At 55.1% G+C, this 570,289-nt stretch overlaps 10 protein-coding genes and 1 non-coding gene across 29 annotated transcripts in view; 4 read left to right on the forward strand and 7 right to left on the reverse strand.

The window, feature by feature from the left end:
• Positions 1 to 36,006: 36,006 nt before the first annotated feature.
• Positions 36,007 to 51,643, reverse strand: METRNL (meteorin like, glial cell differentiation regulator). The gene is made up of 4 exons (XM_021670102.2): positions 51,471 to 51,643; positions 44,768 to 45,153; positions 37,385 to 37,444; positions 36,007 to 36,378 (listed from the first exon to the last, which is right to left on the reverse strand). The coding sequence occupies exons 1-4, from the start codon at positions 51,641 to 51,643 to the stop codon at positions 36,059 to 36,061; spliced, it is 939 nt and encodes a 312-aa protein (XP_021525777.2). The 3' UTR covers positions 36,007 to 36,058.
• A 24,636-nt stretch (positions 51,644 to 76,279) lies between these two features.
• On the forward strand, positions 76,280 to 138,717 carry B3GNTL1 (UDP-GlcNAc:betaGal beta-1,3-N-acetylglucosaminyltransferase like 1). 8 transcript variants are annotated; one of them, XM_064369227.1, is made up of 12 exons: positions 76,280 to 76,391; positions 76,489 to 76,588; positions 92,170 to 92,234; positions 97,769 to 97,834; positions 109,810 to 109,905; positions 116,958 to 117,053; positions 122,274 to 122,398; positions 126,168 to 126,303; positions 126,580 to 126,648; positions 126,982 to 127,056; positions 133,472 to 133,576; positions 136,268 to 138,717. In XM_064369227.1, the coding sequence occupies exons 1-11, from the start codon at positions 76,359 to 76,361 to the stop codon at positions 133,550 to 133,552; spliced, it is 942 nt and encodes a 313-aa protein (XP_064225297.1). In that variant the 5' UTR covers positions 76,280 to 76,358; the 3' UTR covers positions 133,553 to 133,576; positions 136,268 to 138,717. The 8 variants fall into 8 exon arrangements, with proteins under 8 accessions (XP_064225297.1, XP_064225298.1, XP_064225299.1 ...); XM_064369228.1 differs by having other exon boundaries at positions 136,622 to 138,717; XM_064369229.1 differs by having other exon boundaries at positions 136,648 to 138,717.
• Positions 137,982 to 339,441, reverse strand: TBCD (tubulin folding cofactor D). Of its 7 annotated transcripts, none has more exons than XM_064369222.1 (39): positions 339,384 to 339,441; positions 336,120 to 336,170; positions 332,758 to 332,855; positions 331,103 to 331,204; positions 326,556 to 326,702; positions 323,498 to 323,553; positions 315,680 to 315,812; positions 298,739 to 298,784; positions 295,972 to 296,104; positions 290,816 to 290,958; positions 289,138 to 289,198; positions 287,563 to 287,637; positions 282,518 to 282,612; positions 227,912 to 228,068; positions 213,204 to 213,261; positions 207,914 to 207,943; positions 200,981 to 201,066; positions 190,358 to 190,438; positions 187,934 to 188,007; positions 186,258 to 186,375; positions 180,945 to 181,005; positions 179,362 to 179,384; positions 177,001 to 177,032; positions 159,510 to 159,572; positions 158,504 to 158,580; positions 156,223 to 156,304; positions 154,370 to 154,488; positions 152,659 to 152,750; positions 151,778 to 151,915; positions 151,123 to 151,206; positions 150,347 to 150,505; positions 150,117 to 150,255; positions 148,944 to 149,065; positions 146,953 to 147,030; positions 142,918 to 143,007; positions 142,171 to 142,258; positions 141,215 to 141,324; positions 139,221 to 139,305; positions 137,982 to 138,105 (listed from the first exon to the last, which is right to left on the reverse strand). In XM_064369222.1, the coding sequence occupies exons 2-39, from the start codon at positions 336,163 to 336,165 to the stop codon at positions 138,091 to 138,093; spliced, it is 3,396 nt and encodes a 1,131-aa protein (XP_064225292.1). In that variant the 5' UTR covers positions 336,166 to 336,170; positions 339,384 to 339,441; the 3' UTR covers positions 137,982 to 138,090. The 7 variants fall into 7 exon arrangements, with proteins under 7 accessions (XP_064225292.1, XP_064225288.1, XP_064225290.1 ...); XM_064369218.1 differs by having other exon boundaries at positions 339,362 to 339,421; XM_064369220.1 differs by lacking the exon at positions 339,384 to 339,441 and adding an exon at positions 339,027 to 339,100.
• LOC105711859 (uncharacterized) lies at positions 138,593 to 139,199 on the reverse strand. The gene is given in 4 exon segments (XM_064369234.1): positions 138,593 to 138,715; positions 138,853 to 138,897; positions 138,899 to 139,130; positions 139,133 to 139,199. Coding segments are annotated over 4 exon segments (450 nt in total). The 3' UTR covers positions 138,593 to 138,609.
• Positions 258,061 to 268,135, forward strand: ZNF750 (zinc finger protein 750). Its single transcript, XM_012452648.2, has 3 exons — positions 258,061 to 258,413; positions 265,003 to 266,613; positions 266,755 to 268,135. The coding sequence occupies exons 2-3, from the start codon at positions 265,178 to 265,180 to the stop codon at positions 267,485 to 267,487; spliced, it is 2,169 nt and encodes a 722-aa protein (XP_012308071.2). The 5' UTR covers positions 258,061 to 258,413; positions 265,003 to 265,177; the 3' UTR covers positions 267,488 to 268,135.
• A 1,059-nt stretch (positions 339,442 to 340,500) lies between the features above and the next one.
• FN3K (fructosamine 3 kinase) lies at positions 340,501 to 351,597 on the reverse strand. The gene is made up of 6 exons (XM_064369205.1): positions 351,435 to 351,597; positions 348,953 to 349,104; positions 347,831 to 347,922; positions 347,292 to 347,374; positions 342,356 to 342,478; positions 340,501 to 341,300 (listed from the first exon to the last, which is right to left on the reverse strand). The coding sequence occupies exons 1-6, from the start codon at positions 351,573 to 351,575 to the stop codon at positions 340,962 to 340,964; spliced, it is 930 nt and encodes a 309-aa protein (XP_064225275.1). The 5' UTR covers positions 351,576 to 351,597; the 3' UTR covers positions 340,501 to 340,961.
• Positions 351,598 to 358,994: 7,397 nt separating this feature from the next.
• On the reverse strand, positions 358,995 to 370,779 carry FN3KRP (fructosamine 3 kinase related protein). The gene is made up of 6 exons (XM_064369157.1): positions 370,633 to 370,779; positions 366,388 to 366,539; positions 364,613 to 364,704; positions 362,617 to 362,699; positions 360,554 to 360,676; positions 358,995 to 360,346 (listed from the first exon to the last, which is right to left on the reverse strand). Exons 1-6 carry the CDS (start codon positions 370,771 to 370,773, stop codon positions 360,008 to 360,010), a joined length of 930 nt encoding a protein of 309 aa, XP_064225227.1. The 5' UTR covers positions 370,774 to 370,779; the 3' UTR covers positions 358,995 to 360,007.
• Positions 370,780 to 387,896: 17,117 nt separating this feature from the next.
• On the forward strand, positions 387,897 to 450,243 carry RAB40B (RAB40B, member RAS oncogene family). Of its 2 annotated transcripts, none has more exons than XM_064369261.1 (6): positions 387,897 to 388,038; positions 413,904 to 413,964; positions 444,918 to 444,978; positions 448,357 to 448,434; positions 449,320 to 449,542; positions 449,891 to 450,243. In XM_064369261.1, the coding sequence occupies exons 1-6, from the start codon at positions 387,897 to 387,899 to the stop codon at positions 450,160 to 450,162; spliced, it is 837 nt and encodes a 278-aa protein (XP_064225331.1). In that variant the 3' UTR covers positions 450,163 to 450,243. The 2 variants fall into 2 exon arrangements, with proteins under 2 accessions (XP_064225331.1, XP_064225332.1); XM_064369262.1 differs by lacking the exon at positions 387,897 to 388,038 and adding an exon at positions 405,973 to 406,276.
• An 11,378-nt stretch (positions 450,244 to 461,621) lies between these two features.
• Positions 461,622 to 504,546, forward strand: WDR45B (WD repeat domain 45B). 4 transcript variants are annotated; one of them, XR_010339843.1, is made up of 13 exons: positions 461,622 to 461,736; positions 467,328 to 467,402; positions 479,313 to 479,414; positions 483,517 to 483,604; positions 484,337 to 484,431; positions 488,092 to 488,282; positions 490,399 to 490,484; positions 491,755 to 491,856; positions 493,040 to 493,161; positions 497,566 to 497,597; positions 497,739 to 497,892; positions 501,417 to 501,515; positions 501,900 to 504,546. XR_010339843.1 is itself a non-coding variant. In XM_021666332.2 (11 exons), the coding sequence occupies exons 1-11, from the start codon at positions 461,670 to 461,672 to the stop codon at positions 497,829 to 497,831; spliced, it is 1,053 nt and encodes a 350-aa protein (XP_021522007.2). In that variant the 5' UTR covers positions 461,622 to 461,669; the 3' UTR covers positions 497,832 to 500,200. The 4 variants fall into 4 exon arrangements, 2 of the variants coding, with proteins under 2 accessions (XP_021522007.2, XP_021522008.2); XR_010339842.1 differs by having other exon boundaries at positions 502,017 to 504,546; XM_021666332.2 differs by lacking the exons at positions 501,417 to 501,515; positions 501,900 to 504,546 and having other exon boundaries at positions 497,739 to 500,200.
• Positions 502,983 to 570,289, reverse strand: part of FOXK2 (forkhead box K2) — an 85,833-nt gene continuing 18,526 nt past the window's right edge. The window contains exons 2-9 of one of the 2 annotated variants that reach the window (XM_064369593.1): positions 546,059 to 546,253; positions 541,157 to 541,304; positions 538,831 to 538,977; positions 531,435 to 531,628; positions 530,157 to 530,332; positions 528,240 to 528,536; positions 527,829 to 528,038; positions 502,983 to 506,069 (exon numbers count right to left, since the gene is read on the reverse strand). In XM_064369593.1, coding sequence (XP_064225663.1) covers positions 505,873 to 506,069; positions 527,829 to 528,038; positions 528,240 to 528,536; positions 530,157 to 530,332; positions 531,435 to 531,628; positions 538,831 to 538,977; positions 541,157 to 541,304; positions 546,059 to 546,253 — 1,564 coding nt within the window. In that variant the 3' untranslated portion in view covers positions 502,983 to 505,872. The remainder of the gene's footprint in view (positions 506,070 to 527,828; positions 528,039 to 528,239; positions 528,537 to 530,156; positions 530,333 to 531,434; positions 531,629 to 538,830; positions 538,978 to 541,156; positions 541,305 to 546,058; positions 546,254 to 570,289) is intronic. The other variant, XM_064369594.1, reaches the window with a different exon arrangement.
• Positions 531,769 to 531,872, reverse strand: LOC135271739 (small nucleolar RNA U13). The gene has a single exon (XR_010339875.1). It is a non-coding gene; the product is annotated as a small nucleolar RNA U13 (small nucleolar RNA).

The following is a 570,289-nucleotide window of genomic DNA, read 5'->3' on the forward strand; positions in this document are numbered from 1 at the left end:
TAATAACAATTCATTAGATGTATGACAATAATAGCCAAAAGGACATGTGGGAGAAAACGGAAGCGTGCGATTGAAGAGTCTTACCTCACAGGTCAAGCCGTATGGTAGCGTTTAAAGGAAAACGGTTATTAAGTTACAGAGGCATGCCTTAAACCCTAGAGAAAGCACTGAAAGCATTAAAGAAAGAGGTACGGCCGATGAGCCAACAGAAGAGATAGAAAAATACTCAGTATACTCAAAAGGAAAAGTAAATGGAAAAGAATAGGAGAAGCAAAGAACAAATGAGACAAATAACAAGATGGAAGACCCAATCCCAAGTTTCAGTAATCATATTAAATGAAAATAGACCAAATACTCCCATTAAAAAGGCAGAGATTGGGCTGTACACAGTGGCTCATGCCTGTAATCCCAGCACTTTGGGAGGCCAATGCAGGGGGATCACCTGAGGTCAGGAGTTCAAGACCAGCCTGGCCAACATGGTGAAACCCTGTCTGTACTAAAAATACAAAAAATAATCTGGGCGTAGTTGTGGACACCTGTAATCCCAGCTACTTAGAAGCCTGAGGCAGGAGAATCACTTGAACCCTGGAGGCAACGGTTGCAGTGAGCTGAGATTGCATCACTGCACTCCAGCCTGGGAGACGAGTGAAACTCTCAAAAAAAAGGACAGAAATTGGTCTAGACACTGCAATAAACCAAGAAAAGAAATGAAAGTCATGCCGACTGGAAAAGAAGTAAACTGTCTTTATTCACAAGTAACATGATTCTATTCATACATGATCCTAAAATATATATCTAAGAAAACTACTAAAATGAACTTAACAAGGTCACAAAATGCAAAAACTATACAAAAATTAGCCGTACTTCTACATATCAGCACAATTGGAAAATGAAAATAAGTAACAAACAGACAAACAAAGATATTTACAAAAGTATCCAGAAGCATGGATTGATCCTTAGGGATCAATTTAACAAAATGCGTGAGCCCTGTATACCAAAAACTACAAAGCACTGCCGAGAGAAATTCAGAAGAACTAAATTAATGAAAAGACATACTATGTTTATGGCTCAGAAGACCCAATATCGTTAAGATGTCTTTTCTTTCAAATTTATCTTTAGATTAGACTCAATCCCTAACAAAATCCTTTTGTTTTTGTAAAAGATGATTCTAAAACTGATCCTAAAATTTTTATGGGAACGCAAAGGACCTAGCGTAGCCAAAACGATTTTGTAAAAGAACATATTTGGAAGGTTTACACTACTTAATTTCAATAATTAAAATAAGCAGCAAGAAGTAGGGTACTGGTGTTAGGATAAGCATGTGGATCGTGGAATAAATATATATATACACGGCCAATTTTATACAGTGACAAGGTAATTCAATGTGGAAAGGACAATCTCAACTCTTACCTCACACCATACATAAAAATTAAGTCAAAAGGGATCGTGTAGATAAAGTTAAAACTATGAAACTACTAAGACAACACAGGAGAAAACCTTTGCAACCTTGGTGGTCACGAAGATTTTTTAGGTATTCATGAAGTTTTTTTGGAGAACACAAATTACTAAGTGAAAAGAAAAAGTTAATAAATTATATTTCATCAAAATTAAAAGCCTTTGTTTTTTGAAAAGAACAATGAAGAAAATGTTTAAAAAGACAGAAGAAAATATTTGCAATACACGTATCAGAAAAAGGATCTGTAAACCAGAACACATGCAGAACACTGGCAATTCAAAATAATTTTTATTGCCTGTAGTCCCAGCTACTCGGGAGGCTGAGGCACAAGAATCTCCCGAACCCAAGAGGCGGAGGTTGCAGTGAGCCGAGATTGCACCACCTGACTCCAGCCTGGGCGACAGGGCGAGACTCCATCTCAATCAATCAATCAATCAATCTTTTTTATAAGCAGCTCAATTTAACAAATGAGCAAAATATAGAAATAGACCGTTTACAAAAAAAGGTGTACGAATGACTGACAAACACATGAAATAGTGATCAGCATCTTTAGTTATCAGGGAAATGCAAATCAGCCTCGGTGAGATACCACTCTGCATCCGCCAACGTGGCTACAGTTTAAATTGCTGATAAAATCAAGAATTGCCCGGGATGAGGAGTGCGAGCTCTCACCTCGGGTGCAGCTCAGAAAGGTCGTTTGGCATTACCGACTGAAGCTGAACACACACACGCTCTGACCCAGCAATCACAGCCCTGCGCACACACCCTGCAGAAATGCCTGCCTGTGTGCACCCAACCGTGGTAGCATGTCCAAAATGCCATAGACTGAGCGGCCCGAAGAGCCACCAGCAGCAGAACGGACGGGTACAGTGAGCCTGTCCACACAATGGGCTGTGGCCTGAAAACCAGGGATTCCACTCGCTAGGGTAAAACCCCACGCAAGACCTGCCACGGGAGGGGCCGTCCGACCTCTGGGGATGCTTCTGTCCGTGACCCTTTCTTGGCACACAGGAGGTGTTTGATAATTACTGGCGTGAGTGAAGGGCGAGGCAGGAGAGCTTCCCAGTGACACACTCAGAACCAAGCCGCAGGGATGGGCCGTGGGGGCCGTGGTGCAGGGACGGTCACACGGCCAGTGGAGCCCACCAGTGTGCCCAGAAACAGCCCCGCACTCCGAGAAGGCCCGGGCCCGACGGAGGTGACGTGTGGCCTGCGCACGGTGCCAGGGCAGGCCACGCACATTTTGAAAGGGAAATCGGAACCGTGTCTTCGACCAAACGTGAGGAAATTGCGTCCAGATGGAGAAGGACTTGTGACGAGGGGCACGGTGGAAGTAAAAGCTACAGGACAGTGTGTTCCGCGCTCGAGGCTGGGAAGGATTTGATCAGATACAAACAAGGAAAACGGTGAAAGAAAAGGCTGAGGCCTGTCCTACACCCACATCCATCACCAGGAGACAAAAGACAAGGCGAAGGCGAGGCATGACCCCGGAGAAACGTCTGCAGGTTCCTGCCGGGAGCCAGCGGGAGCTGTGCCTCAGAAGGCGAGAGGCGGGTCCCCCGGAGCGCACAGGCAGGCACTCGCAGGGATGGGTGAGGATGGTGAGCTCTCCTACAGCCAGGGCAATTCAGAGCAAACCCCAGGCAGGGCCATTCTATACCCACCAGATTCCCAGACAGAAAGAGCCGGGATGGGCCGAGGGCTGCTGTGAGCATGGGAGGAACCTCAGCCCTGAGGCCGGGGGCACCCGATGCACTGGCTCAGGTCTGAGCTGGGGCAGGGCCAGGTGGGAGAACAGCAGCAGGTTGGCTACGCTTCCATTCCACGTGGGCTTACACGCCCGGGGTCGGTGCGACCACGAGACGCCTTCCTGAGGAGGTCCAGGGTCTGTGGGGAGGTGAAGCTGGGGACCCCACTGTCACCCGGGGTCTGAGGGTCTGTGGGGAGGTGGAGCTGGGGACCCCACTGTCACCCCGGGTCTGAGGGTCTGTGGGGAGGTGGAGCTGGGGACCCCACTGTCACCCGGGGTCTGAGGGTCTGTGGGGAGGTGGAGCTGGGGACCCCACTGTCACCCGGGGCCTGAGGGTCTGTGGGGAGGTGGAGCTGGGGACCCCACTGTCACCCGGGGCCTGAGGGTCTGTGGGGAGGTGGAGCTGGGGACCCCACTGTCACCCGGGGCCTGAGGGTCTGTGGGGAGGTGGAGCTGGGGACCCCACTGTCACCCGGGGCCTGAGGGTCTGTGGGGAGGTGGAGCTGGGGACCCCACTGTCACCCGGGGCCTGAGGGTCTGTGGGGAGGTGGAGCTGGGGACCCCACTGTCACCCGGGGCCTGAGGGTCTGTGGGGAGGTGGAGCTGGGGACCCCACTGTCACCTGGTGTTGGAAACAGATGCTCGGTGCTGCAAAGAACAGTCAGCACTGAGACAAAGGATCTCTCAGCAAGGCAATGTTTACTTTCCGCAGAGAGGGTGCTCACGTTAGCAGACATGTTTATCTCCTATGCATTTGGGGGCGCCCTTAGTGCCGTGTCTGACCTCTGTTGGTTGGAGCCAGACCTCACAATCTGAAACGGAACCTGACTGACTAATAACTTTAAACTTTCTTGCATAGGTAACGGCAAAGAGGAAGTCTAAATAAGGAAGGGACAGGAAGCTGCTTGTGAAAGGACTTAGAAAAGTGATAACATAAGTATCTTGTTTAAAGTACAAGGACATACGATGCACTACGTGCCTGAGAGCATGTCTGGCCCAAATACCTCGGTTAAAGGACACAGAATATACTTGCTCCTGTATATCTAACAGCCACACAGGATAGGGCTTGACAAAGAGTTATTAGCAAAAAGCAAGAAGGCTTTGAAGAAGTTAGTCTTTACAAGAGATGGTTATTTCTAACATTTATTATTCTTATTATTCTCTAACAAGAAGGGAAGCTATGAAGAGGAACTTTCCCACCTCCCACGCCTGGGGCTGAGGGTGTGTGGGAGTGGAGCCGGGGACCCCCCCATCACCCAGGGTCTGAGGGTGTGTGGGAGTGGAGCCGGGGACCCCCCCATCACCCAGGGTCTGAGGGTGTGTGGGAGTGGAGCCGGGGACCCCCCCATCACCCAGGGTCTGAGGGTGTGTGGGAGTGGAGCCGGGGACCCCCTCATCACCCAGGGTCTGAGGGTGTGTGGGAGTGGAGCCGGGGACCCCCTCATCACCCAGGGTCTGAGGGTGTGTGGGAGTGGAGCCGGGGACCCCCTCATCACCCAGGGTCTGAGGGTGTGTGGGAGTGGAGCCAGGGACCCCCCCATCACCCAGGGTCTGAGTGTGTGTGGGAGTGGAGCCGGGGACCCCCTCATCACCCAGGGTCTGAGTGTGTGTGGGAGGTGGAGCCGGGGACCCTCCCATCACCCAGGGTCTGAGGGTGTGTGGGAGTGGAGCCGGGGACCCCCTCATCACCCAGGGTCTGAGGGTGTGTGGGAGTGGAGCCGGGGACCCCCTCATCACCCAGGGTCTGAGTGTGTGTGGGAGGTGGAGCCGGGGACCCTCCCATCACCCAGGGTCTGAGGGTGTGTGGGAGTGGAGCCGGGGACCCCCCCATCACCCAGGGTCTGAGTGTGTGTGGGAGTGGAGCCGGGGACCCCCCCATCACCCAGGGTCTGAGGGTGTGTGGGAGTGGAGCCGGGGACCCCCCCATCACCCAGGGTCTGAGGGTGTGTGGGAGTGGAGCCGGGGACCCCCCATCACCCAGGGTCTGAGGGTGTGTGGGAGTGGAGCCGGGGACCCCCCATCACCCAGGGTCTGAGGGTGTGTGGGAGGTGGAGCCGGGGACCCCCCCATCACCCAGGGTCTGAGGGTGTGTGGGAGTGGAGCCGGGGACCCCCCATCACCCAGGGTCTGAGGGTGTGTGGGAGGTGGAGCCGGGGACCCCCCATCACCCAGGGTCTGAGGGTGTGTGGGAGTGGAGCCGGGGACCTCCCATCACCCAGGGTCTGAGGGTGTGTGGGAGGTGAAGCCAGGGACCCCCCCATCACCCAGGGTCTGAGTGTGTGTGGGAGTGGAGCCGGGGACCCCCCATCACCCAGGGTCTGAGGGTGTGTGGGAGGTGAAGCCAGGGACCCTCCCATCACCCAGGGTCTGAGTGTGTGTGGGAGTGGAGCCGGGGACCCTCCCATCACCCAGGGTCTGAGGGTGTGTGGGAGGTGGAGCCGGGGACCCCCCATCACCCAGGGTCTGAGGGTGTGTGGGAGGTGGAGCCGGGGACCCCCCATCACCCAGGGTCTGAGGGTGTGTGGGAGTGGAGCCGGGGACCCTCCCATCACCCAGGGTCTGAGGGTGTGTGGGAGGTGGAGCCGGGGACCCCCCATCACCCAGGGTCTGAGGGTGTGTGGGAGTGGAGCCGGGGACCCCCCCATCACCCAGGGTCTGAGGGTGTGTGGGAGGTGAAGCCAGGGACCCTCCCATCACCCAGGGTCTGAGTGTGTGTGGGAGTGGAGCCGGGGACCCTCCCATCACCCAGGGTCTGAGGGTGTGTGGGAGGTGGAGCCGGGGACCCCCCATCACCCAGGGTCTGAGGGTGTGTGGGAGTGGAGCCAGGGACCCCTCCCCATCACCCAGGGTCTGAGGGTGTGTGGGAGGTGAAGCCAGGGACCCTCCCATCACCCAGGGTCTGAGTGTGTGTGGGAGTGGAGCCGGGGACCCTCCCATCACCCAGGGTCTGAGGGTGTGTGGGAGGTGGAGCCGGGGACCCCCCATCACCCAGGGTCTGAGGGTGTGTGGGAGTGGAGCCGGGGACCCCCCCATCACCCAGGGTCTGAGGGTGTGTGGGAGTGGAGCCGGGGACCCCCCCATCACCCAGGGTCTGAGGGTGTGTGGGAGTGGAGCCGGGGACCCCCCCATCACCCAGGGTCTGAGTGTGTGTGGGAGTGGAGCCGGGGACCCCCCCATCACCCAGGGTCTGAGGGTGTGTGGGAGTGGAGCCAGGGACCCCCCCATCACCCAGGGTCTGAGGGTGTGTGGGAGTGGAGCCGGGGACCCCTCCCCATCACCCAGGGTCTGAGGGTGTGTGGGAGGTGAAGCCGGGGACCCCCCATCACCCAGGGTCTGAGGGTGTGTGGGAGGTGAAGCCGGGGACCCCCCCATCACCCAGGGTCTGAGGGTGTGTGGGAGGTGGAGCCGGGGACCCCCCATCACCCGGGGTCTGAGGGTGTGTGGGAGTGGAGCCGGGGACCCCCCCATCACCCAGGGTCTGAGGGTGTGTGGGAGGTGAAGCCAGGGACCCCCCCATCACCCGGGGTCTGAGGGTGTGTGGGAGTGGAGCCGGGGACCCCCCATCACCCGGGGTCTGAGGGTGTGTGGGAGTAGAGTCGGGGACCCCCTGTCACCCAGGGTCTAAGGATCTAAGAATCTGTGGGAGGCAGAGCTGGGACGTCCCAGGCTTTCTAACCTGCTCTCCAACTGAAGAACTGAGCTGGGGCCCTGGGGCAGGTGCCTGGGAACTTGGGGAGCTCCTGGGGGCTGAGACTTTCTCGGCTGGGAGAGGTTTTTCTCACAAAGGAGGTCAGGGCTTGACTGGGAACATGCCGGAAGCCTCAGGGACAGACTTAGTGAGGCAGGGAGACAAGCATCGTCTTTTAAACAGAGCGGGGGTGAGATTTTCACAAACTGTCCCCACGTCCCCAGGGCAGGGGTGTACCAGGGCCCAGAACTGTCCCCTTCCTGGGTGGTCCCACCCTCCCAGGGCCAGGCTCCATGGCGGCAGTGGACTTGGAGGACTTGGTTGGTGACTCAGAACGAGTCCCTGCATTGGGTCCCAGAGGCCCTGGAAGGCGCCACTCCGCACACCTCATGGGGGTGCAGGGGACCACTTGGACCCCAGCCGGGGCCCTTCCTGATCCCCAGCCACCACTTTGCTTGGGGAGCAGCGAGGGCTGTGATGGAAGGCGTGGCCTGAGGCAGCTACCGGGGAGGTTCTTGGTGGGAGAGGTTTTTCTTGTGAAGGAGGTGGACCGTTTGATGGGGTTGTGGACTGGGGGAGAGTGGACGGGGGACGTGAGTGGGGTTACCGTGCTCCCAGCGAGGGAGGGACAGGCTGGGCATGCCGGGAGGACCCTTGAGAAGGGCAGACGCCAAGGCCAGATCCCACTTGAGCCCCCAAGGGCACTGGCAAAGGTCACCCCAGCCTCAACTCCTCACCCCATCTCAAGGGCACGGTCCCTTTGGCCTGCAGGATTCTGGGGGTCCCACATTCCTGAGAGACAGACCAGCCATGGTGGAGACAGCAATGTCTCCCTGACACCCCCTTGACACAGGAGGCCTCATGCCTGAGGAGGTGGTGGCCGCCACAGCCTCAAACCCTGACCAAATCAGACATCCGGAAAGGAGGCAGGACAAGGGGGTCCCGCCTGTCACCCCGAGAAGCCACCGGCACCCAGGGCTGGTCTCCGTGGCACAGCACCTGCAGCATTGGTGGGGGGCTCCGTCCCCCAGGAAGGAGGGCACGAGGCAGGCAGCACCCACGTCCCCCCACAGCTGAAACCCAGGCGCCAGGCCGGCAGCTCTCACACACACTCGAGGTATTCAACCATGTCAGGCATTTCATCACAAGCTCACAAAACTGCCCACAGGACGGGGCCCAGAATCCAGAGCATGAGTCGGGGCAAAAGGAAGCAGCAGCCCCAAAGTAACAAGAAGTGGTGAGAAAATAGGGAACAGAGAAGGTGAGGGTGGGGCCGGCACTGGTGCTCCCAGCCAGCCTTCCTCAGCGACGCTCTTGGAAAGTGACGGTGACGTGGCCGGGGGCGAAGCCAGCAGAGTGAGCGAGATGGCGTTCTCACAAAGACGGGGTCTGGCGTTGACATCTTGTAAATCCCTCGTTCTTGGTCACAGTGGAAAAAATCTCTTTTCAATAAAGTATCCCAGATACCAAAGCCCTGGGCCATGAGGTGCATGGAGCTCAGGGAGGCGATGGGTGAACAGGGGATGCAGCGCCCCCCGCCTGCCGTGGACAGGAAACACAGGCCTCCCCGCCTGCCGTGGACAGGAAACACAGGCCTCCCCGCCTGCCGTGGACAGGAAACACAGGCCTCCCCTACGTGGACAGGAAGCACAGGCCTCCCCCACGTGGACAGGCAACACAGGCCTCTCCCGCGTGGACAGGAAACACAGGCCTCCCTGCCTGCCATGGACAGAAAACACAGGCCTCCCCCACGTGGACAGAAAACACAGGCCTCCCCCGCCTGCCGTGGATGGGAAACACAGGCCTCCCCAGTGGCATCAGGTCCTCACTAGGCCTTGGTCCAAGCCTGAGACCCGAGACCAAGCTTGAACCCCATGCCTGCGGCCTTTGAGTGACGGGGCCTTGGGGCAGCCCCTCGCCCAGGTGAGCATTCTCCCAAGGGTGTGCACAGCCCCTGCCTGAGCTGAGGACAGACTTCTGTGCTGGCTTCTCGACCTGAACACCGTGGTGGGGGTGAAGCTGCCCGGCTGGGGCTTCCCTTTTCCAGACACGGTATCGCCAGCCCATGTGTTGCCGGGCCTGTGAGCTCCTCCTGGCCCCGAATCCCCTGCTGGGGACACCCTCGCCATTCTCAGCCCCATAAACACACAGTGGGAGCCACGGCGCATCCCCACAGCCAGGCTGGCTGCAGCAGGAGGGGCTTCTTGCTCTGACCCTGTGTCTCTCCCTGTGTGTGGCCCCCCCACACCCCTCAGCCCCCCTGCTGTCAGCTCTGCGCCCCAACCGACCCCTCTGCCACCGGCCCCACCTGCCTGCCATGCACGGGCAGGTCTCCTGACTGGTTCCAGCCTGACGCCCAGGGGCCTGGACCACCTCCCTCTCCTGCCCCCGGACGGTGTCTGCTGTCACCCGTGAGTTCACACCAGGTATCTTCTCCCGTCGCCCATCCCTTGCTCCGCCTCCTCCCCGTCCCTTCCGGCTGCTGCAACCTTGGTGCGTCCTCGGCCTCTGTTCCCAGCGAGGTGCCCTGACCGGCACTCCGGCCCAGCAGCACATCCACCTCCTTGAGCGCTTTCCCAGCAGGGCTGCCTGAGTCCAGGGGTGCTCAAAGTGGGCTGTGAGGGGTCACCAGGACCAGGACAGAGGCTCTGACGCTGGGCCCCCGGCCAGAAGACGCAGCCAGCCTCGCAGTCCCGTGCTTCCCACAGCAAGTTTCTCTGGAGTGCGGGGTGTGCTGACCATCCTCAGCCGTCTGTACAGAAAGGCTGCAGACGCGCCCTCCACTTGGGGCCAGACTCCCAGCCGCCCACAGGAGGGTGAGGTTCCACTTTCGTCAAGGGCACCCGTTTGTTCTGCCCGCTGTCACCCTGCCACCTGCAGTTCCTGCACAAAATCCCCAGCGGGTCCCAGCCACAGGGCTGGAGGCTGTGCAGACAGCAGGGGAGGGTCTGAGCTTGTGCCGGGCTCACTGCCTGGTTCCCGACAATCTGAGGAATGCTGGAGGTCTGGGGTCAGAATGTAAACACAGAACGGGCCCAGGTCAGTGACCCTCACGCTGAGCTGCAGGGAGCCCCCCCGACACTCGCCTCGCACCACGGATGTGTCCGCGGTCCTGAAAATACACAGCTCGGCTTTTACACGTGGGCGCCTGCGTCTGAAGCCTGCACGTGGCTGGTCCTGCGGCATCTTCCCGTCCTCACCCTGCAGGCGGGGTGAGCACCTCAGGGCTGCTGTCTCGGTGCACGAAGGTCAGCCGCGTGCTGTGACGACTTCCTCCGCCCGCCCAGACGGGCGCCGGGGCCCAGAGCGGCACACGCGTCGCGTCTGTCCCGGCGAAAAGAGCGGCTCAGCCTTGCGCGGAGGCCGGCAGACCGACAGCCTTGAAGGGGGCTGGGCTGAGGAATAGGCCTCACTGAAGTGTCACCTGAAGGTCCGTCCGGGGGAGGGAAAAGGAACGAGTTTGGTAGGAAGACATCACAGAAAGCACGGCTTATGTGGAGACGACGGTTCTGCTGTAAGAAACAGAGGCTGCAACAGAGAAGCATGCACACAGGTTGCTCACAGGGGCCGGGTGTGGGGGCTCATGGCTGTAATCCCAGGGGCTGCTGATGGCTGGCCAGGCTTGGGGGCTGACGCCTGTAACCCCAGCACTTTGGGAGGCGGAGGCAGGAGGATCGCTTGAGGCCGGCAGCTCAAGAACGGCCTGAGTAACACAGCAAGACCTTGTCTCCGCCAAAAACACAAATAAAAAATAAGCAAATGGAAGCAGGCCTGAGGGTGTGCACCTGCAGTCCCGCCTACTCGGGAAGCTCAGGTGGGAGGATCCCTCGAGCCCGGGAGGCCGAGGCCACCGTGGCTGCTCACTGCACCACTGCCCTCCAGCCTGCGTGGCAGACTGAGATCCTGTTTCAAAAAAAGAAAAAGAAAAAGAAGAAAGCTGGACCGAGGACGGGCGGACGTGATTATATGTTATTTACAGGAAAACTAACACAAGAGAAGTGAAATTGCATCAAGCCACGGCGGCTCACCGGCGGGCACAGGCGGCACGGGGCACGCTCCGAGCCACGGCGGCTCACCGGCGGGCACAGGAGGCACGGGGCACGCCTGCCGTTTGCACCACAGGTTCCTGTTCTGGTTGCAGCTCTACCTGGACTCCACTCCACAGGGCTCCTCTTCCTCTTTTCCTCCCCCACAGGCACCCCTCTCTTCCTCTCTTTCCCCTTTTCTTTTTCAAACAGCTTCATTGAGGAGAAAATACAGGCACCGTAAAAATCAGCCATTTGAAGTGTAGAATCCGGTGGCCTTTCATACATTCCCAGGTCGTGCAAGTCTCTAATTTTAGAGCGTTTTCACAGAACGGAAATCCCACCCGACAGCAGCAGTCACCCCAGCCCCGCCCGGGCCTCAGCAACCACGGGTCCACCTTCTGTCTCTGGATTTGCCTCTTCTTAATTCTTCATATAAACGAAATAACGTACTACGTGGCCTTTTGTGTCTGGCTTCTTGCACCGAGCGTGATACTTTGATGGTTCACCCGTGTTATAGTACATGCCAGGGCTTCACTCTTTTTTATTTTTGCATAATAGTGCATTACACAGATATACCACTTTTTTTTTTTGAGACGGAGTCTTGCTCTGTCACCCAGGCTGGAGTGCAGCGGTGCGATCTCTGTTCACTGCAACCTCCGCCTCCTGAGTTCAAGCGATTCTCCTGCCTCAGCCTCCAGAGTAGCTGGGGTTACAGGCGCCCTTCACCACACCCGGCTAATTTTTGTATTTTTACTAGAGACAGGGTTTCACCATGTTGGCCAGGCTGGTCTTGAACTCCTGACCTCATGACCTGCCCGCCTGGGCCTCCCAAAGTGCTGGGTGGATATACCACATTTTGTCTGTCTGTTGATGAATTTGGGGCTGTTTCCACTTTTTGGCTATTATGAGTAACACCACGTACAAGTGTCCCTGGGGACATGTGCTTTTGATGCTCTTTGGCTAACCCCCGGGGTGGACTGCTGGGCCACGTGGGACGTCCCTCTTGTTGTCTGCGTGACTGGCTGTTCTGCACAGTGGCTGCACCTGCTCACGTTCCCGCTGGGGGCGACAAGGCTCCAGTTCCTCCACCTCCTCACCGGCACTTGCCATCTGTCCGTGGGGAGGGTGGCCCTGCCGCTGAGGACCCTGGTTCACAGTCCACGCTTCCCGCTGCCTTCCCCACCCCCACACATCGTTGTTCTTTCGAGCCGGAGCTCGGGGTCAGCCGTCCGGAGCTTCCACCCGCAGGAGCCCAGCAGCTGCTTTTCTCTTCGGCTTTTCCAGGAACACCTCTGTGCTTCCCCCACCCGCCTCTTACAGAAGTGCCTCAGATGCAGTCCTTGCCGCTGCACAGAACAACCACCTTGTCAGGATTCTTTTTTTTTTTTTTTTGAGACGGAGTTTCGCTCTCGTTACCCAGGCTGGAGTGCAATGGCGCGATCTCGGCTCACCGCAACCTCCGCCTCCTGGGTTCAGGCAATTCTCCTGCCTCAGCCTCCTGAGTAGCTGGGATTACAGGCACGCGCCACCGTGCCCAGCTAATTTTTTTGTATTAGTACAGATGGGGTTTCACAATGTTGACCAGGATGGTCTCGATCTCTCAACCTCGTGATCCACCCGCCTCGGCCTCCCAAAGTGCTGGGATTACAGGCATGAGCCACCGCGCCCGGCCAGGATTCTTTATTAAAATAATTGAGCGTCAACATGAAGACACGCTATTATATCAAACGCGCTGCAACGGGTCACTGTGCAAGCACAGCGGGAGTGAATGTTTCGTCCTCAGGTAGCAGCACCACACTCCACCGACAGGCAGGCCGAGATGTCGCCCGTCTACGCGAGCGCAGCCAATCCCTCCTGGACCGAAGCTTCGTGCAGGGCCTGTCACAGCACGGCCTGGGCACACGAGTGAGGAGGAGACGTCCTGGGCGTGGAATGTTCTTCCCCAGAGCTCGCCCAGCCCATCCGTTCCCACCACCCTACCCCGTCTCCTCTGCAGCCCCTCGCACCCTGGCCACGGCGAGGGCGTCCCTGAGGCTTCCCTGGCTGTGGGTCACGTCCACCAGAACAGAACCAGCCTCTGTGCCAGGTTCATGAGTCCGCTATTGCCCAAAACAACACTTAGACGGAAAGCAGTCGTGCGCATCGATCGCCGTCCGTGTCTTTGGCTCAGGGATCTGGGTGCCGCTCGGCCGGGCCTCTCAGGGTCTGCTGTGACGCTGCAGTCAAGATGTCGGTCACCGGTAGCTCCCTCTCAAGGCTGGGGAGGCTTCCGTTCCCCACAGTGGGAGCGCACAGGCTGCTGGAGGCTCCTGCCACAGGGCAGCTGCTCCCCCAAAGCGAACGGCCAAGAGGGTGCGCCGGGCAGAAGCCAGCCTTTTCCGACCGGCCTCGGGAGTCACAGAGCGTCGCTCCGACCACATCCCGCTGACTAAGGCAGGTGCGGAGCCGCAGTCCACGTTCGGGGAGGAGCTCTGCCTTCTGGAAGGAGGAGCGTCAAAGGAGCGGACGGATTGTAGACCGTCACACCAGGTGTCCAAGACCCCACAGCCTGTCCCAGCCTGACATCCCTGTCACTTATGGGATGCACAAGGAACCTTTGCTCATTAAAGTTTCTGACCGTCCTGCAGGTAAGAAACCTGTGTGACTTTGCTCAGTTCCAGGCTCACACGCACAGAGAACTCGTACAGCGACGCGACAAGCCCACTGATGGGTGCACGGTGAGGAGGAAGCAGACGGCAGGCTCGCCACGGGCAGGGCAGGTGTGCCACACACACAGCCCCGACCACGGGGCGCACCCGGGAGGCTTCCACGCCTGCGGACCTGATAGTAACACCTGGATCATATATGCGCTCCCTTCGCACATCAAGTCAAATTCTGCGACGGAACACGTCTGTGTAACCTGCTACACGGGAGACGTTGACTCCAGTCAGGAAGCCCCCAGGTTTTCGTGGCCAACTCCGACCCCGATGGCAGACGGTCTCCACTGAAGGAAGGCACAGCTCTTCCGTGGATGCAGATGCCGTGTGAAGATGGCATCTCCTGGCGCCCTCAGGCAGGAGCCCCTCGACTCCTCTGCTGCTGTGCCCTTTTCGGTTCAGGTTGCTGGAAACGCACCCACACACACCGTGAGCTGCACGACTCACCCGCGGGGCCTACAGAATCGGACCGGGCACAGTGGTTCAGCACTTCGGGAGGCGAAGGTAGGAGAAGCCCTTGAGGCCAGGAGTTCAAGACCAGCCTGGCAAACATAGCAAGACCCCATCTCTATTTTTCAAAAAATTAAAATGAAACCGTCTCCTAGACCTTGGCACTAGGAAAAAACATGAGTCTTCAGTTTCTCTTTGCTGCCCCTTCAGCGTCACCCTGTGACCTTCAAATGCTTTAGATCTGACTCTCCAAGTCCAGGCCCTTGTGCCAGGGGACCCATTCCCCACCAGGCTCGGGCTTTCCAGGCTTTTCCAGACAGCACCTCATGTCTGTGCAGGCCTTGCCAGTGCCTTTATTATCTATCTCCAGCAATGTTCTCCCAGCCTGTCTCCTGCCTGTCTGGGACAAGCCCTCAATTCTGCCCAGGCTGACAACCATCAAATCTGGCACCTCCTAATTAAGCCCTGCGGTGGCCATGACACTCCAGCCACAGTGCCTGCTCCACGCCGCCCCACCTGAGCATGGTGGACAGTGGATGTGTGGCTAGGTAGACTGGGCATGACTCTGAGGACAACAGGGCTGGTGGCCACCCCCAGCTCAGGTGTGGACGAAGACTCCTCTCCAGGCGAGTGGGTGCTGCTTTCTGGACACCCCCCTCCCCTGTGTCAGCGGCGGACACCACAGGACTCCCGGCCACAGCGGGCATCGTGGTTGAGCTGGGCCAGCGCTCCCGCGGTTTGCCCCTCCGAGCCTTTTCTCAGGCTCGGCGCCTCCTTCCTGCACGCTGTGGTCAATCATCTCTATGCCCATCACAATTTCTCAGTGTTTGCCCACTGGGGCGCCTGTCAGCTGCAGGAGGTCAACAAAGCCGCCCGGCCCCACAAGGCCAGGATGTCCTGGGCTCCCGGCTGCCCCCCACAGCCCACGCTCATCCTTCACCGGACTTTAATTTACTTCTGACTCTGGGGTCTCAAGCCTCTGGCCTCAGCCGCCCTGCAGGTCTGAGCTCCACGGCAACCCCAGGCGGGTCCCTCAATACCGCAGGGACACAAGAGTCAGGAGTGGCGGCTGCTGTGGAGACAGCCTGTGCTCACCCTGTTGCCAGGGCACCGGCCACAGTCTGGGATCGGCCTCTGGGCTGACATCACCTTGGCATCCCGTGAGCTGCACTGCTGCCCTCAATCCACCAAAGCCCCGAGACGAAGCCCTTGCCAGGCTCTGCATCGCCCGAGCCACCAACGCTTTGCGGGCCCCTCCGAGCTCCGCCCAACCCCCAGGACCAGGCACCGTCCCCTGAGCACAGAACAGATGCACCTGCAGAGCTGCAAGGAGAGGAGGCTTGGGGCTGTGACTCCACCCACGGGAGGCTGTGCTGGAGGAAGGCGTGGGGCGGTGGTGGGCCACGTCCACGTCCGTGGGACCTGCCTCCCCTCCCCTCCCCCGCTGGTCCCACCCAACTCAAACCTGCCTCACCTCAGACCCAACCACAGAGACCCCTCAGCGACTCCTGCCAGCTGGCTGCCCAGAGCCAGGCCCTGATGGCCCCACTGCCAGCCCCCGTGAGGGCACCGCCCTCCCATATCATGGCTCCTGTGGCAACCCAGCCCCTCAGACAGAAGCCTTCAAACTGGAACCCGGAGAGGAAAGGTCAGAGGCTGCACAGCGAGGGGCCCACGAGGCCACGCAACTTGTCCAAGAAGGGGCAGCCTGAGGGTGCAGCCCCAGCGTGAACTGAAAGGCATCTGCGTGCCAGGGCCAAGCTTGTCCCCTCACTCTCCCCACCAAGGGCGTCGAAGCAGGCTGGGTGCCCATTCAGAAGAAGAATTGCAAGTCAGCCCCCCCGGGATGCAGCCTCCATCACACCTGCCAGGTGCCCCACCACCCCACGCCCTTACACAGGAGATGTGAGACCACGGAGACAGAGCTGATCCTCCGAGGGACACCGGACCCTGTGCCGCCAGCTCCAAGCGGCATGGCCACCTCCGCTCCACGCCTGGCTTTGGGCAAGTCAGCGGCCATACCTGGGAGCCACGAGGGCTGTTTTAACCCTTGAACTTCTAGCAAGTTCATAACACAGCTCCTGACAGCCCTCTCCACCATTGGGAAGAACAGAACTGACCGGCTTGGAAAGTCTTTCTCCACCACTTCCGTACGTTCTGTGATTTTTAATGACACCGTGGAAACACTGGACAGGAGTCCCAGCTCCAAGACAAGCCGGCCAGACCCTGCTCTGAAGGAGGGCGCCCCAGAGAAAGACCCCAGCCCGCCAAGGATCAGGGTCTGCAGACCCAGCCTCGGATCAGCTCGCAGACTGAAAGGGGCTACTTCCTTGTTTGTTGTCAGGGAAAAGAAATGTGGACACAGGACGGCCAGGCTGGAGAGACCTCGCAACCCCCCAAAGAGGAAAGACCCTGGGTGTGACACAGTGACCAGCTCCCCCAAACCCTAGCACTAGACCCTGGGTGTGACACAGTGACCGGCTCCCCCAAACCCTAGCACTCGAAGACCCTGCGTGTGACACAGTGACCGGTTCCCTCAAACCCTAGCACTCGAAGACCCTGCGTGTGACATAGTGACCGGCTCCCCCAAACCCTAGCACTCGAAGACCCTGCGTGTGACACAGTGACCGGCTCCCCCAAACCCTAGCACTAGACCCTGGGTGTGACACAGTGACCGACTCCCCCAAACCCTAGCACTAGACCCTGCGTGTGACACAGTGACCGGCTCCCCCAAACCCTAGCACTCGAAGACCCTGCGTGTGACACAGTGACCGGCTCCCCCAAACCCTAGCACACGAAGACCCTGCGTGTGACACAGTGACCGGCTCCCCCAAACCCTAGCACTCGAAGACCCTGCGTGTGACACAGTGACCGACTCCCCCAAACCCTAGCACACGAAGACCCTGCGTGTGACACAGTGACCGGCTCCCCCAAACCCTAGCACTCGAAGACCCTGCGTGTGACACAATGACCGACTCCCCCAAACCCTAGCACTAGACCCTGGGTGTGACACAGTGACCGGCTCCCCCAAACCCTAGCACTTGACCCTGCGTGTGACACAATGACCGACTCCCCCAAACCCTAGCACTAGACCCTGGGTGTGACACAGTGACCGGCTCCCTCAAACCCTAGCACTTGAAGACCCTGGGTGTGACACAGTGACCGGCTCCCCCAAACCCTAGCACTAGACCCTGGGTGTGACACAGTGACCGGCTCCCCCAAACCCTAGCACTTGAAGACCCTGGGTGTGACGCAGTGACCGGCTCCCCCAAACCCTAGCACTCGAAGACCCTGGGTGTGACACAGTGACCGACTCCCCCAAACCCTAGCACTAGACCCTGCGTGTGACACAGTGACCGGCTCCCCCAAACCCTAGCACTCGAAGACCCTGGGTGTGACACAGTGACCGGCTCCCTCAAACCCTAGCACTCGAAGACCCTGCGTGTGACACAGTGACCGGCTCCCCCAAACCCTAGCACTCGAAGACCCTGCGTGTGACACAGTGACCGACTCCCCCAAACCCTAGCACACGAAGACCCTGCGTGTGACACAGTGACCGGCTCCCCCAAACCCTAGCACTCGAAGACCCTGCGTGTGACACAGTGACCGACTCCCCCAAACCCTAGCACTCGAAGACCCTACGTGTGACACAGTGACCGACTCCCCCAAACCCTAGCACTCGAAGACCCTGCGTGTGACACAGTGACCGGCTCCCCCAAACCCTAGCACTCGAAGACCCTGCGTGTGACACAGTGACCGGCTCCCCCAAACCCTAGCACTCGAAGACCCTGCGTGTGACACAGTGACCGGCTCCCCCAAACCCTAGCACTCGAAGACCCTGCGTGTGACACAGTGACCGGCTCCCCCAAACCCTAGCACTCGAAGACCCTGCGTGTGACACAGTGACCGGCTCCCCCAAACCCTAGCACTCGAAGACCCTGCGTGTGACACAGTGACCGGCTCCCCCAAACCCTAGCACTCGAAGACCCTGCGTGTGACACAGTGACCGGCTCCCCCAAACCCTAGCACTCGAAGACCCTGCGTGTGACACAGTGACCGGCTCCCTCAAACCCTAGCACTTGAAGACCCTGGGTGTGACACAGTGACCGGCTCCCCCAAACCCTAGCACTAGACCCTGGGTGTGACACAGTGACCGGCTCCCCCAAACCCTAGCACTTGAAGACCCTGGGTGTGACGCAGTGACCGGCTCCCCCAAACCCTAGCACTCGAAGACCCTGCGTGTGACACAGTGACCGGCTCCCCCAAACCCTAGCACTAGACCCTGCGTGTGACACAGTGACCGGCTCCCCCAAACCCTAGCACTCGAAGACCCTGCGTGTGACACAGTGACCGGCTCCCCCAAACCCTAGCACTCGAAGACCCTGCGTGTGACACAGTGACCGGCTCCCCCAAACCCTAGCACTCGAAGACCCTGCGTGTGACACAGTGACCGGCTCCCCCAAACCCTAGCACTCGAAGACCCTGCGTGTGACACAGTGACCGGCTCCCCCAAACCCTAGCACTCGAAGACCCTGCGTGTGACACAGTGACCGGCTCCCCCAAACCCTAGCACTCGAAGACCCTGCGTGTGACACAGTGACCGGCTCCCCCAAACCCTAGCACTCGAAGACCCTGCGTGTGACACAGTGACCGGCTCCCCCAAACCCTAGCACTCGAAGACCCTGCGTGTGACACAGTGACCGGCTCCCCCAAACCCTAGCACTCGAAGACCCTGCGTGTGACACAGTGACCGGCTCCCCCAAACCCTAGCACTCGAAGACCCTGCGTGTGACACAGTGACCGGCTCCCCTAAACCCTAGCACTTGAAGACCCTGCATGTGACACAGTGACCGGCTCCCCCAAATCCTAGCACTAGACCCTGGGTGTGACGTAATGACCGACTCCCCCAAATCCTAGCACTAGACCCTGGGTGTGACGTAATGACGGGCTCCCCCAAATCCCGAGTCCAGGGCATTCAACAGGAAACATACAGACACTTTTGAAAGAAAGAAAACGTGTGTTTTCCTTTGTACGGAACAACACACAAACGTTCACGGCCACATTATCCACAACAGCCTAAAGGTAGAAGCGGCCCGCGAGATCACCGTCCGCTGAGTGAATGAAACGTGGTCTGTCCACGTGCAGGGCTAGTGCTCAGCCTTAACGGGCAAGGAAACCGGAGGCTTGCTCAACACGGATGAGCCCTGAGGACGCTGTGCCACGGGAAATGACCCACACACGCAGGCGCAAATCCTGCGCGATTCCACCAATGCTGGGTCCCGAGGTCGCCGGCTCCAGAGTCGGAAGCAGGACCACAGGTGCGGGGGGAGGGGAGGGAAGGCTGTGTTTAACGGGGACAGTTTCAGCCCGGAAGGTAAACAACTCTGGGAGCTGACCGTGGTGACGGTCACACACAATGTGAATGGCTTCGTGCCACTGAGCTGGGTACCTGAACGGTTAGGATGGCAGCATCTGTTACACAGGAAAGCGATTTCCACAACACACACAATTTAAAAGTGATTTTCACAACACACACATATACACACCACACAATTTACAAAGCGATTTCCACAACACACAAATTAAAAATCGATTTCCACACCACACACAATATTTACAAAGCGATTTCCACACCACACACAATTTACAAAGCGATTTCCACAACACACACAATTTAAAAGTGATTTTCACAACACACATATTTACACACCACACAATTTACAAAGCGATTTCCACAACACACAAATTAAAAAGCGATTTCCACACCACACACAATATTTACAAAGCGATTTCCACACCACACACAATTTACAAAGCGATTTCCACAACACACACAATTTAAAAGTGATTTTCACAACACACATATTTACACACCACACAATTTACAAAGCGATTTCCACAACACACAAATTAAAAAGCGATTTCCACACCACACACAATATTTACAAAGCGATTTCCACAACACACACAATTTAAAAGTGATTTCCACAACACACACAATTTAAAAAGCAATTTCCACAATGCACAATTTAAAAGTGATTTTCACAACACACACATTTACACACCACACAATTTACAAAGCGATTTCCACAACACACAAATTAAAAAGCGATTTCCACACCACACACAATATTTACAAAGCGATTTCCACACCACACACAATTTACAAAGCGATTTCCACAACACACACAATTTAAAAGTGATTTTCACAACACACATATTTACACACCACACAATTTACAAAGCGATTTCCACAACACACAAATTAAAAAGCGATTTCCACACCACACACAATATTTACAAAGCGATTTCCACACCACACACAATTTACAAAGCGATTTCCACAACACACACAATTTAAAAGTGATTTTCACAACACACATATCTACACACCACACAATTTACAAAGCGATTTCCACAACACACAAATTAAAAAGCGATTTCCACACCACACACAATTTAAAAGTGATTTCCACAACACACACAATTTACAAAGCGATTTCCACAGCACATACAAATGACCCCAGTTACGTGAGGACCCACACATAAGCACAGACGTGTTTGTTCGCACAGGTGGACACACGCATGTGGACACGTGACTTGCAGCTCTGGAAGAGACGCCGGAAGGCTAATGCTGTGGTCTTTAGTGGGGAGACGCCGCAGCCCGGAGATAAGACCCCCGCCCCGGGGCGCTGCTTTCCCTGCTGGAGACTTGCTGTGATTTCCAAGTTTTCTAAAAGGGGCAGGCGGCCCTTTCACAGAGGAACAGAAGCTATGAAATGCGCTTCTTCCCCCACCCCGCCCCGCCCGGCCTTTCCGCCTCCCTCCACACAATGGGGTCCTTCAGCCCCGCTGCCCCTCGGCTGTCAGCCGGGACAGCGCCTCCCACACCCTCGCCCCGCCTCCTTCCTCCTCCCTGGGAGGCCAGAGGCGCCCCAGGGCAGGGCCCCGACGGTGGCACCCACCCAGGCCCAGGCATCCCTCAGTCCCCTGCAGGACGGTGGGCGCCGGCCAGCACCCTCCTCCCGGCCGCCGCGCTCTGCCACCCTCTCAGCTCTCAGTAAAGTAAGTGGAATTGGGGGCACCCGCTGGGTTTGTTACGCGTATCCCCCCAATGCATAATTACGTCTATGAGGCACATTCCTGGTGCACAGCCATGCCTCCGTGCCAGAACCCCAGACGTCTTCCTGCATTCCTGGGCCGTGACACCACTGCAGCCTGCTGTGTGCTTGGCTAGATGTGTGCGTGGCGCTGCCCGCTGCAGCCTGGCTGGCCTTGGGGCGAGAGGGGCCCTGCCGGAGAGGACGTGGCTGCAGGGCTGAGGGGCTGCCTGTGTCTTGTGGCCAGAGGGAGGCCTGGCGGGGAGCCTCTGGCCCCCAAGCCCAGCCTTGACACATCCAGCACCCGTGGTGCTCGTGGCCGGTGGCCCGAGGGTGGCCATGCTGTTTTCCTGTGCTGCCAAGGGAGACCCTGCATGGTCTGAGGTCAAGGACCCACAGCGATCTCCGAGTGAGGGTGCCAGTGGGACTGAGGCCAGCCCAGGCTTGGGTTGAGGGTGACTGTGCTCTGGGGGCTCCGAAAGGCAAAGTGGAGGGTGGAGACGTGTTCCTCTCAAGCAGCGCCAGCCGGGCAGATCAGCGTCCTCCCGGCATCCGCAGAAGGCCGGCCAGACAGGACCCCACAGGCACACGGGGCACCTGCAGGCCAGGCCAGCACCCTCAAGTGATGCCATCCCAGGGGCAGCCACTCAGCTGAGAACCATCCGCCCATCCCTGGGCCTCTGAGCTCACCAGCCTGGATGAGAATTCCCGGCTCCCCGCTCGCCAGCCTGGATGAGAATTCCCGGCTCCCCGTCGCCAGCCTGGATGAGAATTCCTGGCTCCCCGTCGCCAGCCTGGATGAGAATTCCCGGTTCCCGTCGCCAGCCTGGATGAGAATTCCCGGCTCCCCGCTCGCCAGCCTGGATGAGAATTCCCGGCTCCCCGTCGCCAGCCTGGATGAGAATTCCCGGCTCCCCGTCGCCAGCCTGGATGAGAATTCCCGGTTTCGAATTCCCAGTTCCCCATCGCCAGCCTGGATGAGAATTCCCGGCTCCCCGTCGCCAGCCTGGATGAGAATTCCCGGCTCCCCGCTCACCAGCCTGGATGAGAATTCCCGGTTTCGAATTCCCAGTTCCCCATCGCCAGCCTGGATGAGAATTCCCGGTTCCCGTCGCCAGCCTGGATGAGAATTCCCGGCCCCCTGTCCTCAGCGGTGGGGCCTGGGCGAGTGGCTCGTCCTGTCTGTGCTGTGCCTTCCTGGCTCGTAGATGATTAAATGGTCGTGCAGACCTCACTGAGCAGCGGAGTCACAGACGCAACACAGGTCCCAGTGCCCCCGAACCAAGCGGGGCCTTCCAGCCACTCACAGCCGTAATCCCATTCGCCCAGAGGTCGAGGCTGAGGGACCTGCTCTGCCCTGCTGCTGAGGGGCCGGGCCTGCCTCTCACGCTGAGTCCCCCCTCCCCGCTTGTCCTCGCCCAGGGCCCCGTGCCCCCTGGCACCACAGCGCCCACACCGCCCTCATCCTCCCACAGCAGCAGCTTCGCCACCAAACTCCCCACTCGGAAAGCCAGAGAGCACCACGTCCACTCAGGACGCTCAGAGCCACCGTTTAACTCGGGTGCAATTTTAAAATGCCATCCGTGTTCATCTGTAGGTGACGGGATTTTCGCCAGCTTTTTAAAATGTTTCTGATCCTTCTCTCGTAGCACACTTCGTGTTGTCTGAAATGTACAAAGCCCTGTTTTTAAATCCTTCTGCCTCGTCCTCCCCTCTCTCTTCATAGACCTTCTCTGCTCTGGTCAGCGGGTCCAGTGGTCACCCCCCGTCCTGCGCCGGCCCTCACCCCACTTCCCGTCCAGTACCCGTTCAATGCCTCCTCCCGTCGGCCCCCCACCTCCTGAGGTGGTGTTTCCGGCACAGCTGAGTCCACCTGGAACCTTCCTCATTACCCATGGCGGCTCCTGGAGGGGCAACAGGTGACAGCAAAGGAAGAAAACTCGGGCTGGGGATGAGCCTCTTCCCAAGCTCCCCAGGCTCCCTGCTCTGAGCCCCGGACGTCCTACCTAACGGCCACCTCCAGCCCTGAGTCCATTCACTGCCCAAAGGTTCCTAGACCCTGCCCCCAGCAGGAACCCAAGGCTGGGATGGGGGCAGGATTTTACAAGCAGCTCTGTGTCCTGGGCAGCCCCATGACGGCCCTCTGTCCAGAAGGGGAAGGAGACAGAGGAACACCCATCCCAGCAAGGGGCACCTTCCACTCCTGTATTCACAACCCCCAGAGTCCCCACAGCCCCCATCCCAGCAGGGACACCTTCCACTCCCGCACCCACACCCCCGCAGCCCCCATCCCAGCAGGGACACCTTCCACTCCCGCACCCACACCCCCCACCCTGCAGACCCCATCCCAGCAGGGACGCCTTCCACTCCTGCACCCACCTCCCCCAGAGTCCCCACAGCCTCCATCCCAGCAGGGACGCCTTCCGTTCCTGCACCCACACCCCCCACCCTGCAGCCCTCACAGTCCCCTGGCCAACAGCCGACCCAGTTAGGCTCCCAAAGCCCTCAGTGCATGGATGTAACCCAATACAGCATTGAATGGGCCGTGGGTGACCGTCCTGGGGCTGCCGGCGCAAATGACCACAAAAAACAGAATTGCGTGGTGGTCACAGCTCTGGAGGCCAGAGTCTGAGAGCCACGAGTTGCAGGACCTCGGGGCATCTGCCTGAGGGGGCTCCCCATGATGGCTCTCGGGGGACCCTGCCTCTTCCAGCCTCTGGTGGTTCTGACACTCCTGCCTTTGGCCGCAGGGCTCCAATCCCTGCTCCGTCTTCCCTGGGCCTCGCCCTCTGGGTCTGTTTTCTTGTCGGAAGGACACCAGTCACACTGGACTAGGGCCTGCCCTGATGACGGATGACGTCATCCTAACTCCGTTATGTCTGCAGAGCCCGTGTTTCCAAATATGGTCACATCACCGGCCCCATGGGTCAGGCGTGAACCACCTTTCGGGGGACACAGTTGCCGCCATTTCATCCGTCCCCAGGGTGAAGAGAAGCCCCAGTGACTGGTAAGTGAATTTCAATGAAACGAAGCATCTGAAAATGAAAGGTACAGTTTGGGCGACTAGAAACTCCGACCACTGGTGCGGCACGCCCTTCTCTTGAGTCGGTCTTGAGTTTTAAACAATTAATTCTTAAGGGCTCCTAGACTGTTTTAAAGATCTTCAAAATCGGCTTCATAAATGAACTAAAATTTGCACTTGAAAATGAAGAATCAGGCTGGGCGTAGTGGCTCATGCCTGTAATCCCAGCACTCTGGGAGGCTGACGCGGGCAGACCACGAGGTCAAGAGATCAAGACCATCCTGGCCAACATCATGAAACCCCATCTCCACTAAAATACAGAAACCCATGAGGGTGGTGACCCCCCGAGAGGGGGCAGGCGCTCACTGACCTCCTCAGGGAGGTTCCTTGGTGGGCACAGAAGAGGAGACTGCAGGGAGGCAGTACAGGCCTTCTCCCAGTTTCTTTGCATGTTCTTTTGAGATGGAGTCTTGGTCTGTTGCCCAGGGGGGAGTGCAGTGGCACGATCTCAGCTCACTGCAGCCTCCACCTCCTGGCCTCAAGTGATCTGCCCTCCCCAGCCTCCCAAAGTGCTGGGATTACAGGCATGAGCCCCCGCGCCCGGCCCCCATGTTCTTTGCAGCAAGCATCCTCCCGGTGCCCTCAGCCCTGAGCTCGGAGGCTGGACCAGGAGCACGGGGACCTCTGGGCTCAAGGCAGAGAAGGACCACAGAGCTTGCAGGGAGGGCCAGGAGGGGAGGCCCTGGGCTGGGTGAACGAATTCCAGAACCCCACCAGGAACCAGGCTTTCTGAGAAAGGGGCCGGGGAGTGGACAGAAGTGAGCCTTGGTCTGCCTGGAGCCCGAGTGACCAGAACCGACCCCAGCTCCCTCTCATCAAGAATGGGGAAACTGAGGCATAGACAAGCCATCCATAGTGCCCCAGGCAGAGCCCATGTGGCTTTTCAGGCGAGGCCAGGGTGGGTGAAGGGGATACACACCCCACAGAGGTCGGAGCTGCCGCCCTGTGCCCCAGGCCCGAGGCAGCCAGCGCACGGTTTCCATCTTCATGCCAGAGGGAGGAAGGAGCAGGACCGGTAGAACCTGGGCTAGGGCGTTAAACTTAGCACCTGTCCCCGGGCCGCAGTCACAGACCCAGGTGGGTCAGAAGAATCACCCACCTGCTTCCCCGTCCACCGGCACAGGCCGTGCTGCAAGACGGACCCACAGAGGCCAAGTGTGGCGGCCCCTCGGCTCCGCATGGCTCTCGGTGCTTCCTGACCAGGCCGTCCCAGGGCGGTTTACCATCTGGGGACCCTGTCCTGGCGGCACAGGATGGGGCACCATCGCCACCTGGGAGCAAACGCTGAGCCACATGTGTGAGATGCCGCAAGGCCCCTGGAGCAAGTGACCTTCCCACAGCAACCGCTCGGACCCCTGGCACTTGGTTTGGGGAAGCAGGTGGCACATCTGTGACAAGGTCCAGCAGCCCCCACCCAGCCCATCTTCACACCTGGCGTCCCAGGCCCTGCCCCCACCCAGCCCATCTTCACACCTGGCGTCCCAGGCCCTGCCCCCACCCAGCCCATCTTCACACCTGGCGTCCCACCCCCTGCCCCCACCCAGGCCCATCTTCACACCTGGCGTCCCAGGCCCTGTCCCCACCCAGCCCATCTTCCCACCTGGGGTCCCAGCCCCTGTCCCCACCCAGCCCATCTTCCCACCTGGCGTCCCAGGCCCTGTCCCCACCCAGCCCATCTTCACACCTGGGGTCCCAGCCCCTGCCCCCACCCAGCCCATCTTCACACCTGGGGTCCCAGCCCCTGCCCCCACCCAGCCCATCTTCACACCTGGCGTCCCAGGCCCTGCCCCCACCCAGCCCATCTTCACACCTGGCGTCCCAGGCCCTGCCCCCACCCAGGCCCATCTTCACACCTGGCGTCCCACCCCCTGCCCCCACCCAGCCCATCTTCACACCTGGGGTCCCAGACCCTGCCCCCACCCAGCCCATCTTCACACCTGGCGTCCCAGCCCCTGCCCCCACCCAGCCCATCTTCACACCTGGCGTCCCAGGCCCTGCCCCCACCCAGGCCCATCTTCACACCTGGCGTCCCACCCCCTGCCCCCACCCAGGCCATCTTCACACCTGGGGTCCCAGCTCCTGCCCCCACCCAGCCCATCTTCACACCTGGCGTCCCAGGCCCTGCCCCCACCCAGGCCCATCTTCACACCTGGCGTCCCACCCCCTGCCCCCACCCAGCCCATCTTCACACCTGGCGTCCCAGGCCCTGCCCCCACCCAGGCCCATCTTCACACCTGGCGTCCCACCCCCTGCCCCCACCCAGCCCATCTTCACACCTGGCGTCCCAGGCCCTGCCCCCACCCAGGCCCATCTTCACACCTGGGGTCCCAGCTCCTGCCCCAGCGGCATGAGCGAACCACACTGCAGCCGTCCTGGGCCACGTAAGGAGCCACAGTTGCCAGGGGGCTGTGGCCGAGCTGGGGGCATTCACGCCTGGGGCCACATGCCACAGGGGCCCCCGGGAAGCACCCACCTGCTCGTTTCTAACCGTCAGTATCAGCTACAGCAGCGTTTGAAGGTGAATTCTACACTTTTATGGTTTCTCAGTAAAGCGACGCCTCCTGCTTGGGGCTGAGCCCCTGGGGCTTCAGAGCGTCTGTGTCGGGACTGGGCAGGCGGCTCATGCTGTCTTCATCTGAAGGGCTCTCACCAGTGGACGTCGGCCTGACCCCATATCCCTCTTGCCGCCAACGCTTCTTCCCTCTGCAGCTGGGGCCACATTCCCTTCCTACTGCCCCGAAGTTCTTCCTGCTGGGTGGGCGCCAGGCCATGGTGGGGGGTGTCCCTGGCCGAAGTTTCCCAGATGCACCCCAGTCATGGCCACATTCAGGCCCTCCCTGGAAGGTGCAGCCCCGTCTCTGTCCTCGGCATCCTCTGCCCCCAGCAAACACCACGGGCCTCTCCCAGACAGCAACCCACGGGCAGCAGCCACAACCCACGCTTCCCAGCACTGCCTGGAGTACACGCCTGGCCCACGGGGTTGGTCCATGGCGGGGAGCGAGCCCTGGAAGGCTCCAGCCTCAGGACATCAGACGAAGTCTGCTCCACCAGGAAAGCCACATGGAGCTCGGCTGGACTCAGGCTCAGCAGGGAGGCGGCTCAGGCAGGTGAACACTAGGACGGGGCAACTGGAGGCCGGAGAGGAGACGGGCAGGCCCTGATGGCATGCGAGGGTTGTGTGCACCCACCAGGCCGGTCTCCTCACCCGCTGAGGGCCTCTGTTCCCCACGTCCCGTGTGGGCCTCCAAGTCCTGCACCTGTCAGACTGGGTGGGTCCCTGGACAGACTGCAGGGAGAATGCCAGCCTTGGGGTTTTTCCTCCCCAGGTTCCAGGACTCCCGCAAACCCCCTCTGCTCAGTTCTGACAGGTGCAGGAAGAGCCATGCTCAGAGGCTCCACTAGAGACCCCTCTGAGGCACAGCAGACGCCAGCGACAGCAATCCCAGGGCCCCTGCCCAGAAGCAGAGCCAAGTGAGCGAGCCTGGGGGCTTTGGTGGTCCAGTCAAGACCCTCCGGGGCCAGAAAAGTCAGGCATCATAGACGAGGTCACACAGTGGATGGGACCAGGGCCCCCTCCGCACCCCGGGGCTCCCTGCAGGGCCAGACACCCTGGGAAGCGCAGCTGCCTGTGCAGAAGGCCAGACCCGGGCGGAGCTGGGCGCAGCCCCACTGCACGGGAGAGGCAGGAGCCCCGGCATCCCCGGCACGGCCCCACGGCTCCAGGTGAACCCAGGTGGAGGAGGAGCCTGGGAGCACTCAGGAGCAGCCAGGCAGGGAACACGGCCCCCGAAGCATCTCCTGGGCAGAAGCGGGCGGTCAGGACAAAGGAAGCACCTGGCAAGTGGTCCAGACAGCGTCACCTCCTCTCCACATCCGGAGCGACGCGAGTGGGCCGAACGGGGCTCTGGGGCCACCTCGTCCACCTTCCCACAGACCCGGCACACCCCCGTCAGGCACCTGTGGGTGGGCCCGCCGACCAGACACCCAACCGCGGCCAGAGACCAGTTATCTGCCATCAGGAATGTGCCCTTGACTATTTTTATGTCACTTGCGTTTTCTTTATTGCTGTAGTTTTTAGGAAAGTTCCTTTCTGGACGTTTTAGACCAGCTCAGCAGCGCTCAAAGAGGAAAGGAAGGGACGTCGGGCTCGCTCTGGGCGGACAGCGCTGGGCAGAGCGGCTCCCGGGCCCCACCCTCCCGCCCCCACTCCCCGCGAGCCCCTCCGCCTCACACGGGCCCTCAGGGTGTGTTTCGTTTCTCTGTGTTTTAGCATATTTTTCATCTTGCTCCTGATCACACTGATGGCTAGGAAAGCGTGTGGCTTGGTAAGCAAAATTCTTCTGCAGAGAAATTCCAGAGCCCCCAGCCGGGCAGCCGGCCGCCCGTGACCTCCCCGCCCCGTAGCAGCCAAGCCTCCGCCGCCGCACACAGTGGCCCAGTGTTGACTCTGGATTCCTCACGTTCCTCGGCGTCCCCCGTGGGTCTCCTGCACCGGCGGGGGGTCCCGGGCAGCCGCCCTCCCCGCAGGTCTGCGTCCCCACGTCCGCCCCTGGATTCTGCCCCTCCGAAGCCCTGCCACAGCTGCTACCCCACGACCTCCCGCCGTCAGTGGCTGCCCCCACTTCTGGAGCCCAACACACCCGGCTCCGAGGCTGCCTGGGCGGCCACCCACCTGTGACCGACACCAGCAGGGACAGACACCAGCAGGGCTGGGCTGACCAGGCCCCGGGAGACTCCGTGGCTGGCGGCACCAGCACCCACCACGTGCTGGCCAGGGCCTGCCCTGGGAACCAAGGCTCTGCCCCTCCCAGGACTCAGTCCTGGGGACAAAGACCTTCGGCCCAGCTGATGTCCTGGGGGAAGACCTGGGAGGCAGGGGCATTGGGGAGGGCAGGCATGGCGGGGGAAGGGATGGCGTGAGGGGAGGGGGTGTTGGGGGAACCCCACCGGAGAGGAAGGAGGAGGATGAGGTCACAGGCATAGAAAATCCCAGGAGAGCGGGGCCGAGGAGCACCCAGTCTCTCCCCGGAAGGCTCTCGGGCCTCTGGGGGCTGCTTCCCCGGGCCTGTGTTCACAGCCCCGTGCCCCTCCAGGAATGCAGTAACGCACAGCCGTCCTTCACCAGGCCTGGTTCCAGCCCTGCAGGCAGGGCCCCGGGGACGCGCTGGCTGAGTGAGTTGTGGGGGAGGAGAGGGCTCCAGGGTCTCACCAGCTCCTCCCAGGACACTCACCACTTCTGACCACACAGAGGGGCAAAGAAGGGTGCCGGGGGCGGCCAGAGAGGGGACCCCACCAACCCGCCTGACTGATGAACTCCTGGGCCGCTGCCTGGCTGGGCCAGTTCCCACCACGCCGGCCTGGTTTCTAAACAGTTTAATCAATTAGTGAGGTGGAAGGCCTCCGTGTCAGCTGCAGCGCTAATGAGCGGCCCCACCCCCACCCGTGGGACCTGCAGCGGAGCTCTGCCCCTCAGCAGGTCCTCCCAGCCCGGTGGGCGTGCGGGGCGGCCAAGGAGGGGGTCTGGAAACCCAGCTCTGCAGCCCCCCGCTAGAGGCTCAGCCATAAAGCGCCCAGTGCCTGGCCCTCCCTGCAGCCGGCTTTCCTTCCGGAACCTCCGACAGAGCCCTCCCCGCGGAGGAGGCTAAACTCACAGGGTTAGCCAGGAAGTGGGGTGGCTCCTTGTGTAGAGGGAGTCGAGGCTGAGGGAGGATGAGGCGGGAGCCAGGACTGTCCCCGACACCCCAGCGTCCCAGCTGACGCCTCTCACACACCCACACATGGAGACACCGGCGAACACGGACCACGTTCCTGTCCGACCGGACACTGCCAGCCCGTGACAAGCGGGAAACCGAGTCACAGCTCCCACGGGCCAGCGTTTGCAGATCGGGGACCAGCGTGGAAACCGAGTCACAGCTCCCACGGGCCAGCGTTTGCAGATCGGGGACCAGCGTGGAAACCGAGTCACAGCTCCCACGGGCCAGCGTTTGCAGATCGGGGACCAGCGTGGAAACCGAGTCACAGCTCCCACGGGCCAGCGTTTGCAGATCGGGGACCAGCGTGGAAACCGAGTCACAGCTCCCACGGGCCAGCGTTTGCAGATCGGGGACCAGCGTGGAAACCGAGTCACAGCTCCCACGGGCCAGCGTTTGCAGATCGGGGACCAGCGTGGAAACCGAGTCACAGCTCCCACGGGCCAGCGTTTGCAGATCGGGGACCAGCGTGGAAACCGAGTCACAGCTCCCACGGGCCAGCGTTTGCAGATCGGGGACCACGTGGACCTGTGGGCTCTGGTGGCTCTCAGCTTCTCTCTCACAGCCATCAGCTGACTGGACCCCAGGGTGAAAGCTGGAGGCATCTGGGCATTCAACAAGCAGGAGGCCCCCCTTCCACCCTGCCTGGCACAGGCTGTCCCTGACCTGGAGAGTTCTTGGAAAACCTCCAGGACTTCCTGGAGGGAAAAGGGCAGGTGGAGGGGCAAGTGGGGGCCGGAAAAAGGGGGGCTGATTCTCACTTTGGGAGCAAGGAGGAGCCTTGCCGACCCCCCTTCCCTTATGGGGGGTCTGACAGATACCAGGTTCCTGGGAGAAGCCACCACCCCCAGGAGCTCTGAAGCCTCTGACTTGTCTTGGAGCACATGGGGGCCGCTGGGGGCCGCCCTGGAGGGGAAGCAGGTGCCGGACTGGGCAGGACCAGGCAGGACCAGGCCTTCGGTGAGAACAGGCCAAGCCGCGCTGCGCTCCGACGGCTTTTCCAGTCGCTCTCGGGACGAACTGCACCCTGAGCCCGGCCTCCCGGCCTTCGTGTGGAGCTCCCCAACCTCTCCAGTGGCAAAGTCCGGTGAGCCAGGACCCCCTGCACCGGTGATGACCCAGACGATCCAGGCCCCAGCCAGGGCAGCGTCTCCGTGGCCACCCTGCACCTGCCGCACGGGACTCCCTCCTGCCCACCCTGGCCTGCCCGGGTCAGATGCCCCCAGCAGATGGGAACCCTCAGGGCTGGCTGCAGCACTCACCCTGGGGTGCCAGGCAGGGTCATGATTCCCCAGGAAGGAGCTAGGGCCGCAGATCTGCAGGCTGGGGTGTCTGCAGAGGAGAGAGCTCAGGGAGAGCCGGAAGCCACTTCCAGACGCGGAGTTCCAGGCCTGGCTCAAAGCCCACCTCCCCCGTGAAGCCCGCCTCTACCCTCAAAGTGAGAAGTGAGTTCTGCACACCCAGCACCCACACACTCAACCTGGACCCTCGCTTTTTCCTCAGAGGACCTGTAGGTCCGCCCTGTGCATGTTCACGGCCGTGGGTGCCTGAGGAGGGCAGGTCCCAGAGCTGAGCAGGCAGCCAGACCTCACAGCCCTGCCCTGGACCTCACAGCCCTGCCCTGACCCTCGCGGCCCTGCCCTGGCCCTCGCGGCCCTGCCCTGACCCTCGCGGCCCTGCCCTGGACCTCGCGGCCCTGCCCTGACCCTCGCGGCCCTGCCCTGGCCCTCGCGGCCCTGCCCTGGCCCTCGCGGCCCTGCCCTGGCCCTCGCGGCCCTGCCCTGGCCCTCGCGGCCCTGCCCTGGCCCTCGCGGCCCTGCCCTGGCCCTCGCGGCCCTGCCCTGGCCCTCGCGGCCCTGCCCTGGCCCTCGCGGCCCTGCCCTGGACCTCGCGGCCCTGCCCTGGACCTCGCGGCCCTGCCCTGGCCCTCGCGGCCCTGCCCTGGCCCTCGCGGCCCTGCCCTGGCCCTCGCGGCCCTGCCCTGGCCCTCGCGGCCCTGCCCTGACCCTCGCGGCCCTGCCCTGGACCTCGCGGCCCTGCCCTGGACCTCGCGGCCCTGCCCTGGCCCTCGCGGCCCTGCCCTGGCCCTCGCGGCCCTGCCCTGACCCTCGCGGCCCTGCCCTGGACCTCGCGGCCCTGCCCTGGACCTCGCGGCCCTGCCCTGGCCCTCGCGGCCCTGCCCTGGCCCTCGCGGCCCTGCCCTGGCCCTCGCGGCCCTGCCCTGGCCCTCGCGGCCCTGCCCTGGCCCTCGCGGCCCTGCCCTGGCCCTCGCGGCCCTGCCCTGGCCCTCGCGGCCCTGCCCTGGCCCTCGCGGCCCTGCCCTGGACCTCGCGGCCCTGCCCTGGCCCTCGCGGCCCTGCCCTGGCCCTCGCGGCCCTGCCCTGACCCTCGCGGCCCTGCCCTGGCCCTCGCGGCCCTGCCCTGGCCCTCGCGGCCCTGCCCTGGCCCTCGCGGCCCTGCCCTGGACCTCGCGGCCCTGCCCTGGCCCTCGCGGCCCTGCCCTGGCCCTCGCGGCCCTGCCCTGGCCCTCGCGGCCCTGCCCTGACCCTCGCGGCCCTGCCCTGGACCTCGCGGCCCTGCCCTGGCCCTCGCGGCCCTGCCCTGGCCCTCGCGGCCCTGCCCTGACCCTCGCGGCCCTGCCCTGGACCTCGCGGCCCTGTCCTGATCCGGCAAAGGGACGAGGTCCCAGGGCCATCGGAGCATCCTGCCTGGGCAGTGGGGTGTGGGGTGCCCACACTCATGGCTCTTGGATGGGACCCCAGGGGACCCTGTGCCACAGGCCTTGGCCTTGGTCGGGGATGGAAGAGAGGTGGACGCCCCTAAGCCTCCAGGGACTACGGGGGCCTTAGCCGCTCGGGGTGTCCCACGAGTGGCAGGATAAGGCTGGGTCCAGCACCCTCACGAGTCCCTGCATCCCCAGCTCTGACGTGGGGGCCCTGCCTGGCGGGGGAGTGGAGGAGAGGTGAGGCCGCCCCTCTGCAAACAGACCAAGGAGTGCAGTGACCACCAAACACAGCAAACCCACCAGGTGGGGGCTCCCAGCACCGTCTGAGGACGAGGTGACAGGAAAGGTGTCGGGGCCTCTGAAGGCCTCAGGGCTTGACCAGGGGCAGCCTCGGAGGAGCAGGACAGACAGAGCCGGCGCCGAGGGAGGGCGGGGAAGGGGAGCCCCTGAGTGCGTCATGGCCTGACACCCGAGAGGCTCTGGCACAGGTCAGAGGGAGGTCGGGCGCTGCAGGCGCTGAGAAAGGGGGATCTTCCAGCTGCCCCCCACAAGCAGCCCAGGCCGCTGGGGAGACTCCCTGGTGGTACTAAGCTCCCAGGCCACAGACAGGAGGCTCCTGACAGGACCTGACAGCCTCAGCTGCCTCACAACAGCCTCCAGGACCACTCCCACCTGAGCCCCGGGCCCCACCCCGGAGGGACTTCCTACTTGGCAAGCCTTGCCGCCTTCTAGACTCTGGACCAAAGGTCCCCAGTCCACAGGCACTTCTAAAAACAGAAGCCTCCCACGAAGCGTGACCTCTACTCCACCTGACACCAGGTTCTGGCCAAACCCAGGATCCCTGCAACTGAGGAGAGGCTGCCAGCCTGAAACCCCACCTCCCTCTTCTGCTGCCTCCTCCTGGCAGTCCACACCCCCTGGAGCCACCCCAGAAAACCCGGGTTCCAGAGGCAAGTTCCGTTCCTCCCTGCTGTGGGCTGGGCACCTGTGCCGTGACGTCCTGCTGGCAAAGATGTGCCAGGCACCAGCCACAGTGGGACCGGGCGTAGCCCCAGCCCTGCTGCTTCAGGTCCTCACCCACAAGCACCTGCTTCTTGTAGTAATGTGTGGGAGCCTGTAGAACTGTGCTGGCTCAGATCTGAGCTGCTGCACGCCTGAGGCGGTGCGCAGTCCTTACCCAGGGTCCCTGAGCTGGTGCACACGTGAGACGGTGCACAGTCCTTACCCAGGGTCCCTGAGCTGCTGCACGCCTGAGACGGTGCACGCCTGAGACGGTGCACAGTCCTTACCCAGGGTCCCTGAGCTGGTGTACACGTGAGACGGTGCACGCCTGAGACGGTGCACGCCTGAGATGATGCACACCTGAGACGGTGCACAGTCCTTACCCAGGGTCCCTGAGCTGGTGCACACGTGAGACGGTGCACGCCTGAGACGGTGCACGCCTGAGACGGTGCACACCTGAGACAGTGCACAGTCCTTACCCAGGGTCCCTGAGATGGTGCACACGTGAGACGGTGCACAGTCCTTACCCAGGGTCCCTGAGCTGGTGCACACGTGAGACGGTGCACAGTCCTTACCCAGGGTCCCTGAGATGGTGCACAACTGAACCAGAGCACACCTGAGACAGTGCACACCTGAGACAGTGCACAGTCCTTACCCAGGGTCCCTGAGCTGGTGCACACGTGAGACGGTGCACGCCTGAGATGGTGCACGCCTGAGACAGTGCACGCCTGAGACGGTGCACAGTCCTTACCCAGGGTCCCTGAGCTGGTGCACACGTGAGACGGTGCACGTCTGAGATGGTGCACGCCTGAGACAGTGCACGCCTGAGACGGTGCACAGTCCTTACCCAGGGTCCCTGAGCTGGTGCACACGTGAGACGGTGCACGCCTGAGATGGTGCACGCCTGAGACGGTGCACGCCTGAGACGGTGCACAGTCCTTACCCAGGGTCCCTGAGCTGGTGCACACGTGAGACAGTACACGCCTGAGCTGCTGCACGCCTGAGATGGTGCACGCCTGAGACAGTGCACAGTCCTTACCCAGGGTCCCTGAGCATTTGGTGAGGCCAGCATGGTACCCACTGACCACACCAGCCTCTGCCAGGTCCCCTCTGCTCTCGGCAGCCGCACAGGTGCAACCACCTGATTCACATGACAAATGGGAATGCAGGCTCGGGTCTGGTTAACCGACGCTCCCAGGGACCCTCTGTGCTGGGGCATGGCGTCCCCCCAAATTTCATGCCCACCAGGAAGCGCTGTGTGACCTTATTTGGAAATGGGGTCTTTGTGGATGTATTCTGGACTTGGGTGGGCCCCGATCCAGTGACCAATGTCCTAAAGATCTGGACGCAGACACAGGGAGAAGCCACGTGGCCACGGAGGCAGAGACTGGGGCAATGGGGTTACCATCAAGGAAGCGTGGATCCCCCGGAGGCTGAGGAGACGATGAAAGCTCTGCCCAGGAGCCTCTGGAGGGACAGGCTCTGCCCACACTGTGGATTGTGGCCTCAGGATTGAACTCAGAGCAGGAGGCTGTTTCAGCCCCACAGTGGGTGGTGATTTGTTCCGGTAGCCGCATCCTTTGGGGACACAAGGTCACCAGCCTGGGTTCAGACCAGCTCCTGGGCATCCAGAGACATTCTGTGGGCTCCTGCGCTTTGGGGAGGCTGGGGCCACAGGGCAGGCCCTGAGTTCATGAGGTAACAGGGGCAGGTGCTGAGGGACGGTGTCCAGGGGGAGCTGGGAGGAGCCGGCGGGAGCCCCAGGGTGTGTGAGCGAGGCCCCAATCCAGGCCGTGGGCGCCTGACCCAGTGAAAGGCAGCCTGGCTCATGGGTCGTGGGGTCCTGATCTTTATTCTCCCAAACGAAACAGCCAGCAGCCCGAAAAGGACCCCAGCCGGCCACGCTCATTCTCCAAAAATAAAATGAAAGTGAAGACGTAAGTATTTGGCTCCGTAAACTTCGGTCACGAGAATAACAGCTTTGAATGGTACCGAGGCGCTTCCCACAGCCCACGGCGCCAGCAGCCAGCCCTTCACCCAGCTCCCGGTATCGAATGGGGTCCCCAGGCATTTCACGACACAGGACTGTTTCCTATGCACATTTCTTTTTTACAAAAAACAATATAATAACTTAGTTTGGATTTTACAGCATTTCCAATCGGCCAGGGCGTCCATGGCTGGGCGCTCACGGGGCTGAGTGTGGCGAGAATCTCCAGCCTGGGCGCCAGGGTCAGGTCTGGGCCCCAGCCGCCCGGCCCCCGCCAGGACCCCAGCACCCACCGCAGCCTGTGGCTCATCAGGAGAGGGAGGCAGCGCCCCGAGGACCCCAGGTCAGTCCATGCCGACCTCACAAGGGTTCAGCCCCCTCTCCTGGGCGTCCCTGTACATCCTCTGGAAGTCCTTGAAGCGCGGGGCACAGCCCAGCCGTGCCTCCCCAAAGTGCATGTGGCCGGTGAAGAGGAAGTCACCGCGCCCCGGCCGCACGCCACACTCCAGCAGCGTCCGGACGCGTCCCTGCCAGTGGCCGTTGCCCTCGGGCACCGGCTCAAAGACCCTGCTCTTCTGCCGGTAGAGTCTGCTCACGCGCAGCTGGATGGCCGAGTCCTGCCGCTCCGGCTCATGGGTGACTTCCTGGATGGAGCCTCGAACGGCTGTGTAGGGAAGGAGGTGGAGACAGGGGGTGGGGGGTGAGTGAGGGGAAGGACGCGGGGCCGCCTCACGCACCCCCACCCCGCACACTCCCCGTCTTCCTCACACGCCCCCGTCATCCCCCCGCAGTGCCCCCCTCGACAGGCATTGGAACAGGGGGCTGACCGCAGACTCTGCCATCTAGCTTGAAAGTCCCGCTGAAAAGTACAATTTAACAGCGGGAAGCCACCCAGGGGCTCGTCCCAGCCATTTAGACTCCGTCAGCGAACAGGTGCTCTGTCTACCGAGGGCCAGACGCGTAAGTGGGAAACAGAACATAAAAACCGCGTTTTTCAAATCAGAACAGCTGACACACAGGGTGCCCCTGCAGTACTGCGCCCTGATCAGACAGACCCGGTCCAGCTCGGAGGAGAGGGTGACGTGAGGAGACAGAGGGAGGGTGGGCATGGGGACAGCCTCAGGGCGCTTGGAGACCCCGCCCAGGGCCCGGGAGAGCCGTGAGAAGGGGCCTGTCCGTGAGCTTGGCGGTGGGGTGCAGAGCCTCAGCCCTGCAGGACGTGGCTTCCCATGGCCAAAGCCTTCCCAGAGAGCGTCTGTGCCAACGCCCCAGGCAAAGGGGCTGCAGCCCTGGGACCCACAACACTCCCCCTGCAGAGCCGCAGGGCCACCGGGGCCTCAGGCACGGAACAGCATGGACTCGGGTGGGAGCAGGCAGTGTCCGGCGCCAAGGGCGCTCTGGGCTGCTGATAAAACGCTGTTTCCAAATGGACTTCCAGCATCCCCGCAAAGAGCAACGACCACATTTACACGCCGGGAAACGCTTGCCGGGCACCTAAAACCTCCCCAGCTCCCTCCAAGTGAGTCCAGTCCCCGGGGCGGGAGGAGGGCCTAGGCCTGGGCCTCTGCAGCGTCCCCTTCCGGGGGTCGGCAAAGCGCTCGAGCTGGAGGCCTGTCCTGGGCCCTGAAGACGGGGCCCCTGGGAGACGGAGCTGCCGGGCAGACACTCACCAAAGTCACTGGTGCACACGGCCAGGAGCACCTCGGTGTCGCTGCAGGGGCGGCAGGGGGCTGCGGAAGAAACGCAGAGTCAGCGGGCGGCCTGCACGGGGCAGGCTCTGGGCTGCCGCCCGCCACGTCACATGATCTCACACTCAGCAAAGCCCAGCTGGGGCGAGTGTCCACGTCGAGGCACCTCTGTGGCCAAGGTGAGTGGGCGGCACAGGCTGGGGGCCGCGGCAGAGCAGGAGACAGGAAACACAGCCCTAGGCCGCAGCGGGGTCTCGCCCCGGGGACCCCTCAGCTCCATCTAGACCAAAGGCACCTGCGCCGCAGCCACGATGGGCAGGGACCGGAGAGCAGACCCTCAGTCAGCCGTGTCCCGTCCCAGGGCCTTGATTGGGGGGGTCTTCATGCTCTTTGTCCGCTTACATCCTCGGTGAGGCTGAGCCGGACTCACTCCGAAATCACTCTGATGCCTGCTTCAAATGCAAAGCCCACCTGGGGCTGACCCGAAACCGTGCCCCCACCCCACCCCCACATCTACACCCCATGACACGGGGACCACCCCGACTTCCCAGCTCCCTCAAAAGGCAGACACTCCCCTCAGCTCTGCTGCCCACTTCCCTGGACCACAAGCAGCTGCAAGGGTCAGAAAGGCGGAGAGTCCAGGAAGGCAATCCCTGAGCAGGCAGACCCCATCTGATGCCCCCGAACCCTGGGGGCCTGGCCTCCCCCAGAGAATGCAGAAAGCGTGCAGTGAGGCTCCTGCACCGGCCAAACCGGCTTTCAGCCTCCTCCCGGCCCAGCCCTCGCCCTGCCCTTCGCCCCAGTTTCTCAGACGGGTGAGCCTCGTGAAACAGAAACCCCTGCACACCACGCGTCCCTACACTCGGGGCCGACTCGGGAAACACGGTTTTATTATTCACTCGTACTGCAGGTTTCAGGGCCTCACCTGACCTGTTCTGAGCCTCCGGGTTTTGGCCCCAAGTCTCCTAACTCAGTAGAAACTCCGAGATGTGAAATCTCAATGACACCCGTTTCCCCTGCGCCATTTCACATTCTGAAGGCTCTGGAAGGTCCCTGGCCGAGAGCTGGGACAACCTTGCCTGGGGGTTCGCTGGCCCTGGAGGGAGCTCACGTCTGCGCCCAGGCCGGCTGCTCCTGCTGGGCTGAGCTGGGCCGAGCTGTCACCTGCCTGATGAGTGCAGGCCCGAGCTGGCTGCTGGTGCCTGGGTTCAGAGCAGCGCACATATCTGGCACCTTGGCAAGGTTTGGGCAGCTGCTCAGAGAGGCCGTCTGGGTCAGGAACTTGCGTGGACCCTCAGGGCCTGCACAGGGGTCCATGAGACCTTGGAGTCTGCAGCGCTCTGGGCAAGCACGGGTCTGTGTGGACCCCCGGGGTGGAGGGGAGTGTCTGGGGTCCACCCCCTCAGGGATGAGCGCCCTGGGCAAGCACGGGTCTGTGTGGACCCCCGGGGTGGAGGGGAGTGTCTGGGGTCCTAACCCTCAGGGATGAGGCCAGGACTCCCCACCAGGCAGGGTGAGGGCACCTCCCAGCCTGACTCACCGGCCCACCCACCTCCTCCTGTGTTTCTTTCCATCAAGTTATCAGGAAAAAGAAGCCGTGGAGCCAGCACAACCTGCCGGGCACCTGGAGGCCAGCCGATCCAGCCTCGCCCTGGGGAGGGCCTCTGCCCCCCCGGCAGCCCTGCAGAACGGGATCTCCGGTCAAATCCCCTTCCTGCTGGTCTGTGCCCCTGCACTGGGGCCTCCTGACCCCCAGCCCAGAAGCAGTCCAGTGGTCTAGGCACTCTCCTATGGGTGCCCTGGGGTGTGGCCCACCCTGGACACTTAGTTCACCTATGTGGACCCCCATCCTGCTACCCGGCTGGGGACCTGCTGACGATGCTGGGCCTGACGCAGGTGGGGGCCAGATGGAGGCCAGCAGCACAGACTCCCACCCGAGCCCAGGAGAGACACCGAGAGCCCACGCAGCCCGAGGGGCTCACATTTCAGGCAGCACTTTTATTCCCCACAGGTGAGACTGCCCCCCGGGCCTGCAGCTGCCCAGCCCCACAGGGCCAGAGGTCCCAGCCCAGCACCCCTCACATGGGTGGGGGTCGGTCAGTGACAAGAACGGTGACCACAGCCCACCTGAGGGTCCCCGCACTGAGCATTTGCCCGGGCAGCCATGGCAGCTGGGGCTGGGCCAGGGGCCCTGGAGGGCAGGAGGCGGGAGGTGCCCGAAGCCCGTCCTCCCGGTCAGCAAATGCGGTCAGTGCGTGGTCTCCCACCCTGGGGCAGCGCAGCCCACAGCCCAGCCACACGCGTCCCACCCTGGGCCTGGGCGTGCGAGTGTATCCAAGCCCTGGCGCCTCACCCTCTGTGAGTCACGGCCCAGCGACCTCAGCGGACACCGAGGGGGAGGATGGAGACGCTCTCCTCACGCGCCCTGGGTACCCCGCCCTGGCTCGCCCGGCCGACGGCAGGGGTGTGGGGCCCGGGGGGGTCAGTGCCTGCAGCCTGGCCTGCTAGAAGCCTCCGGAGACCTCTCTTCGACAGCTGAGCTAATAAAGAGCACCCCGGAGACCTCCTTGTTCTGATCCTGAGCTTTACAAAGTGGAGTCGCCTTCACAAATGGCACAGGGTGGACTCCAGAGGACAATCTGGAGACAATTACTAACGGGAGCCAGGCTCATGACGGCTGCGGAGTGCGCTGGTCACGGACACTGGTGTCTAGTTTCCAGGGGGCGGGAGGGCCGGCAAAGGGCTGGAGTCCAGGTCCATCCTCCTGGAGGGGAGAGCTGGGGTGTGGACGTCTCGGGGAGATCGCTGGGTGGGAGGGACCAGCAGGGTGGGGCTGGGGGGCTGCTGTGGGGACCTGGGTTGGACAGCAGGTGTGGGTGGAGAGCCAGTGCCATGAGCAAAGCAGGACCGCCCAGGCAAGGACGGCCAGCAGGACTCAGGCACTTCAGGTGGTAAACCTCTGTGACCACGCAGCTGGTGACGGGGGACACGGCGAGCAGCAGGTGGGTGGAGACCGGGATCCAGTGGGCTGCAGGACCCAGGTCGAGCTCCCCAGGCTCCTCCCAAGGCCACCATCATCACCATCGCAGTGCGGCTGGACTCCAGGCGGCAGTCCGTCGCTGGGGCGCCCCGGGGCTGTGGGCCCCTGGCCCCTGCCCTTCCCCCTGCCTCCCTCCCTTTCTCCCTCCCTCTTCCTGGTGAGGAAGCTGGCGGGGTCACACCCTTCCTCTCCACAAGCCGGGAGATGGTTAAGATGAAAATTACAGTGGCCCGAGAGAAGCCACCAAGGCAGGAAGTGAAAGACGGGTGAGCGACGGGACGCCTTGGAAAGCCCGCCCTTCTCCGCTTCCAGAAGCCATGCGGATCATCTGCCCCACTTTTCCACCCACCCCTCCCACCCATCAAGGACCTCTCCAGGGGCTCTGCGCCCACCGAGCTGCTCACCTGCCTACGGGCTCAGCCAGGGGCAGCTCTTTAAAGGGAAGGGGCGTGGAGGCCCCTGAGGCGCTGTAGGACTTGGCCACCTGGAGAGCCTGAGACGGCACCGTGTGCTCGTGACCAGCATCAAGGCCGCATCCCCTCCCGCCGCTGTGTGCGTCCACAACGCTGCTGCCCGGCCCTGGCACCCGCTCACTGGGGCCCGCACCCCAAGCCCCGAGCACAGGTGTGGCCAAGCCAGGAGGACCTGACAGGAGGCCCTGGGAGAAGCCGAAGAACAGACTGGAATCCTGACCCGCCTGGACGGCCTCTGGTCTGTGTTCCCCAGAACCAGACGGAGCCCCCACCCACATCCCCAACCCACTGGGTGGGGCCCGTTTCCCAGATGCACTGGCCTGGGGACAGCGGCACCACACAGCCTCGCCAGGTCTGCCGAGCACAGACCTGGGCACCGCCTGGGGCTGCACCTGTCCACTCCCGCCCCTCCCGTCCTGCGGGGCCTCCTTACATCCAGGAAAGGCATCTGTGCCGCCTGAGGCCGGTGCAGAGCTGGGAGGCCCGGCCCACAGGCAGCCGAATCCCAAGGCCCCGGGGCTGGGTCCCCCTGCCCCCGACCTGGCCCAGTCTACACCCCCGGAGGAGCAGCCTGCCCGTGTTCTGGCCAGCTCTGGGTTACGGGTGTGTCTCATCTATTCAAGCCGATTATGCAGCACGAATGTGCCACGGTCACACCCAGGAGAACCGCCGGAGCAGCAGGTTTCGTGCTGGCCGGGCAGGGAATGGGCTCACACACCCTCTCTCGTCCAGGATTCCAGCCCGTGGGCCTCTGTCCTTCTAAGTCAGCACAAACTGGAACTTCTGATTCCCAGCGGGCGGCACACGCCAGGCCCAAGGTATCAGCACACCTCAGGCTCAGCGGGGCCTCCGTCGGCTGTCACGGCTGCCGGGAGTGCAGGAACGGGCGGGAGAGTGCCGGGGAGCCGGCCGTGCCCAGGGGATGGCGTCCCTGCTGCCAGATGGCCCCGACATTCCACATTATGTATCCATTCCTGCGGCATTAAGGGCTTAGGGGCCCCATCCCCTGATGAAAGGCGAATGCCCCGGGGAGAGGACACGCATCAGCTTCCCGGGTTCCTCCTGTCCCTCAACCCCATCAGGACAGGGGAGGCCTCTCGTGAGGGCCCTGCCCCTGTGGTCCAGGTGGGTCAGACACCTGTGCCCGTTCCCGTGGAGATGCCAGGCCTGGGTCTCAGCTCCGGGGGCCCCGGTGAACCTGAGAGTCTGGGCCTCTGTCCCCAGTTCTGAGGGTCCCTGAAGGTCTGCCTCCTCCGATGAGCAACCCACCACCCACAGGGCGCTAGAAATCATCTCAGCTCAGTTTAAGCAGATGCCACAGGGCCACAGGGCGTAAACAGGGGAACCCAAGCACCTGCCTCACGGGACACAGCAAAGTTCTGGGACCCCAAGCCAGCCTGGCGTGTGCTGGGCACGGTCCTGCGCAGGGCCCTACAGACCCAGGAGCACACGGAGGGCGGGGAGGGACCCATGGCCAGACGCCTGCTCCGGCCCCTGGTGGCTTAAGTAACTCCTCACGAGGGGCTGCTGCCTCCCTGTGACCCCACGGGAACCCAGGGCCACTCAGCCCCAACCCACCCACCGCCCCAGCCTGCACATCCCCAGAGGCAGGAGAGACAGTCTCTGTTCCCAAAGGTGAGCTCACGGGCTCCGCAGGGCCACCCCAGCTGACAGCCAGAACCACCGATTTTCCCCTGGAAATCTAGAAACGTGGGCTGTGCAAATGTGGACATCCAGGTGCGCCTGCTGGGACGGCGACTGCTGCAGCCTTTTAAGACTCTCACACAGAAGCAGAACAAAGCTCAGGCCACAGAACATGTGACCGCAGCCCAGCTCTTCAAGACCAACTAACACTTTAATCGGCAGAGAGAATGCTCTCAAGTTCCTAACATCTGGCCTGGCACCTTCTCCCTCTGTCAGGAAGACTGAACTTGGCGCCTGGATTTCTCCAGACTCGCTTTCACCGTCCAGAGAATAAAGGCCGTCGCCGTCAAAGGTTCATCCAGCGTGCCACCAACCAGGGCACAGCCGAGTTCACATCAGCGTCCAGCCCTGCAGGGGCCGAGGCCCATGGGGCAGCCAGAGCTCACGGGGCACTCAGTCGGGACTCGGGGGCTCCCGCGGCGGTGGGTCCGACGCTCGCTTGAGACGGATTTCAGAAAGAGACGGAAAACCGATCTGGCCAAGAACACAGAACACGAAAGTGTGGACTTCTGCTCAGGACGTGAGTCTGTGCGTTTCAGATCCTCGTGCGGCTGGTTTTCCCCAGCAGAATCTTGTAGTCACTAACCCTGGTGCTCCCTCTCACCTCAGGCACGCCCACCCCTCAGCCAGGTGTCTCCACCCGGGCCCGGCTGACATTTTGGGCAGGATCAATCTCTGGGTTGGGGCGTCCTATGGAATATGAAGCAGCCCCCCAGCCTCTGCCCACGTCATGCCAGTGGCCCCCGGCCATGCCTGAAAACAACGGGCCACAAGACAGTTTACCTCATCGGCTGCCGCTGGGACAGCCCCCCCGGAACAGCTCCCAAGCTGAGGTCTAGACAGTCCCAGCTCACACGGTCCCAAGACCCCGCACAGCCCTGGACGGTGACCACCCTGCCCATGGAGCTGGTGGCGCTCAAAGGGCCCCGCACCCCACATTCAGACCCCACCAGCAGCAGTGTGGAGCCCACACCTGGCCCTGGTGTCCCCAAAAGACAGCACCCTGGGCCTGCTCACAGCACAAGACGTGGGACCTGTCCCGTCCCACCTCCAGGGGCCCGAGGCTGAAACAACACAGACCATGAGGTCACACGGCCCACGTGTGCCTCCCGGGACCTCATGCTTCCTGGGGTCTGCCCACAGAATTTTCTAGAGACCAACAAAGCCCTCCACGAAGGACCTCTTCCCCAGGCACAGGCATCCACAGATACCCCATGACACCTCCACTCCCCGCCTGCCACACAGGGAATCTGTTGGCTGATTTTACCCACAAGACCCCTCTGGGACCGGGGCTGGCCCCACGTTCTGGACATCATAGCTCAGCACCGCTCCAGGCTGAGTCGGCCTCAGCTCCCACCCAAAAATTGATGTTTCGGGGTCTTCAGCTGACACCAGAAATACCCAGCCAATTCCCAGGGCCGTTTGAACGGGAAAAGCACTCGTTTCAAAGGAGCTACACCGTCCACAAGCACAGCGCATGTCCCTCACCACTGGACCTGCCACCACGGGAGGATGCTCGCCACGGCCCCCAGACACACTCCCGGCCACGCTCCCAGACACACTCCCCGCCACGCTCCCAGACACACTCCCGGCCACGCTCCCAGACACACTCCCGGCCACGCTTCCCAGACACACTCCCGGCCACGCTTCCCAGACACACTCCCGGCCACGCTCCCAGACACACTCCCCGCCACGCTCCCAGACACACTCCTGGCCACGCTCCCCACACTTCCTGCCACACTTCCACACTCCCCACCACAGTCCCCAGACACACTTCCCAGGAGGCAGGCTGCTCTTCCAAGGCCGTTCCACCCAGAACACTCACCCAGATGGGCCAGTCTTTTCACAGGTGGTTCTAGTTGGAAAGGCTGCATTTCCCAGGTGGTTTAATTTGAACCTCCCACACCCCCCTACACCATGTCACACTCCCAGGAGGGCCCCTCTGCCGGCGCCAGTGACCCCCAACCCCAGCCGCCTGTGGGGCTTTTTGGGCAAACCCGCCACATCTGAAACAAGAAGTGTTTTCACCAAGGCTGAGCAGACGAGGGGGCGAGGAGAAATCGGAGACACCTGCGGTGATGACACAGCCCGCCGCTCAGACAGGGAGCCCGCGCCGACCCCCGGCCCCGCCCGGGGCAGGCCACTCACCCGACAGCTCGTGCAGGTGTGACGCCCTGTGCCTCTCGATCAGCTCGTACTGGAAGCCCGTGGTCCTCCGGCCGATGTCCTGCCGCAGCGTGGCCTCCACGAACAGGCCGCCCTGCTCCAGGCCAAAGCACTGCACGCCGCCGGGCCCGCCGTCCCCGTCCCGCACAAGCAGTCTCAGCTCTCCAGTTTTTTCCAAATAAATATTGGCCCCCGAGGAGTCCCTGAAAGGCTTGATGCACACAGTCAGGTGCCGGGCGGGCGAGAAGGTGTTGGGCCGCAGGTTCACGATGAGCGCGCCCGTCGGGTACATCCACTCCACGGCGCCGGCCGCACAGCGCAGATACACCTGCTCCACCTCCTTCCTGTGAGCCTCGTGCGTCAGCCCGCTGCGGAGGGAGACAGGTCAGCCAGGCCCCCAGCCCGGGCTCCTGCCCCCAGCACACACCCGCCCACCACAGGGAGCACCCAGGCCCCCAGCCCGGGCTCCTGCCCCAGCACACACCCGCCCACCACAGGGAGCACCCAGGCCCCAGCCCAGGCTCCTGCCCCCAGCACACACCCGCCCACCACAGGGAGCACCCAGGCTCCTGCCCCCAGCACACACCCGCCCACTACAGGGAGCACCCAGGCCCCAACCCAGGCTCCTGCCCCCAGCACACACCCGCCCACCACAGGGAGCACCCAGGCCCCCAGCCCGGGCTCCTGCCCCCAGCACACACCTGCCCACCGCAGGGAGCACCCAGGCCCCAGCCCAGGCTCCTGCCCCCAGCACACACCCGCCCACCACAGGGAGCACCCAGGCCCCCAGCCCAGGCTCCTGCCCCCAGCACACACCCGCCCACCACAGGGAGCACCCAGGCCCCAGCCCGGGCTCCTGCCCCCAGCACACACCCGCCCACCACAGGGAGCACCCAGGCCCCCAGCCCAGGCTCCTGCCCCCAGCACACACCCGCCCACCACAGGGAGCACCCAGGCCCCAGCCCGGGCTCCTGCCCCCAGCACACACCCGCCCACCACAGGGAGCACCCAGGCCCCAGCCCGGGCTCCTGCCCCCAGCACACACCCGCCCACCACAGGGAGCACCCAGGCCCCCAGCCCAGGCTCCTGCCCCCAGCACACACCCGCCCACCACAGGGAGCACCCAGGCCCCCAGCCCGGGCTCCTGCCCCCAGCACACACCCGCCCACCACAGGGAGCACCCAGGCCCCCAGCCCAGGCTCCTGCCCCCAGCACACACCCGCCCACCACAGGGAGCACCCAGGCCCCAGCCCGGGCTCCTGCCCCCAGCACACACCCGCCCACCACAGGGAGCACCCAGGCCCCCAGCCCAGGCTCCTGCCCCCAGCACACACCCGCCCACCACAGGGAGCACCCAGGCCCCAGCCCAGGCTCCTGCCCCCAGCACACACCCGCCCACCACAGGGAGCACCCAGGCCCCCAGCCCAGGCTCCTGCCCCCAGCACACACCCGCCCACCACAGGGAGCACCCAGGCCCCAGCCCAGGCTCCTGCCCCCAGCACACACCCGCCCACCACAGGGAGCACCCAGGCCCCCAGCCCGGGCTCCTGCCCCCAGCACACACCCGCCCACCGCAGGGAGCACCCAGGCCCCAGCCCAGGCTCCTGCCCCCAGCACACACCCGCCCACCACAGGGAGCACCCAGGCCCCCAGCCCAGGCTCCTGCCCCCAGCACACACCCGCCCACCACAGGGAGCACCCAGGCCCCAGCCCAGGCTCCTGCCCCCAGCACACACCCGCCCACAGGGAGCACCCAGGCCCCAGCCCAGGCTCCTGCCCCCAGCACACACCCGCCCACCACAGGGAGCACCCAGGCCCCCAGCCCAGGCTCCTGCCCCCAGCACACACCCGCCCACAGGGAGCACCCAGGCCCCAGCCCAGGCTCCTGCCCCCAGCACACACCCGCCCACCACAGGGAGCACCCAGGCCCCAGCCCAGGCTCCTGCCCCCAGCACACACCCGCCCACAGGGAGCACCCAGGCCCCCAGCCCAGGCTCCTGCCCCCAGCACACACCCGCCCACCACAGGGAGCACCCAGGCCCCCAGCCCAGGCTCCTGCCCCAAGCACACACCCACCCACCACAGGGAGCACCCAGGCCCCAGCCCAGGCTCCTGCCCCAGCACACACCCGCCCACAGGGAGCCGGTGAGGAGGACATCTGCTCAGAATGATGCCAGCTCACGGACCCACCCACTGCTGGCCACAGGTGCCATGCGGACCCGGGCCCATGAGGCAGGCCAGCGCCATCTCCGCCCTTCGGCACTGGGCCCACTTCCAGGGTGGGGCCTGTGCAGGGGCCCCCACCCAGTTCCTTCCATGTACCTGTGCCAAGGGCCATGGCGTGGTGGGGCCGAGCTCCCCCGAGTGCAGGTGGTGCTCCCCAGGCTCCCCAGCCGCCCCCCGACACTTGGCATCTGCCCCTCTGCTGCCCCAGCGTCAAACACCAATCTCTGTAGCGTCCCTGAATCAGGGTGACTGGGGGCGCAGGGGCAGTGGGACGGAGCCCCAAGGAAGGGATGGATTCCTCGGGAATATTATGGGAATGCCAACGGCCCCTGGGTACAAACTCTAGTTCCAGATGACCACGTGAGGGCCAGGACGCTAGAGGTCAAATGAGAGAGGGGCCCCACCGAGTGTGGAGGCAGAACCCGGGAAGCAACCTCCCCAGAGAACAGCGTTTAAATTAATTAGGAGTGTTGGCAACTTGGGGCAATGGAGGTTCTTGATGAGTTTCGTCTTTTAGCACTCGATTAGCCAATGATTTGACCATTTTCTGGAAGCCGGAAGACCCTGCACTGATAGTATTTGCAAAAAATAAGCTCTCATTAAAGCAAGGTTCGCTGGAAAAGCGAGGTGAACTTCCTCCACAGGGTGAGGATTCAGGCGGGGCTGGCATGTGGGTAACAAGCTAATTTCACCCCTAATAAATGCTAAATAGAAAAAATGAAGTGCAGGACACTCCCAGAGAGGCGGGTCCTGGGTAGAAACAGTTACATTTTCAAGAAATTGAAACATCAAAAACCTTAAGCTGCTCCTCCTCGGCACCTCAATGTAAATGCCAGCTGTGGCTAACAGTCACGTCATAACCACCAGCGGGCCTGGAACTAACCCAGGGACTTGAACTAAGTGTTTTATTACATGAAAGTGGGTTCTCATCAGATCTCAGACAGGTTCACCCACATTCTTAGGATTTTTATGTGAAATAAGCAATGCTCTTTCCAGAGCCCTGGCCTGAGCCAGGCACCAGAAGCCTTTTCTGCAGCAGAGAAAATGCGTAACATGTGGTTCGCATTTACCGCTGGTGACTCACACTCCGGACCCCTAAACCTCACTTTTCATAGGCTGCGGCCACATCACAGGGCAGCCTCGTAGAGGGGTGCACCCCCTCACCCCCTCCCGCCCCCACAAAGCCCCAGGTCATGAGTGGCCGGGGCGGCTGCCAGGATCACACACTCAGAACAGACTCACAAATTACAGCCAATAAAGCTCACACAAGCTCGTCTAACACGCACGTGGGGAAAGGCTGACGAGGCTGCTGCGTGGCGATTAGACTCCATGGTGAGTGGCTGACAGGCTCGGCTGCAGTCAGCTCTTCCTAAGCAACCGAAACAGACTCCTCATCCCCTCCCCCCATCCCCGGCATCAAGGCCACTGTTCTCGTGCCCGTGCTCGGGAACTGAGCCTCAACCCTCTCCACGGAAACCACAGACCCCGTCCTGACCACCTTTATGACCACTGGCTGATAAAGACGGGGCGCTGGTCCTGCCTCCGTCTTGGGGGGGGCCTGAAGGTCGAGGGAGTGGGGAACTCTCACCCAGGGCTCTGGTCACCTCTGACAGCACTGCCTTCAGCAGGGCAGGGGAGAGGAACAGCCACAGCTCTGCAGGGGTGGAGGGAGGGCACCCTCCCGGGGACAGGCGGCCAAACCCCTCTGCCCAGCGGGGGGCTGACCCGAGCCTGAGCCGGGGCGTCCTGGCCCAGCACATGCTACCCGAATCTGGTGGGCACAGCTGGCTCCGCCCACTCAGAAGACACTGGGTAGGAGGACGAGGACAAAGCGCAGGTGGACACAGGAGAAGGAGGCACCCCGCTTCCTCGCCCTTCAGCTAACGTCCCTCAGCCCACTCAGAGGGGTCTGCTCCCCCTCTCCTCTCGTGTTCTTCAAAACAGCCAGACCAACAGGACCCCAGCGAGGCCCTTGACATGGAGATATTCACATTAAAATCAGTAGCATGTGATGTCCGAGACCTGTGTAGACAGAAAAACGTAAAACCATGCGCCCTTCAGCGTGGGACCCAGCAGACCTCTGCATGAAGTCGAAGCCTCGGAGTCTGTGCTGGTTCCTACCAGAAAATCTAGCCCGCGAACCACTCGGCACCACGGTAAACCCGAAAAAAATGTGTTTATGAAAAATCGCTGGAATTGCAAAAACGTGACTCTTTTTGTGATTTTCACGTGAGGTGCAGGTGACACAAGCTCGGCATAGACAAACTCCGTTTCGTTGTCGTGATAAGACTAACGCATGCAGACAAAACTGTGGTTCTTCCCAACTTTACGGAGCTGACAAGGCCGAGCTGACGTCAGATCCGCAGACCCAAGCGATGCGTTTTTAAGAGTCAGCAACGGTGACCACCAGGTCGACATGCTCGTGGGCGACTTTATGGAAAGGAGGGCAAATCCCAAGTGGCTAAAGGGACGGGCTGAAGGAAGCCGTGCAGGCGCTCTGGCACCAGCCCACACACCGCAACTCTGGGTCACCGGGACAAAACGCCAGGCTCCTGTATCAAAGCCAGAAAGGGCTGTGAACCCGCTGGCGAGTTCAGTCCCCACCTTGCAGGAGACGAACCAGGTGTGACCGCACCTGTGATGCCCACAGCAGTGGGGAAGTTCATGGTCCACCTTTATGGCCACCGGCTGATAAAGACGGGGCGCTGGCCCCGCCTCGCCCCACGGAGAGGGGTTTCCTAATCTCCTACTTAATGGCTTAGAAACACCTAGCAGCAGAGGCTGTTGCCGCCTGTCATGGGGATCAGAATCCACCCAGCACAGCAGCGCTCGCCCCACCCTGTGCTTGCTCAGGGCAGCTGGTGAAAAGTCACCAGCAGGCCAGCGCACTCCGGCTTCAACAGCGAGTCTGTGTCGCTGATGTGTGAAGTGTGTGCATCGGCCAGGCAGTGATACAAGACAGAGGGTCCCACTTACGCCCAGAAACACACCCCTGCAGCTCCAGCGGCCCCCACAGCTGCCCCGCGCGGGCTCTGCAGGTGCGGGACGTCCCTCGGGGGAGTCTGAAGCCAGGAGCACGCTGGCAACGATGGCGACGAGGGCCTGCAGGTGGGCCGGGGGCGCACAGGTCCTGGAGGGCGAAGCGCTGGCGTCCGCTGCGTCACCCACCCACCCCCGGCTCCCTACGGGTGCGGGAGGCGCCCCTCCCGCCAGGCACACGGTCCCCCGACACCCTGCAAACGGTGCCCGCTCCTTCTCCACACTCAGGCCCGGCGGCGGGCGCTGCTTCTGGTTTCGGGCTGCTGAAGCAGAACGCCCCAAGGCCTCGGTGTGGGGGTGCCCCGACCCACCAGGCGGGTCGGCACCGAGGCTCCCAGCCCACCCTCCCCCAGACCCGCCGCCGCCCGCGGCCAACCTCGCCTCGGTCCGCGCTCTGCCTCCGCCGGCCGCAGCGCCCGTTTCCCCCCAATCCCCCCGCACTGAGACTCCGCTGGGGGCGCTGGGGGGTCGTGGGTTCGCAGAGACGGAGACGGGCGGCTGCGCCTCCCCCGGGTGACCCGCCCCGCGTCCGCTCGGCCCCAGCCTCCTCGGAAAACAGCTTCGCTTGAAACCACCGCGCGACGCGGCCCCCCGCGGGGAGGGGGCGGGAGGCAGCGGGCGGGTCCCTCCAGCCGAGGGGACCGGGCGGAGAGGCGGGGGCGCCCTGCTGGGTCGGGGAAGCGGGACCCTGGGTCGGGGCTGCCCAGCCTTCCCGGGAGGCGCGTCCTTCCGGGCCCCGCGCGTCTGCGAACTCCAGAACCCGCGGTCCCGGGCGCCCTCGGCTTCGCGTCGGGGCAGCGGCGGTCCCCGGGGCGCGCTCGCGGCCGCACTCGAGTTAAAGAAAGTCCTCGGCGCGGCGGGGCGGGGGGTGGTCGCCCAGCGCAGCGCGCGCCGCAGCCAAGGGCGGCCTGACCTTCACGGGGCCGGGGCGGGGGGCCCGGCCGGAGCCGCACTCGGACCCCGCACAGAAGTGGGCCTCGCCGCGGTCCGCGCCGGTGACCGAAACCGCCGCTCCCTCCCGCGGCCGCCGCCTCCCGCTCTGCCCCGGCGCAGGCCCGGCTCCCCCCGGCCCGGGAGCGCCACTTCCCCAGCCCGCAAGGCCCCAAGGACCGACCCCTGCCTGCCCCCGGGGTGGGGTCGCGGGACCGGTGGCCCCGAGGCTCAGACACGAGCGGAGGGAGCGAGTGGGCGGCCGGGCCGGGACCGACCCCGCGCGCTGCAGCCGCGCCTCCCCCGGGCGACCTCCCGGCCACGGACCGGGACGCCGCGGGCTCTTTTGTTCTAGAACCGGGGGCGGGGGACGGCGGGCTCCGGACTTGGCCTGGAGAGCGGGTCCCCCGAGCCCCGGCCCCGCGCCCGCCCCCGCACGATCCGCCGCCCCGGAGCGCAGGGGCCGGGCCGGGTCGCGCCGCGCACTCACCTCCCCTTCCAGCTGCACAGGTCGCTGGAGTACTGCGCGCCCGCGCCGCCCAGGAGCACGGCCAGCAGCGCGGTCAGCAGCAGCAACGGCGGCGGCGGGGGCGGGCGCGGGGCGGGGGGCCGAGGCCACAGCTGCCCCGCGCGCCCCCAGGCCGCCCGCGCCGCGCCCCGCATGCTCTGGCTCCGACTCCGCCGCCGGCCCCGCGTCTGCGCCCCTGGAGCAGACCCTGGAGCCGGCGCGGCCGGGCGGGGCGGGGGGTGGGTTCGAGTCCCGGCGATCACCTCGCGCGCTCCCCGCGTCCCCCGCGCGGCCGCCCGCCCATCCTGGCCCGCCCGGGGCCGCCCGCGCCGCTGGAGCCGCTGGAGCCACGCGCAGAGCTCCGCGCCCGCCGCCGCCGCCGAGCCTCTGAAGTCGGCGAGTCCGAGAGCGCCGGGCCGCGCTCAGCTGGGGGGTGGGGCCCACGCGCGCCCCGCCCCACCCCGCCCCGCCCCGCCCCGCACCGGAAACTCCTCCCGGGGCGCACGGCCGGACGCGCAGACACCGAGTCGGCGGCGAATCGGGGGCGCGAGTGCCGGGGCGCGGGCGAGGGCGGGGCCGGGGCGCGAGCGGGTCCGGGGGAAACGGCCCGGCCTGGACAGCGGAGTCGGGGCGGGAGGCGGGGTGGAAACCCGAGACCCCCGAGAACTGGCCGACGCGAGCCCCGCCGGCCCCCTCGATCCCCGCGGCAGCCCCGGCCCCGCCGGTGCTGGGTCCCCGCGGGGTGGTCCGGGCGCCCGGCGCTGCCCGGAGTTCGAGCCTCGGCAGGTCCCGCCCCCCTCCTGCCGCGGCGGCGCGATCGGGAGGCCCAGCCGTGGGCCCGGCTCCCGGAGGACGTGCGGCTGCTGCGCCGGTGCCTCTGCCGAGCTCGGGCTGGGGACCCCCTGCGCGTGGCGGGAAGTCAGCGGCACCCTGGCCCTGCACTCGACATCGGTAGCGACCCCACCCCGGCTCCGACAACCCAAACTCTCCGCGGATTTTGCCAAATCCCCCCACCCGTGTCCGAGGGCAGATCAGCTGCGGAGCGTCCCGCTCGGTTCTCAGAGTCGGGCCTTTCCCAGGTGGCCGCCGCGGCCTCGGCGCTCCTGACCCAGCGGGGAGACAGCGGAGACCCCCGCCCGGCCTGGAGAGGCCAGAGAACCAAAGCCAGAGGGTGCCGCCGGGCAGTCCCCGCTGCGAGCGGGAGCGCGAAGCTGGCTTCTCGGAGCTGCGGGTCGGGGCCCTGCCCGAGACGCGCGGTTTCAGCTCCAGAGCCGAGCGCAGCATCCAGCGGTGGGAAAGCTTGGCCTTGTCCGCTCTTTCCCAGCCAAGGTGCCTTCCAGGAGGACTTGCAAACCGCTGTGGATGTCTGAACAACTGGGCTGGGACCACCGGAGCAGGTGGGGAGAGGATCTGAGAACTCTGAGTCTGCGGGGACCGAAGTCACCAGCAAAGGGTGTAGCCAAACCGCACCTCAGGAGAGCCGGGACGAGGTCGAGGGCCTGAAGAACTGGAAGATGGCGACGCTGACCGCTGGAGGTAGCTGCATTGTAAGGATCTGTTTGGAGTGGCCCTGGAAATGCGCACTTCAGCACCCACCCACCAAAAGCCTGGAGCGAGGACTGCCCAGCTCATAAGGTGACATCACCTGAGACTCAAGGTCGGTTGAGGTTTGAGGAACACTCCTGTGCATTTCAGAGCTTGAGGACTCCCCCCCCCACCTGCTCTAGGACTGTATCTTCCCCCCACCCCCATCACTGCAGGTACCAGGGTGCCCAGGCTGGTGTGGTCAGGGACCTGCGGCTTCACACCTGCACACAACAACCGCTTTCCTGCCCTCCAAGCATAAGAAAGCAGCCCCACCAGGCCCCGTCCACCCTTTCAGGGGCAGTGCTGGGACCTCCTGAGTTATAGATTTGGACGCTGGGAACACACAACCTGCCATGACCTCCTCAGGGGCTGGTTCCAGCCTAGGCTCAGGCAGAGACCGGCCCAGCTGGCGGGCTGCACGGCCTCCTGTGCCCAGCCTCCTGTGCCCAGCGGGCTGCCCTAAGACTGGGGCCGTGTGATGGTGAGTATGGGACCCAAGTGCACTTTTCAAAACCCATAGAAGATACAGCACAAGCGTGAATCCCGGGGGAGACTTCCGACGTTAGTAACGGCGCGTCAGTATCGGTTCTTTGACTGTCACACACCTACACCCTGATAAGAGAAGGTCGCTGCAGGAGAAACCGGGTGGGGAAGGGTTGTGGGGGGCCCTCTACCATCTGCTTGGTTTTCCTGTAAACCTAAAACATTACGTCTGAATTAAAGCAACAAAACAAACTCGGGTAAGAGTGCTTGCTGGGCAGTGCTCTCGGAAGAAACTCGTCTACGTTAGGAAAGGGGCCTGGCCCTCCCTCCCAGGGCGCTCTACCCTGAGCCTGGCCCTCCCTCCCAGGGCGCTCTACCCTGGGGCCGTGGTTCCCTCCCAGGGCGCTCTACCCTGAGCCTGGCCCTCCCTCCCAGGGCGCTCTACCCTGGGGCCGTGCCTCCCTCCCAGGGCGCTCTACCCTGGGGCCGTGCCTCCCTCCCAGGGCGCTCTACCCTGGGGCCGTGGTTCCCTCCCAGGGCGCTCTACCCTGGGGCCTGGCCCTCCCTCCCAGGGCGCTCTACCCTGGGGCCATGCCTCCCTCCCAGGGCGCTCTACCCTGGGGCCGTGGTTCCCTCCCAGGGCGCTCTACCCTGGGGCCGTGGTTCCCTCCCAGGGCGCTCTACCCTGGGGCCGTGGTTCCCTCCCAGGGCGCTCTACCCTGGGGCTGTGCTTCCCCAAGCCGTTCTCTTGAGGGGGTTTGTGCCCCAGAGACACTGGGTCCTCCTGGGCACCTCTGCTGACCCCTGTCCTGCCCAGCAAAGCCACCTACAGATGAGACATCCCCTGAGATGGGGTTCTCGGTGTTGGGAGGTATCAGGCTCCTAGAGGGTGCAGGCTGAGGTGGTCGAGCTATCTGGGGTGTCCTCCAACCACTGCCCCTTGCACCTCCAGGCCCTGAGGGGCTGACTGTGAACCAAAAGGGTCCCAGCCGGTTGTGGTGTGTAGCCCTCCACGTGGTCCTCTGGGAGGTTCTTTGAGGAAAGAGCCTTGGGTGTGTGTCCCTGGATGTCTGGGAGGGGCTGCTTCCCAGTGAACATTTCACAGGCTTAGACCCGGGAAGAGGGCATCGTCCTCCCACCCCGTCGTGGGAAGGAGCGTCACAGCTTTGTGTGAAGTCCCTGCCTCCGTTGGAACGCTGAGGCTGAGCCACGGAATCGGGGAGCTCCAGAACCCACCGGGATCGCGCCTGCCCATTCCCTATACAGGCCGGCCCTACGCCCTGGAAGATGGCGGCTAGAGGGTCTGGGCCGGGGGCGGCCTGTGGCCCGACCATGGGTCTGCATCAACTCTCTCTCCTTCCTCGTCCGTCCATTCCCTTGAGGAACAGCTATCAGGTGCCTCCTGGGCAGATTTCTGTGATAAAAAGTTCTGGGTGCAGCCCCTGGACGGCCCTTCTATGCCCCACCAGAGTCTGAGGCCTCAGAAAGCAGGACGTGGCCTTCCACGTCTGAGGACCACGCTCACTGTGAAGGTCGCATGACATCTGCAGGCTCACCTCTGGGTTTCTGACGCAGGTGGGGGCTGTGGGACTGGACCCCTTTCTCAGCCTTTCCAAATGTAGGTGCCCACAGGCCCTGAGGGGTGGTGGACGGACGTGGCTCGGATATCAGCCCCCTGGCTCTGGGTCACACACGCGGTGGGGCTGGAGTCTGTTTCTGAGCCTCAGTTACCTGCAAAGTGGGCCTGTTCCTGATTCTCAGGGTGTTGGAGAGCTTGTGATGTCAGGATTCAATGCCACATCTCCAGGAGGGAGCTGAGTAGCTGAGGGCCTTCATTCAAAGGCACCACCGGGCTATCATTGGGGCTTGGGGTCACATGGGGCTGTGGGGGGAACCCCCTCCCACCATCCTCGCCACAGCTGAGAGCTCTTTGAGCCACTGGCACAGCCCAGTGGACTGTTAGCACTTTTATTTTCTGCCCGGTCCTGAGGTTTTAGAAGTCTGTTGACCACCGACGTGCTGCAGACGACGACCAGTCTCCTGAATCCTCCGCTTGAGAAGAGTTCCTCCCGGAGAAGCTGGACTCCAGGAGAACATTACAACTTTTCCCCAAACTCGTCCAGGAAATGTTCTCTTTAAGCATTTGACAAGTACTTAAGAACAGCCAGTCACTGCCATTCGTGTGAGAACAGTCACCCCAGGGGCCTGCTCAGCGGGCACCTCCCCTCCCAGGCCATTGTCGGCCTTCTCAGGGGACGTAATTACCGTAATCGAGGTTGAATGATAGGTGGAGAGCCTCTGCTTGTAGCAAACCGGCAACGTGTAATTAGCACACGGAACAGCCTTGGATACCGGCCAGCCTCCACCTGCCAACCCGCGGTGTATAATTCTTCCCCAAACCCCTCCTTAACCTAATTTGCTGCCCTGTCTTGCTGTCTGTGTGTCAGAGAAGAGTGGGAGGGGGAGAGTTGTCCAGGCCGATCTGGCCGGCCGTGTGGCCCTGGGTGCCGCCCACCCAGGTTGGCCAGGGGAGAGAGGCCTCCGGCCGCCGGCCCAGCAGCGAGAGGCAGCACGTGGTGCGCTGACCTCACACTGTCCTGGCCGCTGTTTGCAGCAGTATCTCACCCTCTGCCCCTCCAGGGACCAACCCGGGTGGTGAGCTGTAGTGACTCTGCCATCTCAGGCACTGAGCCCACACAGGGAGGAGGGGTCCCCGGCCACCACAGAGGGGTGTCAGGAGGGGCCGTCTGCAGTGCAAGGTGGATTTCTGAGTGGACCCTGGACACGGCCAGTCAGATATGCTCAGAAGCAGGACTGTGAGCCCAGTGACCAAGTGCTAGGGTCTGGCCGGCCACACACAACAGGTCCGCGGTCACCAAGGACGTCAGCTGAGGGCTCCAGCCCACTCACTCTGGAAGCCACTCACGGCAGAGAAGGAATTGGCGTCCTCACTGCCTCGGGGAGAGGGAGTGTCCTACATGCTGACTACCTAAAGTCTGAACCTCAAAAACGTTGAGGGCGGGCCGGGTGCGGTGGCTCACGCCTGTAATCTCAGCACTTTGGGAAGCCAAGGAGGGCGGATCACCTGAGGTGTGTAGTTTGAGACCAGCCTGACCAACATGGTGAAACCCCGTCTCTACTAAAAACACAAAATTAGCCGGGCGTGGTGGTGCACACCTGTAATCCCAGCTACTCGGGAGGCTGAGGCAGGAGAACCGCTTGAACCCAGGAAGCAGAGGTTGCAGCAAGCCAAGATCTCACCACTGCACTCCAGCCTGGGCAACAAGAGTGAAACTGTCTTAAAAAAAACAGAAACAAAACACAAAAACCACGTTGAAGGTGCAGCGTGCAGGGCACCCACACGTGCTCCTGCTCCTGCCGAGGGCGGCCTCTCTGTTCTGTGCACACACATTTTCACTGAGCCATTTGGGAGTTGCAGAGGTTAGACCCTTTGGCCCTGATCGTGGGAGCTGGAGCCACCCATCAGCAAGGACGGCGGCGTTGGCACACCTGGCGAGCCGTGTGGAGACAGTGCCCCTCCATAGAGCAAATGCACGCTGCCTTGTTCCCCAAGGGCCCCACACCTGTCCACTCCTGACCAGGCTGGGCCCCCTCTGACAAGCTGGACGGGGCACGGGGTGGTCCCTCCCAGGGCTCACTGGTTGGCACCAGAGACCAGAGCCCCACACAGCGGCCCTCCTGGCAGTCCGCCCCTCCGGCGTCTGAATTCTGGAAGGCACTTCTCCTAGGGCCACCTCGGCCACCCTCGAGTAAACGGAGAGTGGGGCTCCGCAGCGCAGGGCTCCCGGTGAGCTCAGATCGGTCGGCACGTCTCAACAGTCGGGGCTCTTTCTTCCCTGCAAGTCTGTAACTGAAAGGAAGAGCTTGCTTTTCTCTGCTTCAGTGGCCTTTGGTTTCATGCTCAGGAAGGCAAATCCCAGACCCCAGTGGGGCCTGCCAGTCGGAGCTGTGTGGGGGCGGGCGAGGGGCCGTGCCCTCTGCCTCTGGCACCACTCCTGCAGGAGGCAAGGCCTTGTCAACATCTGTCAAGCCAGGAACCAAGGACCGCCCAGGGTCACATTGGCTGGAGTGGCCACGCCGCAGGAAGCTGAGGGCGGATGGCGCTCTCTCCTCCCACACCCCACCGGGCTGGGTGTCCTGGGGAGGGCGGACATCCAGATGCTGGGGCATCTCACCTGGGTGGTGGCTTAGGAGGGGGGAGGACAGGACGGTGGACGACGCAGTCACCACCTGGGACCTGCCCAGCCAGGCAGGGCTCAGCCTCCTCCTCCAGTCCACAGGGCAAGTCCCCACTGAGAGCCCCAGGGACAGGCCCTCCCCACATCCACGCTGTGCCCGGGTGACTCAGCCCAGGTAAGCGGGGGCGGTGGAGACACCGTCACCAGAAGCCTGTTGGGTGGGACCCTCTCCTGCAGGTAATTAGCCCAGCTGTCCTGCCCCTGAAGAGAGGCAGGGCAGCCCAGAGCTGCCCTCACTGCAGGCGCTGAGAGCCCTGGCTGTGCAGTGTGGGTGGGTGTGGGGATGTGGGGGGCTCAGCGCAGCCCTCTGGAGTGTTCTCCCTTTCTGCCCACGCTGTGGTAGTGGAGAAGGCCTCGACCGCCATCTGGATGGACGGCCCCTCCCAGAACGAGGAGAGGCCGCGGTGCCCAGCTCGGTGGACAGTGGCAGGCACACTGCCGGGTCAGGTGATCTGTCCCCCCAGTCGCCCATGTCTGAGATGCCCCACTGTGTCCCCAGGCTGCAGGGTTCGGGAAGGGTGTCGATGGGGCTGGCGTGCGGTGAGCGTCTGGGGGCTGGATCGCACGGGCTTGGCAGACTGTGGAGAGAGACCTGGACCCCGCAGTGTCTGGCAGTGAGGGGCCCAGCGGGGTGGGGAGGGGTGGGGTGGGGCCAGAAAGTGAAGGCTGGGGTGGGCAGGGCCTGGGCGTGGTCCTGGAACACTGAGCCGGGGTGAGCAGGATGATCCCGGGATGCTGGCTCTCGCTCTTCCTCCAGCCTTGCCTGCCTGGACCCAACAGAGGGAACGATCCCTCCGGAAACCCCTCCAGGCAGGCAGGAGCAAGGCCAGCTGGGGGGCGTCCTCCTCAGGCGTGGAGGGAAACTTCCCGTCCACATGGCAGGTGCTGAGCCCCCCAAACCCTGCCCTCTGCAACGTATGAGCCCAGCCTTGGCGCCAGCTGCCCCAGCAAGGACCTGAGGACACCAGGTGTCCTCCTGGGAGGTGACGGGGCCCGTGCCAGGCTCCACTCTGCTCTCCCCATGGTGCCAGGAGGTCCCTGCAGCCCCAGAGCCAGTGCTGTGCCTCTGCTGAAGCTTGCGGAAGGGAGACGGCCCAGAGGGACCCGCTATCCAGACCCCGGATGGTGGACTGTGCGTCCTGGGCCCCGGTTCAGGCTCATGAAAGATGATGGAGCCCCTCGGTCTCGCCCTACACCCTCTGGCCCCCGTACCCCGCCCTGCCCTGCATCGCACCAGCCCCCCAGAGAGGCTCGTCTTTGTCAGCCTGAGCCAGAGCCAGACAGGACCCACAGAGGCAGGGGCCCCACCCCAGATCCTAGCCGGCAGTCTGTCTCTCGACACTGTCTGGGGGGCTCGGTCAGTGTTGGTGGGGTGCACTCCTGTAGGGCTGCCTGGAAGAGGTGACTTACATGCAACTGTTGAAGCAAGGGTGAGGAGGAGGAGCAGCTGGCACTGTGCACTTTGCGGGGACTCGAGGGGACCCAACCCGGCAGGAGTAGGGACAGGAGGCTCGGGGCAACCCAACCCCACCTGGAGAAGCTTGGGGTCAGGAGGCTGTGGTCACCAGGCTCACAGGGGACTCCAGTGAGAGAGCAAAGCGACGAGGCCACGTCACGTTTCCATGTGCAGCGCAGTGACAGTGACAGGCAAGTCCCCCCTCAGCTCCGCAGTGGAATTGTGGGTGACGCCTGCAATTTTCCTACAGTGACTAAGTATTGCTATTATGAAGAAAAAACAAATTATTTAAAAGGGAAGAAAATAAGAAAGGAAGGAGGAAAGATGGAGGGAAGAAGAGAGGGAAGGAGACAGAGAGATTATGAATGATGGGGGGGGCACAGTTTACCCAGAAAACCACCTCCTGGGGCCAGGCCAGGGCATCACTGACAAGAAGATGCGCCTGGGAGCACTGGGAGCCCAGGATGGGCGCAGCGAGGAGGTCTGCACCCCGCGGTGGCTTGAGGCGCGCCCACCGTTAAATGCGCGTTGCCGGGTGGCGATCAGCCCTCCAGCTCCCCATCTGAGAGCCACTTCACGGTGCCACCCCCACAGCTCAGAGGGAGGGAGGCCCCAGCTTCCAGTGTGATTTGGAGCACGGAGCTCCCTCTCCTGCCTCTCCACCCCCTGCCTTGACCTCAGCAGCCCTGTCCCTGTCCCCACACGCAGTGGCTGCAGCCGCTAGGATCTGCCCCTTCCTCGCGCCCATTGGTTCTGTTCTGTGCCCGGGAGCATGAAGGGCGTGGGGTCCTCGGGTCTGCCGTCCTGTCTGGAACACGGCTGGGGGCGGTGCCTTCCAGCCCAGCCCTCCTGACCCTGAGCAGCCGCCTGCCGGCCGGCCTTCCACGTGTCATAGAGAAAACAAGGTGCAGAAGACGACTGTTTGAGTCTAGAGAGTTAATTAAAATATTTTAAAATGCACTTTTTAACCACAAAAGTGAATATGCTTTGAAAAAAAGCCTACTGTTCTGGCTCTAGCTAAGAGAGATTTCCCATTTGACCTCCTGGCGCTAGCCAAGGGTTGGTCAAAGGTCCAGCTCCCTGGTTTCCCTGGGTTTTGTGTGTGCACATATGTGTGCATGTGTGTGTATGTGCATGCATGCTCGTGTGCATTGTGTGTGCGTGTGCATATGTGCATTACTGGGTGTGCACTGTGTGTGCGCGCATGTGTGTGTATGCCCAGGCATGCTCGAGTGTGCATTGTGCGTCCGCATGTGCATATGTGTGTGCGTGTGTATATGTGTGCATGCTCAAATGTGCATTGTGTGTGCACATGTGTATGTGTGCATGTGTGTACATGCATGCTTGAGTATGCATTTAGAAAGTGTGTGCACATGTGTATGTGTGCAAGCCTGTGTGCACATGTGCATGTGTGTGCATGTATGTGTGTGCCCGAGTGTGCATTGTGTGTGCACGTGTGTGCATGTATGTGTGTGCCCGAGTGTGCATTGTGAATGTGTGCACATGTGTGCTCGAGTGTGCATTGTGTGTGCATATATGTGTGTGCATATATGTGTGTGCTCGAGTGTGTATTGTAAAAGTGTATGCACATGTGTGCATGTGTGTGTGCTCGAGTGTGTATTGTGTGTGCACGTGTGTGCATGTGTGTGCATGTGTGTATATGTGTGCATGTATGTGTGTGCTCCAGTGTGCATGTATGTGCACATGTGTGTGTGCTCGAGTGTGTATTGTAAAAGTATGTGCACACGTGTGTAGAGCTCTGATTGAGATTTGGCCCACAGTGGTTCCATTTTGACTCTAATTTCCAGCAGAAAATCCTCAGCGCTCTGGTCTCCAGTGTGACCCCGGTGCCAGTGCCTGCAGGACAGAATCTGGATTTCAAACTCAATTTCACAAAACAAACCGTGGCTGAGTCCACTGAAAGCCAACAGGAAAATGATGAGTGGCAGAGCGGGGGCTGGGTGGCATGGCTTTATTTTCTGTAGTCCAGTGGTCGCCCGGGGAGTGCCGGCCTTGGAGGGCGCGGAGGAGAAAGACCTAAGAGTGTGCTGATGTCAACAGGAAGCGCTTTTGTGGGCGTCTTTGGACATCATCTGTTCTCGCTGCTTTCAAGTCCAGTGAGGGGCAGGCAGAGAGGCTGCCAGCTCCCTGAGTGACCAGCATCTGAATGTCCCCAGCCTGCCTGGCCGCCTCCCAGCCCTGCCCACCCCGTGGTCCCCTCCTGATCCTTTCATGTCTCAGTCCCCCAGTGAGGGGGTCATCGTCGTAGCTCAGCAGGGAGCCTGAGACGCCAAAGGCCAAACCGACATGCTCAAAGTGGAGGTCAGGGCCGTACCGGCCGGCTGGGCTTCGTTGGAGGGGAGCCGTCCCCCTCCCGCCCACTCCTTGCACCCTGTCCCCTGGAAGCCTCCCCAGTGGGGCAATCCTGGCCTGTGCCACCTTTGTGCCCAGCATGCCCGCTCCCAGCCCTGCAGACGAGGGGGCTCTGGAAGCCTGTGCACCTGCAAAGGGTGTCGTGCAGCCGGGGTGACCGGAAGGGAGGTCCTGGCGACCGGGGCTGGAGCTGTCCACCCGGGAGGCATCCTGCGTGGCTCACCTCAGCGCTGGTGTCTGTTTCTCGGTCCTGTGGCTCACAGCGCACGGGCCCATCCACCTCAGGGCAGACCCTCGTGGCAGCTTCTGAGCATAGCCCAACAGCTACAGGGGCGACTACAGCCCCGACCCCTCCTTCCCTGGCTCAGAAGAGGGGTGAGAAGCCGCTGGACAGACGGGCGTCACGGCAGGCACGTGGGGGCGTGTGGGAGCCTGTAGGAGAGCCAGCAGGTTGGGGAAGGGCTGGCCCTTATCCCAGCCCCAGCTCACTGTCCGTCGGTGCCCCAGGGCTCCAGCACTTATGTTAACTTTTGGGGAAGGACACAGTTTCCAGCACCTTCTGAGAAAGGGCCTGGTTGAGAACAGTCAGCTCCTGCCAGCCCCTGCCTGGCCCTGCTTGGCTCTCAGAGAGGATGGGGTAGGACCCCACACCCAGCGCTGGCCACCATGGGGCTGCTTCAACGGCCTGGTGTGGTGGGCACCGAACCCTGCCTGTGGGCGTAGGCACCTGACCCCGTCACCCTCGTCACGGGGCTGATGATGGCACCCCTCCCGGGCACCCCCAGGAGTTCAGGGGTCAGGCAATTGGGGACCTGCCAGGCTCTCTGGGTTTCATTTCGTCCCGCCCCCGCACCCCGCAATTCTCTCTACGTGTGCACAGGTGATTTCCACAAAGGATAAGCGGCCTCAACCGTTTCCTGGAAAATCATGATTTGGGTGAACCTCGAGGATGTTCATCTGAAAAGGCGAAGGGAGGGAGACGCCGCCTCTAAGTCTGGAGGGGACTCTGGCGGGGCGGCCACCCGCCCTCCCTCTCGGGTCACTGCGGGAAGGTGCCAGTTTCCGCTGTCCCCACGTGCAGAGGCGACTTCCACCCCGACCAGCCCCACGGGCGCCACCCTGGGAGGACACCCGGATCGTCGCCCCTGCAGGTGGGATTCGGGGGTGTTCTTGGTCGTTCTCACTCCCCGTGGAGGCTCAGGCTTCATCTCCTCAGCAAAACCTCCTGTGTTTCCGTCACTTCCAAAATGTCCAAGCCGGAAGTCCTGAACTTCAGAAAGCGAAGATGACTGGGTTTCTCCCTCCACAGCCCATGGCTCTCCGGGCCAGGAAGCGTTCATGTCACCCAAATGCCTCGGTCCTGGGCTAACCTGCCGAGTCTTTCGGAATCTAAGCTGACCTGACTTAACCTAAATCGCTCATTCCCAACAGGACCAAACGGACCCTTTTCACGCCTGTAGTCCCAGCTACTCCGGAGGCTGAGGCAGGGGATTTGCTTGAACCCGGGAGGCGCAGGTTGCGGTGAGCAGAGATGACACCATTGCACTCCAGCCTGGGCGACAAGAACAAAACTTCATTTCAGAATAAATGAATAAATAACATAAATAAATGAATTCACTTTCACAACATAAAATGTGGTGAACACAGAGAACGATGTCAGAATATCCTGAAACCCACCTGCAGGAGGTAACGGCAGGGGTGGCATTTTGGAGCGTCCTTCCAGGGTGGGGACTTGAGAGGATGGCTGGGTCGGGCCTGGGGCAAAACCCCGGACTGTGGGGCCTGCCTGGGCGGAAGCTGCATCTGTGCGGGGGCCCCACGCGCTGCCTGCCACCCGGGCTCTTCAGGGAAGGCCGGCCTGGACGGTGACAGCAGTGACAAAGGGCCAAGGGTCCGAGCCTCGTTACCTCAGTCTCCCGAGACATTCTGGACCAGGACACTTCCCCAGTGCCAGCCAGCCTGAAAGTGGCCGGCCAGGGCCTCCAGACACCAGGTGGCAGAATAAGAAATACGTGTTTGGCCTCTGCCCTTGTTCCTGACATGGGCTCCTAAATCACTTGGGATTTCCTGGGGGCTGGGAGCATTTTGTGTCCAAGGAGGTGACTCTTGGGGGCCCCCCCAACAGCTTCAGGGTAGGGGTTGCTCACCAGGAAGGCCAAACGTCAATGAGAAGCTCAGACCTTTCAGGGCCCCCGCCTCCAGGGAGGGGAGAAGGGCTGCCTGCCTGTCTCCATAAAACCCTTTAAAAAACAGGGTCTGGCAGCCTGGTGCGGTGGCCCACACCTGTAAACCCAGCACCTTGGGAGACCGAGGCGGACGGATCACGAGGTCAAGAGATGGAGACCATCCTGGTCATCATGATGAAACCTCGTCTCTACTAAAAAAAACAATACAAAAACGAGCCAGGTGTGCTGGCAGACGCCTGTAGTCCCAGCTACTCGGGAGGGAGGCTGAGGCAGGAGAAACACATGAACCCGGGAGGCAGAGGTTGCTGTGAGCCGAGATGGCGCCACTGCACTCCAGCCTGGGCAACAGAGCCAGACTTCATCTCAAAAAAAAAAATTAGGGTCCAGGAGTTTCCGGGTTGCAGGTGGGAGGGCCGGGAGGTGGGACCCACACCCTGTGCACCTCCTTTTTTACGTCTTTTATGGTAAACCAGTGAATGTAAATACGTTTTTCTCTGAGTTCTGTGACACTTAGAGCAAATGGTCAAACCCGGGAAGAGTTGTGGCAACCGCCAACTTTGTAGCCACGTCGGGCGGAAGCGTGTGAACCCTGGGTGCCCGACGTTTGGGAGGGGCGCCTGCGGAGGGGGCAGCTCGTGGGACTGAGCCCCAGCCCCTGGGGTCTGAGCTACCTCCAGGCAGCATCAGAGCTGAACTGAATTGTGGGGCACCCAGTTGGTGTCCACTGAGAAGTGGAAAATTGCTTGGTGTGAGAAGCCCACACAGCCGGCATGAAGCGTTTAGCGTGTAGAGAAACGGATGTTTCCTTTTCAGCCTGGATGACCAGGCTGGGCCCCAGATGCTGGGGCTTGAGCGTCCTTGTGCCCACCTGCCGGCTGGTCGAGGGCTTGGTCTTGTCTGCCCAGGCCCCAGCCTGTCTTGTGGGGCTGGAATGGGCTGTTGGGCTGCTGATAACAGCAGCTGTGTCCAGGCCCAGGCTGCAGGCGGCAAGCTCTCCCTGGGGCTCGGGAACGGACGGCAGGGCGTGCTGGGGACTGAGCGCTTCTTGGGACTCAGAACCCTCCCTGCTAACCTCAGGAAGGTCCAGGCCAACTGGGGTGAGTTGATCAACGTCGTTCTGCTGAACCTGGAGGGAGCTCAGCTTCTGACCTCTGGGGTCACCAGGATGGCAGGAAGCTCAGCTGCTGCTCATCTCACGACAATCGGTCATTACTCAGCGGCTCCTGGCCGCCATCCGGGCCTCCGGGGGAGGGAGAGACCCAGGCCCACCCAGAGGGGTGTCCCAGGCTGGCACTGGGGCTCTGTTCCCGACAGCTGCACCCGTGTCCCATCCACCTCCCGGTGACTCAGGCAACCAGCCGACCTCTCTGACTTCAAACCAGTGCGAACCAGTTCAGCCAGGAATCCTGACTAACACACCCTCCAAATTCACATGTCAGGACGACGCGCCAGCCCCGAGTCTGATGGCCAGATTTGGCCCAGAACGTTCTGCGAGGCTCCCTCTGACCGAGTCCCACACGGACACTTTTGTTTGCCACCTGGGGGTCTGGCACCCACCTGCACCCCGCACCCCGAGTCATTCTGCTGACGTCAGCATTTGCAAGGTGAGCTAGTTGAATGCTAGTTAAAATCAGCATCCGGCCTGGGCGTGAGGCCTCCGCCGCCGGCTGACTTTTCTCTCTGGACGCCTGGACGACGCCCTCACGGAATCCTCGGTGTCCCACATCAGGGCAGGGCTGCAGCACTTGTGCCCCAAGCTGTCCCCAAACCCCCCCATGGATCTCCCAGCCTCCAGTCCCTCCCTCTGGGCATCTGCATTATTCAGGGGAGCAGATATTGCACAGAGGTGAACGCAGGCTCATCCCCCAAGCCCTAGATGACAAGCACGCTGGCACCTGCCCACCTGTGCTGACCCAGGAACCCCTCGCCTGCATCCGCTTGGTGCCTGCAGCTCCCCAGGCCTGGACCCGGCTGCAGAGGCAGCTGCCTGAGAAAAGACGGTGCAGGGGCTGCAGGGCTGGGTGCAGCGGGGGGGGTACCCCCCTCCACAGGCCGGCCCTCCCAGGGCGAACAGGGAGCCAGGTGCGAGGCAGGGCCTGGACGGACGGCAGCCAGGGGCCTCTCAAACGCACAGGACGCACGGCCAGTGCCCCCCTCAGCTCCGAGCTCACTTAAGCTCACAACCTTAATAGAATTCCACCCATTTGTCCAGGGGGACACCGGGACTCGGGAAGCAGGGAGAGCACAGCCCCCACTAGACAGTGTGAGCCCAGAGTTACAGATGCTCAGTTCCAGGAGGAACCTGAGATACAAACGTGGATCTGTGTGGAATTCCTGCCATTTAGGTCACTGTGCAGCCACCACAAGCACGTGAGGCCGGACGCAGCTGGGGGTGGGGAGAGGGTGCGGTTGGGTTGCAGCCCCGACCTGATCACAGAGCAGGACGATGAACAGCAGGGGAGGGCCTGATATTAGCTGACTTCTCCGATCAAAATGACCGGATAATCCAAACCAGCAGTGCACACCTGGTGTCTCCCTGTGAAATTCGCTTAAGCATCTGGGAAAGTTCGAGTTATTTCAGTAACAGAATCTGTATCTAGCTGGATGTGGTGGAAGCACAGCACAGGTGTTTGCTGCAGGCTCCGACTCACTGGCACTCACGCAGGTGCCCCTCCCTCGGTCCGTCGGCAGTTCCAGGAACCAACCTCTGCCGGCCGCCGCCCCACACCGTGCACAGCAAAGCCACGCAGCCACGGAGCTCCTTCCAGAACCAAGCAGATAAACAGCAGGATGTTAGGAGCCGGTGAGCGGGGAGAGCAGGGAGTGACCTCCCTGTGTGGGGTCTCCGAGCCGTGTGGCTGTGGGCCATGTGGCGACAGGGCTGGAACCGCCCGGACACGGAGCCTGCCCCGGAGTCCACGCCTGCTGTCCCTCTTGCCTGTGTGAAGAGGCCGAGGCCTTGCTTCTCCAGGAGCGTGGCCGGAGCCCCCCACACCCCGTCCTCAGGAACCTTCTCCCTCCTTAAGCTGCTGTCCTGCCGCCTCCTCCTGGCGCCGCTGCAACCGGCTCCCGTGGTCACTGGACTTACCAGCCACGGGGAGTTGGCAGCGGACAACAAGACCCTGTCCCGGCCCCAGCAGAGCAGTCAGTTTAGAGAGACAGTGCCGGGGACCACTTAGCAGAAGGACCTCCTGCAAAAGGGACGGGCAGGGTGCCGGGACGGCCCCCAGGCACAGAGAGTAAAGGGCGTCCACGCGGTGCTGGAGCTTCAGACGGGGGCTGCCCCGTTGCCTTTCCTAGCTTAGGACCACTCGGGCGAGATGGGCCCGGAGCCAGGTGCTGGGAGGTAGGAGTTGGTCGGGGTACCCGGGCCCTGGCAGCTGTGAGGGCAGGGCCCAGCGCCGACCATGTGCTGGATGCCATCTGAACTGTGCAAGGGCCTGAGATTTTACTCTTAGGCTAACAAGCTGACCCGCTTGTTTCGTGGGTGCTGGCAGGAGACACCAGACTGCTGGGGTCAGAGGCAGAGGATCTTAACACTCATGGCAAAAGCAGAGCCGGAGAGCCAGCACATTTGAGCGGGTTCCCAAGCCCCTTCCGCAGCGGCGACGTGCAGGGCTCGGATGGATGCTGCACACATGAGGGGCTGCCCGCAGGAGGGGCCCTCAGCTCTGGGAACCCACTGCTGACCAGCAGGCAGAAAGCGTGCCAGCTCCTTGTTCCAGAGAAGGCAGCGGTCACCGTGCACACATCCCTGAGAAGTGGCCTCCGGGAACAGCTGCTGAGCTTTGTATTCCTGGCCCAGCAAGGTGGGTGGGAGCAAGAGATCACGGAGGAGCATCGCCCAGGAAACTCTGGGGAAGCCTTGACACAGCCTCAGACCGTGGGATTCAGGGAAGCAGCTGGGGGCCGGGTCCTGGCCCTCCCCGGCACGGAATACCATACCCACCGTGGGGTTCCAGGTGGCTGCTGGTGCAGTTCCTGTAAGCGGGTGGGGGTCCTACCTACCTTTAGAGCCCCGGTGGCCTGGCCGTGGGCTGTGGGCTGATGGCTCCTCCCAGGGTGACCGCTGGGCTCCCCTCCCTGCCTTCCCCATGCTCTTGCTCCCTCCCTGCCCCAGAGCCCAGCCCTGGTGCCCCTGCCTTCCCCCAGCCCCACACACCCACCTCAGGTGGGGGCCATTCACCCCGGGCCTTCTGCCCAATGATGCTGAGAGTGTCTGTGCTGAGCCTTCATCAGGAAAATGGGTGAAAGACATTAAGAGGGGTCAGGAGGTTTCTGGGTGTCCTTCTGGTGGAGGGCCAGGTGAGCCCCCGGGTTCTCTGAGGCTGCAGTGGTCAGCCCTGTCCCCGTCTTTAACAGAGCGGTTAGCTCCCTGCACACCAGAAAGGTGATGGTGACACACAGGAGCCCCGTCCACAGAGGTGCAAAGATATTCGTGGGTGGAGACGCAGCTGATTCCCACCAGCGGAAGAGAGAATCCCAAGGGGACGTCAGGGGCACGACGGGGCCTCGCAGAGTGCCCCGGAACACCGGCTTCCAGCTTATCCTCAGCATTCTCAGGCACCGGCTGATCCCAGCGCTTCCTCCCACGTGTGAAAAATGCCGGGCGTGTCTCGCGGTTGTGAGTTCCGTAAATGTACGCTTGTGACCCACACGAGACGCCTTCCTGCTCCTGTTGAGGAGGCGCGTCTCTATCCGAACACGGAACGTCGTTCGGCACAGGCCTCTCCCGTCCGGGTCGGCCTGCTAAGGAGCACGAGGGCGCCCCGCCCCGCCCCCTTGCTGTCCGCGGGCACCTTCCATCCCCGGAGATTGTCTCAGGACTTGCAGAGCTGTGGGCTGAGGTCACCTCCGAATCCGCCTGGAGTGCTGGGTGTGCAGCCGGGCAGCTCCCGCGTGGGGGCCGCGCCCCAGAGGTGACGCCGCAGTTCCACTGCCCGTCTCCTCCCCCTGCCACCCGACAGCCGGCTCCCGAGTCGGCCCGTCCCACCCTCTGGGCCCCAACTCCGATTCCTGCAGGGCGGCCTCCGCAGTGAAAACAGCCTCAGGCTCGGGACACCTGTGGAATCCTGCGATCACCACCCCAGACGCAGGGGAGTAAACGCCCCAAGGGGCAGCCCCAGCTGACAAGCAGCAGAGACCCCTCAGGTGGAGGACTCTCCAGGCTCACGGAGGTGCAGGGTCCAGCCCTCGACGCGGACCCCTCAGCAGAGCTCGCTGGTCCCGGCCGCCTCCGGCCTCCTCTCCGGCCCCTGCCCCAGCCTCCGTGTGCAGCCCCTGACTCAGCCTCTGCGTTCTGGGCTGGGGCGGGCGGGGGACTGAAGGCAAATGTTCTCTGTGGTTCTTTACGCTCATCTAGAATCCACAGCAAACACCTGCCCCGCTGATCGTGTCTTGTCACAGGAACCTCATCCCCTCCTGCAGGCCCTGGTTCAGGTCAGTCGTGGAGCAGGGGCTTTAACGAGATGCCGTTTGCAGTGCTTGGAAGTTAGGAAGTGCTAGGCCACTCCTCCTCGCTGCGGAGTGCCCGATGGTGCGGATTGCTGGAGCCAACACTGCCTGTCTGCTGCCTTGTGCGAGGCGCTGGGTCGGGACTTGGTCCCTCCAAGGGGCCATAGGGGGCCGTCCCTTCCCTCTGACACGTAACAGGATTTCGGGGGGCAGCATGCCATCACCTCGGCTTCTCTGTCCAGGCTCTGCAGTTCACAGGCTTCACTTTCCTTCAGGACCAGCCCGTGGCCCATGAGCTCCAGTCCGGGACACCCACCCCGTGGCTCAGAATCATTCCCGAGTCTGCTACAGAGTTTCCCTGTCAATCAGAACCCCCAAAGGTCTGAACCAGGAACGTGTGCTGCTGAAAAACGGAACTCGTGAGACCACATCCGAGGTTGGCCTACTGTGCTAGAGACGACTTTCTCATTCATCTCTTTGTAGATTACTTTTTTAAAAAGCATGGGCGGAACTCCTTAATGAGTCATTAAATCCACAGGGTGAGTCATGGTCAGCCTTTAAAAACACCAGACGGGTAGAAGAGATGACCTCAGTGCGCCCTCCTGAGCAGCCGGGCTGCCCTCACCGGCAGCTGTATTAACGGGGTGCTGCGGCCGCCACGTGCAGAGGGGTCTCCTACAGTCCCCAGCGATCTGGACCCTCAGACAGCACCTGCTGCCTCTGGGAGGTCGACCGGTTCTGTGCCCTCGGGAGACTCGGAAAGGACACACGGAGGTCGTGGAGGGCAGGCTGTCGCAGGAACCCGTCTGGCTCTTGTCTAAAGCTCGAACTCAGCCGTCACTAACTGCACTGACGGCAGAGTCATTCTTACTGGGGACAGTGTCCCCCGAGGCTAACACGTTCGTGCGGACCACGGGGAACGTCTGCCTCCCACACCCGCAGTGAGAGCGGCTGCGGTGTTCCTCGATTCAGAAACCCGGTGTCTTGGTCCACGTGTGCCGCTATAACAAAATACCTTAGACCTTGTAATTTATAAACAAAAGAAATTTATAGCTCACAGTTCTGGAGGCTGAGCAGTCCAGCTTTGGTGTTTGGTGAGGGCCTGTTCCCCGAGATGGCACCTTCTATGCATCCTCACGTGGAGGAAGGGGCAAAAGGGCTCCCTCCAGTCTCTCAGGTGTCAACATATGGTTTGGGGGTCACACGTTGAGACCACCGCACCTACTCCAGGCCCCTGGCAGTTGGTACCGAGTCCTCTGAATATAGCCAGTATTCGCCGAAACCTTTTGCATAAGCAACAATCAAAAGTAAAGAAAACTGGCTCTGTGCAACGCCCTCACTTGTAATCCCAGCAGTCTGCGAGGCCAACAGCTCGAGACCAGTCTGGGCAGCAGCGAAACCCCATCTCTACAAAAATAAAACAAAATAAATAAATACAACTGCCCGCTCAGCGAACCCAGAGACGTGGAGGGCTTCGTCACCTGCTCTGCAGGCGCGCCTGCGACACCGTTCATCTGTCATCACCACCTCACCCCCCTGTGAATGAAGACCACACGAGCTCAGCTCAGCAAGCTCTGAGGCCTCAGGACCCCTTCCTGTCCCTCTCCAGGGTGGCTGTCAGTCCTTCGATCCAGACCTCTGCTGGCCTCTCCCCAAGGGCCTCCCTACTGTGGGGACAGTGACCTCAGGCCCACCTGCCCTTGGATTTCAGGATCCCACCCCTGCGACCTGCATTTCTGAAATGCACCTTGGCACTTTGCGTGTTTCCAAAAAGGAGATTCTAATCAAATGTGAATTAGGGGGAAGTGAGTGAAAAGTGAATTTCTGGCAGCAGGAAATGTACAGGAAGGAAGGTGGGAGGCACGCCCGGTTCTGGAGGCCACGTGCTGTATGCAGAGACTGTGTGTGACCCCTGACCTCTGGCCCTGACCACCTTCTCAGGAGCTACAGCGCATTCTGGCAGCTACCAAGTCCGTCACAATGACATGATTCCTAGGACCTCGACCTCTGGAGAACATGAGGCCCTTGGAAGCAAATTCTCAGACTGCTTTTGTTGAACTGTAAATCGGGCTGTATTTTTGCTCATCTGACTTAAGCATTTCCACTTGTGAAGCAGGCTTTGCAACTAATGAGGCAATTGATGAAAAAAATCCTACGTGAAGTGACGCTTAGCAGAAGTCTGGCTTTGTTGTAACGGTTGATAGAACGATTTGCATTTAATCTTAGTTTTGGACAGCGAAGGGTTTGTCCAGGAAGGGATGCTTACAGCCGTGCTCGTTAACTGTGAATCAGTCGTTACTTCAGATCAGCTGGAACAAATCCCGAGGGCTTCATCTCTGCGTGCAGGCAGCACGGGGCTAATTGCGGCAGTCCCTTTAATTGACCTCCACAGCGCCCCTGTCCCCAGTCAACCTCCTCCAAGCAGGGAGGCTCCAGAGGCCTCGCAGCCGCCTGGGAGACCCCCTCACGGCAGGCCGTTCCCCCAGCAAGTTCAGAACTGCTGGGGTCACAGGCCTCGCGTTCAGGACTCAAATCCAGAGATACCCGCTCTGCGTTCCTCAAGTACAAGGTTAGAGAGAGATGGGGCCTGGCCTGTGTTCCTGGCAGGGAACCACCTCCGAGTTCCCCCAGAGCCCAGCTGCCTTCTCCGGGTTACCAGCCCTGCAGTTCCCAAGGCTGCATGGGGAGGCGGAAATGAGGGTGAAGGTGGAGGGTACCCGGAGCCACTGGGGTCATGTTTTCACCCTGGGCACTGCTCGTGGGGAGCATCACAGTGGGGTCAGGGCCTCGCCCGGGCCCCCCTCCTCCCGGGGGACCTCACCGTGGGGTCAGGGCCTCGCCTGGGCCCCCCTCCTCCTGGGGGACCTCCTGGTGGGGTCAGGGCCTCACCCGGGCACCCCTCCTCCTGGGGGACCTCACAGTGGGGTCAGGGCCTCGTCCGGGCACCCCTCCTCCTGGGGGACCTCACAGTGGGGTCAGGGCCTCACTCGGGCACCCCTCCTCCTGGGGGAAATCCTGGTGGGGTCAGGGCCTCAACCGGGCACCCCTCCTCCTGGGGGACCTCACAGTGGGGTCAGGGCCTCAGCCGGGCACCCCTCCTCCTGGGGGACCTCCTGGTGGGGTCAGGGCCTCAGCCGGGCACCCCTCCTCCTGGGGGACCTCACAGTGGGGTCAGGGCCTCAGCCGGGCACCCCTCCTCCTGGGGGACCTCCTGGTGGGGTCAGGGCCTCGCCCGGGCACCCCTCCTCCTGGGGGACCTCACAGTGGGGTCAGGGCCTCAGCCGGGCACCCCTCCTCCTGGGGGACCTCACAGTGGGGTCAGGGCCTCGTCCGGGCACCCCTCCTCCTGGGGGACCTCACAGTGGGGTCAGGGCCTCACTCGGGCACCCCTCCTCCTGGGGGACCTCCTGGTGGGGTCAGGGCCTCAACCGGGCACCCCTCCTCCTGGGGGACCTCACAGTGGGGTCAGGGCCTCGCCCGGGCACCCCTCCTCCTGGGGGACCTCCTGGTGGGGTCAGGGCCTCAGCCGGGCACCCCTCCTCCTGGGGGACCTCACAGTGGGGTCAGGGCCTCACCCGGGCACCCCTCCTCCTGGGGGACCTCACAGTGGGGTCAGGGCCTCAGCCGGGGCACCCCTCCTCCTGGGGGACCTCACCGTGGGGTCAGGGCCTCGCCCGGGCACCCCTCCTCCTGGGGGACCTCACAGTGGGGTCAGGGCCTCAGCCGGGCACCCCTCCTCCTGGGGGACCTCACAGTGGGGTCAGGGCCTCGCCCGGGCACCCCTCCCCCTGGGGGATCTCACAGTAGAGTCGGGGCCTCACACCTGGCACCCCCACTCCCAGGAAAGTCCATCCTGGACACCCCTCCTCCTGGGGACACCCCGGCGGGGTCAGGACCTCACTCCCCGCTTCCTGGGGCGGTCGCGTGTCCTGCGCGCCCCGCCGTCCCCACATGGTGTGTCTGAACGGTCCCCCTGCGCTCCCCTCGTCCACCCCGGTGAGGTGGAACAGCCCGGGTGAAACGCGCCAGCCTGTCTGCGGCTTCACAGCAACCTCCGGGCCGCCCCCGCACAGCCCCGCCGTCCCCGCAGCGGCGTCTACAGGGGACCAGAGACAGTGACGCGCGCCCCAGGGGAAGGCGAGAGGCTTCCGCGGCGCGGCCGGGACGAGGCCCCCAGCGGCGACCCGGACGGGGGTGTGGCCCAGGGCGGAAGGCGGAGGCCGCGACCTCAAGGCCCCGCCCTCGCCACGCCCCCGGGCCGCCCACCCCGATGGACGTCGCTCTGCACCAATTGGAGGCTGCCTGGCCTGAGACCCGCCTCCTGGTGCCCCCTGCGCAGGCGCCGTAGGCCAAAGCGGCGCATGCGCGGAGCTGGCGTGGGCGGGGCGTCCAGGGAGCGCAGGCCATGCAGGCCCACGTGGTAGGTGCCGCGCTGGGAGGGGCCCCGCCGCTCGGGTGGGTCCTCGCCCTCCTCATCCCGCCCTCCCGTCCTCTCCGGCTCCGGGGTCTGCGGCCCCGCGCCGCCTCTCTGGCTCGCCTACGGGGTCTCCGCCCTGAGCAGCGCTTAGGCTCCGCGGGCAGCACGGCTGCGCGTGCGGGGGACGCTCGGGACCTGCAGCTCGGGCTGCGCTTCCTGCGCTCCGTCCCGCGGGCGCCGCCTCCTCACCGGCCTTCCGCGTTCTGGTTTTGAAACTTCCGGGCCCGCAGCTCAGGCGGTTGCCTGCTCGCCCTCACCTGGTCGGGGTCGGGTGGACGGCACACCTGCCCTGCACCCCACACACCTGCCCTGCGCACCTGCCCTGCACCCCACACACCTGCCCTGCGCACCTGCCCTGCACCCCACACACCTGCCCTGCGCACCTCACACACCTGCCCTGCGCACCTGCCCTGCACCCCACACACCTGCCCTGCGCACCTGCCCTGCACCCCACACACCTGCCCTGCACCCCACACACCGGCACACCTGCCCTGCCCCTGCGCCCCTGCCCCGCCCTCGCACACCTGTCCCGAGGCTGTACACCTGCCCCGCATCCTACACACGAGCGCCGGCGCACCTGCCCTGCGCCCCACACCCTGCACACTGTCCGCACCCGCACACCCTCCTGCACACCTCCCCATGCCCCGCACACCTGTCCGTGTACCCCACACAACCCCGCGCCCACACACCTGCCTTCACATTCCCGGCGCACTTGCCCGTGCCCCACACACCTGCCTGCACACCTGCCTGCACACCTGCTCCGTGCCCACACACCCCACACACCTGCCTCCACACGCCACACACCTGCCTGCACACCTGCTCCGTGCCCACACACCCCCACACACCTGCCTGCACACCTGCCTGTACACCTGCTCCGTGCCCACACACCCCACACACCTGCCTCCACACTGCACACACCTGCCTGTACACCTGCTCTGTGCCCACACACCCCACACACCTGCCTCCACACTCCACACACCTGCCTACACACCTGCTCTGTGCCCACACACCCCCACACACCTGCCTGCACACCCCACACACCTACCTGCACACCTGCCTGTACACCTGCTCCGTGCCCACACACCTGCCTGTGTGTCCAGTACACTTGCCCCAAACACCTGCCCTAAACTGCCCACAAGCCCAGAACACCTTCCCGTGCGCTGGCAGAGGCTGAGCCGAGGCCCTCCGGGTTCAGACCCAGCCAATAGGCCGGTTCGGTGAACAGCCACAGCGGCGTAGGGTTAGCAGTCGCCCGAAGGCTTAGCATGTTTTCTTTTATGTTCCAGTCTTTTTTCTTGTTTCTTAGCTTTCTTATTCCAGTCCTACCAAAATTGGGGACAGATTAATCAAGCTCTGTCTTTTACAGAAAGATTATATTTTGTAGATCTTGAGAAAAATTATTTCCTTTGAGTAAATCCGAAGTAATGTAAATTTGTGGGTAAGTTAGGAAACTTCTTTTATTCTTGTAAAAATAAGTCCAGGAAGGGAAAGAGTGAGGTTTCATGTGTAAAGAACTTGACTAAATTGTGTTTTCAACACAATTTCAGCTTTTTTGGATATAAATTAAGAGCGAGGACAGACTGTGGTCTCTGAGTGTCTCTCCATATCACTGAATATTGTCGTGTGTACAATGAAGACTCACCCCCTGCCGTCCCCTGTTCCGTTGGTGCTGGGTTTGTTTTACTCCACACCACTTTAGAAATTTTTGTTTTGACCAGCCTGGCCAACATGGTGAAACCCCGTCGCTACTAAAAATACAAAACTTAGCGCCGTGGCGCGTGGCTGTAATCCCAGCTACTCCGGAGCCTGAGGCAGGAGAACTGCTTGAACCGGGACCCGAGAGGTAGAGGTTGCAGTGAGCTGAGATTGTGCCACTGCACTGCAGCCTGGGCTACAGAGCGAGACTCCGTCTCAAAGAAAAAAAAAATTTTTTTCTTTTGGGCTTCATGAGAAAAAGACAGCGCTGGTGCCAAGCCAGCCATCTGACTAAGGGCGGGACACAGGGACAGAGAAATGAACCTCGGGCCTCCCGTTTGCCCGGCTCGCTTCTCTCAACGCCTCCTGCCAGATACTTTGTTACAGCGTTGTTTTTTGTGGGTAAGGGGTTACTTTGTTGCCGGGGCCCTAACTGGTTTGCTGAAATGCTTGTTTTACCCAGAAAATGACCAGCCAGTTATTTTCATGAGGACGTAGGAAGATATCCAGATACCTGTTTCAACCAAAATGATGTTTCCAATCAGTGATTGGAAAACTCATGATTTGCCATTGAATTGGGAAGAATTTTGATGCCTTTCAGTTTTTTCCCCCCTTTCAAAAGCGCATGGAAGGCCAGTTCAGGGAGAGCTAAGCTGTACTAAGCCTTACGCAGTGAAGCACGTTAGGAGCCTGGAGGGAAGGACGGGGCCCTTTTGTCACAGCTTATGTGCGGGTGGTGAAAGGGAAGTGAGTCAGAGCCATGGACAGGGAATTAAGTTCTCACCTTTCTATTAATCCATCTCTTTTGCATTCCAGTCTATTATCCTCCCAGTCCGCAACGCTGAACCATGGCTGGACGAATGTCTGAGGTCTGTTTTGCAGCAGGACTTTGAAGGCACCATGGAGCTCTCTGTTTTCAACGATGCCAGTAAGGTATCTGTGAACTTCCCGTCGGGTGACTTAGCCCAGGGTCAGTGACAGTTGACCGTTCTGAGGGAAGGTTCCTGACCTGCCGGTGTTCCGCTTTCAGGACAAGTCTGGGGCTATCATTGAAAAGTGGAGAGTGAAACTGGAAGATTCTGGGGTCCGCGTGATCGTTGGGGAGCACAATTCTCCTTCTCCCCGAGGCGGTAAGTACACATGCTTAGTTTATTAAACTGTAATTTCCGGTTTCTTATCAACTTACACACTGAAACAGTTTCATGTTGTTCAAATGCTAACAACAAGTATCCTGGTGGTAACCGGGTCTAACACTTATTAAGAAGCTGGTAGAGGCTGGGCGTGGTGGCTCACACCTGTAATCCCAGCACTTTGGGAGGCTAAAGTGGGTGGATCACGTGAGGTCAGGAGTTCAAAACCAACCTGGCCAACATGGTGAAACCCCGTCTCTACCAAAACACACAAAAATTAGCCAGGTGTAGTGGTGTGTGCCTGTAATCCCAGCTATTTGGGAGGCTGAGACACAAGAATTGCTTGAATCCAGGAGGCAGATGTTGCAGTGAGCTGAGGTGGTGCCACTGCACTCCAGCCTGGGTGACAGAGCAAGACTCTGTCCCAAAAATAAATAAATACATAAATAATCTAGTAGACCTAAATTTCTTATTCTTTGATAGAGATTTATTATAGACCTAAATTTCTTATTCTTTGGCAGGGATTTATTACCATGATCTGAATGTGTCCACCCCCACGTTCATACCTGAAACCCCCAAGGTGATGGTATTAGGATGGTATTAGGTGGGGATTTGGGAGGTGATCAGGACGTGAGGCTGGGGCCTCATGAATGGGATTACTGCAAAGAGGCCCCACAGAGCTCCCTCATCTCCCCCCCACCCCAGCTCTGTAAGAATTCGGGGAGAAGGCACCTCTGTGAACCAGAAAATGGCTCTCACCAGACACTGAATCTGCTGAAGTGCTGATCTTAGATTTCCCAGCCTCCAGAACTGTGAGAAGTGCCCGTCTGCCACCCAGTGCGTGGTGTTCTGTGGTGGCAGCCACTCGTCTGCTTCGTCTCTGTAGATCTGCCTCTTCTGGGCGTTTCGTGTCGATGGAGTCGCGTTCCATGTGCTCTTTTGTAACCGGCCGCTTTGCTTTAGCGAGGCGTTTGAGTGTTCCTCTGTGCCGTGGCACGCGTCGGCCCTTCATTCCTTCTCATGGGAGGACGATGCTCGCTTGTGCACACGTACCACGCTTGTGTATCCGCTTGTCAGGCGGGGGACATTGGGTTGTCCACTCTCTCCCACTGCGAATGGTGACAGCATGAACGCTGGTTTCCAAAGCCTTTGGGTACACGCCTTGCTGGAGAGTTTCGGGCTCGTGTTGCGATGCTGTGTTCAGCACACTGAGGAGCTGCAGACTGTTTCCCGTGGCGGATGCGTTTTATGCTCCTGCCAGCAACGTGTGAAAGTTACAATTTCTACATGTCCTCATCAACACTTGCTATTTTCTGGTGGTTGTTTTTTTTTAATTATAGCTATGCCAGTGGGCGTGAAGTGGTATCTCATTGTGGTTTTAATTTGAATTTCCTTGTTGACTAAAGATGTTGTGCCTCTTTTCATGTGCTTGTTGGCCATTTATATATCTTCCTTGGGCCAAGCATGGTGGCTCATGCCTGTAATCCCAGCACTTTGGGAAGCTGAGGTGGGCGGATCAGCTGAGGTCAGAAGTTCGAGACCGGCCTGGCCAGCATGGTGAAACCCTGTCTCTACTAAAAATACAAAAAAAAAAAAAAAAATTAGCTGGGCATTGGTGGCAAGTGCCTGTGATCTCAGCTACTTGAACGCTGAGGCAGGAGAATTGCTTGAACCTGGGAGGTGGAGGTTGCAGTGAGCTGAGATAGCGCCACTGCACTCCAGCCCGGGCAATAAGAGCGAAATGCCGTCTCAAAAAATAATAAATAAATAAATGTCTGTCTTCCTTGAAGAAATGTTTATTGAAGCATTTTGACTATTTTAACATTTGAGCTGCATGTGTTCCGTTGTTGAGCTGTAAGTGCTCCTTATATATTCTGGACACTGGAGCTTTGTTACATATAATTTGAAATTTTTCCCCATCCTTTGGGTTATCTTTTTACTCTCTTGAGAGTGTCTTTGATGCACAAAAGGCTTATGATTTTGATGAAGCCAAAATCTATTTCTTTTGTGGCATGGGCTTTCGGTGTCATTTCTAAGAAGCCATGGCTAAATGAAGGTCATGAAGATTTTACCCACACGTTTTCTTCGGAGTTAAACTTGTAGCTCTTAGGCCTTTGATCCATTTTAGCTTAGTTTTTATATATGGTGTGAGGCAGAGGTCCAGGTTCATTCTTTTTATGTAGATACTCAGTTTTTTCAACACCATTGAAAAGACTGTTCTTCCTTCATTGAATTGTCTTGGTATTCTTGTCAAAAGTCCATGGAAATTATACGAAGCACCTTCTCTTCATATATGGCATACGTACGTACATATACATATAAGTATCTGGAGTCGACTCCGTACCGTAAGCGTGTGGATTCGTTCCGCGGCTCCCGGTTCTGTTACATTGGTCTCTACGTCTGTCCTTACACCAGTACCACACTGTTCTGACCACTTTAGCTTTGTCATAAGTTTTGTGAGTTGTTTTCTTAATTTCCTTTAAGATTGCTCGTTTCTAGTGCGTGAACAACTGATTTTTCTTAGTGTTGACCTTGTACCCTGCAGTTGTAAGCTGTAATCCTTTATTAGCTCGAATGGTTTGCTCTTTGTGGATTTTTAGGATTCCCTGTATTTAAGATCATGTTATCTGTGAGTAGAGAGAGTTTTACTTCTTCTCTTACAATTTAGATCCATCCATCCTTTCTTTCTTCTTCCTTCCTTTTCTTTTTTCTTCTTTTTGACAGAATTTTGCTCTGTCAGGATCCAGGCTGGAGTGCAGTGGCGTGGTCTTGGCTCACTGCAACCTCTACCACCCCAGTTCAAGCGATTCTCCTGCCTCAGCCTCCCAAGTAGCTGGGACTACAGGTGCGCACCACCACACCTGGCTAATTTGTTTGTATTTCTAGTAGAGATGGGGTTTCACCATGTTGGCCAAGCTGGTCTCAAACTCCTGACCTCAGGTGATCCACGTGCCTCGGTCTCCCGAAGTGCTGGGATTACAGGGATGAGCCACTGCTCCCAGCCTTTTTCTTCCTTAGTTGCTCTGGCTGGCGCTTCCAGGACAGTGCTGAGTGGATCTGGCAAAAGTGGCATCCTCGCTTAGTAAGCAATTGTAGGGAAAAAGCTTTCAGTCTTTCACCGTTGAATATGATATTAACTAAGTTTTTATCAATGTCATTTGTTATGCTAAAGAGGTTCCCTTTTAATTCTAGTTTGTTGAATTTTTGAATCATGAAAGGGTGTCAGATTTTGTCAGATGCTTTTCTGCGCCAATTTGAGATGACCGTATAGTTTTTTCCCTTGGTTCTGTTGAGATGGTATATTGTGTTGATTGATATTCTGTGTGGAACCCCTCTTCCGTTCTTGTGATAAATCCCACTTGTTCATGGTGTGTAATGTTTCTTCTATATTTCTGGATGCAGTTTGCTAGTCTTTTGTTGAAGATTTTTGCATACATATTTGTAAGGGATATACTGGCATGTAGGTTCCTATTCATATAGTGTCTTTGTGTGGCTTTGGTATCAGAGCAATACTGGCCTCAGAAAAAGTGTTTCTTCCTCTTGTTTTTTGGAAGAGTTTGGGAGGAATTGATGTTAATAATTCTCTGTGTTTGGTAGAACTCATCAGTGAAGCAGTCGGACTCCGGGATTTTTTGTTAGGAGTTTTGTTTTATTACTTAGTCAATCTCTTTATTTGTTATAAATCTGTTCAGATTTTTTTTTGTCCTTGAGTCAATTTTGGTAGTTTGTTTCTAGGAATTTGTCCACTTCATGTAGGTTACACGGTCGTTCTTCATACCCTCATCATCCTTTCAGTGTCTGTCAAGTTTGCTGGTGACGTACCACTTTCGCTTCTGTTCCAGCGTTTTGAGTTGCCTTTTTTTCTTAATCTACCCGGGTTTGTCAATCGTGTGGACCCTCCTCAAAGGATCCGCTTTTGTCTTTTGTTGATTTTTTATTGTTTTGTTATTGCTTATTTTATTCATTTCCACTCTCATCGTTACCATTTCCTTCCTTCTGCTAGCTGTGTGTTTATCTTTGTTTCTCCGGCTTCTTAAGGTGTACTGTTAGGTTCTTGATTTTACCTCTCTTGTGTGTAGGTGTTTATAGCTGTGCATTCCTTTCTATGCCCTGAGTTTGCTACACCCTGAAAGTTTTGGTTTGCCGTGTTCTTGTTTTCGTTTGTCTCCGCATTTTCTAATTAGCCTTATGATTTTTTCTTTGACATATTTGTTGCTTAAGAGTATATTATTTAGCTTTCATTTATTTATGAATTTTCCAGTTTTGCTTCTGTTATTTATCTCTAGTTATTTCGCTGTGGTCAGAGAAGATACTTCATATAATTTCAATCTTTAAAAACATGTTTTAAGATACGGTTTATGGCCTGACACGTCAGCTGTCCTGGAGAACGTGTGTTCTGCTGCTGCTGCTGAGTGGAGCGTTCTGCACGTTTCCGTTAAGTATACTTGGTTTATAGGATTGTTCAAGTTCTCTGTTTCTTAATTATCGTCTGTCTAGATGTTCTATCCATTATTGAAAGTGGAATGTTGACTCTCCAACTGTTCCAGTAGAGCCGTTTCTCCCTCCAATTCAGTCGGTCTTTGCCGTACTTAACTTAACCCTCCCGTTAGATGTGTACGGTTTTATAATTGTCATATCTTCTGGATGAATTGGCCCTTTTATCGATATATAGTCTTTCTTTGTGTTTCTTAATAATTTTGACCTAAAATCTATTTTGTGTGATATTAATACAGCCACGCCAGCATTCTTCTCAAGGTTACTAGTTGCGTGGAATAGCTCTTTCCCTCGTTTCACTTTCAGCCTATTTGTGCCTTTGGATCTAAAGTGAATTCCTTGATAGACAGCATTTAGATGGATCATAATTTTTTTTTTTTTTTTTTGAGACGGAGTTTCGCTCTCGTTACCCAGGCTGGAGTGCAATGGCGCGATCTCGGCTCACCGCAACCTCCGCCTCCTGGGTTCAGGCAATTCTCCTGCCTCAGCCTCCTGAGTAGCTGGGATTACAGGCACGCGCCACCATGCCCAGCTAATTTTTTGTATTAGTAGACACGGGGTTTCACCATGTTGACCAGGATGGTCTTGATCTCTTGACCTCGTGATCCACCCGCCTCGGCCTCCCAAAGTGCTGGGATTACAGGCTTGAGCCACCGCGCCCGGCCGAATCATAATTTTTAAAATCCATTCTGCCAGTCTTTGCCTTTTAATTGGAGAATTTACTTCATTTACATTTAAAGTGATTACTGACAAGAAAGGACTTTTGCCATTTTGCTATTTGCCTTCTATATGTCTTAAGTCTTTCTTATTCCTCAATCTTGTATTACTGCCTTCTTTTCTGTTTAATTGCTTATTTCTAACGTGCCATTTTGATTCCCTTCTTATTTCTTTTTCTGTATATCGTCAAATTATTTTCTTAGTGGTTACTGTGGGGATTACAATAAACATCTTAAATTTATAACAGCGTAGTTTGAATTAATACTTAGCTTCAGTCATGTAACATTAACATAAATTTATAAATTATTTTCATGAATGTAGATTTATAATTGTTTTCTGGTGTGTGTGTGGTGGTGGTAGGGGGTAGGGTCTCACTCTGTCACCCAGGCTGGAGCACAGCGGTATAATTTTGGATCACTGCAACCTCCACCCACTGGGTTCAAGTGATTCTTGTGCCTCAGCCTCCCAAGTGGCTGGGACTACAGGTGCATGCCACCACCCCTGGGTAAATTTTGTATTTTGGGTAGAGATGGGGTTTTGCCCTGTTGCCCAGGCTGGTCTCGAATTCCTGTACTCAAGTGATCCACCCCCCCTCGGCCCCCCAAGGTGCTGGGATTATAGGGATGAGCCACCACACGCGGCTTCTTTTCTGTGTTTGATTTTAAAACCATATAGGAAAAAATATAAACCAAAAGTGATACTATCTTTCATATTTACCAGTGAGGTAAACTTTGTCGTCTGTGAGTTCCCGTTTAGTGTTCTTTCATTTCAGCCCTACAACGAACTTCCTCAGTTTTAGTTTATCTTAGAATGTCTTAATTGCTTCTTCATTTTTGAAAAATGACTTCGCTGCATTGGATGTAGGGTTCGTGATTGACAGTGTTTTTCTCTGAGCACTATGAATACAGATGGTCCCCAACTTACGATAGTCCAACTTTACCATTTTTCAACTTTATGATGGTGCAAAAGTAATAAAAATTCAGTAGAAACTGCTTCTACTGAGTTTTTAAAATCCATCCTGCCAGTCTTTACCTTTTGATTGGAGAACCTGCTCCCAGCCACCCACGCGTTTTTCACTTAACGCTGTAGACTTACAGTGGGCTTGCCTAGGCAAGAGCGTCTGTGTGTTATCCCGTTGCCTCTGGCCTTCGTTGTTTCTGATGAAAAGTCAGCTGTTAATCTTATGAGGGTCTCTTTTGAGCGACAAGTCATTTTCTCTCGTCCCTTTCCATGTTTTCTCCTCATCTTTGGCTCTCAGCATTTTTACTGTGATGTGTTTGGTTGTGAATCTTTTGTGTTTGTTTATCCCAGATGTTGAGTTTCCCGAATGTGCAGATGAATGTTCTTCAATAATTTGAGAATTTTTCAGCCATTAGTTTTTAGACTTTCTCCTCCGCCCCTTTCTCCTGCCTTTCCTTGCGCTTGCGTTATGCGTATGTTGGTACAATTCATGGTGCTCCACCTTCTCTGAGATGCTCTTCACGCTTCATTCTTCTTTCTCTCCGTTTTCAGATTCAGACGTATCCATCTATCTTTATGTTTGCTAATTTTTTTCTTCTGCATATTTAAATATACTCTTGAATTCTTCCAGTAAAATTTTAATAATTTGAGAATTTTTCAGCCATTATTTTTCCACACTTTTTTTTCCTGCTTATTTCTTTTGCTCAAGAATATTTTTATGCTCAGCTGACAGTTTGGCTAGGTATAGAAAATTCTAGGTGCAAAATAATCTTTCTTAGAATTTTAAAGGGATTGCCTCACTATGTTCTAGTGTCTGTGTCTCAAACAAGAAATCTTATGCCAGTCTGACTCTTGTTATTTTAAAGATATTGTTTCTGAAAGTAAGATTTTTCTTTTTGTGCTTTTGAGTTTTGAAATTTCATGATGCCGGGTCAAGGTGCGCCAAGGTTTCTTCCTCCATCCTCCGTCTTTGTCTTGAATGATGAGTTTGCATTCTTAGCTTTGATGTAATGCATCAGGGCCCTTTTAGTTTGATGTTAAAGTTTCCACATAAGACTTGAAAAAAATATGCCTGCATGTATTACATGGGGTTGAACAAGTGGCGGTCAGCAGATGATAATCTGTAGTTGGTGGGCAGGTTCCTACAGATTTTAGGAGTCATACTGTCTCTGAAATAATGCTTGTCAACTTCGTTGCTTGTTAGAATCATCAATGAGTTTTAAAAAACAAATGCCTGAGTCTCCCCCTAAGATATTCTCATGTAATTGATCTGGGGTGCAGTGTGGGCATTGGGATTTTAAAAGCTTTTCAGGAGATTCTGAGACATGTCCAGGATCAGGAGCCACTGCTTTAGAATGTGGTTGGGAAAGGGCAACTTCACCCCACTTCCTAGTGGACTTGGTCCTAAGGGAGTCATAGCTATGACGTGTGTCACGGGCAGGCAGCTGAGGGTTTCAGGTCCCTCTGGAACGTGTCTGTGGAACAGCCTGGGGAGCTAAGTCCTCTGCTGCGTCCTGTTGAGATCTCACAGGACATCACAGGCTCACAGCAACTCCGCCAGGGTTTTCGGGGTAGCTTGGATGGAGGGAGGCGTCAGAGACTTGGTGCATTCAGGTGGCTATTGGAGGAGGGAAATGAATGAGAGAAATGCTCTTCCTGACGCTTGGTTCCCTCAAGACTGCCTTGCGTTCATCCTCCTGCCTTCTGTTTTCCCTGTGTTGGGAGGCCGTGACTCCTCTGAGGTGTCTGGGTGGCAGAGGCACCTGGACTGGGTCTCCTGTTGATCCCGGGTTCGTGTGTCCCCTCCTGGGGCTCCCGCAGTCCTCTTAGCCGTCTGTGGGGCGGCCGTCGTCCTTACCTCCTGCATAACTCAGAGTGGACATGCCCATCGAGAGCAGAGCTGGGATCTGAACCCAGGACACCTTTCTCAAAGTTCCTGGGGGCCACTGGCAAGCGAGTGTAAACACTTGTGAACACGGACTCTCAGTAGCACAGTTTTGCTGCTTCATGGAAGTAGTTTGAGCCCTCCCGGTCAGCACCACAGCGGCAGCTGCCGGGCGCCCCGTCCGTGGGTCGGCTGCTTTGTCTCAGCGCTGGTGTCTGCGCCGTTGAAACGCCACCATCGCTGAGCTAGATGCTCTGGTGCCCCCGCCGGCGCCCGGCCGTCCTGCACTGGGGGATGTGACGGCCGTGGCCTTCCCGGTGCCGCAGGAGAGCGAGGCTGCAGGCGCTGAGAACGACGAGGCCTCCCCGTCCCGGCCGGTGGCACCCCAGGCCCCAGCTGCATGGCGAGCTGCCGGGGGTCCAGGTCCTGTGGGTGGAGCGATGAACGGCGAATACTGCCCGGAGAGGAATGGTCCCGCAGACGGTCATGCAGCCGTTTCTCAAGGGATGGATTGCAGTCAGAGCCTGGATGTGTGTGTGAATGGAGAGCTCAGAAGCCCTTGGTTCAAGAAGCAGTGGAGAAGGAGGAGGTGACAGAGGAGCCGGGAGTGTCCAGCGCCCGACGGACGGACGGGCGGCCGCGGGAAGCACAAGCAGCAGAAGCGGCCGCCGGGAGTGACACCAGCACAGCGCTGTCCCCGGGAGCAGAAGCGGCCGCCGGGAGTGACGCCAGCACAGCGCCGTCCCCGGGAGCAGAAGCGGCCGCCGGGAGTGACGCCAGCACAGCGCTGTCCCCGGGAGCAGAAGCGGCCGCCGGGAGTGACCAGCACAGCGCCGTCCCCAGGAGCAGAAGCAGCCGCCGGGAGTGACCAGCACAGCGCCGTCCCGGGAGCAGAAGCAGCTGCCGGGAGTGACCAGCACAGCGCCGTCCCCAGGAGCAGAAGCAGCCGCCGGGAGTGACCAGCACAGCGCCGTCCCGGGAGCAGAAGCAGCTGCCGGGAGTGACCAGCACAGCGCCGTCCCCGGGAGCAGAAGCGGCCGCCGGGAGTGACGCCAGCACAGCGCTGTCCCCGGGAGCAGAAGCGGCCGCCGGGAGTGACCAGCACAGCGCCGTCCCCAGGAGCAGAAGCAGCTGCCGGGAGTGACCAGCACAGCGCTGTCCCGGGAGCAGAAGCGGCCGCCGGGAGTGACCAGCACAGCGCCGTCCCCGGGAGCAGAAGCAGCTGCCGGGAGTGACCAGGACAGCGCTGTCCCCGGGAGCAGAAGCAGCTGCCGGGAGTGACCAGCACAGCGCTGTCCCGGGAGCAGAAGCGGCCGCCGGGAGTGACCAGCACAGCGCTGTCCCCGGGAGCAGAAGCAGCTGCCGGGAGTGACCAGGACAGCGCTGTCCCCGGGAGCAGAAGCAGCTGCCGGGAGTGACCAGCACAGCGCTGTCCCCAGGAGCAGAAGCAGCCACCAGGAGTGACCAGCACAGCGCTGTCCCCGGGAGCAGAAGCGGCCGCCGGGAGTGACACCAGCACAGCGCCGTCCCCGGGCCCTCAGAGGGTGGGGACCGAACCCCTAGTCCAGGCGGCTCCCGCACGCGCTCCGTCCTCACCTCCCTCCGGCAGGCCCCACGGGCGCGCTGACAAACCCCAGGGAATCGACGTCCGCACCGTCTGAATGCGGCCAGCGACGTTCCCCACGGCCGCCACGTCGGTCACGTTGAGCGCTTTTGGACCGAGCCCTTTTGTCGTTGGAGTTGGTCGCTGTGACAGTAAATTTCGCTCGGCTGTGCCCTCCCTGGCGCACGGAGACGGCGGGAGCAGGACGCGGAAGGGAGGAGCCCCCAGCAGCGGCTCAGCCCTCGCCTGGTGCGTTACTCTGAGGACACACATTTCTGCTTCAACCAAACGTACAAAAAAGAAGGTGGTTTAAAACACGCCCCCAGCCCAGGAGCGTCTGGCAGGGGAAGGCCTTTGCCTTTTGCAGCTTGTTGCCAAGATGTGACTCGTGTTGCGTTTGGTTTTTTGGGCGGAGTAGAGGGTGGCCGGATGTTGGTAGAGGTGAGTGGCAGCACAGCTCGGGGCTGAGGAGAGAAGGGAACTTTGTCTCCAAATGCACCCCCTTCCCTGCCCAACGCACAGTCCCAGCAGACAGCCCCAGTGTGCTCTGTTTAGGAAAGCAGAGACGTGCGTGAGATACTGAAGGAAGATTTTAAAAATAATTAGAAATAATTTTTAAAAGTTGGTCGTTTAAAAGAAAAAGCGTCTTTTGTGTTGTTGTTTTTCTGTTTGTTTTTGGGATAGAGTCTTGCTCTGTCACCCAGGCTGCAGTGCAGCGGCCTGATGGTAGCTCCCCGCACCCTCCTGCCTCAGCCTGCGGGGTAGCTGGGCTGTCGGCGTGCGCCACCACACTTGGCTAACGTTGAAAACGTGGTTTTAGTGGATCTTCCCACCTCAGCCTCCCAGAGTGCTGGGATTGCAGGCCCAGGAGCTGACCCCACCAGCCCAGCCCCACACCTGAGAGTCCGCTTCACTCCCGCGTCCTCCGAGCCTCAAAGCGCCACAGGAGGAGAGCCGGGCTGGGAGCTGCCCTGTCCGCTGAGACACCCCGAGGGGGAGGTGGCCACAGCAATGTCCAGGAAAGGGTCTTTCAATATGAACTTTGAAAAATAACAGATGTGACCTGGCATGGTGGCTCACACCTGCAATCCCAGCACTTTGGGAGGCTGAGATGGGAAGATTGCTTGAACCCAGGAGTTTGAGACCGGCCTGGGAAACATAGTGAGACCCCGTTGCTGAAACAATCTTTTTAATATTAGGCAGGTATGGTGGAATAGAAAACTCCTTACAAATTGGTTATTGTGGAACGTCCATTTCAACTTGCTTCTGAAATGTGTGTAAACAAATTGGCTTTTGAAACTACTGTAACATCCTTTAAAATCCTTTTACGTTAAAGACTATTAGAGGGTGTTTTGCTTCTTCTGTAGTTGAATGAAAACAGATCTGAAGTACTTTGGTGACTGTCGTGACACTCCTTGTCTAAAAACATTTGTCCGTTTTCAAAGCATTTTGCCTTCCATAAAATGCTTTTTGTAGAGTAGCTGTAACTTGAGCACATCCCATTTGCATGAATTCTGTCAATAATAAAACCATCTGTCATAAAGCTCTGAAGGACCAGGTGAAGGATGTGAAGGACACCTGAAGGACACGTGCCCCCTGCTGCCTGTCAGGTGTGCGCAGGGAGCCCTCGTGGGGACCCCGTTCTGCGCTTTAATACATTGGGGTCGGTTTGGTTCTATCTGAAAGGGACATATTTTCCTGTAAGAATATTTTTCTTAAATAGGGAGTCATGTTGACTGTTAAACAACGTAGATCCAGAGTGTCTGTTTTCAGAAGTGCTGGGTATTTGAAAGGGGTTGATTTGTTTACTGTGATTTCATGTAATAATGGAGCACCACATTTCTCAGTCACGTGGCCACTTGCTAAAACCAAAACCACGCGGGATCCCACCCCCTCCCCTCCAGGAGGAAGGAATGTTAGTGTCTCGCCGCCGTGTGAGTTTTCCTGCTGGGACCATGGCAACCGGGTCCCCTCACAAAGGACTGGCCTCCCGAACAGTAGCCCCACTCAAACATTTGACTTTCTTCAAGGCGATGATATTAAAACAAATGCCTCGTCTTTGTCAAACACAGGATTCATTGTGAGAAACCTCCAGCTTCCTGAGTGCGATAAGTCTTCCTTCATTACCCAAGTTCACGGATTCGATTCTCCCCTGAAACCTGACACTCACAAGCCCCGCTGTGAGCGCAGCCCCTGTGACCGCGGCGTGCCCATGGAAGGCCCTGTGGGAGGCCCCGTGGAGGGCCCCACGGAAGGCCCCTCGTGGCCCCTTGTTCTCACAGGTGTTCTCTGCCCATGTTTCTCATGAGGAGCTTCTGGGCGCTCGCCACACCCTGCGGGATGGTGGAGGCCGCCGTCTGGCCCACGGCGAAACAGGCGCTCACCTCCCGGGTGCGTTTCCTCCCTGCGCCTCTCACACCCCTGGCTTTGCAACATCTGGGATCTGAACTTCAGGGATTAACGCTAGAAATTAAACTGCAACCTCCTATGAAGCCCCCACCCCTGTAGAGGGCGCTGCTCCAGGTTGGAGAACGCAGAGAGGGTGGGAGACTGTGCTTCCGCTTCTGTGCGGCTGTGCAGTCCGGTGGTGCTGTGAGCTTGCCCGCGTGGTCCGGTGGTGCTGTGAGCTTGCCTGTGTGGTCCGGTGGTGCCGTGAGCTTGCCTGTGTGGTCCGGTGGTGCCGTGAGCTTGCCCGCGTGGTCCGGTGGTGCCGTGAGCTTGCCCGCGTGGTCCTGGTGGTGCCGTGAGCTTGCCCGTGTGGTCCGGTGGTGCCGTGAGCTTGCCCGCGTGGTCCGGTGGTGCCGTGAGCTTGCCCGTGTGGTCCGGTGGTGCCGTGAGCTTGTGGTCCCGGTGGTGCCGTGAGTTTGCCCGTGTGGTCCCGGTGGTGCCGTGAGCTTGCTCATGTGGTCCTGGTGGTGCCGTGAGTTTGCCCGCATGATCCGGTGGTGCCGTGAGCTTGCTCATGTGGTCCTGGTGGTGCCGTGAGCTTGTGGTCCCGGTGGTGCCGTGAGTTTGCCCGTGTGGTCCCGGTGGTGCCGTGAGCTTGCTCATGTGGTCCTGGTGGTGCCGTGAGTTTGCCCGCATGATCCGGTGGTGCCGTGAGCTTGCTCATGTGGTCCTGGTGGTGCCGTGAGCTTGTGGTCCCGGTGGTGCCGTGAGTTTGCCCGTGTGGTCCCGGTGGTGCCGTGAGCTTGCTCATGTGGTCCTGGTGGTGCCGTGAGCTTGTGGTCCCGGTGGTGCCGTGAGTTTGCCCGTGTGGTCCCGGTGGTGCCGTGAGCTTGCTCATGTGGTCCTGGTGGTGCCGTGAGCTTGTGGTCCCGGTGGTGCCGTGAGTTTGCCCGTGTGGTCCTGGTGGTGCCGTGAGCTTGTGGTCCCGGTGGTGCCGTGAGTTTGCCCGTGTGGTCCCGGTGGTGCCGTGAGCTTGCTCATGTGGTCCTGGTGGTGCCATGAGCTTGTGGTCCCGGTGGTGCCGTGAGTTTGCCCGTGTGGTCCCGGTGGTGCCGTGAGCTTGCCCACGTGGTCCGGTGGTGCCGTGAGCTTGCTCATGTGGTCCCGGTGGTGCCGTGAGTTTGCCCGCATGGTCCGGTGGTGCTGTGAGCTTGCCCATGTGGTCCTGGTGGTGCCGTGAGCTTGCTCATGTGGTCCTGGTGGTGCCATGAGCTTGGTGCCGTGAGCTTGCCCACGTGGTTCGGTGGTGCTGTGAGCTTGCCTGCGTGGTCTGGTGGTGCCATGAGCTTGCCTGCGTGGTCTGGTGGTGCCATGAGCTTGCCTGTGTGGTCCCAGTGGTGCCGTGAGCTTGCTGGGTGCCCCCAGAAACAGGACAGCCCCCACGGGGAGGGAGCCCTGCCCTCCCCTCCTTGGAGTGGAAACCAGGGAGTGCCATGGTGTGGCTGAACTGCACCCTCGGCCACGTCCCCTCAGACCAGCAACTTTCTGCAGCTCGTCTTGATTTGTATGCTGGAGAGATTTCTTGTTGAGCTCTGTGCACATCTGATTTGCTTTGTGTTTCTTTCGTGGGTGGCATCATCTCTGTAACTCTCTGGTTAACATGATACAGGTGTTGCCAGCCTCTTTTCCAGGGAAAGTGGGATCCTGCCCCTTGTAGCCTCCTCAGCACCCTCGTTGTGGGCTAAATGCCACCTCATCCATCCTGGCATCAGCATCCTAGCTGAGCTTGCCACGCCTCAGCTTCTGCTGTTCCTCCTCGTTCAGAACCTTCCTTGGCTACCCCCTTAGCCCAGCAGGCAGTTCTCATGAAGCTGGCCGGTGCCCGCTCCCCACGTGCCTCCCGCCTGCAGCACAGCACCGGGACAGGGGTCTGCCTGCCCTGCTCTGCTTCTGTCAGTTTGCATTCTCCACAGCCTCGGGTTCCTGCCGCGGCTCCCCAGCCCCATCTTCAATCCCGTTCATTCTTTTTTCATCATCGTTCAGCTCTTTTTCTGGCTCAGTTCTACTATCTTTGAAGATAAAGATTTTTTGAAACTCCTATTAAAATACAACATCCATGCAGAAGAGTATGCATGATAATCATACTGTAGAACCTGGGGGCATCACAGGCCCCGGAAGCCCCCTCGGGCCCCTCCCTCCCCAAGGGCGGCCGCTTTCCTCGTTTCTCACGGCACAGAAGAATTTCGGCCGCCCTTGTGCTCTGGGCCAGTGCCCCATCCAGCAGCCGCTCCCTCCTCTGCTCAGCAGCCCAGGAGAGGTGCCCTCGCTGGTGTACGGCCTGGTGTGTGTCTCTGTGGCTCGTGTTCCAGCTTTTCTGTTCTGCACATGGGCAGTTCCCGGTTTTGAGCCCTTACAGCAGTGCCGCTCTTGGCCGCGACGGTCACGCTCTGCCGGGTTTACGCTGCACGGCATCTGTTACGATCAGCACGCGGTCATGGGATGTGCGTCCACTCTGGTGTTGTAGATGGTGGCAGCGCATTCAGCTCATCATAGAGATGCACGCCAAGATCATCACCCACCAAGCCTCCATCTCAGAGACCTCCACCGGCCCATCACGCACGTGCAAACCACCCACCGAGCGTCCAGCTCAGTGACCCCCACCGGCCCATCACGCACGTGCAAACCACTTGCCAGGCGTCCATCTCAGTGACCTCCCCCAGCCCATCACGCACGTGCAAACCACCCACCGAGCGTCCAGCTCAGTGACCCCCACCGGCCCATCACGCACGTGCAAACAACTTGCCAGGCGTCCAGCTCAGTGACCCCCAGCAGCCCATCACGCACGTGCAATCCACTTGCCAGGCGTCCAGCTCAGTGACCTCCCCCAGCCCATCACGCACGTGCAAACCACTTGCCAGGCGTCCAGCTCGGTGACCTCCCCTAGCCCATCACGCACGTGCAAACCACTTGCCAGGCGTCCAGCTCAGTGACCCCCACCGGCCCATCACGCATGTGCAAACCACCCACCGAGCGTCCAGCTCAGTGACCCCCAGCAGCCCATCACACACGTGCAAACCACTTGCCAGGCATCCAGCTCAGTGACCCCCACCAGCCCATCGCACTCACACCAGCCCCCAGCTTCCCCTTGTGACTGGATCCTGACTTTCATCAGAGTAGACTTTACAGATTTCCTTCTGGAGGCATTTTAATTTTATTTTAAAAACATTCCCAGGGCTCAGCTCAGCGCTGTGCCCGGTAAAGGTCCACCTCCTGTTTTTCCTCCACTGAGCGTGATGGACTTTCGTGACGTGCCGGGCGGGCTCTGTTTTATCCTTGTTCTCATCACGCCGCCTACCACATGTGGAACGTTGTCTCTCTCTGACTTTCCTTTCGTTCCTTTGAAAGCTGACCCAGATTTTTGGTGGCGGTGCAAAGTGTTCTAGCTTTTTATGGGATATCGTATACTAAGCTCTGTGAAAGAGAATGCTGCTGGAAACTGAATTATAGAGGAGTTTTGCTCTTCTTTTTCCACAGTTGGATACTCTAAGAATCAAGCCGTTGCCCAGAGTTCAGGGTCTTACCTCTGCTTTTTGGATTCGGTAAGTAACTTTCTTTTGTTTGTGATGTATGTGTATAATCAGATGTTCTTACATTTTAGTGCGGTTCTGGAAAATCACTTTTCTAATGGTTATTAGGCTATAGTTTTCACGCTGCTGATGAGACATACCCAAGACTGGGTAATTTATAAAGAAAAAGAGGTTTGATGGACTCACCATTTCACGTGGCTGGGGACGCCTCACAGTCATGCCCGTCTTACGTGGCGGCAGAGGAGAGCGTCGGCTTGTGCAGGGAGACGCCCCCTTTCCATCCGTCGGCAGTCCTGGGACTTCTCACTATCGCCAGAGCAGCGCGGGGAAGACCCACACCCGTGACTCGGGTGCCTCCCACTGGGTCCCCCCCACGCCACGTGGGAATTGTGGGAGCTGCAATTCAAGATGAGATTTGGGTGGGGACACGGCCCAATCATATCACATAGTTACTGTGCAGCCTGAAAAACGAGGCTCTAGAGGTTCTTGCTGATCAGTCGCTGGAGCACTTAATGGGTTAATCTTGATAAATAAGATTATATACACGTGTAAGATTTCACAGAGAGCGGCGTAAACAACATGAAGATCAACTGGGATGAAATTGGAGAATATGGTACTTAAAAGATTAATAACCTTACTAATTTATAAAGGTTGGTAAGAAAACACTAAGAAAACTAAGTTGGCAGAGGGCAGGAGCAGACGTCCAGAAGCGGATGCACAAACGACTGATACACTTTCTAAGAATTTAAATCATTTGTATTCACACAGATTACTGAGATTGTCTTAAAAACTGAACTCATAACACTTTTAACACTGTAGATAACAGTCTAAATTGGTGCCATCTTGACAGTGTCACTTTGCATTTTATGTCGAGAGCCTGAAGAATGCCCTTCACCCCGCGGCTTTCCTCCTTCTCGCTGTCTCTGAGAAAGATTTGGATACGAAGAAGCTTCAGGATGTTGACTGTGATGGAAAATAGAAACCCATTAATATGGGACAGTAGAGTCAGGGTAAAGAAGTTCCCGGCGGCTCTCATGGGGGAGTCACTGTAATGTTTATTAAGACTTTTTTGAGGGCCGGGCGCGGTGGCTCACGCCTGTAATCCCAGCACTTTGGGAGGCCGAGGCGGGTGGATCACGAGGTCAAGAGATCGAGACCATCCTGGTCAACATGGTGAAACCCCGTCTCTACTAAAAATACAAAAAGAATTAGCTGGGCATGGTGGCGCGTGCCTGTATTCCCAGCTACTCAGGAGGCTGAGGCAGGAGAATTGCCTGGACCCAGGAGGCGGAGGTTGCGGTGAGCCGAGATCGCGCCACTGCACACTCCAGCCTGGGTAACAAGAGCGAAACTCGGTCTCAAAAAAAAAAAAAAAAAAAAAAAAAAGTACTTTGCCAGGTTTTAAAAAGTCACCTTTTTCATTCTGTGTTCAATAGTTTATCAAGTAATCAAGTAAACAAACATGCCTCCTCCACTGAAATAAACAATTGACAGAAAACTCCGTGTTCTGCAGAGAATTGCTTTAAAGGCGTTATCAGCTGCCTCGTCGAGTGCCCCTGCATGGGTTTGGTCTGTCTCCTGTGCTCCTGAAGGCGCTGGGACGTGTTTGACCGTATTTGCTTGGACGCTCCGTGGGACTCACTCAGGAGGGGCTCCTGCCCCGAGGCCGGTGGGCAGGACTGGTTAATAGTGAGTGCCAGCTTGATTGAAGGACGTGAAGTATTGTTCCTGGTGTGTCCGTGAGCATGCTGCCAGGAGATTCACGTTCGAGTCAGCGGACTGGAAGGGTTAGACCCACCCTCGCTGCAGGTGGGCACTGTAAGGGTTCTTAGGTTCTTGTCGAGTTTAAAAAGAAGAAACTGAGGCCAGCACAAGAAGATCCAATGCGAATTTATTCTGCTCCTGGGCGAGGTTCTGCGGTCTGACAGGAGGGGCCGGAGAAATCGCACAGACTCTTCTCAGACGTGGGGTTTTATAGGGAGCAGGGAAGTTTGCTATTCGCAGCTCGCCAGGGTTTGAATGCTATTGGGTTGGTTTCCAAGACTCGACTGCTATCGGGTAGGTTTCCGAGGCTCGACTGGTACCGGGTAGGTTTCCGAGGCTCGACCGCTATTGGGTAGGTTTACAAGACTCGACTGGTATCGGGTAGGTTTACAAGACTTCTTTTGCATTTTGGCGGGGTTCTGTAAGGGAGGGCTCGGCTGTGTGAGGGGGTGGGCATGTCCGAGCTCCCGGAGGGGCGGCCGGCCTGACAGGCACCGTCTCATCAGCCGCCAGGGTGGCCGGGATACAGGCAGGCTGAGGAACGTGAAGGACCGGGCTGGCTGGGTCCCCCATGTTTCTCCCGCGCTGGACGCCTCCTGCCCCCGAATGTCGGACTCCGGGTTCTTCAGCTTTCGGACTCTTGGACTCACACCGTGAGCCAGGGGCTCCCGGGCCTCGGGCCACACTGAAGGTGTGCAGTCCGCTTCTCTGCTTTTGAGATCTGGGGGCTCGGACCGGCTTCCTTGCTCCTTAGCTGACAGACGGCCATTGTGGGACTTCCCCGCGTGATTGTGCGAGTTAATTCTCCCAAAGAGCTCCCTCCATAGGCGCGTGTGTCCCGTGAGTCCCGTCCCTCCAGGCAACCCTGAGCGCCGCCCTGCTCTCCACACTCCACCCCTTCCTCTCCTTCTCATTCCTGAGGCAAAAATTACGGGCTTGTGTTTTAGACCAAGGCCTGGAGCGGTTTCAGCTGGTCGGGGCGGGACCGTGTAATTTCAGTGGTGACTGATCCCAAAAAGGCTGACTGGACCCACTGCAAAGCAGAGGACGCCCTTGATTTCTGAGGCAGGAGGCCCCTCGGAACTGGAAGCTGCAAATCGGTGAAGCTCTGCCTGTGTAGACGCGTCTCCCCGACTTCCCCCCTCTGTGCAGACGCCCCACCCCCACATCCCCCTCCCTGTGTAGACGCCTCACCCCTACTTCCCCCTCCCTGTGCAGACGCCTCACCCCTACTTCCTGCCTCTGTGTAGACGCCCCACCCCCGCTTACCCCTCCCTGTGTAGACGCCCCACCCCCACTTCCCCCCTCCATGTGCGGACGCCCCACACCCACTTCCCTGTCCCTGTGTACATGCCCCACCTCCACTTCCCCCTCCGTGTGTAGATGCCTCACCCCTATTTCTCCCTCCCTGTGTAGACGCCCCACCCCTACTTCCCCCTCCTTGTGTAGACGCCCCACCCCCACTTCCCCCTCCCTGTGTACACACCTAACCCCTACTTCCCCCTCCTTGTGTAGACGCCCCACCCCCACTTCCCCCTCCCTGTGTACACACCTAACCCCTACTTCCCCCTCCTTGTGTAGACGCCCCACCCCCACTTCCCCCCTCCATGTGTAGACGCCCCACACCCACTTCCCCCTCCTTGGGTAGACGCCCCACCCCCACTTCCCCCTCCCTGTGTAGACGCCCCACACCCACTTCCCCCTCCTTGGGTAGACGCCCCACCCCCACTTCCCCCTCCCTGTGTAGACGCCCCACCCCCACTTCCCCCTCCCTGTGTACACACCTAACCCCTACTTCCCCCTCCTTGTGTAGACGCCCCACACCCACTTCCCCCTCCTTGGGTAGACGCCCCACCCCCACTTCCCCCTCCCTGTGTAGACGCCTCACCCCCACTTCCCCCTCCCTGTGTAGACGCCTCACCCCCACTTCCCCCTCTCTGTGAAGACGCCCCACCCCCACTTCCCCCTCTCTGCGAAGACGCCCCACCCCCACTTCCCCCTCTCTGTGTAGACGCCCCACCCCCACTTACCCCCTGTGTAGACGCCCCACCACTTCCCCCTCTCTGTGTAGAGCCCCACTCCTAGTACCCGCCTCTGTGTAGATGCCCCACCCCCACTTCCCCCTCTCTGTGTAGACGCCCCACCCCCACTTCCCCCTCCCTGTGTAGACGACCCACCCCCACTTCCCCCTCCCTGTGTAGACGACCCACCCCCACTTCCCCCTCCCTGTGTGGATGCCCCACCCCCACTTCCCCCGTGTAGACGCCCCACCCTGACTTCCCCCTCTCTGTGTAGACGCCCCAAACCCACTACCCCCTCTCTGTGTGGACGCCCCACCCCCACTTCCCCCTCCCTGTGTAGACGCCCCACCCCCACTTCCCCCTGTGTAGACGCCCCACCCCCACTACCCCCTCTCTGTGTGGACGCCCCACCCCCACTTCCGCCTGTCTGTGTAGACGCCCCACCCCCACTTCCCCCTCTCTGTGTAGACGCCCCACCCCTACTTCTGCCCTCTGCAAGATGAGCTGTTTCTTTCTTCACCCTGATATTGGCAAACGGTTTTCGAATGAACGGAGGAGAAACGTAACAGAGCCCTGGAGAGGGAGGGCCTGAGTCCCGCAGCCTCCACGCTTTCCAGAGGCGCGCAGGGTCAGGACACGCACGCACCCGCTCGTTTCGCTCAGCACCATCACCGATGTTCTTGGCGGCGTGAGGCTCCCGAATGCCACGGGCCTCGGGGCTTCCTTAAGGCACTTACGCCCCAAAAGTAGGAGCTTTTCAGATGTTTTTGTTGAGGTGGAGCGTGTTCCTGTAAAGGCTGAGCAAAGGGGAGCGGCCTGGGTGTTTCTACGGTGGCTCCTCCGGAGAGCTGGTTCCGAAACCCGCTGACTAGGGAGGGAGCAGGAGCACGCAGGTTGCTGGGCCCACCGCAGAGACCCACTCACATCTCACAGACCCACCGCAGAGACCCACTCACATCTCACAGACCCACCGCAGAGACCCACTCACATCTCACGGACCCACCGCAGAGACGCTCACACCTCACAGATCCACCGCAGAGACGCTCACACCTCACAGACCCACCGCAGAGACCCACTCACATCTCACAGACCCACCGCAGAGACACACTCACATCTCACAGACCCCCCTCAGACACACACTCACATCTCACAGACCCACCGCAGAGACACTCACATCTCACAGACCCACCGCAGAGACACACTCACATCTCACAGACCCCCCTCAGACACACACTCACATCTCACAGACCCCCCTCAGACACACACTCACATCTCACAGACCCACCGCAGAGACACACTCACATCTCACAGACCCGCCGCAGAGACGCACTCACATCTCACGGGCCCGCCGCAGAGACACACTCACATCTCACAGACCCACCACAGAGACACACTCACATCTCATGGTCCCACCGCAGAGACACACTCACATCCCATGTTGCTACATTGGTGCCTCTTGGCTGAATGGCCTGTTTAAGGCTCCTGCCTGCCTTGCTGTTTTATTGTCTATCATTTTCTGACTTATTTGTAGGAATTGCTTTATATGAGTTTGAAATATGTTCCTGGGGCTGGGCACGGTAGCTCACACTTGTAATCCCAACTCTTTGGGGGCTGAGGTGAGCGGATCACATGAGGCCAGGAGTTTGAGGCTGCAGTGAGCTACCATCGCACGACTGGTCTCCAGCCTGGGCAGTAAAGCGGACCCTATTAGTCAGCCCATCAGTAGGAACAAGCAAACGAGAAGTGTGTTCTTCCCTGCAGGACGACGTGATGATGCCCCAGCGCGTGAGGCTGCAGCACGAGGCTTCCATCCAGCACCCGTCGAGCGTGAGTACCAGCCTGCTCTTCAGTACTGTTACCACCTTCAGTGAAATGCCACTGAGGCTCCTTAAATAAAGAGTTTCCTTGGGCAGAAAAGAGCCAGTTTATGGTAAGACTGCCGAATCACAGTGAGGGGTCTGCAGCTGGCACGTCTCTGAACACTTGAGGGAGTTTTTCTTTGAGGAAGAACATGCTCCTAATTTTGAATAGCACTTGCTCCTTTCAAATGAGTGCAAAGGTGTTTTTGTTGTTTTTAAACAGCATTTTAGAAGCTGAATACCTCAGACGTGAAAACACAGGTTGAGAGTAATACTGTGGTAGCAGGTAAACATTTTTATTTAGATGACCTTAGATTTTATATATATATATATATATATATATATTTTTTTTTTTTTTTTTTTTTTGAGACAGAGTCTCACTCTGTCACCAAGTGCCAGGCTGGAGTGCAGTGGTGTGACCTCGGCTGACTGCAACCTCCGCCTCCTGGGTTCAAGCAATTCTCCTGCCTCAGCCTCCTGAGTAGCAGGGATTACAGGCGCACACCTCCATGCCCAGCTAATTTTTTGTATTTTTTTTTTTTTTTTGAGACGAAGTTTCGCTCTTGTTACCCAGGCTGGAGTGCAATGGCGCGATCTCGGCTCACCGCAACCTCTGCCTCCTGGGTTCAAGCAATTCTCCTGCCACCCTCCCGAGTAGCTGGGATCACAGGCACGCACCGCCATGCCCAGCTAATTTTTTGTATTTTTAGTAGAGACGGGGTTTCACCATGTTGACCAGGATGGTCTCGATCTCTTGACCTCGTGATCCACCCGCCTCGTCCTCCCAAAGTGCTGGGATCACAAGCGTGAGCCACCGCGCCCGGCCACATTATGGTTTTTATATTTAGAGTGGCTTCCTGGTTGCCCCCTCCAAAGCCAGGCTTCCTCAGGCCCCTCCTGAGCTAAGCACAGCAGCGTCCGTGGGCTCCTCTGCCCGGCAGGTGGAAGCACTGTCCCCCACTGCAGGTCCCACACGGGCCAGTCACAGCGGGGTCTGTCCCACGTGGTGCTGGGAGCCCGGCTTCCCACAGAGCGGGTGCTAGTGACAGTTCACCCTATGGGTTTCCCAACGGAAATGGCTCATGAGATTCAGTCATGGGGTAAAGTTTCTCCGACAGTGTGAAGGATTTTGTTCGCCCAAGGTGAGTCATTTTCCTTCCATACAGCTTTACTTAGGGTGCTCTGAATTGAGCCACCTCCGTTCTGCTCTTAGGAAGTTCAGCACCGCGTACATCCTTCTCCGCTTCCCAGACCCCAGCCGCCAGAATCTCCTGGGACTCACCCCCCACACCCACCCATGCCTGCCTCCTCCTGAGGGGTCCTGCGGGGTCTTCCTTTCCGTGGGTGAGGTGCTGTTTCCCGGCTTGAGCTTGATACTGAGGATTCTTATTCCCTGAAATCTAATTGTTGGGTAGGGGAGCTTGGGGTGGGGGAAGGTTGTTGGTGGGGTGTCGGGGTGGGGACGAGGGCAGGACTGGGGGCGTGTGGGGGTGGGCGGTGCCTGGGGGCGTCTGAAGGGGAGGGCGTGGGTACTGGGGGAACTGGATTGGGAGGGGGCAAGGGATGTGGGGGCATGGGGGGCAGCATTGATGGGGAGGGGGTTGGGATGGGGGCAGGGCTGGCGGTAAGGGGTAGAGGGTGTGGGTGGTGCCTGGGGGGGCGGTGTGGGCGGTGCCGGGGGTGGGTGAGCGGTGCCTGGGGGATGGTGGGCGGTGCTGGGAGGGGTGGGCGGTGCCGTGGGGGTGGTGGGCGGTGCCGTGGGGGTGGTGGGCGGTGCCCGGGGGTGGGTGGGCGGTGCCGTGGTGGGGGTGGGCGGTGCCGTGGTGGGGGTGGGCGGTGCCGTGGTGGGGGTGGGCGGTGCCGTGGTGGGGGTGGGCGGTGCCCGGGGGTGGGTGGGCGGTGCCCGGGGGTGGTGGGCGGTGCCTGGGGGGTGGTGGGCGGTGCCCGGGGGGGTGGGCAGCGCCGGGGGGTGATGGGCAGCGCCTGGGGGGATGGTGGGTGGTGCTGGGAGGGGTGGGCGGTGCCGTGGGGGTGGTGGGCGATGCCAGGGGGTGGTGGGCGGTGCCGGGGTGGAGGTGGGTGGTGCCCGGGGGTGGGTGGGCGGTGCCAAGGGGGGGCGGTGCCCGGGAGGGGTGGGCGGTGCCGGGGGGTGGTGGGTGGTGCCGGGGGGTGGTGGGCGGTGCCCGGGGGTGGGTGGGCGGTGCCAAGGGGGTGGGCGGTGCCGGGGGGTGGTGGGCGGTGCCGTGGTGGGGGTGGGCGGTGCCGTGGTGGGGGTGGGCGGTGCCGTGGTGGGGGTGGGCGGTGCCGGGGGGTGGTGGGCGGTGCCGTGGGGGTGGTGGGCGGTGCCCGGGGGTGGGTGGGCGGTGCCAAGGGGGTGGGCGGTGCCGGGGGGTGGTGGGCGGTGCCGTGGTGGGGGTGGGCGGTGCCGTGGTGGGGGTGGGCGGTGCCGTGGTGGGGGTGGGCGGTGCCGTGGTGGGGGTGGGCGGTGCCCGGGGGTGGGTGGGCGGTGCCCGGGGGTGGTGGGCGGTGCCTGGGGGGTGGTGGGCGGTGCCCGGGGGGGTGGGCAGCGCCGGGGGGTGATGGGCAGCGCCTGGGGGGATGGTGGGTGGTGCTGGGAGGGGTGGGCGGTGCCGTGGGGGTGGTGGGCGGTGCCGGGGGGTGGTGGGTGGTGCCGGGGGGTGGTGGGCGGTGCCGTGGGGGTGGTGGGCGGTGCCAAGGGGGTGAGCGGTGCCGTGGGCTTGGTGGGCGGTGCCGGGGTGGGGGTGGGCGGTGCCGGGGGGTTGTGGGCGGTGCCGGAGTGGGGGTGGGCGGTGCCTGGGGGTGGTGGGCGGTGCCTGGGGGGTGGGTGGCGCCAGAGTTGCAGCTGGCTGCCCGGAGGTTTGTGTCTCTTGTGTGCAGAGGCAGGCAGGAGACAGACTGAGACACAGGCCACCTTCTCGGGAGCAGAGGGACCCACATGGTCTCCTCCTCTGGGGGTGTGTAGGGTCCCGGGGTCAGTGGCCCCAGCGTGGCGGCAGGACCTTCCGTGGGGGCACGTTTTCTGTGAGGGCGAGAGAGAGTTCTGTGGCTTCCACCAGATGCTTAAAAGGGTCACACGTTGGCCAAGCTTAGAAACCACAAATACGTCCGAATACGTTTCTCTGCAGCGACCACAGGTGTGCGTGTGTGTGTGAGACTTCGCGTATCCGTCGCACCCAGAAGTCGGTTTCTGGAAGTTTGCAGGCGCGGCTTCTTGGGAGACGTGTGCTCCGGGCACCGCCGCTCCTCCAGGGACCCCGGGATTCAGGGACATGGGCTGGTTTCCACCCCCACAGGTGCTGTGGGGCTCCCCGGTCCCGGGACGAGACAGAGGGATCAGACTGCTTTGTGGTCTGGTGTCTTTGCTGGGAAGAGGGAGACGCGGGGAGGCGTCCTCCGGGATGGACTCCTGTGGTCGCGCGTTTCCGGGCCTCGCGCTGGCGCCGAGAGGTGTGACGATGCCGCACGCGGCCCCCTCTGCTTCCCGCTCCTGCGACCGTGGGGTCCTGTGGGCCGAAAGCGGGGCGGCCCTGTGGGGGGCGACGGGGAAGCCGCCGTCCGTGTGCGAGGCGCCGCGCCTGCCGCTCGGAGCCGTTTTTACATAGCTAGAGATGAGAGTTGCCATGTACTTAGAACGGACTGTACAGAGTCTAGGGAATTCTGTGATGACTGTTGACGTCTAGTGGAGGAGACACTTTCAGATACGTTTCATTTCCATCCTGGGAAAAAACCCGGATTGGCTTCATTAATGAAATTCCTTTTGGCAATTCCTCATGGCGTGGGTTCACGTGAGCCGGGATACTTAGGGATACACAGGAATTTGGTGGAAATACACGTGGTCAGTTTGTTTCCATTGTAATAAGGCAACTTGATTTGCATTTTCATCAATGATGTTAGGCATTTTTCTTGCTGCTCTCCTCACTGCCGTGGCTGACGCTTAAGCTTCTGCCCCGATCAAGCCTCCTCTTCTCCCGATGGCGTGGTGAGGTGGAGCCTCCCCGCCGTTCCTCCACGCTGAAGCTCGTCGGCAGGAAACAGCAATGTCATCATGCTTTTGTTGCAATAAAACAAACTCAGCTTTAGAAAGGCTGTTACTGCGTGGCTGGATTTTTTAAAAAATCGTGACCTACAAAAATCTTAATTTGCAGTTGCTGCTTAGGGGTTTTGTTAGTTACGTTGTATAGTTTGTCCTGAGAGGATGAAATGAATGCTGAATGCATACTTGTACTTGGTGGTTGTTTCTTCAAGGTTCTTTACAAGAAACCATGTAATTAGGAAGCATCCTTGATGACAGTTTACGTAAATCGTACGTTTGCATGTAAATAACCACTGCAGAACTTTAGGAATCCTGCACGTGGGGGGTGTCGCAAGAAGAGGGAATGCCGTAATACACCGAAAACTCACTCCTGCTCCTGAGGGCCAGTCAGGCCCATCCTTCCTCCCGCTTCCATCCCAGCTAGCTACTGGATGCCTGAAGCTGTGTACCCGGTGGTTTCCCATCTCCGTGTCTGTGCTCAGGAGACCCCGGAGAGGAAAGCCTCCATTCTCGGTCACCTCTAGACCACCCCAGAACAAACACAGAGGCTGGCCTGGCTCCGCCCAGCTCCTCTCCAGAACTAATGTCTGTTCCAAATGTTCAAGACCAGCCTCAGCACAACCCCTGCACCCTCATCCTCTGGGGAGGGCAGGTGCTCCACCTTACGGTACGGCCTCACCCACCTTCGTCTGTGGGGATGGAGGTCACAGGAAGGTTGAGGGAAATGAAGTGAAGGAGCAAAGACAGGAGGGCTCCCAGGAAGTAGCCTAATCCCCAGCTTGCCTGTCGGGACGAGTGGAGCTGCCATGCCATGCCATGATCATCCTCCAGCACTGTCCTCCCCACCCTGTGCCACGCCATGATCATCCTCCAGGGTTGTCCCCCCACCCCCACCCTGTCCCTCATCATGATCATCCTCCAGCCGCAGTGTCAGGAGAGCACAGCCATGGTGTCAGGATAACACAGCCACAGCATCAGGAGAACACCGCCACGGCATAAGGAGAGTACAGCCACGGCATCAGGAGGGCACAGCCACGGCGTCAGGAGGGCACAGCCACGGCGTCAGGAGGGCACAGCCACGGCGTCAGGAGGGCACAGCCACGGCGTCAGGAGGGCACAGCCACGACGTCAGGAGGGCACAGCCACGGCGTCAGGAGGGCACAGCCACGGCGTCAGGAGGGCACAGCCACGGCGTCATGAGGGCACAGCCACGGCGTCAGGACGGCACAGCCACGGCGTCGGGAGGGCACAGCCACGGCGTCGGGAGGGCACAGCCACGGTGTTGGGAGAACACAGCCACGGTGTCGGGATAACACAGCCACGGTATCGGGAGAACACAGCCACAGTGTCGGGATAACACAGCCACGGTATCAGGAGAACACAGCCACAGTGTCGGGATAACATAGCCACAGTGTCAGGAGAACACAGCCATGGCATTTGGATTACATAGCCACGGTATAAGGAGAATACAGCCACAGCATTGGGATAACACAGCCACAGTGTCAGGAGACCACAGCCACGGTGTCGGGAGAATACAGCCACGGTGTTGGGAGAACACAGCCATGGTGTCAGGATAACACAGCCACGGTATCAGGAGAACACAGCTACAGTGTCTAGATAACACATCCATGGCATTGGGATAACAGGAGAACACAGCCACGGTGTCGGGATAACACAGCCACGGTGTCGGGATAACACAGCCACGGTATCAGGAGAACACAGCTACACTGTCTAGATAACACATCCGTGGCATTGGGATAACAGGAGAACACAGCCACGGTGTCGGGATAACATAGCCACGGTGTCGGGATAACACAGCCATGGTGTCGGGATAACGCAGCCACGGTGTCAGGAGAACACAGCTACAGTGTCTAGATAACACATCCGTGGCATTGGGATAACAGGAGAACACAGCCACGGTGTCGGGATAACACAGCCACGGTGTCGGGCTAACACAGCCACGGTGTCGGGATAACACAGCCACGGTGTCGGGAGAACACAGCTACAGTGTCTAGATAACACATCCATGGCATTGGGATAACAAGAGAACACAGCCACGGTGTCGGGATAACACAGCCACAGTGTTGGGATAACACAGCCACGGTGTCAGGAGAACACAGCTACAGTGTCTAGATAACACATCCATGGCATTGGGATAACAGGAGAACATAGCCACGGTGTCGGGATAACACAGCCACGGTGTCGGGATAACACAGCCACGGTGTCGGGATAACACAGCCACGGTGTCGGGATAACACAGCCATGGTGTCGGGATAACACAGCCACGGTGTCAGGAGAACACAGCTACAGTGTCTAGATAACACATCCATGGCATTGGGATAACAGGAGAACACAGCCACGGTGTCGGGATAACACAGCCACGGTGTCGGGATAACACAGCCATGGTGTCAGGAGAACACAGCTACAGTGTCTAGATAACACATCCGTGGCATTGGGATAACAGGAGAACATAGCCACGGTGTCGGGATAACACAGCCACGGTGTCGGGATAACACAGCCATGGTGTCGGGATAACACAGCCACGGTATCAGGAGAACACAGCTACAGTGTCTAGATAACACATCCATGGCATTGGGATAACAGGAGAACACAGCCACGGTGTCGGGATAACACAGCCACAGTGTCGGGATAACACAGCCACGGTATCAGGAGAACACAGCTACAGTGTCTAGATTACACATCCATGGCATTGGGATAACAAGAGAACACAGCCACGGTGTCGGGATAACACAGCCACGGTGTTGGCATAACACAGCCACGGTGTCAGGAGAACACAGCTACAGTGTCTAGATAACACATCCATGGCATTGGGATAACAGGAGAACATAGCCACGGTGTCGGGATAACACAGCCACGGTGTCGGGATAACAGCCACGGTGTCGGGATAACACAGCCACGGTGTCGGGATAACACAGCCACGGTGTTGGGATAACACAGCCACGGTGTCGGGAGAACACAGCTACAGTGTCTAGATAACACATCCGTGGCATTGGGATAACAGGAGAACACAGCCACGGTGTCGGGATAACATAGCCACGGTGTCGGGATAACACAGCCATGGTGTCGGGATAACGCAGCCACGGTGTCAGGAGAACACAGCTACAGTGTCTAGATAACACATCCGTGGCATTGGGATAACAGGAGAACACAGCCACGGTGTCGGGATAACACAGCCACGGTGTCGGGATAACACAGCCACGGTGTCAGGAGAACACAGCTACAGTGTCTAGATAACACATCCATGGCATTGGGATAACAAGAGAACACAGCCACGGTGTCGGGATAACACAGCCACAGTGTTGGGATAACACAGCCACGGTGTCAGGAGAACACAGCTACAGTGTCTAGATAACACATCCATGGCATTGGGATAACAGGAGAACACAGCCACGGTGTCGGGATAACACAGCCACGGTGTCGGGCTAACACAGCCACAGTGTCTAGATAACACATCCGTGACATTGGGATAACAGGAGAACACAGCCACGGTGTCGGGATAACACAGCCACGGTATCAGGAGAACACAGCTACAGTGTCTAGATAACACATCCATGGCATTGGGATAACAGGATAACACAGCCACGGTGTCGGGATAACAGCCACGGTGTTGGGATAACACAGCCACGGTATCAGGAGAACACAGCTACAGTGTCTAGATAACACATCCATGGCATTGGGATAACAGGAGAACACAGCCACGGTGTCGGGATAACACAGCCACGGTGTCGGGATAACACAGCCACGGTATCAGGAGAACACAGCTACAGTGTCTAGATAACACATCCATGGCATTGGGATAACAGGAGAACACAGCCACGGTGTCGGGATAACACAGCCACAGTGTTGGGATAACACAGCCACGGTGTCAGGAGAACACAGCTACAGTGTCTAGATAACACATCCATGGCATTGGGATAACAGGAGAACACAGCCACGGTGTCGGGATAACACAGCCACGGTGTTGGGATAACACAGCCACGGTGTCGGGATAACACAGCCACGGTGTCGGGATAACACAGCCACAGTGTCGGGATAACACAGCCACGGTGTCAGGAGAACACAGCTACAGTGTCTAGATAACACATCCATGGCATTGGGATAACAGGAGAACACAGCCACGGTGTCGGGATAACACAGCCACGGTGTCGGGATAACACAGCCACGGTGTCGGGAGAACACAGCTACAGTGTCTAGATAACACATCCATGGCATTGGGATAACAGGAGAACACAGCCACGGTGTCGGGATAACACAGCCACGGTGTCGGGATAACACAGCCACGGTGTCAGAAGAGCACAGCGGCTGCTGCCAAGGGGCTGCAAGTGGCTGTGAGGAGCACCTCAGGTCCTTGGGCCCTGGGACGTCTGGATCTTGACTCCATCCATGTCCCTTTCTTGGTGCAACGTTGACCTTTGTTCCTCGTGATGTCACCATGAGAGGAAATGTGAAGGTTACAGAGGGTCTCTCTACGATTGGTTTTTTTATTTTTATTTTTTTGAGACGGAATCTCACTCTGTCGTCAGGCTGGAGTGCAGGGGCGCAATCTCAGCTCACTGCAATCTCCACCTCCCAGGTTCAAGTGATTTTCCCACCTCAACCTCCCAAGTAGCTGGGATTACAGGCACGCGCCACCATGCCCAGTTAATTTTTGTATTTTTTTTTTTAGTAGAGACGGGGTTTCGCCTTCTTGGCCAGGATGGTCTCCTTCTTTTGCTCTTGAGATCTGCCCTCCTTGGCTTCCCAAAGTGCTGGGATTACAGGCGTGAGCCACCGCACCTGGCCTACAGTTGTTTCTTACAACTGCACTGTGAATTCACGATTTTCTCAAAATAAGTTTAATTAGAAAAAAACAACAACAAATCCAAGAAGCCGCCTCCCTAAACACTTCATTAACTGCATTGTTAGAAACAGATCACTCACTATATATCAAAGTCTGCAAGTTAGAGCCAGATACAGGGACCTCAGACACCTCAGTGTAACTAGATTATGACTGAGTTAGGAGACTGTCTGGCTCACGGATACACTGGATCACGTCTGAGTTAGAGACCGTCTGGCTCAGTGATATACTGGATCACATCGGAGTTAGGAGACCGTCTGGCTCAGTGATACACTGAATCACGTCTGACTTAGGAGACCATCTGGCTCAGTGATACACTGGATCACGTCTGAGTTAGAGACCGTCTGGTCAGTGATACACTGGATCACGTCTGAGTTAGAGACTGGCTCAGTGATACACTGGATCACGTCTGAGTTAGAGACCGTCTGGCTCAGTGATACACTGGATCACGTCTGAGTTAGGAGACCGTCTGGCTCAGTGATACACTTCACCACGTCTGAGTTAGAGACCGTCTGGCTCAGTGATACACTGGATCACGTCTGAGTTAGAGACCGTCTGGTCAGTGATACACTGGATCACGTCTGAGTTAGAGACCGTCTGGTCAGTGATACACTGGATCACGTCTGAGTTAGAGACTGGCTCAGTGATACACTGGATCACGTCTGAGTTAGAGACCGTCTGGCTCAGTGATACACTGGATCACGTCTGAGTTAGGAGACCGTCTGGCTCAGTGATACACTTCACCACGTCTGAGTTAGAGACCGTCTGGCTCAGTGATACACTGGATCACGTCTGAGTTAGAGACCGTCTGGCTCAGTGATACACTGGATCACGTCTGAGTTAGGAGACCGTCTGGCTCACGGATACACTGGATCACGTCTGACTTAGGAGACCGTCTGGCTCACTGATACACTGGATCACGTCTGAGTTAGGAGACCGTCTGGCTCAGTGATACACTGGATCACGTCTGAGTTAGAGACCATCTGGCTCAGTGATACACTGAATCACGTCTGAGTTAGAGACCGTCTGGCTCAGTGATACACTGGATCACGTCTGAGTTAGGAGACCGTCTGACTCACTGATACACTGGATCACGTCTGACTTAGGAGACCGTCTGGCTCACTGATACACTGGATCACGTCTGAGTTAGAGACCGTCTGGCTCAGTGATACACTGGATCACGTCTGAGTTAGAGACCGTCTGGCTCAGTGATACACTGGATCACGTCTGAGTTAGAGATCGTCTGGCTCAGTGATACACTGGATCACGTCTGAGTTAGAGATCGTCTGGCTCAGTGATACACTGGATCACGTCTGAGTTAGAGACCGTCTGGCTCAGTGATACACTGGATCACGTCTGAGTTAGAGACCGTCTGGCTCAGTGATACACTGGATCACGTCTGAGTTAGAGACCGTCTGGCTCACTGATACACTGGATCACGTCTGAGTTAGAGACCGTCTGGCTCACTGATACACTGGATCACGTCTGAGTTAGAGACCGTCTGGCTCACTGATACACTGGATCACGTCTGAGTTAGAGATCGTCTGGCTCAGTGATACACTGGATCACGTCTGAGTTAGAGACCGTCTGGCTCAGTGATACACTGGATCACGTCTGAGTTAGAGACCGTCTGGCTCACTGATACACTGGATCACGTCTGAGTTAGGAGACCGTCTGGCTCAGTGATACACTTCACCACGTCTGAGTTAGAGACCGTCTGGCTCAGTGATACACTGGATCACGTCTGAGTTAGAGACCGTCTGGCTCAGTGATACACTGGATCACGTCTGAGTTAGAGACCGTCTGGCTCAGTGATACACTGGATCACGTCTGAGTTAGAGACTGTCTGGCTTGCTGATACACTGGATCACGTCTGAGTTAGAGACCGTCTGGCTCACTGATACACTTGACCACGTCTGAGTTAGAGACCGTCTGGCTCACTGATACACTTGAACACGTCTGAGTTAGAGACCGTCTGGCTCGCTGATACGCTTGATCATGTCTGATTTGGGAGACCATCTGGCTCAGTGATACACTTGACCACGTCTGAGCTGGGAGAATCTCTCGCTCACTGATACGCTTGATCACATCTGATTTGGGAGACCGTCTGGTCACTGCTACTGCTCTTTGCACCACTGTTACATTTTCACTGTTGTCTCCTTGTTGGTCTTGGGTGAGGTGGAATCAGCCCCATCCTCTGGGACGTGTGGCCTGAGCCCTGTGCTGTGAGATCATCCCCTCAGGCTGCTCTGCTGGTCCTGGGTCCTCACTTGGGGTGGGCTCTGTTGCCTGTGGATACGCCCAGGCACCCTCTCTCCAGCCAGCTCCTCCCGCTGCAAGGTGTGTGTGAGCCCTGGAGGACCCGCCCCCCACCTCTGGGTCTCGGGAGCTGAGCAGAGCCAGGGCTGAGTGCTGGGTTCCCACTCTGGGGCAGAGATCAGGCAGGAGGGGGCTGGGCGGGGCAGGGGGGGGAGGGCTGAGGAAGGCTGAGGCAAGTGATGTTCAGAGGCTCTGCCGGGGACGGGGGAGGGGTGGTCAAGGGCACTGGCAGGACGTCTCCTGGGTTGGGGGAGCTGCCCTGGTGGCCCAGGGAGAGGGTGTCGGCCTGGGGGAAGCAGGGTGGGGGCAGGGCGCTTCTCCACTTAGGGATGCTGCTTTCCTGAGCTGAACGGAGCTGGCTCAGATGGGCTCCCTGCGGCCAGGACAGAGGTTCTCTCACATCCACTTTGGGTGCGATTCAAGACGTGAGTTCTTGGAAAGGACGGCATGCAGGCCATGTGATTTGAGCTCATTAAGGGGAAATGCCATCTGTGACAGGGCTGCAGTTCACGGCCGTAGCGCCCACCGTCGCTCTCCCATCCCCGGCAAGTCCTTGCCCTTGACTCCCAAGTTTGCCTGACCTGACCCAGATTCACCGCGTTTCAATTTCCTATCTGGACCTGTGTGCCTAAAACACTGAAGATGAGCACACAGGTGCACACGCTCCTGCGTTCAGGACTCTGTTTTCAGCTCTGTTTGTCGTTTTTCACAGATCGTCGGTTGCCAAGTGAGGAGAGATCCCCCTGACTCCACCGAACGATACACACGTTGGATCAACCAGCTGACGCCCGAGCAGCTCCTCACCCAGGTACTGCCCTCGGCCGCGCCCGGCCTGGCCCCTGTCAGGGGTCCCCTCTGGGCGCCATCTCCCATGTCCGGGGCAGGTGCCTGGGTCCCCTCTGGGCGCCGTCTTCTCTCTCTGGGACAGGTGCCCGGGTCCCCTCTGGGCACCATCTCCTGTGTCTGCAGCAGGTGCCCGGGTCCCCTCTGGGCGCCATCTTCTCTCTCTGGGGCAGATGCCCGGGTCCCCTCTGGGCACCATCTCCTGTGTCTGGGGCAGATGCCCCGGTCCCCTCTGGGCGCCATCTCCCGTGTCTGGGGCAGGTGCCCGGGTCCCCTCTGGGCGCCATCTCTGTGTGAATTTGGAAGAGCCACAGTATATCTGAGAAAGAATAAAATTAGAGGACCAGTGGTACCTGATTTCAAGACTAATCAGGACGATGATTGGCATAAGGTGGACAAACAGATCAAAGAACAGCGTAGAGTCCAGAAACAGACCCACGTGTACACAGATGACTTTTAAAATAGAAGATGAAGTGCTGTTCAATGGAGAAAGATGATAACCTTTTCCACAAACGGTGCTGGAACACGTGTGTACCCACACGCGATAAGTGGAAAAACATTACACGGTGTAGAGATGTGAATTCACAGTGGATCGTGGAACTAAATGGAAAACTGAAAACTATGAAAATTCTGGAAGAAACATAGGAAGAGTTCTCTGTGATGTTGGGTTAGCCAATAAGACACTAAAATCTAAATCTGTAAGAGAAAAAGTGGATAAATTGGACTTTATCAACATTACAAACTTCTCTTTGAAAGACATTGTTAAGAGAATGAACAGCCAAGCCAGGAGACGGGGAGAAAATATTTGCAAATTGTATCTAATAAAGGACCTGTGCCCAGAATATGCAAAGAATTCTCCAGAATCGGGCCGGGCGCAGTGGCTCACGCCTGTAATTCCAGCACTTTGGGAGGCCGAGGCAGGTGGATCACGAGGTCAAGAGATCGAGACCATCCTGGTCAACATGGTGAAACCCCATCTCTAGTAAAAATACAAAAAATTAACCGGGCATGGTGGTGAGTGCCCGTAGTCCCAGCTACTCAGGAGGCTGAGGCAGGAGAATTGCCTGAACCCAGGAGGCAGAGGTTGCAGTGAGCCGAGACTGCGCCATTGCACTCCAGCCTGGGTAACAAGCGAAACTCCGTTTCAAAAAAAAAATTCTCCAGAATCAACAATAAGAAAACAAGCATCCCATTTAAAAATGGACCAGTGATTTGAATAGACACTTCATTAGATAAGGTATGCAGATAGTAAATTAGCTCAGCATCATTAGTCACTAGAAAAACGTAGAAGCCACAAGATAGGACCACGTTTCTGCTGGCGTGTCTTAAATTAAAAAGACTGACCCTGTTACCTGCTGGTATACAAGTCCATTCTCATGCTGCCGATAAGGACATACCCAAGACTGGGTAATTTATAAAGAAAAAGAGGTTTAACAGACTTACAGTTCCACGTGGCTGGGGAGGCCTCACAGTCATGGCGGAGGCGAAAGGCACATCTCACGTGGTGGTGGGCAGGAGAGAATGGCAGCCAAGCAGACTGGGTTTCCCTGATGAAAACCCACGAGAACTCATCACTCAGAAGAACAGCATGGGGGAACCCGTCCCCAGGATTCAGGTATCTACCACCAGGCCCCTCCCACAACACGCGGGAATCATGGGAGCCACGGCTGAAGATGAGAGGTGGGTGGGGACACAGCCAAGCCCTGTCAGCGGGTGAGGTTGCAGAGCAGCTGGCTCTGGCACGCCGCTGGGGGTTTTTACAGAGACAGCCACTCTGGAAAACAGCTGAGTGGGACTTCAGAACTCACCATACAACTGCCCTTACCATCCAGCCTTCCATTTCTAGGATTCACCCGAGAGAAGTGAAAGCGTCCGTCCCTGAGAGACCCAGGCAGGTGTCCGTAGTAGCTTCACGTCTAGCCCCAGACTGGAAACAGCCTGAACATCCAGCAACAGGGGAAGGAAATGGATTTTGGTGTGAAGTGTGAGTGTGGCACTGAGAGGAACCAAAAAGAAGCGTGCATGCTGCCAGAAAATGCATCCTGATTTACCCCCGCGAATGGGTGATTGTCTGGGGCAGGGGGGTTGCCAAGGGCACAAGGCGGCTTTGGGATGCTGATACATGCTCATGACCTTGAACGTGGTGAGGTCCGGGCTGTGCACACGGCCCCATGTGTGTCATCCTAGCACTTGGGGAGGCTGACACAAGAGCAGGGCTTGAGTCTAGGAGTTCCAGACCAGCCTGGGCAACATAGTGAGACCCTGTCTCAAAAACCTTTGTGGACTGAAGCACTTTAAGTGCGTGCAGTCGTTGTGTGTCACTCATACCTTCATAAAGCTGTAAAACTTTGATTCATCCTGTGTGTATCTAAGGAGGGACGGCAGCTGGACTCGCGTCTGGAGCTTGGAGGGCAGTTAGTGCTGAGTGGTGCAGGGTGTGGTGCTGTAAGCTGTGGCCAGGTGTGAGCCTGGGAGCGTGGGCTCTGGAGCACAGCCTGGAGCACTCCCACCCGGGACCAGGGCGGGCAGGCTTGCTGCTGGTCTCTGGTGCCATCACGGTGCTGTTCATGGGAACCTGGGCTCAGATGACCCCTTGGCCTGGAGCCTTACATCTGTGCTTGGGGACAGGAGGGCTTCGCTGGCACCTGCGGCCTCCCTCTCAGGTACAGGACCCGGTCCCACAGGGGCGCCCGCCTGCCCAGCCTGCACGGCGTATTCACTGGGTGGGGAGCGTGGAAGGTGCCCCCGGCACGGGAGCTGAGAGAGGTGAGTCGTCACCCTGCAGACCAGCCTCTCAGATGCAGCCCGTGTCCCAGGGTCCTCCCTCTCTGGCACCTCCGGCTACTTCAGAAGTGAGCCTGACGTGAGACCTGGGTCTCCAGCGGCTCCAATTTCTGAGAGTTCACCTTCACCTCTCATCCAGGCGGGGCCCCTGCACTCAAGGCTGCCTGCCTGAGGCCGGTCAGAAGCAGCGTGTGTGTGTGTGTGTGTGTGTGTGTGTGTGTGTGTGTGTGTCTGCATGTGGGAGTGTGTGTCTGAATGCATATGTATGTGAGAAAGTGCATGTATGTGCAAGTGTTTGTGTGTGTACATGCATCTGTGACTGCATGTGTGCATGTGAGAATGTGTGAGTGCATTTGTGTGCATGTGAGTACATTTGAGTGTGAGTCCATATGTCTGAGTGCATGTCTGTGTTTAAGTGCATGTGTGTCTGTGAGTGCATGTGTCTGTGCATGTGAGTACATTTGAGTGTGTGTGCATGTGTCTGTGAGTGCATGTGTGTGTGCATGTGTCTGTGAGTGCATGTGTGTGTGCATGTCTGCATGTTGTCTGTGTCTGCATGTCTTGAGTGCATGTGTGTGTGCATGTGTGTGTCAGTGCATGTTGTCTGTGTGCGTGTGAGTGAATGTGTGTCTGAGTGCGTGTGTGTGTGCATGTGTGTCTCAGTGCATGTTGTCTGTGTGCGTGTGAGTGCATGTGTGTCTGTGAGTGCGTGTGTGTATCTGTATTACTCGGTTTTCTGCTCACAGGAGCATGCCATCTGCACATGGACAGTGTGACTGCTTCCTTTCCAAGCTGGATACCATTTGTTTTGTTTTCTTGCCAAGCTGCTCGGGCTAGAACCTCCAGCACGGCGTGGAGAAGGGGTGAGGGCGGGCGTTCTGACCCCAGGGGCAGCTTTCAGTATCGACCACTTGAGTACGACCATGGCTGTGGGGTTCTGGTAAATGCCCTTCGTCAGGTTAAGGAAAGTTCCCCTCTATTCCGAGGTTGAATCGTTTTATCCTGGTGGGGTTGGCTTTTGCCAAATGGTTTTTCCGAGTTTACTGAGATGATCGTGTGATTTGGGGCCTTTGTTCCCTTAGTGTGGCTGGTGCATTGTGGTGATTTTCGGACGTTGACCCATTTTCAAAACCCTGAGGTGGATACAGTCCTTTGTGGTGCAGGATCCTTTTTCTCGGACGGACTCATTGCTAGCATTTTTTGAGTTTGCAACGATGTTCGTAAAGGATATCAGCATGCTGTTTTCCGTGTTCGTTAAGGGTGTCCGCGTGCTGTGTTCTGTGAAAGGGCGTCCGCGTGCTGTTTTCCACGAAAGGGTGTCCGCGTGCTGTTTTCCACGAAAGGGTGTCCGCGTGCTGTGTTCCACGAAAGGGTGTCCGCGTGCTGTGTTCCACGAAAGGGTGCCCGCGTGCTGTTTTCCACGAAAGGGTGCCCGCGTGCTGTGTTCCACGAAAGGGTGCCCGCGTGCTGTGTTCCACGAAAGGGTGCCCGCGTGCTGTGTTCCACGAAAGGGTGCCCGCGTGCTGTCTTCCACGAAAGGGTGCCCGCGTGCTGTCTTCCACGAAAGGGTGCCCGCGTGCTGTCTTCCACGAAAGGGTGCCCGCGTGCTGTCTTCCACGAAAGGGTGCCCGCGTGCTGTGTTCCACGAAAGGGTGCCCGCGTGCTGTCTTCCACGAAAGGGTGCCCGCGTGCTGTGTTCCACGAAAGGGTGCCCGCGTGCTGTCTTCCACGAAAGGGTGCCCGCGTGCTGTGTTCCACGAAAGGGTGCCCGCGTGCTGTGTTCCACGAAAGGGTGCCCGCGTGCTGTGTTCCACGAAAGGGTGCCCGCGTGCTGTGTTCCACGAAAGGGTGCCCGCGTGCTGTCTTCCACGAAAGGGTGCCCGCGTGCTGTCTTCCACGAAAGGGTGCCCGCGTGCTGTCTTCCACGAAAGGGTGCCCGCGTGCTGTCTTCCACGAAAGGGTGCCCGCGTGCTGTGTTCCACGAAAGGGTGCCCGCGTGCTGTCTTCCACGAAAGGGTGCCCGCGTGCTGTGTTCCACGAAAGGGTGCCCGCGTGCTGTGTTCCACGAAAGGGTGCCCGCGTGCTGTCTTCCACGAAAGGGTGCCCGCGTGCTGTGTTCCACGAAAGGGTGCCCGCGTGCTGTCTTCCACGAAAGGGTGCCCGCGTGCTGTGTTCCACGAAAGGGTGCCCGCGTGCTGTGTTCCACGAAAGGGTGCCCGCGTGCTGTGTTCCACGAAAGGGTGCCCGCGTGCTGTCTTCCACGAAAGGGTGCCCGCGTGCTGTGTTCCACGAAAGGGTGCCCGCGTGCTGTCTTCCACGAAAGGGTGCCCGCGTGCTGTCTTCCACGAAAGGGTGCCCGCGTGCTGTCTTCCACGAAAGGGTGCCCGCGTGCTGTCTTCCACGAAAGGGTGCCCGCGTGCTGTCTTCCACGAAAGGGTGCCCGCGTGCTGTGTTCCACGAAAGGGTGCCCGCGTGCTGTGTTCCACGAAAGGGTGCCCGCGTGCTGTGTTCCACGAAAGGGTGCCCGCGTGCTGTCTTCCACGAAAGGGTGCCCGCGTGCTGTCTTCCACGAAAGGGTGCCCGCGTGCTGTGTTCCACGAAAGGGTGCCCGCGTGCTGTCTTCCACGAAAGGGTGCCCGCGTGCTGTCTTCCACGAAAGGGTGCCCGCGTGCTGTGTTCCACGAAAGGGTGCCCGCGTGCTGTGTTCCACGAAAGGGTGCCCGCGTGCTGTCTTCCACGAAAGGGTGCCCGCGTGCTGTGTTCCACGAAAGGGTGCCCGCGTGCTGTCTTCCACGAAAGGGTGCCCGCGTGCTGTCTTCCACGAAAGGGTGCCCGCGTGCTGTCGTCCACGAAAGGGTGCCCGCGTGCTGTCTTCCACGAAAGGGTGCCCGCGTGCTGTGTTCCACGAAAGGGTGCCCGCGTGCTGTGTTCCACGAAAGGGTGCCCGCGTGCTGTGTTCCACGAAAGGGTGCCCGCGTGCTGTCTTCCACGAAAGGGTGCCCGCGTGCTGTCTTCCACGAAAGGGTGCCCGCGTGCTGTGTTCCACGAAAGGGTGCCCGCGTGCTGTGTTCCACGAAAGGGTGCCCGCGTGCTGTCTTCCACGAAAGGGTGCCCGCGTGCTGTGTTCCACGAAAGGGTGCCCGCGTGCTGTGTTCCACGAAAGGGTGCCCGCGTGCTGTGTTCCACGAAAGGGTGCCCGCGTGCTGTGTTCCACGAAAGGGTGCCCGCGTGCTGTCTTCCACGAAAGGGTGCCCGCGTGCTGTCTTCCACGAAAGGGTGCCCGCGTGCTGTCTTCCACGAAAGGGTGCCCGCGTGCTGTCTTCCACGAAAGGGTGCCCGCGTGCTGTCTTCCACGAAAGGGTGTCCGCCTGTTGTGTTCTGTGAAAGCGTTTCCATGTGCTGTTTTCCGTGTTTGTTAAGGGTGTCCATGTGCTGTTTTCTATGAAAGGGTGTCCGCGTGCTGTTTTCTATGAAAGGGTGTCCACGTGCTGTGTTCTCTGAAAGGGTGTCCGCGTGCTGTGTTCTATGAAAGGGTGTCCGTGTGATGTGTTCTGTGAAAGGGTGTCCGCGTGCTGTTTTCTTGTAGTATTTTTGTCCGGCTTTGGTATCAGGGTGGTGATCGCCTCAGAATGGGCTGGGAAGTGTTCCCTCCTCTTGTACTTTTTGGAAGAGTTTGAAGGATTGGCATTAACTAATTCTTTGAACATTTGGGAGAATCACAGCCACGTGCGCTGGTGCTGGGCTTTTCTTTGTGTGGTCTTGTTACGTCCTGCTTGTTCGAGAGGAATTCGTATTTTGTTTCTTTCTGAGTCAGTTTTCTTGGTTTACATCCTTCCAGGACTCACGTGTTTCATCCAGGTCATCTCATCCTTCTCCGCGTCCTTTTACGCTATTTCATGTTTTTCTCCTGATTGAAAGTAGCATGTTTATTTTGGGTTTTCACAGAAAGCTTTACCACCTATCAGAAGCAGAGAGGAGTCCCTTTGTGAGGTGCAGCCAGTGAGCTCGGGAGGGGCTGCGTTCGGCCACTGGTCTTCCGCCGCCCCCTCCCCTCATCTTTCAGCCGTGGGCCCAGACACATCTGCCCCATTGTGAAGCCCCCTGGGCCCCCGTCCCTGTGGAGAAGGGACACGGATTCATCTGTCACCTTCTCGTGACACTTTGTGGAAATAAACTGTGGCTGTTTGTGGCACGCCGTTCCTTCTGCTGATTCTCAGTGTTAATTGCTTCTAGGTTTTCACCTCAAATGGCCCGACGGTGATCATGCCCACCTGGTTCTGCTCTCGTGCGTGGTTTTCCCATGTGGGCCCCTTTGACGAGGGAGGTCGGGTAAGTATCGAGACGCAGGACTCAGGTCCTCTTGCAGACCCTGGGTTTGGGGCCCGTCCGCTGTGGGTTCTGCACACTGGCCCTCGCTCTGCCGTGCCTCGGGGGCTCTGCAGACCTAGGAAATCCCTTCCCCGAGGGTCTTCCCGGGGCCCCTCCTGGCGCCCGCCAGCATCTCGATCATTTTGCCGGAAGCAGGGGTTTCTGCATGAAGGCTGTGGATGCCCCGGGCATCAGCCCCTGACCTACACCCGCCCCGGGTGAACTCATCCTGGTGTAAAAGCGGCGTGTGGGAAAGTGCAGGACACGGAAGCTGTTGGCCAGGCTGTCTCTGGGACAACAGAGGGAGAAGAGGAACCCATCTTCCCCGTCAGGGTGCACCCGCAGGCGTCTGTGTCCCGCCCTCCCCGTCGGGGTGCACCCGCAGGCGTCTGTGTCCCGCCCTCCCCGTCGGGGTGCACCCGCAGGCGTCTGTGCCGCGCCCTCCCCGTCGGGGTGCACCCGCAGGCGTCTGTGTCCCGCCCTCCCCGTCGGGGTGCACCCGCAGGCGTCTGTGTCCCGCCCTCCCCGTCGGGGTGCACCCGCAGGCGTCTGTGTCCCGCCCTCCCCGTCGGGGTGCATCTGCAAGTATCCGTGTCCACACCATGCCGGCTACAGCCTCTGCCTCCCTGTGGGGACTGAGGAGCCCAGGGCTGGGGCATCACCCACAGGGAGCCGGCCACGCTTGCCCACACCATTCTCTAGTAGCAGGGAGCCTGGACACACAGACCAGGGGAGGGTCTGACACAGGGTTCCTGGGGGTCCGGAGACCCCAGGCCGATGACTGGGGCTAAGGCCAGGGGCTCAGGGATTCGAGCTGTGATGAGGCCACAGCTGGAGCAGGTGAGGGCCTCGGGTGACAGGGATGACAGCAGTGTCTGCCACTAAGACGGGGACAGATAGTGTTTCCTTGGTTCCTGCCAACTTGTCCCCAAAGAAATGAGTCCAGCAGCAGTCACAAGGCGCCCTGCGAGCCAGAAGCTCGGTCTGGGGCTGATCCTCAGCCATCTCTCTGTGGGCCTCGGGGAGCAGCTGAAGGGCAGGGACCATCAAGGTGGGCGTGGGCAGCGCAGGGGACCCCAAGGCGGCCACACGCAGAGGCCGAGCCAGAGCCAAGGGGCCTGCAGGAACGATCACCACGAGCTGAAACGTGCAAGGTGGGGAGACGCTTTACTGGAAAGTGCACCGTTTCTGCGTTCACAGCGGCAGGGTGGGAGGGCTACAGGTGAGTCTGGGATTCGGAGGTGGGTGTGGCAGTGCCTGACAACACCCAGCTTTGTTAGGGGAGTCCCCTGTGGGCAACCGTCACAGGCCCTTAAATAAAGAGAAACGAACATGATGTTTTCTTGGTTCGAAACAGGGTTATAGCGGAATATAGCGGCTCACACCTGTAGTCCCACGAGCTCAAGAGGCAAAGGCAGAGGGTCCGTTGAGGCCAGGAGTTCGAGCCCAACCTGGGCAGCGCTGGGAAACCCCGTTTCTAACAACCAAACAAAGCAAAAGCAGGTTTCTGAGGGAGGTCTGCCCTGCAGGAAGGACTCAAATCACCAGCCAGCACGACAGCCACACCTCAGGTGTTTTCCCGTCTGTGAGGCACGTTCCTAGGTTGGACACGTGACGACAGGCGCCTGATGGGTTTTGTGAGCCAGGACTCCTGGGTGGCGCCTCGGGCCCCTCGACCCACCGTCTGCACAAGACGTTCCCGTTGCCCAGGCTGGAGTGCAGGGGCGCGATCTCTGCTCACTGCAGCCTCCGCCTCCCGGGTTCAAGCCATTCTCCTGCCTCAGCCTCCCGAGCAGCTGGGATAACAGGTGTGCGCCACCGTGACCGGTGTGCGTCGATCTTGGCTTTGTGAGCTGTGTGAGCTTCTTGCCTGGAAACTCTGATAATTGTTTTTTGTTGCTGGAGTCTAACAGTTTCACTAGGATTTGTCTTCCGCTTGCCTGATGGGGCTTCTCGGTGTGTAGAAGCAGATCTGCCTTTATTCCCGGAGACTCCAGCTCCACAACGCTTAGTCTCAGTCTCCGTCTCCACCACTTTCTCTCTGACCCTCCACGTCTTCCATCATCTCCTTCTTCAGTATCCCTGGGTACGTTTTTACTAAAATCTGTCTGCTCTTAAGGGCGTTGTGATTTAGTCTTCGCTCCTCCTAATTTTGTTCCTTTTTGGTTTCTTTCCTTGAGGCAGGGTCTCACTCCTGCTGAGGCTGGAGTGCAGTGGCTCAGTCTCGGCTGGCTACAACCTCTGCCCCTCAGCCTCCTGAGTAGCTGGGACTACAGTGCCCAGCACCACGCTGGCTACTTTTTTCCATATTTTTGGTAGCGACAGGGTTTTGACGTGTTGCCCAGGCTGGTCCCAAACTCCTGGGCTCAAGCAACCACCCTGCACCTCTGACCTCCTAAGTGCTGGGACTAAAGCCATGGGCCACCACACCCAACCAATTTTGTCTCTTCTTAAAATTTCTTTAGTCCAATGGACCCAATTATACACAAAAAGCTTTATTGAGGTATAATTCACACGCCATACAATTCTCCTATTAAAATGCGCAGTTCATGTTTGTTAGCTAATTTATAGGGCTGTACAGTCACCATCTACGGTCTCCCTACAATGTTTTCATCCCCCCAAAAAACACCTCCTGTTCCCAGGAGCACGGCGCATCTGCCCAGCACCCGCCAGCCCTGGCCGAGGCCCGCACCTTCCTGAGTATTTGCAGCCACCCCAGAGGGGCCACGTGGCCCTTAGTCTTGGAGTTTCTGATTCAAGCTGGGTCTCCACCAGCTCCCCGCACACCCCACCCCACAGCCTGAAACACACGTTTAGGTTGTGGAATTTATCCTGGCCGGTTATTTACAGCGTTTTTTCTGTTCCTGGTTTGCGGGTTCGTCGTTGTTGGAGGAGGAGAGGCTGAATTTTTATCCTCGGAGGTGTCTGCACTCTTTAGTTTGCTCTGCTGGTTTTGGTGCAGAAGAGACTTCATGTCCCTGAGTTCTGCGAGCTGCAGTCACTGGGCCCCGGCTCAAGCCCTCCCCCTTCTGTCCCCGAGTGGTGACTGCTTCTTCCTTCTGGAGGTTCGTGCTGGGGACAGGGCCCCGGAGGGGGGCGTGTGGTGCTGGGGACAGGGCCCGGAGGGGGGCGTGTGGTGCTGGGGACGGGCCCGGGAGCAGGACTCCCCTGCCTGATTCTGCTTCCTTTTGCCTCCTGGGATCCGAGCCTCCGGCCCCGCCTTGCTGGGAGTAGCTTCAGCTCACGCTCTCCTCCTCCTCCAGGCAGTTCTGGGCACTCCCCCCGCCAAAGGCTGCCCGAGGACCGCTTCCCCTGTGCACTGCCAGGGACCCCTCCTCCCCACCACAGCACATTCCAGGCACCTGCAGGCTGGTTGGGAAAGGCCTAGGGGAGCAGTGAGGCCATTTCAGGTCCCTCAGGTCCCAGCAGCAGCAGTCGTGGGACAGGAAAGAAAAGGGAAACAGGCCCTGTGCCCACAGTGCCCCCTCCTCCCGGGGCAGAGGCAGCGCAAGGAGCTGCTGTGGAATAAATTCTCACTTTATTGCCGGAAAATAGGAAAACCCCCAGGGTTGGGTTCCTCCTTGTGATAGGAAGAGAGAGACCTCTTTCCTCTTCATGAACTTACAACATGTGTAGTTTGGAGTTCCAATGCTCTTTAGAGTTGCCTTTGAAAACATAGAAAATTAGAGAAAATATCTCAATGACCCGTGAGGAACTGTGCCCACCAGCCCCATGGGACCCTTCACCCTAAATCACCCTGAGGGTCTCTGTCCAGCACCCACGGGAGCCTCTGCCCTAAATCACCCGAGTGAGGGTCCGTGTCCGCCAGCCCCACGGGAGCCTCCGCCCCACGTCACCCGGCAGCGGAGCGCCTGGGCTTCTGTGACTCCTTTGTCTTCCGGTGGATAAACTTTTAGCAGGGCTGTCAACATGATTTTGAGGTCTGCTCTTTACTTCAGCATCTTGTTACAAATCTTTCCACGTGGTCGTGGCTTCTGTAAAGGGGATTTCACATCCTTCGGGTGCCCGGAGGGCCCCGCAGAGGCGCGGGTTACATGGTGCGCGGTTAAAAGGCTGGACGCGGAACCACAGCCCTGTCTGCCCGTCCTGGGAGCAAACAGGCCAGCGTCTGGCCGCGATATTTTGGGGCTTTTACTGACCCGCACTTGAAGTTTAGCCGAGGAGAGAAGAGGCGGGACTGCTAGGCGCTCAGAAAACCCACCTTCTCCTGGGGCGAAGGCGTCTCCGCGCAGCTGACCCAGGTGCGCTGCAGCAGAGAGCCAGGAGGAGACCCGACTCCATGCCCTGCCCGCCCAGCTTTCATGCTGGAATTTAAGACAGCAGCAGGGGCCCCGCTCAGCACAAGGCCAGAGCCCGCGGACCCACGGCTTGGTCACAGTCCTGGGCTGAGGATCGGGGTCTGCCCAGCGGGGGAGCGGGCAGAGGGCAGAGCGCAGGGGCCGCCTCCCTCCCGGTCAGGCAGAGGCCTCTGGGATTATGGGCTGGGGGAGGGAGGGTCCAGGTTCTCAGGACAGAAAAGTCCAGTGGGAATGCCTGCAGAAGGTTCTGGAGCAGAATCCCCATTGACACGGAGGGCGTGTTCGTGGATCAGCCCCGTGGGCTGAGGTTCAAGTTTTTGAGCTTAGACAAGTGAGCAGGGCTGGCGCGGCCCGGGGCCGCCTCCCCCACACGCCCACCCGGCGCCACGGCCCCGGGGCCGCCTCCCCCACGGCTGAGCTTCCCTGCGCACAGCCCCAGAGCCCACCCAGCACCACCGTCCTCTGTCCACAGTCGGCACTTTGAGTCCCTTGAGCCTCGGCTGTGGCCACTGGCAGGGAAGGATAGGCTGAGCCGCCCAGGAGCCACGGGCCGCGAGACCCTGACCCACCCCAGCCCCTTTCCTCGGCCTGAGACCTTTGCTGCAGAAAATGGAATCTGGGGTGAGCGAAGAGCCAGCCCGCCGTCCGCCCCGCCTCGTGCCGGCCTCGTGAGGACTCAGTTTCCGTCGGTTGCTCACGCCTGTTGTCGCCGCCCCACGTCCCTGCTGAGCCTCTAAACTGGTTTCTTTGCAACAAAAGCTTTTCCACCGGTTCCTGGCTGGCCGGGTGAGCACAGGTGTGGCGCATCTGAGACAGCCCCGATGACGCCCCTGCTTCTCCCGCCGTTTCTCTCTCGCTGCAGGGCGTCCCCGAGGACCTGCTGTTCTTCTACGAGCACCTCCGGAAGGGCGGCGGCGTCATCCGCGTGGACCAGAGCCTCCTGCTTTACCGCTACCACCCGCAGGCGGCCACACACTCCGTCCTCGAGTGAGTCACCCCACCGGGCCCCGGGACGCCTGGGAGGCCCAGGAACGCAGGAGCCGTCCGGGGTCGGGGCTGGGGTTGGTGGGGCCGACGCCGGAGGCCATGGTCGGGGCTCTGCCGTGAGACGCAGGGTCTGGTGGGAAAACGGCACATCCCCAGGGTGCTGGGGGCTTGGCTCGCGCAGGGGCGGTTCCCAAAGGCACCAGGGAGCAGCAGGGTGAATGTCCTTCCCGCGTCTGTGAAGTTAAATGACCGCGCTGCTGCTGGCGCTGGGTCCTTTTGAAATCCTGCTCTCCCTTTAACCCGACAGGAGCCTCATGAGGTGGGTGATGCTGGCTGGGACGATAGGCCTAGGGGAGCGTGGCTGCCGTGGGGGTGGCGGAGGCACGGTCTGGGGATCACAGAGCCCGGTGAGGACGCGCCCAGGCTGCGGGGCCCAGCTTCCTCCCCCGCGTTGCCGTCAGGCGCAGCCACGTGGGCCTGGGGATGCCGCGTGGCTGCAGTGGAGCCGTGGCGCGGTGAGGTAGATCCGGTGAAACTACCACGTCTGGAATTCCTTCCTTAGAATGTGTGGCACACGCAGGCCTCGGCCACCCAAGCTGCTGCTGCCCAGCACTGAGTCGGAACGCAGGCTGCTGTCCGAGGCTTGCGTCGTGGCCACTGCGGGTACCCGGGGCCCCCAGACTCTCAAGACCCCGACTAGGGTGGTCCGTGTGTGGCAGCCGCGATGGCCCCAGCCTGCCGTGACAGGCTTGAGGCTCTCGGCAAGATCCTGGCTCCTCAGGTGGAAACGATCTTCCCAGGGGGTCTCGGGTCCGGGGTCACGGGGTGGGGCTGGGGGATTGCAGAGCCACGAGGTTCCCTGTTCGGGGCATCATCCTCCCTCCCGCGTCTACACTGCAGGGTGTGTAGATCTCTTGGTGTCGCCTGCTGTGAGCTTTAGCGTCGCTGCTGGTGCCCAGTGAGACTTCTCCCCCTCCTCTTCCTGCCCACGCCCACCAGCACCTTGGCGCCGCCTTGGACAGTGTGTGTCCATGGCACTTCCACGCCTTCAAAAATTCCCAGAAATGCTGATCGGTGCTTTTAGGAAAAACTGGGTCTCTGCCTTTCCCAGTCCTGAGCTGGGGCCACGGCTTCCTCTGAGGATGTAAAAAGAAAGGTGCAGGGGGCCTGTTCTCCCTAATTAAATAAGAACTTTTTAAAATGTGGAAAATGGAGGCAAGCATGAACAGATAACAGACGTTCCGTCATGGCTGTTTCTAAATTTTATTTTCCCATAATGGGCCAACATTTTCAGACTGGAGACCCCTGGGAAAGCCCAGGGGACAGGGGCATCAGAGGCTCCCCGACCTCACATCTACCCACGGCCACAGTCCTGGAGCCTGGACTGCCTTCCTCTCGCACGAACCCCATGGGGCCCCGAGCTGATGTGGGTCCATGTTTGTCCCCTCAGGAGACACCCGACAGACCCGGCCTGCTGATGACAAGATGGCAGAACTCGGCGAGGCCACATCAGCTGGTGGGCAGGTCCTCACACTTGTCTGTCCTCAGCCAGGTTCATGTACACTCAGACACGCACACAGACCACACATGCACACACGTGCGTGTGCGCAAATATTTGTGCACAGGTACTCAGCACTCATGCTCGCTGCACACATGCACTTACATGCACACACATTCACACAGTACATGCAGGCATACGCACTCACTGCATACATGCACACGAGCTCACTGCATACATGCACTCATGCTATACACAGACACTGCATATATGCACACACACGCTCACTGCATATATGCACATGCTCACTGCATGCACACATGCCATACACAAGCTCACTGCACACACAGGTACACATGCATGTACACACATCGGCACAGTATGGGCATGTACTCCCTGCACAAAGGCACACACTGTACACATGCCATACACACCCACACACAGTGCACACACACACGTGCACGCTTCAGTGCCCTCTAGTCACTGATGGGAACAGGATGTCCCTGTGTCCCAGGCTGCGTTGGGAGTTGAGGCAGCTGCAGAAGCTGGGGAGGAAAAGGCGGACTCTAGGCAGGACCTCCCTGACACCTCCTAAGCCTGCAGCTCCCCCCACCCCACTGCCTGTGGGGGCTCTGCTGCAAACGGGAAGCCACAGGGTTGCGGGGAGTCAAAAGTCAGCCGGGTGGCCACCAGGATCCCACAGGTTCCAAGCAGGTGTCAGCCCTGCTCAGGCAGCTCCTTCCCCACAGCCCCCTTCCTGTCAGGGGCCTAAGGGGCAGCACGCCCCACTTCCCCCCACCCTTCACCCCACTTCTCCCCCACCCTTTGACCCCCACCCTGGGATTGTCTGTCTAGGAAGGTCACATCCTGCATTCTCTACTTTAAATGGAAAAAGCATTAACTATTCCTTTCTGAGGCTCCTGGCCTCCTCTTCGCGCTAAGCATTTCATCCGTGTTTGTTTTAGACTTCACTGCGTGAAGTTCATTGCTCTCTGGTCCTTGGGAATGGCTCTCATTTTCTCGGATGGTGCCAGAGCGTGCATTGCCTGGCTGTGCCTGGGTGGCGTTTTGGGGGCTGAAGTACATCTGGCTTGTGCGTTTCTCTCAGAAATGTGCTAAACGGCCACACAACAGATTGTCCGAGGTCCAGGGTGAGGGAGTCATTCCCCTACAGGAGCCCAGAGCTCCTGGGGAGCCCCACTGACATCTCAGAAGCCCAGCACCACCCCGTGACTAAAACATCTGCGTGTACCCTGGGAGGCGGTAAATCACAGAACAGCGGAATCCTGCCCCAACCCCGAGGCTGAACCCACGAGGGCCCTGCTCGGGGGACCCATCACCAGCATCGTGTCTCCGAGACCCAGCGAGGCATGGCCCAGACCCCACCCCGGAGGAGGTTCCCATGGACACAGCTCCCTTGACAGAGCAGAGGGTACCCCGGACTTGGCCAGGTCGGGGTCTGCTGGGCACGGGTCAGCCTGGCTGCATGACAGCAGTTGGGGAGGGCAGCGTCGGGGACACATCCCAGGCCGATCTGGCTTCTGTGTCCCCTAGCCCCTCTAGCTTCTGGCCCCTCTAGCTCCTGGGGTTTCAAAATGGGGTCAGCCTGGGCAGCCTCAGAAGCAGGCCCGAGGGAGAGGCCCCCACAGGTGGCGGCCAACAGCGATAGGGGGCGCGTGGGGAGGGGCTGGGGCAGGAGGACAGAGGGTGGGGCGGGAAGGGCCTGGCCCAGCTGGGGGTCCGGGCAGTGATGGGGCTGGCCAGAGCAGCGGGTCATAGGAAGGAGCCTGTCCCCAGGACAGCGACCCAGGGTCTGCCTGTCACAGCAGATGCAGAAAGAACAGAGACCAGGGGCCCAGGGGAGTGGAAGCGTTCTGGGGGCAGCGACCCCGAGGCAGGTCGCGTCCACATGTGAATGCTGCGATTTTATGGGATGGGCGCGTGTGCCCTTATGGACAGAGGTTTCAATGGGAAACCGGAATTGGGTCAAGTCCAGTCCTCTGCGTCCCACAGAAATTCCGCCTTCCAGAACCTTCCAGATTCTTAAGCGACAGCTTCTCGTCTGTCCGCACCTGTTGGGGCTGATGGAAGGGGCGGGCCCCTGCCTAGGAGTGTGGCTGCCTCCAGCTGGGACAGGTGACTCTAGGGCAGCCAGAGTCTCTCAGACACCGGGCGGTGCCCGCCCCCCTCCGCCCTGGCAGCGTGAGCTGAGCGAGGGCATGAGGCGGCACGGGGGCCCCGCCCCGCCAGTCACCCTCCTCTCCACCGCAGGGCGACCATCTGGACCCACCGTGTCCGCTTCCTGGAAGAGCGGGCCCTGCCCCACTGGGCAGCCTTCACCATCTGGAACGCGGGCAAACAGGGGCGCCGGCTATACCGCAGCCTGACCGCCGCTAACCGGCGCAAGGTGGGAACCCGGTTCCTCCAACACCTCCTGCCCCGCCATAGACATCGCCTGCCCCGCCTCCACGACGCCCCCTGCCCGCCCCCACGCCACCACCTGCCCCGTCCCCATGACGCCCCTGCATCGCCTCGATGCCCCCTGCCCTGCCCCCACGACACCACCTGCCCCGTCCCCACGACGCCCCTGCCCGCCCCCACGACGCCCCCTGCCCCGCCCGTGCACTGTCCTGAGGCACAGATCCCGGCCAATCCAGAGCTGCCCTTCTGTGCCTGTCCCCAGGTGGTGGCATTCTGTGACGTGGACGAGAACAAGATCAGGAAAGGCTTCTACTGCCACGAGGAATCCCAGGTATGCGGGGCCGCGCGGCGTCACCCCCGGGGTCACCCGCCTGCTCCGGGCCTCCGGGCCGCCCAGCCCCCATCCCTTGAGGGAGAACCCCGCTCTTCCTCGTGGGTCTGCGACTCAGGCAGTCCACCCTGGTCAGCTCTGCAGCCGGCTGTCGCGGGGCCGGGCGGGGTGCTGGGGACCGGGGGTCCTGCCCTGAACAGCTGCCGCAGCCTGTGACCCTGGCTCGAATCTGCCGCCGGAGCCCCAGCTCCGTGGGAGCGGACTCAGTGGCTGCACACACCCCAAGGGCGTCTCTCCTGGGATGCCAGGACTGATGGCCACTCTTACTCTAAGGAAAGGCCCAAGCCCCGCATCCCCATCCTGCACTTCCGAGCCGCCCGGCCACCCTTCATCATCTGCGTGAAGCTGGTGAGTGTGAGGCCCTTGGCAGTGGGTGGCGGGGGGAGGCTTGCAGGTTTCGGGTTCTGCCACATGGACACCCAACTTGCCATGAAATGACTGTGTGGCCTGGGACAAGACTCCAGCCATGCCATGGTGGGTGTGGGGACAGGTGCTGCAGCCGTCCACAATGGCCCCACAGGCCGGCCCGAGGATAGCGGCCGACGCCCTGGGCAGCTGGAGGGTGGCCTGCACGGGCGTGGGGGGATGCCTGTCTCTTTTCTGTCTTTCCTGCGAAACCAACATTTGTTAGAAACTTGCAAAGCACAGGCCCACTGATGCCAGGTATGAGAGGCCAAGGCTGGGACCTTCAGCTCCTGTGGACTGAGGTGGCCATACCAGGGGTGTCCTAAGCCCCCGAGCGTGAACGAGCCTCACCTGGGGTGGGCATGTGACGGGCACCTTGGACTCCAAATGCAGCCTTTTTCCCCAAATGTGGGGAGTCCAGGCTGGTTGCGGGGAGGGCTGGGGTGAGTGGGGTTTTTTTGTTTTTTATTGAAGTTCTGGGATACATGTGCTGAACATGAATGTGCAGGTTCGTTACAGAGTTACATGTGTCACCGCGGTCTGCTGCACCTATCAACCTGTCATCTAGGTTTTAAGCCCTGCACACATTAGGTATTTGTTCTAATGCTCTCCCTTCCGTTGCCCCCACCCCCGACAGACCCTGGTATGTGATGCTCCCCTCCCTGTGTCCACGTGTTCTCATTGCTCAGCTCCCACTTTGAGAACATGCGGCATCTGGTTTTCTGTTCCTGTGTTAGTTTGCTAAGGATGGCTTCCAGCTACATCCATGTTCCTGCAAAGGACACGAACATGCTTTTTTATGGCTGCATAGTATTCCATGGTGTCTATGTGCCACATTTTCTTTATCCAGTTTATCATTGATGGGCATTGGGTTGGTTCCAAGTCTTTGCTATTGTGAACAGTGCTGCAATAAACATATGTGTGCATGTGTCTTTATCGAATAACTTATAATCCTTTGGGTATCTACCCAGTAATGGAACTGCTGGGTCAAACAGCATTTCTGGTTCTAGATCCTTGAGGAATTGCCACACTGTCTTCCACAATGAACTAATTTACACTCCCACCAAGAGTATAAAAGCGCTCCTATTTCTCCACATCACGCCAGCATCTGTTGCTTCCTTTTTAATGCTCGCCGTTCTAAGTGGCGTGAGATGGTATCTCACTGTGGTTTTGATTTGCATTTCTCTAATGACCAGTGATGATGAGCTTTTTTTCATGTTTGTTGGCCACATAAATGTCTTTTGAGAAGTGTGTTCCTATCCTTTGCCCACTTTAGATGGGGTTTTTTCCTTGTAGATTAGGTTCCTTGTAGATTCTAGATATTAGACCTTTGTCAGAAGGACAGATTGCAGAAATCTTCTCCCATTCCGTAGGCTGCCTGTTCACTCTGATGGTGGTTTCTTTTGCTGTGCAGAAGCTCTTTAATTAGGTCGCATCTGTCAGTTTGGGTTTTTGTTGCCAGTGCCTATGTCCCAAATGGTACTGCCTAGGTTTTCATTTAGGGTATTTATGGTTTAAGGTTTAATCCATCTTGAGTTAATTTTTGTGTAAGGTGTAAGGAAGGGGTCCAGTTTGTTTTCTGCATATGGCTAGCCAGTTTTCCCAGCACCATTTATTAAATGGGAATCGTTTCCCCATTGCTTGTGTCAGGTTTGTCAAAAATCAGATGGTTGTAGATGTGTGGTGTTATCTTTGAGGCCTCTGTTCTGTTCCATTGGTTTATCTATGTTTAGGTACCAGTTCCATACTGTTTTGGTTACTGTAGCCCTACAGTATAGTTTGAAGTCAGGTAGTTTGATGCCTTCAGCTCTGTTTCTTTTGCTTAGGATTGTCTTGGCTATAGAGGCTCTTTTTTGGTTCCCTATGAAATTTAAGGTTTCTTCTAGTTCTGTGAAGAAAGTCGGTAGTAGCTTGATGGGAAGAGTATTGAATCTATAAGTTACTTTATGGCCATTTTCATGATATTGATTCTTCCTATCCACAAGCATGTAATTTTTTTCCATTTGTGTCCTCTCTTATTTCCTTGAGAAGTGGTTTGTAGTTCTCCTTGAAGAGGTCCTTCATGTCCCTTGTAAGTTGTATTCCTAAATGTTTTATGTTCTTTGTAGCAATTGTGAATGGGAGTTTGCTCATGATTTGGCTTTCAGTTATTGGTGTATAGGAATGCTTGTGATTTTTGCACATTGATATTGTATCCTGAGACTTTGCTGAAGTTGCTTATCAGCTTAAGGAGTTTCTGGGCTGAGACGATGGAGTTTTCTGAATATACAATCATGTCATCTGCAAAACAGAGGCAATTTGACTTCCTCTCTTCCTATCTGAATACCCTTTATTTCTGTCTCTTGCCTGCTTGCCCCGGCCAGAACTTCCAATACTGTGTTGAGTAGGAGTGGTGAGAGAGGGCATCCTTGTCTTGTGCTAGTTTTCAAAGGGAAGGCTTCCAGCTTTTGCCCATTCGGTATGATATATTGGCTATGGGTTTGTCACAAATAGCTGTTATTATTTTATGTTACATCACTACCTAGTTTATTGGGAGTTTTCAGCACAAAGAAGTATTGAAGGCCTTTTCTCCATCTTTTCTCCATCTATTGAGGGAATCGTGTGGTTTTTGTCTGTGGTTCTGTTAATGTGATGTATTACATTTACTGATTTGCGTATGTTGAACCAACCTTGCATCCCAGGGATGAAGCTGACTTGATTATGGTGGATAAGCTTTTTGATGTGCTGCTGGATTCGATTTCCTAGTATTTTATTGAGGATTTTTGCATCAACATTCAACAGGGATATTGGCCTGAAATTTTCTTTTCTTGTGTCTCTGCCAGGTTCTGGAATCAGGATGATGCTGGCCTCATAAAATGAGTTAGGGAGGCATCCCTCCTTTTCTATTGTTTGGAATAGTTATTTTATCAGCTCCTCTTTTTACCTCTGGTAGAATTCAGCTGTGAATCCGTCTGGTCCTGGGCTTTTTTTTGGTTGGTGGGCTATTACTGCCTCAATTTCAGACCTTGTTATTGATCTTTTCAGGGATTCAACTTCTTCCTGGTTTAGTCTTTGGAGGGTGTGTATACCCAGGAGTTTATCCATTCCATCTAGATCTTCGAGTTTGCATAGAGGCGTTTCTAGTATTCTCTGATGGTAGTTTCTATTTCTGTGGGATCAGTGGTAGTATCCCCTTTATCATTTTTTACTGTGTCTGCTTGATTCTTCTTTTCTTTCTTAGTCTGGCTAGCAGTCTGTTTTGTCAATATTTTCAAAACACCAGCTCCTGGATTCATTGATTTTTTGAGGGTTTTTTTGTGCCTCTATCTCCTTCAATGCTGCTCTGATCTTAGTTATTTCTTGTCTTCTGCTAGTTTTTGAATTTACTTGTCCATGCTTCTCTAGTTCTTTCAATTGTGATGTTAGGGTGTCAATTTTAGATCTTTCCTGCTGTCTGACATGGGCACTTAGTACTATAAATTTCCCTCTCGACACCGCGTTAGCTATTCTGGTATGTTTTCTCTCTGTTCTCGCTGGTTTTGAAGAACTTCGTTATTTCTGTCTTAATTTCATTATTCACCCAGTAGTCATTCAGGAGCAGGTTGTAACTCAGTTTCCATGTAGTTGTGCGGTTTTGAGGGTTCTGTTTTGAGACAGTCTCGCTGTGTCCCCAGGCTGGAGTGCAGTGGCGTGATCTTGGCTCACTGCAGCCTCCACCTCCCGGGTTCAAGTGATTCTCCTGCCTCAGCCTCCTGAGTAGCTGGGACTGCAGGTGTGCACCACTATACCCGCTAATTTTTGTAATTTTAATAGAGATGGGGTTTCACCATGTTGGCCAGGATGGTGTCAACCTCTTGACCTCGTGATCTGCCCGCCTCAGCCTCCCAAAGTTCTGGGATTACAGGTGTGAGCCATGACACCCGGCCTTGAGTGAGTTTCTTAATCCTGAGTTCTAATTCAATTGCACTGTGGTCTGAGAGACCATTATAATTTCTGTTCTTTGCATTTGCTGAGCAGTGTTTTACTTCCAATTATGCGGTCGATCTTAGCATAAGTGCAGTGTGGTGCCGAGAAGAATGTATATTCTGTTGGTTTGGGGTGGAGAGTTCTATGGATGTCCATTAGGTCCACTTGGTCCAGAGCTGAGTTCAAGTCTTGAATATCCTTGTTAATTTTCTCTCACTGATCTAATATTGACAGTGGGGTTTTAAAAGTCTCCCATTATTATTGTGTGAGAGTCTAAGTCTCTTTGTAGGTCTCTAAGAACTTGTTTTACGAATCTCCTGTATTGGCTGCATGTACATTTAGGATAGTTAGCTCCTGTTCCATTGATCACTTTACCATTATGTAATGCCCTTTGTCTTCATCTTTGTTGGTTTAGTCTGTTTATCAGAAACTGGAATTGCAACCCCTGCTTTTTTTTTTTGCTTTCCATATCCTTGGTAAATAACTGAGTGGTTGATAGAGTGAGTCAGGCCCCGATCGGTATGCTGGGGGGTTGCGGGGGACACACAGACATGGACGCCAGGATGGCTGGACCACCACCACACCAGGGAGGGTCGTGGTTCCCACCCCACCAAAACTGTGAGGTCAGTGTGTGTTGGACTACACTGCCCAGCCCATGGTGACTTGTCACACACAACTAATCCAAGTCCAGGCAGCAGAAGGTGAGTCAAAATAGAACAGAGCCTCACAGGCACAGCTTTTTGGCAATGACCGACACATCTCATTTTACTGCCCTTCACTGTGCGTTTTACAAGTTAAAGGCATGTGGCCTCTCCACCAGGGCAGGAGTTACGGGCGTGAGGCCGCCCCGCCGGGGCAGGAGTTCCGGGCGTGAGGCCGCCCCGCCGGGGCAGGAGTTCCGGGCGTGAGGCCGCCCCGCCGGGGCAGGAGTTCCGGGCGTGAGGCCGCCCCGCCGGGGCAGGAGTTATGGGCAGGCGGCCGCCCCGCCGGGGCAGGAGTTACAGGCAGGAGGCCGCCCCACCGGGGCAGGAGTTACAGGCAGGCGGCAGCCCCACCAGGGCAGGAGTTACAGGCAGGAGGCCGCCCCACCAGGGCAGGAGTTACAGGCAGGCGGCCGCCCCGCTAGAACGAGCCCGTTGGTAGCGCCCCCAGCAGCACGCCTACTTCACGTCTCATTGTGGTGGTTCTCACAATACGTCAAACTGTTACTGTGTCTGTCATGGTGACCTGTGATATCACTGTTGTCATTATCTCGGGGCGCTCATATGAAACTGTGAACTTGATAAATGTGATGTTCTGATGGCTCCGCTGGTCGGCTGTCCCCTCCCCGCACCCCGTCCTTATTCCCTGAGGCACACATTATAGCCTACATCCTTCCACTGAGGTTTTGTATTTACATCTTCTGCCCCTTGTCTGGGAATACCACTGATCAGGACCAACTCAATCACATCTTCCACTTTGTGAGTTTCAGGGATCGTACAGGTAGTACTAATGAAGGCCACCTCAGGGGAGACTGAGGTAGGAGTCTTGCTGCTGTGTTTCCTTTGCAAATTCCAGAGCAGAGAGACAAGGGAGGAAGGATAGATGGCAGCAGAGTGTGTGGAAATGTTTTCCAGGAAGGAAGACATTTCCAGGAAGGAAAACATTTCATTTGAGTGACAGCAGTGGTAGGCATTGTAATGGATTCTCACGTGGCAGGGGTAGGGAGCGCAGCCAGGCTCATATCCTCCTGCTGGGCCCAAGGACAGAGGATTGTGACAGGAATGCATGGTGCTCCTGCATCCTCCCAGAGGCCAGAGACTTATGTCTACCACTGTGCTGGGCTCTGGCTTCAGGAACTTGTTCAGGAGGTGCTGGGGTGCAAGGCACATCTGAAAGGCGTTTCTGGACACCTGCTGTGGCCTCATACAGGAGGGCAGGTGACCTGGCCAAGGCCAGCACACAGCACAAGATGGAACAACTAGGGACCTGGCGTCATGGCCCTCACTCCACTGTAGCAGTCTGATGGTCCTGGGATGCAGTTTCTGTCTGAGGAGCCTCCTCCCACTCCTGGCTCCCGTAGAGAGGTGTGTGTGTGGAGGGAAGGCGGGTCTGCCCTGGCTGAACAGCAGAGGCATTGCCTGTCTCATTCTACTCCGATGGCCCCAGGGAGTCAGCCACCTTCTCCAGAGAGGGAAGGCCAGGAGGCAGGGGACCTCCCCTGTAGGGACCAACAGGGCCTGCGGTACAAGCAGTGCCAGCTGCTGCCCTCTCTGGCCCTTGTCTCCTTCCAGCCTCTCCACTATTAGCAGAAGAGGAGGAGTTCATAGTAGACCTCTTGACAGGTAGACGCAGGCCACCTCCAAACCCAGGCCCCTGGAGGAGGCTCCACCCAGGAGAGGCTGGACTGAGTGGAATCTGCTGCTTCCAACAGGACCTCACAGGGGGAGCCTTTGAGGACAACCTGAGGTCGCTGCACTTGCAGGAGGGCCAGGACTTCCTTCACTTCAGCTGACGGACCCACGGCAGCTGCTCCCAGGTAGGTCTTTTCACCGAAGCACCATTTGGGTTCTTTCAGTCTCTATTATGCTTCCTTTTCACACGTTCTGCTCTTAACGGTTATTCTATTTCCTTTACAGCTAGTCTAGCTGCTTGTATGTTCAGCTCACTAATTTCCAGCCTTTCTTCTCTAATGTATAATTCAAGACTTCACAATTGCTTAAGCACCACTTTAGGTGAATTCTACCTGTTTTGATTATTTCATTAGCTTTCACTATATATTTTATAGTTTTATTTCTTTTAAAGAAAGATTTTTAAAAACATCTTTTAAAAATTTGTGTGTACATACACACACTTGGGTTCTATAATTGTCTGTTAGGTCAAGCTTTCCTTCTTCAACTGTGCCTTATTGCACTTTATTGAAATGTATCAATTCGATAAAATACACTATGGTAGTAGATGATCAATTTCTTGAATGTTTGCTTTATTGAGACTGTGTTACAAGGTAGGAAAGTTCTGTCTTCCTGTTGAACTGAACCTTTAATCATCATATAGTAATCTTTTCCTAATAACCCTATTTGCATTCCCCTAACTGTAAAACTTTGTCATTGACATAGAGGTTTCAATACATTTACATTTATTGTGTCCTAATATATTTCTAGTGTGTGTGTGTGTTTTTTTTTTTAAAGCTTGGCACAGTGGCTCACGCCTGTTAATTCCAGCACTTTGGGAGGCTGAGGCGGGTGGATCACGAGGTTAGGAGATCAAGACCATCCTGGCCAACATGGTGAAACCCCGTGTCTACTAAAAATACAAAAAAATTAGCTGGGCGTGCATGTGCACGCTTATAGTAGGCTGAGGCAGGAGAATTGCTTGAACCCGGGAGGCGGAGGTTGCAGTGAGCCGAGGTCGTGCCACTGCACTCCAGACTGGCGCCTGGTGACAGAGTGAGACCAAAAAAAAAAAAAAGCTTGTTCCGCCTTTTCCTCTTGCCATTCTTGCGTATTTTGATAGTGTATTTTTTATTCTTGTTCCATTTCTCCCCTATTGGTATAGAAGTTTTCTTCCCTGTATATTAACTCTTTGTGTGCAACTCTCTAAATACTTCAACATGCACACTTAGCTGATAACTGAGTTATCTGCACTTTGTTCCAGGAGAACGTAGATTTGCTCTAAATTCAGCCACCAACTCTGCCGCTGATTTATATGTTGCTATTGTCCATTTTAAGCAATTCTATGTACTTTTAAAAAAGTCCACAAATGAGCCATCATCTTTCTATGTCTTTATGGTCACATTTTGTTGCTTTCCTTGGTCAACATTCCTCCAACTGTCCAACTCTGATCATTTTCCTTCCTGCCTAAAGTTTATCCACCAGAGCAGTGGTTCTCAGCCAGGGATGAATTCACCCCCTAGAAGATAACTGGCAATGTCTAGAGACATATTTTTCTTTCTGTCACAGCTGGGTAGGGGGATGGCTACTGCCATCCGGGATGCTGCTGAACACCCTGCAATACACAGGACGGCTCTCACAACAAATGACTCAACCCTAGATACTAAGCCAAGATTAAGAAACCAAACATGCATTAGAACAGCATATGTTTATCTGAATGACTTAGTTTTGTTCTCTTCTTTAATGTTATGCTGTGGGCACAATTCAAGCAAGTTAACAGCTACTTTCTCTCAGCATAATGAAGATCTTGGTCTACTTGTTCGTCAACTCCAGTGCTGCTGCTGCTGCTGGGAAATTGGTAGTTGTTTATATCACTCTGTCCCACTTACAGTTCTGCAGTTTCACTGTGACAAGTCTGAACGTTAGAGACTGTTCGGCTTCTGTATCTGGGGACTGCTGCATGTCAGTATGGAGTATCTGCATCATTTCATTTCATTCTGAAACCCCAATTACACAAAGGTTAGACATTCTTCAGTGTCTCTTGATGTTGCTTTCATATTTTCCAGTTCTCTGGATAACTTTTTCAGATCTTCCAGTTTTCTAATTCTCTCTTCAACTGTGTCTAAGCTGTCCATTGAGCTTTTAATTTCACTTCTTACATTTCTAGGGGCTCTCTTTTTTCCCCCCAATCTCTTCTTGATGATTTCTAGCCCTTTTCAAAAGTGTATTCATATTGCAGAGAGGTTTGTATTTGCATCTTCTGCCCCTTGTCTGGGAATACCACTGATCAGGGCCAGTTCAATCAAATTTTCCACTTTAGGAGTTTTGGGGATTATACAGGTAGTACTAATGAAGGCCACTTCAGCGGAGATTGAGATAGCAGTCTTGTTGCTGTTCCTTTGAGAAAGATTTATTTAGGGTCCCAGCTTTACATAGGGTCTCCTATTAGATCTGACCCTAGGCCTTACATTCTCTTTTCCCTCCTGCTCTATCATCAAAACGTCATGACTACACTTCAGGTCTCAGCAGAAACCCTCAGGATCTCCAAGGTCTCTGGTCTTACATGGAGGGTTTTGGTTTGTGCCTAGAACATGTTTTTGGGTGCACACATCCCGTACCAGCTCCCCAGTTCCAGGGATACTGGTTTCTTGCTGCTCTCTAAACTCACAAAGCTTGCTCCACTTCCGGGACCACATGCATTCTCATTTCTGTTGTTGTTGGGCATGTTTGTTTGTTTGGACTTCTGCCCAAATGCTGCCCCTTCAGAGAGGTTTTCTGAACATCTCTTCTAGGAGTCACACTCAGCACACCATTCCATTGCCCGCTTTATCTTTTCATAGCACTCAGTGTTGCCTGCCTGATGATGCTGCTGGTTTGTTCATTTGCTGTTGTTTGCCCCAGCTATCATGTGAGCGAAGGGTTCCCCAGGTGGGCTCCAAAAAACAGCCGCTGAATGAAGGAGGGCTTTCCAAGCCCCCAGGTGTCTGGTGAGCAAAGGGCCCCAGCAGCAGTGGTGGATGGGATCCAGCGGGACAGAGGCAGTGGCCGAGTCAGACCCACACTGAAAGAAGAATTGCTTTCCCACACAGTGTCACTGATGGGTCTGGGAGGGGAATCAACCTGGCTCCGTGCCTTAAAACGCCATTTCTCCTAATCTTTTGATTGCACTAAGAACAGTTCGTGTTTTTTTTCAGAAGCCACTTGTTCTCTCCATCCTCAGTGCATCCCAGGCCAGCAGGAGCTTCGTGAGCTGCAGGCACGGTGATGGTGCACCCATTCTGCACTTGGCAGGTGCAACCGCAGAGTCTCGTGTGTGCTGACCACAGGAGCCGAGCCTTTTCCACTGTGTGGACTTGTGGCCAAGGCTGGGCCTGGTCACCTAGGATGCTCAGACAATTAATTAAGGGGACAGAAAACAACTCCCCACTTAGTTTAAGGAGGAGGACTGTTTTAAGATTTGAATAAAATAAAATGTTGGGATAAAGATTATTGGCCAGCAGGTTGAGCACAGAGGCAGTAGTATGCTAACTAACTAATAAACTCACACTCCTGTGTGACCAAGTCACCACATACATCCTGCATGGACGGTCACAGTCCTGGCCTTGTCGTCATGATGGCCTACGGATGTGGGCAGCATCTCCCAGTTCTGGGTCTGCCCCCCTTCCTGTGCCCAGGCCCCATCCGCCACATGAGACAGCAGGCCGGGGAGCTAACCCAGACTACACCATGCACCCAGCACCCCTGGGCTCTTCACCCACACCCTGCCCTTGGGCCTCTGAGTGACCACACCTAGGGCTTCCTTGGTGCCTCTGGGGGGTAGTTCTGCACCTCAAGCCCTGTGAGCACAGCGCAGGACCTGGGTAGATGGCTGTGGGTAGCTACCACTGTGAAATCTGTACATACGTTCCCCTCACCAGCTTTGGGGTGGACCAGCACAAGCTCAGACACAGAGACGAAGGCCACCTCTGCACTGGCTCTAGTAAGACGGTGCCGTCTTTTTGAGAATGGTATTTCCCACGTTATTGTAGAGGTGCGCACACTGGATTCTGATGATTCCCCTTGCAGCAGACATTTGTGAAGTGACTGGTCTGCACACTGTCTATGAGTGACGCCTGCACCGTGTGCCCCATGCCCACGTGTGTCCAGATGGGAGGACTGCACCCCCACCAGGACTTGTCAGGCCTCTACCATTTGGACCCCTGACATATCAACATTAATCTCGCTCAGTGTAAAAATCTGCACCTCCACAGCAGAGACTGGGTGGAGCACCGTCTATGGCCAGCAGACCCCCCAGCGGGGGCCACACAGGCGAGAAGGGGGCCTGGTCTCCAGGCAGGAGTAGAGCCCATCTCCCGTCTGGCTGACGCTCAGGCAGTGAGCCTCTGCATCACCCTACAAGCATTGGGCTCAGAGACAAAGGCAGGAACTTCTTGGTACATGATTTTATAGGAAGCACATTTGTGTTCAAGTAAAGGCAGAAACAGTAACACCCCAAGTCACCAGAGTGCAGGTGCAGAGGAGGAAAAGCCATCACCTGGTGACAGCCTCCGAGGGCCAGCACTACCCTTCCACAGCTGGAGAGCTGGAGGCACCGCTGGGCCGGGCTCCCCCAGGAACGAGACATCCCCACCAGGCAGGGTGAGTGCGGGCTCCAGGACTGGCTTCAGCAGGCACCAGGCTGCAGAAGAGACAAGATGGGGTCACACTGGTCAGTTCCATCACCCATAGCTCCCAGCCAGGAGACCCTCGCCCCTCTGGACCCCACGCGGGGACTGACGCCGACACTGGGTTCCTGCTGGAAACTGCGTCTGTGCTGTTCCCCGCACACCCAGGAGCCCCAGCTGTGTGGCCGGCAAGTGCTCTTGACTGACGCGCTGCGGAAGGGCACCCCGTCTGGGGATGCGGCCTCTGAAGAGCGAGCAGAAGGGAGGTTTGCTGCACTGCTCCTAACCTGCACTCACACATGTTTGACATCTGTCCTAATACAAATGTAAAAAGCACACTGAATTCCAAAGTCTGCTGCTGAGTTTGGCCTTTACACGCAAAAACGGGGGAGGCTGTGTCCCGGTGCTCAGCCCGTCCCCACGGCCCCTGCATATCTGAACATGATTCTCCTCCCTCTCAGTCATGGCCTCCTGCTGTATGAAAGGAGGCTGAGAGGAAGCAGGATCCAGCCCTGGAACTAGAGAGACAGACGGCAATCCCGGGCCCCAGCGCCCATGAGAACTGCACTCGTTTCTGTTACTTTGGAAGAAGAGTAGCGGGCTGGCAGGGAGCATGGGGGGCTCCTGAGGGTCTCTGCACCCAGCCCTGGCCCCACGCACGGGAGGTGAGGGGGGTAAGGGGGAACTCCTGGCACTTGGGAGCACAAACAGACCCCAGGGCCAGTCCTAAGGGGCCTGGATCAAGCTGATGCCAGTCCCACCGAGTGGGTCTCTGCACCCAGCCCTGGCCCCACGCACGGCAGGTGAGGGGGGTAAGGGGGAACTCCTGGCACTTGGAGCACAAACAGACCCCAGGGCCAGTCCTAAGGGGCCTGGATCAAGCTGATGCCAGTCCCACCGAGTCCCCGACCCACCAAACACACCCCAAGCAAGTGGCCTGGGTGCCACGGGGGCTCAAGGCGTGGACAGTGGCCAGAGAAGGCAGCTCCACCAGTCCCGTACTCCCAGGGGTCCTGACGTGAGAAGAGGGGAGGGGCCGCTGTCGGAAGCTGAGCACAGCCGCTGGCTCCAGAACGTTCCGGAGCTCAGGGAAGCACAGTCACCTCATGCTGTGGAGGTGAAGGGTTACCTTGGGCACCAGCTGGGGCCTGGGCACACCCAGGAGGTCACACAGGCGGTTGCGCGGCTCTCTCACGACTGCGAGCTCTGCGTTCCTGTGAGGAGAGGGAGCCTGTGAGCACAGGGAGCCGAGGGGAGGAAGGGCCGCCTCACCCAGCCCTGCTGGAGGAGGCCTCGCCCGGCTCGGGGTACCTGACTTCACACGCCGGACTTGTGTGAGGCCAGTGCCCACCTTACACCCTCAGGTGTGCAGAGCCACGCATCAGCTTACATAGGGGAAAGCAGGGAAAGGACACCCACCCCAGAATCTGCAACCAGACCAGCCCTCAGGCACGAGGAAGAGTTGTCAGGTGAGCACATTCTCCAGCCGGCCTCAGGCCTGACCCCTTTCCAGTCTGACCCCTTTCCAGAAGGAAGGGCCGCCCTCCCAGCCTCATGGAGGAGGCCTCGCCCAGCTCCAGATACCTGGCTGCAGGGCGTTCACCTCTTCGCTGTCCCAAAGTCAATTATTTTAGAATCTGATCCAGAATGTGCCTTGTTTTTTAAAAACGTGTCTCCAGTGCAGTAGTTAAGACAGCCGACCTCTCAATGGGGGTTGAGAAGGCAGCCTGGCTGCTCCTGGCACTTCTCCTGGGACCACGTGTTTCTGTTTAGGACCAGAGACGCTCACTCCTCCCCAAACCAGAGAACTTCGCAGAAGGCCTGAAGCCAAGAGGTACCTTCTGTCCTCCGAGACCACAGCAGCTGCACAGTAAGTGAGCTCCATGGGAACCCAGCCCTGTCGGAAGGTCCCTGATCCAAGGAGACACCTCGGGAGCATCACCTATGTCCTCGCTGACTTAGACGGGGCACAGACCCCACAGACCTGACACCTAGGGAGCGTCACCTACATCCTCACTGGCTTAGACGAGACACAGACCCCACAGACCTGACACCTAGGGAGCGTCACCTACGTCCTCGCTGGCTTAGACGAGACACAGACCCCACAGACCTGCACCAACGCCCCTAGGGTCAGCACATAGGCCCTCACAGTCGGCGCTCCACACAGAGTAGCGTCCACAGGCAGGACACCTGGGACTCCACCAGGCTGGCTGCACCAAGTGGACACCCACACAGCCTCTGGGTGCTTCAGTCCTGACCTCCAACTCGGGGTGACAAGACTGCTCCCCTTTTAGAGAATTGCACGTCAGCATGTGTGTGTCAGCGTGTGTGTGTGAGCATGTTTGTGAGCCAGTGAGCAAGTGAGCGTGTGAACCAGCATGTGAGCATGCGTGCGTGTGTGAGCATTCCAGCCAGCCTGAGTGCGAGTGCGTGAGCCAGCGTGAGCATGAGTGTGCGTGGAAGCACACATGCCCATGTGCGTATGACACCACCGGTTGGCCGAGGGCACCCCCTGAGCCTGCACTTTCCCTACTCCACTTTCTTATTCAGACCCTCTCACCCCCCACGTAACACACGCATCTTTCAAACCTGCCACTCTAATCCACCTGCGGTAAGGAAGCCAGCCCCTGCTGCAGAAACTGCGCCTGTCTGAGTAAACATGCAGAGCGGCGCTGTGGCCTCCTGAGGGCCTCGTGGCCCTGGTAAGGAGGTGGGCATCAGAGCAGAGGCGTGGGGAGAGGTTTTCCTCCTGCTTACGCCCGTGCCTCTGGATTTCCACCAGGTGCTCACGCGACCTATTCCAACACAGCTAGAGAGGGGCCTCCCTGGGGGGTGTCTGGTGCACAGGCCACCAGACAGCCTTGTTGGGGGAAAGGGGGCTGGCCCCCTGGCGGGATGGATGCTCTGCTGCTTCTGACACTCGACAGTGTTCGGGGACAGGGCGGTTAAGACGCTTCAGCTTCAGCACAACTGCCGCCTTGTAAAACCCAAGCGGAGGCTGTCGAGGCCTCGGAATCCTCCTTCCTCATTTCAGAGGGTTTGAGAGAGACAGGTAGACACGGAGGGGACAGGAAGGGGGTGGTGCCGGGCCCAGGTGGCCGTGCAGAAAGGGGCTTCACTCACCATGCGGTGTCGCTGAGCACCGCCACCACCTCATCCAACACGTCCGCCGACACGACGTCACCATAGGTGAGCACCATCTCGTACACCTGGCTGGCCGTGGTCTTCCGGATCTGGGACAGCAACGCAGTGCGTTTACGGGGGGAAGACGCCATTGCCCCACCCCACAGAGACGACAGGAGCCAGGCCAGGGAGCCCCATCAGTGGAAGGTGTCAGGAGGAGGGCGCTGACCCCGCGTCCCTTCCCAGCCACGGCAGAGCTGCAACCAAGAGGAGGCGCTTTCCACGCCATGAACCACCTCCTCCCTCCGCAGACACACAGCAAGACTCCGGCAGTGCAGGTCACGTCCTTCTTGTTTAAATGATCCATTCACAAACCTGCTCCCTTATGGAGAAGCAATCTCACCTGTTATCATGTCTCAGTGAGCTGGTGTTCAGAGCCCCCGGCCCACCCTTGGAGGTCCTGAGTCAGCAGGACAGGGCCCAGGAACCTGCACTGCTGAAGCCCCAGAGGTGCTGAGGGTGCAGCCACCCCACTTCTAGAACCACCGTATAACGTGAAGTTACTTTCACGTTTTTGGAAAATGTCACCTTTGGATCAACAGGTTTTTTTACAGCCTGAAGAAAAGAAGCCCTAGAAATGTAAGGGCCAGGGAGAGCTGGGGGTGAAGTGCGCTGCCCCCAGGTGTGGCTGAACCACTTCAGCCTGGGTCCTCTGGGAGCTCCTGAGCCAGATCCCACTGCCCATGGAAATGCCAGCCAGCCAGTCATCCTTGAAGCCAGAACAGTGACGTCGGGAGCCCCTTGACGGCTGTGTGCCTGTGACACGTCACCCCAGGCATGCTAATGAGGGGCCTGGCGCGAAGGCAACACCCACGGGGCAGTGCCTTCCAAGCCCTTTTTGTCACCAGGGGCCCGAGTCCACACGGCAAGCACATGTGAACGGGGCAGGCACTCACCGGTGGGAAGCGGTGGCCGAGGAGCAGACACAGCTGCAGGAGGGCACTCTTCCTCACGCTGCCAGGGAACTGCACCATCCCGCAGAACCTGCCCAGAGCCGCACACGGGCGCCGCGTGAGCCCCGTCCCGCACAGCCCAACCCCGGGAAACCCAGGACCCGAGGCCCAGGCGAAGGCCCAGGGAGAGCAGATCTGTGAGCACAGTGCAGGCCTGGAGCCCCGAGCCAGAGGTGTGTATGTGAGCGCGTGTCGCACATGCGGGAAAGCCGGTAGTGGGAAGTGAGGATGCCTCAGAGAAGCTCCTGCAGGGCCCCCGCCCTGCCATGAGGACCCCCACCTCAGGGGGCACAGAGCATCCAGGGTCCCTGTCACTGCCCAGGGCCCAGCTGAGCGCTACCCCCGGGGCACATGGGACAACTGGGCAGCCACTGACAACGCCCGTTTCCGGGGCCTCTCCCCCTCCAGGGCACTGCACGCGGCGGAGGTGGGGACGGGCGGGGGGGGGGCCTTGCCTGTTCCCTCTGGACTCCCTCCACCAGCCCTCCCCCCAGGGCACTGCACGCGGCGGGGGGGGGGGTGGGGGGGGGCTTGCCTGTTCCCTCGGGCCTCCCTCCACCAGCACCTGGGCTGCCTTGCCTGGGTGAACACTAACTGCTCCTCTCCCGCCTGGAGCCACTGACTCCTGCCTCAGCCGAGGCAGGCTGCCCCCTGCAGTCCCCTCTAAGGCCAGCAGCACTTGAAACTCACACAGAGATGCCTGACAGCAGTTTATGGATGTCTTTTGAATTCTTGATTTCTTTCTTGCAAAGCGCAAGCAACTTCACAGCGAAGGGGTGGCTGGAAGAAGAACACTCTCTTTAGAGATGAGCTTTCACAGGCAGCCCCGGGACGCACACTTTTTCTATAAGGAAGGTCAACCCCGTCCTCCTGGTGGCTCAGTCCAAGAAGCCTGCAGCCCCTCTGCCAGCAAGTCCACCGGCCCCATCCCGGTGCCTCCACAGGCCGGCTGGGTCCCCAGCTGCTGTGCCACCACCTGGCCGGCCTCTGCTTCACTGTGGTGCAGCAGCCCCCACGGGGCCCACCTCCCTCCCCAGGCCCCAGGCTCCATCCCGACACAGGGGCAGCCGGGATGCCTGTGCTCCTCCACCGCCCTCTCCAGAGGCGGCCTGGCCTGAGCTGCTGCAGAACTGGGAGAATCTGCCGACTCACAGAAGACACACAGGCTGCGCGGTTTTGTTCTGAGCCTTCACTGGCCACAGGGACAAGAGCTGAAGCTGGGTGCCAACAAAAGCACAGCCCTGATGAGCAGCTCTGACGGTGCCACTCCAGGGAGAAGAGGGAAGACCCGCACCCGCCTCTCTTGGCGGGGAACACAGGCGCCCGACAGGCCGGGAAACCCTCACTGCTGACCGTAGGTCAAAGAGACCCCAGGCTGCTGCTACCCTCCCTCGGGTGTCCAGAAAAGGCAAACTAAACGAAGGTGCTGCCTGCCAAGGTGCAGGCTTAGCCTGGGCCTCGGCCTGCTCTGAGGTGGGACCCCTAAAACACGTCCAGAGAGCATGCAACAGCAGACAGGCAGCTCAGACACGCCCAGCGAAACAGGCAGGAGGAGGGCGTTGAAGGGAGTGAGCGCCGGGTGTGGGAGAACGGGCCGCGGGGAACAGCAAGGCGGAAAGCCAAGGCGCACGTGGAAACACCCGAGGCCAAGACCTGCACCTGAAACGACGCAGAACTCCAAACAAGAACTCCAGTCAGAAGTCCTTCAGAGACAGAGAATCGGCAGCTGGCAGACAGGCCAAGGTAATGAAGCAGAGAGAGAGGAAAATGTGAAATGCAGAGGGGGTGGCCGAGGGAAACACACGAGTGTGATAACAGAAAAACCAGGGAAGCAGGAAACCTGTCAGGGGCTGCGAAAGCCCAGGCCGTTTCGGGAGCACCGGCGGACTCAGAGGTGACACTCAAAAGCGACAAAGTCGGGGGAAGTGGGAAATACTTGTAATGAGCTGCCTGAATTCCGTGTGTCCTCTGAAAATAATCTGCACATAACATTAGAAAGCTTCACCACCAGCAGACCTCACCGGAGGAAAGACAAGGGAGTGTGAGCCCCGACTACAGGTGGGGGGGCTCCCAAAATCAGTAAGTGATGAGAAGCGAAGAAAGCAGTAAAAATGTGGGTCATTCAAAATGACGCACATTACACAATACCGCAGTGAACAGGAAACTACATGGAAGACAAGAGAGCGGACGACAGCAGCACAGAACTCAAGACGGAAGCCGGCGGGACCAGCCCCTTCCGATATCCATGCTACACGGACAGATGCTGAAACCTGGACTTCACGACGTCAAGAGTATGTGGTGTCACTTCTCACTTCTAGGGTTAGCGCTACAGAACGGAAGAAGAGTAAAATGCCCCAAACAAATATATGAAAATGATGGGATGAAAAAAGGATTCTAGTATTCCAACAGAAAGCTCGGGGGGCAGGGAGGGCGCTGGGAAACGCTGTGAGTGGCGGACTGGGACCTGAGGGGATCGCAGGTCATCAGGGATGCAGGCAGAAGCGACAGCCTGCATTTTCACAAAACCATACACTGTTCCGGAAGAGACGCACAAAAACATAAATACATGAAGATACTGAAAGTAAAAAAGCGAGTTCAAAGTCGAGTGATGCAGTCGAGTGTCCTAGAAATGAGGCGGGTCATAGGGCAAGATTCAGCCCCAGAAACACGCTTCAAAATCTGCACAGCAAAAACTGACAAAACTGTCTCGAGAAGTAAAAAGAGCTGTATTCATAGCAGGACGTGGCAGGAGGTGTTTCTTTTTGAAACAGCGTCTGTCTCCGCTGCACGGGCTGGAGTACAGTGTGGCTCAATCTCGGCTCACTGCAACCTCCGCCTCCTAGGCTCAAGCCATCCTCCCACTACAGCCTCCCAAGTAGCTGGGACTACAGGCACCACCATACCCGGCCAATGTTTTTGTATTTTTTGTACAGCACCATTGCACTCCAGCCTGGGCAACAAGACGGAAACTCCTTCTCAAAAAAAAATGTAAATGGAACATCTGGCATTATTTGAACCGAGCTGGGTGCACCTGTGAACGTGGAGGTTGTTCCAACAGCAGGTGTAAGAGCAGCGATGCCCGCTAACAAAACGGGAAACTCTTCGATGCCATTAGATTAAAAAAACATGTGCAGTGTCCAGTAAAGAGGAAGCCACAGAGCCCAGATCCACCTCCCGCCCGACGGTTAAGGCAAGCCAAGTCCAGCAGGCGGCAGGCTCAGTCCAGCAGGCAGCAGGCTCCAGCCCACAATGAGAAGTGGGGCCTCGCGAGTCCCAAGTCTGCAGAGCTGGCTCAGGTTCTCAGCACCAGAGGGGGCTTCCTGAGGGCCCTTGAGGACTAACCTGGGCCTCGGTCAGTCAGCGCATGAGTACAAGGATGCTGCCCAGGGCTGGGGAGGAACCACCCAAAAGATGACTGGAATCCCTGGCACTGCCCCAGCAGCAGTGGGGAGGAAGCGGCAGGGAGCACAGACCTTAACGGGGCAGGAAAACCCGGAGACCAGCGTGGCTCTGGGTCCACCTGACAGCTTAAGAGCAGTGCCCAAACTGGATGCGGTGGCTCACGCCTGTAATCCCAGCTCTTTGAGAGGCCAAGGTGGGTGGATTACTCGAGGTCAGGAGTCTGAGACCAGCCTGACCAATATGGTGAAACCCTATCTCTACTAAAAACACAAAAAATTAGCTGGGCGTGGTGGTGGGCACCTGTAGTCCCAGCTGATACAGGAGGCTGAGGCAGGAAAATTGCTTGAACCCGGGAGGCAGAGGTTGCCGTGAGCTGAGATCGAACCACTGCACTCCAGCCTGGGCAATAAAGCAAGACTCCATCTCAAAAAAAGAAAAAAAAAAAGCAGCGTCCCAAAAAAAAGACCATACTGTCTCCATGTGATCCAACACATCCCAGATACAAAAATATCCAGGCCAGGCGCAGTGGCTCACACCTGTAATCCCAGCTCTTTAGGAGACCAAGGGGGGCAGATCACTTGAGGCCAGGAGTTCAAGATCAACCTGGGCAACATAGTGAAACCCCATCTCTACTAAAAATACAAACATTAATCAGGCATGTTGGGGGCATGCCTGTCGTCCTGGATACTTGGGAGGCTGAGGTGGGAGGATCACTTGAGCCCAGCAGGTGGTGGCTACAGTGAGCTGTGATTGTGCCATTGCACTACAGCCTGGGTGACAGCTAGACACTGTCTTAAAAAAAAAAATACTGGCCCAACAAGGTAAAACTGAATGAAGCAAGAAAACATGGCAACAATGAAATGAACTCAGGGACACCCACCTGGCTGAGACCAGCCAGGGACATCCGCACAGCACAGGAGCAGGGAGCTCCGTCTCCTGGGGGAGTCCTCACTGGTCACCAGCCTCCACCCTCTCCTCTGCGACCAGTCTCATCCCCATACAGCCTAGGCCACTTCAGGTTCCCACAGGTGCCAGCACGACCCTGATGCCCACCCATGGCCCAGTGGGATACCCGGGTGTGAGTACACAGCAGGGCCCCCGCCTCTGCTGACCGCATTCACAGTCATAGTATGTCATTAGGTTACTATGTTCTTACTCTGTGTTACTTTGAGGGTCAGTTATGACGGCATGTATAGTCATCGTAAGTGACCCTGAATGCACTGGAAAATCACCTCCTGGAATTCTCATCTCTGATTACTTTTTCTTTAAAACGTGAGCTACTTAGGCTTAACCAGAAGGAAGTCATGAAAAGCAAAGCCTCACTCCTCCTCCGTGGTGAAGATGTCGAAGCAGCCGTGGGTGAGCAGGTGGTCCAGCGTCTTCAGCAGCGGCACGGACACCCTGAGGGGAGAAGGAGCGGTGAGACCCCGGACACCAGCCCCAACGAAGACGCCCGTCTCCCTGACGGGCTGAGTCGGCACAATCCCAGTGGAAATCCTGGCATTGCTGCAAACTGACAATCCCCTTTATAGTTTACGTGGAAACACAAAGCTTCCAGGAAGACAAAACAACTGTGGGAGGAATGAGCAAGGCTGGAGGCTGACGCTGAACCTGGAAGGCGACGGCGAGGCTGAAGGGATCCAGGCAGCACAGCCCTGGGGCGGAGTAAAGCAAACACGGCGGGCACAGCAGAGTCCAAAATAAACCCCGTCTCTTACAAAGCTGCAACAGCAACCCGGTGGGGGGGGGGAGCCCTCCCAGCGATCGGGGCGGGCACAGCTGGGCATCAAGATGCCATGCCCACGCTATACCACCTAGGAAACCTGACTCAAGACCCACCCAGGTCTAAATACACAACCCAAAACTATACAACTTCTAGGACTTAACAGAATCTCGGTGACCACGGATTAGGCAAGCTTTCTTAGACATACCAGAAACATCTGTGCCTCAGAGCAAAGGGGACTCGGGGACTCGAGAAAATGTGAAGCCCCCGCTTGGCACGTGAAGAGACAGGCAGGGAGAGACACCCCCAAGTCGTGTGTGTGATGAGGGAGGATCAGACGCAACAGTCGGGGAAGCGGGACAGAAAAAAATAAAGACCCTTCTCCAAAGAGGATATAAAACGGCCACGTGCCAGTGGGAGCGTGACCTCAGACATCGGTGGGAAGGCACGACACGCAGGCTCCGTAAACCCTCCGCAGCTTCCCGAAGCTACGCATTCGCCTCCGTGTGAGCTGGCCTGCAACGCCCAGCGTTCACCCCACGGAAAAGGAGCCTGGGGAGGTCCCCCTGGGACGCCGGGAGCATCCGGAGAGCTCCAGCACACGCCGACTGGCACACAGGAGAGCGGCTGTGCACACTGTCTGCCTGCAGCTCCACCAGTGACAGCCCCACGGCGGGAAAGGCCGACATGCCCACACACAGACGCACTGTCTGGCACTGACACCGCACACGCGACTCGTCAACAGGAGGGATGAGCGACCGGCACACGGCCCAGACGCCCGGAGCGACCACGTGCAGAGGCTATGGTGACGCAGGTCAGGGGCACGGACTAGAAGGGCCAGGAAGAAAGCTGGGGCTGAAGGATGTGCCCACCTCGTGACTGGGGAAGGGTGTGAGGGTGGACCTGTGTAAAATCGGTCAGACTGCCCCTTATGTGCAGCTGATTGTACTCATCATGAGAAAACCTAGCACGGCTGGGCTGAGTTCCTGTTTGCCGAGAGCGGCATCTGTGCTTCCTAGTGGAGAGGCTGCCAAGGCCCTGCCTGAGGGGACGCCAAGGCCCATGTCCTCATCCTCACACACGACAGGAACAACCCTTCCAGAGGGTGCTGGGGGAACATTCTCAATTCTGAGGTCAAGGCCCACAGGGCCTATACTCCGCCTCCATGTAAAAGCAGAAACTTCTAGAAAGGAGCTGTTTCTCACTTGACATTCCATCCTCAGGAATGCAGCGCTCTCACTCACTGGGTGGCTGATGCACCCGTAAGCACGTGCCCAGGAGCAGCAAGCCGGAGAAGCCCCCAGGAGCCTTCCTACACACAGTGACCACTTTCTCCTTTCTGTTACCTTTACTTCCAGTGTACACGAAATGGTCATTTCCCCACCCAGAGCGCAGGCTGGGAGAGGAGGCCCAGGGGCTGAGGCACATCCCCACTTGCTGAGCCGTGCTCCTTGCCACTAACTGGTAAAGCGTGTGTCTCACTTCTCCCTTCAGACCCAGAGAGACCTTGCAAGACCCTGAGGACCTGTGGAAACGGGGTGAAAGGTGCCAGCACCCCCCACACCTCCAGACCGCATGAGACACCATTCACCTGTCCTTCAGAAGGTTGTCCTCAAAGATCTGCAGAAGGGTCCCGCCGAAGCTGCCCAGGGCCTGCGGGTCGCTCTGAATTCCCCTCATGTACTCGAAGAGGCTCTGGGTGGAGTGTCGGATCTGCAAACACAGACACTTTATAAGGCAGAGGGACCCCCGAGCCCCCCACCCCTCAGTGCCGGATCTGCAACGGGAGACACCTCATAAGGCAGAGGGACCCCCGAGCCCCCCACCCCTCAGGCTTGGCCCCAGCCGGTCAAGCATCTGCTGAACAGCAGAACTGCTCCAAGCTGCAGAGGCGCAAAGGTCTGGCACACAGTGGCCAGTGTGGACGCCAGCATGGAGCCACCCACAGTACGGACACCCAGCGCAGACGCCTGGCTCTCAGCGGCGGCAGCACAGCCTGAGCCCTCACCCAGGACGCGGGGTGGCACACGTCCCTGACGAAAGGCTGCAGCCGCTCGCCTTAGTTTCTCTCACATCTCCCCTGAAGTGGGATCCGGTCACCCCCACTACTCCCCTGTGTGCGGAATGTCTCGGGGCCCCGCTCGCCCGTGACTTGGGTCTCCCTGTATGTCCACATGGCACAGAGGGCACCTGATGTGCTGTTACATGTTTCCTAGGACACAGCAGCTGCCACAGGGTTGCCACAATGAGCAGGTGCGGGGCCACAAGTGACAAGATGCAGAGGCCCTGGAGTGCCACAGCTCAGCCATGGACCCCTGAGGCTCCAGAGAACCTCCCCACAGACATGGGAGGCGGACCTGGCGCCCTGAAGTGGAGGCTGGAGGCAGATCTAGAACCCGATGGAACCCGGGTAACCGCATGTAGGCGTCAGACACAGGTGCTGGAGGGCCGAACCCCGAGGGGACGCTGGGGGATCCAGGGCTGCAGCCACAGAACAGAGCGGCGCCAGCCCACTTCAGAGTTTGTGGCTGAGCCCGACTCAACGTGCTGTTCCACCGTCATCAGACTCGACCACCCCGCAGGCCCTCAGCCTCCTGGGTCACGAGGAAGACACTGGGCCCCTGACCCCCCAGCAAATACGCCCCGGAGAGAGAGAAAGCAATGGCAGACAAGGCCCAGCCCCACACACGCTCCCAAGAGAGAAGGAAGCGCCAGGCACCCCTGGAGCCGCCACATCCCCACCAGCCAGCCGATGCCTCCTCACCGTCGACTCCGTCAAGCCGCCCACGGACACGACCAGCCCCAGCAGGACGTGGTAGCGGTAGGTAGGCAGCCCGAGGAGCTGGGTGATGCGCGGGAAGGCCTGGGAAGCTGCACTCCAGTTCACGGAGGCCACGCTGGACCTGCAAGAGAGCAAGTGGGATAAGGCCGGGCTGCCGATGATCTTGCCCCGGCTGCGGGTCCAGCGTGGGAGGGCCTGTGCCCCAGCAGTACCTGGGAAACAGCTTTTCCAGTTCTCCTCGGTGGGGCACGTGGGGGATGGGAGGGCTGTCAAAGTGCAGGAGTGTCAGGAACACGCTGGCGGCGTGAGCACGGAACCCGTCAATCTTCTCACTTGCCTGCTGGGCCACACAGCACATGATGCGCTCACAGCTGCAAACCAAGAGCGGGAGATAAACCGAGAGGGGGAGGTAAACCCAGGGCGGGAGGTAAACCCAGGGCGGGAGGTAAACCGAGGGCGGGAGGTAAACCCAGAGCAGCAGGTAAACCGAGGGTAGGCAGTAAACCAAGACCCACAGCGAGTGGGATCCCCACAACCCAGTGCTCCCAACAGAGCCCCACAGCAAGGGCAGGATCCAATGGCAGCCTCAGGTGCAGGGAACTGAACAATGGCTCAGCTGGTCCTGTCAGGAGCAGACCCTCAGGTTCAGGGCCCTAAGCTGAGAAGCCCCCACCTCCCACCCAGCCTCAGCCCCAGAAGCTGGCTGTCATCAAACTGGCCCGAACACTGTGGGAGACACCGGCTGGGGAGCAGAGCCTTATCCTGGGGGCACTGGGCAGAGGAGAAGGGGCCCCAGCTCAAGCCACAGCCATGGGGGCAGGAGGAGGGGCCTGCACAAACCTGGGGTCAGGGATACGAGAGGCTCTCTGGGAGGAGGGTGTGTGCTGGGCAGTGCAAGCCCCACTAAGCACCAGGACCGCCTGCCCCACCAGCCTCCCCAAGCTCGGGGCTGCCCTCCAGGGCGCAGAAGAGCTGCAGCGACACTCACATGTGGGCCTCAATCAGCTCAGGCTGGCTCCGAGCCAGGAGAAGCGTCAGATCCATCAGACTGGTCATGGCGGCCTTACGGACCCTGATAAGAGGAGGAGAGGCAGAGGCACCCAGCTGGAGAGGGGGTTCCTGACTCTGGTCCTGCCAACCACGCTGGCAGGCTGTGTGAATTCAATGCCCATGACTAACCCCCAGGCATGACTCTTCACTGCCAGAGAGAAAAGTCATGGGGCCTGCAGAGGTGCCCTCTGTGCTACAGAAACGTGAGACCCACAGCCACACACACCGGGCCCCAAAGTGTCCTACACACACGGGAGTTTCGGGCATTATCAATCCCACTTCAGCAGGAAATGTCGGCAAAACCCAGGGTAAGCAGCCAGCAGCCTTTCCCTGAAGACGCGTCTTCCCTCACACCCTGTCAACAAGGAGGACGTGGGCCCAACACCTGAGGACGGACTGGACCAGCCCCTGCAAAGCCCTGCCACGCAGGCTCACCCGGGAGCAGGGAACAGGTCATCTTCCCACCAGCCTTTAAAATGCCAAATATAGCACTCTATAAAGATTTCTCCCTGCAGAAGGCCCAGGGCCTTGAGTTTCCACGGAACCAACAGGCTCCTCAGAGGAACTGCTACTACCCACAGCTGCCCACGCACCAGCTGCCCACGTCCCCTCTGCTGTCCTTGGTGTAGTCGTCCATGCAGCCCAGCAGTGCAGAGTAAATCTGGGAAACGTTCTCTCTGCACACGGCTTCATCTGGGGCTCCTGCTTTCACACCGACAGTCTGGCAAATCCTGAAATCAAAAATGTGTGAGATAACAAACATCTGTGAACCTCATCTCCACATCACAGCGGTCTGATGTGTGTTCCTGAGATGACACGCTCAGAACAGTCCAGGACCCTCGGGGATAGATCTGAAATCCAGAGCTCCTTCCACACACCGGGCATGGGACATGCTTCCCGAGGTCACGCTCTGCCGTCTCTCCGGATGAAAGGTGGATGGAGACTCTCCTATGGCTGTTCCCTCCCACTTCCCCCCGCCCCTAGTTCAGGCTCTGCCATCTGGATAGGGACGCTCCTGTGGCTGGCCCTCCCACTTCTCCCCTGACTGGAGGGCACGGGTGCTGGCACAGGAGAGAAGAGGGCGTGCGCGGCCCCGTGGGGCTGGTCCTCTTGAGTGCCTGCAGGGCGAAGTGAGCATAAGGCACGGCCCCGGCTGTGTGTCTGTCAACAGGAGTGAAGACCATTCCAACCGCTGGCGGGCAGGGCCACCTCCTCTTTACCAACCTTGAGACAAGACACACTCTCCAATTCTCAAAGGGGACCACGGTTCCTAAAGAAGCTGAACAGCCACTATGACTATGACGGCCAGAGGCTGAGTGAGCCTCCAGGAGCTGGGACGGATGATCCGCTGGCAGAGAGGAAACTTAGCAAGTGAAGAATCATAAATTCTGCCTCTGAACAAACCATCCCCGTTAGCGTCCATCTGCTGGCCTTTGAGAGACTCAGGACCTAACGGAGGAACTGCCCGACTCACCCGGCAATGGCCTTCAAGCCATCTCTTCTGGATTCAGCGAAGCTCACATCCTCGGGGGAAGTGTGGGTAACTGCTCTTAAACCTGTGAGAACCTGGAAAGCAATAAAACATCACAGAAGAGCCAAACGCTGTAACAAAGTGCACTATTCAGTGAGGAGGGACGCTGGCCCAGGGCCGCAGACCCCGCACCGCACCACAGGCAGCGCCTGGCACCACCTTCCTCACAGTGCCTCCCATGTCCCACAGTGCAGCCCAGGAAGGACACCCAGGGAGGGGTCACCTCCAGCCTCTCCATGGCCCCCGGTACAGCCAAGGGAGGACCCCCAGGGAGGGGTCGGCTCCAGCCTCTCCATGGCCCCCAGTACAGCCAAGGGAGGACCCCCAGGGAGGGGTCACCTCCAGCCTCTCCATGGCCCCCGGTACAGCCAAGGGAGGACCCCCGGGAGGGGTCAGCTCCAGCCTCTCCATGGCCCCCAGTACAGCCAAGGGAGGACACCCAGGGAGGGGTCGGCTCCAGCCACTCCACAGCCCCTGCCCGAGGGCGTCACTGGGGTGTTCCGCACCCTGGCTGGGGTCCCCCTTTTGTTCTATGCTGAGACCTCAGGTATGGGATGAAGGAAGCTGCTGGCTCTCGGCAGCCTCATCTGTCACTTCTCTAAGTGATCATGTTTCACATTTATCAGAGTTTCAACCAGATAAACCCCCACTCGTGTTTTAAACGGCATGGTGGCTTCAAGGCCCAGTCTGACTGGAGCTGCAAATCCTGTGGTCGGGGGCTGGGTCCCATGAGGAAGGGAGGACTGGAGTGGGGGGCTGGGTCCCAAGGGGAGGGGAGGGCTGGAGTGGGGGGGGGGCTGGGTCCTGTGGGGAGGGAAGGGCTGGAGTGGGGGGGGCTGGAGTTGGGGGCTGGGTCACGTAGGGAGAGAAGGGCTGGAGTTGGGGACACTGGGTCCTGTGGGGAGGGTGGGCTGAAGTGGGGGCTGGGTCCTGTGGGGAGGGAAGGGCTGGAGTCAGGGGGGCTGGGTCCTGTCGGGAGAGAAGGGCTGGAGTTGGGGGGGCTGGGTCCTGTGGGGAGGGAAGGGCTGGAGTCGGGGGCTGGGTCCCGTGGGAAGAGGAGGGCTGGAGTTGGGGACACTGGGTCCTGTGGGGAGGGTGGGCTGAAGTGGGGGCTGGGTCCTGTGGGGAGGGAGGGGCCGAACCCCAAGAGGAGGGAAGGGCTCGGGGCACACAGTGGCCAGCTTCGGATGCCAGGTGGGAGATGACCAAGAGCCCCCAGCAGGTGGGTCAGTGGGACCAGCACCACAGGGAGGCGTGAGAGGGCAGGGCACTGAGGCCGGCGGGGGTGGGGGCGACCCGTGTGAGCCTCTGCCCCAGCCCGACGCTCAGCCACAGCCCATAGGGGACCCGGCTCCACAGGCACGCAAAGCCGCTGTGTTCTCCTCACTCTCAGCAGCTGCTTCTACAAACGCCACCTTCTCCTCCCTCCCAGAATTCAGCTTTTCAAAGTCTGTCCTCTGACAGGAAAGGGTTCGCCGGGGCCCTCGGGGCCCTCTGCCCCTTTCTACTGCCCACAGTTGCTGGTTTCTAGGAATCCCATCCCAGCTACAAACATCGAGTGGGTTTATTAATGGCTGGGCCAACCTCAGGCCCAACACGCGAGGCTCCCACACCCTCGGCCCAGGCCCCGCCCACTGCGTGTGGCCAGCCTCACCTGCTGGAGCCTGCCTTTCAGAAGGAAGCGTGGCAGGGCGCCTAAGGCCAAGGAGAAGCCACAGCGAGTCATTTCCTCAGGGTTCCGAAGCTCAGCCAGATACTGCGTGATGAGCGCCTCTGAAAGGAGTACAGAGCGTGGAGAGGGGCCCTCTGCTGCCCGTTCACAGTCACACTGGACGTGTGCCCCAAACAGCAGCAAAGCCACGGTCAACAAAGGAGCCGCCGCCTCAGGTTCCCACAGCAGGCAAGTTCCAAAGGGACCTCCCTCAAAATAGGAATCGAAAAGAGAAACTTGTTTTTTTTTTTGAGATTGAGTCTCATTTTGGGACCCAGGCTGGAGTGCAGTGATGTGACCTCAGCTCACTGCAGCCTCAAACTCACACCTAGCCTCCCAAGTAGCTGGGACTTCAGGTGTGTGCCACCACGCCCAGCGAATACATGATTTTTATGTACTTACAATAATTTTAAGTTGTGATTTATACACTTTCGATGTGATTAATAACGCATGTTCTATCTATGACATAAAGGAACACCGTGGGCCCACATACGCACATGTGACACTTTAAAAATAAAAAGTACGATTCAAGAAGCAGATCCCAGATCCCGCCAACAGGACGACACGATGTTTGAGAAATGAGCCCAAGCTTCAGCACGGGTGGGGCGGCGGGGAGGTGCAGGACGTGCCATGAGGCGGCACTGCAGCTATGCAGGGGACACAGCATGAAGCCAGCCTTACGCTACTTTTGTAAAGAAGGAAAAAAGAGCAAAATGTCTAACGAGTGAAGAACAGGCAGCAGCAGAGTGGGGCACACAACCACTCTAAAAACAATGGCCGGGGCAGCGCCTCACGCCTGTAATCCCAGCACGTGGGAAGCCGAGCTGGATGGATGACCTGAGGTCAGGAGTTCCATTCCAGCCTGGCCACAACATGATGAAACCCCATCTCTACTAAAAATACAAAAATTAGCCAGGTGTGGTGGCAGGCACCTGTAATCCCAGCTACTCGGGAGGCTGAGGCAGGAGAATCGCTTGAACTCGGGAGGCAGAGGTTGCAGTAAGTCGAGATTGGGCCACTGCACTCCAGCCTGGCGACAGAGCAAGACTTCTTTTCAAAAAATAAAATTAAATTTAAAATGTATCTATAGGCCGGGCACGGTGGCTCATGCCTGTAATCCCACCACTTTGAGTGGCCGAGGTGGGCATATCACAAGGTCAAGAGATCGAGACCATCCTGGCCAATATGGTGAAACCCTGCCTCTACTAAAAATACAAAAATTAGCCGGGTGTGGTGGCATGCACCTGTGGTCCCAGCTACTTGGGAGGCTGAGGTGGAAGAATCGCTTAAACCCGGGAGGCCAAGGTTGCAGTGAGCCAAGATTGCGCCACTGCACTCTAGCCTGGCGACAGAGCAAGATTCCATCTCAAAAAAACAAATGTATATATCTATCTATAATGTAAGAAAACACAGCTGAAACCAAGCGTAGCTTCTGCATTGGAAGAGTAACGCTGTGCTCCAGGACCAGCGGCCGCGTGCGGTCAACAGAGCCGAGTCCCTGCAGAGCCACCTGTTCAGAGCTGAGGCCACATCCTGGGCAGCTTCGGGACCTGCCCACACAGGTCCTCAGCTGGGAACTGAGACCCGAACGTGGAGAGAGCCTGCCTGAGCAGTGCCCCAGGAGGAAATGCATGAGCGCTCCTGTATGGCCTGGTCCCTTCCTGTCAGCCGCAATTCAGACTCAATCGCAGTGGCTCTGCTCCACTGCACGGTTCAGGCCTCCTCCGTGCCCAGACCCTCCCCAGCAGCTTCTCGCTGGACCCCAGGGGCCTTCAAGGGAAGGGCCCCCCACTCACCCTGAATTGCGGGATCAGCCTCTCCCGACTCCTTCACGTAATATTCACTGCAGAGAGCGGCCAAGGCCGAGACTGCTGTGTCCTAAAACAAAGGAAGCCCGATGAGTGCACAGCAGATCTGCTTGGAGAAGCCTCCGTCATGGACACAGTGGGTCGCCCTGAGGTGGGAGAAGCCCCGCCAGGGACACAGTGAGTGGCTCTGAGGTGGGAGAAGCCCCCGCCAGGGACACAGCGGGTCACCCTGAGGTGGTAGAAGCCCTCGGCCAGGGACACAGCGGGTCGCCCTCAGGTCTGGGCACAGTGATGACTTTAGAACCAAAAGCCTAAGAGCCCCAAGTCATGCCATTCCTTTCCAACGTCTGCTCGGTGTCATCTGTCAGATACACTCAGTGCTTCAATAATCCGCTACAACTAAGAAACTGAGTAACTTGATTATTTCTTCCACACTGCCTGTCTTCCAATACAAACAGTTAACGATAAAATGGAGCATTTCCTTTTCTTTCCCAGAAACGGTGATGAAGGAAAAGGCACACATCGTGCACCCAGAGTCACGGGCCAGAGCCTTCACCAAGACACGTCGGCCGTTTAGAGGACACAGGGCCGCAGAGTCACACTGGGACCAGGAGCTGGGGCTGGACAGCAGGAGGCCCTCGGGAACCCATCCAAGGCCGCCAGGAGCTGGCGTGGAAGGGACAGCCATGCTGCACGGAGCGGGAGCGGACTAGAGTCCCCAGTCCCGCCGCACAGGGCGCTCAGTGCCGTCGTCTCCTCAAATCCTCACCTCTGCCCCCTACGGAGGAGCCCTTCATGACCACACAGCCAGCAGGCGGCAAGCACCAAGCCCACGTGTTCTTCCCACTGCTCTTGCAAAGCCCGGGAGGCCCAGGCCAACAGAGCAGCCCTGGACAGGCACTGGAGGTGGGGCACGGCGGGCAGGGCAGGAGCACTGGAGGCGCGTCATCCACAGAGGGTTGCGTGCCGTGAGTGACCCCCCCCCCCAGACACGATCCCGGAAGCAAAGTCTACCAGCATCGTGGCCAGCGTGAATTAATCGTGGACTTTTTTTAGAAAGAAAATTTTGAGGCACTGATCGTGATGCATTCAAATTCAGTTAGTAGAACTGTATTGCATCCAACAGAATGATCAAGTTACTTAAGGCAAAGAAATAAAAGGAAACCGAAGATGTCAAGGAAAAAGAAACGCAGAGCATGGGGGAGTCAGAACAAGACGCCTGCACGTTCTTCCGTTCCTCACCCTCAATATTCAAACCTAATCAATGTTGGTAACCACAGGTTTTTCTTTTCTTCCTTTTTTTTTGAGACAGAGTCTTTCTTGCTCTGCAGCCCAGGCTGGAGTGCAGTGGCACGATCTTGGCTCACTGCAACCTCTGACTCCTGAGTTCAAGCCTCCCAAGCCTTCCCCTGCCTCAGCCTCCCAAGTAGCTGGGATTACAGGCACGTGCCACCACACCCGGCTAATTTTTGTATTTTTAGTAGAGATAGGGGTTTCATCATGCTGGCCGGGATGGTCTTGAACTCCTGACCTCAGGTGATCCGACGACCTTGGCCTCCCAAAGTGCTGGGATGACAGGTACAAGCCACCACGCCCCACCTGTTTTTTTATCTATGCAATGAGGTCAGTGCCACAGCTCTGCAAGTCCAAAGTTCACCTGGATCCCCAGGATGGGAGACGACAGGTGGCAGGGAGGAAACACACACACACCGGCACCCACACAGAATACCCACGTCAGTGTGTGCAGAGATCCTTCTCATCCACATGACACACACACACACACACCCTGGCACCCACACAGAATACCCACGTCAGTGTGTGCAGAGATCCTTCTCATCCACATGACACACACACACACACACCCTGGCACCCACACAGAATACCCAGGCCAGTGTGCGCAGGTGGAGATCTTGGGGTGCCATGTCTCATCTGCATATGAGCATCATAAAGGAAGTGTCCAAACCTCCGTCCTACAGGACATGGGACTGAACTGAGCAGTTACTATCAATGCACAGAAAAAGTGCTTCAAAGGTGAATGTAACTCATAGAGCCAGAAACAAAGAAACACTAAATATTCTGATTCCAATGGCTCCACTGGATTTTCTGATTGTAAGCCACGTAGACGCTACCGTCAGGAATTCCAAATAGAACACTGCATCCGTCAGTTATCAGGCGAGCGCAGGAACAGCCTCGTCACGCACAGTCCCCGACACCAACACCATCCATACCACGCCGCAGCGCAGCGCGGGAACGAGCGTGCTCACCACACCTTGATCTGCTGTCGGGAATGACTGGAGATGAGATGGAGGCTCCTCAACGTGTCATTGATCAGCCACTGCCAACCATCTGTCAGAGAAACCGTAACGTGCCCAGGTCAGAGTAGTGACTTGAGAGTAAAAGCAACAGCAAAGACGCTTCTAGTAACACTCATCTTAAAGCAGGTGGTAACCTCTGAGACGAATCTGTGGAAAGCCGAAAGTCAGCATGCTCCCTGTTGTGAAAAAGTCTAAGGCCCCTTCCATTTGAAGGGAAAATGTCCTCTGGGGGCTGCTAAAATGTTAAGCTCTTCCTGGGGGAAATACCAGCGTTCTGTAGACCTCACCATTTAAACGTCACATTTTGGGCAACTTTTATTCTTTTATTACCCCTAGTCTTTTCCTGTCTCCTCCCTTAGTCTGCCCCTGGCTCCCACCAGTGTAAACCCAAATCTGTAACTCAATTAGATCCTGTACAAGCAACAAATGTGAAGGCTATTCAATTAAAAAAAAAGAAAAGAAAGAAGTCCCAACTTCTGAGGCTACCGAGACAGCCCAGGGACACCACAGCCATGAGGGGCTCCCTTCACTGTGCTCTGGCAGGCTGGGGAGCGCTGAGGGGCTGGAGCTGCCTCTGCCCAGGGGCCCACAGGGTCCTTGGTGCCGGCGGCCGGCACTCTCCTGGTGCACGAAGGCCTGGGTCATTGGGGCTCCCAACCGTCTACCTGGGAGAAGACCAGACCCAGGGTGCCTGGCACTGGGCATGGCAGCAAGGAGCTGGGGATACTGAGGTGGCGGCGGGGGAGGGCCCTCCTGAGTGTCAGAGGAGAGTGTGGTAGGTGCCCATCAATTACAGCAGGTTCTTGTAGCAACTTCAAGGCAAGGTATCCTAAAGATTAATAATATCGGGAACCTTTAAGTATCATCCTTCAACACCCCCATCCTAACAGGTTCACTTTCACCTTTTAATTTGAAGTCATTCTGGAAGAAAATGCTATTCTTAAAAACAAAAGCACTTACCGATGACGGGGTCACCTTTAAAGGGCATTCTGGAAAGTGACAACTTTTCTATTAAAATGCACACTGGAAAAAAAAAAGGAAAGACGCTATGTTACTCTTTCAACGGCAACTGGCCCCGCGCTTGCCCTCGCCACATTCTGAGTGGTGTGCAGCCAGCTCCTGCCCCCGCCGCCCGCTGAACCTGCCCCGCTGCCAGGGCTGGAACCACCAGGACGCCTCCTTGCTGAGCAGCCTGAAGAATGTGCTGCAGATCCAGCCAGGTGGCCAGGCCCACGTGCACTTCAGAGAAGCCGCGTGGCCCGTGGAGAGCTGCACAGGAGGTTGCACGTGCCCCACAGGCTGTATGGGAGGCACCACGGCTTCTGCTCCTGGACCTCAACACGGATCCCTCACCGTCACTCAGGACCCAAGCGACAGACAGCCGTCACCCTCACTGCTCCAGACCGCAGGCCACGCCGGTCACTTCCCTGCACACCTCGTACCTCACACTCTCCACGACCAGAAACGTGACCCTGCCCGGCCACTCGGGGGCTGGCGCTCGAGACAGAGACGCCTCAACAGAACGAGCAGCGCCCACGCCCGCTTCTACCTAACCATCGAGCCCGCTTGCAGACTCTCCTGCCCACTTTCTCATGCTATTTGCTGTTTCTCCTGAGGGACTAAACTCCCCTTCCATTTTCCGTCACTGTGAACAGCCTGTGTGTGCTGCGGATGTGGAGGCTATCTGTCCACAGGACGAGGACCACACACTTCCCATCGTCACAGAACTGCCACCCGGGCAAACCCAACAGACCGGAGAACTCCTGTCCCACGAGACCCCGCTCTGCGTCTGTCGGCGCCAGGTTCCTCGCCCTCACGGCAGGAAGAGGAAAAGGCTCTGCTCGCGGTGAGTAACGGGCACTTCCCTGCCTGCCAGGTGAGGCTGGGCACGCTCCTGGCCCGCAGGCACGTGGGTCTGCTCCTCTCTCGTGAAATGCCAAGTCTGCTCTGCCCCACTTCCTACTGGACCCTTTACCTCGTTACTGGCAATTTCAGGAAGTCTTTGCACACTAATAGCTTTTTACCTTTCGTCTGTAGTACACATCTTCTCTAAATCTGCATTTTCCCCATCAACCATACACATAGTATATTCTTCAATATGCAGCCCAGCATAATTATCTCCTCTTGTTTCTACCTCGTGGAATTATTATTATAAAATCTGTTAGCTGGGAGTTACATGCCAACACGGGGAAACAAAAAGGAACAAAAAAACCAGGAAACCAGTTCTCACCACCAGTTAGAAAACCCAGCCGGGGCTGCTGGGACCCGACATTCGGGATCTGCTTTCAGCTCAAGGGCGGGGAGGAGTAAGGAAGCGCTGGGAAGACAGAACAGGTGTCGGTGCTCAGGGCGTGGGGGCGCAGCTCCTGCCCAGCCAACGATTTCTCTCTACTTCTGTGCAGATTTGAAAATTTCTCAATTAAGAAGTTTTCTTAAGAGACTGACATTTTCAAGGAGGGATCAAAGATGGCCGATTAGGAGCAGCTCAGGATTGCAGATTCCAGTGAAAGCGCAGAGGGTGAGTGGACGCCGCATTTCCAGACAGATTTTTATTGCCCACAGACCAGGAGATTCCCAGGTGGAGGAGCCCCACGAGTCGCCAGTGCGGCTGTTTTCACTGGCACGGCTGTTTTGCTGGCGCCCCAGTGCGGCGTTTCTCCGTACAAAATACACGGTTCTGGGCACCGTTTTAGCTGGTGATTGGAGCTCTGGGAAGGCAGAGTCGCCCATTCATCTGATTAAAAAGGGGACTGAAACAGGGAGCCAGGCCAGGAGATTCCCGAGCAAAAAAGCGCCACAAATCTCAGCGCCACACGGGAAATCACACAGATCCCGGCACCTTTTCAACAGGCGACTGGAACACCTGGGAGATAGTCGATCGTTCAACTAAAAAAAAAGGCTCTGAGGCAGGGAGCCAGGTGATCAGGCTCGGCTGGTCCCACCCCCACAAAAAAACAGCAACTGGAAACACTCTGGGTTGAGAGTTTCACAGCAAGCACAGCTGAACCCAGGAAGGTCCAGTTCTGTGGGGGACGGGTGTCTGCCATTACCGAGACACTCAACCACTACAGAGGTAGTCCACCATTGCTGAGGCAGCCCGCCATTGCCGAGGCAACCCGCCATTACAGAGAGAGTCCACCATTACAGAGCTGGGCCGCCATTGCCGAGGCAGTTCTAACTACACCCGTATAAACAGGACTGCAGGAAAGTGCACACGGCAGCTGGGCAGAGCCCACAGCAGCTCAGCAAAGCCTCTGCAGGCAGTCAGTGACTAGGCTGCCTCCTTGCTGGGCAGGGCAGCCCTGAAAAAAAGGCAGCAGCATAACGGAAACTCATAAATAAAGCCCTAACTACCCAGGACAGAGCACCTGGGAAAAAAAAAAGGGGGTTTATGAGTTCTGCTGCTGCAGACTTAAACGTACCTGCCCAGCAGCTCTGAATAAACAATGGAACTCACAGCTCAGCACTTGAGCTCCTATAAAGGACAGACTGTCTCCTTAAGCAGCTCCCTGACCCCCGTATATCCAAAGAGTCACCTCATAAAGGAGAGCTCAGACTGACATCAGGCAGGTATCCTTCTGGGACAAAGATAGCAGAAGAAACTGGAAGCAACCCTTACTGTTCTGCAGCCACTGCTGGTGAGCCCCAGGCAAGCAGGGCCTGGAGTGGACCTCAGCAGTCCTACAGCACAGGGGCCAGACTGTCAGAAGGAAAACTAAGAAACAGAAAGAAATACCTTCATCATCAACAAACTGGACATCCACTCAGAGACCCAATCTGAAAGTCAACAACTACAAAGACGACAGGTGGATAAATCCACAAAGATGGGAAGAAACCAGCGCAAAAAGGATGAAAACACCCGAAACCAGAACGCCTCTCCTCCTCCAAGGGATCACAGCTCCTCACCAGCAAGGGAACAAGGCTGGATGGAGAGAATGAGTGTGATGAAATGACAGAATCAGGCTTCAGAAGGTGGGTAATAAGAAACTTCCGGGAGCTAAAAGAACATGTTCTAACCCAATACAAAGAAACTAAGAACCTTGAAAAAAGATTTGACGAAATGCTAACGAGAATAGACAACATAGAGAGGAATATAAGTGAATTGATGGAGCTGAAAAACACAACACAAGAACTTCGCGAAGCATGCACAAGTTTCAACAGCCGAATTGACCAAGCAGAAGAAAGGATATCAGAGGTCGAAGATCAACTCAATGAAATAAAACGAGAAGGGAAGATTAGAGAAAACAAGGTAAAAAGGAATGAGCAAAGTCTCCAAGAAATATGGGACTATGTGAAAAGACCTAATTTACGTTTGATAGGTGTACTTGAATGTGATAGAGAGAATGAATCCAAGCTGGAAAATACTCTTCAGGATATTATCCAGGAAAACTTCCCCAACCTAGCAAGGCAGGCCAATATTCAAGTCCAGGAAATACAGAGAACACCACAAAGATATTCCTCAAGAAGAGCAAACCAAAGGCACATAATCGTCAGATTCACCAGGGTTGAAATGAAGGAGAAAATGCTAAACGCAGCCAGAGAGAAAGGTCAGGTTACCCGCAACGGGAAGCCCATCAGACTCACAACAGATCTCTCAGCAGAAACCCTACAAGCCAGAAGAGAGTGGGGGCCAATATTCAGCATCCTTAAAGAAAAGAACTTTCAACCCAGAATTTCATATCCAGCCAAACTAAGCTTCATAAGTGAAGGAGAAATAAAATCCTTTGCAAACAAGCAAGTACTCAGAGATTTCGTCACCACCAGGCCTGCTTTACAAGAGCTCCTGAAAGAAGCACTAAACATAGAAAGGAATAACCAGTACCAGCCACTCCAAAAACATACCAAATGGTAAAGAGCATCAACACAATGAAGAATCTGCATTAACTAATCTAGCATCAAAATGGCAGGATTAAATTCACACATAACAATATTAACCCTAAATGTAAATGGGCTAAATGCCCCAGTCAAAAGACACAGACTGGCAAATTGGATAAAAAGCCAAAACCCATCGGTGTGCTGTATCCAGGAAACCCATCTCACATGCAAGGATACACACAGGCTCAAAATAAAGGGATGGAGGAAGATTTACCAAGCAAATGGAGAGCAAAAAAAAGCAGGAGTTGCAATTCTCATCTCTGATAAAATAGACTTTAAAGCAACAAAGATCAAAAGAGACAAAGAAGGACATTACATAATGGTAAAAGGATCAATGCAACAAGAAGAGCTAACGATCCTAAATATACACGCACCCAATACAGGAGCACCCAGATGCATAAGGCAAGTTCTTAATGACTTACAAAGAGACTTAGACTCCCACACAATAATAGTGGGAGACTTTAACACCCCATTGCCAATATTAGACAGATCAATGACACAGAAAATTAACAAGGATATCCAGGACTTGAATTCAGACCTGGAACAAGCAAACCTAATAGACATTTACAGAACTCTCCACTCTAAATCTACAGAATATACATTCTTCTCAGCACCACATCACACCTACTCTAAAATTGACCACATAATTGGAAGTAAATCACTCCTCAGCAAATGCAAAAGAACAGAAATCATAACAAACAGTCTCTCAGACCACAATGCAATCAAGTTAGAACTCAGAATTCAGAAACTAACTCAGAACCACATAGCTTCATGGAAACTGAACAATTGGCTCTTGAATGTTGGCTAAACAATGAAATGAAGGCAGAAATAAAGATGTTCTTCGAAATCAACAAGAACGAAGACACAACATACCAGAATCTCTGGGACACATTTAAAGCAGTTTCTAGAGGAAAATATATAGCAGTAAGTGCCCACATGAGAAGAAAGGAGAGATCTAAAATTGACACCGTATCATCAAAATTGAAAGAGCTAGAGGAGCAAGATCAAAAAAACTCAAAACCTAGCAAAAGACAAGAAATAACTAAGATCAGAGCAGAAATGAAGGAGACAGACACACAAAAAAAACCCTTCAAAAAATCAATAAATCGAGGAGCTGGTTTTTCAAAAAGATCAACAAAATAGACCACTAGCCAGATTAATAAAAAAGAAAAGAGAGAATAACCAAATAGATGCAACAAAAAATGATAAAGGGGATATCACCACAGATTCCACAGAAATTCAAACCATCATCAGAGATTATTACAAACAACTCTATGCACATAAACTAGGAAACCTGGAAGAAATGGATCAATTCCTAGACATTTGCCTCCTCCCAACCCTAAACCAGGAAGAAGTCGAAACCCTGAATAGACAAGTAACAAGGTCTGAAGTTGGGCAGCAATTAAGAGCCTACCACCTAAAAAACGCCAGGTCCAGATGGGTTCACAGCCGAATTCTACCAGACATACAAAGAGGAACTGATACCATTCCTTCTGAAACTATTCCAAATAATCAAAAAAGAGGGAATCCTTCCCAAATCATTCTATGAGACCAACATCATCCTGATACCAAAACCCGGCAGAGACTCAGCAAGAAAAGAAAACTTCAGGCCAATATCCATGATGAACATAGATGCAAAAATCTTCAATAAAATACTGGCAAGACGATTGCAACAGCACATCAAAAAGCTTACCCACCATGATCAAGTAGGATTCATCCCGGGGATGCAAGGCTGGTTCAACATAGCAAGTCTATAAACGTAATTCACCGCATAAACAGAACCAAAGACAAAAACCACATGATTATCTCAATAGATACAGAGAAGGCTTTCGACAAAATTCAACAGCCCTTTATGCTAAAAACCCTCAATAAACTAGGTATTGACGGAACTTATCTCAAAATAATAAAAGCTATTTACGACAAACCAACAGCCATATCATACTGAATGGGCAAAAACTGGAAGCATTCCCTTTGAAATCTGGCACTAGACAAGGATGCCCTCTCTCACCACTCCTATTCAATATAGTACTGGAAGTTCTAGCCAGAGCAATCAGGCAAGAAAAAGAAATAAAGGGTATTCAAATAGGAAAGGAGGAAGTCAAATTGTCTCTATTTGCAGATGACATGATTGTATATCTAGAAGACCCCATCGTCTCAGCCCAAAATCTCCTGAAACTGATAAGCAACTTCAGCAAAGTCTCAGGATACAAAATCAATGTGCAAAAATCACAAGCATTCCTATACACCAATAACAGACTTAAAGAGAGCCAAATCAAGAACGAACTGCCATTCACAATTGCTACAAAGAGAATAAAATACCTGGGAATACAACTAACAAGGAACATAAAGGACCTCTTCAAGGACAACTACAAACCACTGCTCAACGAAATAAGAGAGGACACAAACAGATGGAGAAACAGTCCATGTTCATGGTTAGGAACAATCAGTATCATGAAAATGACCATACTGCCCAAAGTAATTTACAGATTCAACACTATCCCCATCAAGCTACCAATGACCTTCCTCACAGAACTGGAAAAAAACCACCTTAAACTTCATATGGAACCAAAGAGAGCCCGCATAGCCAAGTCAATTCTAAGCAAAAAGAACAAAGTGGGAGGCCTCACACTACCAGACATCAAACTATACTACAAGGCTACAGTAATCAAAACAGCATGGTACTGGTACCAAAACAGAGATATAGACCAATGGAACAGAACAGAGTCCCCGGAGGCAACATAACATATCTACAACCATCCGATCTTTGACAAACCTGACAAAAACAAACAATGGGGAAAGGATTCCCTGTTTAATAAATGGTGTTGGGAAAACTGGCTAGCCTTGTGCAGAAAGCAGAAACCGGACCCCTTCCTGACACCTTACACTAAAATTAACTCCAGATGGATTAAAGACTTAAACATAAGACCTAACACCATAAAAACCCTAGAAGAAAACCTAGGCAAAACCATTCAGGACATAGGTGTAGGCAAGGACTTTATGACCAAAACACCAAAAGCATTGGCAACAAAAGCCAAAATAGACAAATGGGACCTAATCAAACTCCACAGCTTCTACATGGCAAAAGAAACAATCATTAGAGTGAATCGGCAACCAACAGATTGGGAAAAAAATTTTGCAGTCTACCCATCTGACAGAGAGCTGATATCCAGAATTTACAAAGAACTAAAACAGATTTACAAGAAAAAGCAAGCCCATTCAAAAGTGGGCGAAGGATATGAACAGATACTTTACAAAAGAAGACATACATGAGGCCAACAAACATATGGAAAAATGCTCATCATTACTGGTCATTAGAGAAATGCAAATCAAAACTACATTGAGATACCATCTCACGCCAGTTAGAATGGCGACCATTAAAAAATCTGGAGACAACAGATGCTGGAGAGGATGTGGAGAAATAGGAACACTTTTACACTGTTGGTGGGAGTGTAAATTAGTTCAACCATTGTGGAAGACAGTGTGGCGATTCCTCAAGGACCTAGAAATAAAATTCCATTTGACCCAGCAATCCCATTACTGGGTATATATCCAAAGGATTATAAATCGTTCTACTATAAGGACACATGCACACGAATGTTCATTGCAGCACAGTTTACAAAAGCAAAGACCTGGAACCAACCCAAATGCCCATCAATGATAGACTGGACGGGGAAAATGTGGCACATATACACCATGGAATATTATGCAGCCACCAAAAACGATGAGTTCGTGTCCTTTGTAGGGACATGGATGAACCTGGAAACCATCATTCTCAGCCAACTGACACAAGAACAAAAAATCAAACACTGCATGTTCTCACTCATAGGCGGGTGTTGAACAATGAGAACACATGGACGCAGGGAGGGGAGCATCACACACTGGGGTCTGTTGGGGGGAAACGGGCGAGACAGCGGGGGTTGGGGAGTTGGGGAGAGAGAGCATGGGGAGAAATGCCAGATATAGGTGAAGGGGAGGAAGGCAGCAAATCACACTGCCATGTGTGTATGTATGCAACAACCTTGCATGTTCTTCACATGTACCCCAAAGCCTAAAATGCAATAAAAAAAAGAAAGAAAAAAAAAAGAATACAATGTATAATGCATATATAAAAACAAGAGAGAGAGAGAGACGGCCATTGTCCTACAATGTCTCCTAAAATTTCTCTGAGGAATTTTATGATTGAGGGTTTTTATACATAAGTTTTTAGGTAATCTCACACTTAGTTTTAGAGACGATGTTACTTTCTTCCACGTGGGCACCTGTACCACCACCACTCATTCAATGAGCTCTCTCCTTCTCACCAAAACCGGACATGCCTTTGTCATAGTGCGAATCCTTTCAGTTCTGAACAGAGCACCGCTCTGATGTGTTTTAAGAACGGGAAACAAAAGTCCTATTTTTAAAAATAATTTTCTTGGAGATGCACCCTGCACATGAACTTAAATGTATTTTATAATCAAGCTAAAAAATTTTTAGCAGGGCTTGGTGGCTCACGCCTGTAACTCCAGCACTTTGGGAGGCCGAGGCAGGTGGATCACCTGAGGTCAGGAGTTCCAGATCAAGCTGGCCAATATGGTGAAACCCGTCCTTACTAAAAATACAAAATTAGCCAAGCAGGGTGGCGCATGTCTGTAGTCCCAGCTACTCAGGAGGCTGAGGCAGGAGAATCGCTTGAACCTGGGAGGTGGAGGGTGCAGTGAGCTGAGATCGCACCATTGGACTCCAGCCTGGGAAGCAAGAGAGAAACTGTTTCAAAAAAGAAAAAAAAATTTTTTTTGAAACCAGCCCATGAAAAGATGGTCAGTACCACCAGTCACTAGAGAAATGCAAATTACACCCACAGTGAGAAGCCTTTAAATGGGAAGCTGATGGCTAAACTTAGAAATACGACATTACGAGATTCTGGCCAGGATGGAGACTGGAGAGTTCACGCGCCGCCTGCTGGAACGTGAAGTGGTGCGTCAGTCCCTCGCACGACGGCACACAGGACTCAGCAGCAGAAATGAAAAGGCTTGGACACACAAAATCTGGCACATGAATATTCCTGGAAACCCTGTTCACCACAGCAAAAGCTAGAAGTAGCCCCAGTGTACTTTACCAGGTGCATGGTTGAACATGCTCTGGTAAAACCAACAGTGGTCTAGGAAGGCATGAACCGTGAACACATGGACAGCTGGATGGGGTCTCAGGGCACCAACCACGCTCACCGTAACACCACCTCAAACTGCCATGGCCCATACCAGTCCAACGTGGCACACTCGAGAAGGGACAGACTGGCGGCAGGGGCTGGCTCTGAGAGGAGGACCCAGGTTGCTGATTGACTGTGGAGCTCGTTACACAAATCTACACAGGGCATAAATCTGCTCGGAACCAGACACACACACGAAGCCGCGAAACCCCACAGGCTTGCAGTCCACAGAGCAAGGCCTGCACGGCAGGGCACCGGCTCCAACACCGTGCTGTCCTGCACAGTCGCCGCGGGGGAGCATGTGAAGCGCACGGAGTGCTCTATTACTAATCTCGTCACTTCCTGCAGGTCAATAATTATTTGAAAATAAGGAATATTTTTAAAAAAACTAACAGACTAGATAACACAGACCAATCCTCCACTAAGACACTTCTAAAAGTTAAAAACAGACTGAAAACAGACACGAAGTGCCCGCAGTCACCAGAGAGCTCATGAGGACCCGCGGTGGACAGAGCCGGGGCTAGAGAGAAGGAAAACAGACACGAAGTGTCCGCAGTCACCAGAGAGCTCACGAGGACCAGCGGTGGACAGAGCCGGGGCTAGAGAGAAGGAAAACAGACACGAAGTGCCCGCAGTCACCAGAGAGCTCATGAGGACCCGCGGTGGACAGAGCCGGGGCTAGAGAGAAGGAAAACAGACACGAAGTGCCCGCAGTGACCAGAGAGCTCACGAGGACCCGCGGTGGACAGAGCGCCGGGCCAACTCTCTCCGGCTCACGGTGACTCCAGGAGGCGCCACAAGAACCGGAGACACCAACGGTGCGTCCAGGAGAGTCTCCAGCTAGCGGGAAACGCGCGTCAGGTGACCAAGGGAGAACCAGTAAAGCTCTCACCACAGGCTCTGAACCTGGGGGACCGTGCCTAGCAATAGGAATAAAACATGAAAGCCAGCACTGAACCCCTCGCGCCCCAAAACCTGACGGCAGTGACCCTGACGGCAAGCGCCCGCCTCCCATTAAGAGCGCATGTGCAGTCTCTCTGGGAGAGGAGAACATTCCAAGCCGCGCAGCATTTCTATAAGGCTTTGTTCCCGTGCCTTGGTGGAGCTGTTTTTCATCATACACCATCCTTCAGAAACAGAGCCACAGAGGTTCCAGAGGACGACACTCAACAAAGACTTTAAACCATGCTTAATATGTTCCAGGATGTGAAAAAAGTGAAAACTAAGACAAGAATATGAAACTACAAAAAATAAACAGAAGTTCTGAAAAATAAAAACAGAATTCAAGGATGGGTTTAACGGCAGACAGGCACAGCTGAAAAGAGAATTTATGACAGTGGAATTGAAGTCAAAGAAAATGTCCAAACTGAATCAGACAAAACAGAGAAGAGAGTCTAAGAGGCGTAAAGAATTAAGTGTGGTGATCTAGACGAGAGGGGGGTGACAGAGTCCCCAAAAGGAGAGGCCACTGAGCAATGTTCAAAGAGATCATGGCTAGCAATTTCTCTAAAGTGAACAAAAAACAGACAGAAAGTACAGATTATGAAACAAGTGTGAATCCTAGAACCCCAAGTAAAAGAAACACAAAGACAGTTTGTTCAGGAATATCACTGTAAAACTGTTAAAAACCAAATAAAGATAAAATCTCAAAAGCAGCCAGGGAAACTTAAAAGACTGTCTCCAGTACAGTAATGAGCAGGATGGCGGCTAACTTCTCCAGAAGACGACAGAATACCTTTAAAGTGCCAAAAAACAAATAAATGAATAAATGCCATACTAAAGTTTCAATCTCAGCAAAAATAACCTTTAAGAATCAAAATAATGGCCTGGCGCAGTGGCTCACGCCTGTAAACCCAGCACTTTGGAAAGCCCAGGTGAGCAGATCACCTGATGTTGGGAGTTCGAGACCAGCCTGACCAACATGGAGAAATCCCATCTCTACTAAAAATACAAAAATTAGCTGGGCATGGTGGCAGCCACCTGTAATCCCAGCTACTCGGAGACTAAGGCAGAAAAATCACTTGAACCGGGAAGGCGGAGGCTGCAGTGAGCCAAGATTATGCCATTGCACGCCAGAGCAAGACTCGTCTCAAATAAAAAATAAAAGAATCAAAGTGGAAAGAAAACCCCAGCACTTTGGGAGGTCGAGGGAGATGGATTATGAGGTCAGGAGTTCAAGACCAGCCTCGCCAACATGGTGAAAGCCCATCTCTACTCAAAATACAAAAATTAGCTGGGCGTCATGGCGGGGAGTTGGAGGCTGCAGTGAGCCAAGATCATGCCAGACCAAGACTCCATCTCCAAAAAAAAAAAAAAAAAAAAGTGGATAAAACATTTTGGGAAAAACCAAGGAGAGGGTGCCAGCAGCAGACGCACACTATGGAGAACACTAAGGAATGTCCTCCTGGCAAAGCGAAATTGGTTCCCTCGGAAGGTGAGAGATGCAGAACAGAACCAGAAACAGAAGAGCAGGTGTCTGCGTGGGTGAATCCGAGTGAATTCTCACAGAATGAGAGAGAGAACCAGGTGTCTGCGTGGGTGAATCCGAGTGAATTCTCACAGAACAAGAGAGAGAACAGGTGTCTGCGTGGGTGAATCCGAGTGAATTCTCACAGAACAAGAGAGAGAACCAGGTGTCTGCGTGGGTGAATCCGAGTGAATTCTCACAGAACAAGAGAGAGAACAGGTGTCTGCGTGGGTGAATCCGAGTGAATTCTCACAGAACAAGAGAGAGAACAGGTGTCTGCGTGGGTGAATCCGAGTGAATTCTCACAGAACAAGAGAGAGAACCAGGTGTCTGCGTGGGTGAATCCGAGTGAATTCTCACAGAACAAGAAGAGAGAACAGGTGTCTGCGTGGGTGAATCTGAGTGAATTCTCACAGAATGAGACAGAGAACAGGTGTCTGCGTGGGTGAATCCGAATGAACTCTGACTACTAAAGCAACGTAACGTCCTATGTGAATTAAGATATAAATCCATTTAAGATACAACCGAAACGCAGGACAGCAGCGGTGTCGGGGGGAGGTGGTGGGTGTGCTCAGGGCATCGGGACGGAGCACTGAGCCTTACCGCGTGGCAGGAAGTCCATCAACAGTGTGCGTGCCCGGCTTGCTCGGTCACGATCCTCCACACACCGTGGCCGCCTCGAGGCTCACCCGTGCCTCTGCTTTCCTCCCGTCTTCGGCAGGAGAGGGGAGAACCCCCGACTCCTGTGGCACCTCTGGTGCAAGGCCGTGAGCCACAGGACCGTCCTCCGCCCACTTCAAGACACTGAAACTTGGGGATTGTTTCAAGAGCAAAACGCAGCCCACCCTGACTGATGGACCCTCCGTCTCTGCCTTACTAAACAGAGTTCCTGTTTCTTTCCTTTGATTCTAAAGCATGAAATCCAAGAGCCATGGAGGGGACGCCCATCTTCCCGGCACCGGGGGGAGGCAGCAGGACGCCAATCTCCTCTCGTGTGAATATTCATGACAAAGGCCAACCTGCATGACATTTCCTTGATATGGGAACATAGGGAACTCGGACAACTCCCAAGGCTGAGCAACTATTCCTACAAAACATGCAAAAGACGTCTGAGAAAATCTGCGGTTCGACACCTCCAAGGTCCCTGTGGTCAGGGTGTCCGTGACGCTCCTGGGGGCTTGCCACCGACACACTGGCGTCCTCAGGGGTAAGGGCACCACCGCCTGGCCGGAGTCAGAAGGAGACCAGCAGCGCCTCCCGTCTCCCACGCGCAGCCTGCGAACCCACAGACTTCTCACCCAGACAAGCTTGCGGTCCCACTAGAAAGAACACATCTAAAACTAAGGCTATCAGAAACAGCTGAGTACACACAGAACTCAGAAATACAGAAGCAAGGGAAACGGAGCCAAACAACTAAAAGGGTCACCTCTGGAAAAATAAAACGTGGGACCAAGACCACAGACTACACAGAACAATTTCACTTTCCCAACTATTCACACCTGAGAACTGAAAAGAAAAATAACTTCCTATGAAGTGTAAAAATGAATGAGGAGGAGAAAAACCCCGAGCTGACACAAGGCTCAGTCAGGGTCACCAGGGACGCAGTTGGCTCCAGAGCCTGCAGGCTACAGAGTCTGCTGGGGCCAGCAAAGGCCCTGGAGGGAAGGAGCTGCAGGAGAAGGGCTGGCTGCCAGAGCTGTGGCCGTGGCTGAGGGGGTGCAGGCAGCGAGAGGGGCCCCCAGGGAGGGCGTGGGCACTGTGGGCCACTTTCCACGCAACACGCCCACCCGGGTGCAAGGCCACGTGTGCAGGAGTACTGTGTCTGCTCTTAACGGTGTGAGGGGTGCAAACGCAGCGCTCCAGCCAACACACCCACGGGGCAAACACAGCTGGAAGCCAGCAGGGGGCCCAGAGCAGGGATGCCTCCCACAAAGATGCCCTCCTCCGCGGTGCCCCCACCAGGAATACGTGTCCCAGCTGTGAACCCTGAGGGATGCACCCCAATGACACACGTACCCCAGAGCAGAGGGCGGGTTGGGGATGCTGGAGTGGGAGGTGGAGGGAGGCAGACAGAAACCACCCAGCACCCCCAACAAACCACAGCCCACCAGTCTTCAGAAAAGAGGGCAGGGTGGGGACGCTGGAGTTAGGGGGGAGAGAGGCAGACAGAAACCACTCTGCACCCAGCACCCCCAGCAACAGACCACAACCCACTGCCCTTCAGAGCAGAGCACCAAGAACCCAGATGGCGTAAGATGCCAAACGCCAAAGAGCAGTGAGGGTGCCTTTCCAAAAAACCTGGACGAAGCGCACCCGCGTTTATGTTCCACGGTCACTCTGGCGGCAGTGGGTGCGGTGGGTGAGGAAGGGGCAGGGTGGTTACTGTGTCTCACGTCTTTCCAAACAACATCAAGAAGCAACTAAAACCCACAACACTCCCCCTCTGCCCCCTAAGTGCAAATGCAGCATTCCTGCACAGGCAGCCTCATGCCCAGGGTGGGTGTGTCACAGGCAAAGCTGCCCTGGATGGGTGTAAATGCCAGGGGGGAAAGCTGCCCACAATGACCACACAGAGGCTCCAGGAGGTGCGGTTCTCCCATCATTTCTTCCCGAGCTCATGACAGTTCTGCCCATGGAGAGTACATGGCAGCAATGCACAGACTAACAGCGGCCAGGGCCCAGCAGGACCCCTAAGGTCGGTCACTCAGGGCCTGGAGGACACCCACACAGCTGCCCTAACCACACACTAAGAAGAGCAGCTTACAGAGCAGAACCTCCCCGATGGGCCTGGCTTCAGGGAGCAGGAGAGTAAAGGAAACACAGCCACAGCAGCGTGGCTGGCCACAGGGATTCGGGACACCGTTAACTGCCCCCTTTCACGGTGGGCATGGCTCCAGTGCAGATTTCCTGCTCAAACACCAAAAGCGACCCTAAAGGCAGCCTCTGCAGCACAGGGGGAAGACACCGGGAGTGTGTGAAAGTCACGTGAAGGGCGTGCGAAGGTTGTCAGACTGCATGTGAAGGGTGTGTGTGAAGGTTGTGTGAAGGGCGTGTGAAGGTTGTGTGAAGGGCATGTGAAGGTTGCTGGACTGCATGTGAAGTGTGTGTGAAGGTCATCTGACTGCATGTGAAAGTCGGACTGCATGTGAAGGGCGTATGAAGGTCATGTCAAGGTCGTTGGGTGGCGTCTGAAGCGTGTGTGAAGGGCATGTGAAGGTCATTGGACTGCATGTGAAGGGCTGTGAAGGTCATAGAAAGTCACGTGAAGGACTTGTGAAGGTAGTAGGCCTGCCTCCAACAGTCACCTCAGGGCATGGCACGTGCCGTGGGTGGGAAAGGGCAGAGAGTGAACCCCGTGAGAGCACCCAGCACTCCCACCATCCCAAGCCAAGCTCCTAGATCCAGAAAAGGCTTACAGGTCACCAGCTGTCCATGACACATGGGGGATGGTCTTGATCCCGAGAGACGAGGCAACGCCAGGCACCCATGGGCACGTCGGAAAGGTGACGTCCCTGCAGTGTGTGCTCTGGAGGCAACTGAGGGACAGTGATCAAGTCCATATCCAAAACACGACACATGATCTTGGCCATCAGGGACCTCCTGCAGACTGGCGGCCCCAAGCCTCCAAACGTCAGCCGACAGAAACTGGCTCACACTTCTAGGACCAACTTTCCCATGACATCCATCACACGCAGAACACTGAGCTGACACTAGCAGAAACGCAAGCTGGTTGCTCTCAGTAAAGAAGTCCCAGTGGCCTGGCCAGAGGAGGACGGCTGTAGGCCTCAGGCAGGTCCCCATCAGGTCAGGGCTGGGAGGTGTGGACAGAAAGCACGAAGGCTGATGCAGCCCTACATCCACCCGGCCATGGGCTCCCACAACCCAGCGCCTCTCCTCTGCTCGGAACACGTGGATCTCAGAAGTCCGCACACAACGGTGGTTTTTATGCCTTTGCACTCAGTCCCATGCAAGGGGCCGAGCACGGCATAGGATGGCCGTCTGTCCTCACCAGCTGCGCCTCCGCACTCAGTCCCACGAGAGGGGCTGGACGTAGCGTGGGATGGCCATCTGCACAGCAGGGCGCCGGGAGCTGTCAGGAGAAGCCCAGCTCTCTGGACCCTCGGGATTGGCTGCTGCCATCAGGAATGTCTTGGAAATGAAATCAGGCCTTTGCGTTAACACTTCGTGGGATTGTCTAAAATGTGTTCTATGTTTCTCTCCTCACATTCTAAAACAGAATTAGCCAACAAAACATGAGGCACTGCCCGGCTGTGCTAACCCCGGGGGGTTCGAGAGGCTTGGGAATGAGGCGCGGAAGTTCACCTGGATCGGCGTGTAAGGAGCTTTGCCTCTGCTCAGCTTTCCTCTTGCCCCACCTGAGCTCCCCGTCCTCACCCTGAACAGCTCTTGGTCCCTGAACTGCTGAGTCCCCCCAGGCCAGACCGGGGCTGCGCTCGGAGGGACCTGCAACACCCACTGAGTCCACAGGCGAGCACTGGCCCCATCAGCCCCACCACCCCAGCTGCCTCTGCTTCCTAAGAGAGTTCCAGAACCAGGGGCTCTTGGGTGCAGCCCCTCCTAGATCACACTTCCTCTGTCTCTCTCACAGGCACCACTGGGGGTTGACTCTGACACACACGTCCGACCTGTCAGGACTCGAGTACCTCTGAGCATCCCCCTCACCCCCGATCTGTTCTGAAACAGCCAGCGCCAGCCAGCTCCAGGTGACAAAGGGCACGCGTGCAGAGCAGCCCTCGGCCTGAGGGTGACGTGCCCTTCAGATGGGTGCCTGCCTGGGTCTAAGGGATTCAGAGCTGCGCTTGGCAGGTCATGGCCCTGCGCCCAGGAGCCCCTCAAACCTGGCAATGCCCGCTCACAGGCCTCATGGCCCTCGCCCTCCGCCCCAATGCCGAGTCCTCCGAGGCTGTGCTGTGCTCCAGCCACCACACCAGTACCCCAACACCTCCAGCCATTGCACGCTGCATAGGTCATGGCTGGAACTCATTGCCTTTGAAATGCAGCCCCACTCTCAGCACAGAAGCTAAACCCCTGTGCTTCCAGCCTCCTTGCCACCACCTCAGGCTGGGATCCAACTTCCTCCAGGCAGCATCAAGGCTGCCGGCCTGTGAGGGAGGAGAATGGTCCCTCAGCTGGGCAGGGCGGCCTGCAGACCAGCTCTGGGAGCAGCACTGGTGGTGCCAACTGGTCCCTACCACAGGTCAAGCCCTGGTACACCGGGCATGCCCACCACACCTACACCTGCTCACCACTCCCACCCGGGAGAGAGGCCCTCCACAAACCCAGGTGGCACTTGGTAAATATCCCAATAAGTGTTGCGTGCCCGGATTTTCTAGCAGGTTTAGCTGGACAGGCTTCAAGAAAACCAGATACTTGTTATGGTGGTATCATTCGCATTCTTTGCAAACGTTAAACATCTTAAAAAAAGCTAAAAAATTTATTCTCTGTTCTAGTTACATTTAAACACTGTACTGAAGAGAAGAAAGCATGTCCTTGGACGCCCCTAATGGAACGCCCCTGTGGGGAAGACTCAGGTGCCCCTGCTCAGTGCACCCACCCAAGAGCCAGCTGCCACAGCTGCTGGAGCAGGCCCTCCACAGGAGGGGGGACCACACCCAGAAAGACACAGGAGCAGAGGCAGGGCCACATCCACTGAGTCCACACAGGGGCAGAGGTGGGGGCCACATCCACTGAGTCCACAGGCAGGGGCCACATCCACCGAGTCCACACAGGGGCAGAGGCGGGGGTCATGCAAACCAGGCACACTGTGGCCGCCGCCTCCACAGAAGAAACACACCCAGCCCTGCACCCTGACGGGCTGAAGGACCACCCTGCACGCCATGAGCCGCCTCTCTCATCGATGGCCGCGGCAGAGGGCTACAGCCTTCAGCTTTCACACTCACCTGCTTGTCTCATGAGCTCTCCTCCCAGGCCCCTGAAAAGGAATGAAAACATCAGAATTAGGAGATTCTCTCAATATATAAAACACCATGAAATATCCTTGCCAATGTAACTTCAGGCTCCAAAAAGCATTAAAATGAGAATTCGTCCAATGTGTTACTGAGTATGAGCTGCCTTTCACCAAAGGAAAACACGACACAGCCGTCTTCCAGAGGCCCCATCCTGACTGGGTTATGCTGATTTTAATAGTCTTTGCTGGTATCCCACCACAGAACTAATTCCAAACAGCGCTCAGCTCTGACATTATAAAAGCTAATCTCAGATGTAGAAAGAGCCCTTTGTCCAGCCTAAAGAAGCAGCACACTGAGGTTCTACCACGAGCGAAGCCAGGCAGGGTTCCAGGCTGCTCTGCCGTCTGGGACGCCTGCCCCAGCCCTGGCACTGACAACGGGGCCCTGGTGCACGGGGGAATGGGCGCTGCCCAGGGAGGGCAAGAAATTTACTCCTGAGACCCTGGTTTCTGGCCCACACAGAGTGGCTGGGTCTGATGTCCCCTCCTGCAAGTAGAAAACTGGATGGAATATGACATGTGAAAAACCGGCTCTAACATCAGGAGGTAGGGAGTGCAGGACTGAAGCCCAAGGCAGGGGCCCCCAGCACCCCAGGGAACCCAGGAGCACCCAGAGGAGCCCTCCAGGCCCAACATGTGGGGAAAAGCCCAAATAGGGCCACCTGCCCTGCTGACTGAGGAGGCAGAGGTAGGGAGGCAGAGGCCACGCAGCCAGAGACTTGTGGGAGCAGCCAAGGGACAGTGCTGGGAGCAGCCTGGGAGGACCAGGAGGCAGGGAGGGAGGCTTCACCCCTTGAGGGTAAAGGAGAACAGCACAAGGTTCACTACCCCACAAGTGTCCCACCACTAACACACCGGGAGGTGTGGCTCACACCTGTAATCCCAGCACTTTTGGAGGCCAAGGCAGGTGGATGACTTCAGGTCGGGAGTTCGAGACCAGCTTGGCCAACATGGTGACACTCCACGTGGTAGGAGGCACCTGTAATCCCAGCTACTCGGGAGGCTGAGGCAGGAGAATCGCTTGAACCCGGGAGGCGGAGGTTGCAGTGAGCTGAGATGGCGCCACTGCACTCCAGCCTGGCCGACAGAGCGAGACTCCATCTCCAAAAAAGAGAAAACAAGAGAAAAACTAAGAGAAAACAAAAGCGAGTCACAGAGCTGGAGAATGCACTGGCAGACCTTGTCTGACAGAGTTGACATTGGAATATGTAAAGAGTTCTGACGGCTGAATAAGAAGACAGAGGATGAAATTTTTTAATGAGCAAAAAGTCTGAACAGTCACTTCACCAAAGACCCAGGAATGCTCAGTCAGCACAGGGAGAGAGGCTGGACACAGGGAGACAGGCTGGGTGCAGGGAGAGAGGCTGGGCACAGGTAGGCTGGGCGCAAGAAGACAGGCTGGGTGCAGGTAGGCTGGATGCAGGGAGAGAGGCTGGGCGCAGGGAGAGAGGCTGGGCGCAGGGAGAGAGGCTGGGCACCAGGAGCCTGAGAAGAGGCAGACTCCGGCAGCAGCAAGAGATCTCTACTTGCCCAGAGGGCCCACGTTCAGAGCCAACCACACCAAGGGGTCACGTGTGGAGGGGACGTGGAGCGGCAGCGTGGGGAAAGGGGCAGAGCAGCTGAGGAAGTCACAAGCACGTGTCCCATACCCTGTGATGCTGCTCCTGGTAGTCAGCAAGAGATGTGAAAGGCACCAAGACCTGTATGTCTAGATATGCACAGCAGCTTTCCTACAATAGCCAAACGCTGGAAACCCCAATGGCCCCGGCTGCTGAGTGGATCCCAAGCCGCTGTGCATGCGTACCACGGAACACGACTCAGCACTAGGAAGAAACACGACTCAGCAACGGGAAGGAATAAGCGGCAACACGGGCACATCTCAAAGACACCACGTCGGTGAAGAAACCAGACTCCGAGGCTTCCTACTGTGTGATGCGCCCCCGGCAGGAAAAGCAAAGTCATCTGTCAGAGCAGACAGGCTGCCTGAGCTGCAGGGGCACAGAGGGAAACTCTCAGGGAGGCGCTGGCCGGATCTCAGGGTTGGGGAGGCCACACCCGTGCCTATGACCAGCAAGCCTGGGACGAGGAAACACAATGACACCGGCAGAGCCGAAAACCCAGCGAGGTCAGACCCTCACGCACCTCCAGCGGCGAGCTGGGTGAGGGCTGGCTGCTCAACCCAACACGCACGGGCGGTGGCGGGGAGCGAACACTCCCCCACCCCCGCCTGCTCCCGATAGCACAGCTCTTCATTAGGACACAAACATGAGAACTTCGGTTTTGTAAAGCTCACCTGTATAACCGACGATCGTAGAGCTAGAAACAAAAAAGGGAAAGTTATTTAATAAATGTTAAATTAATATGTATATATTAACAAATGTCAAAACAAGAACAAAGAGAAAATGTCAGAAGGCACTGCACCAGCCAGGAGAGCCAGCTGGAGGGCCAGGGACAGAGGCTCACCTGCTGACGCAGATGGCCTCGTTTACCCTCCAGACGGCCCCAGAGATAACCTGGTGGGGAAACTGAGGCACGGAGAGGGCAGTCAGAGCAGGGAGCTGGAGCCACCTGCATTCTGGCCCCAGGTCCAACGCAGAACCCACCAGGCAGCCTCTTGGGCAAAAAGTAATTGTGCCAAACAGTGTTCTGATGTTGTCTTTTTTTTCCACAGGACAGCATCTCACTCTGTCGCCAGGCCGGAGGGCAGGGGCGCGATCTTGGCTCACTGCAATCTCCACCTCCCAGGTTCAAGTGATTCTCCTGCCTCAGCCTCCCAAGTAGCTGGGATTTCAGGCATGGGCCACCATGCCTGGCCCTGCTGTTTCTTTTTCTTTAAAAGGTCTTAAAAGCCACATTGTGATTACCACTACAACTAAAAGTTTGCCAAAAATTCTACGAAACTCTTTAAGATATATTCTTTACTTCTCACAACTCAAGGAAATAGGTTCTATTGTGGCCTGTATTTCACAGAGAAAGGGAGCCACGGCTCACAGCCTCCGTGGGGAGGCCACGCTCATGGCCACTGCCCACGCCACCTCCCCATCTGCACTCTGCAGCCATGCTTGTCTCAGTCAGAGGGGGAGGCCAGACGCCACTTTAAAAGTGAAAAACATAAACACACACAGCGGCTTTGTCAAAATCATAAAGCAAATTAATGGCAAAAATAGGACACGAATCCAAGAGGTGACTCTTAAAGAAGATAAAGCTATTTGGAACGGCAGACAGTAAACCATGCAATCCCTTGTGAGTAATTCTGATATTCTCCTGTAACACCAAGATCCAGAGTACATACCTTACCTGTGGGTCACAGAAGCCTTTGAGAGTCTCCAAAATCCCAGAAAAATGAACACACCATCTCCCCAGAGAAATACACAAAATTCTGGTTTACTCTCAGGTGACGCCAGACCCCAGCTGCAGATGCAAGGCCAGAAACCAGAGGCTTCTGTGCTCGTCCTGTGTGCCCCCAACTCCATGAAAGCCCGGGACCTGACGCCCCACCCAGTGTTGGCTACGCTCCATCCTGGGACTGCAGCCGGGCGCCCAGGAGGGAAACCGCACTCCAGCTGCAGCCAAAATCTCCACCAACTGCACTGGTTGAATAAGCCTTCCTCGGAGAACGAGGACGTGCTGGAGCGTGCACAGCAAGTCTGCACTCACTTCAAAGCCCAAGGCAACCCCTCAAGGTGGCTGGTCACAAGCCTGACGCCAGCGGAGACCCGGTTCTCAGCGCAATAACACCCCGGGTCCTCCAGTGGGCCCAGGACTGATGGAGCAGTGGCCACGAGGACTGCAGACTTCGCCTGGTGAGGGCAGGAGGCCCTGAAGGGAAGGCCCTGCAACCCTCCTAAGGGGCCCACCCAGAGGCTGCACACGAACCTGCTGGTGAATCTGCTTCAGGCCCTGCAACGCCTGCTCATCCAGATGGTCCGTGACAGGCCTGCAGAAGTTCAAACACAGTGCTATGGTCACAGCCCCCAAGACCCTAGCCCTGGGTACACTCGGAGGAGCTGAGGTCACACTCCCCAAGACCCGAACCCTTGGTGGGTACACTCGGAGGAGCTGAGGTCACACTCCCCAAGACCCTAACCCTTGGTGGGTACACTCGGAGGAGCTGAGGTCACACTCCCCAAGACCCGAACCCTTGGTGGGTACACTCGGAGGAGCTGAGGTCACACTCCCCAAGACCCTAACCCCTGGGTACACTCGGAGGAGCTGAGGTCACACTCCCCAAGACCCGAACCCTTGGTGGTACACTCGGAGGAGCTGAGGTCACACTCCCCAAGACCCTAACCCTTGGTGGGTACACTCGGAGGAGCTGAGGTCACACTCCCCAAGACCCTAACCCTTGGTGGGTACACTCGGAGGAGCTGAGGTCACACTCCCCAAGACCCTAACCCTTGGTGGGTACACTCAGAGGAGCTGAGGTCACACTCCCCAAGACCCGAACCCTTGGTGGGTACACTCGGAGGAGCTGAGGTCACACTCCCCAAGACCCTAACCCTTGGTGGGTACGCTCGGAGGAGCTGAGGTCACACTCCCCAAGACCCTAACCCCTGGGTACACTGAGAGGAGCTGAGGTCACACTCCCCAAGACCCTAACCCCTGGGTACACTCGGAGGAGCTGAGGTCACACTCCCCAAGACCCGAACCCTTGGTGGTACACTCAGAGGAGCTGAGGTCACACTCCCCAAGACCCTAACCCTTGGTGGGTACGCTCGGAGGAGCTGAGGTCACACTCCCCAAGACCCTAACCCCTGGGTACACTGAGAGGAGCTGAGGTCACACTCCCCAAGACCCGAACCCTTGGTGGGTACACTCGGAGGAGCTGAGGTCACACTCCCCAAGACCCTAACCCTTGGTGGGTACACTCGGAGGAGCTGAGGTCACACTCCCCAAGACCCTAACCCCTGGGTACACTGAGAGGAGCTGAGGTCACACTCCCCAAGACCCGAACCCTTGGTGGTACACTCGGAGGAGCTGAGGTCACACTCCCCAAGACCCGAACCCTTGGTGGGTACACTCGGAGGAGCTGAGGTCACACTCCCCAAGACCCTAACCCTTGGTGGGTACACTCGGAGGAGCTGAGGTCACACTCCCCAAGACCCTAACCCTTGGTGGGTACACTCAGAGGAGCTGAGGTCACACTCCCCAAGACCCGAACCCTTGGTGGGTACACTCGGAGGAGCTGAGGTCACACTCCCCAAGACCCTAACCCTTGGTGGGTACGCTCGGAGGAGCTGAGGTCACACTCCCCAAGACCCTAACCCCTGGGTACACTGAGAGGAGCTGAGGTCACACTCCCCAAGACCCGAACCCTTGGTGGGTACACTCAGAGGAGCTGAGGTCACACTCCCCAAGACCCTAACCCTTGGTGGGTACACTCGGAGGAGCTGAGGTCACACTCCCCAAGACCCGAACCCTTGGTGGGTACACTCGGAGGAGCTGAGGTCACACTCCCCAAGACCCGAACCCTTGGTGGTACACTCAGAGGAGCTGAGGTCACACTCCCCAAGACCCTAACCCTTGGTGGGTACGCTCGGAGGAGCTGAGGTCACACTCCCCAAGACCCTAACCCCTGGGTACACTGAGAGGAGCTGAGGTCACACTCCCCAAGACCCGAACCCTTGGTGGTACACTCGGAGGAGCTGAGGTCACACTCCCCAAGACCCGAACCCTTGGTGGTACACTCGGAGGAGCTGAGGTCACACTCCCCAAGACCCGAACCCTTGGTGGGTACACTCAGAGGAGCTGAGGTCACACTCCCCAAGACCCTAACCCCTGGGTACACTCGGAGGAGCTGAGGTCACACTCCCCAAGACCCTAACCCTTGGTGGGTACACTCGGAGGAGCTGAGGTCACACTCCCCAAGACCCGAACCCTTGGTGGGTACACTCGGAGGAGCTGAGGTCACACTCCCCAAGACCCGAACCCTTGGTGGGTACACTCGGAGGAGCTGAGGTCACACTCCCCAAGACCCTAACCCTTGGTGGGTACACTCGGAGGAGCTGAGGTCACACTCCCCAAGACCCTAACCCTTGGTGGGTACACTCAGAGGAGCTGAGGTCACACTCCCCAAGACCCGAACCCTTGGTGGGTACACTCGGAGGAGCTGAGGTCACACTCCCCAAGACCCTAACCCTTGGTGGGTACGCTCGGAGGAGCTGAGGTCACACTCCCCAAGACCCTAACCCCTGGGTACACTGAGAGGAGCTGAGGTCACACTCCCCAAGACCCGAACCCTTGGTGGGTACACTCAGAGGAGCTGAGGTCACACTCCCCAAGACCCTAACCCTTGGTGGGTACACTCGGAGGAGCTGAGGTCACACTCCCCAAGACCCGAACCCTTGGTGGGTACACTCGGAGGAGCTGAGGTCACACTCCCCAAGACCCTAACCCCTGGGTACACTGAGAGGAGCTGAGGTCACACTCCCCAAGACCCGAACCCTTGGTGGTACACTCGGAGGAGCTGAGGTCACACTCCCCAAGACCCGAACCCTTGGTGGTACACTCGGAGGAGCTGAGGTCACACTCCCCAAGACCCGAACCCTTGGTGGGTACACTCAGAGGAGCTGAGGTCACACTCCCCAAGACCCTAACCCCTGGGTACACTCGGAGGAGCTGAGGTCACACTCCCCAAGACCCTAACCCTTGGTGGGTACACTCAGATGAGCTGAGGTCACACTCCCCAAGACCCTAACCCTTGGTGGGTACACTCAGAGGAGCTGAGGTCACACTCCCCAAGACCCTAACCCCTGGGTACACTGAGAGGAGCTGAGGTCACACTCCCCAAGACCCGAACCCTTGGTGGTACACTCGGAGGAGCTGAGGTCACACTCCCCAAGACCCTAACCCTTGGTGGGTACGCTCGGAGGAGCTGAGGTCACACTCCCCAAGACCCTAACCCCTGGGTACACTCAGAGGAGCTGAGGTCACACTCCCCAAGACCCTAACCCCTGGGTACACTGAGAGGAGCTGAGGTCACACTCCCCAAGACCCTAACCCTTGGTGGGTACGCTCGGAGGAGCTGAGGTCACACTCCCCAAGACACTAACCCCTGGGTACACTGAGAGGAGCTGAGGTCACACTCCCCAAGACCCGAACCCTTGGTGGGTACACTCGGAGGAGCTGAGGTCACACTCCCCAAGACCCGAACCCTTGGTGGGTACACTCGGAGGAGCTGAGGTCACACTCCCCAAGACCCGAACCCTTGGTGGGTACACTCGGAGGAGCTGAGGTCACACTCCCCAAGACCCTAACCCCTGGGTACACTGAGAGGAGCTGAGGTCACACTCCCCAAGACCCGAACCCTTGGTGGTACACTCGGAGGAGCTGAGGTCACACTCCCCAAGACCCTAACCCTTGGGTACACTGAGAGGAGCTGAGGTCACACTCCCCAAGACCCGAACCCTTGGTGGGTACACTCAGAGGAGCTGAGGTCACACTCCCCAAGACCCTAACCCCTGGGTACACTCGGAGGAGCTGAGGTCACACTCCCCAAGACCTGAACCCTTGGTGGGTACACTCAGAGGAGCTGAGGTCACACTCCCCAAGACACTAACCCCTGGGTACACTCGGAGGAGCTGAGGTCACACTCCCCAAGACCCTAACCCCTGGGTACACTCGGAGGAGCTGAGGTCACACTCCCCAAGACCTGAACCCTTGGTGGGTACACTCAGAGGAGCTGAGGTCACACTCCCCAAGACCCTAACCCCTGGGTACACTCGGAGGAGCTGAGGTCACACTCCCCAAGACCTGAACCCTTGGTGGGTACACTCAGAGGAGCTGAGGTCACACTCCCCAAGACACTAACCCTTGGTACACTTGGAGGAACACACGGGCTTAGCAAGGTCTCATCGATTCAGGTCCCAGGGGATCCTGAAGACCTCTGCAGGGTGTATCTCCAAGTAGCACTGTATTGTGTTTGTAGCATTTTGTGTTTTGTGTATTTTATCTTACGTTTTATTTTAGAGATGGGGTCTCACTATGTTGCCCAGGCTGGTCTCAAACTACTGGGCTCAAACAATCTCCCACCTCCACCCCTCACAGAGCTGGGATTACAGGTGTGAGCTACTGTACCGGACCCATTTATGATTTCAGATGAAGCAGTGTCTGGTCAAAGGAAGAGGATATTAGGACATCCCCTTAAAGCTGTGACCCTGCCGATGTGACTACCTTGGAAAACAGACAACTCCAGGTGAGGCTGAGATGAGAGCTGATGTGGGCCCCACTGCCATCCAAGGAAAGGCCCCTGGCAAGGTCAGCCCTTGGCAGGCATCCAGGGGCCTGGACACCGGCAGGGTTCCCACCAAGCCCTGCCGGATGAGGGCCCCTCGCTGGCTCAATCTGCCTTGTTCACCCCAGGCCCATCCCATGCGCCTTCTTCCATGACCACGGAGCAGTGCCATCGAGGCCAGGTTGCCATGGGCAAGGGCTCCACACACACGAGTGACTGTCCCTGAAGGAGCTGCACTGTGCATCTGAGCTCAGGCCGACCAGAGCTCCCGCAGACTGGGGCGGGAGGCAGCCCACATGGCACCCTGCTCTCACTCTGCCCCCAGGGAACTGTCGCAATGCGCAGGGCATGACTTAAAATCGTTTCTCGGTTACCATCCCCTAGCATGTCCGGGAGTTGTTACTTTGGAGGAAGCATCAGCTGGAAGGAACGTGAAACAGTCAATACTTTACAGTCTCCTGCACAGAACTTCCCGTGACCCTGTCATGTTCCTGCTTTATCATTTGTGCAAACGTAACCAACTGAAAAAATTCAAAGAAACTTGCCTATTCTCTGGCATTTTAAACTATTAACGTGATGAGGAAAGGACACAGAGCACGTGAGTCGCTTGATGCCGTCTCTGAAGAAGGTCCTTTGCTGTTAGGACCTCACTAGTTACCCCCGAGACCGCGAGGTGCACGAGGAGGCAGCAGGCGCAGGGCGGGTGTGGGGAGACGTTCAACCACCCGGTGCCACGCCTGCCCCGCCGAAGGGAGGTGGGTGGTCCACCCGGCACGACTGTCAGGAGACAGGGCCACTTCCTCCATCAACACGAGCTGGGGCCTGGCGACTGTGACATCGGTGCCAATGAACAAATGAGAAGGGAGGAGACCCTCCCGAACTGGAGAGCACTGTAATCACATGGCGAGGGGATCAGGAACGGAGCCCCATGTCTCCTCGAGACGCGCTCCTCCTACCTGCTCTCTTGGGCTGCAAGTCTGTGCAAGGCGTAGGCAACTTCCGCGCAGGCGAGAATCGACCCGTGCCTCGTGTGTAGATCTGAACTCAGCGTCATGGACAGCAGCGTCGGGAAGACTGCAAGAGACAGGGCCCAGAGGGCAGGTGAGAGCGCGCACACACGGACAGCCTGTGGGACCCCCACATGCACCCACACGCACTCACACGGGGCTGAGAGGGCAGGTGAGAGCGTGCACACACGGACGGCCTGTGGGACCCCCACACGCACCCACACGCACTCACAAGGGGCCGAGAGGGCAGGTGATGGCGTGCAAACACACAGACGGCCTGTGGGAAGCCCACACACGCCCACCAACAGGGTTGTCCCTCAGTGTCACCACCCCAGTGTCCAGGACGGCGCCCCCGTGGTGATGCAGATGGCTTCCGAGACACCAAGGGCGACGGGACAGAGGCTGCAGTGTGGGGCACATGCCCTGGTCCCAAGTGCCCCAGACGGGGTGGGTAACTCAGACAGGAGAGGGAGCAGGGAAGATGCGGACAGGCTCTCCAGGCCTTCCCTGTCATGCAGGGCACTGTGGTCCCAGCAGGGGCTCCGCTGGCTGGGCGGGGGTGGGGGTGGGGGTGGACAGAGGCAGGGCTGCCCCCAGGGGCGGCGCGTCCACTCTGGGTTTGCTCAGAAAGCACAGACCCCTCAGAACGCTCGTGGCCGCAGAGGGAGGCAGCTCTACCACACCTGCATGGGGAGATCACACTTCCCGAGCCTCAGCCTCCCCACATGCCGCCAGGCTCGCTAAGGTCTGAGAATCAGGGAGGCTAAGATGTGGTGGCTGTGGGTGACTGGCTGTTGGAGAATCAGAGAAATCTGCAAAAGGTCACAGTGCTGTCCTGATGTCTGTGCTCATCAACTGGGAGGACAAAGCTGAGCCCCTCAGTGTCAGCAAGGGTTAATTATGCATGTAAAGGTGAGGCAGTGCCACACTAAACCCGTGACACTGACGCCTCGTGAAGCGATCACCAAGCAGAGAGGTCCCTTAGGAAGCAGCAAGCCCCCAGGATGTCCAACACAAAGGCGTCAGGTCAGGAACTCCGCTGAGGAGCCACAGTGGAGCCTCCAGTGGAGACCCTGTAATCCGCATCAGGGAAGTGAAGGTCATGTGGAGAAACGTGTGTGTTCTCCCCTACACGTACGTCGGATGATTCTTTATTCCAAGTAGAAAAAACAAGACAGGACAGACGGGATTTCTCTCTTTACTGGTGAAGTATGGGAAGTGCAGACTTAGCTGCTCCCATCCGAGGTGACTTTAGTCCCGGGGCAGACTTTGAGTCCCCCATTTAGGCCCTTTCTTTCTAGAGACGCTGACAAATGCCAAAGAGCATTCAGTGTGGCAGGTGCAAGCCACCAGGGAACCAAGGCAGCAGCCTGCATGCCAGGCGTCCGGCGGGGCCTCACCGGGCTGCAGCGTCCGTGACACAGTCCAGCGGCGCCCTGTCTGCAGACGGACGCACTCGCCACGTCTGTCTTCATACCCTGTCCCCCGATCAAGAGGAACAGCTAGTTCCTCAGATGCTTCTCACCAAGACAGAAGCAGAACCTTATTTCCAAAACCCCCTCAGCCCCGGGCCTTTCCACGGTGTGTGTGTGCGGTGCCTGCAGCCGGCCGGGACGCACACCCACCTCGCGTGGCGCAGTACACGGGTGCTTGCTGGGTCAGGTTGTGCAGCGCCTTCGCGGCCAGCTCACGGATGACCCTGAGAGCGGGGAGAGAATCTCGTTAGTGCCGTCATTTTGATGATTCTAGCTTTACTCAATTCATAAAAAGAAAATGAGGGGAGACGACAAATACGGGTCCTCAACTGGCCGCTTAGCCGAGACCACCACTCACTCACTCACCCACACGAACAATCACAAGAACCTCCGGCTCCAACAACGGACAAGGACCCACGACCACCACAGCAAAATCACAGGCGAACCACGGCTCCTCTCGGGACGCAGCTGCCACTCCTCGTTGCCAGATGACAACTGGGTCTCCGGCCTCCCCACCCCACGCTACTCTGAGGATGCGAGTCTGTGACAGAGCCACATAAAGCCGCCCCTCCACGGTTACAAGGGGTGAGCAGAAGGAATTTCCTAAGGCTCCGCCCGCCAAACCTGGGGCACGTATCCAACAACCGCCTCATGTGACACACTCTGAAAGCGCTGACGCTGAGCATGGGGACAACAGAAGGCTGACCGGGGCCAGCTCCTGAGCCCCGAGCCTCTCCTTCCAGAGCTCCACACAGAGGCAGAAGTCAAGCTGGGAGGGACCTGCAGAGCTCAGGCCCCTCCAGACCAGAGAGAGCAGCAAGTGGCCATTACTTAAAACCATCATGAGGGTGGCCACGTAACAACAAAGCAGCATGATGATGAGGGGAACCAGCAGAAGACGGTGTCCGGCGTCTGTATTCCAATTATTTAAAACCTCCAGACCCACAGCACCACCTGCCGCAGCCCTCCGGTGTCAGCGGAGGCTCCTTCACACCCCGGGCCCTGCGCACGGTCCGCTTCCAACAGTAAACAAAGCTCTTCAAGGCAGGTGGCATCTCAGGCACCGAGAAGCTCTGCACACTGTGTACCGTCCACAGGATCCTCGCCTGCGACTGAGGGAGCGGGAAGACGGGGCACCTGAGGAGCCGAGGCGCCCCCGGCGGTCTAGAGGTGTGGCCGGGCGGTCGGCAGGTGCAAGCCCGGATCCCGCCCTCAGCTAAGAACGGTTTTCACATTTTTCAAGGGTTGCATAAACCAAAAGAAAAAAACACAGTAAAACATACGGAACAGAGACCTACCATGTTTGTCTAGCCTTTGAAAGAAAAAGCTTGCCAACCCAGGTACTATCCCAGTAACTTGGCTAGAGTTACACTTTGAGGCAAGAACTCTAACACAAGACAACAAGGGCCACTCCATAACGATAAGGGTCAAATCGTCAGGAAGAAACAAACCGGAAGTGTGTCCACATCCAGTGAGTGACCCCACCCCAGACAGGGGAGGGAAGTGAGTGACCCCACCCACGACAGGGGAGGGAAAAGCCAGCAGAATGCAGCAGGAACAGACGCCGCTGCAACAGCTCTGACACCGTGGCTTGTGTATTTACAACTCTGGCTTTAAAGATGCTATTGACTAACCAGCTGACACAATGGACAAATTGACTTCCCCCAGGCTCGGCAGAGGGGCCCTTTTCCCCTAATGGAGAGAGTTTTGTGTAACACTTGCAGGGATGCCTGAAGCGTCAGCAACTCACACCCTTCTCCGTAATCAAATGATCACCACGAAGGGAGGGGTGTTCCCCCCAGCAGCCTGAGTGCTCCCCAGGAGTTCCTCTCCCAGAGGCTCCCATCCCTCAGAGCCCGGCCTGGACCGCGACAGGCAGCTGGGCCAGTCCCCCGCAGCAGCACATGCATCCACTGTAGGTCAGAAAGGACCTCGTCCACATCACAGCGACCCTGAAACTCCGATTCTGGACTTGTGCCCTACCAAAGCCACCTGCACCCACAGGCACCCCAGCACAGTGCTGTCCTAGGAGGGGACACGCTGACCTCCTCGGGGCGGCGGTCACGGCACTGACTCCAGACTGCACTTAGCTTTTCCTTTCTGAGGTACGTTTAACTGCCCATAAACGCTAGGAAACCCTGAAGCTGCTACTGTAATTATGAAAACGGCCACCCAAACCCGCTGGGCTCCCGGGAGACGGCACAGAAGCCACCTGTGCAGCCACAAGGAGCCGAGTCAGTGGGAGGCGCCGCCTGCTGAGGGAGGCGGGGACTCCGCATCCAAGTCACCCGGCCCCGCCCCCGCCCCGCCCTCAGGCAGCAGCGGCACTCCACGACACGCCCGCGTTCGCATGGGAACACTGACTGGACCAAGGTCTCCGGAAGTGGAACTGGAGACAGACCACGACCCAACACGTCCAGCATAAAGACTGGAATTCGTGTTACTTCTCAGAAGTTATTTTAAAATATGACACCCACAGTGAGAAAATACACTCAAGGCTTATAAGCTCAACCGAGTCTCTCTTTCGGAGGGCAACAAAAAAACCTCCTAGAGAAACAGAAACAGAAAACCCACCTGTCCCAGTGGTTGATCTTCATGGCGACCAGGTGGTCGATCATGGGCTGGGTGTACTCGGGAAAGCCGGCAATAAACACGCTGCGAAAGACACACAAAGAGGAGGTGAGACGTGGAAGAACCAGAGCTCGCGCCCTGCAGGGGAGAATTCAGCACAGTTACCTTCAAACCCAGTCTGCCCATTTCTTCACATCTACCCGTGATCCAGCCATCCCCTCCTGAGCAGTCACCCAAGAGAAAGAAGAGCATCTGTCTACAAACGGGCTTTACACAAAGTGCACACGGCTTCGTCTGTAACAGGCGCAAACTGGAGACCGCCCTGACGTCATCTACGGGAAAGACAAACGGTGGCCGATCCACACAATCCGACGCTCAGCAGCGACACACGCAACCTGAACCTCTAAATACTCACGCCAAGCAAAGAAGCCCGAGGAGATGAGTGCACACAGCTTTATTTCACTCACGTGAAATCCTAGAACAGGCAAACTCACCTACACCAGTGGCGGATCAATGGTGGCCTGAAGGTGGGGGAGGACAGAGGAGGGGATTATAGGGAGTGGACACGGGGAGGCTCCAGGGTGATGGGTGTGCTCAGGCCTCACAGGTGCCTGCCTACATCACACGCAGCAAGTCGTGTGCTCTGCATGCGCTTAGCGTGTGCCAGATGCACTGTGGTAAAGCCGTGCCCTCTGCGTGTGGTTAGCGTGTGCCGGATGCACTGTGGTAAAGCCGTGCCCTCTGTGTGTGGTTAGCGTGTGCCAGATGCACTCTGTTAAAGCCATGTCCTCTGCGTGTGGCTAGCGTGTGCCGGATGCACTGTGGTAAAGCCGTGCCCTCTGCGTGTGGCTAGCGTGTGCCGGATGCACTCTGGTAAAGCCGTGCCCTCTGCGTGTGGTTAGCGTGTGCTGGATGCACTCTGGTAAAGCCGTGCCCTCTCCGTGTGGTTAGCACGTGCCAGATGCACTGTGGTAAAGCCGTGCCCTCTGTGTGTGGTTAGCATGTGCCGGATGCACTCTGGGAAACCCATGCCCTCTGCGTGTGGTTAGCATGTGCCGGATGCACTGTGGTAAAGCCGTGCCCTCTCCGTGTGGTTAGCACGTGCCAGATGCACTGTGGTAAAGCCGTGCCCTCTGTGTGTGGTTAGCATGTGCCGGATGCACTCTGGGAAACCCGTGCCCTCTGCGTGTGGTTAGCGTGTGCCGGATGCACTCTGGGAAAGCCGTGCCCTCTGTGTGTGGTTAGCATGTGCCAGATGCACTGATAAAGCCATGCCCTCTGCGTGTGGTTAGCGTGTGCCAGATGCAGTTAAAGCCGTGCCCTCCCTGTGTGGTTAGCGTGTGCCAGATGCACTCTGGTAAAGCTGTGCCCTCTGCGTGTGGTTAGCGTGTGCCAGATGCACTCTGGTAAAGCCGTGTCCTCTGTGTGTGGTTAGCGTGTGCCGGATGCACTCTGGTAAAGCCGTGCCCTCTGTGTGTGGTTAGATGTGTCAGATGCACTCTGGTAAAGCCGTGTCCTCTGTGTGTGGTTAGTGTGTGCCGGATGCACTCTGGTAAAGCCGTGCCCTCTCTGTGTGGTTAGATGTGTCAGATGCACTCTGGTAAAGCCGTGTCCTCTGTGTGTGGTTAGCGTGTGCCGGATGCACTCTGGTAAAGCCGTGCGCTCCATATGCAGTTAATATGTACCAAATATAATTCAGCAAAGCTGTTAAAAACTTTTAAGAGGCCAGGAGTGGTGGTTCATGCCTGTAATCCCAGCACTTTGGGAGGCTGAGGCGGGCAGCCTGCCAGCCCCTGCACACTGTCAGACCCAGGTGCACACACTGCTAAACCCTGTCTCTACTAAAAACACAAAAAATTAGCTGGGCGTGGTGGAGCACGCCTGTAGTCCCAGCTACTCGGGAGGCTGAGGCAGGAGAATCGCTTGAACCCGGGAGGCAGAGGTTGCAGTGAGCCAAGATCGTGCTACTGCACTCCAGCCTGGGTGACAGAGCGAGATTCCATCTCACCAAAAAAAAAAAAAAAAGACACACCCACCACAGACCAGCCGCAGGTGCAGTACGCTGACCAAAGAACCCTGACACACAGGAGTGTGCTCCTTCGGATTCCATGGATACGACCTTCCACGAGGGGCAGCCCTGCTCCACATGGAGGGCAGGGCAGGGAGCACAGGCCGGGAGGAGGGACGGGTGGCCACGGAAGTGGGGAGAGCACTCCCAAGGAAGAAGCAGGTGCACATATTGTCAGCCCCCGCCGTGCTGTAAGCCCCTGTCACACGTCAGCCCCCACCACGTCAGCCCCCGTCACAGGTCAGCCCTCGCCACGTCAGCCCCCACCACGCTGTCAGTCCCTGTCACATGTCAGCCCCCGCCATGTCAGCCCCCGTCACACGTCAGCCCCCGCCATGTCAGCCCCCGTCACACGTCAGCCCCCGCCATGTCAGCCCCCGCCACGCTGTCAGCCCCCGTCACACGTCAGCCCCCACCATGTCAGCCCCCGTCACACGTCAGCCCCCGCCATGTCAGCCCCCGTCACACGTCAGCCCCCGCCATGTCAGCCCCCGCCACGCTGTCAGCCCCCGTCACACGTCAGCCCCCACCATGTCAGCCCCCGTCACACGTCAGCCCCCGCCATGTCAGCCCCCGTCACACGTCAGCCCCCGCCATGTCAGCCCCCGTCACACGTCAGCCCCCGCCATGTCAGCCCCCACCATGTCAGCCCCCGTCACACGTCAGCCCCCGCCATGTCAGCCCCCGTCACACGTCAGCCCCCGCCATGTCAGCCCCCGTCACACGTCAGCCCCCGCCACGCTGTCAGCCCCCGTCACACGTCAGCCCCCACCATGTCAGCCCCCGTCACACGTCAGCCCCCGCCATGTCAGCCCCCGTCACACGTCAGCCCCCGCCATGTCAGCCCCCGCCACGCTGTCAGCCCCCGTCACACGTCAGCCCCCTCCACGCTGTCAGCCCCCGTCACACGTCAGCCCCCGCCATGTCAGCCCCCGCCACGCTGTCAGCCCCCGTCACACGTCAGCCCCCGCCATGTCAGCCCCCGTCACACGTCAGTCCCCGCCATGTCAGCCCCCGCCACGCTGTCAGCCCCCGTCACACGTCAGCCCCCGCCACGCTGTCAGTCCCCGTCACACGTCAGCCCCGTCACACGTCAGCCCCCGCCATGTCAGCCCCCACCACGCTGTCAGCCCGTCACACGTCAGCCCCCTGCCATGCTGTCAGCCCCCGCCACGCTGTCAACCCCTGCCACGCTGTCAGCCCCCACCACACGTCAGCCCCCGTCACATGTCAGCCCCCACCACGCTGTCAGCCCCTGTCACGTCAGCCCCCGCCACACTGTCAGCCCGTCACACGTCAGCCCCCGCCACACTGTCAGCCCCCATCACACGTCAGCCCCCGCCATGTCAGCCCCCGTCACACGTCAGCCCCCGCCATGTCAGCCCCCGTCACACGTCAGCCCCGTCACACGTCAGCCCCCGTCACATGTCAGCCCCCACCACGCTGTCAGCCCCCGCCACACGTCAGCCCCCATCACATGTCAGCCCCCACCACGCTGTCAGCCCCTGTCACGTCAGCCCCCGCCACACTGTCAGACCCTGTCACACATCAGCCCCCGCCACACTGTCAGCCCCTGTCACGTCAGCCCCCCATCATCATGCTGTCGGCCCCCGCGTCACTGTCAGCCCCTGCACAGCCGTACACTTAATACGTGGCAGCTGAAAGGGTGCAAATATGTCTCAAAAATAAAAGTTACATCTTGTAAAGATAATACAGAAGACTTTTAAAAAGTAATTTCCAAGTGGGATATGCCTTTCTAATTATGACTCAAAACTCAGAGCCATAATTCGATCTCTACAAACACATATGCCGACAAAGTCCAGCAAGAAAAAACCGAAAACAAAGTCAAAAGTCAAACAACAAATCTGGAAAAACATCCGCAACTGATCTCACAAACAGGAGGCTTCCCCCAAATAAATGAGTTCTTCTGAATCAACAAAAATTCACGTAGTAGAAACATCATCAAAAAGTTTACAGAAAATACACAAACTGTTCCACACTTGAAGGGTGTTCCGCCTCCGTCACGAGGGAAAGAAGGCCTCCGCCCAGTTGTCCGACAGCCCGAGCAGGATGAGAAGGACATGGAGCCCCGCTGGGCAGCATGAGGACACAGCCCCAGTGGACAGCGGCCAGCCACACACGGGACACTGAGAAAGTACGGACCCTCGGGTCCAGCGCCTCCACCTTCCGTGACGCATTCAGACATAACCGCACAGGTGAGAAGTTACAGACACAGAAACACTCACTTCACGTTGTTTCTAACAGCACAGACTGGATGGACCCAGTGGCCACGAGGGGGACCCACACAGATCACACCCAACGTCAAACACAAAAGGCCCTCAAGGAAGCGTGGGAAAGGAAGAGACGCGGCTTCCCCTCCCCTTCCTTGCCGCGGTGGCCAGGAGCTGCACCCTGTCTCTAAGAGCCGGGAACAATCACGTCAGCCAGCCTCTGCTGATGAGCTCGGGAGGTCAGTCCTTCTACCCACACAGGACAGGTGCAGACTCTCGGACACGCAGATGCGATGGGGGCACCGGGAAGGGGTAAGAAACATATCTGGTTTTCCCTAATCACTCCTGGCCCGTCTCAATTTTATACCATGTGCTTTCTATAATTCATTTATCTACAACTCCAGCCGCCTGCAAAGTATAACTGAACCTGACGCCACCGCCACGGCACCCAGGAGCAGACAGAGGAGCGGGGCCCAGGAAGAACATGACTCTGCAGAGGACCCAGGCGCGAGTGTGAACACCGGGTAGGCACGGGCACCTACAGCAGGACACCCGCCTGGGAGAGCCAGCCAGGGAGGCAAGAGAAAGGAAGCGGATAGAGAGAGAGTCCCTCAGAAGGTGAGGAAGCAGCCTGTGAGAAACTCAGAAGCGCCAAAAAACCAGGCAGCAGACGAGCTGCAAGAAGCAGCGCCGTGACGCCAAGAACCACGTCACCCGGGACCCCAGCACAGAGGTGCTGCAGGGCACGGGGGCCGTACACCCATGGCCGACGCACCCGAGCCGTGTCCTGGAGCCCAGCAGCAGGGATCACAGAGAGCAAGGTTCCAGAGAAGCAGGCAGGCAGCAAGCGACCTCACGTAGAGCAGCAGACAGAGGCTAAGCCACCTGACGGCTCACGCAGCCAAGGGTACCACCTAGCAACTGCCCTTGAAGAAGACGCGCTCCTGAGTCCTCAGCCCAAGGCAGCAGGGGTGTGTGCTGGGCACGCAAGGCCCCAGAGGAGAAGCGTACAGGAACCGAGGTGAGTATCTACCAGAAGGTGGGAGGGGCAGAGGGGTTGGAGGGAGGTGGGGAGGCAGAGATGTGAAGGACACTGGAGTCTGGCCAGGGCAAAGCACGGATGCGAGACGTCAGGGCCTGAGGGTGCAGGGTCAGCTCGGAGGCTTCTGTGAGACAGAGGCAGCTGGAAGTGAGGTAAAGGCAGAGAGGGCCCCAGGACGGGGCACGTCTGGGGCCTATCGGGGTGTGGAAGAGACAGATCTAGGTCGCCAGCCAGCTGAGGGCAATGGGAGAAGGAAAAGCAGGAAGTGAGCTGAGTGTGTGGACGGGATGTCATTCACCAAGTCAGGAAATACAGAAGCAAACAGTTCACTTTTAGGCTTCCTTGGTTTGAGGAGTTTATAGGATACCAACATACAAAACTACTGAAAAGCCAAACAACAGAAGCAAAATACAACAAAAAGCGTTTTTAAAAGGACACTCAATGCTGAAGATACCAGAAATCAGAGAAGGAAACTTACAACAGCAGGAAGAGCAGAACACCCAAACTCCTGACGACTGCTCACTCCCAGAAAGACACCCAGGGAGAACAGACGCCCTGCCGTGTGCTCACACCAAACCCACGGGGCTCAGAGCTCTCAACTGCTGGGGCATCCATGCAGGGGAATCACTGATGAACCCCAAAATACAGGGAGCTGATAAGGCAGGGGGCGGATGAAGGAGGATTCTAAACTCATGCAGCTGCAGGACAGGGGTCAGGCAGGACGGGGCCTCCTGTGGTGAGGACCGAGCCCCACGTCGGGGGTCAGGCAGGACGGGGTCTCCTTCGGTGAGGCCGAGCCCCAGGTCGGGGTCAGGTAGGACGGGGCCTCCTGGAGCGAGGGGCGTATATGCCACACTGACCACGGTGGTGGCCACTCCACTGCTCTGATCTGCCAAACCTGCTGCCATACTTAAACCCATATTGAAAACTAACAATTTTACCATATGTAAACTATACGTAATAAAGTCAATGTACGAGGATAAAGCTGAATTTTTTTTAAATTTTGAGACGGAGTCTCGCTCTGTCACCAGGCTGGAGTACAGGGGTGCGATCTTGGCTCACTGCAACCTCCACCTCCCAAGTTCAAGCGATTCTCCTGCCTATCCTCCCGAGTAACTGGGACTACAGGTGCACACCACCATGCCTGGCTAATTTTTGTATTTTTAGTAGAGATCGGGTTTCACCACGTTGACCAGATGGTCTTGATCTCTTGACCTGGTGATCCACCCGCCTTGGTCTCCCAAAGTGCTGGGATTACAAGCATGAGCCACCCCAGCTCCAAGCTGATTCTTTTACAAAAGGCTTTGACTTAGGAATACACGGGATACTGACAGGAAAAGTCGCAGAGCAGGAAGAAACATCTGAAAAAGAAACTGTGTGCAGGATACATGAAGAATTCTCAAGAGGAAGAAAACGACTAAGCTGATAAATAAATGGGCAAAAGACTTGTTAAACATGCCCCTGAAAAGGATGAAGACTGAAACAGCATCATCAGTCACGAGAACACAGTTAATGAGCTGCTCCCACACCCCACTACAGTGGCCAAGCTTGAAAGACCAAACACCCCCCGTGCCAGCGAGGACCCTGGGCCCCAAGCTCTCATCCAGTGACAGGGGTGTGTGGCACCATCACGTTGAAATCTGTGTGGCATTTCTTATGAAGTTCCAGGCAGGGTGTGATGGCTCACGCCTGTATCGCCAGCCTTTTGGGAGCCCAAGGCAGGTGGATCATTAGAGACCAGGAATTCAAGACCATCCTGCGCAACATGACAAAATCTCATCTCTACAAAAACACAAAATTAGCACGGCATGGTGGCATGTGCCTGTGCTCCCAGCTACTCGGGAGGCAGAGGTGGGAGGATGGCTTGAACTCAAGAGTGTGCGCCACCACACTCCAGCTGGGTGACAGGGCAAGGCTCTGTCTCAAAAGAAAAAAAATACAGCATAGCCACTCAGCGCTGGGCATCTACACCACAGAACGAGAGCGCAGACCCAAAGACAGGCGCGTACACACAAGGTCATCGCAGCTGCACTCGGGACAGGCCAGAAGCCCCTCACCAGGGAAGTGGAGACAGACACTGTGTACCACAGATCAGGGGAGCAGAGACAGACACCACACACCACACACAGCACACCACACACACCACACGCCAGGGGAGCGGAGACACACTGCACACCACACAACTGGCACCTGGGTGCTTGCAGGGTGGTCCCCACAGGCGGGCGACCTGCAGGAAGCTCGGAGCAGAGGAAGCCAGTGTGAGTGAGAAGGGTGCCACTGTCCGCCCCATTCACACGGAGCTTAGGGAAAGACAGACACGGCTGCAGTGACTGCAATGGTCCAGGGCTGTCGGGAGAAGCGGTGTGGGAGGGAAGGGAAACCTGGGTCTTTCCTCGTCTTGACTGTGGTCACAGGTACGAATTCACAGATGTCAACGTTTACAAAGATGCACCTCTGAACCCGTGCGGCTCACTGCATGTCATTTACCCCTCAACGAGGCTGTGAGGATAAACGGGAGAGGGGGACCCCAGCTGGCACCCCCATCCTCCTCGTCTCACCTGCCAGTCTTCCCAGGGGGCCCTTCCATTAGTTCAATTACAGTCTCTGTGTCAGAAACTCCAACTTCCGGCCCGGCACAGTGGCTCACACCTGTAATCCCAGCACTCTGGGAGGCCAAGGCAGGCGGATCACAAAATCAAGAGATCAAGACCATCCCGGCCAATATGGTGAAACCCCATCTCTACTAAAACTACAAAAATTAGCTGGGCGTGGTGGGCGCCTGTAGTCCCAGCTACTCGGGAGGCTGTGGCAGGAGAATTACTTGAACCCGGGAGGCGGAGGCTGCAGTTAGCCGAGATCCCACCACTGCACTCCAGCCTGGCACCTGGCGACAGAGCGAGACTCTGTTTCCAAAAAAAAGTAAAAAAGAAAGAAACTCTAATTTCCTGAGGAAACATCTCGGCTTTGTCAGCATGGCTGATGCCTTCACTCAGGCCGGCACGTGCAAGCTGAGCCCCTGACCACCTTACCCGCAGCGACACCATCGCCCTCAGCTGTGCCCGCAACCTGCGGAGCGGTGCCAACCCTCTGTGACACCCTGACGATGCCCACCTTCCTCCTGTGGGCACACCTCAGACCCCCAACCCTCGCCCTCTCCCGAGAGCCCCCACGCCCTCTCCTTGTTTCCCATCACCAAATATGGCAACAGTGACATGCTCAAAACACAGACCTGACATCCAAGTGCCATGCCCTCAGGACCATCCACACTCTTCACTACGGCTCAGAGGCCCCCAACATCCCCCGCCAGGGCCCTCTCTCTCCTCCCTGCTGGGCTGTGCTCAGTCCCACCCTCTGCTGAACAGCACCACTGCCTGGTACCCCAAGGTCCAGGCTGACAACAGGATCCTGCCTCGGGAAGCCCCATGGTGCTGGGGTTCCTGGAGGCCGCGCTAAGGGCTGGAGGGGCCTGCCTGCTGGTGCATCCTCACAGGTGGCGCCTGGTCTGTACGCAGGGCCTGGTGTCGTCAGGAAGCCAAACACACTGGGAAAGGCACACCTGGGCCCAGGTCATGTGTTGGCAAACACTTTTATAAAATGCACACAGCGAATTACCTGCGAGTCTTAGGCTGGCTGAGAAGCCTCAGAAACAAGGGAAATGTGCCAAGGCTTCCGTCAGCTGCCAGGTATTTTACCCAATAAACTTGGCAAAAGGTAGTAGATTTGCTTTTTCTTTCAAGACAGAGTCTCACTCTTATTACCCAGGCTGGAGTGCAGTGGTACGATCTCGGCTCACCGCAACCTCCGCCTCCTGGGCTCAAGCAATTCTCCTGCCTCAGCCTCCTGAGTAGCTGGGATTACAGGCACCTGCCACCATGCCCAGCTAATTTTTGTATTTTTAGTAGAGATGGGGTTTCCCCAGGCTGGTCTCAAACTCCTGACCTCAGATGATCTGCCTGCCTAGGCCTCCCAGAGTGCTGGGATTACAGGCATGAGCTACCGCGCCCGGCCAGTAGATTTTCCACATAAAATATGTGACCAAGTATTAATGGGAAAGAACTGATAAGCCCAAAAAAGGACATTAAATGTTGAGGGAAACGGAAAGGGAATAAAAATACAGGTAAATGTGTTCAAAGATCCTCCTGAGAAACAGGCCAAACGCTACATTTTCAACATTCTGCCCAGGCTGGTGACAGAGAAACGTCTTTTCTGTGCAGTCAGCACAGAACCCCTGAGGGCTGTTGGGGATTCTATCTTTAGGGTATTTAATGGTTAATGATGTAAAAAATGCAGCCGCCATGCTGCCTGTCCTAATTCAAGGCAAATAAATCACTTCATCAAGCCACACCCTTTTGCTGCATTTCTGCTGCGCCGGATCAACTAAGTCTAGTGAAGTAACTTCCCCAGGACCTAATTACACAACTAAAATAATTTGATCCAATTCTGCAAACTGCAATTACAGGCGCTAAACATTTGCTTCTGACCTGATTTCTTAAATACCTCTTATTCATCTCCTAAACAATCTACAGATAACTTCAACTTCAAAACACTTTTTATTACTGAAGCGGAAAAAGAAACAGTCCCTTCTAATCCAAGATTTCGCGCTGGGAAAGCATCTAGGCCATCCGGCGGCGGGGAGGGTGCGTCACGGAGAAGGCGCGGCTGTGCTCCTGGCTGCTTCCTGCCAAACTCCGAGCCCTGCACGGAGCCAGCACTGGCAAAACCTCATACCCACTGACAGCACTCACAGCCCCTCTTTAAAACGTGAGCAGATGTCCCCTATCTAGCGTGGTAAAGTGCGAAGTGTGTCCAGTCAACGTGAAATACAAGTTTCAATAACTTCCCAATTCTTTTTTTTTTTTTTTTTGAGACGGAGTCTCCCTCTTTCACCAGGTTGGAGTGCAGTGGCACAATTTCGGCTCACTGCGACCTCTGTCTCCCGGGTCCCAGTTCAAGCGATCCTCCTGCTTCAGCCTCCCGAGTAACTGGGATTACAGGTGCTCACCACCACTCCCAGCTGATTTTTGTATTTGTAGTAGAGACTGAGTTTCACCATGTTGGCCAGGCTGGTCTTGAATTCCTGACCTCGTGATCCGCCCACCTTGGCCTCCCAAGGTGCTGGGATTACAGGTATGAACCACCGCGCCCGGCCCCATTCTTAATTTTTCACACAAAAACTACATTACATTTAGTGGACATTATAGGATGAAGAAAGAAAACAGTGGAAACTGATTTCTGACATCTGATTTTAGAATATTCTATTTTTGTGATACACATTTAAAACTTACCTTATAACCAGGAAACAGTTGCATCTGTTACCGACAGCAAAATAATCCGCCGTGGTCAGAATATCAATACCGTGCGGAAAAGTGCCCTAAGAAAACAGTGAAATGGGAAAAGGAAGAATCTGAATGAGCAAAGGCATTTCAGCAGGTTCAATCATCACGTCCATAGACACTTACATTCCTGGACCCCGAGGCCTGATGCAGACAGCTGAGCCACATGCTACAGAAGCTGCTCACCGAGGACTCTGAAGTCACAGCGACTTCCTGACCATCCACCCAGGCAACACTACGCTCAATTATTTAAAGCACGATCAAGTGTTTTTGATTTTCTTCAAACAACTCACACATTTCAACTTCCGTACGTTTTAAGAGACCTGCCCTTACACACACCGTAAAGGGATGTCAGGTTTCAACAGTGTTACAGCACTGACCGCAGCCAGTCCGAGCCCCATGTGGGCACAAAGCTGGCAGCTCGTACACACTGGAGAGAGCGGGCCTGGGTCAGGTCAGGGACGCAGGCGCCTGCCTGCTCTACGAAGCCTGGACCAGAGCCCAGGCCTCACTCAGCTGTCCCGGGCAGGCAAGACGCTGACCAGCTGGTGGATGGCAACAGCTGACCCCAGAGGCACCCAGGACCAGCAGCCCCCGAGGCTCTGACAGCGGCGAGGCGGCGCCTCCCCCCACCCCACAGCAGCCTCCCGGGAAGCCTCAGCTCCAGCCCCGAAGCCTGCATGGTGTAACTGATACCACTCTCGGGTTCCAGTATTAGAAATTCTGGAAACAACATAAATAGTTTTCTAAGAAAACATAAATGACAAACTTTAAACCAAACACAGCCTTACAGCTATAAACCACAGCAGGGTTTTTTAAAGATCTCCCGAGCCTGCCCACCTCCGAGGCCGGGATTCAGATCCTCCCTTGACACCCCGAACACATTCATCATCACACCCGCACCTGATCATTAACACCTCACACCTCCATGGAACAGCTTCACAAGTGAACGACACTGAACAGCCAGCTCTCCTGAGAACACCCGGGGCCACATCCCTCTTCCCGCCAGGAGACGCCAGGATGAGCAGACACCATGCGGCTTTCTTCCAGCAAATCCCTCCCAAGAATCACACTGGAGGCTTGGGCTGCTGGAGATGCCATGAACTTCTGCCTGAGGATGCTGGAATCGGTGACCACACAAGGGTCCTTCACTGCGTACAGGACAGCAACCTAAACCCGAGCAGAGGAGCCGCGGCTCACTCTGCAGAAGACAGCAGAGCCACAAGCCGGGATGTCACCCACTGATATCCCCACACCATGCAGGCGAGAGCCCAGGGAAACATCCGGGGGTGGCCCAGGACCAGGTCCCACCAAGAACAAGAACAAGGAGACTCTGTGCCCAGCATCCCCCATGGCAAGAACAAAGCAAGGCCAACACAGGTGCCTAGGCTCTGTCTGGCCAGGCTGGGCTGGGACGGCAGGCTCCAAGCAGAGAGGCGGGCTCAGCTGCCCTGAGCCTCAACTTCCTCACCTGTGGGGTAAGCAAGGGGCCTGACAGTGCCAGGGCCTGGGCGGCACTCGCCGAGGAGCAGGCTCATAGGGCTGGCATACCTGGCGGGCCCTGGACATGGGAGCTGCCCATGGGTTCGTCACAACCTGCTCAAGAGCCCCTGGGTTCAGTGGGGAGAGGGCAGAGACCACTCCGGACCGGAGCCTCCAACTCCAGCCAAGACGAGCCTGAACCGAGAAGCTGGTCCCTCGTCACTGCCCCCAGGACCCTCTGTGTCCACCAGGCCACTTCCCTGACCATCCCCCATCTCTGTTGCTGTCACTCCCCAGCAGCCTCTGCTGTAAATGCACTTCTTACAACTGCATTCCAAATGTGTGTATTAAAAACAGCCAGCTCCAAATCCGAGGGTGCGTCAGGCTGCTCCCTCAGTGCCACGGAGCCCGTGCACTCCTGCCTGCTTTGCCGCTGCCTGCCCTTCTTCTCCAGCCCACGTTTCCATCCAGCCTCGGCAGGACGTGGCCCTGCGGGGCGGGGGCACGCACCGCATCTGCGCGTCTCTAAACTTTTCCAAAGGTTGTCTCTTCAAAATCTGTGCGGCTTCTTCCATGAGGCTCCCGCTGCCGTCCGCACGCTGGTCACGGTGCAGGAGGCTCTGAGGCCCACAGGCTCAGGCTCAGGCTCAGGTGTGAGACTCCTGCACCCACGGGAATGTCCCGTCTTGTGGCTGCTTGCCTAAATTCAGACCAAGCGTAAAGGCCTTTCCCTGATGATCAATCCCCAACCTGAGCTGCCCCGACAAGGGTAACACAGCTCAAATCCAGCCACCCACACCCCCACACACACAGCCACACACACACACACACCACACACACACATCTCCACACCACACACCCACCACACACATCTCTACACCCCACACACAACATACACCTGCACACACACCTCCATACACACATATCTCCACACACACCCCCACACACACCTGCACACACACACCAGCACACACACACCACACACAAATCTCCACACCCCACACACACAACATACACCTGCACATACACCTCCACACACAATCTCCACACTCCACACACCCCCACACACCTGCAAACATCTCCACACCCCACACACACCTGCACACACCTCCACACAGCCCCCCCACACACACCACACACAATCTCCACACCCCACACCCACCCACACCTCCACACCCCACACACAACATACACCTGCACACACACCTCCACACACAATCTCCACACTCCACACACCCCCACACACCTGCACAAACATCTCCACACCCCACACACCTGCACACACCTCCACACAGCCTCCCACACATACACCACAATCTCCACACCCCACACACCCACCACACACATCTCCACACCCCACACACACAACATACCCCTGCACACACCTCCACACACATCTCCACACTCCACACACCCACACACACACCCGCACACACACCACACATCTCCACACCCCACACCTGCACACACACCTCCACACATATCACACCCCACACACACACACCTGCACACACCTCCACACACACGTATCTCCACTCCACACCCCCACACATACCTGCACACACACATCAGCACACACACCACACACATACACACATCTCCACACCCCACACCCACCCACACACACCACACATCTCCACACCCCACACACCCACTCCCACACAACATACACACCTCCACACACATCTCCACACTCCACACACCCCCACACACCTGCACAAACATCTCCACACCCCACACACACCTGCACGCACACACCTCCACACACACCCCACACACACTTGCACACACCTCCACACACACACCACACACATCTCCACACCCCACACCCACACACCACACACATACACCTACACACCTCCACACACATCACTCCACACCCCACACACCTGCACACACCCTGCACACACACCTGCACAAACATCACACCCCACACACCACACACTTCCACACCACACACCTCCACACACCCCACACACACCTGCAAACACACCACACCTGCACACACATCACACACCTGCACACACCCCATCTCCACACACACCTGCACATACACACCCCACACATACCTCCACACACACCCCACACACCCCCACACCTGCACACACACCTTGACACATATCTCCACACACCACACACCCCCACATACACACCTGCACACACCTGCACAAACATCACACCACACATACCTCCACACACAACCTCCACACACCCCCCACACACCTGCAAACACACCATACACCTGCACACACCCCATCTCCACACACAACCTGCACATACACACCCCACACATACCTCCACACACACACCGCACACCCCCACACACACCTGCACACACACATATACACCTGCCCACACACCTTGACACATCACACACCACACACCCCCACATACACACCTGCACAAACATCACCCCACACACCTGCACACACACCACACACCACACACACCTGCAACCACACCTGCACACACCACACAACCTGCAACCACACACACCTACACACACATCTCCACACACCCCACACCACAAACACACCTCCACACACACCCCAGACCCACACACCTCCACACCACACACAACCACCCCACACCCACCACCCACACACACCACACAACCTGCAACCACACCTACACACACATCTCCACACACCCATCTGCACACACCCCACCACACACACACCTCCACACACCCCAGACGCACACACACACACACCCCACACCTACACACACCACACCCCACACCCACCACCCACACACCTGCACACACACCACATACACCCATCCCACACCCACACAACCTCCACACTCCACACCCACACACACCTGCACACACCAGCACACACCAATCTCCACACCCACACACCTGCATACACACCTCCACACACCCACCACACAACATACACCTGCACACACACCTCCACACATCTCCACTCCACACACCCACACACACCTGCACACACACCACACACACCACACATCACACCCCACACACACCACACATCTCCACACTCCACACCTGCACAATCACACCCCACACCTGCACACACACCACACCCCACACACACTTGCACACACCACACAGCCCCCACACACACCACACACATCACACCCCACACCCCACACATACACCTGCACATACCTCCACACGCATCGCTCCACACCCCACACCTGCAGACACACCCTGCACACACGCCTGCACAAACATCTCCACACCCCACACACCTCCACACACCACACACCTCCACAAACCACACACCCCCACACACCACACACACCTGTAAACACACCACACACCTGCACACACCCCATCTCCACACACACCTGCACATACACCCCACACATACCTCCACACCCCACACCCCCCCACACACACCTGCACACACACATACACCTGCACACACACCTCGACACATCTCCACACCACACCCCCCCACATACCTGCACACACCACAAACCACACCCCACACACACCTGCACACACCTCGACACACACACCACACACCACACACACCTGCACATACACCCCACACATACCTCCACACCCCACACCCCCACACACACACCTGCACACACACACATACACCTGCACACACACCTCGACACATCACACCACACCCCCCACATACCTGCACACACCTGCACAAACCACACCCCACACACACCTGCACACACACCTCCACACACACACCACACACACCTGCAAACACACCTGCACAATCACACCTGCACACACACCCCATCTCCACACACCACACCCACCTGCACACACACCACACACCACACACACCTCCACACCCTAGACCCACACACACCTCCACACACACCCCACACCACCCACACCCACCACCCACACACCTGCACACACTCCACACAACATACAACCACACCCCACACCCACACCACCCACACACACCTGCACACACACACCCCACACACATCACACCCATCCCACACCCACACAACCTGCACACACCCCCCACACCTACAACCTCCACACACACCTACCACACACACCCCTCCACACACCCACACACAGACACACACACACAGGCGGCCGGCTCAGCTGCAGAGCCCCATGGCTGGTCCTCACAGGAAGCAGCATCCGGGAACCCAGAACAGAGCACGATGGTGGTGGAGCATGCCCCAGGGCCCACCCAGCATGGTCGCCCCCCGGGCTCTGGCCTTGGCACGACCCTCTCCAGTGGGTGCTCTGCCAAGGTTGGAAGCCCAGGGACAGGGAGACTTCTTCTCCTGGGCGATGACTTTCCAGGAAGCTGGAGAGTCCCTCAGCTCAGCTAAGTGGTTTCCAGCAAGCTCCTTCTTCCTCACAGCAGCCACGCTCTCCACTCAACAGTACAAATCTCGTTCCCATTCTCCTCGGCCTGGGCGGCTCTTGCTGTCTGCACACCCAGGCTCCCCTTCCAAGGCTGGCATCTCTTCCTAGTGAATACGCTCCTACCAGGACTTAGGGCTTCGAACACATGCAGACCCCCACAGCACTGGAAGGACGCTGGGTGGGCCTCAGCCACCTTGGGTCAACGAAGGAAGTCACGCCCCTTCCTGGGCCCGTCTACAAAAAGCTGCCACACCACTGATGCCAGGCTCCCCCAGAACCACTTCAGTAACACACACAAGACCCCGGCGCTCCTGGTCTTCGTCCGCCCACCTCTCCAGCTGACTCTGGCATCCAGCGTTTCCTTTAGACTCATTTGCAACACCGTGGCCTCGATGCTTCCACTCCAAGTCGGACGCCCCTGCCTGGAGGGTTCCCCGAAGGTCAGAAGGGTCCGCACGCCCACGTCCACCCCATGCCACCCCATGCCACGCGGCCACAGCCCAGACCCCGGCCGCTTTTGCTTCGCTGTCTGGGAGCTCCAGAGCCTTTCTTGGCATACTTCTCGTGGGAGCCCTGCTCCCCACCCAGGTCCAGCCCAGGCCTTGGTCCCACTCTGTGCAGGGTCTGACCACACGCCCAAGATGTGATGTCATCACACACAACATGAATAACTTGGGGCGCCCTTCACAGGCGAAGCTGACCCATGACCAGATGTCAGGGTCAGAGGGCAGCGGAAGCAGCCCAGCATAATAAGGGTCGTGGGTCCACCGCTTCTGGGAGCCGGCTTCCGGTCCCTGCTAGGGTCCGGATGAAGCAGGCGCTGATGCAAACAGAGCGCACATGGCGCGGCCCTCGGCCCGTGTGTAAACTGCCACACGTGCGGGTCTCCTCTCTCTCAGCACTCACTAACGCGTGCGTCCCAGAGTGAACTCACGACCCTGGCGTTGACACGGCCTCCGCGGCCCACTCCTCACAGAGCAAGCACACACAGGGGTTACGGCTTTCGGGATTCCTACCTGTAAACCTACAGAAGTTTTTGGAAGCAAGGTGTGTAAAAGCGGCCATACCTGTCTCCCCACATTCTCCTGGAAGGCGGCCTGCAGAGCAAAGAACAAACAGCAGGTGAGCGAGGGCAGCTTCCGCCAACACCAGAGGCAAGTTCAGAACACACGGTGCAACGTCAATGACCCACGGCTTTATTTTTTAAATAAAAGTCCTCGTTGTTGTCTGAACAGAGCCTCAGGGCGTGTCACTCTGTTTTTATGTCCTGGTGCTCTTTAAAACCACAATTTAAGAATTCAAGTTTATAAAATCAGACACATCCTGAAAAGTGGCCTTTACCACTGAGGCTCCCAGCAGCGCCCCCACGGAGGCCCCAACTATCAACCCGGCGAGACAGACAAGCTGGTTAAATCAGAGCCCGGAGCCTGATACTCTTCCTCAGTTGCTCTGTGAGGCAGCTCACAGGCACCACCAGGCACCGCGTGCCGCCCTCCAGGGAGGGCGCTCTGCCCACAACCACAGCACGGTATCAGCAGGCTCTCCGGGCCGGGTCCCCAGGCCAAGCACCGGCCCAGAGCAGGGACTGCTAAAACAGGAGGAGGCCTCTCATCTCCTGGGCAGCCCCTCCTCCCCCACACCCTGCCCCGCTTAGGCGCTGACCAGGCAGAGCAGGTTACTTGGGCAAGGCGACGGTCACACGTCCCTTCCTGTGTATCCCTAGCTGGTGCCCCACCCCTCCCAACAGTTCCCAGACTCAGGAGTTCTCAGACAGGACCGGAGACACAGGAGAGGTCAGGGAGCAGGCTCTGGAGAAGCAGGATCCCTGACAACACTAGCCTCGGGGCGTCCTGAGAGCAAGGCAGAGGTAGGGCTGCTGGGAGGAGGAGCACACACAAGCGGCACAAAGTGAAGGAACTGAAACACGGCCACCCAGGGTCTGTCCCTCAACCCCCAGTGGAAATGAACAGATGCACCCACCGCCTCCAGCCAATCACACAGAAACCAGGTGGGTGGCTCCCCGGCAGACCCCGGGTCGGGCTGGAGACTGGCTTTGCTGAGAGCTCCGGGCAGCTCTTACGGGGAGGGAGGCCTGCCTGCTGCTGTTTGCCATTTTGTAACTTCTGCAATAAATTCATTAGGAAAGAAACAAAACCCATCAAAAGGCAATGCAACAAAGATGCACCGTAATGTCAACTTAACATACACTATTTAGGAATACACGTACCACTCCAGTGATGTCTGAAGATGTTGTAAAAATTCAAGATTTATGTGGAAGAGCACATAATGAAAAGCCCTACAACAGGAAAAACAATCCCGAGAAAGAAATGGAGGCACCGCCCTACCGCGTGCGAAGGCTGACCACGCACAGCAGCCTGGCAGCACAGCCCGTCACACGGCGTGCGCTGGCAGGACAGACACGCAGATCGACCAGCGGAACAGAAAACACGGGGCAGCATCCCTGGGACCCAGATGAGGCAGAGTTCCTCGACCTTAACAAAGATTAACGTCTCAAAAAGCACTGAAAACACGATCCTCAAAAACAAGAAACTGATCAAGACCCCAGCAAAATTTAAAAACCCTTGCTCTGTGAAAGACCTTACGAAGAGGATGGAAAAATGAGCTACAGACTGGGAGGAAGCCAACCACAAATCCAATACAGGACTCTCACATATGTAAAGAGCGCTGAAAACTCAACAACATCAAAAACAATCCACTTAGAAAATGGGTAGAAGACCTGAGCAGACATTTCACTAAAGACGAGGTACAGATGGCAGTAAGCCCATGAAAGACGCTCAACATCACCAGGCATGACAGAAACGCAGGCATCGCCACACACCCGTCAGAAAGACCAACACGTCAACAGTGGCCGTGCCAGACGCAGGGGAGGACAGAGAGAAGCAGGGCTGCTGACAGACGGCAGTGTGGAATGAATGGTACAGCCACTCCAGAAAGCAGTTTCAATGTCCAACTACCAAGACCCAGAAATTATAGTCTTGGCATTTATCCCAGAGAAATGGAAGCTACACTCACACAAAACCTGAGCACAAATGTTGATAGCAGCTTAAAGACTGGAAGCCATCCTGACGCCCTAACACACACACGGTCACACAAACCACAGCACCACTCGGCAACAGAAGCAGCAAAGCCAGCACCGCCCACCACACTTGGGTGGGTCTCCAGAGAACTGTGCTGAGAGAAGAAAGCTACAGCATTAGAGGCCGCAGGGTCCATTTACACAGCATTCCCGAGATAACGGAATGAGCGGCGGAGAGCCGGCCATGGCCGCCAGGATCAGGAGAGGAAGAAAGCGGGGCTGTGGGCCACGAGGCAGCACGGGGCCTCTGGGGGAGACGGGGCTGCTGTGTGTCTTCATTGTGGTGATTTGCATGTGATCCAATCACACAGAACTAAATGCTTGAGCTTGCGTGGGCATACACACACACACACACACACACACACACACACACACACACACACACACGAGGACAGGTAAAACCAAGGAAGTATAACTAAGACTCGTGGGCCAGCTGGATGTTCGTGTGCAGGCTGTGACGCTCCACTGCGGTTCCGCCAGATTTTATCATGGAGCAATGGTGAACCACACATGAGCTCTCCCCGCTTTAGTCCTTAAAACGGCACGTAAACCTCCCCCAGCCTTGGTGCCTCATGCCTGTATCCCAGCATTTTGGGACACCAAGGTGGGAGGATCACCTGAGGTCAGGAGTTTGAGACCAGCCTGGCCAACATGGTGAAACCCTGTCTCTACTAAAAATACAAAAAGCAGCCCAGGTGTGGTGGCGAGCACCTGTAATCCCAGCTACTTGGGAGGCTGAGGCAGGAGAATTGCTTGAACCAGAGAGGTGGAGGCTGTAGTGAGCCAAGATCACACCATTGCACTCCAGCCTGGGCGACAAAGCAAGACAGTCTCAAAACAAACAAACAAACAAAAAAAAAACTGCATGTAAAGCCCAATTATCTCAAAATAAGTCACAAATTAACAGAGTTCAGACACTATCAAATGAAGTGCTGGATGAAAAAGATTTAAAATCTTTTCAGTTAAATAGAGGCTTTGAGCGCTTTACTTTACCTGTGAGCGCGGTGACCACACCCCAACTCCACTGCCCCTTCCTTCTCGGCCGGGGACAGGTCTTTTTGCAGCACTGGCAAGTTTGGAGCCTGCTAGATTCCTTCCAATATGCATAACAACCAGCGTTCAGCAACAAACACAGTTGGAACTGTTTTCACAAACTCACTAACACCCTGCCCACGTGAGTTGCCACGCTCCTGCCAACGCTGAGAACCAGCCACAGCACCTTCCTCACAGAGCTGCTTGGAGGGTCACAAATAGTGGATGGATGGCCGTGGCCTTTGCTACCGTGGCCTTCACGCCGTGGCCAATCTCGACATGGGAGCACCAAGGCACTGCGAAGCGTCTAGAGCTCAGGGGCCAGGGACAGTGTCTAGCCCCAAGGAGGGACGGGACTTCCGTGCCTTTCACTGCTGCCTCCCAGCAGGTGCTAAAGAAGCAGCCTTGGGACCCCGCAGGGGTGACCTCACACCGTGAGACAGTGTCGAACAGGAGTCGAAGCTGAGCCAGAAACAGCGAGACATCTTTATCTGAAGCAGCAGCTCCACAGTTGGAAAAAAACAATGATTCTCAATTATGAGGCACTCAATCCTCACATTTCCAAATAAGCTGCAAACAAGGTATCTGTTACCTTTGGCTGTTTTAACTTTGCAAGCTACTGGCTAAGCAACGTGCACTCAGGTCATATTTAACGAAAAGATTTGCTGCCAATTTAAAGGGATTTTAATGTGAAAAAAAATGATTTTTTTTTCACTTCACATTCAGGGTTCACAGACGCATAAGCACTTTAATTTTATTACTGCTTCTCACGAAATGTCTCAGGTTGCAGTAAAGAAAATCTAAAAGTTCATTTTTAGGCACAGATTTAACAAAATTTTATATTTCAAACAGTCTTACACTTACTGTCTTTGGGTAAATATCAGGGCAAAAATGTGATGACTTTCCCAATAAAATTACGAGGTTTTCTACTGATGCTGGAGACAAAATAAGACAGCTTCAGGGACAGAAAAAAGCTTCTGAGCTCTCCTGGTGAATTCTCCCTAGTTTTAAAGAACCTGAGGCAGAGAAAGACTTCTAACTACTTCAGGATACAGAGAGCAGGCCGGCCACCAGAGGCTACAGAAGATGACAGACATTTTGAGCTACAAAGACTTCCAGCTATTGTCTGAGCTCCTGCACTTGAGAGAGAAAACCAAGGCTGCACCTGCACCGTCCCACTCACCTGGAGCCACCCAGCACCCTTTCCACCGGCCCGTGGGACCCCGAGTCACCCACACTGCAGGCAGGGTGACAGGAAGTCCTCACCAGGCCCCAGCACCCCTTCCACCCGGCCCAACAGCCCCCGAGCCTGACAGCAGTAGGGAGTGTGAATGGCTCCCTCAACGGGTCCCCACTAATCCAACTGCACTGAGCCAGGACAGAGTTCCAGCAGCTCGAGACCAGGGGGAGCAGTGGGGCCCACCCCACCACTAAAAGCCAACCTCACCCCTCCACCTTTCGCAGAGTGCTGCCTCTCTGTTCTTCACCTCTTAAAACATGTTCAGCTTCTTATCCGTATCTAAAATAAAGACTCTCACTTAAGACTCGTCCACTGTCTCAGCTGCCAGCTCTCTGTAGTCCAAAAGACTCAGGCCTCACTCCAGCCCAGCTCTGGGCCAAATGAAGTAAGTCTGCTCAGCACAGCAGAGCCTGCTACGCTCCTCACATCCAAAACTCACCCCAAATGTCACAGGGCTCTTTCTGGAGGAAACCAGCCATCTGTGCTCAAAAGCTCCCACATCCCGCAAGGCCTGGGCGAGCATGGCCGGGAGAAGCAGAGCTGACTGCTGCTCGCAACAGCCCCTCCGGAGGCTCAAAGCCACCTGGTGAGCGATCGTCCCGCCGCCACATACAGGTCACCCATGCAGAACCCACTCTCTTCCCCGTCTTCAGCATGTGGCTGCCTGCACTGAGACCCGTCATCGGGCCCATCCACTCACCTGCATCACCCAGCACCCCCAGCAGTGATGGCTGCAGCTCTCAGGATGCCTGGGGTGGGGGACTTAACCCTGACTGCCCCTCACATGCTGAAGACCACAGCCCTCCCTGACACCCAGAGACAGTAGGAACCAGTGGTCGGCCCAGGGCGGGCACTCTCAGCAGCTCCCTCCCCCGAGGCTCCTGCTGTGGACGGGTGAGCTGGCCAGGCGCCCGTGCAGGGAGCAGCATCCGGGAGCCCAGGCCACCCCCACCTTCAGGAAAGGAAACATCCAAATGAGAAAACTTACAGAGGCTGCTCTTCTGCAGTTTACGTCTCGGTCGAACACCGTGGTGATCAGCAGCGCACTGTGAAAAAGAGAAACGATTAATCACAAAGAAACGTGCGAAACAGTACAGAGCACCCAGTATCCATGAGAAAGCCTTTCTCTCACGACTCAGCCCCACTTGAGGTTCCAACGTGCCCCGCAGGCAACACGTGGCTCGGGCACCAAGGGGCTGCAGACAGACGCATGTGATCCCCAAGATGCCGGACGTCTTGCGGGAGCTGGGGGTGGCTGACCCTGATTCTAACGAGAGCCACGAGACGGCGCATAGCCAGGGCGCAGAATCAAAGAGCCGTGAGGACGGGGCCTGGGGCAGGATGCACCTGGCCTTGCTGTGGTGGGGCAGCACGGGAGGTGGGGGAGGTCCACCAAACAAAAAGACAGAAACGCGGTACGCTGGAGGGCAAGAACTGGCAGCAACTGGACAGGGGGCAAACCAAGGCAGCTGATACAAATGCCCCAGGGCAGGGACTGCCGGGCCCTGCAGACCATGCTGCACACACAGCCCACATCTGCAGACACACACACACGCGCACCCACTGTGCCCAGAGGGGCCTGAGGCCCTGAAGGCAGGGCATCCAGCAGAGGCCCCACCCAGGTAGTCGAGAGGAAATAACCGCGCCACCCACAGACGCCAAGGCGCTGCCCCCACGAGAGCCACAGCCACACTCAGAGCAAGGTCTCTCCCGGCCCTCGCTACATCCTCTGGTGAGATCACCCAGCTTAGTTACTGTGAATGTCCTGATGCTCTCATCAGACACTGCACAGAACACAGGGGGTTTGGGGTGGTGGAGAACAATCATCCTTTCTAAGGAAGGCTTGAGAGACTGCGCCTCCTACCAGCCTAAAGCGAGAAGGTAGAAACCAGAGAGAGAATTTCAGACACGTGGAGATAAGCGGCCCCCAAGGCCACCTGCGCCTCCCGGGTTCCTGGATTCAAGGCCTCCTAGGGGCCAAGTGCTCTGCTGCATTCCAGGGAAGGCGACAGACAGATCTGAGCCGTGGGGCGGGGCCTGCCTCGACGGGAAGGACACCAGGGACACACGCACCGGGGACAACGTGATGCCAGGTGTGTGCCCTCTCGCCAGCTCTGCCTCCTCTCACCTGCTCTGCCCCCTCACCAGCTCTGCCCCCTCTCGCCGGCTCTGACCCCTCACCAGCTCTGCCCCCTCTCCCCAGCTCTGCCCCCTCTCGCCAGCTCTGCCCTCTCTTGCCTGCTCTGCCCCTCTTGCCGGCTCTGACCCCTTACCGGCTCTGCCCCCTCTCACCTGCTCTGACCCCTCACCGGCTCTGCCCCCTCTCGCCGGCTCTGACCCCTCACCAGCTCTGCCCCCTCTCGCCGGCTCTGCCCCCTCTCGCCGGCTCTGCCCCCTCACCAGCTCTGCCCCCTCACCAGCTCTGCCCCCTCTCACCAGCTCTGCCCCCTCTCGCCAGGTATACGCCCTCTAGCCAGCTCTGTGTTACACAAGCGAAATGGGAAAGATACTTTCAGCTGAGGAAAAGTGCGCGGGTCCCACTGCAGAGACAGCAGGGCCCACTCTGGCCTGGCAGCGCACACACCATCAGCACGAGCTCCCCTGACTTCCGGGGCATGTGTGCGAGGCGCTGGCCCCGCCAGGCGCAATGCACGCCACATCCCACCTGTTCTGCATCTCACACTGTCTGACGCCGCAGCCCCAGGCCCACTGGTCTCGCTCCGGGTTCACAGCACACCCCTCAGGCACTTTATATTCTCCACGCTCCTCTCCTCGGCCCCATGAGTCACCCGGGCGTGGGTTTGGGGCTGCTGAGCTAGGAGACCCACACTACAGCCACAGAGCTGAAACTCAGAGGGTTTATCAGAGAGAGCACTGTCCCCCAGCCTCCAGCGCTGGGCACAGGTGCCACTCCAGGCCCTGGACACAGCCCAGAGGATGCCACAGAGTTCCGCACTCCCGACTCAGGTTCTGGGGCCGCAGTCTCCTCAAACATGTCCAGCATCGGGGCTGGGGGCCCTGACACAGGGTGCTGGGACAGACTGAAGGTGGGAGGCATCCTGGGAGCAGGAGAAATGGGTGGGAAGGCCCACGGGCAGGAGTGGTCTCCGTGAGCAGCCCACAGAGGTGAGCCCGCAGCAAACACGGAGGGGCAGGACAGCTGTCCCCAGGGCCGGTTGAGAAAGTCCTCCCTGCAGCTGGACTCTGCACTTTTTCGGAGAAGCTGGGGCATGTGACTCGGGCCTTGTGACCAACTGCTCTGCTGCTAGGGCTTCGGGGAGAGGCTGGAGGTTGGGCGGAGCAGCAGCTGTAAGGCCGAGAGGGCCTGGGTTCTGGGGAAATGCCTGTGGGTCTCGCAGGCCCTGCCTGGGAGTGGAAGGACGTCCACAGTGAGAGAGAGACCAAGAGCAGGGACCCCTAGAGTGTGGTCACTGAGAGCCACGACAAATGTAGAAATTCCTGGACGGAAACGGCAGGAGGTTAAACTATCAACGCAGCAGAAACACAGGAAGCATCTTTTGAAATAAGAATGGCAAATGAAATTAAGTATATTTAAAACAAACCCCAAATACAATTAAAACAGAAACAATGCAATACAAACCACAGGTGCGTTTTCCATCCCAATCAGGCTCAGACGCGCCCAGGCCAGAGCAGGATCCACAACCACATCGACGCACCCAAAACGCGGCCACCACCCTGTGCAAAGCCAAGAGGGTGCACGGGCCCGGGGCACCCTGAGGCTCAAGCCAAGGAGCCCCTCTGGACCCCGCAGCAGGCCCGTGTCGGCTGGGAGCAAAAGGCTTCCATCAGAGTGGCCTGGCAGCTCTCCCCGCCGGGGGCTCCAGCAGCAGCACAGCCGGGACCCACGTTCCGGGACCTCCCAGGATGCTGTGGAAGCCCCACGCCCCTCATCAGCGGCCATCGGCCTGGCCGAACGAGCTACCGTGTACTTGGCTTAATTACTAACAACCACGGATCACCAGTGGATAAAGCATTTATCTCCCATTTCAGAGAAATGCTTCCTTATTGGGGACCCTCTGTGGTCTCAGTGTGGGAAGGCCCCTTCTACCACAGGGCCACGCCTCAGCTCTGGTACGCAGACGGCCGGGCAGGAGAGACCCGGCATCCAGGCCACAGCAGCAAGCCCATGTGGCTGCAGTGTCCAGCCGGCCTTGCAGACAGAAGCCAGGGCCCAGGGCCAGACACAACAATAGGCTGGAGCCCAAGGGGAAGAGGGTAGGTGGCTTCTGGGGGCTGGGGGTGGCCCTTCCCAAGAGCACTCGCCTCCCTGCCCTGAGGCCCTGCCCCGTGCAGCCACGGCCAGGTACAGAGCCCAGAGCTGCGGGAGAACACAGCTTACTTCCCCGAGCTCCGCCTCCTTGAACCGCCCGAAGTCTACCCCTGGGCCACTTGCTCACTCACGCTGCAGTGACGGCCACAAGCCACCACCCCCTGCACCTGGGGAGACGGCAACAACAAAGTCCCTCACGTATGGGTCACGTGTGGGTCACTGCCGTGCTCAGACGGACCCTGTGTCCTCCCCGCCCAGTCCCTCCTGCTGCAGCGGATGGACGCCGGCTGCATCATCTCACCTTGCGGGGAGCCTGCGGGGGCAGGTGGGGGAGGTGAGGGCTGCAGTTCCTGTGGACGCCTCCAGGCCCAGCTCCTCCCAAGACCACAAGGCCCACCCACTACCTGCCCTGAGGGCCAGGACGCCCACTCCTGTTCTCTGCCAGATCCCCGCGTACCCAGGTCTTCCAGTTCCTCCAGATAAACAAAGACAAAGTCCTAAGCCCAACCACTCAGGACAGCATACCCGTCCATACCCTTGTCTTCAGCAGAACAGTACCCCTCCCAAAGACGGGGGCACCGCCCTTCAGACATGTCAGATTATAACCCAACATTAATAACCATAGTGTTAGATCATAACCCCCAAAACAGAACGAGCACCCATGAGTCCACACTGGCAGGAGTGAATGATGAAATAAAGCGGGGAGAGGGACGAGGCTTCCTTAAGAACGAGCTGCAATCAGTGAACGTCAGAATGGGGAAAGAGGAACCGCCACCAGACCACACAACAAGGTCCTTGGACAGAGGTGAAGACGGAGGGAGAAGCAGTTCCCACAGGAACTTCCAAGTTACAGAGGAAAACGCAGTCCCCTCACAGTGGAGGCACCTGGCAGACCCAACTGAGACCAGGGATCAAAGTCCAGACCACGCAGGACCCGTCATGGGTGCCACGGGCCAGACACAGCACATGGAGGAGGGCAGGTCACCTGGCATTGCTCCTTCCAGTAATGCACAAGAAAACATCAGACAGAGGGGCGGCCTACAGAACACCTGGCCAGACCTCCTTCAAAGTGTCAGGGTCAAATCCACGGGAGCGGAGGGCAGGCTGGCAGTGCTGGGCTCAGAGCAGGTGACGGGCCCTGGTGCAAGTGGGCTTCTGTCTGGGGTGAGGTCTGCTCAAGTCTGAGAATGCACTAAAAACCACTCAACTGCACACCTGAAAGGGGTGAGTTTTACGGCAAGTGAACTAATCTCAAAACAACCTATTTTTTTAAGCACTCCACATCAGGAAAGATCAAGACTAAGGAGCTGTCACAGAGCGGAGGAGGCTAAGGGCACAGGACCACCAGATGCGGCATGGGGTCCGGGACAGACTAGCCTGTTCATGGCCTTCACCCCACACTGCACCTCCTGTCTTTCAAATGTATGCCACAGGGGGCCTAGGAGAACTCTACTGCAATTCTTCTTTAAGTCTAAAACTAGTTCAGAATTAAAAGTTATTTTGGAGGCTCACGCCTGTAATCCCAACACTTTGGGAGGCCGAGGCAAGCAAATCACTAGGTCAGGAGCTCGAGACCATCCTGGCCATGGTGAAACCCCATCTCTGCTAAAATACAAACTAGCTGTGCATTGTAGCAGGCACCTACAGTCCCAGCTACTCAGGAGGCAGAGGCAGGGGAATCACTTGAACCTGGGAGACAGAGGTTGCAGTGAGCAGAGATCGTGCCTGGCAACAGAGCAAGACTCTGTCCTCCCCGCCCCAAAAGAAAAAAAAGGTTATTTTGGAAAGCAACTAATTATCTAAAGATCTTAAAAGATCCAGTATTAGTATCTGGGAAGGTTTCTGTTAACACTACTTTCACTACTTCAAACTGTGAAAATTTGGAGCTTAATTTCAGAAAAACTCTATTAACAGAAAAGCACTCCCTCTTCCTCTCTTAACTCTTTATCATGTAACAAACTATAGCCTAAATGGGAAGAGAAAAACAGTGGTTTAAAATGAAAGGGAACTCCTGTTACATGAGCACGATTTTTTTTTTTTTTATTGCGTTTTAGGTTTTGGGGTACATGTGAAGAACATGTAAGATTGTTGCATAGGTGCACACATGGCAGTGTGATTTGCTGCCTTCCTCCCCTTTACCTGTATGTGGCATTTCTCCCCATGCTCTCTCTCCCCAACTCCCCACCCCCTGCTGTCCCTCCCCTATTTCCCCCAACAGACCCCAGTGTGTGATGCTCCCCTCCCTGTGTCCATGTGTTCCCATTGTTCAACACCTCCCTATGGGTGAGAAGAGCACGAACGTTTTAAGATCAACCCTATTTGAACACATCACGATGGCTTTTGTTAATGAAATCTTAGAAATCATTAAACCGACCAAGACAAATTATTACAGTTACAATAACTGCTATTTTTAACAACAAATGGTAGTTTATTCTAAATCTTTTCAGAATGAAAAGAAATTTGTGTCATATTTACATATGAACAAGAGCTTCATTTTTTTAAAACCCATAAAACCATGTGTTCCAGGAGAAAACCTTAATTGAGAATTTCTGGTTTAACACCTGCCACAGGAGGACAAAGGCTTCTATCTTTATGGACTCTGGCTCCAGCCAGTAAGACTGAAAGGTCACATTTTACACCGAATTCTTGAAATGTGCTATTTGTCTTAAATTACTGTACTTAAAGTATGGAACGCTGATTAATGAGGAAAGAATGGAAAAAGGGAAGACACTTAAAATCATCTGCCATCCTAACAAGCTCAGTGGACTCCACCAGCTCCCCCAGCGCAGCCAGGCCGGCTGCCACCAGGTGCTCCCGGCTCCCTCCCCCGGCAGTCTGGGCACAGCCAGCCACGACCCAGGCAGCTCACTGATCCAAGGGCGGTGCCGAGGCCAGCTCTCGGGGAGCCGTGCGGGCTTCAGCAGGCAAAGCTGACACGGCCTCACCCACTTCGCCTGAGCTAGCTCCTGCGGTCGCCAGTCAATGTCAAGATAGTTACTGCTGCAGGCGTATTTTACCGAATTCACAGAATGTCACGGGACAAATATAACCACACCTGAAAAAACACTGCTTGTAACTAACTAGCCTCCTAAGCTAATTTAACAAATCAACTATATATGGACCTATGAATGCAACAAGTTTAACATTGTCCTGACTTGGACATTTATTAAAATGACTCTATTTTCTCATTCTCAGAACGAAACTGGCTCATCGAGAAATACTAACTGCACTAATAATTTCAAATACGAACAGGTCTAATGATAGTGGATAAATAGAAAAGCTCCTCCTCAACTGCTGCTCCAGCAGGGCACCCGCCGTCCCACGTGGGTCTCAGCCTCCCTTCACAGGACCACCCTGCTGAGTCACCACATTCACCTCCCGCTGCAGGAACCTGGAGAGAGACACTGCAAGGACTCAGCAGGGCTGGGCTGTCTGCGCTGAAACGTGCCCTAGGCGTCCTGCCCGTTTGCTTTCGCTGGAAGAGTTTATATGATACTTCACTAGGATTTCCCAACAGACAGAAATGGTCTGTATCAAACAGAAAGGGATTTTCTTTCCCGTCCGAGTCGAGGGGAGGCGGCACGCCGCGACTTGCCCAAACTCCAGGCACCGCATTCTCAGCAGGGACAGCACAGTGCAGACCTCACCCCCACTCAGGTTTTCTTATCTGTATTTTATAGCAATAAAAAGCAAAATACACTGTTTTTACCTTAAGTAACAATAATCCTGTCATTTGAAAGTCAAACATTTAAAAATATCAGAGTAGTACTTTATTATCCATCCACATTTTTGGAAAGGTGCAAATCCTATCCTCCTTCACGTAAAATGTAGGACCTGACTATGGCTGAATTCTCCTGAGCCCTAAGAACCAAAGCTCACGCTAATTAACACTGTGATAAAACCCCAGAAATTTTCACAGTGCTTTCAAGTCGCACCTGAGCTAACGTGGAGGCGAGATTTGCCAGGTGCCACGGCGTTAGGACTCTGGCCGGTAACGGCCACTTTACTTTCCTTGAAAAACAAGAGTTCTCTTCCCCTGGAAGCTGTGCCATTGAGAAACACCAGTGAGAACAAGACGTAGCTTTGAGCAATGCCTGCCATTTCCTGATTTTCCAGGACGATCCTGCCCCGGAGGAAGAGATCTCGGGGCTGCAGGCCTCTGCCGATCCTGGCTGGGCTGAGCGGCTCAGCAGGTCCGTTCCTGGTGGAGGCTGAGAGTCAGAGGCTGCCCCCGGCAGGGGAGGGCCCGTGGCTGCCTGGGCCGAGCTGATGTCAACAGCGCTGCTTACAAAAGAGTTTCAGGTGAGGAAATCACAGGAAGGATCAAAGCACAATAGCAACAGCGCAGAGTTCAGCTTTGGCTCTTCTTTTCCTTCTTGCAATTAAGCTGTGATTACTGGCTAGGAGGGACTTTCTAGACAATACACAGCCACTCTGTCCCCCCTTACCTTCACACTGTCACTGCTCCTGAATCACACTTGGCTTTTCAGGGAACAGCATTCGCTATTCCACAAGCAACTCTCCCACCCTGTAAGCTACCTGTGCAACACTGAGGAAACAGGTTTTCAAAACAAGTGCTACCTTCAAAACACGGTAACACTTACCGAAAAAGCTCCTTTTTGATATTTACAAAACAGAGAGGGACAGTACAAATGCACACAGCGAGGCAGAAGAACAGCTAATCCAAGTTTCTTTGGCAAAAAGCTGGGGAACAATTAGAAAACGTGAGCCACTGAGCCCCCAGCTGACGCTCAGAAGAGCCGCGCACCTGAAGAGAGGAGCGGCTCCTGCCGCCGCCCAGCTCTGTCAGGCATTCCCATTCCACGGAGAAATTACTCTCCGATACCCTGATCTCAACTACCTACTGTTAAGGACCCACCGAGGAGCTAATGAAAGTTAGAGAAATCAAGATGGTATCAGGTTCCCAAACTGATGGGATGAAAAGCTGGTAATTAAAACACGGTCGTTTATGACAAACCCAGGGAGGCAGATCTGGAAGGACACACCCCAACCGATACCGGGGAGCACAGGGCTTCTGGGCAGGGAGGCTCGCACCCGAAGCATCCCACACGCTCACCTGGCGCACCCTGACTCACAGCCTGCCCGGCCGGATGCCTGGGGTCTGCACGGGCCAGGGAGGGATGGGGCAGAGGTTCTCCAAGAACCCGTTGGACAGGCCCAACGCCCAGGCCAGCGGGCATGGCTCCAAGTGCAACCTTGAGTCTGCAGCCGGGATGGCACAGGTAAAGGGGTGAGAGGGGCCCTGGAAGCAGAAACCCCACAACACCAGGTCCCAGACTACGGAGTCAGAAGCCCGTGAGCGGTGAGCCCCGAGGCCCCAGCAGCTGCTGGCCCAGTATGCATGGGGCGCAGAAGGGCACCGGGAGCCGTGGTGGAGGGGCACCCAGGATGTCCAAAAAACAAAGCCCCACGAGATCAAAGCTAAGCAGGACCCAGGCCAACACTGGCACTGCCACATGCCAAGGAGGTCCTGGCCATGCAGCCCAGGCTACTCTAGAAACTCGAGTCCTTCTTCAAGCCTGCAGCCCACAGTGTGTCCCACAGTCCTTCAGGCCTAACCCAGACACTCAGGAGTCCCAAGGCCCCCTGCACACCCCACCCAACGTGACCCCGACAGAAGTCACACTCACCGGACCACACCTCCCTCATGAGACCCCCACATAACCCACAGGGGGCGCACCCCCACCGCATGACGGGCTCAACCCCACACCCAGCTGGAGCCCCAGCCAGGATCCTCACACGGGGCCAAGAGGAGCCTGTGCAGGGGCGGCTCGAGGGGCTCCAAAGTGCTGCTCCTTTCCCAAGTGAAAAAGTGGACTCTGGAGCCAGAGGGTCCCCTGTGGAAACTGTGCAGGAAACAGGAGCCCAGCCCCGAAGGCAGGTGGGGGCACTGCTGTGGTTCCTGCCTGAGAACGAAGCAACAGGTCACCGAGCGCCCTCCGCTTCCGTGAAACAGGCCTAAGAACCGGCAAAGAGGTCACTGAGCAGCCCCCACCTCCACGAAGCACGGGGCCGCCTGTGCCAGGACATACCGACCGGCCGGCCACCAGCCCTCCAGTAGGATCCAAAGCTTTCCCCCAACAGAGAACCCTTGAGTTACAGCCTGCAGGCAGCCCTGCATTCTGTGCCCACCTGGATGCCCCCCGAGGTGAGCTGAGGCTTCACCTCACCCCCATCTCCTGTGCCAGCCCTCAGCCTCGGCCCAGCTCCTCCTGTAACACTGGACCAGAGTCCCTCCCCGGAGGAAAGGGAGGCCCAGGTTCCTGTGATGTTGACAGCTCTTAGATAAAATATGAGGCTGAAAAGGAACTCGTTTGAGGATTTTCACTGTGAAATGGGAACCACCATCTGAGGAGGCAGATTCAGCTGCAGCCGTCACACATCTGAATTAAGGGTCCTTCCACAGCCTCACAGCAGGTGATAAGGAGCACCTCAGCCACGAGGCAGCGCTGGGCCCTGGGCCTGACCTGAGCGCTGCTGCCCAGACGGGCCTGGCTCAGAAGCCGGACAAGCATCTCCAGTGCTCGGTCCTCACTTCCTCAGTAATACCGGAATGACGGTGGCACCTGCCCCATCTTGGGGCTGCTAAGGAAACTGAATGAGATATCGATGTCAAGTTTTCTCCTTCTGTGACTATTCATACAAACAATAAGAAAGATAAATTTTTTTGCTTTCCCTCACTAGTTGCAGGACCAACTTCCTAAAAGTGCAGGAGCAGGACAGGAAAGTAATAGGAAGGGCCTTTGCTGAGGCCAATCACACACCAGAGCTCCCGCACACAGAGCGGCGGGGCTGCGGGCCAGCATGCGCATGCAACAGGGCTCTGGAGCTCAGCAGAGGCCCTAAAGCCAGGCCTCTCCGTCTTCTCTGCTCCACTCTGTAAGGGGCTGCTCCCAAGACCACCAGCAGCCAAGACCCTGCCCAGTAGTGCCGCTGGAGTGGCCACTGGGGAAAGCAATGAGCAGAAGTCACACCTGCTCCCTGCCACCCCAGACTCCCTGACCTCAGGTAAGCCACACACTCCATAACACACTGGCCAGCACCAGCACCCCCAGCCACAAGGAGCTGGACAGGATGGACATGCGTGTCCACAGCCCCCTCAGGGGGCAGATAGGAGGGACACGCATGTCCACAGCTCCCTTATGAGGAGGAAAGGAGGGACATGAGTGCCCACAACTCCCTTGGGGAGCAAGACAGGAGGGACACACGTGTCCACAGTTCCCTCAGGGGGAGAATAGGAGGGACACACATGTCCACAGCTCCCTCGGGGAGCAAGACAGGAGGGACACACGTGTCCACAGCTCCCTCAGGGGGAGAACAGGAGGGACACACGTATCCACAGCTCCCTCAGGGGGAGAATAGGAGGGACACACGTGTACACAGCTCCCTCGGGGAGCAAGACAGGAGGGACACACGTGTCCACAGCTCCCTCAGGGGGAGAACAGGAGGGACACACGTATCCACAGCCCCCTCAGGGGGAGAACAGGAGGGACACGCGTGTCCACAGCTCCCTCAGGGGGAGGATAGGAGGGACACACGTGTCCACAGCCCCCTCAGGGGGAGAACAGGAGGGACACGCGTGTCCACAGCTCCCTCAGGGGGAGAACAGGAGGGACACGCGTGTCCACAGCTCCTCAGGGGGAGGATAGGAGGGACACACTTGTCCACAGCCCCCTCAGGGGGATAACAGGAGGGACACACATGTCCACAGCTCCCTCAGGGGGAGAACAGGAGGGACACACATATCCACAGCCCCCTCAGGGGGAGAACAGGAGGGACACGCGTGTCCACAGCTCCCTCAGGGGGAGGATAGGAGGGACAGACGTGTCCACAGCCCCCTCAGGGGGAGAACAGGAGGGACACGTGTGTCCACAGCTCCCTCAGGGGGAGAACAGGAGGGACACGTGTGTCTACAGCTCCCTCAGGGAGAGAACAGGAGGGACACACGTGTCCACAGCCCCCTCAGGGGGAGAACAGGAGGGACACAAGTGTCCACAGCTCCCTCAGGGGGAGGATAGGAGGGACACACGTGTCCACAGCCCCTCAGGGGGAGAACAGGAGGGACACACGTGTCCACAGGGGGAGAACAGGAGGGACACGTGTGTCCACAGCCCCCTCAGGGGGAGAACAGGAGGGACACACGTGTCCACAGCTCCCTCAGGGGGAGGATAGGAGGGACACACGTGTCCACAGCCCCCTCAGGGGGAGAACAGGAGGGAGACGTGTGTCCACAGCTCCCTCAGGGGGAGGACAGGAGGGACACGTGTGTCCACAGCCCCCTCAGGGGGAGAACAGGAGGGACACGTGTGTCCACAGCCCCCTCAGGGGGAGAACAGGAGGGACACGCGTGTCCACAGCTCCCTCAGGGAGAGGAAAGGAGGGACACGCGTGTCCACAGCTCCCTCAGGGGGAGGACAGGAGGGACACGTGTGTCCACAGCCCCCTCAGGGGGAGGACAGGAGGGACACGTGTGTCCACAGCCCCCTCAGGGGGAGAACAGGAGGGACACACGTGTCCACAGCCCCCTCAGGGGGAGAACAGGAGGGACACACGTGTCCACAGCTCCCTCAGGGGGAGAACAGGAGGGACACACGTGTCCACAACTCCCTCAGGGGGCGAACAGGAGGGACTCACGTGTCCACAGGGGGAGAACAGGAGGGACACGTGTGTCCACAGCCCCCTCAGGGGGAGAACAGGAGGGACACACGTGTCCACAGCCCCCTCAGGGGGAGAACAGGAGGGACACACGTGTCCACAGCTCCCTCACGGGGAGAACAGGAGGGACACGCGTGTCCACAGCCCCCTCAGGGGGAGGATAGGAGGGACACATGTGTCCACAGCCCCCTCAGGGGGAGGATAGGAGGGACACACGTGTCCACAGTCCCCTCAGGGGGAGAACAGGAGGGACACACGTGTCCACAGGGGGAGAACAGGAGGGACACGTGTGTCCACAGCCCCCTCAGGGGGAGAACAGGAGGGACACACGTGTCCACAGCCCCCTCAGGGGGAGAACAGGAGGGACACACGTGTCCACAGCTCCCTCACGGGGAGAACAGGAGGGACACGCGTGTCCACAGCCCCCTCAGGGGGAGGATAGGAGGGACACGTGTGTCCACAGCTCCCTCAGGGGGAGAACAGGAGGGACACACATGTCCACAGCCCCCTCAGGGGGAAGATAGGAGGGACACGTGTGTCCACAGCTCCCTCAGGGGGAGAACAGGAGGGACACACGTGCCCACAGCTTCTTCAGGGGGAGAACAGGAGGGACACACGTGTCCACAGCTCCCTCAGGGGGAGGACAGGAGGGACACACGTGTCCACAGCCCCCTCAGGGGGAGGACAGGAGGGACACACGTGTCCACAGCCCCCTCAGGGGGAGGATAGGAGGGACACGCGTGTCCACAGCCCCCTCGGGGGAGAACAGGAGGGACACACTTGTCCACAGCCCCCTCAGGGGGAGGATAGGAGGGACACACGTGTCCACAGCTCCCTCAGGGGGAGAACAGGAGGGACACACGTGTCCACAGCTCCCTCAGGGGGAGAACAGGAGGCACCGCTCCCTCAGGGGGAGAACAGGAGGGACATGCGTGTCCACAGCTCCCTCAGGGGGAGGATAGGAGGGACACACGTGTCCACAGCTCCCTCAGGGGGAGAACAGGAGGGACACGCGTGTCCACAGCTCCCTCAGGGGGAGAACAGGAGGGACACACGTGTCCACAGCTCCCTCAGAGGGAGGATAGGAGGGACACACGTGTCCACAGCTCCCTCAGTAACCACCACCCTGGACGAAAGGAAGCTCCTCTCAGGCTTTGCTCTGAGGCAAGAATCTAGACTTCGAGGTGCTGGCCACATGCTGCACGCCCGGGGAAGTACAGGGTTGAGGTCCCTCTCTGGCCCTACCGAGTATTTCGTAAGATGGAACAGGAGTCGGCAAGAACAAGAGAAAGCGCCAGTCACCAAGACCTTTCGGGCCTACAGCAGGTTGCGCCTCACAGTGAGCTGCCTGTTGGACAGAACCAGCGGTACTTACACCCGGGTGCTTCACTGCCGGTGCTCACGGGGTGTCCGGGGCTGAAGGGATCCAGCACAACCACCCGAGCCTGCCACCAGGTGCATATGCCACTGGCACCCCGCCCTGCCCAGACCTAAAGGCGCAGTCACTTCCAGGTGGAAGCACTCCCTCCACGCCAGCTTTAGACGCTGCGTCCCGGGTCCCCTTCACGCGTCTTGTAAAGAGCAGGGACGGGCTCCTGAACAGCTATAGGAGGAGCTTCTAGGAATTGGACATAACTCTGAAGTCAGTTTCCCTAGTTCATTTTCCTAGTAAAAGTTGTCAGGTGAAGTGCGGGTGTGAAACCTCGTGATGATTCAGCCGTGGGCTCACACACCTGTGACGGACAGTGACGCTGAGTGTCCTTCCTCAGTTTCCCACCTCCGGCTCCTTCACACACCACAAGAAAGGAAGCGCCTGCCTTCTTCAGAGCAAAAGAACTCATTTCAGTCCAAAAGCAGTGTACCAAGTTAAACTGAATCGAGTCAGTGTACAAACACTCACTGAATCTTTGCCTACACTGGGGGAACAACTGTTCCGCATTTTTCCTAAGCAAAAAATATCAGATCCTGAAAGTCCCTGGCAGCAAACACCACGATGGGGCTCAGCTGGACACACTGGACAAGCTGGACATGCTGGACACCGCCGCAGGAGCCCCGCCCGCCACAGGCGGCACAGCTTCCAGGGTTCTGTTGGCCACACCAAACCTGCTGGCTTCAATTCTTTCATCAGGAAGTCAGAGGGAAATCACGTCTTCCTACCTCCCAGAGTTGTTTCTGAAGCGTTCACTTACATCTCAGAGGAGCTGCAGTCAGGCATGCCAGAGAACGCTGTTGCTACTGAATATTTTCTCAAGCGCCGGTCCATAAAAATACAAAATTAAACTAGACAAAATCCAGCTCAACAAAAACAAACACCGTCTGAAGACTTCCAAGTCCAACATACCCACTGTATTCCAGAGCAACTGGAGATGACAGAGACAGAATTCACCTCTCAGTACGACCCACGACCGCAGGGGGCACGCACAGGCCATCACCCCGTGCCCCACTTGCTTCCTGCCACAGCACCCAGGATGCCAACCATCTGTCCCCAAGAATCCGCCACCTACAGGGTGGCCAAGACCTCCAGAATGTTCCTCCTAAACACTTCTGCTCCTGCTGCTCACCCACAGGACAGGAACTCTGCCCCTGAGCGGCAGCTTTGTCACAGACCCTCTGGTCAAGTGATTTCACCTGCCCACGAGCATCCGCTGTGTCACCTCTCCTGGGAGACCTGACACGCGGCACCATCAGAGGACACGGCGTGTCCAATGTGCCTCCACGAAGGGGCCTACCTCGAGATCGTGGTCACAAAGGGCTTCAGCTCCTGAGGCTCGTAGGCACGCGCGAAGGCCCAGCACACGTAGCAGGCTGCATCCCTGACGTTGGTGCCCACGCTACAGGCACCCCGCTTCTCATCGTAGGTCAGCGCCTTGAGGATCACGGGGACAACTGGGCAAGAACAAGAGAAAAGACAGTGAGGAGCGGACCACACGGGCAGCGCACGCAGTTTCAAAGAAGCAGGGCTCAGGGCCAGAGCACGGTCACGGCACCAGATGAGGCACGTAAACCACGTGGAACCCACCCGGAGGCTCGGGGCTCCCGTGAGAGCCGCGGCAGAAAACAGACCTCGGAAGGAAGACAGATGCCACCAGCTCAGGTCCAGTGAAAGGAATGTTTTCCAGTGACATGAAGGAGAAGACAGATGCCACCAGCTCAGATCCAGTGAAAGGAATGTTTTCAAGTGACATGAAGAAGACAGATGCCACCAACTCAGATCCAGTGAAAGGAATGTTTTCAAGTGACATGAAGGAGAAGACAGATGCCACCAGCTCAGATCCAGTGAAAGGAATGTTTTCAAGTGACATGAAGAAGACAGATGCCACCAACTCAGATCCAGTGAAAGGAATGTTTTCAAGTGACGTGAGGAGCAAAGGCTCCTTTGGACAGCACACGATGCCGCCTGGGGGTCTGCAGAGTCTTAGGAGAGTCAAGGAGACGCAGGTCCCGCCAGGCATGGAGGAAATGGAGCCCCCGGTTTAGAAGAGGAGAGGCGCAGGTGTCAGGCAGCATCTGGGGGAAATGGAGCCCCCGTTTAGGGAGGGAGGGACGCAGATGCCAGGCAGGGAGGAAACAGAGCCCCTGGTTTAGGGGAGGGAGGGGCACAGACACCAGGAGGCACCTGGAGTCGTGCTGTCATGTGCACGCCAACACGGAGCACCCCGGGTTGCCTGGCTCTGTCCAGAGAAGGTCTGGGTGAACCAGGATGAAATGACTTCAGGAATAATCCATGCAGGATTCCTACGCAAAACAGCTATGTGGGGAAATCAGAGGTATGTGTGGATTCTCCTTCCAGCTCCATTCAAAAGGGGGTAATGAGCAATTTGGTATCACCCACGTGTGTGATTTCTTTTTTTTTTCTTTTTAACTTTTTTGAGACAGGGTCTGGCTCTGTCTCTGAGGCTGGAGCGCAGAGCTCCAATTTTGGCTCACTGCAGCCTCCACCTCCCGGGCTCAAGCAATCCACCCTCCTCAGCCTCCTGAGTAGGTGAGGCTACAAGCACGCCACCATCACACCCAGCTAATTTTTAAATTGTTTGTAGAGATGAGATCTCGCTATGTTGCCCAGGCTACACATGACTTTTTATGTATTGACATGAGAGGATTTTAGGACATGTGGTGTACGTACACTGGGATGTTCCAAGGAGCTAAAATTTTGCATATTTATCTGTTCAATTTATTAGGTTCATGTATTTCAAGTGCTTTGCAATCAATGCTTGAGGAGGTCAACAGCTGAACAAAGAAAACAGAGAACAGCTACGAAGCCGGCAGTGCAGGCCCGAGCCAGGAGGAGCACCGAGCCTCCAGCCCTCCTCCGCCTCCCCAGGTGGCCCTCACGCCAAAGCGCACACACACCAGGGCCTCATTCAGGGTTTTGCACACACTGCACACCTGGCACGCGCCAATCTAGTTCACCACCACCCCACACAGTGTGAGGAAAGGCACTCCGGGCATGGATATATGAGGACCCACAGCCACGCGACTGTCATCAGATGCACTATCTTCCAGAAAAAGGCATCCAGAAATGGTCTTAGGCGGAACACCACAAGCAACAACTGTAGGACCAGGATCATTACAGGCAAATTTTCCCTCCGACTTTTTGCATCTAAGGATCTTTCATTCTCTATAAATAGCAATGAAAATGGATGTTTCTGCACAGTTTACATACATACGGCGATTTCTTTTAATAAGATTATCACGTTTATACACTTACTGAAACTACATAAAAATGAACTTTCTCCAAAATAGAAAATTCAAAGATACTGTGGTATCGATGATGTGAAATTCACCAGGAGTGAGGGGCTCCGGAAACAGCCTCCTCTCAGTCCTGGCCACGACGCAGGCACCGCACACAGAGGCCCAGGGAAGCAGCAGGACATTCTGGGGCCCCCATGGAACACCGAGGGTGCCCCAGCCTGCCAGGGCCTCCAAGCAGGGGCCCACCCCTCTCCAAGCTTCATTTCCTCAGGACACCCCACCGGGATGTGCCACAGGCTCCTCCAAGCCCAGTGTCCAGAGCAGAGCTGTCCTCCGGTGGGCTCCCCGGCCCATGGCCAGCCCTCCCCTTGGGCACAGCTCAGGGCCAGCTCCTCCTCACTCCTCCACATTCAGACACCGCGCCATTCCCAAAGCCCGCCCCAAATGCGCCAGTCATGCCTCTATGGGACCCAATGGCTCCCTCCCACCACGGTCAGACCACCACGGGCTCTCACCCCAGGGACCCCGTAACTCACTCTGCAAGGCCCTGCACGGCCACACAGGTGGCTCCTCATTCCCTCTCTTGGCCATGACTCCCTCCCACAAAGCACCTCCCAGAGCCTCCTCCACCTGGAGTGCTGCGCTCTCCAAGGCCCTCCCCACACAGGCCAGAGCCGGCGGCACCATCGTTGGCAGGAGGCGCTGCCATCAATCCACAAACCAGAAACTGTGCTAGATGATTTGCAAGAGTATCTCTCACTTCCTGTAAACGTCGAATGTTTACCTTCTGTGAAGTGAAACGGTGAGGATCACGGAACGTGTGTGAGATGCTAAACCAATCAAGAGGGTACCGGGCAGCGGTGAGAGAGGCAGTCACTGAATCTAGTAAGTGGGTTCAAGATGATTACCTCGATCTGAACTAAGGCAAATGTGTAACACCCAAAAGGCCCTCAGTTGTTTGAGCTGGGAAGTCCTGGCTTACGGAACCACTCTGAGCCGGCGGGTACTGCTCACGTTTACTCACGTGCACGTTCTGTGCTAACAGGGCAGCCTGTGTGCAGCTAACACGCGTCAAAACTAACAGGCTGTGGCACCTCCGGGAAGAAAGCGTGGCACAGATGCGGCATCCCCGCCAGGCTGGATCCCCAGGGACGGTCACTGCAACACCACTCCAGGCAACCCCAGACCCACCACCCAGCAACTCCATAGCCTTGGGCATCCGGGTGCAAACAGCTGAGTCCCAATTTATCTGTCCACGGGACAGAACCGATTTCCGACAGACAAGGCAAGTGATAGCGACCAGCACAGACATCGGCCTCAGGACAAATACGAGTGGCAGCGACCAGCACGGACAACGGGCTCAGGCCTCCTCCATGCCCGGAGCATGTACCTGGACACTGCTCAGCAGCCCTGTGAGAAGCCCCCAAGGGAGGACACAGATCTCCCATCCCAGGCCACTGAAAGATAGATCAGGGCTCTCTCCTACTGAGGTCAGGTCCCTCCCCACCACACCCCCAGGACATGACCTCAGCAGGGGAGAGCCCAGGTTTCCGTCCCCAAGTCCACGTGAGATAGTTCTCCTTAGCACCATCATAGTCAGCTGCTGGGATGAATCAGCCACCCAGAGACAGCTGTGCAGATACAGCGTCCACCAACAGGCATCTGGGCCAACACACACACGGACTTTCCTTCAGCCCGACCAGCACTTCCTGCCGGGAAAACTGACGGCCCACCTGGCCACTCCTCTGTCTTAAGGAGAAGAGGCCAGTTCCTGAGAGAGCTGTGGGTGGCCTGTGTGCACAGGACCACTGTCCCTGGCTGTGGACAGAGTCACGGAGGCACTGGGCTTCCCTCTGTCCTCCCTGTGCTCCCGCAGGGCTGAGTCCCAGGGGCAGAGAGCAAAGCCTGCCTCAGCCTCTGGGGCCTCTGCCCAAGTATCAGTGCTGCTACAGGCACCCAGCAGGACCCAGCCGGCCTCCTTCCAGGCCAGGCCACAGCACAGAGTCCTGGAGCCTTTCTCCTGCCCCTCTGCCACTCAGAAACCTCCAATCTCGCTCCATGACGCCTGTAACAGACATCAGGGCCCCACACGCCAGTGCAGGTGAAGTGGCAGCGGCCAAAGCCTCACTGCTGACAGCATCGCAAGGAGCCCTAGAAGCTCAGGATGTTCGCCTCGCAGGTCCCTGGAAAGGAATCTGACTTGCACAAAGTAAAACAGCTTGAGAGGGTATGAGAGGACCAACTTCCTTAACAAGAACAGGACAAGCAAGCTTCTTGGCTCTGATTCTTCCCGGGCAGCAGATGCTCTACCCTGGGGTGAAGAGTGGAGTCATTTGCTTCTACTGCTCGGGGTAAAGGGGAGGACTTGGGCTGACAGCCTCAGTAGCCAGGCACCTGGGCAACCACAGAGCTGGGGGAGGGGCAGGTGGAACAGAAACTCCTCTTTGTCGTCAACTTTTATATGAAATTATTATCAGAAAAAAATTTCACAAGCTAACAATACTTTCCAGATTCAACAGGTTTAAAAATAAGAAAACTATCCATCAGCTCTGAACAAAAACCTTTCTCATGGTTCCAGCTACACACAGCAAATGCGTGTCGAGTATAGGACTTACCCCAGGAGGCTTCCTTTTGGCAGCCCAGGACCAGCCATGTAATTTAAAAACCCTTCTCTCTAGACAGCTTGTCATTTGTTGGACACAATTGCCTGAGGAAACAGCAGCCTCCAGGTGACAGAAACAACTTAACCCTCAGCGCACCACCGTCCACACCGCAACAGCAGCCTCCAGGTGACAGAAACAGCTTAATCCTCAGAGCACCACCGTCCACACCGCAACAGCAGCCTCCAGGTGACAGAAACAGCTTAACCCTCAGAGCACCACCGTCCACACCGCAACAGCAGCCTCCAGGTGACAGAAACAGCTTAACCCTCAGAGCACCACCGTCCACACCGCAACAGCAGCCTCCAGGTGACAGAAACAGCTTAACCCTCAGAGCACCACCGTCCACACCGCAACAGCAGCCTCCAGGTGACAGAAACAGCTTAACCCTCAGAGCACCACCGTCCACACCGCAACAGCAGCCTCCAGGTGACAGAAACAGCTTAACCCTCAGAGCACCACCGTCCACACCGCAACAGCAGCCTCCAGGTGACAGAAACAGCTTAACCCTCAGAGCACCACCGTCCACACCGCAACAGCAGCCTCCAGGTGACAGAAACAGCTTAACCCTCAGAGCACCACCGTCCACACCGCAACAGCAGCCTCCAGGTGACAGAAACAGTTTAACCCTCAGAGCACCACTGTCCACACCGCAACAGCAGCCTCCAGGTGACAGAAACAGCTTAACCCTCAGAGCACCACTGTTCACACCACCACAGCAGCCTCCAGGTGACAGAAACAACTTCACCCTCGGAGCACCACCGTCCACATGGCAACATGCGACCCTGAGAGGCAGAAGGGACCCAGTGTTCTTTGCAGAGGCAGAAATGATCCCTCCACAAAATACTGTCATATAGTTATGCCCTCTGATAACTAAGGAGGTTTTACTCATTTTAAGAGCAAAGATCACTTCTGGGCCTTAACTGCATTGTGCTGGACTCCTGCAGACCAATCTGCTGCTGACCGCAACACCCCGTTGGGCCTTCCCATTTCAGCACTGGGCGGTGAGGGCCCTGCAGGGCAGCAAGCACCCCTGTGGCATAGAAGGCCCACCACATCCTCTGAGAGGAGGGTGTGGAAACGTGGGCGCCTCTCACGTAGCCCAGTGGGGTGGCTGTGGCAGGGGGTGTCTCCTGACTGCTCAGGCACTGCAGAGCACGAAGCCGCCCTCCCACGATGGGGTGGATGTGGAGGGACCCTTGGTCCGGAGCCGGTGGGTGCAGAGCCCAAGCGCAGGAAACACAGCTCCGAGAGCTGCATGGCCGTCCCCGCAGACTTTACCTGCAGCACCAGCATATGCGGCATTGGCCCTTGTCCCAAAAATGCAGTTCAACTTGCTCAGAAAAAAAATGCCCGTGTTGAATTTGCTCGGGGGCAAGGGGCAGTGATGGACAGAACACCTGATTCCACTGACATCTGGGTTTCCAGTTCTCACAGAATGTGGTAGAGAAGCCATCCCAGAGGCCCTCAGCTGCCTGCAGGGAGCAGCAGGTAGCCTCACATCTGCCGTACCTGCAATGCTGCACAGGGGGGCAAGCACAGACTTGGGGTCTAGCCTGCCCTTCGGGGGGGCAAGGAGCCCCACCCACCAACACAAGGAGACCGGCTGTCCCCACGGTGCCCAGGGCAGTGGCACTCCCAGTATCCTCCTGTGCTGCCAGGGGTGGGCACCCGGACGTGCATCAACTGCTCTGCTCTCCTCCCATGCCCAAGCACAACCCCAGCCTCAGTACGATCACGCACCAAGCCCCCAGCCCACTCTCTCCACAGGAAAGTCACCCGGCCATGCTGCCCAGGAACTCTCCTCACCTGTGCCTGTGAACCAAGACCCCACCTGCCACCACTCACTGTGCAGGGAGTAGGAGTCGAGGACCCTCTGTCAAGATGCTGGGGACAGTCACAGGTCCCCTCCACATGTGAGGCTCTAGCCAACAGGAAGACTCAAAGCCGGGTCACCCAACCGTCACCAAGCCCAGACTCTTAGAGTCGTTAAAACCAGAGCACAGAACGTCTGCACTGTGAAGGCCACGTCCTGGAAAGCACAGACAGCCGGCGCGCGATCCACCCGGACGGCGGCGACGAGGAGGTCCCACAGGCCGGGCGTCCACGGATCACACAGCGGCCCTCTGTTCTCTGCACTACATTTGTTTCTTAACAAAATCAAACAGTTAGATGCTTCAAAGAGCACTGGGAGCACAAGTGAAGCTGATAAATCACACAAGAGATGAGTCATCCTTTACCCACTCTTTAAGAAAATCCCAGGCCACAACAGAGACGGCAGCCATGCCGCACACCTCCTGGGGAGCGTCAACAGCAGGGGAGCATCAACAGCGGGCAGCCCCTTCACTCCTGGATGGCCCCTAGGAGCACTGGCTAGGAACCTCCAGCACCAGAACTGGAAATGCTGCAGCCGCTGAAGGTGCTTTTCCATTTAATGCTGAGGGTGTTCATTCACTTTGCCGTCACTGACTGCAAATCAGACTGCCACTGTGAGGCATTTAAAAGGCCTGAGAAACACAACTCTCTACGAGCCTCCGCGTGAAAAGCAGACAGGACTGAATCGGGCCCCTGCTGCCCTCCCTGCCCCATCACCCACCTCTGCTATCAGGCGGCACCTCCTACTCCTCTCCAGTCTCCTCACCAGTCCTGCTCTTCCAGCAGGACCTGAGGCTGGTGGCGGCAGGCGGGCCCAAGTGCTGCTTCCCAAGGAAGCTCATGCTCTGAGCCCAGGGAAGGTGCCCAGTCCCTCCAGCAGTCCATGCTGAGCTCAGAGGCACTGATGGGCAGACTTTCGGTGGGGGGACACTGGGTCACAAGGCTGTGTCCTGAGTGCTGACCCCACAACCAGCACCCTCCCAGCTCACACTAGACCTCTACTTACACACAGTAGGTGCAACATTATTGTGAGGGAGTGCTTCTGTCCCGTTCTTTCTCCGAGAACACAGATCACTTGCAAGTTTTAAGAACTGCTTAGGCCGTCGCTCTTGGAGAAATTTCCCTAGGACCTGACTGGAGCACGGCCACCCTCATCACTGAAGGGTCCCGCAGAGACACCACTTGGCCTCCACACCGCGTCCAGGGCTGCAAGGCTGCAGGGCCTCTAGGCCCCAGGCACACGGCGCAGTCCAAAGCCCTGGGAAGAAACGCTTCTCGCCCTCCTGGGGGCATCTGCCACCCAGCCTGCAGCAAACGTGGTGAAGCAACGGGTCTGAGGACAAAGCCTGGGCAGACACAGGCACCACGAGGAGGGCCGGGCCGGCACACAGCGGTCTGGTTCCCACAGCTTGGTCCCTGGGCCACTGGAAGGCAACACGAAGAAATTAAGATCCAGTCCTCGCATCTCCACTTTTGACATCAATAAGCCTCCCAAAAAAGAGGGCAGCACAAAAGGTGGACGGCTGCATTCCAGCCAGCAACCCTCTCCCCGGCCGCACGGCAAGAACAAGCAAGGGCAGCCGTCACCAGACGCCCCAGCCCGAGGCTCTCACGGACAAAATCACACCCGTGTGCCGCCGGCCACCTCAGACGCGTGACTGAATGAGGGCCCTGGCCTGGGGAGGCCACCTGGACTTCCCCAAAACTCCACAGGTGACTGATCTCTGCCACAGCATGACCCGGCGCCGGCCGACACACATGCGTAGGTACAGAGGTTAACGCGCTGCAGAAAAGTTCTTAAGCTAAAAGAGCTGGCGGAGATCACTCTCCTCTGCTAAAAATAAATCATTTGCTTAGAAATAACACTCAAGTAGAAAAATAACCTACCCATTGACTGAATTTTTAATTTTTTTCAATACTAACGCTAAGAGCCCCTCCTCTGAAGCATGTTTCTCTAAGACTGAGAGACCACTCTCTTTATAAATCTGCTCTCAGGCCTCACCACACTCTATTCACCCAACCCTCAAGGAGGAAGGAACCCGAGGCTGTGCACCCGCCTCCCTACCTTGCCAGTCTGGACCAAGGGCCCCCGAGGCGGGTCTCTGGGTGAGGGCTCCTCTGCTGGGTGGCTTCCTGGCCCGGCTCTTCCACAGAGGGCTCAGGCTCTCCAGGCAGACATTATGCAGCCCCCACTGCATAAAAATCTGACAACTATAAAATGATGGAAATTAATATAAACTCACACCACAATAAAAGACCTTTAGGTTTTTAAAAGAATTGTCTACTCTTTAATCATTTTAAGTATTCTCTATGAAAGCACCTTGCTTTCTAAAATAAGCTGTAATACTAACAGAACCATTTACTTGAAAATTCCGTATTAAAATTCCTGTACCTTAGCCATCCTATCCCCACTGACTCACTCCCTCAAAGACAGACGTAAAAAGCTGAGCGTGTGCCACACCAGCACAGCTTGATGAGGTGCAAAGACTCCTACATCTTTAGCGGAAACCTTGTCAAAATAAATCTGTGAGTCCAACGAGCCGCAGCTCCAGTGGGCAGGGCGGACGGCTGCCACCACGGCCACTCCAGACACACGGCAAGTGTACGGCAACACCGGGTCAGGACGCGGGTCTCTTGACGCCCCGGGTCTGAATTTAAGGGATGGCTATCGATATAAATATTGCTTTCACGCCCACACACCTTTATTTCTCCATCCATTGATCCAACCCCCAAGAAAGAAAAGCATCATGTGAACACTCAACACCAGCAGCTGACATGAGGTGAATTCAGGGTTCGCCAGGCACACAGCACAGGTGCATGGGGACCTGCGGCATGAATGTGCGTCACCAGCCGGCCGCCGGTCCCAAGTCCAACGCCTGGCAGGAGCAGGTGGGTCCCCAACCCCAAGGGCCTGCCCTACGCATGGCCTCTGGGACCGCTGCTGGTGCAAGGCCATGCATGCTTCCTGTGCAGCTGACCCCTACAAGCAGACAGGCTCGCCCCAACCTGCAGCACCCAGGGCAAAGCCGCCAACACCCACACTCTTCTTGTGATGGGCCGCGGCTTCATCACAATTTAAACAAAAGAATACCAAAGGCATAAGGCATTCACGTGCACGTGATGATCCTCAAGAGCTCCACCCCCGAGTCACTGACCACCCTGTGCAGGGACGGGTACAACAGCCATGTCCCAGTGCCGCCCGCCAGAACATCCAAACGAGAGCCTCCTGGCCTTCCTCAGCAGCGGAGCAGAGACCCTCCGCTCGGGACAGAAGTACGTGCTTCTCACACAGCCAGGACACGGGTGACGAGACAAGACCAGGATGCTGGGGTGGAACCAAGGCCCATCCAAGGAGACCCACAGTGCCTGCAAACACAGCACCCAAGGACCCCCCACAGATGGCAGAAGACGCCAGCACTCTCTCCGTCATCCATGAAAGCCAGTGGCAGCTGCTGGCTCTCCACTGTCACGGAGAGCACCGGCTTCCAGCGTGGACAGCCCTCCTCAGGTTCCTGTTCTAAGTTAGAGCTGTTTCTTTTCAAGTAATCCCAAGTAATTGCTGTTTGCAAATTAAACAGCCTCAGGATTTCCTGTCATTGTTTTGGATTTTCGTGAGACAAAGTCTCACCCTGTCGCCCAGGCTGGAGTGCAATGGCACGACCTCAGCTCACTGTAACCTCTGCCTCCTGCAATCAAACGATTCTCCTGTCTCAGCCTCCCGACTGGCTGGGATTACAGGCACCCGCCACCACGCCCAGTTAATTTTTGTATTTTTAGTAGAGACAGGGTTTCACCACATTGGCCAAGCTGGTCTCGAACTCCTGACCTCGTGATCCACCCGCCTCAGCCTCCCAAAGTGCTGGGATTACAGGTGTGAGCCACTGCGCCTGACCGAGCCACTTTCATTGTTAATGAAACCCCACAGTGGTTCCTTCCACCTGTGTCTGTCCCCCTCACTGTCCCCTCACTGCCACCCAAGCAGCCACCACGGGGAGAAGAGCCAGTCAGGCCCCCAGAGGGGACAGGACACTCAGTGCAGAGTGACCGCTGTGCAGGGGGGGTGGGGGAGGGGCCCTCCCTGAAGCCAGGGCGCTCCTCCTCGCTCTGCTCCACAGCAGGCACGGGCACACGGAACGCCCACAGCTAATGACAGAGTGGCTCAAGCACAACTTGAAAGAAGCAAAAACAGGCGTTCAGAATTAAAGGCTTAACCAGGAAGTCAAGGGCCAGTTCTGCCATGACTCATGGCCTAGGCCTCCCACCCCCAGTACTCAGACCTCCACTGGCCCAAGACAGTGTCCACGGCACCGGCACTTGAGAAGCAGCAGGCACCCAAGGACCTCAGTGTCGGAGCTGCCAGCCAAGGACACAGGAAGCCCACAAGCAAGGCCCTGAGACCCAGGCCCAGGTGACGGGGAGGCCAAGGCCACAGCACCAGTGCACAGTTTACTCAATTTTCAATTTTCTCAATACTAACACTAAGAACCCCTACTCTGAAGCATGCTTCTCTAAGACTGAGAGACCACTCTCTTTATAAATCTCCTCTCAGGCCTCACCACACTCTATTCACCCAACCGCAAGGAGGAAGGAACCCGAGGCCGCTGGCCAAGATAACTTCTGACTTACCCCAAGAGTTTTCTGCCCTAAACTTGTCGCCCATTTATGAATCTCTCTGAGTAACTGCCAAGAACGGGCAGGGCAGGTGGCTCTGAAGATGCTTCGTTCAGGTGAGTCTGGTAGCAGCCCCTGCCGTGGACTGGAATCTTCCCACAGCCACACTCCCAGCAGGCAAGTCCTGGCCTCCAGCTCCGCTGGTCCTCAGGAGCCTGTCCACAATTCTGAACTCCAACCTCCACTTTGTCCTCACTACAGGGCTCACACTTGGAGTCTACACTGCCAGAAACCACAGAGCAACCTCCATAGCTCTGAAGTCACAGTCTGTGTGTCTGCTACCCAACAGGACACGCGCAACCCACCAGACCCACTCTCCCTGAAAGCCAGTGCATCCATGCGGAAGGACACAGACCCAGCAGGCTCCTATGACCTCTCAGGGCCACAAGAAAATGCAATGAAGGTGGGACTCGGGGTGACGCCGAGGACCCCCAGATCCGCACGGGCACTGAGAGCCACACTCACACCCACTGCAGGAAGCCCCACCTCACAGCCGTTCTGTCATCAACACAGAGTCCCAGCACATCCACCCGGGGCAGCCCGGGCAATCACCCACAAGCCACTCCCTGCCACCAAGCAGGGACCCTAAGACACCCTAAGTGTGAGCATGGCCCGGTCACACCAACAGGCCCTTCACAGACTCAGCTGATTTTCCATCCACAGGAGGTTCAGAAAATATGACCATAAGTACAAGGAAAACACGGTAATCTCACCTCGGGCACATTAAAAAAACAACCCTAAACAGTGTCCTGTGTCTATGAGGCACACCCAGCGAGCCAGGCAGTGCACCCAGTGCACACAGCACTGTCATCACGAGAAGCCCTAACAAGCTACTTTCACAAGCAAACCTGAATTTCAAGTCCACTGGGATTCTCCAGCTGCAGTACCTGTGTAACTCCCAGCCAGACTGGCCAACCTGTGTTTTATTTTAAATGCCAAATGGGCCTGGAGCTAGCAAAAACATGGAAGACAACAAAATTAGGAAGGTGTGAAAATAAGTTTAGTAGGTAAAGGGTTTTTTCCAGGTAGAAAGATTTTTCATTAAAAGGTTGCTTTCTGCACACAGTATATAACCAAACACAACCGTATCATTTTATGTTCACATGTCACAACTTAGCGCCAACCCAAAAACATGAATTTCAACTTTTAAAAATAACAAAGGCTGACTGGGCACGGTGGCTCATGCCTGTAATCCCAGCACTTAGGGAGGCTGAGGCGGTAGGGTCACTTGAGCTCAGGAGTTCAAGACCAGCCTGGGCAACAGAGAGAGATCCCATCTCTACAAAAAAATACAGAAGTTAGCCAGGGGTGGTGGTGTGCACCTGCAGTCCCAGCTACTTAGGAGGCTGAGGCAAGAGGATCGCTTGTATCATCTGCATGGCTCCTGTGGACATGTCAAGTACAAATTCTAAAAGACGTAACGCTCTGACAAGCTTCATACTTTCCTTTCATTCAACAATAAGTTAGTCCATCTAGAATCTCAACTCAAATTTTAAAGTGTCAAATATTTAAAAGCAAAAAGAAGTACTTTTTAAAGACCCATATATGTGCATGTGTGTATGTACACATCACACACCCCCAAAAACTGCACGCATAGAGAAAAGAAAAAGAAAGAATTAAAACGATGCAGAAATGTTTACATAAAACACAACACAATACAAATATGTGATCCGGAGGGAAAAAAGACAACAGAATTGGAGAAGATACTTGCAAATAACATATCTGACAAGGGTTTAATATCCAGAATATACAAACAGCTTTTACAACTCAACAACAAAAAGACAAATAATCCAATTTTAAAATAGGCAAAGGACTTGACTAGACATTAATCCAAAGAAATACACAAACAGCCAACGCGCATGTGAAAAGATGCTCAATGTCAGTCATTAAGAAAAACTCATAAATGGGTGTGGTGGTGTGCACGAGCTACTCAGGGGCTGATGCAGGAGAATTCCTTGAGCCCGGCAGGCGGAGGTTGCAGTGAGCAGAGACTGCACTACGACACACCAGCCTAGGCGACAGAGCGAGACTCCGTCTCAAAACAAAACAAAACGAAAAATCAAAATCACAAGATACCCCCAACACCTACAAGGTTGACTATAATTTTTTAAAAGAGAAAACACAGGTGTTGGTGGGGACACGGAGAAACTAGGAGATCTGCGCCTCGCTGGGGGAATGCAGAGCAGCACAGCGCCCGTGGACACGGCGGGCAATGCCTCCGGAAGCACACTGAAGGGCCACACGCGGTCCGGCAGCCCCACCCTGGATGCACACCCAAAAGAGAGGAAGACAAGGATTCAGACAGACGCTGGTACACAAATGTTCACAGAAGCAAGATTCACAATTGTCAAAGGGTGGGAAAACCTGAGTGTCTATTAACTGACAGGTAACAGAAAGGGGTCTGTCTACCCACACAAAGAAATATGATTCAGCCATAAAAACAGACAAAGTCCTGACACGCTACAACACAGATGAACCAGCCCACAGGCCCACACATTGCAGACTCTGTGTATATGAAATTCTCGAGTATGTACACGTAGAGACAGAAAACAGAGCGGCAGTGGCCAGGGGCTGGGAAAACAGGCATCTGAATGACCATGTGAATGGACACCAGGGTCTTTTCTCGGTGATAAAAATGTCTCAAAACTAGACAGAAGTAATCACTGTGCAACACTGTGAATGTACTAAGCGCTCAGAATTGTTCACTTTAAAGTTAATGGTTATTTTTACGTAAAATTTTACCTCAAAACACACACACACACACACACACACACAGAGAGAGAGAGAGAGAGAGAGAAATGGCTTTTTACTGGCCAGGCACAGTGGCTCACACCTGTAATCTCAGCACTCAGGAAGCCAAGGTGAGTGGAATACATGAGCCCAGGTTTGTGACCAGCCTGGGCAACATAGTAAGATCCCATCTCTTCAAAAAATAAAAATATTAGCAGGTGCACACCCATAGTGCCACAGTGACTTGGGAGGCTGAGGTGGGAGGATCGCTATAGTCCAGGAAGCCAAGGCTGCAGTGAGCCGTGACCACACCCCTGCACTCACTCCAGACTGAGCAACAGAGTGACCCTGGCTCTAAGAAATTTAAAACAAAAAAAGCAAACGCCTTTCCCTGTCCCTCTTGAAAATTCAGTCCTGAAGCCATCGGGTGGTACTACATAGGGTCTGCACACCCAGTGAGGGGTGGTGGGGTGAAGAGGGGTTCAGGAGGTGGACAGCAGGGCAAGGGGCAGCTGGCATGGGGAGAAAGGCCATGGGGAGATGCTACGCCCCAATGCTTGTGTCCCCCCCAAACTCCTGCTGAAATCCTCACTCCGAAGGGCACGGTGTTAGGAGGTGTGGCCTTTCGTAGATGATGAGTCACAAAGAGCTTCATGGATCGGATTAGGGCCCTTACACAAAGGACCCCAGAGGACTCTCTTCCCTGCCAGATGAGGCCACAGTAAGAAGGTGCTGTCAGGGAACCAGGGAGCCGTCCTCACTAGACAATGACGATGGTGGCCCCTGGTCCGGGATTTCCAGCCTCCAGAACCATGAGAAACGAACATCTGCTGTGCAAGCCCCAGTCTCTGGTGTGTTTTTTTGTGTTTGTTTGTTTGGCTCACTCTGTCGCCCAAGCTGGAGTGCAGTGGTGCGATCTCAGCTCACTACAACCTCTGCCCCCCAGGTTCAATCAATCCTCCAACCTCAGCCTCCCAAGTAGCTGGGATTACAGGTGTGCACCACCACACCCAGCTAATTTTTGTATTTAATAGAGACAGGGTTTCACCATGTTGGCCAGGCTGGTCTCGAATGCCTGACCTCAAGTGATCCTCCTGCCTTGGCCTCCCAGAGTGCTGGGTTTCTGGTGTTTTGTTACAGCAACCGGAACCAACTAAGACAGGAGGGATCCCCAACAAGATGTCAGCACCCATACAGGTCAGGAGGACACCCACACGGAGGGGAGGCTTGGTGTGGGATGTCAGAGGCCATGCACAGGCAGAGGGTGCCAGGCCAGGGGTGTCAGAGGCGGCGGCACTCTAGGGACGGCTTCTTAAAGTGTTTCCTCCAGTGTCATCAGCCTCATTACAGCACCTCTCGTTGTTGTTACAGACTGCCACGATTTCTTATTCTGTGTGAATGTGCAATGCTGCAGCCCCTCTCTAAGCCCAGGGAACGGAAGGGATGCTTCCCACATTCCCCCCACGCCGTCCGCAGGTGCGCTTTCCGCAGGGATACCAGAACGGAAGGGCTGCTTCCCACATTCCCCCCACGCCGTCCGCAGGTGCGCTTTCCGCAGGGTTACCGGAATCGAAGGGCTGCTTCCCACATTCCCCCCACGCCGTCTGCAGGTGCGCTTTCCGCAGGGTTACCGGAATGGAAGGGCTGCTTCCCACATTCCCCCCACGCCGTCCGCAGGTGCGCTTTCCGCAGGGTTACCGGAATGGAAGGGCTGCTTCCCACATTCCCCCCACGCCGTCCGCAGGTGCGCTTTCCGCAGGGTTACCGGAATGGAAGGGCTGCTTCCCACATTCCCCCCACGCCGTCCGCAGGTGCGCTTTCCGCAGGGTTACCGGAATGGAAGGGCTGCTTCCCACATTCCCCCCACGCCGTCCGCAGGTGCGCTTTCCGCAGGGTTACCGGAATGGAAGGGCTGCTTCCCACATTCCCCCCACGCCGTCCGCAGGTGCGCTTTCCGCAGGGTTACCGGAATGGAAGGGCTGCTTCCCACATTCCCCCCACGCCGTCCGCAGGTGCGCTTTCCGCAGGGTTACCGGAATGGAAGGGCTGCTTCCCACATTCCCCCCACGCCGTCCGCAGGTGCGCTTTCCGCAGGGTTACCGGAATGGAAGGGCTGCTTCCCACATTCCCCCCACGCCGTCCGCAGGTGCGCTTTCCGCAGGGTTACCGGAATGGAAGGGCTGCTTCCCACATTCCCCCCACGCCGTCTGCAGGTGCGCTTTCCGCAGGGTTACCGGAATGGAAGGGCTGCTTCCCACATTCCCCCCACACCGTCCGCAGGTGCGCTTTCCGCAGGGTTACCGGAATGGAAGGGCTGCTTCCCACATTCCCCCCCACACCGTCCGCAGGTGCGCTTTCCGCAGGGATACCGGAACGGAAGGGCTGCTTCCCACATTCCCCCCACGCCGTCCGCAGGTGCGCTTTCCGCAGGGTTACCGGAATGGAAGGGCTGCTTCCCACAGTCTCACCACGCCGTCCGCAGGTGCGCTTTCCGCAGGGTTACCGGAACGGAAGGGCTGCTTCCCACATTCCCCCCACACCGTCCGCAGGTGCGCTTTCCGCAGGGATACCAGAACGGAAGGGCTGCTTCCCACAGTCTCACCACGCCGTCCGCAGGTGCGCTTTCCGCAGGGTTGACGGCACCATTCTCACCATCACCTTGATTTAGAACCATTTCAGCTTTCACCATCAGTCGGCGCACAGACACTAGGAGCCTTGCTATCTGTTAGGAAGATGACACCCACATCCACTTCTCCAGCTCACCAGACTCTGAAGGTATGTTTTTGCATATGGAAGGAGGTCAGACATCACTTTTCTCCCTTGCCATACAGAATCCTTGCTCATCATTATCACTGAACACCGGCGCAGGCCAGAGGCTGTGCCAGGTGCACAGGGGGCTGCGCCTTGAGTCGCGGTGTCCCAAACACTGGCAACAGCATGTACGGCGTCCCTCCTGCTGAACTCCCCTCGAGAGCCTTCCACACGCAGGCCTCTGTTCAGGGCCATTCCAGACGGCGTTCTTATATTGACTTTATTGATCCTAAGGACACCTGCATTAATGATGTCACAGTTGGGGGCAGGTACATGCCACAAACATGACTTTCAGGGAGAATTTCAGCTGGACACCTGTCAAGGAATCAAAGTCTCACAGTCGTCCTCTAGTCCAGCTTCCCTGCCGTGAGCACCAGCCACTGGTGCAGAATGTTTGTGAAACCAGTCAGAAAAGATGTCACCAGTGGGTGGTCCATGCCTTTTTGTTAGCATATAATGGACTGGTAAGAAATCCCCTCCTTGAAGCCGGGCGCAGGGCTCACGTCTATAATCCAAGCACTGTGGGAGGCCGAGGCGGGCAGATCACCTGAGGTCAGGAGTTAGAGACCAGCCTGACCAACATGGAGAAACCTCGTCTCTACTAAAAATTACAAAATTAGCCGGGCATGGTGGCACATGCCTGTAATCCCAGGAGGCCGAAGCAGGGGAATTGCTTGAACCTCGAAGCAGAGATTGCAGTGAGCCAAGATTGTGCCATTGCACTCCAGCCTGGGCAACAAGAGCAAGATTCCACCTCAAAAAAAAAAAAAAATCCCCTCCTTGAAAACAGTGAGGACACACTCACACCTGCACTGCCTGCTGCACTGGCACAGCCCAGCACGGTCATTTTGTCCTGGGTCCTTCATTCCTGCAGGGGCTGTCTCATCCACTGTCACCAATGAGTCGGAGGCAGTAACACCACAACAGTGATGTCTGATCACCACTGAAAGCTTGTTCTGGCTCAGGTGCGGTGGGTCACGCCTGGAATCCCAGCACTCTGGGAGGCCGAGGCAGGTGGATCACAAGGTCAGGAGTTCAAGACCAGCCCGGCCAAGATGGTAAAACCCTGTCTCTACTAAAAATACAAAAATTAGCCAGGCATGGTGGTGCGCGCCTGTCATCCCAGCTACTTGGGAGGCTGAGGCACGAGAGTTGCTTGAACGCAGGAGGCAGAGGTTGCAGTGAGCCGAGATCACGTCACTCTAGTCCAGCCTGGTCAACAGAGCAAAACTCAGTCTAAAAGAAGAAAGCTAATGTGTCTTTCTTAAATTTCTGCAACCAGCCTTCTGAATACTCAACAGTTCCCTTCAATTTTCAGTTCCTTGTGACTGAGCTTTGCTTGTCTCGTGATTGGCACAGGGTAGGTGGCTTGTCTCGTGCCCACTGCGATGCTGACAGATCCACTTTCAGTACGTGATAGAAAGTTCACGTGTAGCTTTGCCCAGTGTTTTCCTTCTCACTAACTTCTGGTCTTCGTCTTCAGCACAGAGCGTAGACTGTTCCTCCGTGTCTTCAGGTCCTATCTGGCGCTCACTCCAACCAACCCCATGCTCTGACGCTGCCGTCCAGTTCCCTCCAGCAGCCTGACTTTCTGTGCGACACGTGAACACGAACACTTGCACCTTATCTGGCCGCTGTTACCCATACAAGTAATCTGCAGGCCTTTCTGACATTTTCAACAGTATCTTTACACCACAGAGCAGAGAACGTGCAGACACACACGAGCGGAGCACAGAGGTCTCAGCCGTGTGGAGCCTCGTAAGGAACCCACCGTGGGTGCACCCGGCTGCACCCCTGCCATTTTATCACCCTCTGGGGGAGCGCTTGCATGGGGGAATCTGGGCTTATGTGGAAGGGATTTATCAAAGCTGCAGGGGGTGGGACGATCTTTTTCCCCTTGGGTACGCTGAATAAACTGTGTTGTTTACCTACGTTTTGAGTGCAACCCGTCACCTGCAGAGTGTCAAGTCAGCATTCAAAAAGTTCTGGGTTTTGTATTTTCAGATTCAGGGTGCTAAGCCTGCAATGTCTAATACTCAACAAGAAGAACTAAACACGACGTCAAGTGTGTCAGGTGGAAAGCAGGCGAGGTCAGGGTGTGCTGTGTGTTATCCGGAGAGCAGGCTAAGAAGCTAGCTGCCGGCTTTTCATATTCACAGTACAAGCTGAAGACGACCACTGAGGAAGAAACACAAGAAACAGAATATGTAATTTCCAAACCAACGAGGAAGAAGACATGGAATGGGACTGCACTGGGGGACACATCGGAAACCACAATTTCTAAAAACAAAAGAAAAATCTGAAAAGGCAAGTCACATAGCAAGACAAAGACATCCACACACATCAGAACTTAAAGTAAACGGACTGAACTCACCAGCTCAAAATCAAAGGAGGATTTTTACCCAACACACATCTAAAATGTAAGAATATAAAAAGATTTAAAGAAAAGAATATACTGAGAAAACACTAACCAAAACAAAACTGGGGCCAGGAGCAGGGGCTCATGCCTATAATCACAGTACTTTGGGAGGCCGAAATGAGAGGATCATTTGAGGCCAGGAATTCAAGACTAGCCTGGGCGACACAGTGAGACCCTGTCTACAAAAAAAATAGAAAAAATTAGCTGAGTGCGGTGGTGAACACCTGAGGTGGGAGGATCGATCCAGCCCGTGAGGTCGAAGCTACAGTGAGCCATGACTGTAGCACTGCAGTCCAGCCTGGGCAACAGAGCAAGACCCTGGCACAAAAAAAGAAAAAAAAGGTTGGGGGGAGGCGGGGAGCCGGATGCAGTGGCTCACTCCTGTAATCCCAGCACCCTGGGAGGCTGAGACAGGTGGAATGCTTGAGCCCAGGACTTGGAGACCAGCAACACAGCAAAAGCCTAACCCTACAAAAAGAAAAAAATACGGCGATGAGTCAGGCACGGTGGCACGTGCCTGTGGTTCCAGCTACGCAGGAGGCTGAGGTGGGAGGATCACTTGCACCCAGGAGGTCAAGGATGCAGTGAGCTATGATCGCACCACTGCACTCCAGCCTGGGCAACAGTGAGACACTATCTCAACAAAATTAATTAATTTTAAAAAAGTAAAAGAGAAAGCTGAGTAGCCACATTCACGTCGGACATAAAGAGGCGCGCTCCGTCACGAGCTCTCGTCCTCAGGAGCCCGCCTGCATCATCATCACTGTTGACCTCAAAACAGAAGGCATCGCACACCAGACACGGGATTTAGCTCTGGATATGTCAACTTCCTGAACCTTCAAAACAGCCCCGTGCTCCATGCCCAGGCCTACACCCAAGACAAAAACCACATCCACACAAAAACCCGCACGAGTGCCTTATTCACAGCAGCCTACAGTGGGAAACCACCCAAATGTCTACCAACTGACAAACGGATCAACACCGCGCAGCCTCCACATGTGTTGTGGGCTGAACTCTTCAAGTCTCAATCCCCAGTGCCTCCGAGCGTGCCTGGATCTGGAGGCATGGCCTTTACTGAGAGGCGTAAGGTAGAATGAGGTCATGGAGTGGGGTCTGAGCTGCCATGACCAGTGTGCTCCTAAGAGGAGGAAATGAGGCCTCGGACACCCAGACCGAGCGGCGACGCGAGCACGCGGCAGGAAGGCAGCGCCCACGGGCCCAGGAGGGGCTCACGAGAAGCCGAGCCTGCTGGTACCTTGACCTTGGACATCCGGCCTCCAGAGCAGACAGGGATACACTCTGTGCTGCTGAAGTCCCAATCTGTGGTGTCTTGTTTCGGCAGCCTGACTAAGGCGCCACACGATGGAACACGCCTCAGCAAGGAAAAGGGAGGGAGCCCTGCTGGGGGCCACACCGCCCACGGACCATGCCAATGCCACACTCAGGGCAAAGAGCCACCACAGAGGACCACGGGGGACACAGTCCCATTCACAGGAAATGTCCTGAATGGGCAGACAAAGAGACAGAAAATACATGCGTGGTGTCTAGGATGGGGAGGGTGGGGGTCTGGGGATGACAGCTAAGGAGCGTGGGGTAAATGGTTCTGCAGCCAACTGTGGTGATGGCTGCAAACTCTGCAAACGCACTACAAGCCACTCAGCTGTACACTTTAAATGACAGAACTGATAGCATGTGAATTACATCGCAACATAATCATTAAAAATCCTACGGGGTCAACAGTAACTGTTCAACTTAGAAGCACAGGCACTGAGGCAGCGAGGAGTCCCTTTTCTACCCCAACTCGGGTCAACCTGGATAAATTACGGTTCTCTAGAAGGTCTATATTGTTGGGCTATCACATTTCTAGTACGAGGTATTCCTAAACGCCCTCTTCCCTGTCCCCAGCGGCTGCGTGAGAGTGCCCTTCGGCGTGGAAGGCTGTTTGCTGGGGTTTCCTCCTGCTTGCTACCTGGCGGCCACACACTTATCTCTCCCATCAGCCCTTTCAAGAGCTACGCCTGGATCTGCGTGTCCTCTCTCTTCCTTGTCTCCCACCTCCTTCGTTTCTAGGGTCCGCTCACTGCCCTCCTCCCACCCACCCTGTGCAGAGTCAGCCTTTCTCCTTTTTGGTACCAGCGTCTGAGGCGGGGTCAGCACGTGAGTCCTGCCACAGCTAAATGCAGCCCACATCACAGACTCTTCTTGGTTGTGTTTACTCGTATTTATAACATTTTTAAAATGTGAAGATCATTCTTGGCTCCGAAGCTGTACAGAAACAGGCCAAGGTCCCATGGGGCCTGCAGCCACAGTTTCACCACACTTGTTTAAGGGCTTGCTTTTCCTTAGCCACATCCCAAGACTTTAGATAGAAGAATTTTGTTACTGTTTATTTTTATTTTTACATTTTTTTTACTTTAACTTCTACTGAGACTTCTGTGACTCATGATTTAGACATGTATGTTTTCTAACTAAAAATTAATACCTTTTACACTCTGTATCCAATTTTTAATTTCTTTGTGAGCATGCAATACAGTCTGTATGCCAGCGAGTCTCTGAAATGTCTCGAGACTTCTTTCGTGGCACAGATGATGGGTCATATGTGACTGTTCCTCATGTGTCTACAAATGTGGATTCTCCAACGGCCAGCTACAGGATTCTATATCACCTATGGAATCGCGCCAGTTACCGCTACTGTTGAAACAGGGCATACATCACATAATATGTAATGTGCACATTTACACATCTGTCTATCTCTACTACATATTTTGTTTTCTGGTTATCAATAACTGAGAAGTGTTCTGAGCTCTCAGGAGGATACCGGTGTGATCATTTATCTCTGTAGTCCCATTAACTTTTCCTTTTCAGCTTTTAGAAAGCTGAGTCAGTCCAGCCTCACCACAAACCCCGTAGGAATTTGACGCAGGGATTGATAAGGGCTGATGAGGCTATGCACACCCACACAACCATCAACAGCACAGCCCGACGGGGCTACGCACACCCACACAACCATCTACAGCACAGCCCGACAAGGCTATGCACACCCACACAACCATCTACAGCACGGCCCGACGAGGCTATGCACACCCACACAACCATCTACAGCACGGCCCGACGAGGCTATGCACACCCACACAACCATCTACAGCACAGCCCGACGAGGCTACGCACACCCACACAACCTTCAACAGCACAGCCCGACAAGGCTACGCACACCCACACAACCTTCAACAGCACAGCCCGACGAGGCTATATACACCCACACAACCTTCTACAGCACGGCCCGACGGGGCTATGCACACCCACACAACCATCTACAGCACAGCCCGACGAGGCTATATACACCCACACAACCTTCTACAGCACGGCCCGACGGGGCTATGCACACCCACACAACCATCTACAGCACAGCCCGACGAGGCTATATACACCCACACAACCTTCTACAGCACAGCCCGACGAGGCTATGCACACCCACACAACCATCTACAGCACAGCCCGACTAGGCTATGCACACCCACACAACCTTCTACAGCACGGCCCGACGAGGCTATGCACACCCACACAACCATCTACAGCACAGCCCGACGAGGCTATGCACACCCACACAACCATCTACAGCACAGCCCGACGGGGCTACGCACACCCACACAACCATCTACAGCACAGCCCGACGGGGCTATGCACACCCACACAACCTTCTACAGCACAGCCCGACGAGGCTATGCACACCCACACAACCATCTACAGCACGGCCCGACGAGGCTATGCACACCCACACAACCATCTACAGCACAGCCCGACGGGGCTACGCACACCCACACAACCATCTACAGCACGGCCCAACAAGGCTATGCACACCCACACAACCATCTACAGCACAGCCCGACGAGGCTATGCACACCCACACAACCATCTACAGCACAGCCCGACGGGGCTACGCACACCCACACAACCATCTACAGCACAGTCCGACGAGGCTATGCACACCCACACAACCATCTACAGCACAGCCCGACGGGGCTACGCACACCCACACAACCATCTACAGCACGGCCCGACGGGGCTATATACACCCACACAACCTTCTACAGCACGGCCCGACGGGGCTATGCACACCCACACAACCTTCTACAGCACAGCCCGACGAGGCTATATACACCCACACAACCATCTACAGCACGGCCCGACGGGGCTATGCACACCCACACAACCTTCTACAGCACAGCCCGACGAGGCTATGCACACCCACACAACCTTCTACAGCACAGCCCGACGGGGCTATGCACACCCACACAACCATCTACAGCACGGCCCGACGGGGCTATATACACCCACACAACCTTCTACAGCACAGCCCGACGAGGCTATGCACACCCACACAACCATCTACAGCACAGCCCGACGAGGCTACGCACACCCACACAACCATCTACAGCACGGCCCGACAAGGCTACGCACACCCACACAACCTTCTACAGCACGGCCCGACGAGGTTATGCACACCCACACAACCTTCTACAGCACAGCCCCGGGGGCTGCCACACAAGCACACAGGGGCTGCTGCTTTGCTTCTGCCTCCAAATCATGCACAGCTCTCTCCTGGAACCACCAGGGAAGGGAACCCACGGAAAGTCCTGCCTGGCTAAGCTGACGTGATGCAAAGCCACCATGGTAGCATGCTGTAAGGGGCAAGCCTCTGGACAGAGGCAGCCCCACGCCCGGGGCAAGCAACAGGGTTCTCAGTTGATCCAAGCCTTGGAACAATGTCCAGCAGTCACATGTTCAAGGCAGCGCAGTTGTTGCTTTAATTTTTACTTTCAGAGCTTGAAATGAACTTGAGATAACCTCAACAGACACTATGAAAAAACAGGCTAAGGAGATGAAAGGAGAAATGAAAACCACAGCGAGGAAACAAGGAAGATGTGAAAAGGAACCAAAATCAATGTCTGCAAATAATTGAAGTAAAAGATACTCATTGCAATGCATGGAAATGTGATGCATCAGGACACAGCTGAGGAGAAACAGTGGCCCTGAAGACCAAGCCTGGGGAGCAGCCCCAATGCAGCAGACAGAGAGGGCACAGAGGTGGACATGCCACCAGGAGAGGCAGGAGAGGGGGGAAGACAGAAGTGGAGACACCACCAGGAGATGCAGGAGAGAGGATGAGAGGGACCAAGCCGTTGGCCCTTTGTCTGTTCATGTCTATTTTCATTGTTAGGTTTTTCACTGTTATTGTAGCATGAAAAAAAAGATCATCTGAGTGTTAATTTTTTAGAATTTTACTTGTCCTTGTGCAATTTAACTAAATGACTTCTGTATCTGACTGCTGTGGCTATAAAGGCACCCTTTAAATAAACTCCCTATACGGGGGCCACATGAGCTGCTCCTGGAAAAATAACAAGTCTGAGTCAAGGTGAGCGAGAATTCTGAAACTCTGAAACGTCAGACACTTCGCTGTCAGGATGGGGGGAGGAGAGGAGGTGAAGAAAACTGTGGGAATTCTGAAACTTGGCCCAAGTTCACAAACCTGAACTGAGTTTCCCAATCAAGGACAAAACAAGCCATAGCTCAGGGTTTCAAGTTTCCCTCCAGACTCCGAAGCTGCAGCACCAGTTAGCACGAGGAGAGCAGGGAGTGACTGCACGCTGTTTAAACAGAAACCAAAAGCCACTCGCCCTCCCTCTGGCTCTGACGGTGCCTGCAGAGCTGCCAGGAGCCCCACTTCCAAGGCTGCTCAGGGCGAAGGTGCTGGGAGGGAGGCTCCCGGTACAAAAGCTACCCACAGGCCACACACCCAGAAACCGCCAGCCCCGCCACAGAGCACCGTGCCCCAGGCCTGTGCCCACCCAGCCCCTCACATTCGCCAGGCAAGAGACAGCCTGGAAGGGCCTTGGCAGGAAAAGGGGCAACACAGAGGGGCCATTTGCTCCCCTCCCGCCCATCCAAAAAAACCAGTTAGCTCCAGTTTCAAAAAATTCAAATCGTGGCATTATTTGAACAAACAAATTAAAATTTAAATACTGGCATGATACATCTCAGATGTCGAGTCACAAATAAAACCCTCCACTTACTCACTAAAGTCAACCAATGTCCAGAAGGAAAGCTTTCCCCAAATTCTCTCCTACGCCTGGCTGCATCTCACCACAATGGCAAAATCACTCCACTTTCGCTGTTCTGCGTCGCTGAGCTGACACAATCAATTAAAGCCCACTCACGTTCTCAGGGCTCTTTTTAATGAGAAACGAAATGTATCCTCGGCCACCTGCAGAAGACGGCTGAGCAGTGCCCACAGTGCCCACAGCAGGCTGGCCCAGACCTCGGCCACGAGCACAGGCCCATGGCGGTTGAGGGCCCCGGGGGCTGCTAGGCTTGCCCTTGTTAGCGTATGGCCCAGAGACCAGACACCCGAGGCCCTACTCCCGGACAGGCAGTCCCAAGCAATGAGGGTGGGTAGGGAGGGAGGCAGCTCCTACTCAGCTACGCTCTGTTCAGTTAAATCGACTTCCCAAATCACAGGGGCCCGCAGAGGCTCTCAGGCAGGTGACCACATAACACAGGGGAGGGGCCGGGACCTGCTCTCAGCTGCGGCTCCGAGGCCGCGGGGGCAGAGAGGTGTCCAGGCCTGGCCAGCGGCTTCCAGGCAACCCAAAGGCAGGGCCTGGGGCCCTAACCCAAGCCAGCGATGGTGTGCAGCACCATCCGAAAGTCTCCCCCCGGTCTCAGCCAGTCTCACTACCAACAGGACGGAGGGCGGAGGCCACGGCAGGGAGGCCCCCACACCAGGGAAGAAAACCAGGACAGGAAGAGGAAGGGGAAAACAACGGAAACCCCAAAGAGAACAGCAGGCAGCAGAGGGCTGGACACAACACATGGAGGGAGGCACGCTCAGCAGCACAGACGCCCGGCAGCCCCCAGCCGGTGCAAAACCAAGACGGTCTCTCGCCATGGGAATTCCAACCAGAATGAATGACAACCAAGAAACCCTAAAAAACATGTTCCAAAGGAAGGGGAGGGGCAAGCACTCAAAAACCCTGAAGAGCTGGAGCAGGCCAGGCCCGTGGGGGTTCCTCTGCCTTCGGTTCCCTCCTAACATGCGCTCATAGACAGACCCGGGGTGCCCTGGCCCCAGGATCAAGAATCCCACTGAGAAGGGAAGCTGGAGCCTGCCCCCACCCTCACCCCCTAAGTTCCCAGGTCCCATCCCACAGTCCTGCCCCAGGACAGAGAATCCCACTGGGAAAGGAAGCTGGAGCCTGCCCCCAACCCTCATCCACTAAGCTCCCGGGTCCCATCCCACAGTCCCACCCACTGGCCTGAGTCCCTTGAGGAGGGCAGAGCCCTGAGACACAGCCAGGTGTGGGTGCCCTCCGCCCTGAGCCGTCCCTGAAGCCGTGCCCCAGGGGACAGGATGTTGCTGCGTCTCCCCTGAAGCCTGGGAGGCTGAGGCCAGGCCTCTGGATTTTCTGCAGAGTCTTCATTTCCTTTCTCCGTTCCTCTGGATGCAGCACCCCACAAGGAACACAAAGGATTAAAACAAAAACAATCTTGTATTTCAAGAAGGTCAAAGATGTGACGCCCTTCCCTCATCACAGGTGTTCCGTGAAAGACACATTTCCCTCCCCCTGGAGAGACACCAGCACTCACGAGCCCCTTTCACAATCAGGAAGAGTGAAGCCCAGGGAGGTCGGTAATTGCTGCCCTAAGTCACAGAGGGCGAAGACGGCAGAGCCAAGACTGGAGTCCCAGCACACGGCACACTAAAGAGGACGATGCTGCGAGGGGCCGGGGAGGGATGGCCAGGACAGAGAGGAAGGGGCCAGGGTGGGATGGCCAGGACGGAGAGGAAGGGGCCAGGGTGGGATGGCCAGGACAGAGAGGAAGGGGCCAGGGTGGGATGGCCAGGACGGAGAGGAAGGGGCCAGGGTGGGATGGCCAGGACAGAGAGGAAGGGGCCAGGGTGGGATGGCCAGGACGGAGAGGAAGGGGCCAGGGAAGGATGGCCAGGACGGAGAGGAAGGGGCCAGGGAAGGATGGCCAGGACGGAGAGGAAGGGGCCAGGGAAGGATGGCCAGGACGGAGAGGAAGGGGCCGGGGCAGGATGGCCAGGACGGAGAGGAAGGGGCCAGGGAAGGATGGCCAGGACGGAGAGGAAGGGGCCAGGGTGGGATGGCCAGGACGGAGAGGAAGGGGCCAGGGTGGGATGGCCAGGACGGAGAGGAAGGGGCCGGGGCAGGATGGCCAGGATGGAGAGGAAGGGGCCGGAGCGGGATGGCCAGGACGGAGAGGAAGGGGCCAGGGCAGGATGGCCAGGATGGAGAGGAAGGGGCCGGGGCGGGATGGCCAGGATGGAGAGGAAGGGGCCAGGGAAGGATGGTCAGGACGGAGAGGAAGGGGCCAAGCTGACCACATCGTATGCCTCACCCTGCAACTAAAAAGTAGGAAAGCTCAACTGGGACTGGGCATCCAGGCCTGCACGCTCCTAGGGAGAGACGCACTGACACAGAGGCTGCAGCGCCGGCACGTGCCTGGGTCCCTGGCAACCCCCGCAACACACACTGGTACCAGCACTACACTCAAAGAGCAGCCATTGACCCAGGTGCCCTTCCCTCCCCACCCAGGGGCTGCCCCTACAGGGAGGCACCCCCCACATCTAGTGTAATTCTGCTCATCAGCCTCTGGGCTGGGTTGAGGGGAATCCAGAGGCCAGGTGCATGGTGTCGGGGGGGACTCCGCAGGCCAGGTGTGCGATGTTGGGGGGGAGACTCCGCAGGCCAGGTGCGTGGTGTGGGGTGGGGGACTCCGCAGGCCAGGTTCGTGGTGTGGGCGGGGGGACTCCGCAGGCCAGGTGAGTGGTGTTGGGGGGGGAACTCCGCAGGCCAGGTGCGTGGTGTTGGTGGGGGACTCCGTAGGCCAGATGCGTGGTGTGAGGGGGGGACTCCGCAGGCCAGGTTCGTGGTGTGGGCGGGGGGACTCCGCAGGCCAGATGCGTGGTGTGTGGGGGCACTCCATAGGCCAGGTTCGTGGTGTGGGCGGGGGGACTCCGCAGGCCAGGTGAGTGGTGTTGGGGGGGAACTCCGCAGCACCAGGACCACTGAGGAACCTGGAGGAGCAGGGACAGCAGAAAATGCCTCAGACCCAAGAAGCCCAGTGCCCTGCCAGAGAGAGGAAAGCCAGACTCTCCCTCATCCATGGGACAGGTCCCTAAAAAGCTCCAGGTCTGTGGCACCAGAGAACTCTGGGGGTGGGGCAGGGTGGGCCTAACCCAGTGAGCACTGGAGCAGGCCTCCCTCCTGTGCAGGAGACAGACTGACTGAGGTGCTCAGCAGGGGCCCTGGAGGCCAGGCAGCCACACTGAGGACACAGGGAGGGCACCAGGCATGGTGCTGCGCTCCTGCAGTCGCAGCCACCCAGGAGGCTGAGGCAGGAGAAGCGCTTGAGACCAGGAGTTCGAGTCCAGCCTGGGACCCCAGGTCTCAAAAAACAAACAAACAAACAAACACGGGGAGAACACCCACCCCCGTTCCTCCAGCCCCCACCAAAAGAAAGCTATCACTAAAACCCTCAGATGAGAAAAGCTACTGTAACTACCACATGAGAATGGGATGCTGTAAAAGGAACACTCGGAACAAAACAGAACTGACGGAAACCAAAATCAGAAAGGTGACCGAAGGGACCAGAAGGGACACTGACAATCTGCAGCCCGGCCTTCTGGAGGACTGGAACCTTCCACCTTGCTCTCTGACATCCTGAGCCCCCTCCTAGGAGGCCTCTGAAGTGCTAAGTGGAGGATGATCTCAGGCTTCCAGCTGCCCCGTCCGGGACACGAGGCAGGTGAGTGAAGCTGTCCTAGACCCTCCAGACCAGCCACCTGGCCGCTCTCTCCCACGAGGCCGGCCCCGTCGGTGTGCATGAACAGAAGCAGCACTCAGCTAAGCCCTGCCCAAACTCCTGACCAACATCCTGAGACACAGTAACATGGTGCTCGTTTTAAGCCACCCAGCAATAGGTAAGAGGGACGGGGACCTGCTGCTTCTTGTGATGAGACTTACACAACTCTTCATAAAGTATGTGGATGTCTCATTTGGACAAAAGTCACCAAAAAAAATCTTAGTGGATTAAACGATCCTGGGCAAAATGGCAAAACCCTGTCTCTACACGAAATTTGCCAGGCACAGTGACTGTGCCTGTAGTCCCAGCTACTGGGGAGGCTGAGGCAGGAGGATCGCTTGAGTCCAGTAGGCTGAGGCTGCTCTCCAGCTTGGGTGACAGAGACCCTGCTCAAAAAACAAAAAGCAATTAAATATGAAAGTCCAAGCAAAGCCATGTAAAATATTAAGTCTTAAGGAAAAAAATTAAAAACAAAAACAAAAAAACAGCACATCTGTCCTGGCCAGCTTGTCCCTACACCACAGCCCTGCAGCCTCTGCCCCGCAGCCTCAGGCTCCAGCACGAACCAGCCACCAGCTCATCCCATCTGCTTCCCCGGTCCCCAAACTAACACCACATTCCCATCTTCACTAAAGCCGGGGTGACAGCCTTGGATTAAATAAGCAAGCAAGCAGTTTCGGGGGATGGGAAGTAGAGATAAAAGCCGGCCTCCCCAGAAAAAAAAGCTGGCCCCAAAATTAAGCACCTCTGCAATTTAAAGTTGGGGGGTGGTTTGTGGGAGTACACAGCCGGCCCCCTCCCCTGCACGCGCACGCCCTGCGCCGCAGCCCTTGCCGCAGCTCTTGCGGTGCCTGGGGATGGGCAAGCTCCAGCAGGTCCCTGCAGCCGGGCGCTGGGGTAAGCTGCCTCCCTGCCGGCTCGGCTCCCAAGGAGGACCAGGGACAGAGGCTCTCAGGAGCAGGGTAGAGGGTGGAAGGCACACAGACCCTCCAGGCCTCACTGGACCCGTCATGGCAAGGACACCATGAATGCGGTACCTGCTGCGTACACATGCTCGAGTTCTAAAGAAAAGTCTCACACGTCTTTATCATGACGTCAAACATTCATTGGGTGTGATGAGTAGAGTCATCTGTATTCTCACTGTGGACACACGTAAAGCCCCCCGACCTGTGGCCATCCAGGCAGCACCGAAACCGCACTCAGAGACAGCAGCAGAGCCTGCGAGATACTTGTTCGCAGGGTCCGGGGCTGGGGAGGCTGCCCGCAGCAGCTCGGTGGGTGCAAACACATGAATCGTAGCTGCGGGCAGGAAGAATATCAGGTGCATCTCTACGCCCTGAGGGCTCAACTCCTACACTTAAATCCCTCCCACTGGAACAGCCGGCTCCAGTTTCACCGAGCAAGCGTGAGAACAAGTACTGCTTCCTGAGCACCTCCAGCCACCGGCACCCAGACCCGGCCACATCCCAGCACTGCCCACCTCTGGTAAGTACTTACTATTTCTTTTCAAAGTCAAGTTTTCTTTTAAAACTCTTCTCAGGTGTATCTAAAATACCTAGCTGAACGCAGCGTTTGCCCGTGTCTGCTCTGCCTTGCTCTGGGCTCTGAGAATTACTCAGGATCCAGCAGGTGCACGGCTGGGATGCAGACCACGATTACAAAACTTATAATGAGGCCGACACTTTATTCTAAGAACATGAACAAGCTTATCCAGAAATCAACTCCTTGTTCTGCCCTAAAATTCATAAAAGTTAAACCAACACAAATTCATATTATTGCTTAACTGTTCCTAACCTCAAAAACAAACTACAATAAATGCCAGCAAGAGGTAAGGGTCATATACATGTGTGTGTGGTGTATGTACATTACACAGAGCTGAATCTAAAGAGATACACACGTGTGGTGTATGTACATTAGACAGAGCTGAATTCAGGGTTCTATGTGTGTGGTGTATGTACATTAGGGTGAATTCAGGGTTCTATGTGTGTGGTGTATGTACATTGGGGGGAATTTAGGGTTCTATATGTGTGGTGTTTTACATTAGGGCAAATTTAGGGTTATATATGTGTGTGGTGTATGTACATTAGACAGGGCTGAATTTAGGGTTCTATGTGTGTGGTGTATGTAAATTAGGGTGAATTTAGGGTTCTATGTGTGTGGTGTATGTACATTAGGGTGAATTTAGGGTTCTATGTGTGTGGTGTACACTAAGGTGAATTTAGGCTTATATATGTGTGTGGTGTATGTACATTAGGGTTGAATTCAGGGTTCTATGTGTGTGGTGTACACTAAAGTGAATTCAGGCTTATATATGTGTGTGGTGTATGTACATCAGACAGGGCTGAATTTTATGTCCAGTTTAACTTTTAAAACTGTTAAAGTTTAAAATAAGGACTTTAGCTTACATAAATTTTAAAACTGGACATAAGCTTAAAAAAGAAAACCAAACAGAAGGGGCGAGTTTGTGTTTGGTTGTGAAGGTTCTTACGTACATATATACACAGACACAAAAAGGGCTGTTTCCTTATATGAAGTTTCTCATAAATCTGACTTGGAGGAGAACAACTCTTGACCAAGCACTATCCGTCCACATTTGCTACCCTAATTTTCACTGCGCAGTAGCAAAGGCCTTCCAGCGTTTCTGACCGGAGGCGGTGGCTGTGAAGTGGCGTGCATTCGTTTACAAGCTCAGGTCTGTGACTCGGGATCTCCTGCCGAAACTAGAACAAGAGCCCCTGCTTGTTTTTCTGGATCCATCCTTCCAAATTAGACTGTCTTTTCCCCAGGTCACGGTTGTCCTGAGGTCTACCCTTCATGTTAAAGAACCGAAAGGCAGGGAGGGAGTGGTGGCCAAACGCTGGAAAAGCTCAATTGGAGTAAAACTCACAAATCTCGTTCTTGCGACATCCCAGTGTGTAGGCGACAATGGCGTGTCCTTGAGTTATGCAACAACGCCACATCACAATATTGTAATTACAGCATGCCCTTCACAACACTCCAGCCGAGGAGGCTCCTTGCCAGACAGCTGGACACCAGCAGAAGGAGCATTACAGCACAGTCTCGGGGCACGGGTTAGGACACATGACAAGCATAGTTACCCAGCCGGCCACGGAAATGTCCTAGCGAGTTAAACTATAATTACCTCCACTGTGTCCTATCAAAGTTTTTTTTTTTTTTAAGAACTCTTTCTCTTATCTATTTTTCAAAGTTCAAACTCCTTAGAAACTAAGCACAGAAACCACTCACTATTACCCTGAAACTGGCAACTGCACTGATTGTCCACTCCTAGGAAGCTTTGGAGAGACAGCGCTTTAAAAACAAGACAGACACAACCCAGTGGCCAACCGAAACCACTCAGTCTTCAAAGCAGTGTCTGTGTGGGCAGCTACACCCCAACACCCAGCCCGGTGCACGCCGAGCAGGAAGAGAGGTAAACCCTCGGCTCAGCGCACTTCCCCGTGACATTTAGAACGCTTAGAAAGGCAGAGTGGCATCTGTAAATGTAGCAAGAAAATGCTGGTGAAAGCTCAGCTGGATCCTGAGCATGTTTTAAGCCAGCACACCGCACTGTTCTTACGGCCTCTAGGGCAGACACCGTCTACACCGGCTGCCTGGTCTGAAATAATTTGGAGAAAGGCTTTGCGCCAGGCCGGGCTCAGAGGAGGTGTGCTGGAGGCGAGCACACATTAGCCAGCAGCAGGCAGGGAAGACTCTATGCATGAGTATTTCAGCAACAGCCACCTTTGATCCAGATCTGGAAGCTCTGTGGAATGGAATGTCCACCCTGCTAATGCTTCCAGCCGATAGAGTGGGAAATAAGACAAGGATAAGCCCCTCCTTCAGGACCACACTGAGGTCTTGGCTGTAAACCACACTAGCTCTGCAGTTCTCAAATGAAAGCCAAATAATGAACGAGACTCTGCTTTTATTAATTAACTAAAATAGAAAAACGCCTCCCCGAGGAGAGGAAGATGTCCAGAGCTTCTCTATCACCTTTAGAGAAAAACCGTACCTCTAAACGCAAATACAAATGACCGTACACAGCTCAGGTTCTGGGTTACACTGTTTGGGCAACACTATACCCTTCCGGGAATGTTACACACCAGCAGCTGCCGAGCACCAGGTCGGGCTGGAGAAACCGACCGGACAGAGACTATGCCAACCTTTGTGCCCACGGGCAGATGTGACCACCGAGGTCCTAGCTGCGGGGTTTGGTTTCTTCATCCTTATAAGCCTCACTGAAGCAGGACGCAGAACTCCCAGGCTGACATCATCATCATTTGAAAGCTTACAAAAGCAACAATTTTACCCCACTTACCTCCCTGACACTATTGCAGTTTTATAGATCAGGTGAACTCCGCCCGGCTTACCTCTGAAACAGCTGTGCTCTCTGCTTTAATTAGCAAATTGTGCAAGCCTGAGAGGTCAGTTTATCCAAGGTTACTAAAACTACTGCCCAGACTCTGCTTTACACACATTCCCTTCGAGCCATGAAACTCTGAAACGCTCTCACCCACCAGAGGCTTCCTCCCCACCACGCCACATCTGCATACGTCAACTAATTGATCAAAGAACGAAAGGGCAAATCGTTCAAAATTTCAGATAATTACATCTGACCAAAAAAAGTACATATTAATTTAAAAGCAATTATTTTCCTAATTACTATTTGGAGCAACAGCATAACTTACAGGTAACTTGCCTTCTGTAACGTTTTTGAGAAAATCTAGCCAACACGGGTTTTTTTTTCCCTGGTTTTTTTTTTGTTTTGTTTTTTGTTTTTTTTGCCTGAATGTGAAGTAACACTGCTTCGGAAACTAAAGTCCTCATTTTCTTAAATCCTGAGGGGATCATCTGTTCCTCTGCGCGCTGGTTTCAGGCGCTGGAGGTGGCATTTCTATTGCCATACCCCCAGTATCGCGAGGACGCAGCTCTCACTTCGTGAACGTTTTGCAACTGTCATCGTTTTGATCATGATGCTTCCAGCTAGTGATGAAATCATCAGTTTTCAGATCCCTGCCATAACATATCCTATACAATCATGGGAACCTGACTTGCAGAGGTTCTCACGCCTTCAGAACCAGGGAGCTCGGCGAGACGTGCCCGCACAGGCCCCACTGATCTGCCAGGCCCAGTGCTTGGCTGGAACCAGGCACCGGCTTCTCTGCTTCCTCAAGGGAGGCAGGGAAGCCGCTTTTCACCCAGGGCAAGTCTGCCCCACAAGGTAGGGACTGAGCCCATAAAGAATTGTTTCACGTTCTTTCTCCTGACAGGGGAAATTAGAAAGAGAAAGCTATCGTGATCGGTTTAATTTCCTTGGCTTTCACCTGGGCCTGGTAGCTTCCCTGACAGCCCATGGGAGAGAGGGCTGAGCAGGGGTCTGAGCCCCAGGGTGTCACCCGACACCCTCCCTGGTTTGGTTACAGGGTAACAAACATCAAGTCCTCATCCAAACCCCTGCCTCACTGTCCCTGCTACACAGAAACTCTCATCACAGCGAAGGCCTGGCAGGTCAGCAGAGCCCCTTCTTAGTAAATCAGTGTCTTAAAGAACTTAAAGTATGTTAACAGAGGCAGTCTGTAGGGGGAAGGGTGTTTCTGTGTGTTTTTAAGAAATGTGAATAAATGAGTAGAGAAACCAGTTTGCTGAGAATAAAATCAGAGCACTTCCCTAGGGTTCGGGGTGGCCATATGGAATCCTAGCCTCCAGTCCTGCCCTGGCATGTGGGAGGAAGGACACAGGGGTGCAGGGAGGAGGGCGGGGGGGTCCCTCGCTTCAGGGACGGCTGACTCCTGGGCGCGTGCGCGCACACACACACACGCACACACGGCTCTATTCAAGGGGTGGCATTTCATCTGACTTTTAACCACCCTGACGTCTGTATACAAAACCTCACAGACTTAAGACTGGGCACATCTGCCCATTCGTTACAACAAACTTGCAGTTGAAACCGTTGATTAAATCATTTCCATCTAGCTGTTTTCTGAGGCAGGGTCTCACTGTGCCCACTGCTCCCTGCAGCCTCAACCTCCTGGGCTCAGGAGATCCTCCCAACTCGGCCTCCCAACGTGTGGGGTATCAGGCGTGAGCCCCCACACCCAGCCCTTCATTTAACTTTATTTTTATGTATTACTTTAATTATACTTTAAGTTCCAGAACACAAGTGCAAAACGTGCAGGTCTATTACATAGGCACACATGTGCCATGGTGTTCTGCTGCACCTATCAACCCATCATCTAGGTTTTAAGACTACATGCATTAGCTATTTGTCCTAATGCTCTTCCTCCCCCGACCCCCCGCCCCCAGACAGAGGGTTCCCTTCCCTGTGTCCATGTGTTGTCACTGTTCAGCTCCCACTTATGAGTGACTACATGCGTGTCTGGTTTTCTGTCCCTGCATTAGTTTGCTGAGGACAATGGCTTCCAGCTACATTCCTGGAAAGGACATGATCTCATTCTTTTTAATGGCTGCACAGTATTCCATGGTGTATATGCACCACATTTTCTTTATCCAGTCTATCACTGATAGGCATTTGGGTCATTTAACTTTAAGCTGTTTGAAAATATTTAGATACTAAAGACCTTTTTACATTTGTAATAGAAATTAAAGTGCTCAGCCCTGACCCACTGTACCTCCACCCCATGCCCCCATGCTGTCTCCCAGACACAGCTGCTGCTTGGGTGGCTCCAAGCCCTGCCCCCGCGTGGAGAGCCCCAGACTCTCAAAGCCTTTGTTCTCAACCTTGGCTTAGGAGGCGGAGTGAGGGCCCCAGCGATGTGCGGCGAAGCCTCTGACGGAAACCCGGTGGGGGAAGGGAGACACAGAGACTCTCTGGAAGAATCCAGAAGGGCAGGCCAGCCCTCATATCACAGACACGGCCCCGGTCTTGAGTCCCTCGGACCCACAGTCCCAGGACCTGACCGGGTGTGGCCAGAGGGCTGGACCCACTCCCTAAAGGTTAAAGGACAGGACAGCTTCCTCCCATGATCAACCAACTCTAAAGCAGACACTGTTCACTCCAGTCTCCTCTCAGGCACAAGCATGGCAAAGCTTTGGTTCTGCCATTTGGAGGTGCAGCTGGATGGGCAGGGGTTGCTGGCCATGCCTCCTGGCCAGCAGGAACGGGGTGACCGTGAAAGCACATCCCACAATGCTAGTGTCACTCACAGGATGTATAAATTCACCCCGACAGTATTTCAACCATTTAAGTCCACATAAATATAGCATTTATATTCACATCTGAGGCCTAAATGGTGCTTACTGACAAAGCCGAAGCAGTAGGGTGGAGTCCTGTGTTCGAATGTTCTTCATTTTTAAATAACCACACGTAGAATACACCAATAGCATGGCTGAAGAGGGCAGAACTGCTTAAGTGCTTAGGGATCAGCCCCAAGAGAGGTAAGGCGCGCCCCTGGTCTCGGGCTCCGCAGACCGACAGCAGGGCACTTAGGTGAGCTCCCGGCATGCTGCACTTGGGTGAGCTCCCGGCCGGCAGGCAGAGGCAGGCAAGTGGTGGCCGGCCCACGCCCTGTGCAAAAGTGAGGGAGGACTCTGCGACTACGGGGTGCATGTCAAGGAGAAATGGCCCCAAACCCCTCTGCATTTAACATGACAGTACGGCCGATCACATTGCCACTGTTTCAAGCGTGTGACCCCTGGAGCAGAGTCGGGCAGCACTGGGACAGGATGCTCTCCAGACCCTGGAAGGGGGCTCAGCATCCTCAGTCCCCACAGGGTGCCCTCAAGTAAAGGTCCAGGTCACAGGTTAAGAGTTCCCAAAATTCAAAGGCTTACAGGCATTCTCAGAATGGACACACACCACACTCCACCTCTAGGCCCCAAGGCGACTCTTTCAGGTCAGGCTAAGAAAACAGAAAACATGGTGGGGAGTTGGCAGCCAGGTTACCAAGGGCAGGGCTGCTTCTGTGACCGGCAGCCGCTCCCCTCAGGAGCAGGTGGTCTCAGCTCTTTGGAGGCTCTGCTTCAGGGATCCTGCGGCGCTGGGGCGAGCCGAGGCCGGCTTCTCGCCGACCCCTCACCTGCCACCCTGACACCAAGACTCTGTTCTTTGTTACAGCTCCTAGATGACGGAGGCTCTTGCTGGGCCCTCGGCACAGAGAGCTGGCTTCCGATAGACGTGCTCGGAAAAGAAAGGAAAGCGGGAGGTGTCTCTTCAAAAACCAGGAAGTCCACGAGGCGTCGGCAGTGACCACGCCACCGAGACGGTCAGAGTCTGAGGCATAAGGAGGAAAATGAGTCTCCTCAAAGAGCGGAAGCCAAAAAAGCCACATTACATCCCACGGCCTCCAGGAAAGCCCTTCAAGTATAAATGCTTCCAGTGTCCCTTCACTTGCAACGAGAAGTCACATCTTTTCAATCACATGAAGTATGGTCTCTGTAAAAACTCCATTACTTTAGTATCAGAGCAGGATCGAGTTCCCAAGTGCCCTAAATCTAACTCGCTAGACCCTAAGCAAACCAACCAGCCCGATGCCACAGCAAAGCCAGCCTCTTCCAAGTCTGTCGCAAACGGACTCTCCGTCTTCAACGTGAAGCTTCAGCACAGCCCTGCCAGGGAAGACATCAAGGAAAACCTGGAGCTGCAGGCCCGGGGGACCCACAGGTGCCCGGGACAGAAGCCAGCCCTCCACCGGGAATCGGCGTGTGGGAGCCCAGCTCCGGAAGCCGCCCTCGGCGCCCAGCCCGCTCTGGAAGGCGCAGCTCGGCCTTCTGCATTTGTTCCAGTCGGCGAGCACAGACTCAAAGGGCCAGACAACGCCGAAGTGCCCGAGACCCTGGCTTTACCCAACCCCACGACCAAGGCCACCCCCTTCCACACCAAGTCTGCCTTCCACGCTCCTGGCTACCCCTGGAAAGCTGGCTCACCTTTCCTCCCGCCAGAGTTTTCACATAAAATCTCATCTACAAAGGGGCTTGGGGCCATTTCTCCTTACATGCAGCCCACGATCCCAGAGTACCCACCCCACTTTTACACAGAGCATGGGCTGGCCACCATCTACTCACCTTACCTGCTGGCTGGGAGCTCGCCAGAGTGTGATGCACCCCTGCTGTCGGTCTACGGAGCCCAGGACCCGAGACACTTCCTGCCTCACCCAGGGCCAGTCCCCAAGCACCTCACTCCATCTCCACCAACATACGATCATTACAGGTTTCTCCAGCAGTATCACTCTAACCTGCCACTTCCTTACGGATTCTACAGGCCAGAGGCTGCGTTTTCCTCCTATGCTCTCAGACTCCCGCCCGTCACTGGCCTCACCCGAGATCACAGCTCTCACCTGCTTGAAGAAGCCACCCTGGTCTATCCAGCCTCGAGTCCTTTCAAGCTAAACCCTTCAGACCCCAACAGAAAACACGTCGAGTTTGAAAGTCCAATTCCTGAGGCGAAAGATTCCTCCAAGGCTGGGCAGAGGGACACAGAAGGGTCCAAAATGAGCCCCCGCGCGGGGAGCGCAGCCACAGGCTCGCCAGGGAGGCCAAGCCCCACCAACTTCACGCAGACGAGCCAGACCTGCGAAGGCCTGTGCGACCTCTCCAACAAGGCAGCCTCCGCTGCGCTGGGAAGACTCTGCCAGCCAGAGCAAAGCCTCACAGCCTTCAAGCCTGTCAAGAAAAGCACGGACTGCCTACATGCCGAGGCTCCTGAGACCAGAGCGGAGTCTCCAATAAGGTAAGAGACTGTCATGTTTAAAACCTCCAGGGGAATGTTTCTGGTTGGGTTCCGTGAGCCGGGTTTACACTTGCTCAAACCGCTTCACACAGCTGCTTTTCTAAGCAAGCTGCTACTAAGCTTTCTCTTGGCCTCTTCCAGCCTCAATGCCGTGAATGCAGAGCCTCCCGCTCAGACAGGAAGCACCTCTCTCGTCTTGGAGGCCGTGCCTTCCAGTCCAGAGGACAGTTCCAGGATGGGCCCCCTCAACCTCTCCAAGAAATCAGAGATGAAGCCGGCAGCCACCCACAAACTCATGTACCAAGGCAGCCCCCAGGCAGGACCCACCAGCTTCTCTGAGCTGCAGGACCTTCCTCTCAATCTCTCGGTGAAGGATCCCTGTAACGCCCAGGCCCCGAGGCCACCCTTCCCCAGTCGACCACGAGCTGCAGAACCTGCTGCTGCTCCACAAAAGACTGGGACAGAAGATTTCGAGGATGGGCCTGACCACCCTGAGACCAGGCCGGAAAGCCTCGAAGGTGACGAGGCCCCACTCACAGGCCCCAGCGAGGAGGCCACAGCCACATGCACGGTGGACAGCAGCGAGGAGCAGAAGCAGACAGCGGCCGTGGCCCTGTGCCAGCTGGCAGCCTACAGCCCTGGGAACGTCCGGGTGGGCGACGGGGACACTGAGGCCCCAGAGCCTGCCTGCCAGCAAGACACACCCACACTCAGCTCCATGGAGAGCCAAGCGGCCCAGTGTGACCTCAGACCCAAAGGACAAAAGAGGACAAGTCAAAGAGATGCTGGAAAATCCCAGCAAGGAGCTAAGAAGGCGAAGCTGCAGGACACGGCCAGAGTGTTCACGCTGCGGAGGAGGGCTCGGGTGTCCTAACACGTGCTCAGAGCCACGGCCACACCGAGCCTTCCACGGCGGCGTGTAGCGCCACATCTGAACTGGCACTTCCGCATTTTTACAAATGCAGCTTCCTCCTTCTTCTCAAAAAAAAACAAAAACAAAAACCCTCAATTAAGTTCAGTTTTAATAAATATTAAGCATGAACATGAAAAGGTGCTTCTACTTCTGGTTGTAAAAACATCTGAATGACTGTAACACTGGCAAGTACTCTGAAGTGTAAGCCATCTTACAGAAGATCTTTTATAAATGTTTCCTTATAAATATCTTAGTATTAGAACAAATGGTTTTAACTGTTTTTCTATTAGCTGTAGCTGCATATTTGAAGTAAATGACAATTACTGAAAAAAAGGTCAGAAAAAACATTTTCTGTGCTAGCATGAAAGTGCCGTATATTAAAAAAATGTGATTGTTATAAGTAAATAACACACAAATATCACAAGGCTATTTATACAAATAATTTATTTCCGCTAGGGAAAGCATATTACTGGTGACGGTATTATCAATTTATTCTACTTGCTTATAATGTTACAGTGAATGTTCTGGCTAACTCTGCCTCATTTTTCATGACCCAAATGATGTGTATGTTGCTAATTTTCAAATAAACTCATATGAACCTTAAGGACACATAAAATGAAGATAAACATAAATCTGTTACCCTTTAGAATATTTTGCCATAATACTGCATAAAAAAGAGTTGACCGCTAAGGCGGCAATTAGCCTGTGAGAAGGGCATGTCTGCGGGCGCGTGTGCGCATTCAATTGTGTGGGTGTGCGCATGTGCACATCTGCGGGTGAGTGTGCATGCATGCGATCGCGTGGGTGCATGCATGTGCAGATCTGCGGGCGCGTATGCGCATTCAATTGTGTGGGTGTGCGCATGTACACATCTGCAGGCACAGGTGTGCGTAATCTATCACGTGGGTGTGCATATCTGGGCGTGTGCCCGATCTATTGTGTGGGTGTGTGCATGTGCACATCTGCGGGTGTGCACGTGCTATCTGCAAGTGTGTGTGTGGGCTTATCTGTGGGTGTGTGCACATTCAATTTGTGTGGGCATGCGCATGTGCCTATCTGCGGGTGTTTGCACACTCAACTGTATGGGTGTATACGTGTCAGTGTGCATGTGTACACATGTGGGGGTATGCACTTCTGCATCTGTGCATGTGTGAGCATGCAAGTGTGCACACGGGTGTAAATTAGTGGTCAAGGACAGGCATGTGCAAGCACACCGGGGCTATTCAAAGGCCATCCGTAGGGTCCTCAGGCTTCAGAGTGCTTCAGGAGCGTACGCTAGGCTTCCGGAGCCTCAGCCCCTACAGCTCTGCTTGAGAAAGGGTTGCCTCCATCCCCCCGGTCCCTTCTCACAGGCGTCCTTTCTCTCACTTTTCGAGAGGCGACCTCTCACCCAACACACTGGAAACCACACTGCTGATGATGGGAACTGCTCCTGTGACTGGGAAATGCTTCCTCAATTCAGAGGGTTGTCAACATGTCACTTTCACGGGACTGAGGCCACCCCGCTGAAGCTGCTCAGTGACGGAGCACAGAGGTTGGTTGCAAGCTTGGAAAAAGTTGAAACGCCAGCATTGCTAAAGCAAAATTTCTGCCATTCCTAGCTACTTACTTGTAAGACTTCTTAGCACTTAAAACTAAAAGTAAAAATAGGGGCTGGGCATGGTGGCTCACACCTGTAATCCTTGCACACTGAGAGGCCAAAGAGGGTGGACTGCTTGAGGTCAGGAGTTTGGGACCAACCTGGGCAACATGGCAAAACCCCATCTCGACTACAAATAAAAAATTAGCCACGTGTAGGGGCACATGCCTGCGGTCCCAGCTACTGGGGAGGCTGAGGCTAGAGGGTAGCTTGAGCCGGGAGGCAGAGGTTGCAGTGAGCCATGACCACACCACTGCACTCCAGCCTGGGTGACAGAGCGAGACTCTTTCTCAAAAAAAATTAATAAAAAGTAAGAACGAAAATAGTACTGTTGCAGAACCTTGACTTACTCTGGTTAAAAGCATGGCTCTGGCCAGGCACAGTGGCACACACCTGTAATCCCAGCACTTTGGGAGGCTGAGGTGAGAGGATTGCTTGAGTCAAGGAGTTCAAGAACAGGCTGGGCAACATAGAGAAACCTCATCCCTACAAACAATACAAAAATTAGCTGAGCAGTGTGGTGTTTGCTTGTAGTCCCAGCAACTTGAGAGGCTGAGGTGGGAGGATCACTTGAGCCCAGGAGGTCAAGGCTGCAAGCAGCCAAGATCATACAACTTCACTCCAGTCTGGGCGGCAGAGCGAGAACCATCTCAAAAAAAAAAAGCTTGACTCACCAAAAGATAAACTAAACAGCTATCTTATTAAGAGCTAAATTTCAATAAAATGCCATTTTATGTTGTTTTGGCCAACTCTGTACTAATAATTATTTAAAACCCAATCTAGAAAACCTTTTAAATCACCAGCATCTTCAGTTTAAGCGAGCTCCGTTATACCACTGTCAGGCACCCCGTCACGTTTGGGAAAGAGGCAAGTGGGATTCACGCAGACTCACTTGTAAACGCTGCATTGGGGATTGGGGACTTGTGTGCCAAGTTTTCTCAAATAAAGGCTAGCAGAAACCATTTTAGGTGTAAAAGAAAACAATTAGCATCTTACGACCACACCAAATGTAAGAGCTGAAGTTTACATTCACGTTATTTTCTTTTGTAGCAGATAAATGATGGAGAGGTCAATAAAAATTCTTAGGCGCAGAAATACATTACGTTAGGGTAAAATGCTGGGAAAGAAGCACATGGAAATACGGGTTCAGGAAGTAAAAGAGTAAAATTTCTGTGAGAGAGAAACTTGCCTATGAATTGTTTCTTAGACATGGTCTCGCTCTGTGGCCTAGGCTGGAGTGCAGTGGCGCATTCACGGCTCACTGCAGCCTCGACCTTCCTGGGCTCAAGTGATCCTCCCACCTCAGCCTCCCAAACTACTGGGATTACAAGTGCGACACACGGCGCCCAGCCCTGTGAAATTTTTAAAGGAGAATGGTAGATTATTCTACCCAGAGGTCCTGGATTAATTTAGTGAAGCAATGGTTTTATTTTAAAATGACAATACTCAGCATGGCAAATAGTTATTTGCAATGGGTTAGATTTATATAAAACTTGTAAGAAGGATTCCAAAGGGGTATCTGAGGCCACTGCCTCGAGCTGTCCCTAACGCAGCAGCAAGGACACCAGCGAGCCCCAGCCCTGTCGGTCACCCGCCTCTAACAGCCACTACACCAACCCAAGAGGCGCACGGTCAGATGCAGAACCATAAACACAGGCACAGTGCTGACTAGCACGTGGGGACTTCTGTTTATATACACCAATATGCTTTGGCAAAGAACAAAAATATTATACCTCCAGCTTTCCAGAAACTAAACAGCCATGTGGGGAGCAGTGACAAGCCATCACATGCCGCGGTCCACAATGAGACCCAAAGCCTCACACCCTGCAGACAAGGAGCTCTCAAGTCACACCCCCAAGAACACAGCCCTTGGTGTCAAGGGCCCAAAATCCTGAGAACACCATTTGATCGCTCAGCAAAAAGCACCAGGAATCATTTTAAATGACAAACAGGAAGCAGCGGGGGTAGCTGAGCGCCTCCTGCCACAGTGCAGCGTGGGGAGCTATGCCTGGCTCAACGGCTGCGGCACAGGCTACGTGTGCCTGATGCACGGAGACCTGCACGCCCCCCAACACAATCTCTCCAAAGGCCATTTGCAATCACTCATCCATTGCAACCAGGATAAGCCCTTTGTGTCTATCTTTAAAAGGAAAACAGACTCCTAGAACTTTCAAGCAAAAAAAAAAAAAAGACCTATTTTTTAACTATACTACTTTTCTGCATTTATGCGTGACGCAACTTAAGAGCTAACACTTCTAATTTTTGCATACAAAGAGTTGAACACAGAATTACCACATTTCACAGTAATTCCACTTCTGGGTATATACCCAAAGGAACTAAAAAAAAGGGGTCTCAGGCAGGTACCTGTATCCATGTCCACAGCAGCATTACTCACCATACCCAGAAGCTGGAAACAACCCAAGCGTCCACTGATGAATGAATTAATCAAGAAAATATGGCCAGGTGCAGTGGTGCACGCCTGATATCACAGCTCTCAGGAGGCTGAGGCAAGAGGGTCAACAGAGCCCAGGAGTTCAAAGCTGTAGTGCACTATGACTGGGCCTGTGAATAGCCACTGCGCTTCAGCCTGGACAACATAGTGAGACCCCATCTTTAAAAAGATAAAGATATGGTATGTCCATACAATGAAATATTATTCAGGCTTTAAAAGAAAGAAAATTCTAGGCAGGGCACAGTGGCTCACGCCTGTAATCCCAGCACTTTGGGAGGCCGAGGCAGGGGAATCACAAGGTCAGGAGTTCAAGACCAGCCTGGCCAATATGGTGAAACCCTGTCTCTACTAAAAATACAAAAATTAGCCAGGCGTGGTGGTGGGCACCTATAGTCCCAGCTATTCGGGAGGCTGAGGCAGAACAATCACTTGAACCTGGGAGGTGGAGGTTGCAGTGAGCCAAGATCGTGCCACTGCACTCCAGCCTGGGGGCGACAGAGCGAGACTTCATCTCAAAATAAAAAAATTAAGAAAAAAAAAAAAGAAAATTCTGATACATGTTACAACATGGATTAACCTTGAAAACATGGTGCTAAATAAAATAAGCCAGACACAAAAGGCCAAATATTGTACACTTCCACTTATACAAGATCTCTAAAACATGCGGTCCTTTTTCAAGCAGAAAGTAGACTAGAGTTACCAAGAGTTCAACGGGAGAAGAACCGGTGGTGAGTTACTTCTTAATCTGGGGTGATGAGAAGTTTTGGAACCAGACAATGGTGATGGTCATACAAAAGTATGACTGTAATTAATGCCACTGGATTAATATGCTTAACAACAATTAAAATAGCAAATTTTTGTTAAATATATTTTACCACAATTTTCTAAGTAATAATGTCCTAAAAACCATGGAATTACATATATTTAAATGGGTAAATTATATGGTAGGCAAATTACATATCAATAAAGCTGAGAAAGAAACAAAAGATCCTTGAATTCACATGTGAGAGAAGACACTGACGACACCCTTTCTAAACAGTCTTAACAGGCCCACCACCGTCTGTCCCCACCAGTGTTCACATTCGGACAAAGAGCCACGTTCTGTAGGGAGGGAGGGAGAGCGGGGTGGAGTAAAACACGAAGCACACACGTTCACTCGAGGAAAAACCACTTTAATACCAAAAACCGAACAATCGGTCCACGTACGAAGTCAAAGATGCCTCACGCTTTTTGTTTTCCTGAAAACCTGAAAGCTTAAAAGTATACCAAGATTTAAAAAGCAGACAAAAACGTGGGGAACTGGACACCAGGGCTGTGTCAGGACGTGCTCGGAGCCGCCCTCTCCCAGGCCCCCTGCTCACCTGGGAACTGAGGTACACAGGCCGGCAGGGGACAGCAGGGTCAGGCCAGGCCACGGCGAGGGCTGGACGGATGGCAGGGCACCCCACAGGAGCCTGAGCCAGCCTCGGCACTGGGCCCCACGGCTCCACCAGGGAGGGAGCTCCCTGTCTCTAGACCTCAGCTGGAGCTGCTCTCCTGGATCACCCTCACCTCTGTGCTCCAGAGCCTGGGAGGAAACTCTGGTCCTCCACCCCTTCCTCCTCTCAGAATCGGACTCCTCCTATGAAGCATCCCTTCTGAAGGAGCCCCCCACCACCAGTTTCCTTCCTCCCATGTCAGCTGCTTCCTCTCCTCTTCGCCTCCCCATGCCAGTGAGCCTGGGAGCCCAGTTCAAGCGTCACCCACTCACCTGCCTTACCTCACTCCCTCCTGTGCAAACTCACCCAATCCCTAACCGTGTAGACCATTTCTGTGTGGAAGGCTCCAAAATGTCACTCACTGTCCTCCTTGCTATCTCACCCTGTTTCACTTAATAGAACAGCAAATTCGTTGAGTTCAGAGTCCTTCCTTTTCTCCTCCTTCATAGCTATGGTCTCAATCCGAACCACGCAATGCTGTGGTGGCTCCCAAACGGCCTCGCTGTTCCATGCCTTCCCACTGCGCTACAGCATCTTCTCCCGTCTCCGATTTTGTGTTGCGTAATTTCCAGACCCCCACTGTGTTCCTGAAGCCCCTCTGGGATCGGGTCCCAGGCGTTTTTCTGTGCCTGCTCTTCTGCTCTTCGGCCGTCACAGCCCGTGGCAACCTCTGCTCCTCTTTCTGAGATGCTGCGGCCAGGCGTCCATCCTGCTTGGCTCCTTCGAGGTAGCAGCTCTCGGTGTCAATGTCACCCCCAAGGTCTTCCCCAAGTCTTATTCAAGGCACTGGCTGGCCCATCACTGTGGATCGCACCGCCCTCTCTACTTTCTGAACGGCTTTATCTGTTCTCGGAAACTGCCCCTTCTTTGATTTGTTCCCTGTTTAACGCCTGTATCTCCCTCCAAACCCTGTCCTTCACCACCACAGACACACTGTGTTCTGACCTCCACTGCCAAGAGCGGCGGGCGCCAATCGCATTTGTTATAGGAAGGACTGGCAGCATTTTCGTTATCCACAGAGAAAAAAAAAAAGTTTCTTTCGGAAGCCAGAAAAGACAGTCCACAGGTGGGAATTAATCTACTGAATGACACTTTTAACAAGACCCCGATGCGGATGCAGCAACACCTTCACAAGACACTGCCTGCACATCCTCGATGAGTGCTGAGAGCACGTGCTCCAATGCCACTCCACACATTCTTCCACATTTATAACATTTACATACATTTATACAATTTGGTTTATTACAATTTTTTCAAAATTTATAAAAATGTATTAAAAATTTTTTCAAAATCTCACTTTAAGTAAGAGTTAGGCAGCCTCTATTTCCAACATATAGGGCTTACCACCTGGTGCAGGTTCACAGGGACCCAGCCTTCTAGCAGCAAAATAAACATGCTCTCCATCCTTCAGAAAGCTGCAGGAAGGTTAAGATGGTTTTCTCTACAGCTGTGGGACACTAGACAATTACACTTTGTAGGACATGGGAGTGACAGACTGCACCTGCTGGGGGAAGGGATCGGCCTCCTTGATCAAGGGCAGTGAAGGACCCCAGCCTGAGGACTGCAAGGGGAGCAGGCAGGAAAAAAAGCTTTGTAAATGCTAATTTAACAGAGGCCTGCTTCAGCCACACAGTGTGTATAAACAGACCTACGCCACCAACACAGCCCTCAAATCTGTTATTTGAGAAACACATATGCAAAGGTTTCTTCCTTTTCATGCTTTAAAGCAAAGGTTAAATGCTGGGAAGCAAGTGTGAGCCACCACGCTCAGCCTTAGACAAAGACTTTAAATTAACTGCCTTAAATATTCTCACAGATCTCAAGGAAACAGTGGACAAATTTGGAAGGCCAAGGCGGGCGGATCACGAGATCAGGAGTTCAAGACCAGCCTGATGAACGTGGTGAAATCCCATCTCTACTAAAAAAAAAAAATAACAAAAAAATTAGCCAGGCATGGTGGTGGGCGCATGTAATCCCTGCTGAGGCAGGAGAATTGCTTGAACCCAGGAGGCGGAAGTTTCAGTGAGCCAAGATCATGCCAGCCTGGGCAACAGAGTGATACCCCATATCAAAAAAAAAAAAAAGAAAAGAAAAGAAAACTGTGGACAAAGAACTAAAGGAGACCAAGAGAACGATAGCGAAACTAACGTGGAATGTTGATAAAGAAACAGAAATAAAAAGAGGCTGGGCACAGTGGCTCATGCCTATAATCCCAGCACTTTGGGAGGCCAAGGCAGGAAGATCACTCGAGTTCAAGAATTTGAAAGCAGCCTGGACAATAAGGTGAGATTCCATTTCTACAAATTTTATTTTTATTAGTCAGGTGCAGCAGAGCAGGCCTGTAGTCTCAGCTACTCAAGAGGCTGAGGCGGGAACTGCTTGGGACGGGGAGGTTGAGGATGCAGTAAGCCATGATCCTACCACTGCACTCCAGCCAAGGCGACAGAGCAAGACCCTGTCTCAAAAAGAAATTATTACAAGAGAAACTAAAGAAAATTTCTGGAACTGAGGACTCAAGCTAAAATGAGTGCAGAACCTAAGAAACTCACAGGGCACCATCAAGCATACCAACACGTGTATTAATCTAACAGGAGTCCCATAGCGAGAGGAGAGAAAGGAGCAGCAAAAATACTTGAAGAAATAATGACTGAAAACTTCCCAAGTTTGATAAAAGACATGAATCCACACATCCAAGAAGCTCAGAAAAACACCAAATGCTAGTTATTACCCAAGTCAGTATGTACAATTCTCAATCCAGTAAGGATAGCAAGGAAAATAGGATACATACAAAATGTCCAGAGAGATCAGAACACTTGACATTTTTCAAAAAGCAAAATACTAATAAAAACCACAAAATGCATAATTAGGAGCACATGTATACATTTTATCAAAATAGTACCGTTGGCTTGGTGTAGTAGCTCATGCCTGCAACCCAGCACTTTGGGACACCGAGACAGGCAGATCACTTGAGGTCAGGGGTTTAAGACCAGCCTGGCCAACATGGTGAAACCTTATCTCCACTAAGAATACAAAACTTAGCCAGGCATGGTGGCGCAAGCCTGTAATCCCAGCTACTCGGGAGGCTGATGCATGAGAATCGCTTGAACCCAGGAGACAAGTTGCAGTGAGCTGAGATGGCACCACCGCACTCCAGCCTGAGGGACAGAGCAAGACTGTAAACAAAATAAAAAGTACAGTTAAACCAAATACATCCTACCTGTGCTTGTTGTACGCAACAGAGGAAATCGTATGGCTCATAAACGTTACTGAGCTTACTCGTGGTCAGCAGTGCCCACCTCCTCCTGCCACAACAGCAGAGGGGTTCAAAGAGGAGACACAGAAAAGATGAAAGGACCTACACAGGACCCCTCCAGAGAAGTCCTGGAATTTGGATCACCTAAAATAAAGACCAAGTAGCCCTATAACAATGGTCCTCAAACAGAGGTGATGGCACAGAAAAGAACCTGGCCACCGTCCACAGACCTAGGCAGGAAGACCGCTTGAAAGCAGCGGTGCCACCGTGACTCACGGCAGCCTCAACCTCCCGGGCTCAGGCAATTCTCCCACCTGAGCCTCCTGAGTAGCTGGGACAACAGGCATGCTCCACTGCACCTGACTACTTTTTTAAAAAAAATTTTGCAGAAACAGGATCTCACTTTGTTGCCCTGACTGCTTTCAAATTCTTTAAAAAATTAGCTGAGTGTGATGCTGTGCACAGAGTCGGAGACCAAGAAACAGGTTTACAGCACAACAGATGGGGACTGTATGTCTGTGTGTGTGCACTGTATGTGTACAGAGGAGGCAGCAGGATTCCCTAAAAAGTAACCCAGAGAAAATGTGACGCTTCTTTCCTGAGTGCCCCATCCAGTGCGCAGAGCCCCCCATTCAGAGGACTAAGGACAAAAAGACCCGGGTGCCTTCAAGGCAAGCAGCACATCACTGCCTGCCCACCTGACTTCCCCAGTTCTGCCTCCTCCTCCGTTAGCACCACCAGCGAAGTTCTACGTTTTCTCCGAGTCAGACAGAAGTTTTCGTCATCAAACATGCTCATCTATATTGTCTCTCTGGAACATTTCTTTGCCAAGCATTTGTTTTCGCTTCTTTTTTTTTTTTTTTTTTGAGACAGGGTCTCGCTCTGTCACCCAGGCTGGAGTGCAGTGGTGAGATCTTGACTCACTGCAATCTCCACCTCTCAGGTTCAAGTGATTCTTCTGCCTCAGCCTCCCAAGTAGCTAGGACTACAGGCGTGCACCACCACACCCAGCTAATTTTCTGTTTTTAGTAGAGACAGGTGTTCACCATGTTAGCCAGGCTGGTCTCAAACTCCTGGCCTCAGGTGATCTCCCCACCTCAGCCTCCCCAAGTGCTGGGATTACAGGTGTGAGCCACCATGCCCAGCCTGTTTTCACTTTTGAAACTAAACTGACAGAGAACCAGAGTAACTCTCCAATGTGACAGGAGATGCAGGGACTGGTCAGCCATGCAACATGGAGGAGGCCAAAGGGCTGAGCCTGAGCTATGACTCCAAAAAGACCTCCTGGCTCCCACAGCTGCAGTGTTTATGTGTCTGTTTGTTTAGAGATGGGGTCTTACTACATTGTCCAGGCTGGTCTCAAACTCCTAGGCTCAAGTGATCCTCCTGCTGTCTTGGCCTCCCAAGAGACTAGGCCTACAGGCACCACCACTGCACCTGGCTCGCAGCTATAGCTTTAAACAAATGAAATGGCTCTCAGAGGAACAGTGTGAGGTCTAAACCAAAAACAGAAAGTATGCTGCAAACACTCAACAAATGTAAGCCCCGTCACCTCCCAAGTCAGCTCCAAGACAGGATCTTTCACTGTGCCTGAAATAAACCTTGCCATGCCCCGAGACAGCACAGCTGCTCCATGTCCCACCAGGTACAGAATGGAGGCTGCAAACAGGGTTCAGGTCACAGGGAGAGCCCCGCCAGGGAGGAGGGTTCGGCTCACATGGAGGGCACCCCCGGGGAGGAGGGTTCAGCTCACATGGAGGGCACCCCCGGGGAGGAGGGTTCGGCTCACATGGAGGGCACCCCCGGGGAGGAGGGTTCGGCTCACATGGAGGGCACCCCCGGGGAGGAGGGTTCAGCTCACACGGAGGGTACCCCCAGGGAGGAGGGGTCAGCTCACATGGAGGGCACCCCCAGGGAGGAGGGTTCAGCTCACATGGAGGCCCCGCCAGGGAGGAGGGTTCGGCTCACATGGAGGGCACTGCCAGGGAGGAGGGTTCGGCTCACATGGAGGGCACTGCCAGGGAGGAGGGTTCGGCTCACATGGAGGGCACCCCCGGGGAGGAGGGTTCGGCTCACATGGAGGGCACCCCCGGGGAGGAGGGTTCAGCTCACATGGAGGCCCCGCCAGGGAGGAGGGTTCGGCTCACATGGAGGGCACCCCCGGGGAGGAGGGTTCAGCTCACATGGAGGCCCCGCCAGGGAGGAGGGTTCGGCTCACATGGAGGGCACCCCCAGGGAGGAGGGTTCAGCTCACAGGGAGAGCCCCGCCAGGGAGAAGGGTTCGGCTCACATGGAGGCACCGCCAGGGAGGAGGGTTCGGCTCACATGGAGGGCACCGCCAGGGAGGAGTGTTCGGCTCACATGGAGGGCACCGCCAGGGAGGAGGGTTCGGCTCACATGGAGGGCACCCCCGGGGAGGAGGGTTCAGCTCACATGGAGGCCCCGCCAGGGAGGAGGGTTCGGCTCACATGGAGGGCACCGCCAGGGAGGAGGGTTCGGCTCACATGGAGGGCACCGCCAGGGAGGAGGGTTCGGCTCACATGGAGGGCACCCCCGGGGAGGAGGGTTCAGCTCACATGGAGGCCCCGCCAGGGAGGAGGCGGGGCCTGCCGACCATAGGAAGGTTACGGGCCAGCGTATCCACACCATTTATCAGTTTCTGAACAACAGCTTGACCCTTTCGTTTATGACAGCAGGCATCCTCTCTCTCCAGCTGCCTGGGGTCAGTAAATGCTGCCATAAGACACGACAGAAAACACACACACAGCGAGCCAGGAGTCTCTCGTCTCCTTCAAGTTAACCTGGAGCTGGCACCCCACAGCCATCCGGGCCACACAGTCTCACACGCCCACACACACATCCAGTGTGACAAACGCACATTACCAGTCACTTACTTGGGATGGAACAAAAGGTTAAAGAAAACCACAGGAGTACAACTTCATTACTTTGGGGGAGGCAGTGATTTCTTAGCTATGACACCAGAAACACAGAAATAAAAGACTGATGAGCTGGACTTAATTAAAATCTAAAACCTGGGTCAAATGTCACCATCAAAGAAACTGAAAACACACCAGGCACAGCCTGTAATCCCACCACTTTGGGAGGCTGAGACAGGAGGATCACTTGAGGCCAGGAGTTGAAGACCAGCCTGGGCAACACAGTAAGACCTCATCTCTACAAAAAAAAAAAAATTTAATTAGCTGGGAACGAAGGCCAGGCACCGTGGCTGACGCCTGTTATCCTAGCACTTTGGGAGGCTGAGGCAGATGGCACTTGAGCTCAAGAGTTCAAGACCAGCCTGGACAACATGGGAAAACCCCATCTCTACAAAAAATACAAAAACTAGCTGGGCACAGTGGCACGCACCTGTAGCCCCAGCTACTTGGGGGGCTGAGGTAGGCGGACCACTTGAGCCAGAGAGGTAGAGGCTGCAGTGAGCCGAGATCACGCCACTGCACTCCAGCCCGGGCGATGAGAGTGAGATCCTGTCTCAAAAAAAGGGAAAAAATTAGCCAGGTGTGGTGGTGAGTCCTGTAGTCCCAACACTTGGGAAGCTAAGGTGGGAATATGGCTTCAGCCCAGGAGTTTGAGGTGGCAGTAAGCTGTGATGGTGCCACTGCACACTAGCCTGGGCAACAAGCAAGACCCTGTCCATCAATCAATCAACAGAAAGTGAAAAGGCAACCACAGAATGCAAGAAAACATCTGCAAATCATATATCCAGTAAGAGACTCATATGCAGAATACATGAAAAACTCTTACTTACAACAATAAAAAAAGTCCACTTTTTAAATGAGTAAAAACTTGAATAGACATTTCTCCAAAGAAGATATACAAACAGGCAGCAAACACAGAAAATGCTCAGTGTTATTAGCCATCGGGGAGAAGCAACCCGAAAGCATGATGCGGTGGCACTGCACACTCACCGGGGTGGTTTTGGCTTTTTTGGTTTTTTTTTTTAAAGAAGCAGAGTTTCGACACTTCAGGAGGCCAAGGCAGGTGGGTCGCTTGAGCTGAGGAGTTCAAGACCAGCCTGAGCAATGTGGTGAAGCCTTGCCTCTAACAAAACGACAAAACATTACCCGGGCGTGGTGGTGAGCATCGGTGGCCCCAGCTGCTCAGGAGGCTGAGGTGGGAGATCGCCTGGGCCTGGGACGTGGAGACTGCAGTAAGCAGAGATTGCATCCCTGCACTCCAGCCGGGGCAACAAAGTGAAACCCATCAAAACATTTTTTTAAAGTTAAAAACAAGTGTTGGTGAGGATGCAGAGCAACAGAACCCTCATACACTGCAGGCAGGACTGTAAAATGGTGCAATCATTTTGGAAAAAGTTTGGCAGTTTCTTAAAAAGTTAAACATGGAGTTACTTCTAGGTCTATACCCAAAGGAAACGAAAACACACATCCATTCAAAAACGTGCACACAAATGTTCACGGCAGCATTATTACAAGAGTGAAAGGTGGAACAACCCAGGTTTCCCAGCAGCTGATGAAGAGGATAAAGCGTGGCGTGCAGCACATTCACAAATTTACACACAGGACGAGGCTCTGCCCCAGGAAGGAAGGAGGCACTCCACCAGCCACGACACAGAGGAACTAAAACCATTACATGCAGGGGAAGAATTCAGACACCAGAGATCACACGCTGCAGGTTCCACTTTCATGAAATGTCTACAAAAGACAAATTCACGGAGACGCTGGAGACCTGGTTGCCAGGGCGGGGTGCTGGGGAGAGTGGAGAGTGACAGCTCTTAAACACAGGATTTATATCGGAGGCAATGAAAATGTTCAGAAATTAAATTATGGCGATGGTTGCACACCTCTGTAAATACACAGAAACCACTTAACTGTAGACTTAAATAAATAAATTTTATAGCATGTAAATAAGATCTCAAAAAAGAGGTCTAAAAATTTTAAAACTCTAAAAAAAAAAAAAAGCGGTAACATTAAAAAAAGAACTGCAGGCTCTAAAAGCTCTCCCCATACATCACAATGCCAAGTGCAAAGCTATCACTTCAGATGCCACCACAGCTCTGCCCTGGGAAGGCGCAAGCCTGCCGCATCTCAGGTGTCTATTCTGGACAGACGTCTGGATAGGCCCAGACCCTCCCGAGGTGCGCAGTGTCTGTGGTGGGGCCTCTCAGGATGGGCCCCCTCTACTCCCGGGGTGCACAGTGTCTGTGGTGGGGCCTCTCAGGATGGGCCCCCTCTACTCCCGGGTGCGCAGTGTCTGTGGTGGGGCCTCTCAGGATGGGCCCCCTCTACTCCCGGGGTGCGCAGTGTCTGTGGTGGGGCCTCTCAGGATGGGCCCCCTCTACTCCCGGGGTGCGCAGTGTCTGTGGTGGGGCCTCTCAGGATGGGCCCCCTCTACTCCCGGGGTGCGCAGTGTCTGTGGTGGGGCCTCTCAGGATGGGCCCCCTCTACTCCCGGGGTGCACAGTGTCTGTGGTGGGGCCTCTTAGGATGGGCCCCCTCTACTCCCGGGGTGCGCAGTGTCTGTGGCGGTGCCCTCTCAGGATGGGCCCCCTCTCTCCTGTACAGACATCCATTCCTTCCTGCCCCCAGAGGGCACTACCAGCCACACCCAGGGACCCTCCTACCGAATACAGACAGGGCTGCGTGAGGCCCCAGCACAACAGCTGGTCTGGGCAGTGCCTCTGCGCCCGCCGTGCCATGCCCTCTGTTCCCACCCCACTGCAGGCCACCGCAGAGCTCCCCAGCCCTCCACCCCAGTTCCTGCCCTGACTCCATGCTGGCCTGAGCCTAATCTCCAGGGAGTACCGCATCACTCCGGGTGACCCAAGATGCTGCCGGGGTACCTGGTTCTACAACTCAAGCAGGTGCCACTGCATGTGTCCTTAAGGGGCAACAATGCCCATCAAGAATGAAAACCGGTTCTGAGGAGTAAGAAAATCAGATGTTACGATGATTCGTGGCCCTCCAAAACCAAGCACACAGGGTAACCTGTGGCATTAAAATTTCACACCAGAAAAACGAGGCAATCACGCAATGACGAAGGTCAACGTGAGAAAAAGGTGGACAGACCCCGTTCTCAAGCTCTTCTGTGCATGCTCGCGGCAGGACTACACTGTGGAGGTGGGTTCAGACAAGAAGCCACAGCCTGCCACGGACAGCCTTGGCGACGCAACAGACCGTGCTTCAGCTACTCACCATCCGCGAGTCGAGACGGCAGCAACAGGCCTCTCCTGCCCAGCTCCGCCAGCGCCAGACATCCCCCGTGCCAGGCCTTGTCGGTCTCCTGGAAACTAAGAACAACAAAGACCCTGAGACCAGAGCTCCCGTGTCAGCTTTTGGTTCAAAGCCCACAGTGTAGCAAGGATCACAGGCTGGCAAGTCCACGTCCTGCGCCTGTGAGGCACACTAAAACCTGTTAGTAAGTTTCTAAAGTATCAAGGCTGGGCGTGGCGGCTCACACCTGTCATCCCAGCTACTCGGGGGGCTGAGGCAGGAGAATCACTTGACCTTGGGAGGCAGAGGTTGCAGTGAGCAGAGATCACGCCACTGCACTCCAGCCTGGGCAACGATTGTGTCTCTAAAAAAATAAAATAAACAATCAGCTGGCTGAAGAAACAACACATTGTGACTGAGTACGAAGACAGCAGCTGTGCTCCCCAGTGCCTCTCTTCAGATCTCCCGAGAGTGAGGAAAAGTCACAGTCAGTCCCCAAACAAGGAGACCGGCCCGTCGCGCCTTCCCAGGTGGGGTTCCCACCACAGCAGTATCGCTCCAAGTATGGGCAACACCTGTGCTCCCAGGAAAAGCAGCAAGACACTTCAGAGAAGTGTGGCACTGAAAACAGCACGTGAAGCGTATGTCAGCAGAAACGGGAGCAGGGAGACCTCCTCTAAATGACACCCCACTGTTTAGGCGTCAAATTCAAAATTAATAACTAAAATAACGAACTAGCATTTCAAGATTTTTCACAGTATTTGAAATATGAACTTTTAACGAACTAATGCAATGCCAATCGATCAAGCCCTAAGTTATTTTATTTTATTTATTTATTTTTTTGAGACAGAGTTTCGCTCGTTGCCCAGGCTGGAGTGCAGTGGCGTGATCTCTGCTCACTGCAACCTCTGCCTCCCAGGTTTAAGCGATTCTTCTGCCTCAGCCTCCCAAGTAGTTAGGATTACAGGCGTGCACCACCACGCCCAGCTAATTTTGTATTTTCAGTAGCGACGGGGTTTCTCCATGTTGGTCAGGCTGGTCTCGAACTTCCGATGTCAGGTGATCCGCCCGCCCGGCTTCCCAAAGTGCTTGGATTACAGGCGTGAGCCACCGCGCCCGGTCATATTTAATATTTCATAATTTCGCTGGGGTGGTTCAGAAGCTCTACTGAGGCTATGGCAAAAAGCCAGCAAGCGGCAGGGCTTTCACTCAATCTAATTAAATTGATTTGAAAGTGAAGAAATGTTTAGGAAAACCAACTAAACTGACCAGCTGGAAATCGACAAACACAGGAACACTGAGGAAAGTCGGCGAGTGCCTGTCCCCGGGCGGCTGCCTCACCTCCTGTGTGCCCGGCTGCAGGAGCAGGGCTGAGATGGACACCAACTGCCCCTGGGAGCTCATCGTCACCGAGTGACTGGATCACAACTACACTCTTTCTGAGTTCCAGATGTTTCACTGAGTGTCTGCCCAGAGGCTCAGTGAACCCGTGCATATATTCACATCAGCACTTGTGTCCTCTAGGGTTTTAGTTGGAGAAAGATGCTTCACACTTTTCACAGAGTAACATCTGAATGAACTTGATAAAGTATCATTGTTACCGTGACTTAAATATACCAAAACAAATGCCTGTCAGGCCAACGTGTACTTCTAATCAGACGTGTGCCCACTGTGGCACAGTGGCGAGGGCGGCATGGTTCAAGGGGTGCTGTCCGCCCATGAGGCTGGCCCAAGGCACCCAGCACCACCACGGCACATGTCGAACCCGAGAGGGGGCCCTGTCCTTGGATGCCAGGGGTGCAGGGGGAAGCCAGGCAGCCGGGGGCACGTTCCTGCCCTCAGATCCAAGCCTGAGGCACTCCTAGTCTCAGGGGAGGAGAGAGAACTGAAAACCGTGGAAGCCATGAGTGGGCGCGGTGGGCAAGCTGGAGAGAGAGAGAAGGGGGCAAAGAGTGTCACGGGGACATGGGTATCAGATCAACAAGTGCGAGGGGAAAAGCACGAAACTAACGTAAAATGACCTCAAAGACGCGCTCGGCAGAACAGTGTGACAAGTAGTCGCTATCTCTGTAAAACGAAATGAACCATTTTAGCCAGGCACAGGGCTCACGCCTGTAGTCCCAGCACTTTGGGAGACCGAGGCAAGAGGAACATTTGAGACCAGGAGTTCAAGACCAGTCTGGGCAACATAGCAAGAACCCATCTCTACAAAAATAAAATAAAATAATTAGCCGGGCGTGGCTGCGCACACCTGGAGTCTTAGCCACTCAGAGGCTGAGGCAGGAAGATCACTTGAGCCCGGGAGGTAGAGGCCACAGTGAGCCATGATTGTCCCTGAGCACAGAGCAAGACCTCATCTCTAAAAACGAAACAAGACAAGAAAACCTTTGTATCCATCTGGTCACACTGAATCAGTCCCCAGAGGGATGAGGAACGGGTGCCTCCTGTCACCTGGGAGGGGACGGCAGGCTCCAGGGTCTGGGGAGGCTCTCTGTCTTCTTCCCTTTGGTTTGAATTTTGAATAAAAATATCGCCTAGTCAAAAACCTCAATGAAAGTGTAAAGCTGGAACAGAAAGGAGCACATGTGATTAGTCTCCTGCTGACACAGGCACAGCGTAATGCCACGCCTCCCAGACGTCCCACACCGAGTGTCCAGAAGATGCTCTAGGCAAATCAAGTCAGCAGGACCCACAGCCGGGCCCAAGGACAGGTTCAGTCGGTTTGCTCACAGGAGAACCCAATGGGGTTGACAAAGACACAGACACGCTCCTCTCCCAGGCACCCTGCTTCTGCCACAGCTGGGGTCTGGCGCTACTCCCTGGGTCCTGGGTAATGCTGTAGGGCTGGTGATGGGACTGGGGAGAAGCCCCAGGTCCTGCATGAGTTGTGCACACTTAGGGGACGGCCACACCAGCCACACAGGTCCTGGACCCCTGGGGATGGGTACAGCTCCATTCACTGCATAACCTAGCCCAGGAATGGAGCAGGGAGTAAGTTAACCCTCCTGGGTGCTGGGTGTTCTTACGGTTAATGTAATTAATGCCCTTTCTCCAGGCTGTTTCAGAAGAGGCTGGCAGCTCACCACATGTCCCAGGGAAGGACGAGACTGGAGCAACCACCACACAGGGATGCAGGCCGCCCCACACCCAGCAAGTCCTGGCTTCCCGGTTCTGCAGACATCCTGCTCCGAGGCTGTGCCTTTTCATGCACGGTTGACAACCACACACTGAGCACGCAGTGGAAGGGAAGACAGGTGCAGTCCAGAGCTGTATCCCGTGAGGACTCAGGGCCACGGCCCTACAGCTACTTTGGGATGAAGGCCCTGAGAAGTCAAGAGTAAAAAGGCCATCCCGTCCCAGAACCTAGCTCCGAAAACGGAATGAGCACAGTAAAATAACAAAACTAAAGGTAAAGAAACACCTGAAGATGCAACCGGCCAGGACAAATGAAACTAGACCAAGACGGTGAGCTGGAGTAAGGTACACATAGTCGGGAGGGGCTGCACGTGTGGGAGGAGGGGTGGGCAGTGAGCTGAGGGAGACACTACAGGCCTATGGAACAGGCAGCCCGGTGGCCAGAAGAGAGGCCAAGTCCAGACAGACGCAGGCAGGCCCAGGGCCCACCTCAGAGCCCACCACACTGCCATGAAGGCTGTAGGTGAGGACATTCACCCACCAAGCCCACCAGAACGGAGCTCCAGGGACACACCTGAAACAAGGCAGGAGGTCGCACACAGAGAAGCCGAGCACTCACCACCCCCCAACCCCTGCCTCCCATCAAGTGGTCACTGTTGAAACAGCTGCACAGCGTGTGTTCCCCTAGGAATGTCGCCACTGGAAGAATGTTTCTCATACAGGCGCACTGCTCTGAAAAAGATGACCCATATCTGACACACTGTTTCTTGTGCTCCCGAAATTGTTGCTGAGCAGGCTGGAGGCTAAATGCACGAGAAATCTGCTCCAGAAGGAAAACAAGACTTTGTGGGCTGCTGCGGAGCTGTCCCTGTGACTGACAGGCAGCAAGAGCCAGGGCCTCCGAAGTGCTGACACCACAGCTTTCTCCCCCCGCACCTGGGCTAATGAGGGACGATCGCACACCTGGGGTCCTGAGCGTGCAGACGCCTTTCTCAACCCTCTGCTTCTCAAACTGGGGGAGACATTCACACAAGCAGAAGGAAGACTCCCTGGGAGGTCACGTGTGAGCACACTGGGCCAGAAACCGCAGGCCCTGCCGCCTGCATACCGCAGACCACACCCCTACCACACACAAGCCACGCGGCCCCAAACCCCAGAACTCCCGGAAAGGCTGAAGAGGCAGACACAGCACAGCACTTGAGGCTTTGGAAACTCAACTTTTTTTTTGAGACCGGGTCTCACTCTGCTGCCCAGGATGGAGTGCAGCAGTGGCACCATCATGGCCTAATGAAGCCTCTAACTCCTGGCCTCAAGTGATCCTCCCACCTCAGCCTCCCGAGTAGCTGGGACCACATCCAGCTAATTTTTTAACTTTTTGGAGACAGGGCCTCACTTTGTTACCCAGGCTGGTCTCGAATTCACAGGCTCAAGCAGTCCTCCCACTTTGGCCTCCCAAAGCCTCCCATTTCATTCAAAGGAAATGCAATTTCAAACTCGGGCCTCAGTCACATCAGCCTCACTTTAAGGTCTGGGGGACACAGGTGGCTAACATGCAGGTGAGGGGCAGGCCAGGACATACGCAAACAGAAAGTTCTCGGAGCAGCTCCAACCCATTCGACAGAGAATCTCCTTTCAGAATAAACTCCTACATGGGTACATATTTAAACTGATGTCTCTTTATCCTTAAGCTTTTTAAATAGAATGGAGTTGATAAAAGCAACATACCAGAAGTAACGAGAGTTCTCACATTTAACTTCAAAACGGTGGAAAAAAAGAGCTTTTGGAGTTCTGACAAACAGCTCAACGAAAAGAAAGCGTGAAAGGATATAAGGAAAGCCAGGGCTTCCCAGCTCAGAGTCGGGCCCACACACCTCCCTGCTCTTCTCACATACCTGAAGCACTCCAGCACAGACCCGACCACGTCATCCGCCAGCGCTCGGGGAAGCCTGCCAGCCATCCTACCGATACTGAAAGAGAAACGCAGCAATCCGTGAGGGGAACCAGCCTGTCACCGAGGGCACGCGTGACATGTGTGAATGCCTGAGCAACCGTCCTTTCCTCCAGAGACCAGCAGAGAAGGGGCCAACTCCAGGCAAGCCTGCACCCTGCTCAGTGCCCTCTAGGTAAAATACGCTGGAGGATGAAGGAATGTGCACCCTGCTCGGAGCCCTGGTGGTAAAACATGCTGGAGCGTAAAGGAAGGAGCCTGCTCCTTGCTCGGAGCCCCTGTGGTAAAACACACTGCAGGGTAAAGGAGCCTGCACACGTCTGAAGCCAGGTAGATACAAAGGGGACGAGTGAGCACACATGGCACGGGGCAGGTCACCGTGTACAACCGTAACACAGACACTGCCGGCCACCAGTGGCGGCTGAGGGCACCGAGGCAGCTGGTGAACACTGAGGGTTTCACACTGACCCTCCCTACTGGAGCCGGGCTTCCTGTCTGCCACCCCAAATGCTGACTGTACAGGGTCCCATCAGGCCAAGTGACATGGGCTCATGGCCCCACATGGAGGCCGCCTGGGGCCAGCTCACAGGGTCCAAGTCCCTGGAGACGGCCCCATGGGGAAGGTCCCAGTCGGAGGCCTCCAGGAAGGACCCTAGGAAGGCCCGCCCAGCCTCTCACTGTGTGGGCCCATCACACCCAACCAGACAAGGTTCTAGGTTGAGAAGCCATCCCCGTGGAGAGCTACACAAAGGCCTGCTCGAGCCCCTGAAGCCTCGTGGAGCTCCGCCCAGAGCTCACGGTGTAGACGGACCCAGCACAGATGCACGGGACAGCAAGGGCAAAAAACAGCCTTCCTGCCCCGCCCAGAACCTGCCGGCCCCTGTACCTGCCTCGTCTCCTCCACAGCAGGGGCCCCCCTGACACCTCAGCATCACGTGTATTGCTGTCCCTGCACAGCCCCGAGCCCACAAAGCCACCAGCTCCTCCAAGCCAGGGCTCCACCAGTCGTGCTCAAGGCCTGGCCCCGCTGGATCTGCCCCACGACCTCCTCGGAGGCCCAGGCTGCACATCAGCTCCCGCAGGTACGACAGGTGCTAGTGAAGGGTGAATGAGGGGCTGGTACCTGCTCACCCCACACAAAAGGTCTCTTCCCTGAGCACCATCACTGTAGGAGCCGTGACCCCATCTGTGGGCAACGATAGGTGGGGGCACAGGGACGAGGATGTGAGAAAAACGGGAACATTTAGAGGATAAACAGGCAAAGCCAGCCTGCTTGTGACCTGGCAAGGCCAGCCAGGGCAGGAGGATGGAGGGGCCTGGAGCTCCGCCTCGGGAACCTTCTTCACACCAACGCGTAAAGTGACACGCATCAGTTAGAGGAAGCCACGCTGCGCTCCAAAGTGCTTGGGAATCTCTATCTGTTGAATCGCACATGAAGTTCTCCTGATTCAAAAGGCTCGGCACAGTGGCCGAGAGGCCGGCCCACTCCGCAGGGCGCTCCTGCGGCCGCGACACCTACCCCTTGGCTGCAGACCACCGCACGACAGTGTCCTTGTCCTTCAGCCCGGCCAGCAGCTGCTCTGTAGGAAGAGGAAGGCGATGCATGGTGGTCCACACAAAGCTCCTAGTCTTCCCGCTGTAAGGTGACCCAGCCCATACACTACTCAGTGCACACGCTGAAGGGAATTACGTTCAGAATAATATTAATAGGAAAAGAACATTTCCTTCTCTGTGTTTTCAGATAATCACATAAATCCATGTTCCTAAGTTCTCTGCTCCTACGAAGCAGCTCCGCCCATCAGAGCAGGCGACGGGAGCAGCTGCCTAACCCCAGGTGAAGGCCAACATCAAGTGCCCCACCCAGGCCAGGGGAAGGGCCCACAGCTCACATGGGACCAAGAAGGGCTGGGAAAAGCTTCCTAGAGAAAACCCCCAGCCAGCGGCTGCATGAAGACGTGCTCTCCCGGGGACCAGGCCTTGGTGACAGGCTGAACCTTAAGAAGAACCACACAGAAGCCTAGAGGATGCAAGGAGGGGGTCGGGTCACACGGTGAGGACCCTGCAAGCCTCAGCAGGGTGGAAACCTGGGCCCAAGGGCACCAAGCAGGCCGGGAAGACCTGACGGAGAAGCTCGCTGAATGACTACAGGAGAGGGTGGAGGGACAGTCTGGAGCCAGCACGGCAGCTGGAATGAGGGCAGAGGGGATTGCCTGCAGGGGATGGGAGACAGAGCGAGCCTGGGGCAGGCAGCAAACGCGGGGAAGGGGCAGACCCAGGGCCCCACCTGGGACTCGGAGCCGCCCAGCACAGATACTGGCACCCACCACGCAACCTGGGAGGGCTCTGAGAAGCAAAGGTCAAGGGAAGAGCCAGAGTGCATGCTGGCTCAGGGCGGGCAACAGCGCCGCGGGCGCCCTGAGGGTCACGGTCTAGGTGGGGTGTGGACAACTCCAGGCAGAAGCCTGCCCTGGAGGGAGCGGAGGGGATGTGAGCAGAGCGCGGCACAGTACAGGCCGCAAGGCCCTGCCGGCCCATCAGGAAGCTGGGACATACTGGGAGGATGAGGGCCTCACAAGGGAGGGGACACGAGGAGGCCCTGCCTGGGGCCGGGGAAGACCTCATCCAACCCACGGCAAGAGGGTGGGGCAGTGTGGGGACAGAAGCCGGTCCCAGGATGGCCGCCTCAAGGGGCTCACTTTGTTTCCCAGGCTGGTCTCCGTGCAGCGGAGGCCCCACAGGAGGGGACAGGGCAGGGGATGGAGACCCCTGCGAAGTGCAGCGTGGTTTAAGGGAGTTCAAAATGGCTCCTGCGTTTAGGAGCTAAGCAGGGTTTAGGGGTAAAGGAGCCAAAGACCTGAGCCCCAGGGACCCCACCTCAATTTCTTGGGGGAACTGTTTCCTGCAGACACACCCAGCCCCTGAGAGCAAGCAGGTCAGGAAGGTGGAGAGGCTCAGGAAGGTGGGGAGGCTGCGGGAAAAGGGGCTTCTACGGCACACAGGAAGAGACTGTCCACGGACAGGAACAGGTAGGGTTCCAGAGCCAGAGGACCAGCAGCAGCCATGCACTGGGCAAAGGGGACAGGGAAGGAGGAAGTGCAGTCCTGGAGCAGGTGGTGGGGAGCAGGTGGCGGGGGGCGGGGGAATGACACAGCCCGACAGTGCCCAAGACCTGAGGCCACAGCTTAGACCCCACACACCTATCACGCTCTCCACGCCCTCTGGGACGTCATCATCTTCGTCGTCATCTGAGGTCAGGAGGGGCGGCTTCTGCTTCTGCTCGCTCTGACCCTGAGTGAGGAGCTGCAGATTTGCAGCCAAAGATCGGCAGCCACGCTGATACCTGTGCAGATCAAAGCATTCTCAGATCAGTTCTGCAGCCCAAAACCTAACAGACACTGTGTTCTGATGACTGAAATCAATAATTTAATGTCACTCTGAATCTCAAAGGATGCCTGTAAAATTCCAGGCACTTTACGTTTACAGAGACTGGATGAGAAGGAAGAACCCCGAGGCACCACCATCAGCACGAAACGCCAGGAGGAGTCTGGTGTGAGCCGTGAAGCCGCCCGACTCCAGAAATCTCACCTGGTGTCCAGTTCTGATGATGGAGTCAGGAGAGAAAGCACAATGATAAGTCACGACCACAGGACCAGCACCTTCCCTGGGGGCGCGCTCAGCCTTCAGAACGTGCTCTGCCTCCTGACAGCCCCTTCCTGAACGGCCACCACTGCCACCACCCAGGCCACACGTGGCCCCTTCATCACCAGGTACTGCGTCTCACCCACCACCAGTTCCTACAGATCCTGCCTCCTGAACGCCCCTCAAAAGGCACCGATGTGTAGCCCTCTTCACACCCACTTGGGGCCTCTGCATCATCATCCCCCAGACACGCCCTGAAGGGGCCACAGCACAGGCCCTGGGACCTGGCTCACAGTCAGGCCTGCTCTACACCTACTTGCTGCATTACTCTGCGTGGCTCCTGAGCCGCTCCATGCCTCCATTTCCCCTGGGTAAAATGGGAATGCTGTGCTACGCAGAGTCCCCTCCGTAAAATGGGAAGGAACGCAGTGCTACGCAGAGTCCCCTCCGTAAAATGAGACTGCAGTGCTACACAGAGTCCCCTCCGTAAAATGGGAAGGAACGCAGTCCTATGCAGAGTCCCCTCCGTAAAATGAGACTACAGTGCTACGCAGAGTCCCCTCCATAAAATGGGAAGGAACGCAGTGCTACACAGAGTCCCCTCCGTAAAATGAGACTGCAGTGCTACGCAGAGTCCCCTCCGTAAAATGGGAAGGAACGCAGTGCTACACAGAGTCCCCTCCGTAAAATGAGACTGCAGTGCTACGCAGAGTCCCCTCCGTAAAATGGGAAGGAACACAGTGCTACACAGAGTCCCCTCCGTAAAATGAGAATTCAGTGCTACGCAGAGTCCCCTCCGTAAAATGGGAAGGAACGCAGTGCTACACAGAGTCCCCTCCGTAAAATGAGAATTCAGTGCTACGCAGAGTCCCCTCCGTAAAACGGGAAGGAACGCAGTGCTACACAGAGTCCCCTCCGTAAAATGAGACTACAGTGCTACGCAGAGTCCCCTCCGTAAAATGAGACTGCAGTGCTATGCAGAGTCCCCTCCGTAAAATGAGACTGCAGTGCTACGCAGAGTCCCCTCCGTAAAATGAGACTACAGTGCTGCGCAGAGTCCCCTCCGTAAAATGAGACTGCAGTGCTAAGCAGAGTCCCCTCCGTAAAATGAGACTACAGTGCTGCGCAGAGTCCCCTCCGTAAAATGAGACTGCAGTGCTAAGCAGAGTCCCCTCCGTAAAATGAGACTGCAGTGCTACGCAGAGTCCCCTCCGTAAAATGAGACTGCAGTGCTACGCAGAGTCCCCTCCGTAAAATGAGACTACAGTGCTGCGCAGAGTCCCCTCCGTAAAATGAGACTACAGTGCTGCGCAGAGTCCCCTCCGTAAAATGAGACTGCAGTGCTGCGCAGAGTCCCCTCCGTAAAATGAGACTGCAGTGCTACGCAGAGTCCCCTCCGTAAAATGAGACTGCAGTGCTACGCAGAGTCCCCTCCGTAAAATGAGACTGCAGTGCTACGAGAGTCCCCTCCGTAAAATGAGACTGCAGTGCTACGCAGAGTCCCCTCCGTAAAATGAGACTGCAGTGCTACGCAGAGTCCCCTCCATAAAATGAGACTGCAGTGCTACGCAGAGTCGCCTCCGTAAAATGGGAACACAGTGCTAAGCAGAGTCCCCTCCATAAAATGAGACTGCAGTGCTAAGCAGAGTCCCCTCCATAAAATGGGAAGGAATGCAGTGCTACACAGAGTCCCCTCCGTAAAATGGGAAGGAATGCAGTGCTATGCAGAGTCCCCTCCGTAAAATGGGAAGGAATGCAGTGCTATGCAGAATCCCCTCTGTAAAATGAGACTGCAGTGCTACACAAAGTCGCCTCCGTAAAATGGGAACGCAGTGCTACGCAGAGTCCTCTCCATAAAATGAGACTGCAGTGCTACGCAGAGTCGCCTCTGTAAAATGGGAACGCAGTGCTATGCAGAGTCCTCTCCATAAAATGAGACTGCGGTGCTACGCAGAGTCCCTCCGTAAAATGGGAAGGAATGCAGTGCTACGCAGAGTCCCCTCCGTAAAATGGGAAGGAATGCAGTGCTACGCAGAGTCCCTCCGTAAAATGGGAAGGAATGCAGTGCTACGCAGAATCCCCTCCGTAAAATGGGAACGCAGTCTTAGGCAGAGAGCTGCTGTGAGGAGCAGTGAGAGGATGTGCTCAAAGCATGCAGCCCAGCTCCGCACTGAGCAAGGCCCCTGTGACACGGCCACTCCTGCCAAGGGTGAGCGCAGGGCAGGCAGCCTGGCTGTGAGCCCTGCTTACTGGGCCTCATGCAGAAAAGGCATCTGGGGGAGTTTGGGGCAAACTCCCAGAGGATAAACAACCTGGGCTTCGGAGGCAGAACCAGAACTCACACCCTGGTGCTGACGCCATCAACCTGCCTTGAATGACCCAGCCTAGGTCTCTGGGACTCGGTTTCCAAGTATAGGAAACACGGAGAGTCAGGGCAGTTTCCCAGATGGCCCCATGCCCCCGCCTCCCGCATTCCTCTCCATGGGGTGTGGCCTGGGCCCAGAGATTCCCTCCCAGAGAACAGAACACGCAAAAAGCCAGAGCTGCCTCCATCCAAAAGGCCGTGGCTTCCACCCGCCTCTCAGCCTCCAATGAAGCCAGCTGCCACGCTGTGTGCTGCCCTGTGGAGGGGCCCACGTGGTAAGGACTTCAGAGGGGTCCCAGCCAACAGCCCACAAGGCACCAGGTCCCAACAACAACCCATGAGGAGCCTGGAAGCAGACCCTTCCCAACGCAGGCCTTGAGATGGCAGCAGCCCGGCCAGTGCCTTCATGAAGCCCCAGAAGAGACCCTGACCGGGGACCTGGCTGAGCCACGTCCAGATCCCAGACCCACCCAAACTGAGGAAAAAGCACACTATTTAAGCTGCTAAGTTTAGGGGTGCACTGTCATGCAGAATAACTGAAATGTATGAAGAGAGTGTCATCAGCCATCACAGGACCACGGCCGACACCATCAAGCACCCAGCACAGGTGCACCCAGCCCCCGCTCTCCCCTAACACCCACACGGGTGGAAGCACCCCAGCCCCCACTCTCCCCAACACCCCACAGGCAGGCACACCCCGGCCCCCACTTTCCCCTAACATCCCACAGGCGGGAGCACCCCAGCCCCCAGTCTCCCCTAACGTCCCACGGGCAGGCACACCCCAGCCCCATCTCCCCAATGCCCCACAGACAGGTGCGCCCCGGCCCCCAGCCTCCCCAACACCCCACAGGCAGGAGCACCCCAGCCCCTGCTCTCCCCTAACACCCCCACGGGTGGAAGCACCCCAGCCCCCCGTCTCCCCTAACATCCCACAGGTGGGCACACCCCAGCCCCCAGTCTCCCATAACACCCCATGCATGGGTGTACCCCAGCCCCCACTCCCCCCAACACCCCACGGGTGGGCACACCCCGGCTCCCACTCTCCCCAATACCCCTCAGGCGAGCACACCCCGGCCCCCACTCTACCCTAACACCCCACAGGTGGGAGCACCCCAGCCCCCAGTCTCCCCTAACACCCCACAGGTGAGTGTATCCTGGCCCCCACTCTCCCTTAAAACCTCAGGGCTGGGCGTCACCTCAGCTGCCACTGTTGTCACCGAGTGTAAAGCTCAGTTACCTCACAAAGACCAGAAAACACCATGAAGATGATGACTTCAGGCTGCTGCCACACATGCCCTCTTGCCCTCAATGAGGAGACTCGGACAGAAAGCATCAAGGCACCGCCGGCCCAAGGCAGGGCTACAACTCCCTGCTACACCACCTGACCTCCTCCCCGCAGGGGCGCTTTCTAAACTGCAGCAAGAAACAGCCCAGAGGACAGCAGTCTCGCTAGGTGGAAGGCTCCCATTTGGGGGAGAGGATGCTGAGGAGAAAGGAGCTGCTGAGAAAGAGACCCAAAACTCTGCTCGAAAATTCACTTGGATCCCTGGGCACCTCAAGATAAAGAAGCACAAGGTGCGACCCAGACACACCTGTCAGAGAATGGCAGGGAGGCCAAGTGTTATGGAGAACAAAGCCAAGCCATAAAACACGCATACACTGCCTCCGAGCGATACAACACACATACACTGCCTCCAAATGAAACAACACGCATCCACCGCCTCCTGACCACACAACACACATACGCTGCCTCTGAGACACACAACACGCATACGCCGCCTCCCAGCCACACAAAACACGTACACAGCCTCCGAGCCACACAACACACATATGCCGCCCACGCCAGGGAGCCGACACCACATCCAACCGACACGACATACACGTGCCGCCACACCAGGGAGGCCACATGACGCACACACGCTGCCCTCCTGTCACACCAGCTGCACTTCTGCCAACCGAAAGATGCAATCAGAAAATAACCAAAGAAAAACCTTCCTCTCAAAATCAGAAACACTTCTGGGATGAAATGAAACAATGAAAGCAAAAGACACTTGTTACTGACGTGTCTTCTCTGCCATCACCACTGGACACAAAAGCCACAGCACTGGCCATGCCCACAGATGTTCACCCATGGCTTGGCCCGCCCTCCAGACAGTGCCAACTGTGTCCAGAACCACAGCACGTGGCCCCCAACACATGGCGCCCACCCCCGCACAGTGACCACCCATCCCCCAACAGCAACCAACCACTCCACGGTGCCCGCCTCCCCACAGCACCCGCCCCAACAGCACCTGTCCCCAATGGCACACCCCCCACCCCACCCCACCCCACCGTCCTCACAGTGCCTACCTCCATGCCGCCACCTTCGGCTTCAGGAAGGTCAGTCCCAGTCGCTGCACGAGCTTCACCCCCAGCTTCCGCAGCAGGGTCTGGTTGCTCTCGGGGAGTCTGCAGCCATCGAGGCAGCTAAGGACGGTGGCAGCTGCAAACAAGAGCTGGACTCAGTGCAGGGAGGGCTGCAGGGACCTTCTGACTGCATCACCTGCATCCCCGAAACCACAGCCAGCTCCTCGGGGATCTCGAGGCAGGAGACATTACCAAGACCCACATCATCCCAAATCGTGAACCAAAAGCCGCTGGAGTTTAACCTACTCAACTTCCTTTCTGTGAAGCGACAGTGGTGGGTCAGGAGAGCAAGCGCCCAGAGGGCAGGGAGCCAACATGAAGGGAGGCAGCACACACCAAGGCCCGACAGGCCACAGGCACACCACGGCCAGGGAAACTATGCAGGCCACAGGGCACGCTGCAGCCAGGGAGACCACACAGGCCACGGGGCACACTGCAGTCGGGGAGACCCCACAAGTCATGGGCACGCTGCGGCCAGGGAACCACGCAGGCCACAGGGCACGCTGCAGCCGGGGAGAACACCCAGGCCACGGGGCACACTGCGGCCAGGGAAACAACCCAGGCCGATGGGGTTCCTGTGGCTTGCTCTTTTTTTCAGGGCGAATCACTCAGCATCATGCAGCAACGACACCAGCAGGACAGAAGACTGAGCCGAGGGGAGGCTCCCAGCAGCACTGGGCGCAGCATGAAAGGGAGAGCCTGTGAGCAGGAGGTGTGGGAGGTGGGGAGACACCGAGCTCAGCCCAGGAGGACGGCCTTCCCAAGACAGACAAGGGCTGGGGTGGAAGTGCACGGCGACTTCAGAGATGGGCTAGAGGTGAAATGGACAAGACTGCAACCAGCTGACCAGGGAGAGGAGAGAAGAAGAGAAGCTGAAGACAGAGCTGAGAGCTGGGTGAGGTGATGCAAGTCAAGGAGGAGGAGGAAGGGACAGCAGGGCGGGGACACAGCGGCGGCTGGGGGGGCATCAGGGCGGGGACAGAGCACGGGGGTGGGGGGCAGTGAGGGGGACACAGCAGGGGGATGGGGGCAGTGGGGTGGGGATAGAGCAGCGGGGGATGGGGGCAGAGCAGGGGGATGGGGGCATTGGGGTGGGGACGCAGCAGTGGGGTGGAAGGGCTGAATCTGCAGAGCCCTGGGGGAAGCTCTGCCTTGAGGCTGCAATCGATAGAAAGGGAAAATTCACCAGCTTTAGGTGTACCTGGCGCCATGTGTGGCCTCGGGCAGAGGTCCTCCCTGTTTAACTCATTCATGCTGGCCTGCAGACCAGGCCAGCTATAAAAGCATCTGAGTAACTTCTCGGAAGGTTCACACCGTGGGCAAGACCAGCCTGGGTGACGAGCACAACAGACCAAGAGGGAGCAGGTCTGCGTTCACACATCACCAAGGACGCTCCTCCCGCCAACAGGGCCTGGCAACCGCTGCTGGCGGTCTCAGGTGTGGTGAGGACGTGGTGGCCGTGTGTCTAAAGAACCCCATCTGCCAGAGACGCATGGAAGCACACACAGGTGAGACGCACCATGTCCCTGCATGAGGTGCAGGACGAAACAGGGGCCGCACACCAAAACTCGGACACTCCAGAGAGAGACACGGGGCCTGCACACCTTTCTCTCTACTTTATACATATTTCAAATTTTCCATAATGAAAACTTTTAAAAACAGAAAGTTATTTAAATCTGACATTTGGATAGCTTTTAAAACACAGAGGTTCTAAGAAGCTTCTCTTTTTACAGATGGTAAACCTCTGCAAGGAGAGAAGTAATGCCCTTACTTTCACAAACTGAGGCTCACTCTAAAATTAAGAGAATTGGGCCAGGCATGTGGCTAATGCCTTTAAACTCAGCACTTTGGGAGGCCAAGGCAGGGCAGATCGCTTGAGCCCAGGAGTTCAAGACCAGCCTGGGCAACACAGCAAAATCCCATTACTACAAAAAATACAAAATTAGCCGGGTATGGTAGTGCTCGCCTATAGTCCCAGCCCCTGGGGAGGCTGAGATGGGAGGATGGCTTGAGCCCAGAAGGTCGAGGCTTCAGTGAGCTGTATCACACCACTGTACTCCAGCCCGGGCAACAGAAGAAGAGCCTGCCTCAAAAACTATAAGAGAATTAGGAAGAAGGAAGAAGGCACAAGAGGCCGTGGCTATGGCTATCAGAGGAACATGGCTGCTACCGGGTCCCAAGAAGCCAGGTCCAACCTCAGATCATGACACAGGCCTTGCCCAGGCCTCCCATACCAGACCCCAAGCAGCAATCCCTCCTTATCAACTGACTAGGAGAGCAGACGAAAGCCCAGTTATTAAAACCCACAACAGGCCAGGTGCGGTGGCTCACGCCTGTAATCCCAACACTTCGGGAGGCTGAGGTGGGTGGATCATGAGGTCAGGAGATCAAGAACATCCTGGCTAACACGGTGAAACCCCACCTCTACTAAAAATACAAACAATTAGCTGGACGTGGTGGCTCAGGCAGGAGAATCACTTGAACCCAAGAGGTGGACGTTGCAGTGAGCCAAGATTGCGCCACTGCACTCCAGCCTGGTGACAGAGTGAGACTCCCCCTTAAAAAAAAAAACCCACAAAAAAAAAATTACAGTTTCCAAATATACCAACGTACAGTTCCCATAACTACGAACAAAATGTTAAGGAGACTCTTGATTATATATGGGCAAACCTGCACCACAAATATACCTTCTCTTAAAAATAAACCTTACCATAGGGCAAACAGTCTTCACGTTTTCCATGTTTAAATATTTGTGCCTAAAAAAAAAAAGTTTAATGTTAAAAATACACTTACAAGTTTAAAACATAAACACAAATTGTTAAAACAATTCATTTTATCTTTCGGAAGTTTTATTGTAAATAATCACAACCTAGTAACAAAAAACACAGTTTTTGTATACGATAAAGTAATTTTAAGAAACGAGCAAAGTCATCTCCCAAAAGTTCATCTGAAAATAGGGACGCAGTGCTGAGTCCAGTCCACCACGGAGGGCTGCGGCCGCTCCACCCCCCTCATCAGTGGAATCACTGCAGGGATGGAGTCCAGTCCACCACGGAGGGCTGCGGCCGCTCCAGCCCCCTCGTCAGTGGAATCACTGAAACATGTCCAGGTTTAAGTTCAGGGTGCTATTAGCCTGTAAAAAGGTTTCTTAAAATTATCAGGATGCGTACAAATAAAGAGACAAGGGATTAAAGTTACAGGTCAAACCACCTCACACAAGGGTCTCCATCTGCATTCGTGCTTCACCAACAAATGAGAAGGGTGACCAGCTCAGCCCGTGTCTCGCACACAGGCCTGGCACCCGGTCCCCAGGACACACACACACACAGATGTCATCACCTGGAATCCATCAGACCAAACAGGAATACCAGATTTTCTCTCAAACACTGGTTCTAGCCCTCCTGAATTCTCAACCTGAGGTTTTACCTTCTGCTGTAAAGTCTGGAGGATGGATGCAAAGATTCACATAAATATCCAAGCCCCATAACCAAAGCATCCTAGAGCTGAGCCCTTCTAAGAAAAAGCAAATCAATTTCCTTTCCTTCAGAAAACAGAATTTCACAGTCCAAACGAAAACTCTGTATTTCAGACCATCTGCACCGCACACTGCCACCACCCCTCCCTGGGCCCTTGCTGTCGCCCACAACACGTCAAAACGAAGCAGCAGGTGGGCCCGCTGGGAGCTGCTCGGCAGAGGTGAAGAGGCTTTCACTAAACACTGGCGTCTTTTATTTGCATCAGGAACTCTGTAAACTGCCTGATCTTTAACTTATGTGTAGAATAGGCCGGGCACAGTGGCTCACACCTGTAATCCCAGCCCTTTGGGAGGTCAAGGTGGGCGGATCACGAGGTCAGGAGTTCAAGACCAGCCTAGCCAACATGGTGAAACCCCATCTCCACTAAAAATACAAAAATTAGCCAGGCGTGATGGTGAGCCATGTAATCCCAGTTACTCGGAAGGCTGAGGCAGGAGAATCACTTCAGCCCGGGAGGTGGAGGTTGCAGGGAGCCAAGACATGCCATTGCACTCCAGCCTGGGCCACAGAGCAAGACTACATCTCAAAAGTAAAAAAGAAAAAGTGTAGAATAGAAATGTCTTCTTAAAAGAAGAGGGGGCCAGGCACTGTGGCTCATGCCTGTGATCCCAGCACTCTGGGAGGCCGAGGCGGGCAGATCACCTGACGTCCAGAGTCCAAGACCAGCCTGGCCAACACGGTGAAATCCTGTCTCTATTAAAAATTAAAAATTAAAAATTAGCCGGGTGTGGTGGCGTGCACCCGTAGTCCCAGCTACTCAGGAGGCTGAGACAGAAGAATCGCTTGAACCCAGGAGGCAGAAAGGTTGAAGTGAGCTGAAATCGCGCCACTGCACTCCAGCCTGGGCGACAGAGTGACACTGTCAAAAAAAAAGAAGGGGGAACTTGGACTCTCTCCACTGAGCCGGCTGAGGGGCTCTCCTAAGGGCTGATCAGAGAAGCAGTGAAGCCACACAGACCACCCGTCACCCCCGTGGAGCAGATCCCACACCTATGAGCAAAATGTGAAGGAGACATTGATTCTCCCCGTGAGGCAGAGCAGAGTCTCTGCGTCTGTAAAACGGGGCAGCGGCAGCACCCACCCCACTGAGCCACTCCGAGAATCACATGCAAGTGTTGATCAAACACATTCACCAAGAAGGTTGGAGACTTAGTCCCCTTTCTCTTTAGGGAGATGGATAGTACATGTCCCTACCAAGTGAATGGAGATGATCCTTGTTTGCCCAAAACCAGTTCTCATTTAACTTTAAGACTCTTCCCTAGATTTAGTTTGTGTGAAATTCAAAATGGAAAGTTAAATTACTTCACGCCAATCCAAACGTATCCAACTTAGTACGTGTTTTAACCCCAAGTCATCGGTTTACAGAGCAAACACTTGTGAACAGAAACCCCAGGGCACAGGCACGCGCCCCCGGTGGGACGCAGGGTTCGGGGCAGTCACAGGGCAGAGCACACACTGAAACTCCCTGGGGCTGGGCTAACGGCCTGAGGCCCACCCTACGTGCAAGGAGAAGCCTCACCAAGCCCGGGGGACAAGAAGACAAGAAACTTCACAGAGAAGCTGTCACTGCAGCCAGCTCACCAGCCCAGTGGGGAACAGTCACTGAGAAGCCGTCACTGCAGCCAGCTCACCAGCCCAGTGGGGAACAGTCACAGAGAAGCCGTCACTGCAGCCAGCTCGCCAGCCCAGTGGGGAACAGTCACAGAGAAGCTGTCACTGCAGCCAGCTCGCCAGCTCAGTGGGGAACAGTCACTGAGAAGCCGTCACTGCAGCCAGCTCACCAGCCCAGTGGGGAACAGTCACAGAGAAGCTGTCACTGGGGAACAGTCACTGAGAAGCTGTCACTGCAGCCAGCTCACCAGCCCAGTGGGGAACAGTCACAGAGAAGCTGTCACTGCAGCCAGCTCACCAGCCCAGTGGGGAACAGTCACAGAGAAGCTGTCACTGGGGAACAGTCACTGAGAAGCTGTCACTGCAGCCAGCTCACCAGCCCAGTGGGGAACAGTCACAGAGAAGCTGTCACTGCAGCCAGCTCACCAGCCCAGTGGGGAACAGTCACAGAGAAGCCGTCACTGCAGCCAGCTCACCAGCCCAGTGGGGAACAGTCACTGAGAAGCCGTCACTGCAGCCAGCTCGCCAGCTCAGTGGGGAACAGTCACTGAGAAGCCGTCACTGCAGTCAGCTCACCAGGCCAGTGGGGAACAGTCACTGAGAAGCCGTCACTGCAGCCAGCTCGCCAGCCCAGTGGGGAACAGTCACTGAGAAGCCGTCACTGCAGTCAGCTCACCAGGCCAGTGGGGAACAGTCACTGAGAAGCCGTCACTGCAGCCAGCTCGCCAGCCCAGTGGGGAACAGTCACTGAGAAGCCGTCACTGCAGCCAGCTCGCCAGCCCAGTGGGGAACAGTCACAGAGAAGCTGTCACTGCAGCCAGCTCACCAGCCCACTGGGGAACAGTCACAGAGAAGCTGTCACTGCAGCCAGCTCACCAGCCCAGTGGGGAACAGTCACAGAGAAGCTGTCACTGCAGCCAGCTCACCAGCTCAGTGGGGAACAGTTTGCCAGATGGACCATGGAGGGTCCCTCACCCCCACCCACAACCCCCACCTTGGTAGGCTTCCAACTGCCACAACAGAGGCAGGCAGGAGCAATGCCGGTGACTTCCAGTACCAGGTCAGAAGCCTGGCACCCGGTCAGGGTCTCTCTGGACACCACCCCTCAGGACATTCCCCCTGGGAAGCTGGCTGCCCGCAGGAAGAGCCAGCCTCAGCCGAGGGCCCGCCGCACCCAGCCCCTCGAGGCGCTGCCATGCGGTCTTCTCGGCAGAGGCCCAGGCATCAGGGGGTAGTAACAAGCCACCCCTGCACCCCGCCCTGCGAAGCCACAGAATCGATCCACGTAAGAGTGTGGCTGTCACTGATGTCACCAGCTGTGGAGTAAGTTGTTCCACAACAAATAAACCCGTGAGCGGCTGAAATCTCATCCTGTAGACAAGGGGCACCACCGTATCACCTACAGCTGCGGCCACGTGACCAGATTCCACTGGGAGTGGGATGGAGGACACGGGGATGAACAACGAAACCCATCACAGAGACTGATGGAAAAACCTGAAGAGCCGCTGGCAGGCGGGAGGGCGCAGGACCAAGATACGGGATACGCTAACTGCTCCTGGAAACAGGCCGGCGTGTCCCCTGCTCTCTCCTGGAGACAGGCTAGCATGTCCTGTGGTCTCTCCATCCCCAGGTCTCTCTCCGTCAACAGGCTGGCATGTCCCCCAGTCTCTCTTGGTGGGCTAGTGTGTCCCCTGGTCTCTATCCACAACAGGCTAACATGTCCCCTGATCTCTCTCCGTCAATGGGCTGGCATGTCCCCCAGTCTCTCTCAGCAACAGGCTAACGCATCCCCCAGTCTCTCTCAGTGACAGCCTAGTGTGTCCCCCGGTCTCTCCATCCCCCATCCTCCGTGTCCCCTGGTCTCACTTGGCAATGGGCTAACACATCGCCTGGTCTCTCTCATTAAATAAAAAGAATCCAAGAGTGCCCTCACACATGAACATTCTTTATTTACTAAACTCTGCAAAGTGTAGTACAACATTCTGAATAGGAGACTAAGATGAATGTGGTAAGCTGGGCGTGGTGGCTCACACCCGTAATCACAGAACTCTGGAAGGCCGCGGCAGGCGGATCAAGAGGTCAGGAGTTCGAGACCAGACTGGCCAACTTGGTGAAACCCCATCTCTACTAAAAACTACAAAAATTAGCTGGGCATGGTGGCTCATGCCTGTAATCCCAGCTACTTGGGAGGCTGAGGTAGGAGAATTGCTTGAACCAGGACCTGGGAGGTGGAGGCTGCGGTGAGCCGAGATCGCACCACTGCACTCCAGCCTGGGCTACGGAGCAAGACTCCAACTTAAAAAAAAAAAAAAAGATACAAGTGGTGATGAGCTCTCAGGAGAGCAAGCATCATCTCTTGTAACTGGCCTTGATGCCCCACACCTGGGAACGCCCAGCCCAGCTCCCGCTGTCCCCAGCCACACACAGGACACAGCACCAAGACCAGGACCGGCCACCATCTGCGGTAACCAGCACCCAGTGTGTTTACAGGTCAAGGATTCTTTCTCTCCCCACACGTCTCTACATTGGGCAGTTTCCAGCGGAATTACACAGGCGGCCTCCTGGGCATTTGGCACACACAGAGAAAAGCCCCAAAAGTTACCCACTTTCCAGGCATGGACTCAGGAGGGCAAAAAGGACGACAGGGATGGAAGAGTCAGTGAAGACAGGGTTTTGTTTGCCTCCACTGACTTCACCTAAAAGTAAGGCCGTCTTGGCCTGAGAAAGTGTGCAGTGGCCAGTGCTCAGTGTGGCAGCGGGACGGGGACCTGTCGGCAGAAGACGCAGCCAGAGACGGCGCTCTACTCATCCACGGTCTCGAGTGCTCACCAGCTAAGCCATGAAATGGGGCCACACCCCACTTTCATAGAAGCATAATGGGACCAACTTAAAACCACCTGCTGAAGAGCATACCCTAGACAGAGGCAATTACACCCGGATTAGAGAAAAACACCCCACACGGTGATGAGGAAACACTGCCAGGTCTGTTTTTGTTGTTCCAGAAACTAGCACAGCGCAAGGTGCAAACAGAAGGAGTTTCTTAGCAATCATCCTCACCCGCCACGCCTTTCAATTGCGACCCACCCAAGCTGGCTTTTCTGCGACGTGCAAGCCAGCTTCCCCTCCTGGGGGCATGTTCTCCAAGCCCAGTAAATCACAGGCTGCCGAGCTATTCAGGAGCAAGCTCAGCCGCTGCCAAGCAGGAGATGCTGGTTTGAAGCTCCCTGGAGGCACTGCCAAATCTAGGCCAAGAAAAGCAACTCCACCCCAGGCCCCAGGAGAAGGCCCCCACGCCACACCAGTTCAGGCTCGGCTCTTGCTGGTGACACGGGCTTCTGAGAAGTTGTGAGTGTCGGACAGCACTGAGGCAGACGGCTGAGACCACGCTAGCTGCGTCCCAGCGGGTCACCCCGGGGCCCCACGTAACTAGCCGTGCCAACTCCGCAGATGGGGAGGGGGAGACTCTTCCCCTTTCTGCCATCCTGAGTCCTGCTCCCACACCAAGACATGGCATCTTGGAGGGTTCAGGCTCAGCACACAGAGGGCAGCCATGTTCAAAGCCACTCTAGGGCACGACACTCAGAAGGGCCACAGGTCAGGCACAGAAGAGCATCTTTAACACCAAACAACCCATTCCAGGCTGGAGTCCCTTAAGAGCACAGCCCCAGGTCCTTCCTGTGCTGCAGCGAACCTACCAGGGCCAGGCCTTCCCTGGAAGGCAGTGACGGCCACACTGGGCTGCAGCGTGGGAGCGTGCAGGGGCTTCACAGAGGAACTCTGTGAGCAGCAGGGCAGGAAACAGCCTTCCCACCACACCACTACTGGAGCCCAGAAAAATCACAACTTCCAGTGCATGTGCTGGCCTGCAAAAACAAAAGCCAGGGACATCTTAAAGAGCCCCACTACCACCCCAAGAAAGAAAAGAAGTTGCGATGGGGCGGGAGAGCACTCAGAAGAGAGCTTGTCCAAAAGGTGGGGGCCCAGGTGGGCCAGGTGGGGCCAGATCAGACGCACTGCCTCCCCCAGGAATAAGCACGTGTGCACCCTCCTCAGGACCGCCATACATTCAGAGGAAAAAAGGAATTTACAGAAGTGAAAATTTTATTTGTTGAATTAGTAAGTGACTGATTAGAATCAGAACCCCAGAGTGAAAAAATATACTGTTTTTGACAAAATAAGCTTCTGACAAAGTATACAAAATTTTAAGTAAACAAAAAATTAATTTCAGGCTGGGTGTAGTGACTCATGCCTACAATCCCAGCACTTTGGGAGGCTGAGGTAGGAAGGTTGCTTGAGCCCAAGAGCTCAAGACCAGCCTGGACAACATGCCAAGACCTCATCTCTACTAAAAATACAAAAATTAGCCAGGTGTGGAGGCGTGCCCCTGTAATCCCAGCTACTCAGGAGGCTGAGGTAGGAGGATGACTTGAGCCCGGGAGGTGGAGGCTGCAGTGAGCTGAGATTGTGCCACTGACGCCAAAAAAAAAAAAAAGGTAATTTCACACAAAAATGCTCCAATGACAGAAATAACCACACGTAGCTCTTATCTTTCCAGAACGAGCTGCTGTTTATTCACCTAACCTTGGAATGTGAGGTAAATACCACCCTCCTTCACAGGCGGGGGCCACGCAAGACCCAGCTTCACACCCTGACAACCCTGACCTGGGTCCACACCTGCTTCATCCACAAACCAAGCAACACAGCACTCAGAGAGAGTTCAGAAACCACAAGAGGACGCGGCTTCCTACTGCTATCCCTCACGGGCACCTTCACCTCATGTGTCAACCTGCTCATGACAGTGTATTGCACTCAGTCCTGCATCGTAGAACCCAGGGGTCGATGGGGAACGACAGACTGACAGTGGGCCCGTAGGATGACACGTTTCTACCGCACCTCACCTATGCTCACATGCACCACCAGCACCGTGTCACAGTTCTCTGCAGTACTGCGTCTACAGTGGTGCGGTGCAGGCGTGCAGCCCGGGAGCGACAGGCCACGCCGCAGAGCCTGAGCGTGCAGCAGGCGACCCCACGTACATCTACGCGCCGACGACGATGTTCACACGACAGCACTGCCCAACGACACGTTTCTCAGGACCACCCCCTGTTAGAGGATGCATGACTATTTCGTGACTGACTCAGCCTTTTAAAATGTTCCCAGCAGCCCACGAAGTGACCTCACAGCATAAACAGCCAGTGGCATTACCATATTCCAGCTTAAACAACTCCCCATCACTGAGCCTTCTGGCTGCTGCTCCAAGCTCATTCTGAGCAGCCTGGCTTTGCAGGACGGGGACCACTGACTGCTCACATTCAGGTGTGTGCGACCACCTCTGGGTGTGCCCCTTGTCCAGAGGCAACAGAGTTCCCAAGGAGGAGAGAAGTGAGGAGCCCACGCACCTCCCAAGGTTGAGCAAAAGCTCAGGAAAGCCCTTTGCTCATCGTGAGCCACCACAAACAGGTAAGATGCTAGAAAAGGGTTGTCAATCATCCTGGCCAAGCACAGTGGCTCACATCTGTAATCCCAGAACTCTGGGAGGCTGAGGCGGGCAGATCACTTCGGTCAGGAATTTGAGACCAGCCTGACCAACATGGCAAAACTCCATCTCTACTAAAAACACAAAAATTAAGCCAGGCGTGGTAGTCAGCACCTGTGATCCCAGCTACTCAGGAGGCTGAGGCAGGAGAACCGCTCTGAGAGGGAGAGGTTGCAGGGAACTGCAATTGCGCCACTGTACTCCAGCCTGAGTGACAGAGCAAGACTCTGTCTCAAAAATAGTAATAATAATAATAATCCCTGTTAATATAAGAATTTCAAACACAGGAAACCTACAAGATCTAAAAGGATTAGAATCAATTTCTAGGGCCTGGCCTGACAGGTCACACCTGTAATCCCAGCACTTTGGGAGCCCAAGGTGGGTGGATCACCTGAGTTCAGGAGTTTGAGATCAGCCTGCCCAACACGGTAAAACCCAATCTCTACTAAAAATATAAAAGTTAGCCAGGCACGATGGCACGTACCTGTAGTCCCAGCTATTCAGGAGGCTGAGGCACGAAAATCGCCTGTACCCAGGAGGCGGAAGTTGCAGTGAGCCAAGATCGTGTCACTGCACTCCAGCCCGGGCGACAGAGTGAGACTCCATCTCAAAAAGAAAAAAAGGGAATCAATTTCTCACAGCAACAAAAATGCAGTCATACACAGCAATCTCCACAACATCAAAAGAAAACCTAAGACTAGGAAAAAAGGAGAAAAGGGAAAGGGAAGATCAGCCTTACAGACAGACCCCATTTTAGAAGTCTGGTCCCTCCCAAATATAACTGTTATTATCACTTATTTGCACTTTCACATAAAATTAACCATTTCTCTATCAATCAACCAAAAAACATCCATCATGCCTCTCCTATTTGCCCAACGTACTGACACATAAAAGATGCAAGAGACAATTCCTGCCACAGAAGCCTGAAGCCAAACCAGACAAATAAAATCGTACGTAGCTCCCAAGCCACCGAGCAGCCCGTGGGCTGAGGCCACGGGAGGGCATGACAGCGGCGGGGGAGACCCCGCAGAGCAGCGGCTTCGCTGGGACCTGAAGGGGCATCGGCCTGGGAGACAAGGGTCTCAGATTCCGGCGTCTGAGGTCAGAGAAGGGTCTGAGCTTCTCTGCAGTGCAGGTGGGAGTGGCGCAGCTCTGAGCCCAACAGGAGGGAGGATCCACTAACCAGGAGGCCAGTGGATGTGACTGTGCCCCATGTGGAAGCGAGAGAAGAAGACACACAGAGGCAAGGAAGGAAGAGCAGGCAAAGACCGGGATGAGGCAGGGCCTAGGCCACATCCCCCGACAGGGCTGCTGATACACTCTGGGAAAGGCAGGCTGCACAGGGGTCCGAGGGCCGGCGACATGAGCAGCTCTGCCAGGGCAAAAACAAGCATGAGGACGGAGGGCATCCATGGCTGAGAAAGGCCAGCGAGCCGAGCAAAGACACCAGGACACACGGGGAAAGCCGCGAGGGCCATAGCCTGAGCCCTACTGCTTCTGAGGCCAAGATGAAGCCACCCTCTACTCAGGCCATAGAACAGCAGGTGTGCCACCAGGATCAACGGCACAGAGGCAGCACGGGGCAGAGCCTGGCACTCCACGAACGGAAGCCTCACACCCTCCACCACCAACTTTACTGCAGCCAGCAGCAACAGGAGAGGCAAGAGGGTGGTCGGGGAGCCCAGCGCGTCCAGAAGGGACAACTCCCAGAGGGAAATGGCTCGCACTGGACCAGGCAGCAGAAAGGGGCAGACTCAGGATGACGTGAAGCAGAGAGCCACACGCTGGGACGAGGACCCCCAGGACAGGAGACACGTTAGAGCCACATCCACGAGGCAGGTGTGAACGGACAGCAGGCGGGAAGACGGGCCTCGACAAGAGCCCGGCTCCTGGTCGCAAACATGGCCAGCAGCACAGAACTTCCTGTTTGCTGCTGGGCTCCCGAGTACACAGGCCGGGAAGGGAAAGTGACAGCACAACAGGTATGACCTGGGACTTGAGGGTTCTGAAGCGTCACACGTGTATCCAACAGGTGCACAGAACGAGGGCTCAAGAACCAAGGACAGAAATCAGGAAATGAAGGTCAAGGGTGAATCAGAGCTGAGATATCAACAGCCGGGACCAAAGCCTGAGGGACATCAGCCTTAGTGGGAAGGTCAAGGCGAAATGTGGGCAATTGGGCATCGAGGGCCAGGGAGCCGGATGAGGGTGGGGCAGGTGAGGGGGCAGGGGTACCCCGTCCTGCACAGAGGCCACAGGCCAGGATGACCAGGATGACGGCCACCACGACCCAGCTCTAGCCCACTCAGCACCAGCCCAGCCTGGCACACAGTCCAGCTCTCTGCCCGTCTGTTCCTCATCCAAGTACTGAGGGGGGCGAGGCTGGTGACCCACCAAGCCTCCTCCCCGTCTAGCACATGACCCTGCACCGGGCTGCCTGTGAGCACACGCCTGCGAGCAGGACGCACCACTTCGGCAGGGACAGGCCGGGGCTGCCAGGAACTGGAAGGCATGCAGCTCACCACACAGGCTTCTCTGAGACTCACACCACTGTGCCCGCCCCACGTAAAATGCTGAGTGACGGGAAATTACCGTCAGGGCTGGCGGTCCAGGTCTTTACTCAACGCCACGAGGAAACGGAACCAGCGTGACTTGGGGCACCTCGTTTCCCCAGAATGCTATGGAAGCATGAGCTCTGGAAAGCACCCACATTCAAACTGCTCTTGCCATATTTTCTCCATCCCAAACCTTGCCCCAAGAGAGCACAGCAACTAATGAGCCCTAAATGGAACAGGAGGGCACTGTTCCCCAAATCCGAAAAGAAATCAAGGCCAAATGAGAAAAGTTATAGATAATCAACTGTCTTCTTTCATCTTCAAAGCGTGTGACTGAGCTAATTAGCCTCACACCAGCCTCTGTGGAGAGAGGTCTGCTGCTTCCCTCCCGGGTGGGGCCAGGCGCTAGTGTCACCCTGGCCTCAGGTCACAGGAGAGACGGAGTCAGCAAAGGGCCTGAGCAGAGTTCACAGCAGCTCAAGCCCTGGTTCCTGGCCCACGCAATCCGGCCACAACTTCTCCTACTCGGGGACCTGACTGCTTTTATTCAACTATAAAAAGCAGAGCGGCTTCCGCATCTCTCTTCACAAGCACCCAGCAGGAGCTGGGAGTGAGGCTGACGGTGCCAGCATTCTTTGGTTTTTAGTGCTGTTGTTTGTGACTATTTTATCCTTAACAAGAGTTGTGCTTTTGTCAATGATAAAATAAAAAGCCACACTGTGAAGGGGAAACTTGAGCCTCACAGCCAGTAAGGGGAGGAGCACCCTATTATCCCATCACCACTTCCACTGTCAGCAACCCCGTCTCAGTCCCAGTCCTCACCCACCTCCCAGCCACTGTGAGGACACACGGGGAGGAACCCATGCCACAGTCGAGTCTTCCAGTCAGAACTCTAGAAACCATCGACAAGCAAGCAGCATGTAACACATGCCAATGACAGCCATTTTCCCTTTTTTAATTTTTTTTTAATTGAGATGGAGACTCGCTCTGTCGCCCAGGCCGGAGTGCAATGGCACAACCTCGGCTCACTGCAACCTCCGCCTCCTGCATTCAGGCAATTCTCCTGCCTCAGCCTCTCGAGTACCCGGGATTATAGGCATGTGCCACCACACCTGGCTAACATTTGTATTTTCAGTAGAGACACGGTTCCACCACGTTGGCCGGGCTGGTATCAAACTCCTGGCCTCAAGTGATCCGCCTGCCTCGGCCTCCCAAAGTGCTGGGATTACAGGCGTGAGCCACCGTGACTGGCCCGGTTTCCATTTTTCATATGTTTTTTTCCTTCCTTGAAGTTCCTCAATTTGCATTCACCTTAATGCTTAAAGTGGGACTAAACCAGAGGGTGCTTTTAAAGCTGAGCACAGGGGCCTTCCAGGGAAATGACGTTGCCAAACACCTGCTTTCCTCCCATAGGAGCTAAAAACCCTCACGGCGAGAGAACTACGCTTCAAGGAAAATGAAAATCCAACCCTGGTTTCGAGGGTGCTTGTTGAGAGTTCACCTGTTTCGCCCACACTAATGAACAGGTGGATGACGATGGAGCCAAGTGCATCAAAGGAAACAGACGAAACCCTAAGCAGAATCCACCTGCAAGTTCCATCACGCACAGCAGGCACCCAGCCTCTGCCTGCAGCTCTGCCAACCCCATGGCGAAACCTCCCGCCCGCTCAGCACCCAACACTTCCTCCTGCTGAGGCAACCCTCATCAGGCCACATGGACCCTTCAAAAAGAAAAAGAGAAACCACAGGCATGGCTCTGGAAAGACTCGAGCTGCTCCGGCAGCAGCCCAGGGCTTCGGAAGGCTCTGGAAGGGGCATGCTGGCCCCGGGAGCTGCCAGAAGCCCGGCCCTGCCAGGCGTTGCTTCACAGCAGTTTCATTCATTCCCTTCCCAGGGATTTCGGCCGGCTGAGTCAGACAATTGCTCACTCTCGCTGCAGGCAACTCTCTGAATAGTTCTGAGGTGCTGTTGCCAATCTGCCTGGGTGCTCTGCCCCAAACGGCAGAGACAGCACACCTCACTCTTTGCCAGCACATGCCAGGGGGGTGGCACAAGGCTCAGCTTTCATAAGCCTTGGAGAAAACCTTTTTACACCTCAGGAGAAAGGGGAAAAATGAACTTCTCTCCACCTCAATGTGGAACTTGGAGATGTCAAAATGAAAAGCACTTCCCCACTCCCGGCTGGTTTGATTTTGCTGCAGGAATTCCCACCTGTTCCAGCAGCTGGCCGGGGAGGGGGCAGTGAGCCGGCGCATCCACCCTCTGGGTATTCCAAATGCAGACTGGGCACCGTATGCCTCCCACTTGGGATGGAGGAACAGAAAGCTTAGGAACTATCTAGAGAAAAGCAACAAGACTATCAAAGCACAGAAGTGAATCCGCAGGCAAAGACGCTGCAGAACCAGACAAACATGGCTGCCACGACCTTCCCAAGCTGAAGAAGGCTCGGAGGCCAGCGCCCAGGGGACACCTCCAGGATGCACCGTGGAACCCTCCGAGGCAGCCTGAACGCAGGAGCCCACAGCCTCTCCCCGGGAGGCTGCCTCTCCCACAGCCAGCCTGGCCAGGAGCCGGCACGCCTCACCTACAAGTCTCTGGACAGCCACAACTGGCTCCAGCCCCAAGGCCGGGGAATGCTGCTGACCCAACAGTGTGGGTGGGCAGGGGAGGGGAGCCTCCCAGACCGGGCTGCCGAGAGCTGCGGGAGACCCCTAGAAGCCTGCCAAGAGTGCAAATTCATGACTGAGCAAAGGTGGTCTCAGACGCTAACTAGACTGAGATCAAACGTGCCTACCCTCCCAAAGCAGCACCCACGCTCAGGGCAGGACTAACAGCCTACCCTGCAGAGCCACTGGAGACCAACAAGCTGTTGCATCCTGTGAGACCTCCCACGTGTTCTCCTGACCTGAGACTTCTCACCCACAGCACTGAGTTTTACTAGGGATTTCATGAAGGTTAAATTTCTAGGGATGAGGAAGCCCTAGTTAGAGGGCAGAGAAGCCCAGGAAGCCTCCTCAGATCTTGTGAGCCACAGGTTCTCTGATGGGGTCGCCACCTGGTTCCGGGTGCCAATTATTTTCAGGACACTGCTTTGGCCCCATGGGCTGGTCTGCTGGGTAATTATTCCCCACTCAGAACATGATCATGAAGGCTGTGAGGTTGAAGAGATGCTTACACAATATTCCAAGAAACAGGTGTGGGAGACGTATCCACATGATTCCTGACACACAGATAGGTGCCAGTGTATCAGTTCACCCCAGTCCAACCTCAGGCTGGGTGGCCCAGTCACAGCATGGAGCCCCTCCCACTGCGATGGGTGGGGTCCAGTGGTCACAGCATGGAGCCCCTCCCGCTGTGATGGGGTCAGGTCCACTGGTCCAGTCACAACATGGAGCCCCTCCCACTATGATGAGGTCAGGTCCAGTGGTCCCAGTCACAGCTTGGAGCCCCGCCCACTGTGATGGGTGGGGTCCAATGGTCACAGCACGGAGCCCCTCTCACTGTGATGGGTCCAGTCCAGTGGTCACAACATGGAGCCCCTCCCCCTGCGATGGGTCAGGTCTAGTGGTCACAGCATGGAGCCCTTCCCGCTGCGATGGGTCCAGTCCAGTGGTCACAGCATGGAGCCCCTCCCACTGCAATGGGTCGGGTCCAGTGGACCCAGTCACAGGATAGACACCCTCCCACTGTGATGGGTCAGGGAGCTTGGGCAGTTGCCATATGCCATACATCAGCCGGGTAAGGCGCATAGTCTTCCACACGCAAGTCATACTTCTTGGCAGTGGCAGCCCGTTCTTCTGGGGTCTGAGACAGGGCCCTGAGAGCATGTCCTTTGTCATGTGGGAGGCTGTCCGTGCAGCCAGCACCACAAACACGAAGAAGGTGAAGCCACCAGGATCCCAGGACCCCCACCCCACCCCGGCTGCCACTATCTTCCCCTTCTTCACATTTCCTCAACGAGACTCAAGGCAAAGAATGAAAAATCCAGTTACACCCAAACTTTCAAATTAACCACGTTTATCCACCACTCTTTACCAGAATTGCCTAAAACATAAACGCACAACATCTCCTGAGGATCCATGGACCAACGGCACAGTGGACACGCCTGAGACCTGCATCCTCCCTGCCCTACACCCCCACACCCCATGCCCTTCAAGGCCAGCCTCAGCCCGCACCGACCTCCACGATAGCAATGAATCCTCTTTAAGGACGACCCAGCACGGCTGGAGCAAGGGGTACCTGGGGACACAGACCGCGCACGTGTACCTGCAGCGCCCAAAAATGCCTGGTGTGAGCAGGTCCTCTATTTCACCAACACGACAGGAGCGCCACCAGAAAAATCTTTTTAAAAGACTTCAGAAACACAAAAACATTCCAAATTTTGTTTAAAATTTTATTAAAAACTAGTGTCATGTACCCAAGAGTACTGAAAGCATTAGGTTGGGTTTTATTTTTTGTGGCAGTCTTGCTCTGTCACCCAGGGTAGAGTGCAGTGGCACGACCTCGGCTCACTGCAGCCTCCGCTCACTGCAACCTCCACCTCCCAGGTTCAAGCAATTCTCCTGCCTCAGTCTCCCAAGTAGCTGGGACTATAGGCACCCACCACCAAGCCCAGCTAATTTTTCTATTTTTAGTAGAGATGGGGTTTCACCATGTGGGCCAGGCTGGTCTCTCAAACTCCTGACCTCAGGCGATCCACCAGCCTCCACTTCCCAAAGTGCTGGGTGAGCCACCACGCCCAGCTGGAAAGCATTAAGTTTAAACAAAAACTTGCACATGAAAGTTCTTAACAGCATCACTCATAACAGCAAAAATACCCAGACACTGGAACACGATTGAGACGTAACAGGAATGATGCACTAACAACACCGCAGCATGGATAAACCGTGGACACACCAGGCTCAGCAAAGGCCAGACACAAAAGGCCACGTAGCATACGACTCTGGTGAGGCAAGATGTCCACCAGCCAGTCCACACGGACAGAACGTGGATCCACGGTTGCAGGGGTGGGGAGGGCTGACGGAGGGACTGCTTAGTGGGGTCAAGGTTTCTTCCAGAGTAATGACAGTGTCCTGAAGTCAGATAATGGCGATGGCCGCACGTCCTTGTGAATGTACTAAAAACTACACAACTGTGTACCGTAGAAGGATGAATTACTTGTGGTACGTGAATTATTTCTTGAGTTTTGAAAACTGCTAAATCTGTCACATTTATGTGGAAGCTGAGGGAGGCCTGAAGAAAACAGACATCACCTGGGCAGAGCATAGGCTCCAGAAGCACTTCCGCAGCGTTCTTACACGTCTGAAACATTCTCCTCATCTGGAGGAAAGTCTTTCTGAAGACCACGGCGGCATGACAGGGAAGCGGCAGGCACTGAGGATGCTTCCTGACACCCCTCAAAAGTGCGCCTCCACCCCAAGCTCTCACACCCACAGCCCCCGTCCACTCAGCTGACGGCCTCCCGCTCCCTGGCAGAACCTGCCTCGGACAGCAAGACACCACGGTGAGGTGGCGCTCACCGTCTCCCCTAAAATGTACTCCAAAGTGTCCTTCCAGGCACAGCGGCTCACGCTCGTCATCCCAGCACTTTGGGAGGCCAAGGCAGAAGGCTCGCTTGAGGCTAGGAGTTCAAGACCAACCTGGCCTACATAGCAAGACCCTGTCTCTATAAAAAATGTATTTTAAACAAGAAAAACAAAGTGCTCTGCTCCTCAGAGGGACTGCAGGCTCCACAGCTTGAGACGAGGGTGAGAAGTTCTCTCAAAGCCTCACCCACTGTAATTTAAGAGCAAGCAGAGGAAGGCGCTAAACCCACTGCGCCAAGGGCCACAGAGGGCCGCCAGCTACCCCTCCAGAAGGCTGACCCGAAAGAGGCTTCATCCTTTTCTGAGACTTGCTCTTTCCTCCTCGTTAGCACAAGGGAAGGTAACACAAGGGATAGCCAGAGCAAAAGGGCAAGGAAAGGGCCAGCAAAGGGCTACAGCCAGGGCACCTCCAGGCAAGTGCCAAGGTCTGTGTCCAAACGAAGAAGTCAGGACCATCCAACCCGAGCCAAATGCAGAGGAACAGAATCAAGGTTCAGCTCACCTGCCTTGTTTTATCAGAGCTCGTTCAATCTCCGCACTTTACACAGGAGCTAAGCAGGAGCGCAGATGCGGAGAAACCTGCCCCAGAGGCCCGGCGCGCGGCACCACTGCCCTCTGCTGCCCTCTGCTGGCGACAGGCGGCTCCAGGCCCATCCACCAGCACCGGGGCATAAGCCAGCCCAGCCCAGCTCAGCCCCCAAGGCAGGACCCAAAGCAGTGGGAAGAGGAAACTGCTCACAAGACGGAATCACAGGCAACAGCGCTCCGTGGTCCCAGGTAAGGCGCCACGTCCCTGCTGTCTCCATGGCCCCTGTGGGCAGTGCTCACCAGGGCCTGCAGCATCCCATCCATGGTGATGACCCCCTCGACGTTCTGGAAGGAGGAACGGGCCAGGCTGCACAGGCTCCAGTCCAGGAACCCAGCCATCTTGCTGTGCTTGACATCAGGACGTGTAATAAACCTGCCAAAAGGAAATAAAAGCACAAGCTACAGCTCAACCAAGGCCTCAGCACTGAGACCCTGCCCGCGCCTCACCAGCCCACCCCACACACACCCCATCACGCCCTCCCACCTCACATGCCCCTCCCTATGCCAAGACACCAGCTCTGTGCTGAGTCCTGTCCCCTTCCAGCCAGCTCCTCCTCTCTCCAACCCTGGAAACCAAGTCGCTGCCCTGACCAGGGCCCTCCGCAGCAGGTTCCCCAACACGACCTCTCAGGTGCACCCAGGCCTACCACCCATCCCCTCCCGCCTGCCCCCCAACCCCCCACCTCTTTACCTGTCCCCATCACTGCCAGGGAACCCCTGCACACTTCTCGGCCCCTCCCTCCACCCTGGACACTGCATCCTCTAACCTCTGGACACGGTGCCACGTGCAAGGCCTGGACGCAGCCCCCCACCTCCCTTCCCTGCACCTGCCATGGGTTGTGTGCACAGGCCTGTTTCCAGAGCCAGCCACTCCTGCAGCCCCATGAGTCTTCCCTCATGTTCCAGGCAGTGCTCACACTCCCCACCCGTCTTGCATCCTGGCCTCAGCAGAGGGCACCCTGAGCACAGAGAGTTATTGGGTTTGTTTGGTTTCTTTTTTGAGACGGAGTCTCATGCTATCGCCCAGGCTGGAGTGCAGTGACATGATCTCGGCTCACTGCAACCTCTATCTCCCAGGTTCGAGCAATTCTTCTGACTCAGCCTCCCAAGTAGCTGGGATTACAGGTGAGAGCCACCATGCCCAGCTAATTAGCCAGATTCCTCCCTGTTTCTCTACCAACAGCTCACGGGCCAGGCCTCCAGCTCTGCCTCCCTGATGGAGACTGGCACTGCCACTCAGAGAAGAGACAAGGCCCTGCCCTGCCCTCCCACAGCCCACATTCTAGAGAGAAACAGCAAACAACTGGGGGACTTCCAAAGTGCAAAGAAATGTCACAAAGAAAATGGCGGGAGGGCACGGCCTCATCAGAGAGAGGACTAGAAGCCAGAGAGCCTAACAAGGGGGGCTGCAGAACCTGGAGGGAAAGTGCTGCTGCCCAGGGAAGCAAGAGCCAAGGCCCAGGGCAGACGGGAGCTGAGGGAACTCAAGAAATGCAAAGGTAATGCAGTCAGAAGCAGAGCAGCTGAACAGCACAGGTGCCGGGGGCAGGACCGGTAGTGGCCAGGCCTGACGCCCCCTCTCCAGTCCATGCCGGTTGGTCGGACTTGCATCCTGGCCACGTTTCTATGGGGAGATGTGAAGGAATGGCAGTGATGCCAGGAGGGAGGCATGGAGGAGCGCCGCATGCAGTGCCCACTAGACAGCTATGTGGAGACCCCAGGCAGCGAGGAGCACGAGGCCAGCGCTCAGGTGAGACGTGGAAGCTGGAGCTGCCAGGCTACGACGCCCACCCCCCTCCAGCCCCCGTGTCATCTCCACTGGAACCTCGACTCCGGCCTTGTCGTTCTCGGCATCCCACCTTCCCGGCCCTCGTTCCAGCCCATCCGGTCGGCCTGAATGAGGGCCGGTCCCACACTTCTGTCGGGACAAGCCCTCTCAGAGCACCACACATCACAACACTGACATGCAGGAGACAGCCATGCATGTGCCGGTCTACTCCGTCACGACCCTCACGAAACAGAAGCGCTGCCCAGCTGAGCGGGACACCTGGCACCTGCCAACTGCTCGTAACGCAAGGACCTCGCTTCCCTCGGCCACTGTCCCCATGCAACACGCTTAGGGAGGGGCTCAGCGTGAACACTGGGGAAAGAAGACCCAATTTCCAAACACTAAAGAATCATTTAGCCGGGCGTGGTAGCTCACACCTGTAATCCCAGCACTTTGCGAGGCCACAGCAGGCGACTCACTCAAGCTCAGGAGTTCAAGACCAGCCTGGGAAACATGAAGAGACCCCATCTCTACCAAAAAAAAAAAAAAAAAAAAAATACAAAAATTAGCCAGGTGTGGCCAGGCACAGTGGCTCACACTTGTAATCCCAGCACTTTGGTAGGTTAAGGTAGGTGGATCACCTGAGGTCAGGGGTTCGAAACCAGCCTGGCCAGCACAGTGAAACGCCATGTCTACTAAATATACAAAAATCAGCCAGGCATGGTGCTGTGTGCCTGTAAATCCCAGCTGAGGCAGGAGAATCAACTGAACCCGGGAGGCGGAAGTTGCAGTGAGCCAAGATCACACCATTGCACTCCTGCCTGGGTGACGAGTGAAGCTCCGTCTCAAAATAAATAAATAAATAAAAGAAAATTAGCCAGGTATGGTGGCATGCGCCTGTAGTCCCAGCTACTTGGGAGACTGCGGTGAGAGGACTGCTTGAGCCTGGGAGGTGGAGGTTGCAGTTAACTGTGATCACGCCACTGCACTCCAGCCTGGGCAACAGAGACCCTGTTTCAAAAAAAAAAAAAAAGGAAACTCGTGTGTCCTCCCCAGATTTAACTTCAGTACATCTGCAAAAGGAGCCCAGGGCAGTCACTTCATCACAGAAGGCAGCAGCATCGAGGTGGTGACAAACCCACACACACTGAGTTCCTACACAGCATTACAGATGAATGTAGAAGTGGGATACAAAACCCCAAATGAATCAATAATTCTATCTTAAACAATAAAAGGTAGAAGAAATATAAATACTTGTTAAATCTCTTAACAAGTTAAGACTTCAGGCTTATAAGTAAAATTAACTAAATAAAAGAGAAAACAAGGTTTGACATTAAAATTAAAAGTACAGTCCAAAAAAATAAAGGAAAAGCTAACAGCCACCGGGGCAATCCCCATGGTCCTTCGCACAGAGGAAACTCACACCACTGGAGAAGAAAAGGCCCCACAGAGCCCACAGACACCCAGACTCAGGTCACGAAGGGGAGGATGTACACCTAAGGCGAGAGCAATCAGAGCGATGCCAGTTAGACATCTGCAACAATTTGAGGGCGGGGCATTCCTGAGGCTGGCTGTGCTGAGCAGGCAGCTGAGAGCCTCCAGGTGTACAGACCCCACACCGCTCTCATGGCCTGGGCCCCAGAAGTCCACCTTGAAGGGCCCATCCTCAGGTAACAATCCTGACACGAGAACACATCTGTACCCAAACCCAGGCATCCGTCACTGCTCGCAAGAGGTAGGAAGTGACAGAGCTGACCGCAGCATCGAAACACAGCAGAACTGATGGAGTCACTCATCAGCAGTTACGTGGAATTAGGCAAAAAAGCACGATGCTCACTTGGTAAGATCATGCTGTGCAAATTCAATGCCATAACAGTACAAAAAAGATAAACACAGTATATGTACTGTGTATAAAAATTACATACGTAATTTTTTTCTGACTTCCATGTTTCAAGATTTCCAACTGTTTTTTGAGACAGGGTCTTGCTCTGTTGTCCAGGCTGGAGCACAGTGGTGCGATCACAGCCCACAGCAACCTCAACCTTCTGGGCTCAGGCAATCCTCCCACCCGAGTCTTGCCAACAGCTGAGACCGCAGGCGCATGCCACCATGCCAGGCCAAGATTTCCAACTTTTCTGCATATAGCATACCTCCTTCTTTTTTTGAGACTGAGTCTTGCTCTGTCGCCCAGGCTGGAGCGCAATGGTACAATCTCTACCCACTACAACCTCCACCTCCTGGGCTCAAGCAATTCTCCTGCCTCAGCTTCCCAAGTATCTGGGATCACAGGCACACACCACCAGGCACAGCTAATTTTTTTTTATTTTTTAGGGACGGGGTTTCATCATGTTTGCCAGGCTGGTCTAGAACTCCTGACCTCAGGTGATCCACCCGCCTCGGCCTCCCAAAGTGCTGGGATTTACAGCCACGGCGCCTGGCATACCTGCCTTTTATAATCTGAAAAACAGCTGTCTTAAAAAAATGTGCCAGGCACGGTGGCTCACACCTTTAATCACAGCACTTTAGGAGGCCGAGGCAGGTGGATTACCCGAGGTCAGGAGTTCGAGACCAGCCTGGCCAACATGGTGAAACCCCAGCTCTACTAAAAATACAAAAATGAGCTGGACATTGTAGCACACATCTGTAATCCCAGCTACTCTGGAGGCTGAGGCAGGAGAATCGCTTGAACCCAGGAAGCAAAGGTTACGGTTAGCCAAGATTGCAACACTGCACTCCAGTCTCATTGACAGAGTGAGACTTTGCTTTAAAAAAAAAAAAAAAGTAATCCGTAAGAATAGAGACTTATTTTTCTTTTTTTTCACTCTTGTTGCCTAGGCTGAAGTGCGGTGGTGTGACCTCGGCTCACTACAACCTGACGTGATCTTGGCTCACCACAACCTGCGCCTCCCGGGTTCAAGTGATTCTCCTGCCTCAGCCTCCCAAGTAGCTGGGATTACAGGCATGTGTCACCACACCAGCCTAATTTTGTATTTTTAGTAGAGACGGGGTTTCTCCATGTTGGCCAGGCTGGTCTCAAACTCCCGACCTCAGGTGATCCACCCGCCTCGGCCTCCTAAAGTGCTGGGTTACAGGCGTGAGCCACTGCACCTGGCCTTTTTTTTTCTTTTGAGATGGAGTCTCGCTCTTGTTGCCTAGGCTGGAGTGCAATGGTGCGATTTTGGCTCACCACAACCTTCATCTCCTGGGTCCAAGCAATTCTCCTGCCTCAGCCCCCCAAGTAGCTGGGATTACAGGCATGTGCCACCATGCCCAGCTAATTTTTTATTTTTAGTATAGACAGGGTTTCTCCATGTTGGTCAGGCTGGTCTCGAACTCCGGATCTCATGTGATCCTCCCGCCTCAGCCTCCCAAAGTGCTGGGATTACAGGCGTGCACCACCGTGCCTGGCCAAAGGCATATTTTCTATTAAACAGTTTCCAAGGCAGCACTCGATCTGCATGCCCTAGTAATAATATAACACCAAGCACCACCTACAACACTGTGGATGTTGGCAAGCTCGGTTAATCAAGGGAGATGGATACAGCTGTAGAGTGGCCAGCAATACAGGGGGAAGCAGTCAAACCTGAGAGCAGAGTGGGCTAGAGCTGGCAGATCCTCCCTGGAGAACAGAAAACGAACCTGCACTGCAGACAAATGCTGGCACAGGACACCTCACAGTCCTGGCCTTACTTGTAACAATCCCCCCCAAAAAGGCGTCTGAGAAGTACAGGGAACCCAGAACCTGCGGTGAGTCTGGGAGGTGACCAAGGAACTGGCCCAACTGTAAGTGTGCTCTTCCACTGACAGCATCCGCCATTCTCAAACAATCCAAGAATCAGCGTGCGAGACCAAGGGGGAGAATGGCCCCAGAGCACCGACACGCCCACCCATGCACCCGCACAGAGCACCCACGTGCCCAACAGGGCACCACCCCTCCCAGATCGCAGGCTCTGGTGCTCCTGCACGGAAACAGGCTCGACCGAGAGAAGCACCTGCTCTTCCCGGCACTAGGTGGCGCTGCAGCGTCTCACCAGGTTGTCTGCCCGGGATCTGGAGCCAGAGCTCTCACTTTTCCTGGAGGATCCCACGAGGAAATAAACACTCAGGTTCTGCCTCCCCAGCCAACAGGCAAGGCACTCCACAAGGCCAAGTCCAGCATAAATCTACCAAACCTCAGTAATGCTGCTAAGAAAAATAAGAACAGGCTGGGCACGGTGGTTCATGCCTATAATCTCAGCACTTTGGGAGGCCAAGGTGGATGGATCACCTGAGATCAGGAGTTCGAGACCAGCCCGGCCAACGTGGTGAAAACCCATCTCTACTAAAAATACAAAAATTCGCCAGGCATGGTGGTGCATGCACCTGTAATCCCAGCTACTTGGGAGGCTGAGGCAGGAGAATCACCTGAACTCAGGAGGTAGAGGTTGCAGTGAGCTGAGATCGCACCACTGCACTCCAGCCTGGGCAACAAGAGTGAGACGTCGTCTCAAAAATAAATAAATAAATAAGAAGAATAAAAGCAGATACTACTTTCCACTTAATGAAGCTGGCAAACATTTTTAAGGTCTGACCCAGCTGGTAAACACGGGGAAAGAAGAGCTTTCAACTTGTCCAAGCTCTCCAGTAACTGCATGAAACCCTGAAAATGGTAATTCCACTTGTAGAAACTCATCCCTAGAAGTCATTCACAATGGTACAAAGTTTTATGTGGACTGTTCACAGCCCTGAGTTTTAATACCAAATTGGGAGGGCAGCAGTCTAAATGTCCCACCACAAGGGACTGGTATAAAGGACATACTCGGGCCGGGCACAGTGACTCATGCCTGTAATCCCAACACTTTGGGAGGCCAAGGTGGGCAGATCATGAGGTCAGGAGACCAAGACCATTCTGGCTAACTAACATAGTGAAACCCCGTCTCTACTAAAAACACAAAAATTTAGCCGGGCGTGGTCCCAGCTACTCGGGAGGCTGAGGCAAGAGAATCACTTGAACCCAGGAGGCAGAGGTTGCGGTGGGCCGAGATCGCACCATAACACTCCAGCCTGGGCAACAGGGCAAGACTACATCTCAAAAAAAAAGAAAGGACACACTCACACCAGGTCATCTGGTTTTGGAAGAAGACACCGACGTGCGAGGCCCATCTCCTAGTCCGAGGTGCAAAGAAGCGAGCGCAGCAACTCAGCCACGGACACAGCTGGCATTGGCGCCGCCCCACGGGGAGGCAGGGAGACGGGGGCCATCACAGCCCCACAGGATGAAAGCACTCATGGTTTTCATTTTATTATACATCATACTCTATTATCTATACACACAGATTACTTTAATAATGAGGAAAAAACGATAACCTTTTCATGTCCTTATAAGACAGGAAGCAGCCCCCGCCCTCTCAGGTACAAGGGCCTCACCTGCTCCAGGGGACCCAGGAGTTCCTTCCTCAGCTCCAGGCTGTCACGAACACCTAATCCAATGCCTCCAACTGTCCCAGAAAGGAAGCTTCTCTCCTCCGACTTCTCTGAGAAAGAAGCCGTGCAAGTTGCAGCTACCCATCCAAGTGAAGGTGACACTGCATGAGGCACGGACCATCCTCCCCATCACAGCCACCGAAAGGTTTTACGACCAGCCTCTGCCTTTCACCATCGTATGGGGGAAAATGCCTCATTTTCTGACTTAGTAAACCACATACATACTTAATCACGTGCCAGGTAAAGTACTGATTTAGAAAAATTGCTTTCTTCCCTCTTGCCCCTCGTGAAACAGGTTCGCTCAGCCTATACACATACTCTCGGCACCCTTCCAACACTGCAGGCCCACTGCGCTCCCCAGAGAAAACCGCCTTCCCGTCTGCAGCACACGTGGGGTGCAGTTAACACAGGACGTTGGGGGATTTTGATCCCCAGTCACAGTGGCCCAGCCACCACCCATCACCTCCACGGGAGACGGCGCAAGCTGTTTCTCGTAACTGCCACCCCATCCCTGAGCCGAGGCTGTGCCCCAGGGAAGATAGCCACGCCTCTTCTAGACCTGCGCTCCCAACGACGGACCTGTCAGGTGACCCCCACCAGCACCCCAAACCAGCACTGAGGGTGGTCATTTCAGGGTCAGAGGTCTTCTGTGCCCAAACAGTGCTGCACGCTCCCTCAGAGAAAGCCAGAGTCTGAGGAGTCCAAAGACTACCCTAGGTCCTTTGTCTGAGGACTAAAGACACGCATAAAACACTGAACAGCACCCAAACAAACCCCTCAGAACCCACCAGCAGCCACACACCAAGAAATGCACCACAGAAACGTACCTGGACACGAGGACGGCCGCTCCGTCTCGGGCCTTGTCACCAACAACCAAGTAGGACTGCAAGAAAGGACAAGCACGGACACGGTCACACCTGCACATGCCAGCCTCAGGGACCCCACAGTCGCCAGTCCCACCCTCACCAGCTCCCCAAGGGCCCAGGCTCACAAACCTTACCAGCACAGGCCTAACTCCAAAGCTGCAAAAGAACCTCTTTTCAATTTGAGCCAAGGGCTCCAGCTGCCAACCAGGTAAGTGCCTGAGCTACACAGAGCATTTGATCACACCCCGTTGAAACACACGTTTGCAAGAATAGAGCAGGAAAATGTAAACAAACGAGTTACTCAATTGTAACAAAGAATCACGAGTATTCACTGAGCACCTGCTATGCCTTCCTGCACATGGGATCCATCAGTACTTGAGTATTCAGACTAGGTAGGAGGCCACATCCAAACTGAAGAGCACCTAGATTTACCACAAATGCATCAGTTTTTTTTAATTTTTGGCTTTTAATTTTGGGGGTACATAGTAAGTGTATACACTCATGGGATTTAAGGTGTGATCAAAGCTCACTGTACGCCGGGTGCTGTAGCTCATGCCTGCAATCCCAGAACTTTGGGAGGCCTAGGCAGGTGGATGACCTGAGTTCAGGAGTTTGAGACCAGCCTGGTCAACATGGTGAAACCCCGTCTCTACTAATAATACAAAAGTTGGCAGGGCATAGTGGCACATGCCTGTACTCCCAGCTACTCAGGAGGCTGAGGTGGGAGGACTGCTTGAGCCTGGGAGGCAGAGGTTGCAGTGAGCCACGGCTGGACCACGGCACTCCAGCCTGGGTGATAGGGCAAGAATGTATCTCAAAAAAAAATCACTCACAGCAGCATCAACCTCCCAGGCTCAAGTGGCCCTCCCACACTCAGCCTCTGGAACAGCTGGCACCAAAGGTGGGTACCACCACACCTGGCTAATTTTTTTTTTATTTTTGGGCAGAGACTGAGTCACATTATATTGCCCAGGCTGGTCTCAAACTCCTGGGGCTCAACCTATCCTCCCGCCCTGGCCTCACAAAGTGCTGGAATTACAGGCATGAAACCACAACACCCAGCTAGATTTATTTTTAGGAGGGCTGCCTTAAAAGGTTTGCAATGCTCGTCTCAGCTACTTTTCTTCCCCAAAATGATACACTTAGAAGATCTTTTTGTCCAAGGCAGGCTTTCTAAGGAGGATCACAGTCCATCAAGTCTTCACAAACCGTGCTCCCTCTGACCCGGAAGTCCCTCTCAGCAGACAGGTAAATGAGGGTGGGCAAAAGGTTCTTCATCACCACACTACTTCTAACATAACAAAGCTGGACAAACAAAATGTCCATCTATCAGAGAGAACTTTTAAGTCAGGTTACAACAGAGTACTTTTCCCATAGCAATGATGAGGGGGACACTTCTGACATCACAAGACACTCAGAACATGCTGCTGAGGGGAAAAAGGCCTCAGAACAGCAGGTCACAGGGCAGCATCGAGCCCTGACGAAGAGCACAGAGTCCAGAGACAAACCGCCTGGATTCTAACATGGGGCCACCACTTACGAGCAAAGCACACTAAGTTATTTATTTTTATGCCTGTTGCCTGCTCAGTTATATGAGGATAAGAATTGTCAACGGCCTCGTGAAGGAAAATTAAACGATTATTAACCACAGTTAATAAATTAATCACTGATGACCTATAAATCATCAATGTATAAGTTAATTTTTTTTTTTTGAGACAGAGTCTCGCTCTATTGCCCAGGCTGGAGTGCAGTGGCGCAATCTCGGCTCACTGCAATCTCCACCTCCCAAGCTCAAGCAATTCTCCTGCCTCAGCCTATTGAGTAGCTGGGATTACAGGTATGTGTCACCAGACCCAGCTAATTTTTGTATTTTTAGTAGACACAGGGTTTCACTACGTTGGCCAGGGTGGTCTCAAACTCCTGATCTCATGTTATCTGCCCGCCCCAGCCTCCCAAAGAGCAGAGATTACAGGCATGAAACACTGCGCCCAGCCCAATGTATAGGTTAAATTATTAATCCATAAGTGATTAAAGATTAATCTATGAGTGTCTGAATGGTGCCAAGCATACGGCAGGCACTCAGTGAATGCTGACCAGGGCTATCGCCGTCAGCATGGCAGGAAGACCATGGCGACCAAAATGGCTCATAGCCTGACGGGCTCCTAGTGCTCACTTGTCTGGGTTGGACTTGGTGACTTGCTGCTAACCACAGGATCTGGCAGAGGAATGGGACGTCACTTCCACATCAGGTAACATATTACCATGACTTCCAACTCATTAGCAGGGTCTCTCCCTTGCAGTCTTTGATGGAATAAGCCACTATGCTGGAGGGGCCCAGGTGGCAATGAACTGAGGGCGGCCTCGCTCCAATGGGCTTGGGGCAGAGGCTGCCACCTCAAGTTTTGACTGCAGCTGTGGGCAAGCTTGACACAGAGGACCCATCTCAGCCATGCTAGACTCCCAACTTACAGAAACTACCTGAGGATAAATGTGTGTCCAACATTCAAGTTTGGGTTATTTATGAAGCAATAGATAACTAATACAATAAGCTGCGTTTATATGCAGAATATTTACATCAGGAAAAGTTTAAAGAAAATAAACAACAATTATCTCTTGGCACCAGAATTTGATAGACTTAAATTCAGTATTTTTCTTGCCTATCTTTGTTTTCTAGTTTTCCTACAAGTAAATGTGTATTATTTACATAATGTTAAGGACTAAATGTAAAATGGGCCTTATTTTCTCTTACCATGGCCACTAAATCCCTTACCTGCCATGATTACCCTCAACAGAGTAGCTGCATTACCCACAAAGAAACAAGATTTACTAATTCAGCCCAACCCCTACATGAATTACCACAGTTTCAAAGTAAGTTACGACGTGGGAGTTCACCTCACTGAAAAAAACGACACCTGGATAAATATGTATCAAAAGCTTACTGAGTTAAACACTGATATCAAGACAGCATGAACATGACAGAGAATATAAACCAGCAGCTAATTATCTGCAGGATATTTACCTCTGCTATTTGGAGAATACGATCCATTATGGACATTCGTGTTTGCCCAGGCTGGGTGACGAGGTTCCCGTCAAGGCGAGAAAAATCAAAAGGAATCAGGCAGGTCACAGAGAGCCATAGCAAAAGAATGTAGCGGGTTTCCCAAGTCTAAAAATTAAATCACAGTAACAATGAGTTTTGTTTGAAAAGCAGAGGACAGTGGCCACAATCTATTTAAAGTCACTGCCCTCCATGGCCACCCAATGCTCACTCTAAAGCCATTCAAATGTTATGGCCCTCAGGGCCAGAAATGCAGGCCATTCACCAGCTCCTCCCCACATCCCTCCAGAATCCCCACCACACACCAATGGCCATAATGTGGCTACCTCAGCAGACAGACATCAAAATAAACAAAGTAAATCATAATACATCACAGCTTCTCTTCACTGGCACTTCTGAACATACAAACTGCCTTTTGAGAAAGTGAAAAAAAAAAAAGATAAAAAGAAAAAACACTGAAGAATGAAGAAAAAAGGACAGGCACAGTGGCTCTTGCCTGTAATCCCAGAACTTTGGGAGGCCGAGGCAGACAGATGACTTGAGGTCAGGAGTTCAAGACCAGCCTGACCAACGTGGAGAAAAGCACGTCTCTACTAAAAATATAAAATTAGCCGGGTGTGGTAGCGCATGCCTATAATCCCAGCTACTCAGGACGCAGAGGAAGGAGAATCACTTGAACCCAACGGGTGGAGGTTGTGGTGAGCCGAAATGGTGCCACTGCACTCCAGCCTGGGCAACAAGAGGGAAACTCTGTCTCAAAAATAGAAACACAGAAAGACAGTGGGAGGAAAGAGAGGGGAGGGGAGGGAGGGGAGGGGAGGGCAGGAGAGGGGAGGGAGGAGACGGACAGAAGGGAGGGGAGGAGAGGGGAGGGGAGGAGAGGGGAAGGAAGGGGGGAGGGAGGAGAGGAGACGGGAAGGTGGGGGGGAGGGAGGGGACGAGAGGGGAAGGCAGGGGGAGGGACAGGAGGGGGGAGGGAGAGCAGGTGGAACGAAGGATGAAAAAAATTCTCAACATACTAAAAAAAGAGTATGCTTTCTCGGCTTGTAATAAAAAGGGACACACTCACTCTTAGCTTGTAAGAAAACAGGAGCACCTTCACTCTCTCAGCTTGTAATAAAAAGGAGCACCCGCACTCTCTCAGCTTGTAATAAAAAGGAGCGCCCTCACTCTCTCAGCTTGTAATAAAAAGGAGCACCCGCACTCTCTCAGCTTGGAATAAAAAGGAACACCCGCACTCTCTCACCTTGTAATAAAAAAGAGCACCCTCACTCTCTCAGCTTGTAATAAAAAGGAGCGCCCTCACTCTCTCAGCTTGTAATAAAAAGGAGCACCCGCACTCTCTCAGCTTGGAATAAAAAGGAGCACCCTCACTCTCTCAGCTTGTAATAAAAAGGAGCACCCGCACTCTCTCAGCTTGTAATAAAAAGGAGCGCCCTCACGTTCTCAGCTTGTATAAAAAGGAGCACCCTCACTCTCAGCTTGTAATAAAAAGGAGCACCCTGACTCTCTCAGCTTGTAATAAAAAGGAGCACCCTCACTCTCTCAGCTTGTAATAAAAAGGAGCACCCTCACTCTCTCAGCTTGGAATAAAAAGGAGCACCCGCACTCTCTCAGCTTGTAATAAAAAGGAGCACCCTCACTCTCTCAGCTTGTAATAAAAAGGAGCACCCTCACTCTCTCAGCTTGTAATAAAAAGGAGCGCCCTCACGTTCTCAGCTTGTATAAAAAGGAGCACCCTCACTCTCAGCTTGTAATAAAAAGGAGCATCCGCACTCTCTCAGCTTGTAATAAAAAGGAGCACCCTCACTCTCTCAGCTTGGAATAAAAAGGAGCACCCTCACTCTCTCAGCTTGTAATAAAAAGGAGCATCCGCACTCTCTCAGCTTGTAATAAAAAGGAGCACCCTCACTCTCAGCTTGTAATAAAAAGGAGCATCCGCACTCTCTCAGCTTGTAATAAAAAGGAGCACCCTCACTCTCTCAGCTTGGAATAAAAAGGAGCACCCGCACTCTCTCAGCTTGTAATAAAAAGGAGCACCCTCACTCTCTCAGCTTGTAATAAAAAGGAGCACCCTCACTCTCTCAGCTTGTAATAAAAAGGAGCGCCCTCACGTTCTCAGCTTGTATAAAAAGGAGCACCCTCACTCTCAGCTTGTAATAAAAAGGAGCATCCGCACTCTCTCAGCTTGTAATAAAAAGGAGCACCCTCACTCTCTCAGCTTGGAATAAAAAGGAGCACCCTCACTCTCTCAGCTTGTAATAAAAAGGAGCATCCGCACTCTCTCAGCTTGTAATAAAAAGGAGCACCCTCACTCTCAGCTTGTAATAAAAAGGAGCATCCGCACTCTCTCAGCTTGTAATAAAAAGGAGCACCCTCACTCTCTCAGCTTGGAATAAAAAGGAGCACCCGCACTCTCTCAGCTTGTAATAAAAAGGAGCACCCTCACTCTCTCAGCTTGTAATAAAAAGGAGCACCCTCACTCTCTCAGCTTGTAATAAAAAGGAGCGCCCTCACGTTCTCAGCTTGTATAAAAAGGAGCACCCTCACTCTCAGCTTGTAATAAAAAGGAGCATCCGCACTCTCTCAGCTTGTAATAAACAGGAGCACCCTCACTCTCTCAGCTTGTAATAAAAAGGAGCACCCTCACTCTCAGCTTGTAATAAAAAGGAGCGCCCTCACTCTCTCAGCTTGTAATAAAAAGGAGCGCCCTCACTCTCTCAGCTTGTAATAAACAGGAGCACCCTCACTCTCAGCTTGTAATAAAAAGGAGCACCCTAAGTCTCAGCTTGTAATAAAAAGGAGCACCCTGACTCTCTCAGCTTGTAATAAAAAGGAGCACCCTAAGTCTCAGCTTGTAATAAAAAGGAGCACCCTCACTCTCTCAGCTTGTAATAAAAAGGAGCACCCTCACTCTCTCAGCTTGTAATAAAAAGGAGCACCCTCACTCTCTCAGCTTGTAATAAAAAGGAGCACCCTAAGTCTCAGCTTGTAATAAAAAGGAGCACCCTGACTCTCTCAGCTTGTAATAAAAAGGAGCACCCTCACTCTCTCAGCTTGTAATAAACAGGAGCACCCTCACTCTCTCAGCTTGTAATAAAAAGGAGCACCCTCACTCTCTCAGCTTGTAATAAAAAGGAGCACCCTAAGTCTCAGCTTGTAATAAAAAGGAGCACCCTGACTCTCTCAGCTTGTAATAAAAAGGAGCACCCTAAGTCTCAGCTTGTAATAAAAAGGAGCACCCTCACTCTCTCAGCTTGTAATAAAAAGGAGCACCCTAAGTCTCAGCTTGTAATAAAAAGGAGCACCCGCACTCTCTCAGCTTGTAATAAAAAGGAGCGCCCTCACTCTCAGCTTTTAATAAAAAGGAGCACCCTCACTCTCTCAGCTTGTAATAAAAAGGAGCACCCTGACTCTCTCAGCTTGTAATAAAAAGGAGCACCCTCACTCTCTCAGCTTGTAATAAAAAGGAGCACCAGCACTCTCTCAGCTTGTAATAAAAAGGAGCACCCTCACTTAGTAAAACATTCCAATTTGTCCCAGCAATCATTCCACTGGGGGGCGCTAGAAGAGCTGAGGAGACAAGGGCCCCAGTGCAGGACAGGAGGGAAATGCCCCATGGCTTTCATCGGGCATATTCACATGGAGACCAGTCCCTGCGCTGTAGGGTTATAAACCTAGTGCTCTTCCCAACACACACTGTGCAGGAGAGAGTGAGTACAGCATGCCCCACTGCCATCCACGGAAAGGCCACTGGAGAGGTCAGCCCTGGGCCGGCATCCGGGGCCTGGACACCAGCAGGGTTCCCACCAAGCCCTGTGGGATGTGGCCCCTCGCTGGCTCAATCTGCAGGAACCGTGCGCTTTACGTGGAGCACCTGCTTTCCTCCGGGGGGTCTGGAATTTTGTTTCATGCCCGGCAGAGGTGCCCACATGACCAGACCCCTGTGCAAGCTCTGGGCGCCGAGGCTTAAATGTGCTTCCCTGGTAGACACCTCACAGATGTGGTCACACATCACTGCCGGGGAAATGACACACGCCCTGTGGGACCCAACTAGGGGAGCCTGGGAGCTCCCACCTGGTTCTCCCCAGGCCCCATCCCATGTACCTTTTCCAGTGGCTTACTTTGCTGTGTATTAGTTTGCTGTATACAGCAAGTGACAGCCAAAAGGAGGAATCTATGCTGAGTCTGTGAGTCCTGCTCGGGACATATACCCAACACAGTTACACTTCCTCAAGTTAAAAAAAAATCAACAATGACAGATTTACTGTGAAACTATAACTAGACATAATTTTTCTTTATAAAGGGCCAATTTTAAAGAAAAATAATTTAAAGCAACTTGTATTAAAAGTAAAGGAAGAGTCAAAAGAAAAAAAAAAAAAGAGACACACAAAACCAAGTGAGATAAAAGTGAAAGAACCAGAAAGGGGAAGGGGCAGCGGGTAAGCAAGCAGGGAGGAGGGACAGGCATGGAAGGCTGAGACCAGGAAGGAGACGGACACACTCACTTCATGGTCCTTGGGATTCTGATTTGCAACCAAATCTAAAACAGGCTCCATATCAGCTACTTCATGAGGAAATAAACGAAGAAATATTTTATAGCCTCGGACCTATCAAATAGAGAGATACTGGATTATTATAAAATTTAAAAAGACTGCCTTTTCCCCCCTCATCAAAAATCACCACCTACGAGACCCATTGATCAAACAGAATTCTGTCACGTTACAGTGACACAATTTAGTAAGACTACAGTCACCACAAGAAATCTACCTGTGGCCAGGCACAACAGCTCACATCTGTAAGCCCAGCACTTTGGGAGGCCAAGGCAAAAGAACACCTTGAGACCAGGAGTTGGAGACCAGCCTGGGCAACATGAAAAATTAAAGATTAGACAGGCGTGGTGACGCATGCCTATAGTCTGAGGGGCTGATGCAGGAGGGAGAATCATTTGAGACCAGGAGTTCGAAGCTGCAGGGAGCTGACTGCACCACAGCACTCTAGCCTGAATGACAGAGCAAGACTCCATCACTTTAAAAAAAAAAAAAAAAAAAAAAAAAAAAGGCTATCCTTCCTTCCTTCCTAAATTGGTTAATGTTATTCATTACCACATTTAAGGAATCATTCATTCAGTATGTTCACTTAAATGACCATGCTCTGACATTTATGAGGAGTAAGTGTCCATAAACTTCAAAGGCCCAAAGTCATTAACACTTCCATGAAGCTGACTTCCATGAACCTTCCGGAGAAATCCTACATTCAAACATCAGAGTCACAGAGCCTGCGTGTCCCGGGCAGCCCACCCGCAGTGTCCTCTTACTGGCCAAGGACTCTCCCACCAGACAACAGAAATACTGCAATGCGTCGCCCCTGCGAACCCCAAGCCCCACCCTGATACGGCTATTGAGTACTCCCATGGCCAAAACTGCCAACGGGGAGCCTGTGGGCCAGCAGAGACGACACCCGCAAGCTTGTAAGAAACGCAGACTATGCGACCCCACCCCGGACCTACTTGCTCAAAATCTATAGCACAGCAAGATTCCCAGGAAATTCATCTGTACATTAAAGTGTAAGAAGCACCTCAATTTCCACAGTCTTGCTCTGTCACCCAGGCTGGAGTGCACTGGCACCATCTCAGCTCACTGCAACCTCCACATCTCAGGTTCAAGTGATTCTCCTGCCTTAGCCTCCCAAGCAGCTGGGATTACAGGCATGTGCCACCATGCCCAGGTAATTTTTGTATTTTTAGTAAAGATGGGGTTTCACCATGTAGGTCAGGCTGGTCTCGAACTCCTGAGCACAGGTGATCCACCTGCCTCGGCCTCCCAGAGTGTTGGGATTACAGGCGTGAGCCACCGCGCTCTGCCTGCTTTTTTCTTGAAAGAAGCTTTTCTGATTTCGTCTCATCTCCACCCCATTCCTTTCCTAGCTAGGTGGTGCTTCAATCTATTCAAATGCAAGAAGCTAAACACCTTGACACTATTTCAGCCAAAGGGCCCATATCAATAAATTCTGATACCGAACATACCGTAAAAAGGGACAGAATTAAACACACAACTTGTGTCTAAGAACTACCTTTCTTGAGAAATAACTTTTGGAGGGTAACCTCTGGACCATCCATGTTATGAAAGTAGCTGTCAACTCTGAAGTGCTATGGAAATGTTACCTTGGTGATGATGTAAAGAAATTTAAAAGCCAGATGTACAAGGGAAGCTGGAGATGTCTGATCTCGCACTATGTCCAACAACGAGTTCATCATCCATTCTAGGGAAAAACACACGAAACACGTGCTATGAAAGTGAACATCAACATGACACTGAGGCTGGCGGGGGTGGTGGCTCACACTTGTTTTCCCAGCACTTTGGGAGGCCAAGGTGGGAGGATCACTGGAGGCCAGAAGCTCAAGGCTGCAATGAGCTATCATCCTGCTACTGCACTGCAGCCTGGGCAACACAGCAAAATCCTGTCCCTTTTTTTTGAGACAGAGTCTTGCTTTGTCACCCAGGCTGGAGTGCAATGGTGTGATCTCGGCTCACTGCAACCTCCACCTCCTGGGTTCAAGCAATTCTCCTGCCTCAGCCTCCCAAGTAGCTAGGATTACAGGCATGTGCCACTACATCAGCTAATTTTTTTGCAGTTTTAGTGGAGATGGGGTTTTCACTATGTTGGCCAGGCTGGTCTCAAACTCCTGACCTCAGGTGATCCGCCTGCCTTGGTCTCCCAAAGTGCTGGGATTACAGGTGTGAGCCACTGCGTCTGGCCCAAAACCCTGTCCCTTAAAAAACAAAAACAAACAAAAAGACATAGCTAGGTTAAACGTAAGTGGAAGGAAAAGGGTATTCCAACCAATCGCTAATCATGAGAGAGCGGAGTGGCTCTGTGAATATCAAAGTCAACGTCAACACAAGTAATATTACCAGAGATAAAAAGGATAATTCAAAATAATACAGGATCCGTTCATCATAACGACTTAAAAATTCTGTAAGTACATACACCAATCTATAGAGCTTCAAAATAAGCAAAGAAAAAGCTGCGAGAAATGAGTGGAGAAATGGTTGAAAACTTCAACACTCCTGTCTCAGGAAGTGATAGAGCAAGCGAGCAGAAAACCACTAAAACCTAAACAGCACCATCAACCACCTTACTCACCTTACTTACGTGACATTTAGAGAACAACCTACCCAACAACAGAACAGACATTTTTCTCAAGTGCACATGGAACGTTCAACAAAACAGACCATATGCCGGGCTGCAAGTCTTCACACATGGAAAGGACCTGCAGATTGCATCTGGGAAATGCAGAGAACAGTGAGACGCACCCACTGAAATCAGAGCGAATGATAATACTAAGTGCTGAAGAGAACCCCAGGGCAGCCAGAGGATGGTCGACAGTACAATCTTCATGGCTCAGTATGGCAGGTGATTATGAGTCATACACTTTTTTTTTTTGGAGACAGTCTCGTGCCGTCACCTCGGCTCACTGCAACCCCTGTCTCCCGTGTTCAAGTAATTCTCGTACCCCAGCCTCACGGGTAGCTGGGACTAGAGGCGCATGCCACCACACCCAGCTAATTTTTTGTATTTCAGTAGAGATGGGGTTGCACCATGTTGCCCACGCTGGTCCGGAACTCCTGGGCTCAGGCAATCCACCTGCCTCAGTCTTTCAATGTGCTAGGATTACAGGTGTGAGCCACCATGCCTGGTCAAGTCATACACTTTCTATGAGTCATTGACTTTCTGCAACTCAGTAATTCCACTGTTGCATGTTTTCCCAAAAGAAAATAAAAGCTGTTACTCAAAGACTTGTACATAAACATCTTCACAGCAGCATTTTGAGACGGAGTCTCGCTCTGTCACCCAAGCTGCAGTGCAGTGGAGCAATCTAGGTTCAATGCAACCTCCATCTCCCGGGTTCAAGCGATTCTCCTGCCTCAGCCTCCAAAGTGCTGGGACTACAGGCGTGTGCCACCATGCTCAGCTAATTTTTTGTATTTTTAGTAGAAACAAGTTTTCACTGTGTTAGCCAGGATGGTCTCAATCTCCTGACCTCATGATTCGCCTGCCTCAACCTCCCAAAGAGTAGCATTACTAATAATAGCCAAAAACCAGAGACAACTCAAATGTCTGTCAAGATACAAAAATAAACAAATTGTGGCTTATCAGCACAAGAGAAAAGGAATAAACTACTGATACACACACCAACAATGGTAAGTCCCAGAGATGCTACTTTAACCACGGAAGCCAAAAAGTAAAGAACACATACTGAATGATTCTAGAACAGGCAAAACTAATCAACAGTAACATTAAGCCACAGTGATTGCCTAGGGCTGGGGTGAGGGGACTGACAGCAAAAGGACATAAAGTAACTCCTTGGGATGACGGAAATGTTCCATATCTTGATAGGGCAGGGTGTATACATTTATCGACACTCGAACATCTTACTAAAATGGGTGCACTTTATAAGAGACAAATTTTAAACTCAATGAAGTTAAAACTCAATAAAATTTTCTAAGAATAAAAATGTATAATGGTGGATAAAGAGTAGCATTATTTACAAACCCAAAAGAATCAACTGGCCAGGCACAATGGCTCACGCCTGTAATCCCAGGACTTTGGGAGGCTGAGGCAGGTGAATCACCTGAGGTTATGAATTCAAAACCAGACTGGCCAACATGGTGAAACCCCGTCTCTACTAAAAATACAAAAATTAGCTGGGTGTGGTGGTAGGCGCCTGTAATTCCAGCTACTTGGGAGGCTGAGGCAGGAGAACTGCTTGCACCCGCGAGGCAGAGGTTGCAGTGAGCCGAAATCACGCTATTGCACTCCAGCCTGGTGACAGAGGCAAAACTCCGTTTCTAAAAAAAAAAAAAAAAAAAACTGAAAAACTACTGAAGTAAACATTTCATCACACAGTGAACCTCACAGACATGATGCTAAGTGAAAGCCAGTCCCAAAAGACTTCACACTGTATGATTCCATCACATGAAATGCTGCCTACAGCCCACACAGCACGGTGGCGCACACCTGTCAGCCCAGCACTGTGGGAGGCAGAGGTGGGCAGATCATGAGGTCAAGAGATCAAGACCATCCTGGCCAACATGGTGAAACCTGGTCTCTATTAAAATGCAAAAAAATTAGCCAGGCATATGGCACGCACCTGTAGTCCCAGCTACTCGGATGGCTGAGAAGGCAGGGGAATCACTTGAACTCGGGAGGCGGAGGTTAAAGTGAGACAAGATCGCGCCACTACACTCCAGCCTAGGAGACAGAGCAAGACTCCATCTCAAAATAAAATAAAAATAAATAAATAGCAGAGGAGAAAGTAGCTCAGACACATCTCCCCACAGCCTCCAGCCTAGAGAGACATCTGGAACTCAAGCCACTATCCCAAGTCAGCTAAAACCAACCAGCTGGGACCTGCAAGCAAGACAGGGACACTTCTTGGCACTTTATGTGCTAGCACCATACACCGAGGCCTCTGTGGTCATCCATAATTGAATGATCAAAATCAGCAGCTTTTATTCTTACCTAGGTGTGGGTCCAACAGATGAGGCTGCTCCTGATATTTGTTCATTATTCCTAAAAACAAATATAACATGAAAATTAATTATCATCAGGCCAAACACGCCCATGAGCCTCAGAAACCCCATTTTCCCTTGCTAGCTTCCACAGAACAGCTCCGTCTCTTCCCTAGCCTATGCTGCTCTCAGGAGCACACCTCCCCTCTCACTAACAGAGGCCACACAGGTCACCTGGAGGGAATGCCCCAACTCCCTGTGGCCTTTCAAGGGCCACCGTGTCCCAGCCACGTGCAGTTTGTTTGCCTGGCACATCTATCTTTCGCGTCCTCTTCTCCCACCTCCTCTATCCTCTTCCTGTCTCCTCCTCGCCTCTCCCCTCCTTCACTCTCCCCTGCCTCTGCCGGCCATTAAGGGCCAAGCTTAATGCTGCCCTTGTGAGACACACATCCCTGGCACTCCTCTCACACTCCCCTGCCAACCACGCCTGTAAAAACAAAACACTCAGCCCCCCAGCCATGTAACGGACCCTTCCACTTGGCCAAGGGCACAACAAACTTAACCTGAAAAATTAGTTCAGGCCTCATGATGGGAAGGGAGTTGGGGAGGGGGGTCGGACAGGCTTCATTAAACCCTCCTCCCGTTGGAACTCAGGCACAGCTGATGAGTACTAGCAATAGAATACTTCAGTAACAGTAAGTCACCAAGTTCCAGCCTGACTCTAGTACAGCACCACATGCCAGACAGCACGCCCTGAAAGAAATCAAACAATTTTTCCCTAAAATATATTTCTTTGACATACTTCGAAATGGCCCTGCAAAGTTGTCTCCTGTAGGCAAAAGCTACATTCTGTAGAAAATCCCTTTCCTTTCTGGGTCTTTTCCCTAATCCAGGAGAGAATTAACTAAGTCTGGTACCTTTTTAGTCTGATAAAAAGCATTTATAATCTATTCTCTCTGAAACCAGCTAACTGGAAGCTTCATCTGCATAACAAGAACCTTGGTCTCCACAATTCATCGTAACCTAGACAATCCCTTCCTTGGATTCAACCAATTGCCAATCGTAAAATATTTTAATCCACCTATGACTTGGAAGCCCTCCCACCCAAGACGTCCCGCCTTTTCTGACTAGACCAATGTACATCTAACATGTACTGACTGATGTCTCATGTCTCCCTAAAACATGTAAAACTAAGCTGCAGCCTGACTTCCATGGGGACATGTGACCCCCTGAGAATGCCTCACGGGCAGTCCTTAACCTTGGCAAAAGCAGCTTCTAAACTTACTGAGACTTGTCTCAGATACTTTCTGGTTTACATATCCAGGCACTGCTCCCTTCCACAGCCCTGCCAACTCTTCCGACCCACGATTCCACAACCTCCCTGACCCTGCGCCACCTGCTCTCCACTCCTCAGCAGCTGACTGCTTCTGTCCAATCCAACAGCTCCCGCTTCCACATCTGAACACACTCACTGCTTCCTAGCAAAACTGCCCTTGCAAAAATTAGATCAGTGAGAAAATTATGGCAATGGGGGAGATCTGATCCAGCCAATCTCCTTATGCCTTTAGTCTTCAAGCTGCCGTTTAAATGGTAAGAGCCCTTCCCCAAAACTCAACTGCCTTTGTAAAGCTCATGAGAGGCCACCAGGCTAGGAGGAGAAGGAGCCTGAATTCCGCTAAGGTGTAACATAAACAATTGCCGCCATTATTCCTGGGGTCACAAGACATGCAAGTTCCCCAGGTACTCCTGCAGGCCACATCACTGTTGCAGAACCTGAGACTGACCTTTAGAGAGATGTTTTCAGATTGCTTACATGTCTGACACCTACACTAGCATCCACCAGGTTCCACCGACCCAAGAAGGCTCCACCTGGACCCGCCCACTGCTCTTGGAGCCCCACCCAGAAGCGATTCAGCACACAGGATCATTTCCGACTCCCTGTGATTGCACACCCCTAACCAATCAGCAGCCACCCCTGCCCTTTCCCCCAGATTACCTCTAAAAAATCCTGGCCCCCAAATTCTCAGGAAGACTGATCTCAGTATTAATAAGACTCCAGCCTCCCTTTCAAACAGCTCTGTGTGAATTAAACTCCCCACTGCAATTCCCCAGTCTTGACAAATGGACTCTATCAGGGCAGCCCGCAAGAAGAACCCATTGGGGCCGGGCGCGGTGGCTCACGCCTGTAACCCCAGCACTTTCGGAGGCTGAGGCGGGCGATCACTTCAGTCAGGAGTTAAGACCAGCCAGACCAACATGACAAAACCCCCCTACCAAAAATACAAAGTTAGCTGGTCGTGCTGGCGTGCGCCTGCAATCCCAACTATTCCAGAGGCTGAGACAGGAGAATTGCTTAAACCCGGGAGGCAGAGGTTGCAGTGAGCCGAGATCGCGCCACTGCACTCAAGCCTGGGCGATAGGGCGAGACTCCATCTCAAAAAAAAAAAGAAAAAAAAGTGAAAAAAGGAACCCATTGGGCTGTCACAGCAGGAAGGAGAACTCTGGCTTCCCTGGTCCCTGAATGAGGGTCCCTCACCCCCGAACAGTCCTGCGAGAGGTACCGTTATCGACCCCAGGCAAGTATCAGGTACTCAGGCAGGGGCACCCGACGCCCAAGCCCACACTCGCCCACAGGCCCCCACCCGCCTGACTCCTAAATCAGAGCCCTGTCACTCCGAACCGAGGAAGGACGCATTACGCAGAAGCTCCTCCTATCGAAGAACCCACAGAGGTGAGTTTACTGCATCACAAAACCCTGTGTCACTAACCACGAGACCCTAAGGACTTGCTTGGAAATAACCGTTACGGACGGCTAGAAAGCGGGTGTGAACCCGGAGAAGTGAGGCTCACGGAAGGACGAACACCCCGCACACCCCGCACCGTCGCACCCCCCGCACACCCCCGCACACGCACGGACCCGCCGGCGCGCTCCACGCGGCGTCCGCGGAGCCCGCAGCCTTTGTGTGCAGCAGGTTTGGTCCCCGAGTCCTCCTCTCACTCCTCCCGTCCACGCAACGCCCACAAGAAGCGGGCTCGGGGGAGCCGGCCTGGGAGGCCACCCTGCGGGGCTGACCCGCCGCCCGGCGCGCTACGGGCCCCAGAGAGAGGCGCGCCCGCCCCGTGCACCCGACGCCGCGCCGGGGAGGCCACGGCCCGCGAGACAGCGTACGGGCAGCCCTTAGAGCGGCCGGGGGTCCCCGCCCGGGAAACCGCCCCGGCGAGGCAGGAAGCGCGCACGCCCCGCCCACGCACCGCGGAACCGCTGCAGGGCCACCTCGTGCGCCTTCCCGCCGCCGTGCACCTCCCGCAGGCGGCCCAGCAGCGCCCGGGTCTCGGCGCTCTCGCCGAACGCTGCCAGCGCCGCGCCGCCGGCCAGGGCCTCGTCCTCCGCCTCCTCCTCGGGGCCGCCCGCGGCCGGCTCGTCGCTCAGGGCCGGCTCGTCGCTCAGGGCCATCTCGGCGGCCTACGGACCGCGCCCGCCGCCGCCTCACGGACTCGCAGTTCCGACTCCGCTGGAGCGTGAGCGCCGGGGCTGAGGGATGAGGAGAGAGGCGGAGGCGCCCGCCGAGGCGACGAGGGACGCGGCCCCGCCCCGCGACCTCCGACCCCGCTCGCCGGCCTCGCTACGGAACGCGCCGGCCGCCAAAATACCGCGCGCGGGACGGCGCCGTGCCCGGCTGGGCGCGAGCAGAGGCGGGGCTCGAAGGCTCTGGAAGAGCGAGCCGCAGCCCCCACTGGGCGCGAGTGGAGCCCGGACCGCTCGGCGGAGCCTGAGGCACGGAGGGGCCTGAGGCGCGGAGGGCGGGACGGGACAGGGGGTGGTGCCTGAGGCGCGGTGGGAGGGGCGGGATAGGGGGTGGAGCCTGAGGCGCGGCGGGCGGGGCGGGACGGGGGGTGGAGCCTGAGGTGCGGAGGGCGGGGCTGAGCAGGGGGTGGAGCCTGAGGTGCGACTGGAGGGGCGGGGCAGGGGGGTGTGTGGCCTGAGGCGCCGTGGGCGGGGCGGGGGGGTGGGGCCTGAGGCGTGGCCGGCGGGGCTGCTGGGTGGGGCCGGTGGAGGCCGGAGCTCGCGGGGCAGGGGCGGGGCTTGAGCACGCGTGGGCGGGAGGCGGGGGCTGGTTAAAGGGGGCGGGGCGGGCCGCCCCGGGACCTCCCGCTCAGTGCCGTCCGCCCTGACGCCCATTCCAGCCGCGCTGGGACTCGCGGACCCCGCGGACGCCGTGCCGAGCCGTGGCGCGCCCCAGAGCGGGAGCAGGGCCCGGAGGCCGCGTTGGGCGCTGCGCCGACTTTGGTCTCGGCGACCTGGTCCGCGTGCGTTTCTCCTGAATCGCCGCAAAAACGTCCGCGCCCGCTCGCCTGAAAGCAGCCCCACGCGCGGAGCACGGAGACGCGGGCTGCCAGCCGAGGCCCGCTGTGGACTTTATTGTCCCCCTGCATCTGCGAGGGGGCGGGGAGCAGAGGGAAGGGGGACCGGGACGCGGGCAGGGGAAGTGGGCAGGGGCGGGAGGTAGCGGACGGGGGAACACGGACAGGGGGCAGGGGAAGGGGGAAGGGGGGGGGCTGGGGCGGGGGAGGGGAAAGGGGGGCGGGGGCGGGGGGGGGAAAGGGGGGCGGGGGCGGGGGAGGGGGGCGGGGGCGGGAGGTAGCGGACGGGGGAACACGGACAGGGGGCAGGGGAAGGGGGAAGGGGGGGCTGGGGCGGGGGAGGGGGGGCAGGGGCTGGGGAAAGGGGGGCGGGGAGGGGGAAGGGGGGCGCGGGGGCTGGGGAAAGGGGGAGGGGGCGGGGGCGGGGGTGGGGGAAACGGGGGCGGGGGGAGGGGGGGCGGGGGGGAAGGGGGGCGGGGGCGGGGGTCCGCTACTTGAGCAGCCTCCGCATGGTGCCCAGCGAAGGGCTCCTGTACTCCCGCCCAAAGTGGTTCCAGTGGTTCAGGTAGTTGAAGAGCTGGTAGAGCAGAAGCCGCTGGTCGAAGCCGGGAGCCTTGGGGATCTTCCGGTGGTACGCGGTGAAGAAGGATTTGGGAAACCCCCCAAACATCAAGGCGATTGCCAGTTCGAACTCGGAATGGCCATAGAAGGAAGCCGGGTCGTAAATAACGGGCCCCGCGTCGTCCTCAGCCACGTTTCCCGACCAGAGATCCCCATGGAGCAAGGCAGGGACGATCTCCAGGCCACAAAACAGATCCGGGATCTTCACCTAGGAGAGCAACGGCCGCAGTTACCGCCGGCCTGGGCGAGCCGCGGCCTCATCGCCTCCTTGGCAATAAGGCTGAGGCCCCTGCGAGCTGGTTCCAGTCGGACCCAGCACTGCTTGCCAAGCCCGGACGTCGGGGCCACCTGACTCCAGGGAGTCCAGCTTTGTCTAACAGGATTTCCTCCTAACTTAGGTCTAGAAGCTCCACATGCTAACGACTGACTTCCACGCGGGAGCCCCTCCAAGGTCAGTCTGATCCATCCGCAGATAGGAACAGTGATGGCCACCTTAGTAAACTCCCTCCACTTGTGTTTCACTTCACATGTGTGTCTGCAGGCTTTGTTTGGCATGCATTGATTGATGTCAATCAATTGTGGAGACAGAGCCTCACTCTGTCACCAGGCTGGAGTGCAGTGGCGCCATCTTGGCTCTCTGCAACCTCCACCTCCTGGGTTCAAGCGATTCTCCTGCCTCAGCCTCCCGAGTAGCTGGCATTATAGGCACGCACCACCATGCCTGGTTCATTTTTGTATTTTTAGTAGAGACGGGGTTTCACCATATTGGCCAGGCCAGTCTCAAACTCGTGACCTCAAGTGAACCGCCTGCCTCAGTCTCTGAAAGTGCTGAAATTACAGGCGTGAGCCACTGCACCTGGCCGAGAGTCACGTGTTGAAATCAGTCGCTGGGGCATCTGGTACCCACATCTTCCCACGGGAGAGGAACGGGCTGGAGCGGACAAGTGTTACTATAGTTAGAAAAGCATCTCGGGCAGCGACACCGTTTACAAGCACCTGTGCTTCACGTGAGGAGAGCCTGAGGCTGAGTACCTGGTGGCCCAGCAGGGCAGAGGGGCAGGAGCCAAGCGTGTCTTCACTTCTCGCCCCTTCGGCTTCCCCGTCAGGCCACCGGTCAGGCACTCATGTGCCCCTGACTTGACCCTCTCTGCTCCGGGGCTCAGGGTTCCCTGCTCCAGCTCAGTTTCACAGAGGACCCCACACAAATGGGGTGGGCTCATGAGAGGACCAGCCCTTGCCCAGAGAAGTCACTGCCGTGCCCACCTGTAGCCGGGACCAGAGTTCTCGTGCCTCTCGGTCAGCATAGTCCTTCTCAATGAGGTCCAGCTGCGCCTGGAGCCGGTGCCGGGCAAAAAAGGTCGGCCAGTCATCCTGCCATTCATTCACCTGGCAACAAGGGAAAAGAGGCGAGTGCTGCAGGGGGGAGCCAAGTGCTGCCTCAACCGTAGAGGGACCGTTAAAAACACACCACGGATGGCCAGCAAGCCAGCAGAGGGGGCACACAGAAACACAGAACCACCCAGAAGAAGGCAGGGGAAGAGGGAACCGAGGGCAGATGAGACAAACCGCAAGATGACAGACTCAAACCTCGGCATCCGACCGAGCACATCAAACATGAATGTCAAAAGTAAGTACTCCAGGTAAATGACAGATCGGCAGGGGGAAAAAATAAAGCAAAAGCCAACAAGTCGTGCAAAAATACATCATCTATGACAAAAATAGCTTCAAACGATGGGAAAGATACACCGTGCCAACACCAGTCAGAATAACGCTGGAGCGGCTGCATTGATACAAGACAAAGGAGATTTCAGAGCAAAGAAACTCGCCAAGTGTGGTCATTTCACAAAGTCGACTGACGCGCATGATCATCCTAAATGCCTACACCTCTAACATCACAGCCTCCAAATACATAAAACTCAGCACTGCAGGAGAAGTAGGTAAAGCCCACATCCTGCTGTGGACTGAATGCTGCCCCAGCCCATTCCTGCGTGGACGCCCTCACCCTACTACAGCTGTATTGGAGGAAGGGCCTCTAGGAGGTAATGAGGTTAAATAAAATCATAAGGGTGAATTATTAACCCAGTAGGATTAGTGGCCTATGAGAAGAGAAATAGAGAAAGATTCTTCTCCCTGCACACAAATCTCAATAAACTGAATTTAAGCATGCAAAGTATAATGAAATTCAATCAGAAATCAATAGGAAAATCTCTGGGAATTCCTGAATATTTGAAAGCTAAATAACACACTTCTAAAATCTGTGTAAGGAAGGCTTCTAAAGGGAAATTAGAAAGCGTTTTCAATTGAATGACAGCAAAAACACAACTGATGATTTGTGAGGTGCCACTGAGGCAATACTTAAGGGGAATGTATAGCAGTGAAGGTCTGTGTGAGCAAAGACCTCAAACTAATGACCTCAGCTTCTACCTTCACCACAAAAAGAGCACATTGAACTTAACGTAAGCCGAAAAAATGAAATCATAAAGATCTTATCTAAAATCAGTGAAATACAAGTTAGAAAAGCGAGAAAACTAATGTGCAAAAAGTCGGTCCTTTGAGGCGATCAGTAAAATTGATAAACACCTAGCTGGGGTGACTCGGAAGAAAGAAGAAAGATACGTTCCCAGTGTCAGGAATGAGAGAGGTGACATCAACACAGATTTTACAGATATTAAAAGGGTAATAAGGGCCAGGCACACTGGCTCACACCTGTGAACCCAGCACTGTGGGAGGCCAAGGCAGGCAGATTGCCTGAGGTCAGGAGTTGCAGACCAGCCTGGCCAACATGATGAAACCCTGTCTCTATAAAAAATACAAAAAATTAGCCGAGCGTGGTGGCGGAAACCTGGAATCCCAGCTACTCAGGAGGCTGAGGCAGGAGAATCGCTTGAACCCGGGAGGCAGAGGCTGCAGTGAGCCGAGATTGTGCCACTGCACTCCAGCCTGTTCAACAGAGCGAAACTCCATTTCAAAAAAAAAAAAAAGATAACAAGGACTTTTTTTTTTTTTGAGATTGAGTTTTGTTCTTGTTGCCCAGACTCAGGCTGGAGTGCAGTGGTGCGGTCTCAGCTCACTGCAGCCTCCCCACCTCCCAGGTTCAAGTGTTTCTTCTGCCTCCGCCTCCAGAGTAGCTGGGACTACAGGCGCCTGCCACCCCACCTGACTAACTTTTTGTATCTTTAGTAGAGACGGGGTTTCACCTGCTGAATTACAGGCGTGAGCCACTGCACCAGGCCAAGTTTGGTAGTTTCTTAAGAGTTAAGTATGAATGCACCGTATGACACAGTCGTTCCCACCCTTATTCACCTAAGATAAGTGGAAGCATTTGTCCAAAGATTTGTACACAAAAGGTTCACAGCAGCTTTATTTTTGTATAACCAAAAGCTGGGAATGACCTGGAAGTCCATCCACACGTGGAGGGATAAATGGGCTGTGTAATATCCGTACAGTGGGATGGACTTTTGACACATGCACCAGGGATGTGTGTCAAGGATGAACGTCCAAGGATTTCAGACACGGATAAATGTCAGAATGATTATGCCGAGTGAAAGCAGCCAGACGGAGGCCACATGCTGTACGATTCTATTTATGTTAAATTCCACAAGATGCAGACTAACCACAGTGACGGGAGACGAGCGGTTGCCCAGGCGCGGGGTCATCAGTATACGCACCTTGACTGTGGCAAGAGGTTCACAGGTACAAACATGTCAAAATGCACCAAATTATGTTTTAAATGGGTGCAATTTACAGCAATTACACCTCCAAACAGAGAAAAATGCAAAGCTTATTTTGTACAGAGGGTTATTTTGTAAAACTCCTCAGAGGAGTTTTACAGGGAGGACCACCCTGGTCGAGGGCCCGCACCATCGAGGCTCTCCCTGCACGTAGGTGCTGTGGTGACTCGGCCTGGGGCTCACTCCCGGGTGCTGTGTGCACGTCAAGAGCGGGATGGAAAAGCCCCCTCCCCACAGCCTGGCTGTCAGACCCCAGCTCAGATGGGTACCCTGCCGCCTCCTGCCGTTTCCCATGTGTCTGCCCAAGCTCCCAGCATCTGAGCTCTGTCCTCTCTTGGGAAGACACCCAGGGCTAGTGCTGGGAGCAGGGGACCAGCATGGGGCAACCCAGTCCCGCTACCTGAACAGAGGGGCTGTGATACAGTGACCCAGGAAAGGTGCCACCAGGGTGCACAGCTGGTCCCAGTGGCCAGGCCTCCCCTTGACAGAGGGGCAGGCAGGAATGTGTTATGGTCAGGCCTGTGCTCTGAAGCCAGACGGAGAACCAAAGCCCAGCTGCCCCAGTGACAAGCTCCACAGTCTCGGGAGTGTCACCCTGCACATCAGTTTCCTCGTCTATAACACAGATCAATGACATCACCTGCCTGGTTACCTGCTAGGGCTAGTGGGTGAGTTGAGTCTGATGAAGCACTTAGAACGGTGCCGGGTATGTGGCAGTGTACGGAGCATGCGGCCATCATTGCAGCCGACCCAGCTGGTGGCCCCAGCGGGCCTCAGTGCCTCCGGTGTCTGAGGAGCCCACCGTTCAGCATTGCCCCCCCAAATGGAGGCAGCACACGTGCCCCAGGACCCATTCAGCCCTCCCAAGGAGTGGGAAGCCTCCGGAACCTGGTGCTGTCCGAGGCACGACATGCAGGAAGCAGGGCAGGTGCCCTCCCTAGCCCCTCACCCTTCCTAGCCAGGCGGCAGCTGATCTGAGGTGGCTCCTTGATCCTGGAGTCCAAAGGGGCGTTGAGGGGCTACCTGTGCTCCAAACAGCAGCCGCCTTCTCATCTGCCTCACGCACAGAGGCTCTGGGTAAGATTTCACTTCATTTCTTTGAAACACCACTCTGCTGGGCCAGCCAAGTCCCAGAGACCCCACACTTGCAGCCCTTGACCTCAGCATCCACAGCTCGCCTGACGATGAAGGCAGTGCTGCTCACTGACTCTAGGCAGCTGTGTGACCCCAGGGGAACCCACTGTGGCTGAGATCTCGGGGGTCTTGGTAAATCTGGTAGACTCCATGTGCAGTTCTAGTGAGCCCAGATATGAGGACTGCCTGTTGACTGGGAACCCTAAATCTGCTTGGGCGTCATGAGGATCTTGCCCCAAGTGGCCTCCAGCTGGGAGAATCTCCCTCCACCCACACCAGGGAGAGCTTGGTCATTATCCGCAGGGACCCAACTAGTCAGGACAGGCTTCGATGAGGACACAGATTTGAAAGCATCCTCTCTTCAGGAAGCAGTAACTTTAAACCGGACTAGGTCTTATGTAATGGGCACTGTGTCCCTAATGAAACCAAAATATGGTCCCATAATGGCTTCTTTGAGGGAAGCACAGGACAGGTGGGCTGTCCAAAGCCGCCTTTGGAATTTCACAGGTTTCAGAGATGATGGTTCAAGAGGCCTTGGTATTATTGAGCCATAAAAAGGAATACATAAGCAAAAATGTGGCCTAGCCATACAATGGATTATTCGGCCATAAGAGAATAGCATCCTAATACCTGCTACAACACGGAAGAACCTTGAAACGCGATGCTTAGTGAAAGAAGCCAGGCACAAAAGGTCACATATTATGTGATTCCAGTCATGTGAAATATCCAGAATAGGTCAATTCGAAGAGATAGAAGGGACGTTAGAGGTTGCCAGGGAAGGGGGATATAGGGGGTGACTGCTAATGGGTTCTGCTGTAGGATAATGAAGATGTTCTGGAATTAAACAGCGGTGATGGTTGCACACCCTTGCGAATGTACTAAAACCAATTAATTCTACCCTTTCAAATGGTGGCTTTTATGTGAATTATATCTCAATTGTGTCTAAATAAGTAATAATTTGTAAAGGCCACAGGAGAGGAGCTGAGTAATCAGGACTTAAGCCCTGACTCTGCACACGACCTGTCACTCACTGTCTCCAGTCCCTCACACTCATCAGGAGCCTTGTGCCACACAACCCTTGCACTCAGAGGTTCCAAGGCTGCCTCTGCTTGGAATGCCAATCTGCCTGCCTCAGCATGTCCCATGAGCCTGCCCAGCCCAGCTCAGTGACCCTCGGCATCTGCTCTCCCCATTCCAGGTATCACAGCTTGTACTCTGCTTTCAGAAATCAGGTAGTCAATCTTACTGGTGCCTAGGGGACTGCATTCTGTCACATATAAAGGGTGGGTGACCAGCATTAGAGCATCAGGGAACACTCTCACCCAGGCACTCACCTGTGGGATGAAGCCGCAGCATGTCACCGTGTGGAAGCCGAACTTGGTCACATACTGAGGCTCAGCACCCTCACTTCTTCGGCCTGTTGACAGAGATCCTTGCCTTGAAGGAGGCGTTTGTCTGTCTCTTAAATGCCAGACCTCAGCATAGCATCAGTAGAAGCCTGGGCTGCACATGCTACAATATGGGTGGTCTGAGGATGTACTACATACAACAGCAATTAGTCAACATATGGATCTGCCAGGACACTCCCACCTCAAGCCCACTGGACAGCAAGGCTGGGTATAAAAGGGGTGGTTATTACCTCAAGCACACCAGACAGGAGGGTTGGGTATAAAAGGGGTCATGTGCCAATTCTACTAGGTTATCAGCTCCATCAAAATTCTTATTTAATAATCTCATTTTCATACTGTAGTGTAAAGGGAGATGGTATACAACTCAGCCTATTATTAAAATGCCACCAAGAAGTACCATGAGCACCAATCTAGGATAGACAATGTGGCTGGGTCAAGGGTATCCAAAAGCAATCTGAACATACCCACTGTGTTCTCCTCCTTCTTCAACTTCTCCCTGAGCTTCTGGTTGTAAAGGTGCAAATCTGCCATCTGGTCTCCAAGTTTTGATGCTTGACTGAGGAAAGAAGAAATGCAGCTAATTAAAATAACAAATAAAAAATAACATCACCCAGTTTGTTCCCTTTTGAGAAATGTTTTAAATATATTAAAAACTACTCTCCACTCTTGGCCAGGCACAGTGGCTCACACCTATAATCCTAGCACTTTCGGAGGCCAAGGCAGTCAGATCACAAGGTCAGGAGATCAAGACCATCCTGGCCAACATGGTGAAACCCCATTTCTAGTAAAAATACAAAAATTAGCTGGGTGTGGTGGCATGCACCTGTAATCCCAGCTACTCACGAGGCTGAGGCAGGAGAATTGCTTGAACCCAGGAGGCGGAGGTTGTAGCAAGCCAAGATCATGCCATTTCACTCCAGCCTGGGGAACAGAGCAAGACTATGTCTCTGAAAAAACATAAGATAAAAATAAAGTACAAAGCAAGTGACAGGTTCAAATATACTTATTTTGACCAGGTGTGGTGGCTCATGCCTGTACCACCAGCACTTTGGGAGTCCAAGGTGCGTGGATCCCTTGAGGTCAGGAGTTTGAGACCAGCCTGGCCAACATGGTGAAATCCCATCTCTACTAAAAATATAAAAATTAGCCAGGTGTTGTGGCAGTCACCTGTAATCCCAGCTACTTAGGAAGCTGAGGTGGGAGAATCACTTGAACCCTGGAGGCAGAGGTTGCAGTGAGCTGAGATTGTGCCACTGCACTCTAACCTGGGCAACAGAGTGAGACTGTGTTTCAAAAGAAAAAAACAAAAAAACTTATTTTATGCAGCCTCATTACAGCCAAACTTATCTAAAAAAAACAGTCACATACCAGAAAGCAGCAACTTTTTATCTGCATTGAGAATGGCAGGGTGGAACTCTTGGCCCTGCCTCTGATAACTGGGCAGTTGTGTGGACCACTCAGCCAGAGGCTGCTCCCTGATTCTCTGTCTCCCTCCCTGTCTCTGTCCCTATCTCTGTCTCTCTCTGTGTCTCTCTGTCTCTCTGCTTGTACACATGTGTGCATATGGGTCTCTCACACACACTCACCTGCTCAAGCTCCTCATCTTCAAATGCTCCATCACAAAGGCGGCCCCACCTCCCGGCAAGTCGATGACCTTCACGGGCCTCGGCACCCGCACCAGGCCCGTGCTCCGGAGGGCCTCCAGGCTCGCCACCTCCCCCTCAAACATCTGCCGGGCCTGCATCCAGAACAGTCATGAGCCTCGTCAGCCTTGTTGACTCAGCCAGGGCCTCTGCTCACCGGGCCCTTGATGGAAGCCACCACATGGGAACCACAGGGACCTTCAGTCTCTGATACCAGCTGGGAGCTGGCATCCACCGCGGAGGGCAGAGTGCAGAGGGGCCCCCGTTGGAGAGGAGAGGCTGCAAGGCTGAGGCTGAGCCTGGGGCCTGAGGGGTGTGGGGTCTGCAGGCTGCTGTGAGAGGAGGAAGCACAGGCCATGGGGGGCTGCCACGGAGCGCTGGGGGCGTGGGAGGTGTGAGTTAACCGAGGGTCAGGAGCTGGACCCCGGGTTACCCAGCTTCCTTGCTGCCTCTTAGGGTGGAGCAGCCATAGCAGAGCTGTGGAGCTGACTTGGGCACACACTTTGGGCAGGGATGAAGAGGGCTGGGCCCATCCTACGAGCGACATGCACCCAGCAGGGGCTGGGAAGCTAAAAGGTGCCGCGCACCCCACCCACCCCCAGCACCTCCCATGAGACCCGGCCTTCCTGTTTCTGAAATGTCCCCTCTAACATCCCAATTTTGAGTTAGGTGAACTCCCAGCTTATGTACACTACACACTGGTTGAAATAACTGATCAGTGTGGTCTGTGAATACCTCGGCCTCTAGAATTGCATATTTGTTTGTTTTGAGACAGAGTCTCACTCTGTTACGCAGCTGCGGTGCAATGCCGTCATCTCGGCTCACTGCAGCCTCCACCTCCTGAGCTCGAATGATTCTCCTGCCTCGGGCCCCCCGAGTATCTGGAATTACAGGTGCCTGCCACCACATCCCGCTGTTTTTTTGTATTTTTACTAGAGATGGGGTTTCACCATGTTGGCCAGGCTGTCTAGAACTCCTGGCCCCATGTGATCTGCCTGCCTCGGCCTCCCAAAGTGTAGGATTGCACGTTTTAAAAAATCAAACCTCATGAATGAGACCAAAGCATCTACTGTCACACAGGAAAAGAACACCCTTGACTTCAAAGTACCCCAGGGGAAGCCAGGTACAGCCTCCCCAGCCTGGCAGCCCATGGGGCCAGCCTGAACCTCGGGTGGGTGTGAGCGTCCACAGCTGGGAGGGCAGCGGCACACCCCAGCCCTGCTCCCAGGGCAAGCCCCACGTGACCAGGCAGAGGACTCCTGGGTTTCCGGCTGCTAAGCCCCAGGGGCCCCAGCGTCACCTGCTCTGGTGCAAGGACTGAGCACCTACTGTGTGCAGGGCCTTCGAGGGGTGGGAGGAAAGGCGGGGTCTCACCCTGCAGAACTTTCAGGACCAGCTGAGGAAGTTTCCCAGGCCCCGTGGGAAGCCTGAACCAAAAACCGCCTCCCAGTGAGTGGGACTCCTCACTTTGAGGGATTCGGGTCCTGAGCCAGCAGAGCAGGCAATGCAGGAGGATCTGATCCTACGCCCACGCTGCATGGCTCTGGGTTCCTCCTGCCAGCACTCCCCACCAGAACCCCTGCAGCCCCTCAGAGCCTCCCCCACCAGAGCGGCAGAGCCTCCTGAGCCCACTCGGGCTGGGAGGGTGCCCAGGCCTGCTTTTCCCCGCCTGCCTGCCCTCAAGGCTTAAGCTAACTTTCTCCACTTGTGCTAACATTTTCCATACATTCTTTTTGTTTGTTTTTGAGACAACCTCCGCCTCCTGGGTTCAAGTAATTCTTCTGCCTCAGCCTCCGAGTAGCTGGGACTACAGGCTGGGACTACAGGCGCGTGCCACCACGCCCGGCTAATTTTTGTATTTTAAGTAGAGACAGGGTTTCACCATGTTGACTAGGCTGGTCTTGAACTCCAGACCTCGTGATCCGCCTGCCTCGGCCTCCCAAAGTGCTGGGATTACAGGTGTGAGCCACCACGCCTGGCCCATACATTCTTAAACAGAAATATTTTCAGCAGGAGATAGAAACCAGGCCTAAACACAGGCACAGCCTGTGGGAAGGAGAACGCTAGCCTGGCCCGTGGGGTCCCTCGCAGGGTCCAGCCATGTCTCTGCTTTGTCCCTACTGCCAGGAGGACCGTGGGCTGAGACGGGCGGCCCAGAGCTGAGCCCGGGACCCCAAGCCTCACCTCCCTGCATGCTTGACGGATAGAAAAATTAAAACCACCCCCAGAAGCCTGTGCATGGAGGCCGAAGGAAGGCAATGGTGGTGCCGAAACCTTCAGAGAACGCTGGAGCCGCGCTCCCAGCAGGTGCCAGCCCCCCAGCGCCAAAGCTGACCCCACCAGGCCCAGCCCTGGGAAATGCGCCTGCCCGACCCCTCCGCCTCCCCAGGCGGCGCGGAGCCCCGCGGAGCCCACGAGCCAGCACCTGCGTCCTGCGGTTGACTTTGACGAACACGGGGCCTGCGTCCGTGTCGTAGGCTCGGCCCTCGCTGATGAAGCCGCCGCCGGGGCTGCCGAAGGCCCGCAGGGTCGCGGTGCGGAGCTCGGCGCGCAGCAGCTGCTCCATTGGGGCGCGGGACCCGGGACTCGCCGCTGGGAAGCCCTGGCCCAGGCGCTCCGGGGCGGGGCGGGGACCGCGCGGCGCGTGACCCCCGGCGGCGGGAGGGAGGGGCGGCCTCGCACGGGCTCTCCGCGCGCTCCCCGCGTTGGTCCTGCTCCCGCTCGCGCCCGAGCCCGGCGCCCCCTCGGCCCTGCGCCCGGGATGCGGGGAAAGGAGCCGGGGGTCCGCGCACCTCCGCGGGCGCCGGGACTGAGCTCCCTGAAGGGACCCGGAGCGCCTCCCACGCAGCGGACGCAGGTCCGTCCCTCGGCCCGGGCGTGGCTCACAGGCCCGGGCGGCTTCCCACGGGCCCAGCGGCCGGTGAGGACGACGCGGGATTGGGGGCAGGTGCCAGTCGGAGGAACGGCTGGCGTGGGGGCTCTGACGGCGCGCGCTGACCCGGCTCCGGGTGGGGCCCCGGACGCCAGGACATCCTGGGAAAGGGACTTCGGACACAGGAAGGCCCATGCGCGCGCAGGCACACAGGGACACACGCGTGCACACGAACCGCGCGCACCTCAGCCCGGTCCATGATGCAGTCATTTGACATGAGGTTTTGTTTTGTTTTTAAGAGATGGAGTGTCGTCCTGTCGCCCAGGCCGGAGTGCAATGGCGCAATCTCAGCTCATTGCAATGTCCGCCTCCCAAGTTTAAGCAATTCTCCTGCCTCAGCCTACTGACTAGGTGGGATTACAGGCGTCCACCGTCAAACCCAGCTAATTTTCATATTTTTAGTAGAGATGGGGTTTTGCCATGTTGGCCAGGCTGGTCTTGAACTCCTGATCTCAGGTGATCCACCCGCCTCAGCCTCCCAAAGTGCTGGGATTACAGGCGTGAGCCACCGCGCCTGGCCACTTGAGGTGCACTTTCATTAAAAGGATACAAAGTAAAACCCTTTGGTTTTACTTTGACTTTGAAGGCTTGACTTCAGTTATCTGAAGACTTCCTTTTGTGGAAAAGCTGTCACCCTGACGGTGTTAGATTAGGTGTTTTCATATAATCCCGCTTACAGTAAGAAATAACAAGTGAAGCCACCTTGCCTCTGAGATCGCAGAGATGAGAGCTGAGGGTCCTGGACGCACGCACAGGACAACCACCATTTCCCTGGACTTCCTGCCCGGAGGCCTCCTAGCGAGGCTCACGGCTGCCCCAAAGAGAAGGAACCTCTTCCAGCTCTTCCCTTGACTGAGGCATCTCCGAGCCATGTCCAGAGCCCAGTCTCTCTGTGCTTTGAGATGTCAACACACCAGCCTGCGAGGGCACAGCACACAGCTGTCTCTTAAAACTTCGCCTCCAAACCCAAACCTATCCCCTCCCCCATCTCTTCCAGCGGAGCCAGCCCAGGAACAGCAGAGCTTTGTAAGAGAAGATCCTCCTCTGATGACATGTGTATGGTCTTTCATGGACAGAATGATCCAGAAAAATCAACTCTGGGCAGATGCAGGTGCCTTTGTGCCTGAAGCCTATAGGATTTGGTAGCCCTTTATAAATTTATGAAAAAATGTATTGTGTGTATATATATATTACATATTATAATAATAAATACAAAATTGGGTATAAAATTAGGTATTTTAGAATGAGTATTGCAACAACTTGCAAGTTTAAAAAGATGACATAGGCCGGTGTGGTGGCTCACGCCTGTAATCCCAGCACTTCAGGAGGCCGAGGTGGGGGGATCACCTGAGGTCAGGAATTTGAGACCAGCCTGGCCAACACGGTGAAATATAAAAATATAAACATTAGCCAGGCATGGTGGCCTGCACCTGTAATCCCAGCTACTGGGGAGCTGAGGCAGAAGAATCCCTCAAACCTGGGAGGCAGAGGTTGCAGTCAGCTGAGATCACATCACAGCACTCCAGCCCGGGTGACACAGTGAGACTGTCTCAAAAAAAATAAAATTTAGTAAGTGAATAAAAAATAAAAAGCTAACACGTACTGCAGCACTGCAAAATTGAAAACTGCCACACTGCTGTTTACCATTTTCACACACCCCACGACACCCCTCCCGATGGCTGTTTGGCTGTGTGCTCAGCGATGGCCTCTCACAAGGTGGACCCTGCAAAGTCATGGAGGAAGAGAAGGTCGCCACTTCTGGAGGACCCAACCATCCTTCCTTCAAACACTCGGGGAAGCTCTTGTCACTGGTGATGTGCTGATGCAGAATGATGTCCAGGGCCCTGGCACCCAGTGCTGACGGAGAACGGTGATGTCCAGGGCCCCGGGCACCCAGTGCTGATGGAGAACGGTGATGACCAGTGCCCCGGGAACCCGGTGCTGAGCTGATGGAGAACGGTGATATCCAGGGCCCAGGCACCCAGTGCTGATGGATAACGGTGATGTCCAGGGCCCCGGGCACCCGGTGCTGATGGAGAACGGTGATGTCCAGGGCCCCAGGCACCCAGTGCTGATGGAGAACGGTGATGACCAGTGCCCCGGGAACCCGGTGCTGAGCTGACGGAGAACGGTGATATCCAGGGCCCAGGCACCCAGTGCTGATGGATAACGGTGATGTCCAGGGCCCCGGGCACCCGGTGCTGATGGAGAACGGTGATGTCCAGGACCCAGGCACCCAGTGCTGATGGAGAACGGTGATGTCCAGGGCCCCGGGCACCCAGTGCTGATGGAGAACGGTGATGACCAGGGCCCTGGGCACCCGGTGCTGAGCTGATGGAGAACGGTGATGTCCAGGGCCCCGGGCACCCGGTGCTGATGGAGAACGGTGATGTCCAGGGCCCCGGGCACCCAGTGCTGATGGAGAACGGTGATGTCCAGGGCCCCGGGCACCCAGTGCTGACGGAGAACAGTGATGTCCAGGGCCCCGGGCACCCGGTGCTGAGCTGACGGAGAATGGTGATGTCCAGGGCCCCGGGCACCCAGTGCTGATGGAGAACGGTGATGACCAGGGCCCCGGGCACCCGGTGCTGACGGAGAACGGTGATATCCAGGGACCAGGTACCCAGTGCTGATGGAGAACGGTGATGTCCAGGGCCCCAGGCACCCGGTGCTGATGGAGAACGGTGATGTCCAGGGCCCCAGGCACCCAGTGCTGATGGAGAACGGTGATGTCCAGGGCCCCAGGCACCCGGTGCTGATGGAGAACGGTGATGTCCAGGGCCCCGGGCACCCGGTGCTGACGGAGAACGGTGATGTCCAGGGCCCCGGGCACCCGGTGCTGAGCTGACGGAGAATGGTGATGTCCAGGGCCCCGGGCACCCAGTGCTGATGGAGAACGGTGATGTCCAGGGCCCCAGGCACCCGGTGCTGATGGAGAACGGTGATGTCCAGGGCCCCAGGCACCCAGTGCTGATGGAGAACGGTGATGTCCAGGGCCCCGGGCACCCGGTGCTAAGCTGATGGAGAACAGTGATGTCCAGGGCCCCGGGCACCCGGTGCTGAGCTGATGGAGAATGGTGATGTCCAGGGCCCCGGGCACCCAGTGCTGATGGAGAACGGTGATGTCCAGGGCCCCAGGCACCCAGTGCTGATGGAGAACGGTGATGTCCAGGGCCCCAGGCACCCAGTGCTGATGGAGAACGGTGATGTCCAGGGCCCCGGGCACCCGGTGCTAAGCTGATGGAGAACAGTGATGTCCAGGGCCCCGGGCACCCGGTGCTGAGCTGACGGAGAATGGTGATGTCCAGGGCCCCGGGCACCCAGTGCTGATGGAGAACGGTGATGTCCAGGGCCCCAGGCACCCAGTGCTGATGGAGAACGGTGATGTCCAGGGCCCCAGGCACCCAGTGCTGATGGAGAACGGTGATGTCCAGGGCCCCGGGCACCCAGTGCTGAGCTGACGGAGAATGGTGATATCCAGGGCCCAGGCACCCAGTGCTGATGGAGAACGGTGATGACCAGGGCCCCGGGCACCCGGTGCTGAGCTGATGGAGAACGGTGATGTCCAGGGCCCCGGGCACCCAGTGCTGAGCTGACGGAGAACGGTGATATCCAGGGCCCAGGCACCCAGTGCTGATGGAGAACAGTGATGTCCAGGGCCCCGGGCACCCGGTGCTGATGGAGAACGGTGATGTCCAGGGCCCCAGGCACCCAGTGCTGATGGAGAACGGTGATGTCCAGGGCCCCGGGCACCTGGTGCTGAGCTGACGGAGAACGGTGATGTCCAGGGCACACTGACATTTATTGTATACAGGGTGTGGGGCAGGGCTGGAGAGTGACTCATCTGACAAGATTGGTAGAGGTCAAGCAAATCACATTCTTACAATACAGGGGGCCACGTGGGCACAGTTCAGGGGGTCACACGGGTAGAGCACAGAGGGCCCCTCCCTCTCAGGCAGCCGCTGCGAGGAGGGGAGGCGCACACGTCAGTATCTTTCTGTGCACTTATCAGAGAGAGCAAAGGCTTTTAGGATTCCTCTATTCTTACTTCTCACAGCCTCTAAGAATTTACAAGGGAGCATCGGGTGGGAAAGTGGAACACGAAGGTGGACAAGGATGGTGGCCATCGGAGCACAGCACCACGGAGAGGGTTTAAGCCCCTGGATGTCTGTGGGCCGGCCTGGCCAGTGTCAGACCTTCCTCGAGAGCCGGCAGAGCAGAGTTTTCTCTGAACTCCGCAGTGAGAGGGAAACTCCCCCTCACGGCCTGTTAAGCAATGGGCGCCTCCCCAGAAGCTGGCCTTACTGCAAGGCCTGCCTGCTGAGCAACGGGCACCTTCCCGGGCGCTGGCATTACCGCAAGGCCTGCCTGCTGAGCAACGGGCACCTTCCCGGGCGCTGGCGTTACTGCAAGGCCTGCCTGCTAAGCAACGGGCACCTTCCCGGGCGCTGGCGTTACTGCAAGGCCTGCCTGCTGAGCAACAGGCACCTTCCCGGGCGCTGGCGTTACTGCAAGCCCTGCCTGCTGAGCAACGGGCACCTTCCCGGGCGCTGGCATTATCGCAAGGCCTGCCTGCTAAGCAACGGGCACCTTCCCGGGCGCTGGCGTTACCGCAAGGCCTGCCTGCTAAGCAACGGGTGTCTCCCCAGCCACTGGTGTTACTGCAAGGCCTGCCTGCTGAGCAACGGGCACCTTCCCGGGCACTGGCGTTACCGCAAGGCATTTACTCTCGCCTCCTGATCACTTCTCACAATGTTCCTTCAGTTCCAAATTATATTTCACCCGATTATGTCTATACTATAAGACTCAAATGTTCCTACACTATAATACTAAAGACTAATGGAGAATAATGATGTAATAAGATTGATTATATAATTGAATATGTGATTGAATCTAATATCTATTTGGTGTCATGTCTATAAGTCATCAGTTATTTATGACTGTGGCTCAGTCTCCCGCCATGGCACCTGGGCAACCCTCTTCACACTTGACTAACCACAGGAGCCTGGGCTGTGCTTCCCAGATGGTGTCCATTGTAGACTCACTGTCTCTGTGGAAGGCCTCAGGCCTGGCAGCCGCCAAAACCAAAGCCCTCCTGGAAACTGAGTGCATCGCTCGGTAGGACCCACCCAGGAGGGAGCCAAGCAGCACACCTGCCGTCAGGATGGTGCCCAGCCAGGGCATCACTTTTCTTTTTTTTGAGACCGAGTCTCACTTTGTCACCAGGCTGGAGTGCAATGGCGCGATCTTAGCTCAACCTGTCTCCCGGGTTCAAGTGATTCTCCGGCATCAGCCTCCCAAGTAGCTGGGACTACAGACGTGCGCCACCACATCGGCTAATTTTTGTAGCTTAGTAGAGACGGAATTTCAGTACGTTGGCCAGGATGGTCTCGATCTCTTGAGTTTGCGATCCACCCGCCTCGGCCCCACAAAGTGCTGGGATTACAGGCGTGAGCCACCGCGCCCGGGTGAGGCATCGTTCTCCTTGGGAACAGTTATCAGTTTCCCAGGGTCAAAGTAAACAAGCTGAAACCCTGGCAAATGGTAGTCTAGGAACTGTCAGGCTGGAAACTGACCACCGCACTCAGGGTCCTTTCTCGCTCCACACAAAAACCAGCATTCTAAAGGACCTGCATTCTGTTCTGCATTCTGCTGAGGGGCCCTGGCTTACAACAGAACAAGCAAATGAGAGGTCTTCAGTCCATCCCCTTCAGCCCAGTCATGACAACGCTGGGTGACCCCTCAAACACGGGTATTTGCCAAGTTTCACCAAGTGGCTTCTTCCCCCAAGAGGTCATTCTACAGCTCCTTTCACTCTCCCTCCAACGTTTTCTGGACCTCACAGGGTGAATACGAATGGCAGTAAAATATCACTGCTAGTCAAACATCGCAGACAGTTCTTAGGCTATTCCTGCTCTTCCTTTGAAGCTCTGAGCTATCCTTTTATCCTAACAAAAAGACAAGACTACAGAGATTTTAAAGAAAGAATAGTTGGGCCAGGGATTGTGGCTCAGGCCTGTAATCCCAGCACTTTGGGAGGCCAAGGCAGGCGGATTCCTTGAGGCCAGGAGTTCAAGACCAGCCTGGCCAACATAGCAAAACCCCATCTCTACTAAAAATACAAAAATTAGCTAGGTATGGTGGTGCACACCTGTAATCCCAGCTATACTGAAAGGCTGAGGCAGGAGAATCACTTGAACCCACCAGGCAGAGGTTACAGGGAGCTGAGATCGCACCAGTACACTCCAGCCTGGGCGAGAGAGCGAGACTCCAACTAAAAAAGAAAGAACATTTGGGAGGCTGAGGCAGGCTGACTGCTTGAACTCAGGACTTCAAGACCAGCCTGGGCAACGTGGCGAAACTCCATCTCTACTAAAAACACAAAAATTAGCCAGCATGGTGGCATACCAGCTACTCTAGCTGCTCGGGAGGCTGAGACATGAGAATCACTTGTGCCCAGAAGGCAGAGGGCAGAAGTTGCAGTGAGGCGAGATCACACCACTGCACTCCAGCTTGGAAACAGTCTCAAAAAAAAAAAAAAAAAAAAAAAAAAAAAAAAAAAAAAGAGGCCAGTCACAATGACTCAAGCCTGTAATCCCAGCATTTTGGGAGGCCGAAGCGGGTGGATCACCCGAGGTCAGGAATTTGAGACCAGCTTGGCCAACAAGGTGAAAACTTGTCTTTAAAAAAAAAAAAAAAAGGTAAAAAAAAATTTAAAAAAGAAAAAAAAAATGAAAGAAGTAACAGTTGGGTCAGGCATGGTGGCTCAGGCCTGTAAGCCTAGCACTCGGGAAGCTGAGGAGGGAGGACTGCTTGAGCTCAGGAGTTTGAGACCAGCCTGGGTAACATGGCAAAACCTCGTCTCTACTAAAAATACAAAAATTAGCTAGGTGTGGTGGTTCACGCCTGTAGTTCCAGCTACTCAAGAGGCTGAGATGGGAAGATTGTTTGAACCTGGGAGTTTGAGGCTGCAGTGAGCTAGGATCACGCCACCGCACTCCAGCCTAGAAGACAGAGCAAGACCCTGTCTCTAAAAACAACAAAACAAAAACACTAGCTGTACCTGTTTATTGTCACAAAATATTACAAAAGTTTTTCAGCAAACAACTAAGATAAATATTGAATTACAATAAATAAAGGAAATATACAATCTTGTACATTATTGAAAGCACTGAAAGTTTATTCAAATTTTTATGCAAAGCGATTTATTAGCATCAATGTCATTCATGAAATATTTCTCATCACTACAATACTGAAGGAGGGAAAAATATTCGCTCAGTGTGTAAAGTCGCAAAGGAATGACAACTTAGCAAGCTTTAGAAAATGACAGAGAAGACGGGGTAATGATAGAAGCAAGTAAGCCTCCTGGATTTACCCAAGGACACCCTAAGGCCGGCAGCTTGGTCACTCCCAGAATCGGTTTACAGACCTGCTCAGCCTGCAGCAGCGTCCAGGGATCATGCAGGAAGAAGAGGAATGTGCCTGATTTTGGAACTGGTCATTTTAAGCAGCTTTTAGTAACATGGTTTCATGTCTAGACCCAAGTCTCGCCAACCAAGAAGCATCAACATGAACAGCTCCGAGATGTTCCTGCACAGGAGAGCTGGGAGGAGATGGCGGGAAGGCGCCCTCCGAGGAGCAGTCAGTGCCCGGGCGCGCTGACCACCTCGTTTCTACACAGGAGAGCAGGGAGGAGGTGGCAGAAAGGCGCCCTCTGAGCAGCAGTGCCCGGGCGCGCTGACCACCTCCCCACACACTGGATCCTCCCCGGCACCCACCTGAGATCACTTACGGTCTCTCCACCTCGGAGCGGCAGTGTGGCTCAGAGCCACCTTGCTTCATCCATTCCTCGGTTCATACCCTGCCTCTAGCATGGCTCCGTCTACCTATAAACCCCCACAAAGTTGTAATGACAAAACCTTTCTTCGGAGATATTCTACACTTTGCAAGGCTTGGAAATAAGCTACTGAGTTGGTCTTAAGCTACTCTGGCCATGTGAAGAAACAAGAGTTTCTCCTAAAGAGGACTGGAGAAACCTCCGAGGCCTCCTCCAGAGCAAAGCACACTCACTTGACGAGATTCCTCATGATGCTCAGGGAGGATCCTCTGTACCCCGATCCAAAATGATTCCAGTGGTTCAAGTAGTGAAAGAGCTGATACAACTGAAGGCGCTTCTCGAATCCTGGGGCCCTGGGGATTTTACCGTGGTAGGCGGAATAAAAGGAGTTGCTAAAGCCCCCAAACATGCCGGCGATGGCCAGCTCATATTCCGAGTGGCCATAGAAAGAAGCTGGGTCAAAAATGACCGGCCCGGAGTCATCCTCTGCTACATTTCCGCCCCAGAGGTCTCCGTGGAGTAAAGCTGGGGTGATCTCCAGGTCGCGGAACAGGTCAGGGATCTTTAACTGCAGGGAGGAAAATGGAGCTTCAGCCAACTGATCACGGCGTGCATGAGGGGTGCTGAGGCTTCCCTAGGCACCGCTCCACACACCCGCCCCCACCTCCCACCCAGAACCAGACTCCGAGGCAGCCTCACATGCCTTGGCGCCTCCCCACCTCAGGCGAGTGGGGCGTGTGGCAGGTGTTGGGGCGTGCGGTGGGGCCCCGCTCACCTGCAGAGCAGACCAAAGCTGGAGGGCCTCCCTGTCCCCAGACTCCTTCTCCACCATGTCCATCTGGGGTTGAATGCGCTGCCTGGCAAAGAACACAACCCAGTCCTCCTGCCAGTCATTCACCTGCACAGTAACAGCAAAGCTGAAAGCAGAGTTCACTGGGAAATGCCAGGACTCGGGGAGAGCTCGGCTACCCAGAAGCAACTAAGTGGAGGGCTCCAGGGGCAGCACGTGGAAGGGGTGGCAGTCACAGCAGGCTGGGGGGTAACCACATCCCAGGGGAGCCAGAGTCTCACAGACACACGAGGCTTGGGGGAAACACATCCCGGGGGAACCGGAGTCTCAGAGACACAGGAGGCTGGGGGGAACCACATCCCGGGGGAACCGGAGTCTCACGGACATGCTGAGACCTCAGATCCTATCCCAAGAGCAGTAGGAAGCATGCGGATGCTTCACGATCCACTCAGTAGCCTTCCAAGAACGAAGTCTTCTAGAACATTTCCTCCCTCCCTCCCTTTCTTCCTTTTTTTTCTTTCTCTCTCTCTCTTTTTGTGAGACAAGGTCTTGCTCTATCACCCAGGCTGGAATGCAGTGGCACGATCACAGCTCACTGTAGCCTTGAACTCCCAGGCTTAAGCATCTCCGCCTCCCAAGTAGCTGGAACTACAGGCACACAACTGCTTATTTTGTGTAGTTTTACTAGAGAGGGGGTCTCAAACTCCCAGGCTCAAGCAATCCTCCCACCTTAGCCTCCCAAAGTGCTGGGATTACAGGCATCAGCCACCAGGGCTTTTTAAGTTGTTTTTATTATATTTTATTATTATTTTTTGAAATGGAGTCTCACTCTGTCACCAGGTTGGAGTGCAGTGGCACAATCTCAGCTCACTGCAACCTCTGACTCCTGGGTTCAAGGGATTCTCCTGCCTCAGCCTCTTGAGTAGCTGGGACTACAGGCACGTGCCCCCATGCCTGGCTCATTTTTGTATTTTTAGTAGAGACGGGGTTTCGCCATGCTGGCCAGGATGGTCTGGATCTCTTATGATCTGCCCACCTTGGCCTCCCAAAGCGCTGGGATTACAGGTATGAGCCACCGTGCCCAGCCTCACTTTTTTATTTAAAATAAAAAATTGGGGTTTTTTTTGCTGCTAAAGCAAGTGGCTAACATTTCCTCTTAATTTGCACTCACAGTGAAGTACAAAGGCCAGAGCTGGCTGACCTGCCTGACCCCAGGACTCACTTCTGACATCTGCTCAGACAGCCCCTCCCCAGACAGTGATGATGGGAGGCCACATGGAACCCTGCTGAGAAGGACCCCGAGAGAGGACTCACCACCCGGGGGGAAGCGAGACACACACACAAGGCTGGAGTAGCACATGGCGCAGTCACGGTGCCAGCATCATGCATCGCACACAGTCATGCACCCAAGTGTGTGCACACACATGTATACATATGCACACACACAGTGTGAGGACAGCCACGACAGGAAGGGGCAGACCTGGCTACAAAACCCCCCGGAGCAGGCAGGACCAGAGCGTGCCACTCCTGGCCCCTCGGCAGGTTTCTGGACAACCTCCTACATTTCCAAGTCTTTCTACTGCCCCCGTGCCCGCCAGCAAACCCCAGAAAGTTTTCTAGGTCATCTGTATCCCCCTCCCGAGGAGCCACCCCCCTGTCCACTCCACACGTGCTGGGCATCAAGCAGAATTTCCCAGGCTGAAACGCGGAAGGAAGCAACCGTAAAATCATACAACCGAAAGTTACAAACCCTTGTCATTCCACTCTCCTTGACAGTTTAGTATATCTAAAGAAAACATTTGTTACAGTCCCTCATTTTTACCCACCTTGAAATTCCGCATCTAACTTGCTGGTCCTCCTTGGTGTCTTCATGCTTACCTAGCACATTAGGTGGGTCAACCTCATGTCAACCTCTTAAACATCAGCAAACAAAAAATGGTGCAAATACTTTTACTAAAGCTCACAAAAAAAGGAAGGGGGTGTGCCTCCCACCCTGTGTCTGAACAGCTGACCTGACTGTGAAATAGAAGCAAATGCCATACACTCACCTGGGGAAGATATCCACAGCACGTCACCACGTCAAATCCAAACCGGTCCACAAAGGGCCGTTCCTCCTGCCCACCTCCTCTCCCTTGCAGGCAAAAGAAAAAAAAGAAGGAAAATGAGTTAGTTCCAAGGGATCCCGGCCCCCACTCTCGAAACTGAGTCACCTTCAGACACAACCTCAGTGAGTTCCTACGAGCTTATGCCCCCGCCAGAGACAAACAGGGCCTGGGTCTCCACCAACCCACAGAACACCCCAAACAGGGCCTGCTCCAGCACATGTTGGCATCAAAGACACTAGCTGCTCTAGACACGGACAGGACAGGGAGCCCACAGGCACCTCTCGGGGGACCTGTCTCACATCCCAACAGGACACATGGGGGCGAGTGGGAGGACCACACACTGTCAGGAAAAAAAAAAAGAGGAAGACCCTCTTAAAGAGGAAAAAGATACTTTGGGAGACTGAGGTGGGCAGATCACCTGAGGTCAGGAGTTTGAGACCAATCTGGCCCAACATGGTGAAATCCCATCTCTACTGAACATATAAAAATTAGCTGGGTGTGGTGGCAGGCGCCTATAATCCCAGCTACTCGGGAGGCTAAGGCAGGAGAATCACTTGAACTCAGGAGGCAAAGGTTGCAGTGAGCCGAGATCACGCCATTGCACTCCAGCCTGGGCAACAAGAGTGAAACTCCGTCTCAAAAAATAAAAAATATAAAAAATAAAAAACAGGCTGGGCGCGGTGGCTCACACCTGCAATCCCAGCACTTTGGGAGGCCAAGGCAGGCGGAGGTTGCAGTGAGCCAAGATTACACCATTGCACTCTAGCCTAGGGGAAAAGAGCGAGACTTCCTCAAGAAAGAAAGAAAAGAAGAAAAGAGAAGATGAGAAGAGAAGAGAAAGAAAATAAAGAAGAAAAAGAATCTGCCCCCAATCCATCAGAAGGAATGGCTCTCAGTGGCAAATCTGCTGCCATATGTGCCAGATAGACTACTGTGCTTTGAAATAATCTCAGGCTGGGCACGGTGGTTCGTGCTTGAATCCCAGCACTTTGGGAGGCTGAGGTGGGTGGATCCCCTGAGGTCAGGAGTTCAAGACCAGCCTGGCCAACATAGTGAAACACCATCTCTACTTAGCTGGCCTGGTGGCGGGTACCTGTAATCCCAGCTACTCGGGAGGCCAAGGCAGGAAAATCGCTTAAAACCAAGAGGCGGAGGTGGCAGTGAGCCAAGATCACGCCCCTGCAATCCAGCCTGGCAGTAAGAGCAAAACTCCGTCTCAGAAAAAAAGAAATCATCTCACTCCTCTGCAGTCTCCCTAACTCAAGGGAAATCCCAATGGACTAAACTCCCTGAGATTAGAAGGGACAGGACGGGGAACCTGGGGGCCTCTCAGTGGATGTCACCAGACAGGTGGCCTGAGGGGTGCCCGTCATGGACCCTCACAGAACAGCCTGTCTAGTCGCATGCCTCATACAGTAGATCCTTAGTCATCTGCTCTGATTGGCAGCTCGTCTGCCTCACATTTCCACATGGGCTGCACAGATTCTGGATGTCAGCAGGTTAAAATATCGGAAAATTCCCCCAATCCTGACAGCACGTTACACTCTAGAAAGGTCAGACAGGACGGCTGTAATTCTGAGCCTGAAGTGTGACTGTTTTACAAGGAGAGACCCTGTGCTTAAAGGTCTTGCTCTTTAAACATAGCCAGAGGACCTCTGCTTAGACTCATCTGGGGAAGGAGAGGTAAAAGCAACTGTCACGCCAGGGGAGGTCTCATATCCAGCAAACGTTTTCTGTGTTTCGAATGCATTTAGGACACACACTCATCACATCCACAGTGTTCAGTGCACTGTGAGATGCGGCTCAGGGCTGACATTCCTTTGCTCTGGCATCATCACGTCTGACCCTCCCACGGCCGCTGCACGGCCCCACCTCTGAGCCCACACTGGCTCAACGTTCTCCTCTAAGCAGGAGCACCACAGCCTGCGCAGCACCATACCCACTGTGCCCGCCTCTTTCAGGAGCGTCTTTCCATGCTTCTTGTTCTCAAGGTGTAAATCGGCCAGCTGGGCTCCAAGCTTTGCAGCATGACTGTCAAATCAAAAGGCAGCAACTAAACGGATGACACGCAGAAAGGCGAGACACACCCACCACTCAGTCTCAGGGCACATCAAGAGGGGGCAAACTTTTAATTTATTTTTTTGAGACAGAGTTTCACTCTGTCGCTCAGGCTGGAGTGCAGTGGCACGATCTCAGCTCACTGCAACCTCTGCCTCCTGGGTTTAAGTGATTCTCCTGCCTCAGCCTCCCGAGTAGCTGGGACTACAGGTGTGCACCACCATGCCCGATTAATTTTTGTATTTTTTTTAGTAGAGACAGAGTTCCACAATATTGGACAGGCTGGTCTCGAACTCTTGACCTCATGATCCATCTGCCTCAGCCTCCCAAAGTGCTGGCATTACAGGCATGAGCCACCGCACCTAGCCTGTTTTTTTTGTTTGTTTTAGTGTGATGGAGTCTCGCTCCACAGGCCAGGCTAGAGTGCAGTGGTGCGATCTTGGCTCACTGTAACTTCCGCCTCCTGGGTTCAAGCCATTCTCCTGCCTAGGCCTCCCGAGTAGCTGAGACTATAGGTGTGCACCACCACGCCAAGCTAATTTTTGTATTTTTAGTAGACACAGGCTTTCACCATGTTTCTCAATCTCTTGAACTCATGATCCACCCACCTCAGCCTCCCAAAGTGTTGGGATTACAGGCATAAGCCACCATGCCCAGCCAAACATTCTGGTTTTCTTTGAGACAGAGTCTCGCTCTGTTGCCCAGGCTGGAGTGCAGTGGCATGATCTCAGCTCACTACAACCTCCACCTCCAGAGTTCAAATCATTCTCCTGCCTCAGCCTCCAGAGTAGCTGGGATTACAAGCACCCACCACCACGCCTGGATAATTTTTTGTATTTTTAGTAGAGGTGGGGTTTTACTGTGTTGCCCAGGCTGGTCTCAAACTGCTGACCTCAAGTGATCTGCCTGCCTCAGCCTCCCAAAGTGCTGGGATTACAGGGGTGAGCCACCGTGCCCAGCCAGTAGGTTGAACATTTTGAGGACAGAAAGTCAGCTCTGGTGAAGCATGAGGGGGATAAAGGTGCTGATTATTTGACAATCTTTCCCAGCCTCATTCAAGTTTGCAGCAGGGTTTTTTGTTTTTGAGTCTGAGTCTCACTCTATTACGCAGGCTAGGCTGCAGTGGCGTGATCTCAGCTCACTGCAACCTCTGCCTCCCGGGTTCAAGCGATTCTCACGCCTCAGCCTCCCGAGTAGCTGGGACTACAGGGGAGCACCACCATGCCCAGCTAATTTTTTATTTTTACTAGAGACAGGTTTCACAATGTTGCCCACGTTGGTCTCAAACTTCTGACCTCAAGTGATTCACCTGCTTCGGCCACCCAAAGTGCTGGGATTACAGGCATGAGCCACAGCACCTGGCCCACAGCAGGGTCTTTGGTCAGTATCTCACTTTGGGAGATTCCTATTGCTACTGCCCTTGGTTGCAGGAAGTGCCTGCTGTTCATTCTGCAGAACTCATGATATGTGGAGTCATGGGGTTCTTGGAGTCATGGGGTTCTTTGCGTCACATTCCTCAAAATGGTGCCCCCATTACAAGCTTAAGTTATCAGAGAACCACTTGGTGTAAAATAAAGCCAGCCGAGGATGGTGTGAAGACGCGCCAGCTCAGATAATAAAGCCAGCGGGGGTCGGAGGGGTGGTGTGAAGACCCACCTGCTCAGATGCCTCATGTCCACGTGCTCCATCACCAGCACGCTTCCGCCGCCTGGGGCATCCAGAACCTTGATGGGCTTGGGCACTCTTACTGTGTTTGTTTTCAGGATGGCAGTTAAACTTGCCATCTCACCTTCAAACATTCTTCTGGCCTGTCAGAAAAATAACAGAATCGGGGGAAATGGAGGGAGGCAAGGTTAGTCCTGGAAAGGTTCTGTAGAGATGTTTTCCTCTAGCATTACAACTTCACACCAAAGCTGTCCTGACTGAGGATTCCATATACACGGACAGTGTTTTCAAAGGCACTTCTCCACAGGATAGGCTGCAGGGTCAGACGCCATACCGGAAGAAGAGGGCTTGTGCTTTCTGGTATTGGACTATATTCCTATAGTGCTATGGCTGATTCGGAGGTTCTCCGGAGAGAGGAAAGTCGAAGGCACTAATCCACTAAGATCTGGCAAACAGCGGACTGTGAATGTGGGTTACCGGTCAGTATCCTCATACAACACCTCAACTCCAGTCCTGTTCCACCTATAGGACACATGCTCATCTGGCCTCTCAGGTGCAGGCAGCACCCTGACTGCGTATGCCGGTGACCTGGCGTCACTTTTTACCTGAACAGACCACCAAGTCCTATGCTACCTCCTGCCTAGCACTGAAAACCACCTCATCTTGAGACGTGCTTTCCATCTGACTCCCCAGGACTACAGCGAGCCCTCCCCAGGACTACAGGGGTCCCCTTGCTCACCACACGGCAGTGATCCCTAAAGAAGAGGTCAGGGCCAGCGGCCTTTCCTTTCCTCCTGCTCCACACACCACTGCCCTGCCAGCTTCCCCATCCTCACCTGGGGCTCCACCCTTACACACAGACACACACACATGACATACAGACACAGATACACCATACACACAGACACGCACAGACATAACATACACAACGTACATACAGACACACACACACGACATACAGACACGGATACACCATACACACAGACACGCACAGACATAACATGCACAACGTACAGACACACACACACGACATACAGACACAGATACACCATACACACAGACACAACATACACACACACACACACAACATACACACACACTCTCCTCGTGCTCCCGTCTTCCAGCTTTCTTCAGCCTCCTTTCAGTTCTTAGAGTCCCTACCTCCTCAGCCTCAGAGCCCCACCACTGCTGCCATGTCACCACTGCTTGGAACATTTTTTTGTTTTGTTTTGTTTTTTTGAGACAGAGTCTTACTCTGTCACCAGGCTGGAGTGCAGTGGTGCAATCTCAGCTCACTGCAACCTCCACCTCACCTCTGGAGTTCAAGTGATTCTCCTGCCTCAGCCTCTGGAGTAGCTAAGATTATAGGCGCGCGTCAGCACGCCTGGCTAATTTTTGTGTTTTTAGTAGACACGGCATTTAGCCATGTTGGCCAGACTGTTCTTGAACTCCTGAGCTCAGGTGATCTGCCCGCCTCAGCCTCCCAAAGTGCTGGGATTACAGGCGTCAGCCACCGTGCCTGGCTGGATCACTCTTCCTCCATCTTTCGCCACGTCAGTGCCTTCCAAGCCACCCTTCAGATTTCAACTTTGTATCTGTTTCCATGTCTCAAAGAAATCCTCCCTAACTTCCCATATTAGGTAATTCTTCCCCTTTAAAATACCTTCTTTCTTTTGAAGGAAAATTGCCACTGAAGAACACGTAGAAAAGTGCACAACTCCAAAGAGTCCAACTCAATACGTTCCTACGGTGTGAGCAGCGCCCAGATCAAGGCTCCGGATTCACTGCAATCCAAGACACCTCTTCTCTCCATCACCCACCATCCTGTTCCCCAAAGGCAACCTCTATCCTGACTTTCCACAGCATAGGTGTTTTTTGTTTGTTTGTTTGTTTTTTGTTTTTTTGAGATAGTGTCCTACTCTGTTGCCCAGGCTGGGGTGCAGTGGTGTGATCTCAGCTCACCACAACCTTCACCTCTCAGGTTCAAGCGATTCTCCTGCCTCGGCCTCCCGAGTAGCTGGGACTACAGGCGCACGCCACCACGCCCAGCTAATTTTCTTTATTTTTAGTAAAGATGGGGTTTCACCGTGTTAGCCAGGATGGTCTCGATCTCCTGACCTCGTGATTCATCTGCCTCACCCTCCAAAGTGCTGGGATTACAGGCATGAGCCACCGTGCCCGGCCCTCCACAACAGAGAGATATTTTGCCTACTTCGTCATTATTCTGCACCGAGTCCCGTGGTCTCTGGGGTGTGGCCGAGGTATGCTGCTCTATTCACTCACTCTACCGCTCACAGACACCCACAAGCAGAGCTGCCTCTGACATCCTCCTACTCATTCTCACGACCACTGACTCTATGGCCTGGGGCAGCAGCTTCAGCCCACTGTGCCTCAGCTTCATCTGCAAAACGGAGCCAGGAACGGTACCAGTTTCACAGGCTGGCGTCAGCTGAGTCAGCAACTAACTTCCACAGTCCCTTCTGGGTTGTTTTAGTTTGGTTTTTGGATTTTGTCTGGACAGGGTCTCACTCTTTCACCCAGGCTGGAGTGCAGTGGTGTGACCATAGCTCACCGCAGTCTCAAATTCCTGGGCTCAAGAGATCCTCTTGCCTTAGCCCCCTGAGTAGCTACAACTACAGGCACACAATGCCACCAGGCCTGGCTAATTATTTTTTCCCTTTTTTGAGACAGTCTCGGTCTGTTGCCCAGCCTGCAGTGCAAGGAACGATCTCTCTCAGCTCACTGCAACCTCCACCTCCCAGGTTCAAGCGATTCTCCTACCTCAGCCTCACAAGTAGCTGGGATTACAGGTGCCTGCCACCAACCCTGGCTAACTTTCGTATTTTTAGTAGAGACAAGGTTTCATCATGTTGGCCAGGCTGGTCTCGAACTCCTAACCTCAGGTGATCCGCCCGCCTCAGCCTCCCAAAGTGCTGGAATTACAGTGGCAGCATGAGCCACTGTGCCTGGCCTCCTCTGATTATTCTTATCTGTCCTTTGCATCCTGGGTAACTGGTTTCCTCTCATACTCCTCCCTTAAGTTAATCTTTTGTACCTCTACATCCCAACTTATGCTTAATTTTATTTTGGGGCTACTCTAGAGTATCAGTGTTCTTAGCTTTAGCTAGAAACTTAGGGCCACATACAAGTGGGTATTTCTGTGGAGGAGCTTAGCCGCTAGCTGGTTCACAGACCCTCCTTCCCCTCTCTCTGCATTTTGTTTGTCGTGTTCCTCCTTATTTTCTCCCCGACGAGTACTCTGGTAAAGTACAGCCAGGACCCAGCTTTCCCTTCCTTTTCTAAAGACGATGCTTCGAAAATTATGCTTACAAAGTGATTATCTTCCTTCTCACTAACTTGGTCTGTCTTAGGGAGTGATATTAATATTATAAAGTGTTCAGAATGGACTGTGGGCTGGATGAGGTGGCTCCACGCCTGTAATCCCAGCACTTTGGGAGGCTGAGGCAGATGGGATTGCTTGAGGCAAAAATTTGGGATCAGCCTGGGCAACACAGTGAGACCCTGTGTCTACGAAAAATGTAAAAATACCCAGGCATGGGCCGGGCGCGGTGTCTCACGCCCGTTATCCCGGCACTTCAGGAGGCTGAGGCGGGCGGATCACGTCAGGTCAGGAGTTCAAGACCAGCCTGGCCAACATGGTGAAACCGCGTCTCCACTAAATGTGTGAATCAGCTGAGCGTGGTGGCGCGCGCCTGCGATCCCAGCTACTCGGGAGGCTGCGGCAGAAGAATCGCTCGCACCCGGGAGGCGGAGGTGGACAGACCGCAGCACTGACTCGCCTGGGACACAGCGAGGCTCAAAACACACGCACGGCTGACGCATTCCCGGGAAAACCCCGCGCAGGGTGACACGCGACTGATCTCCCAGAACGAAGGTCCGAAGGGGAAGAACATCCGTGCTCCGGAGTCCAATGACCCCACATCACGGGGGCGGGGTTCGGTCCCGGCAAGAAAACGGGTCAGCAGGAGGAGGGTTCCGAGGAGGCAGAGCGTGCCAGGCCGCGGGGGCACCTGCAGCGCCGCCGGCCGGGACGACCCCAAGCGGCCAGCAGCGCGGGGCACGAACCCCGGGCGCGCGACTGCCGCAGCCAGACCCGCCCGGCGTCCCGCGGGACCCCGAGAGAACGTTCACGGGCGGCAGGAGTGGGGCGGCCGCGCCCCGCGCCCCTCCCCGGACGGAGCCGGGTCCCCAGGCCCGCCCGACGCGCGGCCTCACCTCCGCCTTGGAGTTCACTTTGACGAATATTCGTCCTCGGTCCGTGTCGTAGCTCCGGCCCTGGCTGATGCATCCGCCACCCGTGTGGCCCGTGGCCCTGACAGAGCCGCAGCCCAGCTCGCGCCTCAGCAGCTCCTCCATGTTCACGCCGCGGCCGCGGACCCGCCCCGGGCCTGGCAGAGGCGCGGGAGACGGCGGCGGAGCGGGCAGACGATAGTCCGCGCTGGGATTGGGCGACGGGCGGGCGGGGGCGGGGCCTGGCTGCAGAAACGAGCGCTGGGACTGGGTGAAAACCGGGCAGGAGCAGAGAGTAGCCGCAAAGACGAGCACAGGGATTGGGTGGCGCGAAGGGGCGGGGCCTGGCCTCAAGGATGAGCGCGGGATTGAGTGGCGGGAAGGGGTAGGGCCGGGAAGCAGGCAGGCGCAGGGAATTGGGTGGGGGGTGAGATGACGTTGGCGGGGCGGGGTCTCGCCGCGCACGGGGTCGCTCGGCGTGCACCAGCGCTCCGACCGCGGCGGTTTGGACTCAACTCTCCTGCAGAAAACAAGGGGAAATGCTGATGGAAGTAGTTAAAGTATGTTTTGTAAAGCGCTGACCCAGTAGCAAGGGACTTCAGCCCAAGGTCTGAGTAACCGGAGCCCGGAATGTGAAGACTCCGAGGAACGGAGCTCCTGCCGTGGGGCGTGGCGGGGCTGGGGCGCACGCGCAGTGGACGCGGCCGTGAACTTGGGCCCGGTAGTGGCGGGGCCGGGGCGCACGCGCGGTGGAGGCGCCCGTGAACCTGGGCCCGGCAGTGGCGGGGCCGGGGCGCACGCGCGGTGGAGGCGCCCGTGAGCCTGGGCGCGGCAGTGGCGGGGCCGGGGCGCACGCGCGGTGGAGGCGCCCGTGAACCTGGGCGCGGCAGTGGCGGGCTGGGGCGCACGCGCGGTGGAGGTCCCCGTGAGCCTGGGCGCGGCAGTGGCGGGCTGCGGCGCACGCGCGGTGGAGGTCCCCGTGAGCCTGGGCGCGGCAGTGGCGGGGCTGGGGCGCACGCGCGGTGGAGGTCCCCGTGAGCCTGGGCGCGGCAGTGGCGGAGCTGGGGCGCACGCGCAGTGGAGGCGCCCGTGAACCTGGGCGCGGCAGTGGCGGGGCCGGGGCGCACGCGCGGTGGAGGCGCCCGTGAACCTGGGCGCGGCAGTGGCGGGCTGGGGCGCACGCGCGGTGGAGGTCCCCGTGAGCCTGGGCGCGGCAGTGGCGGGCTGCGGCGCACGCGCGGTGGAGGTCCCCGTGAGCCTGGGCGCGGCAGTGGCGGGGCTGGGGCGCACGCGCGGTGGAGGTCCCCGTGAGCCTGGGCGCGGCAGTGGCGGGCTGGGGCGCACGCGCAGTGGAGGCGCCCGTGAACCTGGGCCCGGCAGCCCTGCTGTTACGGCTGACATCAGCTGCCAGTTCCTAGAAACCGGGCAAGGCGTGATTCTGGTGGGTCCTGCCGAGGGTCACAGCACTGGCTTCCCTGATGTAAGGCCTTCCGACCTGGGCCGAGCCAGGCTCCCGGAGTCCCGGGGTCTCCCGCTCAGACTTCGCAGCCTCCGTAACCGCGAACGTCGGTTCCCCGTCAGTCTACTGTTCCGCGCCGATGCGTGTACCCTGCTGCTTCTGTCTCTCTGCAGAACCCTGATACAGCTATGCTCTCAACACGGGATGAACTACAAAAAAGGAACTCTCCCAGGAGACCCTGAGGTTTCATCCCTCAGCAAAGGATGGCGCTGTTCATAGAAATCATTCCCATGGTCCGCCCTTGCGTGGATTTGCAACCCAACTTATTACCTACAGTGAACAAAAAATTCGAGTATTTATTTTAGTCTAAAGCAAATAGGAAATGTCGCTTCCCCGGACATGGAGAGAAGCGAACACAAATTCTCTCCTGAGGCTGGGCGGGCTGGCTCACGCCTGTGATCCCAGCACTTTGGGAGGCTGAGGCGGGTGAATCACCTGAGGTCAGGAGTTTGAGACCAGCCTGGCCAACATGGTGAAACCCCATCTCTACTAAAAATACAAAAATTAGCCGGGTGCAGTGGTGCACACCTGTAATCCCAGCTACTTGGGAGTCTGAGGTAGGAGAATCGTTTGAACCCAGTAGGCGGAGGTTGCAGTGAGCTGACATCAACCCACTGCACTCCAGCCTGAGAGACAGAGCAAGACTCCATCTCAAAAAAAAAAGAGAGAATGTTCAAAGCAGTGCGACTCATCATAGCCTCAAGAATGTAAATCAGGCCAGTCATGGTGGCTTACACCTGTAATCCTAGCACTTTGGGAGGCAGGTGCATCACCTGAAGTCTGGAGTTCAAGACCAACCTGGCCAACATGGAGAAACCCCATCTCTACTAAAAATACAAAAATTAGCTGGGCGCCTGTAATCCCAGCTACTTGGGAGGTTAAGGCAGGAGAATCGTTGAACCCAGGAGGCAGAAGTTTCAGTGAGCCAAGGTTATACCACTGTACTCCAGCCTGGGTGACAGAGCAAAACTCCATCTCAGAAAGTATATATAAACAAATCACCTGTGGTGAGCACACCCTATAGTCACCCCAAGGAGGGAACATCCAGCACGTGCTCCTCCAGTGCAGGCGGGGCTGTGCCTTGCGTCTGAAGATGGCAAAGGTCAACACGCCTGGAATGGTACTGTTGCATGAGACTCTGCATTAGCCGTCCAGATGAGAGGTTTTCCTGCTGCCTTTTTTTTTTTTTTTTTTTGAGATGGAGTTTCCTCTTCTTGCCCAGGTTGGAGTGCAGTGGTGCAACCTTGGCTGACTGCAACCTCTGCCTCCTGGGTTCAAGAGATTCTCCTGCCTCAGCCTCCCGAATAGCTGGGATTACAGCTGTTCACCACCACATCTGGCTAATTTTGTATTTTTAGTAGAGACAGGGTTTCTTCATGTTGGTTAGGCTGGTCTCGAACTCCCAACCTCAGGTGATCCGCCCACCTCAGCCTCCCAAAGTGCTGAGATAACAGGTGTGAGCCACCGCGCCCGGCTCCTGCTGCCTTTGAAGCGGGAAACAGCCATGCTATGAACTGGAGCCAGAGCAGCCTCTCAGCAGGGAATGGAGGCTTCCTCTGGGACTCGAGTGTGCACCCAGCCAACAGCCAATAGGATGCCGGGGCCCTCAAGCTCACAAACACAGGAAAATGAATTCAGCCAACAATCCGCATCACCTCAGAAGTAGATTCTTTCCTAGGGCTGCCAGATGAGAACACAGCCCAGCCAACACCTGGAGGGTAGCCAAGCCATGCCCAGCTCTGGGCAATGGAAACTGTGAGATGGTGACTGTTGCTATTTTAAGCTGCTAAGTTGTAGCAATTTGTTCTGCAACAGCAGAAAAACAATGTACAAAATATTCATCAACTATAGACTGGACCCTATTCATAAATGGATACAACCCAGCAGTGATAAAAACAAACTACAGTTATACTTAAAGACTTCTGTGTGCCACTGCCAGGCACGGTGGTCACGCCTGTGATCCCAGCACTTTGGGAGGCCGAGGCAGGTGGATCACGAGGTCAATAGATTGAAACCATCCTGGCCAACATGGTGAACCCCGTCTCCACTAAAAATACAAAAATAAGCTGGGCATGGTGGTGCGCACCTGTAGTCCCAGCTACTCAGGAGGCTGAGGCAGGACAATCGTTTGAATCTGAGAGCTGGAGGTTGCAGTGAGCCAAGATCACGCCACTGCACTCCAGCCTGGCAAGAGAGTGAGACTGGGCCTCAAAAAAAGAAGAGTTACATATGCCAATTACTGAAGAAAAACAACACATGCAGTGTAATTCCAAATTATGAAGTTAAAAACCTGACAAAATTCTAGTATTCAGGAGTCGTATTTGGCGGTAAATAAAGCAGAGCAAGCCCGTGGCTGTTGCAGGCTGCTGGGGCTGCCGTAGAAAGATACCGTCGACTGGGCGGCTTTCGAGACAGAAAGTTACTTCCCCAGTGCTGGAAGGAGGCTGAAAGTCCAAGGTCAAGGCGTTGTCAGGGCTGGATTCTGGGGAGGCCTCCCTTCCTGGCTTGCGGACAGCCCCCTTCTCACTGGGTCCTCACATGTCCTTTCCTCAGTGTGCAGGGGTTGAGGGAGAGACAGATATGGGGGCTCTTCCTCTTCTTATAGGTTAACACCAGTTCTACTGAATTAGAGCCCCGCGCTGCGCCCTCACATAACCTTCATTACCTCCCTAAAGGCCCTATCTCCAAATACAGTCGCAGTGGTGGTTCAGGCTTCAGCTTCAATTTTGCAGGACGTGGCTCAGGCCGTGACAGTGATTTCGCAAAAGGCAGGATGTGGTGGGCGTGGACGCTGTCGGCGCCTTGCCCACAGACCCTTGATTCCCAGGGCCAACCCAGGTGCCTCCAGGCTCTGGCTCCTGGGACTTGGAGAGGGTTTCCTCTGCTACTGGTGCCTGCGCGGTGCAGGGCAGGCGTGAAGTGCTGGCGCCGCCAGGAACAGCAGCCTCTGAGGCAAGTTCTGCCTCCAGAATCCCCCACGGGATTGAGGCCAAGGCAGCTACACAGCCTTCGTGGGCTTCCAGCCTCACTTCCGCGACCCCACGGGGCTCCCTGTGGTCACTCCCAGGTAAACTGCTCGCGCTTCTTCCTTATCTGCTGGTCGGAGGAAAGTGTTTGTCAGGGGCTGCAGGGAACGGCAGCCCTGGGGAGGCCCAGGGGAGGTCTCTGGAGCATCAGCCAGGTTGTATTTCTTGACCTGGGGAGGTGATTCAGGCCTCAAGTGTTCACTTTATAATTATTTATTAAATGGTACCTGTGTGTGTCTTCACACACTTTTCTGTGTGTACGCTGCATTTCACAATTTTAAAAAGCAAAAAAGAGGCCAGGTGCAGTGGCTCATGCCTGTCGCTCTGTCACCCAGGCTGGAGTGCAGTGGTGCAATCTCGGCTCACAGCAACCTCCGCCTCCTGGGTTCTGTGGGTAACCCACCTTCTGGGCACTGAGGAAGGAGAGCTAAGCAGACCCCTGGCACAATTAGTGCCTGAAGAATAACGTGCTGCTCGTTTATTTCCTTCTATATAATCCTTTTATATAATCATATCCTAGTTTGTAGTCGGAGGAGTGTTGAGAGTAGACGCAGTACAGAGCATGAACTACGGAAAAACAGCCATGCCAGGGCAAAAATCGATGGCCCAGGTGGTAGTGCCCCTGCCTGAAAGGGCATGCGCTACATGGCAGGTCAGCCCAGGCGGCAGCGTTCAGTATCGTAAAGATACCCGCTGTGTGGCAGGCTTGGAGCAAGGGTCACTCCTCCTGTAAGGGATTTGCAGTATTTTGCTTCCAATTCTCGTGGAAAGCTGGCCTCAGGCCGGCAATCCCACGAGAGTCCGAGGGCTTAAAACCCTTCCAGTATAATCGCGCCTCAGTGGCTGTGTCCCCTGTCAGCTCTCTGGCTACTGTGTGGACTCAAAGCATCCTCCTACAGAAAACCTTAGAAGCTGCCTGTCCCTAGGTAAGAGGTGTCGCACACTGCGCCCTCCTCGCTGCGCACGGCCCACCTCCTAGCCTAGGTGACCTAATGGGGGCGGGCCCCTTGTTCACTGCTCATGTGATTGTCGTGACCCCATCACTATCCTTGAGATGACCTCACTCACTACTTGCCCCCAACCTATACCTAATAAATACAGACGTGCCTGGACGCTCGGGGCCTCGCCTGTCTCCGTTCGTAAGTGGCGTTGCCCCCCCGCCCGCCTCGAGCCCAGCCGCACTTATCCAGTCCTTCGGTGTTTTGTCTCCTTATTTCTCGGATCCAGAGCCTCGGCACAGCGATAGGGGACACCCCACGACCCTAGTAGAGACGGGGTTTCACCATGTTGGCCAGTCTGGTCTTGAACCCCTGACCTCGTGATCTGCCCGCCTCAGTCTCCCAGTACTGGGATTACAGGAGTCAGCCACCACGCCCAGCCACAATATTCTGTCTCAAAAAAAAAAAAGCAGAAAAGAACAGATGAAAATCTACAAATCGTATTAGATAAACCAAAAGAATGGAGAGAATGAAAAGATACCCTAAAGACCGTGGGTGGGGGAGTCACTCCCTGCGCGTCCTCCACGTGGTCAGCCCTGTGGATGTGTGCATTTTTAGTCTGTGGTCTTAACCGTTCGGACATTTAACTGTGTCATGAACATGAACATTTTCATCAGAACTATATTATCACCATTAAGTTTTTGTTGAGAAAGTTTTTTTTTGGCTGGGCGCGGTGGCTCACGCCTGTAATCCCAGCACTTTGGGAGGCAGAGGCGGGTGGATCGCCTGAGGTCAGGAGTTCATGATTAGCCTGACCAACATAGTGAAACCCCGTCTCTAGTAAAAATATTTTTAAAAATTAGCCAGGCGTGGTAGCGGGCGCCTGTAATCCCAGCTACTCGGGAGGCTGAGGCAGGAGAATTGCTTGAACCTGGGAGGCAGAGGTTGCGATGAGCCGAGATTGTGCCATTGCACTCCAGCCTGGGCAAAAAGAGTGAGACTCCGTCTCAAAAAAAAAAAAAAGAGAAAAAAAAAGAAAGTTGTTTTTTTTTTCTGAGACAGTCTTGCTCTGTCACCCAGGCTGGAGTGCAGTGGTGCGATCTTGGCTCACTGCAACCTCTGCCTCTTGGGTTCAAGCAATTCTCCCACCTCAGCCGTCACTTCCGCGGAGTCCCACTTTCCTGACTCAAATGTAGAGCTGTCAGTTTCACCACGTGCTTTACACTAAAGATCATTTAAAAATCTGTGTTGAGGCCGGGTGCGGTGGCTCAAGCCTGTAATCCCAGCACTTTGGGAGGCCGAGGCGGGTGGATCACGAGGTCAAGAGATCGAGACCATCCTGGTCAACATGGTGAAACCCCGTCTCTACTAATACAAAAAATTAGCTGGGCACGGTGGCGCGTGCCTGTAATCCCAGCTACTCAGGAGGCTGAGGCAGGAGAATTGCCTGAACCCAGGAGGCGGAGATTGCGGTGAGCCGAGATCGCGCCATTGCGCTCCAGCCTGGGTATCAAGAGCGAAACTCCGTCTCAAAAAAAAAAAAAAAAAAAAAAATCTGTGTTGACTATTTGTAACTGGGATATGCGTTATTTATTAGAGAGACCAAGCGTTCGTGTGTTCACTATTTCATCCTGGAAGAGATATTCTGCGTGTTCTGCGTGTCTGAGCCTGTGGCCCCACACATCTGCGTGTTCTCAGCCTGTGGCCCCACACAGCTGCGTGTTCTGCATGTCTGAGCCTGTGGCCCCGTGTTCTGAGCCTGTGGCCCCTCACATCTGCGTGTTCTGCGTGTCTGAGCCTGTGGCCCCACACGTCTGCGTGTTCTCCGTGTTCTGCGTCTTGCATGTGCACCTGCACTGCAAACCTTCGCCCCAGCCTCCCGTTTTGCTGCAGCCTGCTCTGTCTTTCTTAGGCTTTCTGTTCCTGCAGCTTTTTCTTCTGCAAATGGGATTCTCTTCCTGGTGTCCTAAGGTCAACACCCCCAGTAATTCCCTCCACCTGAGGACGGCTCCATCTTGCTTCTCTGTCCACACCTGCCTTGTGCTTGGGTGCGTGTGCACACGTGGTGTCCGCGCCTCACCGTCCTCCTTGCTGCCAAGTCCCTGGGTCACTCTGCATAGGCCTGTGGCACCTACTGATGGCAGTGGCGGCCTGTCTGGAGCAGTCACTGTCAAGACACCAGCTGCAGTGGGGAGACATGGCTGGGGCTGTGTGCTCCACAGAGCTGGTGGGAGCCGGGAACAGGCCGAAGCTGCCCCACCTTCCAAGCCAGCAGGGAGAAAGCCTCATGCTCCCCAGGCTCAGTGGCAGCTGCCCGGCCATGGCTCCAGACCCAGGCATCCCTGTGCTCTTGGGGGTGGGAGCAGGCAGGAACCCCACCTTCCTGGGCACAGCTGCAGCCTCCTAGCTATGGGTGAGGAGGGGCTGAGGGCAGCCCCTTGGCACAATCAGCCTGGGCACCGTAGATGACGCAGAGGCAGAGAGGCTTCTGGGTGGAAAAGGATGGGTCCACAGTGAAGGCCCACTCTCAAGCCAGGGATGGCCTGACGCCTGGGGGCTGGGCTGATGGACCACAATGGGAACTTGGGGTGCTTTCTCCAGACCCACCCATGGCCGTTCATGAACCAGTGAGCACACACTTCCTCCCCTCTGAAGCCCAGAAAAACCCAGACTCAGCCAGGCTTGAGGAGATGACAGGGTGACCTGCCTGCAGAGAGCAGCTACCCGCCCCAGGTCCCCTCTGCTGAGAGCTGAGCATTGGGGCTACCAGCTGCAGAGAGGAGCTGCCCGCCCCAGGTCCTCTCTGCTGAGAGCTGAGCATTGGGGCTACCAGCTGCAGAGAGGAGCTACCCGCCCCAGGTCCCCTCTGCTGAGGGCTGAGCATTGGGGCTACCAGCTGCAGAGGGGAGCTACCCGCCCCAGGTCCCCTCTGCTGAGGGCTGAGCATTGGGGCTACCAGCTGCAGAGGGGAGCTACCCGCCCCAGGTCCCCTCTGCTGAGGGCTGAGCATTGGGGCTACCAGCTGCAGAGGGGAGCTACCCGCCACAGGTCCCCTCTGCTGAGGGCTGAGCATTGGGGCTACCAGCTGCAGAGGGGAGCTACCCGCCGCAGGTCCCCTCTGCTGAGGGCTGAGCATTGGGGCTACCAGCTGCAGAGGGGAGCTACCCGCCGCAGGTCCCCTCTGCTGAGGGCTGAGCATTGGGGCTACCAGCTGCAGAGGGGAGCTACCCGCCCCAGGTCCCCTCTGCTGAGGGCTGAGCATTGGGGCTACCAGCTGCAGAGGGGAGCTACCCGCCCCAGGTCCCCTCTGCTGAGGGCTGAGCATTGGGGCTACCAGCTGCAGAGGGGAGCTACCCGCCCCAGGTCCCCTCTGCTGAGGGCTGAGCATTGGGGCTACCAGCTGCAGAGGGGAGCTACCCGCCGCAGGTCCCCTCTGCTGAGGGCTGAGCATTGGGGCTACCAGCTGCAGAGGGGAGCTACCCGCCCCAGGTCCCCTCTGCTGAGGGCTGAGCATTGGGGCTACCAGCTGCAGAGGGGAGCTACCCGCCCCAGGTCCCCTCTGCTGAGGGCTGAGCATTGGGGCTACCAGCTGCAGAGGGGAGCTACCCGCCGCAGGTCCCCTCTGCTGAGGGCTGAGCATTGGGGCTACCAGCTGCAGAGGGGAGCTACCCGCCCCAGGTCCCCTCTGCTGAGGGCTGATCACTGGTTGGGCCGCGCTGCCTGTGGAGAGGAGCTACCCATTGTGGGTCTCCTCTGAGCTGCCTATTGCTCAATAAATCTCTTAGCCTTGCTCACCCTCCACTTGTCTGTATACCTGATTCTTCCTGGACGCAGAACGAGAACCTGTGACCCGCCAAATGACAGGGCTGAAAGAGCTGTCACACAAGCAGGGCTGAAGCATGCCCCTTGCTCACAATGTTCTGAGTGACAAGAAGGAGAGAAGAGCCGCAGTGCTTCGGGGACCCCAGATCTAGGGCCCTGAGCCAGGGCTGTGACACCCTCTCTGGGGCTCTGCCATTCCTGGCATCTCCAAGTTTCTGGGTGCCACCGCATTCTCCAGTGCCAGCCATGGACGCTGCTTGTGGCACGCCTGGTCCAGTTGCAGCCTGGCAAGGAGTCAGCACCCCCAGTGATGCCTGAAACGGCCGGCTCCAGCACAGTCAGCGTGCCCGGCTGTGTGCCCAGCCAGCGTGCCCAGCCAGTGTGTCTGGCTATGTGTGGTGGCCAGACCTCATGGCTTCTCGCTCACACACCCCTCGCCACTCCATGCTTGGCAGCTGTGAGATTCAGGCCAGTAGCATGAGCTGAGCCCAGCCTGCCAGGCCAAGTGACAGAATGAGCCCAGTGGGCCAGAGTAAAAACTTGGGCAAAGGCGCAACTGGCCACAGAGGTTTCCAGCTGGTGAAGGAACACCCCAAGGATCCCGTGACACTACCACAGAGCCTGGTGCACGGTGCACTCAGAAAGTGCTGCTGGCCAGGCGCGGCGGCTCACACCTGTAATCCCAGCATTTTGGGAGGCTGAGGCAGGAGGATCACTTGAGATCAGGAGTCTGAGACCCGCGTGGCCAACGTGGTGAAACCCCGTCTCTACTAAAAATACAAAAATTAGCTAGGTGTGGTGACGCATGGCTGTAATCCCAGCTACTCAAGCGGCTGAGGCAGGAGAATCACTTGAACCCGGGAGGCAGAGGCTGTAGTGAGCTGAGGTGGCGCCACTGCACTCCAGCCTGGGCGACAGAGTGAGACTCCATCTCAAAAAAAAAAAAAAAGATAGTGTCTGCCGTAGCCGGAAAGACCCAGGTGGCAGTGGGGCTCGTGGCACATTTTCATCCCGTGGCTCCCTGACGTTGTGGGATAAGCTAACGAGTAGGATGAGTTAGGCTGTAGTGCTACAATCACCAAAGATTAAACCAGACTCTGCTGGACTCAGGTAACGTGCAGCCCTGGGTGCCGGAGGGTAAAGGTGCAGAACTGAGGCTCCGCCCAACGGCCGACGTCACCTGATGTAACTGGGCAGCTCCTGTGTGAGGCAGCTCCTAAACATCTCAATGGATAAGGAGCCACTTCCACTCGAGACACGGGGAAACTGAGGCCCAGAGGGGGCAGTGCTGTGCAAACAACCTGGCAACCTGGCTGTGAGGCGGTGGGGCCAGGATTCCGCCCCAGCCAAATTTCTCACTCCCTCTGACCTCCAAGTTTGCAAAACGAAGCTCACAATACTCGCCAGGTGGGATGTGGATTAAAGACATGAGCAGACGGAAACAGATGTTCGTAACTGGGGCCCGTGGCTGAGCCTGCAGGAGCCCCTCCGTCTCCACATGGCTCCTGTAGGCCTATGTGGGGTCCAGCCGCCTCAGGGCTGCCCACAGCTGGTGGAGCCTCTGCCGGGCCTGGGGCCATCTCTTCCCACCGGCCTGGGGCATCACTTCCGTCTTAAGTGAAGGTGCCGTGGCGCCGGGAAGAGCAGATGGGTCCCCCCTCGTTCCCTGGGAAATGGCCGTGCCTGCTCTGGCTTTGAAAGGTGGCACATTTTGAAGGGTCCCCATCTGTCACACTTCCTTCCTGTCCTCCCCTCCAGCATCCTGCTCCCTCTGGTAGCCCCCGTCACCCTCAGGCGCAGCTACTGACCTCCCCAGGCAGGGGCCAGGGCTGAGACCAGGGAGCAATGCTCCCCCACCCTCCTTGAAGCTGGTCCTGCTTGACCCACTCAAAACCCAGGATTCTCCCCACAGCAGGCACCGGCACTGGGGAGGCTGCCCGTGCAGGCCACTGCAGGGGCTGTGACCAGCTTAGGAGCTGCCAGGGGGCTTAGAGCGGGTAGCCTCTGGCCACTCACAACGGCAGCACCAGCTCCCATGGAAGTTTGTATCGTGATAACCTGCTTTCTGCGGCTAAAACGAACTCTCTCTTTCTCAGACTAAAAGCTGTTCAGGCTTTATGTTAGCTTCCTGGGCCGGACAGACTCCATCTCAGCTACTTCAACTTAGTTATTTCCCCCCCATTAAGTATGTAACTGTAGTGTGTAGCCGGGGCGGGCTGACACTGGGCACCCAGGAAGGCATCTGTTGATAAGAGGCCGAGTTAAGTGAGCCTGGGAATGCAGGTGCCGTCCAGCACCCAGAGCCCGCGTTATCTATAAGTTGTATGACTTTTATGACAACTTCACCCCTTGCACCTGGCACGTTTTATTCCTCATGTACCAGTTTATCTTTTAAGTTTTTGCTTACTCTGCTTTTGTGAAAAATTGGCTTCAGCTAGATACCCCCTCCCTTTTAAAGCTAAGGTATGAAAGACTGCCTGACTTTTTCTTCAGAGCCGAGAGAATTTTGGGCGTTAGCCACTCTCGGTCGCCGGCTCAATGAAGGACTTGGTTCATTCCCAGCGTGTGGCGCATTCCTTGACTCACTCGGGTACCGCAGTACGTTTAGCCTGCGACCCTTCCCAGACAACTGAGGGGTTTCCCCGCTCCCCAGAGCCTCAGTGGGAACCCTGGCGGCTCTGAACTGAGAGCCTGGCGGGAACAGGGGGCGGGGGAGTCTGCTGGAACTTTCCAAAACAGAAACGATAGGGCACCCATGTGAGCCCAGACCCATCCCATCTTCTCTACTCGGGTCCGCCTGGTGTGAACCATCAGGGGCAGAAGCCTGGCAGGAGGTGGGCAAGAATGCGAGGACACAAGCCTTGGAGGCCGGAGAACACCCCGGCCTGCAGTGTGGACGCCGGAGGTCCAAGCCCTGGAGGCCGGAGAACACCCCAGCCTGCGGTGTGGACGCCGGGGGTCCGGGACAGACAGCAGCCACGTGGAGCTGGGCAGGCCTGCGCCACAGGCTGCTGGGAATCAGCGCTGCCCTCCCCAGGTGCAGGCCAAGGGGAGCTGTGCCCAGCCTTGTGTGAGCCCTGCCTGCCCCGGCCCCTACCATCAGCTCCTCTGGCCACGCAGGACTCACCTTCCTGGGCTGTGGGAGCCTCATCGCCCTGGGGTCTGTGAACAACAGACACCCCAGGGGTCTCCTTGCTCCCTCACACCTCCCATGGGCCCAGCCAGGTCCACCCAGACCTCCCCTACCTGTCCAGCAGCTGCAGCTCCAGGAGGGTGGGGATGAGCAGGTGCAGGCGGAGTGTGCAGAGAGGGACAGGGAGAGCATGGCAGGAGGGCAGGGTGGCGTGAGTGGAGCAGGGGGCGGGCACGGGGGCAGGGGACAGGAATGGGGGCAGGGGACAGGGTTGGAACACAGGGGCAAGGGTGGGCATGGGGGCAGTGGGCGGGGTGGGGGTACAGGGGGCAGGGCACGGGCAGGGTGGGTGGAGTACGGGCCGGGCATGGAGACAGGAGACAGGGGGTGGAACACCGAGAGAATGGGTGGAGTTGGAGGTGGAGCAGGGGGAGTGCGTAGGGGCAGGGTGGCACGGAGGCGGAACATAGGGGCAGTGGGTTGGGTGGGTGGTAAGGGGGCAGGGAACTGGGCAGTGGGCGGGGTGGGTGATAAGGGGGAGAGGGGCGTGGGCAGTGGGCTGGGTAAGGGGCGGGGCATGGGGGCGGTGGGCGGGGCAGTGGCAGGAACCCTGCGTGACAATGGATTTTGTCTTCAAGGCTCTGGTACGTTTGGGGCATCCATGGGGTCACAGTTAGATTTTTCTTTTTTGTTTCTTTGTTTTTTGGACAGAGTCTCACTCTGCCGCCCAGGCTGGAGCGCAGTGGCACGATCTCAGCTCACTGCAACCTCCGCCTCCCTGGGTTCAAGTGATTCTCCTGCCTCCCGCGTAGCTGGGACTACAGGTGCGTGCCACCACGCCCAGCTAAATTTTGTATTTTTAGTGGAGACAGGGTTTCACCATCTTGGACAGGCTGGTCTTGAACTGCTGACCCCGTGATACACCCACCTCGGTCTCCCACAGTGCTGGGATTACAGGCCTGAGCCGCCTGAGCCGCCGCACCCGGCCAAAATAGATTTTCTTTCTATAGCAGAACAACTGGCCCCCTGGCTGTGAATGCTTGGTGAGTCATCAGCAAACATACAACCAAACTGCTCAGCTGTTAGTTTCTATTTACTGCTTGACAGCAGAGGAGAGAAAAAAGAAAAGTTAATTGCGATGCTCCCGTGCCGGGCTTTGAGGGAAATGTGGTCCGCGTCTTTTCACAGCTCCTCAGTCTATGTCTATCTAGGCATCAGAGAATGAAACTTAGGAAAGAAGTGCCTTCCAATAGTCTGATGGCATAAAAATTTCACGTGACGTAAAGACAGTCCTCGTGTATTGACTGGAGGTGGCCGGCGTTCCTCCTCCTTCCCCCTTGGGGAAGCAACAGAAGTGTCCATCAGGAATGAATGGACGGACACAATGTGACACTTCCATACAATAATATCATTCAGCCACAAAAAAAGGAGGCAGGGCCGGGCGCACTGTGGCTCACGCCTGTCATCCCAGCATTCTAGGAGGCCAAGGTGGGTGGATCACCTGAGGTCAGGAGTTTGAGACCAGTCTGACCAACACGGTGAAACCCTGTCTGTACTAAAAGTAATTACAAAAAATTAGCCGGGCATGGTGGCCCGCGCCTGTAGGACCAGCTACTTGGGAGGCTGACGCAGGAGAATTGCTTGAACTCAAGAGGTGGAGGTTGCAGTGAGCCGAGATTGCACCATTGCACTCCAGCCTGGGCGACAGAGCGAGACTCCATCTCAAAAAAAAAAAGCATCAGTATGTGTTCCTGTGGTTCCTTCTGCCAGCTGAGGCCTAGTCTCCAGAGCAGCCGCAGGTCACGGGCAGGTGGACGTTCAAGGAGATTTCAGCCTGGCCACAGGGAGTCTGGTCACAGGGAGGAATGCCGCGATGATCCGAGACAGACAGGTCTGCAAGCCTGGCTCTGAGTCGGGCAGAAGGTGGGCGAGTGCTGTCCAGACACCTCCACCTTCTGCCTGGACTTTACACATGTGCTGAAACTGGGGCGGAGGGAGGTGTCCCTCCACAGGACTGTCCCTCGGGAAGCTGGGGGCCCTGGCGGGGGAGGGGGAAGCCTTTCTGTTTTGGCTTGAGAAGTGAACATCTCCGTTTGGTGAAAGCAATGTTTGGGGCAAGAAGATGGACACCCATATCTGAACACAGCCTGCTTCGGACGTGGTGACTTTACCTGGTTCTCCAGGTGGGAGTTGCCATGTTCCAGCTCCGCCAAGGCCAGCGTGGAGGTGAAAACCAGGAGGTGGGGAAGGAGACGAGCACGCAGGGGCTCCCCCGGCATCTGTCCTCCGCAGGAAGCGGTCTGGGTGCTCCTCTCTGTGCCCCACTGAGAACACTGCTGGACGGCTGGGTGTGACCCGAGGGTGGGCTGAGGGCTTCCTCTGCACGTGTGGTGGGGAAGCGGGCAGAAGAGGGTACCCTTTCCTCACGAGGTAACAGCCACGTGACCCACAGCTGATTGGAACATGGAGACTGAGGGTTAGGGATGGGAGGGAAACTCCCCGAATTCCTCCCGCTTTTGGCAGAGTGGCGGGGGTGGGACTAACTGACATCTCTCTCTTAGTTTTCTAGTGTCTCCCTTCCATCCTCTTTTCTTCCTCTGACCTTCCTTTCAAAAAAAAAAAAAAATAGTGCTGTAATCCTAGCACTTTGGGAGGCCGAGGTGGGCAGATTACCTGAGGTCAGGAGTTCAATACCAGCCTGGCCAATGTGGTGAAACCATATCTCTACTAAAAATAAAAAAATTAGCCGGGCATGGTGGCACGTGCCTGTAATCCCAGCTACTTGGGAGGCTGAGGCAGGATAATTGCTTGAACTTGGGAGGTGGAGGTTGCAGTGAGCCGAGATCGTGCCACTGCACTCTAGCCTGGGCAACAAGAGCAAAACTCTGTCTTTAAAAAAAAAAAATAGTGGCTGCATTAGTACCTAAAGCAACTAATCAATCAACGAACAACAGGTGTTGCAAACTCAATTGGCATTCCAAAGTAAACATGTTCTAGGCCCAAATGAACGTAAATGACAAATATAATCATCTTGACTTCAGTCTCTTTTTAATTCTTCTTCCACTCCCTCTTCTCTTCCTCCCCGCCAACAAACTTCCAATGGAGTCTAGAGCAGTTCCCTACACAACGCAGGGTGGAGGCGTGAAGCGGTGGGGGCACCATCCTCCTTTGTGGATGGAGCTCGCCTCTTGCCTGCTGCCTGCATCCTGCACCAAATAAACCAACGTGCACCTGGTGACACCCTCAGTGCACAGGACAGGCCTTGGCCTGGCACCCCTTGCTCTCTAGAGTAGAAGAGAAGCCGAGGCTGGAGGGTCCCACCCAGTCCTTTCCTCCAGCACCCACGCAAACACACGCATAAAAGGCACAAACAAGCAAGGGCATGCACACGTAGGAGCCCATACATAGACAGAAGCAGCATGCGCGGACACAGACGTGCAAAGAGGCCTGCAAAAGCACACATGCACACGCAGACACAGACACGTGCAGGCAGACACCCGCGGACACACGGACACACACAGACACGTGCAGACACCCGCAGACACACGTACACACAGACACCCGCAGACACACGGACATGCACAGACACGTGCAGACACCTGCAGAGACACAGACACACATACACATACACGTGCAGACACCCGCAGACACACGGACACACACAGACACGTGCAGACACACGTATACACACAGACACCTGCAGACACACGTACACACACACAGACCCGTGCAGACACCCGCAGACACACGTACACACAGACACGTGCAGACACCTGCAGAGACACACGTACACACACATACACGTGCAGATACCCGCAGACACACGTACACACACACGTGCAGACACCCGCAGACACACGTACACACACAGACACGTGCAGACACCTGCAGACACACGTACACACACACAGACACGTGCAGACACCCGCAGACACACGTACACACAGACACGTGCAGACACACGTACACACACAGACACGTGCAGACACCCGCAGACACACGGACACACACAGACACACGTGCAGACACCTGCAGAGACACCTGCACACAGAGACATGCACACACACGAACACAAGCACACGTGCACAGGCGCGTGTGCACACAGGCATTCAGGCACGCCGCGTAAATGGAGCAAGGACGAGGCTTGGATGAGCCGTGGGAAGAGATCGCGAGCCTGGACCCTAGGGCGGCCTGCGGGGGCCTTCGGGCCGCGTCCGCAAACTGGACCGACCCCTTGAGCCCCAGCGGCACGGCACCCGAGGGTTCTTCTCTCTGGGGGACACGTGGGGAGGCCCCAAAGCCAGAACCCTGCACCGCCCCCCCGCCCCGTCCCGCCTGGCTCGCAGCCAGCAGACCCGACGCCCGTGGGAGCGAGTTCGTGGAGCGGACGGGCGCACGCGAGAGTGTAAACACCCGGCCCCGCCCCCTGCTCGCCCCCGCCCCGCCATTGGCTGCGGGCGCAGAGTCCCCGCCTCCTGCTGGTTATGGCTCCACCCCTGCCCCGTCTCCGGGCCTCCATTGGCTGCGGCCACAGCGTCCTCTCCGAAGGGGCGGGTGGGCGTCAGCACGGAGGCGGTGACGAGGGTAAGATGGACGGACACGCTCGCCAATGAAAGCGCGCATCCGCCCTAGCAACTGCGGCCCACCAATGGCGGGGCCGGGCGGGGCCGCGCGCTGTCAGGGCGGGGCGGCGGGGCGGGGCCGGAGGCGAGCGAGGACTCGGGGCTCGCGCGGCGCCTCTCGGGGCCCGGCCGCCGCCTCTGCGCGCAGCCCCGCGGGCCGGGCATGGGCGGGGGCGCCGGACCGGCACGATGAGCGCCCTGGGCAGCCCGGTGCGGGCCTACGACTTCCTGCTCAAGTTCCTGCTGGTGGGCGACAGCGACGTGGGCAAGGGCGAGATCCTGGCGAGCCTGCAGGACGGCGCGGCCGAGTCCCCGTACGGCCACCCGGCGGGTGAGCGCGGGCGCGGGGCCGGGTAGGGGCGCGGGGCCGGGGAGGGGTGGGGGTCCGTGTCAGGCGCGGGGCCGGGGAGGGGTGGGGGTCCGTGTCAGGCGCGGGGCCGGGGCGGGGCGCGGGGCCGGGAGGGGTGGGGGTCCGTGTCAGGCGCGGGGCCGGGGACGGGTGGGGATCCGTGTCGGGGGCGCGGGTCGGGGCGGAGCGGGGTTCCCGGGTGGGCCTTTCTCCGCCCGGCCCTGGCCCTGGAGCGGCGGCACGGAACCCCACCCCTCGGCTCCTGGGCTCCTCCCGACCTGGGGCCGCCACCGCGGGGACTCGGGGAGGACTGGAGTCCGCACGTGCGCGCGTTCGTGGCGCGAGGCAGGAGGGGCGGGAGGGACGCCAGTTCCGGGCGCCCAGGTGCTGGTCTGAGCGCTGGTCGGAGGGGAGGACGGGGAAACCAGGGTCGGGTCCCGAACCCAGGGGTCCCGCGTGTCCGGGGCTTAGCCCGGGTGGACAGGCCCGGGAGGAAGGAGCGCAGGTGACTCGCGTGCGGAACAGGGGACCGCCCGCGACGGCGGCAGGAGCGGGGTCTCCAGGGCCAGGGGAGGCCGGAGCACCCAGAGCTCCCAGGCAGGGCCGCCGGGGATCCCTCAAGTTTGAGACTTGAAAGCCGGCTCCTGGCGAGGGGGGCAGGAACCGCGGAGAAGGCCGGAACGCGCCGAGGAGGAGCCCTCACCTCGGCCAGGCGGGGCCGTCACCCACCCGGCTCCCCGAACCGCCCAGATGCTGCCGACCCTGCGGCTGTGGAAGGAGCCCCGCCTGTGCCCACCCCTCTCTGGGTCCTGGGCGGGGGAGGGCAGCCAGGGCGTGGCGTTGGAGTCTGGGGGGAAGGACGCCCGGGAGGGGGGCGGGAAGCCCAGGGTCCAGGGTCCTACCAGAGACAAAGGAGAGGGTAGGAGAAGCGGGATCTGAGACTGCGAGGAGAGGGTGCAGGCCGCCCCCAAAGGGCAGCTCCAGGCAGGCTGCGTGGGGGCCAGGGGAGTGTGGCGTGGCCGGAGGGGTGGCCTGAGCTGTGGAGCGTGGGGTCGGACTCAGGTGCTCTGGCACACCCCAGCTTGGGGGAGGGGGTGGGGGTGAGGAGAGGGCATGGAGTTTGGGGGAGCAGCTGAGATGGGCTTAGGCTCACGACCAGTACCCAGAGGCCTCCTTAAACTACAGCACACCGGGGAATCTCTGGCGCCGGTGGGTGCAGAGTGTGCTCCGTGGGGTGGGAGGGAAGTCTGGTCTCTACTGCTGAACCGAGGCTCAGTGATGCGCTGCTGCTCCCGCCTGTCCTAACCCCCGGCTCAGTGGCAGGCCTCTAGGGCCGTGGTGTCGGTAGCGTGCCACGAGCCACGTGTGGCTGTGGAAGAGTAAAGTAATTAGAAGGAAACAAGACAAAAAGTTTCCATTAGCCGCATTCCTGGATAGCTCAGATATCGCTGTGGCAAAGTCCCAGGGCCAGCGCTGCCCTGGAGATGAAGCGCCTGGAGGACAGGGCTTTGTCCGCTTGGTGTCCTCGGGGTCTGGGCGCAGTGACGGATGAACCGTGCCACAGCGAGAGGAATTAAGCCCTCAACAGCGTGTTCGCCCAGAGGGGTGTGGCGCTTTAAGAGCTGTGTGGGTTTCGGGGGCGCCAACTGTGAACGGTGTTGAGTTTTGGCAGGTGAGTGCCGTGGGGCACGTGTGAGGAGGGCCACGCACGGAATGTTTGTGAAACCGCTGGCTGGTTTGAACCGAGGCTTAGGGATGCTTCTGCTGCGTGACTTTTTGGTTGTCGTGTGCTGAATCGAGGACGATCAAAAACAATGGATTGATGCTTAGAATCTTCTAAGACTTTCCCTTGACACAGAGTAAGGGTTCAGGCTAAAAAGACGCCTCCCACCAAGGGCTTTGTTGGCAACTGGGCCTGAGCTGCTGTAGAAAAAGCTGGTATCACAGGTGTACCCTCGCAGGGTTTTTATTTACCAAATATTTGTTTTAAAGTTGAGAAAAGATATTCTGGCTGGGCATGGTGGCTCATGCCTGTAATCCCAGCACTTTGGGAGGCTGAGGCAGGCGGATCACGAGGTCAGGAGTTCGAGACCAGCTTGGCCAACTTAGTGAAACCCCATCTCTACTAAAGATACAAAAAATTAGCCGGGTATGGTGGCGTGCACCTATAGTCCCAGCTACTCGGGAGACTGAGGCAGGAGAATTGCTTGAACCTGAGAGTTAGTGGTTGCAGTGAGCCGAGATCACACCATTGCATTCCAGCCTGGGCTACAGTGCGAGACTCTACCTCGAAAAGAAAAGAAAAGAAAAGAAAAGAAAAGAAAAGAAAAGAAAAAGATTCTGAAAAATAGTAAGAAGTTGCGATCATGATGTTTTATTTTTAATTTTTTCAGAGGCACGGCCTTCTCTGCCACCCAGGCTGCAGTGCAGTGGTGGGGTTGCAGGTCACTACAGCCTTGACCCACCTGGTTTCAAGCCATCCTCCTGTCTTGGCCTCCCCAAGTGCTGGGATTATAGGCCTGAGCCACAGCGCCTGGCCATGCTTTTTTTTTTTTATAATTTTTTATTTTTTAATGACATGTTACACTGAGAAACAGTATAGGTGCTTCTGTTATTGAAACGTGAGGGCGATTGGACATGGTGGCTCGCGTCTGTAATCCCGGCACTTTGGGAGGCCAAGGTGGGTGGATCATGAGGTCAAGAGATCGAGACCATCCTGGCCAACATGGTGAAACCCCGTCTCTACTAAAAATACAAAAATTAGCTGGGCGTGGTGGCGCGTGCTTGTAGTCCCAGCTACTCAGGAGGCTGAGGCAGGAGAATTGCCTGAACCCAGGAGGCGGAGGTTGCGGTGAGCCGAGATCGTGCGACTGCACTCCAGCGTAGGCAACAGAGCAAGACTATCTAAAAAAAAAGAAAAGAAAAGAGAGGGGAAGAGAAGAAGAGAAGAGAGAAGAGAAAAGAAAGAAGAGAAAACTGAGGGCCTTCAGAGCTGCACACTCCATTTCCCCACCACCCACCTCCTCCTGAGTTCTGTAGCCCAGGCTGTTATTTTTATATTGCCCAGGTTTATAGCCCTTGCTTCTGTATCGTGACTATAGTGCCCCCAAGAATTTAGTATCAATTTAACATTTAGATGTAGTCAGTGCTCACCAACGTCCTTTTACCATTTCTGTCCCTCTTAATTAGCTGGATTTCATTGTCAGTTGTATTTTCAGAAGGACTTGAGCATTTTCTGAGCGTTTTGTGTCCGAGAATGTCTCCCCGTGTTCATCTCTGGGCAATATGAAGATATCTTGGCTGGGTATAATACTCTTATATTTATTTTCTTTTCCAGCACTTTGTAACAATCATTCCACTGTCCCCGGCTTGCATATTGTTGTGGTGAAGGTTGGCTGATTTTTCCCCGTTTGGAGGATTGGCCTTCCCTTCATGAATTTATGAGGAATTCTTTCTTTTTGTCTCATAGTTTGTCTGCTTAACCAGACTATGTCTCAGAGTTGAATATTTTGTGTTAAACTTCTGGTATGCTGGGTACTCTTTGAGTTTCCAGGTGTGTGTGTGTGTGTGTGTGTGTGTGTGTGTGTGTGTGTATGTATGTGTGTATATATATATATATATATATTTTTTTTTTTTTCTTTTTTCTTTTTCTTAAACTGAGTCTTGTTTTGTTGCACAGGCCGGAGTGTAGTGGTATGATCTCAGCTCACTGCAGCCTCCGCCTCTCAGGTTCAAATGACTCTCCTGCCTCAACCTCCCAAGTAGCTTGGATTATAGGTGCCCACTATCATACCTGGCTAATTTGTTTTTGTATTTTTAGTAGAGACAGGGTTTCACCATGTTGGCCAGGCTGGTCTCAAACTCCTAACCTCAGGTGATCCACCCGCCTCAGCCTCGCAAAGTGCTGAGATTACAGTTGTGAGCCACAGTATGCGGCCTGAATTTTTGTGATTATCTCAAGCCTTTCCTATTTGTTGGTAATTTTGATTTCAGTAAACTGTTCTAGCTGTTTCTAACTTATTGATTAGTTCAGTAATGATGTTATTTTCTCCTAGTTTTTGAGTTTTCCATTTTTTTTCTTTTGAGATGGAGTCTCACTCTGTTGCCCAGGCTGGAGTGCAGTGGCACTATCTCGGCTCAGCACAACCTCCACCTCCCAGGTTCAGGCAGTTCTCCTGTCTCAGCCTCCGGAGTAGCTGAGACTACAGGTGCACACCACCACACCTGGCTAATTTTTGTATTTTTAGAAGAGATGAGGTTTCACCATATTGGTCAGGCTGGTCTTGAACTCCTGACCTCAGGTGATCCACCCACCTTGGCCTCCCAACGTGTTGGGATTACAGGTGTGAGCCACTGCGCCCAGCCCATTTTTTCAATTTAAAAAAATTTCTGGCAGGCGCATTGGCTCACACCTATAATCCCAGCACTTTGGAAGGCCAAGGTGGGCGGATCACTTGAGCCGAGGAGTATGAGACCAGCCTGGGCAACATTGTGAAACTCCATCTCTGCAAAAAATACAAAAGATTGGCCAGGTGTGGTGTGGCATGTGGCTGTAGTCCCAGATATCTGGGAGGCTGTGGTGGGAGGATCACTTGAGCCTGGGGAGGTCAAGGCTACAGTGAGCTATGATTGAGCCACTGCACTCCAGCCTGGGCACCAAAGTGAGATGCTGCTCTTAAGTCTTTTTTTTTTTTTTTTGAGACAGGATTTCGCTCTTGTTGCCCAGGCTGGAGTGCAATGGTGTGATCTCGGCCCAGTGCAACCTCCGCCTCCCGGGTTCAAGCAATTCTCCTGTCCCAGCCTCCCAAGTAGCTGGGATTACAGGTGCCTGCCACCACGCCTGGCTAATTTTTGTATGTTTTAGTAGAGACAGGGTTTCACCATGTTGGCCAGGGTGATCCTGAACTCCTGACCTCGTGATCCACCCGCCTTGGCCTCCCAGAGTGCTGGAATTACAAGCATGAGCCACCATGCCCGGCCAAAGAAAGACTTCTTTAAAAATACCTGTTCTATTTTTAAAAATCTTTTATTTAACTTGAACTTTTAACTTGAATTTTATCGTTTCTGTTTTTTATTAATTTGTCCTGTTATGTGAAGTGATCGGAGTGGACTTCCTTGGGTCGCGTTTCCTTTTTCTGTTCCTTCGAGGTTGGGTTCTTTGTCTGTTTCCCTTTTCCTTTTAAACTTTTTATTGAAGTTTGATATGTGCATAGGAAGGTGTACGTATTGTAATGGGGTGGTGTGAGGAATTTTCACAAACCTGACACACTCACATAACCAGCACCCAGATTGAGCACCACGGCACCAGCATCCTCCCGGAGTCCAGCGTCCTCTCCAGTCACCGCGTGCCCTTCCTTCAGGGTGGGCGTTCTCGTGGTTTGTAGCGGCACGCGTGAGGTTTGCCTGTTTTCATACTGTGAACGAGTGGGTCCTGTGTGCAGTTCTTTTTTGTTTGTTTGTTTTTGAGACAGAGTCTCCCTCTGTCGCCCAGGCTGGAGTGCTGTGGCGCGATCTCGGCTCACTGCAAGCTCCATCTCCCGGGTTCAAGTGATTCTCCTGCCTCAGCCTCCTGTGTAGCTGGGACCAGAGGTGTGCGCCACTGCACCTGGCGAATTTTTGTATTTTTAGTAGAGATGGGGTTTCACCATGTTGATCAGGCTGGTCTTGAACTCCTGACCTCAGGTGATTCACCCACCTCGGCTTCCCAAAGTGCTGGGATTACAGGCGTGAGCCACCGCACCTGGCCTGTGTGCTCTTCTGTCACTGGGTCTCGGGCTCCCCTTATTGAATGAGACCCCGTGTTGTGTGAGGTTGTGGGCTGTTAATTCTCATGGTGCGTGACACCCCTTCGTGACTATACCATGATTTATTTCTCCTGCGGGTGACGGGCATTTGGGTGGTTTTCGGCTTCTGGTCATTATGGCTTGTTCTGCTGTGAACGTTCCTGGCACACGTCCTTTGCATTTCTGTTGAAAGTCACTTTCGCGTGTGAATCGCGTGCAGATGTCTGCATAGGTTTCCCTGTACGAGATTCTCCCAAGCATTTTCCACCTTGCACTCCCCTTACCAAAGCCGGAGGCCCTGGCTGCGGCCACCTTCCGCCCAGCACGTGCTGTCCCTCAGTCTTTCTGGGTGGTGTGTAGTTCGCCTTTGCATTTCTCTGATTACTAATTGAGCGCCTTTTTATACATTTATGGGAATTTCTTCTTTTGAAAAATGCTCACATCGGCTGGGTGCAGTGACTCACGCCTGCAATCCCAGCGCTTTGAGAGGCCGAGGCGGGCAGATCATCAAAGGTCAGGAGTTCGAGACCAGCCTGGCCAACATGGTGAAACTCTGTCTCTACTAAAAATGCAAAAAAATTTAGCTGGGCATGTGCCTGTAGTCCCAGGTACTCGGGAGGCCAAGGCAGGAGAATTGCTTGAACCTGGGAGGCGGAGGTTGCCGTGAGCTGAGATCGCACCACAGCACTCCAGCCTGGGCTACAGAACAACTCTGTCTCCAAAAAAAAAAGAGAGAAAACTAAACGAAAGGAAAAATGCCCAGGTCTTGTGTCTGTTTTTTCATTTAGGTTGAATTTCTCTCCGTGGTTGGTAGGAGGGATTAAAACGCACGTTCTGGCTGTGAGTCCTTTGTCGGCTGCATGATCCTGGCTATCCACTCCTTTAATAGTATTTTTTTTTTGAGATGGAGTCTCGCTCCGTCACCCAGGCTGGAGTGCTGTGGTACAGTGTCTGCTCCCTGCAACCTCAGCCTCCCGGGTTCAAGCGGTTCTTCTGCCTCAGGCTCCCGTGTAGCTGAGACTACAGGCGTACGCCACCACGCCCGGCTAATTTTTACATTTTTTTGTAGAGATGGTGTTTCACCATGTTGGCCAGGATGGTCTCGATCTCTTGACCTCATGATCCGCCTGCCTCGGCCTCCCAAATTGCTGGGATGACAGGCGTGAGCCACCGCACCCAGCCAGAAGCTCTTAATTTTAACATAATCCAAATTATTGGTGTTTTGTGGTTAGGACTTTGCGTCCTGTTTAACAAACCCTTGCTGCTCCCAGATAACAAAAACGTTCTCTCCAAGCGTTGTGTTGCCTTTGCCACGAACGGCTGCCTCCAGCTGGGATGAGGCATGAGGCAGGGATCAAGATGCATTTTTTTCAGCTGGATGCCCCTCCCTCCCCTGCATTGCACAGGCTCCCAACCCGGGACAGCTTGTGGGTCTGGGTCTGCACCGTTGGCCTGCCCGTCTCTTCGAGCGTGTGCCCCGGCCGGACTCTGCCCTCTGCTGATGGATGCGCCCTGCGCTGGCCGGGGCTGTCAGACGCACCCCGTGCTGACCGGGGCGGTCAGATGCATCTTGTCCTTGCTCAGACAACTCTGTCTGCGAGGCCTGGATTCTCCTCCTGGGGGTTTTGTCTTCCTCTTGGTCCATAGTTGGAGGGCGGAGGTGTTGGATCCTGGAGCCTGAGTCCACAGACTGTGCCGACCCCCACTGCTCTGCCTGTGACCCAGGGAGGCGCCTTCCATTCTGCGGCCCCCTCACACACGCTGGTCCTCTTGGTTCCTGCTGGCCCCCTTGGTTCCTGCTGGCCCCGTTTCTGTCTGGCAGCTGGGTCCCTGGTTCAGGCTCTTTCCCTTTCTCTCCAGGCAGTGGCGGAAGGAAGAAGGCGCCCCGGGCTGGCCCAGGATGCGGTCGGGGCACAGCAGCGCCCTGGCTTTCCGTCCCCCCAGCCGGTGTTTCTAACACCAGGTCGTCACTCTTCTCCGAGGGCTGAGTTTTCTGCCTTTTGCACGTGTTTATTAGTGACGGGGAGGGGGGCAGATTGCGCCAGATGCCACCGCCTCCTGCCTCCTGCCCTTTCCCAGCACAGGGGCCTCGTCGTCTTCCCCAAGTCCTTTCTCCTGAGCGTCCTGTTCTCAGATGAAACTCCCATTCTCTCCTTGTTTCACTTTTGCTAAGAGCTAATGATAACAACCCTCACTCACTGAGAGTGGGGAGGCATCTCCCGAGACGGGTTGTACTGTGAGGCCCGGAGAGTCCCTCCCTCCAGGTCACACGGTGTGTGGACGTGCGGGGGTGCAGGTGCGCGGCCCGGCCCTCCGCTCTGTTTCCAATGTTCAGTGTTGAGAAAAGGCTCCAGAGAGGCAGCTTTTCTTCCCAGAGAGGAGCATCAAAGCTCCTTTACGGAAAGTGACCCAGTTGCTGGGGTTTTCTCCTTCCTCTTTGCCTTGGACAGATGTTCCCCCAGAAACACGTGCACACTCCGTGCTCCCCCGGGACACATGTGTGCACGCTCCCTGCTCCCCGGGACACGCCTGCACGCTCCCTGCTCCCCGGGACACGCCTGCACGCTCCCTGCTCGCCGGGACACGCCTGCACGCTCCCTGCTCGCCGGGACACGCGTGCACGCTCCCTGCTCCCCGGGACACGCCTGCACGCTCCCTGCTCCCCGGGACACGCGTGCACGCTCCCTGCTCGCCGGGACACGCCTCCACGCTCCCTGCTCCCCGGGACACGCCTGCACGCTCCCTGCTCGCCGGGACACGCCTCCACGCTCCCTGCTCCCCGGGACACGCGTGCACGCTCCCTGCTCCCGGGGTCACGCGTGCACGCTCCCTGCTCCCCGGGACACGCGTGCACGCTCCCTGCTCCCCGGGACACGCCTGCACGCTCCCTGCTCCCCGGGACACGCCTCCACGCTCCCTGCTCCCCGGGACACGCCTGCACGCTCCCTGCTCCCCGGGACACGCCTGCACGCTCCCTGCTCGCCGGGACACGCGTGCACGCTCCCTGCTCGCCGGGACACGCCTCCACGCTCCCTGCTCCCCGGGACACGCCTGCACGCTCCCTGCTCCCCGGGACACGCCTCCACGCTCCCTGCTCCCCGGGACACGCCTGCACGCTCCCTGCTCCCCGGGACACGCCTCCACGCTCCCTGCTCCCCGGGACACGCCTGCACGCTCCCTGCTCCCCGGGACACGCCTGCACGCTCCCTGCTCCCCGGGACACGCCTGCACGCTCCCTGCTCGCCGGGACACGCCTGCACGCTCCCTGCTCCCCGGGACACGCGTGCACGCTCCCTGCTCCCCGGGACACGCGTGCACGCTCCCTGCTCGCCGGGACACGCCTGCACGCTCCCTGCTCCCCGGGACACGCGTGCACGCTCCCTGCTCCCCGGGACACGCCTGCACGCTCCCTGCTCCCCGGGACACGCCTGCACGCTCCCTGCTCCCCGGGACACGCGTGCACGCTCCCTGCTCCCCGGGACACGCGTGCACGCTCCCTGCTCCCTCCTCCGATTCTGCAGCCAGAGGTGGGTGTGCCGCGCTCGACACAGCTCCTCTGCCGGTTTCCCTTGGCAACCAGCTTGAAATTTAAAACACGATTTACAAAGTCGTCGTTTTCAAGTTTGAACTGAAAGTCAAATCACATTTTATCCTGCTTCCTTATGGTGCAGTCTTTAAGGAGGAGACGGTTTTCTTTTTTCATTTTTTTTTTTTTTTACGAAGTTTCGCTTTGTTACCCAGGCTGGAGTGCAATGGCGTGATCTCACCTCACTGCAACCTCCGTCTCCCGGGTTCAAGCGATTCTCCTGCCTCAGCCTCCCGAGTAGCTGGGACTACAGGTGTGCACCACCATGCCCGGCTAATTTTTTGTATTTTTAGTAATGATGGGGTTTCACCATGTTGGTCAGGCTAGTCTCAAACTCCCAACCTTGTGATCCACCTGCCTCGGCCTCCCAGAGCGCTGGGATGACACGCGTGAGCGCCGCGCCCGGCTGAGGAGACGGTTTTCTACTCCTTTACCGCCTGCCACCACTGTGAGCACATTGATTTTTAAAATACATTGAGTTTTAAAAATGGCATCGTTAATGTTCCTGTGCATTTGAAAATAAAACCATTGCATCTTTGTCAGGTTTTCCCATCAGAAGCCCCCAGTTCCTCCCCAGCTCGCCGGTGTCCTGCAGGGTCCTCTCCCTACCTGATGACCATCCTTTAGCTTGACCGTTACCTCCGTAACCCCAGCCCCAGTGAACCTGGTTTCCAGTGACAGGCTCAAAACAAGCCAGCCAGCTGTCTCCCAGGCAGAGAGAGGGTCCGCTCTGGGGACTGGAGGTGCACCCATCACCCCTGAATCCCCGTCACCAGGCTGTCCTCCAGCCTGGCACCGGGCACTGCCGTGGTGCCGAGGGGACGCAGCTGAGCAGGCACAGACCCAAAGTCCTGCCCACTCCCCCTGCTGCCCCAGGACGCGGGCTGCTCTGCGCTGGGTGAGTTTGGAGTGAAGAGGGCAGCAAGGGGCGTCAGAGGCAACAGCAGCATCAGCCGGTGTGTGCTGGCTGTGGGCACTGGTCACATGGAGAGATGTTTTGTTTTTTGAGACTGAGTCTTGCTCTAGTCGCCCAGGCTGGAGTGCAATGGCGCAATCTCAGCTCACTGCAACCTCCGCCTCCCGGGTTCAAGCGATTCTCTGCCTCAGCCTCCCGAGTAGCTGGAATTACAGGCGCGTGCCACCACGCCTGGCTAACTTTTGTGTTTTTAGTAGAGACCGGGTTTCGCCATGTTGGCCAGGCTGGGCGCGAACTCCCAATCTCGTGATCCGCCCGTCTCAGCCTCCCAAAGTGCTGGGATTACAGGTGTGAGCCACTGCACCCGGCCAAGAGATTTTTTTAACCTTTATTTTAAACTTTATTCCCAAGATTCTTCAGCTTAATTAGCTCTATGCAAACAAAAACCTAAAAAGAGCTGTAGGAACCCTGCCCTGGGCTTCTCAGTCTCTCTGAGGATCCCAGCGCCTCTCACGGAGGCTGGCGGCCATATCCTGGAGAGAGAGCCGCAGAAAGCTGTCAGGGGAGAACAGGGAGGCCGTTGTAACAGATCTTGGGGTTTTCTCAGCTAGGAATGAGCCTCGGGCTGTGTGTATCCCAACCTCCTGCAGCTGATAGTTAATTACCCTCCCCCAAGTGCCAGTCAGCAAGTTTGCTCCTGAATTTGAATCAACTGGTGTGTTATTTATATTTGCGACTCGTGATAGGACTTGCATTTTGTTTGATTAAAAATAAAAGCAGGCTGGGCACAGTGGCTCATGCCTGTAATCCCAGCACATCGGGAGGCTGAGGCGGGCAGATCACGAGATCAGGAGTTCATGACCAGCCCGGCCAACATGGTGAAACCCTGTCTCTACTAAAAATACAAAAATTAGCTGGGTATGGTGGCGGGCACCTGTAATCCCAGCTACTTGTGGGGGCTGAGGCAGGAGAATCGTTTGAATCTAACAGGTGGAGGTTGCAGTGAGCTGAGATCGCACACTGCACTCCAGCCTGGGTGACAGGAGGAGACTCTGTCTCAAAAAGTAAAAAAATAAAGAAAAGACCCTGTTTCTAAATCGGGTCACATTCTGATGTTCTGGGTGAACCTGAACCTTCACTTCAGCCCAGTGTAGACGGTGAAGCCCGAGAGGACGTTTCCGTCTCAGGAGGAAGAGCGGGGCACCCAGGGACCCTCTCCGTGCAGCTGCAGCACTGGACCCCCGGCCCTGCCGGCTCCTCTTAGCTGGAGCTCTGGAGGCCTGCCCGGTGCCTGGGGCCGCCCCATCTGAGTGTTTCACGGCTGGGCTCTGTCTGTGGGACCTTACGGGCCACGCAGCTCATTTTGCCGGACATCGTGCTCGGGGTTGGGCATTGAAGCTTCGTCCCTGTGAGAGGCAGAGGACTTGGTGACTCTGAGGGGGTCCCAGGGGTCTGCATTTAAGTCACAGCCACATTTGAGAACCACTTTGTGAGCTGTCTCTTTCCACGGTGTTTCCCCTCCTCCCTCCCCTTCCCCTCTGTTTTTATTCAGACATAGTTTGCTTACAGAAAAATTTATCCCTTCTTGGGTTTTTGGGTTTTTTTTCCTTTTTTGAGACAGAGTTTCACTCTTGTCACCCAGGCTGGCACGAAATGGTGTGATCCCAGCTCACTGCAACCTCCGCCCGCTGGGTACAAGTGATTCTCCTGCCTCAGCCTCCCGAGTAGCTGGTATTACAGGTGTGCGCCACCACACCCAGCTAATTTTTTGTATTTTTAGTAGAGATGGGGTTTCACCACGTCGGCCAGGCTGGCCTCAAACTCCAGACCTCAAGTGATCCGTCTGCCTTGACCTCCCAAAGTTCTAGGATTACAGGCCTGAGCCACTGTGCCTGGTCCCATCTTGAGATTTGACCAAGACTTACAGTTGTGTGACTCCCATCGCTGTCAGGATGGAGGACAGCCCCACGGTAGCAGGAGTTTCCCGCGGCCGCTTGTAGGCGGCCCCTCCCCAACCCCGGCCCCTCAGTCCCTCGTGCGCTCCTGTCCCTGAGGCCTTAGAGCCTGGCTGCTGTCACCCTGAGCACTGAGGCCCGTCTGACCGGTCATGTGCACAGTAGCTCATTGCTTTTGACTGTGGACAGTAGAGATGAACTTCAGCCCACCGTCCGCTCACCCGTCGAGGACTGTGCAGGTGATCTCCAGGTTTTGCGGTCTCTGAGGAGAGCCACTAAACGTGTTTGTGAACTCGTTTTTGCTTCACTTGGGTAAATACCCAGGGGTGGAGTTGCTGGGTCATATGATAAGTGGGTGATTAACTTCACGGGAAAGTGCCAGCGTTTCCACGTGGGCCACACCATTTGCATCCCTGTCAGCCGCCTGTGTGTTTCAGCCGTCAGTATTCTCCGGCTTTGCTTTTTTTTCACGTTAGTCACTCATGGGTGTGCCGTGGTATCTCGCTGTAATTTTAATTTGCATTTCCTGTGCTCGTTACCATCCTCGTATTCTCTTTGCTGAAGTGTCTTTTCAGATCTTTTATCCAGTTTTCCTTTTTTTTTTAAACAACAACAAAAACGCAGGGTCTTACTGTCACCCAGGCTGGAGTGCAGTGGTGCAATCACAGCTCACTGCGGCCTCCGCCTCCTGGGCTTAAGTGATCCTCCCACCTCTGTTTCCCGAGTAGCTGGACTCCAAGTGCACACCCTCAGGCCAGGCTAATTTTAAAAAGTGTTTTTTTTTGTAGAGATGAGGGTTTCACTATATTGTCCAGACTGGTCTCGAACTCCTGGGATCAAGAGAACCTCCCACCTCGGCCTCCCAAAGTGGTGGGTTACAGCTGTAAGCCACCGTGTCTGGCCTCTTTTGCTTATTTTGAAAACCTGAATTGTTTATTTTGAGAATGTTTCGATATGTTCTGGATACAAGTCCTTTATCAGAAATGTGTTTTTCAAATATTTTCGCCCAGTCTGTGCCTTTTTCTCCATTTCATTCCGTTATCTCTTAAAGAGTAAGCGTTTCTGCTTTTGAAGAAGTCCAGTTGACCCACTTTTTTTCTTTTGTGGGCCATCCTTTTGATGTTATAGCTAAGAAAACTTTGACCCAAATTCACAAAGATTTTCTTCCATGTTTTCTTCTAGAAATTTTATAATTTTAGATTTTACATTTATGACTACGGTCCATTTTGGGTTCTTTTTTTAATATAGTGTGAGGTGTGGATTGAGATTCATTACTTTTGCATAGGGACGTCTAACTGTTCCAGCAGCATTTGTTGAAAAGACTGTTCTTTCTTGTACGACCTTTGCACTTTGGTCAAACATCAACTGGCCATTTTTGTGTGGGCCTATATCTAGGCTCTCAATTCTGTTCCATTTTTCTATTCATGTATTTTTTATATCTGTACCATACTGTGTTGATTAGATACATAGTAAGTCTTGAGATTGAGGAGCCTGAGTCTTCCCACTTTGCTCTTTTGTTCAAAATTACAATTCTGATTTCTTTGACTTTTCCTTTTAAATGTTGGCTTTGTTGATTTCTACCCAAAAAGTCCTGCTACGGGCCGGGCGCGGTGGCTCACGCCTGTAATCCCAGCACTTTGGGAGGCCGAGGCAGGCGGATCACGTGGTCAAGAGATCGAGACCATCCTGGCCAATATGGCGAAACCCCGTCTCTACTAAAAAATACAAAAATTAGCTGGGCGTGGTGGCGCGCACCTGTAGTCCCAGCTACTCAGGAGGCTGAGGCAGGAGAATTGCTTGAACCCGGGAGACGGAGGTTGCAGTGAGTCGAGCTGGTGCCACTGCGCTCCAGCCTGGTGCCTGGCGACGGAGCAAGACTCTGTCTCAAAAGGAAAAAAAAAAGTCCTGCTAGGATTTTTGATGGGACTAAATCTATACGTAATTTGGGGAGACTTGTCGTCTTAGCAATACCGAGTCTGTCAGTCATGAACGTGGTACGTCTCTCTGTTTATTTAGATCTTCTTTGATTCTTTTCATTAGTAGCTTGTAGCTTTCACCACGCAGATCTTGTGCTTTTTCTGTTTTAGGTTTATACTCAAGTGTTGCATGGTTTGAGGGCAGTTACACCTCGTGCTGCTTCTTCCACGTTGGAGGAAGAGCAGCGACCAGCGACCACATTCACTTCTTAGTTCTAAGAGCTTTCTTACTGATTTCTGGAGAGGCGTGTGTGGATGCATGTGTGCCTGTATGGTAATGTCATCTGGTGATTGAGACGGTTTTAACCTGGTTAGAGCTTCCAAAATGTTGGAATAGGAGTGGTAAGAGTGGATATTTTCATGGAGAAAATATTTTTTCATTTTCCTGGGGAAAGGATTCTGTGTTTACCATTAAGTAAAATGGTAGCTTTGGAGTTCTGTTTTTAGGATGTACTTTATCAGGAAGTTCCTTTCTATTCCTAGTTTGCTGAGAGCTTCTTCCATGAACAGGCACTGGATTCTGTCAAATGCTGCCTCACTGAGATCATATGGGTTTTTCTTTTTTGGTTTATTGACATGATGTACTGCACTGATAGATTTTCAAATATTGAACCAACCTTGCATTCCCGGGATAATAGCTTGATGAATTTGGTATATTTTTTACTGATGGATTCATCTCTTTTACTTTACACTTTTACTTTTAATTTATTGTGTAGTAAGTTCTCTTAATGATTGGAATCACAATACTAGAGAAATCCCCCATCTTAGCCAGTTCTGGTGGCTCCAAAGCCTCCACACAGAACCTTGAGATGCTTGTGTTCTGCCCAGGGCCTGGGTCACTGGGTGAGGCTCTGCTCGTCCAAGCAGAGGGGCTTTTTTCTCCACGCAGCGTCCAGCAGCATTGGTGGTTAACTGCTGCTTCCTGTATCAGGAGACTTCTCCCACATGGCTGCTTCTAACTGTTCAGAGGTATTACTTTTGCTTTTTTGTCTGGAAATGTAATATTTCCTACCTCAGGTGAGTTATGTTCCCTAGGAGAGCTAGCAGTCATGGAGTTATATAAATTGATTTTTAGCAAATCTTCACTAAGGAGTTGGGGGTTGGAGAGCTCGTTTATTGCTTACCTAGCAAAGACTCATGTTATTTGAGTGAATGTGTGACCACCTGAAGTGTTTTGGCAACTGTGTTCAATGTATATGAAGCAGATATGTTTGTCTTTATTTTTAGCTAATTTTTTCTTAAACATCATTTGTGAAATTTTACAGAAGAAAAGAAAATAAATAAGAAAGTAGTTTTTATCTACTATTTTTAATTGTTTTATTTCTAACAGTTAACATTATTACTTATTCAATGTCTTTCATTGATTTATAGAAAATCCAAATTATATGTAAGGATGCAATCACACACATATGCATATGTACACGCAGTACGTGTTTAGTACAATTTCATTTTTTTGTTTCCCTGAAAAATTGATGAACATTACCAAAAATTGAAAGAAATCTCATGTGTGTGTATATATATAGAGAGAAAGACACACACACACACACACACACACACACACACACACACACAGAGTCTTCCTCTGGTGCCCAGGCTAGAGTGCAATGCCACAATCTCCGCTCACCACAAACTTCGCCTCCTGGGTTCAAGCGATTCTCCTGCCTCAGCCTCCCGAGCAGCTGGGACTGCAGGTTAATGCCACCACATGGGCCTAGCGAATTGTTTTGTATTTTTAGTAGAGACTGTGGTTCACCGTGTTGGCCAGGCTGGTTTTGAAATCCTGACCCCATGATCCGCCCAAAGCCACGGTGCCCAGCCCAGAAATTATATTTTAGAATTAAAAGTTTGTGTCAATATTTCATATGAGAAATGTTAAACTTACATACCTCATGGTATTGCTACAATGTAGAAAGAAAACCGTATATACATAAACAGCGAAATGAATTCCCCCGAAATACTGACTAACTGAAATGCCAGTGGTTGTCTGTGGGCAGTGAGAGTGTGGTGGTGAATGTTCAGTGCCGACCATGAATGACTTGGTTTTATATAAACTTTTCATATGCAATATGTTTCAACTTCGGAAGCAGAGTGTCAGGCAGCCTTGGGTGGGTGGCCTCCTGGAAACCTCCCTCCCCAGCCTCCAGTCAGGCCTTTGAGCTGAGAAGCTTGCACATGGTGGGAACTGCCGTGCTGTCCCCTGAGCAGCCCGCCCAGAGCCCCCACCCGCTTGGGCAGGCGGTGGCCACGGAGGGTGGGGCTTCTGCGTGGGACCCATGGCCGGGGCAGGACTGGATCCCACGGCCGCTCCTGTAGGTGTGTGGGAACCTAGGAGAGACCCAGGCCCTAGTATGGGGTGCAGGGCCATACGAGACCTCTGAGAAGAGGGCACCCCACCCTGAGAGCCTGGCCCGCCTGAGCGGAGCCCACGAGTCCCACCAGGCCTCCTGTCTGAGCAGGACGGGCCACCTGAGGACAGCTGCCCCCTTCTCTCAGGCTCTGGGGGTTGTGGTCACAAGATGTCCAGCCCCCTGACCAGCCTCAGGGAATCCACCACTCCAAGGGGTGGTGAGGGGCAGGCTGAGCATAGCGGGGAGCTCTGGGCTCTCTGTCCCTCCCGGAGCCACCGTGACTGCCTCGATCCCTCTTTCCCAAGACAACGTCCCTTCACGGGCCTCCCACGGCTGTGTTCACCGCTAGCCTGCTTGGGCAGCAGCTGCCACACTCCAGGACACCGCTTCTGGGCTTGTTCCTTCGTGTTTGCAGGTGTCCTGTGGTGGTGACAGCTCTGTGGAGGCCACCCTTCCCCTGTGCTCGGTGGAGGCCGCCCCTGCCCTGTGCTCGGTGACCTGCAGGTGCTCAGTGACCAGGCGCTACAGCAGGTGGCCATGCAGGGTTGGCGTGGCCTCTGCAGCACTCTGTCCAGCCTGATGCTGGTCCCAGGCCTCGCCCTTTGGGAGTTTGGTGTCCTGAGACAAAGGGAATTTAACATAAAGTAGGGCTGTGGAGCCCTTCAGGCCACTGGAGAAGGTGGTCGCTGGTGGGCTCTGAGATGGGAGCCCCCTCGGGCCTCTGTGCCACAGCCACGGGCTCCCCGTGTGTTTGGTTCCAGGGAGGGCCTTTCCTTCCTCCCCAGACGCAGCTTCTGCTGTTCCAGAAAAGATAAAAATAAAGCTCGGTCCCAGCAAGGGCGCAGGGTTCCTGCTGAGACCCATGAGCCTCAGGGCGCTACTGACAGCAGGATTTCTGCCAAAAATAAAACGCAGCTTCCTGGCCGCTGGCCTGGGAGAGCCAAGAGCGTGAGCGACACGTCCTGGACCGAGGGTGGCGGAGAGCTGAGCGCAGGCCCCGAGACAGGCAGTCTGGCTGCAGGGCTCTGGACGCTGACCCGGGCCTGTGGCAGCAGCGAGCACGAGCTGCTCCCGACGGTGCAGAAAGGTGCGGCTTTCACGGAAACCACACACTTAAAGTCAGGCACAAGCGTATTACAGCGCAGGTGTGAAAGTGACGTTTAATCACACGCCACGCTGTGCGGTGTCACCACTGGCCACTTCCAGGAGCCCCGTGCCACCCAGCGGTCGCTTGCACACCCCTCTCCTGCCCACCCTTCAGCCCCGGGGACCACCAGTCTGCTTTCTGGCATTTTAGCTCAATGCAAGAAGGATTTCTTAAAAGCTGGGCTCAGAGATGAATGTGTCTGTAAATCGTATTGACTCACTATTTGCGCCATCAAGAGATCCTCTCCTGTGAAGGCAGTTACGTCACTCACTAAAATAGAATTAAGCAGGTGGCGAATGACTTAAAACAGATGCCGAAGATATTTACTCACGACGCAGCTGCAGTGTAGACAATGGCGTGGCGTGTGACTCCCCCTTCTGCTGCTTTTTTAAGAAGGTTAAAGTCACCTCTTTTTGTGCCCGTGTTCTGACTCACTCAGTGAACTCCTCATGGACCTTGTTCTAGAAGCTCTGTGTTTCTTTATCATGTTTTGATGGACAGAGGACGTGGTAAGTGGATCAGCTAAGTGCAGTGAGCTTGAATTGCATTATCCTGACGCTAACACTACTGATGTCAAAAACGTGAGCTTCTCGTGGACCCGAATGTAACACAGAGAAGGAGAAACACACAGATGGGAGGTCACGTAAAACCCCGCAGAGAATGAACTCGAGTGGCTCAGTCCGTGGTCTGTGGACAGGAGTGGCTTCTCACAAACGGAACTTGAACGTAGCTAGGAACGGTGTGAGCGGAGGATGTCTCTCGGCAGATGTGGCCGTGTTAGAGGCTTTGTCTTCGGGACAGCATCGATTTTAGAGAAAAAATAAAGACTTGCTATGAGACTGGCTGTTGCTCGCTGGGCCAGCGTCCAGGTGTTCTGGGCAGGATGGAGAAGCTGCAGCCAGCTGCAGAGGTGTGGCGGGTGCAGGTCCACACCATCGCAGAGTGCGCTCGTGTGCGGTCGGAGGGCCCAAGCCGGGGGTTCCAGCGGACTTCAGGTGTCCTAAGCAAAGAGGACGTAGGAGCTCCCTTGGGCCAGGCCACCTGTCCCTGGAAATCCCAGATGTTTGGGTGTTGGCCCTGGAGATGGCTGTTGGGTGAGGGATGGAAGGTGGACACGGGAAGGCAGGGTTCCCACTGGGAGAGGCTGAGTCCACAGGGACAGAGAAACGGCATCAGGCCTGATGAGCCACACGCAGCGCCTCTGGGCCTCGGACCTGTGGCAAGGCGGTGCATCAGGGTTGGGCCAGGGTGGGCTGAGCTGGCCGCTGCAGGATGGGTGGCAGCAGGCACTTCCCGGAAGCAACCTGGCTTGAATGCTTTCTGCCCTATGGGGACGGGAGGAACCATTCATTGGTTTCAGCTTTTTCTGTGGGGAATCTCATTGTAATTAGCTTTCACGATGGGCTGAGAACCTGGGACTTGGAAACTCAGCTTTTAGTTCAGGTATTAATTCAGAGATAGCTCAACACTAATTGTTTAAATTAGTAGGCTACCGGCCAGGTGCAGTAACTCACGCTTGTAATCCCAGCGTTTTGGGAGGTTGAGGTGGGTGGATCACGAGGTCAAGAGATCGAGACCATCCTGGCCAACACTGTGAAACCCCGTGTCTACTAAAAATACAAAACTTAGCCAGGCATGATGGCGCGTGCCCGTAATCCTAGCTACTCAGGAGGCCGAGGCACGAGAATTGCTTGAACCTGGGAGGTGGAGGTTGCGGTGAGCCAAGATCGCACCATTACACTCCAGTCTGGGTGACAGAGCAAGACTCCATCTCAAAAAAAAAAAAAAAAAGAATAAAAGAAACCTCCAAGCGCTCCCTCACCCATCCAGCTATGGGAGGGCATGGGGGCAAGAGTCTCCGTGACCTAGGACGTGGCCCTCATCAGACACCTGCTCTGCCTGGACCCCAGTCTAGAACGTCCGGCCTCCAGAGCTGTGGGAAGTTTCTGTTGTTTAGGAGCTGCCCGGCTTATGGTGTTTTGTTTCTTCCACTTGCTTGCTTGCTTTTCTTTCGTCCTGTCCTGTCCTCTCCTCTGTCCCTCTGTCCCTCTGTCCCTCCCTCCCTCTTTCCTCTCTCTCTTTCCCTCAGGTGATCCACCCGCCTCGGCCTCCCAAAGTGCTGGGATTACAGGCGTGAGCCACCTCGCCCGGCCAGTTTGTGGCGTTTTTATTGTGGCATCCCACTGGCTAAGGCACTACCCTACCCGCCCTGCCCCCGTTCTGAATTCTGGGGTAAAGAGAGTGCCATGTGTGGGAGCAGAAGCGATTTGGGAGAAAGGCCGGAGCACTGCTCTGAAGGAAGCCAGCACTTGGTGGAGACTGCGCCAGACAGGCGGCTGTCACTGTCCTTTCCAAGCTGGTCATTTGCCAGGCAGGTTGGGGGTGTGGGGTGTGCATCAGGGCTGCTGTAACGGGAACTGCCAGCTGAAGAAGTCACTGAGTTCAGCTTTGGTCATGATGGTGAATAATGAAATCATTCTCGTTGAGTCAGATTTTAAGTTCTTGTACTGTTAGTGAAGTTCCGGGGTTGGACGTCATCGTCCTTCGCTTTGGGAAGACGTGAAAATGCATCCTTTGTAGCTCTCCCCAGTTTGGGGGGGGTCAGTGTTTTCTCTGTCTCTCTCCAGTCATTGTGCTTTGTGGGTTTTCTATCAGACATTTTGGTGCAAACAGAAAAATGAAATAGCTTAAGCAAAGGAGAATGTATTGGCTCACATAGCTGGCGGGGGGAGGGTGGGTGTGGTTTCAGGCATGGCTGGATCCTGGTGTCTGAACGATGCCATCAGGATTCTCTCCGTGTCGTTCCTTCTCCCTGCACACACGCTGTCCCTGCTTTCTTCTGTGACAGGTTAATTCTCAGGTTCGTTCTTTCTGCCTGGTGAGGAAGCCGGCCGGCAGCGACCCCAGACTATACAAACATTGCGTGGCAGGCGACAAGGAGGCCCTCTCCCCGTTCAGTCAGTCCTTGCCCAAGTGTTTTTAGGTTGTTGCTTTTTCTTTTCTTTTCTTTTCTTTTCTTTTTTTTTTTTTTCGAGACAAAATTTCACTCTCTTTTGCCCAGGCTGGAGTATAATGGCAGGATCTCTGCTCACTGAAACCTCTGCCTCCCAAGTTCAAGCAACTCTCCTGCCTTAGCCTCCTGAGTAGCTGCGATTACAGGTGTGTGCCACCACGCCTGGCCTAACATATATATATATATATATTTTTTTTTTTTTTTTTTTTTTTTTTTGAGATGGAGTCTTGCTCTGTCACCCAGGCTGGAGTACGATGGTGTGAGCTCAGCTCACTGCAACCTCCGCCTCCTGTATTCAAGTGATTCTCCTTCCTCAGCGTGTGAATGGTGAGTAGCTGGGATTATAGGTGCCTGCCATCACACCAGGCTAATTTTCGTATTTTTAGTAGAGACGGGGTTTCACCCTGTTGGTCAGGCTGGTCTCGAACTCCTGACCTCGGGCGATCGTCTGCCTCGGCCTCCCACAGTGCTGGGATCACAGGCGTGAGCCCCGCGGCCAGCCAGGTGTTGCTTTTTCTAGTGTCTCCGGTGCTGATGGTTGTTATCTACAGGACTCCACGGCCATGACTTGAAACAGAACCTCACAATCACAAAATAAGGAAGATCTTGGACGTTGAAAACAATAATTTCAAAGAAGGGATAAAAAAATTGAGATGACTTCCCAGGATGCTGAGAGAAAGAGAGAAACAGAGAAAGAGAGAGGTAAAATTAGACAAGAAAGGCAGGAAGCAGTCTCGGGAGACCCAACATCTGATTCATCGTACCCCAGAAGCAGAGAACAAATTATCCAAGAAAGCTCCCAAAACTGAGATTGGTGTCTCCGTATGGAAAGGCTCGTGGAGTGGTCAGCCTGGCCACGAAGAGACCCTGCGGCAAGACCCACGAGGTGGACGGCTTCAGAGAAGCCCCTCCACGCCCACCAAGCGGGAGCTCCAGGCCGCGTTCAGAGGATCCAGAGTGAGCTCGGCGGCCGATCTCACAGGGAGCTCTGGAATGACCGGGACGTTTTTAAGGGAAGAGCATCTCCTCCCTGTCCAAACACCCTGCAGAGTGAGGGAGCCTAAAGATGTTTTCACACGTGCAAAGTCTCAGAAACTACCTCCTCCCGTGTACCTTCCTCAGGAATTGCAAACAGGAAGTAAGATAAGAGAGGGAAAGATGGCATCCAGCAGTAAGGGATGGGCCCAGGGCACCCGTCCTCCGAGGCCAGGAGGGAGCAGGATACAGGCTCTGGAAAGAGAAACTCCGGAATGCTGGCAAGTACTGAGAGTGGATTTAAATCATAGTGATGAATTAGTGCTCAATGCAGAGAAAACTCAGCAAATAAACATGAGGCAATTTTTTTTTTTTTTTTTTGAGACAGAGTCTCACTCTATCACCCAGGCTGGAGTGCAGTGGCGCGATCTCAGCTCACTGCAACCTCCGCCTCCTGGGTTCAAGCAATTCTCCTCGCTCAGCCTCCCGCGTAGCTGGGATTACAGGCACATGCACCACCACGTCCAGCTAATTCTTGTATTTTTAGTAGAGACGGGGTTTCACCATGTTGGCCAGGCCTGTCTCGAACTCCTGACCTCAGGTGATCCGCCAGCCTCGGCCTCCCAGAGTGCTGGGATCACAAGTGTGAGCCACGGCACCCGGCAAGATGAGGCAGTTTTTAACTTCAGTAAAAATAAAAATTTGTACGTGAAGGAAAAATAAACACTGTATACCATATGGCGGTTCAGCCGCGGATGGTGTCTACCTGGTGTCTTAGTTCGTTTTCTGTTGCTGTGATAGAATACCACAAACTGGGTAATTTATAAAGCATTATATTTCTCACAGTTCCGGAGGCTGGGAAGTCCAAGGTTGAGCAGCTGCATCTGGTGAGGGCCTCCTGCTGCGTCATAACCTGGCAGAGGACATGGCGCCAGCTCAGGCGTCTCTTCCTCTCCTTATAATGCCACCAGTGCCCCGCCCTGAAGACCCCGTCTAATCCTAATTACTTCCCGAAGGCCCAGCCTTCAATCGACATATCAACTGGGAGTTTATGTTTCAAACACGTGAAATTTAGGGGCCACATGCAAACCATAGCACGTGGTTATGATGATGGAGAACTGGATATCGATCTAGCTTACAAAGCAACAAAACTGTGCAGGGCGTGTGTGTGTTAGTTACCGGGGTGGGCGTGTGGGTGGCAGAGCCACATTTCCACCTTCTGTAGTGCAAAGTCAGCGGGTGCCTGTGAGTGTGTTAGAGTTACCGGTGTGCGGTGAGTCAGTGACAGCCGTGTTTTCACACCTTCTGTAGTGGACAGTCAATGCGTGCCTGAAACCGAAAGGCAGGGAGTAGGAATATAAGTATGTTGTTTATAAATTTGGAGATGGATAGCAAAAGGAATTATTTTAAAGGATTAAAGTGGGAGGGGCACAGTGGGAGTGGGCCAGGCCTGAGGTCTTGCAGCCTGACAGCACCGGAGACCACGAGCATCCTCGACTCTGTGAAAACAAAAGCCAAAGACGCTTTTCAAACTTACAGGGTGCTTCAGAAGACCTTCAGGATGCCGGGCGCAGCAGCTCACGCCTGTAATCCCAGCACTTTGGGAGGCCAAGGCTGGTGGATCACAAGGTCAGGAGTTCAAGACTAGCCCGGCCAATATGGTGAAACCCCATCTCTAATAAAGCTACAAAAATTAGCCAGGTGTGGTGGTGAGCACCTGTAGTCCCAGCTACTTGGGAGGCTGAGGCAGGAGAATCACTTAAACCCAGGAGGTGGAGGTTGCAGTGAGCTGAGATTACACCACTGCTCTCCAGCCTGGGTGACAGAGTGAGACTCCACCTCAAAAAAAACCAAAAAAATAAAAAACCATCAGGAATTGTCTTACATTTATGAACATGTTTTAAAGTTGTTTGACCCTCAGCTGGGCATGGTGGCTCACGCCTGTAATCCCAGCACTTTGGGAGGCTGAGGCAGGTGGATCATCTGAGGTCAGAAGTTCAAGACCAGCCTGACCAACATGGTGAAACCCCGTCTCTACTAAAAATACAGAAATTAGCTGGACATGGTCGTAGGTGCCTGTGCCTGAAATCCCAGCTACTCTGGAGGGTGAAGCATGAGAATTGCTTGAACCTGGGAGGTGGAGGTTGCAGTGAGCCAAGATCACATCACTGCACTCCAGCCTGGGTGACAGAGTAAGACTCCGTCTCAAAAAAAAAAAAAATCGTTTGGCCCTGAAGGACAAGAGGACACTTTCTAAGTCCGAGGAGCCAGCCAAGCTCAGGCAGTGGATTAATCTCCAGAAAGACAGAAATGAGCCTCTCAGCCTGTGGGGGCGAGCGTCCCTTCTGTCTGGAGACAGGCCTTCAAGGCGTTCAAAAATAGATTCCTGAGTGTATTCATTCATTGCCACATGCCTGCCAAGGGAAAATAAATATTTCTGAAATTAACTTTGAGGTTGCCGTTATAGAGCAAACACGTCTGTTCTTTTAATTTCCTGTGTGCGTTTGGTGCGCTCTCTGCTCAGTGCTGAGGGCTGCAGGACTTGGCAAGTGGCAGTGCTGTCCTGAGAGCTTCGTCGCATTTTAAAGGACTGAAGAGATTTTTGGTCGTCACTCAAAGCGTAATTTCAGGGGCCTGAAGCTACTGTGCTGGGAGTAGTAGAAGCATCTAGTTATAGGTTCAGAAAAGTGTTTTTGTCTCCTTCTATGGTTTTTTTAGAGACAGGGTCTCACCCTGTCACCCAGGCTGGAGTGCAGGGGCACGATCGTAGTTCACTGAGGTCTCCAACTCCCGGGTAGCTGGGACGACAGGCAGCACCACCACGAACGGCTAATTTTTAATTTAATTTAATTAATTAGTTTATTTATTTTTGAGATGGAGTCTTGCTCTGTCGCCCAGGCTGAAGTGCAATGTCTCCATCTCGGCTCACCCAACCTCCACCTCCCAAGTTCAAGCAATTCACCTGCCTCAGCCTCTCAAGTAGCTGGGATTACAGGTGCCAGCCACCATGCCCGGCTAATTTTTGAATTTTTAGTAGAGATGGGGTTTCACCATGTTGACCAGGCTGGTCTCAAACTTCTGACCTCAAGTGATCCACCTGCCTCAGCCTCCCAAAGTGCTGGGATTACGAGCGTGAGCCACTGTGCCTGGCCTTTATTATAGTTTTTTTATTTTAGAAGAAATGTTCCTGGCATGATGACTCATGCCTGCAATGCCGGCAGTGGGAGGCTAAGCTGGGCAGATCGTGTAAACTCAGGAGTTCGAGACCAGCCTGGGCAACATAGCAAAACCCTGTCTCTACAAAAAAATACAAAAATTATCTGGCCACAGTGGCACATGCCTGTAGTCGCAGCTAGTCAAGAGGCTGAGGTGGAAGGATCACCTGAGCCTGGGCTGTGGAGGCTGCAGTGAGCCTTGATCACGCCACCACACTCCAGCCTGGACAACAGAGAGAAACCCTGTCTCAGAAACATAAAAGAAGAAGAAGAAATGCATTCTCATTTTTTTAACTTGTCGACAGAAGGTTCCAGCCGGCTCATACTCTGCGCCCTGGGGGTCCCTGGACGGCCATGCAGGCCCCCTCCCTGAGCCTGCGCGTAGCGGCTGGCGCACTCACACAGCGAGAGCGGGCATCCCACGTGGTGTCGCGCCTGTGCTCACTGCTCTGTCCTACTGTGGCACCGCGGTCTCAGCGTTCCCAGACCTGCCGCCTTTGCCTCGTTCCCTTGGAAACAGAGCTGAGTCAGAGCTCTGGGGCCTGCAGGCTTGGGGAGAACGTGGGCGGCAGGGACCAGCCCAGACCGGGGCAGCAAACCCACAGGCCTCCAGGTCACGTGTGGGCTCTGCAGTGCCCTTCGGGGAGCCCCAGCACCAGGGCGATGGAGCCTGACCCCCACAGAGGCCGAGGCGGCTGAGGACAGGAGAGGCACGGGTGCAGAAGGCTGGGGGCTCCTCTGCAGGTGGGCACAGACGGGGCCCCGTCGAGCCTGGGGAGACGCAGGGAGGGGGTCCCATCCACCTGCCTTGTACACCTGGAAGCTGCGCTGGTGAGAAACCCATTTCTCCCCTGGAAATGAGCGTGTCCTGACTTCCAGAGCCCCGTTCATTAGCGGCAGCCTCGGGCTTACGCTGTCTCTGACCTTCCACAGGCGTTGACTACAAGACGACCACCATCCTGCTGGACGGGCGGCGGGTGAAACTGCAGCTCTGGTGAGTCTGGAAGGGGTGCAAGTGTCCCACACTCACAGGAGTAACTGCCCTGGTTGGCACAGCACCCCAGGGAGCAACCTCCCCCTACCACCATTGTCACAGCGTCCCAGGGAGCACCCCCAGCCAGCACAGCACCCCAGGGGCGCCTCCAGCCGGCACAGCACCCCGGGGGCACCTCCGGCCGGCACAGCACCCCGGGGGCACCTCCGGCCGGCACAGCACCCCGGGGGCACCTCTGGCCAGCACAGCACCCCAGGCGGCACCCCCGGCTGGCACAACACTCCAGGGGGCACCCCCAGCCAGGACAGCACCCCTGGGAGCACCCCCAGCTGGCACAGCACCCCGGGGGCACCTCCAGCCGGCACAGCACCCCGGGGGCACCTCCAGCTGGCACAGCACCCTGGGGGCACCTCCAGCTGGCACAGCACCCCAGGCAGCACCCCCAGCTAGCATAACACTCCAGGGGGCACCCCCAGCCAGTACAGCACCCCTGGGAGCACCCCCAGCTGGCACAGCACCCCGGGGGCACCTCCAGCTGGCACAACACCCCGGGGGCACCCCCAGCCGGTACAGGACCCCAGGGAGCACCCCTAGCCAGCACAGCACCCCGGGGGCACCCCCAGCCAGGACAGCACCCCAGCGGTCACCCCTAGCCAGCATAACACTCCAGGGGGCATCTCCAGCCAGCACAGCACCCCAGGGGTCACCCGCAGCCAGGACAGCACCCCAGGGGCACCCCCAGCCAAGACAGCACCCTGGGGGTCACCCCCAGCCTCACTGAAGCAGGGCTTCTCTGAAGGAGGTGGTGGTCTGGTTGTCTGGGCCCCCATCATCCAGAGTAGGGGACCCCACGATGGACATAGTGCTGTGGCCGGGAAAGGGCTTTTGGGGTCAGAACCTGTGGCCTGGTGGTTGTGGGAAGATGCCAGGCAGGGACCAGCGCAGTGTGCATGAAGCTGGTTGAGACCGCCTGGCATTCCTGGGTCCCCCATGCCTCACCCAGCGATGCTACTGCATGCCCAGTAGGTAGCTCAGAGCGTCCTGGTGCCAGGGGGGCTGTGATCTGGCCGCCAGGTGGAGGAGCCAGACGTGGGGAGGTGAGGACTTGCTGGCCAGCCGGGACAGTCGGCTCTGCTGTCGCAGATGTGAGAACCCAGCTCCCACCTGGGGGCAAGCCCAGGGCCTCTCCCTCCACAGCTCCTGGCTCTGGATGGGGGCTCCCGTGGCTTCTGCTCCGTGGGGCGGTGGGGATGGAGGGGCTCCCGTGGCTTCTGCTCCATGGGGCGGTGGGGATGGGGCTCCTGTGGCTTCTGCTCCGTGGGACGGTGGGGATGGAGGGGGTCCCGTGGCTTCTGCTCTGTGGGGCAGTGGGGATGGAGGGGCTCCCGTGGCTTCTGCTCCGTGGGGCGGTGGGGATGGGGGCTCCTGTGGCTTCTGCTCCGTGGGGCGGTGGGGATGGAGGGGCTCCCGTGGCTTCTGCTCCATGGGGCGGTGGGGATGGGGCTCCTGTGGCTTCTGCTCCGTGGGACGGTGGGGATGGAGGGGGTCCCGTGGCTTCTGCTCTGTGGGGCAGTGGGGATGGAGGGGCTCCCGTGGCTTCTGCTCCGTGGGGCGGTGGGGATGGGGGCTCCTGTGGCTTCTGCTCCGTGGGGCGGTGGGGATGGAGGGGCTCCCGTGGCTTCTGCTCCATGGGGCGGTGGGGATGGGGCTCCTGTGGCTTCTGCTCCGTGGGACGGTGGGGATGGAGGGGGTCCCGTGGCTTCTGCTCCGTGGGGCAGTGGGAATGGAGGGGGTCCTGTGGCTTCTGCTCCGTGGGGCGGTGGGGATGGGGGCTCCCGTGGCTTCTGCTCCGTGGGGCGGTGGGGATGGGGGCTCCCCTGGCTTCTGCTCCATGGGGTGGTAGGGATGGAGGGGCTCCCGTGGCTTCTGCTCCTTGGGGCAGTGGGGATTGGGGGCTCCTGTGGCTTCTGCTCCGTGGGGCGGTGGGGATGGGGGCTCCTGTGGCTTCTGCTCCGTGGATCGGTGGGGATGGGGGCTCCCGTGGCTTCTGCTCCGTGGGGCGGTGGGAATGGGGGGCTCCCGTGGCTTTTGCTCTGTGGATCGGTGGGGATGGGGGCTCCTGTGGCTTCTGCTCCGTGGGGCGGTGGGGATGGGGGCGCTCCTCTGGTCCTTCCTCCTGGGGCTGCCTCCCTCCCGGGCATCCCTCCCCCACAGCTGCCAGTCCTGTGTGACCCTCGCCCGGGCCTCCTGGCTCTTGCTCCCTGCTGGGCCCCTCCCAAGCCAAATATGCCTCCAGTTTCAGGACCTTCTCTGACCAGTACCCCCGCCCTGCCCCGTCCAGCGTGGCCAGTCCCAGGGAGCCTCTCTCCACAACCTCCCCAAGCACCTTAACCCTTCTGGCTGCAGAGCTTTGGGCCTCCTGCCCAGCCTGGCCTCCAGCCCCCACTCCTCCAGGGCCATGCCTGCTCTGGGCGGCCATTGGGGTCGCTGTCAGCCCCCGTCCTGCACCACCCACAGCGAGCTGGGAATCTGCTGTCCCCTCCCGGCCCTGAGGCCTGGAGTCCCCCGGCCATCAGAAGGCCCCACTCAGCCCCACGCCTGTCCCTAGCTCAGTGCTCTCCTGAGGACCTGCCTGGCATCAGGGCTGGCGCGCACCATCCCGAGCTCCATGCCAGCCCTGGCTGTTCACATTACCAAACGCCTCCATGAACCCCATGATCACAAGAGTCACCCTCAGCACTTTTCTCTCTGTGACCTCCGGGGTGAGATGCCAGGGAGCCCCTGCCAGCGAACAGTCACCCCAGGCCCAGAAGAACCCTGACTGCTCACATCTGGCACAGGCATCAGCTACATCCACACTGTCCCCTGACACTAACACTCCACCATCCAGCTCCGTCCACACTGTCCCTTGAGACACACTCCTCCTTCCAGCTCTGTCCAGGTTGTCCCCTGAGACAGTCACACTCCACCTTCCAGCTCCATCCACACTGTCCCCTGAGACACTCACACTCCACCTTCCAGCTCCGTCCACACTGTCCCCTGAGACACTCACACTTCACCTTCCAGCTCCGTCCACACTGTCCCCTGAGACACTCACACTCCACCTTCCAGCTCTGTTGACACTGTCCCTTGAGACACTCACACTCCACCTTCCAGCTCCATACACACTGTCCCCTGAGACACTCACACTCCACCTTCCAGGTCCGTCCACGCTGTCCCCTGAGACACTCACACTCCACCTTCCAGGTCCGTCCACGCTGTCCCCTGAGACACTCACACTTCACCTTCCAGCTCCGTCCACGCTGTCCCCTGAGACACTCACACTCCACCTTCCAGCTCCATACACACTGTCCCCTGAGACACTCACACTCCACCTTCCAGGTCCGTCCACGCTGTCCCCTGAGACACTCACACTCCACCTTCCAGGTCCGTCCACGCTGTCCCCTGAGACACTCACACTTCACCTTCCAGCTCCGTCCACGCTGTCCCCTGAGACACTCACACTCCACCTTCCAGCTCCGTCCACACTGTCCCCTGAGACACTCACACTCCACCTTCCAGCTCCGTCCACACTGTCCCCTGAGACACTCACACTCCACCTTCCAGCTCCGTCCACACTGTCCCCTGAGACACTCACACTCCACCTTCCAGGTCCATACACACTGTCCCCTGAGACACTCACACTCCACCTTCCAGGTCCATACACACTGTCCCCTGAGACACTCACACTCCACCTTCCAGCTCCGTCCACGCTGTCCCCTGAGACACTCACACTCTACCTTCCAGGTCCGTCCATACTGTCCCCTGAGACACTCACACTCCACCTTCCAGGTCCATACACACTGTCCCCTGAGACACTCACACTCCACCTTCCAGCTCCGTCCACGCTGTCCCCTGAGACACTCACACTCCACCTTCCAGCTCCGTCCACACTGTCCCCTGAGACACTCACACTCCACCTTCCAGGTCCATACACACTGTCCCCTGAGACACTCACACTCCACCTTCCAGGTCCATACACACTGTCCCCTGAGACACTCACACTCCACCTTCCAGCTCCGTCCACGCTGTCCCCTGAGACACTCACACTCCACCTTCCAGGTCCATACACACTGTCCCCTGAGACACTCACACTCCACCTTCCAGGTCCATACACACTGTCCCCTGAGACACTCACACTCCACCTTCCAGCTCCGTCCACACTGTCCCCTGAGACACTCACACTCCACCTTCCAGGTCCGTCCACACTGTCCCCTGAGACACTCACACTCCACCTTCCAGGTCCATACACACTGTCCCCTGAGACACTCACACTCCACCTTCCAGCTCCGTCCACACTGTCCCCTGAGACACTCACACTCCACCTTCCAGCTCCGTCCACACTGTCCCCTGAGACACTCACACTCCACCTACCCGCTCCGTCCACACTGTCCCCTGAGACACTCACACTCCACCTTCCAGGTCCATACATACTGTCCCCTGAGACACTCACACTCCACCTTCCAGCTCCGTCCATACTGTCCCCTGAGACACTCACACTCCACCTTCCAGGTCCGTCCACGCTGTCCCCTGAGACACTCACACTCCACCTTCCAGGTCCGTCCACGCTGTCCCCTGAGACACTCACACTCCACCTTCCAGGTCCATACACACTGTCCCCTGAGACACTCACACTCCACCTTCCAGCTCCGTCCACACTGTCCCCTGAGACACTCACACTCTACCTTCCAGGTCCGTCCACGCTGTCCCCTGAGACACTCACACTCCACCTTCCAGGTCCATACACACTGTCCCCTGAGACACTCACACTCCACCTTCCAGGTCCGTCCACACTGTCCCCTGAGACACTCACACTCCACCTTCCAGCTCCGTCCACACTGTCCCCTGAGACACTCACACTCCACCTTCCAGGTCCATACACACTGTCCCCTGAGACACTCACACTCCACCTTCCAGGTCTGTCCACACTGTCCCCTGAGACACTCACACTCCACCTTCCAGGTCCGTCCACACTGTCCCCTGAGACACTCACACTCCACCTTCCAGGTCCGTCCACGCTGTCCCCTGAGACACTCACACTCCACCTTCCCGCTCCGTCCACACTGTCCCCTGAGACACTCACACTCCACCTTCCAGGTCCATACACACTGTCCCCTGAGACACTCACACTCTACCTTCCAGGTCCGTCCACGCTGTCCCCTGAGACACTCACACTCCACCTTCCAGGTCCATACACACTGTCCCCTGAGACACTCACACTCCACCTTCCAGGTCCGTCCACACTGTCCCCTGAGACACTCACACTCCACCTTCCAGCTCCGTCCACACTGTCCCCTGAGACACTCACACTCCACCTTCCAGCTCCGTCCACACTGTCCCCTGAGACACTCACACTCCACCTTCCAGGTCTGTCCACACTGTCCCCTGAGACACTCACACTCCACCTTCCAGGTCTGTCCACACTGTCCCCTGAGACACTCACACTCCACCTTCCAGGTCCGTCCACGCTGTCCCCTGAGACACTCACACTCCACCTTCCAGGTCCGTCCACGCTGTCCCCTGAGACACTCACACTCCACCTTCCAGGTCCGTCCACACTGTCCCCTGAGACACTCACACTCCACCTTCCCGCTCCGTCCACACTGTCCCCTGAGACACTCACACTCCACCTTCCAGGTCCGTCCACACTGTCCCCTGAGACACTCACACTCCACCTTCCAGGTCCGTCCACACTGTCCCCTGAGACACTCACACTCCACCTTCCCGCTCCGTCCACACTGTCCCCTGAGACACTCACACTCCACCTTCCAGGTCCATACACACTGTCCCCTGAGACACTCACACTCTACCTTCCAGGTCCGTCCACGCTGTCCCCTGAGACACTCACACTCCACCTTCCAGGTCCATACACACTGTCCCCTGAGACACTCACACTCCACCTTCCAGGTCCGTCCACACTGTCCCCTGAGACACTCACACTCCACCTTCCAGCTCCGTCCACACTGTCCCCTGAGACACTCACACTCCACCTTCCAGGTCCATACACACTGTCCCCTGAGACACTCACACTCCACCTTCCAGGTCTGTCCACACTGTCCCCTGAGACACTCACACTCCACCTTCCAGGTTCGTCCACACTGTCCCCTGAGACACTCACACTCCACCTTCCAGGTCCGTCCACGCTGTCCCCTGAGACACTCACACTCCACCTTCCAGCTCCGTCCACGCTGTCCCCTGAGACACTCACACTCCACCTTCCAGCTCCGTCCACGCTGTCCCCTGAGACACTCACACTCCACCTTCCAGCTCCGTCCACGCTGTCCCCTGAGACACTCACACTCCACCTTCCAGCTCCGTCCACGCTGTCCCCTGAGACACTCACACTCCACCTTCCAGCTCCGTCCACGCTGTCCCCTGAGACACTCACACTCCACCTTCCAGCTCCGTCCACGCTGTCCCCTGAGACACTCACACTCTACCTTCCCGCTCCGTCCACGCTGTCCCCTGAGACACTCACACTCCACCTTCCCGCTCCGTCCACACTGTCCCCTGAGACACTCACACTCCACCTTCCAGCTCCGTCCACGCTGTCCCCTGAGACACTCACACTCTACCTTCCAGGTCCGTCCACGCTGTCCCCTGAGACACTCACACTCCACCTTCCAGGTCCATACACACTGTCCCCTGAGACACTCACACTCCACCTTCCAGGTCCGTCCACACTGTCCCCTGAGACACTCACACTCCACCTTCCAGCTCCGTCCACACTGTCCCCTGAGACACTCACACTCCACCTTCCAGGTCCATACACACTGTCCCCTGAGACACTCACACTCCACCTTCCAGGTCCGTCCACACTGTCCCCTGAGACACTCACACTCCACCTTCCAGGTCCATACACACTGTCCCCTGAGACACTCACACTCCACCTTCCAGCTCCGTCCACACTGTCCCCTGAGACACTCACACTCCACCTTCCAGCTCCGTCCACACTGTCCCCTGAGACACTCACACTCCACCTTCCCGCTCCGTCCACACTGTCCCCTGAGACACTCACACTCCACCTTCCAGGTCCATACATACTGTCCCCTGAGACACTCACACTCCACCTTCCAGCTCCGTCCATACTGTCCCCTGAGACACTCACACTCCACCTTCCAGGTCCGTCCACGCTGTCCCCTGAGACACTCACACTCCACCTTCCAGGTCCGTCCACGCTGTCCCCTGAGACACTCACACTCCACCTTCCAGGTCCATACACACTGTCCCCTGAGACACTCACACTCCACCTTCCAGCTCCGTCCACACTGTCCCCTGAGACACTCACACTCTACCTTCCAGGTCCGTCCACGCTGTCCCCTGAGACACTCACACTCCACCTTCCAGGTCCATACACACTGTCCCCTGAGACACTCACACTCCACCTTCCAGCTCCGTCCACACTGTCCCCTGAGACACTCACACTCCACCTTCCAGCTCCGTCCACACTGTCCCCTGAGACACTCACACTCTACCTTCCAGGTCCGTCCACACTGTCCCCTGAGACACTCACACTCCACCTTCCAGGTCCATACACACTGTCCCCTGAGACACTCACACTCCACCTTCCAGGTCCGTCCACACTGTCCCCTGAGACACTCACACTCCACCTTCCAGCTCCGTCCACACTGTCCCCTGAGACACTCACACTCCACCTTCCAGGTCCATACACACTGTCCCCTGAGACACTCACACTCCACCTTCCAGGTCTGTCCACGCTGTCCCCTGAGACACTCACACTCCACCTTCCAGGTCCGTCCACACTGTCCCCTGAGACACTCACACTCCACCTTCCAGGTCCGTCCACGCTGTCCCCTGAGACACTCACACTCCACCTTCCCGCTCCGTCCACACTGTCCCCTGAGACACTCACACTCCACCTTCCAGGTCCATACACACTGTCCCCTGAGACACTCACACTCTACCTTCCAGGTCCGTCCACGCTGTCCCCTGAGACACTCACACTCCACCTTCCAGGTCCGTCCACACTGTCCCCTGAGACACTCACACTCCACCTTCCAGCTCCGTCCACACTGTCCCCTGAGACACTCACACTCCACCTTCCAGGTCCGTCCACACTGTCCCCTGAGACACTCACACTCCACCTTCCAGGTCCATACACACTGTCCCCTGAGACACTCACACTCCACCTTCCAGGTCCGTCCACACTGTCCCCTGAGACACTCACACTCCACCTTCCAGCTCCGTCCACACTGTCCCCTGAGACACTCACACTCCACCTTCCAGGTCCATACACACTGTCCCCTGAGACACTCACACTCCACCTTCCAGGTCTGTCCACACTGTCCCCTGAGACACTCACACTCCACCTTCCAGGTCCGTCCACACTGTCCCCTGAGACACTCACACTCCACCTTCCAGGTCCGTCCACGCTGTCCCCTGAGACACTCACACTCCACCTTCCAGGTCCGTCCACACTGTCCCCTGAGACACTCACACTCCACCTTCCAGGTCCGTCCACACTGTCCCCTGAGACACTCACACTCCACCTTCCCGCTCCGTCCACACTGTCCCCTGAGACACTCACACTCCACCTTCCAGGTCCGTCCACACTGTCCCCTGAGACACTCACACTCCACCTTCCAGGTCCGTCCACACTGTCCCCTGAGACACTCACACTCCACCTTCCCGCTCCGTCCACACTGTCCCCTGAGACACTCACACTCCACCTTCCAGGTCCATACACACTGTCCCCTGAGACACTCACACTCTACCTTCCAGGTCCGTCCACGCTGTCCCCTGAGACACTCACACTCCACCTTCCAGGTCCATACACACTGTCCCCTGAGACACTCACACTCCACCTTCCAGGTCCGTCCACACTGTCCCCTGAGACACTCACACTCCACCTTCCAGCTCCGTCCACACTGTCCCCTGAGACACTCACACTCCACCTTCCAGGTCCATACACACTGTCCCCTGAGACACTCACACTCCACCTTCCAGGTCCGTCCACACTGTCCCCTGAGACACTCACACTCCACCTTCCAGGTCCGTCCACACTGTCCCCTGAGACACTCACACTCCACCTTCCAGGTCCGTCCACGCTGTCCCCTGAGACACTCACACTCCACCTTCCAGCTCCGTCCACGCTGTCCCCTGAGACACTCACACTCCACCTTCCAGCTCCGTCCACGCTGTCCCCTGAGACACTCACACTCCACCTTCCAGCTCCGTCCACGCTGTCCCCTGAGACACTCACACTCCACCTTCCAGCTCCGTCCACGCTGTCCCCTGAGACACTCACACTCCACCTTCCAGCTCCGTCCACGCTGTCCCCTGAGACACTCACACTCCACCTTCCAGCTCCGTCCACGCTGTCCCCTGAGACACTCACACTCTACCTTCCCGCTCCGTCCACGCTGTCCCCTGAGACACTCACACTCCACCTTCCCGCTCCGTCCACACTGTCCCCTGAGACACTCACACTTCACCTTCCAGCTCCGTCCACGCTGTCCCCTGAGACACTCACACTCCACCTTCCAGGTCCGTCCACACTGTCCCCTGAGACACTCACACTCCACCTTCCAGGTCCGTCCACGCTGTCCCCTGAGACACTCACACTCCACCTTCCAGGTCCGTCCACACTGTCCCCTGAGACACTCACACTCCACCTTCCAGGTCCGTCCACACTGTCCCCTGAGACACTCACACTCCACCTTCCCGCTCCGTCCACACTGTCCCCTGAGACACTCACACTCCACCTTCCAGGTCCATACACACTGTCCCCTGAGACACTCACACTCTACCTTCCAGGTCCGTCCACGCTGTCCCCTGAGACACTCACACTCCACCTTCCAGGTCCATACACACTGTCCCCTGAGACACTCACACTCCACCTTCCAGGTCCGTCCACACTGTCCCCTGAGACACTCACACTCCACCTTCCAGCTCCGTCCACACTGTCCCCTGAGACACTCACACTCCACCTTCCAGGTCCATACACACTGTCCCCTGAGACACTCACACTCCACCTTCCAGGTCCGTCCACGCTGTCCCCTGAGACACTCACACTCCACCTTCCAGGTCCGTCCACGCTGTCCCCTGAGACACTCACACTCCACCTTCCAGGTCCGTCCACGCTGTCCCCTGAGACACTCACACTCCACCTTCCAGCTCCGTCCACACTGTCCCCTGAGACACTCACACTCCACCTTCCAGGTCCATACACACTGTCCCCTGAGACACTCACACTCCACCTTCCAGGTCCGTCCACGCTGTCCCCTGAGACACTCACACTCCACCTTCCAGCTCCGTCCACGCTGTCCCCTGAGACACTCACACTCCACCTTCCAGCTCCGTCCACGCTGTCCCCTGAGACACTCACACTCCACCTTCCAGCTCCGTCCACGCTGTCCCCTGAGACACTCACACTCCACCTTCCAGCTCCGTCCACGCTGTCCCCTGAGACACTCACACTCCACCTTCCAGCTCCGTCCACGCTGTCCCCTGAGACACTCACACTCCACCTTCCAGCTCCGTCCACGCTGTCCCCTGAGACACTCACACTCTACCTTCCCGCTCCGTCCACGCTGTCCCCTGAGACACTCACACTCCACCTTCCCGCTCCGTCCACACTGTCCCCTGAGACACTCACACTTCACCTTCCAGCTCCGTCCACGCTGTCCCCTGAGACACTCACACTCCACCTTCCAGGTCCGTCCACACTGTCCCCTGAGACACTCACACTCCACCTTCCAGGTCCGTCCACGCTGTCCCCTGAGACACTCACACTCCACCTTCCAGGTCCGTCCACACTGTCCCCTGAGACACTCACACTCCACCTTCCAGGTCCGTCCACACTGTCCCCTGAGACACTCACACTCCACCTTCCAGGTCCATACACACTGTCCCCTGAGACACTCACACTCCACCTTCCAGGTCCATACACACTGTCCCCTGAGACACTCACACTCCACCTTCCAGGTCCGTCCACGCTGTCCCCTGAGACACTCACACTCCACCTTCCAGGTCCGTCCACGCTGTCCCCTGAGACACTCACACTCCACCTTCCAGCTCCGTCCACGCTGTCCCCTGAGACACTCACACTCCACCTTCCAGCTCCGTCCACGCTGTCCCCTGAGACACTCACACTCCACCTTCCAGCTCCGTCCACGCTGTCCCCTGAGACACTCACACTCCACCTTCCAGCTCCGTCCACGCTGTCCCCTGAGACACTCACACTCCACCTTCCAGCTCCGTCCACGCTGTCCCCTGAGACACTCACACTCCACCTTCCAGCTCCGTCCACGCTGTCCCCTGAGACACTCACACTCTACCTTCCCGCTCCGTCCACGCTGTCCCCTGAGACACTCACACTCCACCTTCCCGCTCCGTCCACACTGTCCCCTGAGACACTCACACTTCACCTTCCAGCTCCGTCCACGCTGTCCCCTGAGACACTCACACTCCACCTTCCAGGTCCGTCCACACTGTCCCCTGAGACACTCACACTCCACCTTCCAGGTCCGTCCACGCTGTCCCCTGAGACACTCACACTCCACCTTCCAGGTCCGTCCACACTGTCCCCTGAGACACTCACACTCCACCTTCCAGGTCCGTCCACACTGTCCCCTGAGACACTCACACTCCACCTTCCCGCTCCGTCCACACTGTCCCCTGAGACACTCACACTCCACCTTCCAGGTCCATACACACTGTCCCCTGAGACACTCACACTCTACCTTCCAGGTCCGTCCACGCTGTCCCCTGAGACACTCACACTCCACCTTCCAGGTCCATACACACTGTCCCCTGAGACACTCACACTCCACCTTCCAGGTCCGTCCACACTGTCCCCTGAGACACTCACACTCCACCTTCCAGCTCCGTCCACACTGTCCCCTGAGACACTCACACTCCACCTTCCAGGTCCATACACACTGTCCCCTGAGACACTCACACTCCACCTTCCAGGTCCGTCCACGCTGTCCCCTGAGACACTCACACTCCACCTTCCAGGTCCGTCCACGCTGTCCCCTGAGACACTCACACTCCACCTTCCAGCTCCGTCCACACTGTCCCCTGAGACACTCACACTCCACCTTCCAGGTCCATACACACTGTCCCCTGAGACACTCACACTCCACCTTCCAGGTCCGTCCACGCTGTCCCCTGAGACACTCACACTCCACCTTCCAGGTCCGTCCACGCTGTCCCCTGAGACACTCACACTTCACCTTCCAGCTCCGTCCACGCTGTCCCCTGAGACACTCACACTCCACCTTCCAGCTCCGTCCACACTGTCCCCTGAGACACTCACACTCCACCTTCCAGCTCCGTCCACACTGTCCCCTGAGACACTCACACTCCACCTTCCAGGTCCATACACACTGTCCCCTGAGACACTCACACTCCACCTTCCAGGTCCATACACACTGTCCCCTGAGACACTCACACTCCACCTTCCAGCTCCGTCCACGCTGTCCCCTGAGACACTCACACTCTACCTTCCAGGTCCGTCCATACTGTCCCCTGAGACACTCACACTCCACCTTCCAGGTCCATACACACTGTCCCCTGAGACACTCACACTCCACCTTCCAGCTCCGTCCACGCTGTCCCCTGAGACACTCACACTCCACCTTCCAGCTCCGTCCACACTGTCCCCTGAGACACTCACACTCCACCTTCCAGGTCCATACACACTGTCCCCTGAGACACTCACACTCCACCTTCCAGGTCCATACACACTGTCCCCTGAGACACTCACACTCCACCTTCCAGGTCCGTCCACACTGTCCCCTGAGACACTCACACTCCACCTTCCAGGTCCATACACACTGTCCCCTGAGACACTCACACTCCACCTTCCAGGTCCGTCCACACTGTCCCCTGAGACACTCACACTCCACCTTCCAGCTCCGTCCACGCTGTCCCCTGAGACACTCACACTCCACCTTCCAGGTCCATACACACTGTCCCCTGAGACACTCACACTCCACCTTCCAGCTCCGTCCACGCTGTCCCCTGAGACACTCACACTCCACCTTCCAGCTCCGTCCACGCTGTCCCCTGAGACACTCACACTCCACCTTCCAGGTCCGTCCACACTGTCCCCTGAGACACTCACACTCCACCTTCCAGCTCCGTCCACGCTGTCCCCTGAGACACTCACACTCCACCTTCCAGGTCCGTCCACACTGTCCCCTGAGACACTCACACTCCACCTTCCAGCTCCGTCCACGCTGTCCCCTGAGACACTCACACTCCACCTTCCAGCTCCGTCCACACTGTCCCCTGAGACACTCACACTCCACCTTCCAGGTCCATACACACTGTCCCCTGAGACACTCACACTCCACCTTCCAGGTCCATACACACTGTCCCCTGAGACACTCACACTCCACCTTCCAGCTCCGTCCACGCTGTCCCCTGAGACACTCACACTCCACCTTCCAGGTCCATACACACTGTCCCCTGAGACACTCACACTCCACCTTCCAGCTCCGTCCACGCTGTCCCCTGAGACACTCACACTCCACCTTCCAGCTCCGTCCACGCTGTCCCCTGAGACACTCACACTCCACCTTCCAGGTCCGTCCACACTGTCCCCTGAGACACTCACACTCCACCTTCCAGGTCCGTCCACGCTGTCCCCTGAGACACTCACACTCCACCTTCCAGGTCCGTCCACACTGTCCCCTGAGACACTCACACTCCACCTTCCAGGTCCATACACACTGTCCCCTGAGACACTCACACTCCACCTTCCAGGTCCATACACACTGTCCCCTGAGACACTCACACTCCACCTTCCAGGTCCGTCCACACTGTCCCCTGAGACACTCACACTCCACCTTCCAGCTCCGTCCACACTGTCCCCTGAGACACTCACACTCCACCTTCCAGGTCCATACACACTGTCCCCTGAGACACTCACACTCCACCTTCCAGGTCCGTCCACACTGTCCCCTGAGACACTCACACTCCACCTTCCAGGTCCGTCCACACTGTCCCCTGAGACACTCACACTCCACCTTCCCGCTCCGTCCACACTGTCCCCTGAGACACTCACACTCCACCTTCCAGGTCCATACACACTGTCCCCTGAGACACTCACACTCTACCTTCCAGGTCCGTCCACGCTGTCCCCTGAGACACTCACACTCCACCTTCCAGGTCCATACACACTGTCCCCTGAGACACTCACACTCCACCTTCCAGCTCCGTCCACGCTGTCCCCTGAGACACTCACACTCTACCTTCCCGCTCCGTCCACACTGTCCCCTGAGACACTCACACTCTACCTTCCCGCTCCGTCCACGCTGTCCCCTGAGACACTCACACTCCACCTTCCAGCTCCGTCCACACTGTCCCCTGAGACACTCACACTCCACCTTCCAGCTCCGTCCACACTGTCCCCTGAGACACTCACACTCCACCTTCCAGCTCCGTCCACGCTGTCCCCTGAGACACTCACACTGCACCTTCCAGCTCCATACACACTGTCCCCTGAGACACTCACACTCCACCTTCCAGCTCCGTCCACACTGTCCCCTGAGACACTCACACTCTACCTTCCAGCTCCGTCCACACTGTCCCCTGAGACACTCACACTCTACCTTCCAGCTCCGTCCACACTGTCCCCTGAGACACTCACACTCCACCTTCCCGCTCCGTCCACACTGTCCCCTGAGACACTCACACTCTACCTTCCCGCTCCGTCCACGCTGTCCCCTGAGACACTCACACTGCACCTTCCAGCTCCATACACACTGTCCCCTGAGACACTCACACTTCACCTTCCAGCTCCGTCCACACTGTCCCCTGAGACACTCACACTCCACCTTCCAGCTCCGTCCACGCTGTCCCCTGAGACACTCACACTCCACCTTCCAGCTCCGTCCACGCTGTCCCCTGAGACACTCACACTCTACCTTCCCGCTCCGTCCACGCTGTCCCCTGAGACACTCACACTCCACCTTCCAGCTCCGTCCACGCTGTCCCCTGAGACACTCACACTCCACCTTCCCGCTCCGTCCACGCTGTCCCCTGAGACACTCACACTCTACCTTCCCGCTCCGTCCACGCTGTCCCCTGAGACACTCACACTCCACCTTCCAGGTCCATACACACTGTCCCCTGAGACACTCACACTCCACCTTCCAGGTCCGTCCACGCTGTCCCCTGAGACACTCACACTCCACCTTCCAGGTCCGTCCACGCTGTCCCCTGAGACACTCACACTCCACCTTCCAGGTCCGTCCACGCTGTCCCCTGAGACACTCACACTCCACCTTCCAGCTCCGTCCACACTGTCCCCTGAGACACTCACACTCCACCTTCCAGGTCCATACACACTGTCCCCTGAGACACTCACACTCCACCTTCCAGGTCCGTCCACGCTGTCCCCTGAGACACTCACACTCCACCTTCCAGCTCCGTCCACGCTGTCCCCTGAGACACTCACACTCCACCTTCCAGCTCCGTCCACGCTGTCCCCTGAGACACTCACACTCCACCTTCCAGCTCCGTCCACGCTGTCCCCTGAGACACTCACACTCCACCTTCCAGCTCCGTCCACGCTGTCCCCTGAGACACTCACACTCCACCTTCCAGCTCCGTCCACGCTGTCCCCTGAGACACTCACACTCCACCTTCCAGCTCCGTCCACGCTGTCCCCTGAGACACTCACACTCTACCTTCCCGCTCCGTCCACGCTGTCCCCTGAGACACTCACACTCCACCTTCCCGCTCCGTCCACACTGTCCCCTGAGACACTCACACTTCACCTTCCAGCTCCGTCCACGCTGTCCCCTGAGACACTCACACTCCACCTTCCAGGTCCGTCCACACTGTCCCCTGAGACACTCACACTCCACCTTCCAGGTCCGTCCACGCTGTCCCCTGAGACACTCACACTCCACCTTCCAGGTCCGTCCACACTGTCCCCTGAGACACTCACACTCCACCTTCCAGGTCCGTCCACACTGTCCCCTGAGACACTCACACTCCACCTTCCAGGTCCATACACACTGTCCCCTGAGACACTCACACTCCACCTTCCAGGTCCATACACACTGTCCCCTGAGACACTCACACTCCACCTTCCAGGTCCGTCCACGCTGTCCCCTGAGACACTCACACTCCACCTTCCAGGTCCGTCCACGCTGTCCCCTGAGACACTCACACTCCACCTTCCAGCTCCGTCCACGCTGTCCCCTGAGACACTCACACTCCACCTTCCAGCTCCGTCCACGCTGTCCCCTGAGACACTCACACTCCACCTTCCAGCTCCGTCCACGCTGTCCCCTGAGACACTCACACTCCACCTTCCAGCTCCGTCCACGCTGTCCCCTGAGACACTCACACTCCACCTTCCAGCTCCGTCCACGCTGTCCCCTGAGACACTCACACTCCACCTTCCAGCTCCGTCCACGCTGTCCCCTGAGACACTCACACTCTACCTTCCCGCTCCGTCCACGCTGTCCCCTGAGACACTCACACTCCACCTTCCCGCTCCGTCCACACTGTCCCCTGAGACACTCACACTTCACCTTCCAGCTCCGTCCACGCTGTCCCCTGAGACACTCACACTCCACCTTCCAGGTCCGTCCACACTGTCCCCTGAGACACTCACACTCCACCTTCCAGGTCCGTCCACGCTGTCCCCTGAGACACTCACACTCCACCTTCCAGGTCCGTCCACACTGTCCCCTGAGACACTCACACTCCACCTTCCAGGTCCGTCCACACTGTCCCCTGAGACACTCACACTCCACCTTCCCGCTCCGTCCACACTGTCCCCTGAGACACTCACACTCCACCTTCCAGGTCCATACACACTGTCCCCTGAGACACTCACACTCTACCTTCCAGGTCCGTCCACGCTGTCCCCTGAGACACTCACACTCCACCTTCCAGGTCCATACACGCTGTCCCCTGAGACACTCACACTCCACCTTCCAGGTCCGTCCACACTGTCCCCTGAGACACTCACACTCCACCTTCCAGCTCCGTCCACACTGTCCCCTGAGACACTCACACTCCACCTTCCAGGTCCATACACACTGTCCCCTGAGACACTCACACTCCACCTTCCAGGTCCGTCCACGCTGTCCCCTGAGACACTCACACTCCACCTTCCAGGTCCGTCCACGCTGTCCCCTGAGACACTCACACTCCACCTTCCAGCTCCGTCCACACTGTCCCCTGAGACACTCACACTCCACCTTCCAGGTCCATACACACTGTCCCCTGAGACACTCACACTCCACCTTCCAGGTCCGTCCACGCTGTCCCCTGAGACACTCACACTCCACCTTCCAGGTCCGTCCACGCTGTCCCCTGAGACACTCACACTTCACCTTCCAGCTCCGTCCACGCTGTCCCCTGAGACACTCACACTCCACCTTCCAGCTCCGTCCACACTGTCCCCTGAGACACTCACACTCCACCTTCCAGCTCCGTCCACACTGTCCCCTGAGACACTCACACTCCACCTTCCAGGTCCATACACACTGTCCCCTGAGACACTCACACTCCACCTTCCAGGTCCATACACACTGTCCCCTGAGACACTCACACTCCACCTTCCAGCTCCGTCCACGCTGTCCCCTGAGACACTCACACTCTACCTTCCAGGTCCGTCCATACTGTCCCCTGAGACACTCACACTCCACCTTCCAGGTCCATACACACTGTCCCCTGAGACACTCACACTCCACCTTCCAGCTCCGTCCACGCTGTCCCCTGAGACACTCACACTCCACCTTCCAGCTCCGTCCACACTGTCCCCTGAGACACTCACACTCCACCTTCCAGGTCCATACACACTGTCCCCTGAGACACTCACACTCCACCTTCCAGGTCCATACACACTGTCCCCTGAGACACTCACACTCCACCTTCCAGGTCCGTCCACACTGTCCCCTGAGACACTCACACTCCACCTTCCAGGTCCATACACACTGTCCCCTGAGACACTCACACTCCACCTTCCAGGTCCGTCCACACTGTCCCCTGAGACACTCACACTCCACCTTCCAGCTCCGTCCACGCTGTCCCCTGAGACACTCACACTCCACCTTCCAGGTCCATACACACTGTCCCCTGAGACACTCACACTCCACCTTCCAGCTCCGTCCACGCTGTCCCCTGAGACACTCACACTCCACCTTCCAGCTCCGTCCACGCTGTCCCCTGAGACACTCACACTCCACCTTCCAGGTCCGTCCACACTGTCCCCTGAGACACTCACACTCCACCTTCCAGCTCCGTCCACGCTGTCCCCTGAGACACTCACACTCCACCTTCCAGGTCCGTCCACACTGTCCCCTGAGACACTCACACTCCACCTTCCAGCTCCGTCCACGCTGTCCCCTGAGACACTCACACTCCACCTTCCAGCTCCGTCCACACTGTCCCCTGAGACACTCACACTCCACCTTCCAGGTCCATACACACTGTCCCCTGAGACACTCACACTCCACCTTCCAGGTCCATACACACTGTCCCCTGAGACACTCACACTCCACCTTCCAGCTCCGTCCACGCTGTCCCCTGAGACACTCACACTCCACCTTCCAGGTCCATACACACTGTCCCCTGAGACACTCACACTCCACCTTCCAGCTCCGTCCACGCTGTCCCCTGAGACACTCACACTCCACCTTCCAGCTCCGTCCACGCTGTCCCCTGAGACACTCACACTCCACCTTCCAGGTCCGTCCACACTGTCCCCTGAGACACTCACACTCCACCTTCCAGGTCCGTCCACGCTGTCCCCTGAGACACTCACACTCCACCTTCCAGGTCCGTCCACACTGTCCCCTGAGACACTCACACTCCACCTTCCAGGTCCATACACACTGTCCCCTGAGACACTCACACTCCACCTTCCAGGTCCATACACACTGTCCCCTGAGACACTCACACTCCACCTTCCAGGTCCGTCCACACTGTCCCCTGAGACACTCACACTCCACCTTCCAGCTCCGTCCACACTGTCCCCTGAGACACTCACACTCCACCTTCCAGGTCCATACACACTGTCCCCTGAGACACTCACACTCCACCTTCCAGGTCCGTCCACACTGTCCCCTGAGACACTCACACTCCACCTTCCAGGTCCGTCCACACTGTCCCCTGAGACACTCACACTCCACCTTCCCGCTCCGTCCACACTGTCCCCTGAGACACTCACACTCCACCTTCCAGGTCCATACACACTGTCCCCTGAGACACTCACACTCTACCTTCCAGGTCCGTCCACGCTGTCCCCTGAGACACTCACACTCCACCTTCCAGGTCCATACACACTGTCCCCTGAGACACTCACACTCCACCTTCCAGCTCCGTCCATACTGTCCCCTGAGACACTCACACTCCACCTTCCAGGTCCATACACACTGTCCCCTGAGACACTCACACTCCACCTTCCAGCTCCGTCCACACTGTCCCCTGAGACACTCACACTCTACCTTCCAGGTCCGTCCACGCTGTCCCCTGAGACACTCACACTCCACCTTCCAGGTCCATACACACTGTCCCCTGAGACACTCACACTCCACCTTCCAGCTCCGTCCACACTGTCCCCTGAGACACTCACACTCCACCTTCCAGCTCCGTCCACACTGTCCCCTGAGACACTCACACTCTACCTTCCAGGTCCGTCCACACTGTCCCCTGAGACACTCACACTCCACCTTCCAGGTCCATACACACTGTCCCCTGAGACACTCACACTCCACCTTCCAGGTCCGTCCACACTGTCCCCTGAGACACTCACACTCCACCTTCCAGCTCCGTCCACACTGTCCCCTGAGACACTCACACTCCACCTTCCAGGTCCATACACACTGTCCCCTGAGACACTCACACTCCACCTTCCAGGTCTGTCCACACTGTCCCCTGAGACACTCACACTCCACCTTCCAGGTCCGTCCACACTGTCCCCTGAGACACTCACACTCCACCTTCCAGGTCCGTCCACGCTGTCCCCTGAGACACTCACACTCCACCTTCCCGCTCCGTCCACACTGTCCCCTGAGACACTCACACTCCACCTTCCAGGTCCATACACACTGTCCCCTGAGACACTCACACTCTACCTTCCAGGTCCGTCCACGCTGTCCCCTGAGACACTCACACTCCACCTTCCAGGTCCGTCCACACTGTCCCCTGAGACACTCACACTCCACCTTCCAGCTCCGTCCACACTGTCCCCTGAGACACTCACACTCCACCTTCCAGGTCCGTCCACACTGTCCCCTGAGACACTCACACTCCACCTTCCAGGTCCATACACACTGTCCCCTGAGACACTCACACTCCACCTTCCAGGTCCGTCCACACTGTCCCCTGAGACACTCACACTCCACCTTCCAGCTCCGTCCACACTGTCCCCTGAGACACTCACACTCCACCTTCCAGGTCCATACACACTGTCCCCTGAGACACTCACACTCCACCTTCCAGGTCTGTCCACACTGTCCCCTGAGACACTCACACTCCACCTTCCAGGTCCGTCCACACTGTCCCCTGAGACACTCACACTCCACCTTCCAGGTCCGTCCACGCTGTCCCCTGAGACACTCACACTCCACCTTCCAGGTCCGTCCACACTGTCCCCTGAGACACTCACACTCCACCTTCCAGGTCCGTCCACACTGTCCCCTGAGACACTCACACTCCACCTTCCCGCTCCGTCCACACTGTCCCCTGAGACACTCACACTCCACCTTCCAGGTCCGTCCACACTGTCCCCTGAGACACTCACACTCCACCTTCCAGGTCCGTCCACACTGTCCCCTGAGACACTCACACTCCACCTTCCCGCTCCGTCCACACTGTCCCCTGAGACACTCACACTCCACCTTCCAGGTCCATACACACTGTCCCCTGAGACACTCACACTCTACCTTCCAGGTCCGTCCACGCTGTCCCCTGAGACACTCACACTCCACCTTCCAGGTCCATACACACTGTCCCCTGAGACACTCACACTCCACCTTCCAGGTCCGTCCACACTGTCCCCTGAGACACTCACACTCCACCTTCCAGCTCCGTCCACACTGTCCCCTGAGACACTCACACTCCACCTTCCAGGTCCATACACACTGTCCCCTGAGACACTCACACTCCACCTTCCAGGTCCGTCCACACTGTCCCCTGAGACACTCACACTCCACCTTCCAGGTCCGTCCACACTGTCCCCTGAGACACTCACACTCCACCTTCCAGGTCCGTCCACGCTGTCCCCTGAGACACTCACACTCCACCTTCCAGCTCCGTCCACGCTGTCCCCTGAGACACTCACACTCCACCTTCCAGCTCCGTCCACGCTGTCCCCTGAGACACTCACACTCCACCTTCCAGCTCCGTCCACGCTGTCCCCTGAGACACTCACACTCCACCTTCCAGCTCCGTCCACGCTGTCCCCTGAGACACTCACACTCCACCTTCCAGCTCCGTCCACGCTGTCCCCTGAGACACTCACACTCCACCTTCCAGCTCCGTCCACGCTGTCCCCTGAGACACTCACACTCTACCTTCCCGCTCCGTCCACGCTGTCCCCTGAGACACTCACACTCCACCTTCCCGCTCCGTCCACACTGTCCCCTGAGACACTCACACTTCACCTTCCAGCTCCGTCCACGCTGTCCCCTGAGACACTCACACTCCACCTTCCAGGTCCGTCCACACTGTCCCCTGAGACACTCACACTCCACCTTCCAGGTCCGTCCACGCTGTCCCCTGAGACACTCACACTCCACCTTCCAGGTCCGTCCACACTGTCCCCTGAGACACTCACACTCCACCTTCCAGGTCCGTCCACACTGTCCCCTGAGACACTCACACTCCACCTTCCCGCTCCGTCCACACTGTCCCCTGAGACACTCACACTCCACCTTCCAGGTCCATACACACTGTCCCCTGAGACACTCACACTCTACCTTCCAGGTCCGTCCACGCTGTCCCCTGAGACACTCACACTCCACCTTCCAGGTCCATACACACTGTCCCCTGAGACACTCACACTCCACCTTCCAGGTCCGTCCACACTGTCCCCTGAGACACTCACACTCCACCTTCCAGCTCCGTCCACACTGTCCCCTGAGACACTCACACTCCACCTTCCAGGTCCATACACACTGTCCCCTGAGACACTCACACTCCACCTTCCAGGTCCGTCCACGCTGTCCCCTGAGACACTCACACTCCACCTTCCAGGTCCGTCCACGCTGTCCCCTGAGACACTCACACTCCACCTTCCAGGTCCGTCCACGCTGTCCCCTGAGACACTCACACTCCACCTTCCAGCTCCGTCCACACTGTCCCCTGAGACACTCACACTCCACCTTCCAGGTCCATACACACTGTCCCCTGAGACACTCACACTCCACCTTCCAGGTCCGTCCACGCTGTCCCCTGAGACACTCACACTCCACCTTCCAGCTCCGTCCACGCTGTCCCCTGAGACACTCACACTCCACCTTCCAGCTCCGTCCACGCTGTCCCCTGAGACACTCACACTCCACCTTCCAGCTCCGTCCACGCTGTCCCCTGAGACACTCACACTCCACCTTCCAGCTCCGTCCACGCTGTCCCCTGAGACACTCACACTCCACCTTCCAGCTCCGTCCACGCTGTCCCCTGAGACACTCACACTCCACCTTCCAGCTCCGTCCACGCTGTCCCCTGAGACACTCACACTCTACCTTCCCGCTCCGTCCACGCTGTCCCCTGAGACACTCACACTCCACCTTCCCGCTCCGTCCACACTGTCCCCTGAGACACTCACACTTCACCTTCCAGCTCCGTCCACGCTGTCCCCTGAGACACTCACACTCCACCTTCCAGGTCCGTCCACACTGTCCCCTGAGACACTCACACTCCACCTTCCAGGTCCGTCCACGCTGTCCCCTGAGACACTCACACTCCACCTTCCAGGTCCGTCCACACTGTCCCCTGAGACACTCACACTCCACCTTCCAGGTCCGTCCACACTGTCCCCTGAGACACTCACACTCCACCTTCCAGGTCCATACACACTGTCCCCTGAGACACTCACACTCCACCTTCCAGGTCCATACACACTGTCCCCTGAGACACTCACACTCCACCTTCCAGGTCCGTCCACGCTGTCCCCTGAGACACTCACACTCCACCTTCCAGGTCCGTCCACGCTGTCCCCTGAGACACTCACACTCCACCTTCCAGCTCCGTCCACGCTGTCCCCTGAGACACTCACACTCCACCTTCCAGCTCCGTCCACGCTGTCCCCTGAGACACTCACACTCCACCTTCCAGCTCCGTCCACGCTGTCCCCTGAGACACTCACACTCCACCTTCCAGCTCCGTCCACGCTGTCCCCTGAGACACTCACACTCCACCTTCCAGCTCCGTCCACGCTGTCCCCTGAGACACTCACACTCCACCTTCCAGCTCCGTCCACGCTGTCCCCTGAGACACTCACACTCTACCTTCCCGCTCCGTCCACGCTGTCCCCTGAGACACTCACACTCCACCTTCCCGCTCCGTCCACACTGTCCCCTGAGACACTCACACTTCACCTTCCAGCTCCGTCCACGCTGTCCCCTGAGACACTCACACTCCACCTTCCAGGTCCGTCCACACTGTCCCCTGAGACACTCACACTCCACCTTCCAGGTCCGTCCACGCTGTCCCCTGAGACACTCACACTCCACCTTCCAGGTCCGTCCACACTGTCCCCTGAGACACTCACACTCCACCTTCCAGGTCCGTCCACACTGTCCCCTGAGACACTCACACTCCACCTTCCCGCTCCGTCCACACTGTCCCCTGAGACACTCACACTCCACCTTCCAGGTCCATACACACTGTCCCCTGAGACACTCACACTCTACCTTCCAGGTCCGTCCACGCTGTCCCCTGAGACACTCACACTCCACCTTCCAGGTCCATACACACTGTCCCCTGAGACACTCACACTCCACCTTCCAGGTCCGTCCACACTGTCCCCTGAGACACTCACACTCCACCTTCCAGCTCCGTCCACACTGTCCCCTGAGACACTCACACTCCACCTTCCAGGTCCATACACACTGTCCCCTGAGACACTCACACTCCACCTTCCAGGTCCGTCCACGCTGTCCCCTGAGACACTCACACTCCACCTTCCAGGTCCGTCCACGCTGTCCCCTGAGACACTCACACTCCACCTTCCAGCTCCGTCCACACTGTCCCCTGAGACACTCACACTCCACCTTCCAGGTCCATACACACTGTCCCCTGAGACACTCACACTCCACCTTCCAGGTCCGTCCACGCTGTCCCCTGAGACACTCACACTCCACCTTCCAGGTCCGTCCACGCTGTCCCCTGAGACACTCACACTTCACCTTCCAGCTCCGTCCACGCTGTCCCCTGAGACACTCACACTCCACCTTCCAGCTCCGTCCACACTGTCCCCTGAGACACTCACACTCCACCTTCCAGCTCCGTCCACACTGTCCCCTGAGACACTCACACTCCACCTTCCAGGTCCATACACACTGTCCCCTGAGACACTCACACTCCACCTTCCAGGTCCATACACACTGTCCCCTGAGACACTCACACTCCACCTTCCAGCTCCGTCCACGCTGTCCCCTGAGACACTCACACTCTACCTTCCAGGTCCGTCCATACTGTCCCCTGAGACACTCACACTCCACCTTCCAGGTCCATACACACTGTCCCCTGAGACACTCACACTCCACCTTCCAGCTCCGTCCACGCTGTCCCCTGAGACACTCACACTCCACCTTCCAGCTCCGTCCACACTGTCCCCTGAGACACTCACACTCCACCTTCCAGGTCCATACACACTGTCCCCTGAGACACTCACACTCCACCTTCCAGGTCCATACACACTGTCCCCTGAGACACTCACACTCCACCTTCCAGGTCCGTCCACACTGTCCCCTGAGACACTCACACTCCACCTTCCAGGTCCATACACACTGTCCCCTGAGACACTCACACTCCACCTTCCAGGTCCGTCCACACTGTCCCCTGAGACACTCACACTCCACCTTCCAGCTCCGTCCACGCTGTCCCCTGAGACACTCACACTCCACCTTCCAGGTCCATACACACTGTCCCCTGAGACACTCACACTCCACCTTCCAGCTCCGTCCACGCTGTCCCCTGAGACACTCACACTCCACCTTCCAGCTCCGTCCACGCTGTCCCCTGAGACACTCACACTCCACCTTCCAGGTCCGTCCACACTGTCCCCTGAGACACTCACACTCCACCTTCCAGCTCCGTCCACGCTGTCCCCTGAGACACTCACACTCCACCTTCCAGGTCCGTCCACACTGTCCCCTGAGACACTCACACTCCACCTTCCAGCTCCGTCCACGCTGTCCCCTGAGACACTCACACTCCACCTTCCAGCTCCGTCCACACTGTCCCCTGAGACACTCACACTCCACCTTCCAGGTCCATACACACTGTCCCCTGAGACACTCACACTCCACCTTCCAGGTCCATACACACTGTCCCCTGAGACACTCACACTCCACCTTCCAGCTCCGTCCACGCTGTCCCCTGAGACACTCACACTCCACCTTCCAGGTCCATACACACTGTCCCCTGAGACACTCACACTCCACCTTCCAGCTCCGTCCACGCTGTCCCCTGAGACACTCACACTCCACCTTCCAGCTCCGTCCACGCTGTCCCCTGAGACACTCACACTCCACCTTCCAGGTCCGTCCACACTGTCCCCTGAGACACTCACACTCCACCTTCCAGGTCCGTCCACGCTGTCCCCTGAGACACTCACACTCCACCTTCCAGGTCCGTCCACACTGTCCCCTGAGACACTCACACTCCACCTTCCAGGTCCATACACACTGTCCCCTGAGACACTCACACTCCACCTTCCAGGTCCATACACACTGTCCCCTGAGACACTCACACTCCACCTTCCAGGTCCGTCCACACTGTCCCCTGAGACACTCACACTCCACCTTCCAGCTCCGTCCACACTGTCCCCTGAGACACTCACACTCCACCTTCCAGGTCCATACACACTGTCCCCTGAGACACTCACACTCCACCTTCCAGGTCCGTCCACACTGTCCCCTGAGACACTCACACTCCACCTTCCAGGTCCGTCCACACTGTCCCCTGAGACACTCACACTCCACCTTCCCGCTCCGTCCACACTGTCCCCTGAGACACTCACACTCCACCTTCCAGGTCCATACACACTGTCCCCTGAGACACTCACACTCTACCTTCCAGGTCCGTCCACGCTGTCCCCTGAGACACTCACACTCCACCTTCCAGGTCCATACACACTGTCCCCTGAGACACTCACACTCCACCTTCCAGCTCCGTCCACGCTGTCCCCTGAGACACTCACACTCTACCTTCCCGCTCCGTCCACACTGTCCCCTGAGACACTCACACTCTACCTTCCCGCTCCGTCCACGCTGTCCCCTGAGACACTCACACTCCACCTTCCAGCTCCGTCCACACTGTCCCCTGAGACACTCACACTCCACCTTCCAGCTCCGTCCACACTGTCCCCTGAGACACTCACACTCCACCTTCCAGCTCCGTCCACGCTGTCCCCTGAGACACTCACACTGCACCTTCCAGCTCCATACACACTGTCCCCTGAGACACTCACACTCCACCTTCCAGCTCCGTCCACACTGTCCCCTGAGACACTCACACTCTACCTTCCAGCTCCGTCCACACTGTCCCCTGAGACACTCACACTCTACCTTCCAGCTCCGTCCACACTGTCCCCTGAGACACTCACACTCCACCTTCCCGCTCCGTCCACACTGTCCCCTGAGACACTCACACTCTACCTTCCCGCTCCGTCCACGCTGTCCCCTGAGACACTCACACTGCACCTTCCAGCTCCATACACACTGTCCCCTGAGACACTCACACTTCACCTTCCAGCTCCGTCCACACTGTCCCCTGAGACACTCACACTCCACCTTCCAGCTCCGTCCACGCTGTCCCCTGAGACACTCACACTCCACCTTCCAGCTCCGTCCACGCTGTCCCCTGAGACACTCACACTCTACCTTCCCGCTCCGTCCACGCTGTCCCCTGAGACACTCACACTCCACCTTCCAGCTCCGTCCACGCTGTCCCCTGAGACACTCACACTCCACCTTCCCGCTCCGTCCACGCTGTCCCCTGAGACACTCACACTCTACCTTCCCGCTCCGTCCACGCTGTCCCCTGAGACACTCACACTCCACCTTCCAGCTCCGTCCACGCTGTCCCCTGAGACACTCACACTCTACCTTCCCGCTCCGTCCACGCTGTCCCCTGAGACACTCACACTCTACCTTCCAGCTCCGTCCACACTGTCCCCTGAGACACTCACACTCCACCTTCCAGCTCCATACATACTGTCCCCTGAGACACTCACACTCCACCTTCCAGCTCCGTCCACACTGTCCCCTGAGACACTCACACTCCACCTTCCCGCTCCGTCCACACTGTCCCCTGAGACACTCACACTCCACCTTCCAGCTCCGTCCACACTGTCCCCTGAGACACTCACACTCCACCTTCCAGCTCCGTCCACACTGTCCCCTGAGACACTCACACTCCACCTTCCCGCTCCGTCCACGCTGTCCCCTGAGACACTCACACTCCACCTTCCCGCTCCGTCCACGCTGTCCCCTGAGACACTCACACTCCACCTTCCAGCTCCGTCCACACTGTCCCCTGAGACACTCACACTCCACCTTCCAGCTCCGTCCACACTGTCCCCTGAGACACTCACACTCCACCTTCCAGCTCCGTCCACACTGTCCCCTGAGACACTCACACTCCACCTTCCAGCTCCGTCCACGCTGTCCCCTGAGACACTCACACTCCACCTTCCCGCTCCGTCCACACTGTCCCCTGAGACACTCACACTCCACCTTCCAGGTCCGTCCACGCTGTCCCCTGAGACACTCACACTCCACCTTCCAGGTCCGTCCACGCTGTCCCCTGAGACACTCACACTCCACCTTCCAGCTCCGTCCACGCTGTCCCCTGAGACACTCACACTCCACCTTCCAGCTCCGTCCACACTGTCCCCTGAGACACTCACACTCCACCTTCCAGGTCCGTCCACGCTGTCCCCTGAGACACTCACACTCCACCTTCCAGGTCCGTCCACGCTGTCCCCTGAGACACTCACACTCCACCTTCCCGCTCCGTCCACACTGTCCCCTGAGACACTCACACTCCACCTTCCAGGTCCGTCCACGCTGTCCCCTGAGACACTCACACTCCACCTTCCAGGTCCGTCCACGCTGTCCCCTGAGACACTCACACTCCACCTTCCAGCTCCGTCCACGCTGTCCCCTGAGACACTCACACTCCACCTTCCCGCTCCGTCCACACTGTCCCCTGAGACACTCACACTCCACCTTCCAGGTCCGTCCACGCTGTCCCCTGAGACACTCACACTCCACCTTCCAGGTCCGTCCACGCTGTCCCCTGAGACACTCACACTCCACCTTCCAGCTCCGTCCACACTGTCCCCTGAGACACTCACACTCCACCTTCCAGCTCCGTCCACACTGTCCCCTGAGACACTCACACTCCACCTTCCAGCTCCGTCCACACTGTCCCCTGAGACACTCACACTCCACCTTCCAGCTCCGTCCACACTGTCCCCTGAGACACTCACACTCCACCTTCCAGCTCCGTCCACGCTGTCCCCTGAGACACTCACACTCCACCTTCCCGCTCCGTCCACACTGTCCCCTGAGACACTCACACTCCACCTTCCAGGTCCGTCCACGCTGTCCCCTGAGACACTCACACTCCACCTTCCAGGTCCGTCCACGCTGTCCCCTGAGACACTCACACTCCACCTTCCAGCTCCGTCCACACTGTCCCCTGAGACACTCACACTCCACCTTCCAGCTCCGTCCACACTGTCCCCTGAGACACTCACACTCCACCTTCCAGCTCCGTCCACGCTGTCCCCTGAGACACTCACACTCCACCTTCCAGCTCCGTCCACACTGTCCCCTGAGACACTCACACTCCACCTTCCCGCTCCGTCCACGCTGTCCCCTGAGACACTCACACTCCACCTTCCAGGTCCATACACACTGTCCCCTGAGACACTCACACTCCACCTTCCAGCTCCGTCCACACTGTCCCCTGACAGTCACACTCCACCTTTGAGCTCCATCCCTGCTGTCCTCTGAGCGGTCACATCCGCACATGGATTCCAGACGGGACCCTTCCTGATGCCCACAGCTGGGTCTCCTGCCTATCCTCGCCTCTCTGTACCCACCCACCCCCGCTGAAGCTGCTGCCGTGCTCTGCCCCGCGCCTTCATGGCTGTGCAGGAGGCCAGCACGGTGTCCCAGGTGAGAGCGAGTGCTCCCACTTCACGGCAGGCTGTGGCGCACTCTGACTGCATGTGCTGGCCCTTTAGCCTCCCTGAGAAGCTGGCAGGTCACCCGACCTGCTGCGGCCTCCACCTTGAGCTTTTGGGCAGCTCCAACTGCGTTTGAAGCCTGAGCCCCTGAGGTCCTGCTGTGGCTTGAATTCTGTATCAATTTGCTTCCCACGAAAAGAGGCGCCCACTGCCAGGCTTCAGCAGTGGCCGGTGTCTCTGGGCCCTCTGGAGCCCCAGGCCCTTTGTCTGGTGCCGAGGGTGGCACTGCCCACGGGTGCTTGTAACAAAAACAGCAACACCATGCTGCGGTCCACTGCGCATCTTTGAGGCCGTGTCTTGAGTGCCTGTGGGGCCAGACCCCGGCCCACTGGGGAATCTCCCATCCATGTGGGTGTGTTGACTGCACCTGCAGACTCCGGGAAACAGAGCTGGCTGCTCCCGAGGCTGCCTCCTCTGGAGACTGATCCGCGGGGAGTGCGCTTTCCATGCTCATGTATTTCCCTTTTTTGAGCCAGAGTCTGGCTCTGTCACCCAGGCTGGAGTGCAGTGGCACGATCTCAGCTCACTGTGACTTCCACCTCCTGGGTTCAAGCCATTTTCCCGCCTCAGCCTCCTGAGTAGCTGAGACTACAGGAGCACACCACCCGGCATGGCTGAGTTTTCTATTTTTAGTAGACACGGGGTCTCACTATGTTGGCCAGGCTGGTCTCCAACTCCTGACTTTGGGTGATCCGCCCGCCTCGGCCTCCCAAAGCACTGGGGTTATGGGGGGAGCCACCACACCCAGTCTTTCATTTGTTTCCTGGAGCTCCGTTCCGGTGTCTCTGGGTCCCAGTGCCTGCTGTGTGTGCCATCACCTAAGAACTAAGCCCTGCCCTCAGTCCACGCCAGTCAGCTCCCTGTATTCCTTCCCACCCTTTAGGGCGCATCTGAAGGGCTGACTCGTGTGAGCTGTTACAGTCTAACCAGAAGAACAGGGATCCCACTGGCTTCTCTCCCCTGGTGTAGACCCACACTCATTTCTACAGAGCTTTATCTTCAAATCCAACTCATGTTTAAATCTCTATATTGAATGTATTTAAATGTCTGAGAATTCTGTTAAAACCATCACTGTTTTTTCTAGTTTGACTTTTTAAGTGACAGAGAAAAGCATGAGCCTGGAAGGACATCCCGACACCCAGATCACGTCAGGGATGTGGGACAGTTTTGTCGCCCGGACCACATCGGGGGCGGGGCACGGTTCTGTCGCCCGCACCGCGTCGGGGGCGGGGCACGGTTCTGTTACCCACACCGCGTGGGGGGCGGGGCATGGTTCTGTCACCCGCACCGCGTGGGGGGCGGGGCACGATTCTGTTACCCAGATCACGTTGGAGGCGTGGGACAGTTTTGTTGGGGGTCTGCATGGCAGTGTGGTGGCCACTGACCAGCGGCTGTGCGGGGCCTTTGCCGTGGCTCTGAAGTTCGAGAACCAGTTGTCAGGAAGAAGCACTGATGTATTCTTAATGGTCTCCAACATCTTTTCCAGGGATACTTCGGGACAGGGAAGATTTTGCACCATATTCCGCTCCTACTCTCGGGGTGCACAGGTAACGCAGCATCCCCTGAACTGGGAGATCAAACCGACTTTAAATAACATTTACAATGCTTGACTAACCATCCTTTAATGGGTAATTGGAGGATAAGACACTTAAGCTTACGTATAAATTGGTGCCAAGAGTCTGAAAACATGGGCTGGGCGCGGTGGCTCAGCCTGTAATCCCAGCACTGGCCGGGCACCGTGGCTCACGCCTATGATCCCAACACTGGCCGGGCGCGGTGGCTCACGCCTGTGATCCCAGCACTGACCGGGCACCGTGGCTCACGCCTGTGATCCCAACACTGGCCGGGCGCGGTGGCTCACGCCTATGATCCCAACACTGGCCGGGCGCGGTGGCTCACGCCTGTGATCCCAACACTGGCCGGGTGCCGTGGCTCACGCCTATGATCCCAACACTGGCCGGGCGCGGTGGCTCACGCCTGTGATACCAACACTGGCCGGGTGCCGTGGCTCACGCCTGTGATACCAACACTGGCCGGGCGCGGTGGCTCACGCCTGTGATCCCAACACTGGCCGGGCGCGGTGGCTCACGCCTGTGATCCCAACACTGGCCGGGCGCGGTGGCTCACGCCTGTGATACCAACACTGGCCGGGTGCCGTGGCTCACGCCTATGATCCCAACACTGGCCGGGCGCGGTGGCTCACGCCTGTGATCCCAACACTGGCCGGGCGCGGTGGCTCACGCCTGTGATCCCAGCACTGACCGGGCACCGTGGCTCACGCCTGTGATCCCAACACTGGCCGGGCGCGGTGGCTCACGCCTGTGATCCCAACACTGGCCGGGTGCCGTGGCTCACGCCTATGATCCCAACACTGGCCGGGCGCGGTGGCTCACGCCTGTGATACCAACACTGGCCGGGTGCCGTGGCTCACGCCTGTGATACCAACACTGGCCGGGCGCGGTGGCTCACGCCTGTGATCCCAACACTGGCCGGGCGCGGTGGCTCACGCCTGTGATCCCAACACTGGCCGGGCGCGGTGGCTCACGCCTGTGATACCAACACTGGCCGGGTGCCGTGGCTCACGCCTATGATCCCAACACTGGCCGGGCGCGGTGGCTCACGCCTGTGATCCCAACACTGGCCGGGCGCGGTGGCTCACGCCTGTGATACCAACACTGGCCGGGTGCCGTGGCTCACGCCTATGATCCCAACACTGACCGGGCGCGGTGGCTCACGCCTGTGATCCCAACACTGACCGGGCGCGGTGGCTCACGCCTGTGATCCCAGCACTGGCCGGGCACCGTGGCTCACGCCTATGATCCCAACACTGGCCGGGCGCGGTGGCTCACGCCTGTGATCCCAGCACTGGCCGGGCGCGGTGGCTCACGCCTGTGATCCCAACACTGACCGGGCGCGGTGGCTCACGCCTGTGATCCCAACACTGGCTGGGCACCGTGGCTCACGCCTGTGATCCCAACACTGGCCGGGCGCGGTGGCTCACGCCTATGATCCCAACACTGACCGGGCGCGGTGGCTCACGCCTGTAATCCCAGCACTGGCCGGGCACCGTGGCTCACGCCTATGATCCCAACACTGGCCGGGCGCGGTGGCTCACGCCTGTGATCCCAGCACTGGCCGGGCACCGTGGCTCACGCCTATGATCCCAACACTGGCCGGGCGCGGTGGCTCACGCCTGTGATCCCAGCACTGGCCGGGCGCGGTGGCTCACGCCTGTGATCCCAACACTGACCGGGCACCGTGGCTCACGCCTGTGATCCCAACACTGGCCGGGCGCGGTGGCTCACGCCTGTGATCCCAACACTGGCCGGGTGCCGTGGCTCACGCCTGTAATCCCAGCACTGTGGGAGGCCGAGGCGGGTGGATCACGAGGTCAGATCAAGACCATCTGGGCCAACAAGGTGAAACCCTGTCTACTAAAAATGCAAAAATTAGCTGGGCATGGTGGCACCCGCCTGTAGTCCCAGCTACTCGGGAGGCTGAGGCAGGAGAATCACTTGAACCCAGAAGGCTCAGATTGCAGTGAGCAGAGATCGCACCACTGCACTCCAGCCTGAGCAACAGTGGGAGACTCTGTCTCAAAACAAGCAGGTGCTGTAGAGTGGTTGGTTGCTTGAGAGGCTTCGTCAGCATGAGGGATGTAAGCCTTCATTTCCAGTGTGTGTGCAGGTATGTGCATGTGTCTGTGCATGAGTGCCTGCGTGTGTGAAATGTGTATGTGTCCCTGTATGTGTGTGTGAACACATGAGCTGTGTGTGCACTGTGCATGTGTGTCTGTGCATGAGTGCCTGTGTGTGTAATGTATATGTGTGTGCTTCCCTGTATATGTGCGTGAATGTGAACATATAAACTGTGTGTGTGTGCACTGTGCCTGCGTGCCTGTGCATGGGTGCCTGTGTGTGTACACGTGTGTGCAGATACGTGCACTGTGCCTGCGTGCCTCTGTGCATGAGTGCCTGTGTGTGTAATGTGTATGTGTGTGCTTCCCTGTATATGTGTGTGAATGTGAACATATAAACTGTGTGTGTGTGCACTGTGCCTGCGTGCCTCTGTGCATGAGTGCCTGTGTGTGTAACGTGTGCAGATACGTGCACTGTGCCTGCGTGCCTCTGCATGAGTGCCTGTGTGTGTACACGTGTGTGCAGATACGTGCACTGTGCCTGCGTGCCTCTGTGCATGAGTGCCTGTGTGTGTAATGTGTATGTGTGTGCTTCCCTGTATATGTGCGTGAATGTGAACATATAAACTGTGTGTGTGTGCACTGTGCCTGCGTGCCTCTGCATGGGTGCCTGTGTGTGTACACGTGTGTGCAGATACGTGCACTGTGCCTGCGTGCCTCTGTGCATGGGTGCCTGTGTGTGTACACGTGTGTGCAGATACGTGCACTGTGCCTGCGTGCCTCTGTGCATGAGTGCCTGTGTGTGTACACGTGTGTGCAGATACGTGCACTGTGCCTGCGTGCCTCTGTGCATGAGTGCCTGTGTGTGTAACGTGTGCAGATACATGCACTGTGTGTGCGTATGTGCATCAGTGCCTTCGTGTATGCAGATGTGTGCAGTGTGTGTGTGTGTGTGTGTGTGTGTGTGCAGGTGTATGCATGCGGGCCATCCAGGTGGCTGGGGCCACACTCCTCGAGAGGCGGTGATGACTGTGGTGCCTTTGCATCCTGTGTTCCTGGAGTGGCCCGTGGGTGTGAGTTCTAGTCCACAGCTCACCTTGACGGTTGAGGCTTTATCACCGAGCTTATGAAATATCACTGGAAATGATCGTAAAACTGCTACGTTGGGTTGATAAATCTCGTGTTAACGTAAGGAAAGTGGTTATTGAGCTAGTTGTGTATTTGCCTGCGTGGCCGCGGCTGTGCTGCGTCTGCGTTCTGCGTGCTGAGCCCGTGGTCTCTCCCCCAGGGTGTGATCCTGGTCTATGACATTGCGAACCGCTGGTCTTTCGATGGGATCGATCGATGGATCAAGGAGATCGATGAGGTATGTCATAGCAACGCCACTGTCCAAGGTCCCTGTGGGCTTGGGCGGATGTCGGGTGAGGAATCAGGGTCAGGCCCTGCAGGGCTCATGGGTCCCCATGGAGCACGGGCCAGGGCACTGGATGGGGCTGCAGCAGCGAGGAGGATGCCTCCCCTCCGCACAGCCCTGGATTCGACCGGGCTCGTGCGCGCAGCCACAGAGACTCACCGAGGCGCGGGAGGCTGGCCCAGATGAAACAAGCGCCCGTGACGTGGCTCCGCTGTGCGTGGGGTCGGGACCCACGGGCAGCCTGCTCCACTCCCTGCTGTGGTCGGGCTGGGTTGACAAGCAGTGAGCGGGGCTTGTGCCTGGGGGCACGCGGACCAGCCCACCTGGCAATGGCGACGTGGCGTGGTCAGCACCAAGCCCACTGTGTGTGTCTCGGGGCTGCTATAACTAACGACCGCAGGCCGGTGTCCTAAACAACAGAAACGTGTTCTCCCGCCGTTCTGGAGGCCAGAGCCCAAAACCAAGGTGTCGGCAGGACCGATTGCCCCAGCGGCCTCGCCCGGCCCTCGGAGGTGCCAGCAACCCTGGGCCCCCCCTGGCCTGTGCCACCCCGCTCCAGTCTCTGCCTTTGCGTCACATGGCCTCCTCCGTGTGTGCGCGTGCATGTGTGTGTGTGCGTGCGTGTGTGTGTGCCAGTCATTAGATGAGGGCCTGCCCTAATTCAGCGTGGCTGCACCGTAACTATTTACATCTGCAAAGACTGTCTTTCCACACAGGGTCCCATGCTGAGGTTCTGGGTGGAAGTGAACTTGTGGGGGTTCCTCAACCCAGGGCACCCACGTTGCAGTGACAGCAAAGTCTCACTCAGGTAACCCTTGCCTTTCTCCTGCCCGCTAGCACGCTCCCGGAGTCCCCAAGATCCTGGTCGGGAACCGCCTGCACCTGGCGTTTAAGCGGCAGGTACCCACGGAGCAGGCCCAGGCCTACGCCGAGCGCCTGGGCGTGACCTTCTTTGAGGTCAGCCCTCTGTGCAATTTCAACATCACGGAGTCGTTCACGGAGCTGGCCAGGATCGTGCTGCTGCGGCATGGGATGGACCGGCTCTGGCGGCCGAGCAAGGGTAGGCCCAGGGCGATTCCGGGTGCCCCTGCCCTCCAGATGCCGGGGTGGTTCTGCGGCCCCCTGGGCAAGTATCTGCCTCCTGGGACCCGTCCCAAGGCCACTGTGTCCTTTCTCAGAGCCAGGCGTTTGAGAGAAGTCATTCCTGCAGCTCTGTCAGAAAGCTTACGCAGGGACCGCTGGAATCTGCACGTGGGCAGAGGTGGCATCGAGGCAGGGTTTGCCGCATTTACAAGCCGGGGCCGTGGGGGTCCGAGTGTCTGGAAGGCGGGAGCACAGGTGTGGGAACCACCTCGTTCCAGCCCCAGCAGGCACGTGCACTGGGCACGGTTTTCTTTTCTCTCCCAAGTGCTGAGCTTGCAAGACCTCTGCTGCCGGGCGGTGGTGTCCTGCACGCCGGTGCACCTGGTGGATAAGCTGCCGCTGCCCGTCGCCCTGAGAAGCCGCCTCAAGTCCTTCTCCATGGCCAGCGGCCTGAACGCCAGGATGATGCACGGACGGTCTTACTCCCTCACCGCCAACTCCACCCACAAGAGGAGCGGCCTCCACAAGGCGAAGCTCGTCCGCCCGCCCCAGAGCCCACCCAAACACTGCGCCAGAAACAGCTGCAAAATTGCCTAAGGAAGGCTCTACACGGAGCGCGGCAGGTCCCTCCGGGAGACGCTCGTGCCCCGCAGGCAGCTGGCGGACGCATCTTGAATTCCGGTGGTTTCTCTCTGTGAATGTCGCGGCGCCTCCCGGGCGGTGGAGACACGCTACAGTCGGGCTTGGCATTTCCACGTGGCTGTGCCTGAAGCTTGTTTTACGTGTGTGTGTAAAGGGAAGGTTAGTGCTCTGCTCAGCTCTCGGGAACGTGAAATGTCGAATGTTACTTACACGACGGTTGTGCCGCAACTTTTTCCTTAAAATAACTGCTTTCGTAAGGGCGTAATAGTCAAGGGGTCCGAATCCGAGAGGCGATGGCGGTGAGAATTGAGAGCCAGCGATATTACGAGAGGGTCTTTTTGTAAAACTCCTTTTTAACGTCAAAGCACCAATTTATGAAACGCTGCAGAGTAGGGGTCACGTGCGGCCGAACCGTCCGGTCTGTGTGTCCGGATTTGATAACGTTTTTGCTAGTTATTCACCACATTTTGGGATTAATAAGTGATTTATATGCATATTTTTCTGCGAATCTACCTTTTTTTGTACGAGATGTCCTACAAGTTATGAAGCTAAGGGAAGAAGATGCCGAAGATACCTCTAGTTACCTTGAACATTTTAGCCAACACCATTTCAGCAGGCCAAGGAAAAGCTGCTTCAGTAAGGAACAAAGCGAAAACACTTATTTAAGAAAATGTTTCTCACCAATAAAATATATAGTTGTTTCTCTCTTGGTAGACTTGGTGGCTGGTTCTTTTGAATTTTGTGTATTTATTTATTTATTTATTTATTTTTTGAGACGGACTTTCGCTCTTGTTACCCAGGCTGGAGTGCAATGGCGCGATCTCGGCTCACCGCAACCTCCGCCTCCTGGGTTCAGGCAATTCTCCTGCCTCAGCCTCCCGTGTAGCTGGGATTACAGGCACGCGCCACCGTGCCCAGCTAATTTTTTGTATTTTTAGTAGAGACGGGGTTTCACCATGTTGACCGGGATGGTCTCAACCTCTTGACCTCGTGATCCACCCGCCTCGGCCTCCCAAAGTGCTGGGATTACAGGCGTGAGCCACCGCGCCCGGCTATTTATTTATTTTTGAGATGGAGTTTCGCTCTTGTCACCCAGGCTGGAGTGCGATGGAGCAATCTCAGCTCACCGCAACCTCTGCCTCCCAGATTCAAGGGATTCTCCTGCCTCTGCCTCCCAGTAGCTGGGACTACAAGTGCCTGCTACTATGCCCAGCTAATTTTTATATTTTTAGTACAGATGGGGTTTCACCATGTTGGCCAGGCTGGTCTTGACCTCCTGGCCTCGTGATCCACCCACCTCGGCCTCCCAAAGTGCTTGGATTACAGGCGTGAGCCACTGCACCCTGCCGAATTTTGTGTGTTTATCATAGGCCTTTGCTTCACTGCACCACTGCCTGGTGTAGACATCACACATTGCAGCCAGTAACAAGTGACTTTGGCAACAAGGCTGAATCCTCGAACTCTGTTGCCTGTTGAGAAAGGATTCCAGGCCGGGCACGGGGGCTCACGCCTGTAATGCCAGCACTTTGGGAGGCCGAGGCAGGTGAATCACAAAGTCAAGAGATCGAGACCATCCTGGCCAACATGGTGAAACCCCATCTCTACTAAAAATACAAAAATTAGCCAGGTGTGGTGGCGCGTGCCTGTAATCCCAGCTACTCTGGAGACTGAGGCAGGAGAATCGCTTGAACCTGGAAGGCGGAGGCTGCGGTGAGCAGAGATCGAATCACTGCACTCCAGCCTGGCTACAGAGCAAGACTCCGTCTCAAAAAAAAAAAATACAAAAATTAGCTGGGTGTGGTGGCGTGTGCCTGTAATCCGAGCTACCTGGGAGGCTGAGGCAGGAGAATTGTTTGAGCCTGGGAGGAGGAGGTTGCAGCGAACTGAGATTATGACACTGAACTGCAGCTTGGGCAACAGAGCAAGACCTTGTCAAAAAAAAAAAAAAAGAAAAGAAAGGATTCCTTTTCCAGAACAGAAGTACAGAGGAAGAGGAGAGGGAAGACTTAAAAGGCAGCACCCAGGCATGTGTCTGTCTGATAAAGTACCAGAGCCGTGCTCCTGAGCCTCGGCCGGGAGCTCCGAGGGGCTGTCGGGGATTCCCCACGGAGATGCAGCTCTGTCCCTGACTGCCTGCCTCAGAGCAGGGCTGACCGCAAGACCTCCGGGGCCAGTCCCCTCCCTGTCACGCTGTTCAACGCCTCTCTGTGGCTGGAGGTGACAAATGATTAAACAAACACAAAAAAACACGAAGCGAGAAAATGCCCAGATGTTCCTCGTTCTGCTGATGATCTGCAGAGTCTTAGGAACTTAAGGGGTCTGGCCAGGCGCGGTGGCACAGCCTGTCATCCCAGCACTTGGGAGGGCGAGGCGAGCAGATCACCAGAGGTCAGGAGCTCGAGAGGATCTGGCGGGGCGCGGTGGCGCAGCCTGTCATCCCAGCACTTTGGGAGGCCGAGGCGGGCGGATCACCTGAGGTTGGGAGTTCGAGACCAGCCTGGCCAAGATGGAGAAACCCCGTCTCTACTAAAAATACAAAATTAGCCGGGCGTGGTGGCGCAGGCCTGTAATCCCAGCTACTTGGGAGGCTGAGGCAGGAGAATCCCTTGAACCCCGGAGGTGGAGGTTTGTGGTGAGCCGAGATTGTGCCACTGCACTCCAGCCTGGGCAACGAGCAAAATTCAGTCTCAAAAAAATAAAAATGATAAAATAATAAAGTTTCCGAAGGCTTTGTGACCCAGAGCCCCGTGGAGGTGTTCACGGAATCCACAGGCCGCCCGGATCCCTTGACCCTCCAGGGAAACAGCACCAGAAGTCCACAGAGGCGGGGCGGCCGGAAGCAGCCTCCTGAGATGCCCCGAGGGACACGGCCCTGCCAGTGTATCGGTTCTGGACTTCCAGCTTCCCGAATAAAAGAAAATAAATATTTGTCATTTTAAGCCACCAAGATTGTCGTGATTTGTTACGGCAGGCTCAGGAACTCCTGCAACAAGGAGGTGAGTTACACTCGCGGCAGAAAGTCCTACAGCAAACCCAGGCGGAGCAAAGGCAGTCAGAGCCTCGTGCGGACCGTGAAGTGGAAGACTGTGCTCGCGCGGTGAGTATACGGAAAACGGAAATGTAAATGAAACCTTGGAGAAACTGTCATTTTCTTCCGTGGCCCTTACTGCTGGTTCAATCCATCACAAACCCCAGCGATCCTCCTTCCAAACATCGAGACTCAAAATGTATTCTGCACAGTTATGTCTTCAGTTGCCCTGTGAAAATTACTACAGTGAAGAATAATTTCTTAGCTTGCAATTTTGATGAGGAATTATTTAGGCAAAATATTGAAGCTAGAAAAAAATGTCAATCACAGGCTCGATGACATTTGTTTTGACAGAGACAGATGCTGGGTCTTCCCTTTGCTGGAGAACGGCTTCATCAGATGCGGATTTTAGAAGCAAAATGGAAGCTGCTTGTCTTAGGGGAAACGAACGAGGTGTTTCACCTGGGGAAGGCAGAGGACAGGAGAGACGCCACGGCTGACGCCGGGTGGGACGCACCTCTGTGGCCGCCCGGAGGGCGGGGCGGTGAGTGGACGTGGGAGTGGAGGCAGCGGGAGGTTCCGAGTCCGTGCTTGCTGCCGTAACAAAACACCTGAGACTGGGTGACGAACAAACAGCAGATGCTGATGTCGCACGGGTCTGCGGGCCGGAAGTCCGAGATAAAGGCACCAGCAGGTTTGTGTCTGGGGAGGCCCAGTCTCTGCTTCCAAGATGGCACTGTTGCTGCGTCCTCACGTGGCCGGAGGGGTGGTGGAAGGACCAAGGGAAGGGAGGCGGCTCCCTCACACCTCTTGTGAGGTCACGAAGCCCATTCTTCAGGCTCTGCCACTACCCAAAGGCCCGACCTCTTCATGCCGTCACATTGGCGATTAAGTTCCAACACGTGAATTTTGGAGGGACCGTTCAGACTGCAGCAGAGTCTGGTGCTCTTCCGTCCACTGCCTCCCATGTGTGCCTTGGGGACCTTCTCCCCGGCCCCACAGGGCCCCCTCTGCTAGGGGAGCCTTTCGTATCTCCTCAGCTGTTGGAGGGCATTGGATGAAACTGAGCAGTCTCTGCAGAGGACCGTGGCAGCTACGGGCCTGTGGGCAGGGCGTGGACAGCAGTGAGGGCTGGTGACGGGGAGGCCTTGGCAGCTCCACAAAGGCAGGGCGCCGTATGCTCCTCCCTGCCCTGGTGAAGGTCGGGCACTCCAGGGGCAGAGGCCGAGCCATCTCCTGTGCAAACCCTGCCCTCCGCCCCAACCCATCTCAGCTCAGGAGTGGGACTGGCTCCTGCTCCCTTCCTGCTTCCATGGAATGTTCAGAGGTACGGCCTGTTGCTTTAGATCTGTGCATTCTTACACACCTTTCTTTATCAAGAAAGGCTGCTGCCTTTTATGTATTTTTACTAGAGACAGGGTTTCACCATCTTGGCCAGGCTGGTCTTGAACTCCTGACCTCGTGATCCACCCGCCTCAGCCTCCTGAGGTGCTGGGATTACAGGCGTGAGCCACCATGTCCAGCTGTGCCTGCCTTTCAAACCCACTGTCCCGGCCAGGTTCAGTAGGTCAGGCCTGTAATCCTAACACTTCGGGAGGCCAAGGCGGGCGGACCGTCTGAACTTAGGAGTTCAAGACCAGCTTGGGCAATATGGCGAAACCCCGTCTCTACTAAGAATAGAAAAAATTAGCCGAGCACGATGGTGCGTGCCTATAGTCCCAGCTACTCAGGAGGCTGAAGCAGGAGAATGGCTTGGACCCGGGAAGTGGAGGTTACAGTGAACTGTGATCACACGACTGCACTCCAGCTTGGGTGACAGAGTGAGACTCTGTTTCAGAATAAATAAATAACTAAATAACTAAAAATAAGACCACTGTCCCTACCCTGAAGCAGTGTAGATCTCAAGCTGATAGCGTTTCTTTTCCTCTACGTTCCCATGACGACGATCAAACCCTGCCTGGGCACGGAGGCCCTGAGCCACGATGCAGAGGGACACGGACGCAGAAAGAGGGATTCCAAACTCCACCTGGTCTCAAAGCAGTTGCTGTTGCTCCAGCCTTCACCCTCTTCTAGGTGAGGTGACCGGCTGCTTCCCAGGAGCCCAGAGGTGCCGTCCAAGCTGTCAGCCAACACCCGTCGGTGGTCCAAGCCGCCGCGAACACCCTGACTTGCTGCGGCACGGAGACCCCAACATGGAGAGGGTGTCGGGAGGGTGCGTGGGATGGGACAACTTCATGGAGGCTTTGGGGGAGCGTTCAAGGCAACCATGCTTCACGCTGCTCGATGCTGTCAGGAAGCGTGGGTGACTCTGAGACCTACTGTCTTAATATTTCTTATCTAGAAGGTGAGAAAAACAGAGCAAGGTGCAAGGTGTCACCGGTAAAAAGTGACAGTCACATCCAGCAGGATGGGGGGGCGCTGCTCCCACCTGTGTGCAGAGGGGGCCCTGCTCTTGTCCTGGTCCTCAGCCACAGGGTGGCCTTGTCTGTGGGGCCGTCGAGTCCAGAGGAGCCGGTCAGAGCCCCGCTGTGTGTGCTCAGGGGCTGCCCTGCTCTTTCTCGGCGCCCTTTGAGGGGACAGGAAGCCGTGTAGCCGGGGGAGAGGCAGGCATACAGCCTCAATGCCTTTGGCCAGGCAGATGCTGACCTCGCAGCTCTGCTGGAGGAAGCTCCCGTGTTGCTCAAAGCCGATCACCGTCATCTGCTGGTTTCTGACTCCCTGCCTTGAATCTTCGTGTTTTCTTTTGGAGACTGGGTCTCGCTCTGCCGCTCAGGCTGGAGTGCAGAGGGGCAGTCACGGTTCACCGCAGCCTTGAACTCCTGGGCTCAGAGGTCCTTCCACCTCACCCTCCGCAGGAGCTGACTCCAGGTGTGCACCACACAACGCAGGGTCTTGATAAGTTGCCCAGGCTGCTCTCGAACTCCCGGGCTCAAGTGATCCTCCCGCCTCAGCCTCCCAAAGTGCCGGGATGGCAGGCATGAGCCGCGGCACCCAGGCTGAAATCTTACCATTGCTCCACGTTCCACTGCAGAAGTGGGGATGAGGGTGATGGCTTTCTTCAAAGGTTCTCTAACGGTTTTATTGGGAAATGGACCCTACACATAACAGGGCTCATGCATGGCTGTTTCAACGACCAACAGTGCTGTTATGAATGTAAACGCCTGAGTACCCAACACGCAGCAGTTGAAGTGAACGGAGAAGTGGAGCCGTGGGTTTTAAGGTCTGCTGCTGTTGCTGCAACCCGGGGGCCTGAAATCACAGACCTGTGTTCCGTCACCATCGGAGCCCACGTCCAAAGTCAGCATTGCTGGGCTGAGAGCAAGGTACTGCTCCCTCTGGAGGCTCCAGGAGGGCCCTTCCGGCCTCTTCTGCCTTCTGGGGGCTCCAGGCATTCCTTGGCTTGTGGCCACAGCACTGCAGTCTCTGTCTCCGTCCCCACGTGGTGTTTTTCCGTGTGTCAATCCTTCCTCTGCCTCAAGAAGCATGTGGCGGCACCTGGGGACATCCAGACAATTTGGGACAGTCTTCCCATCTCAGGGTCTCTCACTTTATCATATCGGCAGAGATCTTTTTTCAAAATAAGGGAATACCTTATTTCCATATTTATCTATTTAATTAACATTTTTTTTGAGAGGGAGTCTGTCTCTCGCCCAGGCTGGAGTGCAGTGGCCCAATCTCCACTCACTGCAACCTCTGCCTCCCAAATTCAAGCGATTCTCCTGCCTCAGCCTCCCGAGTAGCTGGGATTACAGGCGTGCACCACCACACCTGGCTAATTTTTGTAATTGTAGTAGACACAGGTTTTCGCCATGCTGGCCAGGCTGGTCTTGGACTCCGGACCTCAGGTGATCTGCCCACCTCAGCTCCCAAAGTGCCAGGATTACAGGCGTGAGCCACCGTGCCTGGCCGGGAATACCGTATTTAAAGGTTCCAGAGATGACAGCTTGCTGTCTTAGAGGGACATTCTTCAGTCTAACACAAACTATCACAAAGTAACACAAATTTAGAGATTTAAAGCAACACACATTTATTCCCTTACAATTCCGGAGGACGGGGCTAAAATACAGCTGTCCGTAGGGCTGGTTCCTTCTGGAGTCTCCAGGGAGAGTCGATCCCTGGCCTCCTGCACCTCTAGACAGCGGCGTTCCCAGGCCCCCGGCAGCATCCCTCCCACCTGGCTTTGTGGTCACACGACAGCCTTCTCTCTCAATGACCCTCTTCCCTCTTTCCCGTAAGGACCCCCGCGATTGCATGTGGGGACCCTCTGGATAATCCAGGTTGACAGCCGCATCTCAAGGTTAATAAGGCAGTCACATCTGCAAAGTCCCCTCTGCCATTTACGGCAACATGTGCGCAAGCTCTGGGCGCTGGGCCCGGCGCTTGCTGGGGGCTGTTGTTTGGGGTCAACCACACACACCCTCTCCCTGTTGCAGTTTTTTTTTTTTTGAGATAGAGTCTCACTCTGTCGCCCAAGCTCTGGAGTGCAATGGCGCGATCTCGGCTCACTGCAGCCTCCGCCTCCCGGGTTCAAGGGATTCTCCTGCCTCAGCCTCCTGAGTAGCTGGGACTACAGGTGTGCGCCACCATGCCCAGCTAATTTCTGTATTCTTAGTAGAGATGGAGTTTCACCCCATTAGCCAGGCTGCTCTCGAGCTCCTGACCTCAGGGAATCTGCCCGCCTCAGCCTCCCAAAGTGCCGGGGTTCAGGTGTGAGCCACCGCGCCCGGCCTATTGCAGATTCTTCTCTTGCCCCCCGCGGTAACCACCATCTCCAACTCTGTGCAAACCACACTCCTGGCTTTCTTTTTTGTTTTTGTTTGTCTTTTGAGATAGAATCTCACTCTTGTCACCCAGGCCAGAGTGCAGTGGTACCATCTCAGCCCATTGCAACTTCAGCCTCCCAGGTTCAAGCAATTCTCCTGCCTCAGCCTCCTGAGTATCTGGGATTACAGGTGTCCACTACCACACCCGGCTAATTTTTTGAATTTTTAGTAGAGACAGGGTCTCACCATGCTGGCCAGGCTGGTCTCGAACTCCTGACCTTGTGATCTCCCTGCCTCGGCCTCCCAAAGTGCTGGGGTGACAGGCGTGAGCCACCGCGCCCGGCCCTCCTGGTTTCTTATGTGTGTCCACATGTCGTACCTTAAACAACACATCGTTAGACCAGGCACAGTGGTTGGCACCTGTCATCCCAGCACTTTGGGAGACCAAGGTGGGCGGATCCCTTGAGCCCAGGAGTTCAAGACCAGCCTGGGCAACATGATGAAACCCTGTCTCTACTAAAAATACAAAAAATTAAGCTGGCATGGTGGTGTGTGCCTGTAGTTCCAGCTACTCAGGAGGCTGAGGTGGGAGGATCACCTGAGCCCAGGAGATATACAAAATAGTATGTAAGTCCCTTCTCTCCACCCCCAGAGCTGAGACTGCTTCCTGCCTGCCTTGGAGAAGGGTGGGCGAGATGAGCCTTGTCCCTCACTCCTAGTCCGGACCTCTGAGCTATCAGTGGACGGTGGGGTTCCTGGAGCTGCTGGAACGATGCCCCACAGGCTGGTGGCTTGGACGACAGCCTTCCTTTCCTCCCGGGCCCGGAGGCTCCGGGGAAGAACCTTCTGCCTCTCCGAGCTCCGGGTGGCTGCCTGGATTCCCGCACTTGCTGAGTTAGGGCCGAGTGCTCCAGTCCCACTGCCTCCGGCGGCCTTTTCCCTGGATCTCCCCTCCTCCCGTCTCTTCCAAGAGCGTGTGTCATCGGCTTTAGAGCCCAGCCCAAATCCAGGATGACCTCATCTCGGGATCCGTAATTACATCTGCAATGATTCTTTGTCTAAAGAACCCCCATTCTCAGGTTCTAGGTGGACCTATCTTTTTTTTTTTTTGAGACAGGGTCTCGCCGTGTTGCCCAGGCTGGAGTGCAGTGGCACGATCTCAGGTCACTGCAGCCTCAGCCTCAACCTCATGGGCTCAAGCCGTCCTTCCTCCTCAGCCCCCCAGGACACATCTTTTGAGAACCACCATTGAACCCACTGCGGTGGGCAGGGCCGCTTTGAGCCTCCAGGCTGGGATACACTGGCGCTACAGCCACTGGGACCGTACAATGTGAACTGAAGGAGGCCCCAAGGGTGGCATGCAGAGAAATTCCGGGAAATGCCCCTCACCCACGCCTCTCTCCTTCCCCACGTGACACGTTACAGCAGGTGCCTGCAGTGTGCACGGAGGAGAACCCAGCGCCCTCCAGGGAGGAGCGTTCTGAGCCCCTGGACCGCACTTAGGTCTCACTCTGTGATTTGGAGTCACAGCCTGGGTGGCCATCCCGAGGCTCCCGGTCACTGTCAGGGAGGAGTCCCTCTTGTATGGGAATCGAGGTATTCAATGCCCATAACACAGGAACCGCCTGGCCCTCTACTGAATGCAGAGCAGGGAGTGGGCCAGTGCTCCGAGCTTACAGCCCAGCTCCTTCCTCCTCATGGCTGAGAGGTCTGCATCAACTCAGGCAGGGCAGGTGGCTGCGAGGGGACAGGGCCAGGACCTCCTAGGAGATCAGGTGTGCTGCAGGGAAAAGGGAGAGCCCAGGAGGGGACAGGAGAGTGAGGAGGGGGAGTGGAGAGGACCCAGGAGGGGACAGGAGAGTGAGGAGGGTTGTGGAGAGGACCCAAGAGGGGACAGGAGAGTGAGGAGGGGAGTAGAGAGGACCCAGGAGGGGACAGGAGAGTGAGGGGGTGGAGAGGACCCAAGAGGGGACAGGAGAGTGAGGAGGGGAGTAGAGAGGACCCAGAGGGGACAGGAGAGTGAGGGGGTGGAGAGGACCCAGGAGGGGGCAGGAGAGTGAGGAGGGGGAGTGGAGAGGACCCAGGAGGGGACAGGAGAGTGAGGAGGGGGAGTGGAGAGGACCCAGGAGGGGGCAGGAGAGTGAGGGTGTGGAGAGGACCCAAGAGGGAACAGGAGAGTGAGGAGGGGAGTAGAGAGGACCCAGGAGGGGACAGGAGAGTGAGGGGGTGGAGAGGACCCAAGAGGGGACAGGAGAGTGAGGGGGAATGGAGAGGACCCAAGAGGGGGCAGGAGAGTGAGGAGGGGGAGTGGAGAGGACCCAGGAGGGGACAGGAGAGTGAGGGGGTGGAGAGGACCCAAGAGGGGACAGGAGAGTGAGGAGGGGTGGAGAGGACCCAGGAGGGGGCAGGAGAGTGAGGAGGGGGAGTGGAGAGGACCCAGGAGGGGGCAGGAGAGTGAGGAGGGGGAGTGGAGAGGACCCAGGAGGGGGCAGGAGAGTGAGGAGGGGTGGAGAGGACTCCCTGGCAGGAGACACAGGGGCCACTACTCAGGCCTCCACAGTCATCCACTGCATGAGCCAAGCCCAGGGACAAAGCTCTGTGACCAGGAGGCCCCCAGCAGCCTGACCCTAAGAGTGGAGAACTATGTCCTGTGGGCAATGTGACCTGAGGGGCCTGGAGTCCTGCAGGGGCTGTGCTGTGTGAGGATCACCTGTCCTTTAGGAGGGGTCCTAAGGGGCTGTGTCCCCTATGGGCTGTGTGTTCTGGGGGACTGTGCGTCTGTGGGGGGCCTGTGTCCTGGGGAGTCTCTGTGTCCTGGGGGGACTGTGTGTCTCTGTGCCCTGGGGGTACTGTGTCCTGGGGGTCCTGTATCCTGGGGCTCTCTGTGCTCTGGGGGCCTCTTGTGTCTCTGTGTCCTGGGGCAGCTGCGTGTCCTGGGGGGTCTCTGTGTTCTGGGGGGGTCTCTGTGTCCTGGAGGACCTCTGTGTCCTGGGGGGTCCTCTGTGTCCTGGGGGGGGTCTCTGTGTCCTGGGGCTCTGTGCCCCGGGGGGCCTCTGTGTCTCTGTGTCCTGGGGCAGCTGCATGTCCTGGGGGGGTCCTCTGTGTCCTGTGGGACCTCTGTGTCCTGGGGTGTCCTCTGTGCCCTGGGGGGGTCTGTGTCCTGGGGGTCCTCTGTATCCTGGGTCAATGTGTCCTGGGGGGTCCTCTGTATCCTGGGGGAGTCTGTGTGTCCTGGAGGGGGGCTGTAGTATTGCGGCGGTTCTGAGCATGCCTCTCCTGAGGGATGACGCACCGGGCCTGTTTTGGGTCCGCCTCCCTTCTCTCCCTCCTTCCTCTGACCGTCAGGTGTCGGTGCCAAGCCCTCAAGGCGCCATCCTCCCTCCCGCGGCGGCCCCGCGCCTGCCAAGGCCAGGCCCTCCCTCGAACGCGCTCGGCGCTCCCGCCCCGCCCCGCCCCGGTTAAACGCGCTCGGCGCTCCACACGCTGTCTGGCGGGGGGCGCGCGCTCACGCACGCGCACGCACGTACGTCCGACACGCACGCACGTCCGACACGCACGCACGTCCGACACTTCCGGCCGCGGCGGCCTGAGCGCCGGCCGGAGGGGACCAGACCACCGGCCCCCTGAGCGGGATGAGGCGCTGAGGAGCGGCGACCCAGCACGGCGGCGCCATGAACCTCCTGCCGTGTAACCCTCACGGCAACGGGCTGCTCTACGCCGGCTTCAACCAGGACCACGGTGAGGAGGCGCGCGGCGCGGCCCTGTCGCCCTGCCCGGCCGGGCCTTCCCGCAGCCCCGGGGTCCCCGACGCCCCGGCCTCTCCGGCTGCCCCTGTCCGGCCAGGCCTTTCCCCCCGGGACCCCAGCCCCGCCCAGGCTGCCCTCCGAAGCCCCTCCCGGCCCGAGCCGGGGTCCGGACCAGCCCGAACCGGCCCCCGCTCTCCCGGCTTTCGCCCCCTGGGTTGCGGCCGCCCCGCGCTGGCGGTCCCGGGCCGAGGTCGATGGTAGCGGGAGATGGCGCCGAAGCCGCCGTCCCCGCCGCGCCACGCCCACCGGGTGCCCGGCTCCCCGCGGGTCCGCGGCCGTCGGGGTTTACCCGCAGCGCGATTGACGCCTGCCAGGAGCCCCGTTTCGCCCGCACTCCGCTCCCGGCTCCAGCAGGGAGCCCGAGGCTGAGCTGAAAGTCGCGTGGGGTCCCTGGAGCGCGGGTCGGGTGCGGGTCTCAGCGTTCCCGTCGGCTTCGTCGGAAAACGTCGCCCTCCGCGCCCCCGCTCCCGTTCCCCATCCCCGCTCCCCGCCCTCCGCACCCCCGCTCCCGTTCCCCACCCCCCGCGCCCCCGCTCCCGTTCCCCATCCCCGCTCCCCGCCCTCCGCGCCCCCGCTCCCGTTCCCCGCCCTCCGCGCCCCCGCTCCCGTTCCCCGCCCTCCGCGCCCCCGCTCCCGTTCCCCGCCCTCAGCGCCCCCGCTCCCGTTCCCCATCCCCGCTCCCCGCCCTCCGCGCCCCCGCTCCCGTTCCCCGCTCTCCGCACCCCCGCTCCCGTTCCCTGGGATGTTTCCTCGTGTCTGGTGGAATGAAAGGGCCAAAGGAGACCTTTGAGGGGGATCTTGCTGCGTTGCGCACGGCGGAATCCAGGTGTAGGCGCTGGGCGATGTAAAGCCTCCGGGGAGGGCGACCTCCTTCCCCGCAGGTGCTTCGGAGCTGCCGGGGATGCGGCGGGGCGGTCGGATTCCCGCGGGGGACGGGCGAGACCTGGATTCGGATGGTCGCCTCCCCAAAGGCCATGATTGGGAAGGAAAGGAACGGCCGTTATTCCGGGACTGACTTTTGCGAGGTTTTACCTGGTGGCTTTGGAAGTTTTGTCTTGGAAGAGATCCAAGCAGGTGCTGTATGATCCCGTATTTGTGAAGAAAAAAATTTTTTTTTAAGTTACATATTTTGAGACGGAGTCTCACTCTGTCGCCCAGGCTGGAGTGCAGTGGCGCGATCTCAGCTCACTGCAGCCTTGACCTCCTGGGCTCCAGTGATTCTCCCCTTCAGCCTCCGGCTCTTTTTTTTTTTTTTCTGGTGGGGATGGGGTTTTGCCATGTTGCCCAGGCTGGTCTCAAACTCCTGATCTCCTGTGATCCGCCTCCTGGGCCTCTCAAATTGCTGGGATTACGGGCGTGAGCCACCAGGCATGCCCCAAAAATCATTTTTAAAAGAACTTTTGCCTATAATTTTAAGTTGTTCAGACTTTTGGCTTGTCTTCTCTTGAAGATAATGTGCGCGTCAGTCTTCACGACTCCGTGTGTTGGTGCACACTTTCCTACCATGTGTCAGCCTGCTTTCTCCGTTTCCATGGGAAACAAATGTTTGTGTATGTACACGTACTCTATGCTGGCGTGAGCTACTGAGTTCCTTGGGCTGCTTCTGTAGTTCCAAGTTTGAGAGTGGGGAGTATTTGTGGATCACACATATTTAAAAGCATTCCCTCTCACTGACTGTGATGCCCTGTGGCCAGTCAGGCTTCCTGGGTGCTGCCAGCTTCCCCAGGGTTGTGTGCTGGAGTTTCCCTGGGAAGAAAGTTTTGCTGAGATAGCAGAGTGATGCCTAGCCTCCTCAGAGGGTGGTTTCCAACAGTTTGGTGTTTGTGATGCCTTCTTTTTACTGAAATGTGGTATACCTGTAGAAGAGTGCATGCATCGTAAGTGTTCAGGTGATGAATTTTCCAAACTGAACACACCTGTCACCAGCAATTAAGAAATTGAATATACCTGGCCACCCTTTGATTCCAGTAAATGCCCCACCTGGCTTCTAACGCGATGGGTTCGTTTTGCCTGCTTCTGTACTTTGCTTCTGTACTTTCTTGCTCAACATCATGCTTGTGATTTTTGTTTCCATATTGAGTATAGTTGTAGATAAGTCTTTTTTTTTATTTTCCAAGACGGAGTCGCTCTGTCACCCAGGCTGGAGTGCTGTGGCATGATCTTTGCTCACAGCAACCTCCACCTCCTGGGTTCAAGCGATTCTCCTGCCTCAGCCTCCCAAGTAGCTTGATTACATGGCGCCCCCCCCACCACACCCAGCTCATTTTTGTTTTTAGTAGAGATGGGGTTTCACCATGTTGGCCAAGCTAGTCATGAACTCCTGACCTCATTATCCACCCACCTTGGCCTTCTAAAGTGCTGGGATTACAGGCGTGAGCCACCACGCCTGGCCAGATCATTCTTAATGATACACAAGGTTCCTTTGTCCAGATACAGAACAATGTATATATCCATTCTACCATTGTTGGGCATTTGGGTACATTCCAGTTTTTGGCTATCATAAGCATAGTAGTGCTACTATGATTATTCTAGAACATGTCTTTCAGTGACATGTGTTCACATTTTCACAAGGCATATACTCCTATATATGTGGGAGTAGAATTCACAGTATAGTAGATAGTACACATAGTTTTCCATAGTGGTTGCACCACTTCTCCCTCAACTAGCAGGTCTGAGAGTTCCCACGGCTCTACATCCAGCTCACATGTGGTGGTCATTTTGGTGGCTGTGTAAATCTCTCTGTTATTTGCATTTTTCTGATTTTTTATGTTTATTGACCATCTGGATATCCTCTTTTGTGAAATGTCCAAGTCTTTTGCCCATTTTTCTATTGAGTTGTTTGCCTTTTTATTGTGGAGTTTTAGGAGGTGGTTTGGGTATTTTTATTTTTATTTATTTATTTTTTGAGATGGAGTCTTGCTCTGTCACCCAGGCTGGAGTGCAGTGGCATGATCTCGACTCACTGCAGCCTCTGCCTCCTGGGTTCAAACAATTCTCCCGTCTTAGCCTCCCAAGTAGCTGGGATTACAGGCACCCACCACCACACCTGGCTATTTTTTTTGTATTTTTAGTATAGACAGGATTTCACCATGTTGGTCAGTCTAGTCTTGAACTCCCGACCTCAGGGGATCCTGCCTCAGCCTCCCAGAGTGTTGTGATTACAGGCGGGAACCACCATGCCCGGTGGGTATTTCTATACAAGCGTTTTGTCAGAAATATATGTGTTCTGATGAAGACAAGTATGGGGTTAAAGCTTGGGGAAGATGTAATGGTTGAGAGAGGAAGATTAAGCTCCTTTGTCATTTTCATGGTTTCCAGCAAGGGATTCCTCTATTCTGATTATATGAGTCCAACAACATAAAGAGGGAGTTATGACGCAGAATAACTTGCGATAATAGCATAGCACTTCCAAGTGAGTTTCAGATTCCAGGCCCAAGTGAATTATGTTTCACAGGGCAAGAGTTGATTGCAAAATGTGTGCTCAGTTAACTAGGGTAGTTGTCGGAGGTCCTTGGATCTGTTATGGTCTACAGTTTTATAAGTGACTTGTACAAAAACACAGGCATGCTTTTCACATTTGGAAGGGTAGCTGATAAGATAGAGTAGTATGGCTCCCAAACTGGAATGGCGGATTAAATTTAGTAGAATGGGAATGTATTTGTTTGTTTGTTTAATTTTTTTCTTTGAGATGGAGTCCTGTTCTGTTGCCCTGGAGTGCAGAGTGCAGCTGTGTGCGATCTCAGCTCACTGAAACCTTTACCTCCCAGGTTCAAGCAATTCTCCTGCCTCAACCTCCGGAGTCTCTGGGATTACAGGCGCCCACCACCATGCCTGGCTAATTTTTGTATTTTTAGTGGAGATGGGGTTTCACCATGTTGGCCAGGCTGGTCTTGAACTCCTGACCTCAAGTGATCTGCCTGTCTTGGCCTCTCAAAGTTCTGGGATTACAGGTATGAGCCACTGTGCCTGGCCTAGGATCGAAATTTTTAGAAGGCCTTTGCATTTGGCTTTCACACCACTTTTGCAGTCATTGTGAGGAAGCAGACTTTGTGACATTTCATGTGATAAATGAATGGAGGGTTTGTTTTTTTCTCCTTCCAGCCACAGCTTCATATAGCCAACAGCTGGACGTGGCATTTAAGGAGATTAATATAGTCCTTGGGTCATACACAGGTATTCACACACTGTCATCTTCACGCTTAAGTGCTTTCTTCAGTTCGTAACAGTGACGTTTATTTGGACCATTAACAGCGTGGTGTGTGACTTGGAGACAGTGACTAGGATGAGTGACCTGTGTAACTCTTTGAGACTAACAGGGTTTTAAGAAATTAGGATGATTCATAGGTGTGCGCAAAGTCACGGGAGACATCGAGAGCTGCCTTCTAAGAGACCATTCTGTAAATGGGAAAGGGCATCCTTCCCTCACCCTCCCAGTTCCTGGAGTCTGGGACTACCTCTTGTCTCCTTGGCACCCTGCCCTTCCCCTCGCCTGGTGTCCACAGTGGGCAGGGTTGCCTGCTTCATGGCCGTCCTCCTCTAGGTGTGTCCTTCGTGTGTGTCACTCATTGCCCCTCCAAGACCTGGTGTGATACCTGACACACAGCACTCAAATGTATTTGCAGAGGGTCGAGGAGGGAGAGCATCAGGAAGAGTAGCTGATGAGTGACCGGGCTTAGTTCCTGGGTGATGGGATGATCCGTGCAGCAAACCACCGTGGCACGTGTGTACCTCTGTAACGAGCCTGCACATCCTGCACATGTACCCCTGAACTTACCAAGTTGGAATTGAAAAATAATTTTTTTTTTTTTTTTTTTTTGAGACAGAGTCTTGCTCTGTCGCCAGGCGCCAGGCTGGAGTGCAGTGGCACAATCTCGGCTTACTGCAACCTCCGCCTCCTGGGTTCAAGCAATTCTCCTGCCTCAGCCTCCCGAGTAGCTGGGACTAGAGGCGTGCACTACCATGCCCAGCTAATTTTTGTATTTTTAGTAGAGACGGGGTTTCACCATGTTGGCCAGGATGATCTCAATTTCTTGACCTGGTGATCCGCCCGCCTCGGCCTCCCAAAGTGTTAGGATTACAGGCTTGAGCCACCGCGTCTGGCCTGAAAAATAATTTTAAAAAAGAAGTGTATTAGGAACAAGAGGCCGGTGGTGAACGTTAGTGAGAGGCAGGTGAAGGGAAACACTTAGTGGCAGAGTGGCTCCTCGAGGGAGCTGGTGAGGAATTAAGAGTTCAAGTGGTAGCCTGGGCCACAGAAATGCCACAGAAGGATCGTGCAGCAGGGAAGTCAGCGTGAGCAACTCCAAGACTCCTTGATGCGTGCTAAAGGACAAACAGAATGTCCCCTAGGGTGTGCTTGTCACTCAGTAACACTTGTACAAGGAAAGGAGTTGTGACTTAGCACGTCATGTCCGTGTGGTTTGAGCGTCTGCAAGAGTCCTTAGTAGTGGCTGGTTTCTCCAGACCCCCTGCTTTCCCCACTCCAGGCCAGGGATTAATGTCTCTTTTACACTCCTGCTGTAGGATGCTTTGCATGTGGGATGGAAAATGGATTCCGAGTCTATAACACCGATCCACTGAAAGAAAAGGAGAAACAAGGTAAGGATTGATGGACATTTCCTGGTTTCTCCCGTTTCCAACCCTCAGAGTCTAAATTTAACCTTGCAGGTGGAGCTGGGAGGCGATGGCTATTTTTGAAAAGTAAGTAGGGTTCATGGCCCCCCATACATTTCGAGGTAGTGGTCCTCTTTTTTTTGTTGAGCTTCTATGTGTGCTGAGGGGTACAGGAGTGTGGTGAGCAGGCTTGGGACCTTGCCTGATTTCTCTGGTTAAGTACTGATCAGCGTGAGCTTCTTGTGCCTTTTCCCTGTGGCAGCAGAAACCTCTTTTCAAGTAGTCTTACCTATAACCCTGGGATGTAAAACAGTAAGTGGTGCTTTATATCTGGGAGTTAAGTCAGGGCGCATTTCCTTAATTGATGGTAGGAAGACTGGCCTGGGAGCTTAGAGCTCAGGCTGAATCCACACTGTGTGCATTTGAGTCCTGGTTCTGCCCTTGACCAGGTTGCTATGTGACTGTGGGTAAGTGTCTCAACCTCTCTGGGCCTCATTTTCTTGATATGGGAAATAAGGTTGATAATAATGCCTGCCTCCTAGAGTTACTGTAAAAATGAGTCAGGCTGTGTAAGACACGTAGATTAATGCCTGTACACGTTAGGTGCTGGGAGTGTACAACACCACCGTCGTCATCAGCAGGAGCTGCCACCGCGTTACTCTCATAGGGAGTCGGTGGAACTGTCGAGTTCCAGGTGGCGGTGGTGGTTTTCATGCATCTAGCTTACCGTTACTTTGCTTTGCTTGTGATAGTAAATTAGGACAGTTCTGCTTTATGCACAGAGGCAGTTGCAACACTTTTTTTCGTTCTGAGACAGAGTCTCTCTCTGTCGTCCAGGCTGCAGTGCAGCGTTGCAGTTTCGTCTTGCTGCAACCTCCGCCTCCTGAGTTCAGGCAAATCTCCTGTCTCAGCTTTCTGAGTAGCTGGGATTACAGGCACGCACCACCATGCCCGGCTAATTGTTTTGTATTTTTGGTAGAGGTGGGGTTTCACCATGCTGGTTTTGATCTCCTGACCTCGTGATCTGCCCACCTCCGCCTCCTAAAGTGCTAGGATTACAGGTGTGACCCACTGCACCCAGCCTTTTTTTTTTTTTTTTTTTTTGGAGATGGAGTCTCGCTCTGTCACCCAGGCTGGAGTGCAGTGGCACAATCTCAGCCCACCACAACCTCCACCTCCCGGGTTCAAGCAGTTGTCCTGCCTCAGCTTCCTGAGTAGCTGGGATTACAGGCATGTGCCACCACTCCCAGCTAATTTTGTATTTTGTTTTTTTTAGTAGAGATGGGGCTACTCCATGTTGGTCAGACTGGTCTCTTAACTCCTGACCTCAGGTGATTTGCACCCCTCTGCCTCCCAAAGTGCTGGGATTACAGGTGTGAGCCACCACACCCGACTGTAAAACCTTTTAAAACAGCTTGACTTGCAAATCTCAGGATACTCTTTACTAAATTGACCCGGAAGCTTAAAGAAGAGTTGTAGACATTGGTATCAAAGTTGAATCGTTAACAGCTGTGTAGGGAAAAATTCTCCAACCATGTTTTTTCTCTGCTTTCACACTGCAGCAGTGCATCAGCATAGAAGAAGACTTCTGTGACGGAATCTAGGGTTTTTTTTCCCACATGCCAAACAGTGGACACCAGTTGGGTGTCCTTTGAGTTCTGACACCATACACCTAGAGATACAATCAGATCCCACAGGTTGAGGGCTCAGACCATAAGACTGCCCCGCTCACCACATTCATGAGTGTAGGCCTCCTAACATCAGACTGGCTTCAAGTTGAGATTCCCCCAACACCAACTGTGGATTGAATTAGTTTGCTGCAGCAGCTCACAGACCTTGGGGAAGCACATTTACTAGTTCAGCAGCGGTCCCCAGCCTTTCTGGCACCAGGGACTGGTTTTACGGAAGTCAGTTTGTTCAGGGGGCAGGAATGGCTTCAGGATGAAATATCTCCCCTCAGATCATCAGGCATTAGACTCTCATGAGACCGCATAATCTCCACCCTCAAATCATCAGGGGTTAGAGTCTCACGAGAGTGCGGCCTCCACCTCTCAGATCATCAGGGGTTAGAGTCTCACGAGAGCGCGGCCTCCACCTCTCAGATCATCAGGGGTTAGAGTCTCACGAGAGCGCGGCCTCCACCTCTCAGATCATCAGGGGTTAGAGTCTCACGAGAGCACGGCCTCCACCTCTCAGATCATCAGGGGTTAGAGTCTCACGAGAGCACAACCTTCATCTCAGATCATCAGGGGTTAGAGTCTCCCGAGAGCGCAGCCTCCATCTCAGATCATCAGGGGTTAGAGTCTCACGAGAGCGTGGCCTCCACCTCTCAGATCATCAGGGGTTAGAGTCTCACGAGAGCGTGGCCTCCACCTCTCAGATCATCAGGGGTTAGAGTCTCGTGAGAGCGCGGCCTCCACCTCTCAGATCATCAGGGGTTAGAGTCTCGTGAGAGCGCGGCCTCCACCTCTCAGATCATCAGGGGTTAGAGTCTCGTGAGAGCGCGGCCTCCACCTCTCAGATCATCAGCGGTTAGGGTCTCGTGAGAGCGCGGCCTCCACCCTCAGATCATCAGGGGTTAGAGTCTCGTGAGAGCGCGGCCTCCACCTCTCAGATCATCAGGGGTTAGAGTCTCCCGAGAGCGTGGCCTCCACCTCTCAGATCATCAGGCGTTAGATTCTCGTGAGAGCGCAGCCTCCATCTCAGATCATCAGGGGTTAGAGTCTCACGAGAGCGTGGCCTCCACCTCTCAGATCATCAGGGGTTAGAGTCTCACGAGAGCGTGGCCTCCACCTCTCAGATCATCAGGGGTTAGAGTCTCGTGAGAGCGCGGCCTCCACCTCTCAGATCATCAGGGGTTAGAGTCTCGTGAGAGCGCGGCCTCCACCTCTCAGATCATCAGGGGTTAGAGTCTCGTGAGAGCGCGGCCTCCACCTCTCAGATCATCAGGGGTTAGAGTCTCGTGAGAGCACGGCCTCCACCTCTCAGATCATCAGGGGTTAGAGTCTCGTGAGAGCGCGGCCTCCACCTCTCAGATCATCAGGGGTTAGAGTCTCACGAGAGCGCGGCCTCCACCTCTCAGATCATCAGGGGTTAGAGTCTCGTGAGAGCGCGGCCTCCACCTCTCAGATCATCAGGGGTTAGAGTCTCCCGAGAGCGCAGCCTCCATCTCAGATCATCAGGGGTTAGAGTCTCACGAGAGCGTGGCCTCCACCTCTCAGATCATCAGGGGTTAGAGTCTCGTGAGAGCGCGGCCTCCACCTCTCAGATCATCAGGGGTTAGAGTCTCGTGAGAGCGCGGCCTCCACCTCTCAGATCATCAGGGGTTAGAGTCTCGTGAGAGCGCGGCCTCCACCTCTCAGATCATCAGGGGTTAGAGTCTCGTGAGAGCGCGGCCTCCACCTCTCAGATCATCAGGGGTTAGAGTCTCGTGAGAGCACGGCCTCCACCTCTCAGATCATCAGGGGTTAGAGTCTCATGAGAGCGCGGCCTCCACCTCTCAGATCATCAGCGGTTAGAGTCTCGTGAGAGCGCGGCCTCCACCCTCAGATCATCAGGGGTTAGAGTCTCCCGAGAGCGCGGCCTCCGTCTCAGATCATCAGGGGTTAGAGTCTCACGAGAGCGGGGCCTCCACCTCTCAGATCATCAGGGGTTAGAGTCTCACGAGAGCGCGGCCTCCACCTCTCAGATCATCAGGGGTTAGAGTCTCGTGAGAGCGCGGCCTCCACCTCTCAGATCATCAGGGGTTAGAGTCTCGTGAGAGCGCGGCCTCCACCCTCAGATCATCAGGGGTTAGAGTCTCGTGAGAGCGCGGCCTCCACCTCTCAGATCATCAGGGGTTAGAGTCTCGTGAGAGCGCGGCCTCCACCCTCAGATCATCAGGGGTTAGAGTCTCGTGAGAGCGCGGCCTCCACCTCTCAGATCATCAGGGGTTAGAGTCTCGTGAGAGCGTGGCCTCCCCCTCTCAGATCATCAGGGGTTAGAGTCTCGTGAGAGCGCGGCCTCCACCTCTCAGATCATCAGGGGTTAGAGTCTCGTGAGAGCGCGGCCTCCACCCTCAGATCATCAGGGGTTAGAGTCTCCCGAGAGCGCGGCCTCCGTCTCAGATCATCAGGGGTTAGAGTCTCACGAGAGCGTGGCCTCCACCTCTCAGATCATCAGGGGTTAGAGTCTCGTGAGAGCGCGGCCTCCACCTCTCAGATCATCAGGGGTTAGAGTCTCGTGAGAGCGCGGCCTCCACCTCTCAGATCATCAGGGGTTAGAGTCTCCTGAGAGCGCGGCCTCCACCTCTCAGCTCATCAGGGGTTAGAGTCTCACGAGAGCGCGGCCTCCACCTCTCAGATCATCAGGGGTTAGAGTCTCGTGAGAGCGCAGCCTCTGCTTCTTCCATGTGCGTTCACAGCAGGGTCCTCGTTCCTGTGACAGTCTAACACTGCTGCTGATCTGATAGGGGGCAGCCTTCTGGCAGGAATGCTTGTTTGCCTGCAGGCCACGGAGCAGTACAGCCTCATGGTTGTGGACCCCTGTTATAAAGGACGTTGCCAAGGATAGAGATGAAGGCAAACGCAGGACAGGATCTGGGGACAGGCCGTAGAGCTCCCAAGCCCTCCATGGGCGGCTGTCCCCGCAGGACCTTCCAGGTGTTCTGTTAACCTCTTTAATTTGTATGCTTTGTTTTTTTTTACTTCATAATTCGTGTTTCTTTTTCCACGTGTGTTACAGAAAATACCTCTTGGATTTTTAAGGAAGTTTCATGGTATCTGCATTCCTTCTCCCAGTGTGTAGGGTGGGAGCCTCTCTGAGGAGGGTCTTCAGACCCACAATCAAGTGGAGAAGAATTTGAGTTATACCTTAGTAGGTGAGAGGACGGCAGGAGAGAGATTCTGGTTCCTGGGGCCTAACACACCCAACATTGTAACAAAAGACTATATCGAGGCCTGTGGGGGTTCTGAGCCAGGAGCCGTGAATAAACGCCTATATGTCTCTCTCTCTTTCTTTTTTTCCTGTTTTGAGACGGTGATTCGCTCCTGTCGCCCAGTCTGGAGTACAGTGGTGTGATCTTGGCTCACCACAACCTCCGCCTTCCAGGTTTAAGCAATTCTCCTGCCTTAGCCTCCCAAGTACTTGGGATTACAGGCCTACACCACTATGCCCAGCACATTTTTTGTATTTTTAGTAGAGACGGGGTTTGTCCATGTTGGTCAGGCTGGTCTCGAACGCCTGACCTCAGGTGATCTGCCTGCCTCAGCCTCCCAGAGTGCTGGGATGACAGGTGCGAGCCACCGCACCTGGCATGTCTCTCTCATAACATCACAGCAGCATATTAACAGCTGCTTCCTAATTGATGAAGTATTTACAGTAAATTCAACATTTCTTACAAAAATGAGTTAGACGGCCGGGTATGGTGACTCAGGCCTGTCATCCTCCACTTTGGGAGGCCAAGGCGGGCCGATTGCCTCAGCTCAGGAGTTTGAGACTAGCCTGGGCAACATGGAGAAAGCCCATCTCTACTACAAAGATAAAAAATTAGCTGGGTATTATGGTACGTACCTGTAATCCCAATTACTAGGAGGCTGAAGCACGAGAATTGCTTAAACCCGGGAGGTGGAGGTTGCAGTGAGCCAAGATCATGCCACTGCACTTCAGCCTGGGCGACAGAGCGAGACTCCTTCTCAAAAAAAAAGTTAGACAAGAAGCATCTAAAACTTCTCAATTCCAGAAAAGTATACCATTGGTATGGTTTAGTGCATCCCACACACACCGGTCCTGTGCGGCTGCCAGCCCTGCCCCGCTGCCCCTGAGCTTAGCATGCAGTGAGTTCTCATGTGCACATGTGGCGTGCTCCCGTTTCTAGCTTAAGTGAGTCGATAGACCCTAACGTTGAAATGGATACAGTAGGGCCACGCTGTCTTTTTGATGGCACATTTAAGCAGTTTGCCTCTGTGCACTTACAGACTTAACTGCTGTTCTGTGTCTGGCAGCCTACAGTTTAACCTGAAGAGCAGCAGCAGACTTGCCCTCGTTCCTTTTTAATTTCAGCGGTTTGCTTTCCCGAGTTGGGGGGATGGAAGCCTGCGTTGCCGTGTGTCCTGGATCTGGGCTTGTGGCATGTTCTCTCTAGAGCGACTGTGGCGTTGAGTAAGGAGACTGGGCTCTGAGCAGACTGCCTCTTCCGATGCGTTGTCTGCCACTTGACGGGAACAGGAAGCTGGTGGTTCAGGGAAGCCTTCTTGGGGATCCCTGCTCCTTCGGTCATGGGGCTAGTGTTCTCCCTCCCTGCCGCGTGGGTCCTGCATCCATTGCACGCTAAGCTTGTTGTTTCCAGAGACGGCTCCGCCATCAGGACAATGCTGTTGTCTCCTCTGGGAAGGCCCTGTCACGGTCCTCGTAGTGACGCTGTGAGATCACAGCGGAGGACTGGGATTTGACATAACGCACACAACCGAGAGGACACTGCAAAACAGTTCACTGGTCACGGCAACGAATGGAAGTGTTTCAGGAGTGACACTTGAGTACCCCATGGTTGTGGACATAGAAGAGAGTACATGAAAAGTCAGCTGCACTTGTCACTTAAAAACACAGCTCTCCCGCATCACAGAGCTGAGTAGAACTCTTGGAACTTAGGTTCAGCCCGGTGAGCTTGCTCAGTCTGCAGGCTGGGCAGAGGTGTTCTGAGGCGTTCTGCTGTCTTCAGTGCGGCCTGTGTTTCTCTGGGTGACCAGCACTCATGCATCGTGACGTTGGCAGCCACACAGGGAGAATTAAAGAGGACTCAGAGATCTAGAGGGGATGCCGCATGTCTGAGGTTGAGCTGCAGGTGAAGGCTGCTCATCCTGTGCCCGTAGACAGCAAGTGGGTTGTTGTCAGGCACCTGTCGGGCGTTGAGTGCTTCACTCGAGGCTGGAGATACAGTGAGGAGTGAGACTGGCAGGGGCCTTCATGGGACACACTGAGCGTCTGTACAGTTCCTGACGCCAGCAGCCCACAACCCGGCCGACCTGATGCACACAGCCCAGGGCCTCAGCACATCTAGTTCACAGCAGGTCCCGTGAGCCTCATGCTCAGTGTGCTCAGCCAGCATGCCAGGTGAAGGTGTCAGAGAAACGGGAGGCGGGCAGGGGGTGGGCTGGGGTTGGGGATCACTGCAGGTGGGAAGGATACAGAGGTGGTGTGTAGCTTTGGGAAGGAGCTAGAAAGGGGAAGTTTCATGACCTGGTGGTAGAAGGTTAAATTGGTAGAGCCTTGCTGTGGAGTCATTTGGCAAGATGCGTTCCTTTCAGATACGCTGTTTGACGCTACTGTACCGATATTACTTACAACACTTTCCCAGAGTGAGAAATGGGAGAAGCTGAGTGACTGCCGTGAAAGTATTGATTATGGTGGTTATGGCACGTCTTTAAAATGGTGCACTAATGCAGTGAGAATGCTGAGACCAGTCTGTGAATCCTGACATGGAGAGATGACCATGGCATCGTTAAAGGAAAAATAACTTAGAGCATGGCATAGGAGGTGTTACAGGAACAGTGTGTATGCACAAAGGTTAGATCACACGTGGCTGCGGGGAGTGGCTCATACCTGTCCTCCCATCTACTCAGGAGGCTGAGGTGGGAGGATTGCTTGAGCCAGGACGTCAAGTGAAGATCATGCCACTGCGCTCCAGCCTGGGTGACAGAGCAAGACCCTGTCTCACAAAATAAAGTACATGCATGATGTTGTTTCGCAGTATTTTCTACTTTTTGCTTTTCCGTGTTGTTTTATAGTAATGATGCATAATTTTTTTATTTTTTGAGACAGAGTTTTGCTCTTGTCACCCAGGCCGGAGTGCAGTGGCGCGATCTCGGCTCACTGCAACCTCCACCTCCCGGGTTCAAGCGATTCTTCTGCCTCCGTCTCCCAAGTAACTAGGATTACAGGCATACACCACCACGCCCGGCTAATTTTTTGTGAAATTTTAGTAGAAACGAGGTTTCACCATGTTGGCCAAGCTGGTTTCCAACTCCTGACCTCAAGTGATCCGCCCGCCTCACCTCCCAGAGTCCTGGGATTACAGGCATGAGCCACCGTGTCTGATCTTTTTGTTATTTTTTAATTGAGGCAGCATCTCACTCTTGCCCAGGCTGGTCTTGAGCTCCTGGCCTCAAGTCATTGTCCCACCTTGGCCTCCCAGAGCGCTGGGATTATAGGCATCAACTACTGTGCCCAGCCTCTTTTTAACTTTTTCAGGACCCTGCCATACTTTTTTCCAGAGCAGCTGTATCAGACAGTGCGTAAGAGCTCCCATATCTGCACATCTTGGCCGTTGCTTGTTATTTTCTGGGTTAAAAAAATATTAGCCATTCTGTGTAGTGAGCCATGCTCCCATCACTGCGCTCCAGCGTGCGCAACCCTGTCTCAAAGGAAAAAAGTCATTCCGGTGGGTATGAGGTGGGATCTCATTGCGGTTCTGATGTGGATTTCTCTGAGGACTAATGATGTTGAGCGTCTTTTCTTGTACTTCTTGGCCATTTGTAAATCATCTTTGAGAAAGAAATCCTTTGCCCATTGTAAAATCAGGTTATTAATTCTTTTCTTGTTGAGTTGTAAAAGTCCTTCACATATTCTGGATATCACCCACTTACCAGATGTGTGATTTGCAGACACACTCTGCCATTCCATAGGTTGCATTTTCACTCTGTTGGTTGTGTCCTTTGGTGCACAGAAGTTTTAAAATTGGATGTAGTTTCAAAAGCACATTGCCCATGCTGCTTGTTTTACTTGGATCTGTTTTTTTTTTTTTTTTTTTCTTTTTGAGTTGGAGTCTTGCTCTGTCGCCCAGGCTGGAGTGCAGTGGCCTGATCTCTGCTCACTGCAACCTCTGCCCCCCAGGCTCAAGCGATTCTCCTGCCTCAGCCTCCTATGTAGCTGGGATTACAGGCACCTACTACCAAGCCCAGCTAATTTTTGTATTTTTAGTAGAGATGGGGTTTCACTGTTGGCCAGGTTTGGTCTCAAACTCCTGTCCTCAAATGATCTGCCTGCCTTGGCCTCCCAAAATACTGGGATTACAGGCATGAGCCACTACGTCCAGCCGTTTTCTAGAAGTTCTGTAGTTTAGGGTCTGTCTTTTCGGTGTTTCACCCATTTTGAATTAATTTTTGCATATGGTGGGAGATAAAGACCCAACTTCATTGTTTTGTTTGTGGACAGCCAGTTTCCCTGGAAGCACTTGTTGAGGAAACGTCGCTCCTCCCTTGAGTGGTCAGCATTTGTTTGAAGGAAGGTGATTAGCAGTTCTTCCCTCTCAGCTCTGGCCCATTGCGATCCATCCATCTCTTCAGGATTGTTCAAGTTAGAAACCAGGTGTTAACTGGCAGTTATGCTTCCTGTTGCATGGGGAGTGAGTTTTTGGAACAAGAGTAGGCTCAGTTGCTGGGGATTGGTGTCCTGTGCCAAGAGGGTGAAGGAGCTGTGGCCTTGGGGGGGCGCGGAGCGTGGCCTCCCTGCGCCATGGTAATCATTGTGGTTTATGCTATAGCCACGTCCTGTTAAAGCCAGAATTACTTTGAGATGGCTCATGTGTAAGTGTAAGAAGTTGTTTTCATTGTGGATAGTACGGATTTTTTTTCTCTTGGGGGATGTGGGGGGACAGGGTCTTGCTCTGTCACCCGAACTGTAGTACAAGATGCAGTCTCGGCTCACTGCAGCTCAACCTCCTGGGCTCAGGGGATCTTTCTGCCTCAGCTTCCTTAGTAGCTGGGAGTACAGGCATGTGCTACCACTCCTGGCTAATATTTTTATTTTTATTTTTGGTAGAGAAGGGATTTCCCAGGGTGGCCTTGAACTCTTGTGCTCCAGCAGTCCTTCCACCTCTGCCTGCCAAAGTGCTGGCATTACAGGTGTGAGCCACTGTGCCCGGCTACCTAGAATTTCAAATATCTCAGAGATGGAGCTGAGGCACTTTCGAGTCATTTTCTGCGGCTGTGACTGGAGAGGTAGGGGTCATGCCATTACAGACAGCTGGTGGGCCTCCTCCTGAGTGACGTGGAGGTACAGAAGGTGGGAGTTTCTCATCAGTCTTCCCATGTTGCTCCCCTCAGAGAGCACCAGTCATCCTTTTGTCATGACACACTCTGAAAATCTGTGGGCATTCTCCTCTTACATAATTCATGAACGCTTTGGAGCATTTCAGACTCTGGTGACTCACACCTGTAATCCCAGCCATTTGGGAGGCTGAGGTAGCAGGATCACCTGAGACCAGGAGTTCAAGACCAGCCTGGGCAGTGCAGTATGACCTCGCCTCTACAAACATTTTTCTGAAAAAATCAAGTGGGCATGGTGATGTGTGCCTATATTCCCAGCTACTCAGGAGGCTGAGGCATGAAAGTCCTTGAGCCCAGGAGTTTGAGGCTGCAGTGAGCTATGATCACTGCACTCCAGCCTCTCGAGCAACAGACCAATAACCTGGTTCTAAAAAAAAAAAAAAAAGCAAGCTAATGATAAAAAGCACTCAGCTTTTGCATTAAAGGTTTTTTGGTTTTTTTTGAGATGAAGTCTTGCTCTGTCGCCAGGCTAGAGTGCAGTGACGTGATCTCAGCTCATTGCAACCTCCACCTCCTAGGTTTAAGTGATTCTCCTGCCTCAGCCTCCCAAGTAGCTGGAATTACAGGCACGCCACCATACCTAGCTGACCTTTGCGTTTTTAGTAGAGATGGGGTTTCACTATGTTGGCTAGGATGGTCTCGATCTCTTGACCTCCTGATCCGTCTGCCTCGGCCTCCTAAACATTAAAAGCTTTTAGTATGCTTTCTCAGAGTTTACAGGTGTTGCCGCCTCTTGAAATGTGGATTTAAGTATCTTATACAGTTTGCTAAGTGAGCTTCTTAGGGTGTTGTATTTGTATGTTCAGCCTTTATGAAACAGTGAACATGATGACAGTAAACACAGAAGCTGGAAGTGTAGCACTCACTGTTTTTCTTAGTCAGTCACCGTTTTCATTTCTGATCACGGTTGGATATACATTGCTGATTTTCTTTTTGTGAGATGTAGTCTCGCTCTGTAGCCCAGACTGAAGTGCAGTGGTGTGATCTCGGCTCACTGCAACCTCCACCTTCCAGGTCCCGGTTCTGCGATTCTCCTGCCTCAGACTCCCAAGTAGCTGGGATTATAGGCAGTAGCCACCATGCCCAGCTAATTTTTGTATTTTTAGTAGAGACGTAGTTTCACCATGTTGACCAATCTGGTCTTGAACTCCTGACCTCGTAATCCACCCACCTCGGCCTCCCGAAGTGCTGGGATTACAGGTGTGAGCCACAGTGCCTGGCCTGTTTTTTGTTTTTGTTTTTGTTTTGAGACAGAGTCTCACTCTATCACGCAGGCTGGAGTGCAGTGGTGTGATCTCGGCTCACTCCAACCTCCGCCTCTTGGGTTCAGGTGATTCTTCTGCCTCAGCCTCTGGAGTAGCTGGGATTATAGGTGCATGCCACCACACCCGGCTAATTTTTTTGTATTTTTAGTAGAGACTAAAGTTGGGGTTTTACCAGTTGGCCAGACTGGTCTCGAACTTCTGACCTTGTGATCTGCCTACCTTGGCCTCCCAAAGTGCTGGGATTACAGGTGTGAGCCACTGCGCCCGGCCGTAAACGGCTGATTAAAAATGAGTCCTGTAGTCCCAGCTACTTGGGAGGATGAGGCAGGAGGATCATGTGAGCCCAGGAGTCCAAGGCTGCAGTGAGCTGTGATTGTGCCTGTGAATAGCTACTGCACTCCAGCCTGGGCAACACAGTGAGATCTTATCTCATAAAAAAGAAAGAAAGAAAATTACTGAGTGTTGGTTGTCTTGACTTTCTCTTTTCTTTTTTATTGTAAAATATACATATTAACTTATAACATTTGTCTTTTTAAAACTTATCATTTCAGAATTTCTAGAAGGAGGAGTTGGCCATGTCGAAATGTTATTTCGCTGCAACTATTTAGCTTTAGTTGGTGGTGGGAAAAAACCGAAATACCCTCCCAACAAAGGTACTGTAACTGTTCCTTTAAGAATCGTGCCTCATGTATCCTAGTCTTTTCTTGAATGTGTTTCTATTTGTGTCTACGTGTGATTTTCCCTGGTGGTTCTCTGAAGTGTCAAGGACTGGTCACTGGGGAGGAAGCTGGCTGAAAGGCCGCCAGGTCTCTAGTCCCAGGAGGAGCACGTGGAGAGCATCCCTCGCTCCCATTGTTCAGTCAGTTGTTCATTGACTGAACACGTGTTTTCAGACAGGGTTAGTAAACGGAAACTAGGGGCCTGCTACGCCTTAGGGTGACACCATAAATGTCATGAATTCATTTTAAAGCAAGGTAGAAGGATTGTTTTTTACTTACTGAGACCCATTGACTTAAAGGAACATAAGTTTCATGGCCACATAGAACAAAAAGCCAGTTTGGCTCTGGGTTTCGGGATATTTTTGTCGGGGTGGGACTGTGTGCACGTGTGTGTGCAGGTGACGTGGCATAGCTGGTCCTTGTAAAGTAGAGAGAGGAGTAGACGGTTTTCCAGATAGCCGTATGCCTTGTGCCAGCTTAACCTCGCTGTTGCTAGAGGGAAGAGGGCGTGAGGCCAAAGATCCAGGAATGGAGGGCAGAGCACAGGGAAGAGGTGGGAGGTCGGCTGGGGCGGGAGGCGGAGGCAGATCTGGGGGAGGCTCGAACGCCAGTGCCGTCAGATCTGTGATTTGGGAAAGTTCTGGTCTAGAAGCAGTGCAGGAGGTGGGTGAAGAGACAACCAGAGGATGGGGCAGGCGTGGGAGGCCCCTGTTTATGGGGAGAGGCAGGAAAAGTGGAGCAGGTGTCCTCGTCCGAGCCCAGTGCCACGCGGCAGGAGGAGGCCTGAGAAAAGCCGTCTGGTTGTGGTGACGTCGAAGGCCACCGGTGGTCTCAAGAGGACAGCTGAGTGGGAGCCCAGTGCTGGGTGAGTGGGGTGGGAGCGGATGGGGAGGGAAGGAGGGGCGTGAAGGAGGCAGTTGAGAATCAAGACCAGGATGGGCCCGGGGGTGCTGCATGCCGAGTGGGAAGTGTGCAGGTGAACTAGTATCTGGGTGAGACCATGCACTTGGGGATAGAATAGCCTAGGCCAGGTTGTGTGGGAAGGCAGAAGATTCTAGATGACTCGTGACAGGCTCTGGGGCCCAGGTCACAGTTCTCAGCAGAGCCCTGTGAACTGCATGAACATGAATGTGAGGAAAAGAGGCCACACTCACGTGAGGGCAGGCCCTGCCTGACAGCATTTACTTTTGTTTTGGAATTAGGAGCAGAGAAATGAAATGGAAAGAGATGATTGGCAGGAAAAACAGTGGAAGACAGGGCGTGAGATCTTGTCCTTTGAGCAGTTATGTAGTCTCGCAGGCCCAAGGTTTGTCGGTGCCAGCTTTAAAGCAGAGTTGTGAGTGGCTGCCAGCGCAGCCCAGCGGGGAGAGGCCTGTGGCTTGTGAGTCCTCTGGAGGAGCCCAGCCGGAACGAACAGCGGAGGTTCCACAGAGAGAGTGGGGCAGGCTTTGAAGGAGACTGACTTTGCCCTGGCTAATTGGGGATGGGCAGAAATCCTGCTGATGAATTGGTCTGTGTCTTGTCATGGAGAACGGGATCGACCATTAAGGAAGAAAGGAAGCTTATAGATGGAAGTTAGGAGGCCTACAGGGCCACCTCCCTTTTCTAATCTGGCACTGCTGGGGTACCCCAGTTACTCACAAGGGAGCCATTTGTGTAAGATAATCTCAGGTCTCATTCTCATTACAAAGTTTCTGAGAGGTGAAAAGGCCTCAGAAGTTTTACAGACTTGAAATAAAGTGGTATTCCGTGGTTTCTGAGTAAGCACTTTTTGTACCATATAAAGGTGCTTTTTTTAAACTAGTAAACTTCATTTTTTTAAGTTTTTTTTTTTTTTTTTTTGAGGCAGAGTCTCACTGTATTGCCCAAGCTGGAATGCAGTTGCACAATCCTGGCTCACTGCAGCTTTGACCCCCCCAGGCTCAGGTGATCTTCTGCCTCAGCCTCCCAAGTAGCTGGGACTACAGGAGCGCCCACTACACCCAGCTGCTTTTTGTATTGGTAGTAGGGACGGTGTTTCAACATGGTGTCCACGCTGGTCTCAGACTCGAGCTCCAGTGATCTGCCTGCCTCTGCTTCCCAAAGTCCTGGGATTACAGATGTGAGCCACCATGCCCGGCTGTGTTATTTGTGTGCTTTTTTGAGACAGGGTCTCCTTCTGTTGCCCAGATTGGAGTGCAGTGGGGTAATCATACCTCACTGCAGACTCAAACTCCTGGACTCAACCTGAGTAGCTGTGACTAATTTTTGTTGTTGTTGTCGAGATGGAGTTTTGCTCTTCTTGCCCATACTGGAGTGCAGTGGCGCAATCTCAGCTCACCGCAACCTCTGCCTTCTGGGTTCTAGTGATTCTCCTGCCTCAGCCTCCTGAGTAGCTGGGATTATAGGTGCCTACCACCATGCCCAGCTAAGTTTTGTATTTTTAGTAGAGACGGGGTTTTGCCATGTCAGACAGGCTGGTCTCAAACTCCTGACCTCATGATCCTCCCACCTTGGCCTCCCAAAGTGCTGGGATTACAGGTGTGAGCCACCGTGCCCAGCCGTGACTAATTTTTAATAACCTTCCCCGCCCCGCCCCAGTGACAGGGGTCTCACTGTGTTGCCCAGGCTGGTCTTGAACTCTTGGCCTCCAGCAGTCTCACGCAGCTTCCCAAAGCGCTGGGATTACAGGCATTAGCCACTGCACCCATCCCTCCTGTGGTTCTTCAAAAGCACAGTGCTGATTGGCGTTCTCATCCTTAAAGGTTATCTGTAAATTAGCCCTTAGAACACAAACTGCTAATTCATCCTAACAGAGTGTTGCAATGTTAGCAGGCAAAGAAGACAGAAGAAGTTCTGAACTTAAAATAGAGCAGGGGCTGGGTGCAGTGGCTCATGCCTGCAGTCCTAGCACTTTGGGACGTTGAGGCGGGTGGATCACTTCAGCCCAGAAGTTCAAGAGCAGCCTGGGCAACATGGCAAAACCCCATCTCTACCAAAATTACAAAAATTAGCTGGGCCTGGTAGTGTATGCCTGTAGTCCCAGCCATTTGGGAAGCTGACGTGGGAGAATCTCTTGAGCCTGGGAGGTCGAGGCTGCAGTGAGCCAAAATTGCGCCACTGCACACTCCAGCCTGAGCAAGAGAATGGGACTCTATCTCAAAGAAAGAGCAAGAACAACTCAGGAGGTTGAGTGGAGTGAAGACCTTGCCGGTCCTGGTTTGTGTCCCTCTGATTTCACTTTAAAACTGAAGCCTCTTGGTCAGGCACGGTGGCTCACGCCTGTAATCCCAGCACTTTGGGAGGCTGAGGCAGGTGGACCACGAGGTCAGGAGTTCGATACCATCCTGGCCAACATGGTGAAACCCCATCTCTACTAAAAATACAAAAATTAGCTGGGCAGGGTGGTGCATGCCTGTAGTCCCAGCTGCTCAGGAGGCTGAGGCAGGAGAATCACTTGAACCCAGGAAGCAGAGGTTGCAGTGAGCTGAGATCGTGCCACTGCACTCCATCATGGGTGACAGAGTGAGACCCTGTCAAAAAAAAACACCACCAAAACTGAAGCCTCTCTTGTGATGCAGGTTTATCTTCAGCACTTTAACATCAGTACCTGTGGTCAGGCTTGCCCATGGGCTCGGTCGGGTGGAACCAAGGAAGGGCAGGGAGAGAGGAAAGTAACCAGGCCAGGGCGAGGGTTGCCAGAGAGCTGAATGCATTTAGCGTGCCTGTGTATGTGAGGCCAGTGGATTGCCTGAGACCAGGACTGGGTGTGTGTGTACCGAGAGAGGAATGGGCAGGGGGGCAAGTAGGTAGCCAGACACCAAGAAGGAGAGACCCTGTGAGTGGGGAAGGGGCCTGAGGGCGAATCCCGGCACAGCTCACCGTTTGAGTTGTACCCCAAGGCCTCCCAGGTGCAGGTGTGTGTCTCAGGCCTGGGGGTGGGGGCAGCCGTGCCCAGTGGGAAGAGAAACCACCTTATGCCTCGAGCTGGCATCTCTGCATGCCAGCACCATGGCCTGTTTATGACTGCATTCATCCATTCTTTCTGATATTTCAGTAATGATCTGGGATGACTTGAAGAAGAAGACCGTTATTGAAATAGAATTTTCTACAGAAGTCAAGGCAGTCAAACTGCGGCGAGATAGGTGGGTTTGGTATCAGTAATTCTTTAAAGCGGAATTCACTTTCTCTAAAGATGGCTGAATTACTTTTCTATTTTTGGCAGAAAAATGTTTAGGAAATGACGTATTAAGATGTTGGCCCCGGTCCGGGTGCGGTGGCTCACGCGTGTAATCCCAGCACTATGGGAGGCTGAGGTGGGCGGATCATGAGGTCGGGAGTTCTAGACCAGCCTGGCCAACGTGGGAAACCCTGTCTCTACTAAAAATACAAAATTAGCCGGGCATGGTTGCGCGTGCCTGTAGTCCCAGCTACTTGGGAGGCTGAGGAGAATTACTTGAACCTGGGAGGTGGAGGTTGCAGTGAGCTGACATCACACCACTGCACTCCAGCCTGGGCGACAGAGTGAGACTCCGTCTTAAAAAAAAAAAATGCCTCTAGGATCTTCTGCTTTGAAACCTTTCTTATTTTTCCAGACACAGGAGCATAAAAATATCACTTCTGCCGTGTTTTGCTCAATTGTGAACCTAGATGGAATGTTTAATGATGTCTCTCTGAACCCAGCGAGGTCCCTTAGGCTGACCTCCCTCCATGGGCACTCGCCTCCAGGTGGCGTGCTGGTAACCTGCCCCCAGGAACGATCCTTTTCTGCGTGGTATTTCCAGTGTTTCTCAGTTTCAGTACGATAAGAGCAGGAGCATGAAATGTCTGGGTCTGACTTTTGAGGAAGACGACTCTGATCATGTTTTTCTTTCCAGAATTGTGGTGGTTTTGGACTCCATGATTAAGGTGTTCACATTCACACACAATCCCCATCAGTTGCACGTGTTTGAAACCTGCTATAACCCCAAAGGTGAGAACTTGAGCAGACGGGCGGCCGTGGGAAATGGGTCCGTGTGGAGATGCGGCCTGTCCGGGGCATTTCCTTCTCCCAGCGGGTCTCTGTTTGAGCAGGGGGCTTGGCAAGAGTAGTCCTGAGCACAGGGGCGCCTCCAGGAGAGATGACTTTTCAGAGCCCGCAGCTCACCATCCCGAAGCCACCTTCTGACCAGAGTCACAGGGTGGGGGCTCTCACTCGGGGGAAATTCCATCACCTGTTCCCTCCCACCACCGATTTTGGCCACTAAGGACCCCCACAGTGAACCAGGAACCTATGTTTTCACCACGTTAGGAGCCACTGAGTTCTAGACTCAAGAGTTTCCTTCCCTTGTCTTCTGAATTGGAGGATTGTTTGTGTCTGACTTTGTCATTGATTGTACCATCTTTGTATATTTTTAAATTTAGGGGTTTTGCCCTGGCTTTGTTGGGGTATAATTTACATAAAACTCATTCATTTTAAGAATACCATTTGCGGCTGGGAGTGGTGGCTCACGCCTGTAATCCCAGCACTTTGGGAAGCCAAGGCGGATAGAGCTCGAGGTCAAGAGTTTGAGACCAGCCTGGTTAACATAGTGAAACCCCATCTCTGCTAAAAATACAAAAAATTAGATGAACGTGGTAGCAGGTACCAATCCCAGCTACGCGGGAGGCTGAGGCAGGAGAATCACTTGAACCTGGGAGGTGGAGGTTGCAGTGAGCTGAGATCGTGCCATTGTACTCCAGCCTGGACGACAGAGCAAGAATCCGTCTCAAAAAAAAAAAAAAAAAAAAAACAAACCGAGCTCGGTTGCAGTGGCTCATGTCTGTAATCCCAGCACTTTGGGAGGCCTAGGTGGCCGGATCACAAAGTGGGGAGATTGAGACCATCCTGGCTAACATGGTGAAATCCTGTCTCTACTAAAAACACAAAAAATTAGCCTGTTGTGCTGGCTACTCGGGAGGCTGAGGCAGGAGAATCGCTTGAACCCAGGAGGCAGAGGTTGCAGTGAGCTGAGATTGTGCCACTGCACTCCACCCTGGGCGACAGAGCAAGCCTCCATCTCAAAAAAAAGAAAAAAACCAGTCTCGTATCCTGGAAAACGTTCTTGGGATGGTCCCTCCCCACTCAGCTCTCAAGTTTTGTTTCTTTAGATGTGTCTGTCCTCCGTGTGTGTGTGCGTGTGTGTGTGTACGCGTGTGTGTGTGAGATGAGTCACAGCTGTTGGTCCCTTCGCCGTTTTTTGGCTGTTATGAGTAAGAAGTAAGAAGTGCCCTGCACGTTCCCATGCTGGGCTTTGGGTAGTTCTCATTTCTCTCGCGTTGACCCTGAGGGACTCGGCTGCCGGCTCGTGCTGTGGTTGTGCCTACCTGTGAAAGGCCGCCATTTGTTCTCCAGAGTGGCTGTGTCCTCTTGCGTCTCATCCATGTTATGAGCGTTCCGGCATCGTCAGTCTTTCTAGCGGTGGCCGCCCGTGTGTGTGATGATGTCTCACTGGTAACAGCACCTCCTTGTGGTTTTAGTTCGCGTTTCTCTGAGGACTGGCGGTGGCGATGCCTTTCCTTGTGGTTCTTGCCTTTTGAGATCTTTTGGTAAATGCCCCAAATGTTTTGCCCATTTTTTAGCTGGTGGTTTATCTTATCCTGGGATGTAAGAATTCTCTTTTTTTGGAGATGGAGTCTCACTCTGTCGCCCAGACTGGAGTGCAGTGATGCAATCTCAGCTCACTACATCTGGCGTGTGCTGTGTCCTGCGTTGCACGAGGGTTCAAAGACTTAAGAGGGAACGGTGGGGGATAAAGAAAGGCACAGACACGACATGGAGAAAGCTGGGCCAGGCGGTCTGAGAGGTAAGGCTGTCAGTCTCTTCGGCCCCGACCTGTCTCAGTGAACTTTATACGTTCGCAAAGCACGTAGCAGAGGGAGGGTGCAGTTACTTAGGGCGGCCTGTGGTTATTATTCTCATACTTCAGTTAACACACTTTAGCTAAAAACTGTCTTGCAGCAAGGTCAGTGAAAGCTGGTTCTCTCTCTCTAAGCCCATCTCTGTTCTACCCCGAGACATACACATCCTCCTGTTATGGTTTCACTTCTCTGGAGTTCACCCAAAGGTCACAGCGGCCTTGCTGCTGATCCCCCAGGGGGGTGGGGGGCTACTCCAACTCCCTACAACTGCAACCTCCTGGGTTCAAGCGATTCTCCTGCCTCAGCCTCCGGAGTAGCTGGGATTACAGGTGCCTGCCACCATGCCCGGCTAATTTTTGTATTTTTAGTAGAGATGGGGTTTCGTTATATTGGCCAGGCTGGTCTCAAACTCCTGACCTCAGGTGATTCGACTGCCTTGGCCTCACAAAGTGCTGGGATCACAGGGATGAGCCACTGCGCCTGGCCGTAGGAATTCTTTATATATTGTAGGTTTAGCCCTTTACTTGGCACACTTTTGCAAATATTGGTTAAAAGAGTCTTTGATGTTCTCTTCTACACATTTAGTAGCTTTACACCTAAAGTTAAGTCTTCGATCCATTTCAAGTAAATTTTATATTCAGTGTGAGGTACAAGCCTGGGTGGTTTTCTTTGTGGACATCTAACCTTGGTACCTTTGTTTAGATTAAATAAATACAAGTATTTTTCTGGACTCTTTGTTCCATTGATCTGTGTTTCTGTCCTTATGCCAATACCATCCTGCCTTGATGAGAGGTTTAAAGTAAATCTGAAATTAGGTAATATAAGTCTTCCAATCTCATTCTTATTTTTAAAAAAATGTGGGCTATTCTAGTGCCTTTGTTTTTCCTTATAACTCTTAATAGCAGCTGTCTTTCTTCAGGAATGCTTGCTGAGATGTTAGCTGTGATCACACTGACTCTGTAGACGAGTTAGATATTCATAGCAAATCTTCCGGCCCACAATCACAGCCCAGCTGTCTGTCAGATCTTCTGTGGTCTTCCTTTTCAAGGTGTTACTGTCCATGGACAGGTCTTGTACATCTGTTAATTTCTTCCTTTGTTTTTAATATTTTTATGCTGTTGCTGATAGAGCTGCTTTTAAAGTTTATAACTTGGCATTGCGTTTTCCGTAGCTAGAACTGCAACAGATGGACAGTTGGTAAAGTTGTTCAACATGTCTTCATTATGAGGAGTTCTCATGGGAGGTAGCTTTGCTTGGCTCTGATACGCTTTACAATGATAAGCCTTTTTCTTTTTTTTTTTTTTTTTGAGATAGAGTTTTACCCTGTCGCCAGGCGCCAGGCCGGAGTGCAGTGGCGGAATCTCAGCTCACTACAACCTCCGCCTCCCGGGTTTAAGCAATTCTCCTGTCTCAGCCTCCCAAGTAGCTGGGACTACAGGCGCACGCCACCATGCCCAGCTAATTTTTGTATTTTTAATAGAGATGGGGTTTCACCATGTTGGCCAGGATGGTCTTGATCTCTTGACCCCGTGATCCACCCGCCTCGGCCTCCCAAAGTGCTGGGTGTTTACAAGCGTGAGCCACTGCGCCCGGCTGAAAAGTCTTTAAATTCACTTTGTGGTTCTGATGTAAATGAAAACCCATGTTTAATTCTTACTGCTTATTTTTTTTGGAGAACTTGGGGGCAGAAAGTGGATTTTGGCTGTGAGAAATCAAAGGCAGTTCCTGAGAGGTGTCCTCTGTCTCCACGCAGGCCTCTGTGTCCTCTGTCCCAATAGTAACAACTCCCTTCTGGCCTTCCCGGGCACGCACACGGGCCACGTGCAGCTCGTGGACCTGGCCAGCACGGAGAAGCCACCCGTGGACATTCCCGCACATGAGGGTGTCCTGAGCTGCATTGCACTCAACCTGCAGGGAACAAGAATTGCAACTGCATCTGAGAAAGTAAGTGTGCTCCTCACCTTGTTGGCATCGTGCCTCCTGGAGCAGCAGGCTCAGAAAACTGGCCACTCCCTGTATCAAGACCCAAAGGTGGTGGGCCTACCCCAGCCTGGAGCCCCTCAGGGGCCCGTGGACCTGGCTGGTCATGTCACAGAGGGGTCGAGGTCTTCACAAGTTGTCTTGTGCCAAGGGACTGGTTTTATTTCCAATTGTTTACAAACAAACGTCTTGTAAAATATGATAAATTATTTGAAAAATCAAAACACAGGACGCCTGTAATCCCAGCACTAAAGCGGGCAGATCACTTGAGGTCAGCAACTCAAGAACAGCCTGGCCAATATGGTGAAATCCTTTCTCTACTAAAAATACAAAAATTAGCTCAGCGTGGTGGTTTTTGCCTGTAATCCCAGCCAGTCGGAAGGCTGAGGCAGGAGAATCACTTGAACCCAGGAGGTGGAGGTTGCAGTGAGCTGAGATTGTGCCACTGCACTCCAGCCCGGGTGACAGTGTGAGACTCCATCTCAAAAACAAAAGAAAAAAAAATACATACACGCCCGAGTTTCTTATCATTAGAATAGTCGGATGCGAAAGCGTGAACGTGTTGTCACAGACGTGGCAGAACCATAGCCTGATAACAGACAGCTGCAAACCCTTTTCACCTGCCCAGGGTTATGTCTTCATTGAATTGCCACCAGATTGTAACGGACAATATGGAAATATTGGACACATTATCTTAATTTGCCAGATCAGAACAGCTGTTCATTTAAAAAAATAATTTTAAATCTGGGGTTTTTAATACTTCCTTTTGCCTGAATTCAGATTTTTACAAAGAAAATTGGTGTCTTTGACTATAGTTTGCACGGAAGACTGCAAGCCCAGTGTTACTTTGTAGGAAACGATCAGCCGTGGAGTAGGGTGGGACCACAAGGCGGTGACGGCGCACATCTGTGGGCACGGTCTGCTGACGGGGTGGGGGCCTGCTCCAGCCCTTTCACCCGGTGCCGGTGCCAGCGCCACTTCTCCACACATGGGGACAAGCAGCTTGGGGTGCATGTCCTGCTCACTCCTGGGACTCAGCTGAGAACAGGGTTAATTATTTTTTAGGTAATATTTTTTACAGTGCTATTGTATTAGCAGCAAAATATATGTAATTTTGTATGGATTATAAATACGATTCCTCCATATTTTGTACATTTTTTTCTTACCCTTTTTGCCTTTATGTTCTCCTTCTCCACCTCCCTGCAACCTTTTCTTCTTCAGTAGAATCCCCGTTAGGAGCGTGGATCATGGCGTGCTTCCCCGCTTCCTGCCTCCTTAGCTCAGCAGTGCCCTCCGGGATGACCGGGTGGATGGGATTACATGGAGCCTCGCAGTATCTGTGACCTGTCCCACGCTGTTGGCGGTCACCCTGTGAGGCTGCTCCCGCCTTGTCCCCCACAAGCTGGGCTCCCTGCTGCACTCCCAGGAGCAGAGGGCTGCTGGGTTGAAGGATGTCGAGATTTTTTGTCGGATGTTGTCAGAGTGTTCCTCCAAAGACGCAACAGTGTTCGTTTTCCCAGCTGTCAGAATCAGCTGGAGAGTCCTCCACCTTCTGGAGGAGATGTCGAAAACACCCCCATGAGGTCTTGGGCACCTCTCTCGGGAAAGCCAGCGCAGTTGACACAAATGGTTTTAAGTCCTTTATTTTCTTGTGCCTTACCTCTTTCACCGCAGGATTCCTGTGCTGCTTTCCCTAGCTGTCTGAGGGAGTTAGGGTTCGGAGGAGGCTTCTCTAGACGAGGGCCATGTGTGGCGGGAGCAGGGAGCCTGGGTGTCCCTCCTGGGTGTCAGCCAGGGATGCCAGTGTCCAGAGTCAGTCCATGCTGCCTGGCCAGGAGCTTATCTCCTGAAGCCTCTCTTGACTTCTGCCCAGTGCTGTAGGAGCAGGAGCTACCGGCCAGCTCGTTCTCAGGGGCACAGCTGTGTGCTGGCAGTTGGAGGAGAAAGTTAGTCTTAGATGATGTGGGTGAGTCTGAGAAAGGCTTGTGTGGGCTAATGGGTTTGTGAAAGTAAATCATTTCAAAAACTAACAAAAAAGTTTCAAATCTTTGATAATGAAACACTTCACTGTTTTTCAAAGGGGACGCTTATAAGAATATTTGATACTTCATCAGGGCATTTAATCCAGGAACTGCGAAGAGGATCTCAAGCAGCCAATATTTACTGGTAAGGGCACTCCCGCCTTCACCTGGAGAACAGCTTTGGGCAGACAGCATGGAACTGGGCCTTTGGGACTTGGGAGAGCGGGTAGGAGCAGCCACCCTCCACCCCGGAAGACTAGAGGAGGGAGGCTGTCGGGCTGCTAGCGGGTTGGGTTCCAGCTTTTTAAATTGTGACTAATTTTAAGTTTTTATCACGGGAAAGTGCACAGAAGTAGAAAGAATGTTATAACTAACCCTGCTTCCCTGTTTATCAGTAGTTGCTGGTTTTTCTTGTTGTTGGGTTTTTTTTGTTTTGAGGTTTTTTTTTTTTTTTTTGAGTCAAGGTCTTTCTCTGCCGCCCAGGCTGGAGTACAGTGGCGTTATCATGGCTCACTACAGCCTTGACCTCCTGAGTAGCTGGAACCACACTTGTGCACCACCTCGCCTGCCTAATTGTTGTGTTTTTGTAGAGAAGGGTCTCACGTTGCCCTGACTGGCAGGCTCGGGTTCATCCCTGTTTATTTTTCGTCTTTCTGGTGTTTTTGCCAGTTTCACCTCTTCACCAGCACTCTGGCTTGTGTTTAAGGAAGTGCCGGAGACTCTGTTGGTTCCTCTGGTTCCAGTCTGTTACAGTCTGAGAGGCCACACTGCCACCCCACGGTGGTGTCCCTACAGCCTCGGAGGGGTCTAGTGCGGAAGCCCTGCTTGGGCAGGGTCTCACGCCCTGTGGCCACGGCCAGGAGGCCTGGTGCCTCTCCCTTCCCTAGCATTGAGCAGCATTTAGGTCTTTGTGATGAAAATGTAATTAATTTATAAATACAGTGGCTTTACTGGTGAGGTCCTGGGCCTTGTGGCGTGCAAAGCACACCCTTGTCTGCTCCCAGAACAGACAGCACGTGGCCAGTGCCTGCCCCAGCCCAAGTGACCTCCACAGGGGCAGCCTGTACCTCCTGGGGCCAGGATCGTTAGAGAGAATCTGTTTCTCACCCCAGTCTCATGAGAGCAGCCCTGAGCGGCATGTTGGGGGTGGTCTGCAGGATGCCCCTTCCTTCTCCCAGGCACACAGCTCATCAGCAACATTTGTGGGGCCCGTGGCTCACTGGATTGTGCTTTGTGGCTTCGACCTGTGGTGCTGTGGGGATGGTTGTTGGCTTGTTGAAGAAAGGGCAGTATTCAAGGTTGGCACCTCTGGTGTGGGAACCTTGTCTTCCCCGGTGCTGACAAGTGCTGTGGGTCGAGCCTCTGGACTCCTCCTCGTCCACTCAAGGCCTGAGGTGTGCTGGTTTTCTCTGTAGCATTAACTTCAATCAGGATGCGTCCCTCATCTGCGTATCCAGCGACCACGGCACAGTGCATATTTTTGCAGCTGAAGATCCAAAAAGGAATAAACAGTCCAGGTAGGTGTTGGGACGCCTGCTGGGGGGAAAAGCCCAAGGATGAAAGGAGTCCCCGTTGTTTCAGCGTGGACAGGACAGACCTCCCCATGCCAGCAGGACAATGTGGACAGACCCCCCATGCCAGCAGGGCAGTGTGGACAGACACCCCCCGTCAGCAGGGCAGTGTGAACAGACCCCCCCCGTCAGCAGGGCGGTGTGGACGGACCCCCCACGTCAGCAGGGCGGTGTGGACAGACACCCCATGTTAGCAGGGCAGTGTGGACAGACACCCCATGTTAGCACGGGAGTGTGGACAGACCCCCCCCATCAGCAGGGCGGTGTGGACGGACCCCCCACGTCAGCAGGGTGGTGTGGATGGACCCCCCACGTCAGCAGGGTGGTGTGGATGGACCCCCCACGCCAGCAGGGCGGTGTGGACAGACACCCCATGTTAGCAGGGCAGTGTGGACAGACCCCTCCCCCGTCAGCAGGGCGGTGTGGACGGACCCCCCCCCCCCATCAGCAGGGCGGTGTGGACAGACCCCCCCCCCCCCGTCAGCAGGGTGGTGTGGACGGACCCCCCACGTCAGCAGGGCAGTGTGGACAGACCACCCCCCACGTCAGCAGGGCGGTGTGGACAGACCTCACATGCTATCAGTGTTGAAGTCTTTTTCATCTAATTTGATACCTATTTAGGTTGGAAAATCAGTGCAGGCTGGCCGCAGCGGCTCACACCTGTAATCCCAGCACTTTGGGTGGCCGAGGTGGGCGGATCACCAAAGGTCAAGACTTTGAGACCAGCCTGGCCAACATGGTGAAACCTTGTTTCTATTAAAAATACAAAAAATTAACTGAGCATGGTGGCGGGTGCCTATAGTCCCAGCTACTCCGGAGACTGAGGCAGGAGAATCACTTGAACCTGGGAGGCGGAGGTTGCAGTGAGCCGAGATCACACTACTGCACTCCAGCCTGGGTGACAAAGCAAGACTCCATCTCAAAAAAAAAAAGATTAAAAGCAAAAATAGACTTTAAAAATCAAATCTTACAATAGGTTTTCTTATGCATAGCAAAAAAAAGTCATTAAAGCTAAAACTAGATTAAAGACCATTTTAATATTTTCAGCAGTGTTCTCAGTTCAAGCAGGTGACGTTCTGTAAACTTTCTTGCATGCAGTCACCCTTTCTTTGCTTCTTTGTCTTCACAGCTTGGCTTCAGCGAGTTTCCTTCCAAAATACTTCAGTTCCAAATGGAGCTTCTCCAAGTTTCAGGTTCCCTCAGGCTCTCCGTGCATTTGTGCCTTTGGAACAGAGCCAAACGCCGTCATTGGTGAGTGGTCCTTCCCGGAGAGAACGTCCCCGCCCACTCCACTGGGATCCATCCACTGAGCTTCTGACCCAGCTTCCCACAGACGTCCCACCACTGCGCTGTGGCACCCATGACCACCCAGTTCCCCTTACTTCTCATGCGGGCTGAATGTGTCCTGCTTACGGTCTACACGGCCGTTTGGGATGTCATCAGCACCCCTCCCTCCAGTTTCCCCAGGACGTCACTGGGACAGGGCTTCTAATGTTTGTAAAGACGACCAAAGAATGTTTGTTACCCCGTAGCCAGCACTAGGAGATGAGTTGTTACCCAAGACAGTCAGGGCTCCCGACTGCATGTGCCACGTGCTCTCAGCACAGAGCTGGGGCCTTTGGGGCTTTGAGAGCAGCTGCTTGGCTCTGAGAGGCACTTGGCAGTTCAGCTCCGTGGGACTCTTTGCTTTTAACTTGCCGGGAAAGAAACACACGGGTAAAGCTGTCTCCTTCTGTCCCAGCGATTTGTGCGGACGGCAGCTACTACAAATTCCTGTTCAACCCCAAAGGGGAGTGCATCCGAGACGTCTACGCGCAGTTTCTAGAAATGACCGATGACAAGCTGTGACTCCCGGCTGGGAGCGCCACAGCACCCACCGCCTCTCACCTTCAGGCTCTCAGGGCCGGTGCCAGCACCCCAGGGGCCTCCTGGGCCACGGGCTGGAGGGGCTGCCCAGGGACTTGGTCTTGAAGCCACACGTGGTTGTCTGCTTTCCTGAGGACTCCCATTTCCAGTATTAGAGAGAGAATCATCATCAAGAACCGTAGGCAGTGGCTGTTCCGATGAGTTCAGCTGTGACGTTTGCTTCAGCAGCGCCACTGCAGCCTCACCTGACAGGGGCTCCACACAGACCCGGGGACTGGGCCGAGTGTGGACAAGTTCAAGTGTGTTTTTGCGACAGATTCCATCATTCTGAGTCTGCTGTGGGGAAGTGAACAAGTGTGTAAATGTAAGTTCTTACATTATCAGCAGATTTAAATAGAACACCAGCAGCTTGCCTCAGAAAAGGAGAATAATTCTTTCTCGCGTCGGACATGAAGAAAAACGACCTGTAGAGAGAACACCGTGTGAATGTTTCCCTCGTGTGAGCCCAGCCCGTGGTCTTCTCCCTGCCCGCAGCGTGCTCATCTGTGGCTGTGTGTGGCGTCCCTGTCTCTTTTGGCGCCGTTAGAACAAGACAAACCCCAGGCCCACCCTAGAAGCCGAGCAGCCAGTCCTGGGCGCGTGTGGGATGGGGACTCCGTGGGGTGTCCTGGTTACATTCTGGGTGAAATCTCAGTTTCCCAGTTACGTGGAGGGAGCAGAGTGATGCACAGACTCTGAACATTGGATACGGGGGAAAGCATCCTTGAACTTCGGGGTCGTCTGCCAGAGCAGGGTCCGGGAGCGCCCGCTGCTGTGGAGGGAAGCACCTTGGTCTGGTCTCTAAGCCCCGCCATCTCCCCTCCCCTCGTCTATAAGAATAGCCACACGCTAACATTTGGGAAGGAACGGCACAGAACTTAGCATCTGGTAACTAAAACAGGTTACAGGCTCTACATTGTCCGCTACTTGGGTATATATTTACTTTCCTTAAATTCCCTTTAAAGAAACTTTATTTTATGGTTCTGATTTCAGATTGCAAACATAGAAAATCTGCACAGCAGCAAGTCCTCGGTTTTGCCAGTTGCTTTACCATTAGTTACTGTCACGTAATCAACTAACTTTGTATGTGGCTTTTGATGTATGCATGTTACTTTTATGTGTATTTAATCATGAAGTTTAATTTTGCACACTTATTTGTAATGTTTCTTTTAAATAAAAGTGACTAATTTTGTTGTACTCTGGACCTGTCATGGGAAGTGGAGTTGTATGTATGATGCAGCCACAGTCGTCTTGTTTTGAGAATCGGGTTGGACCGTAGGCTTCAGAACAGCCTGTGGGACAGGACAAGGTGGAAGGCAGGGCCGCTGGGGGCCGAGCCTAGGGCTTCCCTGGCTGTGTCAGGGACAGCGCTTCTGGAGGAGGGAAGAGGAAGTGTGTCTGTAGCAGCCGCAGGTGGCTCTGGGAGCCGGCAGAGTGAAGGGTGACTGTTGGCGGCAGCGTATCCCTGCGTGTGACGCGGCCGCTGCTGTGTGCTGGGGTCTCTGCTGAGCCGGGGTCACCTTTGACTTGTCTAACGCTTGGCTCCGCGTTGGGGAGAAGGTCCCACACAGTTGTGTGATGACCGGTTTGTAATGTTAGACTAGGGGAAATCCGACACGGGTGGGTTAGGGTTAGGGTTAGCACAACTGATGCATGCGGCGGGCGTGGGGCAGTCCCAGGTTCCTCTGTCACAGGCCCGTTCATTAGGAACACGGTGAGGGCCTGCAAGGACGTCCCTCCCGTGAGGCCCTGTCACCACAGCCCCTCCCAATCACCGTAGAGTGGGAAGGACCCAGCGTCTCCAGCGCTGGGGACTCTCGGGGAGCAGCAGGCTGCTTTTCAAATGGAACTCATGGGAAGCGTGATGTGGCCAGGCTGCTGCTTCCCCCAAGAACCTCCTGTGCCCAGGACACGGGGGTGAAGGGACTCGAGAAGCCCTCGCTGGATGGCTTATTTTTCCAGCCACCGCCTCAGACGGTGCCTGCTCAGCAGCTTTCCTATCTGATGATACAGGTGCATGGGCGTGGATGACTCCGGCTGTGTTTCCGGTCTGCCCGCCCTCCCCCACGGCCCTGGGATGTCTGTGGGGACCGGTGGCTTGTGCCCTGTGGAACCCAGCCCCCACCCACACCCACCCTGGGTTTGACAGTGACGCCTGTGTGAATCCCTGGCCCCTCCCTGTGACCACCACTGTAGTCGGGGCGCTGGCCCTCTGCAGCCTTCTGTGACCAAAGGGCTTTATGGTTGTGTTTTCTTCCTGCAACCGAACCAAGCTTCTGTTTGCCGGAGACCTTTCACGAGACTCAGTCCTCATCTCTCTTCTGTTGTGTCAGGCATTTGGTTGGTTATTTTTGAAACTTGCACCAAAATTTTTCTCTTCCAGATGGATCAGAAAATACAGAGAAAAAACATTGCTAGTGCAGAGAAGGAAATAAACAATTAAAAAAATAAAAACAAAATCTTCCTTGTAAAATAAAGAACATACAGAAAAACAGAAAGTTGTAAGCAAAATTGCCCTGTGTTTCTGCGTCCAGAGAAGGTCACTCTTGGACAGCCCCACACCTGAATGTAAAATTTATTTTTACTTAAAATTTTTTTTTGGTAGAGATGGGGTTTCTTCTCTGCCTCCTGGACTCAAGCAATTCTCCTGCCTTGGCCTCCCAAAGTGCTGGGATTACAGGCATGAGCCTCCATGCCTGGCTGCATTTTTTATTTCAGATGTATTTATTTTTTTTTTATTATTATTTTTTTAAAACAGAGTTGTGCCCTTGTTGCCCAGGCTGGCGTGCAGTGATGCAATCTTGGCTCACTGCAACCTTCACCTCCTGAGTTCAAGCCTCCCGTGCGCCACCACGCCTGGCTAATTTTTGTATTTTTAGTAGATACGGGGTTTCTCCATGTTGGTCAGGCTGTTCTCAACTCCCGACCTCAGGTGATCCACCTGCCACATTCATTTTCCCAGAGTGCTGGGATTACAGGCGTGAGCCACCGTGCCCGGCCTGTACCTGTTAGTTCTAAAGCTGGTTTCTAATTTGTGGCTAAGGATGTGCATCTGCCCGTCTGTAGTACTCTACATGTATTAAAATCCTCATCTGCTAATTCCAGCATCTGGGTCTTCTCGCAGGTCTCCTGATGTGCCTTAATTGGGAGTGGGGACAAACTTGCCTGACTGTGGGTCTGGTACATATAGGTTGTACAGGGAGCACTGCAGATGGTACGTTGTAGACACGTACTGTAGGCAGTTACTGAGACTGAAGTCACTGCATTGCAAGTCTCCCCAGGGGCAGGGCTGGTCAGGGCTGGGAGCGGAGAAAGCAGCAGACACGCCACTTAGGGCTGACCGTGCAGGTCTTGCCTCCAGGGGAATGGCTGTTCACTTTGTGAAGTGACTTTGCTGCGTCTGTCACAATGATGACACTTGCCTTTTACTCTGTTAATGTGGGACATCACATTGATTTGTGAATGTTCAGCCAACCTCGCTGTCCTGCAGGAAAGCCCGTGTGGTGTTACCCTTAAATGCTGCTGAATTCCACTACTATTTGGGGATTTTTGTGTGTGTGTATATTTATGTTTTTGTTTTTTAAGAGATGGGTTTTCAGCATGTTGGCCGGGCTGGTCTCGAACTCCTGAGCTCAGGTGATCCACCCACCTCGGCCTCCCAGAGTGCTGGGATTACAGGAGTGAGCCACCGCGCCCGGCCTATGTGTATTTTTGCGAGGGATTCTGATTTGTGATTTTATTTTCTTGTAGTCTCCTTGCCACGTTACGGAATTACCGATCAGGTTAGTAATTTTGTGGTTTTCACAATTTTAAAATGATTTCTTACGCAACATCCATGAAAATGGAGACATAAAATGAGTTTTAACAAAAGAAGATGTGGCCTTGAGATTGGGACAAGCAGTGAAATGCGATTTCTTTTATAGCTCTTTTCAAGAGAAACGCCACCATCTGTAGAGGCCGTGAGTCTTCTGGCGTTTGCTCCGAGCCTCCCACGGACACCTGCAGCACCATCTTGAATTGTCCCTGCTGGCTGCCAGCCAGGCAGAGTCCTGTCGTCTGTGTAAGACATTGCAGACGGTGAGTCTGACGCTTCCGGGGTGTGTGACTGACAGCAACTCCTTATCTCCTAGTCCCTCATGGGCACATGGGAAAAAATGGTCAAGGAGCTGGCCAGATACTGCAGAAGAGGGCGTCTTGCTGACCTCAGCCGATGTGTGACTCCAGAAGACGGCAGCATTTTTCTGCCTCAATTTCAGTATTTGCGTAGGGGCTGAACGTCACGCCTCACATTACTTACCGTCTTCAGCTTGTACTGACAGCTGCGCATCCTTCTTCTTTTTGTCACCCAGGCTGGAGTGCAGTGGCGCAATCTCAGCTCACGGCACCCTCTGTCTCCTGGGTTCGAGTGATCCTCCAACCTCACTCAGCTTCCCACGTAGCTGGGACTAAAGGCATGCGCCACCACGCCCAGCTAATTTTTTTGTAGAGATGGCATCTCTCCATGTTCTCCAGGCTGGTCTTCTCCTCCTGGCCTGAAGCAGTCCTCCTGCCTCAGCATCCCAAAATGTTGGGATGACAGGCGTGAGCCACCATGTGCAGCCATGCTTTCATTTCTTTTGTCTGGCTCTGTCACCCAGGCTGGAGTGCCGTGGTGCAATGAAGGCTTGCTGCAGCCTCGACCTCCTGGCTCAAGTGATCCTTCTTCTTCAGTTTCCCAAACAGCGAGGACCATAGGCATGCACCAGCATGCCTGGCTAATTTCTTCATGTATTTTGCTTGTTTGTTTTTTAGACAGAGTCTCACTTTGTCACTCAAGCTGGAGTGCAGTGGCTCAACCTTGGCTCACTGCAAACCTCTGCCTCCCGAGTAGCTAGGATTACAGGTGGGCACCACCACACCTGGCTAATTTCTTGTATTTTTAGTAGAGATGGGTTTCACCATGTTGGCCAGGCTGGTCTAGAACTCCTGAGCTCAGGTGATCCGCCTATCTCAGCCTCCCAGAGTGCTGGCATGACAGGCGTGAGCCACTGCACTTGGGCTATCTGGCTCATCTTTAATTTTGTTTTAGAGATGGGGGTGTACCTTTGTTGCCCTGCTTGGTCTCAAACTCCTGGATGGAAGTGATCCTCCTGCCTTGCCCTCTCAGTGTTGGGGTTCCCTGTGTGAACCACCCATGCCTGGCCTTAATTTCCTTTTTGATTGTTTATTGCTAGTGCATATAAATACAGTGTATTTTTGTCTTGATCTTGTACACTGCAGCACTGCTGAAATCTTTTGTCAGCACTAGTAGTTTGAGTGTGTGTGTGTTTCTATGGAAGTTTCTTTTTTTTTTTTTTTTTGGAAACAGAGTCTCGCTCTGTCGCTGGGAGCCAGGCTGGAGTGCAATGGCGAGACCTCGGCTTACGACAACCTCCACCTCCCGGGTTCAAGCAATTCCCCTGCCTCAGCCTCCTGAGTAGCTGGGATTACAGGCGCGCGCCACCATGCCCAGCTAATTTTTGTATTTTTAGTAGAGACGGGGTTTCACCATGTTGACCAGGATGCTCTCAATCTCTTGACTCATGATCCGCCCGCCTTGGCCTCGCCTCCCAAAGTGCTGGGATTACAGGCGTGAGCTACCGCGCCCAGCCAGAAGTTTCTATGCATGCTCATTCCATCTGCAGGGAGAGTTTCACTTCACACCTTCCAGCGTGGATGCCTGCCTTTCTTCTCTTGCCCGATTGCTCTGGCTGACTTCTGTACGATGCTGACGAGCAGTAGCTGAAAGTCGGTACTGGTGTCCTGTTCCTGATCTTAAAGGAAAAGCTTCCAGTTTTTCAGTGCCGCGTATGTGTACATTTAGCTCTGGGTCTCTGCATTTTTCCTGCTTGGATTTCAACAAGCGTATTGGATGTGTAGATTCATGTCTTTATCAAATCAGGAAGTTTTCAGTGACTCCTTGCTCAAGTGTTTCTTCTTCCTCTTTCTCTGCTTCGGGGAGTTCTCATAAGCCTGTTTTTACAGGTTGATGGTGCTGAAGGTCCCTTCCTCTTTACTCTTCCCCCATTTTTCTTTTCTGTCTGTTGCTTAGACTGGGTGATTTCACTGATCCTACCTTCAGGTTCACAGCTGCTTTCGGATGCCTGCTCGGATGCCTGCTGAAATCTGCTGTGAAATGCCTCTAGTGAATTTCTTATTTTAGCTATTTTGCTTTTCAGTCCTAGATTTTGTTTAGTTTCTTTTTATCATTTCTATTTTCTGTTACTTCAGCTTTTTCATACACTATTCGTATTTCTTTCTTTTCGGGGTGGGGGAGGGACAGTGTCTTGCTCTGTTGCTCAGGCTAAATTGCAGTGGTGTGATCACGGTGAACTAAAGCCTTAACTTCCCAGGTTCAAGCAGTCTCCCACCTGAACCTTCAGACGAGCTGGGGCCCAGACACATGTTAGCTAACTTTTGTTTCAGACAGAGTCCCACTGTGTTGCCCAGCCTGGCCGTGAGCTCCTGGGATCAAGCTCTCCCCCCACTTTGGCCTCCCAAAGTGCTGAGACTGAGATGAGCCACCACACCTGCCTTCCATTAGTTCTTTGTCCCTGGTTGCCTTCGGCTCGAGCATGTTTAAGACAATTGTTTGTCTAGTGGAATCTCCTGGCTTCTTCAAGAATGGCTTCTGTCAACATGTCCCCTGCCCGAACCGCATGAAAGGCTCATGGTTTCCTGTTCCTTCGTATTTTTTTTTTTTTTTTTTTTTTGAGTTAGAGTCTCACTCGTCAGCCAGGTTGGAGTGCAGTGGTGAGGTCTCTGCTCACTGCAGCCTCTGTCTCATGGGTTCAAGCGATTCTCCTGCCTCAGCCTCCTGAGTAGCAGGGATCACAGATGCCACCACCACACCTGGCTAGTTTTTGTATTTTTAGTAGAGACGGGGGTTTCTCCATGTTGGCCAGGCTGGTCTCGAACTCCTGACCTCAAGTGATCCACCCGCCTTGGTGCTGGGATTACAGGCATGAGCCACCGCACCCGGCCTTACTCCATTTTCCTAGGGATCTAGCGACATACGCATCAGACTGTTTGATCTTGTCCTGCAAGTCTCGGTTCATTTTTGTTTCCCAATGTTTTTCTGTTTATTTACTGATTTTTTTCGTTTGGTTCATTTCAAGAGAATCTGCCCTTATTTCACAGAGCATGGCTATAATAACTGTTCTTCATCTGCTATTTCCAGTATCTGGGTCATGTCAGGGTTGACAAGCGGTCTTTCCCCTTGAGGGTTGAGAGTTTTCTGGCTCTTTTTATGTTTAGTGATTTTGTACCCTAGGCATTCGGCATACCTTGACACTAACCTAAAAGTCCTATTAAATCCTCTGCAGAATGTTGAGTTTTGTCTCAGCAGGCAGGTAACCGGGTTATGTTCTGACTGCATGAGCCAGCCTCCTCCTGGGCTGTGGTTCTGCGTGCCTAGTTTCCTGTCTGTGTTTTGCCATTCAGGTCTACACCTGGCAGGCACCACCCAGGGGCCAGTCTACATTAGAGTTCAGTTCACAGGGCCTTTGCCGTCTTCCCCCGGCCAGTGCCATTCCTGTGAGCGTTAGGGGCTCTCTAACTCTACTGTGTCCTCTGATTTAAAGGCCCAGGTTTTAGCCTCTCTGCTGTTCCCATTCCTATGAGGAAGTCCAGCTTCGGGCCGGAGTGGAACAGGGATTTCCTTCATGCTGTTTGGACTACAGGTGCGCTGTGCTCCAATTCCTGTCAGAGGAGTGAAGGGTTCTGTGGTGGGGAGTCAGTGTCTGCAGGAGGTTCCCGTGACTGTCTGCCCGGGATGAGAGGGAAGTGGGGATGAGAGGGAAGGGGGTCCAGGATGAGAGGGAAGTGGGGATGACAGGGAAGGGGGCCCAGGATGAGAGGGAAGTGGGGATAAGAGGGAAGGGGGCCCAGGATGAGAGGGAAGTGGGGATGAGAGGGAAGTGGGGATGAGAGGGAAGGGGGCCCGGTCTGCCCGGGATAAGGGGGAAGGGGGCCGTGTCTGCCCGGGATGAGGAGGAAGGGGCCGTGTCTGCCCGGGATGACAGGGAAGGGGGCCGTCTTTTGGACATTTTAACGTTCATCCCTAGTGTGCGGTTCTGATCGACTGTCCAAGACTAGACCCAGCCGGGACACCTGTAGCGCAGGTTATGGTCTGGCTTCAGTCTGCCAGCTGCTGCAGATTATCCATGCCTGACTTTCCGTAGGACTGAGTCTGTTGGGTCCACAGTTGCTCGTCATAACCCCTCAGAGACACAGGGTGGTGGAGCCCACTGGGACCTGCTACAGGATGTTTCTAAAAACAGCAACTCTGCAGCCAGACATCAGAGGTCACCTGAGACCCACCTTGAATTCCAAAAAATGTTTCGTTGCTGTGGACACAGCTCAGAAAGGGGGCAACACACCGCGTTTCCCAACACCCACTAACACAGCACGAGTGCACGCAGATGCAGGCCTGGAAGACACAGTGTGAGCAGACGGCTGTTTTGTTCTGCCAGACAGACAGCCTGACAGGGCGTGTGATGGACAGTTCTGCGTTCGGGGAGCAGTGGAAGGAACGCAGCACTCCATCATGAACTCTGTCAGTGAACATGAAATTTAAGCTCCATTTAGCTCCCAAAGGGGCCTCTGTGCCATTATTCTCAGCACGATTTCTTCCCTGCTACCCCGGAGTGAGTAGTGACAGTGTCTTCACAATTCCAGACATGAGCAGTCCACACCAGAGTCCCAGAGCAGAAAGACCAGTGTTCCTGTGCGGGAACCCGAATACACAAGCACCTCTCTCTCCAGAGGAGCTGCTGCTTCATCTCAGGAGAAAACGTTTCTCCAGGTGCTGGGCAGTCATCATCTCCGTCCTCGGCTTGAAGAGAAAGTGTGCAGATGAAGTAGTGACACAATCGCAAAGCAACTTTAAAACTAACTCTGCCATCACAGATGATTGATAGATAGATAGATAGATAGATAGATAGATAGATAGATAGATAGATAGATAGATAAATCATCAAGACCCCGGCTGCCACTGCCTGTGACCCCCGCCTTTTCTGTGGGCACCCACTTAACGTGCTGGCCTGAGGGCAGGGCGACGCTACCGGCCTTCAGCGTGCTCAGAGGACAGCATCAAGTTAAACAGAAAAAGAAAGTCTATCAAGAGGAAAATGATACTCTGCATTCAATTAAAATTAATAAAAATATTTTATTGAATTTCAGGAACTTGGTTCTTTTTTAAAATTTCAAACCTTTGCACACAAATCACCACTATGCCTTCTAGAATAATGGAGTTAGGACCTGAAGATTGTCACTCATCTCCTTGCGTCACATAGCACAGAAATCCCAAGTCCTGACACCGCCCCCTCCCCCCTTCTGGCCATGACTACCGACTACTCTGTTATTCTAGCAGAGGACAATGACGGGAGTGGGGAGGAGACAGGAGGAGACGAACCGTCCACAGGCATGCTCCACTGCAGGGAGGACATCAAGCCGAGGACTGTGCCGCGTACACTCAGTGCACCACGCACCGTGGGCCACACCGAGTTCCCGTTTGGTTCAGGGCAAAGCTACTGAAATTAAGTCTAGTCCCTGAGGAGCTCAGAAGTTTGGCAAAGGTCAAAGCAGAGACTTCCTGAAAATAAGACACGGAGAAACACAGTGGAGAGCTGGGCGTTCACCATGACGCAGCTGAGGGGGACACAGGACCTCTCGGGGGTGTCGCAGCCCCAGCACTGGGGGCTGGAGCCAGGGCTGTGGCGACAGCAGCTCAGCGACCCTTGCTGTGCTCAAGTTCCTGGGGATTCAGAGCTCAAGGTTTAAAAACAGTGCCTCAGACTAGCAAGAAGACCTGGGGTGTCTTTCTTGCCTTGATCTTAAATCCTACGTACCCATGAAAAAGCCAAGCGAACGTGGCAGTGAGGAGACAGGAGCGTGCACGCCTCCCATCTGCAAGAGGCACACTTGAGTCTGCGTTCAAGATGCAGAATGCTGCCTACAGCAAAAAAAGAAAACTTTAACATTTAGAGTTGGGCATTTTTCTTACCTGTGATCCCAACAGATCCAGATCCAGACCTACAAAGTCCACGTTCCAGGAACAGAAGTCACCAGTTCACGGACTGAGCTTACACAGGGAAAATCCACCCGACTCCACACACAGCTGCATAAAAACGTCTCCAGCAGAACATACGACGCATCCACCTGGTGTCCAAGCCAGGCTCCCACTGGGTGACCTTGCGCAAGAGCTCGTCTCCTGTCAGAGAACCCCACAGCTGTGACCGAGAGCTGGACCCTCTGTGGAGGGACCTGACCCCACACAGGACACAGCAGAATTCTAATTATTTTACAAACTGCAAACCTTCTGAGTAAGACAAAAATATACATTCCAAGGTATCTGTAAAGTGCTTGGAAGATGCAGTCGGCTGCACCGAGGGCCACTCCCTCCACACGCTGTGTCTGCTGCGCTCACACACACGGTCTCAGTCACATGATGCTTTCGTTTTTATTTCGTAAACGGCTGAGTTATAATCCAGCTAGTGTGCAGTAATTTCATTCAACGTGCGTCACGGCAGTGTGCTGAGGGCCACACACAATTCACCCAACAGATTCATCGTATTTGGTCTTTATGTAAATAATAGTTTTAAAATTGCCTAAATATACCATTCTGAGCCATTTCATCCCACCAGGAAAATACAGCTTTTTTTCCTCTCTAAAAAAAATTAAATACCAAAATAACTACATTTAAATAAATAACGTTACGATGATGACATTAAAAAGCTCCGCATCAGGCTGCCGCCCTTGCTCCAAGCGCACTGCTGCTCGGCCCGCAGCCGGCACGGCTCACTCGCTCACTCGGGAAAGGAGCGTGGGAGCCGGACCTCCCACTCTCATTCCCTCACCCCGCTCCTCTCTTTTCATTTTCTGTAGAGGAGTCAGCCTCAGCACTGGCTTCAGTTCTGAAAGGTCAGGACGTTTCCTGCCGAAAATCAGGAAATGCCCAGACGTGGATGGTGAAATCTGCAACGCAACAGGCGGCTCGAGGGCGCCCGGAGCTGGGAGGACACCCAAAATACAGACACACCATGAGAGACCCGGGATCTTAGTTTCAAAAGGGCCTGTGATAAAAGACTGAATCTTGTTTTCCAAATGAAGTAGTAATGGTTCTGTCGTTTTAAACATACACAATACTTAGGAGACTGGTTTTACTTAGAGTGGAAAATTTTGCCAGGGACAAAGTCAACACAAAGAAACAAAAAATCGCCAAAAGGGAACAGTTAAGTGCAGCTCGGTGAGTCCCGGCAGTTCCTTCCTGGCACCAGCTCGTCCCTGGGCTCTCAGGGTTCCACGTGGCCACAGCGTCCGTCCACCTGTCCACGTGAGCCACATGCTGAAATGGAGGTGGATGAAATTCATCAGGCAGCTGCTGTAACATGGAAACGTGCAGGTGCCAGAGTAGCTTCATCTCAACTTTAACAAGACAGACAAAAGGAAACCATTCCATAGGCTGAAAACAAAAACTACGTCGCTTCTTTTCCCCAAATGAAATCCACCGAAAGGTCCTGTGTGATTCCAAAAGTCTGAGTAGAAATGGAGTGATGTGAAATGCCCAAGACCCCATGATTCTGTAAAGAAAGTACACCTCAAAATAACTCCACATGTGAGCAACAGAACAGAACACCGCCTGGTCTCCGCTGCCTGCTGGGTCCTGTCAGGGCGGTGGGGAGGGGCCCCCCACGTCCCGAGGGCCTAGTACTGACTGTGCTGTCCCCACATGCGATGCCTGGTCCTCGAGGGAGGACCGAGAGTTTCACTCATAGGTAAAAGATCAGCCCAAAGGCAACGGCCCAGCAGGTGCTCAGTGGGGAAGACACCGTCTCCAAAATCAGGTTTTGTTGTGTGGTTTTTGTTCAAGTGTGACTTGTCTTTAAATTAAGGAGTTTTAAGGCCACCTGGGTTTTGTGTTTTCAGAGCTGAGAGATGAAGTCCAACCACAGGGCCCTGCACCACTGAGAGCTGGCGGGAGTCGATGTCTCCTTTTGGCACCACAAAGTTGATACTGTTAAGAGAAGCTCCCGGTCGTTAGTTCTGGGCACCCTTTTCCCTCACGGCTGCCGGTGGCGTGTCCACACTCAGGGCAATGACAATGCTCTCGCCATCTTCGGTCTTGATCCGCTTTAGCTCCGGCTGCTCCGGCTGGTCACCGTTCTGGCGCTTTGTGGGCAGGGAGGCCGATGCGGACGCATGCGTCGCTAACATGTGCAAAGGACTCGCCGCTGCTGAAAAGACACCAGGGATCAGAACCCCAGGCTCTGAGATGAACCCTCGCCCTCTGAGAGCGCTGAGGCCTCCCACAAGCCCCCAGGGACTGGCCCGCGGTGGCCAAGGGCACAGGAGCCTAACTGCAGAAAGTTCACTGCCTGATTAGCAGACATTTTTATTAACAGCTGGCATCATCTTTATGTCCTGTAAACAGGCTATTTTGATGTCACTGCTTGGGGAGAAGGGCCCAGCCCGGTAACAGCTGGGGCAGGAGGTGGCTCTGCTGTGGGAGAAGGGCCGAGCCCGGTAACCGCTTGGGCAGGAGGTGGCTCTGCTGGGAGAGAAGGGCCGAGCCCGGTAACAGCTGGGGCAGGAGGTGGCTCTGCTGGGAGAGAAGGGCCGAGCCCGGTAGCAGCTGGGGCAGGAGGTGGCTCTGCTGGCCTCGCCAAGGACTGGCTGCCGCTGTCCTCCCCGCCCTCGCCCCCCACCCACAGGAGATGCTCCTGGACCATCTCCACACAGAAGGGAGCAGGGAGCCACCTGTTCCTCAGGAGAGAAGCACCGCAGTGTCTCACGGCTGCTGCTCAGCTGTGCCCTGGGTCAGTCCACAGAGGTGTGCGGGGCAGAACAGAGACGGCTCGGCTGCTAACAGCTGACCAGGCCGAGTTAGTAACTCCAAAGGCAAAGCTTCCAAACGATGGCTAACGTTATGTGCCAGCTTAGCTGACCTACAGTGCCCAGATTTTGGTCAGCCGTTACTCTGGATGCTTCTGCATAGTTACATCTTTAGGTAAGACTAACATTTAAATCAGTCAGCTCTGAGGAAATCAGCCGACTGGGTGGGCCTCATCCAATCAGGGGAGGGGCTGAAAGAAAACACAGAGGTCCTGTGAGGGGAGTAACTCTGCCCCCAGACAGCCTCTGGACTCTTCAGAGCCCCAACACTGACTCTTCCCTGGGGTTTGGGCCATCCTGCAGATGCTAAGCTGTACAGGCCCCTCAACAGAGTGAGCAGATTCCATAAAATCTCTCTCCACGCCGCCCCCTTGGCTCTGCTTCTCAGGCACCCTCACCCACCAGGCGCCGACGGGACCTGGCACCTCCGGCTTCCAACACAGGCCAGTCCTCCTTGTGGGCGGCCGCATTTCTGGAAGATGCTGTCACCTCCAGTTCTCGGTGGGCCCCGTGATGCTCTGAGAAGCAGGGCCAGGCGTCCAGGCTGCGCACACACCGTCCATTGCACTTCTCTAACCTCAAACCAACTCAGAGCACCCCAGGGAGGGAGCACACACACACTCCGGGGGGCCCCAACCCAGCTGCACAGCAACCCCTTCCCGCTGTCCCGGGAGCCTCACAACAGACACACCTAAAGCGCAGCACCTGAATCGGACCACAAACGGGGAACGCACGGCGTACTCTGCCCTGGTGCCCGGAGGTGCGGGAGGGGCACTTGCCCATCCCGTCCATCAAGGGTCAGCCCTCTCAGACCACAGGCAACGGTGTGACACACGCACCTCCCGCCCGCAGTCCCCTCTGTGGACCCAAGCTCTACTCTGAGCCCTTCCCCAGGGAGTGACGTGAGCTCAGCCAGAGGCGTGGTCAGCTCTAGCTGCGCGGGTCGGGAACATGCCCGCCCCGTAGCTGGGGCAGCCATGAAGAACAGCAGTCAACACTGCGATCCCAAGAGACTCAAGCAGTGAACAGGGACCTAGAGGCATTGGGGGTCTCGGCTGTCAGACCCCCGTTTGGGAATTCACAACATGGCCCCGAAGCCACAGAGGTGGGTTCCCCGGAAGATGCCAAACCCCTGGCAACAGTGTGGACATCTGACTTTACTAGGTTCCCTTTTCCTTTACATCCCTGAGCAACAGAAACAGCAGAAGACGAATTTACATATAAAAGACGAACAAGAGATCACGCCTGTAGTCCCAGCACTTTGGGAGCCTGAGGTGGGTCACCTGAGGTTAGGAGTTTGAGACTAGTCTCGCCAACATGGTGAAACCCTGAGTCTATTAAAAATACAAAAGCATTAGCCGGGTGTGGTGGAGGGGGCCTGTCATCCCAGCTACTCGGGAGGCTGAGGCAGGAGAATCACTTTAACCTGGGAGGCAGAGGTTGCAGTGAGCCGGGATCGTGCCACTGTACTCCAGCCTAGGCGCCAAGAAAGAAACTCCATCTCAAAAAAAAAAAAAGGATGAACAAGAAGCTGCTCAGCTTCCAGAAAGCACAGCTGCCCCAAAGTAGGAAGCTGGTCTGAGAAAGAGGCTTGGAGCCAAATGAGAGGGCACGGGAGGCTCCAGGCATAGGGGAGGCACGGGACACCACAGCCCACCCATGTGACCCAGAGGACCTGTGCTGGCTCAGCACTCTCTCAGGGAGACCCCCACATGCCCTGACATCGGTTTCCTGGCACCTGGCAGCAGGGTGGCCCCATAAACAGAGGGGCACATGCACCCAGACACCAGTGCACAGCCAATGTCTGACACGCACCAGTACTCCGAAGAGACACGGTCACTGCTGTGGTGATTTGTCCCTTCAAAACGTGTGCTGAAACTCAACTGCCAACGCGGCCTAATTAAGAGGTGGCATCTTCAGAAGGTGACTTGACACGGAGGCTTTGCCCTCTCGAGTAACTTAATGCTGTCACCAAGGACAGGTTCATGATTCCAGAAGTAAGTTCATTATAAAAGGGTGACTACGCCTCCAGCCCCCAGCACGTAAGCACACAGGAAGAAGGCCCTCGCCAGCCTCCAGAATTGTGAGCTGATCCATTTCTGTCCACGAAAAATTACTGTCGGGTATTCTGTTATGGCTGTGCAACATGACTGAGCCACCTAACAGAAGAGCCTTACCCTCAAAGGACTCGAGTGGACCCAGAGAATACACAGTGACGTAGGCCGGGCACAGTGGCTCACGCCTGCTACACCAAGGGAGGCCAAGGCAGGTGGATCACTTGAGGCTAGGAGGTTGAGACCAGTCTGGACAACATTAGCAAGACCCCGTTCTCTATAAAAAATAACTTTTAAAAAGACATAATACTAGAAGTTATGCCTTGACAGGAGCAGTATGTTTAGTGCCCTGTAGCACTGAGATGACAAGTCAACAATACACAGTTTCAAACAGCCAGAAGGACACTGAAGGTTCCCAACACTTAGAAACGGTGAACGTCTGAGATGATGGATGCGCCAATCACCGTGAGTTACACGCTTCGCCACATCACTACCGCCAACACACATCCAGTATTCTATGCTAATTACAGAACAGCAGTGAGAGGCCAGGAGTGAAAAGAAACTGGGAGGCCGGGCACGGTGGCTCACACCTGTCATCCCAGCACTTGGGGAGCCGGTGGATCACCTGAGGTCAGGGGTTCAAGACCAGCCTGGCCAACGTGGTAAAACCCTGTCTCTATTAAAAATGTAAAATTAGCTGGGTGTGGTGGTGCATGCCTATAGTCCCAGCTACTCAGGAGGCCGACGCAGGAGAACTGCTTGAATCCAGGAGGCAGAGGTTGCAGTGAGCCAAGGTCATGCCACTGCATTCCAGCCTAGGTGACAAAAGCAAAACCCCATCTCAATAAAAAAAAAAGAAAGAAGACTGTGACACTGAAGTGCTCCCATCCATCCAGCCCTGCCCCCAGAGCCTCTGTCGCTAGGTACCCACCATGGGGGCCCACATAGACACCCGTAACACAGCAGCAGGGCTGTGCTAATAGACCCAGCCCTGAAAAGGGAGGAGAGGCCTCAGCAGAGGTGCTGAGGGAGGTGGAGAACGCGGACAAGTCCATAGGCCGCAGGGCCCTGGAGGTGCCGGAGCTGGCGATGGTGGGGGAGGGCAGCCCCTGGGGAACAGGACCAAAACTGACCCCTCTGCTGCTGGGCAGATGCCCCGAACGAGGCCCACACGTGCTCTCTTGGGAAGGAACTGAGCTCTGCTACTGGTCATCTAAAAAAAGCTCAGTAAGACGTCCATCCAGCAAGCACTGCAAACTCTGGTTTACAGTGAGGACCACATGGTGCCAGGAAGGACCTCCTGGACAAGCAAAGTGACGTCTGAGCCCACGCGGACTGCGTGAACACAGGTGTGGCACCGGGGGTCACGGCTAGCGCATGGGCCTGCAGCGACCCTGCCCCTGAGCAAGTGAGGTCTTCGCCCAGCCCCTGCTCCTTGCTGGCAGAACTCATAGACAGGCGTGCCTGGTGTGTTCCGTGAGAGCTTTGAGCACAGGGAGCTCAGACCACACCTGACAATTCCAGAGACTTTAAGTTTTATGCGTGACCTTAGCAAGCCCAGGACTGCAAGAATTTCCTACCACGAAATGGAACCTGAGGTGAGTGAGGTGGGGAGGGTGGTCACTGGAATAAAACAAATATGGAATGAAGGAATCGGCAGAGATGAGAGGAAGACGGCCCCGCTCGCGCTGTGGCACGCTCTGGGTTCAGCACCGTCCCAGGTAAGGCGCCAGCAGGCTTGGGGAGGAATTCTGACGGTTCACGAGGAAATGCCAAGGACCTAGACTGGCTGAAGCGATTTTTTAAAAAGAATCAAGTTGGAGGACTGACACCTTCTATGTGGAGACTTGATGAAGCTCAGGCCCTGCCACACAGACCGAGCACAGAAAGTGCACCTGCCCGGAAACAGCCCCCACATGTGCCCGGTCCCAGGGCGTGACAAGGACACCAGGACACCTGGTAGGGCAGGCACGTCCTGAGGCCATCTCTGAGGTTCCCCTTGCACCAAGCATGGAAAACAGCCAGGGAAGCAGGAGCGATGAAAAGAGAACAAGCAGCCACCAAGAATCTGGGCGAGGAACGTGTCCCAGAACTAAGGCATCTGTGAACAGCTGCCCTAGCAACGAGAAAGGAAAGGGCAGACGGACTCGGGCTACTGGAGACTGAGCGGCTGTGGTCTATGACCCTCGGTGTGGCGGGGACCACGGCATGTGGCCTCAACCGACTAACAGCGCAACCTGGGGCCACTAGGATGGGCCACAGATGTACAACCGACTCTAACAGGGCCATGGGGGGCGGGGCACAGACGCACAGCGTGACTGGTTCTGAGTAGCCTTCCCCTACGCTAACTCAGAAGCGCATCCAAGCTATAGGCATCCCCGGACAACCTTCCACCCGCCCTTTCTCACCCAAGGTTCCAGGGAAAGCAGACACTCTACTGGCGGAACAGGCAAATTTCCTGTTGTCTCTAGAAGCACCTGCTGGTCTGTCTGGATGGGGCCTGCTTTGTCAACTCAGGGAACTACAGTCTGAACTGGCATGTGGAGGCCTTCTGAGGCCAAGCGGCCTGGGGAGAGGCGTGGGAAGTGACCCCAAGTCACAAGAGCCAGGTGCACTTTTAGGGCCCAAGGATAGAATGACACAGGCTTAGTAACAGGGACCGACCCCACTGTTAAAGCTTTCAACACAGACCACGGACACAGTACAGCATGATCTCGGCAGCTCAAACACGAAGAGAAGGCCGGGCACAGTGGCTACACCTGCAGCCCCCGCATTTTGGGAGGCAGGAGGATCACTTGAGCCCAGCAGTTTGAGACCAGCATGAGCAACGCGGTGAGACCCCATCTGTACAAAAGAAGAAAAATATTAGCTGGGCATGGTTGAACACGCCTATAGTCCTGGCTACTCAGGAGACTGAGGCAGGACAATCGCTTGAGGCCAGGAGTTCAAGACTGCAGTGAGCCATGATCACACCACTGCACTCAGCCTGGAGTGTAGTGACCTTTTCTCAAAAACCAAAAAACACAAGCAGTAGAACCTGAAAAACAGACAAGACAGGCCACCTACCTTGTGACATCTCCGTATCACCTGTCAAAGGAAAGGACAACCTGATGCTCCGAAATCTGTTTACGATTTGTACAGAATCTTAGAGAAATAAGCAGATCACCCCTGCCGCACGGAGCACCACAGCCTGCTGCATCCACGCCCCCCCCGGGTTAGAACTCACCTGTCCAGAAAATGCAGTCAAGGACGATGGTGCCAGCGTTCCTTCCTGTCCCTCCATTTGCGAATTTTACTGTCTCCTAGGCTGGAGCGCAGCGGCGTGATCACGGCTCATTGCAGCCTTGACCTCCTGGGCTCAACGGCGTCTCGCTGCCTCAGCCTCTCAGCGGCTAGGACTACAGGTGCCATCACCACACCCAACTAATCTTTTGTGATTTTGTAATCACCATGTTCCCCAGGCTGGTCCTGAACTCCTGGGCACAAGCAACCCACCCACTGTGGTCTCCCAAAGTGCTGGGATTACAGGTGTGAGCCACCACAATCAGCTGTTTCTATTCCTTTAGGGGAAGAACTAGGTTCCTCTGCAAGTCTATCTAGAGAGGTTCAGGATTTGTGGCAAAGCAGCCAGCGGACCCAGCTGCCGCTCACTCCGCTCTCTAGACGCTCACAAGGGGACGTTCCCCACCTGAGGGTCCTCACTGATTCAGGGGTGGCTTTTGGAAAGAAGGTCCTAGAGATGCCTTCATTTTTTGGCTTTCCATGCACACATATCCTCCCCACGTAAATTCCACTATCTTCAAACTCAAGTGTCTGGAGCATTTCTCAGCCAGCTCTTAACCCACAGGCCGCCTATGTCATAACACTACAGCACCGCAGTTGTGGGCGGCATGGGTGCTACGGGCAGGGATCCCCTCCGAGAGCTATAGGAAGCATCGGAAAACCCGACACCGTGGGTAGACACTGGAGCAGCTGAGACACGAGGGCAGCCGTGGTAATGATGGGTCATCAGCTCCCACAGTACACAGGCCCCACCCGAGGCCCCGCGCCGCCTCCTCTGCACGTCCTGATTGCGCTGCTCTGGGGCTGTTGACCTGCAGCAGCAGCAGCTGCTCTTATCATGGAAAGGCTTTGATGCTGGCTGTGAAAGACGTCCAGGGACCCTTTTACATTCTCACAACTGTGCGACCAGCCAGGGACAGCCACTTCATCAAATCGTCACCCCACTTATGGGAGCCAGATCCCCGCCGAGGCATGCGTGCGCCTCAGCCCAGCTCCCCCGCGTCCTGCTCCGTGCTGACGCACTGCTCCCTCCGCAAGGACCCTCGTGGGGGACACGGGTGGCAAATTCTCTGTGGGGCAGGGATCCAGAAGGCTCTGAAGGCCCGCATCATCCCAGGCATGCGGCCTGCGGGTGCGGGGCTACAGCCGTCCGGTCAGCTGTCCCCGGCAAAGCACGCGGTGACCAGGGCTGGGCGCCGGGCGGCTTGGAGCGCCATCCAACTTCCCCTGGGCTTTGCTTCCTTCTCTTTACCTCCCTTCCACCTTCCTTCCAAAAAGAAACTGCTGCATACCCTTTCAGAGTAAGAGCCTGTGCCTGGTACAGGGAGACTGTCACAGGGTCTGCCTCCGCCAACGTCAACTGGGACAGCTTGCCCTCACGGTAAAGAGTGTGCCCTCATGGTGAAGCATGCGCCCTCATGCCCGGGGCCACAGCTGAGATGTAGAGAACCTGGCCAGCTCGAGGAGATGACCCAGGGAATGCTGGAGTCCACAAATGGCATTTGGGGACCATGTAACTGCTACGCAATGAAGAAGACAGTTAGGCAGGAGGGACAAACGATCAAATCACGACAAAATGTTAGCGAAAGAACTGAAAGGCAGGGCCTGAGAACATCCCAGGGTGACGCAGCAGAAGGGCCCCAGCAGGCGGGTCAGCCAGGCCTGGCCAGACAGGGAGGGCCTGTGAAGGACCTCTCAAGGTTCCTCCGCTGTGTGAGGCTTGAGCTGTGGCAACATCTTCCAATAACAGTGGTCTGGGAACCCTTCAGGTGACAGAAAGAAAACAAAAGGACATGTGTGAACCTCACGAAGGACCAGGCCAGTGAAGAGGCTGGAGGGTCGATGTGTGAACCAAGAGACGCTGCAGGCCACACTAAGTAGGCACGGCCCTGGCCAAACTCCCCAATCAACAGACAGCACTGGCCGGGCACGCTGGCTCCACCTATAATCACAGCACTTTGGGAGGCCGAGGCTGCAGGATCACTGGAGTCCAGGAGTTTGAAACCAGCCTGGGCAACACAGTGAGACCCCATCTCTACAAAAAATACAAGAAATTAGCTAGGTGTGGTGTAGCACACCTGCCGTGCCACCTACTTGGGAGGCTGAGGTGGGAGGACAGCTTGAGCCCGGCAGGTGAAGGCTGCAGTGAGTTGGTAACTCGGCACTGCACTCCAGCCTGCGTGACAGAGCAAGACAGTATCTCAAAACAACAAAAGATGAAGTCAGTCCAGCGCGGTGGCTTATGCCTGGAATCCCAGCACTTTGGGAGGCTGAGGAGGGCGGATCACCTGAGGCTGGGAGTTTGAGACCAGTGTGACCAACATGGAGAAACCATCTCTACCAAAAATACAAAACGTAGCTCAGCGTGCAGGCGCATGCCTACAATCCCAGCTACTCAGGAGGCTGAGGCAGGAGAATTGCTTGAACCTGGGAGGCGGAGGATGCGGTGAGCTGAGATGGTGCCATTGCACTCCAGCCTGGGTGACAAGAGTGAAAATTCACCTCAAAGAAAAAAAATGAAGCCATTTATGAAAACACAACCGTAATTGTGCCAGGAAACCAGAACAGCTGCCTGCAGCCTAGAGACAGGTGGTGAGCCTGGAAATGCGTGGATGGCGGCACTCGCAGCCCTGAGGGCAGGGGTCTCCCAAAGCAACCTCTGAGGGTGCCAGTCCACAGCACGTGTGATGGGAGGAAGTCAACCTGGATGAGCCTGGGGCACCTAAATTCTTCCCACATCTCACTGCCAGGGAGACTTGGGAGTGTTTCCAGAAAATATCAGGCATTCCTTTCCGTAAACTCAGATAGAGGAGGCCTTAAGCCCTCCCCACACTCTGGAACAAGCTTGGAGCAGTTCCTGGGTGCCAGGCACATTCTGTGGCTTCTCTTCCTGTTAGTAAGAGGGCTAGTACCAAGTTTCCTCCAGGGGGCAGGCAGCATGATGCACACAGCTCTGCACAGGGTTTGGGGCCCCTGGAACAGAGCAGGGGAACACAGGAGCACTGGCAGGTGGGCAGGGTGGACGACGGGGTCGACAGGCCCAGAGGCTGCCCTGGTGAACCTGACAGGCCAGGGATGGATTCGCCTGTGTTTGAATGAGGCCTCTGTGGAGACCCCTATGGAAGCAGAAATGAGGGCTGGAGCCACAACCACAGTCACCTTTCAGGAAGACGCTGGCAGCTCATGCCCTGCACCCACCCATGGAACTCACCAGGCACCGACCAAGCCACCCGCTGTCCTGCCAGGTCAGGGCTATAGCGCACAGCCAGAACACCCTGACCCTCATTCTCTTAGCCCCACCTCCCATCCGTCAGCACCATCTTCACGACACAAGCAGAGGCCAAGTCCTGAGCCCCGGGTCCCACAGCAGCTGGAGGCAGAGGCAGAACCGGCCCAGGCTGTCCTTGGGGCTTGGGTGAGGATGGAACCCCTTAGGGCAGGAGGCTGGCCTTGGCCTCGCTGCCCGTGCCGCTGACCCCTCTGACACCCCTGGAGGAGTCTCAGGCAGCCTGTGCGGTCCCTCCCTGAACACCAGATGCTGGCGGCAAAGAGACACGGATGGAACATGCCTCCACCTTGTCCAAAAGCAACCCTGCACTTGAGTCCTGGAAGACGCTGGGGGACGTCAGCACGCAGACCCTCCCAGCGCTTCCACAGGGCCCCCAGGAGCCCCAGGAACTGCACATTTCGTGTAACCCTTTTACTTCTGCATACATGGCTGGAACACGGACACCCGTGGTCAGGGTAACGCCTTCCAGTGGGATCCCCGAATGGATGAGGTCCTCCAATGTAGCCCAGGCTGAAAGGGGGTGGGGACTCACCCTGGGTCAGACTGGCTGAAGTGCCAGTCTATCCCTCAGGGTCAGGAGGCTGGATGACCTTTCTTCCTTCCCTTCCCCTGCTAAGATGAGGCCCAGGGAGGCAGATCTTCAGCCAGAGGTTGCTTAAGATAGCTTAAGTGCCAGTCTATCCCTCAGCTGAAAGGGGGTGGGGACTCACCTCGCGTCAGACTGGCTGAAGTGCCAGTCTATCCCTCAGGGTCAGGAGGCTGGATGACCTTTCTTCCTTCCCTTCCCCTGCTAAGACGGGGCCCAGGGAGGCAGATCTTCAGCCAGAGGTTGCTGCGCCTGGGACCACAGAGCTCCGGGGCAAAGCAGAACAGAACACACGTGGCCAGGCATGCCGGCTTTCGGGGAGCAGCCCCAGATGTGGCCCAGGAAGAGGCTCCACTGCAGTGGGGTCAGCGAGGCGCCTCAGCGCAGGACCCTTCAAAGCACTGCTGCAGCCTGGGCGGCCACACCCTTTCAGGACCCATTGGCTCCTCCCGACATCGCAGCCACCACAGCAGCACGAGGCACCACAGAAGCAGCCTGGTCAAAGTGGGTGCTCCGAACACAGACCCCAGGGGTACAGACAACTGAAGCGAAACACAGAGGTGCACGCCAGAGGGAACAGAGGATGGCACGGTGCAAGACGTGAGTTCCGAAGCTGAACCGATGTCTCCCAACAGGCCCTGGGGGGGTGGGACCGCCTGCTGGACAACCATCACCACACGAGCTGTGAGCACCTCTGATGACACTAACAGGCTTGGGACGAAAAACTAGGCCGTATCCACATAATTCTTCAGTAAAAACAGTAAACTGACCTTGGGGTAATGTTGAAAGTAGTGTCTAGAAAGAAAACCAGTTTGTAGAAGTGCTGAGAAAACAGAATGAGTAAGATTGGCAGAAATAAAAATCAAGGCTGCGACTGCGAATATACTTAGAAGTCCCAAAAATGTAATTTACAGGAGGAAAAGAGTCTGCAGAGTTTCAGTCTCTATTGATTTCTTTTGAGATGGGGTCTCACTCTGTCACCCATGCTGGGGTGCAATGGCGTGATCTCAGTTCACTACAACGTTCGCAGCCTGGGCTGAAGCGGTCCTCCGATCTCAACCTCCCCAGTAGCTGGGATTTCAGACATGTGCCACCAAGCCCAGCTAAATTTCTGTACATGGACTCACCATGTTTGCCAGGCTGGTCTTGAACTTCTGAGCTCAAGTGATCTGCCCACCTCGGCCTCCCAAAATGCTGGGGTAACAGGCGTGAGCCACCGCACCTGGCCCTTTGTTTTTGTGGAGAATGGGTTCTCGCTGTGCCCAGGGTGGCCTAAAACTCCTGGGCTCAAGCAATTCTCCCATCTCAGCCTCCCTAAGTGCTGGGATTACAGGTTTGAGCAATCTCAAAGTATGCAATCTCAAAGGACTGTCTCTTCAATTCATATAGCATACTTAAACTAACTAGGGGAGAAAAGGTTTCTCAATCTTAAAGCACAAGTTTATCATCAATATTGGATAAGAAGTCAAGAGACTGAATAAGTGACCAGAAACTTCACAGATGGTTTCACAGGGAGATCTATCACACGTTTAAACAACTGCCAGGCCAACCGGCTGATGCCTATAATCCTAGCATTTAGAGAAGCAAGATGAGAGGATTACTGAAGCCTCGGAGTTCAAGACCTCTCTCTACCAAAAAAAAAAAAAAAATGGCTGCGCATGGTGACACATGCTTGTCGTCCCAGCTACTCTGGAAGCTGATGTGGGAGGGGATCACTTAAGCCCAGGAGGTGGAGGCTGCAGTGAACCAAGGTCCTGCCACCGAACTTCAGCCTGGACCACAAGCAAGACACTCTATATTAAACACGTAAGAAACAAAAGGAGAAGTTCATAAAAATTAGAGAGGGTCTCAAAGAAGTGAACAGACAACCTACAGAACAGGAGGCAATACCTGCAAATGGTACCGGCATGCCTCATGTACTGCACTTCACAGACAGTCATGTCTTCAGACTTCTTTATTATATTATCTGTTATAGTGACGTATGACCAGTGACCTCTGACGTGGTCTTGAGTGTCCCTGTTTTGGGACGCCGTGAACTGAGTCCGTGGAACACAAGGCTGAGCTGAACTGGGACACAGTGTGTTCTGACTGCCCTCCAGGAGAGACAGAGTCCTAGAGAAAACTCTACTGAAGTTAAGCAGCTAATAGCCCTATAATGGCCTCTAAGTGTTCAAGTGAAAGGAAGTCTCATGTCCCTCATTTCAACCCAAAGCTAGGAATGATTGAGCCTCCTGAGGAGAGCATGTTGAAAGCTGAGCTAGGCCAACAGATCAGCCTCTTGTGGTTGTTAGCACTAAGTTGTGAACGCAAAAGTTCTTGAAGAAAATTAAAAGTGCTCCTCCAGGGAACGCATGAATGGCAGGAAAGCAAAACAGCCTAACTGCTGATGGGCAGGAAGTCTGGTGGTCTGGACGGATCAAACCACCCATGACATTCCCTTAGTGAAAGCCCAGTCCGGAGCAAGCCCCACTCTTCAACTCTGTGAAGGCTAAGAGGCGAGGAAGCTGCTGTGAGCCCACCTGTCCAGTTCTGCTTTGGTGGCCCGTGCTTGTGCGTATTACTGAAGAAATCTTTGCCCAGGACAATGTCCTGGAGAGTTTTCCCCACGTTTTCTTTTAGTAGTTTCATACTTTGGGGTTTTGGACTTAAGTCTTTAATCCATTTTGATTTTTGTATATGGCAAGAGATAGGGGTCTAATTTCATTCTTCAGCATACGGATATCCAGTTTTCCCAGCACCACTTACTAAAAAGATTGGTCTTTTCCCCAGTGTGTGTCTTGGTACCGTTGTCGAAAATGAGTTAACTGTACATGTGAGGATTAACTTCTGGGTTCTCTTATCTATTCCATTTGTCTATACGCTTGTTTCTATGGTAGCACCATGCTGTTTTAGTTACTATATCTCTACAATACAATTTGATATCAGGTAATGTGATTCTTCCAGTTTTGTTCTTTTTGCTCAGGAGGTTTTGGCCATTCTGGGTCTTCTGTGGTTCCATGTAAATTTTAGGAATATCTTACCTATTTCCATGAAGAATGTCACTGCTACTCTGACAGGGATTGCACTGAGTCTGTAGACCACTTTGACTGTATGGACATTAACAATATTCAGTCTTCTAATCCGTGAACATGGAATAGCTCTCCATTTTTTGGCCTCTTCCATTTCTTATTTTCTAGTTTTCACTATAGAGATCTTTCATTTCTTTGGTTAAGTTTACTCCTAGGTATTTTATTTTTCTGTAGCTATTGTAAATGAGATTACTTTCTTAATTTCTTTTTCAGACTGTTCATGGTTTGTATACATAAATGCTACTGATTTCTGTATGTTAATTTCGTACTGGGCAAGTTTACTGAATTTATCAATTGTAATAGCTTTTTGGTGAGTCTTTAGGTTTTTCTAAATACAAGGTCGTATCATCTGCAAACAAGGACAATCTGGCTTCTTCCTTTCCCTCGGATGCCCTTTCTCTCATCCGACTGCTCTGGCTGGGACTTCCAGTACTATGTTAAATAAGTGGTGAAAGTGGGTATCCTTGTCTCGTTCCAGCTCTTACAAGAAAGGCTTTCGCTTTTTCCACATTCAGTATGATACTAGCTGTAGGTGTGTTTTATGTGGCTTCTACTGCGTTATGTTCCCTCTGTTGTGTTGAGGTATGTTCTCCTAGTTTTGTGGGGAGTAGGGGTTATGACGAAGGGATAGAGAATGTTTTTTTGTTATTTTGAGACAGAGTCTTGCTCTGACGCCAGGCTGGAGTTCAGTGGCGCAATCCTGGCTCACTTGAACCTCTACCTCCTGGGTTCAAGTGATTCTTCTGCCTCAGCCACCGAGTATCTGGCAGTACAGGTGCACCACCACGCCTGGCTAATTTTTGTTTTTTTAGTAAAGACGAGGTTTCACTGTGTTAGCCAGGATGGTCTTGATCTCCTGAACTCGTGATCCGCCCTCAGCCTCCCTAAATGCTGGGATTACCGGCACCATTTTGCCAACAGCATGTATTGTAATTTCACATCTCTGTCCCATCTTGGTAATTCTCACAATGTTTCAAACCTTTTTATTATTATATCTGTTACAGTGATGTATGATCAGTGACCTCTGATCTGGTCTTGAGTGTCATTCTTGTGAGCCACCGCACTCAGGTGGGATATCGAATTTTATCGGAAGCTTTTTTACCATCAGTTGAAATGATCATTATGATTTGTGTCCTTCATTTTATTGATATATCACACTAATTGATTTGTGTATACTGAACCATCCTTGAATCCCTGAGACAAATCTAACTAGGGCATAAATTTTCTTTTTGCAGCTGGGCGTGGTGGCTCACACCTGTAATCCCAGCACTTTGGGAGTCTGAGGTGGGCAGATCACCCAAGGTTGGGAGTTCGAGACCAGCCTGACCAACATGGAGAAACCCCATCTCTACTAAAAATATAAAAATAGCTGGGAGTGATGGCAAATGCCTATAATCCCAGCTACTCAGGAGGCTGAGGCAGGAGAATCGCTTGAACCCGGGAGGCAGAGGTTGCAGTGAGCCAAGATGGTGCCATTGCACTGCAGCCTGGGTAATAAGAACAAAACTCCATCTAATTAGAAAAAAAAAAAAAGAATTTTTAATGTGATAAATTCAGTTTGTTAATTTTTGTTTGTTTTAAGCCACAGGGTCTTGCTCTGTCGCCCAGGCTATAGTGCAGTCATGTGATTGTAACTCACTGAAACCTCTCATTCCTGGGCTCAAGCGATCCTCCCGCCAGGGCTTGGAGTAGGGGCCTGTTGCCCTTTTCTACTGCGGCTGAGCTGGTATCCGAGCTGCAGGACAAAGTCCTCTGTACTCGTCCATCTCCTCTCCTCACATGCACAGGAGTGTCTCCCGGAGCTACAAGCCACACCACCTCAGGTTCGGGCAGAAGTGACACAAGCATTCCCTCAGCCACCCTAGCTGGTGTCTCGCTAGGTTGTATGCACCCCAAGTCCACTGGCTCTGAGCCCAGCACAGCATCAGAACTGCCCAGGAACTGCAGTCCTTGATGACTAGACTGCCTTTCAGGTTTACTTGGGTCTCCAGAGCAATTCTGCCCACACATGGGGCTAGGGCTGGTCTGAGTGCTGCCTCCAGGGGCACCAGCTGAGTTCTGCCCGAGTTGCTTTCTGCTGTGACAGGGTAGCGCTGAGTTTCAATGCAGTGTCCCACGATCACCGTGCTCTGCCTCCCGCTTCCTTCACACCACGAGGCCACTGCCAGGGGATGAGGGAAAGGCAGTGTGGGTGAATCGGGACCTCTTTCCTCAACGGGATATTAAACCAGGTACTGTAATCGCTCACCTAATTTCTGGCTCTTATGAAGGTGCTTCTTTCCTTCTGATATAAGGTCTCACTCTGTTACTCAGGTTGGAGTGTGGTGGCATGACCATAACTCACCGTAGCCTCTACTTCCTGAGCTCAGGTGGTCCTCACACCTCAGCCTCCTGAGTAGCTAGCTGGGACTACAGGCACATGCCTGGCTAATTTTTGTACTGTTTTACAGAGGCAGGTTTTTGCTATCCTGCACAGGCTGGGAAGGTGCTTTTGTGTGTGGCTAGTTGTTCACTTTGGTGTTCCCTTAGGGGGCATGCTTGCTGGAGCATTCCATTCAGCCATCTTGCTCCACCCACCTCCTAAAATTTATTTTCAAATAGAGACAGGGTCTCGCTATAATACCCCCAGCTGACCTCAAACTCCTGGCCTCAAGCAATCCTCCTGCCTCGGCCTCCCAAAGTGCTGGGATTCCAGGCCTGAGTCCCATACCTGGCCTATGTTTTCAGGCATAATGCTACTGCATACTTAATAATACAGTATAAACGTAACTGCTTAAAATAGCAGGAAACCAAACATGTCATGTGACTGGCAGCTCTGCTGCAATACTCACTTTACTGCAGTGGTCTGGAACCAACCCTCCAGTATCTCTGAGGTATACCTACCTGCCTGGAAAGGGCCTGAAATCTCCACGTACACATGAAGAACTACAAACTTCACAACAAACACAACCCAATTAAAAGATGGGCAAAGGAGGCCGCGTGAAGCAGCTCAGGCCTGTAATCCCAGCACTTTGGGATGCCGAGGCGGGCGGAACACAAGGAAATCAGGAGTTTGAGACCAGCTTGGCTCAAATAGTGAAACCCTGTTTCTACTAAAAATACAAAAAATTAGCCGAGTGTAGTGGAGGGGGCCTGTAATTCCAGCTACTTAGGAGGCTGAGGCAGGAGCATCACTTGAACCCAAGAGGCGGAGGTTGCAGTGAGCCAAGATTGCACAATGGCACTTCAGCCCAGGCAACAGTGTGAGACTCCGTCTCAAAAAAAAAAAAAAAAAAAGGACAAAGGATTTATAAAGACATTTCTTCAAAGAAGATATGCCAGTCACCATAAAGTACAAGAGAAGATGTTCTGGCAGTTGTGGTGGCTCACGCTGTTATCTCAGCACTTTGAGAGGCTAAGGTGGGCAGGCTGCTGGAGCCCAGGAGCTCAAGACCAGCATGGACAACATGACAAGACATTATGGCTTAAAAAAAAAAGACCAATTGGCACAACCACCTGTGCAGTGGTTCTCATACTAGTTCTTCACCCGTGCGGTGGTTCTCATACTAGTTCTTCACCCGTGCGGCGGTTCTCATACTAGTTCTTCACCCGTGCAGCGGTTCTCATACTAGTTCTTCACGCGTGCGGCGGTTCTCGTACTAGTTCTTCACCCGTGCGGCGGTTCTCGTACTAGGTGTTCACCCGTGCGGCGGTTCTCGTACTAGGTGTTCACCCGTGCGGCGGTTCTCATACTAGTTCTTCACCCGTGCGGCGGTTCTCATACTAGGTGTTCACCCGTGCGGCGGTTCTCATACTAGGTGTTCACCCGTGCGGCGGTTCTCATACTAGGTGTTCACCCGTGCGGCGGTTCTCATACTAGGTGTTCACCCGTGCGGCGGTTCTCATACTAGGTGTTCACCCGTGCGGCGGTTCTCATACTAGGTGTTCACCCGTGCGGCGGTTCTCATACTAGTTCTTCACCCGTGCGGCGGTTCTCATACTAGTTCTTCACCCGTGCGGCGGTTCTCATACTAGTTCTTCACCCGTGCGGCGGTTCTCATACTAGGTGTTCACCCGTGCGGCGGTTCTCATACTAGGTGTTCACCCGTGCGGCGGTTCTCATACTAGTTCTTCACCCGTGCGGCGGTTCTCATACTAGTTCTTCACCCGTGCGGCGGTTCTCATACTAGTTCTTCACCCGTGTGGCGGTTCTCATACTAGTTCTTCACCCGTGCGGCGGTTCTCGTACTAGGTGTTCACCCGTGCGGCGGTTCTCATACTAGGTGTTCACCCGTGCGGCGGTTCTCATACTAGTTCTTCACCCGTGCGGCGGTTCTCATACTAGGTGTTCACCCGTGCGGCGGTTCTCATACTAGGTGTTCACCCGTGCGGCGGTTCTCATACTAGGTGTTCACCCGTGCGGCGGTTCTCATACTAGGTGTTCACCCGTGCGGCGGTTCTCATACTAGTTCTTCACCCGTGCGGCGGTTCTCATACTAGTTCTTCACCCGTGCGGCGGTTCTCATACTAGTTCTTCACCCGTGCGGCGGTTCTCATACTAGTTCTTCACCCGTGCGGCGGTTCTCATACTAGTTCTTCACCCGTGCGGCGGTTCTCATACTAGTTCTTCACCCGTGCGGCGGTTCTCATACTAGTTCTTCACCCGTGCGGCGGTTCTCATACTAGGTGTTCACCCGTGCGGCGGTTCTCATACTAGTTCTTCACCCGTGCGGCGGTTCTCATAGTAGTTCTCCACCCGTGCGGCGGTTCTCATACTAGGTGTTCACCCGTGCGGCGGTTCTCATACTAGTTCTTCACCCGTGCAGCGGTTCTCATACTAGTTCTTCACCCGTGCGGCGGTTCTCATACTAGTTCTTCACCCGTGCGGCAGTTCTCATACTAGTTCTTCACCCGTGCGGCGGTTCTCATACTAGTTCTTCACCCGTGCGGCGGTTCTCATACTAGTTCTTCACCCGTGCGGCCGTTCTCATACTAGTTCTTCACCCGTGCGGCGGTTCTCATACTAGTTCTTCACCCGTGCGGCGGTTCTCATACTAGGTGTTCACCCGTGCGGCGGTTCTCATACTAGTTCTTCACCCGTGCGGCGGTTCTCATACTAGTTCTTCACCCGTGCGGCGGTTCTCATACTAGTTCTTCACCCGTGCGGCGGTTCTCATACTAGTTCTTCACCCGTGCGGCGGTTCTCATACTAGGTGTTCACCTGTGCGGCGGTTCTCATACTAGTTCTTCACCTGTGCGGCGGTTCTCATAGTAGTTCTCCACCTGTGCAGTGGTTCTCATACTAGGTGTTCACCCGTGCGGCGGTTCTCATACTAGTTCTTCACCTGTGCGGCGGTTCTCATACTAGTTCTTCACCTGTGCGGCGGTTCTCATAGTAGTTCTCCACCTGTGCAGCGGTTCTCATACTAGGTGTTCACCCGTGCGGCGGTTCTCATACTAGTTCTTCACCTGTGCAGTGGTTCTCATACTAGGTGTTCACCCGTGCGGCGGTTCTCATACTAGTTCTTCACCCGTGCGGCGGTTCTCATACTAGTTCTTCACCTGTGCAGTGGTTCTCATACTAGGTGTTCAGCATCCAGGCTGTCACTGACCTTATTTTAAGGAAAATCATTTCCAGAATCTCTACTTGGTCATGAAGTCTTTCTTAAAGGCGATCTACCACCTTCTCTCTCTCAGCCTCTCTCATCTGCTCAATTCGTATGGGCTTTGGGGATAAAAACTTTGGGATGGAGCATGAAAGCAAACAGAAAATACTGGTGCTGGCTGGGTGTGGTGCTCACGCCTGTGATCCCAGCACTCTGAGAGGCCAAGGTGGGAGGACCGTGTGAAACCAGACTTTGAGACCAGCCTGGGCAACACAGTGAGACTCTCTATCTATTAAAAAATGTAGAACTTAGCAGGGAGTGGTAGCACATGCCTGGTGTCCCAGCTACTTAGGAGGCTGATGTGGGAAGACTGCTTAAGCACAGGAGGTCAAGGCTGCATTAAGTGGTGATCACACCACTGACTCTAGCCTTGGTGAAAGTGAGACCTTGTCTCTTAAAAAAAAAAAAAAAAAAAAAAAAAAAACAACTCCAGGCACAGTGGTTCATGCCTGTAATCCCATCACTTCGGGAGGCCAAGGCAGATCACGAGGTCAGGAGTTTGAGATCAGCCTGGCCAACATGGTGAAACCCTGTCTCTACTAAAAATACCAAAAGAAAAAAAAAAAAATTAGCCAGGGGTGACGGTGTGTGCCCGTAATCCCAGCCACTCAGGAGGCTGAGGCAGGAGAATCGCTTGAACCCGAGAGGCAGAGATTGCGCCACTGCACTATGGCCTGGGCAACAGAGCAAGACACTACCTCAGGGAGAAAAAAAAAGAGACAAAGAAAAGGAAAGGAAAAGAAAAAACTGGAGCTAGGAACCCAAATTATTATTTCCTGAAAAAATCCTTTTTCAAAACAAGTAGTTTCTTAGTCAAAGGTTTGAATCAAATCAAAGGAGAACCAAAAGGATTTCCCAATAACAGATCATTTAAAATGTGTTTGTTAAAGGATCGCTGACAGATTTTTTTTTTTTGAGACAGAGTCTTGCTCTGTCACCCAGGCTGCAGTGCTGCGGTGAGACCTCGACTTACTGCAACCTCCGCTCCCGGGTTCAAGAGGTTCTCCTGCCTCAGCCTTCTGAGTAGCTGGGACTGCAGGAACCCGCCACCACGCCCGGCTAATTTTTGTATTGGTAGTAGACACAGGGTTTCACCAAGTTGGCCAGACTGGTCTGGAACTTCTGATCTCAAGTGATCCACTCACCTCAGCCTCCCAAAGTGCTGGGATTACAGGTGTGCGCCACCACGCCTGGCCGAGATCACTGACTTTCACATGAATCTGGAAGGAGCTTCAGTGCTGACACAAGACCTGTGCAACCATCAATGAATACAGAACTAGTCAGGCGGTTTTCTTTAAAGCTAAAAATATTAATAAAGGCATCTTAGTAACATTTTAATTTTTGATGTTATAAGAATTTGTTATGATATTGGCTTTTTATCAATTTCGTTATTTATAGACAAATTAATCCTTAATATTTATATCTATATATTGTTGCTACAGAGAAAAGATATGACTAATAAATGACATTTAAGTCTGAAGTACACGACTCGTACAAAATCTGTGGGGGAGCGTGAGATGGAAAGACCGGGCCACAGCCGAGGGGGTCTGGGCCACTCCTGCCAGGTCCATGCATGGGTGAGTGCACATCTAACAATGGCTGTTTTTGGAGTCCAGTAGTACACTTAAAATAAATAATCCCATAAGAGTTTTACTTTAAAACATTAGTATTCTCAACAGTGGAAAACTAAAACACTTGCTTAAATTTACAATGAAAAATTTTACATAAGTATGTAAAAGGGTTACAGTTTTTCAAACTGCTTCTAAGAGAGGTGGACCCAGAAGGCCTCTGACCAGCATGGGTGGCTCTTGGCAGACCTGGAATGTTTCAGAAATGCACATTCTTGGGCCCCACACCAGACACGCCTAGTTGGGAACTCTGGGGAACGCAGCCCTCTGGGGAATTCTGACACATACCAAGTCTGAGAATCACTGAGGCCCACACCGTCTTAAAAGTGGAAAGAATGACAGACCAGGACGCCGCCTGCCTGCCCTGCCCGCTTCCATTTCCTCCCGGCTACTTGCAGTGTGCCACCAGGAGCATCCACAGCCACAGTTTCCCAGAGAGAAGAGGAGAGGGAAGCCTGGGCAACTCTCCATCACCAAGGAGGCACAGTGCTTGGGGAAGAAGGCATTCAAAGGAAACTGATGACTGCAAACCCTGCAATCTACCTATAGGCAGGACGTGTTGCTGCTGCCTAAAAGCAGAAACTCTCAGGTAGCTAGTCTTCCCCAGAAAAGGTTCCAGACCTTGTTCTTCCATAAATCTGGGGAGAGGGAGGGTGGTGCTGAGTCACAGGAGGAGCTACCTGCAGGTTTCAAGGTCTCTGTTTTTAACATTCAGTAAGGATTTGAAGGTCATGGTAAAGCTTTCTGATCCCTACCCTCTTTCAAACAAAGTGTCTCATGGGCAGAGAGACAGTTTTGGTTGGCAGCTTTGAATCTGCCTGCCTGAGATCCTGCAAACGTCAGGATCAGCCCATGCAGCCACCGACACCCACGTGTACCCAACCCAACCCAGCACGGCACAGCATGGTGCAGCGCGAGTCCACACCTGGGCCAGGCCCCAGTGCCACACCCCTCTGCTAGGCCCCAACGCCCGAGTTGACTTGGCAGCCAGCTGGGACTCCTACCCTTTCCACACTCCACAGGGCAGGGTGAAGGCAGATAACCTGGTGTCGGTGCAGAGGCTCTGCTGTCTCCATCTGTCAATGTCACAGTCTGTGCAGTTTCCGTGCACAGACCTCCGATGGGCTTTCAGAGCAAAAGGCACAGAAAAGCAGCCTCTCTCCCACCCTCAGCAACACAGCACCGCCACAGGGCACGCAAGGCCAAGCGAAAAGGCAGGTGACGGCTCCACACAGGAGCTTTGAGAGCCACAGCCTACGGCCCACTGCAGTCTGCTGCCTGGCCACACGCAGGAAATCTACAAAAGGCGAGAGTATTTTTCTCTCTCGAGGTATTAGAAACTCTCCTATCTTTTCAGACAGGTCCTCCCATGGGGATCCCATGACAGCTGACTTCATAAGCCACCTCCTACAGCATTATCAGAGTCCCTGCAGCTTAGAAATGCAAACATTTCCTCAGAGAAATGTTAAAATTATTAGAACCAAAACCCTGAGTGAAAGGCCTCTGCTCCCAATACCCACACCCGCAGCGAGCAGCCGGCACGTCTTACCATTGTTCACCTGGCCGTGGACCGCAGTGGGGACTGACGCCATGTGAGTGCCGTTTTGTGTTACAGTTTTGATTGGTAGCTGGTGTTGACCTAGAGGTGCCTGTTGCAGTATGGTCACCGTCTGGACCGGGGTGGTCTGTGCCGTCTGGATGAGCCGGCTAGCAGTGCCCAGCGTGGCATGGCCAATGGCGGGAATAGGCTCCACTTTCACTGAAAGTAAAAGAAATAACACTAATGTCACTGGAAAGCAAACAAAAAGATCTTACCCCAGTTTAAAATATAATAATCAGATGGTTATCGGACCTGCTACAAGATGCCTCTGAAACAGAGAGCGAATGAGAACGGGTGAAGAAATCTTACGGGCGTCCAAGAGTGAGGCTGAAGGGAGCAGCCTCTGCGCCCACTGCCCACCTTTGACTTCCCTGTGATCTCCGTTCTCCTGGGGCTCTGCCTTGGGAGGGGCCAGCACGGCTGCAGGGGCGACCACGGCTTGTCCAGAGACAGTGTACGTGCTCGCTGAGGCCAGCCCGGCCACACTGGCGACCGACACTGCTGGTATCTGGTGGACGACGTGAACCGTCTGCACGACGGGTGGCTGCGAGGTCGAGGTGGTCACCGGGGTGGCTACAGTGTAGGTGACAGGCTTGATGGCCTGTGGTAGCTGCCGCTGGACGGTGATTAAGACTGGCTGACTGGACAGAGGTGACCCTGGTGAAAGACAGGAGCAGGACTGACACTCACAAACACTGACTTCTGCAAACAAAGATTCCCACACTAAGCGCTAACAACACACAAACTTGAATTTAAAATACAGGCCATGGCCCTATTTTACCTCACAACAGCGAAGTCACTAACGATGAGGGCGGTGTAGTATTTTAATAGGGGTATTTAATTCCTGTCTGTAACTCCTAAAAATGCAATTTTGGCTCTATTTAGATACCTCATAACACCTCTTCCCACAGTTCCTTTTTCATAAAAAAGAAAATGTCAATACACAATATAAGAGGAAACTGGGCCGGGCATGGCGGCTCCCTGCAATCCCAGCACTTTGGGAGGCTGAGGCGGGAGGAGTTTGAGACCAGCTTGGGCACAGGAAGACCCTGTGTCTACAATAAATACTAGCTGGTCATGCTGGTGTGAGCCTGCAGCCCCAGCTATTTGGGAGGCTGAAGAGGGAAGGCTGCTTGAGCCTGGAATGTGGAGACTGCAGACAGCCAAGAACATGCCCCTGTACTCCAGCATGAGCGGCAGAGCAAGACCTTGTCTCAGGACAAACAAAAACAAGTACAGAAGAAGAAGAAACTCCCCAAGTAGGCCAGAAAGACGACGGCCACGCTCACCCAGGATCGACACCTCCCTCTTGAAACAAGTGGAAGGGAAGCAGGAAGTTCAAACAGCGTGGGGTTGTCATAGGGCCTCTGGCACCCAGCCCTTGCCCTTTATGGTTTGGGGGTTAGACCAGAGAGAGACATAGCTGTCAGGTGCCACTGACAGTGGGCAGGGGAGGGTGTTCTCTGGCCAAGCATGGCCAGAAATCCCAACTGATCCAATTCACACTGCTGTCAACTGTAACAGACTTAGTCTGGACACATTTCCACAGTATGTTTGTTTGCTTAATTCCCCAGGGTACACATTTTTATTCCACATTATGACTTTCTAAGTAAATTGCAAAGTGTTTACCTATTTCTTAAAATGGACATAGGCTGAGCGAAGTGGCTCACGCCTGTAATCCCAGCACTTTAGGAGGCCGAGACGGGTGGATCACGAGGTCAAGAGATCAAGACCATCCTGGCCAACATGGTGAAACCCCGTTTCTAGCTGGGCGTGGTGGCGGGCACCTGTAGTCCCAGCTACTCGGGAGGCTGAGACAAGAGAATCACTTGAACCCGGGAGGCAGAGGTTGCAGTGAGCCGAGATGGTGCCGCTGCACTCCAGCCTGGGCAACAGAGCGAGACTTCGTCTCAAAAAAAAAAATAAAAAGGACATGGTTTTGCTTCCAATCAGTGTCTAGTTTGTCTACTTTATGGGTTTTTTTTTGGGGGGGGGGGTTCATTTCATGGATTTTTGAATGACAAGCTTAGAAACAGGTTACTCCTAAGTTATTTCAGGCATCCATACACAGTCATTTAAAGAACACTCACTGATTTTTAAAAACACTCCCAGTGCTACCAGTTTTGCAAAGCCTATAAAATGACACTCAGGTCCTGGTATAAGGGACAGAGGGACAGAGAGGCCTCTTGGGAAGTCCAGCTGTTCCTTCTCTGCTGAGCCCCGCATCCGTGTCCGGCTCATGCTGTCTGGCCCGCACTTCCTCTCCCGCTATCTCACCTGGTGCACTCTGGGCAAATCGGGCTTCCTGGATGACAGCGAGTTTGGGCTGCGCGGTGCCAGGCTCAGGCTCCAGGGGGGCCGGCGAACCTTCCCTCGACAGGCTCTCAGGGGTCTGGGCGCCACTAGAGTGAGCAGACAGCACTCCAGCGTGATTGGGAGAGGCTGGGGCACTCCTATGTCACCAAGAAGAAGACATTGTATTTTTACAGGTGAGGTACTCAGACAGCACTTAATGTTTTAATAAGTGCACTTTGCAAAGGGGGTGTCGCTTGTCTCCTGCCCACCGACTACTGATGTCTAACTTTTCCCTGTGAACTGAGCGGGGCACTCGGCAAGACAGGCTGAGCCTGTGTGTGAAGGGCCATCACGTGCTCCGAGCCCACATGCACAGCATGGCCGTGGGGTGGGGCTGGCTGCCCTCTTTCTAGGCAGCTCCTGTGCACAGACGGCAGGAGCCAGCAGCAGGCAAGTCGGTGGGCACTTAAGACTTACGTTATGCTCTTTTTTTTTTTTTTTTTTTTTTTTTTTTGGTTAAAAACAGTATTCGTGAAGTTAAAAATAAGGAATTTTAAACTCTGGCAAATTAACACTGTACAAGTCAACTCAAGTTTAAGCAGCTAAAAAGTAAGTTGTTTTTTTTTTTTTTGAGACGGAGTTTCGCTCTTTTGCCCAGGCTAGAGTGCAGTGGCGAGATCTTGGCTCACTGCAACCTCCACCCTGCCCCACCCCCAGGATTTAGGCGATTCTCCTGCCTCAGCCTCCCAAGTAGCTGGGATCACAGGCATGCACCACCACGCCCGGCTAATTTTTTAAATTTCTAATAGAGCCGGGGTTTCACCATGTTGGCCAGGCTGATCTCGAACTCCTGACCTCAGGTGATCCGCCCACCTTGGCCTCCCAAAGCGCTGGGATTACAGGTGTGAGCCACCGCACCCGGCCTCTAAAAAGTAGTTTTAAACAACTTTTCCTGTGCCAAAGAAAAGGGAAAATGTCAATGTGGCACTGATGTGAACAGTATGTGATAAGCCCCATGGAGCAACAGTCTCGCGTGAGAGTGCGGTTTAAACCAAACTTTGTAAATGGTCTAAAATGCTTCAGACCACTAGAACCGGAAATACTTGGACAGCACCCAACACTTCTGCTCAAATCCCCATCCCAACACTCAATCATAACGCATTTGGCAGTTCCTCCATTTTCAAAAGGAAATTTTACCGAAACATTGGCGATAAGTTCAGTGACCATTAGTGAGGCCTTTTGTTCCTCTTTTTTCCTTACCTAGAAGAGAGCGGTCCCAGAGGGGTTCTAAAGCAAGGCACGCCCCTAGGCCGTCTTTTCCTAAAAGCCTGTTCTATTAATTTGCTTTCAGAGGCAGGATCTATCCTCCAGAATGAGCCTTTGCCTGGTTCTTCCTGGGAACGCGGTACTTTGATGAAATAACGATTCAGAGAGAGATTGTGGCGAATTGAATTCTATGAAACATAAAAAAATACGTAGAATTCATATATTTCTTTGCTGAGAAATAAAAATGTGTCCTAGTTTTAGTGCCCTGCAAAGCAGAAACCTAGATATTGGGCTCTGGCGGATTGCAAGAGTGAAGTTTTCTCTTTTGCGTCACACGGGTAATATGCTGACACCGTAACAAGGTCTGAGGGAGGCCGGTCCTACAGAGGAGCGTGAAAGCCCAGTCATCGTGCTTCGGAACTACCACGGAGTGACGTTTATGGGCAGTGCTGTGTGGAAGGAGTGGCCCTCCCCCCGTGGTGAGCAATTCTCAAGGGAAGTAGCAGCCTGGGGTTTGAGCCCTACAGCCCAAGGCCACTACGCGCTTCCGAAGAGGAAAGTACACCACACCCCGCGGCAGAAGGGGCCCCGGGAGGCAGCGTGGGAGCCGGAGCATGGGAGGGATGAGGAATCCGCACAGCGTGGACAGAGGCCATTTCTGACTCCAACTCCTTTCAAGGTGGGAAACCCAGGACTACGACTGTCAGCACAGAGCATTCCAGGTAGAGCCAATGCCTTAGCTGCCAACCTCTCCCTGCTCGGAGACAAACAGAGCTGATGTGAGCCAGTCTGTTAAAATACTTTCTCGCACAGAATTAGCTTAAAGAATCTGTCATGCCATTAGAAGTAAATTAATCCAGTATAAAGTATTTGGCAAACCAGCAAAAAAGAAAACTGAGCAGAAAGCTGAAAATCAGGATGGACACCATCTTCCAGGAACAGAGGACTTGGCAAAGTGCCTCCGTTTTTCATTTGATCCTCGAAATAATTTTGCAAGGTACACAGGAAAAATTTCCCTCCCAGCTCCTCCTCAGTGCATCATTCCTTCTATTGCAAAAGGCCGGACGGGTGCGGTGGCTTACCTGAGGCCAGAAGTTTGAGACCAGCCTGGCCAACGTGGTAATACGCTGTCTCTACTGAACATACAAAAATCAGCCGGGCACAGCGGCCTGTGCCTATAGTCCCAGCTACTCAGGAAGCTGAAGCTGAAGAACCGCCTGAACCCGGGAGACGGAGGTTGCAGTGAGCGTAGATTGCGCCACTGCACTCCACCCTGGACGACAGAGATAGAGCCAGACTCCGTCTCAAAAAAAAAAAAAAAAAAAAGCCCAGCTAAGGGTTTCCAGACAACCTGAAGAAAGCCCCCCGCCCCCGACTGTGACCTGATTCAGGCTGACAAAAGCTGGTTCATATAAACATGTCATGAATTTACATTAATGTGTAGATTCAAAATTAAGCTGTGAAAGTGTTAAAATGGTGGTAACTCAAAACAAAGTCTGAAGCCATCCAAAAGATCACTTCTAAATAGCCCCATTAACCTTAGCAGAATTGCCAGCCTCAGCCTGAAATTCCAAATTGTCAAAGGTGACTAAGAAATCACACATGTGAAATAACACTTTCCAACCAACCTCGGGCGTGTTCAAGTGCCATCCTAACGCCTTTGGCCCCTGTGGATGGAGGAACTGCACGGGCAACGTGAAGAGGTGGGCTAGGCTGTGTGTGGGATTTGTGAAACTGCTTACAGTAAGTGCGTCAGATGAGATTTCGAATATTCTAAAAGCCACAGATACTTGCTATATGTTTTATCACTGATTTTAGCTGATGCCCAACCTTTCCATCAATGCCTCAATCAGACATTAACAGTAATCAAACATTACTGTTACTGCTGCCTTGACAAAGACAGAGAAGGCAAAGCTTTGCCAACTGCTCTCAGAATTTTCAGTGTGAAGCAGAAGGTAGATTCCAAGACAGTGGACGAAGAAAAGCAAATGCAGACGACGGTAACAGAAAAGCCTCCAGCGGTGGAAACGGCAATCCCAGGCACTGCCTTAGGGAGGTGACAGTTCCCCTCGCTGTTCTTTCTGGCCCGATCCTCCCAAGCAGGACCTCAGAAAGAACTCCTGCCCCACACAGCGTCCGAGGCTGAAGAGCAGACAACATTCAACAAGCTCCTGAATGAAGACTGTGGCTGCCCTAACTGATGTGGAGTCATTTAACTGCACGCTGTTAGGAGGAAAGGTTAGCACAGTGGGAATCTGGCAACAGAAAAGGTGACTTCAGGGAACCGGGCTTTCGAGCTATGTGAACAATCAGGACACGATGGGCCAGAAGGCTTGACGCAGGAGCGTCACCACCACCATCACGTACAAGACGCAAATGAGTTCGTGGAACTGGGGAGCTGCTATTTTCTGTCCTGAAAACATAAAATAACCCAGTGCGCGTCATCAGAATAGATTCTAACCTATTTTATTCTCTAATCCACCTCCCTAACAACAATCCCAAGAGCAGATGAGGAAAGATTACTTGTGATTTGCCAGGCAGCGAGACTCTAGAAAATACGAGGAAGTAATGAGACATTTAATGTAGACACAAATAGAATAAAATAACTATGTTTCTAAGGTAACTTAAGGCCGTTGTAATTTGATCAACCCAGGATGGATGTTCCTTCGTTCTATTGCCACATTTATTAAAACCACATTGATTGGACTCTACTGATTCAGAAATTATAAAGCTCTCAGAGAAAACGTGGGCTGTCATTCCTTAACACTAAACATGAAGAACAGGATCTGCAATTTTGAGCCAATTTTCTTTCCCCTAAAGCCTTTCCAAATTGAGCTTCTACTGAAAATCAGCCCTTCCTGAGCAGCAGCTCCCTCCCTTCCGGGGTTCCACTCCGTGCCTTCCTGGTCAGCATTTCTAAGCAGACCCCAAGTTTCTCAAGGACAGCTTGTCTGCCTAACCTTGCCCAGCCCCTCCAGTGTGCATTCTGCACAGAAACTGAGAAGGAACAGGCCAGGCTCCTTTCAGAGGATGGAGGATGGGTCTAATGTCCAGGAACGCTGCCAGAAGAGCAGGGGTGAGGGTGAGTGCCGAGCATGGTCCTCACTTTAAAAGAAACCAAGGTACGGGTGAAGTGGCTCACATCTATAATCCCAGCACTTTAGGAGGCAGCAGGAGGATGGCTTGAGTCCGGGAGTTTGAGAACAAACTGGGCAACATAGTGAGATCCTATCTCCATGAAAAATATTTTTTAAAAGTAGCCAGGTGCGGTGGTACACACATGTAGTCCCAGTTACTTGGGGGAATTACTTGAGCCCAGGAGGTTGAGGCTGCAGTGTGTTATCACTATGCTACTATATTCTAGCCTTAGTGACAGAGCAAGATCCTGTCTCAAAAATAAATAAAAGAGGTCGGGTGTGGTGGCTCATGCCTGTAATCTCAGCACTTTGGAAGGCCAAGGCAGGTGGATCACCTGAGGTCAGGAGTTTGAGACCAGCCTGGCCAACGTGGTGAAATCCCATCTCTAGCAAAAATACAAAAATTAGCTGGGTGTGGTGGTGCACACCTGTAGTCCCAGCTACTCAGGAGGCTGAGGCTGGAGAATCGCTTGAACCCGGGGGGCAGAGGTTGCGTGAGCCGAGATCGTGCTACTGCACTCCAGCCTGGGAGACAGAGTGAGACTCTGTCCCCTCAAAATAAAATAAAATAAAATAAAATAAACCAGCTCTAGTCCCCTTGGAATGTGAGAGCCCAGTCTTTTCAAACTTTTCATAGTCACAACAATTATCTCAGTTCTGGGCTCGATAAAATTATAAAACCATAAAAAATCATTTTGGAGTCAGCGAGGCCTGGAGCTGCGGGCATTGGCGGAGCACACAGAGAGCCCAGTGGGGCAGAGAGGCCGGGCCGGTGCACGGCCACAGCCGAGTACCCAGGGCCGGGCCTGGCGCGCAGGCGCTGACCCGACTGAGCGGTGAGCGGCTGCGGCCTTGGCTGCAAGGCCTTAACTGGGCCGGCTGCCGCACCTTGAATGCAGGTTGGGCCTCGGCAGGGGCGCGGGGAGTGGCGGCAACAAACACATCAGAAGAGACCTTTGGCCTTGGCCATTCTGCTTTTAAATGGCAAGCCATAAGCTCTGTGTTTTTCTGCACTGATGTGTCACTTATTAAATACTTCTGTACCATAAAAAAAATCATTCTGGGAGGTAAATGCAAACAGAGGAAAGACACAGGCCGTATTCTCAAAGCGGATTCCTCAGACCATCTCATCACACCCTCGGATGTCCTCTGTGCATTAACAAAAAGCCAGGCCATAGAGAGACAAGGTCTGTTGCACTGGGAAGGGCGACTCGGAGAGTCTCATGACAGAGAAAGGGCCCGTGAGGGTCAGTATTCCAACAGCCAGGGGTACAGCTGAGGACAAAGAATTTAAGAGGACATGTCTGGCCGGACACAGTGGCTCACGCCTGTAATCCTAGCACTTTAGGAGGCTGAGGTGGGGGGATCATGAGGTCAGGAAATCAAGACCATCCTGGCTAACATCGTGAAACCCCATCTCCACTAAAAATACAAAGAATTATCCAGACATGGTGGCATGTGCCTATAGTCCCAGTTACTTGGGAGACTGAGGCAGGAAAATCTCTTGAAACCAGAGGCTGAGGTTGCAGTGAGCCAAGATCACACCACTTCACTCCACGCACCACTGCACTCCAGCCTGGGTGACGGAGCAAGACTCCATCTCAAAAAGAAGAGTACATGTCCACGGACTGGGGCTATCTGAAGGAAATAATCCCTCTCCGCTAAATTAGCTGGAGCTACGAGGCATGAAATAACACAAGAGCAGCCTCGCTGGGGCAAGAGATGCAGCTGTAGACGTACAGACCTTGATCCAGACAGGAAAGAAAATCTTTCAATAAAAACAAGTTTAATAACAGTTCAACAGAGAGGGGTGCTTGACGTGTGTTAGTCCGCAATTCTCTGCCTAAGTGGGCTGTGCGGGCACCCGCAGTAGCTGGCAGAAGACAGTGCATGCATGAGAGGTCCCGTGGGGTCCTCACCACTCCACGACCGTGGTCCAGGGGAGCCTTGCCCCAAGGGCTCTGCTCCCCAGAAAAGCCTATTCTGACTTCCTGAGTTGAGCCCCTACCATAACTGAGCCCAGGCCTTTATCCATCCACCCTCTTTAGCAAGAAAACCTTCTCCTACTCATAGGTAGTTCTAAAATAAACAGATGTTAGAAAAAACACACAGAAATACAACCTAAGAGAAACAGATTAAAGTCTAATAAAGCTTCTTAGAAACGCTCACATCACAAAGCACCAGGTAACTGGTATTTTGAACCATGAGAATAAGCTGCACTTAAACTCTTACGGACCCTCACACACCTCCAGGCAGCAAGCCGGACTCCATGTGCAGTTTCTCTCCTTGACAAAGCAATAAAGCCATGGTCACTGGAACACGAATGTAAGTTATTGTCTGTTTTTTTTTTTTGTATATATATATATGCAGTTTGAAGCACAGCCTCACTTTTTATTTTGAGAGAGAGTCTCACTCTGTCGTCCAGGATGGAGTTGGCTCACAGCAACCTCTGCCTCCTGGGTTCAAGCAATTCTCCTGTCTCAGTCTCTTGAGTAGCTGGGATTACAGGCACCCTCCAACACACCTGGCTAATTTTTGTATTTTTAGTAGAGACAGGGTTTCACCATGTTGGCCAGGCTGGTCTTGAACTCCTGACCTCATGACCTGCCTGCCTTGGCCTCCCAAAGTGCCAGGATTACAGGCATGAGCCACTGCAACCGGCCAGCCTCACTTTCTTAGGTTAAAATATAGTAAGTATGGCCGGAATTTAGCGTGCAATGTGTTAAGAGACCCTGACACGTAGCTAGATGTGGAACTAATCTCCAAATCCAGCATTTCCCTAATGGTCATTTAAGAAATGCCTCCTTCCTGTAAACTGGGAAGCAGGCAGGGCAGGGTATAGACACTCCAGTTAAGGGGGGCATGAGGTGGGCCAGAGGGGAGGCTGGGTCTCATTCTGTACCTTCCATGATTAAAGACCCTCAAGCCCCTCCACAAAGAAAATATGGAATATGTGGTTGGTAGGCTTTTTCTTTTTGAGACAGGATCTCACTCTGTCACTCAGGCTAAAGTGCAGTAGTATTATCACAGCTCACTGTAACCTCTGCCTCCTGGGCTCAAGTGATCCTTCCACCTCAGCCTCCAGAGTAGCTGGGACTACAGGCGTGAGCCACCACACTCAGCTATTTTTTTAATTTTTTTGTAGAGACAGGGTTTTGCCATGTTGCCCAGGCTGCTCTCAAAATCCTGGACTCACGCAATCACCTGCCTCAGCTCCCAAAGTGCTGTGATTACAGGCATGACTTATTGTGCCCAGACAGTAGGCTATTTTTCACATAACATCTTTATACATATGCAGTCAAAAGAAAAAAGGTTTTTCCCTCCAATAAAGAGAAAACAGTTGCCCCCGCACCACCCTCATCACTAAGTCATGTAGTTCAGATATGTTTTTAAGAATCATTTACTCATTACAAGAAACCCTCAAAGAAATGCTATAGATGTTACTGGTTACTTAATGAATTCAAAAACTATAAGCATACATACATTTCTTCTCTATGTTTTTCATATTCTGTATTTCAAACTTCTCCACTGTCAAATTTTCTCAAATAGCAAGATTCTCCTAAACATCTAGTAAACTGCCAACCAAACACAGATACACAGAAGGAGAAAACACCGGCAGTCTCGGGGTTACAGTTATTGGTGCGTGAGCTGACCAAAGGGAGTATTTTGCAGATTTCAAAGTGTCTTCTGGGGGTAGCCCCGGGCTTCCGTGAGCAGGTGGGCTGCCCAGCTCAAACAGGGCACATTACGTTCATCTGTTTTAGACCCTGGACACCTGGTTAAGATGTCCTCTGAGAAAGCTGTTTCTTGGTAAAACATAGTTTGAAAACCGTCTGCAAACTTCAAAACTTCTGTCCATTAGCAGGACTAGACGAGGAAGACAGGAGAATGCTAAAGGAAAGGAGAGGCTGGGTTTCCAACTTTTCCTACATTTCAATATGAACTGCATTGGTCAAAGGGAAACAGCTCAAACAATCCACGCTTCACAAACCCCATGCAGACGAATCTATTTCCATAAAACACAAAACACGTAGGTCCAGACGTTCTCCTGGAACCATGCTTCCTTCTGCTCCACATGAAGAAGGTGAGGCGAGCATGGCGGCACTGGCCCCCAGCTCCTCTTCCTCTCAGCAAGGGAGGCTCCCCTCACTTCCTACCTTCCTAACCTGCGCCTACGTTAAATACAGCAGCCGCTCCGTTTTCTTCCTGGTATCGATCAGTCTCTATTTAATAACCAACTGAAAGGCACTTACCTGCCAGCCCTTGTCCGCTGTCCTATAGTAGGGGTAATTTTTAGTGATGTGTGTATAAATTCCGTTCAAGGTGAGCTGTTTGTCAGGAGCCATTGTAATTGCTTGTACTATTAGTTGTGCGTACGAGTAGGGTGGCTTTGAATCATCCTGTATTTAAAAAAAACAAACAAAAAGTACTGAAGTTACCACATTTTTTACTAAATTTATAGATTTACAGATTCGCGATGCTTTGATACCTCATTTTTTATTTTTATTTTTGAGACTGAGTCTCACTCTGCCACCCAGGCTGGAGTGCAGTGGCGCAATCTCGGCTCACTGCAACCTCCACCTCCTGGGTTCAAGCAATTCTCCTGCCTCAGCCTCCTGAGTAGCTGGGATTACAGGCACCCACCACGCCCAGCTAATTTTTATTTTATTTTTTGAGATGGAGTCTTGCTCTGTGGCCAGGCTGGAGTGCAGTGGTGCAATCTCGGCTCACTGCAATCTCCGCGTCCTTCATTCAAGCAATTCTTCCGCCTCAGCCTCTGAGTAGCTGGGACCACAGGCACGTGCCACCACGCCTGGCTCATTTCTGTATTTTTAGTAGAGATGAGGTTTCACCATGTAGGCCAGGCTGGTCTTGCTCATGATCCACCCACCTCAGCCTCCCAAAGTGCTGGGATTACAGGCGTGAGTCACCGCGCCCGGCCTAATTTTTATATATTAAGTAGAGACAGGGTTTCACCATGTTGGCCACGCTGGTCTCAAACTCCTGACCTCAGGTGATCTGCCCGCCTCGGCCTCCCAAACTGCTGGGATTACAGGTGCGAGCCACCTTGCCCGGCCTGTTACCTCATTTTTCTTACTATAAAAGTAATATAATTTGAAAACATGGAAGAAACAAATAAAAAACTATAGACTATAAAGAAAAATATTAAAAATCACATAAGAAAAAAAAATCCAAATGTCAAAAATGAAGAAATAAAGGCTGCTTGACCTCAGTGGAGTCTAAGGAAAGCAACTGAGTCAGGACCAGATCCTGCTGGCTACCCCAGGGGCACAGAACAGGGGCGGGTAAGGCTGGCTGAGTCAGGACCAGATCCTGCTGGCTGCCCCAGGGGCACAGAACAGGGGCGGGTAAGGCTGGCTGAGGCAGGACCAGATCCTGCTGGCTGCCCCAGGGGCACAGAACAGGGGCGGGTAAGGCTGGCTGAGGCAGGACCAGATCCTGCTGGCTGCCCCAGGGGCACAGAACAGGGGCGGGTAAGGCTGGCTGAGGCAGAGCCAGAGGCACCCCTCCCCAGGCATGAGCACCAGGGGTGGCCAGGGCTGCTCAGAGCCCCAGACTCACCAAATACTCCTCCACAAGGAGCCTCTGCCCATGAGGAGCAGCCCCCTGACCCATGAGATCCCCATGGAGGCTCCACCTTGGGGTCGGAGACATCCTGGCTGCTGTGTGCCCCGCTGCCAGGTTGACATCCCCAGTCCTGGCTCTTTCAAGGCCACTGGCGGCTCCTTGCCATGGTGACAAGTTGAAACCCACACATGTCGAAACAAGCCCACTGGGGAAAGGGAACCGCCCCTGGTTGTGAACTTCTGGGCAATACACGTATCAACATGGATGAAGAGCAACAGATAATGCTGGATGAAAAAAGTCATTCGCAAAACAATACATCCAAGATCATACTATTTGTATGAAGTTTACAAGCAACAATTATAGATATTATTCAAGGATAAACACAAATGGAACAAAAAACAGGCAGGCCGACAGGCAGGAGGCAAAGATGTCAGATGCACCCAGGGCGTCCAGGAGGGCACCACGGGCTTGCACAGCACAGGCCGTGCTCAGCTCCAGCAGCTCAGGGTGGGCACAGGGAGGTTTCTCTTTTTTTTTTTTTTTCCTTGGGGTGATAGGGTCTCACTCTGTCATCCAGGCTGGAGTACAGTGGTGTGATCTTGGCTCACTGAAGTCTGAACTCCTAGGGCTCAGGTGATCCTCCCCAGTAGCTGGGACTCCAAGTGCATGCCACCATGCCTGGCTAATTTTTGGTATTTTTTGTAGAGATAGGGTCTTGCTTTGTTTCCCAAACTCCTGAGCTCAAGTGATCTGCCCACCTTGGCCCCCCAAAGTCAACTGTGGCATTTTTTTCTAAACAGAAAAATGTAATCACAACAAGACCCTACACATCTCTAATTTTTTTTTTTTCCAGACAGGGTCTTGCTATGTTTGTGGCCCAGGCTAGAGTACAGTGGCCATTCAAGGCTATCACTACACAAGCAGGTGACACTGAGGGCCCTGTGGCTGCGCACTGTCCCCGGGGCTGCTTCAAGGCTACAAAGCCTTTACCTTCGGACTGTCTCCACCTGAAGCTTCCTTTTCATTCTCAGGCTGTGAGTTGTCAGCCATTAAATTGAGGTCAGATGGCATCACTCGGCCCACCTTGTACCCTGAAGACCCCGCTCCCCGGGGGCTGGAGGGGCAGGAGTTTGCAGCGCTGTGGAAGAGAAAAGGTTGTTCCCATGAGTCTATCACAGAGCACAATCCTACTGTGTGTCAATAACTGGCTCTAATTACAAGAAAAACAAATATGAAAATGTTAAAAACAAAACAAAAAAAGGAAGTATCAGCATTTCCTATGGAAATATAGATTTTTTTTTTTTGAGATGGAGTCTCACTCTGTAGCCCAGGCTGGAGTACAGTGGCACCATCTAGGCTCACTGCAACCTCCACCACCCAGGTCCTAGTTCAAGCAATTCTCCTATCTCAGCCTCCCAAGTAGCTGGGATTACAGGCACGAGCCACCATGCCAAGCTAATTTTTGTATTTTTTTAGTAGACATGGGCTTTCACCATGTTGGCCAGTCTGGTCTTGAACTCCTGACCTCATGATCCGCCCACCTCGGCCTCCCTATCAATTATAAAACATTCAATTATAAAGACACATGCACATGTATGTTTACTGCAGCACTGTTTACAATAGCAAACACTTGGAACCAACCCAAATGCCCATCAATGACAGACTGGATAAAGAAAATGTGGCACATATACACCATGGAATACTATGCAGCCATAAAAAAGGATGAGTTCATGTCCTTTGCAGGGACACGGATGAAGCTGGAAACCATCATTCTCAGCAAACTGACACAAGAACAGAAAACCAAACACGAACACGACATGTTCTCACTCAAAGGCAGGTGTTGAACAATGAGAACACATGGACACAGGGAGGGGAATATTACACACTGCGGCTTGTCCGAGGGTGGGGGGTCTAGGGGAGGGATAGCAGGGGGGTGGGGAGATTGGCGAAGGCTAACATTAGGAGAAATACCTAATGTAGATTATGGGGGGGTGGATGCAGCAAACCACCATGGTACATGTGTACCTATGTAACAAACCTGCACATTCTGCACAGGTACCCCAAACTTAAAGTATAATAAAAGAAAAAAATTTACCACTGTAACCATTTTAAAGTACACACTTCAGCAGCACGAAGCGCATTCACACAGATGTGTGGCCATCACACCACCTGTCTCCAGAACATTCTCACCTTCTCAAACTGAAGATCGGTCCTCAAGAAACACCAGCTCCCCCTCTCCACCCTCAGGCCCTGGCCACCTCCATTCTACCTTCTGTCTCTGCAAATCTGATACTCTAGGAACCTCAGTGACTGGCTTATTTCACAGACATAACGTCCTGGGTCACTTCACGCCTTGGCAGACGTCAGGATTTCCTTCCTTCGTCAGGCTGAATGATACCCCACTGCATCTTCTATCTTCTGGAGATTGTGCACAACGCTGCTATGAGAACGAGTGTACAGATATTCCTTTAAGACCCTCCTTCAGTTTGGGTCTGCACCCAGAAGTGGGGTTGAAGGATCACACGGTCATTCTAGTTTTAACTTCTGCAGGAACTGCTAGACTGTTTTCCACAGCAGCCGCACTGTTTTGCGTTCCTTGCAATAGTGCACAACAGTTCCAGTTTCTCCACATCCTCACTCACATTGTCTTCTGGGTTTGCTGTTTTCAACAGCAGCCAATTCAATGGGTGTGAGGTGGGAGATCATGTGTTGTGACTGGCATTCACCTAGTAACTACTGAGAGTGAATATCTTCTCAAGTCCTCATTGGCCACTTCTGTATCTTCTTTGGAGGAAGGTGTTTCCAATTTTTTTGAACTGGGTGTTTTGTTTCTTTGATGTTGAGAGTCAGGAGGTCTCTCTATAATCTGAATATTAATGCCCTGTCAGATATATGATTTGCAAATATTTTCTCCCTTTTTACTGTTTGTCTTTTGGTGCACAAATGTGTTAAATGTTTAAGAAGTTCGATCTTTTTCTTTTGCTGCCTGTGCCTTTGGTATCAAATCCAAGAAATCACGGGGGTTTTGCCTCTATTTTCTTCTAAGAATTTTACAGTTTCAGGCCTTAAATTTAGGTCTTTGATCCATTTTGAGTTAATTTTTGCATATTGTATAAGGGCCCAACTTATTTTCCATGTGGACATACAGTTTACCCAGTACTTGCTGCAAAGTCTGAAAGAAGGTGTTGGCACCCTTGTCAAAAATTGGCTGGCTCACACCTGTACTCTCAACACTTTGGGAGGCCGAGGCAGGTGAATTACCTGAGGCCAGGAGTTCAAGACCAGCCTGACCAACATGGAGAAACCCCGTCTCTACTAAAAATACAAAATTAGCTGGGCATGGAGGCGCATGCCTGTAATCCCAGCTACTCGGGAGGCTGAGGCAGGAGAATCGCATGAACCCAGGAGGCAAAGGTTTCTGTGAGCTGAGATGACGCCATTGCACTCCAGCCTGGGCGACAAGAACAAAACTCCGTGTCCAAAACAAAACAAAACAAAAAAACCATAATTTGACTACATTATGTGAGGGTTTATTTCTCGGCTCTCTATTCTTCCTTTTGAGATGGAGTTTTACTCTTGTCACACAGGCTGGAGTGCAATGGCGCAATCTCAGCTCACTGCAATCTCAGCCTCCCAGGTCCAAGCAATTCTCCTGCCTCAGCCTCCCAAGTAACTGGGATTACAGGCATGAGCCACCACTCCCGGCTAATTTTTTGTATTTTTAGTAGAGACAGGGTTTTGCCAGGTTGGGGAGCCTGATCTTGAACTCCTGACCTCAGGTGATCCGTCTGCCTCGGCCTCCCAAAGTGCTGGGATTATAGGTGTGAGCCACCAAGCCTGGCCTATTCTTCTTTATCTTTAAAAACAAACAAAGACAAGACGTTTAATTGGCTCATGGTTCTTCAGGCTGTGGGCTCTCTAAAAAAAATTCAAAATTAAAATCTATCTCAGACTTTAGACCACTGTCTGCCCCTTCCACTTACACTCCAATACAAACAAGGCCAGGCACGGTGGTTCACACCTGTAATCCCTGCACTTTGGGAGTCCAAGGCAGGCAGATCGCAAGGTCAGGAGTTCAAGATCAGCCTGGCCAACATAGTGAAACCCCATCTCTACTAAAAATACAAAAATTAGCCTGCCATGGTGGCACATGCCTATAATTCCAGCTACTCAGGAGGCTGAGGCAGGAGAATTGCTTGAACTCGGGAGGCAGAGGTTGTAGTGAGCCAAGATCATGCCACTAGACTCCAGCCAGGGCAACAGAGGGAGACTCTGTTTCAAAAAAAAAAAAGAATCCAGTCCAGGCACAGTGGAACACATCTGTTGTCCTAGCTACTCAGGAGGTCAAGGCGGGAGGATCACTTACGTCCAGGGGTTTGAGTCCATCCTGGGCAACACAGCCAGAACCCATCTCTAAAAAGAAACTTTAAAAACATCTTTTTGAACTAAAACAGATTTACAGAAAAAAACAAACCCATTCAAAAGTAGGTGAAGGATAAGAACAGACACTTTTCAAAAGAAGACATACATGAGGCCAACAAACCTACGAAAAAATGCTCATCATCACTGGTCATTAGAGAAATGCAAATCAAAACCACACTGATATACCATCTCATGCTAGTTAGAATGGCGATCATTATCCTCGTTAGTATAGTGGTGAAAATAAAAAGGAAAAAAAAAAAGAATAGCAATCATTATAAAATCAGTAAACAACAGACGCTGGAGAGGATGTGGAGAAAGAAACACTTTTACACTGTTCGTGGGAGTGTAAATTAGTTCTACCATTGTGGAAGACAGTGTGGCAATTCCCCAAGGACCTAGAAATAGAAATTCTATTTGTTCCAGCAGTCCCATTACTGGGTATATACCCAAAGGATTATAAATTGTTCTATTATAAAGACACAAGCACATGTATGTTTACTGCAGCACTGTTTACAACAGCAAAGACCTGGAACAAACCCAAATGCCCATCGATGACAGACTGGACAAAGAAAATGTGGCACATACACACCATGGAATACTATGTAGTCATAAAAAACGAGTTCATTTCCTTTGTAGAGACACGGATGAATCCATCATTCTCAGCAAACTGACACAAGAACAGAAAATCAAACACCGAATGTTCTCACTCAAAGGCCAGTGTTGAACAATGAGAATACAGGGACACAGTGAGGGGAGCATCACACAATGGGGTCTGTTGGAGGAGGGGCTATGGGAGGGACAATGGGGAATGGGGAGGGATAACATGGGGAGAAATGACAGATATAGGTGACAGAGGGATGGAGGCAGCAAACCACCTTGCCATATATGTACCTATGCAGTAATCCTGCATGAACTGCACATGTATCCCAGAACCTAAAGTACAATTAAAAAAAACCACACATCTTTTAAAGAATGAGTAAAGAGACCAGCACAATGGCTTATGCCCGTAATCCCAGCACTCTGGGAGGCGAAGGCAGGCAGATCACTTGAGGTCAGGAGTTCAAGACCAGCCTTACCAACATGGTAAAACCCCATCTCTATTAAAATTCAAAAATTAGCCAGGAGTTGTGTCGGGCACCTGTAATCCCAGGTAATAGGGCGGCTGAGGCAGGAGAATTGCTTGAACCGGGAGGCAGAGGCTGCAGTGAGCCAAGGCCACATCACTGCACTCCAGCCTGGGGAACAGAGTGAGACTCTGTCTCAAAACAAAAATGAGTAAATAAAAACCAGGATCATTTGGGAACTACATTTCATAATGCAGGAAATTCAGAGCAGAAATTCAACGGTATTTTAAGCACCACTTTGCATCTCTCTTCCCACGTAAGTTAGCACAGGGAAGGGGAAAGGCGTCACTCTGGGTCTGCCCCTGGGACTGAGGGCGCTCCAGCGCCCCCATCCCCATCGCCGCACCTGATGGTTCCTGTAGGGGAGGGCAGAGGGCTGATGAGGTGGGCCATGGTGTCTGGAATGTTGATGGTCAGCGGGGAGATGTGCGGCTGCACGGCCTTCACTGGAGACTCTGGCGCCTCCTGCTTCTCCCTCTTCTCGCTGGACAGGGCAGTGAACGTTATCTTGATGTTTGTGCTCGGGAACCTGAATGTGCACCTGGAAAAGAAAAGCCCACAATCAGCACCCTTTTGCTGTCCCCGCAAGAGCAGGAGCAGAGTCCCCAAGTGTCCCCCACAACACTGGAGCAGCTGAGGATGTGTACGCAACACTTCCAAACTCAGCTCACCGTGTTATTTCAAGTCGTTTACAAACAAAACCACAACTAAGGTGTCATGACTTTAAAACACCAGTAAGAACACTATTCGGACCAGGCAGACAGGAAAATTAAAAGCACAGACTAGGCCAGGTATCATAGCTCATGCCTGTAATCCCAGCACTTTGGGAGGCTGAGGCACAGAGCTCCCTTGGGTCCAGGAAGTCAAGACCAGCTTGGGCAACACAGTGAGACTCCATCTCTACAAAAAAATTAGCCGGGCATGGTGGCACATGCCTGTGTTCCCAGATTCTCAAGAGGGTGAGGCAGCAGGATTGTTTGAGCCCTGGAGGTCGAGGCTGCAGTGAGCTGTGATAGCGCCACTGTACTTAAGTCTGGACAAGAGACCCTGTCTCCTCCGACCAAAAAAAAAAAGGTAGTCTCAAAAAGACTCAAATACTACTTAATCGACATGACTCCTTTTAAATAAGTGCACGAGGCTGGGTGGCTCATACCTGTAATCCCAGCACTTTGAGAGGCCGAGGCAGGCGGATCACAAGGTCGGAAGTTTGAGACCAGCCTAACCAACACGGTGAAACCCCGTCTCTACTGTAAATACAAAAATCAGCCAGGCGTGGTGCCACTCGCCTGTAATCCCAGCTACTCGGGAAGCTGAAGCAGGAGAATCGCTTGAACCCGGTAGGCGGAGGTTGCGGTGAGCCGAGAGGACGCTACTGCACTCCAGCCTGGGTGACAGAGCCAGTCTCCATCTCAAAGTAAATAAATAATTTAAAATAAAATAAGTGCACGAATATGCTTTGGTCTCACAGTAGACTTAAAATTCAAATTCTACCTGTGAGTATTTTGCTTTCAAAATAAACATACAAATGTACCTGGGCCACAAAGCAACAATTTTGTGTCAGTTTTCTTATTTAAGGAAGAAAAATAATTCCGTTTGCTTAAATAAAAAATCCTATCACCCTTTTCACTGCTGGCTCTGGCAAACGAAGAGCCAGAGACATTAAGCTACGGGGAGAAGGTCTGCAGTCTACCACTCTGGTTCACGCTTCACGCAGCTTCCTTAACATGGCTCAAGTAACACGTAAGCAAACAGAGGTCAAGCAAGCCAAGTATCTCCGAAGAATAAAATTTAAAAATAGTCCATAGTCTGAGAGTCTCACCATGAACCCAGTTAAACAACAGCCTATTTGTCAAACAAGCGGCCAACCACACTCAGCCCAGCTCACATCCATGCACCCAGTGCGGGCACCCCTGCCACAGGGGAAGGCGCCGACCACCACCCTACCCTACTGGGCAGCTGCCCGAGAAGGGTCCAGCGTGTGGAGGGCAGAGGCTACGCCATGGCGCTCCCACTGCAGGGACATCGCCAAGGAGACGCTGCCCAACACTCTTGCTGGGGTCAGGAAGGGCAGGACCAGAGGTTTCACACTCGCCTGTCTGCCTCGCTGCGCTGGCTCCCCTCGCCCTCCTCTTTCCCGTGAGGCACATGCAGGACAGCCAGTCCTCCCCGCCGTCTCGGTGGACAGAGCAGAACCTCACAGAACAACTGCCTCCGGGGTGTCCGGGACACCACACTCTCTGGTTCCTGCTTCGCAGGGCTCCTTTTCAAGCCCGTACTGGAGCCCCCTCTCTTTACCGCGCAGCGTTCAATGCTCCAGACCTCGACTCCAGCTTCTCCCTTGCCGCTCACTCTGGCTCATCCAGGCCTCGGACCCTGAACTCTACACATACACAAATGACTCCAAAATCCCCACTTCACTGGGGGAACTCAAACAAGACTCCCAGCCCAAGCTCCTCTCCCAGGACTCTCCTCAGCAGTGACAGGCGGCCCTCAGGTGCTCAGGCCAGAAATACAGGAGTCCATCCGCCAGGGCCATCAGTTCTGGCCTTCAAAACATACCCATTATGAAAACTGAAAAAGCTTCTCTGTCAAAGCCCCTCTTTAGACACTGAAAAAAAATAAGCTACCTTCTTTTCTTGTTCACCTTCCACCAGAAGAAAATGTGTGAAGGCTGGGCAGAGCGGCTCACACCTGTAATCCTAGCACTTCGGGAGGCTCAGGAGGGAGACTGCTTGAGTTCTCGAATTCGAGACCAGCCTGGGCAACAAAGACCCCTGTGACCCAGGCTAGAGCGCAGTGGCACGATCACTGACCCGCTGCAGCCGCAAGCTCCCAAGCTCAAGTGATCCTCCTGCATCAGTTTCCTGAGTAGCTGGGACTAGACGCGCATGCCACCATGCCCGGCTCTGTTTCCCAGGCTGGTCTCAAACTCCTGGGCTCAAGTGATCCACCCGCCTCAGCCTCCCAAAGTGCTGAAATTACATGTGAACCACCGTGCCTGACCTGGTCTGTAAAGAATATATTTAGGACACTGATCTTTTTGTGTATAAAGGTCTATTTTATTTTACATCCTTACAAATTATTAACTGAACCAACTAAGAGAGAAACAGACCACTGATACCGAAACAAAGGAAAAAAGGAAAAAGAAAAAGAATCGGTAAAACAAGACACCAAAATGCTTCAGCTGCATCACAAAGCCAGGCATGGAGTCGCTTGAGCCCAGGAGCTCAGAGTCAGCCTGTGTAACACAGTGAGACCTCTTCCCCTAAAAAACAGGACGGGCAGCCGGATGCGGTGGCTCACACCTGTAATCCCAGCACTTTGGGAGGCTGAGATGGGTGGATCACAAGGTCAGATCGAGACCATCGTGGCTATCATGGTGAAACCCCATCTCTACAAAAAATACAAAAATTAGCCTGGTGTGGTGGCGCATGCCTGAAGTCCAAGGTACATGGGAGGCTGAAGCAGGAGAATCGCTTGAACCAGGAGGCGGAGGTTGCAGTGAGCCAAGATCCCACCACTGCACTCCAGCCTGGGTGACAGACTCTGTCTCCCCCAACCAAAAAAAAAAGAAGAAAAGAAAAAGAAAAAACAAACAAAAACAAGAAGGGCCGGGCACGGTGGCTCACGCCTGTGATCCCAGCACTTTGGGAGGCTGAGACATGCGGATCACGAGGCCAGGAGATGACCATCCTGGCTAACAGGGTGAAACCCCATCTCTACTACAAATACAAGGAAATTACCCGGGCGTGGTGGCACCCGCCTGTAGCCCCAGCTACTCGAGAGGCTGAGGCAGGAGAATCGCTTGAACTCAGGAGGCAAAGGTTGCAACGAGCCGAGATCGCGCCACAGCACTCCAGCCTGGGTGACAGACTGACACTCTGTCTCAAAAGAAAAAAAAAGAAGAAGAAGAAAACCACAGGATCCACAATATGCAGCAACACTCAGGCCATGAGTAGTATCCACACCGAAACATGGCCGAGACCAAAAGAGCTGTTGAAATCCACTCAGGCCGGGCACGGGGGCTCACGTCTGTCAACCCGGCACTTTGGGAGGCTGAGGCAGGAAGATCATCTGAGGTGAGGGGTTCGAGACCAGCCTAGACAATGTGGCAAAACTCCATTTCTACTAAAAATACAAAAATCAGCCAGGCGTACTGGCACACACCTGTAATCCTAGCTACTCGGAAGGCTGAGGCAGGAGAATCTCTTGGACTCGAGAGGCAGAGGCTGCAGTGAGTCGAGACCCCACCATTGCACTCCAGCCCAGGCGAAAGAGTGGGACTCCCTTTCAAAATAAATAAATAAATAAATAAAGCATCTAGACCAAAGACCTGAAACACATCACGTTTAGTGGCATTCACTGCTGGTGTTAAACTTCCCAAGTTCAAACAGCTGTCAATCACTACATTTTAAAAGGAAACTGGCACCTGATCTCTCAAGTTACCCGCTTGGCCTGGCCCTCTTCCAAGTGTACCTGACCGCTTTTCTTTCCTGCTCGAAAGCTTGTTAATCAACGTTCACTCCTGCTCTAAATAAACAAACAAATACTACAACTGATCACCTGTCATGTATCTGAGAGCCTTCTGAACTCGGCTTCCTCTACACAGACACTACTTCCAGATGGTGTGTGTGCACAGCTGCCACCTCTGAGGACGACGAGAGACTGGTCTGGCACAAGGTTCCACCAGGATCTGCAAGCCACCCTAGACTCCCAGCCACCATCTCCTGAGTCGTCCTCGCTGCTCATGAGCAGCCTGTCCCACGTGAAGGCGTGTTCCCAGGACCACCCACCCTCTCACACCAGCCTAACAGCTTACAAACCAGGGGTTCTCACGTGCAGAACCATGTGGACACAAACAGGGTAAGGTGCTTAGACGCCAAGCAGCTCTGCCATGCCCGCTGGGCTCCTCACACAACGTTGGCTCTGAGCTGAGCGCAGCTGTGGGGCCCACACGGTTGCCAGCCAGTAGTAGAGATGGGAAGAACAGTGAGTACAAACTGCACAACCCGACCGAAGCTCAGTGGACAACTGCTCTCAACGTCCACGTGCAGACACTTACGACATCAAATCAAACACTGTACTACCAGGCCAGCCGCAGTAGCTCACGTCTGTCATCCCAGCACTTTGGGAGGCTGAGGCGGGAAGATCACTTGAGGCCAGGAGTTCAAGACCAGCCTGGCCAACATGGTGAAACTCTGTCTCTACTAAAAACACAAAAATTAGCCAGTGTAGTGACGGGCGCTGCTAATCCCAGCTACTCGGGAAGCTGAGGAGCAAGAATCCCAGGAACCCAGGAGGCGGAGGCTGCAGTGGGCTGAGACCAGGGCACCGCACTTGTGCTACTCTGATCTGCAACACAAGTGAAAAACCACACAAAGTCAAAGTGAAGAAAGGATCAAATGAAACCGTGAACGTGGAGTCAAGATCATCTGTAATGCTCTCGGCAATGATTTCTTCTTTAACCAAGTACAAGCAATCTGGGACAAAGTATGTTTATCAAATCTGATGTCAAGCAGTAAGTGGTAGTGGATCAGCTACTGGAAACACACAACCGCCGCCACTCTGTCTTCCACCATTACCCCCTCCATCACATTTACTTTAAAACACAAGATTCAGGCCAGGACACGTTCCTGTGAAAAAACAGGTGAGCTGGCAGGGCGCGGTGGCTCACGCCTGTAATCCTAGCACTTTGGGAGGCCAACGCAGGCGAATCACCTGAGGTGGGGAGTTCGAGACCAGCCTGACCAACATGGAGAAAGCCTGTCTCTACTGAAAGTACAAAATTAGCCAGCCATGGTGGCGCATGCCGGTAATCCCAGCTACTCGGGGGGCTGAGGCAGGAGAATTGCTTGAGCCCGGGAGGTGGAGATCGCGGTGAGCCGAGATCATGCCACTGCACTCCAGCCTGGGCAACAAGAGCGAAACTCCGTCTCAAAGCAAACAGCCAGGAGAGGGGCACGCGCAGTGTGCTGGGTGTTCCTCAATAAATCCAGGCTTCATCCTTATCCAAAGGCAGCAGGATGGAAATGGGTGTAACCACCTGTGCTGGTATGTACGGATCACCTGCACCACAAGGTGGCAGCGTGACATGGGGGCACACACCAAGACAAGACTGACCCTGCCAGGAGACGCGAGCACCCCTCCCTCTAGCCTCCAGCCTCCCCCGGCCCCGGTGCGTGCTCCACATCTCTGATTCCCGAACGATTATCATTACTACTTCACCAGGCAGGCCGGGTCACTAGGACAAACTCCATCACCAGGCAGTGGCCACAGGCAGTACCAACCAGGGTCAGGCCACCTGGCTTCAAATCCTGTTCCCCTGCTGTGGGCCCTGGCATGGCCATTACCTCTCTGTGCCTCAGCTTCCTCCTCTATAAAACGGAGATGACAGTATCAACATCATGAGGATTCATTCAGCTAGTATCTAGCAACAGGTGCTTTATTACAATGGGGGGAAAAAAGGCTTGCAGTCCCACTTCAAGATGTGAACAGTGACTTCTTCCCACAGACACACCTGTGGTCCACCGTGCTAGATTTATTCCATGTCCACCCTGAGCTTCTGCAGAAAGCCCACCCTGGACCAGCAGAACACACTCCCTGCCTGTTCTCCCAGGAGAGGGCTCCAGTAGTGTACACAATTCCAACAGGGAAAGAGCCGAGCTCGCAGCCCTGGAACGATGGGGAACCCCACGTCCTCTCAGTGTTTCGTTTGCTTTTCATACAACCCATATTATTTGTCAGCTTGAACTTCTCCCCCAGAGGCACGCAAAAAGTCCTGGCCCAGACCTGGCTGAGTGCTCTCTGCGGGACAGGGCACTGTCATGCTGAGGCCATCCTTCCCTTGCATCCGATTCTGTTTCCTTTTTGTTTTGAGGCAGGGTCTCACTCTGTGGCCCAGGTTGGAGTGCAGCGGTGCAATCACAGCTCACTGCAGCCTCAACTTCCCAGGCTCAAGGGACCCTCCTGTCACAGCCTCTAGAGTAGCTAGGACTAAAGGCACATGCCACCGTGTTCAGCTGATTTTCATCATTATCATTTTTTGTAGAGACGGGGCCTCCCTATGTCGCCCAGGCTGGTCACAAACTCCCAGGCTCAAGTGATCCTCCTGTCTTGGTCTCCCAGAGTGCTGGGAGCACAGGCGTGGGCCACTGTACCCAACCCCAATGTTTCCAGTTAAAGCTGACGATCAATGCTGTGATGACATTCCACCGCATGAGATCCTCAGGAGCACAGGTCATTTAAAATGAGGAAAAGGGACCAGGCCGGGTGGCTCACACCTGTAATTCCAGCATTTAGGGAGGCCGAATGAGGAAGATCACTTGTGCCTAGGAGTTCAAAACCAGCATCAGCAACATAACAAGACCCCCACATCTCTACAAAAAAATGTTTAAAAACTTAGCGAGGCATGGCGGTGTGCACCTGTAGTTCCAGTGACTCAGAGGCTGAGGCAGAAGGGATGCTTGAGCCTGGGAGTTTGAAGCTGCAGCAAGCTGCAGTGATACCACTGTGCTCTAGCCTGGGCAACAGAGCAAGATCCCAACTCTAGTTTTGTTTTGTTTTAAAGAGGCCAGGCACAGTGGCTCACATCTGTAATGCCAACACTTTGGGAGGTCGAGGCAGGTCGATCATCTGAGGTCAGGAGTTCGAGACCAGCCTGGCCAACATGGTGAAACCCCATCTCTACTAAAACTACAAAAACATTAACTGGTCATGGTAGCCCACACCTGTAGTCCCAACTACTCGGGGGGCTGAGCCAAGAGAACTGCTTGAACCTAGGAAGTGGAGGTTGCAGTGAGCTAAGATCACGCCACTACACTCCAGTCTGGGCAACAGAGCAAGACTCCATCTCAAAAAAACACACAAATTAGTAGGGCGTTGTGGCACACATCTGTAATCCCAGCTACTCAGGAGGCTGAGGCTGAAGAATCGCTTGAACCTGGGAGGTGGAGGTTGCAGTGAGCCGAGATTGTGCCACTGCACTCCAGCCTGGGTGACAAAGCAAGACTCCGTCTCAATAAAAATAAAAATAAAAATGAGAGAGAGAGAGGAAGGTGCCTCTAACCAAAAGCGTGGGGATGTGCTATCTGCCCTCTGTCCTGGCTGCCAGAGAACACTGCAAGCAAAGCCCCAGCCCGGGAAAGGTGAGAGTGGTGCTCTGTGTTCTAATTTAAGAGGGAACCTTTCCTATGTTTATGAGCCAAAAAATACATTTAAAAGCTATCCAGATATCCTGGTAACTTGCTTTTTCTTAATCTGGATTCTGACTGCGTGGGTGAGAGTTCCCGATTGTAAAAATTCATCAGTTGCATGTGCATGATACATGCACTTTTCTGTACAGACAGTACTCTTCAACAGATAGTTAAAAAAGTTGTCCATACAGATAGATGTAGAAATTAGCAAAATATGGATCATGTGACAGGCATGGGGGGTTCACTGTGCCATTTTCTATGCTTTTGTGCTGACAGTGACCTATTTCTTTATCTCTTTACCTGGGTTGTGATTGCACAGACACCCACACTATAATTGTAATTTATTTAAATGTAGGTTAGATTCAAAACAAAATACGTTAAAACTGTTTCCAGGTTCTCTATGGAGTTCAATTACCTTGGAAATCCTTGTTCCCCTTTTCAAAACCAGAAACTAAAAATTGTGGAATAATTTTGGATTAGTTGCCTCGCAACACTAAAGGAACCACAAAATACTAGAACAGAACGGAGGTGGAGGGAAAAACAGGTGCTGGGGGTTAGATCCTCCCGAGTCGTCCCCACATGGCTGCAGGGCAGCGAGTTCAGTGCAGGTCCACATGCAGCTGGTGTCTTGGCCAGAAGGGCCCCTGGCTTCCCCAAGGCCCGAGGTGCCTCTTCCCTGGCCTTGCAACTTCCCTCCAGAGAAGCACTCGGGGTCAGTGCAGAGTCAGTGTCTGGAAGACATTAGGCTGATGAGCAGTTATCTCATACAGTCGACCCATCTCAACTCCTGACACAGTGTGTTCTTACAAGTACTTCATTTGGGCCCGAGCACGGTGGCTCACACCTGTAATCCCAGCACTTTGGGAGGCCAAGGTGGGCAGATCACCTGAGGTCAGGAGTTCAAAACCAGCCTGGCCAGTATGGTAAAACCCTATCTCTACTAAAAATACAAAAAAATTAGCTGGGTGTGGGGGCGCACACCTGTAACTCCAGCTACTCAGGAGGCTGAGGCAGGAAGAATCGCTTGAACCCAGGAGGCGGAGGTTGCAGTGAGCCCAGATCGAGCCACTGTACTCAAGCCTGGGTGACACAGCGAAACTCTGTCTTGGGGGGAGAAAATAAAATATATATATATACACACATACACACACACACACTTTGATTCTGCAAGATTTGTAATAAAGCTCAGTATAGACTGAAGCTCAGTATAGACTGAATCTGTTTACAAGCCTGAGACATCTGACCAAAAATGGAAGAAAGGGACAAGTTCAGAAATGCAGCACAGGAAAGGAAAGGAAAGCTGGAGGGCAGAAGGCAGAGCGCAGCACTGAAGGCAACACTGGCCAGGAGCGTGAGCCCCAGGAGCGTGAGCCCCAGGAGCGTGAGCCCCAGGAGGGGCACAGAGCACCTCCGAGAGGTCGTGCATCTCAAACCACAAACCAGAACTGACCTGGCGACGATGCAACCGCTGACACTTTCAAACCTACCTGGAAGGCCCTGACAAAAATTCAGTTTCCTTCACTTGAATCAACTAACAACTTAAGCTGGATTCAGTGTTGCAAACACTGTTCTCCCAGCCTGTCTCTCTCATTCTGTTCTAGTTGCGTTCTTGTGGGAATGGAAATTATTACAAATGCAACGTGCAGGCCAATGGTCTGGAGTTTATGAATGAACACACTCAGGAAAAAAAGCACTCCAAAGACCGGTTCCTTAGGAACAAAGCCAGCCATTGTTGCAAGACTTCAATATTAACCAACATCACACAGCCCCAAAGATTTAAGTAAGTCTCCAACTTAAATGAGAGTTAAATTTAGTGATGTCTCTTTATGCAAAGCAAGTTCAACCAACTAGCCGATTTCTCAAACTATTTCCTAGAATCAAAAAGTACTTGAAAAAAGCCCCGGCTGGGCGTGGTGGCTCATGCCTGTAATCCCAGCACTTTGGGAGGCCAACGCAGGTGGATCACCTGAGGTTGGGAGTTCGAGACTAGCCTGACTAAACCCCAACTCTACTAAAAATACAAAAGCTAGCCGTGGTGGCGCGCGCCTGGAGTCCCAGCTACCCAGGAGGCTGAGGCAGGAGAATCGCTTGAACCTGGGAGGCAGTGGTTGTGGTGAGCCAAGATCATGCCATTGCACTCCAGCCTGGGTAACAAAAGCGAAATTCTGTTTCAAAAAAAAGCAGCTCCACAGCCCATCCACCGTCCAAGTCACAGCAACAGGACAAGTGTCCCTCTGGGACAATCTCCACCACAGGCGCAACTGCTGTGTCCCCAGAGCTGACCTGATTTCAATGGTGTTTCATGTGTTAAGGGCTCATCACACATCCCCAGGTCTAGGGGCCTCTTTGCAGCCACACCTGTGAATGTGGATCTCATGGACACAGACCCAGTCAGACCCCTCCAGAAACACCCAAAGTCCCCAAAAACCACATTTGTGCTTCTGTGGAGCGACGGCACGGCTGGAAACCTGCATAAGAAGCCCCTACCATTCAATCAGGCCACGTGCCCTTGACATGCAGAGGAGGCAAGGCCAGGGCCGACACAACTCATGAGCAGCAGGGTCTGGTCCCAGGCAGTCCCACGCTGAGAGGCGAGCACGGAAGAGCTGCCTTCGGCCCTGGCACCTGCCTGGTGTGTGGCCTCCAGGATGGCCCTGCTTCCCCTAGACTCGTTATGTTCTTTTCTGCCACGACACGGATAACTCAGACTAACTCAGAAAGAAATGTCCCATGGGTGAGCTCCTTTCTATCTATTTAAAAACCATGTCTGACCGGGCATGGTGGCTCACGCCTGTAATCCCAACACTTTGAGAGGCCAAGGCAGGCAGATCACCTGAGGTCAGGAGTTCGAGACTAGCCTGGCCAACATGATGAAATCCCATCTCTACTAAAAATACAAGAATTAGCCAGGCATGCTGGCTTCCACCTGTAATCCCAGCTACTTAGGAGGCTGAGGCAGGAGAATCGCTTGAACTCAGGAGGCGGAGGCTGCAGTGAGCTGAGATAGCACCACTGCACTCCAGCCTGGGCAACAGAGCAAGACTCCACCTTGGGAGGGAGGGAGGGAGGGAAGGAAAGAAGGAAGGAAAATTTAACAAACTCTTTTCCAATTTGTGATTTTACATAAGGCAGTGACCTACAGAGCACCTGCCAGGTTTGGAGGCTTGCAGACCACGCGGAGACACTTGACCAGAGTGTGACTGCAAGGTCACTGCGCTCCGGAGCCCTGTTCGGGATGCTGCTCTTCCACCACTCCAGCCGAGCGCTCACAGCCAGCATCACAGTCCACGGCACAAAATGACACCAGGGGGACACGACTGTGGTGCCCTGAGAGGACACAACTTCACCTCTAGAGACCCTGCCAAAGGTAACTAACCTAGATCTAATCAAAAAAAACACCCAACAAATCCAAATCGAGGGACATTCTACACAGTAACTAATGCTGTGCTCTTCAAAATCGTCAGCGTCACAGAAGACAAAGGCTGAGGATGGCCACGTGTCAAAGGGGATGAAAGCGACAGACGGGTTCAATGGGACACGGGACCTGCTCAGTGAAGGCAGGGAAGCCTGGGGAAGGCCGCCCATTAGGCCACAGTGCTGGATCAGTGCTCACCGGGCGGGCACAGAAGAGGACGTCTGCAGGAAAGGCATCACCTCTGCAACTGCCCCTCGGATGTTTCAGGAGAGGGAGAGACACTGTGTCAACACGTGGGTCTGGTGAAACAGTAATAAGAGTGGGAATCTGGGAAAATGGAAATTCTCTACACTATTTTTGCAATTTTGCTTTAATTCTCAAGTAATTTCAAAAGAAAAACAAAAACGTGTAAGCCTTCAAAATGTCCAGTGTGAACCTCAACGCTAGTCTAGGCCTGTGCCAGGCTGGGAGCGCATGCCTTGTCCACCGCAGTGGGGGGGGGGGGGGTGCAAACATGGAGAGTGTTTGGAAACCACTATTTCCTGAATCGTTTTCTGGTGTTTGACAGAAGCGCCGGTTCATGATGGACTGGGCCTTCACCACAGCCAGCCTGGGGCGCCTGCTCCGGACACCCCTCTTTGAGCTTCTCTGCTCCCAGGGAAGTCTGTGTCAGTGATCACATCAGCCAGACTCCACAGACCAAAGCGCTGCCTCGCTGCAATTCCTTGCGGATTCCCGACCCTCCTCCAGGGCCACGTGTGCTCCTCACAGTCGGCCTCATGCTAAGCTTGCAAAGTGTGGATCCAGTTTTGGGGAGGACAGGGCAGTGGCACGGCCACATTCGCACCAAGCGACCTTCTCTGATACTGTGTACCGTCACTCACACAGCACCACTGACATCCATGACATCTACGCTCCACCCTGTCAGGGGGCTTCCACATTACGGCCCAAGAAACGCAAGTCTGGTAATGCCACACTATGCATTTCAGATTCCTTCTCCCCTTAAGAAAATATTCATCCCACTCCTATCACGGCGACCCACAGGCCTCTGAGCTGGCAGCTGACGTCTGGCTCAGCTTCACCAGGCTCATCTTTGTTAGCAGCTGCTCAGTGCCACCTCTCCTTCCTCTGGGACCCAGGATGACTCAGTGGCCCCATTTAGGACACTGCTGGTCCCAAGGCAGGGGGTAAACAGAAGACGGAAGCAAGCCCACAGCGAAGCCTGCAGCCAGTGGGCAGGAGGGCCCCAGCGAGGACCCCCAGTTCTGAAACTTGATAATACAATCTTTCAGGATCAAGGGCCCTTACATTCACCAATGACCCATACGCATGCCCCCACCCTACCTGGCCTTTTCAACTGCGCTGAGACCAACACCCCTCAACGCCCTGTGCCTCACACCCTAAGGACTCCACAAGGGGGAGCCCAGGGCCTGTGGCTGCCACCACCCAGAGTGCAGTGGGTGCTTCCTCACGGTCCAAGGAAGCCCAGAAAGGGGTCTGCAGGAGGCAGAGCACCAGGCCAGGCCCCGGAATGGGCAGCCCTGCCTCTCCTTGGAGGAGGTCTGAGTGTCAAGTGCCATCTTAAAGCATACAAATTACAAACAGAGAGCTTGACAAACTTGAATACAGTTTAGGACAGTGAGAAATACACTAGAAACCCTACCAAGCCCACACTTTTCGTCGTCACTCATCAGCAATAAACCTTAAGCAACGTTTATCACCTCAGGTTCAATTTTTTTTTTTTTTTTTTGAGATAGTCTCGCTCTGTTGCCCAGGCTGGAGTGCAGTGCTGTGATCTCAGTTCACCGCAACCTACGTCTCTCAAGTTCAAGCAATTCTCCTGCCTCAGCTTCCCAAGTAGCTGGGACTACAGGCACGTGCCACCCCATCTGGCTAATTTTTTGTAATTTTTTTTTTAGTACAGACGGGGTTTCACCACGTTAACCAGGCTGGTCTCAAACTCCTGACCTCAAGTGATCCGTCCACCTTGACCTCCCAAAGTGTTGGGATTACAGGCGTGAGCCACCGCACCCGGCCAGCTTTAACTTCTTATCCTTCAAAATGCTAAAATGCACTTTGTCTAGGAAAACTCATGACATACCATCATGTTTACTAAAGCACACCATGCCATTTTCCTTTTTGTTAGGTTCAGCACTAACCTTCCAACCTAAGCCTCCAAAGCTTAAAACAGGCTGTGACCGCTAACGACCCAGGCTCGGTGCCGGCTGGTAAGTGCAATCTTCCAGTGAAGCACATTTACTGCCTGCACTGCTTCAAAGTGACTTAGAAACCACATAGTTTTGACACAGAACTTTCCCATACAGACAAGGCCAGCTTCAGGCTTGTGTGGCCGGCACAGCTGCACAAAGCCCGACTCAGAAGGGCCCAGTCATGGGGTTTAAGCCCTTACTGCCACCATCTCGAAATACCTGATCATTTATGTTTAAATTGGTGTTCTGTAGTGAGGCTCAACAGGACACAGCCCATCTTGCTCCTCCACCCTCTTCTTCCCCAACAATTATCCACCATCCCTGGTGGGGCCTGAACAGGGGTGGCTTGCTTCAGACAGGTATTCCTGGGGAAGCTTGATGTCAAGCAGCAATTAAAAACACTACGCCTCAGCCGGGCGTGGTGGCTCAGGCCTGTAATCCCAGCACTTTGGGAAGCCGAAGCGGGTGGATCTCGAGGTCAGGAGTTCAAGACCAGCCTGGCCAACATGGTAAACCCCGTCTCTACTAAAAATACAAAAATTAGCTGGGCACGGTGGCAGGCGCCATAATCGCAGCTCCTCGGGAGGCTGAGGCAGAGAACTACTTGAACCCAGGAAGTGAAGGTTGCAGTGAGCCGAGAGTGCACTGCATTCCAGCCTGGGCGACAGAGCAAGACTCCGTCTCAAAACAAACAAACAGACTATGGTAGTCCTCGAGTCCACAGAAGACATGAAGAAGCTCTTTTCCTGTGTTTTGTTTTTTTGTTTGTTTAGAGATAAGGTCTCGCTCTGTCACCCAGGGCTGGAGGGCAGTGGCCCAATCGTTGCTCACTGCAGCCCAGGCACAAGCCATCCTCCTGCCTCAGCCTCCTGAGTAGCTGGGACTACAGGCACGCACCACCACACCTGTTTTATTTTTGTTGAGATGGAGTCCTCACTGTATTTCCGAGGCTGGTCTCAAACTTCTGGGCTCAAGTGATCCACCCACTCAATCTCCCAGAGTGCTGGGACCGCAGGCATGAGCCACGGCGCCCGGCCTCTTCCTGCTTTCTCAACAACAGGTCTCATGCTTTCATCCACACTGGACCCCACACAACATGCAGCTGGCCCTATATTCTAAGGTATAAATACTAGGGAATGGAGTGTGTCCGCAGGCGGGTCTGCTTCTGCAGGCAGGATCAGGGAGCCTCAACTCCAGAAACACCCGTAACCAGGCTGGTGCTGGGTGCTCCAACAACACGTCTGATGAGCAGCTCTGTAAGTGGCTGTCGAGCACTCCAGAGATTTTCCTTGGCTTGGAGAGTAATTGTGGCCCCCTCCCATTTGCTGCACTGTGTCTGCAATAAGGAAGGTGCTGGAAAGCGCTGCCGGGGCAACCTGCTGTCAGGGGAAAGGCTGTCTCAGGAGCGCAAACCCATTTAAGACCCTCACACTGGGATCTGCGGACAAGGCAAGGCCCAGAAGAGGAGGGAGGTCGGCTTCAGGTAGCCTTGTAAAATAAAGACACATTCTCCATTCTCCTTTAACGTTCAGCCACTCGAAGATTTCCACTCCAGGTCCTACCAGAGGCCGCGGTGAGAAATGATCCCACAGGTCCTCTCATCTGGATCACCAGACAACAGCTGGGCATCTTGGTGCGGATGGCAGGGTAAGGCTCTCTGGAGGTCTCTCGGGTGGCGGCAGCAGAAAGGGCGCCAAGCACACAACAGCACAGCCCTCCTGTGCCAACAGGTGGAGACGCAACCGCTCCTCGGAGGTGGGAATGCTCCTGAGATCATTCTACCCCACACCCGTCCAAATGACATTCACGTGAAACTACGTCCATGCCTCGGGGCTGAGTCACGAGAGAGGCTGAGGGGCAGTGCCTGGGTCCCTTCCTTCCTCCATTCAGTCGATGGCGATTCCTTCTGCTAATTCAACAGAGAAGTAGCCTCCAAATCGTTTTGACTGTATACCTCTAAGTGACAAATTAAGTAGAAATCAATATATGAATATATAAAAGGCCGGGCACGGTGGCTCACACCTGTAATCCCAGCACTCTGGGAGGCCAAGGCGGGCGGATCATGAGGTCAAGAGATAGAGACCATCCTGGTCAATATGGTGAAACCCCGTCTCTACTAAAAATACAAAAAATTAGCTGGGCATGGTGGTGTGTGCCTGTAATCTCAGCTACTCAGGAGGCTGAGGCAGAAGAATCGTTTGAACCCAGGAGGTAGAGTTTGCAGTGAGCCGAGACTGCGCCATTGCACTCCAGCCTGGCGCCTGGCAACAGAACAAAACTGTCTCAAAAAAGAAAAAAAGAAATGAATATATGAATACCACATCAAGAAACAAAAAGGCAAAGGATGAGATGGGAGAAACTGTTCTCAACACACCCATCTCACAAAGGATTTCTGTTCAGGATATACAAACAAAGTTTAAAATTCAGTAAGAAGGTAAACTGCCCATTACTAAAGAGAACATACAGGGCCGGGCGCGGTGGCTCACGCCTGTAATCCCAGCACTTTGGGAGGCCGAGGCGGGTGGATCATGAGGTCAAGAGATCGAGACCATCCTGGTCAACATGGTGAAACTCCGTCTCTACTAAAAATACAAAAAATTAGCTGGACATGGTGGCACGTGCCTGTAATCCCAGCTACTCGAGAGGCTGAGGCGGGAGAATTGCCTGAACCCAGGAGGCGGAGGTTGCGGTGAGCCGAGATCGCGCCATTGCACTCCAGCGTGGGTAACAAGAGCGAAACTCCGTCTCAAAAAAAAAAAAAGAGGACATACAAATGGGCAAAAGCACATGCAGAGATGCTCAACACCACTGGTCATCGGTAAAATACAAATTAAACCACATTTGATGTAAATGATCCAAAGTATTTACACACACACACACACACACACACACACACACAGAGATACCGCTATACACCCAGAGAATGGCTAATATAAAAAGATTGACAAAACCAAGTGCTGACAAGGATACGGAGCAAGTAGGGCTGCCACGCACTGCCAGCAGGAATACAAACTGGTGCAACTGCTCTGGGAAGTGCGTCAGCTTTTCTGGGAAGTAAATGCACACTCGCCACCTGGCCCCACCACTCTACTTTTAGGTGTCTGCCGAGAGAAATGAGAGTACCGTTCACACCAATGTGACTCCTACACAAATGATCACAGCAGCGTGCACACAACAGTCCAGACTGGACACTGCCTAGACAGTCAGCGAAGATGAATGGGTCCACAAATGGTGGCACGCCCATACAAGAGAATACCACTCAACTGCCACCCGGCAATTGCAAAAGAAAACTGCCCACACAAGTAACAGGAAGCCCATATATACCTCGTGAATAAGAGCGAGTCAAACACAAGTATATTCTACATGATTCCATTTCTATGAAACCCTGGAAGAAAACACATCTACGGGAGGGGAAGCACAGAGGTGACTGTCTGGGACTCCCCAGGGGGGATGAGGCTGACTGCTAAGGGGCAAGAGGAAGGTTTGGGGGTGAGGTGTAGTATCTTCATCTATTATTTTGACTGGAGTTTCAGTAGCATGGATGTATACGGTTGCCAAAACTCTTTGAAAGGTATCCTTATAAAATAAGTTTGTTTTATGTAAAGTATACCTCAAAAAAAGTTTAAAAATAAGCTGGCAATAATATATTAATATATGTATAAATTAATTACAGTACTGCACACTGTATGATAGAAAAACAGCAACTAAGCAGGATAAGAAACATAACCAGAAGTATATTTTCTTCCTAAACTCCTAGAACAAGCTTGTCCAACCCACAGGTCATGGGCTGCATGTGACCCAGGATGGCTTTGAATGTGGCCCAATACAAATTTGCAAACTTTCTTAAAACATTATGATTTTTTATTGTGATTTCTTTTTTTGGCACACCAGCTATTGCTAGTGTAGACAATTCTTCTTCCAACATGGCCCAGGAAAGCCAAAAGATTGGACAACCTGAGGGTAAAATATCACCTGATCACTTCCGGTGAGCCCATGACGGAGACTGATACTCCGTCCTGAAGATTCTAAACACAGGGAGTATGACGCCTGGGGTTGTATCTTCAAAATCAGTAATAACCGATAGACAGTTATACAGTACAAGAGAGATCAGTGTATTAAGTTCTTTATTTAAAAGCGAGTTTTAGGTTGTCATTGGCTCACACTTAAAATCCCTAAACTTGGCAGTCTGAGGTGGGAGGATCACTTAAGCCCAGGAGTTCAAGACCTGCCTGGGCAACATGGTGAGACCCCCATTTCTGTTTAAAAAAAAAAAAAGGGGGGGGTTAGCTTTTCTCTCTGTTCGACACTGGGACGCAGCACTTCATTCTCTGGGCACTCCACGGATTACCCTTCACTCCACTCGGGCACCTGCAGCCAAGAACACCTGCACATGTACTCAGGCTTCTCACTTCCCACACTTACAAGGTGAGCTGCACGGAGAGGTGAACATTTGCTGAATGTGCAGGAAAGTACTTTTAAATCACCATGTGGGCTAGGCGCAGTGGCTCATGCCTGTAATCCCAGCACTTTGGGAGGTGGAGTTTGAGACCAGCCTGGCCAACATAGCAAAACCCCATCTCTCCTAAAACTACAAAAATTGGTCGGGCATGGTGGTGCACGCCTATATTCCAGCTACTCCGGAGGCTGAAGCAGGAGGATCGCTTGAACCCAGGAGGCAGAGATTGCTGTCAGTCAAGATGGTGCCACTGCACTCCAGCCTGGACTACAGAGCAAGACTCCGTCTCAAAACAAACAAACAAACAAACAAACAAACAAACAGAGACTCCATCTCAAAAAAAAAAACCATGCTGGGTAGCCAGTAAGCACATGGGAAGATCTCCAACATCATGAGTCATTAGGGAAATGCAAATTACAACCACAATACCTGCTAAAAAGAGAGAAAACACACCAAGTGCAACAGCTCACGCCTGTAATCCCAAAACTTTGCAGGGGCTGAGGCAGGTGGATCACCGAGACCGGAGTTTGAGATCACCCTGACCAACATGGAGAAACCCCATCTCTATTAAAAATACAAAAAAATTAGCTAAGTGTGGTGGTGCATGCCTGTAACCCCAACTACTCCGAAGGCTGAGGTAGGAGAATGGCTTGAACCCAGGAGGCGGAGGTTGCTGTGAGCTGAGATTGTGCCATTGCACTCCAGCCTGGGCAACAAGAGCAAAACTCTATTTCAAAAAAAAATAGAGAGAGAGAGAAAAAAAACGCCAGAAGTTGAGGAAGTTGTGAGGCACCCTGAGCTCGTTCTCACACAGTGTAAATGGGTATAAACTGCACGAAGCGCTTTCCAACATGTTGCTAAGAAAGCTGAATACATCAGCCAGACGCGGTAGCTCTTGTCTATGACCTTAGCACTTTGGGAGGCCTAAGCAAGTGGATCACCTGAGGTCAGGAGTTCAAGATCAGCCTGGGCAACATGGTGAAACCCTGTCTCTACTAAAAATGCAAAAGCAGTTGAGTGTGGGGCGGTCACCTGTGATCCTAGCTGCTTGGGAGGCTGAGGCAGGAGAGTCACTGGAACCTGGGAGGTGGAGGTTGCAGCGGCTGAGATCGTGCCATTGCACTTCAGCTGGGTGGCAAGACGGAGGGAGGGAAAGAAAGGAAATAAAGGAAAAAAACAGAATAAAGAGGAAGAAAGAAAGCTGAACACATGCACATCCTCTGAGCCAGATACCACAGAGCCAAGAAGCACACTCAAGAAACATGCACGTGCTCACCAAAACACACACGCAAGAACTTCAATAAAATTTTCAATTAAAAAAAATATTCTTGGCCGGGCACAGTGGCTCACGCCTGTAATCCCAGTACTTTGGGAGGCCGAGGCGGGCGGATCACGAGGTCAGGAGATCGAAACCATCCTGGCCAACATGGTGAAACCCCGTTTCTATTAAAATATAAAAAGTTATCCAGGCATCATGGTGTGCGCCTGTAGTCCCAGCTACTCGGGAGGCTAAGGCAGGGGACTAGCTTAAACTGGAGAGGAGGAGGCTGCAGTAAGCCGAGACTGTGCCACCACACTCCAGTCTAGTGACAGAGCAAGACTCCTTCTCAAAAAAAAAAAAAAGAAAAATATTCTTGGCCAGGTGTGGTGGCTCACGCCTGTAATCCCAGCACTTTGGGAGGCCAAGGCACGTGGATCACCTGAGGTCAGGACTTCGAGACCAACCTGACCAACATGGGAAAACCCCATCTCTACTAAAAATACAAAATTAGCCAGGCGTGGTGGCGCATGTCTGTAATCCCAGCTACTTGGGAGGCTGAGACAGGAGAATCCCTTGAACCCAAGAGGCAGAGGCTGCAGTGAGCTGAGATCACGCCATTGCACTCCAGCGTGGGCAACAAGAACGAAACTCTGTCTCAGGGAAAAAAAAAATTCTTCCAGCTGGGGTGTGGTGGCTCACATCTGAAATCCCAGCATTCTGGGAGGCTGAGGTAGGCAAATCACTTGAGGTCAGTAGTTTAAGACCAGCCTGACCAATATGGTGAAACACCGTCTCTACTAAAAGTACAAAAATTAGGCAGGCATGCTTGGTGCATGCCTGTAGACCAAGCTACTCAAGACGCTGAGGTGGAAGAATCGCTTGAACCTGGGAGGCAGAAGTTGCAGTGACCCAAGATCATGCCACTGCACTCCAGCCTGGGAGACAGAGCAAGATGCCAGCTCAAAAAAAAAAAAAAAAGGCCTTCCAACCTAAAAAAAAACTATAAGAAAATTCACAGCAGCATTATTCATAATGGCCCCAAGTAAAATTAAATGTCCACCTATAGCAGAATACTGAATTGTGATATATCGCCGTTACTATTTTCCAGTAATGAGAATAAATGACCAATAGTTATGTGCAAAAATATGGACAAACCTCACAAACACGGTATTCAATAAAAAGCAAACACCCTCTCCTACAAAGGACTCTGTACAATTTCATGTATGTGGAGTGTACAAGCAAACAAAACTAGTTTATGCTTTAGAATTCAGGACACTAGTTCCAAGCTGGAGAGGTGGATGCTGATGATGTCACAGGTCTTCACTAGAACGGACCATGTCGGTGGCTCTTACTGACTTGTACTTAGGATCTGTGTACTCTTCTGTGTCTAGATTATACTTTTAAAAAGTGGAGGGTAATGGAGACCAACTAAGAAGCCACCCCAGAAGCCCGGGTGAGAAAGCACTAGGTCAAGAGCGATGGGGAAGCAGGAAGAGCAGGGACAGATCTGAGAAGCGCTGAAGTAGGGCAGATGGGGCAGATCAATCACTCTTTTTTTTTTTTAATTATGTGTTTCCATCTCTGTGAACACAGAGAAGCAGAGCACACCATGGAGAGGGGGTGCCCACGGGACCTGGACGGGCAGCACTGGCTCACAAGAGGAAAGAACAGGCACAGAGCTGGATGGAGGTCAGGTCCCAAAGCCCCCAAGGATGGCCACCCGCCAGCACTGCACTCTGCACACCCCTCCCACAACAACTTGCCTGGAGCAGCTCTATGCCCCAAAAAGGTCCAGAGGAGACAGTCAGTATTTCTGTTGTTGTCACTAATAGATGATAAATGCACATGGCAAAAAATGTGAAAGCCAAAGAATTTTCAAAATAAAAGCAAGACAGGGCACAGTGGCTTACGCTTACAATCCCAGCACTTCGGAAGGCCGAAGTGGGAGGATCAACTGAGCCCAGGAAATCGAGACCACCTTGGGCAACATAGTGAGACCTCATCTCTATTAAAAAAAAAAAAAAAAAAAAAAGGCCAAGTGTGGTGGTGTGTAGTCCCAGCTACTTAGGAGGCTGCAGCAGGAGGATCACTTGAAGTCAAGAGTTCGAGGCTGCAGTGAGCCATGATCACGCCCCTGCACTCCAGCTCAGGTGACAGAGCAAGATTGTGTGTCAGAAAAAAATAAAAATAAAAGCGAGACTCTTCCCTATCGTGGCCTTCCTACTGCTCGTTTCTCATGACCATTCTCAAAGCAGAACCCAGAACTACTCAAACAAGCCAAAAGAAGCCGCCTGAAGAGGCAAAGGCTCTGGGCTGCCAGTGGGCAGCTGAGGTGCGCCTTTGCTCGCCTCCTGGGGGTGGCGCTCACACAGCACTGAGCAATCAGTCTGCCCCTTGGAAGAAGCCTTCATCTAGATGCCAAAGTTCCCACCCACAGCCTCCCTGGATGCCATGTGCCCAGGAGTTCTAGGCTGCAGTGAGCTATGACTGCGACACCGGCACTCCAGCCTGGGTACCAGAGCAAGACCCTATCTCTAAAACAAAACAAGAAAGACACCTCAAAACATTATTCTGATAGCATGTCCAGTTTTATTTACTAAGCATTTACAAATAGTTGTGAAGTAGATTTAGAAAATAGTTATAAAAAAAATCACAGTATCAAACGAAATCCGCACAGCAGAAAGGTCCTCTGCTGCAGACCCACTGGCCACTCTGGCAACAGCACTCAAGAGCTTTAACTTATTCTATCCAATTTTCCTTTCCAGGTAAATAACCTGTTAAGTGGCCAGAGACCACTCATTCATTTCTTCATTTATACAGAGTTTCACTTTGCAATCATGGCTCACTGCAGCCTCGACCTCCTGGGCTCAAGCAATCCTCCCACCACAGCCTCCAGAGTACCTGGGACTACAGGTGCCCACCACCACACCCAGCTAACTTTTTTATTTTTTGTAGAGACAGGGTCCTGCTATGTTGCCCAGACTGGTCTCGAACTCCTGTCCTCAACTGACCCTCCCACCTCAGCCTCCCAAAGTACAGGGCATGAGCCACCACACCCAGACCAGAGACCACTTTTAAAGGAAAAGACAGAGAAAACACACACACACACATACACACACACACACACACACACCCCCCCCAAATCAATCACAAATACAACCTGCGCACTGGCTGACCAAGCTCTTGATAATATTGCTCCAGCTGCACTCTGCACCTGTCCTCTCCTGCCAGCAGGGTCCTTTGCTGTTTCTCGTATCAACACCAACACTGCCCTTCTGCCGGGCGCAGTGGCTCACACCTGTAATTCCAGTAACTGAAGGTTGGGAGGCCGAGGCAGGAAGATTGCTTGAGCCCAGGAGTACTAGACCAAACAAAAAAACTGGGGGCAGGCAAAATGGCTCACACCTGTAATCCCAGCATTTTCAGAAGCTGAGGTGGGTGCATCACTTGAGGTCAGGAGTTCAAGACCAGCGTGGTCAACATGGTGAAACCCTGTCTCTACTAAAAATACAAAAAGAATTAGCCAGGCATGGTGGCGCATGCCTGTAATCCCAGCTACATAGGCGGTTAAGGCAAGAGAATCACCTGAATCCAAGAGGTGGAGGTTGCAGTGAGCCGAGACCACACCATTGCACTCCAGCCTGGGCAACAAGAACGAAACTCTGTCTCAAAAAGAAAAAAGAAAAAAAAATTTGCAGGGGGAAGCTGAAGCGAGTGCATCACTTGAGGTCAGGAGTTCAAGACCAGCCTGGCCAACATGGCGAAACCCTGTCTACCAAAAATACAAACATAGCCAGGAGTGGTGGTGCACGCCTGTAATCCCAGCTACTACTAGGGTGGCTGAAGCATGAGAATCGTTTGAACCTGGGAGGTAGAGGTTGCAGGGAGCCAAGATTGTGCCACTGCACTCCAACCTGGACAACCAAATGAGACTCCATCTAAAAAAAAATTAATTAGCTGGATGCAGTGATTCGTGCCTATAGTCCCTATTACTCAGGAGGCTGAGGTAAAGAGGATCCCTTGAGCCCAGAAGTTCAAGGCAGTAGCAAGCCATGATTGCACCACTGCACTCCAGCCTGGGCAACAAAGCAAGACTCCAACTATTTAAAAAAAAAAAAAAAGTACTCTTCCTACCTTTGCAGTTCATAGGCAGTGTGTTAAGTATGAAAAAAAATCAGTTTTTCTTTGAGTGTCATATCTGATCGTCTCACACACAATTTGTAACATACAGATACAAGTGAATAAATTAAAACATTTGGCCAGGTGTGGTGGCTCATGCCTGTAACCACTTTGGGCGGCTGAGGCGGGAGATCAGGAGTTCAAGACTAGCATTGGCCAACATGGTGAAATCCGGTCTCTACTAAAAATACAAAACTTAGCCAGGCATGATGGCAGGTACCTGTAATCCCAAATACTCGGGAGGCTGAGGCATGAGAATCATTTGAACCAGGGAGACAGAGGTTGCAGTGAGCCAAGATGACACCACTGCACTTTAGCCTGGGCAGTACAGCAAGACTCCACCTCAAAATAAATAAATAAATAAATAAATAAATCATTCGTTACTTGGAATCTACAACTATTTTTTAAAATCCTAACTCCAAAAAAGCTTACCTGTGCTTATGCCACACCCTTCATCCATGTCCCTGCACAGCCCTGAGGTTGGCCCACTGACACCCAGGAGTAAACCCATCAGCAGAGCCAGAGATAACGGAGCTGCCCACACAAGAATGTGCTGGGAGAGCATCCTCCAAGGACAATAGAGAAGCAACCACATACACACCACACCCCCGCTGCAGACCCGCCTGTCCGGGAAAGATCACGCTCCAAGCTCTGCCACTGTCAGCCCTGAAGCTGCTGCTGCATTTCAAGCCCAGAGTATGAACACACAAAAAGGCTTTTCTGTTCAGCAAGCCCAGCTGTGACGTGCTAGGAAAAGTAATCAATAAACGCTCACTCACTGATCCGGGACCTGGCTCTCAACCTCGGCAGTGGGCACAAAACGATCAGGGAGCTCAAGACAGAACAAAGTGCTAGCTTGGTCAC

This window comes from Aotus nancymaae, unplaced genomic scaffold (genome assembly GCF_030222135.1).
Source record: "Aotus nancymaae isolate 86718 unplaced genomic scaffold, 86718_ANA_hifiasm-v0.15.2.pri h1tg000089l, whole genome shotgun sequence".
Classification (NCBI taxonomy): Eukaryota; Metazoa; Chordata; class Mammalia; order Primates; family Aotidae; genus Aotus; species Aotus nancymaae.

What these genes read in the sequence shown, in the direction of transcription:
- METRNL (XM_021670102.2), bottom strand. Translation starts at nt 51,643, where the DNA reads ATGCGGGGCGCGGCGCGGGCGGCCTGGGGGCGCGCGGGGCAGCTGTGG. An exon ending in ACACCTGCACGAGCTGTCGG is followed by an intron (nt 37,445 to 44,767) that starts GTGAGTGGCCTG and finishes TTTCTTCCGCAG; the next exon opens with CCCCCTGCCGCCCCTGCAGC. An exon ending in CGTGTGCACCAGTGACTTTG is followed by an intron (nt 36,379 to 37,384) that starts GTGAGTGTCTGC and finishes TTCCCTACACAG; the next exon opens with CCGTTCGAGGCTCCATCCAG.
- B3GNTL1 (XM_064369227.1), top strand. Translation starts at nt 76,359, where the DNA reads ATGGAGCTCTCTGTTTTCAACGATGCCAGTAAG. An exon ending in ACCTCTGCTTTTTGGATTCG is followed by an intron (nt 92,235 to 97,768) that starts GTAAGTAACTTT and finishes TCTTCCCTGCAG; the next exon opens with GACGACGTGATGATGCCCCA. An exon ending in ACTGCCACGAGGAATCCCAG is followed by an intron (nt 126,649 to 126,981) that starts GTATGCGGGGCC and finishes TCTTACTCTAAG; the next exon opens with GAAAGGCCCAAGCCCCGCAT.
- ZNF750 (XM_012452648.2), top strand. Translation starts at nt 265,178, where the DNA reads ATGAGTCTCCTCAAAGAGCGGAAGCCAAAAAAGCCACATTACATCCCA. An exon ending in AGAGCGGAGTCTCCAATAAG is followed by an intron (nt 266,614 to 266,754) that starts GTAAGAGACTGT and finishes GGCCTCTTCCAG; the next exon opens with CCTCAATGCCGTGAATGCAG.
- TBCD (XM_064369222.1), bottom strand. Translation starts at nt 336,165, where the DNA reads ATGAACAAATATCAGGAGCAGCCTCATCTGTTGGACCCACACCTAG. An exon ending in AGAGGGGACGTGGGCAGCTG is followed by an intron (nt 151,207 to 151,777) that starts GTGCGTGGGCAG and finishes TCCTCTTATCAG; the next exon opens with GGTCCGTAAGGCCGCCATGA. An exon ending in GCGGCTTGACGGAGTCGACG is followed by an intron (nt 149,066 to 150,116) that starts GTGAGGAGGCAT and finishes CTGTGTTTGCAG; the next exon opens with ATCCGACACTCCACCCAGAG.
- FN3K (XM_064369205.1), bottom strand. Translation starts at nt 351,575, where the DNA reads ATGGAGCAGCTGCTGCGCGCCGAGCTCCGCACCGCGACCCTGCGGGCC. An exon ending in AAGATGAGGAGCTTGAGCAG is followed by an intron (nt 347,923 to 348,952) that starts GTGAGTGTGTGT and finishes TTCTTTCCTCAG; the next exon opens with TCAAGCATCAAAACTTGGAG. An exon ending in AACTCTGGTCCCGGCTACAG is followed by an intron (nt 341,301 to 342,355) that starts GTGGGCACGGCA and finishes TTGCTCTCCTAG; the next exon opens with GTGAAGATCCCGGATCTGTT.
- FN3KRP (XM_064369157.1), bottom strand. Translation starts at nt 370,773, where the DNA reads ATGGAGGAGCTGCTGAGGCGCGAGCTGGGCTGCGGCTCTGTCAGGGCC. An exon ending in AAGTGAACTCCAAGGCGGAG is followed by an intron (nt 366,540 to 370,632) that starts GTGAGGCCGCGC and finishes TTTTTCTGACAG; the next exon opens with GCCAGAAGAATGTTTGAAGG. An exon ending in GCTGTGGATATCTTCCCCAG is followed by an intron (nt 360,677 to 362,616) that starts GTGAGTGTATGG and finishes GTTACTGTGCAG; the next exon opens with GTGAATGACTGGCAGGAGGA.
- RAB40B (XM_064369261.1), top strand. Translation starts at nt 387,897, where the DNA reads ATGAGCGCCCTGGGCAGCCCGGTGCGGGCCTACGACTTCCTGCTCAAG. An exon ending in CCTACTCTCGGGGTGCACAG is followed by an intron (nt 444,979 to 448,356) that starts GTAACGCAGCAT and finishes TCTCTCCCCCAG; the next exon opens with GGTGTGATCCTGGTCTATGA. An exon ending in GCTCTGGCGGCCGAGCAAGG is followed by an intron (nt 449,543 to 449,890) that starts GTAGGCCCAGGG and finishes TTCTCTCCCAAG; the next exon opens with TGCTGAGCTTGCAAGACCTC.
- WDR45B (XM_021666332.2), top strand. Translation starts at nt 461,670, where the DNA reads ATGAACCTCCTGCCGTGTAACCCTCACGGCAACGGGCTGCTCTACGCC. An exon ending in GAAATACCCTCCCAACAAAG is followed by an intron (nt 479,415 to 483,516) that starts GTACTGTAACTG and finishes CTGATATTTCAG; the next exon opens with TAATGATCTGGGATGACTTG. An exon ending in GTCAAACTGCGGCGAGATAG is followed by an intron (nt 483,605 to 484,336) that starts GTGGGTTTGGTA and finishes TTTTCTTTCCAG; the next exon opens with AATTGTGGTGGTTTTGGACT.